The 576,716-nt window shown below is 37.4% G+C and overlaps 3 protein-coding genes, 1 long non-coding RNA gene and 2 pseudogenes across 9 annotated transcripts; 2 read left to right on the plus strand and 4 right to left on the minus strand.

The window, feature by feature from the left end:
* Positions 1-343: 343 nt before the first annotated feature.
* NCEH1 (neutral cholesterol ester hydrolase 1) lies at positions 344-59,837 on the minus strand. Its single transcript, XM_026498468.4, has 5 exons — positions 59,431-59,837; positions 17,637-17,865; positions 15,586-15,655; positions 5,739-5,910; positions 344-3,849 (listed from the first exon to the last, which is right to left on the minus strand). The coding sequence occupies exons 1-5, from the start codon at positions 59,566-59,568 to the stop codon at positions 3,232-3,234; spliced, it is 1,227 nt and encodes a 408-aa protein (XP_026354253.1). The 5' UTR covers positions 59,569-59,837; the 3' UTR covers positions 344-3,231.
* Positions 59,838-71,306: 11,469 nt separating this feature from the next.
* Positions 71,307-79,996, minus strand: LOC123001167 (uncharacterized). The gene is made up of 3 exons (XR_006409785.3): positions 79,912-79,996; positions 79,122-79,243; positions 71,307-72,875 (listed from the first exon to the last, which is right to left on the minus strand). It is a non-coding gene; the product is annotated as an uncharacterized LOC123001167 (long non-coding RNA).
* Positions 79,997-80,128: 132 nt separating this feature from the next.
* On the plus strand, positions 80,129-150,780 carry ECT2 (epithelial cell transforming 2). 6 transcript variants are annotated; one of them, XM_057306605.1, is made up of 26 exons: positions 80,129-80,268; positions 83,600-83,751; positions 85,086-85,165; positions 85,280-85,372; positions 87,145-87,327; positions 95,322-95,411; positions 96,143-96,250; positions 97,219-97,292; positions 97,993-98,123; positions 98,266-98,381; positions 98,618-98,680; positions 99,993-100,128; positions 104,250-104,386; positions 110,082-110,201; positions 119,275-119,343; positions 121,156-121,266; positions 121,897-121,993; positions 123,764-123,845; positions 129,550-129,628; positions 129,989-130,108; positions 133,280-133,418; positions 135,186-135,340; positions 144,859-144,966; positions 146,114-146,260; positions 147,727-147,995; positions 149,427-150,780. In XM_057306605.1, the coding sequence occupies exons 2-26, from the start codon at positions 83,622-83,624 to the stop codon at positions 149,488-149,490; spliced, it is 2,901 nt and encodes a 966-aa protein (XP_057162588.1). In that variant the 5' UTR covers positions 80,129-80,268; positions 83,600-83,621; the 3' UTR covers positions 149,491-150,780. The 6 variants fall into 6 exon arrangements, with proteins under 6 accessions (XP_057162588.1, XP_048070952.1, XP_057162589.1 ...); XM_057306604.1 differs by lacking the exon at positions 80,129-80,268 and adding an exon at positions 80,282-80,501 and having other exon boundaries at positions 99,993-100,215; XM_048214995.2 differs by lacking the exon at positions 147,727-147,995 and having other exon boundaries at positions 80,130-80,268; positions 99,993-100,215.
* On the minus strand, positions 138,919-139,288 carry LOC113256450 (phosphatidylinositol N-acetylglucosaminyltransferase subunit P-like; annotated as a pseudogene).
* A 50,280-nt stretch (positions 150,781-201,060) lies between the features above and the next one.
* Positions 201,061-203,012, plus strand: LOC123001124 (spermine synthase-like; annotated as a pseudogene).
* Positions 203,013-215,420: 12,408 nt separating this feature from the next.
* SPATA16 (spermatogenesis associated 16) lies at positions 215,421-439,742 on the minus strand. The gene is given in 10 exon segments (XM_048215147.1): positions 215,421-215,543; positions 245,441-245,524; positions 248,548-248,712; positions 254,934-255,046; positions 256,109-256,255; positions 272,930-273,077; positions 294,910-294,994; positions 344,797-344,886; positions 382,070-382,215; positions 439,131-439,742. Coding segments are annotated over 10 exon segments (1,713 nt in total).
* Positions 439,743-576,716: the final 136,974 nt, after the last annotated feature.

Genomic DNA, 576,716 nt, shown 5'->3' on the forward strand with positions numbered 1-576,716 from the left:
ATATTGATACTTCTGTGGCTGAACTACTTCAAATCCAATTCATTTGCACCAGGATCATCCCTTTCTAATATGAGTATCGAAAGTCGCCAGAGAGTCTCAGGGCCTGCCTCACTTTTAGGAGGACTCTAGCCAGTCTGAGGCAGGTTTCCCCAACATGAACAGCACATACTGGACCCAGACATGAAATGAATGTCATCAAGGAGGCCACTGACCAACCTCTCAGTGATCACAAGGCAGCTGAGGGACTCTGGTGGGCAGAAGATTTGGGCAGAGCTGGGAAGAGAGGATCCAGAGAGAGAGATGGGAACCAGAAAAAGAGACAAGAAGAAGTAAAAGAGGCACATTCCCAGATGGAGCCATTTTATTTCTAAACTTGAGTTGAAACAAATACAGACTTTCCTATCTCCACCCTGGATTTTCATCTTATAAAATAGATTCGCTACCAAAATCCTTCATAAAATCTGCCTTCCTCTTGGCAGTGGGAAATAAACAAAAAGTCAAAGGTTAAAAGGTCATGCATAAAATATCATAGCCACCAAGATAATTATACAATAGTCTCAAATTCTTCACAAATCAACAATAAAACATTAAGACTAATTTACACTCCACGATATTTGCAGCACTTCAAGGATTTTTCTTCATATATCTATGTTCATATTTCACAAGCAACAATATTAAAAAAGACTATCAACTTTTTCATAAAATGGGAAAATGAAACTAAGCCATCATACTACAAAATCAATCTGCAGAGCATAAACTTTTTAATATAAGAACACCAATTGAAAGCAAATTCACCCCCCGCCAAAATATCTTCACCAGAAACTCAGTAGGCTTCCCAAAGGAGTTCTTAGCACTTAGGTTTTTGATTGGTTTAGCCTCTCTTATACCTACTGGTTTTTGTGTATCCTGATTCCCAACTGTTATTTTCCAGGGAGAATTTCAAGAAAGAACTTCAAGCAAGGTCTGAGGTGGTTCCAGTGCAAGTCATTGGACAAATTATTCACACACATAAAAGCTTTAATGAAGCTCAAGTGTTCGTTCGAAACAGTGGTTGACCCCTTTTCATCCAAGAGAACCCTTTAAAGATCTAGAATCATTTGTTATCTGTAATTACTATAGCATTTGGCTCATAATTCTGGGGGAACATATGCCATTTTAAGAAACTCTTTGCATGTATATTTCCCTTGTCTTTCTAGAGGTAGATAACCTCAAACTAAGGCCCAGATGTTGGTCCCTTCAAATGGTATAAAAAATAACCCCAATAGTATTAAATGAGGAGAGTAGCTGTCAAAGAGTAAGAACCAAAATCCTGGATTTTTAGAAAAAAAAAAAATCTTTGATGATATTTGTGTCTATGTATATGAAAAAATGACCTACAAAAAGCTCCCCAGAAAACAAAAAAACAAAACACTGGAGAAGAAGCCAATACAAGTTGCCAGTCTGACAGAATGGTTGCAATTTACAGTTGGAAGAGACCTCGTAGATTGAGTAATTCAAATTGCTGATTTTAGAGGAAAGGGAAAAAGACCCAGAGATCGTAAATGACTTGTCTCCGTCCATTAGCATGTTAATCTGCATGATTATTTTTTATACACACACAGGCACACACACATACACACACATTTTGTACATTAAATGCTACTGGCTTGTACAATAAATGAGAAATAAGGGTGCACATTTTCATTGTTTTGATTGCAGAAGTGAGAAGTGCCCCCCCTTTCAAAGCAGTGAAAAGGTTCCCAGAATTGGAGTCCCTTGCTATGCCAAAGACCTTCCCACTGGTAGTGAAGGCTTTACACGAAGTCAAGCTTGGGCTACTGTAACTTCAAGACCAGGCTGGAAGGAGATAAAAGAGGTGAAAGCACCAGGTGCCGATGTATGCTTCCCCCAGGAGAATATGAGCTAGCGTTCCTCTGACCACAGCGGGCAGAAATGAGCAGTGTGTGTCTTACCTAAGTTATTGAACTATAAACTTAGACGACTTTACCAGGTGTACTCATAGTTTCTAATTATTTTCATTTGTGATTACATATAAACATCGAAATATTTAAGCCTAATGTGTAGTAGTATTAATAGCGACTTTACCTTTTCCCATAAAATTACATGTTGATATAATTCTAAGGTAGTTTTTTAAAAATATCATTATTTTTAATATTCATTATAGATGTTATTCTGAAAAATCTTAAGTCTAGCTGCATATATTAACATTAAATAACTTAAAAAAATAAACAATACATTATATATACCAAAATAGCCCCATTTTAAAGCCACGTAAGTGAAAAAATTGAGTTTTCAAGAATAAACTAGACACTCTAAAGGTATTTTTCATAATTTCAATATTAAATGTATCTTCTTTTCTGACTATGCCAAATATATTACACACTGCTTTTGGTAATTTACATCAGAAGTATTCATTATGAAAATAAATAGGTTGGTTAGTTTGTCTGTCTTTACTTGTTCCGTAATGGAAAATTTATCCTAAATCTAAATGAATTTGCTCCCAGAAGATCTCCCCCACGGAGATAGCATAACCAAAAAATTTAACAATGTACAGATATCCAGTCCATGCAACTTTATATTTTCTAATAATAGTGGTAGAAAGTAACTTTCAAGTATCGTCCTAATCCAACTGGACTTTCAGATAGCTATCCCATAAAATTAATACTCTAAAGGAAGAAAGTCATTTGAGAAACTTGTCCTTGCTAGAACGCCTTTGCTGAAATTCCCATAGGAAACAAAACCATCTATCCATAAAGAACAGAGGGCACTTGGTACCCAGCACTGACCTGTACATGAACACAAGTAACACTGCTCTGAATTTAAAGTAAACCCTAGCAAGTTGAAGAAGAGCCCACATTTTCTTTACTCATTAAAGGTCACTATGTCATCCGCAGCTGGAAGAATTTCTTCTAGAAAGAATTTCTTGATGAAGACAGAACCCAAAGCTATTTCAGCTCCTTGTCCTGCTGTCTACAGCCATGAGTATTGGTAACAGTTTGGCTAAAACAACAACAGAGAGACTGGCCCACTTTGAGAACCAGCTTCCGACATTTTGTACGTACGTTTGTCAAACACATTTCCAAAAATTCAATTAACATAAAGTATGTAGGGAATAGAGATTCCATCACTCACAAGTCACAAGGGGAAATCAGTCAACTAAAAAGTGCATCTCTTTCCAAAGCAGGTGCAGGAGGTCAAGACGGGCTCAAGCATTCTAGAAATGTGACTCGTTTACAGGTTTTGATCCAGCCACTTGATGTAACTATTCCTAGTCCGGATTCCCACGGAGAAGTTGGTGGGCCAGCTGGTGAAAATCACGCAGCCGTGGAAGCCATCCTCGAAGTGATCTAGGGTCACCTCCACACCTGCGCTCTCCAGACGCTTGGCATACATGATCCCATCGTCTCTTAGGACGTCGTGCTCACACGTCAGAATGTAGGTCTTCGGCAGGTGCCGCAGGACTTCCTGCTCGGCGAGGAGCGGGGCTGCCCGGGCATCCAGCAGCTGAGGGATCTCCCGCACGATCCTGGTGTTGCCAGTGGTCTGCACGACAGGCTTGTAGTTCTTTGTGATGGAGGCAGGCAAGAGGGACGTCCAGTTTAGACGGGCCCTGAGGGCAACGGCCTCTTCCACGTCAAGTGAAGTGTGGTTGTTAACTATCATCGCCTGGACAAAGTCATAGTTGCCTCGGAGGTAGTCCACCCAGTACTTCACCATGACAGAACGGGGCAGGACTGGCGTGTTCACGTTCTGCTGGTAAGAGGGTGTGTTAAAATCTAAAGCTTGAAGAACCGGGTAAATTAAAGCTTGCACTTTGAGCTTGTTTTTGAGGTTGGCATCTTGAATAAACTGGAGAAGAGGAAGCAAACGCATTATTTCTTTTTGCATGGCTCCTTTCACAGAAACCACACCTTATAAAGTAGCTTGATGCCTTACTTTGCAAAGGGTAAAAGTACGAAATTTCTACCACCATGGGATTAAGTAATGTAGTTTAAAAAATAAAACTTCCCCCCCATCACCCACCACCACCACCCCGATCAAGCTGCTGGATATTTACTAAGAAAGGTATGATGTCTGAGTGGCCCCCGCAAATGTATGCGATCTCTTAGGTCCTAAACTCCCGTGCACACTTTACTTGTCTCTATTCTTTGGCACTAGCACGCCTTGCTGGGTATGACGGATGGATAACCTTATTTATCCCTTATTTAGTTCGGTATTCTCTGCAAGGCCCAAAAAGGCAATGGCTTCCTGGAGAGAAACAAACTAGTGTGACCCTTCCAGAGGAGAGGGGCAGGAAAGGCTAAAGGAATGGATGATGGGGCTCCACAGTGTTTGAGTAGGACCTCGGGATATCCCCTCTGATGAGCAGTTCGTGCTGGGTGAGAGAGACAGAATGTGAATGGTGCTGGCAATGTGCCCTCCGTTCTCCTTAACGAGCATGCACCCCAGAGCTGAGGCTGAAATGGGAACGTGAATGCCTCCTCCACCTCGGCAGATCTCAATTCCCCTACACCCCCACAAAATGCGAACACACGGCCTCATTTTAGACACAGTTCTCGTGTCTACGGTGATATATATATGTTCACACAACCTCTGTGGTCCCTGTGTTTTATAGGCGACTAAACCGTCTTCAGGCCATTTTAACTATACAATTTTGTTTCATGTCAGAGTTTAGAACCCCATCGCCAGGGAAGATGTCACTGTTCTATCAAAGCAAAAGGAAATGATTGGTTAATATCACTATTACTACGTGCCAGGAATTGTATATACATCATTTCACTAAGTTCTGGCAACAGCCCTGCCATCAGATGGCATTATCCTCATTTTCCGGAGGCTTAGAGATGTTAAGGTGCTTGCCCAAAGCCCTATAGCTCTCAAAGCAGGGGGCCTGGATTCCATCCCAGTTCTGGTTCCTTGGAAAGCCCATGAGGCTCTCCCCACTGCACCAGCACTTTCTTCTTACCACATTTGGACACAGGTATAGCAAACGTGGCAACGCCAGAAACCAAAGTTCTTTACAGACAGCAAAGGAGAAGAGACTGAGGTACACCACAGATAAGAAGGGGGATACTATTTGAGAACACCAAAAGAAATTTGGAGGCGAGAAGACAGAGCTGCTCTTCTAAACTTATTGAATCCATCAGAGGAAGAAAATGTATTTATCTTTGAGTTTACACAGCTGCCCAAAATTCCAGGTGCTCTTAGAGCTAGATAGTTTCCCAAGAATTTAACCTAGTAAGCTCAGGTGAACTTGTATGATAACATTTGAAGTGGCTGACCCATTTTAATTTTTTCTTTTGTATTTAAAAAAAAACTTTGGAGGAAACGCTTTTTAACTTTTCAATTTGACTCAAAGTTCTTAAGGAAGCAATCTTAGCGACTGGAATTTAAGCACAAATACATTTTCCAAGTCCGACATGGAACGGAAGCCAGGGATGCCTGATTTCTATGCCTATCCCTGAGCAGCAAGCGAGCCCTATGCAATAGTAGCCTTTCTTTCATATTAATCATAATCAGGGCCTTTCCGAGGACTGAGAGATGACACTTCTTTCATTGACCCCTTTTTCTACTTCAAAAAGATCTGAGAACTCTCCAAGTGCAGTCATTGGAATAACCTGGCCCCCTACCGACCAGCCCACCTGCTACGCCTTTGCCATACATGGTGGAGAATGTGTGTGTTGGTCTGCCCGAGGTAGCCAGAGCCCTCCTACCACCAGCACGACAGGGCAAGCTGTTACCTGCTGGCTCACAGCTGCAGCCAAATTCCCACCAGCGCTGTCACCAGAGATGCCAATTCTGTCTGGGTCAACCGAATACTCGTGTAAGACTTCCGGCTGCAGGAAATATTTCGTGGCACGCACAACATCGTGAATTTGTGTAGGAAAATAAACCTTTGGAACTAGCCTGTATCTGTGAAGACAAAAGTTGTATTCATTTAAGGGCTACACCAAGTCTTCATAGGCCATTTAAAGTTTAAGGGGCAACTGGTTCTTTTGACACAGAAATATGCAAGTGAGGAATTAAAATAAATATAAAGAGGTGCCTGGCTGGCTCAGTCGGTAGACCACGCAACTCTTGATCTCAGGGTTGTGAGTTCGAGCCCCACATCGGGCACAAAGCTTACTTTAAAAAACAATAATAGTAAAATAAATATAAAAATGAACCATCCATTTTCTTTTTTTTTTTTTTAAGATTTTATTTATTTATTTTTTGTCAGAGAGGGTGAGCACAAGCAGGGGGAGCAGAGGCAGAGGGAGAAGCAGGATCACCACTGAGCAGGGAGCCTGACGTGGGACTCAATCCCAGCACCCTGGGATAATTACCTGAGCTGAAGGCAGGCGTTTAACCGACTGAGCCACCCAGGCGTCCCAAACCATTCATTTTCTTGTAAATCAGATACTTAAAGAATGTAATGATTTTCTATTAGCAATAGTCCTCCCTCCCCCCTTTCTATTATCAGCCACCAAACAAAACAAACACCTAGACCATCACCAGTGGAAAACAAAACTTCAAAGTTAAAGCTGAGTGTTGATTATTAAGATATGGGTAGAACCACAACAGATTTTGAAATTTTATTTCTGGAAGTTAGTGATCCAATTCACAACACTGATGGATTAGAAGGTGACCTGTCAACATTAACCATTTCATTAGTCTCATGTTTAATGACTCCATATGGTATCCTTCATGATTTACTCAAGAAATAGAGTAAAACTACTCCGATGAAGAGGTCATGCCAGCCTGGCATTAAACCCAGGCAATGTGCTCACTCCCTGGGAGGCTGGAACGGAAAGGCTAGTAGCCAACCAGCAAACAGGAAGCCAAGTCTGCCAGACAGCCAGGACAGCCCTCTGGGACACTTCTGAGGCTTCTCCTATCACCCCACTTTGTAATATCAGAGTCCCTTTGGGATCCTACTCTCTATACTTTGTAGGATTCCTATGCCCTTACCAGTTTCAAAGAACCTAGTTTTGTCAAATGCCCCACCCATAATATCATCTTACAAATCCATATTTGCTGGTAGGCTCGGCGTGGAGGACCCTCTCAATCTCCTCCTTCTTTCCTTATTAATTCTTACTCATCCTTTAGGCCTTACTCAAGGGGTTGGCCTCCTCTAGGTAAAGTTCCTTGACTAAAACTCAACTTGCTCATGGGGCTGAGCTGGGTACCACTCCTTGATACTTCTACATGCTGGGGTATATTGCTGTTCTTTCTGCCTCGTCTTAAAATGATTTCTTTATGTATTTCTTCTAAAGGGTGTGTTCTCTGATATCGGGACTGTGTTTTATTCATCACTGCGGTCCCAGTATCCATCAGTGTGCTAGGCACATAATCATGCATCCAGTAAACCCTGAATATTAACGTACCTCCCTGTTGCAGACAAAAGAAACCGAGGCACCCAAAAGTTACTTTATTTGTAAAACAAGTCAAACACAGATAAAAAACAAGGTGGGATAGAAACTAATTACTTAATTAAAATCTAATAATATTAAGAATTCAGGTCTCTTAATTTCCATTTTATCTCGGAAACAAGTTTCCCCCCAATATAAAATCCAGCTAGCTAATTAAGTATTTTGACATTCAGTACAGATACAATCAAATGGACAAATATTTGTGAAATACTCCGAGAAGTAGTGAACTTTGATCTGGTTACTCAAGAATGACTGCGTTTTGTTTTGTTTTTTTAAAGATTTTATTTATTTATTTGACAGAGAGAGACAGCCAGCGAGAGAGGGAACACAATCAGGGGGAGTGGGAAAGGAAGAAGCAGGCTCCCAGCGGAGCAGGGAACCCGATGCGGGGCTCAATCCCACAACCCTGGGATCATGTCCTGAGCTGAAGGCAGACGCTTAACGACTGAGCCACCCAGGAGCCCCAAGAATGACTGCGTTTTGAAAATTCTAAATGCAATAAAAAAAATTCCCTTAGTGGTTGCCTTATAATGGACAAAATGATTTTTCTAACTTCCTTTTTATTTTTCCATTTGTGGACCAATTAATCGTCCAAAATGTTTTTTCTCCGGTTGAATTTCATTGTGTCCTAAAGTGGCTGCTATACTATTGGTTAATGAGTGAAAGGAGTAGGAGCACACCATTTTGTCCACTAGATGGCGCCATCTCATATGATTCCATTTACCCCCAGTTCTAGGACAAGATCTCAATGTTTGAACTTCAGTTTTGCCAAGCTGAGTTCTTTTTTTTTTTTTTTTTTTTTTTTTAAGAGAGAGGGAGAGAGAGGAGAGAGTGGCAGAGGGATCTCACAACACCGACATCACAACATGAGCGGAAATCAGGAGTCAGTAGCTCAACCAAATGAGCCACCAAGGCTCCCCTTACCAAGCTGATTTTTTTTTTTAAGCTTTTATTTGTTTATTTGAGAGAGAGAGACAGAGATAGTAAGAGAAATAGCGAAAGAGAAAGAATGAGATCGAGATGGGGAAGAGAGAGAGACGCAGGTTTCCTACAGGGAGCCTGACCCAGGACCCTGGCTGGGATCATGACCTGAGCTGAAGGCCGATGCTTAACTGCCTGAGCCACCCAGATGCCACCAAGCTGAATTCTTAATTCTTTCAATGAAATAAAAACAAATGCACTTCATGACTCAAGTAGTGACAATAAAGGCTATTTTGTCTCAGCAAGATTCCATATGCCCAGGTTTTCCAGGTAGCTCAGGGTGTCAGAACACATTCTACCTGTACACACACATGAATTGAATCGTTAGATGTTGTTTCCCAAAAGGTCTTAGTGACTCTGAATCAAGAGAAATTGGTAATCTAAAAAAAACCTTGCTACTGCCTCAATCTTATCAGTCGATTAATAATTGGCTCAGATAACAAAGTAAACAACAAAGAAACAAAGAGTCGTAATAGAGTCTTCCTGGTTCCCTTAAAGATCTGTCTCCTAATCACCTCCTATCTTTGTTTACACTGGAAACTTTCTCTGGTTTTATTCAATAAGAAGGGACACTATTTTCATAGATTAGAAAATATAGTGAAACTGTATATGTCTGAGGTTGCCTAGTGTAAGTTAAGCCTTCAAAGTTACTTGAAATTGACCTGAAGAGTATAGCAAAAGTTCTGTAATATTTTTGTAGACACAGAAAACTCAGAGTCAGGAGAAAATTTATGAGTGCTAGAGCCAAACAGAGCAAGTATAAATATATTTATCTGATGCTTTTGTTTAAAGATATGTTCCTGCAAAGTATGAAAAGAGGATTCTAACTTTTTTAAATTTCAAAATTATAGATAGACCTTGAGTTAAAGCACCTGATGAATTTGTGGCAAATTTGGTCTTAGTTTGCCCAACTCACTGCGGGGATAGATGACTTTGCAGAGCTGGCTTCTGCCTGTTATTGCACACGCCTCCTTCTAGCAAAATTTGGTTGTGAACTCAGGAATGAAGCTTAATCAATTTAATAAATGCATACCCTCTACAAAAATTATCTTATTCCTGCTAGGTGAGGCACCCCGCCAAGTACTCTGCAGACGTGTCTCACTCACATCGCAGGGCAAACCTGTGGGTTTAAGGAGACCATGAGGTCAAGGAGCATGCGTAACTTGTCTACAACAGCGGGTATGTGGCGGAGCTGTGCAGTGAACTCACCACTGACTTCAAAACCCACGGGTAACCCCCGCCTTAGAAAATTTTCTCCTTCTTCAAAACCTACAGCCTACATGTGTTTTCTCATTACCTCACCAAAGCAGGAAATTCTCAGAACTACAGATTTCTGACATCCCAGAACATGTCTCATGATTTCAGTAGTTTTGCAGTATTCTCCAACAAACCACCTACCACAATGCCTGGCACATGGTACATCGTTAATAACATACTTTGCTTTCTTCCACACAAAATTTTAAAGATATTTATTTTGTACCTTTTACATATAAAATATGTCATAGAGCACTTTATGTTGTGAGAAAAGTAATAAGCCATACGGCTTTAAAAACATAAAAAATTGTTCCTAACCCACCCACTCTCAGGGCACATTTCTAAGAACTCCACTTCTTGCATTTTATGCATGGCTCAGCGTTTCTCAACTCTGTGCGCACCTGAAGATAATCTTGGGAGCTGTACAAAAACACTGAGGTCTGAGCTCCTCGACAAAACGTTCCAACTGGGGTGGAGCCTCGCGAATCCGTATTTGAAGGGAAATTCCCCCAATAATTCTGATGCGCAGCCAAGGTTCAGAAATATCACCGAGTCCAGCCATACTGGCACTGGTCTGTGAACACATTTCCCTGTTCCCATCCCCAGTGCTTTGGTCTCTCCATCCTCCGAGCCCTTCCCCAGCAAGTCTTCATCCAACGTCCCTATCCTGTAAGTCTCATTTCAAATGCCGCTTCTTCCGTGAAACCTTCGGAGAGCCCAGCCAAAAGTCACCCACCTTCCTTGGAGCCCTCTAAGTCTCTCTGACAATAGGTTACATCGAGGACACCTCTATTGCCTCTAGTAGTAGATGAAAAGTCGTAATTACATACTCAAGAGTTTGATGTCGGCTCCTGTAATAGTTGGACTATTGTCATTCAGCTAGGGAGAGCTGATAGCAAAGGCTTGACCCATTGGGTAAGAATGGCATTTAAAAGAACTGACAGAGGTCGGGATGCTTTGCCAAAATCCTAGGAGCGATTGAGCCTAGAACTGTGCCCCACTGGGATCTGTTGAAATGAAGCTATTCTCTGATACACAGTTCACAATTGAAGACTTGGGGAGACTTACTTAAGTACACAGCGGGGATCTCCCCAGGCTCTAGGTGTTGATCTAAACTGCCTCCCATTCAGATGCAAATCTTGCCTATAACTGCAAGGGTAGATAAAGAGCCAGAACACTCCCAGGTGGCTTTGAAAGCCCAAGCAGGCTTGGTGCCTCCTCCTCTGACCTCCTTTCTTTGCGTGACTTCGGGAGCTAAACATAGCTTTCTCGAGTTCAGGTGTGGGTGGAGCTGGGCTGCACACCCTCGCTGTGGTTTGCAGTAACAGGTGCTCTGCAGCGGCAACACAGACTTGTTGTAAAAGCTCCGATTACCCCCCCAGTCCCCCCCCACCTGCTGCTCCCCCAAAATTCTCAAAGACCTCAACCACAAGAGAGAAACCAATGGATTTTTCATGTGACTAGAAAACAGAGATGGGAAGACATTAGTTAGAAAATGTCTAAAAAGGAGAGATTCATTAGTCGATGACAGGGAAGAAAACAAAACAAGCTACTTCTTAAAAGAAGCACAACATTAGCTTTCTCTAGTTTTAAATTATTTCTGATGCCGGCCTTTAGATTTGCTGAAGTTGGCCTGGGCTGAGTGAAAGGAAAGTCTTCGGCAAATCTTTCCTTTCCTGGAGGAGAACTTAGGAATTTGGTCTTCCTGCCTTCCAGGGCTGCCCAGATAGGAGTGATGCATGAAGATTTCTCAGCTCAGGACTCAGAAGAAGAGCAGAAAAGGAACAGAGAGAAAGCCACAGCCAGGTCACCATTCACTCTGTGTTTTTTTGAGTACCTTATTCGTACAACTATTTACTGAGATGCGTGTTGTATCGGGCCTCCTAAAAGCACTGTGATTTTGTCAGCTTGCACTCATCTAATTTTATGAATTAAAAACAACAGAAGCATAAAAATCCCACTGCTGCTAACTCTGTTAGCAGCAAACTTAGAAAGGTGCTGCAGCTTCTCTTCCATCTACTTCAGCAACATTCTTTACAGCCCTGTAAAGTTTTAAGGGCTCTGCACACAAGGCCACCTGACATTTGATGGAACGGGACTAGATCTCCGTCTACATAAAATAGAGAGTTTGAGTATAGTAAAGATTTAATTAAAAGCAAAACGCAACTTAAAACAGTTTTCCATATCCAAAAAAGCAATGTAAATGCCTTGTAGGATTTAATTATAGAATTAAATAGATTTATTCAATAGAATTTAATAATATCCCGCATGCCTACTTTGCTATTATCTTGCATTTTATCTTAAAAAAAAAAAAGAAATTAAGTTTTCCTTTTCTCTTACATCTTATGGTTCCAGTACTGTGTCTTATTATATAAGCTACAGGTAAAAAGGTACAATGTTATAGCTCAACTGCACTAAAATTTATGAAAATAGGTTTATGAATATAAAATTGGACATTCACAGATTATATGAGGATACATCCACATATCTTAGGTAGTATAAGATGAACTTTTGTATTTATTTAACAAATACTTGCTGTGCAATTAATATGTAAAAACAGCATGGTGTTACAGAAACAACTGAGCAGAGGCAGGGCCTCATTTTATAACTTGAGACCTTATCTACCTTAGTTGCTGGGTCTGTCCCCAGAACTGTGGGTGTGCCCCCACCAGCAGCACAAATGGGGGCATGCCAGCTCCTGGTACTGGCTGCGTGGGAGCGATCCATTACTGGGGCTGACCCCAACCCTTGCCTACCAGCTTCCTCAGGTTAGAATCCTCCCCAGGGCCACATCCCATAAGAAGCTGATCCATGCCACCACCCCCCAACTCCCAGGGGCCTAAAAGATAAGGAGCACTTGTCCCCAGACAGCTCCTGCTAGAAGAATTCCAGGAGAACCAAGTGTCTATCATCCTCCTAACACTCTCAAGGACATCTACTTTACTTTCTTATTTTCCTTTGTCAGCACCAGAAATCTCTCCACCTGTCTTCTCTTGTGTTTCATTCCCTTAGTGCTCTCTGCTTCCTCCCCTTCCTCCAAGCCCTCTCATTACACCACTTTGAACACCCAGGACCAACTCGATTTGTCTAACTAGATTCTGCTCATTCTTAGGAGCTCAATGCAAACATCGCTGACTCCAAGACATGAATTTTCTGACCCTTCAAACTAGGTAAGACCTTACCTATTTGATGCCTCCGTACCACTTAGCTTTCTACTTCACAACACTTATCACAATTTAACATTGCTTTTTCATTGTTTATTTTCTCATCTAGGTTGTAAACTCCCCGAGGGCAGGAATTATGTCTATCTTACACTGTGATGTCAGCAGAGTGTAACATAGTAACTGGCACATAACAGAAATTCAATAAATATTTATGGAATAAAAGAAAGGGGAAAGAGATGAGCAGTGAGAAGAAATAATGTTCCCAAGTTAGACCTCTGAATATACTTTCCAAAAGAAACACGATCACATGATGTTGGCCGTACCTCAACTAGAGCATAGGTTATGTGGTTCTTTGTGAGCCGGTTAGCCTGGATTCTAACCACCGTAGCTCTTGACTTCTGCAAAGAAGTGTGCTGTGAGCTCCAAACACGTGTTGATAAATAAATTTGTAAGTCTATGGGCTACAGCGCTAATCCTCCAGACTTGTCTAGTGTTTTAGAGTATCTGCAGCCCTTTTAGCTCAATTGTCCAAACTGATAGTCATTAACCTAATTCAAAGTATGTTTACTTAGCATATATGTTCTAAGTCTTGTACTGGGTGATGGGAACCAGAGGAAGGAAGACAGGATTTCTCTTCCTAGTAGCTCACATTCTAGACACACAAGAAGGATTCCTTTGCCCAGTTTGCACATGACAGTGAATGATTTGCCTGAGGTCAGCTGGTCATGGGTACTTGCCTACCCCTGTGATGGGTCCCAGTGATAAACTTATGGATACCACACCACAGAGACGGGGCACAATGGGAAGTTTAGATGAAAGCAGTCCCTTCCATATTTAAAAGAAATCTTAAAAACATCCTAGCTATCCTTCTGTGTTGTATGATAAGCCTAGACTTAAAAGAACACCTATTTTATGTGAGACAGATGCCCACAGGGGGAGACCGGCACATAGGAAGAATTTAGACATGTTGCCCCTTGCTTACATTGAAGCCTGGATGGTAAGGCCTGTGTAGGGAATCCTCATGGTGCCAAGTAAAGCAGGCGCAGTCTCCCTCCTGTCCTTAGGCCTGTGAGGAGCCGGAGCTACACAGGAAACCACTGGAAGGTCTCTGAGGCTGGTTCCTCAGCTCTGAGCTGTAGGGCCTTGCTCCATAATGGGGCCCAGCTACTTAAGCAGACCCTGCTGTCCTCTGGCTGGCTGGCTGCCCAGGCTAGACGCAGGCCTTCACTTGAAGGTTCCTGCATTACAAAACTGTACCGTGGGTCCTTCGCTGATCTGGGAGGCCTGCGGAGAGGCCAGGGCCGGCCAGGAGCTGTCCAGAGCTGTCTAGGAGGCAAATCTGCTCAAGAGGCAGCTGCAGCACTGCTCTGCGGGACTCTAAGCCTTATGTTCAAGGATCACCGCTGCCCAATGACTTGGGAGGACGGCCCTTCCGAGAGATTGCAGAAGAAAGGATTCTCTTAGGTCTCAGATCTGAAGCAGGGGCACAGAGGGGATGAGCCATGAACAGAAGAACAGCAGGCAGAGAGAGGCAGAGGGAAGAGGAGCTCTGGATAAGCTTGGAGCATGGAAGGTGGTCGATGTGATCATAGCCCTGTCACTCGGCATTATCAGCGTCCTTCAATACTGGCTGGATACTGGGTCAAAATAGTATAGGGGCCTCAGGACGCGGGCTTCATGCCTCTCTCTATTTATATAACTGGCTAGCTCCACAACCTCATTTCCTCATCTAAGAGAAAAAATATCAAAATATTTATCTTGGGTGATGTATATGAGAATTAAGAAAGACTCTATTCATTCGTTCCATAAATATTGATCGAAACTCGCTATCTGCCAGCGATGTTTCCAGGCACCAATTATTAACAATGAACAAAACAGGCCAAAATCCCGAAAATTTCTGTCTCCGGAGAACGAACTTCATCTATTTCAACTCAGTACAATAAATACCTAATAAGTTGAATATATGGTCTCTCAGAGGTTGATGACAGTTTTAGAGAAAAATGAAACAGAGGAAAAGTGGGTTGCAATTTTACATAGCAGTGTCAAGGAAGGCCTTGCCGGGAGGATGATCTTGGAACAAGGATCCGAAGGAGGAGAGACAATGCGTGTAAGAGCATCCGCACAGGGCCTGCCACGGAAGAAGCGGCATTATTTTGTGTTATCGCCATCACCGCAACTGTTATAATTCTTATTCATATTCTTCTTAATACTATTAGTAATAATGACGACAATAACTGCATCGACTGGGATTCGTTGAACACATTCTATTTACAGGGTCTGAGTTACAGAACGGAACTCCAGGGGGAATGACTTTTCCAACTCTGGACTGGTTTTTCAATTTTAAAAGGCAGTAAACAAAATTATTTGCTGTAGATAACTGATTGCATATTTTTCTCAGTTTCAGTTAATTCCTTTTGCAGAAGTTTTCAAAACTAAAATAAAAAGATAATTCGAGGTGTTATAAAGCTAGTTCAAGAAATTGCAAGTTATATCAGAATCATTTCATGTGACCTTGGGCAAACCCCTTCATCTTTCTGGACCTGTATTTTGCCCTGTATTTTCCTGCTTGTAAAATAAAGTAAGTAGATGGTTATCTAAGATCCCTTCCTAAAAACTATTTTTTCTATGACTAGTATTTTTCTTTGCGAGAGAGAGTATGCAAGGGGATGTGGGGGGCAGAGGGAGAGTGAGAGAGATCTTAAGCAGGCTCCACGCCCAGCACACTTAACCCACTGAGGCACCCAGGTACCCCACTATGACTAGGCTTAATTACTCACTCAACGGATACAACGACAGCATTCAGTTCTTCAGCCATTGCTGCACACAGTTCATCATAATACCGGATTTCTAAATGAGACAAAGGAACAATCAGCATTAAGCAAGTTCTTCAATACTATCCATTCTTAAATTCTGCTCATTGTGGATTGCGGTTAGACTTGGACTTAAGTTATTAATAATAAAAAATAATAAATAAGCAAATGTGAACATATGTCTCATTAATAGGGTTACATATACAGATGTAAATTCCATCTGGTTTCTGATAAAATGTAATTAGTATAGAATAATAGGAAGTCCACATTAGATTACCCTTGAATGGGTTTTTAACTAACTAGACATTTATTTCATAATAGACTATATGAAATGCACCAAATTAATTCTGATTTTGTAGCCTTCCAAAAATCACAGCAAATAAACAGTTTCCTCCTTAGAACCACAAAATTTTTGTATTAATACTTTCATTTGCTGCAATTCAATTGAATTCTTCCAATTTGAAGAACAGCATATTCTGCTTAAGCCAACATATAAAAACTAGAATTTTAGGAAGTCTTAGCATTTCTTAGAAAGAGGATCCAAACGTTTGCAGTGACAGAAACAATTTTAATAACTACATAACCATCTGCCTAGCATCTCCAGCCCAAGCTCTTCCTCTGGCAGAAGTGACCAGTCAAAATCATGTAGACAAGGCCAGGTGGGCTTGTAATCCATGCTATTCATGCTATTTACACTTACTGGTCTCAGGGAATGTCTCACTTGGCAAGTATCCAATACTATAGACGCGATCATTTCTGTTATTCACTTCTGTATCCTCCTCCCCTAGCACACATTAGGATAACCACAGGTATAGATTTGTACATAACTGTTCGAATATTGGAAGTCCTGCACCCCAGGAAACCCCTCAGTCCTGGACAAACTTACATACTTCATAAACATCTGTTGAAAACATGAACAAATCCATGAATAAAAGAATAAATAATGAATATGAAATGGGATTACTAGAAAAAGGTATGCTTTTTTGGCCTTTGCCGCATTAAAAAAATGCTATTTAAAAACACAAACAAGGAGTGCCTGGGTGAGTTCAAGCCCTGTGTCAGAATCCACGCTGGGTGCGGAGCCTATATTAAAACAAACAAACAAACATACAAAACCCACAAACAAACGGGAACAAGTTGTCATTAACTTTAAACCTAGGGGATGCTGGGGCACCCGGCTGGCTCAGTTAGAAGAGCATGTGACTCTTGATCTCAGGATCATGAGTTTGAGCCTCCATGGAGTGTACAGATTACTTAAATAAATAAAACCTTAAAAAAAAAGCCATAGGGGATGCCAGTAGCTTTGGGCTGAAGATGAGAAAGTAGCTCCATGATAATTACAGGCAGAGATAAGGCCCTTACTTCCTCCTTAGTATGCTTTCTGCTGGGCTGTTTCACTTGGCTGCCTGCCATTTTGAATGTGTTCTGCTCATGAAAGTTATCAAACAACAAAGAGAATATTCTTGAATTTTTGCAACATTGTTTCCTTTTAATAGTGGTATACCTTTTCTATTTTCATCTTCGTTTTCATTAGCAGATGAAATGTGGATGAGTTAACATGTACATTCAGAAATACAGGTCCTACTTCATAGAAAAATGTCTTCAAAACACAAGTCGCGAAAGAGCTGCAGATAATTTCCTCATATTCTGGCCCAGTGAAACTTCGACTTGTTTTGGTGCTGAAAGCTATTGTCAGCACTTCGCATAAGTTAGCCTATGATTTAGGTCACAGGAAATATTTTCAAAAGAGTCTGCCTAAATTCACAAGCAATAAACAAATAGGCAAAACCTTTATGTAGGGTAATCATATAATTAATCATCCAAGACAGGACCCTTTCAAGTGTGAGAAGGCGACACTATTAATAATTCTGCTGGGATAATAGGAGTAACTGACACTGTTCAAGGGAACCAAGGCAAACGGTCCTCCTCTCCTTACCAGAAAGGAAGTCAAACTCAATCACACATCTCTCCCAGGGCCAACCACAGCCCCCAAAGACCCGAAGGTGACTAGGACATACTTGCACTAGCCAAAGCCCAGCCTCCTCCGTGGATGTAAACAACGCCGCGTTTCAAAGGCTCTTCTGGCTTGGGGGAGCCCTCAAACACTCTGACTTCCACACCGTCAAAGTCAGTGTCGGTCACCTTCACCTGAGCCGATGACCATGCGCTTTTCTTGCCAAAAGAAACGATGATAAAATTCAGTGCGAGCAGATGATGGCTCAGGCCCAGGCAGTGTATCAGGTTGCTCTGCAGGACGAGGGAGGGAATACAGAGGGAGAGAACACCAGTCAACCTTGTCATCACCAGAGCCACATTCACCAACTCCCAGTGTCTGAATTATTATAAGCAATTGCCAGTATTCTTGAGGACTCACTGGCCACTTTTAATACAATAACAAATTATATTTGCTTTTTGCCTTTAGCGTTTGCAAGGTGTTTTCATACATGAGATCTTATTTTTTGGATCAGTTCTGAGAGGGAAATTGGACAAGTATAATCAGTCCGTTTTACCAAGAAGGCTTAGAAATTAAGCAAACATGAACATTTAGCTGGATAAGTGGTAGTTCTGGGACTGAAAACTAACACTTGTGAATTTTAGGATTTAGTCCTTTACTCCCCCCTCTCAATTAGCACATCACAGTTCCAACAACCTACTAGGAATGGAGGGAGAATACTTTATTTAAATGTCAATAAAAAATATGGAAGTTTCATATTTACTGTAAGTATTTTGAAAGTGTTTTGCACCTTATATACTTAAGCATGTCTGTTGTTTTGAGAGTGAGGAAAGAAATGAGTGTGTGAGAGGCCAGGAGTAGAGGTAACTCTGGCCTCAGCATTGAGAAGCAGAACACCTCAGACATTACCAGGAGCTTTTCAGAAATGTGCAAGGAATAAACAGTCTGCCATCACTTCCCCTTTGAACCTGAGGGCATTGAGCTCCGGCATTAAGCATTTGCAGGAAGTTATCTGGTTAGAGAAAGAGCAAAGAGAGAAGAGACCCAAGTCATCCACCCAGCAAAGACCCTACAGAGTGTATTCCCCTCTTTCCACATCTTATACAAGGTCTTCCTCTTGAGTGCACTTATAAAACTGACCTCCCTGTAAGACTTAATGGCCATGTTTTCAAAGCCAGAGAACTGGAAGCCATCCGACAGCCAGTAACTTGTCCAACTAGAGAGGCTCACAAGTGTCAAAGAGTGATTGGAAACTTCCCTGGCACAGATGCATGGATTTAGATACTGTATCTCTTAGTGGCTCTCAAACTAGGGTAGAGGGACAGCTAGAGAGTAGCAGTGCCCTTCTGGAAAATAGGAAACAGAACACTGGTGATTAGTGAAATATGTAATGCCATCATAAGGTCAAGGAAACAATGTTACTAGTAGCAAAAATCAGGACTATAAAAAGTCTGTGCTACACCATAATACGGCTTCCAGCACATGCCTGGGGTGCACTGGTGTGCTGTAATACTGATCCCCTCACTCCTGGGAAGCCAAGGTCCTGAGAGCCCCTTACCCTGGTGTCCCATATAAAATATTATTATGGTATACATATGCCCAGCCATGAAAAGAGTTGGAAAGCACTGCATTATAAAACCATTGGCCAGTGTTTATGAAAAACAAAAACAACAGGCAATTAATCTAACCATGAAGAGCTAGGCCAGTAATTTCATTAGTATTTGCTTCTTGGCAATATAGCAGCAGAGCAAATAAATATTAATAAAATAATTCAATTTCCGTATCTATCAATTGCCCAAATTTATTGAAAAAGTTAAAACAACTCATAATGTGTTTGCTATGAAACAAATGTGTGTGATATGAAATAAATTCACACACACGCAGAATTCGAACCATTAATATAAGGTCCTTGGCAAATTGGGAAAAGGCAATCATCATTTGAGTTTCGTGGTAAAATGTCAGCCTTACTGGGGAATATTGATTTCCACCAAGACATAGCTAAGCATCACTGCATTCACTAAGATTTCTAGAGTTCACACATAAACCCTTGTCAATATCATTATCAATTAACAGAGAACACACAGGAACCATTCCATTTCTCACAGAACAAGTAGCTTGACAGGCATGAAATGATGAATATAAACAAAGCAATCGCAGGCTTGGCTGTGTTACTTTCTGGACTATTTTTTTTTTTTTAAGTTAAATGAAGACCACTGAATACTTAAGACAAAGTATATATGAGTTTCCTCAACTATAGGAAACCTGCAAAACAGGTGAATTGTCTTTATATCACAGATGAGAGAAGATTGTTCATGTTACAGGCAGCCTACCTCCAGTTTCCTTTATGCTCTGCAGGCTCTGAGTGCATGCAGACATGACTCAATTTGTCCATACCTTTTCCAAAATACCTCTGCCAGGTCGGCTTACGATCATTCACACTAACAGAATTTCTGAACAACTATCTGCATTGCTCACAATACTGGCAGGGTGAGGTGGGAGCAGAAGTGTTGATTTGAAAGGGACAGTTTATATGGGAGAAACAGAGAAGCAGAAAGGAGTAAGATAGGGTCACACAGGTGCTAAAATAAAGCGGTGCTGATGCTTGGAACTGCGTTGATAAATCAGAGAATGAAAAATAGTTATCCTCCAGAATATACCAAGATTATTTCAAAATTTGAAAACAGAGACACTCACACAGTAATCTGTCACCAACCACTCTCAGTATTAACTATTGTTAATAATAGTTATCACTGTCTGAGTGCCTACAGTGCTAGGGTAGGGTAGTCCTATTCAGGATGGGATGACATTCACATGTCTATGTGATATCATGTGGCATGAAAAAATTATAAATATTATCTTTTTTCTCCGATACGTACTGTTTCCCTTAGCTCTTCTCACTGCTCCCCTACCATCCCAATCTTTCTGTAGTTGTTACTTCTGGGAGGCGGTATGAGAACAAATAGCAAAGAAGCAGGAGTGACTTCATACTTTTGATTTTCAAAGCCTATATCCTTTGGAGAACCAAAAATTAGACATCGATTTAGAAGATCACATGATGAATAAGAAGTCTCCTAAAATAGAAAATGATTCTCCAAACTAAGTAGTGGGAGAGGGGAGGAGAAAGTATTGGAGACGAAGTGAGGAATGTATGGATTGATATCTCAAACCCAGTCAAAAGAGAATCCTGAGACACAGCAACCCCCAGATATGTCTGTGGAATCTGACATTAGTAGATACATGCCCTGTGCCCAGACAGAACCTTGGAAGGAGGCAAGACCCTAGGGAAGAGTGGCTGCAAGCTATGTCTAAGAAGATGGTGCCTCAAATGGCCTCAGAGAGTTCCTCAGGCTTCCACTAGTACAGGGGCAGCTGAATGATTCCATATTCCAAAAAAGGCATAAAAGTGGCAAGGGCTGCATGAGTGTCTCACAGATGGACCTGAGACCACCTTTCCATTAGCCATGGCCCATTATATGCTTTCAAGGATCCAATGGGAATAGAGGAGAGCATTAATGAACTCAAAGGGCTCTTGTAAATTAGAACAAAGGATATTCCAGGACAATGTGTAGGACTCAGACACCAAAGACCACAGGGAACAATGATGTGGAAAAATGACGTGAGCTAAGGATGAGTACCCAGATGGCCTCCCCCCACTCATTATGCCTCAACATTGTATAAGGCCCTCTGAAACCTAAAAGTAAACAGCAATTAGGGGAATACCTAAATTTATGGGAATGAAGTTCTACCTTAAAAACGTAGACTCAAAATACAGATGAAGTTTTATTTCTTGCATCCTTGAGTTTGTGAAGTGGGATTCAGATCCACCCCAAAAAACATTCTCGAATTAACAAAGTTTCCTGAAATCTCCTTAGAAGTAGTTGGAAAATTCCAGTAGCACAAAGAAGCAGGCCAAGTTTTCAAAGCCCCACAGGTTGAGAATTGACCAATTCCTGGCCAGTTGAAGTACTCTAGGGCAGTGCTATGGGTCTTAAAACTTGCCCCCATAACCATTCCAGGATCTAGGGGAGAAATTCTGCCTCAGGACATGGAAGGGATGAGGATACTCATTATACCACAGTGGAACCAGACACAACAGAAAAGGTGGGCCACTGGCTCCCTACCCACGCGCAATGGCTGAAGATCAAAGGACAAGCAAGAATCAAAGGAAGCAAAGCGGAAGCTGTGCTCTGTTTATCAACATACAAGTTAGTTGTTACGTTTGTGAATGGGGTTGTTCTCTGTTAACGCATTCAACATGTAAATTATGAAGTCGATTCCACGGGCAGGGAAGCTTAAGGCAGGGAGAAAGAGACAGTCTTCAGGAGCTTGGGGAAATAGAGGAGAACCAAGATCTGTAAATAATAACTAATGTTAGCCAAGCAATACAAGCACGAAGGGAGAGCTAGATAAAAGGTTGCACGAGCTCAGAGAAGGAAGGAATTATTTCTGTCTGTTCTTCCTGGGATGAAATCCGGTAAGGCTTCTAGCCTAAATTGTGGCTTAATGGAAGATGAAGCATGGGTAGCAAAAAAAAAAAGCGTTGGAAACCAAGATGTAAAAGTGTTGGGCAAGTGCTATAATTCAGAGACCTCCCGGAAGGCCAGGTACGTAAGGCAAGTGGAGGCGGGGGAGTGTGGAGATAAAAGGCTCGACCTAAGAGGCACACATAGCGCTGAGGTCAACAGCACACCCTCCAGCCCTAGAGTGCCTGAGTGAAAGGCCCAGCGCCCCCAGTTACCAGTAGTGGGAACTTGGGCAGGTTACTAAACCTCTCTGTGTCTGGCTTTCTCATCTATAAAATGCTAACTACTTCAAAAGATAGTTGTGAAGCTGAAAAAAGGTAAAAACACCTAGAGCAGCACCTGGCACATACTAAGCTTTATATGAATTGGATATTACTATTATTATTTTTTAAAGATTGTATTTATTTATTTGACAGAGCCAGCGAGAGAGGGAACACAAGCTGGGGGGTGGGGAATGGGAGAGGAAGAAGCAGGCTCCCAGCAGAGGAGCCTGATGTGGGGCTCGATCCCAGAACGCTGGGATCACGCCCTGAGCCGAAGGCAGACGCTTAACTGCTGTGCCACCCAGGCGCCCCTGGATATTATTATTATTATTATTAATATTATTATTCCCCTGATCCAGAGATCTTTGCAGGAAAAAATGTGAGCCCAGGGACAGACAGTCCAGTGTTTCTAGGGAAGCTGAGACTATCATTTTTCCCATTATGTACATTTGTTTTTAGGACCACGCTGATTACCAAGTTCTGAAATTATTATGGGTTAAACAGATGTAAAATAATTATCTGTAAAAAGTTCATTTGAAGGCGCCTGGGTGGCTCAGTCAGTTAAGCATCTGCTTTCAGCTCAAGTCATGATTCCGGGGTCCTGGGATCAAGACCCTCGTTGTTGGGCTCCCTTCTCAATAACTTAGCCTGTGGTCAAATTTCTACATGAACCAACCACATTAAATACTTAAAACATCTATTGTAACTCACTACACGCTTCATTTCCCATATTCAAAGTTCAATTCTCTCAGTGGTTCTCCAGTTTTACCAGTGATGGCCACTTTATGCTGTCAAACAGCTTTTAAATTCTCCTATTCAGATTCTGGTCTATTTCCCGCCTCTTAAAAAAAAAAATCATGGAATATCTGCATGAAAATTATGGTCATATTCTTCAAATACTGTGAAGTTTGAGTGTATTTTTAAATGCAGATTTTTTTATTGCCACACAAATTATATGACTCACACTTAAGCCCAAGTGATTCACTAATGAAGAAATTTTGTTTTACAAAAATCCATAATGTCTGTGGCAAGAAACTACCAAAGGTCAGACAATTATAATTCAACAAGTATTAATTAGGCACCTACTATATGTAAAGACTCTGCTATATGCTGTAAGAACACAAAGGTGGGTAAAAGATGGACTGAGAACCTAAGTGGTTAAGAATTTAAATGTTGTCTGGTTCCCTCCCTTTCCCCAAATTTCCATCTCTCCTTAAGCTTTCACAGTTCTCTGAACTTTCTCTGAGACTTCTAAGGAAAGTCCTCTGATTTTAAAGCTTTGATTCATACTACTTTTTTTTTTTTTTTTTTTTTTTTTAGTTGCCGACAAAACAAAACACGCCTGCAGGCACATCTGGACTGAGGACCACCAGTTGCAAGTTCCGGTGTAGAGGTAATCCAGTCTGACTGAAGGTATAGCTGAAAGATAGTGGCAGATTAATGCTTTTAAGTGTAGGCCCTAGTTGTCAATGGTGAAATAGCAAATATTCTCGGACACTTTTTTTTTTTTTAGTGAGACTATACTTTGGGAAGAATTTCAGCGGTGGTGTATACAACAGATTGGTGGGAAAAGAGACTGGAGGCAGGGGTAACAGCTGTAAGAATTTGGCAATTCTCCACAGGAGGGAAAAATGTCTGCCCCAGGAGAATACAGAGGAGGAAACATATACAAAAGAGATCACTGAGGCAGAGTTAATGGGCCTTGGCACCTGCTGACAGAATGGAGGGACTGGGATCAGGTGGGCAGGCCGGTGGGATACATAGAGAAAGAATTCAAAGTTACTGGAGGGTCTTCACTTGGGGTGTGAGAAGCAGAAAATACAGGCAGAAGAACAGTCAGGGAAGGTAAGATAAGTTCCATTTCAGAATTGTTCCATTTAAAGCCAATGGAACATTTAGGTGGATGGGTCAGAGATCCAAGGAGTTCAGGCCTGGCGGAAGAAGTCAGAAGTAACTGTTAATAACTCAAGCACCACACAAACATGGGGACATCCTAGATGTTCACAACAGATGATTAGGATACGATGCAGAAACTTCAAGAACAGAGATATGGTACCCTAAAGTACAAAGGTATGTGACCCAGCCTGGAAGAGAAGAGACGGAGGCTGTATCAGCTGAGTTTAAGTGTTAATGAATGTTCAGTTGGCTGGAGATTGAAGGAGGGTGGGAAAAGGCACACAGATATTCGTGGCTGTGGGACAGGTGTTCCACATTTCAGTCTTCCGTCCACCACCCACACTTTGCTTCACAAATACTTGCCATCGCTTTCCTCCAACAGGGGTGGAAAGTCATCAAAGTGTTCTTTCCTATTCCCACCCAGATTACAAGTATAAAAAGAATTCCTTCACTTGCTGAGGCTGGATCTCCATTTCAGCCCAACTCTGATGAAAGGGCGGAGCCGTCTGAGCACCATTTTTGGAAGGCTTTCAGCCACATAGTAAATTCCACTTCCTTCGGGAAAATCAACTTCCTTAGGGAAAACAGGAGTTGTAAAATTGAATAAAATAAAAACGGAAACTTTGGGAACACCATCACTTCAAGCAGACAGTGGGCAGACAAGAAAGAACCCGTCTTTAAAAGATCACTCCATCCTCCCTCCCCCCAAGAAAGAGGAAGAATTATTTATTAGCATAGCAAGAGAAACAAGAGACTGGCGAAGTTAATGGGGAAGACAGTTTCAAGAAAGAGCAAGTTGTTAAACGTCTAAGGGGAGGCCAAGCAGGTCATGGGTGTTGGCAGTATGGTCATGGGATCACTTGTGAACCTGGTGAACCTAATAAGACCAATTTAGTTAGAGAGATAGGACTGGGAGCCAGACGGTATTGCTTTGCAAAGTGAGTGGTAGTGAAGAAATAGAGACAGCGAAGATAAATACTTCCACTGTAGAGATTAGGAAAGCTGTAAGGTAACAGGCTAAGGGAAAGTAAAGAAAACCTGCTTTGTTTTGCTTTAGATGAGAGAGACTTGAGCCTGGTTGTAGGGAAAGAGCCTGTGAACGAGGGGAGACAAAAGTTACACAGGAGGAAAAAAAAAAAAAAAAAAGACAAGTGAATTGAGACACTGGAGGAAGAAGAAAGAGATCCTCGGAAGGACCGGCCTTGAGGGAGGCCGTGGGGTGAGCTTGCGGTAGGTGGGGAAGGAAGCTGAGATGAATCTTTAGAAGTTGACTTCTGCTGAGATCAGTTCTGTCTTTACCTAAAGCAGACAGCGGCTTTTCAAAGACTGCTTGCTCTCTTTGAAGGCAACTCATTACAACTTGACTCCCAGCCCCATACCTCTGACAAAACTGGCCTCATTGGGTTCACTAATGACTCCACGACTCCCATTGCCAACACCAATGACCTACCTGGCTTCTCTGTGGGCATTTAACAACAATTTGCTCTTCCTTGAAACTCTCTCCCCCCCCCCTTTTTTTGTTTTTTTAAGATTTTATTTGTTTATTTGACAGAGAGAGACAGCCAGCGAGAGAGGGAACACAAGCAGGGAGAGTGGGAGAGGAAGAAGCAGGCTCTTAGCAGAGAAGCCTGATGTGGGGCTCGATCCCAGAACGCTGGGATCACGCCCTGAGCTGAAGGCAGACACTTAAGGACTGTGCCACCCAGGCGCCTGAAACTCTCTCCCCCTTTAACTTCTCCAATATCTTGTCTCTTTTGCCATACTAATAATGAATTCCTTTGGGGGGAAGTTCTTTTATTGATTATTTCTTCCTCTCCTGCCCACTGGTCCTTTATGTGATGGTGTTGCCCAAGTTTCCATTCTTTATTTCATTCAGTTTTACAATTCTTGCTTTCCCTAAGCAAGTCAATGTACTATTATGGCTCAATGCTCAGCAGATGGGAAGTGCTTACCAGCAGTTTATTAAATTAGATGGCTCTGACCTCCATCCATACGCTAATGACTTCTAGATTTCTATCTCCAGTCCCTGATCTACCATTCTTAAGCTCCAGATTCATATTTCCAACCATATACAGGATCTAGCCTATAAATTCTTCAAAATTAACATGTTCTACTCTCCCTTCTTCACCTCCAACCCAACAACTCCATTAAATTCTCAATTAATAATCTAACCATAAATCTAGCTTCCAAGCTACAGACGTTGATATTTTCTTCAGCTTCTCCCTTCTCTCATATGATATCCAATCATTGATTCATGTCAATTCCATCTGCCAACATTTTCTGAGTCTTGCTTTACCACTAGTCTCTACACCAACACACACTGCTGCCTTGATTAGACGCTCATTATTTCCTGTATTTGCCTATTAACTTGAATACTAGAGAACTCTTTTTCTATTACCTGCTACATATTGCTGTTAGAGTGCTTGCCTTGAAAAGTCAATCATGTTACTTGGCTGCTTAAAAACCGTCCATTGACTTCTAGGTTCCTACAGAGAAAAATCTGATTGGCATGTTCTTTTTTTTTTTTTTTTTTGACATTTTAATGTTTTATTAGTTTTACATAGGTGACAAAAACAATGAAAAATCAGAGCAATGGTACAGTAAAGGGTTCAAAAGGAATATTCATTAAGCAACATTACTGAAATGATTTAATTTATCCAAGTTACTTTTAGTATCCAAGACATGGAACTGGCGCAGATGAACTTGTGTTCCAAGGGTTTATCTCCTGTATGGTCACGTTTCCCCTAAATCTGGCCATAGTACCCCCCACACTGTGGACTTTCAGGAAAGACCGATGAATAAAAAGCTATGGCTTAAGCTCTTAGGATAACGTGAGATGCTTCGCCGGAAAAATACTCCAAAAGGAAAGACATTTCTCTAAGATCACCTGATTATTAGTTGAGGTCTTTAAAGCCTCAAAATGAACAGTTTTTTAAACTTTCTTTCTAGAAAGTATCTAATTGAACCTTAGAAAGCTCATTGATTTTTGTAAGTTTCATCAGCAGCAAACTCCACATAATAATTATATACATGTACACACAAATTTATTTTTCCCCATTTAAAATATTCTACCTATTAACTTTAGAAAATCCTTTGAACTTTTTTTTTTTAATGATTTTTTATTATATTATGTTAGTCACCATACAGTACATCCCCGGTTTCCGATGTAAGGCTCGATGATTCATTAGTTGCGTATAACACCCAGGGCACCATGCAATACATGACCTCCTTACTACCCATCACCGGTCTATCCCATTCCCCCACCCCCCCTCTGAGGTCCTCAGTTTGTTTCTCATAGTCCATAGTCTCTCATGTTTCATTCCCCCTTCTGATTACCCCCCCTTTCTTTATCCCTTTCTTCCCCTACCGATCTTCCTAGTTCTTATGTTCCATAGATGAGAGAAATCATATGATAGTTGTCTTTCTCTGCTTGACTTATTTCACTTAGCATTATCTCCTCCAGTGCCGTCCATGTTGTAGCAAATGTTGAGAACTCGTTCTTTCTGATAGCTGAGTAATATTCCATTGTATATATGGACCACAACTTCTTAATCCAGTCATCTGTTGAAGGGCATCTCGGCTCCTTCCACGATTTAGCTATTGGGGACATTGCTGCTATGAACATTGGGGTGCATATGGCCCTTCTCTTCACTACGTCTGTATCTTTGGGGTAAACACCCAGTAGTGCAATGGCTGGATCATAGGGTAGCTCAATTTTTAACTTTTTAAGGGACCTCCACACTGTTTTCCAGAGTGGCTGTACCAACTTGCATTCCCACCAACAATGTAGGAGGGATCCCCTTTCTCCACATCCTCTCCAACAATTGTTGTTTCTTGCCTTGTCTATTTTTGCCATTCTAACTGGCGTAAGGTGGTATCTCAGTGCGGTTTTGATTTGAATTTCCCTGATGGCTAATGATTTTGAACATTTTTTCATGTGTCTGTTAGCCATTTGTATGTCTTCATTGGAAAAGTGTCTGTTCATATCTTCTGCCCATTTTTTGATTTGTTTCTCGTGTACTGAGTTTGAGAAGTTCTTTGTAGATCTTGGATACCAGTCCTTTATCTGTAGTGTCATTTGCAAATATATTCTCCCACTCCGTGGGCTGCCTCTTAGTTTTTCTGACTGTTTCCTTGGCTGTGCAGAAACTTTTAATCTTGATGAAGTCCCATAAATTCATTTTATCTTTTGTTTCTCTTGCCTTTGGGGATGTGTCATGAGAAAGGTTGCTTTGGCCGATGTCGTAGAGGTTGCTGCCTATGTTCTCCTCTAGAATTTTGATGGATTCCTATCTCACATCGAGGTCTTTCATCCATTTGGAGTTTATTTTTGTGTATGGTGTGAGACAGTGGTCAAGTTTCATTCTTTTTCATGTAGCTGTCCAATTTTCCCAGCACCATTTATTGAAGAGACTGTCTTTTTCCCACCAGATGTTTTTTCCTGCTTTATCAAATATTAGTTGCCCAAAGAGCCGAGGGTCCATTTCTGGGCTCTCTATTCTGTTCCATTGGTCTATGTGTCTGTTTTTGTGCCAGTACCATGCTGTCTTTGTGATCACAGCTTTTAGTACAGCTCGAAATCCGGCATTGTGATGCCCCCAGCTTTGTTTTTCCTTGTTCAACAGTTCCTTGGAGATTCGGGGCCTTTTCTGTTTCCACACAAATTTAAGGACTATTTGTTCCAGTTCTTTGAAAAATGTCCTCGGTATTTTGATCGGGATAGCACTGAAAGTGTAGATTGCTCTGGGTAGCATGGACATTTTAACTATGTTAATTCTTCCAATTCATGAGCATGGAATATCTTTCCATCTTTTTATGTCTTCCTCAATGTCTTTCAAGAGTGATTTATAGTTTCTAGAATATAGACCCTTTACGTCTCTGGTTAAGTTAATTCCAAGGTAACGTATGGTTTTTGGTGCTATTGTAAATGGGATGGATTTCCTAATTTCTCTTTCTTTGGTCTCGTTATTCGTGTATAGAAATGCAACTGATTTCTGAGCATTGACTTTGTATCCCGCCACGTTACTGAATTGCTCTATAACTTCTAATAGTTTGGGAGTGGCTTCTTTTGGGTTTTCCATATAGAGTATCATGTCATCTGCGAAGAGAGACATTTTGACTTCTTCTTTGCCGATTTGGATACCTTTGATCCCTTTTTGTCGTCTGATTGCTGTTGCAAGGACTTCTAGTACTATGTTAAATAATAGTGGCGAGAGTGGGCATCCTTGTCGAGTTCCTGATCTTAAGGGAAAGGCTTCCAGCTTTTCCCCATTGAGAATAATATTTGCAGTAGGCTTTTCATAGATGGCTTTTATGAGATTGAGAAATGTACCTTCTATTCCTACACTCTGAAGGGTTTTAATCAGGAAAGGATGCTGTATTTTGTCAAATGCTTTTTTGGCATCGATTGAGAAGATCATATGGTTCCTGAGTCTTTTCTTGTTGATATGATGTATCACGCTGATTGATTTGTGAATATTGAACCACGCTTGCATCCCAGGTATGAATCCCACTTGATCATGATGGATAATCCTTTTAATGTACTGTTGGATTCTATTAGCAAGTATCTTGTTGGGGATTTTGGTGTCCATATTCATTAGGGAAATCGGTCTGTAATTCTCCTTTTTGAGGGGGTCTTTGCCTGGTTTGGGGATCAAGGTAATATTGGCCTCATAGAATGAGTTTGGTAGCTTTCCTTCTGTTTCTATTTTTTGAAATAGCTTTAGGAGAATCGGTATTATTTCTTCTTTGAATGTTTGGTAGAATTCCCCAGGAAAACCGTCCGGGCCTGGAGTTTTGTTATTTGGAAGGTTGTTTATCACTGACTCAATTTCTTCATAATTAATTGGCCTGTTTAAGGAATCAATTTCTTCCGGTTTCAATCTTGGTAGTTTATAGGTTTCCAGGAAGGATTCCATCTCTTCCAGATTGCTTAATTTATTGGCATATAGCTGTTGATAAAAATTTCTAATAATCCTTCCAGTTTCAATGGTGTTGGTCGTGACCTCTCCTTTTTCATTCATAATTTTAATAATCTGGGTCCTTTCTCTTTTCTTTTGGATAAGTGTTGCCAGTGGTCTGTCAATTTTATTGATTCTCTCAAAGAACCAGCTTCTAGTCCTGTTGATCTGCTCTACTGTACTTCTGGTTTCTGATTGATTGATTTCTGCTCTAATCTTTGTCAACTGCTTCCTCGTGCGTGGATTACGCCTGTCCCTCTGTTGCTGTTCCAGCTTCTTGAGGTGAGAATATAAAAACTGCATTTTAGATTTTTCTATTCTTTTTAGTGAGGCTTGGATGGCTATGTATTTCCCCCTTAGGACTGCCTTTGCAGTATCCCATAGGTTTTGGACCGTTGTGTTTTCATTCTCATTGGTCTCCATAAATTGTTTAAGTTGATTTTTGATTTCCTGGTTTATCGAGTCATTCCTGAGCAGGATGGTTCTTAGTCTCCAAGTGTTTGAGTTTCTTCCAAAGTTTTCCTTGTGGTTGAGTTCCAATTTCAGAGCTTTGTGGTCTGAGAATATGCAGGGGATAATTTCAATCTTTTGGTATCGGTTGAGACCTGTTTTGTGTCCCAGAACATGGTCTATTCTTGAGAATGTTCCATGGGCATTAGAATAGAATGAGTATTCTTCGGTTCTGGGGTGTAGTGTCCTATGTATATCTATGAGGTCCAACTCGTCAAGTATGGCGTTCAAAGCCTTTGATTCTTTGCTTAGTTTTTGCCAGGGTGTTCTATTTCTGATAGTGGAGTGTTGAGGTCCCCTACTATTAATGTATTTTTATGTATATGTCTCTTTATTCTGGTTAAGAGTTGGCTTGTGTATCTTGCTGCTCCCCTGTTGGGGGCATATATATTTATAATTGTCATATCCACTTGTTGAATAGTTCCTTTAAGAATAATATAGTGCCCTTCTGCGTCTCTAACTATAGTCTGTAGTTTAAAATCCAATCTATCTGATATGAGAATTGCTACCCCAGCTTTCTTTTGAGGTCCATTTGCGTGAAAGATGGTACTCCATCCCCTTACTCTCAGTCTGAATGCATCTTTGGGTTTGAAATGAGTCTCTTGTAGACAGCAAATGGATGGGTCATTTCTTTTTATCCAATCTGCAACCCTGTGGCGTTTTATGGGAGAATGTAAGCCATTCACATTAAGACTGAGTACTGAGAGATATGATTTTAATGATGCCATGTTGCCAGTAAAGTCTTTGTTTGTATTGGCTGTGACTTTCTGTTCTGTATCACTCTTGGGGCCTTTTTACTTTTATAGAACCCCCCGTAATATCTCCTGTAGGGCTGGTTTTGTGGTTACGAAATTGGTTAGTGACTGGCGATTCTGAAATGGCTTTGTTTCTCCATCAATTCTGAATGACAGCCTTGCTGGATAAAGGATCCTTGGCTGCTTGTTTTTCTCTGAAAGAGCTTTAAATATGCTCCCCCAACCCTTTCTCTCATTCCAGGTCTGTGTAGACAGGTCTGACGTAATTCTGATGCCTTTGCCTTGGTACGTGAGAAATTTCTTTGCCCTGGCCGCTTTCAATACTGTATCCTTGGATCTAATATTTGCGAATTGCACTATGACGTGACATGGCGTAGGTTTGTCGTGGTTGAGCTTGGGAGGGGTCCTCTCTGCCTCTCGGACACGAATGTTTGTTTCCCTCGCTAGATTAGGGAAGTTTTCAGCTACAATTTGTTCAAATATCTCTTCTAGACCTCTGTTTTTCTCCACCCCCTCGGGGATGCCGATGATTCTAACATTGGATTGTTTCATTGAGTCAGTAATTTCCCGTAACCTACATTCATGGGCGTGGATTTTTTTAAGACCATCTTCTATTTTCATTTTTTCCTCTATTAACCCATCCTCCAATTCACTAACCCGTTCCTCTGCTTCTGTGACCCTGGCCATCAAAGCCTCTAGTTTTGCCTGCATTTGGCTCATAGAATTTTTAATTTCTGTCAGATTCGCTCTCATTTCTGTCTTTAGGGATTCTATATTCTCAGTAACCTTTTCGTTAATACTTTTTTCAATTCAACTCATCATTTTGACCATCGTGACTCTGAATTCCATTTCTGATACTTTGGTTACATCCATATCCGTTACTTCTGTGGCAGAGGCCACAGACTCACTGTCTTTTCTTTGCTGGGGGGGGGGGCTTCTCCTTCTTGTCATTCTGATGAGGAGAGGTTGCGGGGTTGTCCAGAGCCCAAATTATTGACTGGGTCCCAGGCCGTGCCCCTTGTTTTATAGGGATCTTAGGGATGTGGGCTTCTTCTTTAAAGATTTTATTTATTTATTTATGTGGCAGCCAACCAGCGAGAGAGGGAACAGAAGCAGGGGAGTGGGAGAGGAAGAAGCAGGCTCCCAGCGGAGGAGCCCGATGAGGGACGCCTTTCCGGAACGCGGGGATCACGCCCTAAGCCGAAGGCAGGCGCTCAATGACTGCGCCACCCAGGCGCCCGGGTTGTGGGCTTCTTGATTTTTCAGCCTGCCTTCTGGGGGAGGGGCCTGCGGCGCCGATACTCAGGCAACCCTGTTTGGGTAGAGTCTCCGTGTCCCCTGCGAGGGGGGATGGGGATGGGCACGCTGTGAGCCGGTATTTCCAGGCTTTTGTTCTCTGGCGGCTTTCCCTGGCGGTCTGCTGTGCTTCTTCTGAGAGTCAGAGCAGCAGAGGCCGAATTTCAGCCTCTGTCACAGAACAGAGGGATTGCGGCCCGTTCTCTACTAATGTTCTGGCCACTTTAACTCTGTTTCTGTTGGTGCTGCTCAACCCTGGAGCGTCCCGGGATGTGCGCCCCACACCCGGCGTCCCAGCCCTCACTTCCAGGGCCGGTGCGTCTGTGTCCTTTGTGTTTCTAATGCCGCCAGCCGCCAGCCACCCCGCTCCAGAAGCTCCCGGTCTCAGTCTGGATCCAGGGAGCGCACCGGGATTCCGGTGTTTCGCAAGATGCCTGGTGGCGCGCGCACCCGGCTCACAGTCTCAGTCTGCTGTTTTGCGGGTGCCGTCCGTGAGTCCGCCCGCTCTCTCATGCAGGTGGCTGCCGCTTCCCGGTGCCTGAATGAGGCGGCTCCCTCCCCTTCCGTTTATCTTCCGATATCTGTGCGCGGTTTCACGGCTCCCTACTTCGTACCTCAATACTTAGCGCTGGAGATGTTCATTTGTAGAGATCTAGATGCGTCTTCCTGCGTCTCAGGCTGGTTCCGTGGTTGTTTAGGCTGGTCTGGTACCTATCCAGCTCAACTCAGAGGACAGGCTGAAAAAGGTGTCTCCTACTCCTCCGCCATCTTAACTCCTCTGATTGGCATGTTCTGATCCCACTCTACGTGCCAGCCCCATTTCTCACCACCCCACCACTTGTACTTCCAGTTCTCTAGATTTAAGCGTATTCAAGCATAACTTGCATAACCTTATTTTTCTATCTGCTACTCTCTTAGGCAATGCCCTTCAGTGATGTGCTATAACCAGCTCCTAATTTACAAGTCAGTTCACATCAGGTCAGTAGTTTGAAATTGGCCATGATGGGAATATTTACATAATAGAAATCAACAATAGCTATAAATCAGGGTTTCCCCACTTCCCGTAAAGCTCTTGTACTGTTGTACAAGCTCTTGTACTCTTGTACCCATCCCATGGAGAACACTCCCCTGCCTCTACTTCACCCCTCCCCTTTTCCTACTCATTCAGAGCACAGCATAGTGTTTTATGGTGTGGACTATGAGGTCAGTTGGCTAAGGTTCAATCCTGGTTCTGACACTTTCAGTTGGCTGATTCTGAGCAATTCACCAAACCTCTGTCTGAGTCAGTTTCTTTACCTATAAAATTGGAGAGATCATAATATCTACTTTATAGTGCTTCTTAAAGGATACCTGGCATAGAATATAAGTGCTGGATGCCTGGGTGGCTCTGTCGTTAAACATCTGCCTTTGGCTCAGGTCATGATCCCAGGGTCCTGGCATCAAGCCCTGCGTCAGGCTCCCTGCTCAGCGAGAAGCATGTTTCTTCCTCTCCCACTCCCCCTGCTTGTGTTCCCTCTCTCGCTGTGTCTCTCTCTGTCAAATAAATAAAATCTTAAAAAAAAAAGAAAAAAGAATAGAAGTGCTCATAATGTTACCTCTTTTTATTCGCTTATGTCAGGTCTTCATGGCATTTTAGCCTGTCATATGATGTAGTCTTGCTACATTAGCTTGGAAGAGTCGGGCTAAATCACCAGCTGCATGTTCCTGAACTGAGTGCTATACAAGGACTCAGCAGAGCTCTTTAACTGATATAAACCCCATCTTCAAGGCTTCCTCAGAAGAAAAGTCTGTGAAGAATATTATCCCTGCCTTGAAATTCTTTGAACAAAGGCAGAAAGGATTAAGGAAAAATGATTGAGAAGAAAGAGCACAGACTTTGCAAAAAGACAGGTCCTGGCTCTACCATTTATTAACTACATGACCTGGGCAAGCTTCCTAAGTTCTGTGGGCCCCAGTTACGAGATAAAAAAGGAAAAACACTGCACGTGAGGCATAAATCCACATTACTTACTGCTGTTCCCTCTCCGCCAAGGTCCTGAATCGGCAAAGGCCTTGCTCAGGTCTGTGGCAGACCGCCATCTGGTCAGGGACCCTTCCCACACCTCTCTTATTTCTTTTACTCAGTATTATTTTTGTAAAACAAAACAAAACAAAAAACCAACTTTTATCAGAGTAGGCATGGACCAAACAAATTCAGCTGGGGCACAGCTGCACTCTCTCCATACAGCAAAGTACTGGAGAGAATTATTACACCAACCTGTGAAACACAAATAGAATTATGTAACAGTAGGATTCTCTGATGAGATTGCTCTATTACAAAATTTCAAATTGGTTTAGCATCATCTAAGAATTTCATTACAAGCTACAAAGCAAACCTGGGGAGAATCTCCCTGCCGTTCAATTAGCAAGGTAACCTAGAATTGAGGGATCTGACACCTTAACCCTTTCACCCTAAAACCACTTTATTCTTTCACTCCCAGGGTTGCAATTCAATCTGGGGGAGCACAAAAAAGATAGGCTCGTCTTTTTCCAGTTGCTAAAACTTTTTGTTTACTTTTTACTATGACCCAGAAGACAAATAGTTCTACATTGCCAAGGTGTTTGCTTAGTTCCAAAAGCCCCCTACATCCTCTCACGGTACATCAAGGTGAATAATGGCTCACACGTACTGATACCTGCTCTCTGCCAGTCACTGTTCTCAGTGTTGGGGGAGTCTCAGACCAAGTCACACAGGCAAGAACTGGTGGGCTGGATTTGAACCAGACATTCTGGTTCCAGATCCCTTAACCATCACCCTCACCTGACACTCAAGAGTCAATGTAGTTTCAAACCTGTATCAGAAAACTGGAAGATTTTACATCTGGAATGGACATTTGGCCCCCATATTACACAAAGGGAAACTCAGGCCTGGAAAGGATAGGATACATGACTTGCCCAGGGTCAGCTGCTCTAGCACAGTCTAGCTCTGACCACTCAGGCTGAAGAGGCACCCTCCATCTCCCCCTCTCCTCCAGCTCTTCCTCACCAGCACCGTTCTCTCTCTGGCAACATCTCCTTCTCAGTCCTGTTCCTATCTCACTCTTCTCCACACACACACCCATGACAGTTGAAATGAGCCTTAAAAAATTACTTTGCATTCTTTTTTATCCACATATCTGTTATCTATAATAGCAATAACTAATTGTGAGCTCCCTGGGACAGACAAAAACAAAAAAATTTTTTTTCCACGTGCAGCTGGTCATAAACAAATGTCCTCCATGAGGATACCCGAGCTGCTAAAAGCCTCCCTTGACTGCCAGGACAAGAAGCATTTGTTTTCATTTGAGTGTTCCAAATAGCAGCTGACTAAAGACAGAACAAAAGAACGAAACTTCACAACAAAACCTCCCAAACTCCCTTCTGCTATATGACAATTCAGAGCTTGCCCACTCACGCCTCCCGCCTGACTTCACAAGTGTGTTACACAGGATAATCCAGAAGTTGGGGTAATCTTCTGCTTTAGGTAAAGTGCAGGAAGCAGCAAATCAGATGTGACCTTTGAAAATTGTTTCTTAAATGGCATATAAATCCAAAAGACACGGAGCAAATGATTTTTATCGATATCTGCAGATGTCAGAAGGGCAAGATCCAGATGCCAATTATAATAAATTAAGGCCCCATTGTGTACATTCAGAATGTGATTATAATAAATTAATGCATACTATATAAAACATGTAATAAATTATAAAACTCGTAATACTCTTTTGTACAGTGCTTTGCAGTTTATGACCGTTTGAACTTTCACCAGTTTGAATCTCACAAGGACCTGTGAAATAGGAAGAGCAGGTATTACACGCATTTTATGCTCATCTGAGGCTTACAGAAGTTAAATGTCTTGCCCAGAATCATAAAGCTCAAAGTGACAAACCAAGTACTGGAACCCAAAAGCCCAACTGACCGACCCATCATTCTCAACGTTAATACTCAGAGCTCAGATGAAAATCATTAACCAAGCCATTATTTAAAGCCGAGCCTCTCCCATCACACAGGTTTTGAACACACCTAAGAGTGAAAAGTTTAAAATCAGGGCGGGGAAGGGAAGTAGGTCATGAAGCGTGTCCCAAACTCTACTCTGCTAGAGGCATATTTGCCAGCAGATTTGCTAGGCTGGTTAGCAGGACCTGTTTGCCAACTTACACAGTGCCTATGAAAACTAACAGTACAGGAGCTTTACAGCAATTGGCATTTCTAGAGCCAGCAGTTTCAAGTTAAGATAGTTCAGTCATTCCTTGGCCCATCAGTCCTAGAGGCTCAAGAAGGAAGGCACTGGCCATTGTGATAGAATCTGGAGTCCCTAAAAATGGAGGTTTTTACCTCTGCCCCAGGAGAGGCTTCTCATTTTAACAGACTCAGGAAACAAAAAAATTTTACTCCTTACAAACATGTAGTCAAGATCCACAATTACAACAATCTAATGTGTTTAATATCTAAAATATTACATTTATTTTTGAAAAGATTTTATTTATTTATTTTTGAGAGACAGCACAAGCAGAGGAAGGGGGGAGGGCAGGGGGAGAAGCAGGCTCCCTGCTGAGCAGGGAGCCCAATGCAGGACTCCATCCCCAGACTCTGGGATTATGACCTGAGCCTAAGGCAGATGCTTAAAAGACTGAGCCGCCACCCAGGAGCCCCTAAAATACTAAGTTTAAATAAAAGTATCTATACACCAGATAACTGCATTGCCCTCCTAAGGTGAATTTATACATTAGATATCCCACTACAAGGAAAAGGGTATGGATCTATTTTTCATCCACTTGTTGAGTAACATTTGAATGTTTTATTATATACCAGACACCAAAACTAGTAGGGAGGTAAGGGGAAATACATAGGCTCCATCCTTAAGAAGCTGACACTGTATAAGGGGTATATATACAACGCAATACTGTGAGAAGTACCAGGGATACATACACAGAAAAAGAAGTAACAATTTCTACCCAGAGGAGCTTGCAATGTGTCTACAGCATTGGCGACATTTGAGCTGTGTCTCTAAGAACAGATAATAATTTGCCAGGAGCAAAGGGGGAGAAGGACATTCCACACAGCGGAATAATAAGGTAACACACAAAGGTCCAGAAAAGCAAGGCTTATTGGAAAGTTGGGATGGACTACTGTTCCGTGGCCCTAAGAAGAACAGGGTTGGCACTGTATTATAATGTGTAGAAATAGCCTTAATTTGATGATTTTGCATCTGTTCTTTATGATACTTTTACGAATATGTGTTCCCCCATCCCCATTCTATCCCCAGGACAAAACCCAGGGAAGCCAAAGTATGGCTTTGGCTATACTAAGCTAAAAGAGATAGCTCCCAACTGAAGAGACAAAAGGAGTTTGGCTCACCAATGGATTGGCAAAACATTAATTTTAAAAATCCACCTGTTTTTAAGAGTTTATTAAGAACTAGTTTTATCTCTTAGCTCTATTATCACTGTTAAGCAATCAGACAAGTTGTCTAACCCAAGGCTCTTCAAAGAGTGGTCCACAGACTAGCAGCATCTGTATGCAAATTCTTGTGTCCCAACTCTGCCTATTAAATTAGTATCTCTGGGGTGGGATTTAGGAATCTCTCCAGGTGGTTCTTTTCCACCTTAAGGCTGAGAAATACTGGTCTGGTTCCAAGTGTAAAACAGTATTTCATTAAACAAGTTTTGTTTCTTTGTTCTTTTTAATGTCAGCTCTACACTCTAAGTGGGGCTTGAGCCCCTTAACCCTGAGATCAAGCGTCACATGCTCTACTGACAGAGCCAGCCAGGTGCCCTTTTAGCCAGGTGCCCCGGGCAGCTCTCGTCGTTACTGATTTTCTTTGCAACGGTAACGGGTGAACAGATTTGGGACAATGTTGCTAAGGCAACCGTAGAAGGTTTGAAGGCAAACGCAAGGCACCGTAGAAGGTTTGAAGGAGCACTGCTGGCCTCCCACAGGATTGAACGGTCCCTTCCCGGAATTCCTATTTATTCTTCCAGACACCTCCTCTGTGAAGTCCCCCACCCCTCAGGGGCCCCACCCCGCTCCGCAGAAAACTGCTCGGCTCTGCCAGGATCCGTGTGTGACGACTTGGCTTGAACGCGTCTCCATTGCTGCACCTCTCCGTTCTCCGTGCGAGGGCTGGTCTGTGTCTGAACTCGGAGAGCGGAAACCCGGTTGCGGCCATCGGCGCGCACGAGCCCCGAGGCGGGCGTGCAGCCGGTGCGCGGGGATGAACGGCTGCGGAGACGGCCTTAGGTCGCCGGAAAGCCGCCGGGGACAGGGGACAGCGGACAGGGGAGGCAGCGCCTTCCTGGCCTCTCTAGCAGCCGGGGTTTGGTGCAGCGCCTGAGTTACAGGCCCGCCGCTCTGCCCTCAACGCCGGAAGCCCTCGCCCTTCACCTTTAACTCTCGTCCTCCAGGACGGCGGCCCCAGGGAGCCAGGCGGCCACGGAGGGCAGGCGGGGCGAGGCGTGGAGCCCGACGGCGCGCTGGGCGCTAGGCAGAGGAGCCCAGGCCGGGCAGAGGGGACACCAACGCCTACAAATGCCTTTCGTGAGAGCCCGCCTCGCTCTGTGAAAGGCCCAGGCCTTGCGCTCAAAGCTGCAGGAGCGGCGTGAGGACGTAGAGGCCAAACGTAATAAGAATTTCAGACTCTGGGAAAGAAGTACGATGACGTCGCTAAGATCCTACTTGTCAAAACCCATGAGCTCACCGAGGATGCAGGGATACAGGTGGACCTTAGAGGCTGAGGACCTGACAAGGTGGGAGCAGGACGACGAAGAGGAAGAAGAAGTCGAGTCTAATGAGGAAGATCCCCACTCTGCAGTGTCTCAAGACTCAGAAAAATAAGAGGGGGCAGAAATTGAAAAGGAGAACAAAATGGAAAAAGAAAAAGAAACACTAAAATATTTTAAAATATTGTTGGACTTTAAAATAATAATAAACAATATAACAATGTGATATAAACAATAAATATAATAGTAAAATAACAATGTGAACCTATTCTGACATTACTAAATGATATTAACTGGAAGCAATCAGATCCTGGCCAGCCCGTTAGTTTCAAATTTGAGTTTCATTCTGAATACAATATATCCAAATGTGTTGGAGAAGAGGAGTTAAACTTGAGTCTATTTTTTTCATGATTTGTTCTATGAGGATTGAAAATGGGGCTTATAGGGGCTCCTGGCTAGCTCAGTAGGCTGGGCATCTGCCTTCTGCTTGGGTCATCGTCCTGGGGTCCTGGGGTCGGGCTAGCATGGGCCCCACATTAGGGCCCCTGCTGGGTGGGTCTGATTCTCCCTCTGCCCCTCCCAGCATGGGCCCCACATTAGGGCCCCTGCTGGGTGGGTCTGCTTCTCCCTCTGCCCCTCCCCTCCACTTGTGCGCTGGCTTTCTCTCTCTCAAATAAATAAATACAATCTTTTAAAAAAAAAGGGGAAAAAAAGAAAATTGGGGCTTATAAAAAGTTGTCAAGTAGGTATGAAGTGAAGAATTTGATTTTGAAACCCTTTCATTCTGCTCTTACACTACACATGGAACACCCAAGCGCAAACTGGACATTTCCTCAATGCTTAATTTTTCAACTCCTTTAGCCCTGAAATGTCCTAGTGTAGAAAAAGCATAATTCAAGAAAAATGCTATTGTTTGTAACCCAGAGACCACCACCTTTACACTTCAGAAGAGAGGAGGCTGGTGTTGACGATCAGGACACTACTGTTAATGAGGCCAGGAAAACCACCAATCTGGGAGTGTGCCCCGGCCTCCAGCTCAGAAGGAGACAAGGTTAAAGTGTGCTTGCATTAGTTGTGCTTCATCATTTTCCTATGTAAATATAAAATGGTGCATAATCAAATTTTGCTTGAAGATAGACTGGCATACAGCAGTTAAGGATTTTCAAGAAGAACATATTTAAAGACCGTTCCTTTCTTTGGGGGTTTTGAATTGTATGTGACCCAGCAATTTATAAAGAAACCTAGGTATAAGGTTATTTACCACCATGATGTTAATAAAATCTAGTATTATCAAACATTTTCTTCCTCTCATGTAGTATATTAGATAAAGTGACTAAGCATATTTTCTTTCTGGTAAACTTTGCCGAAAGTTACCATTTTATCATTTTTTTAAAAGATTTTATTTATTTATTTGACAGAGGGAGAGAGAGACAGCCAGCGAGAGAGGGAACACAAGCAGGGGGAGTGGGAGAGGAAGAAGCAGGCTCCCAGTGGAGGAGCCTGATATGGGCCTTGATCCCAGGACTCTGGGATCATGCCCTGAGCCGAAGGCAGATGCTTAACGACTGAGCCACCCAGGCGCCCCCATTTTATCATTCTCTTATAACTTAAAATGAATAGAGTCATTAGATAAAAATGAATGAGGGAGTTAATGTTTGCATAGGCAACAGTTCTTTCTTTGAAGCTAGGTACACATCCACCCGGGTCATAAAGATAATGATGATACATTTGTTCACTGCTTCATCCTTAGCACTTAGTACCCTGCCTGGCATACAGTATGTGTGCAACAAACACTTGTGGAATGAATGAGTGTCCAAAATCACACTCAAAAGTATACATTTAACACTTGAACAATGGAATGCTATGGTGCTTCCCATACATCTGAAACTCTTTACTGAGACATACATGACTGTGTCTCATAATCTTAAGATTACTAAAACTAATTTTACTTTGGTAAGTGCCCAAGAAAACATCACAAGACTACAAACAAAAGTTCACCATAGTGCGATTATCCAGGTACTCTATTAATGAAAAAACCTATACATCTGGGAAAACTAATCAAATAAATCCTCTTCTTAGAGCAGGTAATGATAACTCAATCCAGTCAGATGTGTGGTGGGGGTCAGTGGGAAATTAAGCCATGTTAGCATAGAAGCCAACAAGCAAATACCTTCTAGTCCATGTGCAATTCTATAGCGAAGCCCCAGTAGTTGGAACTCACAGTTTCACAGAGTACCATTGAAGATTTATCCTCCAGGAGCTTGTAACGTACCTCTCTTGAACTAATTCTCTCTAACCTAGGTCTCAGCCTAGATTGCTCCTACATCTTTCCTCACCAAATCCCCTTCTGAAGGACTCAATCCTTACTAACTTAATGAGGTGCAAATAAAAGTATAATTTTAAAACGTAAAGCGCCTACCTATATAGTCTCTCTTCTTTAACATTGAGGAAACTGATGCCCAGAGAGGTGAGCTGACAAACTCCGAATCATCCAGTTACTGACACGTTTGAACTAGACCCCAGGAAGTGGGCTATTTATAACTGGGTGTTAAAATGGTAGGTGCCCAGTACTATGCTAAGGGTCACTGGCCCTTCTTGAGGTTGACAGATGTGTAAACACTTGGAGTTGCTCTGGACATACTGGGCTCTACAATACAAGCAGGGGTGGAAGCTGATAATCTTCACATAAACTGAAAACCAAAGCAACTTCTAGAGCATGGAAATGACTTAACCCTTGCAAAGAAGTAGGGAGTTCAAATGTTGGATCCAACATGGCTACCACTGACTAAAGTATTTTTTTAAACTGCTTTCAGGGACTTTGGTTCATTCCTTTGTATACTCTTAATGATGACAAATCTTCTTTCTCTGAGGTTGAATTTAATTTCCAGAAAAGCCAAAGTCCCCCTAAATAAAAAGGTGTGTAATGAAGCTGAGGATTGCCCTCTGTTCATAAACAAGGTGAGACTATAAAGCAATGAGACTGATGTTCATGTGTACCTCAGGTAATGGCTTGGAATCAAATTTCTCCAGAAATGTTTCAGACATGTTCTGAGTACCAGCAATGTCCTCACCAGTCCATTAAGCTCAGAGGAAGATACTTGGAGGAATAGGCACTCTGCTAACAAGCCCCTATATTTTCCTTTGCAGGGCAGTGTAGAAAATGTCAACTGTTTTCAAAGAAATTATAGTTAAATGAGGTATCCACGTAAGCTATTAAATTAAGTTTTAAAAAGTCAATGGCAGTTGACCCTTGAACAACGCAGAAGTGAGGGGTGCCAAACCACTAGCACAGTAGAAAATCTGCTTATAACTTTTGACTCTCCCAAACTTAACTACTAATAGCCTACTGCTAACCAGAAGACTTACCAATAATGACTGATTAACACATAGTTCATATGTTATGTCTTATATACTGTATTCTTACCAGAGAGTAAGCTAGAGAAAAGAAAATGTGATTAAGAAAAGCATAAGGAAGAAAAAATACATTTACAGTATGTACTGAAAAATAATCCATGTATAAGGAGACATGCTCAGTTCAAAGCTGTGCTGTTCAATGGTCCGCTGTCCAATACTTCATGCTGGAAAGAGTATAAAACAACTAGCATTCTCTCACACTGCTATTAACCATATACAGGAAAATAACTTAGAAATAAGAAACAAGACCTGTAAAAATATTTATACTCTTTGGAATGGTAGTTCTAATTTGGGGCAATCACTTGAGGAAAAACCTTAAAAACAAAAAGATTATATACTCAAATATGTTCACTGTAACATTATTTATAATAGCAAGTAACTAGTCTAAGTATATGGTAATAGAGAAATAGCTTAAAAATGGTACATGCTCTTTGATATATCCATTCCCAAGGGAAGGGAATACTACGCAGTAATGATACGGTAAATCCTTCTGGTAAAAGAAGTTGTGTGTAAAACTGTATGTATAGTATGATAGCGTCTAACAAAAGCCAACACATACACAAAAAGAGACTGGAAGAAAATATAACAAAAAGGAAATGGTGGCTGGGTTAAGGGGAGACTGCAGTCAAGTTTTCTATTTTCTACATTTTCGATAGCATAATCATATATTTCTCCTGGTAGATAAAGAATAATTCAGTCCTCTAATTTACTCAAGGAATTATGCTTCTATGGGAAAAAATTTTAAAGCAGCTGCGACAGGTAGAGATCATACAACTTACAGCGACATTCTCTACCTGCTGATAACCACCTACTGCACAAACACACCTTTTACCTACTCTTATCCCTACACGCTACTTCCCTGTACACAGCTGTGCCTACACAGCCTATCTTGCCCATGCAGTATACATCTTCCTCAAAGATACAGAAGGCTGAACTGTAGGGTTCCATCTGTTACTGGAATCTCTCCTTTTTCCTCTCACAACCAAACTCATGTTCACCCTTTAGGATCCATTGCAAATGCCCCCTCCTCTGTGGCACCCTGCCCTACTCACTCCTCAGACAGTCACTCCTGCCTCTGCGCTCTCTAGTGCTTGGTTCAAGCTTCTACCTTCGATACTTGTAGAAACAGAGATAATGTAACATCTACCTTCTTCACCTTTGTTCCCATAGGACGGGCACACTCCCTGGGAGGTAACTCTTGCCCAATCTAACTGTGAATGGATTCATAGAGTGCAGGTTATGTTTCCTTTCTTTGTTGCTTTTAAGTTCTCGTGTTCTCAAAAAAGCAGGCAGCTTACCCCTTATCATTTTTCTACTTGGGCTTTTCATGAAGAGGAACAGGAATGCAGGGCAAAAGCAAGCACATTTACTGGGTATTGTATGTAAGTGATGAATTGCTGAATTCTACTCCTGAAACCAATATTGCACTGTATGTTAACTACCTAGAATTTAAATAAATCTGAAGAAACACCCAAACCAAAAACAATAGCAAGCACATTTTGCTGCTGGTCCTATTGATGATGCCTTATTGGAAAAGTGGGATGTACAGGGAAAACTTCCTGTCAGGACATTTCCACCACCCTCTTTACAGTAAAAGCTGTCCAGGGACTTTGGGTCAGTCACCATTTATTCACTCAGCAGATATGTGAGGATTTACTCCATGCCAGGTACTTTTAGGAGTTGGGTACATGGTGGTAAACCCATAGACACTCTCCCTCCCCTCACAGAACTTCCGGCCTGGCAAGAAAGAAAGACAGAATTACTTAGGGAGACAAATTACTTAGGAGTAATTAAACAGACAATTCCCAATAGCATATGTTCTATGGAGGGAAAGAACAGGGTGGAGTGACAGAAGGAAGGAGGGATGAGACAGAAACTAGACTGGGTGGTTAAAACAAGAGGTCTCTAACCATAGACTCAACCCCTCTGATGAGCATTCAAGAAGCTTTTGTCTCAAGTAAGGCACCATAGTTCGCAATAACTGCAGTGTTTGTTTTAAACTTTAAACAAAGAATGAGTTTTCTGAAGCAGCGCACAGGGACACAACAGGAAAGACCGACTTAAAGAAGTTTTTGTTTAAGACAAAAGAGTACTAAAACCAAATAACAGTAGCAAAATAAATTGTTCTCAAACTATATATTTGGGCACCAAAATTTAAATGCTATTCTACAGGTCTGAAACAGAATGTTTTTAATAGGTGGTTTAAAGCTTACCTCACCAAGTGGTACTTATTTTCATGAAAAATCATACTTTTGTTGGATGTTTTCATACTTTTACTATTAGCTTACATAGAGATAGCATAATTAAAACAGTGAAATAGATCTTAACACAAGACTGGGACTAGTTCTACCCATGGTTCAGTTACATAGAGATCTCCTTCAAACTTCCTATCCCTTTCAGAATCTCAATAGAAGTAGCTTCCGGGAGGCGCCATGCTGTCCCACCTCGGAACTGTACGCCTGCTGTTCTCCTGGAATGCCCTTACTTCCCCATCTGATAGTTTCTTTATATCCTTTCAGACTCAAAAAATGGATGGTGGGGGGAATAGCATAAAGACATTTAACACTGACAACACTCAAATGAAAGTCCAACTTTTTAAGCAGTTAAAGTTCTATGATTTACCCAAAAATAGGCTTTTCTGGAGTTGGGAAATCATCTATGTAGAGGAATTAAAAATCATTGCCAAAGAGATTCCTTCTGTAGACATAATAACAATGTTCTTGTTTTTATCCAAAATATCTTCATTTAAGTTGCAGAATTATGCCAATTTGAATTTGCTCTGTGAGTAAATAAGACTGACAAGTTATTGGTCTTGGTCAGTAAGAGCTTCCATGGTTGCTAACTAAGGCTCAAATCTAGCACATGGTGTGTCCTAAAAAATACTGGCCCACTGTTCTTGATGAAAGTAAAGTATATGCATTTCTACAAGGGAGAAAGTTTAATATTCATCTGATGTGGACAGAAAAAGCTACTTAGCTTGTAAGAGTCCACATTTTAAGATAGGTTTCCACATAGATGAAACAACCAAAATAAATTTAAAATTAGTTTTTTGGGGAAATTAGCTATTTTACTCTTTCTTTCTGCCTTTATAATTTTTTAAAGATTTTTTTTTTTTAATTTTTAAGCAATCTCCATACCCAGCATGGGGCTTGAACCCATGACCCCAAGATCAAGAGTCACCACTTAACTGACTGAGACAGCCAGGTGCCCCTAAATTTTTTTAAGCAAATATTTTTTAAATCTACTCAATAGTTATATGTATATAACTTTTATATTTATTTTTTATATGTAGCCATTTAGTACCTCAGTAATATCCATCAATAACTTCCATCTCAGGTTTTAATCATAAGCTGTAGTTTATTCTGGCTATTTCCTGTGAGAAATGATAGCTTACTATGATGAGCATTACCACCCAAAACAGTAGTTTTGGCAGACATTCTTGAAATCATTCCAACAAACAGGCTACGGGTTGACACCCTGAAATGTAAACTCCACAGTTGCTTGGGAGTACCTTTGTGGCTGATACCTCGAGGACACCAGGATGTAGGGCTGATGGGCCCCATTCCAACCTCACGTCCCTCAACCTCTCAGAAGAATTCAACACAGTTGACAACCCTCTCCTGGTACTACTCTTTGCTGGTCTCTTTGACACTTTATTTCTCCAGTTTTCCTCACTGTTCCCTGACTGCTGTGCCCCCTTTGTTGGCAACACCTCTTCTCGGATCTAAAACTACTCTCTTCTCATTCAACCTTGTTTCTATACAGAATTTCATGTCTTTATAGGAATTCAATTATCATCGGCCTGCCAACAAATTTCTCCATATTCACTTTATTTTCTTGCCACATATTTTTGGCATGGAATTGTAGCCTAGGAAGGCCAAGTGTCATGTGTTTTGTGAACTGCTATCACCCCAGGGCCCGGTATATGGTCGTTAAGGAATGATAGAGGCCACCGTGAATTTCTTCTGTTATGGTGGTCAACTGAAGACACCTGCCTTTAATGACTTTAGAAGGCAAAGTCATCTTTCCTAGAGGTACAGGCCAGATCTCTAGGCACAAAAGATGGCAGCATTTGGGCAAATTCAAAGCCCTTTGTTGAGAAAAAGATCAACCCTGCTTCACCACTTTCACAGTGTGGCAAGATGGCTCACTACTGGGACAGAATTCAAATAAAGGACTTTATATAACAAAATGTCATGTCACCAACTGTACCTTAGGTACCTAAAGCCTAGGAACTCTTTTCAGGTGACATCATATTCTAAAATGAATTGATACCTTGGCAAACTCCAGTGGAGATCTTTGATATAAGGCAGTGAAAGCCTAAGAGACATTCAATTTCTTTGACCTTTAGAGCACCAACTCCAAAGGCAGAGTGCCTGAATTAGAGTTTTGGTTCTGGGTGTGCGATTTGGGCAAGATACTTAACCCCTCTGTGCCCAGTTTCTATATTTACAATATAGGAGTAGTAATAATACTTACCTTACAGGATTCTTATAAAGGTTGAGTTAGCTATGAGGAGGAAGATTCATAGATCTAGTCAGTGAGAACATCAGCAAACTCAGCCCAGAGACTCCAAAACTTTAACTATAGGAAGAAGTTATTAGTTCTTTACAGCAAGCACTGTGCAAAAATTTTATAAATGCAATCACATGTAGTCCATATAACAAGTCTCAAGGGAAGCACTATCATCTCACTTTTACAGATGAGAAAACTAACGTCAGAGTTCAAGTAACCTCCCCAATTAGTTTCACAACTAGTTAGTGCTGAAGCCAGGAGTGAAACCCAGTAGCTACAGCCAATAAAAGTTTAAGTCAAGAAGATCTATATCTGTATAGAAATCCAGTCTGCTAGCAAGAAGAGTAGCAGACTGACAAGAATAACAGTGAAAATAAAAGAATACAAAATAGCATATTACTATTGGAGTATATTGCATACAGTTGTCAAAAATCAGATCTGGACTATATATATTTCTTTTTTTTTTTTTTAAAGATTTTATTTATTTATTCGACAGAGATAGAGACAGCCAGTGAGAGAGGGAACACAAGCAGAGGGAGTGGGAGAGGAAGAAGCAGGCTCATAGCAGAGGAGCCTGATGTGGGGCTCGATCCCATAACGCCGGGATCACGCCCTGAGCCGAAGGCAGACGCTTAACCACTGTGCCACCCAGGCGCCCCTGGACTATATATATTTCTTATGTCAGGTACTATTCCAAGTTCTTTACATATTTCTTCAAAAGACTTTATTTATTTATTAGAGAGAGAGAAAGAGAGAGAGAGCATGAGCAGGGTAGGGGGAGGGCAGAGGGAGAGGCAGAAGCAGACTCCCCACTGAGCAGGGAGCTCAATGCAGGGCTGGATTCCAGGATCCTGTGCTGCCCCCCCCCACAAGTCCTTTACATATTAACTAACGTGTTATAATGACAACAAACAATAAAACTTTATACATATTGCCTTATGCAATCTTCATAATACCATTATGGGTTAAGTATCACAACCATTTACATGATCAAGAAAAACTCATAGGTTAAAAATACATTCTTCTGGGGTGCCTGGGTGGCTCAGTCGTTAAGCGCCTGCCTTCGGCTCAGGGAGTGATCCCAGAGTCCTGGGATCGAGCCCCACATCAGGCTCCTCCGCTGGGAGCCTGCTTCTTCTTCTCCCACTCCCGCTGCCTGTGTTCCCTCTCTCACTGGCTGTCTCTCTCTCTCTGTCAAATAAATAAATAAAATCTTAAAAAAAAAATACATTCTTCAAGGTCACACAGCTAGAATAGCTCAGAGTCTGGATTTGAACACAGATCTCCCTGAGCCCCAAATCCATGCTCTTAAGCACTATGAAAATGGTCTTCCAAATTTGGTAAAACACCATCAGTATCATGAAGGTTTCTTTTTTTAAATTTTATTTATTTGAGAGAGAGAGTGAAAGAGAGAGAGAGAGCATGAACGGGGGGAGGAGCAGAGGGAGAGGGAGAAGCAGACTCCCTGCTGAGCAGGGAGTTAGCCCACACGGGGCTGGATCCCAGGACTCCAGGATCACGACCTGAGCAGAAGGCAGACACTTAACCGACTGAGCCACCGAGGTGCCCCTAGCATGAAGTTTTTTGTAAAATGAAGATCTATCTATAGGTACATTTGGGACTCACTGTAAGAATATTCTAAGATTCAAAATACACATTAGTATGGTAGGAATTCCGAAATGTCTTATAAGTAAAAAAAAAGAACTCCTGATTAACTCTAACTCGTTATTTCCCAGTCTTATTTAACCATAGAACTTCTTCAATTTGTAATATATATTAAAATCCTCCAGGACTAAAATTTTGAAGGTATAATACATAAAATCCCCTAGGACTGAAATTTGTAAATCCATGATACATCCCTGTGTGATACTTTCTTAATGTGGGTCATACAACTAATACAAAACATTTCAGAGTGCAGGGGTGGAAGGGAAGGAGGGAAGATGGAACAGTCATAATAGGAAGTTGTGGAATATTGTGGAAAGGGCTATGGAGCCCAGCAGACCCGATTCACAGCCAGCAGTCATTTAACCTTGCTGGTGGTTGTGTTTATTATTCAGTAAATGGATCCATTATTATACTCCTATCTGCCAGCAATTTTATTCTATTAAAAGCAGAGCATTTTCTACAAGCAGAATTGACTTGCTAAGAAAGTCAAGGAAACAGGAATTATTGCTGCCGTGGACTTGCTTCTTACTAACAGGGGAGAACTGTGCCATGAAATGGAAGGGCCTGCAAGCTTAGGACGGAGTGACCCTTCGAAGTGAGGCATAAACTAGGAAGAGTGATATAAACATCTTGCATTTTAGAAGAGTAGGCTTCAGAACAGTCAAAGAAAAGGTAATGTGAATCCCAGAGCAGGGATGATACTATGGAATAGGCAGCACAAAAGACGGTCAAATTAATTTCTCATGAAGTGTTTGTCAATTACCCGTTCAAGAGGAAAAGGGAAAGGCAGAACAATATCGAGTGAATGCGGGAATTCACCAACGATCTTTTAAGGAGATGGCCTAACGTTTAACTAGAAGCAGGCAGATAAATTCATTACAGACTCAAAAATAAGCATCAGTCTACAAAAATAATATGAGGAAGTTAGGAACCCAGGAAACAGTGAGCCTTGCAAAAAAAAAAAAAAAGTTGCAAAGGGCAGCAAAAAACCATTTGGGGGTAAGTTCAGAGTCACAGGCACATGGGAGCACTAAGTCTGCTCTTCGGGGCAAATGAAGTAATACAGAAGACTGAAAGTAAGCAGAACCACGAATTCCTGTTTTCTCTAAAATGAATGATCTTCAAACCAAAACCAAACCCTAAAACAGATAAGAGGGAAATTATGTCTATGATAGCTGAGAAAGCCTAGAATTTGGTGGGGAGCTTGCACATAAAGAAATACCCACCTAAGGAAAGAAACACACAGGGGCCACACACACAAATGCTGGCAGAGTATACAGGACAGAGAGATTAAGGCTGACTGGGGAAAAAGCAAAGTTTCCAAAAGAGATACTTTTCGAGTGGGTGTTGAAAGGTGTGTGGAATGTTAGCTAACGTCCACGGGTGGGAGGGCATGGGAGGCAGAGGTAACAGGAAGAAAGTTGTCAGATACAAGCATGCAGACATCATGGGAACACTGAGGCTATATCCAGCCATGTGGGACTGACTGTGGCAGGCTCTACGTGCCAGTTAAGGAACTCAGTACTTTTATTCTGCCACTATTGTAGGGGACGGGAAGCCAGGGGGTGCGGGAAGAGATGGGGGGTGGTTCACTGGATTCGAGCAGAGCAGGAAGCCAGGAACCATTCTACAACTTTGACTTGGTTATGCTAAATGTTGGTAAGCCAAATAAAAGCAGACTGAGCCTCAGATTTGTTTGGGAATAATTCTGGTTTAAAACAGTTGTCCTGGCATGATTATTAATAGCAGCCTCTATCACTCTTAAAAATGTCCTGGTTTGGACAATAAGTTATAGGACTATCCAGATCTATGTAAGTTGGGGACGATCTCTGTGTTTAATAACAATAATAATGAGCTTGTATTTAGTTATAAACTGTAGAGAGGAGAGCTTCCCAACAGGTGTGCCACAAATAGATTACTACTCAAAACTTATCAACGTTCATATTCTATTTGAGAACCATTCATATAATCCTCTATATTAATCTTGTGAGTTCTATTACAAACCCATACAGATTGAATCCCTCCTTATTTTCTCCAGTGTCCCCTGGCATACTTTTACAAATGCTATCAAGTCTATGGCATGAAAAAAGATTGGGAGGCACCACAGTTAACATTAACTTAACTATGGGAGCTCAGAAAAAGGTCAGGGTTCAGTGAACTAGCATCAAAGTTATCATGAGCACTCCCACGTGCGTGGCCACAGCTACGAAGGGTGGGTCACAGAGGCAGCACCAGAGACAAAGAGGGGAAATCCAGCATGGTGGACTTTGTTTTCTGGTCAGCCTGACTCAGCAAGTGAGAGCAGGAAAATAGAAGTCCAGGACATTTGATCCTAGTGTCTGTTTTGCCAGTATAAATGAGAACATTGGGGATGTCACTGACCCTTTTTGAACCTGTTTCCTCACTTGATAAATGGAAGTAATTCATGCCAGTCAGTTATTCCTTACAAAAATAAAATAAAGGATGGGGTGCCTGGGGGGCTCAGTTGGTGGAGCATGCGACTCTTTTCTTGGGATTTTGAGTTCAAGCTACACATTGGGCATAGAACTTACTTAAAAAAAAACTTAAATAAATTTTTTAAAAATGTGTTTTATTTGGGGGAGAGAGAGAGAGAGAGAGAGAGGGGTGGGGCAGAGAGAGTCTTAAGCAGATTCTGCACTAAACACAGGGCCGGACTTGGGGCTTGATCTCACGACTCTGAGATCACAATCGGAGCCAAAATCAAGAGTTGCATGCTTAACCAACGGCACCACCCAGGTGCCCCCGAACACAGATTTTTTTGAAAAAAAAAAAAATGAGATTAAGTGAAATCTTTTGTAAAATCTAGAGTGCTACATAAATGTAAAATATAATAAAACATCATGTTCCTTTAGGGTCTCTTTTCTCTTAGTGCTGGCCTCCTCTCCCTGTGTCACCACTGGCATCCCCCTGGGGTATCCCTGGTAGTATCTCTCAGTCTTACTGTCACTCCATGCACTTCCATTCCCACTACTTCCGGGACCACTCCCAAATCCATGTCTCCAGCCCAGCTCTCCCTCTCCTGGGCTCTGGTCTCACAAATGCAAACTATTTATGAGAAGCTATCCTCGGGCTAGTCCCACAGACACTTCAAAACAAGGTCCAAAACTCCACAATCTTCACTTTACGATCTGCATTTCCTGAATCACGGTCACGGTCACGGTACATGCAGGTCCTCCAGAGTCTGTCTCAGGTACCATCTTTGACTCCTTTCCTTCACGCCATCCTATTGCTCCATCAGCAAGTCTGTCAGCTTCGCTGCAAGTTCATGCTCTCACCTCTCATCTGGATTGCTTCCTCAGTGGACTCTCACCTTCATTTACTTTCTTAAACTCCAGGCTCTACACTGTCACGAGAAAGACTGTTCTAGAACCCAGATTTGACTATGCAATTTCCCTGTGAAAAGTCTTTCAGTGGCTCCTTTCACAGACCACAGAGCCATTCATTATGTGGCCTGTGCTTCCTTCCAGCCTTGCCTCTCTGAGGTGTAAGCCACGTTTAGTTCCTTAGCTATCCCATCCTCTCCCATCGGAATGTCCCTTCCATCTGGAATGCCCTTCCACCCTCCTTTCTGCCCCCCTCTTCTCCTACTCCACCTCCTTCACTCAGCTCCTATGGAAAGGCAAGCTAGTGCAGTGGGAAAGCTCTTGGGCTCAGAGTGAGACAGGCAGGAGTTGAATTGTGATTCTGCCTCTCATAAACTGTGTCATCTTGAGCAAGTTATTTTTCTTTGCATTTCAGTTTCCTCCTTTGTAAGGGAAGGAGAATAAGAACATCCACCACATAGAATTACAGCATGGACGAAATGAATCGCACGCAAAGCATATAGCACAGTATCTGGCACAGAGTAAATCTCAGTATATGCTGAATAGATGTTAGTTTTTTTACTGTAAACAATCAGATTAGATGCCAGTGTCAAAGGGAAATAGTCCTCAAGGCCTGTTGCCTGGGTCTACATTAGAGGACCCTTCCAAGGCTCTTGCAACAACCCATAAAGCCTCTGTCAATAACTGTCATTCGAGAACACACTCTCTAACTACCGATAGGCTTATCTTCCCTTCACTCCACTGTAAACTCCTTGAGATTAGGTATGTGTCTTTTTCATTTTTGTTTTGCCAGTTCTTAGAACTGGTGTTCAGTTAATAGTTATTGAAGGAGCAATGACTCCCAAAGGGTAGGATTTTAATTATATTTTGGAAACACTGAAAGATAGGTCGTTAAAATTTCATAATAGGACACAAATTGGGTAGAGAATACAACCAGGTTTGCCACTTGGACATTCAATTACACTTCTTAATTCTTTATAAACATAAAATGGAGCAAATAAGTAATGATCTCCCACATCATTTCATTCAGCAGTGAAAATATAGACTCAGTATTTTAAAAGAAGTAATTGTGCATTAACAGACTGTTTAAGAATGATTACTACACTTCCACACTTCCCAGAAATGTCTTCAGATCAAGCCCATGTCACACGTTAGAAATAGAAGGTCCCACCAAAATTAAGTAATATAGCATTCCTGTGTCGAAGGCTGTATTTGTAGAGTTCTGGGAAAAATAACTAGGAAAACTATAAATTAGGCATAGTCTAACACACCTGGTAGTTGAATCAATCGGACCTTAATTTCTTTTAAGATTTATTTATTTATTTTAGGGGCGGATGGGCAGATGGAGAGGGAGACAGAGAGAATCTCCAGCAGACTCCCCACAGAGTGTGGGGCCCCGTTAAGGGCTCGATCCCATGATCTGGAGACCAAGACCTGAGCCAAAATCAAGAGTCAGTCACTTAATGGACTGAGCCACCAAGGTGCCCTGCCCCTAAAGCATTCTTAAGGCATTTCTGCTGCCAAGTGTTTATAAAAATTCTATCAAGTTAGCTAAAAATTACTGAGATTGATGAAATCTCTAATTTACATGAAGTAATATGTATCACAGCAAGTCTAGAAGGCGACAGAGAAGACTTACTATTTACTAATGTTTTTGAGTTAAATTTACCTGACAGTAGAAACGTTCCAGTTCGTGAATAGCTATGAAAAAAGTTAGCAGACTGGAATTCTGCATGGCATCCAGCCTCGCTGGATTTAAACCACACTCACACTGCCTGAAAGCACATCATGCGTGGAACATCCAGGTGAAGTTACGTTGCATTTTGATGTTTGGAGACATTTTACAAGATGTAAAACTTGTTCAACTGGTTCAAAAGCACTGTCGTCCATAAGAAACAGGGGGAACACTCAGCAAAAACACCAATTTCAACAACGTGTTTTACATTATCTCATCAAAAAAGATGTAGAGGAGGGCCTGGGTGGCTCAGATGGTTAAGCGTCCCACTCTCAATTTCAGGTCAGGTCATGATCTAGGGGTCATGGGATCGAGCCCTGCATCAGGCTCTGGTGCTCCTCTCGGAGTCTGTTTGTCCCTCTGCTCCTCCCCCACTTGCACCCATTCTCTCTTTCTCTCTCTCTCAAATAAATAAATAAAATCTTTAGAAAAAAGATACATCATAGAGGAATTAGTAAATTGGGAAGTGATCAAGGTAAGCCAAACCCAGCCATTGCTCTGAACTCCCTTCAGATACCTATTGCCTTTAGCTGCCATCTTTACCTTCCTCTAAACCGTACGTAACCTCTCCTTCCCATGATCTTCTGGAACTGTGCCTCTTCAGTAATGCCTGTCAGCAACTACCTTTATAATAGCTGTGTATTAACATGTTTTCTCCACTTTACCAGGCTGCAGGTTCTTCTAGGTCATTTGGCATCTCGCTAAAACCGCACACAGTGGGCTTCCCATCTGTGTCACATCTAAGTGACTAAGCATGAAGCATGCCACTGTGATAGCTGTATCAGGGGATCCAGGATGCTTTTTTCAAAAGAAATCTGATTTTCTTATATAATAATTACTTAAATATTAATCACATTGGTATGTGTGTGCACATCAATTCCTCTTTAGAAGTAGGAAACCTACAAAAAATTTTTAAATAATTTATTACTACACATTCATTGTAGAAAAGCTAAAATGTATAGAAATGAAAATTGTAGATGGCCCAGGGGGAAAAAAAAGCATTACACTTTATACTCTTCTGCTTTTTCTCTAAGAATAGATAGATTGATATAGATGTAGATGTACATAACTATATGTTTTGGTATATATAAGTATTTTAAATGGGATAATGGCATATATGCTGTCTTGTTGCATTTTCCCATGTAACATAAAGTACATATCTTTTGTAGGTCATGAAACATTATTTTACAACCTAAGTGTTTTGACTGTATAGTATTAAAAAATGTGTTCCATAATTTATATATTCTCTTCTTTTTCTTGCTTTCATTTTTTAAATGATGCTGCAAAAACAACACAAAACAAGGTTGCTGAACATTCCCCCATATTTCTCATGAAACAGCAGTGCTGGGGCACCTGGATGGCTCAGTCGGTTGAGTGACTGACTCTTAACTTCAGCTCAGGTCATGATCTTGGGGTGGTGGGATGGAGCCCCAAGCCGAGGTCTACACTTAGTGTAGAGTCTGCTTGAGATTCTCTCTCTCCCTCTCCCTCTGCCCCTCCCTTCACTCTCTCTCTCCCTCTCAAAATAAATAAAATCTTTTTTTTTTTAAAGCAGTGCTTTTGGACTAGTTGAACAAGGTTTCTGACCCTGTACAATGTTTCCATCTTTACAGCTATAGCTTTGCCTAGATCACTGATTACTTAAAATTAATTCATACTGAAGGATTGTTGGGTCAAAGAATAAACCTGCTTCTGCTTCCAATGCACATCATCAAAGTCAGCAGTGTCCACTTCTCAGTATCTTCCCCTGTACCAGCACTACCATTTTGAAAAACTTTCTTTGCACAGCATTTTGAAATCAGTCTCCAGAACCTCCCCAAGCTCCCTACTTTTGTCCCGCTAGTCTCTTGCTCACCAGTCTTCTTCATTGCCTTTCCCAAATCTTCCGTTGTGCTTTTCCACAGCTCACATCTTATGAAGGATTTGCTGTAACACTGAAATTTGCCTAACTGGCATTTTATCCCCTTAGACTCTTACAGCCGAAGTGTCAACCTACTAATCTGATAAACTAATCCATGCTAACGTAAAAGGGCTCATTCCCAGCAACATGCATCCAAGATACCGAGTGCAATTTAAGGAATACATATTATCTGATCTGCAACACATTTGATTTACCTTGAAGAGCAGTGCTTCTCAAATGTTACTGCAAATTGAAATCACCTGGGAGCTTTTAAAACTACTGATGCCCGGGACTCACCTCCCAGAGATTTTAAATAAGGCTCACCTCCCAGAGATTTTGAATAAATCTAGTATATCAGGACTTTTAAAGCTCCCTAGGGGATTTTAATGCAGCATCTGTGTTAGAGATGACTTTAGAGAAAGATCTCACATAGCTTCTTCTTAAGTAATACGGGAGTCCCAAGGAAAAAAAAGTACAATGAGCAAAATCTCAATGATCTGACTCGTCTGCACAAGATAAAGAAGATAAGAATGGGCATGAAGAGGTGTAGCAGCTGCCAGTGACAAAGAATAAAAGCAGCATTCATATTTCCTGATGCTGGGCACGTGCCTACTGTGCTAAGTATGGGCCAAGCTTCACCTCTGAAGTGGCTTCAGTGGCTTTTTTAATTGAGCAAATCAACTCTAACTGAAATTGCTTGGGTAACAAACTTTACGCCGTGTGATTTAGTGGTAGCTCCCCAAGGTTTCAAGGGGATAAATCCCTTTCCTTTTTTTTTTTTAAAGATTTTATTTATTTATTTGACAGAGAGAGAGAGACAGCCAGCAAGAGAGGGAACACAAGCAGGGGGAGTGGGAGAGGAAAAAGCAGGCTCCCAGCAAAGCAGGAAGCCCGATGTGGGGCTCGATCCCAGGACCCCGGGATCACGCCCTGAGCCGAAGGCAGACACTTAACGACTGAGCCATCCAGGCACCCCAATAAATCCCTTTCCAGTGTACATTTGTTTTACTGTTTCAACACACTTGGGCAACCCCACAGATTTTCTCCACAATCCGTTGTGGAACTTTGGAACAACTCTTAGAGGAATAACTCTAAGTTTCAGGCATTTAAATACATTGTTAAACCTCATAGCAACCTTGGCAGGTAGGTGTTAAACCTATTTTACAGGGAAAATGGAGGACCAGAGAAGGTTAGTAAATTGCCTGGCCTCAGTGCCAGTAAGTGGAGGGGTTGGGATGGGACTCAGGGAGGCATACCTCTAGCAAGCATGCTTGTATTTACTTACAATGTCTCAAGTCATGTTGCTTTTTCCCCGGGACAATTTGAAGTGACATTAGTAAATTGCTTTACTGGGTACAATATGCTTCCATGTGGCCTGAATGATCTTTCTAGTATTTCAGAATTTAGAAGAAAAGTGATGAGAGCCACTTCTGGGCAAACCCACTCTCAAGCCACAGTGTCAGGTGAGGATAATCAGTTACTTCATTTATCTCTGTGACCTGGCTTTCAACACATTATCAGTCCCAAACACCAGCTGAGGGCACATTCTATATAGAGGATCATAGGGTCCAAAGGCCTTGCCGTTGATGGGCTGACAGCCTATAGCTGGGGAAGAATGGTCTTTCTCCAAACCTGGCTTTTCCCAAATGACACATGATGGGGAAGACTTCTTTGGTGACCTGAAAACTAAGACTAATCTCTGCAGCCAGCATAGCAGTTTGATTCTTTTTTCATGTTTTTCTTGTTCTTCTTACTAGTCATTATTCTTATTGTTGAAGGCCATTATAACCCACCCAGGTAAAGACCATTGTACCCCAGAACTTTGAAAGGATATCACTCCCAAATTACATAATTCTGAAGGAAGAGAGGGACTTCAGGGCTTCCTACAGGAAGACCACCTTTCTTGGAACAAATGCTATAGAAGGGGATGGTCATTCTTCTACCGTGTCGGCATTACAGTCAGCAGGAGGGAAGGAAGGGGATCTATAACTTCATAGACCATTCTTAAGAGACAACAGGGGACTTTGGGATGGAAAACATGGCTGGATTTAAGAAAAACAAATCCCTGGGGCACCTGGGTGCCTCAGTAAGTGAAGCATGTGGCTCTTGATCTCAGAGTTGTGAGTTTGAGCCCCACATTGGGTGTAGAGATTACTTAAAAATAAAATCTTTTTAAAAATTAATTTAAAAAAAAGAAAAACAAATCCCTAGTAGGAGTGTGTCACAATACCCTACTTCAGGGGCTTTTTGATAGGACAAAGCGTCAGGGACTCTGTGATTTTACACACATTTAGAATGGACAGGGAAAAGGAACATCAACCCTCTAGGAAAATCATGATTTTTTTTTTTCTCTCTTTCTCTGGTCACTCCTGAAAAAACAGGAGCTTACAAAAATAACCTGAGATTAAGAAGGGTTAGAATAATAGGGCCCAGCCTTGGCTGCAGACTGCAGTTTAGATTTTAGATTCTCTGGCACTAAAATTAATGTCTCTTACTATAGAATAAACTGCAGACAGTTACACTGTACTGTCTACGGGGAAAAGAAAGCCATACCCATGATACAACAGACAGAAATGTTACCCTGCCAGGGTAAGCAGGAGTATCCTGGCTCAGGAAAAGATTATCTCCTTGACTATCAAGGACAGAAAATAAATGCTGCAGGGCAGGCAGAAAACAAGTGCATCATGCAAATCGCGGCTGCGGCCCCCTCCACCGGCAGCCAGGCCTCCTGGCCTCCTTCTTGGGCTGAGCTGATAAGCACCACGCACGAAACGAAAGATCCCCGCGGTTACTCAAGTGCTTACAGGAGCCCTGCCTACTGCCCCCAGGAATAGAGAGCTCCACGGTCAAGGGAACTCGGGAGATCGCCGGTGCCCGCTTCTGCTTTTAAGGTGCCTGCACACCGCCAGGAATCAGAGCCTATTTTCCCCACAGACTTCCTAAAACATTTAACTCACTCTCTGCTGGCCCCTACAGAAGGAAAATGGGGAAGGGTGGCTTATAAAATGCTGAAAGGTGTTTTTGTTTTTTGTTTTTGACGTTGCAAACCAAGAAAGAGAGGGGGTATTTAAGACAGACGAAGCGTTAAACAGTTGTCAAATTCTATTCAGGAACTTCACCTTCGCGGTCACCAACGCAGACGAGAAGATACAGATCTAGCCCGCCGCCAGCAAGGACGCAAATGCGACATCCTGAAAACGACAGACTGAACCACCTTAAAAATCGATCACCTAACTGCGTTAGAAAAATATGCGTTCTCGTGGGACGCGGTCCGGAAATCTTGCTTCCCCCTTCAAATAGTACTTAAGACGAGGGAGAGAGAATCAGCTCTGGGCTGCGTCTCACCACTTGCTGTGCGCTCCGGAAAGTCGCGTCCAGCAGCATCAGCTTCCAGGGATCGGACATGGAGCTGGGCAGGGGGATGTAGATGTAATAGGCGGCCAGCGCCACCAGGGCGGTGAGCAGGACACAGGACGACCTCATCCTCCCCGGGCTCCGCGGACGCGGTGGAAAGGTCTGTGCCACCCAAAGACCTCCAGCAAGTTTCTGTAAGGGTCAGCCGCTCATTCACCGGTTTCTGATACGCCCAGGAGCCAATCAGAGGCGGCGTCGGGAGGAAGTCGGAGCGCTGACGTGCCTCCTCTTCGATGTCCTTGCAAGTGTTGCAGACACTGGAGGTTTGAGAAAGCTCCAGGGCTGCGCTGGGTGCAGCACAGCGGACTCTGGAGGACACAGGTCTGTATTGCACGCCTGTGACTAAGGGCTCCTGCCTGCAGGATCCCAAACTGAACCCAGAATAGTTTCAGTGTGATGAGTCTCTCTGTGTGTGCAAAGCCCGTGGGCCATTTGATTCACAATGGAGATACTGAGAAAGATAATAAAAATCCACAGTCTTCTAGAGCCAGACTTGCAATGGAATGTAAATTCTAACTGATACATGGGGGGGAAAAGAATAAATTCCTATAGCTCAATCAGTGACAAGCCAGTAGTATATCTAGCATCCACGTCTTGGTCTCCAAATCTCATTCGCCAATAAAAAGAACCAGGACTCTTCTAGCTCTTTGGAGAAAGGGTGATTCCAAGGCCGGGACAAGTAAAGTACAAGACCAGTCTGTTGTGCTAGAAGATAAGGAAGTGCTCAAAAATGATGGGTCTGGTCGAAACAACACAGGTGACAGCCTGAAGAATCTCCCAATAGCTAAAGCTGGGGTAATTTTAGCATCCAAATAAATAATTAATGGATTAAAAAGAACATCAAAGCCAGGAATCTACAATAATATACACGAATAAATAAATAGGGAAATGCCACCTGAAAAAATTCTTTCAGTGGGTCAATGATAGCAGAAAAATCATTTGAATCCAGATTTCCCATGGGGGAGAGGGTGGATATAGAATGAGGCAAAGAACTTCACCAGCAGAATTACAACCAGAGATCCAGGAGGAAAACATTTGGAAGAACTGTTTTAAGGAGGTGGTAAGAGAACAGCTCCAAACTTATTGAACAAGGCCTTAAAAAACCTGATACATTTAATTTTGCACCTTAATACGGTCATTTATCTTTTTAAAAGGTTTTATTTATGTATTTGACAGACAGAGACAGCGAGAGAGGGAACACAAGCAAGGGGAGTGTGAGAGGGAGAAGCAGGCTTCCCGCTGAGCAGGGAGCCCGGTGCGGGGCTCCATGCAGGGGCTCGATCCCAGGACCCTGGGATCATGACCTGAGCCGAAAGCAGACGTTTAATGGCTGAGCCACCCAGGCGCCCCTTAATATAGTCATTTAAATTTAATCTGATCCAAAGAAGTGAAATAGTCATAAGTTTGGGACTGATAATGAGATTATTAGGAGAAAATGTGTTTCTTGTTCAGAGTTGGAAGAAAACATTTATATAAAGGGCACACTTCAATAGTATTTCAAGCATTCAAGTTCGAGATCATTGTTGTGTAGCTTTTGTTGTTGTTGTTGTAGCTACTGGTTAAGCACATAACTCTAAACAGAAAGAGATGTATATTTTTGTGGGTGAATGTATGTGTATAAAGTTAGAAGCTAATCTTTATGGGTGATCAGAAATAATCCCAGAGATATCAACCAAACTGACTACTGAATTAATATATTTTCTTTTCAGGTAATCTGTAAAATAACTCAAAGTTTTACCTTGTAGATTTTGATATTTTCTTCCTGGATTTTGATTGTATTCATAAAATCATAGATCCTAGAGCTGGTGACAAACCACAACAACCCCCCGACATCTGACTCGTCCTTTCATCATCTTCAGCCGTAGCAACAAGCTCAGTTTCATAGATGAAACTCTCGAGGCCCAGAGCAGCTTGCTCAGAGTCCTCTCGTGTGTAAGTGATGGAATCAATATTTACTTCTCCTGCCTCCTAGTGCAGTACGGTTTCCCTTAAGCACTACACTAAGAGATAGAAACCAAAAAGGAGCAAAGAAACCACTATAACTCTCCATGCTTCTTCTGTAAATCTCAGGGTTAAAAAAAAAAAAATGAGACCACTTCGAGATAAATTTAAATATCTTCATTACTTGTTTCCAATACTTCATTCATTCAACAAATATACCTGGCCTACACTAGGACATAAAGGAGTGAGGCAAGGCAATAAGGTCTCTGTTCTATTTGAATTTACATGCTTGGTGGTGATGGTGGTGGTGGGGAGAATATAAGGAAGGTACAGGATGAAGATTTGCAGTAAGATACAAGTTGGGGGCTTTGACCAAAGGTAGTTATTGCTTAAAATCAGGCACATTCCATTTTCTAAAAATTGCTGTGCTCTCCAGGGAACTGAATGTTATTTTGGTGTCCTTGGTGGATCTACCTAGGAGAAAAGGTATGGCCTGTGTAGAGGACTAGGCAGAGTTGTTGGTCCTGGCATATATCTGACGGAAAGTAGGGAACTGGTACTATTCAGGGTTCCAGGCAATCATCTGTGAATTTGAATATCCTCTTCAAATAAATTCCAAACTCCTTTCCAGACCTCAATCTGGGCTGGTCTTGTTGCCCCTGCCTACCTCTGTAACTCACCTCTTGCCCTCCCCACCTGTCTTCTATGCCGCAACCACACTGGCTTCCTTCTGATCAGATATACTAGGGCTTTTCTTCCTTGGGATCTTTATACATGTCATTCCGTGCTGTTTCCTCTGCCTGGCACTCTGCCCCCTACTTTCCATCCTAGTTGGCTCATTCTTATTAGTGAGATATCTGTTTAGATTTCACGTCCTAGAAGTGACAATATTTTGTAACGTTCAGCATGTAATTGGGTCCTGAAGCTTGCAAGCACCTTCTGTAACTGCTAAGGGACCACCTAAAAGTAAGTCTTATCTTTCTCACAAAGCTAATTTAAATGACCTACCTCTGAGTAAAGATGGAAATGAGTTGGAAAGACGGTTATATTGTTGGATATTTATATCCTAAAGGAACCTGTTTGAAAGTAATTTTCAAAATTTCTGAAAGTACTAAAATGATTTTATTTCAGAATCTTGTTTCAGAAAGACTCTTGGATATTTGCCTCTTTAAAAGCCAGTCTTTTAGGAGTGTTCTGGTTAAGTTATCTTTTCTCCATTTTCTATTTTCTTCAGATTCTCAGACTGATGCAAACAACTATGGGTAACATATTTAAGGCTTATCTTCCTATAATTCCTGAGAAAGGGATTTCATGATTTTTTTTATATAAAATGGGTCCTTCCATTTTATGTGTGCGTCGAAGAACCAGATATTTTTTCATGGCATGTGTATGAAATTATGTATCAAGGAATTGATACTATGCAAGCCTATATAACATCACAATATGTTATAATTACCTTATTATCTTAGGACATAGATGTCATTTATTTTCTAATGTCTGCAGACATTTACCAATGACCTACTAAGTACTGAACACTGTATCATGCTTGGGGATGGGACAATATCCCTGCATGGAAGGAGTTCTCAGTCTAGTAGGAAAAAAAAATAGTAAACAGGAAAATAAAAGAAAATCTGCTAAGTGCTATAGGAGAGGTATAGAAAGAGTAGTCTTCAAAGGTGAGTAGAAGCACATCAGCCGGACAAGGGGAGAAAGGCTTATGCAAGCAGACTGTGTAATGTAAGGTTTTGTGGCGAGAGCATGATCCCTCCAGGGAGCAGCTTCTATTGATTATATGAACAATACAAAATCATAAAATTTATCAGCAGAAGTTTCAGGTCTGTTTTTGTTTGTTTGTTTGTTTGTTTTTAAATAGGCTCCACACCTGGTATGGGACTCAAACTCACAAGCCAGAGTTCAAGAGTCACATACTCTCCCAGTTGAGCCAGCCAGGTACCCCTCAGGTCTGTTCTTAACTGAACTACCAGTGGAACCAGAGACAGTGATAGATAATCAGAATTTATTTCACTGATTTAACTGAATTTATATAAATCAAAGATCAGATAATCTGTGTATGCTTTTCAGGAATAAATGACTTCTATTGATAAAATATACTTTGTAATAATTATTTAAAATATCCACTGGCTTAAGTTCTTGGGCCAGGTATTCAGGATGACATTTAAATTTTAGCAATTAGACATTATATATTTTAGTTAGGTATTATATTTCAGTTAGGTTTCTCTACTCTTTCTTGGTTTTTAAATATGTACTTATCACAAAAAAATAAACCATTGGTTAGTTCATTTGGGCATTTACTTTTGTTAGATCCCTAGAATATTCCCAGAAGTTATTCTTTTTTAAAAATTTGAACCCAAAATTTAAGTTCTTACCTATTACAGTGTTGGCCCTAAGCTCTAACTCCAGGTCCCGACTCAGTCCTAGGCACGTAGCTAAAGTTCAATAAATACGTATAGCTGATAAAGTCTAATGTTGAGATCTGAAAGGCCGACAGTGTGCAAAAGAAATCATGACCTCTCTTCCACAGATAAATATAATCAGGTAACAAATTGAACATAACATAATAACTAAAAACAGTAAGTTTACTAAATTTGGATCTGTTTTTTATGTATGTATAATTTTGGAAAGTAATCCAAAACTTTGAATATCTCCTCTGAGAGAGAGAGAACACTTGGAAATACCCAAATCCTTTTGTTTAAGTGAAAGTTTTATCCCTGTGTTTTATTTTTTCCAGCTTGATATGTTACATTGTGTAAGTTTAAGGTATACAACCTGTTGATTTGATACACTTAAATATTACAAAATGACTATCCCCAAAGCATTAGCTAACACCTCCATTGTGTCACATATTATCATTTCTTGTGGTGAGAACATTTACAATCTACTCTTCCTGCAACTTCCAAGTATATAATTCAGTATTATTAACTATAATCACCATGCTATACATAAGATCCCCAGAACTTATTCATCTTATAACTGGAAGTTTGTATTCTTTGAGCAACATTTCCCTACCCAGGCAACCACCATTTTACTCTCACTCTCTCTGAGTTCGGCTTTTTTAGATTTCACAAATAAGTGATGTCATTCAGCATTTTTCTTTCTGTATCTGACTTCAAACTTGAAGTTTGTACCCTCTTACCAACCTATTTCCCCTACCTCCCAGCCCCAGGCAATCACTTTTCTACTCTGAGTTTGGCATTTTATTTTTTTTAGATTACACATACTAAGTGATAGCATGCAGTATTTGTCTTTCTCTGTCTGGCTGATTTCACTTAGCATAATATGCCCCCAAGGTCCATCCATGTCGCTGCAAGTGGCAGATTTTCTTTCTCATGGTTGAATTAGTCCACCGCATGTGTGAGCATGCACGTGCTTGTAACAGAGCTGCTTTATTCGTACATCTGTTGATAGACATAGATACTTAAGTTTTTTTCTGTATCTTGGTTATTGTGAATAATACTGCAATGAATATGGGAAGTGCAGATATCTCTCTGATATTGTTTTCATTTCATCAGAGATATTGACCTTTCTTTTCTTGTAGCTTCTTTTCTTTCTTTTCTTGTCCTTATCTGGCTTTGGTATTAAGGTAATGCTTAATACCTGAATACCTTATTCCTTAACACCTTAATAACACTTTTGGGAGTGTTCCCTCCTCAATTTTTTTGGAAGGTTGAGAAAGATTGGCATTAATTTTTTAAATGTTTGGCAGAATTCTCCAGAGAAACCAACCGGCACTGGGCCTTTCTTGTTGAGAGGCTTTTTTATTATTGTTGTCGATCTCCTTACATGTTACTGGTCTGTTCAGGTTTTCTATTCTTAATGAGTCAGTTTTGGTAGGTTGTATGTTACTAAGAATATATCCATTTCTCCTAGGTTATCGAATTTGTTGCCATGATTGTTCACAGTAGTCTTTCATGATGCTTTGTATTTTTGTGGTATCAGTTGTAATGTCTCCTCCATTTCTGATTCTATTTATTTGAGTCTTTTTTTTTCTTAGTTTAGCTAAAAATTTAATTTTGTTTTTCTTTTCAAAAAAACAGCTCTTATTAGTTTCATTCATTTTTTTCTATTGTCTTTTTGGTTTCTGATTCATTCATTTCTGCTCTGATCTTTGTTATTTCCTTCCTTCTACTAACTTTGGACTTAGTTTGTTCTTTTTCTAGTTTCTTGATGTGTAAATTTAGGTTGTTTATATGAAATCTTTCTTTTTCCTAATGTGTTTATTACTATAAACTTCCCTCTTAAAACTGCTTTTGCACTATCCCACAGATTTGAGTATGTTGTGTTTTCACTTTCATTTGTTGCAAGATAGTTTTTCATTTCCATTTTGATTTCTTTGACCCATTGGTTGTTCAGGAGTGTATTGTTTAATTTCCACATATTTGTGAATTTTCTAGCTTTCCTCCTATTATTGATTTCTAGTTTCATACTATCATGTTTGGAAAAGATACTTGGTATTATTTCAGTCTTCTTAAATTTGCTAAGACTTGTTTTGTGACCTATCATATGATCTCTTCTGGAGAATATTCTGTGTGCACTTGGGAAGAATGTGTATTCCGCTGCTGTTGGATGGAATGTTCTGTATATGTCTGTTAGGGCCACTGGTCTAAAGCATGGTTCAAGTCCAATATTTTCTTATTGATTTTCTGTCTAGATGATCTATTCACTGTTGAAGTCCCCTGCTATTATTGTATTGTCTATTTCTTCCTTCAAATCTGTTGGTATATGCCTAATATATTTAGGTGCTCTAATGTTAGGTCCATATATATATCTATGGGTCTCATATATATATTTTATTTATCTTCTAAATGAATTGATCCCTTTATCATTAGGTATGGATATTACATCAGCACTGTTCTACGATTTTTTTCCCCTGAAGTTTGTTACTCAGTTATGATAATTTGATATACATAGTAAAAATTGATATGGCAGACTTTTGATGCATTTCTTTAAATATTTTAAATTTCTGTTATTTTGAAGTTGATATCAATATAAAAATCCATTTATAAAATAAGTACATTTTAACATTCTTTATATTCATGCAGCAGAAAATACAGTCAGTAAGGAGATACATAGGAAAATGTTTAACCTTACCAAGAGTCAGGGAATGTAAAATAATTTTCAGGGTCCTGTTTTTCCTCCAAAAAATTGTGAAGAAGAGAATAGGTCATAGATGAAAATAGATGTTATGAAAAGTAGGTAAATACACAGTACCCAGTTTCCTTTTATAAATGATGCCATGATATGAATCTTTATGTAGAAAAAAGTTCCTTAATAAAGATTGTTTTAAAAATTATATATATTTAAAATATATATAAAAAAGTTTCTTATACAAATTAAAATAAGTAAACATTATATCTAAATATAAATGGAACATTTAGCCCTTAAAATAATTTAAAAAGCAGGATACTACTACAAACAACTGCTTAGGTTATAATAAGTAAATACGTATTATGACAACAATTAGGTTTAAAGAAATGCAAAAAAGTTTAAATACAACAGCTGGAGGTAAATACATTTTCAGATGCATTTATGTTTACGTAGTAGAACTATGAATAATTTTACTTTCTTTTTATTACTTTGAGTTTTTCAATTTTCTTCATTCATTACAATATAATAATATTTTTAAAATAATGTAGAAACAGAAGTTCACAAGAATACCCAAGAACTGGCACCAGAACCATCTTATACCAGATAAACCTGAACTTTTATTGAAAGTCATATCTATTTACATTTATCTAATTTAAAAATTGTATTTATAAAACAATCTTTTATATTGGTCTCAAACTGCCTGTCCTAACAGAAAGAAAGTTGGCTGGAAATTCTTGATTAAGCTCTATCATTGGCTGTCTACATGACCTTGGGAAAATTACCCAAGTTTCTTGACTCTTAGTTTCTTCATTTGTAAACTAATGGTTTGGACACAGGATCTCTAAGATTCTTTCTAGCTCCAAGAGCTACCAGTTATATGAGAATGCAAATACAAGGTAAACACATTACAAAAGGCACTTTAAATAGGGCTCTAAAGCCATACTTTTGTAAGAAAAATGTACAATCTACCATGAAAAAGTAACTTATATGTGAAGAAAACAAGAAATGGTTAAGATATAGTATTAATTCAATAAGTGATCATAATCAAATCATAAAAATGTGTATTTGGCAAGAAATTCTATCATTGGGAAAAAACGTGGAACATGATTAAAGTCTTCTAGATTTGTTGCCCTAAAGTTATCTTTCCTTTCCTTTGGTAAAATAAATCATTCAGTTTTTGCAATATTCATGACTAACTCATTACAAATTACTTTATAAATGGATACACACACACATATCAATATATATACACATATACTGTTTATTGTATATAATGGCCTATTTCTATTAAATGAAAGTCCCATTGATTTTACACACTCAGTGGGGTGTCTGCTTGAGATTCTCTCTCTCCCTCTCCCTTTGCCCCTACCCTCCCGCCCCGCTCCCTCTCTCAAATAATAAATTAGAAATAATAATAACAAAGAACCTTAAAAATAAATAAATAAATAAATAAATAAATAAATAAATAGTATAGTTCTATACTAATGTTAATAGTAAATTAGCATTAAACAAAATATACGTAGGAGCAAGAGTTCCTTTTCATGAAAAGCTCCAGGAATTGAAGGTCCTATGAGCACTCTCCCATTTGCCTCAAGGAAGTCAGCCATTTTGTTTAGTTTCGGAAGTACTGGAGGGAAGGAGAGGGAGAAAACAGGGATCAGTTCTTTGAGGTGAAGATGGATTCTGACTTCCAGTGCATTTTTCCTCAACATGGTGGAGGCAGTTCTAAGAGGGAGGAAGTTCTCAGACTCTCATGCAGCGCTCCTGGAGAAGCTGCTAAGTGGGCACAGTTTGGGGATGCATGAGGACTGAACACCAAGTGTCATGACTGGGGAAATGAAAAATATTCTTGTTCAAGCATGGCATAAAAGGAGTAGAGGTGTCTGCTTACAAATGATTTATGCAGGCATTGATAATTAACATTTCAAAGCCGATCAAAATGGACCAAAGACTAGAAGCCTTTCTTCCTTTTTTTCCTAGATTGTATATGATGACCCAGATTATTTATGATCAAGAGAGGGGGTGGAGCCCCTCTGTCCTATGTTCATTCTCCCATAAAATCAGTTAAATAAGGTGGATTAAATTTCCCATCAATCTTGATGAATAGCAAGTTTACGCAGATATATCTAATTTAGAACACTGAAGAAAATTATGTTTTTTGTACCCAGTACTGTGGAGCAGATTCACATCCTTTATTAAAGTAGTGGGACCGGAGCTTCTTGGCTGGCTCAGTTGGAAGAGCATGCGACTCTTGATCTCAGGGTTGTGAGTTCCAGCCCCATGTTGGTTGCAGAGATTATTAACAAAAAAAGATAAGAAACTTAAAAAAAAAAGTAGTGGGGCCAGTATATTTTGATTCAGTCTAAGCTATTCAGGACCCATGGGAAAGAGACCACTGTGGGATCTCTGGTTCTGCAGAATGTGTCCACATTTGAGAGGAGATATAAAAAGGTAAACCAAGTGAAGCAGGTAGAGGTATAGCCCAGTAATGTGGTGTAAGCCAAGGACAGTGAACTACAACTGAGCTCTTCATTTGTATGGCTTAGAAAACAAAGCCTATGCTTAAATCCCCTTCTCTTGGTTCAAGAAGAGGAACTGTGCTATAATAACCATTTTTTTTTTCTGTCTTGAGGAATTCTAAGTCAAGTCAAGAAATCAAGCCAGAGCTTCCTCAAGACAGTACAATGTTGGTTTTACAAAAAAACTCCTTCCTTTTGATAATCTTGTGATAATCAAACACAGTTGATTTTTCTTTAGGGATCTAAGATAATAAGATGGTAAATATATTCATTATAATTCTAACAAGATAATGGAATAGACCTATAGACTAGAAACTCAAGCTGGTTTTGTTTTTGTTTTTGAGACTTGCACTATTACTTGTAAAGTTTATGAATAGATGATTTAATTTCTAATTTTAAAATTTCAGATAAATATATGAATTGTGGTTTCTACCACAAAGTATTTCAAAAGTTTCCAGGAAATGGGTCTTTCAACTTATGTTTCTTATTTTCATAGCATGGAAACATATTTGTTCTATCTGCTGTGGGGGAGAGTTGGTAAAAGACCTTGAATGTTCATGGGACAATGCTTGGACGTATGCTATTGATAACTAACAGGGAGCCAAGGGTTTGATAAAGAAAATGGCATAATTAGGGCTACTTTGTTTCCCTAACTTATAAATTATAAAAGTAATCCACTTTGACAATTTTAAAAATCAAGCAAGGTAAAAGTGCTGTCTAGAGGTATCTACTATATGATAATTTATTGGCTTTTAATTTCATGTTGGTGTTCCCAAGAGCAGTAATTTAATACATATAAATTCTTTGGTCAGTCAGATTCATGTGAAAAGGAAAAGAAAACAAACAAAAATATTTTAATTAGGAAAATGAAAAAATATAATTTTAAAATATTGATAAATATCTCAACTCGATATGATACATACATAACAGCGCCATTTAATCTTCAAAAAGAGAAGCGGGCAAAATGTTAATGAAAAATTAAAGGAAATTATGCTTAATGAAGGAGAAAATAGCCTAGTATTTTAATCACCTCTATAAAATAGGTTCAACTGTGTGTGAAAGAGAAAGTAAGAATAATGAGAGATAAAGCATTAGGTTTTTTTTTTCACATCTGTGACTATATCAAGCATCACAACTTTCATGTTAGTGTGCATTAGGGAAACATTTTTCTATTTTATACATATTACCATGAAATTACTTCTTTACTATGGATGGTTAGGATGCTGTATGGCCTTGTGAACTCCAGCTGTACAAAAAGAAAGGTGGTAGGATGAAATAGGGATTGTTTAGATAGAGCTCACTAAACTCTGAGCTCTATGAGGGCAAAGTCTGCATCAGCTTGTTTCTCAGTTGTATCCCCAGTGCTTAGCACAGCACCTGGTGTATAATAAGCACCTCATAAATATTTGTGAGATAAATAATAATAGTAATAGCTAGCATTTATTGAGTGCTTTCAGTGCACTATTCTAAACACTAATATTATTTTATACAGTCGTCACAAAAACTCACAAACTACTTCATAGCGTATCAGTGCAGGAATTTACAGCTTATAGGATATGATTTCAAAGGCACTGGGAACTAAAAGAAGTTTATAGTTTGTTCATTACAGGGAGAAAGTTAAGAACTTTCGGAATCATACAATTGCCTGAATTTTAGGTTTCTTTTCATTTACCGTTGTCCAAAATATGGAACTTCTTTTCCTGTCTGTGCTCTCTGGTCCTTAGCATCTCACACAGTTTACTTGGTCCCATATGCTTGCTACAATTTCAATAGCTCAGTCATCATGGGTTTAAAACCTCTCTTTGGCTTTCAGCAAGCTGACTATGATATGCAAGACCTTCTTTGTATTTATCCTAAGTTGGGTTTGCTGATCTTTTGGAAGTAGAAACTTTTTCTTCTGGCAAAAGCTGTCTATGTCTCTTGTCAAATTTGAGAAATTTTTGGCCATTGTTTCTTAACAAAGGAACTCCAATTATATATGATGTTTTCCCACAGGTTCCTGAAGCTCTCATTTTTTTTATCCAAAAGTTTTCTGTCTTGTTAATATTGAATAATTTCTATTAATCTCTTTCCTCTGACACCTACATTCTACTGTTTAGCCCACCCAGTTAATTTTGGATTTTAACCGTTAATTTCCCATTCCAGAAAATTTTGGAAATGGAAAACAGATTCCATTTTGTTCTTTTTAAAAGTATGTTTACTGAGGTATTACTTACATATAGTAAAATTCATGAGTTTTGACAAAGGTATACATTTGTGTAGCTATTACCACAATCAAGACATGAGTACTTCCACCATCCCAAAAAGTTCTCTTGTGCCATTCTGTAGTACGCCTATCTCCTCAACCTCAGCCTCTGTCAATCACCCACCTGTTTTTTGTCCTTATCTTTGTTTGTTTTAGAATGCCATATAAATGGAATCATACAACATTTATCTTTTTGTCTCTCGTTTATTTCACTTAACATAATGCTTCTGAGAGTCATGCTTTTTGTTGCACGGAAATTACCGAGTAGTATTCCACGTTTGGGATGTACCACTATCCGTTTATGCATTCACTAATGATATACATTTAAATTTTTTCCAGTTTTTGGGGCGCCTGGGTGGCTCAGTGGGTTAGGCTTCTGCCTTCGGCTCAGGTCATGATCCCAGGGTCCTGGATTGAGTTTTGCATCAGGCTCCCTGCTCAGCAGGGAGTCTGCTTCTCCCTCTTCCTCTGCCCCTCCTCCTTGCTTGTGCTTGCTCTCAAATAAATAAATAAAATCTTTAAAAAAAATTTTTTCCCAGTTTTTAGCAATCATGAATAAAATTTCCTCAAAGATTCTTTTTTTTTTTTAAGTTAAGATTTTATTTATTTATTTGACAGAGAGACAGCCAGTGAGAGAGGGAACACAAGCAGGGGGAGTGGGAGAGGAAGAAGCAGGCTCCCAGCGGAGGAGCCTGATGTGGGGCTCGATCCCATAACGCCAGGATCACGCCCTGAGCAGAAGGCAGATGCTTAACAACTGCGCCACCTAGGTGCCCCTCAAAGATTCTTATATATAGGAATGGGATTGCTGGATCTTATGCAATTGCATGTTTAACTTAAAAAAAAAGATTTATTTATTTATTTTAGAAAAAGAGAGAGGGAGCCTGAGCAGGGGGAGGGGCACAGGGAGAGGGAGAGAGAAACTCAAGCAGACTCCCCGCTGACTGTGGAGCCCAAAGCAGGGGCCAGACATGGGGCTGATCTCACCACTCACGAGACCACCACCTGAACCAAAATGAGTCAGCTGCTTAATCGGCTGAGCCACTCAGGTGCTCCTCTTCTATTTCAATTCAGGTTGACTTTTATATGTTTTATATATATGGGAGTTCATTGTGATGTTTCATTTGAAGAACTATTCCAAAAGCTTGAAAACTTAACTATAGAGAACAACTTGATGGTTACCACAGGAAAGAGGTGATGGGGATTACAGAGTTCATTCATCATGATGAACACCAGGTGATGTATGGAAGTGTTGAATCACTAAGCTGTACACCTGAAACTAGTATTACACTGTATGTTAACCAACTGGAATTTAAATGAAAACTTAAAAAAAAACGCATTGATAAATGACTAAATTGTCGCTATAGCATGTAGATAATATTTAGAAATTTTAAAATCTTTCCTCCTTTCTTCCTTTTCATTTTTCATTCCTCATTTCTTCTTTTGCTTATTCTTTATTTTAAAAAAAATTGAATACCTATTATGTGGCAGTTACTGACCTGGTTACTGGAAATATCTCAGGGAACAAAACAGGCAAAACTCTCTGCTTTCATGGAGCTCACATTCTAGTATGGAGAGACAGACAATAAACAGTGACATAAGTGCCAATAATAATGGCTATGAAATTAAAAAAGAGGAAGGCAAAGGGGACCAGAGGTGTTTGGGGAGGGGCTGCAGTTTTGGTTGGGGTAGCCACCTACGCTGATTGAGACAGTGCATTTGAGCAAGAATTGAAGGAGAAGAGGAAGAAAGTCATGCATTTAAGAGAGAAGAACATAAAAGCAGAGGAAACAGCCTGCGTTAGGAGCATACCTCCCATGTGTTCCTTACACGAAGAGCAGCAAAGAGGCCGGAGTGCCTAGAGGTAAGTAAAGCTGTGAAGGGGAGAGGAGCAGGTGATGATGTCAGTGAGGATTGTATTGGGGCCATAAACTCTATTGTGAGACCACTGGCTTTAGAATGGAAGAAATGGGAAGCCATTAAAGGCTTTTGAGCATAGTGACAAGATCTGACTTATGTTTTAACAGGAATGCTCCAGTGGCTTTACTGAGAATAGACAGTGGAGGTTTAAGGGTGAAACTGAGGAGATGAGCTAGTAGCTACTGCAGTAATTCAGGTAAGGGAAGATGGTAGCCTACAAAAGGGTAATGGAGGGGCTAAGAACTGGTCCACTTCTGGATGTATTCTGAAGGAGGAACTGACAAGATTTGGATTTGTAAAAGCAATATATCTGGGCATCCTTGGTCGCAAGCAATAGAAATCATTTCTATCTTGAAGGAAAAAAAATTATTTTTTTGCAGAATCAGTGTAAGGATCAACTTTGGGAAATGGGCAAGAGTTAGAGAGGAGTAGTAGGTAGGGGAAACACTAGCAAAGATTACTGGACTCAAAGACTCTGGTCTGCACACTGCTGTTGCTATTGGAATGCATATGATCCTTACTCCTTTCCATATCTTTAGCATGTACTAAACATTCAAAGTCCTATGAAGAGAGCATCTGACTGGCAGAGCTTTAATCATGGAAAGAATGTGGCCCCATTCTATCTGTGGTAACAGAGAAGCACTACCTCTCACTAAAACCATATTCCATGACGGATTTCTCAAAAGGGAAATTGGACTATTATTAGGAAGAAGGGCTAAATGCTGAACAGCCAGGAAAACAATTGCCCACTAAAACATGATGAAAAAACATTTGAAAATTACCAAAAAAAAAAAAAAAAAAAGGAGAGGGAGATATAACCCCAAATGTTATTGGCCAGATACGAACACTAAGAACATTTTTTTGTATTTCTTCATAGTTAATTTTTTTCTATACATCGGATTTATATGTAGTTGCATTGTGCATTTAAACATCATTTAAAATCTCACGTTTTAAATAATTTTCCAAATGAATTTCTGTTATTTTTTACATGTAATTTTTAAAAAGATTTTATTTATTTATTTATTTATTTATTTATTTATTTATTTATTTGAGAGAGAGAGAGCATGAGAGAGGCGAGAGTCAGAGGGAGAAGCAGACTCCCTGATAAGCAGGGAGCCTGACTCAGGACTTGATCCAGGGACTGCGGGATCATGACTTGAGCAGAAGGCAGACGCTTAACTAACTGAGGCATCCAGGTGCCCCTCTTACATGTAATATTTCCTTCATTATCAAACCCACAGTTAAACTGCTCATTGCAAATGGGCATACAATTGAGGCCAAATAGTCACCATTTTTGGATGACCTGGCTTCCATTTTTATTTCACCTGCATCAACAAGTCCATTTTTGCCATTCATTTGAATAGCAGCAACAAAAATACTGCTAAGTACAAAGTATTCAAATTGTTGTCATAGCAAATACTATTCTACAAAGATGAAGTCGCTGTCAAAACTAAACTGGCAGACAGTATTACTTTAGAATACCTCAGCTATTTACAAGTTAGTTGATAGTGTGGAAGAGGTAATTTATGAGTGTCAGTGTATAATGTATAAAAGTGTAGGTTGTAGGAAAACTGAATTTTTGATATGGATAATTGCCTATGTTCATAAACTATTAAGTCTTACCTGAAGCAGTTCAGTACCATTAGCATTAACTCTCTTCTACTCTTAGCTGGACTGGCTGTGGTACAAAAATCATTCAATTCTTGGGTAATGTACTTGAATGTAAGAAATGCAAATTATTTTATCCTTGATATAAATTTATTAATTTTGGAAAAATACCACTGAATTTTTCCTGAAAAACTGTCATAAATAATGGGTTAGATAAAGTTAAAATAAAAGAAATTTTTTTAGTATCTTTGGAAAAAGCATCACTGATATTATAATAAAAATAAGTTCATTCATTCGTTGAGTTACTTGTTATTTCAACAAATACTTAATTGAATGCCTTCTGTGTGCTAGGTACTGTGGTTAAATTGGTTTTGATAGCGTAGGTGGTTAGGAAAGACCTTCCCAAGAGTGGTAAAGTGAGCAAATGCTAAAGGATGAATGGAAGTTGCCTACTCTAGGTTAAAGGAATGAGGATCAGAGGGATTGGTAGAGAGAAGTGCAGGTGCAAAAAACCTTGAGAAGGAAAGCAGGTATAGAACTCAAAGAAAGTGAACATGGTATAAGATGAAGCTGTAAATATAGGTAGAGGTCAGACCATGCAGGCTTAGTAGGATTGTAGTGTTTTAAAGAGATGGTGCTACAATGAGTTTGTGTTTGTATAATGTCACTCTGAATGCAGGTGGGAGAATGGATTAGAAAGCAATGTGTATGCTTAGGTATCAATTACAATGTATTCATGAAGCACTTACTGTATGCCAGGAACTGTTACTAGGTGCTGAAGATACATAGGTGAACAAGACCAATAAGGCTCTTATGTAATTGAAAGTATCTCAAGGCTTTCAAAGGTAAAAAGAAAAAATATATATATATATGCTATATATATACTTATATATATAAGCATTATGAATAAAGATATAGATACTTTTATAAGTATGATGTAAAATATAAATATTAATATTTTAATATTAATATCAATATTTAAATAAAGACAGAATAGCTTAATGAAAATAAAACATTCGATCTTGATTTTGCCACTAACTAGTTATCTGACCTTGGCAAAGAAATATAACCTCTGTGGTGCTGGCCTTGGTAAAATTCTTCTTTTTTTTTTTTTTTTTTAAGATTTTATTTATTTATTCGACAGAGATAGAGCCAGCCAGCGAGAAAGGAAACACAAGCAGGGGGAGTGGGAGAGGAAGAAGCAGGCTCACAGTGGAGGAGCCTGATGTGGGGCTCGATCCCATAACGCCGGGATCACGCCCTGAGCCAAAGGCAGATGCCCTACTGCTGTGCCACCCAGGCATCCCTGGTAAAATTATTCTGTACGATAAAGAATGAGATAACGAGCTGAGATGTTTTTTCCACATCTAAAAATTTTTTTATCAAATTACACAACTTGAAATAATGGCCTCATCATATTTGGAAACCTCTTGCTCCATCAAGCAAATCTAATTCTCTTTGTCCAAATGAAACTTTAAGTGCTAAATCTGTATAGTCTGGGAAATCTATGATAAGTGATTTATAGCCTAATGATTCATATGAATAAAGCTACAATTCATATCCTAATTACTGGTTATTGAGGTATCTAAAATGGCTCCTTCTGGCTTCCAGTGATTGTAATTTCTAAAGCTTGCTTTACAGGCAGAGATGACAGCTCAAAAGATGCTGCATTATAACCTACTTGGAAATATGACATTTCCATTGGAAAATGTTATTGATTCCAAGAAAGGACAGAATTCCAAGGCTACTCATTAAAATTTTTGAAATAAATATCTTAAGTGATAAGTTCTTACAGGGACTGAATCTTTGTATCTTGTGTGGCATTATATATATAGGTATATATTTCAAAAATGCTTTGAGGAGGTAAGGATGGTGCTAGAAGGAGAAAAACAATTACAAGAAATCTGTGACATCACAATGTTAATATTTAATTATAGTAAAATATTCAATCCTATGATGAAGTATTTAAATCTACTATAAAATATAATTATTGGTTGATAACATTTCACATTTTAAAACTTTTCTTGTCACTCCACATGAAAGCATTTTATTTTTAAAAATTTTTTCAGGATTTTATTTATTTATTTGAGATAGAGAGCAAGCAAGTAAGCATGAGTGGGGTGGGGGCAAGGAGGGGGGAAGGCAGAGGGAGAGGGAGAAGCAGACTCCCTGCTGAGCAGGGAGCTTGAGGAGCCCAATGATGTAGGGCCAATCCTAGGACCCTGAGATCATGACTGGAACCCAAGGCAGATGCTTAACCAACTGAGCCACCCAGATGCCCCAACATTTCACATTTTTAAAATAAAATCTAGAAATTGTAATATATTTCATTACAGCTTTAGGTAATAAAATCAAAAGTCCACTACAACAGATATTGCCCATTTATTGCAACAGATTTAATAATTTTTCAGATATACTAGTTCTTATTAGGTTGAGTATGAGGTGGGGAACGATATCCCATAACTCAAAATTAATTTTCCTAACTCCCCATTCTCTGCTGCTCTGAAGAAGCGGAAAGAAGATGGAGATGAAGGGTGAGGGGATGGAGGAAAAAGAGGAAATATGAATAAGAGGGAATGAACTAGAAGAGGAACAAGGCTGTAGGGGTCAAGAAAGAGAGTCCAGAGTGTCACCCAATTTGGAGATGGAGGTGGGAAAGCTGATCATCCAAAGGAAGAATCTCAGTAGTTCTATCTTTCACATTTCATTTTCTCCATATCTAAAATTTTTATCCCCCATCTATAGAAATTGTTTTATTGCTTGGGGGAAAATACGTCATATACTACTAAGTACTAAAATTCAGTTATATTTCTTTAGTATTTTGTATTGAAACCTGTTTATTTGGTATCCTAGGAGTTGCGGATGACACATAAGAATTATTTAATGGTTTATTCTTTCAAGTTACTCCTTATTTTGATTTATCTGTCTGCCCCATACAAACAGAGGTTGACACATAAATTTAATAACTGTATTTCCAGTGAAGGGGCCTGGAGAAAGAGGCTAACATTTAACGTAAAGAATCTTAGCTAGGACCTGCCTTGGAAGGGGACAAAAGCCTGGCCAAGGGCAGCAGCAAGAGAGCCATGTCTTGAGACAAGTGGAGACAACTTGAACATAGCAGATTTCCTTAAAGGAGAAAAGGAAGAATAGATTTGGTATAGAAGTATATTAGAGGTATATTAGAAGTATATAGAGGTATATTCCCCCTCCGGTAGGGAAAGAAAGCAATGGAGGTCTTGGCTGTATCAAGCTTGGAGCTTGGTTGGAGAGGAGGGTAGTTTGTGGCTGGGGTAGGGTGGGGCAAAGGGAGGCATAAGTGCCACTGCTTCTGGGGTCAGGGGTGAGAAGGCAGGTAGAGAACCATCAGTCCCATCAGGCAATTATACAGGGCCCCTTAGTTGAGATAACAGTGGTAGTAAAAGTAGTAGTAATATTAACAGCTAACATTCTCTTGCATGTTTACCATATGCCAGAATATGTCTCTCTCTCTCTATATGTATATATATATGTCTATATGTGTATATATATATTTTTTTTAATTTTATTTTTTATTTTTTATTTTTTTAAAGTAGGCTCCATGCCCAATGTGGGGCTTTAACTCACAACCCTAAGATTTACGGACTGAGCCTGCCAGGCACCCATCTTTTTTTTTTTTTTTTTCAGGCACCCATCTTAATTAATCCTCATAACAAAACTATGAAGTACTATTAGACCATTTTATACAACGGCAAACTGAGGCATAGAGAGGTTAAGTAACTTGCTTGAGGTTACATGGATAGGAAATGTAAAAGGAGGTTGTTATATGGTTATGAAATGGAAGAAGATTGTATTGTCTGTTTATTTGTTAGTCAGATTGCCATACATCCCTTAAAAGAAATCAAGTATAGCTTTTTCTAGGCTAGCATACATTTTGTGCGGTGATACTGCATGGTCGTTAGATTTGGGTGCAAAGCCAGTTTAACGGAGCAGTGCACAGAGGAAATAGGCTGCTCTCTTCACTAGCTTAATATGTTTCACTGATGAGAATTTTTGGAATGCTGGGCACACCCTGGTTTCAGTATGCAAGCACATTCCAAAGTGAAATTTCAATGACTATTTTTCTTTTCTTTTGCCTTAACAATTATCACAGCATTAAAATGAAGGGTGACTGCAAATATTCTTCAGTTATAAACAGGGAAACCAATAATTACCAGACTGTGTCACTCATTTTTTGGATTACATTACACACTTTTCAGTCATTCTAAAGTGGCCTGACAAAATTAGGAAACCTTGTAAATTCTCACCTGTTTGACATGTTCGGAAGTGTTCTATTCCAAAGTACAAGTTTTCCTTCTCTTACTGGGATTTAAGATTTGGACAACGGATTTCCCTTTCTTCTCAGAGATTAGGTGGGAACTTGCAAAACCTATGGGGGCGGGGAAGTATTTTTAAGAGATAATGTTATAGAGTATTATATTTAGAAATTGAAGAAAATAAAAGATTGTTTTCACAATAGCTATAGTAATTACAGGACAAACGATAAATTCTTGGCTAGACTTTACAGGAAAGAAAAGATCTCACGGTGGCCGGAGGAGGAAGCAGGAAGCAATTAACTTTGGCTCCAGGATATTCTAGAATCTCCTGACATATTTTTACATTTGTTCAAATATAAACATATTTTTAAAAAGTCCGAGAAACACTAAAAATTTATTCTAATCACCGGTGAAATTCCCCAGATCAGAGCAGCACTTACACATATTAGAATTCAAATAAGCGGCTGCTAATTTGAAGTCCACCTGGAGAGCCCCGGAGTTTCCCTGTCCGTGGCCCTGCCACACCAGCACAACCACCAAAGTCAAAACCTCTGAAGCCAACTTTAAGTAACATTCCTAAAGCAGAAAGCACGCAGACAGGAAAATCTTTCAGCTCCGGGCAAACAGTGAAGAAAAATTCAATCGTGGGGGCACTGATTTAATTAAAGGATTTAGTGACTCTTAAAAAAAAAAAAAAGCTGGCGGAGCGGAGGAATCCACTCAAACTTGACTCAGGAAATGGGAAGTTCCTTGAGTAAACAAGCGGTAGCCACAGACACACCTGCCACTCCCTGAGAAGCCTGGAGGCTACCACTGCCACCTCCGGGTCACATCCGGGCACTTCTCTACAAACTCTTGCCGTTCCGACGTGCGAGCCGTTAGGTTTATTTGAAACACACGTAGAACCAATCAATCGGCGTCGGCGGGGAGGTGGGCGGAAAGCAGGGACCAATCACCGCCCCTCTGGAGACCGCAGCCTATGGGAAGGAGGTTGACATCACGCGCCAATCGGCATGGCTTTTAGAGAAAGAGGCTCACTTTTTGAATTGGTTGTGGCTGACACCCGCGAGGAATGGCGGTACGAGTAAGGGGAATCAGTGCTTGAACAGGTGGACTTCCGAGGCGTTTTTTGAGAGTGGTGAGGACTTTGTGGATGTGGGTAGGGGAGGTGGGAGTGGGCCAGCTTCCCCGGAGCAGTGGGCCCCTTCTGTTGTCCGACTGCCCCGCCCCGATGGCCGCGAATTCCGGAGCACCCCTGCTCAGGCTTCCTGGCTCTGGGAACTCCCCCACTGCACTCCCAACAGCTGGGCAGTGACGCGTAGTGGGATCCCGAAGTCCTCCAGGTTATTGGGCATCTTCATCCCTCACCTGGTGAGATATTTCTTCCGGAAGAATGTTTGGGTAAAGGGAGGGAGTTGGGAAGAGTGGTCTCGACAAGCCGCCTTGTCCCTGCGGTTCTGGCGGCCCACAGCTGCTGTCTTTGGGGGCTTATCTCAGAGTGCTTAGTGGTTTCGCTCTGGGATTTTTCTTGGTGTCTTCTCTGTACGAAGTTTACTTTTTAGTTTTTAAAAACGCCAGCCCATTCCGGCCTCCGCCTAACCACCGCCCCCACCCCCCCGCGTGCGCCTTCCTCCCGGGTACAGATTTGTTTGGCTTAGTGGTTAAAAGTGCAGCCTCTGGGATCAGCCCGGGTTTGAAAAGGTTTTACTGACTTGGGTGCTTACTTGACCTCTCTTTTCTAGGCTTCTTTATGAGATAGAGACAATAATAGTACCTGCCTCTTAGGATGGTTTCAAAGATTAAATAAATAAAAGTAAAAGACTTAGAACAATGTCTGCCACATATTAAGCGTTAAATCAATATTAACCATAATGTTTATAATGTTAACACTAATGTTATTATTGTCAGTAACACTACCATCATATCCAGTATTTAATTTAGCTCCTCTGAAAGATGATTGCCTAAAAAAATAAGTAAAAGGAAACCTAAAGTATTTGTGCAAGTGACAGATTTTCTCTTTGAGATGAAAAGAGGCATGTGTTAGTCCAAAGTTGCTTGAGTTTGTCCTTGGATGAGAAATAATCTGTATAGGTTTATGAACACTGATCCTGTTGTTACAAGCTTACAGAATACATGAATGTGAAAAAGTGATTAGTGTATTTCTGTTAGTAATCAGAGTGTTGGATGTTGTCATCAATTTTCCGTGCAACTCTTTTTTCCTAAAATTTGAAGCTATATCAGCAATAAACTGATCAGATACAGTATTATCAGAGACAATTTTAATTTTTAATTACCTATTTTGTTGGCCTTTAAACAGACATAGGAGAAAAATTTAAACTCATAAGATGTTTTTGATTATTAAAATCTCCCTCCTTCATTCCTTAAAGTATGTTAGTTCATCTCTTGCCTTTTTTTAAGGTTCTTTTAAGGGAACTTTGAATGATAGCCTTTGTAGAGCCTTTTCTTTTTCACTAGAAACCATCGAGTGTAGGAGACTTAACAACAACAACAACAAAAAATAAGGGCTGGATAGAATTTGTCATTGATTCTAAATAGAGACTTATTAACAACTGTTGGGGATGCCTGCGTGGCTCAGTCGGTTGGGCATCTGCCTTTCACTCAGGTTATGATCCCAGGGTCTTGGGAAGGATTCCCTCATCTGGCTCCTTGTTTTGCCGGGAGCCTGCTTCTCCCTCTGTCTGCAGCTCCCCCTGCTTGTACTCTCTCTCTGTGTGTCTTTCTGACAGAAAACAACTGTTGGGGCATTCCTTTGGAGAGCCTTAGAATAATGATTGATATGGATGTATGGTAAGACAATAAAAAATGTCCACATTATGAATATTATGAAAGTTAATAATTGTCACTCATTTTAAGATGTCATCTATTCAGTTTTCATCACAACTGGATTTGAGTTGTGCTATTATCTTTTTCTTGGATGTGGAAACTGAGTGCAGAGTTGAGACAGGAGGCTGGGTTGCCTGGCTTTGAAGTATGCGCCGAACAATTACGCTTAGGTCTTTGGATATTATTATCAGTGTGCTCATCTTCGCACTACTTAGTATCACCATCTAGAAATGATTCTGATGATACCTTAACTGTATGCTGTTTCTCCACAACATATAGTTTATTTAAACTATTACCTTGATAAAAAGCTGGTGGAAGATATTTGTATATTTTATTAATCTAAAAAAGAGGGTACAGTAAATCAGACATGTACCAGATAAAGATAGGGCCTTCTCCAATATTCTGGAAATTAACCTCAAGATAATAACTTACATTATAACCTCGATTTGAATTGATGAAAATTCATTTAACTTTTTCTTTATTCCCTGTTTGCCTAACTTTTCAACTCTTAAGTCCTGGAAGTCATTAAAAAAAAAAAAAAGGTTTCCTTTAATGTCCGGAATCATATTGGCACTAACCCATGTGTAATTGTCTTGTTAAATCTTTTAAAGGAGAGGTGAAAGTAAAGTAATAAGAAAATACAGATAAGAGAGCAGTCTACTTACATATGAGATATATAGAGACATCCACAGAGAAAGAGTCAAGAGCAGTGAGATGGGAGTTGAAAGGTGTGGTAGGTGGAGAATTGAGTACTATTAAATGTAAGTAGGTGTGTGGAGAATATCGTGATCTGTGTTCGAAAAATGCTGAGAAATGTGGCTAGAACATACAGTATATGTGGACTGAGGGAATTAAACAGGAGATGAGATTGAAGAATTAGGCTAGAACCAAACTGTAAACCTGATGGTGAATTTGGACTTGACCCTCTAGGGAAGAGTGCTCATAGAAGTTCTTAAGCAGGGAAGTGATATGGTTACATTTGTTTTTAGGGCCGTAACCCAGGAAACCATATGGAGAGTGACCTGAAGAAACTGATGATAAAGTTATTTGGAGCTCTTGTATTTGACTAAGTGGCCATTGTGGCATTGAGCATAGAGAAGTGGGGCCAGGTCTCAGCTGCTTTGGCAATAAATTAATAATCAGAGACAATCCTATGAGGTCCCAGAGTACTCGAGATAGGATTGATAGGAATTTGGGGGAAGGCAAATAAAGCAGAGGGAATAGTAAGGGTAGATCTAGTTTTTGACAGGGATTATTTGAGGGATGATGGTAGTATTGTAAGTGAAGATAGGGAGAACAATGTGTTGGTTGAGGGCAAAGGGGTAGAGGACAAGGCAGATAGAGTATTTATGACTACCTTCTGAATTTTCATTATATGTCAGGTAATGTTCTGAGTACTTTTCATACATTGTTATTTTTACTATATTCCTATGAGTTAAGTAATAGTATCTTTATTTTACAGAAGGGGAAACAGGCTCAGAGAAGTTGAATGACATTTCTTTGGTTCAGTATTAAGAAAAATGAGTAATGATACTTTTTATAAATTCTAGATATAAAAGTAGATCCTCTAATGCATGTTTTTGCCCAATGCTCATGTATTTTTATTCAAACTTTATTTTTTTCAGCCAACGTAGAAGATTACTAAGAATGGCTGACAATAGTGTATTAACATCTACTACTGGGAGGACAAGCTTGGCAGACTCCTCTATTTTTGATTCTAAAGTTACCGAAATTTCTAAGGAAAATGTATTTATTGGATCTGCTTCGTATGTTGAAGGTAAACCTGTTAATCAGCTTTAAAACACCACATCACTATTTTAATCCTAAACTGACTAGGAATTTAGGAAATTTAACTGTAATGCCGTTAAGCTAGAGTACAGTTATTCAGTAAATACTTTTTGACAGAATCTCTTTATACTTCATAGATTTTTTTAAGTTTTTATTTCAAGTCCAGTTAGGTAACATACAGTGTTGTATTAGTTTCAGGTGTACAATATAGTAATTCAACACTTATATACATCACCCTGTGCTCATCACCTATTTAATCACCCCTGCCCCGCAAGGGTAACCATCAGTTTGTTCTCTATAATTAAGAGTCTGTTTCTTGCTTTGTCTCTCTATTTTTTTCATTTTGCTTGTTTTGTTTCTTAAATTTCACATGAGTGAAATTATATGGTATTTGTCTTTCTTTGACTGACTTAGTTCTCTTAGCATTATACCCTCTAACACCATCCATGTTGTTGCAAATGGCAAGATTTCATTCTTTTTATGGCTGAGTAATATTTCACTATATATATACCATATCTTCTTTATCCATTCACCAATTGATGATGGATACTTGGCTTCCATAATTTGGCTATTGTAGATAATGCTGCTATAAACATAGGGGTGTGTGTATCCCTTGAATTAGTGTTCTTATATTCTTTGGGTAAATACCCAGGAGTGCAATTGCTGGATCATAAGGTAGCTCTATTTTTAACTTTTTAAGGAACCTCCATACTGTTTTCCACAGTGGCTGTACAGTTTCCACAGTTTGCATTCCCACCAACAGTGCCTGAGGGTTCCTTTTCTCTACATCCTCACCAACACCTGTTGTTTCTTGTGTTGTTGATTTTAGCCATTTATACTGTACAGATTTTTGATTATTGTTTGGATTAATGCTTCCCAGCTTTGAAGGAGAAAGCACCTTATTGTTTAATATTGCTTTTTCTGTATGTGAGGGCAATCTAGATGCAACACTGTTAGAATTTATCCATTTATGACTGGTTAGGTGAAAAGCCACTTCTTCCCTTAACCACTTTATAAATGGATCTGTCCTGAAGTTGCATGCACTGTTGCCGAGGATGGCTGTGCAAGAGAGTGAATGCTTTTTTTGGTTAGGAGGAGTGCTAATGTTTGTATGCTCTGTGGCAATTTGTTTTTTCTTTCTCTAAAGTGATAGATGTCCACATTTTAAAAAATAAACTGAAAATTAAGTCATTTTAATTTTAGAGAATGTTATGATACCTCAAAGATGGAAAAACATGCCAGATATAGCTAAAAGAGGGATTAGGAACTGTTGATTTTGATATTAGTACCTGATAAACATTTAAACATTTTTAATTTTGATAGAAGAAATGCCTCAAATTGAAACGAGAATGATACTGGTTCAGGAAGCTGGAAAACAAGAAGAACTTATAAAAGCTTTAAAGGTATGGAATTTTAGCTTTTTTTTTTTTTTTTTTAAGAAAGACTATTTTTCTTCCATCAGTGTTTAAATAATTTTATAGTTTTCTTAATCTTATACTTAAGTCTCTTTTCCACAGACTATTAAAATAATGGAAGTCCCTGTTATAAAGATAAGAGAAACTTGTCCTGGAAAGTCGGATGAAAAATTAATAAAAAGTGTTGTTAATATGGTAGGTCAAGCATTTCATTGCATGTGGCATGCTGCACTACTCTTGATTGTATCCTTAAATTCCACTTAATGGTGATTGGACCTAAATTAGGCACAAGGTATATTTTGTGCACTCTGAAGCTAGATGAATAGAATCTTTTATATTTATTTTTAAAATTTGGGTGTTTTTGAAACCCAAACTATGGTATATATTGTAAGTAATGAACTTTTTACATTGTAATTTGGCATTGTTAAATTTAAACAGCACACATATATTCACAAAGATCTGATGTTTTTCTTTAACCTCTAGCTTCTTTTTTTCCCATTAATTTTATGATTATTCCAATTCTTGCTTTATTTCCAAAATTATAAATCATGGGTGCCTGGGTGGCTCAGTTGGTTAAGTGTCTGACCCTTGGTTTCGCCTTGGGTCATATTCTCAGGGTGGTGGGATCCAGCCCTGGTTGGAGCTCCACACTTACTGTCGAGTCTGCTTAAGACTCCCTCCTCCTCTCTCCCCCCACCCCTGCTCACTTGCGTGCACACTCTCTCTCAAAATAAATAAAATCTTTAAAAAATATAAATCACAATAATTTGACAGTCATCAGGGAATTTGTCTCAGCATATGAAATATATCTGATTCTATATACCAGCTGTATTAGTTTGTCAGGGCTGCCATAACATAACGAGACTGGGTGGCTTAAACAACAGAAATGTGTTTTCTCAAGGTTCTGGAGACTAGAAGTCCCAAGATCAAGGTGTTGGCACGTTTGGTTTCTCTTCAGGTCTCTCTCCTTGGCTTGCAGATGGCCACCAGTTGTGTCTTCACGTGGCCCTTCTGGGCATGCACATCCCTGATAACTCTGTGTCTAAATTTCCTCTTCCCATAAGTACACCAATTAGATTGGATTAGGGCCCACCTATGTGACCTCATTTAACCTTAATTACCCCTTAAAAGGCTCTGTCTTCAAATACAGTCTCGTTTTGAGGTTACAGGGGTTAGGGCTTCAATGTGAATTTCGAGAATACACAATTCAGCCCATCACATCAGCCTAGCAAATAAAGCCCAAACTATTTACTCACCTATTTGGAATTTTCTTTTAAATGATTCTGTTCTTTTGGCATAGGAGTCATACAGCTACTTAAATATCTTCATTCTTTTTCACAGATGTACATGATGAAGTGTTAAACAGTTAAAGCCTTTTTATATCCTGCATTTGCCACATGACAACTACCTACATATTTCATATCTTTCCCTTACTTTCCTGAAATAAGAAAAGATTAAGTTAATCTAAACCCTTTTTGTAGATACTAAGTGCCACAGTATTTTTTCTATTTTGATTTCTATAAATCATTCTGAAGATTATTTGTGCAGGAAGAGCTGTTAAGTGTGGTATCATTTTCTTGGTGAGAATAAAAAGTAATAGTGGATATCTTTCTAATGCATCTTACTATCAAAATGTGTGTACTTAAAAAAATCATCATTTTAATTTTACATGTGTATTAGATGATTTATAATGACTAAGTCATGTCCAAAGTTATGCCTTTATAATATTAATATTCAAAATTTAATATCGATATAGATGGAGATATGTATATATAAAAATACAAATAGTAAAGAAATAAGACTGTTCACTAGTGTAATGCTTATTGTGTGATTTAAAATTTGCTACAAATATAAAGATAAAAGTGTTGATAGTGAATTGATTTTTAGGTGTTATTTAGAGTTATATGAATTCATTTTGTAATCTATAAATAATTTTTATTTCTAATAACCACCTGAAAAAAATCAAGGAAATTAAAGTGCCCTTTGTAAAGATGGAATCACTGGAAGAGTTGGAAAGTTTGGATTCTCCAGAATTTGAAAATGTATTCATAGTCATGGACTTCGAGGACTCTGTTTTTAATGAGTTACACAAGACTGATTATAGAATTATTGGACCACCAGTTATCTTAAACTGTGCCCAAAAAGGAGAGGTAAGAAAATACACATTTATTATGACTTTTAAGGTTAAATTTTTACTAATGAATTTTGTGAAAATTCATAAGCAGAAAAATCCTTGTTAATTGTTGGGAGTATGTAAGATTTAAAGTAGGGATTGTACTGGCTACTCTAATATAGTTTTTAAAATCTTTCTACTGTAACTCTTAGGAGTGAAAATGTAAGACTAATGACAGTTACATATTTGTGTGTATATAACACACGTATATAAATACCTGCAATGTCTTGGGAAGAAATAATTTTTTAAACTTGGGTTCCAGAAATGTATACACATATATAAACTTATTTTCTTCCACAGACTAAATACACATTTCCATTTTTATTTGTTACTGCATGGTTTAAAATTAAAGAAATTATTTTAGCTTTTTTTTTTTTTTTTTAATATTGGGTTGTAAATTTAAGTTTATTTGTTTATTTATTTTAAGTAATCTCTACACCCAATGTGGAGCTTGAACTCCCAACCCATAGGTCAGGAGTTGTGTGCTCTTCCAGCTGAGCCAGCCAGGCACCCCTGCTTTGTGTTTTTATTTTTATTTTTTTATTATTTTTTTTTTCTGAGAGCTCATAAATCTGTAACTATTGTGGCAGATTTTTTTTTTTTTAATGATTTTTTATTATATTATGTTAGTCACCATACAGTACATCCCCGGTTTCCGATGTAAGGCTCGATGATTCATTATTTGCGTATAACACCCAGTGCACCATGCAATACGTGCCCCCCTTACTACCCATCACCGGTCTATCCCATTCCCCCACCCCCCTCCCCTCTGAGGCCCTCAGTTTGTTTCTCATAGTCCATAGTCTCTCATGTTTCATTCCCCCTTCTGATTACTCCCCCTTTCTTTATCCCTTTCTTCCCCTACGGATCATCCTAGTTCTTATGTTCCATAGATGAGAGAAATCATATGATAGTTGTCTTTCTCTGCTTGACTTATTTCACTTAGCATTATCTCCTCCAGTGCCGTCCATGTTGTAGCAAATGTTGAGAACTCGTTCTTTCTGATAGCTGAGTAATATTCCATTGTATATATGGACCACAACTTCTTAATCCAGTCATCTGTTGAAGGGCATCTCGGCTCCTTCCACGATTTAGCTATTGGGGACATTGCTGCTATGAACATTGGGGTGCATATGGCCCTTCTCTTCACTACGTCTGTATCTTTGGGGTAAACACCCAGTAGTGCAATGGCTGGATCATAGGGTAGCTCAATTTTTAACTTTTTAAGGGACCTCCACACTGTTTTCCAGAGTGGCTATACCAACTTGAATTCCCACCAACAATGTAGGATCCCCTTTCTCCACATCCTCTCCAACAATTGTTGTTTCTTGTCTTGTCTATTTTTGCCATTCTAACTGGCGTAAGGTGGTATCTCAGTGTGGTTTTGATTTGAATTTCCCTGATGGCTAATGATTTTGAACATTTTTTAATGTGTCTGTTAGCCATTTGTATGTCTTCATTGGAAAAGTGTCTGTTCATATCTTCTGCCCATTTTTTGATTTGTTTATTTGTTTCTCGTGTATTGAGTTTGAGAAGTCCTTTGTAGATCTTGGATACAAGTCTTTTATCTGTAGTGTCATTTGCAAATATATTCTCCCATTCCGTGGGCTGCCTCTTAGTTTTTCTGACTATTTCCTTGGCTGTGCAGAAACTTTTAATCTTGATGAAGTCCCATAAATTCATTTTATCTTTTGTTTCTCTTGCCTTTGGGGATGTGTCATGAAAAAGGTTGCTTTGGCCGATGTCGTAGAGGTTGCTGCCTATGTTCTCCTCTAGAATTTTGATGGATTCCTGCCTCACATCGAGGTCTTTCATCCATTTGGAGTTTATTTTTGTGTATGGTGTGAGATAGTGGTCAAGTTTCATTCTTTTGCCTGTAGCTGTCCAATTTTCCCAGCACCATTTATTGAAGAGACTGTCTTTTTCCCACCAGATGTTTTTTCTTGCTTTATCAAATATTAGTTGCCCAAAGAGCCGAGGGTCCATTTCTGGGTTCTCTATTCTGTTCCATTGGTCTATGTGTCTGTTTTTGTGCCAGTACCATGCTGTCTTTTTGATCACAGCTTTGTAGTACAGCTCGAAATCCGGCATTGTGATGCCCCCAGCTTTGTTTTTCCTTGTTCAACAGTTCCTTGGAGATTTGGGGCCTTTTCTGTTTCCATACAAATTTAAGGACTGTTTGTTCCAGTTCCTTGAAAATGTCCTCGGTATTTTGATCGGGATAGCATTGAAAGTGTAGATTGCTCTGGGTAGCATGGACATTTTAACTATGTTAATTCTTCCAATTCATGAGCATGGAATATCTTTCCATCTTTTTATGTCTTCCTCAATGTCTTTCAAGAGTGATTTATAGTTTCTAGAATATAGACCCTTTACGTCTCTGGTTAAGTTAATTCCAAGGTAACGTATGGTTTTTGGTGCTATTGTAAATGGGATGGATTCCCTAATTTCTCTTTCTTCGGTCTCGTTATTCGTGTATAGAAATGCAACTGATTTCTGAGCATTGATTTTGTATCCTGCCACATTACTGAATTGCTGTATAACTTCTGATAGTTTGGGAGTGGCTTCTTTTGGGTTTTCCATATAGAGTATCATGTCATCTGCGAAGAGAGACATTTTGACTTCTTCTTTGCCGATTTGGATACCTTTGATCCCTTTTTGTCGTCTGATTGCTGTTGCAAGGACTTCTAGTACTATGTTGAATAATAGTGGTGAGAGTGGGCATCCTTGTCATGTTCCTGATCTTAAGGGAAAGGCTTCCAGCTTTTCCCCATTGAGAATAATATTTGCAGTAGGCTTTTCATAGATGGCTTTTATGAGATTGAGAAATGTACCCTCTATTCCTACACTCTGAAGGGTTTTAATCAGGAAAGGATGCTGTATTTTGTCAAATGCTTTTTCGGCATCAATTGAGAGGATCATATGGTTCCTGAGTCTTTTCTTGTTGATATGATGTATCACGCTGATTGATTTGTGAAGCAACCTGCATCCCAGGTATGAATCCCACTTGATCATGATGGATAATCCTTTTAATGTACTGTTGGATTCTATTAGCAAGTATCTTGTTGAGGATTTTGGCGTCCATATTCATTAGGGAAATCCTTCTGTAATTCTCCTTTTTGAGGGGGTCTTTGCCTGGTTTGGGGATCAAGGTAATATTGGCCTCATAGAATGAGTTCGGTAGCTTTCCTTCTGTTTCTATTTTTTGAAATAGCTTTAGGAGAATAGGTATTATTTCTTCTTTGAATGTTTGGTAGAATTCCCCAGGAAAACCGTCCGGGCCTGGAGTTTTGTTATTTGGAAGGTTGTTTATCACTCACTCAGTTTCTTCATAATTAATTGGCCTGTTTAAGAAATCAATTTCTTCCTGTTTCAATCTTGGTAGTTTATAGGTTTCCAGGAAGGATTCCATCTCTTCCAGATTGCTTAGTTTATTGGCATATAGCTGTTGATAAAAATTTCTAATAGTCCTTCCAATTTCAATGGTGTTCGTCATGACCTCTCCTTTTTCTTTCATAATTTTAATAATTTGGGTCCTTTCTCTTTTCTTTTGGATAAGTGTTGCCAGTGGTCTGTCAATTTTATTGATTCTCTCAAAGAACCAGCTTCTAGTCCTGTTGATCTGCTCTACTGTACTTCTGGTTTCTGATTGATTGATTTCTGCTCTAATTTTGGTCAACTACTTCCTCGTGAGTGGATTAGGCCTGTCCCTCTGTTGCTGTTCCAGCTTCTTGAGGTGAGAATATAAAAACTGCATTTTAGATTTTTCTATTCTTTTGAGTGAGGCTTGGATGGCTATGTATTTCCCCCTTAGGACTGCCTTTGCAGTATCCCATAGGTTTTGGACCGTTGTGTTTTCATTCTCATTGGTCTCCATAAATTGTTTAAGTTGATTTTTGGTTTCCTGGTTTATCGAGTCATTCCTGAGCAGGATGGTTCTTAGTCTCCAAGTGTTTGAGTTTCTTCCAAAGTTTTCCTTGTGGTTGAGTTCCAATTTCAGAGCTTTGTGGTCTGAGAATATGCAGGGGATAATTTCAATCTTTTGGTATCGGTTGAGACCTGTTTTGTGTCCCAGAACATGGTCTATTCTTGAGAATGTTCCATGGGCATTAGAATAGAATGAGTATTCTTTGGTTCTGGGGTGTAGTGTTCTATATATATCTATGAGGTCCAACTCGTCGAGTATGGCATTCAAAGCCTTTGATTCTTTGCTTAGTTTTTGCCAGGGTGTTCTGTCTATTTCTGATAGTGAAATGTTGAGGTCCCCCACTTTTAATGTATTTTTATCTATATGTCTCTTTATTCTGGTTAAGAGTTGGCTTGTGTATCTTGCTGCTCCCCTGTTGGGGGCATATATATTTATAATTGTCATATCCACTTGTTGAATAGTTCCTTTAAGAATAATATAGTGCCCTTCTGCTTCTCTAACTATAGTCTGTAGTTTAATATCCAATCTATCTGATATGAGAATTGCTACCCCAGCTTTCTTTTGAGGTCCATTTGCGTGAAAGATGGTACTCCATCCCCTTACTCTCAGTCTGAATGCATCTTTGGGTTTGAAATGAGTCTCTTGTAGACAGCAAATGGATGGGTCATTTCTTTTTATCCAATCTGCAACCCTGTGGCGTTTATGGGAGCATTTAAGCCATTCACATTGAGACTGAGTACTGAGAGATATGATTTTAATGATGCCATGTTGCCAGTAAAGTCTTTGTTTGTATTGGCTGTGACTTTCTGTTCTGTATCACTCTTGGGGCTTTTTACCTTTATAGGACCCCCCGTAATATCTCCTGTAGGGCTGGTTTCATGGTTAAAAAATTGGTTAATGACTGGCGATTCTGAAATGTCTTTATTTCTCCATCAATTCTGAATGACAGCCTTGCTGGATAAAGGATCCTTGGCTGCATGTTTTTCTCTGAAAGAGCTTTAAAAATGCTCCCCCAACCATTTCTCTCATTCCAGGTCTGTGTAGACAGGTCTGACGTAATTCTGATGCTTTTGCCTTGGTACATGAGAAATTTCTTTGCCCTGGCTGCTTTCAATACTGTATTCTTGGATCTAATATTTGCGAATATGCACTATGACGTGACGTGGCGTAGGTTTGTCGTGGTTGAGCTTGGGAGGGGTCCTCTCTGCCTCTTGGACACGAATGTTTGTTTCCCTCGCTAGATTAGGGAAGTTTTCAGCTACAATTTGTTTAAATATCTCTTCTAGACCTCTGTTTTTCTCCACCCCCTCGGGGATGCCGATGATTCTAACATTGGATCGTTTCATTGAGTCAGTAATCTCCCGTAACCTACATTCATGGGCGTGGATTTTTTTAAGACCAGCTTCTATTTTCGTTTTTTCCTCTATTAACCCATCCTCCAATTCACTAACATATTCCTCTGCTTCGGTGACCCTGGCCGTCAGAGCCTCTAGTTTTGCCTGCATTTGGCTCATAGAATTTTTAATTTCTGTCAGATTCGCTCTCATTTCTGTCCTTAGGGATTCTATATTCTCAGTAACCTTTTTGTTAATAGTTTTTTCAGTTCAACTCATCATTTTGACCATCGTTACTCTGAATTCCATTTCTGATAATTTGGTTACATCGATATCCATTATTTCTGTGGCAGAGGCCCCAGACTCACTGTCTTTTCTTTGCGGGGGGGGGGGGGCTTCTCCTTCTTGTCATTCTGATGAGGAGAGGTTGCGGGGTTGTCCAGAGCCCAAATTATTGACTGGGTCCCAGGCCGTGCCCCTTGTTTTATAGGGATCTTAGGGATGTGGGCTTCTTCTTTAAAGATTTTATTTATTTATTTATCTGAGAGAGAGAGAGACAGATAGTCAGCAAGAACGGGAACAGAAGCAGGGGAGTGGGAGAGGAAGAAGCAGGCTCCCAGCGGAGGAGCCCGATGAGGGACTCCTTTCCGGAACGCTGGGATCACGCCCTAAGCTGGAGACAGGCGCTCAATGACTGTGCCACCCAGGCGCCCCGGGTTGTGGGCTTCTTGAGTTTTCAGCCTGCCTTCTGTGTTCTGGGGGAGGGGCCTGCCGCGCCGATACTCAGGCAACCCTGTTTGGGTAGAGTCTCCGCGTCCCCTGCGAGGGGGGATGGGGATGGGCACTCTCTGAGCCGGTATTTCCAGGCTTTTGTTCTCTGGGGGCTTTCCCTGGAGGTCTGCTATGCCTCTTCTGAGAGTCAGAGCAGCAGAGACCGAATTGTCACAGAACAGATGGTTTGCGGCCCGTTCTCCACTGATGTTCTGGCCACTTTAACTCCGTTACTGTTGGTGCTGCTCAACCCTGCAGCATCTCGGGATGTGCGCCCCACACCCGCCGTCCCTGCCCTCACTTCCAGGGCCGGCACGTCTCTGTCCTTTGTGTTTCTAACGCCACCAGCCACCAGCCGCCCCCGCACGCTCCCGGATCTCCGAACTCCGGGTCTCAGTCTATGCCCGGTGAGCACACCGGGATTCCGGAGTTCCGTGAGAAGCCTGGTGGCGCGTTCACCTGGTTCAGGGTCTCAGTCTGCTGTTCTGCGGGTGCTGACCGCGAGTCCGCCCGCTCCCCCGTGCAGGTGGCCCGCCAGCCGCCCCGCGCGCTCCGGGAGCTCCCGGTCTCAGTCTGGATCCCGTGAGCACACCGGAATTCCGATGTTCCACGAGATGCCTGGTGGCGCGCGCTCCCAGCTCACCGGTCTCAGTCCGCTCTCTCGCGGGTGCCGTCCGTGAGTCCGCCCGCTCCCCCGTGCTGGTGGCTACCGCTTCCCAGCGCCCAAATGCGGCGGCTCCCTCCCCCTTTCATTTATCTTCCGATATCTGTGCGCGGTTTCATGGCTCCCCGCTTCGTACCTCAATACTCAGCGCTGGAGATGTTCATTTGTAGAGATCCAGATGTATCTTCCTGCGTCTCAGGCTGATTCCGTGGTTATTTAGGCTGGTCTGGTACCTATCCAGCTCGACTCAGGGGACCGGCTGAAAAAGCGGTCCCCTGCTCCTCTGCCGTCTTAACTCCCCGTGGCAGATTTTTAAATATTGCTTTTTTATGTATCATTATTCTTGTTCGAGGTTCTAGAGTTTTGACTTCTAAATGCACAGCATGATCTATCAAAGCAGTTAAAGTTCTTTACAGTGTTTTAGCACACCTAACTTGTCCCTGCTTTGTGTTTTTAAATAACATTTCAGTTTTAGAGTTGTAGTAGATTTAGTCTGTATTCTTTATTTTTGTTGCTACATTTTGCCACTCTTAAGCTTGCCTTATTAACTTAAAATTGTATAGGTCAATTTTGTGTTTCTTTTGTTATAGATAGTTAATAAAGTGCATGATAATCTTTAATTCTCTGTTTTGATTTAAAAGTGTTGCTTTCAAGAAACCAAGTAAACCTTTTAAAGACCAAAATTGTGAAATAATCTTGCATGATGGTGGGAATTATATATCTATACATATTTTTTTAACCATTCTTTTCCCATTATATATATATATATATATATATGTATCTCCATTGGTTAAATTATTTACTATTTCCATTTTTTTAGCTCAAAAGTTGGAATCATATTTGGTTCAAGAATATGTAATTTACATAGTGTTCATTAAAAAATATTTTGAACTGTTGTAAATTGGGATTTTAATTGGAAACATTTACAATAGTGTATGGAGTCTGAAATTTTTCCTACTAGATAAAACTTTGAATGTGTCAAAGTATATTTTAGAACTGAAAGTTTGCGTATAAATATGTTTAATTTGCCAGTAGTAAAGTGTGTTTAGATTGTGTGTGTCAAATGTTAATTGGGAGTTATGGGGGATTTTTGTATTGTAAAACTTGTAATCTGTTTTTTGTTATTTTTTTGTTGCATATTGAAAAATGCAAGAAATCTTTGAATTGACAAAGGTGATTGTCAAGAGGGGGAAATATGTTTTAGCGTGAGAAAGATGTGTTCTGTTCTCTACTATAAAGAAAACTCACAGATTTAAAATTGTTGTGTCCTTCAGCCTTTGCCTTTTTCATGTCGCCCACTCTATTGTACAAGCATGATGAATCTAGTACTATGCTTTACTGGATTTAGGAAAAAAGAGGAACTAGTAAGTATTTTAAAACATTCTATTCAAGGAATATTTTTCCAGCCAAAGAAATTTAAATTGACATTTTTTGGGGTTAATTATATCATGGTTTTATTTTAGATATATTGAAGGAGAATTTATGAATATACTGTTTTAAATTTTATGAAGAAACATTCCGAAGAGCCTTGTAAAGAAACATCTTGTTTAGGCTGGCAGGCATATAAATTAAGAGAAAAACTTCATTACTATCTGATTTGTTTAAATTGTCTTTTTCTTAAGGATCATTAGCCACATTATTTGAAGTTTTTGTTAATACATTACAATTTTTTGTTATATAGTTCCAGCCTTCAAGTACATTCATTGCCCTAGAGAGTTCATAGAAACTTTTTTGATTCATAAAATTTTCTGTGTTGAAACTAATAGTGTATTACTATAACTTTGTGGGAAGAATTTTGGTGTGATATATCCTGGTGTTAAAAAAAGACTTCTATTTAGGATGTATGAAAGCCAGTTGTTTAATTAAGTTTTGTGTAATTATCTTTACTAGCTTATCTCTATGTATAATTTTGCCTGTGCCAATTAGGCAAATGAATCTTTAATTTTTTTGACATAAAATTCATATCATTATAAAAATTCTTGTATGTACCTTATAAATAAAAATTATTCAGTAGATGCTAAATGACTTCTAAACATAATTTAAAATTTTGTTCAAATTAATCGTAAAGTTAATGTTCCCTAATTTTTCTTTTGAGGTCAGATTGGTGACATTGGTTCATCACATGGGTGGAGTTATTCGAAAAGACTTTAATTCAAAAGTTACACATTTGGTGGCAAATTGTACACAAGGAGAAAAATTCAGGGTATGTAAACTTACGTGTATATTTCAGTATAGCATTTTGGGGGGGTGGATTTAATAACAGTGCTTTCATCCGATCTATTTCTCCCACAGTTTATTGAGGATAAGAAATTCAATTTTTGCTATATGTACATTTAGTAAAAATATTAAATTATAAGAATGTGGTCCTTTAGGTTTTAAGGAAGCAATGGAACCTGAGTTAGGTCTTGTAATAAGTAGGATTTGTGAATGAGTAGGATTGTGGAAGTTGGTAGATGGGTGACAGTTCAGGCAGTTGATTAATATTAGCAAAGTTTACTATAAGCATTGGTGAATAAGGGGGTTGGGAAGTGTTGAGCAGATATTTCACTCTTGTCTAAATGGTCTAAGTAAGAGCAAAACTATGTTCTTGTAAAATGGTTCTAAGATTTAGCTAATGAAAACTATAAAACAACAGGAGAAACTACTTTTATTAGAATTAAAATCTTAGTTTAAGATTGCACTTGAATATTTTAGGAAGAATTTATCACTTTGTTCCCACCCTCCATCAGTGTATTTATGTAACAAATGGTAATTTGGGGGTAATGTTAAATTCCTGGGAGGTATGCTTTCCAATTCATGTCTAGTTTTTCATGACTTAATCAGGTAATTTCTTCTGTACTCCTGTCTTGGGGGTCAGTACTTCCAAGGAAGTAAACATGGAGAAAGGAGAAATAGAAATATAGTAAAATAAAGATGAACTTAGCTTCAGAGTTATGTTTACTTAAAATAAGGAAATGGTTTGGACATCATGGAACTTGTTCTAAATTATTTTAACCTAACTTGTATGAATGAAATACAGTTTTTCTGTTAATTTTTCTTTATATTTTGTCATAAAGCAGATGAATAATGATCTAAAACTGCAAAAAATAGTATGTATAAAATTGCTTAGAAATTCCATGAATGCAGTTATTTAAGGTGAAAATTTATTGTAATTAATGTTTATATTTTTAGATTGCTGTGAGCCTGGGCACTCCAATTATGAAATCAGAATGGATTTATAAAGCTTGGGAAAGGCGGAATGAACAGTGAGTGTTTAGAAATTCAGTAGGTCATTATTTGAATTAAGTATGTTATGAATATAAACCCATGTGCCCCAAACCCTAAATTCATAGATAGTATAGACAAAATAAATTTAGTCTTTGGGTAGCCTAAGGAATAAAGTCTAGGAGGGGCAAAGTTATAAAAAAAAAAATTATAAAAAATTGAAAATTGAAAGACATCTGTGATATCTTCAGACTTTACCTTGTGAAATAATTTTGATCATTAACAGAAAACTATTAGGTAAAAGTTTAATGCATCTGGATATTTAGATTGTTACATTTTTTTCACTGTGTTTGTCTGGTTACATTCTAAGTGGTGATTGCAATTCATAACCTGTTAAGCTTTCCAACTTCATAAATCCTTGCTATTCTACTTCATCATGACTTAGTGTTTTATGAAACTAAAGAACCCCTGGAATACGTAGAAAATTTCATGTCCGGAGTAAGGATTTGAATCTTGTAAAGACTACTTGTGATCAAATTTTGTTAGAAGTTACTTCCGGGCTGACTGAGGACACATCAATTTTTTTTTTTTAACTGATGTTTTTGTGAACATTTCAAGACTACGTATAAAATATTTTCAATAAATGGATTATACTGAAAACCTTGGGCATTATTATAGATTTATAAATTGATATACTTACTGAATTTAAGCTGGTTTTAAAAGAGTATATTTTGTTTTTAGGGATTTCTTTGCATCAGTTGATGACTTTAGAAATGAATTTAAAGTTCCTCCATTTCAAGATTGCATTTTAAGTTTCTTGGGATTTTCGGATGAAGAAAAAACCAATATGGAAGAAATGACTAAAATGCAAGGTAGAATTTACTATAATTTAAAAGTTATATTTCTTTTCCCCACTCTTGCTTAATCATCTCCTGGCTAATAAGCCTCTTAAAAAAATTCAGGTTTGGAGAGAGATAGTTTGGTTTATTTATGCTTGCATGCATTTCTTTTTAGGAGGTAACTGTTTCCCCGTTGGAGATGAAAGATGCACTCACCTTGTAGTTGAAGAGAATGTAGTAAAAGAACTTCCATTTGAACCTTCGAAGAAACTTTATGTTGTCAAGCAGGAGGCAAGTAGTTCTAGAATAAGATTGGCTTTTTTTTTTCAGATAGTTTTATTTTTATTTTATTTTATTTTTTTAAGTAGGCTCCACACCCAATGCGCGGCTAACTAACGACCCCAAAATTAAGAGTTGCATGCTCTACCGACTGAGTCAGCTAGAAGCCCCAAGATTGTTTTTTTTAAAATATTGCTAATCGCTTCTCTGATAAGATAAATTCTTAATTAAAATTTTTTTTCTCTTAGTGGTTCTGGGGAAGCATTCAAATGGATGCCCGAGCTGGAGAAACTATGTATTTATATGAAAAGGTATGCTTTTTTGTCCATTAGTCATTTGTTTTGTGCATTTGATTGTATAAAGATAACACTTCTGTCCAAAAAGTGTGGTATGATTGGCATACCAGTCATCTTTTACGTCATGCTTAAGAGTTTGAGAATAATTGAACAATTAGTTATTGAGTAATAGTTTATGTAGATTTAAATAAAACTATTCAATGCAGTAGAATTATTTTAATCTAATATATGTCGTTCTGTGCTACTTCTTCGTGATACCATTATGAACAATAACATTCTTATCTTTAGAAACTTAAAAGCTTAAGGGAAAGATAGATATACAAGCAACTATAGTGCAGAATATGTGCTATAGTTGAGTAATTGTTTTAACTAGCCTCGTTCTGAGAGACTCAGGCAGGTCTGAAAAGCAAATAAATGTTGAGCCAACTTACTAGGCTAACCTAGGTAAGGACATTCAAGTTAGACAGCAGGTTCGGGAGATGGTGTGAAGCTTGAAAGTACATTGAAATAGCAAGTAGTTTAGTATGGCTTCAGAAAAGAGTGTGGGAAAGAAGGCCAACAAATAAAGCTTATGATTTAGGTAGAATCAAGGAGTTTTTAAAATCTTTTTAAGAACTTGGTAAGTATTGGGAGCCATTGAAGAATATTAAGAGGAGAGATGTCATTAGGCAAGGAAAATGTAGCTTTCACGCTAGACTGGTGAAGAGTGGTATCATTCAACAAAACATGGCATAAAGCTATAGAGGCAGGCTTTAAAGGAAGATTTTCTTTAGTTGGAGATTGAATTTGAATGGAATATTGAAGATGAGATGCAGATTTATTGTATTACTATAAAATCTAGATAGGTACTGTATTGTCTTATCTTCTGACTCCTGTTCTTAGTGTAAGGTTCTTAACCATAAAGTTTAAAAACTGCTTAAAATTTCAAGAGAGCTTTTAAAGTCAAGTGTTATTTGGCAAATATTGGAGAGCAGTATGTCCAAGCACTGTGCTAAATGCTAAGGATACAGTGAACAAACTATGAATGGTCCCTGCCCCCCGGAGTTTATGGCCTAACAGGGGACTAGACAGTAAACAAGCTTACAGATGAATACGTAATGGTGATAGAGCTGTGAAGAAACAGAACGGGGTGCTTGGGGTTAGGCAATTACAGTTGTCCCTTGACTATTGTTTTATGAATCTTTCGAATTACCTGGCAGAGTGTGTAGTTGTAAAATTATTGTGCAAAATCCAGATTTTGTCAGACTTGTAAATATATTTTTCTTCTGTTCCTGTCTCAGTATAGAACCAAGGAAGTAAAACTGAGCTTTTGTGCTTTTGATTGCAGGCTAATACTCCTGAGCTCAAGAAATCAGTGTCACTGCTTTCTCTAAATACCCCAAACAGCAATCGCAAAAGACGTCGTTTAAAAGAGACACTTGCTCAGCTTTCAAGAGAGACAGACATGTCACCTTTTCCTCCCCGTAAGCGCCCGTCAGCTGAACATTCCCTTTCTATAGGGTCACTCCTAGATATCTCCAACACACCAGAGTCTAGCATTAACTATGGAGGTAATTCACATTTAAAAAAATTGATCATTAAAATTTAGTGGAGTGGAATAATTATTAGAATATAGATAAATCACTACCACAGTGAATATGAAAGGTTCTGCCTTTTACTACCTTTGTTCTAGGTGAGGAGAAAAGCCACATAAAATGCTTCCATTTAATGATTGCTTACTGTATGCTAAGTGCTTTCTATATTTTATTCGCGTATCTATATTTTATTAGCTGTTCAAAGTGCAAATTCTTGACATTGGCAAAACAAGATCACAGAAGGTGTCACATGAATTATGGAGAAAATAGGTACGATGAAATCAGTGGGATGCGCTCCGTTTGTTCTCCAGTGATATAGGAAGGCCCTACAATTAACTCTTCCCTCTTGATCATCAATTTTTCCTTCTATTTTTGTTTTTTAATCTGCACACAAATGTGTTTTTTAGATTTAAGAAACAATCAAAACCTCTCGACATGACACTCTCTACTTATTATTCCATTTCTCTTTTTCCTTTTACATGAGTACTCTTCAAAGAATTACCTTGATCCGTTGTGTCATTTCCTTGCTTCTCATTGTCTTCTCAACTCACTCCAATTGAACTTAAGTCCCTACTGCATGAAATTGCTCTTGCTGAGGAGACTGACAGTTATTTTTTTTTTAAGATTTTATGTATTTATTTGAGAGAGAGAAAGAGAGCAAGAGTGCCCGAGCCAGGGGAGGGGCAGAGGGACAAGCAGACTCCCTGCTGAGCCTGGAGCCTGATACGGGCTCCATCCCAGGACCCTGAGATCATGAACTGAGCTGAAGTCAGACACTTAACCAACTGAGCCACCCAGGTGCCCCAAGACTGACAGTTTTTATGGAGTCAGCAGCATATAACACATGAATAGCTATTTCTTCCTGGAGATAGTTTTTTCTCTTAGATTTTGTACCTCATTTCTCATTCTCCTTTGCCTAACTTCTCCAGCTCTAACTGTTGAATGTTATTCCTGAGTCATTTCTTCTCTATTGTATTCTCCCTAAGTGGTTTCATTTAATTCCAATGCTTTAAAAAACATTCATATGCTGTTGACTCCCCAATGTGTCTTCTTGCCTGTCCAACTGCCTACTTAATACCTATTTGTACATGTCTAATACATATCTTAAACCTAACATAATCAAATTAGAACTCTTGATTTCGATTCTACCATTCTCAACTCTATTCCTTTGCCACCCTTCCTTTATCAGCCTTTCCTATAAAATGGGTCTCTCTTAGATGATTATGTTGGTCTCCTAAATGGTTTCTCTATATTCATTTTTGCCTCTTTTTTTAAGTTTATTTATTTAAGAAATCTCTACACCCAATGTGGGGATTGAACTCACAACCCTGAGATTAAGAGTCACATGCTCCTCCAACTGAGTCAGCCAGGTGCCCCCATTTTTGCCTTTCTATATGCAGCACTTAGGTCTCTAAAATACATATAAATTTGATCATGCCAGTCCTGTGCTTGAAGTCATTCAGTGGCTTTGTATTACCATAGCTTTCAAGTTCCTATGTGATCCTTTCTCATCTATGTCCAACCTCATATGACGATATCATGCTTTTCTATAATACTCTAAGCTTCAGTCCCACTATCTCTGTTATTCTTTGGATATTTCCACTACATTTACACCTCAGGAACTTTATACTTGCCCTCTTTGCCTTAAAGAAATTTTATTTGGTTTTCTGCAAAGTTAGGTCCCTGTTCCAGCACTTCTCATTAACCCATTACCTGTTGTTGTCTTCAGTAATAGTTATCACTGTTAGAAATTTTATTTTTTATTTCACCAGAATGTAAGCTTTAAGAGAACAAGAGCCTTGTCTAATCCTTTGCTTTGTTCTCAATGCCTAGTACAGAGTAGGTACTTACTAAATATTCATAGAAGGAGTTGAGTGTCAATTTATAGAAGGCCCAGAAAACTGAGGTGGAGTTGAGAAATGAGAGGAGCAAGAATGCTGCTATATTAATTCGCATTTTAAGGGATAGTGAATAGGTCAGTTTGCTTGGAGTTTAGAGGAGTAATAATTCAATTGGAAAGGTTAATTGGGCCCTAATATTAGAGGACTTTCAAATCAGACTGGTATGTCTGAACTGCATATTGTCATCAACAAGGAACTTTAGAAACTGTTGAGCAGTAGAGTAATTGGTTGAGTAGGTAATTTGTAGTGGATTATTCTGAAGAATGCTTAAAAGGAAGGCAGTTCTGAGATGGCCAGACCATGAAGTAATCTACAGTGGCTTGGGCCACAAGGTGATAAAACCCTGAACCAGGGTTGCTAATGGTTGGAAAGAAAAGTAGGAAGCACTGTGGAGATACTGATGGAATGGAGTGACAGGAAGGGAATAAGAGATGACAGCAGAATATTAAAATAGAAGTAATGTTACCTTGGCGAAAATAGGATGTCTGTACTTTTGAGGAAAATAGTGTAGTTTTAGAGAACATCCAGGTTAAATTGAGGTACAAATGTCCAGTGGGTATTTAGAAAAATTGAACTTGGTGCTTGGATGGAAGGATTATGATTAGATACATAGGTCTGAGAATTTATTGGTTCCGTAATTGTGATGGACATACTGGGCATAGGATGGTAAAAGCTGATCGTATCAAAGGACTGAAACTTGAATATGCAGTTTAGGGGATAGGAGAAGAAAATGAATCACTAAAGAAAATAGACATGACAACTATGCTAATATATTAGGTACTCTGTATAGAATCCCCAGTTTGTAGATCACTATGTAAACACAATAATTAAATTGAATCAATGTATGTCAGATTTTTTTCTCTTGACAAATGTAATGGCAGAAGTTCTTGGGTCTGGAGAGTAGTCTGAAATAACATACGGCAAGTGGGAATATCTTTGGTCTGTTAGCTTTAAAAAGCATTCAGAGCTTCATAGTATACATCATTGTTTTAATAATATTTAAAATTATCTTTGAGTAAAACTGATATACTGGGTCTATATATTGTTTTTTTCATGTCATTGTATGATATACATTTGTTTACCTATTTTAAAATTTGCCATTAGGAGATTCTGTACATTACATCAAAGTACTTTAACCATATCTATAGTAAGAAAGTATATCTTAAACTTTTACGAAATTTCATTTTTTTGAAATACATATAAAGTATATCAATGTGTCCTCCCACTTTGTGTTGGACTGGATGTTTTATATTATGTTAAAAACTAATAGAATTTGCAGTTGAGGTTGGGTTTTGTTGAGGAAGGTTCCTCTATATATGTGGTAAGTTTTCTGTTACTATGTAATCATTACCTTTTTGTCCTTTAACTTAAATAGTTTTAGTTGCTTTTCATTTTATTATTTGACCTCTTTAGTTTGAAATAATTTCAGATTGCAAAAAGCTACAAAAATAGTAGAGATTCCAGTACTCTACTCAGAATTCCCAAATGGAAATATTCTACCATGTTTGCTTTAGCATTCATTCATTCTCCCTCTCTTTCTATATGCACACGTATTTTTTTATATCTGTACTGTTTGAGACTAAGTTGCAGATATGATGTGCCTTTTCTTCTAAATACTTAAATGTATATTTCCCAAAATAGAGGGACATTTCTTGTACCACTACAGTATAGGTATTGTAATTAGGAAATTGACATTAATAGTATGACCGACTCTTAATTTTTATCGGTTGTTTAGCTAATACCCTTTTTAGGAAAAGAAAAAAGTTTTTTCTGCTCTAGGGTCCAATCCAGAATCATATGTTGTTATCTCTCTCTAGTCTCTTCTAATCTGGAATAGTTCCTCAACTTTCTTTGTTTTTAATGACCTTGACAATTTTGAAGAGTACCTGCCAGTTATTTAGTATAATGTCTGTCAATTTGGAGTCATTGATACTTTTAATCATTATTTCTTTCTGGTCTTATCCTATGAGGAAATTTTACTTTAATGAAAATGTAGATGGGTATATTTCTAAGCGTGGATATCCTTCCCCGTTTTTGTTGTTAAATATGCACAATTTCTGGCACTTATATCTGGTTTTCATTAAATCTTTCTTCCTTTTTACCTTTTAGAAACACCAAAGTCTTGTACTAAGTCTTCTAAAAATTCCACTCCGGTTCCTTTGAAGCAGTCAGCCAGGTGGCAAGTTGCAAAAGAACTTTATCAGACTGAAAGTAATTATGTAAATATATTGGCTACAATTATTCAGGTAAAAGTTTGGTTGCAAAATGATCCCTGTTCCAGTGTTCCTAACTAAAAAATCTAGGAGATGCTATTTCTTATAAGAAAATTATATAAGCATAGAATTTGAACATAAAAATGAAAATGTATGACAAATAGCTGCTATTAGGGAAATGCCATACTGTAATAATAGCTTTTATTCATACAGAAATAGCACCTTTTTTATAGTGACTGAAAAGAGAAGGATCCTCAGTAGATGATCTTAGAGGGGACCAGGTTTTATTCAATATAGAACTTTGCAGGTTCCCTGTCACGATACTGCATTTATATTTATATGTGGATATGGTAGGTAACTTTTTCTGAAAATGTGCATTCTAGGAGTCATTGCTTTATTTAGTATTGTATATATGTGAAAAGCAATCACTTGAAGCATAACAATATGGATGTAATTTTTTTGGTCATCCTTTCATGTGTCAAGTTTCTTTAAGTGTGCAGTGTTTAGTCATAAATGTTAAATCATTGCTTTCATTAAAATGTACTAGGAAGTTAGTGCTAAAAAAAAAAGAATTCTGGGGCGCCTGGGCGGCTCAAATGGTTAAGTGTCTGCCTTCAGCTCAGGTCATGATCCTGGGATCGAGTACCCCATTGGGCTCCCTGCTCCTTGGGGAGCCTACTTCTCCCTCTGCCTCTGGCTCTCGCTCTCTCTCTCTCTCTCTCATGAATAAATAAATAAAATCTTTAAAAAAAAAAAAAAGAAAGAATTCTAATGGGTCCTTAAAGGATGAGTTTGAAGAAGATATTAAGAATAAACTGGAATTCAAGGTTCTGAAAGACAATATTAGAACATTATTTTGGCATCTGCAGAAAGAGGGAATAGATTTGTTTTAGGTAATGAAGGAGATTGTCAGGAAAATAAAGTTGATACCATCAAGCTTGTCTTTGAATAGAAAAATAATAGTTTCTGATTGGGGTTAATTTTTAACTGACCTCTATTTGAATTCTTAATATAACTCATTAGTGTTCAGTATAATAGCCTTTAGTTGCTTGTGCCATTGATAAAATGCGTGGATAAGAAATGGAAAGACTTCTTTCTTGGTATTGATGGAGAGGTTATTCTTCACAGTTAATTTGTTTAGCAGTAGTCAAGGGTTTATGAGGCCCTCTGCTGTATTAAACTTTACTTGTTTTAAGTCAGCTTTGCTCTTCTTCCTCAAGGGAAATCATCCTAGATGAGTTTCTTGTTGAAGTTTTTGTAGTCAGCCAAAATGTAGTTGAGTAGCAGAAAATCCCCTTGGCATATACTGTTCATGTACTTTGGTAGCATTTGTTACCCAGAAATGTAAATCCTTTCAAGCCATGGTAAATGCACTGGAGTTTCAGAATTCTACTTTGCATATCAATTAAATTCACTAAAATGCCTTAAAAAAAAGCCTTTAGAATTATAGACTGTAGATAGTTTCATACCACTCTGCTTACTATAAACTCACCCAAGATTTTATTGAAAAGATTGTGGCCTTAAATTCATAATGATGTTCTCTTCAAACTTTATTTTAGGACCGATGTTTTCCTTTTTTTTGAAATTGGATTTGGAAAAACTTAATTTAGCCCCCAAATTAAATAAATATCCAGAAGCCTCTTTATTTATTTTATGTAATATGTGGGTGCCTGTTAATATAGATTATTGTGCCAGGTGTTAAAGAGGATTCCTGTTTTAAAGGAACTTAGACTGGAAGAGGAGATAAAACATACATATTTAATTATAATACCAAATGGAAGGTTATGAGCATCATGAGGGAGGTTTAGATAAGGTATTTGGAGACTTGTGTGGTGAGAGTTTTACTCTTCCAGCTTAGAGAAAGTGTTGGGCTGGAAGTTTCAATGGATTGAACATTGGAAAAAGCATCATAAAGAAGATAAAAATTGAAGTGAATTTTATTTATTTATTTTTAAAGATTTATTTATTTAGAGAGAGAGTGAGTGAGTGTGCACATGCGTCAGGGGGGAGGGAGAAGGAGAGAATCTCAGTCAGACTCTGTGCTGAGCCCAGCAGGGCTCGATCCCACAACCCTGAGATCATGATGTGAGCTGAGACCAAGAGTTGGATGCTTAACTGATTGAGCCACCCAGGCTCTCCTGAAGTGAATTTTAAAGTATGAGTATGATTAGTACATGCAAAGAATATGGGTAGGGAGTGTATTTGAGATTGTGCAAACACTACAGACAATTGACGATATTTATCATTCAAGGTATTATGACGAGTGTAGGGACATTCGAGTTTAGGGTGAGTTAAAGAGACTAGGGTGGGGGTGGGGTATGGATATAGTGAGATTGGAGGTAAGGCTGCCAATGCCAGACCAGAGAAGGCCTTTGGGTCATCTGTAATCTAGAGAAGAATTTTTGAGGGGAAGGGAAAGATGATATCTGACTTGGATTTTAGAAAGATAACTTGGTTCACTTTGAAGGAAGTATTGAAGAAGGAAAATTGTGGAGGCAAGACCAATTTGAAGGTGATTTCAGCAGTCTTGGTTAGAGATTTTAAGGACCTGAACCTCTTAGGATAGTATCAGTGAAAATGAAAAGAGGATAAATTTGAGAAATGTTGGAAAGATAGAATCAGAAGTTTTTGGCTGTCTAATTTTATATAAGGATTAAAGCAAGCACAGGAGAACTGCTTTTGGATAGTTTAACATGTCTTAAGACTGTTGGGAGTTTTTAATGAACCTTGATGTATTTTGTTTGTCTGAATATTTCTGTTTAGGATTTTTAATTAAATGCTGACTAGGTAAAGGAGTGTTTATAAATGATTACAAATATCTTCGAAACCTCTGTTGTGTTTTTTTCCCCGATCCTAATCCTTTCCCTTCCCTCAGAAGTCAATCAGCATTTGGAATTCTGTGCTTATCTCATTACCCTTATAGTTCTATCGTATACATGTAGGCGCACAAACTATATGCATGTAGCCATGTTTGTTTTTTTTCTTTCTTTCTTCGGTATTTTTAGTTGTTTTTAGCAGGTAAGGTTCATTTATTATTGCAGAAATGGAAGGCCTGAAAAATATATTTGTTTATAATATGTATTTATATGTACATGTAAATATTTTGGATAAATAAACTTACAGAATTGTAGTTCTTAAATCTAGTAACAATTCATAAACTTCATGTAGTTCTTTACTATTTGTAATGTATTTTCCTTTTCTCTCTCTCCTTTTCTTTTTTTTTTTCTTTCTTCATCTTCTCTTCCCCTTTGCACTATTGGCATTCATTTTACGTTCACATATATTAAGACCCCAACAATACATTACTATTTTTAGTTTGAATCGTCAATTGGCTTTTTAAAATTTTACTTTTTAAATTATCGTACAGTGAAATTTGTACAATTCTGTGAATTTTAACACACAAAATTTGTGTAGCCTCTACTACAATCAGAATACAGAACATTTCCATCCCCCAAAAAACTCCTGGTACTTCTATTCCTTTATAAGTCACACCCTTTCCTCATTGCAACTCCTGGTAACCACTGATTTCTTCATCACTGTACTTTTGTCTTTTTTGAGAATGTCCTATGAATGGGATTACAATTAATATAACCTGTTGGGACTAGCATTTTTTAGCCTTTGAGGTTCTTCTAACTTGCTGTCTGTGTGAATAGTTTGATCCTTTTTATCGCTGAATGGTATACCACAGTTTTATTTGGTGACTCCTTAAAGGACATTTGGGTTGTTTACAGTTTGGGTGATTATAAAAAGAGTGTTACCAACATTTGTGTATAGGTTTTATGTGAATATAAATTTTCATTGCTCTTGAGTAATGATAAGTAATAATAAGTAAATGATAAGTAATGTTGAACTTTATAAGAAACTGTCAGACCCTTTTCCAGAGGGGTTATACAATTTTGCATTTCCACCAGCAATGTGTAGGAGTTCGGTTGCTCACATCCCAACAAGTTTTGATATTATCAGTACTTTTTATTTTAGCCATACAGATGAGTATGTAATGGTATCTTATTGTGGCCTTAGTTTTCATTTCTGTAATGATTAATGATGTTGAACATCTATTCTGTGTATCTTTTTTTGTTGAGATAACTGCTCAAGATTTTGCCCATTTTTAATTGAGTTGTTTCCTTCCTGAGTTTTGAGAATTCTTTGTATATTTTGAATACTAGTCCTTTGTCAGATATGTGAGTTGCAAATGTTTTTCCCTTGTCTTTAGCATGTCTTTTTATTCTGGGCTGAAAACTTTTAAATTTTCATGAAGTCTAATTTATTTTCAAGTTTTTTTCTTTTATAGTTCATGCTTTTGATTTCATATTTAACAGCTCTTACCCTAAGCCTAAATTACAAGATTTTCTCTAATGTTTTCTTCTAAGTGTTTCATAGTTTTAGGTTTTTTGCTTAGGTCTGCGATCCATTTTTAGTTTATTTTTTTGCCTAGGGCAAATGATGTTTTAGTACCATTTGTTGGATGGCTAGCCTTCCACCATTGAATCTGTCAAAAATTACTTGGTCATCTTTGTGTGTGTTGGTTTGTGGACATTTTTCTATTCTATTTATCTTGTATGTTTTTCCATTCACCAATATCACAGTCTTGAATACTGCAGCTTTATACTAACATGTTCCTCTGCCTTTACATTTAATTTTTAGAATTAGGTTTTCTTTGACTATAAAAAGTCCTGGAGTTTTGATTGCCATTGGGTTAAATCCATAAATCAATTTGGGGAAGAATGGACATTTCCTTCTGTGTTGAATCTTTCGATCCATGTCTTCATTTATTTAGGTCTTTGATTTCTTTCATCAGCTTTCTATAAACATCATGTACATATTTTATTATACTTATACTAATTTTAATTTTTTATTGTAATTGAACTGCTTTTTGAATTTTGGTTTCCACTTGTACATTACTGGTATATAGGAATGTGATCTGTGTGTGTGAGAGAGGGAGAGAGAACATACACATCTGTTTGCGACCTGTGACCTTGCTAAATTCATGTATTCTAGGTTTTTTCCTTTTATTTTTTTAGATTGCTACAAGTAGCAATGTAGACATAAACAGTCTTCTAGTTTGCAATCCAGTCTCTTTCTCCTAAACCAAGTTTCTATGCTACTATGTTAAGACATTTAGTACTTATATTAAGTGTATGTCTGGAAATAACTGCTTATTGTCTTCCTTAGTAACTTGAATAGAAAATACAAATTACTCGTGTATTCTAATAATTTTAATGACTTGTAGTACTGTGTGGTAAACTTTTATTAGATTCTAACAACATTTTATTATAAGAGTATGTATACACACAGTTGCGTAAATAAATAGGATAAAATAGAAAATGTTATAAGGAAAAAGTTCTCAAATTTAGGGAGAAGTATTTTTTTAATTACTTTTTTTTTCCATCAACATCTCCTCTCTCTCTCTTTTTTTTAAGGTTTCATTTATTTATTTGCAAGAGAGAGAATGAGAGAGAGGGAGAGCGAGCATAAGCCGTGGGGTTGGTGGGTGGGGAGGAAAGGCAGAAAGAGAAGCAGACTCCTTGCTCAGCAAGGAGCCTGATGTGGGGCTCTATCCCAGGACCGTGGAATCATGACTTCAGCTGAAGGCAGACGCCCAACAGACTGAGCCACTCAGGCATCCCTCAACATCTCTCTTATCACTGTTTATATGTTTGCTTTTTTTTCCTTTTCCCACAATCTATCTAAACTAGTCTTTTTTTTTTTTTTTTTTTTTAACTTTTAGTTATTTCAAGTACCATTGGAAGAGGAAGGACAACGTGGTGGGCCTATCCTTGCACCAGAAGAGATTAAGACTATTTTTGGTAGTATCCCTGATATCTTTGATGTGCACACAAAAATAAAGGTAAATTTTATATGTTAGGTTGGTAGGAATTCTTTTTGGATTGTGTTTATTTAATGTTTTTTTCAGCTCCTATTGATTGGCTAAATGAGTTTTGTACCTAAAACTTCTTATTCCCTTATTTATTCCTTTGAATCATTTATGTCCCTTTGCTCTTATGCCTTATTAATTTGTTGTTTGCCTGGTTTTTTATTTTTTTATTAATTCTGAAAATAAGGAATTAAACCATATCAAGTCTTTTCTATAGAGACATGTGGTTGCTAGTGCTAATTTTCTTATTTTCCTAATGTTCCTCTCAGGTCGTACGTTTTGTTTTGCTTTGGATTGTTTGAAAAACTGTGAAGCTGGAAGAGACTTAGAGACCATTTTGTTCATTTCTCTATTTCTGGTCAGATAAATAAAAAAACAACATAAGACAATGCTATCTTTTTAAGGATTTTTCCTTTGATGAAGGGTTCATGATTTACAGGTGTCAGTCTCTCATAGTTAAGTAATTTTGGGGCAGGTTTAGCTGAACTCTTGCAAGTAGTTAAGCTTTATTTCCTCTTACTTTTCCTATGAGATGCTTGAGCAAAATTGATCAGTTTTCTCCTCAGAACAGTCCATATTAATGTTTAGTCCATATTCCAATAAAAAGATCAATCTGAATTAAAGAATGTATTTAAACAAGTACATTAAAGTACTTTTGATTTTACTGCACATTATAAACAAAATATAAAAGATCTATAAGTTAAGAAAAATGCAATTTATCAAACACTTACTTTTATATTTTATCAAAACCCACAATCATATTTCAGTTATTTCTGGATCTAAAGGGAGCTCTGAAGGAATCTTTATTTTCTTAAAAAGCTACAGAGTTTCAGCCTACTTTATCCTTATGTCCAGTTAGGTTTCTGAATATTTGAAAAGTTTTCTTTTTTTTTTTCTTTCATAAGAAGCACTGAGAGGCATAAAGGTAGAGTGGTAAGGCAAGTAGGTTTTCATCTTGGTGTTCTACCGCTAATTTGTGGATCTATTTGAATTTGTGTCAGTCATTTATCCAGTCTGGGTGTGCAAGTGCTCTTCTAATATAAAATGTTATACTGTTATGTGTACAGGATCATAATCTCAGTTGAGAAAATCATGTTCTCTGATTCACTGGAGCTTTGAAAGTGATTGTCACTCTTTAGTTTTCTCATGTGTAACAATTCTTTAAGCTTTGTCTAGAAAGTTGGATTATGCACAAGTAATGAATCATGGAACTTTACATCAAAAACTTGGGATGTACTGTATGGTGACTAACATAACATAATAAAAATTATTATTAAAAAAAAAGAAAGTTTGATTACCAATATTTCAACTATTAGTTGTTTTTTAGCTGATTTCAGGTTTGTCACACATTTAAAAATTTCAGTGTGTGGGGCTCCTGGGTGGCTCAGTCGGGTTAAGTATCCGACTCTTGGTTCTGGTTCAGGTCATGATGTCAGGGCCGTGAAATTGAGTCCCGCATCAGGCTCCATGCTCAGAGCAGAGTCTGCTTGAGATTCTCTGCCTCTCGCTCTGCCCCTCCCTTCCCCCCACTGCTTGCACAATCTCCTTCTCTCTCTAATATGAATAAACAAAATTTTTGAAGAAAAAATTTCAAAGCCTGTGTTCTTTTTACCATGAAACCAATACATCTTGTCAAAGATTTGTAAAATCAGGAGTGAAGAAAAGAGGAATAGAAAATACCCATAATTTGGGACACCTGAATGGCTCAGTCAGTTAAGCATCTGCCTTTGGCTCGGGTCAGGATCCCAGGGTCCTGAGATCTGAGTCCCACATCGGGCTCCTTGCTCAGGAGGGAGCCTGCTTCTTCTGCTGCCTGCTGTTTCCCCTGCCTGTGCATGCTTGCTCGCTCTCTGACAAATAAATAAATAAGTAAATCTTCAAAAAAAAAAAAGAAAAGAAAATACCCATAATCTCATCACCCAAATTTAAACATTTTTTAGTATTTTCTTGTTTTTTTTTAATACATAGCAGTTTTTTCCCTTCTTTTAAAATGTAGCTAGCCATCAAGTACTGCCACATCTATTCGAATGTACCAAGAAGTTGGTATTATTGTCTACGTTTTATAGATGCGAAACTGCTACACACAGAAATTTAATTTTTCTGAAGTCAAGTCATCTAATAAATGGTGGATCCAGGATCCAGGATTTGAACACTTGTTTATCTGACTTCAAAGTCTGTTTTCTTAAACCCTAAAGCTATTTTGCTTTTTTTAAAAATTGAGGTATAATTGACATAACATTGTATTAGTTTTAGTATACGACTTAATGGTTTGATATGTGTATATATTGTGAAGTGATCAGAATAAATTTAGTTAGCATCTATCACCACACATAGTTACAAATTCTTTTTTCTTTGTGGTGAGAACTGTTAAGATCTACTCTCTCAGCAACTTCCAAACATGCAGTACAATATTGTTAACCATAGTTATGCTGTATGTTACACCCTCAGGTCTTACCTTATAACTGGACGTTTGTACCTTCTGACCACCTTTGCCTGTTTTGCCTCCCCCGACTCCCATCCTGGCTCTGGCAACCACTTATATGTTCTAATATGAGTTTGGTTTTATTTATTTAATCAGTTAGTCTGGGTTTTTTTAGATTCCACATGTAAGTGAGATCATATAGTGTTTGTCCTTCTCTGACTTACTTCACTTAGTATAATGCCCTCAAGGTTCATCTTTGTTGCAAATGGCAGGATTTTCTTTTTTATGATTGAATAATATTCCATTATATATACATACACGTTTTCTTTGTCCATTTATTGATGGGCACTAGGTTGTTTCATGTCTTGGCTGTTAATAATGATATATTGCTTCTTGATCATGCTGTAGATGCATACTCTTTCAGTATGTAGAGGAATAAACTGTAAACGTGTCCTAAATTTGTAGTTTTTCATTTCATCTTGTTAATACAGTATTCTGAGAAGTTAATACAGTATTCTGGTGTGTATGTATTTTATGGTATTGCGGTTACAGATGGTGGACTGTGGAATAAGACGTATTTGGGTATGAAGTCAGGTAGTTAAGTGCTTGTTTTCATATCTCTAATATGGGGTTAGTAAGTGTCTAGCTTGGGGTTGTTGTGAAATTTTTTTTAAATTTTTTACATATTTGGAAGACACTAAGCCTAGTGCTTGACACTGAGCATTCAATAAATAACAATAGCAATTCATATTAATAATCTAAATTCAGAAGTTGTGTAAACCAATGTTCAGAAGTTTTGTGAAGGATTAAAACTAGCTTTTACTCACTGTGTTTACAACCACTGTGTCTGGCACTTAGATTTCTGTCAGTAAATGTTTGCTGAATGGTGGTCATGCTGTTTTTAAATGTCCAGATCAGGACTGGAAGTCGGTATTCCCTTATCTAGATATTATATGGACACCTTGGCCTCATTCTTAGTTTGACTCCCAAGGTAGTACACTGATGATATTTAGATTAAGATGAGAATTTTTGAGATTGTTGTCAACATTCTCTTTTCCTATGTGTGAATATATCTTCAGGATTTATCAAGATTCGTCCTTGACGGTACAAATCCCTGCTTTTGTATGGAAGTATGATGAAACAAAAGGAAAGGGAGGGATAGGATAGAGTATTTTTTCTTTGTATGTTTATCCTTTGTTAATTTAGTGTAAGTCTCAAGGTACCCTGGTGCTTCTTTCAGGAACAGGTATGTATATTGGGAAATCTGCTAATTTAGTTTATTGTGCAGTGAGCTAGGTAAAAGAGAAATCCATCTTAAATAAGAGTAGATAATAACAGTACAGAAGAAATCTTTTTTTTTTTTTAGTCTCATTTCTTAATTTTTTTTACTTCTCATGCCCTCATCTTTATTTATTTATTTGTTTATCTATTATTAACATAAAATGTATTATTTCAGGGGTACAGGTCTGTGATTCATCAGTCTTACACAATACACAGTGCTCACCACAACACATGCCTTCTCCAGTGTCCATCACTCAGCCACCTCATCCTTCCCTCCACTCCAGCAACCCTCAGTTTGTTTCCTGAGATTAAGAGTCTCTTATGGTTTGTCTCCCTCTCTGGTTTCTTCTTGTTTCATTTTTTCCTCTCTTCCCCTATGATCCTCTGCATTGTTTCTCAAATACCACATATCAGTGAGATCATATGATAATTGTCTTTCTCTGATTGACTTATTTCGCTTAGCATAATACCCTCTAGTTCATCCATGTCGTTGCAAGTGGCAAGATTTCATTTTTTTGATGACTGCGTAATATTCCAGTGTGTGTGTGTGTGTGTGTGTGTGTGTGTGTGTATACACACCACATCTTCATCCATTCATCTGCCGATGGACATCTGGGCTCTTTCCATAGTTTGGCTATTGTGGACATTACTGCTATAAACATTGGGGTGCACGTGACCCATTGGATCACTACATTTGTATCTTTGGGATAAATACCCAGTAGTGCAATTGCTGGGTCGTAGGGTAGCTCTATTTTGAACTTTTTTTTTTTTTTTTTTAAAGATTTTATTTATTTGACAGAGAGAGAGGCAGCGAGAGAGGGAACACAAGCAGGGGGAGTGGGAGAGGGAGAAGCAGGCCTCCCGCTGAGCAGGGAGCCTGATGCAGGGCTCGATCCCAGAATGTTGGGATCATGACCTGAGCCGAAGGCAGACGCTTAACGATTGAGCCACCCAGGCGCCCCTATTTTGAACTTTTTGAGGACCCACCATACTGTTTTCCAGAGTGGCTACACCAGCTCGCATTTCCACCGACAGTGTAGGAGGGATCCCCTTTCTCCACATTCTCACCAACATCTGTCATTTCCTGACTTGTTCGTTTTAGCCATTCTAACTGGTGTGAGGTGGTATCTCATTGTGCTTTTGATTTGTATTTCTCTGATGCCGAGTGATATTGAGCATTTTTCATGTGTCTGTTGGCCATTTGGATGTCTTTGCAGAAATATCTGTTCATGTCGTCTGCCCATTTCTTGATTGGATTTTTTGTTCCTTGAGTGTTGAGTTTGATAAGTTCTTTATAGATTTTAGATACTAGCCCTTTATCTGATAATGTCATTTGCAAATATCTTCTCCCATTCAGTACAGAAGAGATCTTAACAAGGAAGAAAAGAAGGAAGTAGCTCAGCTCTCTTAGTTCCATTTGTTTACTTTCTCTACTTTTCTAACAGGCTGTGGGAGCTCTGCTCTGTGTCTTAGAACTACAGAATTCTTCTTTGTTATGGCCAGGAGGTAAATCTGGGAGAATCCTATGGAGAATTCCTGATGTGTTATGGACAAGGAGAAGGAGATGTATCCTAGTGTCTGTGCTAAATTGGGTGAAGCATTTTCCTATAGAAACGTTGTAAGAGATGATGGCACTATGAATAATGCTCTTGGGGGCTTACCTGCCTTTCTGACTCCCCATTTGTAATGGAGAGGAACTATGGTATAGATCAAGTGGAATAATGGAATCTGGAGTTAGACTACTTGAGTTTGAATACTGGTTCACAGCAGTGTGATTTGAGTCAAATTGCTTGATCTCTCTAAGCCTTAATTCCTTTATTACATTGCTCCTGAGGTAACCGTTCATGAAGGCAGAAATGCTTAGTCAACAAACATTAGGAATTCAAAGTTCACCAGAAATAGACTGTTTTTCAGAGTGTCTAGAGATGATATTGCTTTCTGATAGCAATGTTCTTATATAAGTATATACAGCCATCTTACAGTTTTTTGCACATTTAATTAATTTATTTATTTGAGAGAGAGAGCGTGCACAAGCAGAGAGAGGGGCAGAGGGAGAGGGAGACTCCCCGCTGAGCAGAGAGCCCAATGCAGGGCTCTATCCCAGGACCCTGAGATAATGACTGAAGCCAAAGGCAGACGTTTAACTGACTGAGCCACCCAGGCACCCAGTTTTTTACACTTCAAAAAAGGACCACTAGATTAGATTGCCAGAGCTGTAAGTTTTTTCTCTTTTGTATCACAGTTTTCTGAATATTCTGTGTACTTGATATTAAATATATAGGTAAATATAGTTTAATAATAGCTTACTCAGCACTATAATCTGTTAAAGGTTCTTTTTTTTTTTTTTAACAATTTTATTTCTAAATAATCTTTACACCCAATGCGGGGCTCAAACTTACAACCCTGAGATCAAGAGTCATATGTTCTATCAACTGAGTCAGCCAGGCACCCCTCAGGATTCTTCTAAGTACTGAACAAGTATTAATTAATTTAATCCTTTGAGAGAAAAATTATTAATATCCTCATTTTTCAGAATCGGAAATTGAGACACTTAGAGGTTAAATAACTTGCCCAAGGACACAGAACAAACCCTAGAGCTAGTACTTAAAACTAGCTAGTCAGTGCAGAATCTACTACATTATATTGACCCAAGGTTAGTCTCATTTATAAACTTTATCTTTCTTTTGTTTCTTTCAAGTGCAATTTTAAATTGTTAAATCTTAGTTCTTGACTTTTGGGTTGTTAAGTACTTTTTCTGCTACCAGGAGTAATTTTTTTTCCCCCTTTTTAAAACTTTCCTGAATCTGCTAGTGTAGGACGATAGTTAAATTACTTGGTCTCAGGGTCCCTTTTAATTCCTAAACTATTGAAGAACTTTTGTTAATGTGGGTTTTATCAGTTGGTATTAACTGGTTTTGAAATTAAAATGGAAAATTTAAAAATGTTTTTCAAGATGCTTCAGATTTTTTAACAGCTTTATTGAGGTACATTTTATATGTCTTTAAATTCACCTATTTCAAACATACTATTCAATGATTTAATGACTTTACTAAGTGATGCAACTAATCTAGTTTCTGTCTCTATAAATTTGCCTTTTCTGGGCATTTCATACAAATGCAAATATACAGTATATTGTGTCTTATGTCTGACTTCTTTCACATAGCATATTTTTGAATTTCCTGTATGATGTAGCACATTAGTAGTTTGTTCCTTTGTATAGACAGATAATATTCTATTATATGGCTGTGCCACATTTCTTTATCCTGTCACCAGTTGACTGAAATTTAGGATTTTTCCAGTTTTTGGCAATTATGAATAATGCTGCTATGAACATTGTGTGCAGATATTTGTGTGGGCATGCTTTCATTTCTCTTTAGTAGATACTTGGGAATAGAATTGTTGGGTCATATTGGTAGTCTTATATTTAAAACTTTTCAGAAACTGCCAGGCTTTTACATCATTTTACATTCTTATCAGTGATGTATGGGGTTCAAATTTCTCCACGTTCTCGCCACTATTTAACCTTTTTTTTAAGCCATTCTAGGATGTGATATGGTATCTCATTTTTTTTTTTTTTTTGCTTTTTTAAGATTTTATTTTTAAGTAATCTCTACACCCAACGTGTGGAGCTCGAACTTAAAACCCCGAGATCAAGAGTGGGGTGCTCCATTGACTGAGCCAGCCAGGTGCCCCTTATTGTGTCCTCGGTATACATTTCCTTAGTGATTAATGATGTTGAGCATCTTTTCACATGCTTATTAGTCATTTTTATATTTGGTGAAATGTGTGTTTAGTTCAGTTGCTCATGTTTTAATTGGGCTGTTTGTCATCTTATTGAGGTGCAAGTGTTCTCTATAAATGCTAGATACAAGTCCTTTATCAGCCATGTGTTTCGTACATATTTTCTCTCAGTCTATTGTTGGTTGTCTTTTCATATTTTTAATGGTATCTTTTGAAGTACAAAAGTTTTCAATTTTGATGAAGTCCAGTTTATCCATTTTTTATGTACTGTGCTTTTGCTTTCATATCTAGGAAATTTTGCCTAACTTAAAGTTTTAAAGGTTATGTTTTCTTCTAAAAGTTGTATTGTTTTAGTTCTATAGTTAGATGTATAATCCGTTTTGAATTAATTTTTGGGTAAAGTGAGAGGGTTCATCTTTTTGTATGTGGATATCCAATCCAATTTAAAAATTATATTAATACATTTAAAGTAATGATAACTCATTATGTGAGTAGCATAAATAATATAATCTTTATGGAGAATAATTTCCAAAGCAGAAATAGTGGGAGAGTGACACTGTTTTACATTTTTTCTGTCTGGTTAAAGAGAAGACCGTTTCTCATATCTGCTTCTGAATTCAGTCTGTTGCAGTATCACACATCATGTAGCTGCTAAGAAACTCTATTGTATGATTTGAGAGAATTAGAATGAAAAAGTCGAATAGAGCTTTAGTATTGTAATGAAAATAGTTTTAATCTCATGAATACCACTAAGAAGATGTTCTGTGGGGGCCTGTGGTTGACACTTGGAGAACTTTTGGTTATAAGAACTTATTGATTAATTTCTACTTTAATGTCACTTTTAGAATTTCAGTCAGGGAATGTATCGTTTCTTGGCATCTCATTTTATCATCTGATTTATGTTTTATTATAATGCTTTTACATGTCTTCTAATTTTTTTATAAATATTTCATATTGTAGGATGACAATAGAGGAGTTTTATAGATCAGGATTAGCAAAACTATGGTTGATGGGCCAAATCCAGTTAGTTTGGGATTTTGGTAGTTTTGCTTGTTTTGGTAAAGAAAGTTTTATTGAAATACAGGCACATTTGGTTGCTTATGAATTGTCCATGGCTGCTTCCACAGTACAAGGACAGAGTACTTGTAACAGAAACCATGTGGCCTGCAAGGTTTAAAATATTTACCATCTGGCCCTTTAAATAAAATTTGCTGACCTGTTAGAGATTACAGTTTCAGATGGCTGATGTTAAATAAGATGCTTCAGCAGCAAGATCGAAAGTAGTTTCTATAATTAATAATAGCAATCAACTTTATAGTTAATAGGAAAAGATGCTTAGCTGTCATATCAATTTGGAAAGTTAGGCTTAGTCTTATTGACTTAACACTCTTTATATTTTCTTAATTATTATTCAAAGGATATTTTCCTCCTAGTCAAAAAGTTAATTCCTTGTTGAAGTGAAAGAATGTGTTATATTAATTGCTTTGCACATCAAATTAAGATACTTCGTAAGGTGCTTCTTTCAAATATTTCAAAAATATTGACAGATGTTGAAGGGATTGTCAAGTTCAAGCTTAAATGTTTCAATTTGTGCTCTTTTAGGATGATCTTGAAGACCTTATTGTTAATTGGGATGAGAGCAAAAGTATTGGTGACATCTTTCTTAAATATGTAAGTATTTTATTTCTTTTTTAGGATTTCAGGTTAAAGCATCATCTCATTAAGTACTCGCAGGGAATGACAGTTACTTGTTTAAATGTGAGAGCTTTCAAAACTTTGACATAGTTGTGTTTGTAAAATATATCGGAAGTGTTCTTGTCTTCTGAAACATATTTGCTATATATAAGTTAACACTTTCTTGAAACCCAAGGTCATTGTTAGGAACACTAATTGTCATACTGTGCTGTACTCACCTTATTATATATCAAGTTATTTGCCTGGTCACAGATTGATTTTCATTTGAAATTTTCTGTAGTTGAGGTTTCTTTCCTTTTTAGTTGATACCATTTTTTGCTGTCATTGTGTCTCTTTATAAAAGCTTCTAATGAACTGCTTTTTCTTTACTAGGGTAGGAACCACATAGCTTATTAATTTTATCAAATAAAGTAAATTCATTTTGAAAGAGGTGCTGAGAATAGGGTTTGTAAGTGTCTTTTAGTCTCTTTGAATATAATTTATATGTTTCAGTTCCTTGAGTTCTGACACATGTAGTTTTCTGAAGCCTTCTCCTAACTTCCATCCTTACCGTATAGTCTTAAACATGTTTTTTTTTCTGGTTGGTTGAGAATTCCAAATATGCAGATTATTGTCACATATCTTTTTCTGCTCACTTTTTTTTCTTTTTTTTTTTAGTTTCAGAGGTAGAATTTGATGATTCATCAGTTGCATACAACATCCAGTGCTCATTACTTCAAGTGTGCTCCTTAATGACCATCACCCAGTTACCCCATCTGCCCACCCTTCCCCCCTCCAGCAACCCTCAGTTTGTTTCCTAGAGTTAAGAGGTTTGCCTCCCTCTCTCTTTTCATCTCATTTTATTTTTCCTTCCCTTCCCCTGTGTTCATCTGTTTGGTTTCTTAAATTCCACGTGTGAGTGAAATCATATGGTGTCTTTCCCTGACTGACTGCTTTCACTTAGCATAATACCATGCTCTAGTTCCATCCAGGTCCTTGCAAATGGCAAGATTTCATTCTTTTTGATGACTGAGTAATATTTCGTTGTATATATATACACTGCATCTTCTTTATCTATTCATCTGTCAGTAGACATCTGGGCTCTTTCCATGACTGTTGTGTCACATGTCTTTTTGATGCCTATTAGTCTCCTCAGTTAGCCAAGACATTTTTCCTTTTTTTGTTCTTGAGTTTTTGGGAATATAATTGATCTTTTAAATGGTGGTTTGGGGGCGCCTGGGTGGCACAGCGGTTAAGCGTCTGCCTTCGGCTCAGGGCGTGATCCCGGCGTTATGGGATCGAGCCCCACATCAGGCTCCTCCACTATGAGCCTGCTTCTTCCTCTCCCACTCCCTCTGCTTGTGTTCCCTCTCTCGCTGGCTGTCTCTATCTCTGTCAAATAAATAAATAAAATCTTTAAAAAAAAAAAAATAAATAAATGGTGGTTTGGATTCGTCAACAAATAATACCATGTTCTTGGGTACTAATTACTATATTCTGAACTTACAGAAGTTTTTAAACTTTGTCATGTTTATATCAATACAATAAGCATTAATATACTTTCGTTTCTTTCTGAGCCTTTGCTTTTCAAGTTTTAGGCTATGTGTACCAGTTGATGCATTTTGGTTAGCAGTTAACTCATCAATGAGAAATTCATAAAATTTCTATATTTAATTTGAGAAGAAACTTATATAAAATTTTCTTTTGCCTCCAGTATGTCAGGTTTTGACTTTATTATTTGACTTTAAATTTTATGACCTAAGGGTAACATGTATAACAAATTAATGTGTTTTTTCTTCTTCTTCCTAGTCAAAAGATTTGGTAAAAACTTACCCTCCCTTTGTAAACTTCTTTGAAATGAGCAAGGAAACAATTATTAAATGTGAAAAACAGAAACCAAGATTTCATGCTTTTCTGAAGGTAATTTGCAATTCTTTCAAATAAAAAATCTGAGAATAATTTCTGAAGGAGTTCATTTAAATTATGCTTTTAGTAAAAATCTATCCATGTAAGAACACCTTAATGTTTAACCTGTTAACTTTAGCCAGACCTGAGAGTGGCAATGATATAAGGCTTCAGAAGATTTAGGTAGCAGAGGCCAAGAGGGAGCTGAGTGAATGAAAATGTTTTCTGGAGGTACTCATATTTTTTAAAGTTGTACATGTTTTAGTTCTCAGACATTTGTCAGTGTGATTTGGTTTTGCCTTTAAGGACTTTTTTTTTCTTTACCAGTGCTTTATTTTGTTTACTCAATGGTATCAGCATACTTAATACTTCAAAAACTGTTTTTTCTTGTGAATGGTGTGGAATTTATAGGAGTGTGCAGAGAAACTCACTTTGTGTTTAAGATGTTAATCCTTGAGTGGCCAGGAGGTCATTTCAGGTCCTGGAAGATTATTCAACCACAGTAGTCTTCCAGAGAACAACTGCCATCCCATCTCTTCTGTTAGTTCTTTTCAGGGCACTAGTACTAAGGTGTAATCTAATAAATGTAAGGTGTTTAATCTTTGCAGAAAACCTTTTTTTTATTGTTAAATTAATTCCTTTTAGATAAATCAAGCTAAACCAGAATGTGGACGGCAAAGCCTTGTTGAACTTCTCATTCGACCAGTACAGAGGTTACCCAGTGTTGCCTTACTTTTAAATGGTACTTGTCTGATCTGTTTTCAGACTATTTTGATTGTTTTTATGGAATTGTTTTGCTCTAAAAATTTTGAAATTCTTTTCATTTTCATAGTTTTCTTAGATTTCAGCATTAGAAGTTTATGTCTTACATAGAAAATATCTTTGTGGATAATCTTAAAATCACAGGTACTACAATAATTCAGTCTCCTAAAATGCTTTGTTACCTTATCAATTACAATGACTATTATTTTAGTTTTTGTTTCTCTACGGAAAGCCTTACATTTCATGGTGTGTCATTAATTCAAAATCAGTTTACATCCATGTAAACAAAACTCACCCACGAAATCACAAGATGAGAGATAATTCATGTCTCAATTTATTTAGTCCTTCTCTGAATCTTTAAAAGTTCTGTATACTTGGTCTAATGCTTACTTTCTTTCTTAGATTGTGCAGAACAGTCTTGAAGCCTGCATCCATTTATTCTAGATCTTAGAGAGTTTATTTTTTTACAGTTAAATTTTATAAATAAATTTTGCCTGTAGCAAAAGAAAAGCATATGTATATGCCTTTACATTTAGCTGACTAAAGTAGTGAATATTTTTAGGACAGGGTCAATTTTTATATTTTTAAAATTAAGTATGAAGACTAAATTACAAACAGGAATAAGTTTGTAATAAAGTATTTTGATACCCAAATGTTAAGCACATTAGTATGGATAGCAGCAGATAAGGAGGCTAATTTTGGGACTGTTTAATCTATTTTTTCTCTTTAAAATATTTTGGGTAATATATTAATTGTAGTAATTTAAAAAATTGATCATTTTTTAAGGGATATCTAATGTAGGTTAGAATAGTTAGTTTATAAGATGATTTCCCCCGTCTTCAAAAGCTGTCCTGTTTTTTAAGATTATAAGGAGACTACATGAACAAAACAGTGTGATTTAACTTTACGAGGCATTTTTTTGATTATTTACTTATCTTCATTAAGTACATGTAGAAATCTATCAAATAGTTTCTAAGCCTTTCTCCTAACATTCCAACTTAGAGACTGGATGGGCATAGTACTAGGGAACCTGGCATGGAGATGGAACATGGCATGAGGAACTTAACCTGGATAAGAGTCAAAGTACCAGTATGTCTTGAACCTCTAAGTTAAACAAAACCTGCTTTCAAGGTTACTGAATGCTCTCTGTGATAGATCCATGGGCTCCAATATGAAATATAACATATAATGACTTCTCTAATTGAGGATTGTGTGTTTTCATTCAGCACTTTGGAGAGACTTTGAGGAACCTAGGTGTCCCCAAGCTTTACTAAAAGGGAATTGAGATGGCAGTGTAAGAAAATGTGTCCATATTCTGAAAATTTAGTCAATAAAAAATATGGAAACCTTAACAAATTTGGAAGAAGAGAGCTCCTAAGAGAACATGGCATAAAATTTTTTTTGAAGTAAAGCTTAGGTAATACCTTTAAAAATTAATCAACCTATCAAAATGGACAGCATTTTATTTTTTTTAAAAGATTTTATTTATTTTTTAGAGAGAGAGAGAGACCATGAGCAGGGGGAGGGGCAGAAGGAGAGGGATAAGCAGATGGGTCCCCGCTAAGCTCCCCAACATGGGGCTCTATCCCAGGACCCTGACATCATGACCAGAACCAAAGTTAGACATTTCCAACTGAGCTACCCAGGCGCTCCAAGATGGACAGTATTTTGAAGTCTTGGATAAAAAACTACTGGGGGTTTTTTTCTACTATTTTTCTAATAATGGAAAAAAACCATTTTATCATAACAGATCTTAAGAAGCATACAGCTGAAGACAATCCTGACAAAAGCACTCTAGAAAAAGCTATTGGATCACTAAAGGAAGTAATGACGTAAGTGCATTATTTCAATTTCTTATTGATTCCTAGATGAAAATGGAATTGTATGACAATTAGAATCATAAATGGAGAGAAAAATGTCAGTAGCAAATTTTTATAAAGTGATATCTTATTTTTCTAATATTTTCACATTAAAATGAGAGAGGAGTATTGTAAGAATACCTTGATTAATCAAAAACATTTTTTTCTTAAGGTATTAAACTATTATGCATAGAAAGTAACAATGATTTAGAAATTCATAATAAATGTGCTTCCGGACATGTTCTTCCTATACCTCCAGTCATAGCATGTTCTTGTCTTCATTTAAACTACCCAAATGTAACTCAGGAAGTTGACCGTGGTGAAATAAAAAGAAAAGATTTATAATACTTCTTTCACTTTTACTTTTGACTTTTTGTTTCTTACCTTGAATTTAATGGAGTACAAATTGGTAGGGTTGGTTGGAGATGTATTAAAAGTATAAACTCTGTGGAATTGACTTGGGTGCTTAACTGTTAAACTTAGGCTAATTACTGTGGGTCTAACTTGGAGACATAGCTCTAATCAGGAATGATCTTTCTTTTTTTAATTTAAATTCAATTAAATAACATATAGTGTATTATTAGTTTCAGAGATAGAGTTCAGTGATTCATCAGTTGTATATAACACCCAGTGCTCATTACATCACATGCCCTCCTTAATGCCCCTCACCCAGTTACCCCATCCCCCTCGCCCCCAGCAACCCTCAGTTTGTTTCTTATGATTAAGAGTCTCTGATGGTTTGTTTCCCTCTCTAATTTCATCTTATTTTATTTTTTCCCTCCCTTCTCTCCCCTATGCTCTGTTTTGTTTCTTAAATTCCACATATGGGTGAAATCATGATAATTGTCTTTCTCTGATTGACTTATTTTGCTTAGCATAATACCCTCTAGTTTCATCCATGCCATTGCAAGTGGCAAGGTTTCATTTTTTTGATGGCTGAGTAATATTTTTTGATGGCTCTGTGTGTGTGTGTGTATGTGTATCGTCTTAGGGATTGTGAGTTCAAGCCCCAAGTTGGGTATAGAGATTATTTAAAAATAAATAAGTAAATAAACTTAAAAAAGATCTTTTATTTATTTATTTTTATTTTTTACATTTTAATTTTTTTGTTTTTTAAGATTTTATTTATTTGACAGCTAGAGAGCAAGTGAGAGAACACAAGCAGGGGGAACGACAGAGGGAGAGGGAGAGACAGGCTGAGCAGGGAGCCTGATGTGGGGCTCCGTCCCAGGGTCATAACCTGAGCCAAAGGCAGATGCTTAACCGACTGAGCCACCCAGGAGCCCCAGAAATGATCTTTCTTGATTATTATAATCAGAAATGAAAACTGTTGCTATTAATTGTTTGCCTCATGGAGGGTGAGGGCACTTCAACTGTTTGGACTTTGTCATCAACATGTTTAATAGATTTAGTTAAATGACTTCTGAGATTCCCTGAGGTGCTTCTATATGAAACAGTTTCTTAAAATACTTGCAAAGGAGCTCTTAGAGACTTTACTAGCCTAGAGAGAGGGTCCAACAATAGAATAATGCTCAAAATAGCAAATAACAGTTTCTGTTTTTGCTGAAAGGGTTACACATGCTTTTTGCTTATGTTTATATTTTATATGTTGATCAGCCAGCCTTCATGCTTTTGCTTTGGTATTTTGGGGCCAGGATAATAGTTTTTTTCTTCAACACTTAATAATTTAACGTACTCTGCACATAATTTATTTTGATCTTTTCAACAAACTATGAAGTAGACAGTCAGTGTTAACTTATGTTCCCGAAAGAGAAAGCTGTAAGGTTATTACTTGCCCAATTTATCTATTTGGTATGTAGAGTACTTTACCAGTATTATTTCGATGGTAGCTTATACTAGTTGTTATTTATGTATAATATGTTTTATAAACAAAGATTATGGAGTAACCTAAGTAGGGAATAGTCATTTGACTTGTTTTCTCCCTTAGAATAGTATCAATTGGCAGCTTTAGGGATAAAGACCCATCCTGATAAGACAGGTGATTAAAGATTTCTTTCCTTTTCAACATTATTTAAGCTTTCTGAGACTTTAAGAATCTTTCTAATCTATCCTTATCCTAAATGCTATGCTCATAATAGGTTTTCAGTAAATGTTGAGTTATAAGAGCTGCTATTTTAATGTTGAATTGTGATGCTAATTTATAAACCTAATAGAGTTTGACCACATCTGTGTTCTTGAGATTTTTGAATATTTAGCCTAGGTTTTAAATGCTTACTATGGTTGATTGAAACTATAATTTTTCAGGAAAAGGAAATAAAAGAGATAGTGCCAATTAACTAGTCCTTGCTATTTAAACAAATGAAAATCCCCTAAAATTAGATTCTTACATTAGTTATACATGCTTAGCTTATTATTTTTTAAATTTTTGTTTATTTTTGAGAGAGAGAGAGAGAGAGTGAGCACGCACAAGTGGGGGGGAGGAGCAGAGGGAGAAACAGACTCGCTGCTGAGCAGGGAGTCTGATGCAGCCCCGATCCCAGGACCCTGGGATCATGACCTGGGCTGAAGGCAGATCCTTAACCGACTGAGCCACCCAGGTGCCCACACATGCTTATTAGCTTATACAGATTAATTTGTTATAGATCGATGCTCTAGTAGCTTTAGTATGTATGTGTTTTTTTGTTTGTTTTTTAAACTATATTATGTTTCAAATATAGTTTGATTAATTTTGGTGTATGTATACTTCCATGAAACCCATCACTAACTACCATCAAGATAAGGGACATTTCTGTCACCTCCAAAAGTTTACTCATGCCTTTTGGTAATCCCTTTTCCTGCCCCTCCCAGTCCTGCTTATGCTAGGGTAACAGCTGCTATTGTTTTTATCGTATAATTTCCATTTTCTAAGATTTTATCTAAATAGAATCAGACAATACATTGTCTTTTGTCAGTCTTCTTTCACTAGCATGATTGTTTTGAAATTAGTCCTTAGGGTTGCTCTTATCAGTAGTGCATTGCTCATTATTGTTGTCCATTGTATGGATGTAGCACAACTGACGTATCCATTCATGTGTTGGTGGAAATTTTGATTGTTTGCCGGTCTCTGCCTCTTACAAATAAAGCTGGTATGAACATTTGTGAACAAGTCTTTCTATGAATATATGCTTTCCATTCTCTTGGATAAATACCTGGTGGTAGGAATGGCTAGGTCATGTAGTAGGTGTATGTATAACTTTTAAAAAATTGCGAAACTGTTTCCAAAGTAGTTGTACTATTTCACATTCCTACCAACAGTATATGGTGAATATCAGTGATTCCATGTCCTTACCAACTCTCACGTGGTTATTTTAATTTGTGAAATTTTAATAGATGTGTATGTCTATTGATATCTCATTGTAGTTTTGACTTGGGTTTTCTTTAACAACAAATGATGTTGAGCATTTTTTCATGTGCTTATTGCACTGGCCAGAAGCTCCACTACAATGTTTAATAGAAGTGGTTAGACTGAACATCCTATTCTTGTCCTGTAACTGATTTTAGGGGAAAAGCATTCAGGTTTTCACTAGTGAGTGTGATAGTAGCTTTGGGACTTTTATAGATTCCCTCTATTAGATTGAGGAAGTTCTTACTTATTTCTAGTTTGTTGAGTGTTTTTATCATGCAGGGGCATTGGATTTTGTCAAATGCTTTTTCTCTATTTAAGTGATCATGTAGTATTTGTCCTTTATTCTATTGGTATGGTGTATTACATTTATTGATTTTTGCTTCTTAAGCTTGTATTTCCTGCGGTAAGATCTTACTTGGTTATGCTGCATCTTTTTTATGTTGCTGGATTTGATTTGCTAGTATTTCATTGACGGTTTTGGTGTCTATATTCATAAGGGATATTGGTCTACAATTTTCTAGTCATGTCTTCTGGCTTTGGTATCAGGCTGATATTGGTTTTATAGACCACTTTGGAAAGTTATTTCCTTTTTTGGAAGAACTTGGGAAGAATTGGTATTAATTCTTTAGGTGTTTGGTAGAATTCATCGGTGAAGCCATTTGAGCTTTAAAAATCACTAATTGAATTTATTGTTATGGATCTATCCAGACTTTTTATTTCTTCTTGAGTCAGTTTCTATCGTTTGTGTCTTTGTAGGAATTTGTCCATTACATCTAAGCTATCTAATTTGTTGGCATGCAGTTGTCCATAGTGTTCCCATAATCCTTTTTGTTTTTGTAAGGTTGGTAGTGATGTCCCATCTTTTATTCCTGATTTTAGTAATTTGTGTCTTCGTTTTTTTTTCTTGGCCAGCCTAGCTAAAGGATTGTCAATATTGTCAATCTTTTCAAAGAGCCAAATAATTTTGTTGATTTTTCTGTTATTTTTTGTATTCTCTATTTCAGTAATTTCTATTCTATGATTCCTTTCTTTCTGCTTGCTTTAGATTTACTTTGTTTTTCTCCCCTGGTATCTTAAATCAATAATCTTAAATCAATAACCTAACATGCTTAGGTTATTGATTTGAAATTGTTTTTTATTATATGTGCATTTATAGCTATAAATTTATAGGTACTGCTTTAGTCATATACTATAATTTTCGTATATTGTGTTTTTGTTTTTTCCCTAAGTATTTTCTAATTTCCTTATGATTTCTACTTGACCCATTGTTTATTTAGGAGTGTGCTGTTTAATTCCCACATACTTGTGAATTTCCACAGTTTCCTTTTGTTGTTTCTAATTTTACTCCATTGTTGTGGGAGGAGATACTTTGTATTATTTCAATCCTTTCAGAATTTTTGAGGCCTATTTTATGGCCTAACCTGGAAAATGGTCCATATACACTTAAGAAGAATGTGTATTTTTTTGTTGTTGGGTAGAGGATTTCTATCATTTAACTTTCTGCCTATTTATGTCTTTGAATCTAAAGTCTGTCTTTTATAGATAGCATTAAGTTGGGCTTGCCTTATTTGTCTCCAGTCACATAGGAATTGACTTCCCAGTGTCTTGATAACCTCTTTTCTTATCTTATCTTTTCTTTTCCTTCTCTTTTCTCTTTCTTTCTTTCAAGAGAGAGAGCACCCTGTGGGGGGGGGGTTGGCTAGGGGAGTGTTTGGGACACAGGGAGAGGGAGAGAGAATCTCAAGCCGACTCCACACCCAGGATGGAGTAGAGCCGGGCTTGATTTCATGATCCTGAGATCATGACCTAAGCCAAAATCAAGAAGAATTGGACACTTAACCAACTGAGCCATTCAGGTGCCCCAACCCTATTTCTGTATATCTTGATGGCTTTTTGGTTGTTTCAGGAATAAGGTGTATCCTTTCCTCCTTTCTTCATCTTGTATGGAAGCAGTAGTCTTAGTTTCAATAAAATGATTAGCATATGACTTGGGAATGACCTACAAAAAACCTTAACTGAACTTACACTTAGAACTTCTGTTAACCTGAAGTTTGTACAAGTTTAATGTATTTTAGGAAGTATATAGTGAGTATAGTAAAAAAAATAATATAGAAAGAAGATAGTAAAAAATTTTCTGAAGGATTCTATGGAATTTTTTTTTTAAATATACTGGGCTACTTTTAGGAAACATTTTAACTGATTCAGTTGTCAAAATTAAGATAGACACATGGAAGATCTTTTTTCTGTGACATGAGATATCTTTGTATGCAGTTTTCATAGTTTATTGTTTTAAAAGTTGAAGTTTTAAAACTAAACTTATTAATTTTTCAGCCATATTAACGAGGATAAGAGAAAAACAGAAGCCCAAAAGCAAATTTTTGATGTTGTTTATGAAGTAGATGGATGCCCAGTAAGTATTCATTTTTGATGATTGTCAATTTATTTTCTTTCTTATTATTTAGATTCTGTAGTTTTAATATAAAAGGAATCTTGGCACCATCTTTTTCTCTTCTTTTTTTTAAGATTTATTTTTTTAAGATTTATTCTGGAGGGTGGAGAGGGGCAGAGTGAGAGGGAGAGAAAGAATCTCAGGCAGACTCCCCACTGAGCCCACCATGGGGTTGGATCCCTGAGATAATGACCTGAGCCAAAATCAAGAGCTTAACCAATTGAGCCATCCAGGCGCCCTGGCACCATTTTCTTTTAAATGATAACTTTGAAAAGATTACTACCAAGTGATCTCTTTTACTAATATTTTCGTTCTGTACAGGCTAATCTTTTGTCTTCTCACCGAAGCTTAGTCCAACGAGTTGAAACAATTTCTCTAGGTGAACACCCCTGTGACAGAGGAGAGCAAGTAACTCTCTTTCTCTTCAATGACTGCCTGGAGGTAAATTTGTACTTAATGTAGTATATTAACACTGCTGATTTGTGTGACTTGCCTGAATATTTAAAGCAAGCTTTGATTGAAGTATAATGTACAAGTTAAAGTAAAGCTAACTTAATCACTTTTTTTTGGAGACCACTTGTTGGTTTAATGCCATTAATAGAATGCTTTTAAGAGAAGGCCTAATACTAAGAAGTATGATAAATTTTCATGACTTAACATCCAAGTCAAAATGAAAATTTAGGTTATTTTCATGCTAATAAATGCTTAGAATTTTAGGAGCTTTCCATTTCTACGTATGTTTGTTCAAGATCCACAAAATAATTTTGAAATTTAGTAGATTTTTCAAGCAAAGAGGGAGCCAGTATTTTGTTGAAGAATAGGGTAACTTCATTATTTACTACTATGAATTATGATCCCCTGATTCTTGCTTAAATCAGCAGGTTTTAGGGTGAGTGAGTGGTTAGTATATCAGATGGGGTGCAATGATTATAATTCTAAAATTCTCATCTATTAAAGCATTTCCCCCATATTAATTCTGTGGGTACATTGGGTCATCTTTGTGTGCTTTTCCAACTCTTAATAGTGTATTTTTATTTTTTTAATTTTTTAAAAGATTTTATTTATTTATTGGACAGAGAGAGGGAGAGAGAGCATGCACAAACAGGGGGAGTAGGAGGCAGAGGGAAAAGCAGACTCCCCGCTGAGGAGGGAGCCCGATGCAGGGCTCCATCCCAGGACCCTGGGATCATGACCTGAGCCGAAGGCAGACTTAACTGACTGTGCCACCCAGGCGCCCCAATAGTGTATTTTTAAACAACTGAACAGTCTAATGGGAGATATAAAGATGTGTATTTTCCTTTATCTCAGAAAAAAAAGCCTGTATTTTGATAAAACAAATATTAACCAGAAGACTCCTTTTACCTTTCTGTTATTGGGTAGCTTGCTGTTGCTTTCATTGAAGTAATTTCATGGGTTTCCTTTTTCTTTAAAGTCTGTACTTTATCCTTTTCTACTTCTCTTGAAGTGCTGTCCTCTTATATACGTTATTATTTAAAGTATAAAATACAAGGGACTTTGAGAGAACCAACCATGTGCAGTTACAGGTGTAATAAAATCTCACCAAAACTTGATTTGTGTTAAATGCAGAGATTTGTTATAGTGAGGTTAATAAAAAATGGTATTTTTATTGGTCAGTAATGTCACAAAAGACAGTGAAAATACTACACATACCCTGAACTGAAAAAGTCATAAAAAATCATGAGGCAGGTAATTCTGAACTACCTGTCACCCCATAAGAAGAACTTCAGCCTGCTTTGCTTTGGAGAACAGGGGCTAGGTAAAGTCAGTTTCCAGTGAGGTTTTACTGTACATAGTTGCTCAGTACTTCTATTAATTTGCTTCTCTTAAAAGCCTTTTTTAGGTTTTTCCTATTGAAGTGCCCAGATCAGCTGGCTCCATTGTCTGTACTTGTTTGCTAATCTATTCTGGGTTTTATCCTCTTAATCCTGAGAGAGTTGTGGCTTACTTTAAATTTTTGATCATGCGTCTTCAAATTCCATGAAGTTTTCTATACCTGGCTCAGAGACTTACCCGCCACTTTAATTCCTGTCATTGGCTAGTCCCTGTAGCTTCCGAGTCCATTATGTGATACCCCCGTTCCTCATTTCCTTTATCTTCTTAAATGCACTGACTTTTTGTTCTAGTTTATCTTAGCTCCCTATCTTAGAGTCATATTAACTTAAACAACTCCATCTCTAACATTCAATTTGGACTTCAAGATTTATAATCCTAAACTTTTATTCTTTAGCTTGTTTAAAAAAAAAAAAACCTTAGCAAATTTGGAGTAAAGAATATGGTAAAAGTTAGAAACATTTAAAATGGATAAAATCTATATTGACTTCTCTAAAATTTGACCGTTGCTGTTTTACTGAAGCCAAACTAATTGAGGATTTGCAGACATATGTTCCTTTTTATATTTTATCTGTGTTTTGAGTTTTTACCTTGATGTGCTAACATTTGTGTCATCAGTTTTGGTACTTGTTATTGTTTTTCCTTTTTAAAAATGAACTTTAAAATTATTTGCTTAGCCAAATTGAATTAAAAGTATATTCACATTGATAGTGGAAATTATTTAAAGAAAGTCTATTGCTTATTTTTCCTATATTAATATATTTAATAATGTAACACAGATCTCGATCATATTTCTGCTTCAGTGTGAGTGTGATATTGACCACCTTTTGATCTTTTCTGATTAGCCAGCACAGGGTAGTGCATTTTTAGCCATACTTTGTCATTCATGATGATGACCAATCTCAATTCATTAAGTAACTTATCCTAAATCATTTCGTGTTACTGTCTTTCAGTTGATGATTACAACCTCAAAAAAGACGTTCTTTTAAAAAGGCAAAATAGTACATTAGGCTTTCATGGAAATGAAAATAATAAATTTAAAGACCTTATAAAATTCACAGAATTCAGTACATTATGAATCACTCAGTTCTTTCTGATTTTGCTCCTGTCTTTCCCAGAGTTACTTTACCTACCTCTTTCTCTTGTAGGAGTTCCCGGTTTTAGATAAAGTTACATCTTAACACTGCACCTTAACTTTATTATTTGTACCATTTGCGTAATGTATTGTTTAGTTAGTTAGTTCTTTACCCTCTTTCTCAGTGGTACGTAAATATCACGAGAGCCAGAACCGTTTCTGTGTTATTTACTCTTTTGCCCTCCATGCCTTGTACAGGATCTGAGATCATTGTGAATTCTGATCTTAAACTGAAATCAATTATCTTTTGAACCCAAGACTGAGATCCCAGAGCAACTATTCTCCTTCCTGAACTCAAGGCTTTTTGTTGAAGATTCCTGGATCCTTCAATGCTATTCCTTCTCAAAGTGCTTCTAAGTTCTTTCACACCTCTGGGACCTTTTGCATAGATCTTGTCCCTTGGTCTGTTTTCCTGACTTTTAGGCTCTTCTCATATACACATGAGTATTTCTGCTACACATATTACATACATGTATGAATTTGTCACATGGTAACTCTGCTTCTTATCACATAGTAATTCTGGAATGACAGTCAAATGAATCACATGTAGATTTATGTGATTAGTATAATTTTTAAGTATTTGGTCTTTAATTGTTTTCATTCGTATTATTTTTTTCTGTAATCAGATAGCAAGAAAACGACACAAGGTTATCGGCACTTTTAGGAGTCCTCCTGGCCATACCCGACCCCCAGCTTCTCTTAAGCATATTCATCTAATGCCTCTTTCTCAAATTAAGAAGGTACTGGACATAAGAGAAACAGAAGGTATGCTCACTGGATAAACTGTTTGGCTAAATGAAAATAGTTTATATTCATTGTAGGTTTGATTCACTCCCCTTTGTTTTTGTTTTTGTTTTTGTTTTTAAACTGCTTAATTATTTTTTTTAATTTTTTTTTAAGATTTATTTATTTGAGGGAGGGAGGGGGAGAGAGAGAGAGAGAGAGCGAGAGCCGCACTTGAGCAAGGGGAGGGGCAGAGGGAGGGGGGAGAGAGACAATCTCAAGCAGACTCCCCACTGAGCATGGAGCCTGATGGGGCTTGATCTCACAACTCTGAGATCATGACCTGAGCTGAAATCAAGAGTTGGACGCTTAATCAGCTAAGCCACCCAGGCACCCCTAAACTGGTAAATTATCTTTAAATACAGTTGGTTAGCTTTGGTAAAGTACTTTTTCTTGTATTTTATCCCAGTTCTTCTCTAGGAACCTACTTGATAGCTTATTTTTCTCAAATGAAAATGCTATCTCAGTCTTTGGGGTATCTTCATCCCTTAAGGGACAAAGAGCTTTTATTTTTTTTTATTTTTATTTTTTTTTTAAGATTTTATTTATTTATTCGACAGAGATAGAGACAGCCAGAGAGAGGGAACACAAGCAGGGGGAGTGGGAGAGGAAGAAGCAGGCTTATAGCGGAGGAGTCTGATGTGGGGCTCGATCCCATAACGCCGGGATCACGCCCTGAGCCGAAGGCAGACGCTTAACCGCTGTGCCACCCAGGCGCCCCGACAAAGAGCTTTTAAATGGTTATGTCAAGATAGTGCCCTAACCTAGCCTCTTACCACAACAAAACTTACTTCCTTCAGAATCCAAAAGAAATCACCATTTTATTACCTGTGCTCTGCATCTTACTCCTTCCCTGTTGGCAATGGCTGCATTGCGAGGAATATGTTCAAGATATGACCAGGAAAGAAGTACCTGAATAAATGTACCCAAAGTAAATATGGTAGAATTAACATGGGTCAAATGTGTGTTAAGAAGAGTTTTTACTCAACCTTCATGGTGTTAGGGAGGGTTCTCTGAAGGCCTGAAATTGCCAAAAGTTCATACCTACCAAAACCAGTATCAACTGTTTAATTGGCAGTGATGTGTGTGCATGGCCATATTTTAGATGTTAGATATAATGTTTTTACAGTGTAAGCTGGCTCCATTACTGATCCTGTCCTGTAATGATGGAAAACTTTGAGTTTATGAGAAACAAAGAAAACTTGAACAGCAAGTTATATTGCTATTTTTATTTGGTTGTCAGATTCTGGATTTATTAAGGGTTACAATAGTGCATTTATTTAAATCATCTCTATATTTTTGGATTTGAATTATAGATTTTAATTATTATTTAAAATAAGTTCTGTTTTATCATTTTGGTCCCAAAACATTTTGTAACAGTTTTGATATTTGGATATTTTATTTCTTTGAACTTGATTTAAGTTATCAAATTAATCTTATAGTACCATTTTAATTTGAAACTTAAATTCTGGAATTCTAAGAAATGATATAATCTAATTCAAAAAAACTGTCTCAGAAAATATTAAATTGCATAGAAAATACTACTTAATATCAGTAAATTATCATTGTTGGTTTCTCACATGGTACTTACTACTAATGATGATGTTCTTTGTCCGGATAAAACAGAGGGATGGGAAGGGTGAAGAAGAGATATTTTCTTCGGAATTTTGTTGCTCTGAGGAAACTAGAATAAATTTATCATTTTCCAAGGATTAACACTTAATGTTTATACTTATTCTGGAACCCTAGATTGCCATAATGCTTTTGCCTTGCTTGTGAGGCCACCAACAGAGCGGGCAAATGTGCTGCTCAGTTTCCAGATGACATCAGAGGAACTTCCAAAAGAAAACTGGCTAAAGATGCTATGTCGACATGTAGCCAATACCATTTGTAAAGCAGACGCTGTAAGTTCTTAAATGACTATCATAATGAAAGTTTTAACTTCATTGCAGTGCGTTCAGACTAACTCTGTACATTTCTAATGACTCGGTAATTATGGATGTAGGAGAGTTTTAGTTTTATGTGTATTGAGGAAAACTGGTTTAAAAAGTTGTTTTGTAAAAGATTTTTAAAAGTATAGACACATGAGGCATTTTGAGTCCCTAGCTTACAGATAGGTCCTCAAAGCCTAATAGCCCCTGTGCCTTTCTGACTGAGTGAGGCTTTTGGGACTTGTTCTAATGTACCCTGTGGTTTTTATTGGTGTTCTTTGACCTGTCTATTTGTAAAATAGAGGGCATCTTGTTCTATTGTTCTTTTATCTTGTTGAAAGCAATAGGTGAGTTGTAGCAAGTTGTTTTTTGTCAGCCAAGTTGCCAATCCAGTTTTCTCATCCCAACCCCTGAAAATCAGATACCTTTATGAATATATCGTTATCTTATACAGCTTAAAATGCAGATACATGAGAAAATCCGATTACTGAAGTTAAATGATGCACAGAAATCAGAAAGCCTGTAGTAGATCTGGATGAAATCTAGATACCTTACTAGATAATTTGATTTCTTCATTATATATGGGAGAGACATGTGACAGACAGGTATAGACCCCTTCATCTTTGTACAAATGACATAGATAGAGGAGAATGTATTGATAAACGACCCTTTTCAGTAGAGTAGTACTATATCGGAGATTGCCTTGGACATTCCTATTGGAATAACATGTTTATTTTATCATAGTTAAGTCTGACTTTGAAGCTTATTGAGGTATAATTATAGTGGTTTATGGAGTAGGTAATGTTTGATTAAAACCTCCTACCGAAATGTTGAGAACAATTAACAGACTCTTTAAAAAAAAAAAAATATATATATATATATGTATATAGTCATATATATATATATATACAGTCTTATATATATATATAGTCATATATATGTTTGACTATATATGTATATAGTCATATATATATATATACAGGAGATTTCAATTTCTTTTTTTTCAATAAATGACATGGCAGGGAAAACCAAATAATAAAATCCTGAGATTGGCTAATTTGTGCTAATGGTTATTTATAGAATACTTCATCCAGCATAATTTGTTTTTGTTTTTGTTTTTTTAATTTCTGTGGGCCAACAATATGTTATAAATAAAGGATTGTTCCACAAAAAGGTTCACAGAAGGCTAGTGCATACAACAGTGCTGGCTAGAAAAATGATGGAGACAGCTTTTGTTATAAAGCTTACAAAAGTGCTCATTGGTAGGAGGATTTTTTTTTCATAGCTCTAAGTATGCACATATAAAATGGATCCTTGTAGTATAGTGACTGCCTGTTGTAGAAATTATTCCTACATCTATCATGTCAGACTAGATGGCTTATGCAGTCCTTTCCAAATTTATAACCATAATACTGCAGTGCTGCTAATGGAAAAATTTCCTTAAAATACAATCTATTGAATTACTAGCCACAGAATGGCTAATAATTCTGTAACTAAAATAGGAACAGCTAGTGGAAAAATTTCATATGTTAGCCACAAGATGGCAGCAAACGTTTAGCTATGTCCTGATTTACACTTCAACCACAAAATTCTTTCAAGTTGTGAAATTTTGTTACGAGGAAATAATTTTGTAAATTGAGATATTCTCACTAACTTCAGTTGAGCTCTTTCCCATGTTGAAAATATTATACATGTAAATATTAAAAAGCCCTGAGTTGATGTCTTAACCATTTGATAACATTTGCCTGTTGAAGATAAAGTATTTCTAAATACACACACACACACACACACACACGCGTGCGCACAATGTAAAAGATAAAAATTTCTCGATTCTTTCAATCAGTAGTTTTTGTCCTTCTATTACACATTTTGGGTTCCCTAAACAATTGGAACTTACTTAATGAAGAGTAAAAGAAATACAACTGTTTTGTTCTATACTGTTTCATTCTTCATGCCCATTTATAAATGACTTAAGAATTTTTGAGCTGAAATAAAACCTGATCTAATTTCATTAGATTACATGTAAAATCATGTAAAATTAAGGCCAAGAACATAAAGCTCACATTAGAATCAATGTATTCTGATTCTTGGTTAAACCTTTTTGTATAGCTTTTCTCCCCATGAAAAAGGTGTCCCATATTCTGTTAATTTAGAATATAAAGATTAGAATTTTAATCTTTTGAGAGTTTTATCTCTGAGAATACTTAGGTTTGTATTTTTGGTCTCTTGGCAACATGTAACTTTAAATGCATGGTCCATACTCTTAAGGTTCATATATTGCCTGAGGTCAGATGGTAGCTTTCTGAAGCTATTGCAGATTTCTAATCTCCACTCTCAAAACTATAATTTATTTACAAGTGGATTTAAGCAATGTTATTCTTTTACTCCTCCTATTTTGAATTGTTTAGAGGAAGTAACTTGATAATTAAATGCCCAGTGCTACAGTTCAGTTCTTTTACTACTAATTCTTCATATTTCTTTTAAAAAATCAAGTTTTTATATGTTAGTCAAATCACTACTGGCTACTTTTGAGTAGCAATATTTATTCTTAGAAATTCTAGTTACAAGTTTAAGAACTAAGTACATGAAGAATAGACTGAAAGTAGAACATATATGAGAAGAGTTTTTGCTTCTGAGCTGATGATATTTATAATGGAGTTAATATGATTTGTACTTACAATTATTCTGCTGGTTATTAGCCATACATAATAGTTGTTAATATAAATATCTGTTATTGGTACTACTTTAATTTGGCCAAAACAGAAGCTCTGAGCTATAAATATGACTATAGAGCTTGAGAAAATCACTGAGGCACAAGCTAAGGGGGGGGGTGGGTACACCATGATACTAGTTATTTTTTCTTTAGCATCTGTGTTTGAGGACTAGTGGGAAAGGAGAGTTTAGGGAAAAAAGGGTCTGATAACTCACGTGTGTAGGCTCGTTAGCTTTAGATGTAAGAAACGCTGGAAAACTTCTTTTGAATTAACACCCATGAATAAATCTGTAGATGAGATTCAGTTTCTCCTGAAATTAATATTATGTCTCTCAGTGGGAGAAATTGATTACTACTTTCTTATCTTAAATTCTGCAGATCTGTCTTTAGAACTAGTCTTAGGTACACGTGGATTTGGGTCTTACTGAAGAACTCCTTCCCTTTCTAGCCTTTAATCTTGAGATATGTTGAGTAAATCATGAAATGTTTTTAGAATTATATTACTATGTTATTAAAAATGAGTTTTAGTTCTGGTATAAATTTTATTTTTATTTTATTTTGGAAATTTAGAGGAATAGAGTAAGGGTTTTTTTGGAGGGACTTCTTGCTTTTACTGATCCTTACTTTTTAAAAAGTCTGGTATATGGTAATGCAGTATTTTATTTACTCTGTCTACTAATAACTAATATTTGAGAACATTTATAATATTGGAACTTAATCTAAGACAAATTCAACTTTTTTTTAACATTTCAGTATTGGTATTATAAAAGATAGAATAATTGTGGTCAAAATTATTTCATCAAAAACTTTAAATGCTTGGTGTTAGTCTTCATACAATTTACTTTTTGACATAAAGCTTTTTGACCGCAAGAAAGAACATTTAGTTTACTTCACTAATAGGAATATCTCTTAAGGTTGGGCTGGTGTCTTCATGGTATTTCTTCTGTTGTTGATTTTTAGCATAGTTGTCTGTGATGGTATAAATGGAGTTGAGTACATAACCGATTACTGTAGTTAATGAGGAGGTAGACGGGCAGGGCAATTGCCCAGTATTTTTGAGGTCAATAGGTTAAGCCAAAGGAGTTTAGCCAAGATTCAGGAATAAAAGCCCACACAAGATATAGTGGGAAGCCAAATTGAAAGCTTAAGAAAAGAACAAAGCCATAACTCACTCTTTCTGGTGATGATGATGGTGAATTTCCCACCATTTCCCTGTGGCTTCAGATAGTCTCAGTGTCCAGTCCCCTGCCGAAGTGCCTATCTGGGAAGCCTCAGCGAGGGGGAGGGAGGAAAAACCTGCGGAAAGACCAGGTCATGACAATACCCCCACAATAAGATTATTCAATATTTGAAAGAGAGAATGGGAATTGTTGATAAGACAAGAAGACTAATAGAAAAAACCTTGGAATAATGAAGATAAGTTTCTCCTAGTTCACATTTTTGTCTGTGATTTTCCCTATTTGCCCTCCTCTGTGTAGAGAACTAAAGGAAGTACTTTTTACATCTTAGCAAACAGTTATATTGTCTTCTCAGCCACTAGAAATACCTAGATGCTTACTCTTTCAGTCATTCTGAACCCAGAACTTCTAGAAATGTAAAAAACCTCATATCTATCTACCCTAACCAAATTAGAAGTAATTTATTTGTTCATTGAGAGAAAACAGGAAACCATCTGCTCTCTTTTCAGTTTATAGGTTGTTATTATATGCTTAATAATAGTTAAGATAGCAATAGGAAAGACTGAGAATCTCTTTTCTTTATTAGCAACTGCTTAGGGATTTAGTTTTATATTCATGTTATGAGTTTTACTCTCTAATTTAAATTGAAAAATAATATTTGCACATAAGAAAAAATCAAATAGAGAAAAATATACTCCAGTAAAATATATGCATGCATCTGTCCCACTAGTCTTTTTTTCAGCAGTGGAACTTTTGGTACTTTTGTCTATCTTTCCAGAAAAAAAAGAGTGTAGACACACGGATTTCTGGTTACATGTATTCCTAGGTAATTTTCTCTCTATAATTCTGTTCATAAATGAGATATTTTAGCTAAGTTGTTTTCTAGTTGTTTTGTATGTAGGTTAATCTTTGATATATATGTTAGTTTTGTAACCAGTCACTTTTATTAAATTAATTCTCTTATAGCTTCTAATTGTGTCCCACCTAATTCTATTGGATCTTTCAGTGTTTAATTTTTTTTAAAGATTCATTTATTTATTTATTTGAGAGAGAGAGAGTGTGCGCATGAGCAGGAAGGGCAGACGGAGAGGGAGAGAAAATCTCAAGTAGATTCCATGCTGAGCACAGAGCCCAGTGCGGGGCTCAGTCTCACAACCATGAGATCACGACCTGAGCCGAAACTTAGAGTCCGACACTTGGCTGATTGCACCACCCAGGCACCCCTTCAGTGTTTAATTTTTTAAAAATGTCTTGGGTTGATCAATTTAGAGTAAGCACTGATGAATTACTTTGTATTTTGAAAACAAAACGTCATGAAGGAAAAGATATTTGTGTCAAAACATCCTTATCTAGGAACCTGAAAAACTTCTGTCAAATAGGTTTTTAATATGTATTTGTTGATTGAATGAAAGCCAATATGAAATGAAATCAAATGAAACTAAAATTTAAAATGAAATGAAATGAGAACAAAATCAATTCATAAAACTGAAGTTACAGCTGCGCTTAGTTTATGGTGTCATATGTATAGCAATGTAGGAAACGTGATCCCTCTATTATAAGATGTAGGAAATCTTAATGCAGAACCTTGCAGGTGTATGTGAATGGGGATGAGGGAGACTCAGGGATAGGCAGAGCTTGAATCACAGTCCTGACGGCTTTGTTTCTCATGGATTGTCGAGATGTTATTCAGTTATTTTGCAAATAATTGTCTAGATAATTAACAAGAACCAACTGAAAATATTAGAATGTGTAACAGCTTAATTTAGCCAAATAAAAACATAAATACATATTAAGACTTTTTCTTTTTCTTTTTTTTCTTTTTTAAAGATTTCATTTATTTATTCGACAGAGATAGAGACAGCCAGCGAGAGAGGGAACACAAGCAGGGGGAGTGGGAGAGGAAGAAGCAGGCTCATAGCGGAGGAGCCTGATGTGGGGCTCGATCCCATAACGCCGGGATCACGCCCTGAGGCGAAGGCAGACGCTTAACCGCTGTGCCACCCAGGCGCCCCTTCTTTTTTTTTTTTTAAGACTTTTTTATTTTAGTGAGAGACCCTGGTGGTTGGGGGGGGTGGAGCACGAGCAGAGGAGGAGAGAGTCCTAAGCAGACTCCCCGCTGAGCATGGAGCCCAACACAGGGCTCGATTTCATGACCCTGAGATTGCGACCTGAGCCAAAACCAAGAGTTTCAGGCTTAACCAACTGTGCCATCCAGGTGCCCCTCAATAGTTTTTCTCTATGCTGGCAGTAACCAACTAGAAAGTATAGGAAAGGAAGACCCCTTGTTCCAATAAAACTTTGTGTAAATGTAGGAAATTTTAGTATAAATCTAGGAATAGCCTTGTAAGAAATAAATGAAAGTTTTCTATTTTAAGAAAACTATGTAATACTTCACAGAGAAATCTATGATGTTCCTGGATGAGAATGCTGACTAGCATAAAGATGTCAATTCATTGTAGTTCTTATAAAATCCTACAGGAAATTTCTGGATTTTGACAGAATGATTCCAAAGATAATTTTTAAAGAAAAAACAACAATAAAAAAGTAAAGAACAGTACTTCTTTTATGAGATATTACATTGTATTTTTAAAGTTACAATGATCAGAAGACTACTGCACAGTGAAAAGGATAAATGTCCTTGAAATAAGACTTTATTGTATGATAAATGTTGTACTTTAACAGTTTAATAAGATTGTTAACATAATGGTGCTACGATAGTTGGTTAAATAAGCAGGGAGAGTTAGATGTATATTCTAACCTTATATCCACACAAGTTTATAGGTAGATTCACGAGGTTAAAAGTGAAACCATTTCAAAAATCTGTAAGAAAATATAGGTGTAGGTGGTGAATGTTGAATTTGGTTGGGTTTTTTTTTTTTTTTGATGTTGAATTTTAGACATTCTCTAAATATTCTGGATATTAATCCCTTTTCTGATATATCAGATATATGATTTATATTTTCTCCCATTCTGTGGATTGCCATCTACTTTATTGATAGTGTCTTTTGCACAACATTTACCAATTTTTATGAAATAAAATTTTTCTGTTTTTCTTTTGTTGCCTCTGCTTGTGGTGTTTTATCCAAGATAGCACTGTTAAACCTAGTGTCTTGAAGCTTTTGACATGTTTTCTTTGTTTTCTAAGAGTTTTATAGTTTTAGCTCTTATATTTAGATCTTTCATCCATTTTGAGTTAAGTTTTGTGTGTGGTGTAAGGTAAGGATCCAACTTTATTCTTTTGCCTGTGGATATCTAGTTTTCCCAGCAGCATTTGTTGAAAAGACTGTCCTTTTCCTATTGAATAGTCTTGATGCCCTTGTCAAATCATTTGACCATATTCTATGAGGGTTTATTTCTGGGCTCTCTATTCTGTTTTATTCCGTTCTATTCTATATCTTATGCCAGTACTTTGATTATAGTAGTAGGTGGTTTTTTTTTTTTTTAAAGATTCATTTACATTAGAGAGAGAGAGAGAGTCGGGGGAGGGGAAAGGGCAGAGGGAGAGTGGAGAGAGAGAGACTTTTCAGCAGACTCCCCGCTGAGGGAGGAGCCTGACTGGGGCTTAACCCCATGACCCCAAGATCATGACCTGAGCTGAAATCAAGAGTCAGATCCTCAACCAACTGAGCCACCAGGTGCCCCTTAGTAGTAGGTTTTTAAACTAAGGAGTTTGAGACTTCCAACTTTATACTTTTTTTCCAGGATTGTCTTGGCTATTTGGGGTCCCTTGTGATTCCATATGAATTTTGGAATGAATTTTTTTTCTTTGCAAAAAAGTCACTGGGATTTGGATACGGATTTCATTGAATCTATAGATTGCTTTGGGTGTAGTATTGACATGTTAATATTAAATCTTCAAATTCATGAACACAGGATTTTTTTCCACTTATTTATGTATTTTTTAATTCCTTTCAGCAACAACATTTTGTAGTTTACAGCGTATGTCTTTGATCTCTTTAAGTTTATTCCTAAGAATTTTTTTGATGTTATGATATTTATTTCTTAACGAGAAGAAAGCAGAGGCACTTTGTGTTAAAAAATAAATGATAAAATTAATTTTCATGTAATCAGAAGAGACTTATCACCTGTTCATTAATAGTAATTCCTTTGAGTATCTAATGATATGGAAAAAAGCTGTAATACACAGCTAATTGAAAAATATAAGATATAAAACTGAATAGAACCACTCCAATTTTGTTAAAATAAAACATTTATGCATATAAAAATATATGTAGGAAGTATGTTTAAATGTAAATAGCAAATGGTCAGGACACTTGTGGGTAATTTTATTTTATTTTTAAATTTTTCTGTCAAATTTTCTATAATGGAAGTAATTTTTTTTTTTGACTCAGGAGAAAAATGATAACATTTTAAAAAGTTACTGATGATTACAAGTATTATTTCCTGTTTGGGGTTAAATAAGTGACTGAGTCTTTTAGCAAATGGAGAGAGAGGGTCTGAAGCAGGCAGGGCGGATTTGCTTGTTTTAAGAAGCTTTGGCAAAACCAAGCCTGTCTATATGGATGTCAGTGGTAAACAGCCAAAGCAAGCATTTATAATTGTAGAATATAATATTTAAGACTATTTGTTTGCAAAGGGGTTTAACATTTTATTTCAAAGGACTACTGTGCATTATCATGTTTCATGATTCCTGTGGGTTAAGTGTACACATATTTTCTACATTTTGCATATGAGAACATTTTCAGAAAAACCAATATTCACAAGGTTGTATAAAATTCTGTCTAGCCACAGAATGACAGTGGTGGAGGATAGTCTTAACAGTGCTAGACCAGTGGGGGAACTTACTGATTCATGGCCTAGATCTATAAGTTTTAAGTGCAAATTGGTTATAGGAGTGTGCAAAAACATTTTGTCTCACCTGCTTTTTTTGAAAAGCCCAGATGTAATTTGAGCAAGTGATATTTTGGATTACTTGGAGATTATTTGTCTCATTTAAGGTTAATTTTGATTAGTGGTTCTTGGCCTGTATGAAGTCTTTGACTTCTTTTAGAATGTAGCATAAACTATGAGCCTACGCCTCCAAAACCTGTCCTGTGCATTTATGCACACACAGGGTTCTGCACATGATTTCGGGGAGGTTGCATTCCCCTTATTTCTACCCATTGCGACTCCTAGGAGCTCTTGATAACAAGTTCAGAACCTCCAGTTTAGAATCCATCTAGATGTTGGTTGAGGAAGAAAGGAAAAAGTCTAAGTTTTAATTTGAGATTATCTCAAGGACATTGCTTTTTGATGTTGGTTTTATAGCAGACTTTATACTCAAGCATTATGTCCACTAAGTTTCTAACTTGTTGGTTTTAACATTGTTAAAAATATTTTATATTGAGTTCTTCTTTCAGTTGCTTTGGTGTCCATAGTCCTTGCAGTGAATTTTTCATTTAGTGAATGCTACTTTTTTACTGTCCTTAAATTAGTACATTTCAGAGTTGAAATTATGTCAAGCATATAAAAAACCTGAGTAGCTTCATTTGTATATACTCCCGTGTGCTTAGAACTTTGATTTTAGAAACAGTTGTGTATTTTTATTTTGTTTTACTTATTTATTTCAAAATAATAAAAAAGTGGTATTTTTTCAACAGGAGAATCTTATTTACAGTGCTGATCCAGAATCCTTTGAAGTAAATACTAAAGATATGGACAGTACATTGAGTAGAGCATCTAGAGCAATAAAAAAGACCTCAAAAAAGGTGAGTCTTAGTGAGTTTATTATTTAATGTATCTCCAAGATGTATTTTCAGAGTATATTAAAATAATAATGCCATAAACACCAGCATAAGGATAGTCTAGCAGAGCTGTTTTCTTGGTTCTAGGAAATGGCCCATAGAGATTATAGTTTTAGTTCAGCAAATTCTTTTGCACGGTAGTTATGACAACTTGTTATCCCTCCCATTCTTGTTATAGCGATGCTTCTGTGCCCCATGCTTCACTAGAAATGTACTGGTGGTGGTTTAGGTGTAGATATGTGTACATTCATCTTAAATATTGCCTTAGATATTTTTCAGCAAAGGGCACTGACAGAATTGGGAGACCTGGGATCTATTCTTGACCATAAGTATATTTCAGTCTCCTAATGATGAGGATCGCTTCCCTTCTTACCTTATCAGAGTTGAGGACTATGTAGGAATGTTAGTAATGGGGCTATTTTTTTGTTTCTTTATTTAATGTGGGCTTCATGTTAGACATGGAGCCTAACATGGGGCTTGATTTCACGACTCTGAGATTAAGACCTGGGGCAAAATCAAGAGTCAGATGCTTAACTGACTAAGCCATTCAGGCACCCCATGTAATGGGGTTTTTTAAAAAATAGAACTAGAATTTTTATTTTGAGCAAAATTTGCAACCATCATCTGCTAGACTTACAATTTTTTGTTGTTGTTTTCTTTGCTTTTGAGGGGAGGCCTTCTGCTTTATTTAACCATCTTTGTATCTCCCAGAATTTAGTATGTATGATGTATACTAGAGAAACACATTGAATAATGATTCAAATGAGCTCTTTCACTTTTTTAATAAATAAATTGAGGTTCAAGTGGCCTTGGATTACAGATTTCACAACTACATTGTAGCAGAATCCGATAAAAACCCAGGTTTCTAATCTCCCAGGCCAGGTTTTTTCCTCCTGCTTTCTTTCTCCCTTTGGGCTATAGTGCTTTACGAATGCAGGATGGAATAGTCTACAGTGTACTACTTCATCTGCTTACTGTTTTGTCCAGAGAATTCTAAGTCTTCATCTACTGTTTGTAGAAAAATTTCACATATATTTGGCATTGTTTATGCTCTTATTAGTTGTATTAGATTTATCTATGTTTAATTAATTGTAACTCTTTTTAACTCTAGGTTACAAGAGCATTCTCTTTCTCAAAAACTCCAAAAAGAGCTCTGCGAAGGGCCCTTATGACATCTCAAAGCTCAGTGGAGGGAAGAAGTCCTTCCAGCAATGACAAGCATGTAATGAGTCGTCTGTCTAGCACATCATCATTAGCAGTAAGTGACTTTGATCTAATGGGCTAAATGACTTACATTTATGGAGTTGGTATGAAATTTGTTAACTTTTTGAAGATGGAAGTCTTAATAACTCTCCTTTTTTTTTTAATCTCTAAACTTCTAGCCTCTTTATTGGGTAAAGGTATCTGAGAAAAACTTCACTTAATGAACTAGAGACATACTTAGTGTATAGTTGGTATGAAATTTTATTGGGATTGAGATATATTCAAAAATCTAAGAAAAGAAACATATTTCATTTAGGCCTGTCACTTTAACTAATGTAAATAATGGTGGTTCTGTTTCTGGAGATTGGCTCCAATAATATAGCCTTGATTGAGAGTTTTTTTTGTCTTTTTTTTTTTAACTATTTCTGTGATGAGTAGAATATAACATCTGAAGCTGAAGTATGATATGGATTCTAAATTCATATGTACATATTTTTAAATGTTTCCTGAATAATTCAAATTCCTAATGATGTCAGAATTATTAGATAATTAATATTAGGAACATTTCTAACATTTATTACTGTCCCTAAGTATGTGAGTGATGTATCTGTTCTTTGTAGTTATTATTTATCTAACCTACTAAGGTTAAGAAAAGCAAGTGACTGTTACTTAGTTGTCTGTCCTTCAGCAAGTTTCTTATTCACTTATCCTCATTTTTGCAGCTGAGGAAAAAAGAGGTTAATAGTACTTAAACATATAGTGTTACTATAAGGACTAAACACACACACACACACACACACACACACACGTGCGCGCGCAATGTGATTAATGAGAGGCAGTTTGAATAGTGGTTAAGAGCGTGAACTCTGGAACTCACGTGTTGAAATCCTGGCTCTCTTATTTGCTAGCTGTATGACTTTTGGCAAGTTATTAAAGGTCTCTCTGTTTCAATTTAACTATCAGTAAGATGAATTTAAAGTAGTAGTTGTAAGGATTAAATCAGTTAATACATGCGAAGGGCTTTGAACAGCTCCTGGCACATAGTGAGTGGCCTAGTGTTTTATAAGTGGTTACCTTTTATTTTATAAAATTTGTAGATAAGGTACTTAATACTCAATAACTCTTACTTTTAAAAGCCAGTTGAGTCTAAGTCTTAACTCAGAGACTTACAGTTGAATCGATGAATATGTTTATACAAATTTTGGAGGAAGTTCCAATGGGAGGGAAGTTGTGCTTGATAATATAAATATATGCAAAGAAATTTGATAAATGAAAATGAATTAAAATGGACAAAATACAATTAGGCCAAAGTACTGTCCCTTCTTTATTTCCTGCATCTATATGACTATGTAACTATTATAAGCATTGCTTTTCAAATGAATGTAATTGGATTTTACAGAAAATTTTTAGAAAATTATGATGGTTTTGTCACTTTCATGTAGATAATATAAATAAGAATTACCTAAAATAACTTTAAGACATTGATGTCCTCTTCTCAATTGCTTATTTCTGTTCTAACAGATTGTCCATTCTGTTTCCACAAGCAATATAATTGGATTTACTAAGCGTGTTTATGTACAGCGCTCAAACGCTACTGGTGGGCGCTCTCAAAACTCCTGGTTTCGATCTATACGTCATTCTGCCTCACGAGCTAGTTTTTCAGAGATACTAGAAGGAACTATTGATTTTTCAAATTTCAAAAAAAGTCCTATCCAAGTCATCTTTGACATTTGTGAAGAATTAGGAGATATGCCAACCAGTAATGGAAACAAGCCTCGTGAAAGTTTAATGTGAGCTTATTAGCTATTTGAAATTTGTATTTGTGAAAAAAGAAAGTATTCTTTCTTCCCTGAATCATTATTAGGTGGGTGGGGACTTTTGAATTCACAACTTCATTACTGCTTTGAATTCACAACAGTTTAGGCTTAATAGAGTTTCCTTGTGTGTTGACACATAAAAACATTTTTTGCTTGGTAATTTACTCTTAAGTCCAGAACAAATCAATCCCATTAGAAATTTTCGTGTTTATGAAAATGATCATTTTAAAGAATAGTAATTATTTTGATGTAAAGTAGATTTTTATTCCAAATCTGATTCTTAATCTTAAGATTTATGGCATTTATACAGAATTTATGCTTTTTAATATGGCAAACCATAAACGTTTCACTTGAAGAAAATGTAAGCTTTTATACTATCTACTTAAATCATCTTTGTGATCACCTGAATGGTAATACTTTACCAAGCTAACTCTTTAAATGCTACATTTTCCCACCTTGTTGAGTTACTATATTTTACTACCATTTTGATTTACACCTACTCTTCAATTTTTGGTGTTTTTTGTGCATGTTTCTTTGTTGTTATTGAAAACTCTGATATTTTAACCTCTGAAACAATAAATTTAGATAGCTTGGTAACTTAAAAATCTCTATTAGAAGTGCTGCTATTTTGCTCAGTTTTTTATGGAGCAAAATTACACACATAAACCTATGTATGGATTGCACACATAATACAAAAACTCTCTAGGAATATATGACCTTTAATTTTAGAGAATTATTTTTCATGAAGTAATTTCACCCCTCTTAATTTTGCTTTATGATTAAGAAGAAACCACTAGGGTTTGTCTTTTTACCTCAGAAATTTACTAATTGATAATTTTTTTAAAGAACCTGAAGCAATCTTTAATATCACACAGAAATACCCTACTAGCACTAAACCAGTTGAGTTAATATGTAGTTAATTATTCTGTCCATTTGTTTTTTTGTTTGTTTTCAGAACACTAAAATAGTTTTTTTTTATTTTAATGTTTTTTTATTATATTATGTTAGTCACCATACAGTACATCCCTGGTTTCCGATGTAAGGCTCGATGATTCATTAGTTGCGTATAACACCCAGTGCACCATGCAATATGTGCCCTCCTTACTACCCATCACCGGCCTATCCCATTCCCCCACCCCCTCCCCTCTGAAGCCCTCAGTTTGTTTCTCAGAGTCCATAGTCTCTCATGCTTCATTCCCCCTTCTGATCACCCCCCTTTCTTTCTTAATTATGTTCCTGTCCCCTCTCCCTAATTTAAATTCTTTTATTTATTAAAATTTAGAATTTTCAGATGTTTTAAAATTGTTGTGTTAATTTGTAAAATAATATGCATGATGCTAAACTATGTTATACTCTTTTAAAAGAAAAAATTTAAATATAAAAATATTTGTCTTGTCTTTACAGGGTATCCCATCTCCCTCCCTTGTCAGCCTGCCTTCCTTCTTTGAAAGAAGAAGTCATACTTTAAGCAGATCTACAACTCATTTGATATGAAGCTTAAAAAAATCTTAATTTATAGCAACTTATAAACACTTCATACTCAAGTAAGAAACTGACTTAAATGGTACTTGTCATTAGCACTTGCTGAAAGCTGGAAAGAATATAAGTAACACTAAAACTATATCATTTGATTTTCTTCTTTAAAGAGCAAGGTTAACCTCTTACATATTTTGAGTTAATTCATGTAAAAAATTATATTGATTTTGATGTAATTTTTCTCTTTACTCGAATCCTTCATTTGAAGACCAGTAATTTAAGTTATTCATATTAGTAGCTTTGCAACTTGATAATAGTAAATGAATTTTATTGGTGGATGCCAAATACTGCTGTGAATCTCTCTGTATAGTGTCCATGAATGAATTTTTGGAAATATCTATTTGTGTATCTCAATTTGTGAAGAAATTAAGTGACAGCACAGAACTTCCTAGATAAAGCACATGCTCAGATGTCTGGTTGATAGCGGGGCTTGTTGCACATGTGCTGTTTGAAGTAGTTATTTAACTGCTCCTGTTTCAGTTTATTTTATTCAGTTCAGTTTTCAAGATCTGGAGTGTGGACTTTAAAAGATTTGCCCTTATTAACAAGAATAATAGTTAAAGGAGATGGTTTCAAAGTATTTTTGCAAATTGAGATAAGAACAAAAAGATTAAAAAATAATGTATATTTTGACAAACATGGTATTGGTGTATACTTGTAACTTTTTCAGGGACCATATATTTTGGGTGATTTTAGCCACTAGCAAATCTTCATTTAGTTTGATAGTGTGAGGAATTTTATTTTGAAGGGTAAGACCATGGGGAAATTGTGGTATAGACTGTTACACTCTTCATAAAATGATTCTAAAATTGGCATCAGTTTTACTAATCTGCTGTAAAATACATAGGTATGTGTACGGTCTACCTTTTATTTTGGTCCCATAATTAAATGTAAAATCAAAATACATTTATTTGCTGTTGTAAAATATCTTTCAAACCCTGATGTTAATTTTCACAATAGGTTTTTTTATAGTCAGTGATACAAAATAATCAAGTTCCTATGAATAAATGCATTTTTATTTCCTATCTGTGTAGGGAGTACTGCAAATGTTTAATTGTCATTTAACAATTTTCAGTCATCTGCTTTAATAGTTAAACTGACTGTATAGATTTTTTCTATGCCACATATTTGCCATTTTTAAATAGTAAATCACTCTTTATTGATATATTTTTAAAAGCAGTTGTATTAGTAAGAACTTTGTAAATAAATACTTAAAACTCAAGTATATTTTGTTTCATGTTTTTTCTTGTTTTTTAAAGATTTATTTATTTTAGGGAGAGAGAGAGACAGCAGGGAGAGGGGCAGAGGGAGAATGAGAATCTCAAGCAGACTCCCTGCTGAGCATGGAGCCCAGTGCAGGGCTCCATCCCATGACCCTGAGATCATGACCTGACCTGAAATTAAGAGTTGGATGCGCTACCAGCTGAGCCATGTAGGCGCCCCTGTTTCATGTTTTAAACAATTCCTTTACACAAATTTTCATAAGTCAGTATGAATGCTTGCGTCAGCTTCTCTCGTATATTTGCTTGTGTATTTATTTGCTTATTCCTTTCTCCATTAATATTTTTTAAGCATTATGTATACTGAGCTATATGTAGGACAATAATTTTTTTAAATTTTATTTATTTATTTGAGAGAGTGAGAAAGAGCGAGCATGAGTGGGGGGGGGGGTTGGGGAGGGCAGAGGGAGAAGGAGAAACAGACTCCCTGCTGAGCGTGGAGCCTGACAGGGGGCTTGATCCCAGGACCCTGAGATCATGACCTGAGCTGAAGTCAGATGCTTAATGGACTGAGTCACCCAGGCGCTCTAGGACAGCAGCTTTTAATTTGGAATCTGTTTTGCAGAATGGAGGTAGTGAATCCTATGATAGTTTATATAAAATTTTGTGTTTAATGCATGTATGCATTTTGCTGGCAGAAATTACACAGCTTTATTAGAGATGGAGCTTTGATTCCCTCCAAAAGTATGGTGTTTCCAGGGAGAGGAAATGACCTGAGATAAGGCATGAAGTTGGAAATGTATTGGATGAACACTGGCAAAATATTAGCAGGTAGTTAATTTTAACTTTAAAGGGAATGCCTCTAGTTTTTCTCAGTAATGATACCTGCTCTAGGATCTAGTATTTTTGGTATATCCCCATTACAAATTAAAAACTATTTATATTCTTTATCTGTTAAGATGCTTTATCATGTGTGGATATTACATAAAATAAACCTTTTCTCTATTGAGAAAATGTTTTATTCATTGATCTTTAATCTGTTGCATTATATTATATTTTGTAATGTTAACCCATTCTTGTATTTGTGGGTTATACCATATAATTCATACATGATGTATTCAATATAGAACCATATCAATAAAGAATCACATTTCTGAAAGAGACATAAGAAAATGTTTAACTCCATAGCAAATCTGAAAATGTGGAAGACCTAGGCAAAGAATAGGCAAAATTGACTCAAGAGGAAGTAGAGAATTCTAATGGCCCAATAAATAGCACAAGTTAGAAAGGTAAATGTGCACTGTTAAAAATGATGCAAATTCCAAATGATTTTAAAGCTGAGTTCCAGCATTTAAAGACTATTTAATGTATAGTAATAGTCCTACTTTGTAGAATGAAAAAAGATTGGCAGCTATCCAGTTCGTTTCATGAAGTTAACATAAGCTTTATATCCATACATTTTAAAAGGATAATGTAAGAAAGAAAAATACTGATTAATTTCGATTATGAATATAGAAGCAATCATTCTAAATAAATGATGAACAATTAAGTCTAGAAGTACAATTAAAATACAGTCTAACCAAATATATGACCATTGGACTGACTAATAAACATAGTAGGTCTACATTGACATAATGATCATGGTGAATGGAACATACTTTCCTTGACTGAAAGAAGAGTCAGTCATGTGCCACAGAGCATGATTACAGGATAATGGTGCATTACATTAATCTGAAGTCTGAATATGTTCTCATCTATTACTTCAGGCTTCTTAGACTCAAATAGTTTGATTCAAGTTTATTTCTCAATTCTGCACCATTATGGAGCCAAAATGGGAATCAGGTTCCCAGATGGATCCAATATTAATGCTAAAGAGTCTTTGGAATTGTTTCAGGGATTTTACTGCATCAAAGAGGGTTCTTTCAAGAATGCAAGTGTGGTTCAATATTTGGAAGTTTATGAATATGACTTATTGATAATTTTTAGGAGAAAGAACATGATTTATCAATAAGGTTCTATAAGGTCATTTAATAAAACTCAGCCACTGTTCTAAATAAATAAAATTCCAAATAAGGACTTTTGGGCAACATGACTAAATATAGTCAGAGTGGGTGTCCTAACAGAAATATCAAATATTTATGAAATACAATTTAAAAATAATTTTAGTTTATAACTGAGGTTAAAGAAAAATATAGAAATTGCCAGGGTGTGGGAAATTGATACAAATCCAAGCCAATCAAAATACAAGTTTTGTGTGTGTGCATAGGGGTGTAACATGACAAATTGTTTCCAGAATGTATATGGATATACAAAGGGTTAAGAATGACCTATCGGTTGAAGAAGAGAACTTGGTCTATCAGAAACAAGGTTTATTATAAAACTGTAGTATCAGGACAGTGAGATATTGAAAGCTTTGGTGCACTAAACACACATAAATTAGTGGATCATAATTGAAAACCAATAAACAGACAAAAGTGGCACTTTAAAGCAGTGAAGACAGTCTATTCAATAAATGGTGCTGAGAAAAATAGGTATCTTTTTCTTTAAAAAGAAAAATCTAATCTCCTTTTCACACTCTATACAAAATGAATTCCAGGGGAATTAGAGATGTGAATATGAAAGGTAACACTATGAAGATTTTACTAGATAATACAGGAAAGTATCTTAATCTGTCCAGGGTTGGAAAATATTGCTTAAATGTGTCACTATGTTTAAGATAGTTATAGTGGGAAAGATTGATAAAGCTGCATCAAAATTAAGAACATCTAGTCATGAAAATACATTATTAAGAGCAAAAGTCACAGAATAAATGTTCACAATAAATATAACTGATGGACACATCCAGAATTGTATTATAAAGAACTGAAAAATTATAAAGGATTAAAAAGCCAAAAAAAATTAGACCTCCATGTAGAAAAATAAGCATCTCACAATCGAGAAAATCCAAATGGTTAATATTGCTGGATCATATATGTGGTAGTTGTATTTTTAATTTTTTGAGGTACTTCCATACTCCTTTCCATAGTGGCTGCACCAATTTACATTTCCACCAATAATTCACAAAGGTTTGCTTTCCCCACATTTCTACCAACTCTTGTTATCTTTTACCTTTCTGATAATAGCCATTCTAACCGGTATGAATGGATATCTCATTGCATTTGAATTTGCATTTTCTTGATAATTAGTGATGTTGAGCACATTTTCATGTAACTGTTGGTGTTCTGTATGTCTTTGGAAAATGCCTATTCAGGTCCTCTACTCATTTTTAAATTGGATTGTTTTTTCGCTATTGAGTTGTAATATATGATTTGCGGGTATTTTCTTCTATTCAGTAGGTTGCCTTTTCATTTTGTTGATGGTTTCCTTTGCTGTGCAAAACTTTTTGTTTGATGTAGTCAAAGCTTGATTATTTTTGCTTTTATGGGTTGCCTTGGCTTTTGGTGTCAAATCCAAAAAATCCTTGCCAATACCAATGTCAGGGAGCTTACCACCTATTTTTCTTCTAAGAGTTTTATGGTTTCACGTCTTACATTCAAGTCTAATCCATTTTCAGTTAATTTTTTGTCCACGTTGAAGATAGTGGCCCAGTTTGTTTCTTTTGCTCATGGCTAACCAGTTTTCCCAACACTGTTTATTGAAGAGACTATCCTTTCCACACTCTATTCTTGGCTCCTTTGTTGGAAATTAATTGATCATATATTCATGAATTTATTTGTGGGCTCCTCGTTTGTTCCAATGATCAATATACGTTTTTTTATGCCGATACCATACTGTTTTGGTTACTATAGCTCTGTAATATAGTTTGAAATCAGGGCGATGCCTCCAGCTCTGTTCTTTTTCAAGATTGCTTTGGCTATTTGGTTCTTCTGTGGGTCCATACAAATTTTAGGATTGTTTGTTCTGTTTTTGTGAAAAATGCCATTGGAATTTTGATAGGGACTGCACTGAATCAAGATTGCTTTGGATAGTGTGGACATCTTAATATTCTTCCAATCCATGAAATGGACTATCTTTCCATTCATTTGAATCTTCTTCAGTTTCTTTTATTAATGTCATAGTATCAGTGTACAGATCTTTCACCTTCATTAAATTTATTCGTAGGTATTTTGTTCTTTGTGTTGCATCATTCCCTCCTTTTATAAAAACTTTCCTCCTTTGGATCTTGTGTCACTACTTCTTTCCCTCCTACCTATTGAGCTACGTCTCAATATATATCTTTGAGTGTATAAAATAACCTTTTCCCATCTCTTACATGTAGATGCTCCCCAAATATTCATCTTTGGCCCTTTTTTCTTTGCATCTTATATACTCACATTATACTATTTTATGTATGTATGTATATCTCTACATCTATATTCACATCTATATACATACATATCTATAAAATTGTATCTATTTGTAAGACATCCTGATTTTTATTTTTTTTTATTATTTAATTTTGTTTTCTTCCAAATTTTTATTTAAATTCTAGCCAGTTAACATGCAGTGTAATATTGGTTTCAGGAGTAGAATTTAGTGATTCATCACTTAACATATAATACCCAGTGCTGGTGTGCTTGGGTGGCTCAGTCGGTTGAGCATCTGACTTCAGCTTAGGTCATGATCTTGGGGTCCTGGGATCAAGCCCTGCATCAGGCTCCCCACTGAGTGGGGAGTTTGCTTGTCCCTTTGCCCCTACCCCTGCTCATGCTGTCTCTCTCTTCCTCAAGTAAATAAAATCTTAAAAAATAATAATAATACCCAGTGCTCATCATAACAAGTGCCATCCTTAATACCCATCACCCATTTAGCTAATCCCCATCCACCTCCCTCCATTAACCCTCAGTTTGTTCTCTATCATTAAGAGTCTCTTAGGGTTTGCCTACCCCTCTCTCCTCTTTTTTTTCCCCTTTCCACATGTTCGTCTGTTTTGTTTCCTAAATTCCACATATGAGTGATAGCATATGGTGTTTGTCTTCCTCTGACTGACTTATTTTGCTTAGCATAATACACTCTAGCTCCACACATGTTGCTGCAAATGGCAAGATTTCATTCTTTTTGATGACTGAGTAATATTCCATTGTAGATACATACTACATCTTTACCCCTTCATCAGTTGATGGACACTTGGGCTCTTTCCATAGTTTGGCTCTTGTTGGTAATGCTACTACAAACATCGGGGTGTATGTAACCCTTCAAATCTTTTTTGTTTTTTTAAGAGAGAGAAATAGCATGAGTGGTGGCAGGGAGAGGCAAAGGTAGAGGGAGAGAGAAAATCTTAAGCAGGCTCCATGCCCAGCATGGCAAGGGCTCAATCTCACGACCCTAAGATCATGACCTGAGTTGAAATCAAGAGTCTTGGAGTCCCACACAGGGCTCGATCTCACAACCCTGAGATTAGGACCTGAGTCAAAACCAAGAGCTAGTTGTTTAACTGACTGAGCCACCCAGGTGCCCCTGGAATCTGTATTTTTGTATCTTTTGGGTAAATACCTAGTAGTGCAATTGCTGAATTATAGGGTAGCTCCTTTTTTTTTTTTTTTTTTTTTTTTTGAGGAACCTCTTTACTGTTTCCCGGAGTGGCTGCACCAGTTTGCATTCCCACCAACAGTGTAGGAGGGTTCCCCTTTCACCACATTCTCACGCTATCTGGTTGTTTCCTGTGTTGTTAATTTCAGCCTTTTCTGAAAGGTGTGAAGCGGTATCTCATTGTGGCTTTGATTTGTATTTCCCTGGTGATTAGTGATGCTGAGAGTCTTTTCACATGTCTATTAGCCATCTGGATGTCTTCCTCAGAAACTTGTATATTCATGTCTTCTGCCCATTTCTTAACTGGATTATTTTTTATTGGTTATTGAGTTTGATAAGTTTTTTATAGATTTTGGATACTAACCTTTTACCAGATATGTCATTTGCAAAAACCTCCCATTCTGTGGGCTGCCTTTTAGTTTTGTTGATTATTTTCTTTGCTGTGGAGAAGCTTTTTATCTTGATGAAGTCCCAATGGTTCATTTTTGTTTTTGTTTCCCTTGCCTCCAGACATGTATCTAGGAAGAAGTTGCTATGGCCAAAGTCAAAGAGGTTGCTGCTCCAGGATTCTCCTCTAGCATTTTTTTTTTTTTTTTTGAGAGAGAAATAGCATGAGGGGGGAAGGGTCAGGGGGAGAAGCAGACTCCCTGCTGAGCAGGGAGCCCAATGCGGGACTCGATCCTGGTACTCCAGGATCATGACCTGAGTTGAAGGCAGTCGCTTAACCAACTGAGCCACCTGGGCGCCCCATCTCCTCTAGGATTTTGATGGTTTCCTGACACACATTTAGGTCTTTCATCCACTTTGAATTTATTTTTGTGTATGGTATAAGAAAGTGGTCCAGTTTCATTCTTCTGCATGTTGCTGTCCAGTTTTCCCAACACCATTTGTTGAAGAGGCTGTCTTTTTTCCATGGGATATTCTTTCCTGCTTTGTTGAAGATTAGTTGACCATAGAGTTGTGTGTCCATTTCTGGGTTTTCTCTTCTGTCTCATTGATCTATGTGTCCGTATTTGTGCCGGTACCATATGTCTTATGACTACAGCTTTGTAATATAGCTTGAAATCTGGAATCGTGATGCATCCCACTTTGCTTTTCTTTTTTCAGGATTGCTTTGGCTATTCAAGATCTTTTGTGGTTCCATACAAATTTTAGGATTGTTTTTGTTCTAGCTCTGTGAAAAATGCTGGTGGTATTTTAATAAGGATTGCATTAAATGTGCAGATTGTTTTTGGCAGTATAGACATTTTAACAATATCTGTTCTTCCAATCCATGAGCATGGAATACTTTTCCATTTCTTTGCATCCTTTTCAATTTCTTTCATAAGTGTTCTATAGTTTTCAGAGTATAGATCTTGCACCTCTTTGGTTAGATTCATTCCTAGGTATCTTACAGTTTTTGGTGCAATTGTAAGTGGGATCTATTACTTGATTTCTTTTCCTGCTGCTTCATTATTGGTATATAAAAATGCAGCAGGTTTCTATACATTGATTTTGTATCCTGCAACTTTGTTGAATTCATGTATTAGTTCTAGCAATTGTTTGGTGGAGTCTTTTGGGTTTTCTACATAGAGTATCATGTCATCTGCAAATAGGGAAAGTTTGACTTCTTCCTTGCTGGTTTGGATGCCTTTTGTTTCTTTTTGTCATCTGATTGTTGAAGCTAAGACTTCCAGTATCACGTTTATAACAGTGGTGAGAGTGGACATCCCTGTCCTGTTCCTGATCTTAGGAAAACAGCTCTGTTTTTCCCCATCGAGGATGATATTAGCTGTGGGTCTTTCATATATGGCTTTTATGATGTTGACATATGTTCCATCTATACCCGCTTTGCTGAAGGTTTTTTTTTTTTTTTAATCAAGAATGGATGCTGTATTTCGTCAAATGCTTTTTCTGCATTTATTGAGAGGATCATATGGTTCTTATCCTTTCTTTTATTAAGGTGGTGTATCACATTGATTGACCTGTGAATATTGAACAACCCGTGCAGCCTAGGAATAAATCCCACTTGATCATGGTGAATAATTCTTTTAATGTACTGTTAGATTTGATTTGCTAGTATCTTGTTGAGAATTTTTGCATCCATGTTCATCAGGAATATTGGCCTGTGATTCTCCTTTTTAGTGGAGTCTTTGGTTTTATTTATTTATTTTTAAAGATTTTATTTATTTATTTATTTGACAGAGATAGAGACAGCCAGCGAGAGAGGGAACACAAGCAGGGGGAGTGGGAGAGGAAGAAGCAGGCTCATAGCAGAGGAGCCTGATGTGGAGCTTGATCCCGGAGCGCCGGGATCACGCCCCGAGCCGAAGGCAGACGCTTAACCGCTGTGCCACCCAGGCGCCCCTGTCTGGTTTTAGAATCAAGGTAATGCTTTCCTCATAGAATGAGTTTGGAAGTTTTTCTTCCAATTTTATTTTTTGGAGCAGTTTGAGAAGAACAGTAATTAACTCTTCTTTAAATGTCTGGTAGAATTCCCTTGGGAAGCTATCTGGCCCTGGACTTCTATTTATTGGGAGATTTTTGATTACTGATTCCATTTCTTTGTTGGTTATGGGTCTGTTCAAATTTTGTATTTCTCCCTGTTTCAGTTTGGGTAGTTTGTAAATTTCTAGGAATTTGTCCATTTCTTCCAGATTGCCCAGTTTGTTGACATATAATTTTTCATAATATTCTCTTATAATTGTTTGTATTTCTGTAGTGTTGTGATTTCTCCTCTCTTATTTGTGATTTTATTTATTTGAGTCCTTTCTCTTTGATAAGTCTGTCTAGGGGTTTATCAATCTTATTCATTCTTTTAAAGAATAAGCTCTTAGTTTCATTGATATGTTCTACGGGTGTTTTTGTTTGGTTGTTTCTATATTGTTTATTTCTGCTCTAATCTTTATTATTTTCCTTCTGCTGGCTTTAGGCTTTATTTGCTGTTCCTTTTCTAGCTCCTTAAAGTGTAAGGTTTGGCTGTGTATTTGACACTTTCTTGCATCTTGTGGTAGGTAGGCCTGTATTGCAATATATTTGCCTTCTTAGGACTGTCTTTGCTGTATCCCAAAGGTTTTGGACTGTCGTGTCTTCATTTTCATTTGCTTCCATGTATTTGTTTTTAATTTCTTCTTTAATTTCCTGGTTAACCCATTAATTCCTTAGTAGGATTTTCTTTAACCTCTATGTATTTGTGGTCTTTCCAAATTTTATCTTGTGGTGGATTTGAAGTTTCATAGCATTGTGATCTAAAAATATGCATGGTATGATCTCAGTCTTTTTGTACTTGTTGAGGGCTGGTTTGTGACCCAGTATGTGAGCTATTCTGGAGAATGTCCCATGTGCATTCGGGAAAAATGTGTAATCCTGCTGCTTTAGGATGAAATGTTCTGAATATATCTGTTAAGTCCATCTGGTCCAGTGTGTCATTCAAAGCCATTGTTTCCTTGTTGATTTTCTGCTTAGATGATCTGTCCATTGCTGTAGGTGGGATGTTGAAGTCCCCTACTATTATTGTATTATTACCAGTGAGTTTCGTTATGTTGGTTATTAATTGATTTCTATATTTGGGTGCCCCCAAGTTAAACGTCCCCAGGTTTAAAGCCACCTCACATTTCATAGTTGCAAATCTGAAGTCTCTTCTTCTTTCACCCCTGTAATACTGTCTTTCTTCCTTTCTTTCTTTCTTTCTTTCTTTCTTTCTTTCTTTCTTTCTTTCTTTCTTTCTTTCTTTTCTCTATCTTTTTATGAATGGCATTACCATCCATATGGTCACCTGAGCCAAACTCCTAGGAATCATCTTATGCCTTGGCTTGTCTCACTTCATTATTCTTCATAGTCAGCCTGGGATCCCACTCCTTGGGATCTTATAAATGAATCCATGCCCGCATCTCTATTCCAATTACTATGGTACATAGTAATGGTCAGGTGTACATGACTTTCTCCTGGATTTATGTGGTAATCTAGTCCTAGCCTGCATTCCACAAAAGCAGAATGTGGAACAAGGCTGTGTTCAGGATTTTTGTTTTGTTTTGTTTGAGGTGGTTTATCTTGGTGAGTAGGAATGGAGAAACAGACAGGAAATCCAACACAGTTTGCTTTATCAAGTTGGCCACCACCACAAGCCACTGTTGCTCAGTCCTGTGGAAGAATTTTATTTGTTGTGTGAAAGGGGGAAGCACTGATTTCTCTGCTTCCATCCCCAGTTTTTTTAAGTTAGGTTTCCAGCAATCCCAGGCTGCATTTGCATGATCCCTGGGCAATTTTGACACCTCAAAGCCTCAGAAATGGCCTGAGGCAGAAGTGAGAGGTAGGTAACACAGACTCCAGCAATGGCTTCAGTAAGAAGAGGGAGGGGTTGGAAGTGAATTAGGAAGTGTCTGATTTACCTTCTAACTGATATTCTTCTACTTCGGCAGTGCATCCTTTAAAGCCAGAGTAATCTTTTTTTTTTTTTTAAGATTTTATTTATTTGAGAGACAGCGCACACGAGTGGGGGGAGGGGCAGAGGGAGAGAGAGAAGCAAGCTCCCACTGAGCAGGGAGGCCAATGCAGGACTCCATCCCAAAACCCTGGGGTCGTGACCTGAGCCAAAGGCAACCGCTTAACCGACTGACACTTAACCACCACCCAGGCGCCCCCAGAGTAGTCTCTTAAAAAGAGATGATTCTGTTATTTTCTTGCTTAAAAACATTTCAGGGCCGCCTGGGTGGCACAGTCGTTAAGCGTCTGCCTTCGGCTCAGGGCGTGATCCCGGCATTCTGGGATCGAGTCCCACATCGGGCTTCTCTGTTTGGAGCCTGCTTCTTCCTCTCCCACTCCCCCTGCTTGTCTTCCCTCTCTCGCTGGCTGTCTCTGTCAAATAAATAAACAAAATCTTAAAAAAAAAAAAATTTCAATGTCTCTGCTAGAGACTTCCAGAAAAAAACATGCTTCTTAGAATATTATAATGGTCCTCCCTTTACGATCTGTCCCCTTCCTACCTCCTTAGAGCCCTCACTCACCTCTTCCCCATATAAACCCTTCCCAGAATATTGCCCACTCTTACTCTAGCTCCTTATCAATACCGTACCCTCTTCCTAGAATGCCCTTCCTCTCCTTTTTCCTTAACTCTTCTCTCCTTTAAGAAGCCTTACTTGTTGCTCTACTCTTTCTCTCAGGCTGGATTAGTTCCCCTGCTACATGTTCTAGCAGCATTCTGTGTTTGCCTTCATCCTAGAACTTCTATTGTGTTGCTCTGGTGGGGGGGGTCTAACGTATCTGTTAAACTAGATTGTCAGTTCCTAGCACAGAATCCGCCAGGTAGTGTGGGCTCAGTAACATGGAAGTCTTTCCAGTGTATTGGGGAACGTGAGCCAACGCAATCACCGAAGTGAAAAATAACCACATTCGATGTATGTCTAAATACCTCTGGGGTTTTAGTTCCTCTCAGCAGGTGTAAATCGAAGCTGTTCCTGTTAGATGTGCCATAGGAGGAAGGCAGACTGCAAGCACTGCATGGAGGAGTGTTACGTAAAGAGATGGGAAAGGTGGCAGCTCTGACATGCTAGAACCATCCAAAGAGCAGTCTTGTGGTTACTGATGGAAACAGTGCTTGGCTGATCACCTGCCTGCAAAAGCGTGAAAACTGATAACCTTTGTAGCAATCCATTAGAGAAAGTGTTTCTGCTGTCCACATACCTCACACCCAACAGCCACATAAGCCCGGATAAAGTTGGGCCATGGGCCAGGATAATTTTTGTAGCGTTAGAAAATGTGACACAAGGCACTAATATTGTACCTCCCCAGGATCTGAGCCTCACTGCCGAGAGGAGGGGCACTGCTGGAAATAACCCTGGGGAAGTGCGGCAGAGACTTGGGAAAATATTGTAGGCTGAGAGATTATTTTCACTTCCAAATAAATCTGGCAGGCTGAATTCATTTGCGAAAGAATAGATTAAGCTTGATTTGTTTGGCTTTTGTGGTTTCAACTTCCCTAGAATTAATTCATGCCAAATTTATTATAACTTTATTTTTTTAAACGAAGAACCGTATAATTTTCTACTTGATTAAAAAATAATAAATGCTTATACTATTCCTAGTTTTAGTGTTTCTAATGGTTACTTCCCTAACTTTAAATAACACAAAACACTGCTGTTTCTTCAACTGTCAACTTCAGGCATTATTTATTAGCTGAACTTACGAGAGGCTGAAAAATACTTAGTCTACGTAAGTTACACTTTCTCCTCTCCCCCTTCCACTTCCAATTTAAAACAATTGTTATTTTTGTTTGATTTTTTTATTATACTAAGTGAAATAGCATCTCATAATTCCCAACGATTTTTTTTTGAGTGGGGGGAGGGGTAGAGGGAGAGAGAGAATCTTAAACAGGTTCCATGTCTAGCACGGAGCCGCACACGGGGCTCCATCTCGCAGCACTGAGATCATGACCAGAGCTGAAATCAAGAGTCAGATGCTTAACCATCTGAGCCACCCACGTGCCCTTCCCAATGACTTAAGATCATATTAAATTTATTGAGTGCATTTTTATTAGCACTCAATTAGCTCATTTATCTTCACACTGGACCTAAGAAATCACGATTCTTTCCCCTCTTTGTCACGCATGGAAACTGAGGCACAGAGCAATCACATAACTTGCATGAGGTTGCCAGTTAATAAGTGGTTGTGCTGGGATAGCCTTAAAATCTGGGCTATTAGTTATTAAGCTCCACTGTTTCCCCACAGTGATAAATTCATTTGTGATAAATACATTTATCGTCCACATGGAGGAGACTCTCAGAATGGCTGCCTGCCTTCCACTACGTCTGTCCACTTTCACCATGTGTCTCCTGTCCCCTATATCTAACCGTTCTTTTTCCTTTTCATTCTCCACACACATCCTGCTTTCCTTCTACAGTGAGAGTATCATGCTGCTGCTTTTTACCCTGTGGCTCCTCTCCCTCTGAGGAAGCCCTCTGACCCACCCGGCCCTACGTTCCAGAAGTGGAAAGGCAGATCCCCCAAGTCCTGCGCCTTGGAAGTGGGAAAGGTGATGCTGGTGGTGGGTGTGCTCTTGTGCACCCCGGCTGGGGCTCCAGTGTGAGGGGGCCCTGGAGCAGAGGGCCTCAGGAAGGAGGTGGGGGAGATGATGCAGGTGGAAAGCATTCAACAGTCTGTGCTGAAAGAAATTAACTTTATAATGTCAAAATTTGCTACATTTACATTGTGTTACATTCTGTTAACATTGTTAAGTTTTGCAGATTTGGTTTATAAGTGATTTCAAAGTTTGAACATTTAATACACAGCATTTACTTTGTTATGGAGTGAAGACTGTCTTATATGGAGACAAAAAATGTTAGGATGATAAATCCAATGTTTTAATCAATCAAAGCCAAATGATCCTTGTATCCAGTTCAAAAGGATTTCCATTTCTTCAGCAAGCCCTCCTGCAACTGTTCAAAATCATGCCATATTTTAGTGTCCATGATTTGGGGGACAGGACTTTCTCGTAGGGCTCTTTCCGCTCGTGTTCCTTATTGCCTTCCTCCTTTCACCTGTCCCCACAACTACAACCTCTCCACCCCCATCTCCCAGAGTGTTTAGCAGGGGAATTTTAATAAATCTCTTTTCAGTCCCCCATCCTCCTGTCCTCTTCCTTAACCTGTGTCCTTGAATCTGGAGTTCATAATATATAATAATATTTTAAGTCAATACAAGACCCCAAAGCATCTTTGTAGTTATCAGAACAAAGTTGAATTCTGTTCAAGATGAATTTTAGTACAAAGTATTTTTTTTAATGATTTTTTATTATATTATGTTAGTCACCATACAGTACATCCCCGGTTTCCGATGTAAGTCTCGATGATTCATTAGTTGCGTATAACACCCAGTGCACCATGCAATACGTGCCCTCCTTACTACCCATCACCAGCCTATCCCATTCCCCCACCCCCCTCCCCTCTGAGGCCCTCAGTTTGTTTCTCATAGTCCATAGTCTCTCATGCTTCGTTCCCCCTTCTGATTACCCCCCCTTTCTTTATCCCTTTCTTCCCCTACTGATCATCCTAGTTCTTATGTTCCATAGATGAGAGAAATCATATGATAGTTGTCTTTCTCTGCTTGTTAGTACAAAGTATTTTAAACTAGGACTGACTGTAGACATTTCTGATAAATATATTTATTGCCCTACCACAGTACAGAAAGGATTTGAGGTGGTTTACGTAGAAACATAGTACACGAAAAGAGAAAAGATAACAATGGCAAAAAGTAGAAATGGTAAGATGAAGCTAGGTTTAAGGCTGTCACTCAAAGTGCCTGCAAAGCGTCTGGTGTATTTGTGAGAAGCGCACCCCACACTGTGTTCTGTACATCTTCTCAACTGAGCAACAGCCCATTCTACCACCCGCGGGACCAGTTCCTCGAGTCACAGTGAATGTAACGTAAACCAAACACCGTGCTGTTGAGTAGACCTATTGCTGGAACAAAGACGGGGCCGATGACTTCCTGTGGGCTCTGGTAGGGAAGGTATGTTTAAGGGTGGAGTATGATGTACTCGATCACTTTTTTTTTTTTAATTTATTTATTTGACAGAGAGAGAGCGCGCACACACACACAAGCAGGGGGAGCAGCAGGCAGGGTTAGGAGAGAAGCAGGCTCCCTGTGGAGCAGAGATCCAGCCACGGAACTCGATCCCAGGACCCTGGGATAACGACCTGAATTGAAGGCAGATGCTTAACCGACTGAGCCACCCAGGTGCCCCTCCATCACGTTTTTATAGTCATGATAGCAATATGATGCCCGTGGGAGTTGTAGAAATATGAACAAACAGAACTTGATAGGGTAAAATTGAAACAACTCTATTTTCCTGCTCCCCATACCACAATCACTATCCTTTTAATGTCTGTTGATTCCCCCCCCCCCTTTTTTAAAGTTTAGGACAGGGTCCCTTGAATTTTCTTATCATTTTCAGGAAATGAACTGTTCCCATTCACTTTTGGTCATAGAATAGTCTCCTTTTTGTCTATTGTGTTCTGTCCACTAAATAATCGGGAGGAAACTCGCCAACCTGGGACTCTCCCCCAGGAGCAGAGTTTGAACCCCACATCAGGCACCTTCACTCTTAAGACCTGCACCTGAGACACAACTTCCTTTGAAATTGAACTTTCCTCCTCCTTCCAAGTCGGACTGCAAGTCCGTGGCGGTAAGGGAAGGACAAGGTCTTGCATCTTGCTTTTTTCTCCGGTCTTGAAATTCTCTTTTTCTCCTGTACTTCACCCTGCCTCCCACCCACATGCCTAAGCTGTTGTGGATTCCTCTGCTCTGAGGAAGTGAGGAGAAGGTGGGGTCAGGAAGCAGCTTACTTAGCTGGCAGGGCCGTGACCATGCAGTTGGCGCAAGGGTGGGTCGTGCCCTCGGCAGCTGGGGCTCCTCATGGGCTCTTCTACCCCAGCCGGTGGATCCTTCCAGGTGTCGGACACTGTGCCCTCCACATTCCAGAAACACGGCAAGCTCCTTACATGTTGTCCTCAAACCCCCTTTCTCCAAGCTGGAGGTAAAGGAGAAACATCCCTCTTCACCCCAAAGGAGGGGAGGGAAAGTGTCACAGCACCGGAGACTTTTCTTTATTCACCTCTTCTACAAAACCTTTTTTATGCCATTGTCGTGGTGTTCATCTAAAGGTGGAAAAACCAGTTTTCCGACACCTTCTTTGCGAGTCTCCTTTGTCGCCTATCATCTGGCTCTCAGCTTCTTGGTGGTCTCTGTTGAACCAGATTCAAAAGAGTCCCACTTTAATACCTTGTTACATTTTTTGAAGATTTTTTTTTTTATAAAATTCATTTACTTGAGAGAGAGAGGGAGAGCACAGGAGAAGCAGGCTCCCTGCTGAGCAAGGAGCCCAGTGGGGAGCTTGATCCCGGGACCCGGGGATCATGACCTGAGCCAAAGGCAGATGCTTCACCGACGAGCCACCCAGGCGCCCCAGTACCTTGTTACATTTTTAATAAAGTTCTGCAGTATAAGTGGATGAGAAATATTGTTAGAGTGCCTTTCTGCTTTGAGGACCGAAACAGTGTGGCTCAGGTGTAATGAATGCACTGCTAGTCCAGGTAGATGGTATTTTATTCTATTCATTTACCTCTTTTTCCCATTTCAACTACAGAATTATATATATATATAATATATATATATTATATATTATATTCATTTTTGAGAGATTAGAAGCCTTAACGAACAGAAAGAAAAATCATGAAAATGACTGTCCCATCTTTCAGGGATAGTTACTATGAACCCGGGTTTATATCAATTCATATTCTTACCATAGTATAATGGGTATGTCTTGACTTCTGATTCTCACTACCCGAATCTTTGTTTAAATGACATAATTTTTCTGTCCCCAATTTCACTCTCTGAAAAGAAAACTTGTTATAGCAAACCCACGTTATCACAGCAGCCAAACTGAGTTGTGCACAAATTCAAGGGAGACAAGAGAGAGCACGCTGCGGTGGATTCTCAGCTCTTCTGAGCAGCCTGACTCCTGTGCTCGCACACTTGACACACACTGTGTGTTGTTTCATCAGACTCCCCACATCGTGATATGAAACTGTCTCCCGAGAATGCCGGAAGTCCTGTGCAGAAAGTAGATGGGCCCGTGAATGGCAGAACCATGGACAGCGGTGATTGACCTGCAAAGCACATTTCTAACGTTGATGAAACTAGGCTATTTTGGAAGGGAATGCTATCTTGCACGTTCTAGACGAGAGTGCTAGAACATAAACCATCCAAAATAGGCTAACATTGCTTTAAAGTGAACCTGATGTTGAAGCTAAAACCTCTGTGGCTGCATCACTTCAAAAACCCCGCCGCCTTTGAGGGGCTGCTGAGGGGTGAATTGTCTGTTCCGCGATATTCAACTCAGAGAGATTGGGTGACGGAGGCGGCGTTCAAGTGATTACAGGAGGGGCTAACTGTCTCTATTCATCAGACAGCACACGAGGATGGAAAACTTGCAAACAAGGCTCTTTTTGATAATAGACAATGCGCCCAGATGTCCTTCAAGTGTTGACAATTACGGAGATAATATCACAGTGGTCTTTCTGCCTCCCAGCATCATGTCATTACCGTAGCCTCCGAACCTGAGTTCTGCAGCCTTCAAGGCATATTGTTTACAGATGGGGATGCGGTGTGTGGGGCTTATATGCTGATAAATGGTCTGATGATGCAGGTAACACTGCTTCGACTCAGGATTTATGGAAGAGTTTTGACATTCAGAAGGTCTTCAAATTTATCAACTGGGTTTGGCATGTATCATAACAAACAATGAATGCAGTATGGGAGAAGCCAGTCCCACAATTGTTGCTACTTTCAAGGTTTGGAGGAAGTGATTAACGCAAAGCAAAAATCCTACATCTTGTGAAGAAGGCTAGATTTAGTGACGTGGATGGTACAAAGAGCTTACGACCAATGCACGTGTTTAACTTGGTGTGCATCTAGGTCAGAGGAAGAGAAGGAAGTAGGGCCATAAATCCTTGCTGCTGATCTTTAGAGAACTTGAAATTATGCAGTTGAATGATTGTTCTTGCAAGTTTTGTTTTGTTTTGTTACTCTGTGGTTATCTACCATTTTAGAGAATGGTTCACAGCCTTCCTCTTCTAGAAACTCAAGTGCTGGAAAGAGACGACCGTCCACGAGCATCTTGGACTCGAACACAGGTGACCTGTAGGTGTTTCCTGTTTTCACTTGCTCTCTGCCAACTCACTCCAGCTCACCTTTACCCAATCCTTTTTTTAAAAAAAAATATTTTATTTGTCAGAGAGAGAGAGCACAATCAGGGGGAGCAGCAGGCAGAGGGAGAAGCAGGCTCCCCGCTGAGCAAGGAGTACAATGCAGGACTCGGTCCCAGGACCCTGGGATCCTGACCCGGGCCAAAGGCAGATGCTTAACTGACTGAGCCACTCAAGTGTCCCAAATTATGGGTATTTTCTATTCCTCTTTTCTTTACTCCTGATTTTACAGATGTTTGACAACATGTATTGGTTTCATGGTAAAAAGAACACAGGCTGGGGCGCCTGTGTGGCTCAGTCGTTAAGCGTCTGCCTTTGGCTCAGGTCATGATCCCAGGGTCCTGGGATTGAGCCCCACGTCGGGCTCCCTGCTCAGCGGGAAGCCTGCCTCTCCCTCTCACACACCCCCTGCTTGTGTTCCCTCTTTCTCTGCCTCTCTCTGTCAAATAAATAAATACAATCTTAAAAAAAAAAGAAAAAACACAGGCTTTAAATTTTTTTTTTAAAAAGATTTTATTTATATTAGAGAGAGAGGGAGACTGTGCAAGCAGTGGGGGGGGGGAGGGAGGAGCAGAGGAAGAGGCAGAGAATCTCAAGCAGACTCTGCTCTGAGGATGGAGCCTGATGCGGGACTCGATCTCACTACCCTGAGATCATGACCTGAGCCAAAACCAAGAGTCAGATGCTTAACTGATGACTGAGACTCCCCACAGCTGTTCCACCTTCACCCAATCCTGCAGCCTCTACCTTCCCCTCCCTAAACGACTTCATATTTGATAAGTAATCCTTAAAAACAATTTCCATATTTACTTAACTGTTATATTCATAACATAACTTTAAAATATATCATACCTTTAAACTTCCATTATAGTATGTGCTTGATGCAATACAGAAGGAAACTAATTTCTACTGTATTGTTGCATATTATGTGAAGATTTACCATTAAAAAGCCCATAAAGTGTTAAATAATTATGTAGCTGACGTTTTATATATTTGTGCAGAAATCATTGGCAATATTATTATATAGGTGTTTAAGTATATTTAGTTAAGTTTTGGAGAATTTGTTGGGGTTTTGGATGGTTTTAAAACAGATTATAACTTTTCCCATTTAAAATAGTGGAAGATGGGGCACCTGGGTGGCTCAGTTGATTCTTGGTTTTGCCTCAGGTCATGATCTCAGGGTTGTGAATCGAGCCCTGCTTAGATTCTGCTCTCAGTGCAGAGTCTGCTCAAGATTCTCTCACTCCTTTTCCCCCTCCTCCCCCCCCCCATGCATTCACTCTCTCTCTCTCTCTCTCTCTCTCTCTCTCTCAAAATACATAAAAAAAATCTTAAAATAGTGGAATAAGTATAGCCCACTCTTCCACTACTTCCAAATTTGATATCTAAATTCGAATCAAATTTGGATCAAACCAAGGAAGAATTAGATTCCAAGAACAGGCAATGCCTGAATATAAATTTATTTGTTTTTACAAAAAATGAGATACTGCTCTTATTGATTCAAGCCTGCTTTTTAAAAAAATTTTTAAGTTGGCAAAGCACGGGTTTATTATGGCAGTGGGAAAAGGATCATAACACAGCAGGGGCCAGCAGCGTGGTTTTCAAAATTGGTTTCCTCCCAGAAATGGGGGGGCGGGGGAGCCGTCTACACACATGGTGGGTAGGGTAGCTCGGACACTTGGTTGAAGTAGCCCCCGAGGAAGATGAGGCTGGACCCCATGCCTAACGTGGAGCTCGAATTGACAACCCTGAGATCAAGAGACGCATGCTCTACCGAGGGAACCCATCAGGTGTCCCTTGAACCTGCTTTTTGTAATCTATTGCGACCACATCTATGTATAAATAAATGATTTATATTGATTTTAAAAATATATGCATCTGCCCAGTTTGTGTAAAGGATAAGCTGAGCCTCAGAATGTCTGCCATACCCACAGCTCCCTGCAGAAGATTTCCTGTCCATAGCCCTCTGTTGAGGGAGCTGGAACGTATGGTTTCTTACAAATGGGGAACTGTGTATTATCACCTGATTCCACCGCTCTGGTCAGAAATGATCGGAGCAGAGGAGGGCACTTAACCAGGGTTTGCAAATTCAGAAGTCAACAGAGGCCAGGCAAGTAAGCAGGCAGATGCATAAGATGATAGGGGTTCATTGGAGACTGCAAAGAACTGAAGGACTGAAGTCCTATTTTAAGGGGGAGGACAGTACTCCGTTTTTGCTATCGTTATCCAGGAAATAAAGACTAAGTATTGCTGAAATCTTTGGATTTTCAAGAACTAAAAGTTTCTATTTTTAAATGAAATTCCTTGATCTTTCCACTGTGTAGACCAACGAAGTTCAGGCCAAGCAAATATATCTATAGACTAGATTTAGTCCAAATGTAGGTTGTTTGCACCCTCTGGCCTTGCCTTTTCCTTCCTTCCTTCCTTCCTTCCTTCCTTCCTTCCTTCCTTCCTTCCTTCCTTCCTTCCTCCTCCCTCCCTCCTTCCCGTCTTTCTTTCTTTCTTTCTTTCTTTCTTTCTTTCTTTCTTTCTTTCTTTCTTTCTTCTTTTTTTTTCTTTGGAAAGATTTGCTTATTTATTTGAGAGAGAGTAAACACACGTGCAGTAGAGAGGGGCAGAGAGAGAGAGAGTCCTGAGCTGACTTTGCACTGAGTACGGAGCCCATTGAGGGGCTCGATTCCACAACCCTGAGATCATGACCTCAGCCGACATCAAGAGTCAGTCGCTTAACCCACTGCACCAGCCAGGTGCCCCCCCCCCCGACCTTTCTAAGGTCGTGCACATTTCCATGACCTAGGACCTATGAGATTGTCTGCCACCAAAGCATGTTTAATCAGAGGCGATGGCAATTCACACAACTAATCATATTCTTTTGAGAATTTGTACACTACTACAAGCAGGGGGAGCAGGAGGCAGAGGGAGAAGCAGGCTCCCCATTGAGCACCCAGTGCAGGACTCGGTCCCAGGACCCTGGGATCATGACTTGAGCAGTACCCAGAGCACATGACTTGAGGCAGAAGTTTCACTGACTGAACCACCCAGGTGCCCAATCTTTACTTTTTGAATCACATTGCCACAGGGCTTTCCAGCAAGTTTGTACCAATATGCACAGTGCCAGCAGAAAGATATCAGCATTGGTTTAAACTTCACATCAGCGTTGGTTTAAACTTTATAAAATCACAGTTTTGAGAAGTGAAAAATCATTTTAGTTTGTATTTCTTTAATTTCTAGTTAGGTTAGGTGAAATGTTTTTGGGAAGTAAATCAACTGAGTCGTTGACAATTGCTGAAAAGCAAAGAGATTGAGGTTTTAATCTTTTAACAGGTGCTTGGTTGGAGCCATTCAGTGCTTCTAATGAAATGTGGAGACCTGTATTTTCCTAGTCCCTGGGCAGGGTCACTGCTGGTAGTTGTGGAGAATATTCCCCAATTAGTCTAAGAGGAGAGTTGGGATTGATGTGTGGAGTATGTTCTTATCAAGCCACATGCCTTGGGGCATGGGCTACATCTGGCCCTGACAATTACAGGACTCAGTCATTTTTTAGGCTGTTTTTCTCATAATTTGTGTGAAAGCATGGTCTGCTCTAATGAGGATTGGCTTTACTTATTTATTTAGAGACAGAGGGAGAGAGGGGAGATGCAGAGGGAGAGGGAGAGACAGAATCTTAAGCAGGCTCCACACCCAGTGCAGATCCCGATGCAGGGCTCAGTCTCACGACCCTGAGATCATGACCGGAGCCAAAATTAAGAGTCAGACGCTTAACCAGCGGAGCCACCCAGGCACCCCAAGGACTGGATTTATGTAGTGGTGAGAGTATGGCTCCCCCTACTTCCCCAACTCCCACAGCTGAATTATCTGAGGAAGGGAACTTTTCCAAATTTCTACAGAGACCACAACACCCTATCTTCAAGAAATCAGATAGATTGCTCTCTTGGCTGTGGCTGGTGTAGCAGAGAACCACACCCCTCTGACTGTATCCCGCAGGGATGCTGGGGCAAAATAAAAGTTGAAAATTAATATTGTACGGCAGCCATAATTATGGCCTTGAACATTGTTATTTTGAAAATACCCACTATCAGTTATATTAAAAATACCAAACACTTCCTTTCCCAGACATATCAGGTTATGGAACATCCTTCAGAGAATCTCTATGAGCTGCAATGTCCCCAGGGATGCCTTTCTCAAGAAGTGACACCATGTATCCTTCTTGTACTTACAAAGGCTGACTTAGCTTCCATCTTATCCAGAACCCCAGGATTTCCAAAATAGCAGATACAGATGCATGACCATTTTGCAAATTGCACAATTTAAAATATTATAATAATTCAGGGGCGCCTGGGTGGCACAGCAGTTAAGCGTCTGCCTTTGGCTCAGGGCGTGATCCCGGCGTTGTGGGATCGAGCCCCACATCAGGCTCCTCCGCTATGAGCCTGCTTCTTCCTCTCCCACTCCCCCTGCTTGTGTTCCCTCTCTCGCTGGCTGTCTCTATCTCTGTCGAATGAATAAATAAATAAAAATCTTTAAAAAAAAAATAAATAAAAATATATTATAATAATTCAAATTATAATGAAATGTCAGGACTGACAAGTGTTCCATGTATTGGAAAGAATTTAGGAATCAAAAGACCTGAATTCAAATCTCAGCTCTACCACATACTGGCTATGATATCCTGGATAAGTTTCTTCTATAATTTTATCTATATAAAATAATAAAGCAGAATAATAATACTTTATTGTTTTGGTTAATGTTAAGAATAATTACAGTTATGCGTGAAAAGCAGTACCCCCAAATGTTAATTAATTTCATTCTCTCATATATGTGATAAACACATCAATACCTTCAAATGGTGACGACCAACCCATAAAAGCCTCATTGGTGGGGATCATAACCATGATCCAGAGAAATAAATACCAGAAGCCACAAAACAGCAGTAGGTACTTTCATGATATATTTTCATTTTTATTAAAATTCTCACTGAGGCCATAGTGGCATAAAGTCCTCATTTCTCTTAAGGTCCTGGGTCTTTCAACCTGTAATAATTTGTGGACTGACCATACAGAATTATTTTGTTCTAAAGAGCAAGGAACTTTTCAAAACTTTCATTCTCACAAAGTACCCAGAGCACAAACATATGGGCGAAGCCAGAGGACTCATTCTATTGATGAGGAAATTCCTTGGTTTATCCCCATCTGGGGCAGATCAGATCTAAGTCTTCACAGCATGCGCCAGAAGATGGGGATTTCAGTAGCTTGGCCAGAAGAGACTCTCTTAAGTTTGGGGTTTATGTCAAAACTCTAACCAACATTATTGGTACAGTGCTCTAAAATTCTTCTCACATCAAATCACAAATTAATACCAATGATACTCATTGGGCAGAGTTCACATTTTATTCTCAGTATCAATTTTAAGGATTAAAGGTAAAATCTACATGATTACTCCACACGTCTCTTAAGGCAGCATTTTTTCCCCACAGATTTCAATGACTATTTTTATTCTCTCTGAGTGCCAACATTCCCTCCTGAGAATAAAAGAGCAACATAACCCACATCTACCCACTTTCCTCTCTCCAAGGGACTAGGTGGATGATTAATGAGATAATGAATGTGAGGAGAACTCCCTGGAGGAAACACTTTTCATAAACATGAAGAGAAGACTTTAGCTGACTCACTGATTCCAACAGCTCAGAGACATGGATAAATCTTTTGGTATGAATTCTAGTTGTTTAATCTACCCACCTCATGCACACCTTAAAACTGGCTTCTGGAGAGTTTCCTAAATGTCAAACGGATCTTACTTATAACAAAAATCATCATCCAGTTTGTAATGGACACCAAGTGTTTTTGAAATTCAATGTTTTGCAGGTAGGAAGCAGAGCAGTGATCAGGACTAATGGGGAACGGAGTTGCCTATACGATGTAGCCAGCAGCTGCTTTGCTTGGCTTTTCATGGTTTTTTAGAATAAATTCTTATCCCAGAACCACTCCCTTAAATTTTTTTTTGATGTTTTCATTACCTGAAGAATAGAAATTAATTGGTAAAATTTTAAAAAGCCAAATGCAAAAGCTAAAAACTCACAGCTGGAAAAATTAAATGAATACACTATCCAGCTGTTTCCCAAGGACCTAAAGTATGTTGAGAATATTAAGATGTTACTGTAGCTGTGGCTGAAAGCTCTTGTTCTGCCTCTGGCTCTGTGGGTTGAAATGGAAAACAGCTTCTGAGCAACAAAGAAATGGTTTTCCAACTCAAACTTTTGTGTTAAATGAGACCCATAATGTTTTGTTAGATTAGAAAATCAGTCAAGAGACATGCTACGGTTACACCCATTTAAGAATGTTATGTATCCTTGATGAATTTTTTTTTTTTAATCACTAGAAAATGTCCCTCCTCTGTGTGTGTTCTAAGCATGGCTTCTTAGCTCACCTTCTTTTGTCAATGCTCTTCAATCTGCTTCTTGTAATAAATACTTTTTTGAAATTTCCGGTCAGTTGATGGTTCTCATAGTCTCTTCGTTGTCATAGATTCAGAAGTTAGTTTATTAGGTGTCATCTCTGATCACTGGGGTAAAGCTGGGCTTTTTAATAAACGGTGCTGGGCAAGCGGGTAGCCACTTGGAAGAAGATACGATTAGATTCATATCTCACACTAAACACAAGAATAAACTCCAAAAGGGATAGGGATCTAAATGTAAAAAATAAAAGCATAAAATGTGTGAGGAAAGCATGAGCAAATTCCCCTTCAACCTTACTAAAGGTGAGGGAAAAATCTCTCTAGCCATGACTCAAAGTCTAGGATCAATAAAAGTAAAGATTGAGAAATCTACGCTAAAAATTTTTTCACAACAAAACCCACATACCATAAACAAAATCAAAGGAGGACTGACAAACTAGGACAAAATATCTATAACATATACCACAGACGAAGACATATATAAAGAGAAATTGAGAGACAAAGTCAGAGATGTGTCAGAAAAATGGGAAAAAACCGTGAACAGACACAAAAATACATAAATAGCCCTCAAATATATGAAAAGATGTTCAGATTCATTTATAAACAGAGAAACACATTAAAAAGTACTGAAGTATAATTTCTCACTATGAGACTGGTAAAAACCAGAAAGCATGTCAACACATTTTGTCAGTGAGTCTGTGAAGACGCAGACACTCCCCCATAAGCTGTTGATGAGAATGTACGCAATTACAAGTCTCCTGGAGGCCAAACTAGTAAGACCTAACAAAACTACGTATGCACTTGTTTTTGACCCAGAAATCCCACTTCTAGAAATCTAGAAGATGTACTTCCAATAAATACAAAAATATATATGTCAATGTTACTTATGACAGCATTGTTTGTAAATGCAAAATATTGGAAACAATCTAAATTCCAAGACATAGGGGATTGGCTGAATACGTTACAGCCCACCTCCACAGTGGAGTACTGTGCTTTGGTAAAAAGGAATGAGGAAGATCTCTATGAGCTGTTCTGGAGTGACTTGTAGGACAGTTTTACAAATAAGTGGAAAGGAAAGTACAAACAAGTGTATACAGGATGCTACCTTTCATGTGTGAAAGAGGGAAATAAGAAAATATATGTGTATCTGCACCTTCGTGCAAAAGAAATACGGGAAAGATAAATGGGAAACTAGAGAGATTGATTACCTACAGCGGTCAGGGGAAAAGATGCAGGAAGAAGGCATGAATGGAAAGAGGTTAGTAGGGATGAAAAGGGAGAAACACACATATCTATACACACACACATTATATTATATATGTATGTACTATATATGTTTTAAAATATAGGTGTGACTTTTAGAACCATAGTAATGTCTCATTTACAAGCCTTCTCCTCCATAAATAAAAGTAAAGGAAGTAAAGGAAATCTAACATAGAAAGTAATCAGTCACTAATGAACCTAACTGTATTAAAAATGAAAGGCTTAACTGCACTGAAGTGAATGGATTAAAAAAGAACTCACCTATATAGCTTTGGAAAAGGTTTTGACTGGATATTATGAGGCCAAAGATGAAACAAACAGTATACAAATACTGATACCTTGTTAGTAAATCTGTTTCTCCTAGAGATAATAGAAGAGCAATAATGTAACTACCGTATGTGTGAACTAGTATTAAACACCTAAGTGATATATTGTAGATAATGACAGCTGGGTCTCACTGAAGAAAGAAGTTACAGAAAAATAAAGAGAGAGGGCCAGAATGAACCTCGTAGTATTGGATTCAAATCATAGGTATCAATATGAATTCACGGTTTTTAATAAAAATGCAGATAAATTGATGTAGAAATAAATATAGATGTATGTGTGTGTGGCTTAGTATTCATATGTATATAAAGATGATAGTATTTGATATATATGATATATATAAATATATAATCAATAAAAAAGTAAGTATTCTTGAGTCAGTAGTTGATTATTTGATTAAATAAATAATCAAATAAATACAGGAAGAGAAGCATAGCTCTTTCCTACAGAAAAAATTCAATTGAAAAGTACAGAAGGAAAGGAAATACAAAATCATTCCTGAGCAAACCCAGAAGTAAGATCCAGTAAGTAAGATAGACACTAAAATGATTTGGCAAAATTTTGAGGAAAACCAGGATATTAACACAGTCTAAATCCACGTCTGTTAATTACAAAGGGAATCATAGTAGCTTTAGAAAGGGAAAGCTTTGCAGGTACCACCTTAGCCAATGATCAAGGCTAACATCACAAGGAATAAGGCATGACCTTCTGATAGGCACTGAGAAGGCCAAACAGTACTTAATGTCGTGTTCTTGCCCCAAAGAGTTAAGGTCAATCCAGTCATAAGAAAACATGAGAAAAAGCAAATTAAGCTCCATTCTATGAAATGGCCAGTATTCTGTCAAGAACATGAAAAACAAGGGAAAAATGAGGAATAAAACTAAGGAGGCCATCTAGGATTCTGATTAGATCCTAGAGCAGAAAAAGGACTTTAGGGGGGAAACTGATAGCATTTGAATATGTTTTCTAGTTTACTTAATAGTATTAGTACAATGTTAATGTCCCAGTTTTGATCATTAAATTATGTATGTAAATTATGTAAGTTTAGAAGAATAAGCTGAGTAAAGGCTATACTTGAACTTTGAACTTTTTTTTTTTCCAGATTTTTTAAGTCTAGAATTATTTTTTTTTAATTTAAACAATTTGTTAACATTTAAATCTAGTCTCAGAAAGGACTGTATACTTTTTTTTTTTGCCATTTTGAAGTGAAAAATGTATAAATTTACTTTTTTAAAAAAGATTTTATTTATTTATTTGAGGGAGAGAGAGAAAGAGAGCACGAGCAGGGTCAAGGGCAAAGGAGAAGCAGACTCCCCGCTGAGCAGGGAGCCTGATGTGAGACTTGATTCCAGGACCCCGAGATCACGACCTGAGCCAAAGGCAGATGCTTAACTGACTGAGCCACCCAGGCACCCATATATTTACTTTTTTATTAAAGATTTATTTTATTGTGGTAAAAGACAAAATCATAAAATGTATCATCTTGCCCATTTTTTGGCCTATTTTTATGGTTAAATTTGGTAGTGTTAAAAATATTTTACACTGCTGTGAAACAGATCTCCAGAACTTTTTCATCTTCCAGAACCGAAGCTCTGTACCTATTAAACAAAAACTCCTTGGGATGCCCGGGTAGCTCAGTTAGTTGTCTGCTTTCAGCAGGTTATGACCCCAAGGACCTGGATTTGAGCCCCACGGGGGGCGGGGGGGCTTGCTCAGCGGGGAGTCTGTTTCTCCCTCCCTCTGCTCTTTCCCCTGCTCATACACTCTCTCTCTCAAATAAATGAATAAAATCTTTAAAAAAATAATTAAAACAACAACATCGACGATGACGACAACACCTCTTTGCTCCCTTCCCCTCAGCCCCTGGTGACCCACCATTCTACTTTTGATGTCCGATTTTGACTACTCTACGTACCTCATCTAAGTGGAATCGTACACTATTGTCCTTGTGTGACTTATTTTACTTAGCATAATATCCTCAAGCCTCATCCATGTTGTAGCATGTGACAAGATTCCCTCTTTTTTTTTCTTAAGATTGATTTATTTGGGGCGGGGAGGGGTAGACAGGAGAGAAGTAGACTCCCCACTGAGTGTGGAGCCCAACACGGGGCTCGATCTCACGACCCTGAGATTACGACCAGAACAGAAAACAAGAGACAGATGCTTAACTGACTGAGCCACCCAGGTGCCCCAGATTTCCTTTTTAACGGCTGAATATTATTCTATTCTGTGTTTATAATACATTTTGTTTATCCATTCGGTCGATGGCCACTTCGGTTCTACGTCTAAGCTATTGTGAAGAATGCTGCTATGAACACAGGTGTGCAAATATCTCTTTGAGACTCTGCTTTCAAATCTTTACATATGTACTTAGAAATAGAATTGCTGGATTGTATGGAATACATTTATTTTTTATTGTGAAATGTAGCAAAACACTAAGAGTACATTATATGTATATATATACACACACTTATAAAGATAACATTTAAATGACAAAACACTCACTTCTTAGCATCAAACTTAAATAGCACCAACACCTCTGAAGTTCCTATGATCCTTATTTTGATTTTATCCTTCATACCCTCCTACCAAAGGTTACCACTGCTCTCAATATTATGCTAATCATTTCCGGTTGTTTTATTGTTTCACTACGTATTTATTTTTCCCTAAATAATGTATTGTTTAATCTATTCAACAGTGAATTCCTATAGTATATAAGCTGGATCAAGGTCTGCAAAGCTCCCATCAAGGTGTTTGGAGCTCAAGCCATCTCAAGGCTCAACTCAGGGAGAATCTGCTAGCAAGCTCACTCACGTGGCCGTGGGCCGGACGCAGGGACACCCAGGCTGCTGTCTGGCAACATCGGTTCTCCGTCCTGTGAGCCTTTCTGTAGGGCAGTGCACAACACGGCAGCGGGCTTTCCTCAGAGCCGTGAGAGAGGGGATGAGAGCAAGCAAGAAGGTAGCCGCTGTCTCTTTTGGAAACTGAATCTTGGAAACACTCACGGCCCCATTCCCTGTGTTAGAAGCTAATCCCTAGGTCTAGCGCACACTCAAGGGGAGCGGATGACACCGCAGGAACAGGAAGTGGGAGTCTTTGGGGGCTTCTCCGAGAGGGTTCCTGCCACACATAGCAAACCGCAGCAGGGAGGGCAAGAGGAAGAGCAGAACTGGAAGCTGCGGGGATAACCGCTTCTACTTTGCACACGTGAGTATAGCGTGCTGGTGAATTTTTCAGCAGAGATGCCCGTCTGGGAGTGAGATGCTGAGCCCGAGGCTCAGGGACCATCAGAACAAGAGGTAGACATCAGGATCTCTGGCCTGCAGGTGGCAGTTAAAATAATGAGGTTAGAAACAAGTAACACGCAAAGAAACTGTGCGGGCTAAAGCGGGCAGCACAGACATTTCAGACACTCGCAGCTAGAGGGAGGCTCACAGAAGCCATACGAAGGGAGTGACCAGAGAGGCGGGCAGAGAATCAAGAGTGAGGTATCCCAGACACCAGCACAAGGCCGTGGAGAGGAAGGGAGGAGCCCTCAGTGGCAACAACCACAGGGAAGGCTGTTAGGACGCGCATGGGGAGTATTCACTACATTGGAAATTAAGAGATCCTGGTGGCCTCGGCAGGGCGAGCTTGGACCGACTGGTGGTAAAGGAATGCCTTCGTGTTTGTTGGGGACTGAACGTGGGCTGAAGACGTGAGGAACTGAAGGAGTTTAGCGGATCCTCCTGAGAAGCCTGGAAGGAAGTTACACACCACCTCTTATAAGAGTGTGGTTACACTCGGGTGGCTACCGGAGGGGTGAGAAATTCCCATTCTGCCAACCACCATCCAATAAAAAGACTGGATTTTAAAACATTTTCTGTTAACTCCCCATCGATGAAAGATGAGTCTGTATTTCTTAAACATGTACTTGTTCCTAGGCTCTTTAAAAATGGTAGACTATTTCCACAATTGCTGACCACATGAAATGCATTTCCCATCATCGGTCTCATAAATATTCAGCTATTATACCTCTCCCCAAACAGCCAGAGATTTATTCATTATAGTGAATTGCAATCTCACCCTTCCTTTCTGCTCCTTTGTGAAGAGAGAGATAATATTTCAGCATTTTTTGGTAACGCCTCAGCCTTGAGGGAATGTAAATGTAAGCATAATTGATTTTCTGACCTTGCTCCCCTCCCCCATGTTCCGGTGCTTTATGCGTTATAGGTGGAATGACTGACAAATCAGCCCTGATTGCTAATTAGAAAACAGAATATATTAAAAGTAGAGCACATACATCCAATTTGCTCTCAGTGCAAACCCTGGAAATGTAACGCTCCTCAATGCTCTAGCGCTCGTGGTCTAATCACCTGCTCTTTTGCTTTGACTTAACCATTCAGGAATTACACTCTCTGTGTCCGGCGGGTCAGGGGTGATCGCTTATTCAGTGGTGGGATTCACCTGCCTCAGCCTGCCTCACTCCTCGTTGCCCTCACCCCTCTGCAGTGACACTCTTTCACAGAAAGCATTTCTCCCCTTCACCTGTTGGCTGGATAATGAAAGCTGGTGCTCTTATCCCTGTTTGAAGCCCAAATTCTCAAGGTAATTTTGCTTCAAGGATTGGTGAAAGAGGAATTCCGTCCTGCCCTCTTTCTAACCGCTGGTATAAAGAGGTCTTTTTTTGTGTCAGGGCCCTTAATGGCAAGGCAAGACCCCTGGGGTTCCTATTCTTCCACGCTTCACTTCGGCAATCAGCTAGTGGCCCTGAAAGGAGAGGCCACCTTTGCCTTTGTGTCTGAAATGAGAGTTCACTCTTCACGCCGGGACATCTGTGGGTACCCGCAGGCTGAGAAGTTGAGAATTGATTTCTTTTCACCCTCCCACTAATCTGAATGTCACCTCGGAAGCGCCCAGGATTTAATTGATCCGTGACAACTTCAAGGAGACACAGCTCCCACTGAATGATTAAAAAATATTAAGAGGGTTGGAGGCGCGTGCAACGTTGACAGGCAGGGATCTACTTCTCTTCCTGGGACCCCACCATTAGGCCTTTGAACAGAACTTGTTTCTTACAAGTGCTTTAAACCATTTCTCTTCATTTATTTGAAGGTGGCTTGGAAGCCTCATAGACGGCTGGACCATATAAAATTGCCAATATTTGCGTGTTTTTCACTTTTAAAGGTGGCATTTTCAATATGGTTTGACTTAATATTAGCTACAATCAGAGAAATAGAAGATCGAAGGCTAGATACGTAAAATGAATTCTGAGTTCCTGTCCAGAATCTTTTCCCTTATAAGTCATGAATTAGGAAAGTCACTCAATTATTCACAAACAAAACCTTTGTCGCACGTCCATTCTTGTATTGATTATTGAGGCAAGGATGTCAAGAGTTGGGTATATACCCTGGCACCACTTAATTACCCAGTAGGTAAATCATGCCAGCATGTAAGGCCCCACAAAATAGGGCATTATGGTGTCTGTCATTTAGTTTAAAATCCTTCAGCATAGAAATGTCTATGTGTGTGTTTAGTTAGCTTACCTTACCTCCAGGGGCAGCTTGCTAATACTTGGAAGTACCTTGATCACAAATCCACACCCCGGGAGAGGTTAGCTAGCATTTGTAAGCGTCTCAGCCGGTGGCTACAGTAAATGTTAAAGTCTCAGCCAGCTCAATGAGCACTAGCGGGTTTATTAATTAGCCTGAGGGATGCTAGCAAAAATTTTACATTAGTGAAATAAGTACTATTCAAGATGAGTATATTGCCTATGAATATGGTACAGGCACTACCACCCTTGCACGAACCAAGTATAAGAATCTAGGGTGCTCTTGACCCGGTGCTCTGATCCCCATTAGAGAAGGTTGGCTGAGTCCTGTTACAAGGGTATAATTGCACGTGCCTTGAGGGCCTCTTCATGAACTGTGCCTGTTGCAGTCCTTATGAGGACAGAGAAAGGGGAAATTCATGGACATTTACTACTGGATATATAATTACACGTGATTGGGTTTGCTTTCAGAAAAACATATTCTGTCAAACAGCAGTGTGGAAGATGCATGGAGGTGTTCAGAGAGTGAAGAGTTAGACCAGTTAGAAGGGCCATGGTAGATACACACCGATGAAGGTCTGAACTCAGGTTGTAGATTTGACAGCTTTGGAAGAGAAAAATAAGTGGATTTGGTGAATAACTGGATATGGGGAGAGGGCATGTAGATGAAGTGGGGAGTCACACAGACAACCTCTAGGGTATCTGATTTGCATGATGCCATTTACTAAAAAAGAGAACCAAGGGTAAGGAAGAGGTTGAGGGCCAGTAGAGAATAAGCTACTTTTAACTAAGATACATGTGAGATGCCCGTAGAACATTCGGGTGGAAATGGAAAATGGATTTGGGTGGAGTGGTCCAGTAGGTAGACGTATAATATGTATAAACACATGTACGCATATATATACTTATTGTCTGGGACCCCGAACGGAGACCTGGGCTGAAGATAGATATTTACTGCATTCCGCAAACATCTGATAACCATTTTCTGTGCTCCAGTCGTTGGTCGATGCAGTATAATGGGCACATTATGAGAATGTCTTAAGAATCAGGTCACCTAGGGAGAGTGTAGTTAAAAGTGCAGAAGCAGGAGCTCATGAATGGTTAACATTCAATACGCAGGAGGCAAAAGAATGACGAATGATATGAATATCATATGAATGAAAATGGGAAGGAGCATCGGCCAAATAGGAGGAAAGCAAGAAAAGAATGATACCAAGGAAGTCAAAGGATATCAAAGTCTCAAGGAGGGAATGGTGAATGGTTCCAAATATTGGAGAGATCAAATAAATAAGGTATGGAACATCCATTCAACATGACTTTTCGGAGGTCCTTGAGTAAGACCATTTTACTGTAGCAGAGGAACAGTGGGTTGAAGGCTGAACAAGGAAGAGAGAATGAGAAATGATAGGGTGGACATGAATCTTTATAAAGCTTGGCCATGGGATACTAGAAATTATTGGGCAGGGAGTTTTGGAAAGAGAGAGAGAGTTGACTAGAGCTCTGCTTCCTGCTGTATACGATGGAGGGTCAGAACTCATTTAAAAGCGACTTGCACATAAATGAAGTATGGGAAAAATAATCCAAACAATGAAATGCTAAAATAGTAAAGGAGACAAAATAAGTTATTAATTTTAAACTGTTCATTTCAAAGAAATCAAGTGTCCTGGCAGTGGCATATTTTAGAGTGCAACGGGAGAAGTGGTGGCTTCTTTAAGGCAGACATGCTGTGTGAGCGTCGGGCAGACAGATGTCCCTTGAACACCTGCACTGACGTGGGGGGGAACAGGTCCCATGGCCAGAGAGGCCCTTTCATGCCTGCTAGAGCTCTGGCTTTATATGGGACATAGTTCCAGGAATGATGTTCCCTTACAAGTGAGTCAGCATTTCTGGGACTGTCACCGTTTTACTGGAAGCAAGTACCACCTTATCTTCCTGGGCAATTACTTTCAAGAAATATGATGAGAAAAAATTTCAAAGCTCTGACCTCTCTAAATTTACTCTTCGTTTTTTCAAATTCCCTGTAGAGTTGTTCACAGCTAAGAATTGTTTTTATTAGAAAATACATATGGAGTCTGTTGGCAATTAAAAGCAGCCAAATCTAGCCCCAGGACCAAAGGTGAGACACTACCTAGTAATCTGGAGCCAGAAATATGGCTTTGAGGTCAGAGGGGCTTGGGCATAAGTCCCAACTCTGTAATTTATTAGCAGTGTGACCTGGGGCAAGTCACTTAGCCTCTCTGAAACTTAGTTTCCTCAGCTGTGTAATCAAGGATAATAAAAACAACTTTACAGGAATTTTGCAAAATAATGTACATGAAGTGTTTTGGAAGAAGTAGTTTGCTCAATAGTCTCTCTCCCTATATCTATATCTACAGGTCTATAGATATTGATAGTTATATTTGGTGTATGAATCTGACTGGTTAAATTTGAGCAACATTTGTTCAGCATCTATGATAAGCAAAGTACTCTGTCCACATACACAAGGTAAGGAATAGCCAGTATAAAAGATGGTTAATGACTCTTTTTTTTTCTTACACCAATAGGTCAGGAAAGAATGGAGGGAAATTGATGTGGGGGGATTTTGATGAAAGTGCAGCAGAATACAATTCCAAACTACAGTGAAATGCCATCAAGCCATTATAAAGAGGGTCAATAAAAAACCTTCGGTGGAGATTTAGAAGGGTAGTAATTGTTACTTTGAGATGAGTTAAGTGCTAGAAAACAATGATGTCACCTCCATGCTCTAATGCTGGCTGTATTAGTTTATACTCTCAGGGATGCCTGGGCCACTTCCATATTTTGAGAAAGCACAGTATATTCACAAATGGAGAAATGCTAAAACAGGGTTAAAAACAGGAATATTAAAAAATATGTGTGTATCTATGTGTGTCTATCTATGACCAATTAATTCTTGAAACACAAAAATATAGTGTAATGTAAGTAGGTTTTTCACAAGAGGGTCATGAGATTTATAAAAACTTATTTCAAAGGCCACTGTAGGCACTATGAAGATCTTATTCTTTCATTCTTTCTGGTATATTGTTGGGAAGATACCACAGCCTTATATTTGACTGAATGGAGTACACTGGCTTTCGTGCCTGTGAGGTCTAGACCATTATCTTTTGCCCTAAACTCTTGGTGACGGATTCTGACAAGTACGTCTAACAGCTCAATCCCTGGCATAACATAAATGCTCAAGAAAAGTTTGTTCAGATAACAAGTGAATAGTTGTGCACCGCTTACCACCTAGAAAGCCTGCTGAAGATCTTTAAAGCTGGTGTGCTCCTACACTGGGTAATAGCTTGACATTCCACTCGTTTTATAAAGGGAAAGAACACATTACCTTTGCTGGGCTTTTTTATGTTTTTTATGGGTGACTGCCTTTTAATCAGAAAGTGCTCGGTGCAAAGCAGAAGAGGGGAGGGTGCAAGATGGTGAGGGATGTGGACAAAGGAGCTTTTTCAGTTTGCTTGGGATTTTTACTGTTGAGATCGCTTAAAGATTTTGGAATTTTACAGAGCAATAAAGCACAAATGACCCAGCATCAACCTTGTAGTATGCTATTAGGAGAAGTCAATTCTATCAGCAGCAGCATCTAGGCATTTCTAATTTCCCTAGAAATTAAGAGAAACCCATCTGTTTTTAAATGCAAGGCTTCTTCCTAATCTTGAATCCCTGTTCTTGATAATTCAAAGTTGTGCTAACTCCAGAGACACAGTTGCTATCTTTAGACTTCAAGTATCTAGGATAGACAATGCCAACTGACCTCATGGGAGATGCTTGCTGTTGTGGCTAGACCTCCTTCTCATCTCAATGTGACTCACTTCTGACACAGAGAAAACAGGCTAAAGCACTTAAATCCTCCTTAAATTGATGCTGCTTAGCAGGCTTGGCTTTGAAGTCCTCTGAGTCCCAAGGGCTTGGTTTTCCCATTCTAGTTGGGATGCTGTTTCTGCTCATTCCCCCTAAAGTAGGTAATTAATTCTTGCTGGTGTGCTGGAGAGAAGGTAAAGGCCAGCTCCGTTAGTTTTGAGTTTTTAAAAGACTCCAGTCTCCTTTACCCATGGGATCTTTAAGTATTCCTGGACACAAGAGGCAGGAAGAGTGGTGGTACTATTATTAATACTAGGTGGAAACCCATTACAATTTTGGATTTAGAAGTTACCCATCTACAAAAATCTGTGGATTTTTAAAAGTATGGCTAATCTACACATCACTCTCCCTAAAAGTGAAAGAAGAACACCGATGCATTTCATTGAGGAAATTCAGTGTAGTGAACATTTATTGAACGTTTAGTATGTGTTTGATTCTGTATTAGGCATTTTGGCTGGAGAAGTATAAAGATGATTCTAGATTATGATCTTTGTTTTTAAGCTTAAAATCTAAAAGTGGAGGCAAATTTGCGCCCAAATGATGGATCCTCACGGGTCTCAGTGCCAAATCCCGGTGTCCTGTCACCTTGCTGCCTCTATCCTCCTTCCTCTACTCCTTCCCTCCATCCCACCCTTCAGACTCCATTTCCTGACTGTTCTGTGTTGGGCCCAAGGCCAGGTGCTAGGGTTTGCAATCTCAGGAGTTCCCCTGCTCTCCTCTGCCTTGCACGCAGAGGGCAAGAAGAGACCAAAGAAAGAGGCAGAATGTTCCAGATTGGTAGGTGGCATGTTTGAGAAACAAGGGAACTTACATTGGAGGCTTGTCTTGGGCTGCTGCAAACTGAGTAGATCTCTGCACCTGCCTGCTGGCATCTTATAAAAGGCGGAAGTAGGGGGCATCAAACCAACTCCAAGAGGAACACCTGCCATCAAAGGACTGTCAATGCACCATGAGCAGTAAGTCTGATGCAGGAGGTCATTGCATTTGAAATACCACTGGGCTTCCTTGAATCTATTTAATAAAGGAAAGTTTATTAAAGATCCAAGGATAAAGTGGGGGAAGACATATTTTGTCTCAAATCCAGCCATAGTGTCTTCTTAATATCTCTGTGTGAAGTGAAAGAAGGTACTTCTTCCCTGAGACACCTTACTGGTACTTGTCTGGAAAAGTTGATAACGAATGTACCGATCTATGGTAAACAAGATATGAATGCTGCCCCCTAGAGTCCTGCAGTGCATGACCCACACAACCAGATGTGGTCCTACCACAATTATCCAAAGAATATAAAAAATATGATGATGAGTGATCAGGGAGGGGTACACACGTAGGCAATTAAAAATGGATTCTTATCCAGAATCTGTAATAAGATGTAACATGTATATAATATCCTTTGTATTCTGAATGGCATGACAAAGTTAAAATCTAATTAACCTTTAATGCACTAATCTGAAGATTATTATATCAATTTTAAGTGAATCAAAATGAAGCAGAGAGAGCAAATGCCTGGCCCAAGGCTGCTGAGTGAGTGGCACAGATAAGATTTCAATGGCATTTTCTTTAGTTTTTTGTTGGAAGGACTTATTTTTTCTTGTTTTTCCCCCCAGTCATCCAGATGAGGCTTAAAGCAAAGCTTTAAGATACAAGTGGAAAGTGGCAAAGGCTGAACATATAAATAGATTTGAAGAGGGTTTAGATAATTCGTAGATGACAGACCTATAACGGTAACCAAGGAGATAAGAACGCCTGAGGAGCGGCCCTAACTATCGCACATGTAGCAACACCAAGGATGGCCCTTGAGGGGACTACTGACAGGGCTGGAAAACTAGGTCGGGGGCTAGGGTATCTGTCTCCTGGTACCATGGGCCACCCAAAAGTTTTAATGAATGGTCTCCTTCTCTCCTTTCTTCCTTCTTTTCATTACTGATTTTAAAATCTCCCACAGACACCAGCATTGCTGTGAAAGAACAGAACTGGGGCTGTGTTTCCAATTGCCTCACAACCACGGAGTGTGACAGCTCTTTTCTGTCTGTTTCTCAGAACTTCTATGATGACCCTTGCTCTTCCAGTTGCGGTCTGTTATTGGGTGGTAAAAGTAGACAAAGTGGGCCTCCTGACATCCCACTTCTAATTTCAGCTTCCAAGTTTTGTCTTGCTTCATTGCTTGATTATTCTCTTGATTGAGTACATTTATTCACCAGGAGTCGCAAACAGTTTTGTGTGCAAATATTTCACCGGGGTCCGTAAAGACAAATTCATCCTGGTTTCCGGTCTAAAAGAGTCGTATGCTGATAATGGCGATGAGGACAGCTAACACCAGTAGCAACAGCATATACCGAGGACTTACTGTGTCCTCAGCCAGGCACTGAACTAATCCCATTACACGCTATGATTCTGTGAAACAGTTATAACCGTCGGCGTTTTGTAGATCCAGAAACTGGATCAGAAAGCGGGGAGGTAACTTTCTCAATCCTAAGCTAGTGAGGAAAGGGATGAGACTTAAGAGCTGTAAAACGAGGAGGATAGTAAGGGGGACTCCAGGAGCGGAGGGAGCCCACTCTGAACTGGAAGTTCACAGCAAGACAGATGAACTCAGGCTTCAAAATGATGTCTGAACTGGGTCTTGAAGACGGGCAGGGACTGGTAGGTAGAAAATGAGGATCTTAGATGAAGATACTGGGGGGCAGGTATCTGTGGCTTTTGGCAGTCCCGCCTCCGTTAGGTGTTTTTTTTTTGGTGCTAACACTCTGACTCACATTTGGGGAATTCTCTAAAGTGTGCAAAATCATCTATTGAGGTGGTCTGATTTTCTCTAGCCAAAGCCAGGTCGATTGAACACTCTCTGGAACTGGAATCTAAGCAAAAGCAGAGCAGCAAACAAAACAACTCAAAAAACTAGAGTGTGTGTACCCGCTTGGGCTGTGCCCCGAAGACATGGTCCGAGAGTTCCTGCTACTGGGCAGCTCTCTCCCCAGAGTAACTCTGGTTCCTGCACTTTCTGTGCCTTGCTCTTCGGATTCTTGTGAACTGCCCTACATCTTTGCAGCACATCTGTTTGTTCCCAAGGTAGCCTACCTGGGTTTTTGCGGCTTGCAACAAAGAATTCAAAAGTGGCAAGGGTAAAGGCGTGTGTGGGGAGTGCTGCGGAGTGCCGGATCATTCCAGCTGTCTGCACGGCAGAAGTCGGGGCAGCGAGGAGGGAGAGATACATCTGGGAAGGTAACTTGGAGCCCGGTTATATGAAATCGAGTGCCAGGTTAAGGAGATTGAACTTCACTGGGTGAAAAGTGGAGAATTTTTGAAGCCTCTAAGCTGGGATGATAGGATTGTATCTCTCCTTTAGATATTAAACTGGCGGCAATGTGGTTAGTTATGGAAATTGGAGAACGTGGATACCGGAGATAGGGTACTCAGGAAGCTATTGCAATGGTCCAGGTAGGGGGTCACAAAGGTTAGATTCATGGTGTAGAGGTGGCAATGAAAGGTATGGAGGAAAGAGCTTCTCGCTTTTCTGAATGGGAGCCAAGGCAGGAGAACACTGATTGGTAACAGAGCCAGTGGGGAGCTCTTCCCATAAGGCATAAAGAGCTGACGAGTTCTGCTGCATTGCACCTCGGCACCCAGACGCTGAGGTCGGGCTCGTAAAGAGGAATGCGGAAACTCAGTCTGGGGGGCAAGTCAGTTGGATTTGGACCAAATTAATATCAAGCTGTTGATGCTGAGGCTTCGACCATTCCCTTGGCGAATAATTTTTGGTTGAGGCAGCAGGCAAGAGGAGTTCCCATTTGGAAGATTTGGTATTTCTGTGGTTCCTTTTTTGGAAAAACATTAAAATACAGACCCCATTTTTTTAATGGTTCATAAAAAGTTGCAAAAGGGAAAACATTATTGAGCAATAAAAGGTGCGTTTATGTGTATTCATAAGAAGTGGGCTAGAGGCCAACTCCCATAAACGTGTTTGACTTGCACCTCGGTACTAAGCAATTACAAGAACCCTGGAGGCTCCTATTTCACTCCGTGGATGTAATGGAGGCAGTCTCTGCAGCCCTCCCAGGCTAATCAACTCCATAAAGACTGAACTGGGGAGCCTGCCTCTTTAAGTGTTTGACAGTAAGCAAAATTGTGATATTAGCAAAGATGGCCTTTGGAGCCCAGTTCTCTCTATTTTCCTCCCTGGCTTGGAACACCTGTGTCTCCATGCATCACCTTTGTTTCCAGCCAGTATTGTTGGTTCCAAGCCTGTCTCCGTGGGCAACATCTATTGCTTACCAGGTTTGGGGACACCACTTTCAAGTGACATTTTGTTGTCCAGGCACTATAGCAAGTGGCTTTCCATTGTGAAAAACAGACCCTTGACAGCCACTGATATAAGATTTCCTTGCAGAGGGGCGCCTGGGTGGCTCAGGCGGTTGAACATCTGACTCTTGATTTTGGCCCAGGTCATGATCTCAAGGTTGTGAGATTGAGCCCCAAGCAGGCTCTGCACTCAGAGTGGAGCCAGCTTGGGTTCTCTCTCTCCTGACCCTCTGCCCTTCCTCCCCCTTCACGTGCTCTCTTTCTGAAAAAAAAATTAAAAAAAAAAAGGTTTCCTTACGGAAACCAGGGATGATGTCCCAGTCAACTGACTGAGATATTACTTTCCCAGTTCTCAAGGCCCAGTGGGAAGTGGGAGGGACATTTTTGGGGAAGAAAATTGGGGGACCTTATCCTTCTCCATGAAATCATACTCCCTTCTTTATTAAACTTCCTTAATACTTCCTCATTAAACTTTCTTTCCTTTTCCACAAATCTTGGATAGTTGAGTCAATTAGTTTTTTACTGCTTCTGTAACAAATGTTTATCAATTTGGTGGCTTAAACAACACAAACTTATTATCCTACATTTCTGGAAGTCAGAACTGAGTTAAAAGCAAGGAATAGGCAGAGCTGCCTTCTTTTCTGGAAGCCCTGGCGGGAGTATCTGTTTTCTTGCCTTTTCCAGATTTCAGAGGTTGCCCACCTGGCTTGGCTTGTGCCCCCTTCCATCCTCAGAGTCAGCGATGGCTAGCAGTCTTCCTTACATGGCCTTCCTCTGACACTAGCTCTGTAACTTCTTGCTTCCACTACAAGGACCTTTGTGTTTATGTTGGGTCTACCCGGATAATCCAGGGAAACCTTCCTATTTTACAGTCAGGTGATTAGCAACCTAAATTCCATCTGCAGCTTTCATTTCCCCTTGCTATGTCACACAACATAGTCATGGCTTCTGGGGATTAGGACTTGGACAAGTCTGGGGTGCCCTCATTCTCTCTACCGCAGTAAGGAAGAATGAAACAATCTGATCCCTTCTCCTCCATGTTTAGGTGACTCTCCAAACTTTTAAAAATTCTTAAAATGTGTTCAAACTAGCTCCCAGGCTTCAAAAGTAGCACCCCTCCCCCAAAATCTCAAATGACTTCAGGGTGCAAAGTCCTGTGCTGGGAGCTATTGGAAGTAGCAGGGAGAGCATGCGTTTAAGGAATTTTCCATGCTCTATGAGTGGATGGGATAGACATGGACAGACAACAGTGCAGAGCAGAGTTGATAAATGCCGTGGACCGGTTCAGCCTGTTGGTGCCACAGGAGCACAGAAGAGGGAGCGACGCTCTGAATCCCATTGACCGAACGTTTCCCCTACTGACCTCCAGTCTCTCCTTCCAGTGGAGCATTTCAATAAGGTTTCATGGGAGCAAAATTTTCTCTATTATTTTTTATTGCAGCAGGTATCCTCCAGCACTGGGGCGTGGGGGAGGAAGAAGAAGAGGGAACCAACGCCAGGGATCTGTGCAGGTTGTCCCCAGACAGCTATAACTTACATGATCTTCCCTTTATACTACATGATGCTGGAGAGATTGCTTCCCTTCCCTTCTAAAGCAGCCAGTTCCTTCAGACCGGTAGCAAGAGTCGGCAGAAATCTGGAAGCAAGAGTGTAGCTCCTTGGCACAGCAGCTGTGGTCAACAAGGAGACAGCCACTGTGTAAAGGGACGGGAAGGGAAGGAGGAATATTTACTAGAAACCCGAAAGCATTTTCGAATGTGGCCACAGAAGTCAACGACAGCCATAAATAATTTCTACCACAAATATTTGGGGGTCTTTTCAGCTGCCTTCATCCTTGAGCAGACGTCTCCTGGGACTTGACGTATTTGGTGAGGAGCAATTTGAAGGGGGTTGAATGAATGCTAAGTGACTTTGGGGAAAGCCCATGTAGCCACTTGAAAATGAAGTCTTTGGGGTGGGCACCTGGGTGGCTCAGTCTGTTAAGTGTCTGCCTTTGGCTCAGGTCATGATCTCAGGGTCATGGGATCGAGTCCCATGTTGGGCTCCTTGCTCAGCGGGGAGCCTGCTTCTCCCTCTGCCTGCTCTTCCCCCTGCTTGTGCTCTCTCTCTGTCTGACAAATAAATAAATAAATAAAATCTTAAAAAAAAAAAAAATGAAGTCTTTGGGGCTAGCTTCCGTCCCTCCTTTATTTGTAGAACAATACACCTAGTGACACCATAAACGTGTTAAGATGGCCGCTGAGCCGTACCGATGCGGCGGCGGGAGCAAGGACACCGCTTGCCCCCACCCTGCTGTCCGTGGCTGGTTTCCTGCAGCAAGACCTTCCGTGGCAGGATACGGCCTTGCCTCCTGTCTTCCAGATGCTGTGGCTCCTCCCTGCTTCCACCCAAAGGGACAGCCTCTGTAAAAGTCTGGAAGCATGCAGACGTTTCAGCCCTCCTAATACACAACAAATGGTTGTACACACCTCGTTTTAGTCCAGCATGAACATTTCACAGGTCTCATGTTAACATGTGAAGATGGAATGATTTCTGAAAGGCAATTCCTTTTCATCCCTAGCGCTCGACTCTGAGAATCTGTCATTCCCAGTAAATAAACCCGCCAAAGGATGGCAAAGCAGCCTTGGGGACCTGACCTCTGAGCCCTGTTGGGGGGAGTTGATAAGAAGAAATAAGCAGGAGAGGTAATCTCATAGGTGACTCTGCTCCCAGCGTGACCACCCAGCCTCATAAAGAGCAGAGAAGGCTGAAGGGCCGCCGGCTGATTAATACGTGTGGTCCAGAGGGAGAGCCTGGGTTTAGGTCTGTGGGAAATACAGAGTTAGCAGCAGGTCAGGTCACTGCCCGTTTGGCTTCCTTTGAATCCTTCACAGCAGCTTCCTATGATAGTGCCCTGGTGATGTTTGAAGGCAAAAATTTATTTCTTTCATTATTCAGAGCGCCAGTAAACTGTATTTAGGGAGTCAGGTGCATTACTTAAACCACGGCTGGGCAATGAGTTCCTTTCCTCCACCTAGCAATGCTGCCCATTATAGGGCTGTCAGTCAGAGACAAATTAGAGAGTATGACTTGTTTTTGTCATAGAAAAGTAGGCCTGTAATCACAGACCTGCCCAGAGGGGAGGAAATTTAAAGGTTACCACTCTCCCTTTAAAAGAACATATTTCTTCCACATCCTGGACAGATCCAGACTCTACTTGAATACTTTCTATAATGGGAAACTCACAACTTCATTAGTAGACCAGAGGTCAGCAAACTTTTTCTGTACAGGGCCAGATGGTAAATATTTTAGGCTTTGCAGGCCCTAGGGTTTCTTATAATTACTCAATTCTGTCTCTGTGTGTGAAAGCAGCTGTGGACAATGGGTAAACAAGTGGGTGTGGCTGTGTTATGATAAAACTTTATTTACAAAAATAGGCATGGGCTGGATTCAGCCCACTGGCATGATTTGCCTATGTAGAGACAAGCCCTTCTTTTGTGGGATGGCCCCAGTTGTTAGAAAGTTCTACTTTGAGCCCAAATCTACCTTTCTCTCCTCTCTCTCTTTTTCAAGATTATTTGTTTGAGAGAGAGAGAGAGAGAGAGAGAGGGAGGAGGGGCAGAGGGAGAGGGAGAGAATTCTTAAGCAGACTCCCTGCTAAGCGTGGAGCCCATTTCGGGGCTCATTCCCAGGACCTTGAGACCATGACCTGAGCGGAAATCAGGAGACAGCTGCTTAACTGACTGAGCCACCCAGGCACCCAAATTCTGCCTCTCTTTAAATTAATTATAACCTTTCATATCTTTTCCTATGCATTATTTTCCTTAAAAAATATTCGGCCCCAACTCTGCCTTTTGTATGTAAATTATTCATAACACATAAATTCTTCAACCCCAGTCATTTTGTTCTAAAGACAATAAGATGAACGGATTGATTCATTCATTTATTCATTTATCGTCACTTAGCACTTGAGTAGGGACATAGAAATTAAAAAAAAATCTTTGCCCACTAGCAGTTAACAGGCTTGTGGGACAAGATAGCAAGTAAACAGAAGAAAAAGCTGTGGTGGGGATATTCACTGGGGCCTGTGAGAGCACCTAAGAGCAGCACCCACCCAGAGGGGTGGAGAGTGGGAGGGTGGGGAGGATTCCCCAAGGCGGTTGCGCCTGAGCTGAGTTTTAAGGAGTTGGTCGGGTGGAAATTAGCAGTGCATTCTGGGAATCGTACATGCACAGGTGTGCACCTGGGAGAGACTGCAGCTCTGTATTTCGGGAGCTGTGAGTAATTCACCAACTATTAGAGTGCAGCATCCTTGCACCTGTGAGTGTCAGGGTGGGGGTGTGTGTGTGGGGAGCTGGAGATGTCGGCAGAGGGCAACCTTGCCTGCTGCCTTAAAGTCAAAGGGAGTCAACCAAGGTCAAGGTAATTCTGTTACTGTTGCCGAAAATATTTTAGCATAGAGTTCTCGAATTGGTACAAAACGTTCTATTTTATAAGCAAGACATCTTGACCTTAAGCCCCCAGCCTTTGGTTTGGAAATGCCGCAAGTTTAAGCACCTATGACAGTACTTTACACTCATGTCCAGCACGTTCCTTTGCAGCCTCGTTTTTTGGATTTCTGGTTTGGTTCTGGAGTGTTGATAACAGGCATCTACTGCCTCGTCTAAAAGCAAGTGCAGGGATTTTCCTGGCAATTATCAGAAGACTCTAGACTAGGTATCGGAGGCTTGCAGGTTCTCTGGGTCCACGCCGGCCAGCTGTGGCTGGGTGTATGCAACACAGACACACGGACGTTCTAACATATTCCCCGACAGCCTCAGAACGCCCTCATTACAGTTTTACTCCCCCACCCCAAGCTAAAGCCTTGTATTTATTTTGTTTATTGAAGTGTAGCTGACACCCAGTGTTACATTAGTGTCAGGTGTACGACACAGTGACTCCAGTTCTCTACACTATACGCTCTGCTCACCGCCGGCGTAGCTCCCATCTGTTACCATACAAGCTATTACAGTACCGTCGACTATATTCCCTGTATGTAGCTGTTATCCTTGTGACTTATTCATTTCATGAAATGGAAGCTTGTACCTCCCATTTCCCTTCCCCCATTTGCCCATCACCCCCCCTTCCTCCCCTCAGGTAATCAGCACTTTGTTCTCTGTATTTATGGGTCTGTTTCTGCTTTTTCGTTGATATATTTGTTCACTTGTTTTGTTTTGCTTTTGTTTTCTTAAATTCCACATATAAATGAAATCACATGGTATTTTCTTTTTCTGTCTGACTTACTTCACTTAGCATAATACCCTCTAGCTCCATCCATGTCACTGTGAATGGCAAGATCTCGTTCTTCTTTATGGCTGAGTAATATTCCTGTGTGTGTGTGTGTGTGTGTGTGTGTGTGTGTGTGTGTACACACACTGCATCTTCTTTATCCATTCACTTGTTGATGGACATGTAGGTTGCTCGCATATCTTGGCTATTGTAAATAATGTTTTACTTTTTTTTTCCAAAGATTTTATTTATTTATTTGAGAGAGAGCATGAACAGGGGGAGGGGCAGAGGGAGAGGGAGAAACAGAGCAGACAGCCTGACATGGGGCTCGAGCCCAGGACCCAGGGATCATGACCTGAGCTGAAGGCAGCTGCTTAACTGACTGAGCCACCCAGGCGCCCCATTTTACTTTTACTTTTGACTTTTGCAGAATAGTGCCTTAGGTCTTTGCACATATTCCTTTTTCTTCCAAGGTTTGTTTTCCCTTCCACTTTACAGCTGTCTAACTAAACTTTCACTAACCCCGCAGTGCTCTGAATAATTCTCCTTACTCTCCTCTTTTCCTTGTTCATTCCTGACTTTCTTCTGAGCTCCCGAGACTTCCTGTGTACACACTGTCAGAGATTCGAGGCATGGCATCCTTCCTGTTTACTTGTTTCTCTGCAACAAGACTCAGAGAGCAGAAACCAAGACCCGGTTTACTTTGTGTTCCTGTTGTAGTTTTAGAATATAGGTGAGGTTCAGTGGGGTGGAGTCCAGGGCTGGGGACCAAGAAAGAATTCTTGAGATGTCTCTGGTGCAAAATGATGGTTTATTAAATCATGGGGACAGGACCCGTGGGTAGAAAGAGCTGCTCCCCCCCCCGGGTTATGAGGGGTGGCTGATCATATACTATGGGGTTGGCGAAGGTGAGGAAAAGGGAGGTTTCGGAAGGATTTTCATATGTTAAAGAAGAGGCACAGGATACCAGAAGCCTTGCCTTGTCAAGTTAAGGTTGTTTTTCCCTCAGCAAGGCATTAACATGAGGATAGTTGGGAACTTCCTGGAGGAACATGACACTCTCCCTGCTTCAAGCATCTGTCAATGGGCCGCAGGTTATAAGGACATTTAATTGTATCTACATGTCCTTCTGGAAGCTAAGCCATTGATAGAAATGCTTTGTTCTTGTAGATTGCTAAGACATTTGTAAATGGAGGGAGACTCAGGTCATGCAGGATTGTGTTCTCTGTAAATTAACTATTTGTTTTTCCTTTAGGGCAGCCAGGAGTGCCTGAGCAATGTCACATAGTCCTTTGATTATTTGGGGAGTGGTGCAGGGAAGGGAGGGCCATGGATCGTTTCCTAGGTATAGACCTATGCCTTTCGAGACCACAGCCACCAGACCCCCATGGCTCCTCGGCACTTGCGGTGTGGAAGTCCAAATGGAGACGTGCCGTCAATGGAAAATGCATAGAGGATGTCAAAGACATAGTATAAAAAAAGTGAAATATCTTGTTATACTACTTTAAAAACATTATTTATATTTTCGATAGATTAGATTAAATAAAATATATTACTAAAATGAATTTCACTTTTTTAAACGTTTTCAATGTGGCTATAAAATTTTTTTAAATTGCATATGTGGTTCGCATCTGTGCCTCACCTTACATTCTTCCTGGGCAGCACTGGTCTGGAGAACAGATCCTGCTTGGAGAGGGAGTTGCTGTGCCCTTCCATCTTGGCAGTTCTTCAAGATAATTTTGTCCTGTTACCACACCACGTGTTTTCATTTTGTCTTTAGAAAATATAGTCCCCAGACCACTTCATTGCTGGGGCAGTAACCAGCTCCTTGAGACATCGTCTGTCCTGCACGGCACTCAATTGTTTCCAACGACCTGTGAGATCAAGGGAGCTAGTGATGTGAAAGAGCATGGCACCTTTGTGGCTCTTGTAACAAAATCTTGTCTTTGTTTATAACAGCCCGGAGGAACAGAAACAAAGTGCCAAATTATTTGTATCGAAGTTTGCCTCTGTTATGTGATTTAGGGAAGGCAGAGAGGAAGCAATGGAAAGTGGATTTCTTCTACTGAATTAGATTTTTCTTAGGCCAGGACTAACATTGCATTCTCTTGACACACGTCTTCGACCGGCCTTTGCTCTTCGTCCTATCAAGGATGTCCTTTGAGCTGTCTCCAGTTGGAAACGTCCTTCTCATTCCTCAAATCCGACTCAAGTAACAACTCTACCAACCTGCCTGCTTGGGTTTCCCGATATAGAATTTTATTTGTACACGAATTATATCACTTAACAAACAAATAGTACTTATAATTTATCTGTCTAGATTTCTCCCCCCCCCCCCCCCCAGGGCAGAGAGCTCTCATCATTTTTGTATATTCCATGCCTATTACCCTCTCACACTGCCTGGTGCACGAGAGATGTGGAGTAAATGTGGGATAAATGAATGGGTAAATGCATGAGTTAATCTATTGTCTGAGAAGGATACTGATTGGTTAAAGAAGTGGGTGACAAGGCTGTTTTTTTCAAATACCACTTGCCAAATCTTTTTTTTTTTTAAGATTTTATTTGTTTATTTGACAGAGATAGAGACAGCCAGCGAGAGAGGGAACACAAGCAGGCGGAGTGGGAGAGGAAGAGGCAGGCTCAGAGCGGAAGAGCCTGATGTGGGGCTCGATCCCATAACGCCAGGATCATGCCCTGAGCCGAAGGCAGACGCTTAACCGCTGTGCCATCCAGGCGCCCCACCACTTGCCAAATCTACATGCAAATGAAGAGCAGAGTGTACGTTTCATTTACGTTTGTATAATGACCACAATTAGAATAACAAACATCAAGAGGCTCTTTATATATCCACCTGGAATTCCTGAGGCTGCCAAATCTATCCTAAAGCACTGTGTCCAAATGTTTTAATGAGCTCCTAGATATGCCACACGTGGTATAATCTACGCTAAGCTTTGCAGCCTTCAAGGGGAAATTCCCCATAGGTCCCAAGTGTCACCTGAGTATAAAGCCACCAGGGGACAGTTGGAATATAAGCAATGAGGATAGGTCAGCTGAGGGTCTGCTACTAGTTTCTTATGCTCCATATAGTTCCTAGGCTGTAAAAGGCTGGGCAATCTAGCTGGGCCGAGAGCGAAAGAACTAACACAGAGAAGAAAAAGTTAATGATTCCTTCTTCATCTAGAAATTACTGGATTTTCATGCCATCCTTGCATTTACCCAGCGGTAGGATCTGAATGACACCTGAAAAATGTCACATAATCCATGTCTTCCTTTTCCATTTTTCTCGCATTGGTGCGGCTCTAGTTTTCCAGATGGCTCTTCGGGTAGCGCAATGATACAGGTAGACGCGCCCCGCTGCGCCGGCCGCTGGGCCGCGCAAGAGCTCTTCGCCAGGCTAGAGCCCAGAGGCGCCCACCAGTTTCTAAGGCTTGTGCATTTGTATCTTTGCATATGAGCTTCCGATATCTTCACATTGCTTTTGTGAATGGTGAATTTCTAGAATAACAGGATATTTTGGTTGTTATAGAGGTTCTTATCAATTTTATGCAAGTTCCTTTAATACCAAGAAAAACAGATGGAGCTGAAAAAAGTCCCTACTAAGGAATAAAGGGCATTCTGCTGCAGCGAGGTGATGTAGCGAAGGGAGGCATAGAAATTTCCCCGAGGTTTATTGACAGATAAACTACAGAGGCCCAGAAAGCATTAGGAGAAGAATGTCATTTTAAAACAATTCAGGAAGAGCCTTGCTTTGTGCCATTTCTTATGATTACAGGCTGGGAACCTGGAACAAGATATCAGAATTTAATACTCGAGCTAGTTTATGAAAAGCACTAAGCAGCAGGCTTTTTGCTTTAACCTTTCTAATATTCTGGAAGTTAATTGTCCAGACCATCTCACCTTTCCAGGTTAATGAGGTGGCTAACAGGCCACAATAGAAAATGACTGCCCAATCAAATTATGGCAATTAAAAAAAAAAAGAAAAAAGAAAGAAAGAAAAGAAAAAAAAACAAATGGGAAGGTCTGAAGTTACATAGGCTTTTATTGTCTTTCAAAGAATGTACAGCAGCATTACCGTGCTGTTGTCTCCTTGTGACGGATTGCAGAAAGAATCAGAAAAGGCACGACGTGAATCTGCTCTCAGGACAATGATTGTAATCAAAATAGGAAATGGTACAAATGCAAGCCATTCCCCTTGCAGTTTAAAGATTATAAATCCCTTATTCATCTGTTATGATCCAGGGCCTACTTGTGATTTTTATAGTTCTTTACACGCTCAGAATTTTAAAACTGTAATGTAAAGGGGCTACAGCTGTTCCGCTTCCGACATGGATGTTTAATCCCTGCTTGGAGCTCGGCACCCTGGTCTCCCCTCCTTCTGCCCATCTGCAGCCCGAGCCTGCTGCCAGCGCCTCGCTCGGGAGAAATTCAGCTCACCACGGTCTTTCCCCCCCAGGTGATGAAAACACAGCACCTACTCTTCCAAGGGGCCCTGGAAAAATGTAGGAGCACTTGCCAAAGATTTTGCTCTTTTTTTTTTGAGAATTGAAACTTCTTATGATCATTATGCAATTTAAAATGGAAGCGAGACATGCAGTAGGTTTGGACCCTGAAGACCTGGAGTTTTGTCTTCCACGTGACTCTCAGAGGATGACCTTGGTGCTCTTTTGTTTTCTCATCCAGAAAATAACGGCACTACCTCTTGCAAGGGGCCGTGTTGAAGATCAAAAGAACAAATGTTTGTGAAGTTGCTTTAGAAACTAGGACCAGCTTTTCACACGTAAAAATGGTGTTCGGAGACCAATTCCAGGGGTGGGTGTGTATGTGTGTGTGTGTGTGTGTGTGTGTGTGCTCACGTGCCAGGATTCCCCACAACAAACAATACTCCGGAAACCGGCTGGGTGTCCTACAATTTAACTCAATTCTGACACCCTCCACCCAGAGCTAACAACAGCTTCTACAGGTTAAGGGCTCAGTCCTACAAGGCTGCCCTCCCTCCCACCCTTCAGACGGCAGCCACGAGCTCAGATTTGTTACCTGCATTTCTCACCGACTATAAATCATTGGTTCCCAACACCCCCTCTCAGGTGTGATTAATTTGCCAGAGAGAACTCAGAGCGATATTCTACTTCCTAAATTATTGGTTTATTATAAAAGGATTTAATTCAGGAACAGCCAGACGGAGTAGATGCGGAGCCCAAGGTGTGGCCAAAGGGTACAGAGCTTCCATGCCTTCTTCAGGACACCACAACCCAAACCTGCATGTGTTTATCAACCTGGAAGCTCTCGGAGTCCCGTCCTTTTGGATTTTTAGGAGGCTTCATTTACATAGGCACAATTGATTAATTCATTGGCCATTGGCAATTGATTCAACCTCTAGCCCTTTTCCCCACCCCGAGGGTCAGGGCGTGGGACTGTAAATTCTGACCCTTGGATCACAGGCTTGGCTCCGTTGGCCACCAGACTCCATCCTTAGGTTCTTTGCAAAAGTCACCTCATTAACACTGTTGCAGAAAAATTAGAATCAGACCAGGGAGAGACCAAGTGACACTCGAAGTAGGAGAACTCGATTTATTTCACGCCATTGGACCCAGATGGGCTTGTGCTCAAAATTCTGGGCCCTGGGCAACGGGATTATAGGGCTCTTATAGGGCACTGCAGGCAGTCAGGCTCCAAGGGCTATGCTGACTGCTGGTAGGTGGGTTTAAACTGGGGGAGTGGGGGCTGCTTGAGGCCAGAACAGTAGTGCAGGGAGCCTGTGGCAGGAAGCCTGTTTGTGGAAGCAGAAACTGGTTATCTCGTGCTCCCAGTAGGGCTTCTGGTTATCTCTAGCTTATTGTTAGTAACTTTCCATCTTCTGGGGCCTCCTGGCCTGGGCCTGCTCTGGGCAATTTTCAACATAACAAGTGACAACTTACTCTCTCTTCGCACTTAGGAAATTCCAAGGCTTTTGGGAGCTGTGAGCTAGGAATTGTGGAAGAAGGCAAATAGATGAGGACAATATGTATGTAAATGACCAAATATATATTTCTTATAACTGGCAATATTGCAAATGTGAAATGTCGTCAGTGTTGGTATCTGACAATGAGGTAAGAAATCCAAATGGGGATAAGAGTCCTAGTGATTTGTGGCCTTGTAGATTTCTGAAGTACATTGAATGTTTTGAGCTAGATCTTTCCTGTTTATGAAAGACTGTTAACAGTGAATGAAATCCCTTGGGAGACCCAGTTCTAGTACCCTGGGGAGACACTGGGGTAAGAAGTTATTTCCTGAGCTGCGTCCGAGGGACAAGGGAGGGGCTGCCCTTTCCAAGCTACTCAGCGGATACCCTGGAAGACTCTTGTTTGTTGGGTCTTTTGCTCTCACATACGTTTTTTATCTTTTACTTTTTTCAAATTAAAATTCTTCTGAGAGGCACTCCCTGGGCAACCTGGCATGCCCGAGGCCCCTAGTCTCCCAAGGCCACCTCCCCCAGGCCGGGTGCAGGGCCTCTCCTCCTTGTGGCAGCAGCACAGCCCTGGCCACCGGACTTCACGCTTGGCACCGTTGGTGGTGAGACCATTGTAAAAGGGTCTCCAATCCATTTTCCAGGAGAAAGGGACGACGGAGTCGGGGCACACCTGGCAGGACCACGGTAGTTTTAGTGGCTTACAAAAACGAAAACGGCGGCTTTGCCAATTTGAAAATTTAACCACATGGATTGGGCTGTTGGGCCTGCAGAGTTATGACGGCGATTCACAAGGCCAGGGAGTTGATGGTCTTTTGAATGAAGTAAAGAAAGAATGAAAGAACTGAGTAAGGACCATACTGGGCAGGGGAAGGATCACCACCCATAGTTCGAGGAGGGGTCATCAACATGGTCTCACCACCGACGGTCACCTGGTTGGGTACGACATAGATAAAGTGGTGTATGATGAAGACTCACCTAATAAGAATATTAAAATTCTAGGGGCGCCTGGGTGGCTCAGTCGTTAAGCATCTGCCTTCAGCTCAGGGTGTGATCCTGGCGTTATGGGATCGAGCCCCGCATCAGGCTCCTCCTCTGGGAGCCTGCTTCTTCTTCTCCTACTCCCCCTGCTTGTGTTCCCCCTCTCTCTGGCTGTCTCTCTCTGTCAAATAAATAAATAAAATCTTTAAAAAAAAAAAAAAAGAATATTAAAATTCTACTCTCAAAGCAATTTGGAGATGTTCATCTGGCAGGGGGTGATTTGGGTGTACGTAGGCCATGTTTGGAAAAGGCCAGCGGAAAAGACTACGGTGGCAAAGACACACTGATTCCAGGCTGTGGAGCTGGGGGCAGATTATGTGAAATAGTGACTGAAACCAAAGATGGTCACTGTGGTAGAGACTGACCGACGGTGATTGATGGATGTAAGAACACCTGTGAAAACCGTGCGGCCACCACTTAGATAATCTCAAAGGAGACTGCTCTCAGGTTTTAATAGAAGACTGTATTCTGGTACGGAAGAGGTACGTCGAGGAAGGGAGAAAATATGATTACATGATTAATGATTTGACAGCTGTTCCAATCTCTGCATCTCCAGAAGAAGATTCCACATGGGAGTTTCTCAGACTGACTTTTTTTCTTTTTTTAAAGATTTTATTTATTTGACAGAGAGAGAGAGAGAGAGAGCGCCGCGTGCACAAGCAGGGGGAGGGGCAGGCAGAGGGAGAAGGAGAAGCAGACTCCCTGCTGAGCAGAAAGCCCCATGCGGGCCCTCGATCCCAGGATCCTGGGATCACGACCCAAGCCAAAGGCAGACGCTTAACCAACTGAGCCACCCAGGCGCCCCGCAGACGGACTCTTGAACTCTCCATGAAAGTACTGAAACAGGATGGGAAATATTTTACAGAGGGTAACTGCGTCAATTTGACAGAAGCCCTGGCACTCTATGAAGAACAGCTCGGGTGCCTGTACTGTCCTGCGGAATTCTCCAAGGAGATAGTCTCTGTTCTTTTATACTGGGAATTGTGGGTATTTTACACTGGTTGGAAGAAAGCGAAACCTTGAAGACCAGGATCATCTAATCACGTGGGCTGCAAACAGCCTTCCTGACCTTCGTATGCGGTACAGGACATCAAAATGAGTCAGGCAATTGATTGTGAACTCCTTCAAGGTTTCTTTTTTTTTAAATTGTTACTTTTAATTTAAAAAAAAAAGAAAATGGAAAATGTATCTTTTGATGAGCTAGGTTGTTACTTTTTTTTTTTTTGAAGGTCAGCTGAAGGATGATTGGGCTGCACAGTGGAGGCTGCTAAGTGCACTGAATCCCCAGAATGTGATTTTTGTTACTTTTTTTGCGTGTGGGCTTTTTGTTTTTGTTTTGGTAGGCTTCGAATTTGGTTGCTTGGAGGAAAGAACATCATTGTTTTGTTCTGGAGAGGAGTTCTTGAGAGTGTTTCTTTCCTAAAGATTGACTTAGATATTAAAATTTGGTGCCTATTAGAGTTAAGAAAAAATGGATAGCAATGTTTTCATTAAAATTATGAGAAAAATTTAAAATTCTTTGGAGATAATCAAGATAAATATTCACATCCCCAAAATATTTACAAATACAGTGTATAAGCTTTTATGCTTATTGTCTGAACACTTCTCAATTTGAAATGTTTTCTATTCATCACCAATGGTTATATTTTGAAAATGACGTCACAGCCTAGTGATACACATTATCAAATGTACCCTTTCCTTATTCTTTGTGGAGCTCGTTTCCGTTGGGAGTGACCATCCTTTCAACTTTATTGGTTTTTTTTCCTACGGTGACTCTTTCTGCTGGCATGTACTTTGATGGCAAGGAATTCATGTTTCCGACTGTGCTGCAGGGTCACAATCCCTGTCTCCCAGTCAGACGTGGCCTCTTTCCCCACGGCTGTGCCTTCCCGCATGACCCATGTGCTTTCATGACCCACCTGGAACTTCTTACCTCCCATGGTCACTGCCGAGCAAGAGCCTAATACTCTTAACAATGGCATCAAGGAGTTGGATGTCTTGACACTTTCACCTTTGGGGAACACATTTATTTTGTGGCTATTTTGGTTTTGCATTTTCTAATTTCAATCATGTTTGATTTCTTTCATTCCTAATTTCTATGGAGGGAGAAGTAGTGTTAAGCCTGCCTTTTACCAGGTGGTCTTGTGATTTTAAAGAATCTCCACACATTAAAATTCCATTTTTATGTAATATCATTTTAATAGAAATGCTCATTTTATGGAAGGAAAATGACGGATAAAAATTTGAATGCTTCTTAGGAGCCTCTTATACCCTTTTTATTGCATTTTGATGTGACTTAATTCATTAATAAAGGGGGATGAGTTGGAACCTTGGCATGTTTTGTTTTTTTTTTTTAAAGATTTTATTTATTTATTTGACAGAGATAGAGACAGCCAGCGAGAGAGGGAACACAAGCAGGGGAGTGGGAGAGGAAGAAGCAGGCTCATAGCGGAGGAGCCTGATGTGGGGCTCGATCCCAGAGCACCGGGATCACGCCCTGAGCAGAAGGCAGACGCTTTAACCGCTGTGCCACCCAGGCGCCCCGGAACCTTGGCATGTTTTGTTTCCTATTATTATTCAACAAAAGAGGATGTTTTTTCAATAAAAATTTTAGAGCAAATTTCCAATTTTCTGAAAAATACATGTTAAAAAACAGAATGACCTTGGACTCAATTCAAAACTGGAATTTTACAGTCACTCTTGCAATTCCTTTACTTCCGTAACAGCGCCAGGGAGGTAAGACCCGTTACCATTATTTCCACTTCGCAGATGGGGTGAGTGACAGTCACAGAAACAATGTGGGTTGTCCTTGATCACAGCACAGCCACTTCATCTCTAGGAATTAAGCTAAAAACCAATTGTGTTAAATTGTAAATTCAATTGCTAAACACCCCTCCCCCCCTTCCTTTTCTTTTCAGGTCTCTAATTTTCTTCTTTTCTATAAATATTTTGGATACATTCACTTCATCCTGGACACTTTAAAGGACTAGCTGCCCTGATTTTTGAAGATACCTTGCTCATGCCCATCATTGAATTAAGGATAAAGAAAGAGATGTCCTGGGGCACCTGGGTGGCTCGGTCGGTTAAGCATCTGCTTTCGGCTCAGGTCATTATCCTGGGGTCCTGAGATTGAGTCCTGCATTGGGCTCTCTGCTCAGCAGGGAGACTGCTTCTCCCTCTCCCTCTGCCTGCCTCTCCCCCTGCTTGTGCTCTCTTTCTGTCAAATAAATAAATAAAATCTTAAAAAAAAAAAAAAGATGTCCTTTCCTCTAAGAATAATGTAATGGAGAAAAATAATGTGTATACAATCCATTCTCATATGATGTGATATGACTAGAGTTGTGCTAGTGGTACACACAAAGTGCTCTGTAAATGCCGAGGAAGTGTGAGAGTCTGTCAGGGGTTGGAGGAGGGAGAAGTGAATGAATGAAGGTTTTAAAGAGTCAGCGACATTTGGGGCTGAGGCTTTGAAGGCAGAGTAGAGAGAAGGGAAGGGCACAGGGAAGAGTGGGAGCAAGTTAAGGAAGGCAGAGATGGCCAGGGTACAGTGCCCAGCATGTCCCAGATATGGGGTGTCCTGGGGCAGGGCTGCTTAAGACCCCGGGGCAGGCAATTAGTCAGGACAGGTCATGCAGTCCCAGTGCATTCCAAGTGGCCGGGGCTCATCTGTTGAAATGGGGAGCTGCAGATGTTCTGGGATCAATAATTCTTACTCTTGTTTTAGATCAGTTCAATTTCTTGAAACTTACGGGTCACATTCCTGCCCCTTCTTGTCCTACCTTCACACCCACGTGCTGCAGCGGCCCTCCTTCCTTCTTGCCACCATGGCTGTCCTCCGTTACCCTCAGCTACCGCACTGCCTTTGGAGCCCAAGGACTGGGACAGTCTGGTCTACTCCTCTGGCTACAGCATTAACTCCTTCAGGGCAGGGACTCTTTTCCACTCTTTTAGCCCTCAGAGGGAGGGAGCTGAAATTTAAGGTCTTTACTATGCCACACCCTGTTTAAGTCATTAAAATACATGATCAACTTACGGCTCTCAATACCCATTTGAGGACTACTATCATTGTTTCACAGATTAGGAGACTGAGACCTGGATCACATAATGAGAGAGCCAGTGCTTTTTAAATTATTTCACATTACTGTCTTAATGTCTATTCTATGTCCTGGCATATAGTTGGATACTCTTAGTAGATATTTAATTAGCATTTAAACAAAGGGGGATTTTCTCATCAATAGGTAACCCTCTGTCATGCTTGCTAGTGGATAGGGATTCCCCTGTCCCTGGAGTATATAAATTGTATTGTGTTTCAGCTTTATTCTGGGTTAAGTTCAGCATTGTGCGTTAGTACAGGAATTTCACTTTAATGCCACTTATGCTTTTATGGGATAATGTGCCTCAGAAGACCAACACTGCTTACAAATGTAACCAGTATGCCCTTGGCTTCTCCTGTGTTAATTACACATGTGTCACATTCTAAAATGAACATTCTAGGGGCAGGACCTACTTCTTTCTCGAACTCTCATCTTATAATATGAAATATGGGCAAGTGCAGGGAGGAAACTTTTCCCCTCTTCCCTTCTAGGTTCTTTGACTAGTCTAATAATTCAGCGGACATAAAACAGATTAACCAAAGAAAAACAAATTTAATTTTATACCTACAGGAGCACCAAAGAAGTGACCAACACACCTTTATACCTGTTAGACAAAGAAACAGTCCATTTGTGAAGAACTGACAAAACCAGGGGGCCCATGGTAACTTACTACTAGGATGGGATGGCCAAGTTCCTGGTCAGCCCCTCCTGCTGGGAAGAGGGGAGAGCTCTCAGTTCCAGGTGACTTATTATCCAGGCTAGTGCTGATCAATAGAAATACAATGCAAATCATATATGCAAATGTGAGTGTTTTACTAACTATAATAGAAAAAGGAAACAAAAATGTGAAATGCATTTTAATAATACATTTTCTTTAAATTACTATATCCAAAATATATCAGCATGTAATCAATATAAAAGTTGTTATTGAGCTATTTTACACTTTTTTTTTAAATACTAAGTTTTTGAAGTCATTAGGTGCGTATTTACACTTACAGAATCTCTCAATTTGGACGCTAAGTTTTCTTTGGAAATACTTGATCTGTACTTAAATTTCATAAAATTTACAGCTAGAAAGTAGATTTTCATCTCCAGATTGTTCCAAATAAATATTTCGAAGTTTTCCAATACCTCAATTAAGTACCAATTTTTAAATTTAACTTTAAAAAAATTTTAAAAATAAAGTTTAAATTGAAATTAGTTCTTTGGCTGTGCTAGGCATATTTTAGGGGCTTGATAGTCCTACTTGGCTAGTAGCTGCTGTATTGGACACAGAACAAGCTCCTGGGGTCATTTTTGGGCAATCCCAGGTATGTATAATGTTAATATTACTTGGGACCCAGCAGGTTTTAAAAACAGTAATACAATAAAACACAAAGAAGCAATATATCAAGTCCTAACTCTGGGTTTGAACTCTAGTTTTGCTACTTCCTGTTTATAAGGAAGTTACTTCACCTTCTGGACCTCAGATTACTCATCTGTGGAAGGAGATAATATTTCTGGTCTCAGCTTTGTAGTGAGGACTAAATAAGACAATGCCTAGCTTATAGTGAATTGTCAATAAAGGCAAGGTAATATTGTTTCAGAGTTTAAAAATTCTTTCATATTTCATTATTTCATTTGCTCCTTAGTGAAATCTCATTAAGAATGGAAAGATTTATTATCTCCCTTTATAAAAGATCTAGAACTTGAACATGGGTCTTCAAAATCTAAGCTTATTTTATTTTCTATATTATGATTACTATTACCATCAGCTGGCTTGAATCGAGAGGTAGTGTTCTTAGGGCTGGACTACACCAATTTTCCCCTTCTGGTTTTGAGGAAATAGGGCTTGACACAGCTATTCATATCTATAAACCTATTGTACAAGGTTTAGAGAAAAGGCAGACTTGTTATCAATATGAGGGATTCAGCCTACCCATTTATCATGAAATATTTGCCTTTCTACTTCCCTAAACACTTACTTAAAAAGAAAGTTAAGGTCTTGATTATTCATGCATGTTTGTTCTGCACATTGCCTCAGATTGATAGAAGATCACAATGAAAGAACATAGCAATAATTAATTTTCAAGTTCCCATGCCATTTATTAAAGAATGTGTGGGGAGAGTGATTTTGAGCTCTAATTATCTCATGTAGTCTGAGTGTTTCTGGTTTTTCTTCATTGAGGTACAAGCAGGATATGCTATGTTTATAAATTTTGGGGTAGTTGTATCTATTTTCTGATTTTCTCTTCCTTTGATGATTTGTCAAAAACAGGAGTCTGCCCCTACGTGTCATTCCAGTCCATTCTGTCTTGACAATATGCTGCTTGTCAAGGCTGCCCCACAGTCCTTTGTATCCCTGTCTGGGATCCCAGGGCACTGCTGAGTGGATCAGGCAACTTGTGAAATATCTGATTGAACTTGGACTCCATCACACCATCTCAATGAATCAAGCCACTGTAAATTAAAGTTTTGCTCTGCCAGTGGTCTTTCAACTTTCAATACATTTGATTTAAGGGACTTTGGTCTCTGATCATCTCATACTTTACGAGGTAATATTCTGTAAGTACAGGGAAAGAATGAAAAAAACATTCAGAGAAGACAGTTAGGAGGAACACAAGCAAAGGAAATAGGGCCAACCCACATGTGGTACCATGTCATTATTTATAAAGGCCAGTGAAACATCATAATTGGTGCTGTGTCATAGTTACTCCAGTGACCTTCCAGACTATGTGTCTCAGGAATGTGTGGTAGAGGTAGTCATAACAAATTTCACGGCACAGGAATTCTTTAAATAAAATGCTTCCACAGGCTTCTGTCTATGCAACAGCAATGATCTGTGATGCAAGTATCAGAATATATAATTTTTTCCTTATAAGTAGGCAAGAAAAGCTGATATGAATGGGTCTTTCTCTGCAGAATAATATTGAATAATGAGTTTTTAAGGATTTTTTTCTTATTATCAAGCAATGTATACTTATTGTATAATATTAAGGAAAAGATAATAAAATCACCCATAAGTACTTCCACTAAAGATAACCATTCTTAATTTATTTTGTATTTCCTTCCAGTCTTTTATATGCATATATTTTATAACCTAGTTATAATTGTGCTGTATGTAGTTTTATATCTTGCTTTTTTCTTTTAACATTATAAAATTTTTTATGCTACTAGGTTAAGCATTGGATAGATGGTCATAAATCATTTAGTCTATTACCTATATTGGAAAATTTTGGTTGAGTTCATTTTATTTTTCTCCTTAAAATAACCCTGTGATGAATACCTTTGAATTTTTATCTTTTAACATGTATTTTATTATTCTTTTAGTATAGTTTCCTAAAAGTGGAATTACTGGGGCAAAGGTTATAAATATTTTTAGAGCTCATGATACATATTGACAAATTGCTTTCTAGACAGGTTTTAATGTATCCAATGTTCTATTCCATCAGAAGCATATAGTAGTGCCTGAGAAGACAGATTTTTTAGACAAATATATTAGGACGTAGATACTAAGGAACAGGCGGTTCTCTTCAGAGAAGTCACCTTGGAAAGCGATGCTTATTTAAGTGTAGTTACCTGTGTACATGCCTTTACTTCAGAGACGTCCATGATTTAGTCATAGAATAGCATCACCAATTTGGGTTCTGAGTAATTTTTGGTTGTTTTCAAAAATTGCATGGTCTGTTCTCAAAGAGCAAAGACTTGCTACCCTCAAAGATACACAAAAGGATGAATTACCAGCAAATAGCCCTTTGCTACTTGCTTCTCCTTCTTCAAGGACCCTGCTCCTGCTGAGTGCTGCTGTGACCATCGAAGCGATGCCATAGAAAGGATGGAAGCGAGGAGGAGAGGGACAATGTGGTGTGTGCCGTCCAAAACTGCTTCCCCTAGCAGCATCTAAGTAACTGTGGTCGCGGCTCCATTTGTTTTTTTACTTTAATTTTAATTAAAACAATTTTTTTTATTATGTTATGTTAGTCACCATACAGTACATCCTTAGTTTTTGATGTAGTGTTCCATGATTCATTGTTTGCGTGTAACACCCAGTGCTCCATGCAACTCGTGCCCTCCTTACTACCCATTACCGGCCTATCCCAATCCCCTCCCCTCTGAAGCCCTCAGTTTGTTTCACAGATTCCATAGTCTCTCGTGGTTCAGGGAGATCTGTAGGAGAAGGAAGGGAAGAACGAAGGGGGGGGGGGTAAACTTGGCTCCATTTGATGCAGAGAGCAAATTTAGACATGAAAGTGGGGGATTAGCATAGTGCATTCACAAGGTGATTTTATTAAAAGAAACAATTTGATTTTTCTATGGAACATGTTTTAATGGATTTCACTTGAGAGAGAGCAAAATCGAGAGAGAGAGAGAGAGAGGTACAAGGGGCAGAGAGAAAGCAAATGAGGCAAAATTTTAATAACTGGGGAAATCTATGTGAAGAGTGTATCAGTGATTTTTACTATTCTTGCCACTTTTCTATAGGTTTGAAAAGTTTGAAACTGAAAAGATGAGAAAAACAAACATCTATAGGGGAGAAAAAATAATTTTTTTCTACCCTTCTATGTTCTTGGCCAAGACACCACTGTATAAAAAGGCAGATTCGTGGGAGAAAAACAAATTTCGTTACATATGTATGTACGAAAAAGTTACCAGAGCGGGCAGCTTTTATACTTTTTCGACAAAGAAATAATAAGTTTGTGCAGCAATGACAAGGCAGAGGGGTTTGGGCTTGGGGTAGCAAATGGTAAAGAATTAATAAGGTTTATAAAGTCTTCTTGGCCCTAAATTCCCTATTTCTGGTGATAAAGTTGTCTTCTATCCTCCTGGTATAGGGAGAATACCTTTCACATGAGAGATTTACTTCCTGCTTTCAGGGGGACAGAGGACGTTCAGAATGTGCTTCTTGAACTGGCTGTTTCTTAAGTATCTTTATTCAAAATAATCAATATGCCAATGTGGCATATTTTAGGGTGACACATACAAACAATACCGAAATAACCGGAAGAATGATCCAGGAATGACTGAGGGTGATCAAGGGCCTGGCATCAAGATAGACGTGGATCAGAATATACGTGATTTTCATGTGATCATGGGTAGTCTCCTTCGGAATTCTTCCTGTGTGTACTTGAGCTATTTCTTACAAAAGAATACCCAGTGGCAACCTCCAAATATATTTTATGGACAGACTTTATCATCCTAATATAGACAAGTTGGGAAGAATCCGTTTACACATTTTGAAAGAAAATTGGCCCCAGCACCAGAGATCAACAGAGCCCCGCTCAGCATCCAGATGCTTTGGCCAATGATGGAGGGGCATGGGAAGTAGCAGAAGACAAAGGAACTGAGATTATCGAAGCATTTAGGGCGTGGACTAGCTATACAATTATAATATTTCAATTGGTCTGATCATCAGGTGTATATCACATCTCCTTTTTTTTTTTTTTAAGATTTTATTTATTTATGTAACAGAGAGAGACAGCCAGCGAGAGAGGGAACACAGCAGGGGGAGTGGGAGAGGAAGAAGCAGGCTCCCAGCGGAGGAGCCCGATGTGGGACTGGATCCCGAAATGCTGGGATCATGCCCTGAGCCAAGGCCGGTGCTTAACGACTGCGCTACCCAGGCACCCCTTGCATCTCCTTTTTGATTAATGTGTCTTTTTTGTTTTTGTTTCAGTTGATGTCTTTGGAATGTTGCAGAATAAAATCCAATATCTCTTCATGAAAAAGGCAAAGAGAGAGAGCACTTATCCTATTATCACTGAACATATAATTTTAGTTCTTTTGGTCCATAAACCTCTGCAAAATGATCATATTAGGAGATACTAATTTGAACCAAAATGTAAGAGTGGCTACATCATCAGTCCCTATGTCAGGTTAACTTTGAGCTGACAGGAGAATATCTTCCAATATGGTAAAGGAGCAATTCTTGGACTTCAATGCACATATAAATCTCCCAGAGATTTTTTTTTTGGAGAGAGTGAGAATGTGTTGGGGGGTGGGGTGGGTTAAAGGGGAAGGGAGAGAGAAAGAATCTTTTTTTTTTTTTTTAATAATGATTTTTTATTATATTATGTTAGTCACCATACAGTACATCCCCGGTTTTCGATGTAAGGCTCGATGATTCATTAGTTGTGTATAACACCCAGTGCACCATGCAATATGTGCCCTCCTTACTACCCATCACCAGTCTATCCCATTCCCCCACCCCCCTCCCCTCTGTAGCCCTCAGTTTGTTTCTCATAGTCCATAGTCTCTCATGTTTCATTCCCCCTTCTGATTACCCCCCCTTTCTTTATCCCTTTCTTCCCCTACTGATCATTCTAGTTCTTATGTTCCATAGATGAGAGAAATCATATGATAGTTGTCTTTCTCTGCTTGACTTATTTCACTAAGCATTATCTCCTCCAGTGCTGTCCATGTTGTAGCAAATGTTGAGAACTCGTTCTTTCTGATTGCTGAGTAATATTCCATTGTATATATGGACCACAACTTCTTAATCCAGTCATCTGTTGAAGGGCATCTCGGCTCCTTCCACGATTTAGCTATTGTGGACATTGCTGCTATGAACATTGGGGTGCATATGGCCCTTCTCTTCACTACGTCTGTATCTTTGGGGTAAACACCCAGTAGTGCAATGGCTGGATCATAGGGTAGCTCAATTTTTAACTTTTTAAGGGACCTCCACACTGTTTTCCAGAGTGGCTGTACCAACTTGCATTCCCACCAACAATGTAGGAGGGATCCCCTTTCTCCACATCCGAGAGAGAAAGAATCTTAAGCCTGCTCCATGCTCAGCACAGAGCCCAATGGCAGCTCAATCTCACGACCCTGAGATCATAACCTGAGCCAAAATCAAGAGTCAGATGCTTAACCAACTGACCCACTCAGGCGCCCCACCCAGGGATCTTCTTAAAAATACAGATTCGGATTCAGTTGATCTGAGGAGCTGAAAATTCTGCATTTCTCACAAATTCCCAGGTGATGCTGATACTGCTGGTCCATGGATCACATTTCAAATAGCAAGTAGAGGACAAATCAAGTCTTTGGACTCAAGGAAGGCATTACCCTCTTTGGCTCTTGGTTTTCTCAGTTGTAAAATGGAGAAAATGCACATACGAAATTCTTGTGAAGTTGAAATGAAATAAGCATTCTGAAAGTGCTTTGTAAACTTTGTTTTCTCTATTATTATTATTATCATCATTATTATTTTTACTAATACCATATTGCTTTACAAATCCTTCCTCTGCAGAGAAGTTAAAAACAAAGATGGATGGAGCACCTGGTGGCTCAGTCAAGCACCTGACTCTTGGTTTTGGCTCAGATCATGATCTCAGGGGGTGAGCTCAAGCCCCATTTTGGCTCTGCATTGGGCGTGAAACTTGCTTAAAATTCTCTCTCTCTCCCTCCCCTTCTGCCCCTCCCCACCTCTCAAAAAGAAAAAGAAAAAAAAAAAATAAAGGATGGGAGGCCCGGTGTAGTAAATTATGCTGCATTGTGCTAATCAAGGCTCTTGACACTAATGTGGAAAATGGAGACGAGCAAAATTCATTCCTATGGACAATGCTGTTGAACCTATTAAGAATTCTAAAGATTTGATACCTTGATACCTTATTGCAAACTACGAAAATTGATTCTCCTTTCCTGAAAAGAAGTTTCTTTTGAAAGTTTTGGATTTCCATTATACATCATCTGTCCTAAGACTGACTAGAACCTCCCTTCTCTCTCTAACCAACCACCAGCCAAGATAACCAATGGACACTTAGTATTGGATTTGGGGAAAGTGATCAAATAGTGAAGCTGTAGTCTAGTAATTACAATTATATTATTTCCAAATATAATCTTCAGGCATTGTGGAATGCGAGAACTCTAATTTTCAAAAAACAAAGATAAAGCAATTGACCAGCTATTGACTATCAATAAGACTTCCAGAAAACAGCTGAGTAAACAGGCAGAGCTAAGATTTTATCTCAATTAAGAACAAACAGTTATAGAACATAGAAATCCTTCTGGAAAATAAAATTTTAACATTTAAGTTAAAATTCAAAGTTAACAAGCTTCATTTCCTAGAGCTGTTATGGTAATTTTTTTTTTTTTTAAATAATGGGAAATTCTCACAATGGTGAGAACTGGTAACAGCAGAGGTGGTCAGATGGAAGTCTGAGCCATTTACCTTAGACTTCCACATTTGGCTAGACTCAGGTTCCCATAGAAAGAAATTATTTTCCAGTACTTACAAGAATAGAACTGAGATGCCATGCCAGCATGAGTTTGAAAACAAAAAGGAGTTTCTTAAACTCCACATCTTTAACCGCCTACACTTATATTAGCAACTAGCTTGAGGGAAGGTGGTAGCAGTGATGGATTCTCTGGTGTGGGGTAGAAAATGGGGGGCTATTTGATAAAGGTCAGATGGTCCCCGGGAAAACCAAAGTCCTATTTTATTTCAAAATTTAAAAATATTTGTACCTTGCATAATTATGACTGCACAAATCTAACATACATTTAAGATTAAAATATTAGCTTATGCCTTTACAACATCATTGTATAATGAAAAATTCAGCACTATTTCATTCTCTTTTCCTTTTCATGTTATTATCAACGTTCTCAGAGATCCTAGTCATTTTTTCCATTATTTAAAAAAAATCTGATTTCCTGTTTATTTTACTCTGTGTCTGAGTTCTTCCTTCTTACCCTATCTTCCTACCCCCTTGTTGGTATCAGTGGAGGTCTCGAGAGATGGGCATTGACTCGCCTAGTCACATATATGCGTTTGTGCTGAGTCACACATTTAAGGGGAGGGAATATAAAGGATCCAGAGGAAAGAATAGAGATTTTAATGAGACAGCCCAACTGATAATATCGGCTATACCACATATGACTTACCTCTATAAGGATTGAGAAAGTATATTATGAGTTTTATAATTTTTATTATTTTTTAAGATTTTTATGTATTTGAGAAATTTGCATGTATACTGTTTGTCCATATCTATACATGGTATGTGAGTAATTCTTAATGATACACATGAATATGCATGAATAGTATAAGCATACTTGGGTAGACCTGGTAAACGTTAAATTTTGAAAGAACAAATCAGGTGAAAGAGGCAGCAATGGTTATTTTATGAGCTGTTTAAGCAAGTCAAATTTGAACAGGAGTCAAGTCAAACTTGTTGAGAACATTTATTGCTGCCAGTCGAGATGAATGAAGTATAGAATCCCTTTGAAAAGATGAGCCAAGGGGGGCGCGCCCTCACTCCTGTGGGTGGGCCTTTGTTACTGGACTGGCACAGTCAAGCTGGTGGGAGGCCACTGCCCCTTCCTCTGGGACCTCTTGATGGTAGCGCCTGCCCCCCAGTGACTAGCTTTGCTGCACGGTTTGAAGCCGCTTCAGTTTGGTTTTTTGCCTTCGAGCAGTTCTCAGTTTTTTAGTTTTTAAGAAACTGTCCTCTAATTGGTATAGGAAGTCTTCAATTCGTCCAACCTAGAAGAAATAAACAGATGCAACAATATTTGTTGTTGTTTTTCCAGGTTTTGTGTAGTTAGGAAAATGGTGAGGTATTTAAAACTAAAAGGCACGTACAGGTCCCTGTTGGAACAGAACTGGCAGAGATGGAAATGATTGAACATAAAAGCTTCCTTCAGTCTCCATGTTGGATTCCCTTATTTTAGGAACTTGAAGCAGACATGCAGGAGTTTGCTTTACCACTCAGTCCTATGTCCTGGGGATGGAAGTGGGTACTATCATCACCCACTGTCTTTAAAGGTCAGTAAAACCAGGGATTTCAAAAAGAAATAAATGGTGAAAAATGATTCCGTTATCAAAAGGAAGAATGGAAACAAACAAATCCACCCCCTCAAAGCCAGAGTTTGTAGCATTTGTATGCTCCTGGCCAGCTTGGGAGAAAAATGAATATTACACATTGTCTTAGCAAGAACCATTTCTCCTTTAAATCACACAATTTTGGGGAAATACATTTTCTTAAAAAATGCCACACCCCAGGGAATAAGATGAATTAATGATATGCAAAACAATTATTCTCAAAAATAAACTATTAGTCTTTCTCCAAAGAAAACTTGTAATTATTCAGTGACACTTGGTTGAATACGTTGTATGATTTGTCACGATTTTATTCTACTAAAGAACGGTAGAATAAAACAGTTTACATATGTGCTGAGTTGGGCTCTCATGAAAGTCTGTAGATATCATAATTCATACTTAGCCCTGACTCCCAGCACCTGCATATTGTATTAGCCTGAAGTCACTCACTGAAGAGCCCATTGTTAGCTCAGAGCTAGAGCACTTATTATTCAAGGTACACGAACATATCATCTACTTAAGATAAAAGCATTTAAACTCTAATTTTCCAATTTTGAGTTCTACTTTTAAATCACTTGATTTATCATTCAGGGTAATATCCAAAAGATAATTCAGATTGTCAAAAAGAGAATAATAAATGGTAGCACTCGTCTATATGTTATGCTTAGGTCTTTTATCACACCAGGTGATGTAAATTGTCCACTGGTTTCCACAAGAAAATAAGCTAATTTATTTATGTGAAAACAATTCTTTTTGAAAACCTAAAATCCCTGCAGGTAAAATTCTCCAGAAGCACATTGTTGTTTATGACGTCTGATCATTGCGGCAGTCATCAAAATAATTTGACAGAATATTTTTGGATTGTCATGAAGCCAGTGAATTATTCTATGTATTCCATACATTTATACGATCCAACTTAGACCAAAATCATAGGTAAAAAATTAACACGGAGAACAATCAAAACAAACATAATGGATGCCACTTTACCGTTACGTCAATAGTTGAGTTGATGACTCACTCATGGTTTTGCACTGAAAATGTATCATTTAAATCAAAGCTCTTTACAATTAGAATGTTTGCAATTAGTCCAAATACAATTTAAAATTACAATCCTAATGCAACAAAAAAAGCTTCTTTCAATGATAATTGTTTTAAAATATCCATTAGGTGGCTGCTGTCTTTTTTCCTATTTAAATTGTATTTATTAACAGCAGTGTTGACTGACTGGGTTGCCTTTCATTAAAAAAGACAGAGAAGTAACACAGGATGTCTGGTTGGAACAGAAAGTACTGCTAAATTAAGCTGGAGGTCTGGAGTGTACCCTACCTACACGTCCGCCTGGCCTGTGTGTTTACCTCCTACCTGATCTGTCTACATGCTATCCTTTCAACCCATTCTCCTACTGGTACTGGAATGGTCTTTTTAAAATATAAGTCTGGTCACATCTTTCCTTGCTGACAATACCTAAATGGATTCCCAAGCCCTTAACACGGCCTGCGCAGCTTTGACTGATCTGGTTTCACTTGCATCTCTAATTCTGTCTCCTATCGCTCCATTTGCCTCAGGTGTAGTGCATCTTCCAGTTATCTGAATACAGCAGTGCAGTGTTCTCTGCACCCTCGGTCTTCTTAATGACCTGCCATGTGATGGAATACTCCCATTCGAACACTTAAATTTCCCCTGGAAATTTCAACATCAGTGCCTCGGGGACATCTTCCTTGATAATCAAGATCAGGTTGGGTCTCTCAATAACATATATATTCCCATAGCAGCCCATTCATCTCTTTGCAATTTTTTTTTTACCTAATTGTTTATAATGACTTATTTAATATCTGTCTTCCCATTTGAGTTTTAAGATCTCTAAGGCAGGAGCGAGGTCCATGTTGTCCACTATTCCCAGCATGTAGGATATGGCAGACCCTCAATAATCCTCCTGTCTGATAATAGAGCTGAACACATTCAGCAACCAATTTGTTCTTCCATATTCACAGTGATGCCCGGTATGCAGCACATCAGAAAGCTTTCTTTCCTCTTATAAATTAAATAACCACCACTTTCATGTGCCATCATTCTATCATCGTTTAGCTTTGAGAGTCTCCAGACAAGATACTAACAAGGTGTGATCTCCATACTCGAAATGGACTGAGGTAGAAAGGGCACTGGAATAAAGAAAGAGTCAGGAGTCCTGCTTGTGGCCTGGCTTATAACCCTGATCTGTGACCCCAGAGAAGTCACTTGGCCTCTCTGAGCTTCAGCTTAACTGACCTTTGATGAAGGAAGTGTTCTCCTGGATGATTTCCAAGGACACACCAAGCCGAAAAAATTCCATGACTTGTACTCACATCAGGTCTAAGTTAGTCCAATCTTACATGAGTCCTCACATTTTTCAAATCCGAGGTTATTCTCTTAGATTATACCATTAGATGAATGACACGCTATGCAGTAAAGTAAGTCAATTTTAGCTTCTATACTTTCTGAAGTGTAGGAGAGCTGCAACATGTTTTTAGTAAAGCTGGTTCTTTATTTTCTTTTTTTAAGTCAAGGAAAGAAAAATGCTAGTTGAAGAGAAAATAGATTCATATAACAAAGAAGAACAGATTGCAAACGATAGAAATTTCTATAAAGCCCTTAGGGAAATAAAACACAAAGAAAAATGTAAGCATGTAAGGAAGGGAAATGAGCCAGTTTTTGGAGCAGAGGCCTTATTAGACTTTCTTTGGTACAGAATCTACTTGCTTAACTATATCAGATAGTCTCCTTGGTCATTCTGGGTCTAATTTTCCCATTTGCAAAATGGGCAGATGGCTTTTTTTTTTTTTAACGTATCTATGTGCCAATGCTGACTTGGCTTTACAGAGCTATAGACACCAGAACAAATGAGCTTGCAGAGAATTTTGGGATGTCAGATGATCAAGGGGACTGAAAGTCTCAGTGAGGGGGCAGATTCTCACCTATCATATGGCCATCGGTCATAATCCACATCAAAGAGTAAGGACACTATTATCAACTAGTTTCTCATGATTTAGTGTAGATTCAAGAAGTTCAGAACGAAGTTCAGAACTCTGCAACTCTAAAAGGGAAGATAGCCTGAGAAGTAATAGGAGATCTCAAAATTAAAATTTTAACAGTGCAAAAACGAATAATACCAATGAGTGAGAAATGGGGAGATAACTAAACAGACCAACTTATATTAGAGGAAAATTTCGAATCAGCTCAGATTTCAAAGGGAGCACATTTGTTCTTTCATGCAAATATTTATTGAACATTTACTATGTGCTTGGCACTGTAATAGGGTGATTAGCAAAAATATCAAGATATTTGTTTATGAGGAACTCATATTCATATAGGAGAGGCTTAGCAAAAAAATGATTGCAATAAAGCATAATTGTTTCTGCAAGAATTATGTATGAAAAGTTCTATTGGTAAAAATGTCAGAACAGTGAATTCTACTTGAAGGAACATGGACATGCATTGCTGGAGATAGGAGCTGGCTCTTTGCCAGGACAAGAAGTGCATTCCAGACAGAGGGAAGGGCATCCATAAGAGCAAGGTTGTGAAAGAACACGGGCTATTTGATAGGGATAAGTTTCTTCTAGCATAGATGTGGGCATCGGGGGACTGGGAGTAGAGATACATACAGCAGGAAATACTGATTGGGGTCAGCTTGTAAAAAGGGGGAAAATATTTAGCCATGTGATTAGAAAGTAAATCTGGTACCATTATGTGCAGTGGAATGCAGCCAGGGAAACTAGAGGCAGGTGAATCAATTAGGGGACCAGTGTAATAGGATATGGAGAATACTATGAGGGCCTGAATCAAGAACTTAAAGGATATTTAGGAAGAAAACTCTATAGACTTGATGAAAAATTCTGTGTTGGGACAAGAAGGCAAGCAAAATTAGGAATGACTATGAAGTTTCTAACTTGAGATAATGATGATTTTTAATGAGATAAGAAATACAATTAGATGAACAGTTTTAGGGAAAAGAAATGAGTTTGATTCGTGACAAATATAAGAAATAGAAAAAAGTTTACATAATCAGAAATTAATTAAAAACGGACCTATAAAAATAGCCTAGTACTAGGCTAAAAGCCAGAACGAAACAAAATTCCAGATTTAAAAAAATCCCAACAATCTACCATCTTGCAGCCTACCATGTGACAAGCATTCTAGGAGTTAAAAAAGTGCTAAGAAAAACAAAAATGATGCTTTCAGTTATTCAGAGTAAAAAGGTGATTATCACACAGATACATTACTGGATAGAAGTCAGATATGTCTGGTTTGGAATTTCAGCTCCAGCATTTTCTTGGCGTGTGACTTCGTGCAAGTTTATTTAACTTCTTAAAACAGAAGTTTCTTTTTCTATCAACTGCTTCACAGGATCCTAGTAAGATTAAATTAATTTATATGTGGGGGCGCCTGGGTGGCACAGTGGTTAAGCGTCTGCCTTTGGCTCAGGGCGTGATCCCGGCGTTATGGGATCGAGCCCCACATCAGGCTCCTCTGCTGAGAGCCTGCTTCTTCCTCTCCCACTCCCCCTGCTTGTGTTCCCTCTCTCGCTGGCTGTCTCTATCTCTGTCGAATAAATAAATAAAATCTTTAAAAAAAAATTAATTTATATGAAGTATTTGCATAGGTCTGAATCACTATTATTTAATTGTAGCATTAATACTTGAATCTGGAAGTGTATGCTCAGTAAATAGAAAAAATACAGCTAAGTAAAAAAATACAAAAGGGAAATAAAATAAAAAGATAAACAACATTAACAAACACTCTGTTTTTGGTCTCTACTCTGTGAGGGGTGCTGCCTCAGGACCTGAGCTAATTGTAGTTGCCATACATTAACGTCTTGAGAGCAGGTCTCAAAATTCCACTCTATAAAAGTCAGAATTAGGAGGGGCAGAGAAAGGAGAGGAGAGAGGAGTTTCCGATAGCACATATTAGTTGCACGTTCAATATAAATCTGCAGTATTCTCTGGTTGCCTCCCTAGAAACCAATCTGCTTATAGACAACAATGTGTCTGTCTCATGGAAGCAACCTAAGTGTTCACTGATGGAGGAATGAATAAAAAAAAAATGTCTTACACACACACACACACACACACACACACACACACACACACACACACAGAGGAATATTATTCAGCCAGAAAAAGAAAGAAATCTTATTTGCAACAGTGTGAATGGAACTTGAAGGCATTATGTTAAGTATAATAAGTCAGAGAAAGACAACCAAGCTCATAGACACAGAGAACACACTGGTGGTTGTCAGAAGTGCAGGGGCTGGGGAGAGGTGGGCAAAATAGATGAAGATAGTCCGAAGGTACAAACTTCTAGTAATGAAATAAGTCATGGGGATGCAATGTACAGCATAGTGCCTGTAGTTATAATATGGTACTGTATATTTGAAGGTTAATGAGAGATTCGATCTTAGAAGTTCTCATCACAAGAAAAAATCTTGTACCTATGTGTGGCCATGGATGTTAACTAGACTTACTGTGGTGATCATTTCACAATATATATGAATACAATTATGTTATCCACCTGAAACTAATATAATGTTATATGTTTATTATATCTCTATAAAAATATGAAAAAAAACCCTTTTCAGGTAAAATGTGTCTATTTCCGAGGAGACAAATACTTTTATCCCTTCTCTGATCAGGTCATATCACATCTGGTCTATCATGCTTGGTTCTGGGTGTGTCAAGGATCTTACTCCAAACTGTACGAAGAAAAGCCGATGGATCTGGAGGTCTTCAACATGAAGAAGGGAATCGTAACAGGAGTCTGTGGTGTGCAAGTATATCAAGGTTTTTACGTGGAAGGGGTGGCGGATTTGTTTTGTGTTAGCTAATACAGTGGAAAGAGTGCTACCTACAATTAGACAGTAAGTTTGATTCTCAAGTCTTCCATTAGTCATGTGACTTAACTTCTGACCGTTAATTTTCTCATCTCTTATATAAATAACAAATTAATAATGATAATCATAGTCTACTTGACCGGGTTTTTATGAGGATTAAATGGTTTAGTGTTTGTGAAAAGTTCTTCATAAATGGCTAAGCCATCCAAGATAATAGCAGTTACATTGTGTAGTGCCCAGTGGCTTCATAGTAGGTTCTCAGTAAATATTTGCTGAATCAATGAATAACTGAATAAGTCATCAAACGAGTGAAAGAGTAGATATTAAACATAACCGTTTTTGTCACAATTGTATAAAAATGAAAGGGACTTTAGGATGAGCTATGGCAACCCCCATCACAGAGACTGGAAATCAAACATTAGATGACTCTTGGAGAACATGAAATATTTGAGTCATGTGTGAGCTAGGCATTGGATTCAATAAATTTTTAAAATTCATTCCAACTTTAAAGTACTAATTCCGTGATGTTTAGTTTGACCTGGATTCATTCCACAGAAATGTGCTTCATGGAAGGAGGGCGTATTGCACTCTGCCTGTACCACATGGACAAGCATTATGGCAATGAGAGGGATCCAACAACTTCTATTGTAGTTTTTTATATACTGAGTGTACTGAACTAATTAATATAAACACCCATAGATACTGGGATTCTTGAGCCGCCCCCGTGTCCCATTTATAAGATTATCATATCTAAAAGACCTATATTTTCTTCTCTAGGTGTATCAGAATTGTATCTTACATGCACAGGGCCCCTATTATGGATTAGCTTAATAGCAGAAGGCAGTTCACAGCATACTCATTTCCTTTTCATCTTATAATTGCACAAGATTATGCACTGGCACTAAAATATTTCTTTTCAGTTAATGATTTTCTATTTTTTTCAGTGTATCAAAACTTACAATTTTCTACTGGATTTCAGGATAAAATGTAACATTTTTACAGATAAAAATAATATGTTTTCCCACATATAACCACTCATAATCACTTTAAATATAGGCATGCTAAAAGGTACTTGAATATTTACTCCAATAATCTTTTACCTTAAATTGGTTTGTATCTTATATGTCGGTGGAAAGTATAGGGATGCCCTTAGGTCAGGTGACATTCTGTTCATTTAAGAGCTTTCATGTGAAGGAGGATTGCTATTAACTCTCCATCATTTTGTGTTGTTGACTGTGCCTTCATCTGCACAGAGATCCAACCTATTTTCACATGGTAATTGAAGGTACATGAGCCAGGGTGAAAGCAACATTACTGCCTTCCATTTATTGTGTGTGAGGGCTGGCCATGAGACCAAAGGCATTGCTGAGAAAGAAACTGAATTTTAGGGCAATAGTTAGAAATGGGGGCAAACTAAGGAAAGAAATAACTAGAAGCCCAATATGAGCAAATTTAGTGAGCGATGATAACAATAAGGGACTACACAGCAGTGGCTTGATTGAACTTTCAAAGGGGAGTCATTCAGATGTGGTAGAGGGAAAGGAGAGTCACTGTGACGATTTGGGTGGGCCTTTTCCTTCCAAAGTTAATTAAAATCAAACACTACTAGATTGAGTTGAATTGTGTTCTCTCAAAATTCATGTACTGAAGTCTTAACTCTCAGTACTTCAGAATGTGACCTCATTTACGGAAGTAGTCAAGTTAAAATGAAGTCATTAGGGTGGGCCTTAATCCAAAATGATTGGTGTTCTCATAAAAAGAGGAAATTTGTATAGGCACACAGGGAGAGTTCCATGTAAAGACAAACGCAGATTGGGGTATGATAAAAGGTATGATAAACATTGACAGCAAACCACTGGGAGCTAGAGAGGTGTGGAACTGATTCTTTCTGATGGCTCTCAGAAGGAACCAAGTCCACTTTGATCTTAGAACTTCCAGCTTCCAGAACTGCAAGACAATCAACTCCTGTTGTTTAAGCCACTCAGCTTGTGGTACTTCGTTACAGTAGCCCGAGCAAACTACTACAGTAACTAAGTCATAAAGTTAATGGAAGCTCAATTAAGTTCTAATTTTCCCCTCAAACATGATTGATGCTTTCTAAAATTCACTTCTCCTGCTGGTTCATGCTCCCTACTAAGCCTGCCCAGTTTAGTGTGTACCATGGGAACCAAGGTGGCTTCTTTCCAATAATGGCAGTGAAAGGAAGTTGACCTCAAATGTGAAAGCATGGGTAAATTACACTGAGAGACTCGAATTGGGACTTCCTATTGGATTTTATGTAGTCTGGAACACGGAGAGGGGATTAGGTATGTTTATAGGGGTTTGTTTGCATATGTTCATGCCTTAAGAATTGGGTACTCGAAGGATTTTTTAGTAAAGCTTTTAAAGATGATTTATAGAAGAAAAAAATGTAGATGAAATAAGAATCACATTCTTCAGGAATAAATATCATGTTTATATGACTATGATGGTGGTTACAGAATAAGAATGTGTTTCTAGAGATTAGCAGTATGGACCAAAATCCTCTTGGCAAAACAGATATTTCACTCACCACAGTGGATTCGATAACATTAGTTTCTTTGCTCTGTTCCATTTAGTTTCCAGACCAAATGCTTTTAAATATTTATCATCAAAAATGGTTTGAATTTTAATTCTTATTAGAATGACAATTGTTTTCAAACAGGCTTGAAATTAATTTCTAAAATAAAGTTAGTTTCTGAAACGGAGTTGTTTCTGTTATTCATAATCTATCCATTTCCTTTAGCTTTTGGCCTGCATTCAAGCAGACAAGCCCCACATTTTTCCTTTTTCATTTAGTGAACTTGGTATTTTATTCAGTATTCTAGTCATAGAAGTAGGTTAGAAACTACAAAATGTGCAAAAAACCTTCCTGCTAAACTGTATTACAAGCTGTTGATTGAAAACTCCCCTAATGATAACACTTTTTGTTATGTTTAGTATACAGTTAAAGAACAATTACAAAACCTTGCTATGACTTTGTCCAGGAGACCACGTATCATGGTTTTTCTTTTTAACTATCTTTCACCATTTAATGGCATAATTTATCTGAGGGTTTAAATATATATTTTTAAAACTTTCATTTTGAGATAATTGTGGATTCACGTGCATCAGTGAGAAGCAATACAAGGAGAACCTAGGTACTTTCAGTTTGTCCCAATGGTAACAAAACTGTAGAATAGCATATTGGGATATTGACACTGATACAGTTAAGAAACAGAAGAGCTCCATTACCACAAAGATCTCACGTGTTGCCCTTTTTTAGCTACACCCATTTTTCTCCAGTTACCTCATCCCGCTTAAGATTCTCTCTCTCCCTCTTCCTCTGCCCCTTCCCCCAACTCACATGCTCTTTTTCTCTCAAACAAATAAAATCAAAACAAAACAAAACAAACAAAAAACCAAATAAACCCAACCTGGGGGGCGCCTGAGTGGCTCAGTTGGTTAAACATCTACCTTCTGCTCAGATCATGATCCCAGGGTCCTGGGATTGAGTCCCACATCAGGCTCCCTGCTTGGCGGGGCAGGAAGCCTGCTTCTCCCTCCATCCTCTACCCCTGCCCCCTGCTTGTGCACTCTCTCTCTCATGCTCTGTCTCAAATAAATAAACTCTTTATTATAGGTTAAAAAGTCTAATAAAGTCTTGAAATTAAGTAGACGGATTCCTCCCCTTACATTCTTTTTCTAAGTGTTTTAGCTATTCTGTTTTGTCTTTCCATATACATTTTAGAATGGTCTTGTCTTCATGTATGAAAAATCTTCCTGGAATTTTAACAGGAATTGCATTAAGCCTGTATATCAATTTTGAGAGACTGACGTCCATACTATGCTGAGTCTTCCAATTTATGAACATAGTATGTCCCACCATTTATTTATATCTTTGATTTCTTTCCTTATTGTTTTGTAGTTTTGGGCATGCAAATTCTATACATGTTTTGTTAGATTCATAGCAAAGCATTCTTTAAAAGCAATTATAAATGGTACTGTATTTTAAATTTCAGTGTTTTTGATCACTGCTAGTATATAGTAACATAATTGTGTTTTGCACTTTTGTGTCTTGCAACCTTGCTGAATGCACTACTACTACTACTATTTACTATTATTACTATTATCTTCATCATTTTGTAGATTCCTTGGGATTTTCTATGTAGACAATCATGCCGCCTGCAAATAGGAGAAGTTCTATTTCTTCTTTTCTGAGCCTTTTATTTCCTTTTCTTGCCTTTTAGCAGTGGCTAGAATTTCCAGTACAATGTTGAATAAGAGTGGTGAGAGCTGACACCCTTGCCTTGTTTCTGATCTTAGGGGGAATGCCTTCAGTCTTTGAGTATTAAGTATAATGTTAGCTGTAAGATTTTTGTAGATGTTGTTTAACAAGCCGAGGAGGTTCTCCTCTAAGCCTAATTTTCTGAGAGTTTTTATCATGAATAGGTATTAAATTTTGTTGACTGCTTTTTCTGCATCAGTTGATATGACCATGTGATTTTTTCTTTTGTATTCTGTTAATTTGAAAGATTACATTAAATTTCAAATATTCAGACTTGCATCTCTGGAATGAACTCCACTTGCTTATGGCTTATAATTCTTTTTACATACTGCTAAATTCTATTTGCTAAGATTTTAAAGATTTTTGTATCTATATTCTTAAAGGATATTGAGTTGCATTTTTTGGTACTGTTTTTGTCTTGTTTGTTATCTGGATAATACTAACTTTATAATGTGAATTGGGGAGTGTTCCTACCTCTTGTATTCTTTGAAAGAGATTATGTAGAATTTACATCAGACCAGCTGGGCTTGGAGATTTCTTTTTTGGGAGTTTTAAATTATGAATTAAATTTTCTTAATAGTTATAGGATGATTGAAATTATTTCATATTGGATGAGTTGTGCTGGTTTGTGTTTTTTGAGGAATTAGTACATTTCATCTAAGTGACAAATTTATATGTGTAGAGTTGATCATAGTATTCCCTTATTATACTTTTGATGTCTGCAGGGTCTATAGTGATATCCCATTCCATTCCTGATATTGGTGATTTATGTCTTCTCTCTTTCTTCATTAGCCCTATTCAAACTTTGCAGATTTTAAAGAACCAGTGCTTTGTTTAACTGATTTTCTCTATGTTTTTTCTGTTTTCATTTTCACTAAGTTTTAGTTTTCTTTTAATTATTTCCTTTTTTGAGCTTGCTTTGGGTTTATTTTGCTTTTCTTTTTTATGTTCTTGAGGTGGGGCTTCAATAATTGATTTGAGATTTTTTTTCTATTATACTATATGCATTTAGTGTTATGCACTTATCTTTCAGTGTTGCTTTGGCTGTGTCCCCCAAATTTTGATATGTTGTATTTTCATTTTCATTCAGTTCAATGTAGTTTTTAATTTTCTTTGAGACTTCTTTTTGAACCATGGATTATCCTAGTATTTAGAGATTTTTTGTTATCTCTCTGATGTTGGTTCCATTGAGGTTGAAGAAAACATCGTTTATGATTTCAGTATTTTTAAAAAAGTTGAGGTTTGTTTATGGCCTGGGATATAGTCTATTTTGGTATATAGTCCATGGGCACTTGAAAAGAATGTGTATTCTGCTGTTGTTGGATAGATGTTCTATAAACGTGGGTTAGGTACTCTTGCTTGATGGTGTTATGGAGTTCTATATATACTTGCTGACTTTTCTGATTAGTTGCTCTATTGATTCTTGAGAGGAGTTAAAATCTCCAACCATAATTGCAGACTTGTTAACTTTTCCTTTCAGTCCTATCAATTTTTGTTTCATATCTTTTTCAGACCTGTTTGGTGCATATACATTGCTATGTCTTCTTGGTGGTTGACCCTTTTATCATTATGTAATATCTTTCTCTGTTTCCAGTAGTTTTCTTTGCTCTGAAGTCATGTAAAATACCCAATTTAAACCACAAAAGTCACTAGCACTTTCCTTATACTAATGTCTGTGTGATATCTTTTCCATCCTTCAACTTTCAGCCTGCCTGTGTCTTTATATTTGATGAGTTTGGAGACAGCATATCATTGAATCCTGAAACTAAATTCATTTTGTCAATCTCTGTCCTTCAGTTGGTATATTTAGACCATTTACATTTAATATAATTATTGCTATGTAAGGGCTTTGTCATTTTATTTTTTGTTTTCTTTTTGCTCTCTTTGGTTTTTTAATTTATTTTTTAACCTTCCTAGGAGTACTGAGACATTTTTAAGAATTTCATTTTAATTTAGCTAGTGTTTTTTGCATATCACTTTGTATAGCATTTTTAGTAGTTGCTCTAGGTATTAATATACTTATTTATTTCAATATATAATATAAAATTAAATATATAAATATTTGTATATATAAATACACTTCAAACATAAAATGCACAGACGAGTAGACTGAAAATTTTACTTTTTTCTTCATTTTATGTTCAGTTGGAGTGTAGAGACCTTACTTTAACATGTCTGTACATTCCTCCATTTATAATTTGCTCTACATATATTCCTGCATGTAAATATTTGCTCTACATATATTTAGAAGGTTATTAATATGGATTTACTTCCCTTAATAGACATGCCTATTCAGATTGTCTATTTCTTCTTGAGTGAGTTTTGGCAGATTGTGTCTTTCAAGGAATTTGACCATTTCATCTAGGTTATCAAATTTGTGGGCATAGCATTTGTTCACAGTATTCCTTTTTTGTCCTTTCAATTTCCATGGGATCTATAGTGATGTCCCCTCTTTAATAACTGATTATTAGTAATTTGTGTCTTCTGATTTTGTTTTGTTTTGTTTTGTTTTTTCCCGTAGTTAGCTTGGCTAGAGGCTTATTGATTTTATTGATCTTTTCAAAGAACCAGTTTTGGTTTGGTTGATTTTCTCTATTGATTTCCTGTTTTCACTTTCATTGATTTCTCTTCTATTTCTTAGTATTTATTTTCTTCTGCTTGCTTTGGACTTAATTTGCTCTTTTTTCCCCCTAGTTTCTTAAGGTGAAAATAAGATGATTGATTTTAGATCTCCTTTTCTAATGTGTACATTCAAATGCTACAAATCTCCCTCTAAGCACTACTTTCACTATGTCACAAAAATTTGGTAAGTTGTGTTTTTATTTGTATTTGATTTAAAATATTTTAAAATATCCCTTGAGATTTCTTATTTGACCCATGTATTATGTAGATGTATATTGTTTAATCTCTCCGTATTTTGAGATTTTCTTGTTATTGATTCTAATCTAATTCCATCATGGCCTGAGAGCAGACATTGTATAATTTCTCTTATTTTAAATTTTAAGGTGGATTTTATGGCCTAGAATGTGGTCTATGTTGGCGAATGGGCAACAATAAAGCAACAATGTATTTGATTATGCATGCCTATGTACATATCTTATGTGTATGTGTTTGTGTATACCGATATACACACACACTTACGTTTGCTTATATATATAAATAAGATGAATGAAAGCTATGATACAGATATGGAAAAAATGATTATTTTGTTATTATAAGGTACTCACACTACCTGTGTAGTGGTGTAGTGGTATCCATTTGAAACTGGACTTGGATTAGTTGTAAATGTATATTGTAAACTCTAGGATAACTAGTAAAAATAGTAAAAAATTATAATTGATATGCTAAGAAAGGAGAGAAAAAGAATCATGTAAAATACCCAATTAAAACCACAAAAGGCAGAGAAAGACTGGAAGACTGTTATGACTTTGTCAACATTTGCTAAGTAGAGCACAGGGTGCTGGATGATGAGCTGCATGCAGTTCAACAAAAGAGATTCTTTACTCTGTCCCCTTCATCTGTCTTTGAAATCCTCCACTGAGTTTTTAAGTTTTTATTTTAATTCCAGTATGGTTATGATACAGTGTTATATTAATTTCAGGTGTACAATATAGTGATTTTGTTGACTGTTTCCTTTGCTGTGCAGAAGATTTGATGTATGTAGTCCCACTAATTTATTTTTGCTTTTATTTCCCTTCCCTCAGAAGATATATTTTAGAAATATGTTGCTATGGCCAATGTCAAAGGGATTACTGCCTATGTTCTCTTCTAGGATTTTTATGGTTTCAGGTCTCACATTTAGGTCTTTAATACATTTTTTAAAAGATTTTATTTATTTATTTGACAGAGAGAGAGACAGCCAGCGAGAGAGGGAACATAAGCAGGGGGAGTGGGAGAGGAAGAAGCAGGCTCCCAGCGGAGGAGCCCGATATGGGGCTCGATCCCAGGACTCTGGGATCATTCCCTGAGCTGAAGGCAGATGCTTAACGACTGAGCCACTCAGGTGCCCCAGTCTTTAATACATTTTAAGTTTATTTTTGTGTATATTGTAAGAAAGTGGTCCATTTTCATCCTTTTCATGTATCTGTCCAGTTTTCTCAACAACACTTGAAGAGACTTTTCTCATTGGATATCTTTCCTGCTTTGTCAAAGATTAATTGACGATATAAGTATGTGTTTATTTTGGGTTTCCTATTCCGTTCTGTTGATCTAGATGTCTGTTTTTGTGCCAGAACCATATTGTTTTGATTATTGCTACTTTGTAAGATAACTTGAAGTTCAGAACTGTGATGCCTCCACCTTTGCTTTTCCTTCTCAAAATTGCTTTGGCTATTTGGGGTCTTTTGGGGTTCCATATAAATTTTAGGATTGTTTGTTCTAGCTCTGTGAAAAATGTTGTTGGTATTTTGATAGGGATTGCATTACATGTATAGGTTGCTTTGGGTAGTATAGACATTTTAACAATATTTGTTCTCCAATCCACGAGCATGGAATGTCTTTCCATTTCTTTGTGTCATCTTAGTTTCTTTTATCAATGTTTTATATTTTTCAGAGTACAGGTTTTGACCTCTTTGGTTAGGTTTATTCCTAGGTATCTTATTATTTTTGGTGCAATTGTAAATGGGGCCGTTTTCTTAATTTCTCTTTCTGCTGCTTCATTATTAGTGTATAGAAATGTAACAGATTTCTACACATTTATTTGGTATTCTGTAACTTTACTGAATTCATTTGTCAGTTCTAGTAATTTTTTGGTAGAGCCTTTAAGGTTTTCTATATGTAGGATCATGACATCTTAAAATATGACAGTTACTTCTTCCTTATCAATTTGGATGCCTTTTATTTCTTTCTGTTGTATTTTTGTTGCTGTGACTTGAAATTCCAGTACTGTGTTGAACAAAAGTGGTGAGATTGGACCTCTTGTCTTGTTCCTGACCTTAGGGGAAAAGCTCTCACTTTTTCCCCATTAAGTATGGTGGTAGCTTTGAGTTTTTCATATATGGCCTTTATTATGTTGAGGTATGTTCTCCCTAAACCTTTTTTTTTTTTTTTTTTTTTTGAGAGAGAGAGAGAGAAAGTGTGGGGGGAGGGGCAGAGGGAGAGAGAGAGAATCTTAAGCAGGCTTCACACTCAGCATGGAGCCCAATGTGGGGCTTGATCTCATGATACTGAAATCATGACCTGAACCAAAACCAAGAGTCAGATGCTCAACTGTGTGAGCCACCCAGGTGACCCTAAATCTACTTTGTTGAGAGTTTTTATCGTTAATGGGTGATGTACTTTGTCAAATGCTTTTCTGCATCTATTGAAATATAATATGGTTTTTATCCTTTTTCTTATTGATGTGAGGTATCAAGTTAATTGATTTGTGAATATTGAACCACACTTGTATTTCAGGAATAAATCTCACTTGATTGTGGTGAATGATTTTTTTTTAATATATTGTTGGATTCAGTTTGCTAGTATTTTGTTGAGGATTTTTGCATCTATGTTCATCAGAGATATTGGCTTGTAGTCCTTTTTTTGTGGTGTCTTTATCTGATTTAGGTATCAGGGTGATACTGGCTTCGTAGAATGAATTTGGAAGTTTTCCTTCTATTTTTTGGAATAGTTTGAGAAGAATAGGTATTAACTCTTCCTTAAATATTTGGTAGAATTCCCCTTGAAGCCGTCCAGTCCTGGATTTTTGTTTTTGGGAGTTTTCGGACTACTGATTCAATCTCCTTGCTGGTAATTGGTCTGTTCAAATTTTCTATTTCTACCTGCTTCAGTTTTGGTAGGTTATATGTTTGTAGGAATTTATCCATTTTCTCTAGGTTGTCGAATTTGTTGGCATATAGTTTTTTGTAATGTTCTATAACAATTATTTGTATTTCTGTGGTGTTGGTTGTCATTTCTCTTCTTTCATTTATGATTTTATTTTTTTGAGTCCTTTCTCTTTTTTTCTTGATAAGTCTGGCTAGAGGTTTATTGATTTTGTTGATCTTTTCAAAGAACCAGCTCCTGGTTTCATTGATCTATTCCATTTATTTCTTTTTAGTTTCTATATCATTTATTTCTGTTCTAATCTTTATTATTTCCTTCCTTCTGATGATTTTGGGTTTTGTTTGTTATTCTTTTTCTAGCTCATTTAGGTGCAAAGTTAGGTTGTTTGAGATTATTCTTGCTTGTTGAAGTAGGTCAGTATCACTATATACTTCCCTCTTAGAACCTCTTTTGCTGTATCCCAAGTGAAGGATCATTGTGTTTTTATTTTCATTTGTTTCCATGTTGATTTTTTCTTTGATTTCTTCTTTGATTTCTTCATTGATCCATTCATTGTTCAATAGCATTTATTAGTAGCATATTATTTAGCCTCCCAGTATTTGCTGTCCTTCCAGATTTTTTCTTGTGGTTGACTTTTAGTTTCATAGCATTATGGTCAGAAAAGATGCAGAGTATGACTTCAATCATTTCGAATTTGTTGAGGCTTGTTTTGTGGCCTAATATGTGATCTATTTGGGAGAATGTTCCATGTGCACTTGAAAAGAATGTGTGTATTCTGCTATTTTAAGATGAAATGTTCTGAATATATCTATTAAATCCATCTGGTCCAGTGTGTCATTCAAAGCCACTGTTTTCTTGTTGATTTTCTGTTTGAATTTGTCCATTGATGTAAGTGGGGTGTTAAAGTCCCCTACTATTATTGTATTACTATCAAGTAGTTTATGTTTGTTATTATTGTTTTATGTATTTGGGTTCTCCCATGTTGGATGCATACATATTTACAATTGTTGTATCTTCTTGTTGGATTGTCCCCTTCATTAGTATACAATATCTTTCTTTGTCTCTTTTACAGTCTTTGCTTTAAAGCCTATTTTGTCCAACATAAGTATTGCCACTCTGGCTTTCTTTTGACACCCATTTGCATGATAAATGTTTCTCTAGCCCCTCACTTTTGATCTGCAGGTGATTTTAGGTCTGAAATGAGTTTCATGTAGGCAGCATATAGATGGGTCTCTTTTTTTTTTAAAGATTTTACTTATTTATTTGACAGAGACAGCCAGCGAGAGAGGGAACACAAGCAGGGGGAGTGGGAGAGGAAGAAGCAGGCTCCTAGCGGAGGAGCCCGGTGTGGGGCTCGATCCCAGAACGCCGGGATCACGCCCTGAGCCGAAGGCAGATGCTTAATGACTGCGCCACCCAGGCGCCCCAAGATGAGTCTCTTTTTATCCACTGTGTCACCCTATGTCTTTTGATTGGAGTGATTAGTCCATTTACATTACATTCAAACTAATTATTGATAGATACATATTTATTGCCATTTTGTTACTTGTTTTGTTGTTGTTTTTGTAGGTTTTCTCTGATCCTTTCTTCTCTTTCTCTCTTTCATGGTTTGCTGGTTTTCTTTAGTGATGGGCTTGGATTCCTTACTTTTATTTTTGCATATCTATTACTGTTTTTTGATTTGTGGTTACCACTCAGTTTATATATAACATCTTCTGAATATAGCAATCTACATTAAGCTGATTGTCACTTAATTTTAAACATTCTTTACTCCTCTCCCCTCCAAATTTCAGATATTTGGTATCATATTTTACATACACTGAGGTTTTTTTTTTTAATTTTCATTTCTTATTTCAGTATTTGCAGTTCTAAAATTTCTATTTGGTTCTTTTTATATCTTCTATTATCTGCTGAACCTTTCTATTTCTTTATGGAGACTCATTTTTTTCATTTGTTTTAAGGTGTTTGTAATTGCTCATTAAAATATTTCTTATGATGGGTACTTTAAGATCTTTGTCAGATAATTCTAATATTTCTATCATCTCTGTGTTAGAATCTATTCTCTTTTCTCATTCAGTTTGAGATCTTCTTGGTTCCTGATAGGATGAGAGATTTTCGTTTGAAATCTAGGCATTTTGGGCATTATGCTATGAGGCTCTGGATCTTGTTTAAACCTTCTCAATTAGCTGGATTTTTCTGACGCTGCTATGGCAGAGGATGGGAGGGGCACTGCCTTGTTACTCCTCGGTGCGTACGGAAGTTCAGGTTCCCCACTTAGCTTTCATTGGCTCCTGAGGGAGGGGCTCCTCATTACTTCTGGGTGAGGCTGAGTGTTCAAGCTCCTCACTAGGTTTTCAGTGATACCTCCCTAGCTGGGAGGGGTAGCAATACCTCATCAGTGCTTGTCATGTGGCCTCGACTGACATCATGTTGAGGAGGCAGGCTCATAATTGTTGGTGCATGGCAAAAAAACAGGCCTCCTCTGACACCACACCAGCAGGGGGAAGTGGAGGAAGTGGTGCCTTACCACCGAGTGGAAATGAAAGTCCAGGTTTCATATCTGGTCTCTTCTGACACCACCCTGTTAAGAGGGGGAAGGCTGGGACACCTTTTTATAGGGTAGTGAGGATAGAAGTCTAACTCCTTCCTTGGCCTTTGCTGACATGGGTGGGTATTGGATCAACATTTTTTTCTGTGATGTTTGGCTGAGTAGAATGATTATTGTCTAAGAATTTTCCATTTTGCTAGGCTTCCTGTTTCCTTGTCTTTTGACTGAAAGAGCAGGCTTTTGTTGGGGCTTGTTTTGTCTACATACGTAAGTGTTTCTGGGTTACTAACTTCTTCAGCAACAAGTGTAGGATGTAGGAGAAAACAAAAATCCATCATGTCATTCCTCAAGTCTTCATGTCTCTCTGTTGTCAATCCTTTTCATTCTACCTTCCAGAGTCTTGTATTTGTTTTACATATAATGTTCAGGATTTTTAGCTGTACTTAATGGGAGGAACAGGGAAAAGCATATCTACTCCATATTCCTGAAGTGGAAGTCTTCTGTCATGGTTTTTTAAAAAGTGATTTTTGACCCCTGTACTTCAGGGAGGTTTCTTGAGTCAGTTTTTCCAGTTGCTTCTAAATATCTATGTTAATATGATTTAGTGAATCATTGTGAAGCTGAAGGGGTTTTCTCTGCATAAGAGGTCTTGGGAAATTAAAAGTCTCTTCGATTCCTTTTAATTCAATAAGAGGGGGGCCTAACTTTATCTTGTTTTTAGGTTAGGCTCTCTAACATAGGTCTATATTCATTCTTTCACCAGCCATCCCATGCCCCTCTCCAGAATCTTTTCTCAAGCAGAAAACCATTTTTAGCAGAGTACACATAAGTTTCACACACACACAGAGTTTTGATGATACTAAGAGATATGGGTGTGTTTATGCTTATGGCATTTGTATGTGTTTTAGATTATAGTCTTGTCCCCTCCTCCACATGCACCATTTTAAGAAAGTCATAATCAGAATGAGAAATGGACCATACCTTCCTTTAGGGCTGCATGTGAGGCACTTTCATTTCTGCCCTTCTCCAAAAGATGAAAGGTATAATGAGTACACTGTAAATGATTGAATGAGCTACAAGTCAATTGCTCTGAACTCTGTATTAATCCCACTTTCAATACAGAATGGAAGATGTCCTATGGTTCATTTAACTACCAAGTGGTATAAGCTGTTATTGTGTTATTCTCCAGAATTATAAAGGATTGCAAAACTTAATGTATAAAATACATGCAATAAAACGCTGGGCTGCCAAGCAAAGAAGACACCTTTGGTAATTTAAGGAGAGTAACTTTAGAATGAACTGCAAACTTACTCTTCGGTTCAAAATAGAATTGAGATATATGCTCCCCTCCCTTGCCCCAGATATTTCACTGAACTTCTGAAAGACACATTCTGAAAAGTTTTTATAGACATTAAAAAAACTATAAGCATTTCCAATTCCTCTTTTAGTTACCTTCCTATATTAGCTCACTAGTGAAACAGGCAGGGAGGGATCCCAGGAAATGAAGGAGTGAAAAATGTGTTGTCCAGTCCCAGGCTCAAGGCTTCTGGGCTCTGAGGATAAAGCTTGGAGGGTTATGGCAATATGTGCTTCTGAAATTATCACTGGCAGCCTACATTTCAGAATAGTTCAGATAACTCACCAAAAGGTGGCCCTCAGATCAATAATAAGTATGCTATAATAATGACCAGACTTCCAAGCTGTTTCCTTGAAGTTCTAATGTTGTAGGAAGAGGGAAAATGGTGAACTATCAGAGCCAATCTAAACACAATGTTTATAGAAGGAGGGATAACGAGGGAAGAGAGCGAGAGCAGATGATCCAAGGTACAGTGGGTGCCAAGTTTTGGATTTGGTCAGGCAACTGCCTCAAAGCTGTCTGGATACATCCTCAGCTGGGTCAGTCAGCCGTGATCTAGAGAAGGATGGAGGATGGCTACGATAGCCTCTGATGCTCCTATTCCACTCACCGCTGAAAAGCAGGCTCAAGGGTCGTCTTACTGGCTGTCTTACAGGATCTGAACTTGGGTCAGACAATATTCTTTGTGCCATTGACTTTTAGTAGCTGCATTTGGCTTAACATAGGTGTTCTAGCTAATGATTAGGAACAGAGCCTTTGACCCGCCCAAACAAATCTGATTTAAAACTAAGTCCTGTTACTACGAACTTAGGATTGTTTCCTTGTTAATTCTACAAAGCTCTTTTTCTCATTTTCCAAAGGAAAAATAATGACATCTCCCTCACAGGATGGCTGCAATGATTAAATGTGATAACCTGATGATGAAATGCTTGGCACATATTAAAAGATCAATAGTAATCACTGGTAATATTTGCCATCACCACAGTATTAATTCACTTAATTATTTATCTGAAATAAAATTTTCTATAGCTTGTTTTAATTGGGGTAGTTATTCAAAAGCAAACTTCAAAGAGACTGACATAGCTTGATCATTTTGAGTAACGCAGTGTTTTAGTAGGTATGTGAGCACAATGGCAGTTAATTTTGTCTGCCCCTTGATAAACTCCTGGTTAAATCTGGCAAAGCTCCTGGGTATATACTCCCTAGATGAGCGCCATGTTAGGATTTGACTCCTGCACAGAAATGCTTCTGCTGCAGAAATCATGAAAGTTTTAGAATACTTTCCACCAACAAAGTCCATAAAGGAGGGATCCTCAGTTTTGTAGGGAAGACCAAGCACAGGTGGAAAATAGGTGATTGGCAAACACAGTTGTTGAAAATGTTTACCAAATCAACCACACATTTTTTCCTATAAGTCGGAAGAGAAAGCTGTTGTTTGGTTTAAATGGTAACTGAAATTTGTCATCTAGACTTGGAGGATCACACTACAGCTGGGGAAAATGGCTAGAACAAAGGCTTTTGGCCTTCACCACTTTCCAGGCTAGACTTGGCTTTGCTGAGTACATTTGAGGATGAAATGCTTCTTCCAGGTCCAAATGCCCCAGGGCTCAGCCTCTGACCACAATCAGGAGCTCTGCCAGGGCTTTGGAGGGGGCTCCTCCACTACTGCTGCTGTCTGGAAACTGACGGGCACAGACTCATTTATCCCAGGAACCTCCAAGATTTATCCCAGGCATCTGGCCTCTTCTGCCCCTTGAGCCTTGCCTCTCTCCTTGTCCTCAGAGTCTGTCCCTGTCCTCCCCAGTGTGGTCAACAACAAGAGCACTTAGGTTTCTCCACACGATCGGCATTATGCCATGGACAGAACTGCTTCACAGTGCTTAGAGTACACACTGTAAAGGAATTTGGGGATATGCTAATGAGGAAGCCCATAACCAGAAGCAGAGAAGATTCACAATCAAATTGCAATAAATCTGCAGAGACTCCTTAAAGAACAAGACACACAGGAAAAGCCTGATTGCTGGAAAAACTGCTTTGCAAATGAGTAGTACGGCTGCAGAATCTTTGAAAAGACAGCAGTACTTTCAGAGAGACAGAACTGCATGCCCTAACCACGTATTAGTCAGCCCAAATGACTGGACGATGAATGATAGTGCTGCATGTGCAATCTCTCTCAGAAGAGTTTCTGGAGGGATTCAGGTTTGAATGCTGATGTGGAAAGTAAATAAAATGTTCCAATTTGCTCTTCTCTCTTCCTCCTCAACCAACTGCCCCTGGCCCATCTCCCAGATTTGTATTCTCCCCTGCTTGCTCTGCCTACATCGAGAGCCTTGAACAGAGCAGAGTTGCTAAGTGACATACAATTCTATCCCATTTTCATCTTAAAAGACCAAATTAGTATATCAGTGAATATTATGTCTATATGATGATGAATATGACTTATATGTTAAGATTTTGAGATAAACGGGATGTAAAAAGCTAACTAATTTTGAACAAGTTCATGTGGATGGTTTTAAGATATCCACCTATACTCCATTAGTTGAATTCATTGAAGATTGTGATGTACCACATTATAATATTTGATGACATTTTATTTTTTTATTTTTTTTAAAGATTTTATTTATTTATTTGACAGAGATAGAGACAGCCAGCGAGAGAGGGAACACAAGCAGGGGGAGTGGGAGAGGAAGAAGCAGGCTCATAGCAGAGGAGCCTGATGTGGGGCTCGATCCCGTAACACCGGGATCACGCCCTGAGCCGAAGGCAGACGCTTAACCGCTGTGCCACTCAGGCGCCCCTGATGACATTTTAAAGTAGTATTTCTTTTCATGAAAATTCACAGGACCATGATTACATGGTAGAGTATTTCCTTCATTACTTTTTAAATAACAAAATTTCATTTCTCCCCATTTAGTCTCAAATCAGTGATCCAGAGGCATACCAGAATAAAACAATAAGAATAAGACAATGTTGTACCGGATTAAATTCTGATCTTCTCAACGTGAAATTTAGACTTTGTAAAGGAAGAACAAAGAACTGTTCCTCTGAGTTGCAGACAGAGTGCTGCTTAACTGTTTCTCTTAACTGATTCTGTGGTGAGAAGAAATAGGAATGTTCCAACTTAACAGTTGGCACATTTTTTTTAAAGACTCCTTTTTCTAAAGACTTCTTTTTCTATTTATCTTCAGGCCTAGCTCATAAAGCTTTAATGGGCGTTAGGATTCAATGCTAGGTCACATAAAATCATAGACTCGGAAGGTGGTAAGGCTATAAACACATGTTTCTCATAAGGCTGTGACTTGCCCAAGGTCCCATGAGTGGGCGCTGAATTACTGGTCAAGGATTTGCAGATTTACGTTCTGTATCTTTTCTGGTTATAGATGCAAAAAGGAAAAGGATGGGGATCCTATAGAGGTGGATTATAGAGGTAGACTACACCAAAAATTCCTTATTGATTCCTTAGGCCCAGATTGAAAGAAATTTCTTTTGAGAATTGAAGACAATCAAACTGTGCTCGTTTATGGTCAAATTTCACTTTCGTTGAAAGTCACCATAATTCCCCATTTGGCTTCACACCTGAATGCTCAGCTATACATAAAACGATGCTGGTCAGTCAGGCTTTTCAATGCAGCACCAAGCTTAGGCTTCTATCAAGAAAGAGTTCAGGCTCTAGGGTCAGATCAAGTCCTGGCTCCATCACTTACTGTCTGTGTGCCTTTACGCAAACTGTCGAACTTCTTTGTTTAATAAAGTACACATGACCTCATGTGAGGACTAGTGAGTTGGTATATGTAAAGAGAATACAGGAGAATGTTGGCATATTTAAAGAGCTTCGTAAACATTGACTCTTATTCCTTCATTTTGATGGTCCGGCTTTCAAAAGACTCATTCATTCAGAGCTGGGAGGGGATCTAAAATCTCCTAGTTCAGTATCTTTACAGATGAAAAAACTGAGGCCCAGAGAAAGGAAGTGGCTTCTGAGCTAATTTGCAACAGGCCCACATCTCCAAATTGCTAGTTCAGGGTGCTTTTTTACTGTTTTAGCCACCGTCTAAATAAGCCTTTGCTTTTTGACGGAAGACTGAATCTGACCATTTCTCACATCTACTGCCACCATCTGGGTTCAAGGCTGAAGCCATCCAAACTTGGGTTCAAGCCATCATAATTACTCTCCTGTATCATTGCAGTAAACTACTAACTAGTCTCCCTGACTCTAGTCTCAGCCCCTTCAATCTACTCTCAACTCAGCAGCTTAGAGTGTTTTTGTTTTTCTCTTTGACAAAGCATTGTGTCCTCTGCTCGCTCACTTCATCTTCTGTTACTCTCGTTCATTCTCTTCCAGTCCCCCAGCCCTCCTAGTACTCCCTTGTACATGCCAGGTACTCTCTCATTTCAGGGTTCTACATTTCCTGTTTCCTTTACTTGGAATACTTTTCACAAGGTATTTGCATGGCTTGCATTCCCTTCAGATTTTTGTTCAACGTCACCTCAGTGAATCCTGGCCTGACTATTCTAGGGCAGTTGCAGTCATTGGCACTTCCCATTTTGCTTTCCTGCTTCCTCCAGCCATGGCATTCATTACTTATAATATATTCCATATTTCTTTTGGTAGTTTAGTGCCCACTTTAGAATGCAAACATTACGAGGGCACTATTTTTTCATGGCTATATCTCCAATGTCTAGAACACTGTCTGACCTGCAGGAGATGCCCAGTAAATGTTGGATACATGCATGAATGAGCAGTGTGATAACAAGACCTCTGGGATATTCAAACGTGTATGTTTTCTCAGGGTTTTGTTGTTATTGTTGTTATGGACTAAACTTGGTTGAAGAGTCCTTTAACCAGGGACTTTCCATGGCATGGGACTTTCCAACATGAGAAAATTTACCCTTTTTTATTTAAAAACACACAATCTGCTTATTTTTGTATTTGTACAGCTAACGCAATGTAGATATATTTTTCTTGAGTTAATTACTGGAAAGGAAATATTCTATAAAGCCAAACCAAAACAAAAGCTACTTTCCTAAAACTCTATAAAAAACATATTTTAGTTTTGGTAAATTAGGAAAAAACACAATTGTCTCCTTCTTCCTTTTTCTGGGTTCCTAGAGAAATCTCAAAGAAAAAAAATGTAGACAGGAGGTCAGTACTCATGAATCAGATTTCATCTTGATAGGCTTTTTATAGTCCTGTAACAAAGTGAAGCCCTGGAAATTGTGTTAGGTAATGGGGATTCTGACAGACCCTTTAAGTACGTGGAACTAGGAGGTGCTGCTATAATTCTGCTTCTTCAGATGAAAATTCCAAGTGTTTTCATTAGGTACAACAGCTGTTTCTATTACAGATAACAGATCTCAGAGGTGGTGGTGCTGATATCAACTTCTAGTGGGCTCAGAACACAGTGTAGCTTGTACAATTAGGTTTTTTTAATTATTTTTTTCTGCTCACGCAAATTAACTCTGTGGCAGTAAAAGGAAATTACTTACTTGCTACCGGAATTGTCTGTAAGTGATATGATCATCCTTTGTAGAGTCACATTAACCAAATTAAAAGCCCTTGGGAAAAATTTGGCACCCTGTTCCTTCCCATTCACATCTTCCTAAAGACCTCTCAGGAGCTTCCATTTAGAAAGCTAGGATCATTACCAGGGCTTTTAATTTGGAAAGATTGGCTGCTCACCAGTGAGTCTTTCTAGACACCTAGTGGTTGGGAGAAGTGGCTTCGCAATGTTCCAACCTCAAACGCCTTGACTTTAATATCCTCCTGACTCTTTCTCACTTGCAGATGTTTTCCGGCACAGGACAGAGATCCATAGCTCTGCTGCTGGAGCTTTGTCTCCAAGGTTGATACTATCATTTCATTCTCTTTATGAATGCACATATCACTCCTCCTTGGAGAAATGGAATCTATTCCTCCAACCCTGTGAATCTGGGCTGGTCTGTAACTACTTTGACCAGTAGAATATGGTAGAAGTTCTGGACCTATCCTTTAAGAGGATTGATGGTTTCTACTTCCTTTTTTCTTGAAATAGTTTCTTTCAGAACCCAGCTGTTTAAAGCCTAATTCACATGGAGAGGCCACATGTAGGCACTCCAATCAGCTGTCTCAGTTGACTAATGTCAGTTGTCAACCACATGAGTGAGCCATGTTGCAGTCTAGCACATCTTAGCCTTCAGATGACTCCAGCCCCAGGCATAGAAGCCAACTGATTAAACTACACGAGAGACACTGAGCAAGAACCACCTAGCCAAGTCTGGTAAACTCATAGAATTGTGAGAGATGATATTGGCTTATTATTCTAAACCACTATATTTGGGGTGATTTATAATAGCAGTAAATAATTGCAATAGGGGCAAAGTGGGAAGCCACAGTCTAAGCATTCCTCTGAATGTGGGCATCAAAACCTAGCTTAGTGTGAGGTGGAATTGGTGGTTGTCTATAAGATGGAGGCAGGTATAGACAAATGCCAATTTCTCTTCCACCTTTTTGACTGATCCTTGGAATTTCATAATTCTCTATTATGAATTGTTGCTCTATTATCACTTGGACTTATAAATACAAAGATGTAGTGTACAAAAGTAAAACTTTCTGGGATGGATAATGCTATAAACAAGGGTCCAGCAAACTTTTTCTATGTAGGGTCAGATAGTAAATGTTTTAGGCTTCGTGAGCTACATGGTCTCCGTAGCAATTAATCAACTTGGCCGAGGTACAGAGACGGTTATGTAAGTGAATGACAGGGCTGTATGCAATAAACTTTATTTATAAAAATAGATGATTGGCTGGTTTTGACCTGTGGGCTGTAGTTTGCTGACCCCATGCTAAAAAATTATTTCTATCGCCAACAGAAATATTTGGTTATATTGCTTGAGTCTCATCAAAATTGCATCTGGTTTACCTCTAGCTCCAATTCCTCTTGCCATTTCTTTTGAGTCTCCTTTGTAGGTTCTCTTCCTAAGTTTGAAATGTGTTCCTCAAGGCTCTCTTCTCTTCTTATTCTATGTTCTTCCTCAGCCCTCTCACCTTCTTGAATAATTTCAGTTAATATCAGTTTGCCAATAGCTAAGAAATCTCTCTCTATTCAGTCTTTTATCTAGAACTCCAGACTCCTGTACTCCCCCTTCGATGTCTTGCCAGCACCCTGAGTTCAATGCACTTTTGTGCCAGTTATTAGCCTATTAGTCTCTTAACTCCAAACCCACCCTTCTATGATTAGCTCTGTGATGCTGGGGGCTGGAACTCTGCAAACCCCATTTCTGTTTTGCCAGCTGTTAGTCTCTGTCAATAGGAGGCATTAGAGGGGCATTGCAAGGCCAAAAGAAAAAAGAGGGACTTGCTGCTTCCTGTTTACTTGCTGCTGACTTCCTGTCTTCTTGGGGTTCCTGTGAGTATCTCTTCAGCAATGCTTCTTTGCTCCAGAAATTTATGCTCTTTTCTGTAGTAGTGGTTGAATCTAGTTTTTCCCCGTGTTGCAGAATTACCTCCATTACAACTCCCTCCCAGCTCCTGCTACCCTTCTTCCCATCAGTACCCATGAGTTAGTGCCTCCTCCTCAGAAGTCTGATCTCAACCCTTCAGGATTCCTCCTCCAAGCTCAGAGACAATAGCGCCAGCTGAGCAGTGCCTCTTAGTGGGAGGTCTGAGTTTTTGTCCACAGCAGGGTGCTTGCTTCAAGTTTCTAAGTTTTAATAATTCCAATCTCTCCTATTTGATTTCCCAGCCCTAATGGGTGGTAGCTGCTCCCTTTAATTTCTTCTGTGCTAAATTATTGTTCAACTTTGCTTTTGCAGTTACCTAGTTGACAATGTCATACCTAGTTGACTATTCTTTATATTAAATTCCCTTTCAAATATCTGGAGTAGTTTCTGTCTCCTGACTGGACTCTGAGTTTATATTCTCAGCCCACAGCTACACTTTTGAAGTGCTTTCTTCCTTAGTAAATGGCACCGGCAAACCTCTCTCCATGCCCTGCCCAGTGACTCAAGCCCGATGTCTGGGCATTGTTCTAACTTCTTCTATTCTCTAAACTTCCTTATGCAATCAGTGAACAGGGCCTGTAGATTTGGCTTCCTGCACATTCCTTCTATCTGTCTGCTTCTTTCCATCTGTATGCCCACCACCATAGATCAAGCCATTGCCTTACAACTGACCTCCCCACGTTTCTGAAGCTCCTGAATCTGTTCTCCCACTATAGCCCTAGAGATGTATCAAAAACATTTTCTAGATAAATACTTGCTGAAACATTCCAAATCCTTAGCATAATTTATAAGTCTTTCTGTGATTTGTCTTCTGCTTCTCCACTTCATTTTGAAATATGTTCCTTGCTCCTTTATTACTTTTTTTCCTTTATCAGTTTTTAAACTTGCCATGCTTTCTTTGCCTTCTTGGTACAAACTCTTTCCTCTTTGTAGAAATCTCCATTTTCACCTGGATAGCTACTACATATCCTTAAAATGTTGTATTAATATCACTTTCTCAGAGATGGTTTTTCTTTTTCTTTTTTTTTTTTTTAAAGATTATTTATTTATTTATTTGAAAGCCTGAGTGGGGGGTAGGGGGCAGAGGGAGAGGGACAAGCAGACTCCCTAGTGAGCAAGGGGCCCGATGTGGGGCTCAATCCCAGGACCCTGGGATCATGACCTGAGCTGAAGGCAGATGCTTAACCAAATGAGTCACCCAGGTGCCCCTCAGAGATGGTTTTTCTGACCTCTCAGACCAGATTATATTCCCCTATTTGTTTCTATGGATTACTGCACATCTACTTTTTAACTATAATATTCAGTAAACTTGTAGCTGTATACTTGTCTTCTTTCCTAGATGGTAAGGCCCATACAGGCAGGGGCTGTGTTTATATTGTCCAGAACAATACCCTTAACACCCAGTATTCTTTCCAGCACAGTAGTCAACAAATATTTGCTGAGTTCAGCTAATTTCTGTTCTATCCATTTACCATAGGACCTCTGAGCTGATTACAGAAGACACCCATTTCCTCAAATGCACTCGAATCCACCATGGCTGACTGTTACCTCTTAAACCAGAGGTTTCTTTGGATTGCTCTTCTCATATCTGACACCAGTTCTCTCTTTATGGGTTCTGAAAGTGATTGGAGAAGACTGAATGGAGAGTAGATTGACTAGAATTTATTACCTTTAACTGGACTGGAGACTCAACATTTTTCCCTCCTACATTGTCAGAGAGCTCTGTAGTGTCACAGGAGTCTTCCCAGTACCTGGTGCTAGGTGCAGCCCTGTGCTTGTTTTATGTAACTCAGGTTGCCAACGAAAGGATGTTCCTCTACTTCTAACAGCCAGTATGTTACTCCTCCACCCAAAACATAATGTGTTAGTTTCTTTGTAGTTCCCTGAAATGTAGCCCTTACTCCTCAAGTGGGGAAAGTGTTGGGGGGTGGACTAAAACACAGATAAGAGGGCTTTAAAAAAATCTATAATAACCAATAATGAAGAAGCTTATAATGAAAATAGAGTATGAAAATGAACATAAGAAGACCCATGAAAGCATATGACCACAAGCTGCTGGAGAAGCAGACCCAAGGAAACATTACATATATCCATTATGATTCTGGTTATACTTCCAGGGAGATAGCTGCGTTTATTTAAAAAAGAAAACAAACTATAAAACAGCCTGAAGAGCTTTCTGTTCTTTTTATCTTCTAAACAGATTTGACCCAAGATGGACATTTTCTTTGAGAATAATACGTCTTTTCCCTTCAGCTGAAAGTCTCACCTTTTGGATTCTATTCCACACACGTTCTTTATCATTTCTTCTTCCTTCAAGGGTGTCCATAGCGTCTGCCATTAGTGACTGCAGCTGTGGCGCCGAGATAACAATTATCAGTGTGGAATTCACACAGATAACTTCTCTAAATACACAGATTAAAACCTAATTAAAAAATCATTTGTACGCTGATGATTTTATTACTCATCTTTCCGACAATGAACACTGCCACCTCGTCTTCAGTCATTACCAAGTATTATTGCAGATATAAAATATTGTAACAATGAAAAGATTCTTCTTGAAAATTTGTAGAAAACATATAGGTTTTAATGTAGTAAGTGCTGATGTTTTGTAAAAAACAGACTTGGATTGTAAAGAACGAAGGCAGCAGTTACTTCTCTCAGGAAATGGCATGTATTACACGAACGCATTTTAGTATTTTCTCCTGAGGCTAATGTATCATAATTCTAGGCATCATGCAAAAGCTCACCCGAGGACAATACTAAAATTGCGCTGTTTTATCGCCTTTTAAAGGATGTAGCTCATTTAAATTTTTTTACTATTCTTTTATTTTCTAAAAGTTCAAAATAACCAAGTTGCCTTTTTCAAAGGCAAGTTTAGAAAATTCCACCCTTTGCCCAAAACTGCCATATTCCAACTTAAAACAATCCTGTACACATGCCGCATATGTGGCTGCAAAGTAATGAAGCAGCATCAAGCCATGTGATATTCAAATCTAAAAAAGAAAGTTTTCTAGAAAGGAATAAGTGCCAGTTCAGTTCACTGTGGCACCAGAGTATGAACTCTTGCGTAATCTCTCTGTACTTTAGATATCGCAGAGTTAAAGCAGGAGGGCAGCGAGTTGAGTCACTCAAGACTCTTCTGTTGAGCACTCCTTGTTTGTGTACCATCATAAAAGAGATTACTAGGGTTTATTTTCTAGGTTAACCTAACCTTGGAAGTTGGAAAGTAAAATCTAATACTTAAGGTGATGAAATCTTGCAAGATATGTGATTTTTAAATATTTGGCCTGTACATATACATCCATATACATTAATTTTTTTTCTAGTAGGCATATAAATTATGCAAATATCCCATGAAATCCTATTTTCCAAGATTTCAGGTAGTGGCCTATTGCACTAACATGTGAGTAAAAGATGTCAATAATGCTAGTTTGATGCTCTTTGTCTGTATTTGGAAATCTAAGTTATTTCCAGAAAAAAAAAAAAAAGCTGCAGATATGTGGTTAAGAAAACCTAAGTGCAGGGAACTCCCCTGTATTTTTCATTTAAATCTTGAATGTGCTTTTCAGGAAGATAGGATCAACACTGTGCCAGCTTCTTAAATTAACATTTTCTTTGCTTCCTCTTATCTCAGAGGAGCATTAATCATCTAAAATTGGCTATAATATGCACTTTGAAAACTCCATACTTACTGCATTCCTGAATGCCTTATGAGTGGTAGGATAAACACTTAGCCTTTTAGAAGGTGTTCTGCTGCATACAACTGTAAAGGTTTAGAAAGTATTCTTGCCGGTTTTGACTTAGTAATTCCTTGATTAATAGACTTTTCTTTCACCCCACAGTTTTAAACTTTAGTGTGCATAGTTTTATTATTTGGCTAGTCAGACCATTTTATATACTTACTTTGAATATTGGTATTTATTTAATATCCTTTTACAGGGTCAGATGAACATTATAAATGTTGGCAGTTCATTTCTTGATGGATTAATTTGTTACAACTTTAAAAGCTCAAAGAGGGAGGGTTGCTTTAGTTATCTGAAAATTACAGGTGATCAGTTTGGGCTGTTCTCATCCCTGCTGTGTGAATTCAGTTCAGGTCTATAATTAGTTTTAGCTACTTCAATTAAAGCCTCAAAGTAGAGCCCTTCCCTCTGACACTTTAGGATTTCCATATATGGTAAATTTTACCTTTCCTCGAATGGCCCTCACACTGGTTAGCAATAGTTTTATGAACAAGGAGCAATCGTTTCTAATATTAATTATGGTTATAAATACACATCTATTTGAAGATTGTTTCTGTGAGATATTCCTTCAACTAATTTTTGACTGGCTCTGTGTTTTATGAGTTAATTGGTCAATTTAGTTAAAACAAATCATTTGACTAACTACATTTTCCCCTCCAACGGAACAACTGTTTTACCTAAATGTACCAGTGTGGGGGCGCCTGGGTGGCTCATTCGGTTAAGTGGCCAGCTCTTGATTTCATCTCAGGTCATGATCTCAGGGTCCTAGGATCAAATCCCGTGATGGGCTCTCTGCTCACTGGGGAGTCTGCTTGAGGATTCTCTCTCTCCCTCTCTCTTTGCCCCTCACCGCACTTGTGCTCTCTTTCTATTAAATAAATAAATCTTAAAAAAAATGTACCAGTGTGTGTGTGTGTGTGTGTGTGTGTGTGTGTGTGTGTGGGCACTACTAACATATATATGACGCTAGAAGTGACTAAGAAAACTATAAAGACTATTTTGTAGGGTTGGTTTTCTTATTTTGTTTTGTTTTTTTTTTTAAGATTTTATTATTTATCTATTCGACAGAGATAGAGACAGCCAGCGAGAGAGGGAACACAAGCAGGGGGAGTGGGAGAGGAAGAAGCAGGCTCATAGTGGAGGAGCCTGATGTGGGGCCCGATCCCATAACGCCGGGATCACGCCCTGAGCTGAAGGCAGACGCTTAACCGCTGTGCCACCCAGGCGCCCCTGTAGGGTTGGTTTTTATATAGCGATTACTTTTGTCCTCTCACTTTCCCTTACAAGAAAATTATATATTAACTTATCTTGGAGTTTAAGAAATAATTTATTATAATTACACTTTATTTAAAACAAAAAGCCTGATCCACGATATGAATAATCAGCCCTTTTCCATGTTTTTACACAACACAAAGTTCTTGCTATAAAAATGGAAGCTAGTCGATGAGAGCAAATAAAAGGCAGAAACACCTTTCTGCATTTTCCAGTTTCTTTATTAAAATGCCTCAGGAGGGTTGGGCAGTTTGCCCTCAGACTACATTGATTCTCACAATTTTTTTTCTTTTCAGAACATATCACTCTTCTGTTAGCCCAGGGCCCGTGAAAGCCTTAAACAAAGAAAAACACTTACCAATTCCGCCTCCTGTTGACTGATGTCCTGTAGATAGGGAATAGTTGCTAGCTCCGCCATTGCTTGATTGATCACCTGGGACTGCTCCTTTACTCTCTGCAGTCGGCTGAGGAGGCTGGCATATTGCAACTTCTCCATCACACCTGAGCACCCGTGGAAACTCCCCTAGTCTCCCAGTAAAAGGAAATGTTTTAGAACAAAATCACAGAAATAGACCTTTCCCTAGGGATCGAAGTCAGGGATTATTGTAATATATTTACATCCTTTGAAGCAATGGGTACCTAGCACAAATAAATGTTTGTTTCCATTATTTTAGAGAATTGTCTGTACCTTTCCTTCAAACAGATGAATGTATATAAAAGGGAATGCTTTTCGAGACTGTTCAGAAACATTCCTGCATAAGGAGCCTGGGCTGAGGGAAAAAAAGGGGACTGAAACTGAACATGCATTCCACTCTCCTAGTGGGGATCTCACAAAGTTATGTTCGTTAAAAAGGGTGACTTTATCTATGTCACCAAAGCATCATAGGAGCTAAGAGTTGCTTACTATCTTGTTTCTTTTCTTTTCTTTTTTTTTTTTTTTTTTAAGATTTTATTTATTTGTCAGAGAGAAAAAGAATAAGTAGGGGGAGAGGCAGGCAGAGGGAGAAGCAGGCTTGCCGCTGAGCAAGAAGCCCGATGTAGGGCTCCATTCCAGGACCCTGGGATTATGACCTGAGCTGAAGACAGGTGCTTAACCGAGTGAGCCACCCAGGCATCCCTATTGTCTTGTTTCTATAAAAGAATACTTTCTATGCAAGTTGAATCCTCAAAAATGTTGTGCAAGTTGAATTCTGTCTACCCCAATGGCTTACATTAAATCTCTGGCTCTGCTTTTATCTTTAGTTCTCACTGGATGGCTTTGGATTCTGGTTCCCTTCCTTGTGGTATTATAGTGTTTGATTCTGGCTCCTTGAACCACTACAACAACTGATACGATCCATCTTGAAATAGGCTACTGCATACATTTGTAGGGACGATGACCCCCCACAGTATTTTTGGCTTTTTTTTTTTTTTAAGATTTTATTTATTTGTCAGAGAGAGATAGAGAGAGAGCACAGCAGGGGAAGCTGCAGGCAGAAGCAGGCTCGCCACCCACCGAGTGAGGAGCCTGATGCGGGGCTTGATCCCAGGACCCTGGGATCATGACCTGAGCCAAAGGCAGATGCTTAACCAACTGAGCCACTCAGGCACCCTATTTTGGTCTTTCTTAAGATAAGGCATACTTTTAATAAGGTAGCCCACCTTATGTGTTTTTCTAGGGCCAGCCATAAAAGAGGAGATATTACCTTCTCTAAAAATTTTAATACAAATTGTAGTGCTTGATAGGAGAAGGGTATCTAAGGTTAATAGAAATCTTTGGATTTCTGTTGTGTTTGTAGGATGGTAAGAAGTGGGAAGTCACAGGAGGATTTAATTAGGCAATTGCATTCTGCATCCTGGTGTGAGAAGAGAAAGTCTGGATGACCAGTGTTCCTTTATGACAAGGTTCCTATTGGACCACCTGTACCAGAATCACGAGGTTTTGTTAACAGGCAGAGTCCTGGGCCTTACTTGGTGAATCATGTATCTCTTGATATGTGGCCCTAGAAACCTGAATTTTAGCTAAGTGCCCCCCCACCCCAATTTTCAAACATCTCAAATGGAAGTTGAACAAACCACCATCTTAAAGCCTAGTATCTGAACAAGGACTATTTTAGTTTGTGTATGCTTATAAAACAGATTTTTCTCCCCAGACATTAGAAAAGGCAGACATGATTTTTTGTTCTTCAAATAGAATCTCTTCTAAAGAGAAAAATTATTAGAAACTAGCATTACTAAAGAGCCCTGAATTTCAACTTGAATTTGCAAAGCAGTTCTGTCTGAAATGTCATGCTCATATTTTGATGGACACTGACCTCTAGAAGTTGGCATTTTTCTAGAATCTTGGTAATACAGGAAGGTTGAGCACCATTACATTATATTTGCTGTGTGTCTCCCTAACACCTATCTATGCCCCTTGATTAATGTCCCTGTATCCCTGCTAATTTGTTCTTTATGATTAATCATTTATCTGAAAACCTATAAACCTATAGGAGCGATGATTGCAAGTTGTGGATTTGGGAACCCTTCTATGACTTGACAAAATAGCTAGCCTACCCATTTAGTTTAAACATGCAGCTAAACAATGGGATACTGTCAAATAGAGAAAAGCAAGTTGCAGGAGAAACCGTTTTCTTTCTGAAGAAAAATTACTTTCTTTGTTCTTCTTTAAAATAAACAATGGGGTTCCTTGTAGGAAAGTAGTGTAGTGACTCAACTCCAAAGAGCAGAAACAACAGCAGTCTGCTCGGGAACATAATCTATCAGTGTAATTTTCCAAAACATCAGGAAAATAAAAATAGTGGAAGGCACTGGTGCTTTGTTAGCTTGATTGTTGGATGCATAACAAAACAGGAAGTGCTCCATACAAATCAGATACTAGGGACAGAACATAGTTGACTGCTAATAGTCACCTATCTTCCTCCTCTCCCCAGAGTCAATGCAGTTTTGGTTATCAGGAAACTATAGATTAGTATTTTACCTATACAAGACGGGAGTCTTTGAGAGACAAAGAGAAAAAGAAATACAAATTGATATCTAACGCCAGGAGGAATGTTTTAATGCTGTTGCTTTAAGAAAATAAAGGAAATAGTGAAACATGAAGGAAGTAGCTTAAACATCTAATGTTACCAAGAGCTAAATCTAAAGGAGAAGTAGCCCTCCGTATGAGACTTCAGGAGAGATCAAAGGGGTCCTTAGCTGCTGGAGAGAGTGTAATAAAGTGGCCAAGATTGAAGCTAAAACCTCACACAGGTACAATGAAGGTTAGGTAAATAGCAAGCACAAATGAAGGCTTCAGTCAGAGAATTGTCTAGGTTTAATAGCAGGTGTGGTTAAATGTGTGGCAAATAAATGGTACTATATCATACCACCAGAAAGCAGAGCCCAAGTGTCTGGAATATATTTCCATTTGACATACATGTAGAAACATTAATTGCCAGAAAGGGATAGAAAATGCATATTACTGTTCATTTCAAATGTGTATATGTAAACATTTTTTATGCTTCACTTAGAGGAAATTAAAAGTAAAATTAATGAGGTATTAAAAACATGGTTAGGTCATTTTTTGGCAAGTCAGCCTGTGAAGAAGGCTTCATGCACGGCAAGAGATTTTATTATTTTAACTCTTTAACATTTAGCCCAGGAAGCACAGCACATAAGGTTTGAAACTGACAGCAGCCAATAAAGTTAATGAATGGAAAAGCACAGTGGCATCCGGTAACACGTGAAATAATTAGGACAAGGATCCAGAGAAGGAAAAATACCATTAGAGCACGCTACTGGTTGAATGGGATTGATGTTCAGTGGGATTAAAAGCCATCATGTGGGAAGGCGGTAGAATATTTTAGATTATAACTCTTACAGTGTCAGAATCATTCTTGTTTGGCCATGTGTTATTGTTGTATGCCTAGTAAAGGAATCTATAAAGATAAGGAAACTGGGATCAGAGTGTCAGGGGAATCAATGCCTGACACACAAAAACCCCCTTCATACCAGGAATGCCCTTGCCTCCTATCATCTTATGGCAAGAAGTGAAAATTCACATTCCCTGGGAAGGCCTACTGCGGTTATTAGATCTACTCCATGGCTGGAGATGACACCTCCAATCCTGCCTTTGTGAGTAGATCTGAGCACATTAGTGACCTAAGGGGAAAAAAAAAGGAATCCATAGGACCCTTGCATAATCTTCATTTTAGAAGAATAGGTAATTTCAGAGTACACACTTGTATCAAGAAAGAGAAAGGTCTATAAAACAGTCCTTTTGTCAAAGAACACTAAAAACCAATACGAATAATTAAAACTTCTGAAATTTGTAATGCTTAACAAAGTGCTTCAACATGGATTATGTACTTTGGATCTCGCAACAACTCTGTGAGGTGGGCCTGGCAGATATCATCTTATTTAATAAATGAGAAAAAAATAGCAGGTTAAATGACTTGCCTTAAGGTTACACGGACAGAGCACAACCTTGGACAAAAGTCTTCATCTAGAGGCGTCACAAGTGAGGGTGACAACTAATAAGAACAGTGCAATACCCAGACATTCGAGTGGACAGCATTTGCTATGTGACAAGTAAAAACACACTTCAGGGAATCTTAAAAACACTGTTGAGTGCTTCCTGGGTCACAGTTAATGGTACCATGTAGGAATAATTTCTACTCACCAACTCATTACTTGCTTCATTAAGCTAGGTTACCTTTGCAGCCAATTTTATTCAGTCCTGCTTTATGAAGCTGTGGTTGGGCATATAATAAAAAACCTGCAGGCTAATATTTGGATATACTTGTGGTCCCTAGGTACCTTCTGGCTCACTTGCTTCAATTCCATTAAACTCTTTGATATGATCTCCCAAAAACTGTTATTTCCCATAGAAGTTAACAAAGAAATGTTGATAAAATGCCTTGCACTTAGCAAAGTGGTACTGACTTATTTTAAAGAAGATTGAGTTATTAATTAGATGCCAAGAATCTTAGCTATGGTTTTCAAATCTCCTTTGTAGACACGTAAAGATACATGCATATACCAAATTCCAAGTGGCTAGAATGCCCATTGAAGGGTGAAAAGAAACTGAGTTAAGAACATTTAAAAAGTGCATGATGCCTAGATAGGCTCAACCTGCATACACAACACACTGAGATATGAGCTGGCAAGAGGTGATGTGGCCAGCATCCTGACAAGGTATGGCAGGTATTGGCCCAAAGAGCCAGGACGCAGACTGATCACTTTGACAACTTCTAGTACACTGGCTCTGCTAAGCTACCCATGAACCGATGAGGTAAAATAATGCTCTGTGGTGACGGTTCTTGTTATCTAAGATCCCACTATGTGCAAGGGTCTGATGATGACAAGGATGATGTATGTGGATTTCTAATTAAGATGGGGAGGTCGGTGGTGGTGTGTGTGTGTGGCAAGAGGAGGTTATGATAGAAGGTAAATTGGAGAATAGGACCTAAATCTGTGGTAGAGCCAATGAGATTGCTGTAAACTGAAGTTTGTGTCCATCCAAAATTCATATATTGAAGTCCTAACCCTCAATGTGATGGTATGGTGATGAGGCCTTTGGGATTAGACAAGGTCATGAGGGTGGAGGCCTCATGATGGGATTGATGTCCTTATACAAAGAGACCCCAGAAAGCTTGCTCTCTACCATGTGAGACAAGGTAGAAGTCTGCAAGCCGGAAAGAGGGCCTTCATCAGAGCCTGACCATTCTGACACCGTGATCTTGGACTTCTAGCCTCTAGGATTGTAAGAAAACAGAGATGGATTTTTTCATAATAGAAATATAGGGAAGGTAACTGAGTGGAACACAGTTATGGGGGGGGAGCTATGGGGTAGCAAAATCGGTAAAAATGTGCTTTTGTATTTGTAATGCATAGAATTACAAATCATGCAAATAGATTAGGGGTTTTATCGCTTTTCTAAAATGCTGAATAATGTTATTGAGCAGATAAACTGCTGAACAGATGTTAAGTAGCTGTTTGTGATGACCCCCTTGGTTCCCCTTGTAAGGTAAGAACATCAAATCAATGATGTAATACGAAAGCCACAAAAAGAAAATTCTTCAACATTTTCTGCTTACAGGCCTTTTGAAAAATATTTTAAAAAGGGGAAATCTTCAGCCTTTATAGCCTGTTAATGAGAAGTTCCCTTTATGTACTTTCAGTATAATGGCTTAAATTTTGTAAAACAGCACAGCATAATTCGGGTCTAATTCTGGGCTTTTTAACACTGAAAAGTAGAAAGGGCGTATTTTCCCCAGATCAAAAAAAGGATTAGATAACTTACCCTAAGGGTATACAAAGATCAATTGCCAATGCTTAGGGAAGCATCTAATTTATCAGTGTGGTGTGGAGGCACTAGCTTGAACACTCCAAATTCTTGTGTAGGTAACAAAATAGTTATGTATAATAGCCCAGGATATGAAATAGGGAAACACTGTGTTTAATAAAATTTTGTTATTGATTTGAAGTGAGAAATGGACTGCGAGCTTGAATTAGATAGCAGGAAGGCACAAAGAAAAAGCTCTTCAAAGAGCCACTAGACTAATAAATGCTGTAAATTGCAAAGTGTAGCATTGTAGTATGTTTTAAAATATAAAAAAATTAATTCATTAGCTAAACTTTGCTTGGTTTTGCAGAAAAGATTTACCATGAATGTTTCTAAAATCCTCCAATACTTGCAATATTTGCACCATAAACTTTCCATACTTCTACAATTGTCTAATATTTGAGCATTGGACAAATATAAAGGACTCATATACCTACATTCAATTGGGTGCTTCTAATAAAATCCAATATTGGCAAGATTCGCTTCCCCATTGTCTCCATGTGTCTCACTGTGTCTTCTTTGGTCAGCAGACCGAAGGGAGTTTTATGTTCTAAAAATCGTAACAATAAACTTTTATACTACTTTTTCCAGACTTCCATTTCAAAATGCTTTCTTTAGCAAGCTATAAACAGATATCTCAAAGTTAATAGATATGAAATCTTTAGTGTAGAAACTAGCACCATCCCTAGACCACATGCATAACAACGAAAGATCTATGAGGAAAAAGGCAGAGGAGACGTTGCCCTTTAGAGACTATCATTTATTCATTTTGTTGTGTTTCCTGATTGAGAGATCTAAGAGGCAGCCTATAACAATTCATCCCTCTCTGCAGAGTATGTTTTTCCTGACTTGTGAAGAAGTGTTGTCATAAATGTGTCTGATTGTTGTCTTATTCCTCCCAGGTTTTATTCAAGTGGGCAGATCCCATTGACTTTGGATGTAGCTTGAAGTTGAGATAAGCCTCAGAGGATAGAGTGCCAGACAAAACACAAATCCTTAATTATGTGGGTAGAGCTGAAGGAATAAATTCAACCTGGTTGTGAATTTTGCCCACAAATCTGAGACTTCAACTCCATGTGAATATTTTCTTGAGTTTTGGAAGTTCCGACGGAATTACTGAATACCATTTAACTGTAGTAACTCTTCAGGAGATGTAAGTTCTCAGTTCATTACATAAGAAAAGAGTGGAACAGATATCAATATAATAGCAGAGAATCCAAGTGGTTTAAGGTTGTCATTGGCCATATTTGTGATTTCATGTAAGTATTTTGGATAATTGTCTTCTACATTTGTTAATCGATGATGACAAAAAGTTGTATTCTTAAGTGTCCTATGCTTAGGCACTGGTGATAGCGCGGTTGGGGTGAGATGGCTGGAGTGAGGGAGGGCAGACCGTCTAGAATTGCACTGGTCTTTAGGGAACCTGAACCCCAGGTATTGTTAACTAACCCACAGAGAAGATTGGAAGGAGTTCATTATAACCCGACAAACATTTTTGGGGGGCCTAGTCCTAGTATATGCTCGGCTTTATGATGATTAAGACTTGATGAAGAATGCCCAATTGCTGACTTATAACAGAATTAAAGGATAATAAAAAGTCCAGGTGATTTACCTGTAAATGTGGGCAGCTTCCTACTTGATAGTTTTTCCAAAAATTTCCCATCTTCTTTGTTTTTGAACCCAAGGGTCAAGAGATATTGTTGGGGAGGAAAAGATGACCAGTCAACTGTCTGAGGCAATATGTGGAGTCCTTGAAGATCTGAAATACAACTGGAAATGAGCTAAAAATTTTGATAACAAAGGGTATTTCTTCCTCCTAAATTTCAGGAATTGTACTTGGAAGACATGACAAATAGAAATGTTAAAGGTACAAAGTAAAAGTATATGCATCAAAACGTCAAATAGATGCCATATCATTATTTATGCTTTTCTTAAAATATAAACACATACAGAACATAGTAGTAAAATATGGTTGGATTACATGGAGCTCTTTCTCCATATTCAAAATAATAGAAAATTCAGGACCAGCTGGCAGGCTTAATAGTTTTCTCTGTGCTCTTTTCAAGAGAATTTGATTTTTCTGTTCATAGTTTAAGATTTAAAGAAATAATGTTATATGAAAGGAAAGAGAACAAGTACTAAGTGAGAATTAAAACATCAGGCTAATTTAGTTACCATCCCTCCCATAGTTGAAGCAAATTTGAAATGACAAATGTACTGACTTTTGCAATTAGACTTGGAAATAATTCAAGTGTCATGAAAATGGTTGTAAAACAAACTCATATACTTAACGACCATGAGACCTATTATTTACTGAGTACTTACGTTCTACCTTCCCTTGTTCTAAGTACTTTGTGCAGATTGCCTCTCTCTCTCTCTTTTTTTTAAAGATTTTATTCATTTATTTATTTTAGAGATACAGAGAGGGAGAGAGAGAGCGAGCAAGAATGAGTAAGCAGGGGGAGGGGCGGAGGGAGAGGGACAAGCAGATTCTACTCTGAGCCTGAAGCCCAAGGTGGGGCTCAGTCCCAGGACCCTGAGATCATGACCTGAGGCGAAATCATGAGTTGGGGGCTTAACTGACTGAGCCACCTGGGAGTTCCTGTGCAATGTCTTTTTAAATCCTCACAATAACTTTACAAAATTGGTGCTATTGTCCCCATTTTATGAATAGGAAGTTGAGGTACACAGATGGGAGGCGACTTTCACAAGAACACAACCTATAAGTGGACAAAGCAGGATTCATACCTGGCAGTCTGACTCCAGAGACCACGCACCTCACTACTGTATTCTGCTTCAGGCTTGCTTGGCTCCTGATTACTTTTGATATAGGGGCGAATGTCATCTATGGAGTCTTGGTGTCCAGATTCACTTATTTCATTTCCATTCTGAGTAATAATGCTTTGGTTAATTGTGATAGACTTCACAAATGAAGGATGATGAACTGAGGGTTTAATGAGCTCTCCCTACTTAACACTGCCAGGAAGGGAAAAAAGATGAAATTTCAAATATCCTTGAATTATGATTTAGTTAAAGGTCAATTTTTAACGTAGAATCAGAACCTAAATGGTAATGACTCAGATGTAGTCTTCACTACTTATCTGTAATATGTCTTTAAAAAATAATAGACACGGGGTGCCTGGGTTGTGCAGTCAGTTAAGCAGCTGACTCTTGATTTCGGCTCAGGTCATGATGTCAGGGTCCTGGGATTGAGCCCCTCATGGGGGCTCTGAGCTCAGCACAGAGCCTGCTTGAGATTCTCTCTCCCTCTGCCCCTTCTCCTGCTCTTTCACTGTCTCTCTCTAAAATAAATAAATAAATAAACAAATAAATAAATAAATCTTTAAAATAAGTAATAGACGTAGTAAACCATGAGTGTTTTTATACCCTCTCCCTGGCATCCTCCATTCCTGTTTTTAGCTTCAGAACCCTTTGTTCAAACTAAAATCTACTAAGAAGCCCAATATTTAAAGTTGCTGAAAGTAGAGCTGTTCTGTTTAGAGCCTGGAACATTGACCACCCACCCTCATGACTGTACCCCATTCTACACCTCACATGCAATAGCCACCTTAAACCCTTCCCCAGAACAACAGTTTTTCAAAGCTCTTTGGCATATTTTGGTTAAGTAAATAGGGCATGCTTGTCAAACAGAGTTAACATGTATGCTTATTATTGAAAAAATTAAAATGTCACAAAGTATCTTTTAAACATACAGAACAAAATATATTAGACATGCTTTAGTCTTTCTTTGGTGACTCAAGATCAGGCAATTCCTTGAGATTCTTGAGGGCTAGCATTTATCTGGCACTTCTGTGTTATATACTTTTTCAGGATTATCTTTTTCACTCAACAGCCATGCAGGACAGGGCATATTATTATGCCCACCTTACAGATGGCAAAACTGAAGATTCAAGAAGAGATTGCAAACTTGCCTAAGGTCACACAGTGACCAAATGGTGGGGCCAGAAGTGAAAGTCAGGCAGCTGGAGACCAAAACGTAACTCCCAAAACTATCCCCAGGACAATTTGGCCACGACAGTAATCATCACTCCGAAAATCAATGGGAAACGTATTCCAGAAGCAGGGCAATGCCAAAAAATAGTTGTAACAGACGTGATTCTAGATAGAACATCTCCTACCCTGTCTAAAAGAGTGCATCAAGCACACAAGAGTTCTCAAAACTAAGAGCAACTTTTGCGTGCTTTCACGTGCTTTTTCAACATGCCTTTTAAGTTGGTGTTTGAATTACGAACCGCTTCTTTTTTAAAGGATATCTCATTTCTATAAGCAAGGTAAAAATGTGATTTCTGTATTTCAATTTCAAAAGTGCAGGAAGTTTCTTTGCTTTTGAAATCTGCATTAGATCATCACAGACACACCCTCTGCTTCCAACCTAACACCGTCTTGCTCTATTTAGTAAGGGAAGAGTTCGCCAGTTTTGCTGAAGTTGCCAATAACCAGATCACGTGAAAAAGCAACAAAGTAAAAATAAAAAGGACACTAACTCAGACTGCTGCTCTGACCTCCACACAAATCCAGAGAGTATCCAGTCATAGAAGCTTCTGGATCCCAGGGCTGAAACCCGTTAGCACAGAGAGGGCTCCTGGAAGGAAACCTTTAAAACTTTAAGGCCTACGTTGAAGTGACAGGAGGCCGCAGAGTGGCGAAGTTCAGAAGTGATTGGGGTACGCTGTCCACAGGCTGGTGTTTGTAGTGGGTTTGCAGGGAGCATCTTGAGATCTGTCATTTTCTGGTGCAGCTCTATTGCCAGAAGCAGCCAGATGTTTGAGAGCTCAATTACATAAATAACATGAGGACTTGGAGAGGTTGACTTCTTCTTGCTCTTAAATATTTGGTGGATAAAGAGGAGACTGATACTAATTGTGGCAGTGATTCGATTGACTAGTGAAACTAATGTTAGCACTACAGCTAATTTATTATAAAACATGCTTGCAAAAATGAAAGTATTTTCTGTTCCTTTCCAACCTATATGTTTCATCTTGTGTGTTCGATCTATTATTAACTTCTAGTCGAAGTTTTAAAATGTGAGAGGCCCTTACATTCATACTGTTAAGTTTAGAAAAAAATATTTTTAAAGTATCATTCTTATTTGATTTGTATGCAGAGTAAATTGCAGTTGTATGAACATTTAGCCTGGCAGGTGGTCTATGACCCAAAATGACGACATACTTACCAGATGTTGAATCTCATGTAACATTTATTTGAGTGCTAATTGTTCTCGATTTTATGCTCATAAACCTCTACCGACGTCCGAAAAACCCTGTGCCCCTGATGGAGATGAAAGTTAACCATATTGTATTTTTTTGTTCTTTGATAAGAAAGTTGAATTGATTAAAATACCTTCTTTGCTTCTGTCATGCCAGAAGATCTGAGAAGAAATAAATACCTAATGCATCCTTTAACAATTTATCGCAATTAGAGATGAAATTTAGATGACCATGACCAAATTTACTATTAAAAACTCAATTTTCAGGTATGAAATAGTTCCAAATTTTTACCATTCGGGCAGTGGATGGTTAAAAAAGAATCCCAAAGATAGATTATGTAGATTAAGTTTCTTGCAGAAACCTAATCTTGCAATTCTTTTTTGAAAGATGTCTCACCTCAGCAAAAGAGGATAAAGTTTGCCCTTTATCAAGAACCTTTCATTGTTCCACAGAAGGCTGGAACTGACCAGTGTTCAGAACTTCAAGTCATTCATGCAGCTTGACCTTCTGTAGTATTGCCCTCCTCCTCCTCGACATCACCTCCCTGGAGTTCAGTGACAGTCTTTTTACTTTCTTTCTGTCTCTCTCTCTCTCTGTTTCCCCATACACACACACCTCTTGGTTCCTCCTTCTCCCTTGCTCCTCCTGCTTCTCGATCAGTGCTCTTCCAAGCTGTCCCTGGCTCACTTAACGAGTTCTTCATACACACACTCTCGGGGGCTTTCTCTATTTTTGTGGCTTAGCTGTTACTCCTAAACAAAAGGTTAGAGATCAAAGTTCTAGTCTGGTCTGAACAATCTTCACCAATTCAAACACGGCATTTCCAAATGCCTCCTGGGACATTGCTATTGGCTCATCATTACAGAAATTACGACAAGGCAGCAAATAAATATATTCTTCAAAAGTGATTTTTATAATCTTCACAACTCCCCTCTTCCCTGCTTTTCACCAATGTGTTGTAAGGATAGCCATTATTCACCCAATTCAGGCTTAAAATCTGGAAGCCATTGTTGACTTTTCTTTCTTTTTATCTCTGACATTTAGTGAGTCTCAAAAGCTAATTAAATCTGTCCATTGTAATACATCTCATATCAACTCTTTTCTTAGCATAACCATTGCTACCACCTTGGTCAAATTTCTGATCACATAACATCTGAATTACAGAAAAAGTTTCCCAACCAGCCTCACTGCCACCAGTATCATTTCATGCCACACCCACCACCCAATGAATATTTCTGGAACATTGCCTTTGTGGTTGTCACATCCTTCCTCAGGAACTTCAGTGTCTTCTTGCCTGGTATTCAAGGCTCTCAACTGTGTGCATCTGTTTCACAATCTGTACCTAATTTCTATGTTTTCTCCAGTATAAAACTTTATCAACAGCTCTGCTAATTTCACTAACTTGTACCAGCCTGTGCTTATCCTGCTTCTGAACTTTCCTTTGTTCAGAAAACTTCTTTCTACTGAGAAACACCTACATATTCTCTTTTTTCCTTGATTCGGTTGAGGACTATCTTTCCAGATATACCTAATTTAAGTCCCATCTTGTCCATGCAGGTTTTCCTGAATATTTCAATATCCCTCTTCAAACTCTTAAAGAAATCTATACTGTTCACTCCAGAGTGAATTTCCTAAGGTTTCATGGGGGTATGTCTTATCTCCCCAACAAGTTTTAATCTTCTTGAAGATGACATCTTTAAGTTATGTTCATGCCCCAAGCATCTAGTAGGTGCTCATCAATATTTGAATCTAAAAACAAACTTTTCCAAATCCTGAATTTTTAATGGTTGAAAAAAAAAAAAGAACGTCAAAAAATCTTTTTCAAAAAAAGAACTTCAAAAAGAACGAATGAAATGTTCAGAGCTTCTGACATATGATTTATTTCTTTGTCACCAAGCTTAGACAAAATTATCACACCGATTTTGTTCCTTATTTTACCTAAACCTTAAGTGGTTTCTGTTCAACTTATGAAGAGTGAGGGAAGTAAAATAATCAGTATTAAATAACTCAATGGAGTAAATGCTCAAATGAACAGAGCAGCTTTGCCTGGGTGGAAAAATTAGTTTTGTATTTGGGTTGTATTTTTGCTGCAGCTTGTTCTCTGAGAAATACAAACTCATAGTCACAAAAGAAGATTGGATTAATAGAGAGAGTCTGACTTAGTGAAACTGTCAGCAACACCAGAAAAGCATCTGCACAAACATGAAATATTGATTGTAGGTCAGCAGACTCATCTATATATATGAGGGAGAGCTTTAACTGTTAGGAAGTTAAATATCTGTAAAATAAAATTCAGTCTCTGGAAGTAAAGTACAAAATGTAGAGGCCATCAGCATCAATGCTTTCTGTTGGACACCTCATCATAAGCGCTGGCACCAGTTTATGAATGAACTTTTTAAAGCAATTTTTTTTAAAAAGAAAAAGCACAAGAAATTAAAAAAACTCTTTTAGAGGTATGCAAATCTATTAGTGTTCTATCATCACCTTTCTCTAAGTTTCATTTCCTTCTCTATTTTCTGGTGTCTATGTCATTTCTCTGCCCTTTGTCCATAACAAAATGTTCTGACATTTTGGGTTGGAGCAAAATCTCATTTCTAAAGGTCCCAATTGCTCAGTATGAGATGGGACCATGTCAGTGTTATACGACTTCTTTTTACTGATCAGTTTCAGAGTTTAGCTCCTACAGTACCTTTGTAATGCCAACAGTTTGTCATTAGTTCTTTCCCAACCATTTTCTGAATTTTATCTTGTACTCCTTTTAATGCCAATACTTCTATCTTGGAAGTTATCCACAGATTCACATCAGCAAGAAAATAGCAAAAGGCAGCAACTTTGTAGCTAAGTTATCATTATTGCCTCCCATAAATAATAAAACAGTTTCTACTTTTAAAAACATAGCATATTTTGATTTTTGCATTTGATGTGTGAGAAAATGCTATGTGTAATGAATCTTTGTATAATAAGCTACACTTTCCCTTTGACCTTCATTATAATTTCAGAGTTCTAGATGCAAGTGGAAAAAATTGGTTTCCATTCCTAAGATTCTGGATTTTCACTTCAGGCTGCTGCTCTACTTCTCCAAAACCAATCTTTGAATTTTTAAGTTTCTTTTCATAACCCATAAATAACCTTTGAAAAAACAAATAATCCCACAGGATTTTTATGCTTAGTTAATTTGCATTTCACAAAGGAATTCATGTTGATTCCAAAGTATTATGTTTAATTTGCTGTATGGTGTTGATTCTGGGAAAGTTCCTTAATTTTATCCCCACCAAAGTAGGCCTGGGACGATACAAACATTAAAGATACTCCTATTCCCTTCAATATTTATTAGACTCACAGTCAAAGAAATAATACAATGTTGTTACAATTCCCATAAACAGTTATATTTTTTTAAAGATTTATTTATTTCAGAGAGAGAGCGAGTGAGCAGGGGAGGGGCAGAGGGAGAGAGAGAGAAAATCAAGGGAATCCTAAGCAGACTCCCTACTGAGCACAGAGCCTGACATGGGGCTTGATCTCACAACCCCGAGATCATGACCTGAGCTGAAATCAAGAGTTGGACGCACTCAATGGACTCAGCTACCCAGGTGCCCCGGCTATATTTTTGCACTATATAAGAATTCGAATGGACATTGGTTGGTTGGCTACCAACTGCGCATTCCCTCCTTTCCTCTTTTTTCCCTTGGAGAATTTCTCAGTCTCTATCTGCTCTAAAAGTGAGACCTAACTGATGGTAGATCAATCCACCCCGGCATTACCTTGACCTCAGTTTGGGTTCAATCATAAACATAAGTTCAATTTGGGCCAATGATAAAAGTGAGTCCAAGGACTGTGTGGAAGAGGCAGTCACTGTTCTTTAGGACAGTGTGATCTGAGATCTGTAATGACATTTGAGCATTTTGCTATTACTCCAGATCCTAGCACTTGAGGGGATGGTACAGGTAGTGGAATACCAGGGAGAACTTGAGAATAAAGCTGACTGCAGAAAACAGAGCAGTAAGTGAGGTGTGGGATTAAGCTGCATTCAAGGCAGTGCCACCTGTGGATCTTTCGATGATATAAATCAATGAGCTCATGCCTCCCCCTACTCCTTTAGAACTTAAATATATTGAGGTCAGTTTGAGCTGAGATTCCTTCCACTTGAAACTAAAGATTTCTGATATAGGGATTTAGCTAATAGTTCAGTATATCTACAAATACTATGGAGTCCTTAAAATATAGCTGAGATGCAAGGCAGTTATAAAATCTTCAAGAATCCGGGAAGAATATCTTCCTTATTTAAGACACAACAGTTTGAGGATTAGGAATTAATTTTTACAGCTAGACAAAGATAGAAAAGTTGAATACATCTTGGTGATGCCATTATGATGATAACATTATTATGACATTATTACCAATAATTAAACTTAAATGTACATTAGCATAATTTTTCTTGTTCTTTATCATAATTATTACTTTTTCAGTTTTGGTGAGATTCTACATCTTCTAGGAAGTGACTCTTGGATAGTTAACTAAATGAATGCATAACAAAAGCCTTACGTAATCTGAAAACCTTAATTTTCCTGACTATCTGGATTGGTAATATACTTATTTCATTGTGTATATCCCCTTGTAGAAGGGTAATGACTTGCCTTACATAAATACATATGACATGAGAAAAAGTGTAAAAGAATGTTTGAGGAAAACAGAGTAAAAGGAAAAGTAAGAGATGGGTGATAAAGCCATAAGTGAGATTGATACACAAAGTGTGTTTTATAAATTTTTATATACTTGTTAGAATTAAACAGGATCAGCTCTCTCATTCACAGTATTCCTACAGATTAACACTGACAAGGAACTAATCTACCTATTTATGAAGGGATAAATTTGGGGAGAGTATTTGGAGAGCTTAGAGTGGGAAAGGGTACTTGGAGAGAAGCTGCCATGTAAGTGTGTGTGCGTGTGTGTGTGTGTGCGGGCGCATGCATATGTATATGTGTGTATGTATGTGTATCACAAGGTTTTCCTGAGCATTATGGATACAGTACCTGTAATACCTGCTTCCTGCCATGTATCACATTGTAAGAGCTCCATCTTGCCCCAAGCCATTGTTTTTTGTTTTTTTTTTTTGGAGAGGCTGCAGTAAAAATTTACATTACTTCCACTTATTTTTGGATTATTAAGTGGTATTTCTTTAAATGCCACTCCGTCTGTCTTCAGTCAGACCCCATAAGGAAACATACTAAGCAGGATGGATTAAAGTTCCAGGGAGGTTCAGGAGAAATGCAATCATGGAAGGTAAGAGTAGATGGTGGACACCAGAGGCAAACAGTGCTGTAACCTGCTACCGCAAAGGACAAGTGAACTGCTCATTGAAAAGATAGAACAGTGCCAGAAAACAGTACTCACCATTGGAAAGACCAACATTTTCATATATTAAGAACAGAGATTTTAGCTCTATATATGAGGGATTTCTGTATTTTGGGAATGATTCTCTGTTTCTAGCCAGAATACTGTGGTACAAATATAAGATGATTTATTGTCTTTATAACCAACCTGGCCATAACACCTTCATAATAATATTGGGGATATAGGCTTTTTAATTCTATAACCTTTTCCATTTGAGAAAGTGAATTATGAAAAGGAAAATAGTCTGATCTTGAAAACTCATGATCATGATAAAATTATAACAATTTAAAGAAAAAAAGAATAAAATGAGGAATTTCTAACTTCTTGTTTTAGAAAGCATAAGAATGTATTATCCTTCCTGGTAAATGATGACTGAACAAGAACAGAGTTATAAATTTCAGTAAAAAGCAATTCTTAAAGGCCTATTTTAAAACAGTATATTATTCCTCTGAACATATATATTTACTCCTGGGAGTTAAATTGCATTGGAAAGACAAAATATGACTCTATCCACCTAAGTGTTAAAGTAATTGATATCTGATCCAGAAAACTTTTCTATTAAACATTACTAAGCATAGATCCATTACTGAATATTTATTTATTTAGCAAATAAATCTTGATATTTTCATCAAGAGGAGACAGGATATGCTTATTGTATTACTTTATTATTATTAAAATACAACCATGCAAGAATAAGAACTATACAAAATTGCATTATTTTGCTGGAATATATGAATAAAAATCTCAAGCAAAATCTTTATAAATGAAAACATAATAATTCTGGGGCTGATGAATTATTATTTGTTTTATATGCCCTGACTACTCTGCATGAATCAAACTGGATTTTTCCTTAAATAAGAAAAATGAATAGCTACACTGCTAAAAATTCAGTAATTTTTTCTCTGTGAAGCATAATACAATACAGCTCTATTATAATATGTCTTTAAGATTTTGGCTGGTCTTACCATATTCCCCAAATAGCAAAGGATGCACAGTAAGTTCCTGAGGATGTATAAGCCTGGTTGTCCCAAAAGGCAGATTTGAATTTTAACCTTCCCTCATCAGTCTTGTGGACTTTATAAGGGCAATATGGTTCTAGTGCCTGCCACAGAGGGTGAAGTCGGTTTTTCTCACAATAAATCACAAATTTAGTGGGTCTGTTCAGTAAAAAGATTAAAAATACTTACACCTATATGCATTTCAAAATTGATTTATTTTTATAGCTTTCCCCTTTCCATCTGTTTTTCATGTGGAAATCCCTGACACGGTGACTGTGAACTGGGGACTAGCTAGAGAAAAATACACTGCCTGGGAAATCTTTATTGTGAAAACTCTTCCTGTTCATTACCACCACTCTGCCAGCTATTGCTGGGCTCACTGCACTGCCACAAGACCAAGGAGTAATGAACTCAACACTATCTAGGTTTGATGAAGGTGACCTGGAGTTGGGCAGAGTTTCTGAGTTGGAGGTTTGTCTGCCAGTCCCTGCTGGGAGAATTAAGTGTGTTAGTCTCCAAGTTTTAATGACAATAACTACTTATCCAGCACAACATAGACAGATAACTCCTCATCCAAGATCGTCAAGGTATAGATTTTATGACCTTCATCTGTTGATGTTTATTTTGATGACCTCTATGATTTAGAAATTCTTACTTATGGCCTAAATTTCTCTTGCTGCAATGAAAACTACATAATTGTATTCTGTCTTCCATGGGGCATCAGTGGGTCTTCTAAAATGTTATCTTTCTGTGGTGGATACAAACATGTGTGCATGAAAGCAGTCACCTGTAGCTGTCTGGAGAAGGATGAGTGATTGTGAAGTAGAAAAGAATGTGTACAAACTCTGAGTGTTTCTGAGGGTGGAGGTGATTGCAAGGAGTGTTTATTCAGTCACTGAGTTCACATGAATTTATTGTGTACATTGTGGATGGAGTAAGAAGCTGCCCACCTGTTACGATGTAAGGCAGTGGATTAGAGTAAAGCTACATGGTTTGACAATAACAACAAAAACACCCAAAACAAAAGACCTCCAAATCCAAATCTCAGTGATCTAAAGCAAGAGAATTTTGGTTTTTGCTCCTTTGGGTATTCAGTGGGTGACCTTCCACGTGGTCACTCAGGGAATGCAAGCTTCTTTTGCCTATGGCTTCTTCAGTTCCACAGTCCTATCTACAGTGGCCATGAAAAGAGAGTTCTGCATGTAGGGTTTTATGGGCCAGGCCTGGAAGTGGCATGTATTATTTCTGCCCATATTCTATTGGCCATTATTCAGTCACAAGGGAGGCTGGAAATGTATCTTAGTTATATACATGGGAGGAAAAAATAGCTTGGTAAACAACTAGCTAGTCCCTGCCACTTTCAGGGGCAAGGATTTCTATTTCCAAACTGTTTCCTTGTCTGTTTTCTCCTCCATCATTCTTTTAATTAGAGTCAGCCTTCCATTCCACCATTAGAGCTTAGGTTTTAATTGAAAACATTCTCCAGAAGAGTGGAAAAATATAGTGCAATATTCACCCTGAATTAAAAATTACTAAAGTCAGATCCTTTCTTAGGAGCAGGTGTATTTGAGCACTCCCTAGAATAGAATCTGGAAAATATGTGCCCAATAAATGTTTGATGAATAAATGAATAGATGAACAAACCACCCATTTCCCTTGTTGATCCTCTTTTTGTCCTGAGGATCTTGGGATTCTGGAGCATAAAGAAAGAAAGAAGAGACCTGGCAGACTAACACAGTGAATTGGAGAGAGGACTAAAACTACTCCCAGTCTTTAGTGGAGTACAGGGGATTTCTAGAGTAAGACCCAGAAGGTGACTGGTTTCACAAGCCAGCATTCTGGCAGGGAAAGGGAATCTCAGAGAATGGCTCTAGGCTGGTCCAACTTATGTGGTGAGGGTGGTTGGTGTACATATAAAGAAGCATCTACACCAAAGGCAGTATGGAGAACTCACATAGGTAACCTTGGGTAACCTAACGTGTCACATAAATGAGCCTATTTGGTCCTGCTCACCAACAGAGGTGATCTCATGTTGCATTAGCCATGTAATCAGCAGCTGTACCAGCCTGCACCAGACTTTGAAAAAAGAATCTTTCCTCACATATCCACTGACCTCTTTGTACACTGGGTACACTTGAGCTCTGTGAAAGTTGAAACCAGACCAGGGGGAGAAGAAAATCCCACGGAAAGGGGAAGAGAAGCTGGTGAATTTGATTAGGTAGTTACTGAAAGAAGACTACATTTTAGAAATGATTGAAGGAGACTGAGTCCCTGGGAATGGGGTAGTATATATTACTAGCTCTGAAAAGACCAAAGATGAATGTGTATAGGTTTAAAAAAACAATCTGCACACATCTCCTTTGTCCAGTCATACCTGCTGCGTGACTATTTGTTGAAATAAATAACTGAGTAAATTTTTGGCAGGATAGAAGCTTCTTAAATTCTATCCACAAGGCAGATAAAAGGAAAATCCTGGTTTTGGGAAAATGTCAACAAAACAAAACAGCTACTCTCTTTGTGTGACTCACTTTCTAACTACTGCCTTTGGCTACTGATGCCTGCCCTAATCTCTTGGTACCACCTGTAAGAGAGATACAGATGCTGAAGACAACATTTGGCGTTCCTTATTCCTATGTTTTGAGTCCTCACTCACATTCAAATTGCATGGGGGAAAAGAAGCCAGACCACTAAGACTGTACACATACAGTTAATAACAGTGGTTTCACTACCATTCCAACAATGACTTTGGGGAAGATCCTTTACCGGTTTGTAACAGTCAAGTAATGTCCTCAGTGCAACAGCCTTGTTCACCCAACGTACAGGTTCTACAGGGCAAGAACCTAACCAATCCCAATGAAATTTAAAATTCTAGACTACCTTCTCTACCTCTGCTTTTCCCTCCAGAAGCTGTATCTTTCCTCTCTAGTTTCTTATATAGCACTGTCATACTCCAGCAATTAGTAATTATAAAATAATAGAAACAATCATTAGTAACTTATAATTATCCTCTTTTCCAACATATAAGATCCTTTAGCATGAATTGTGTTGCCAATAGATCACAATACATTTTGATAACAGGTTTGATAGAGTTACATGAGACAGGAATCTGGCTCATTAATGTTATTATTGTTTTTAAATTCTCAGTGGCAACAGTGCTTCCAAAATATTAATTAATCTTCATGACTTCTCTGTTAAGTAGGTTAAATATAACTAAACTCCTTCTACCAGTGGAGGAATTGTCAAACAGGTTATCTCCTCAATGAACTTCTCTTCATCACCAATGGATCCAGGAATAGAAATGGAAATAGCTGAATCTAATTCATTTTCCATGATACTAGATAGACATGACTCTTGTTTGTTATTAAGGCTACTCCCCCCCTGAACTCTTAAGATATCCATAACAAAATAATAAATGCTTTATAACAATTAGCAAAAAATGTGAGTTCTGAAACATTTTTATCCACTTCCTTACAAAATGATCAGAATAAATCAGCATCAATGGTCATTATAGCATGCGTTGTGCTTTCTTCTCTTCCCTTTCCTTGCCCTCAAATTATCCATTGTTCCTTAAAGATTCACTATTCAACCATCACTATATATTTACATAATATGCTTCCTCTGAAGAGCTTGAGGCATTGTGGTGAAAAATAAGGACTATATAGGACCTAAATTTAATGCTTCTATCACACCTCTGTTCTTAGCAGATGGAAATGGTATAGCTCAATGGCGAGGACATGGGTTCAAATCCAAGGCCTGCCACCACTGATTTGCTGTGAATCTTTGGAAAAGTAATTTGTTTTCTCTGGTTGCTGTTTTCTTGTTTCTAAATGAGAATCATCTTACTCCATAATGCCTAGCACATTAAAAGTGATCACGAACAGAATACATTATTAATCATATAAATCAGTGGCTTGGCCCCAAAACCATGAAAGAAAGAATGAAGGGCTCTTAATGGGATGATGTGATATTAGGTATGTGCCTTTAGAGATTTTCCTTACCATGGTAGCCATTGAGTGGCTCTTAATTTTGTACAAGAAAATCTGTCTTAATTCAGAATTATTGTTGGCATATAGTAGGTATTAAAAAGTATTTTTGAATGAATGAATAAAAGCCAGTGGCTTGCAAAGAAAAAAGGAGGAAAAAGGGATAATACCAGTATTGTGTCCTCTAAGTCCACTTGATGATCCAGATCTCATTTGGATATCAATTATCCAAGAACATAAGGAAAGAGGGAAATTTGAAGTGTGAGATAGATGGAAGAAGGAAAGTAGAAATAGGAAGCGCTGGGAAAAAAATCATCTTCTGGAAAATACTATAATCCTCTAGTTCACTGATGAAGAATATGGGGGAAAGGTGGCATTTTACCACAGGTTATTCCTTCATTTAAAAAAATTTTAGAGTTAACGGGGTTCCTGGTTGGCTCAGTCAGTTAAGCATCTGACTCTTGATTTCATCCCAGGTCACGATCTCAGGGTTGTGAGATCTAGCTCCGCATCAGGCTCCCCACTCAGCAGGGAGTCTGCTTCTCTCCCTCTCCTTCTACCTTTCCCCCTGCACTCTCTCTCTATAAAATAAATAAATAAATCTTAAAAAAGAAAAATCCTATAGTTTCTAGATTTTACTTCTCCTTTTATTTATTTTTTTAAAGATTTATTTATTTTAGAGAGAGAGAGAGCATGAGTGGAGGGAGGGGCATAGGGAGAGGGAGAGAGAATCTCAAGCATACTCCATGCTGAGTCTGGAGCTCAATGTGGGGCTCCATCCAGGGACCCTGAGAGCATGACCTGAGCTGAAATCAAGAGTTGGGGGGCGCCTGGGTGGCACAGTCGTTAAGCGTCTGCCTTCAGCTCAGGGCGTGATCCCAGAATTCTGGGATCGAGCCCCACATCAGGCTCTTCCACTGGGAGCCTGCTTCTTCCTCTCCCACTCCCCCTGCTTGTGTTCCCTCTCTCGCTGGCTGTCTCTGTCAAGTAAATAAATAAAATCTTTAAAAAAAAAAAAAAGTGTTGGATGCTCAACTGACTGAGTCACCCAGCTGCCCCACCTCTTCTTTTAAAGAATAGAAACATCATGGCACAAGGAATATTGTGCTAGACCTAGAGGACTAGTTCTACTTTAAACCTTAAAATAACTTCCTATTTCAACTCATCAGATTAAAACAATGTACCCCAAAACAATCCTAAAATTTGTATGGAACCATAAAAGAACTCAAATAGCCAAAGCAATCTTGGAAAAGAAGAACAAAACTGGAGGTATCACAAGTCCAGATTTCAAGTTATATTACAAGTGGTAGTAATTAAAACCATATGGTACTTGCATAAAAATAGACACATAGATCAATGGAATAGGACAGAAAACCCAGAAATGAACCCACAGTTATATGGTCAATTAATCTTCAACAAAGGAGGAAAGAATATCCAAATGGGAAAAAGTCTCTTCAACAAATGGTGTTGGGAAAACTGGACAGCAACAAAATGAAACTGGACCACTTTCTTACACCATACACAAAAATAAACTCAACGGGGATTAAACACCTAAATGTGAGACCTGAAACCATAAAACCCCTTCGAGAGAGCACAGGCAGTAATCTTTTGACATGGGCTATAGCAACTTCTTCTAGATAGGTCTCCTGAGGCAAGGGAAACAAAAGCAAAAATCAACTATTGGGACTTCATCAAGATAAAAAGCTTCTGTACAGTGAAGGAAACAGTCAACAAAACCGAAAGGCAACCTATGGAATGGGAGAAGATACTTGCAAATGACATATCTGGTAAAAGGTTAATATCCAAAATATGTAAAGACCTGATACAACTCAATACACAAAACCCAAATAATCCAATTAAAAATGGGCAGAAGACAAGAACAGGCATTTCAACAAAGAAGACATGTAGATGGCCAACAGACACATGAAAAGATGCTCAACATCACTTACCACCAGGGAAATGCAAATCAAAACTACAATGAGATATCACCTCACACCTGTCAGAATGGCTAAAATCAATAATATGAGAAACAATAGCTGTTGGAGAGGATGTGGAGAAAGCAGAACCCTCTTGCACTTGGTAAGAATGCAAACTGGTGCAGCCACTGTAGAAAATAGTATGGAGAGTCCTCAAAAATTAAAAATAGAACTACCTTATAATACAGGAATAACACTACTGGTGTTTATGCAAAGAATACAAAAGCTTGAAATCAAAGGGATACATGCACCCTGATGTTTATAGCAACATTATTTACAATAGCCAAAAAATGGAAGCAGCCCAAATGTCCATTGACTGATGAATGGATAAAGAAGAGGTGGTATATATATATATATATATATATATATATATATATATATATATATATGTATATATATACACACACACACAATGGAATGTTATTCAGGCGTAAGAAAAGAATGAAATCTTGTCATTTGCAACAACATGGATAGAGCCGGAGAGTTTAATGCTAAGCAAAATAAGTCAGTCAGAGAAAGAGAAATACCATATGATTTCATTCCTATGTAGAATTTAAGACACAAACAAATGAGCAAAGGGAAAAAAAAGAGAGGCAAACAATGAAACAGACTTTTAACTATAGAGAACAAAATGATGGTTACCAGAGGGAAGGTGGGGGCGGAGGAGATGGGAGATATAGGTGATGGGGATTAAAAAGTGCACGTATAATGATGAAAAAATATAATACAATAAAATGAAAAAAAAAAAAGACCCCAACAATGTACTCCTAAAACTGAAACAATAAACAAATAAACTAGAAATGGCCCTGTATTTGTTTCAATGGAAATAAACTATCAGCTGACAACTTGAATATTACCTGTGTAGATATATTCCACATATGCAGGATGGGTTTTTGTGAAAACCTCTCTTACTTTTTCTATTTTATCAGCTCTGATTTTTGTTGCAAATGGTGTATACATAACTGAGAACGATTCCGCTCTGGTGATGGCTTCTTCAATCATGGCCTGAGAGGAAGCAAACAACCCATTTGGCATCAATAACAATATATGACTTTTTAAGAATGTAAAAAAATATAATTACCTTTATGGATGATTTAAAAATCTATATACTGTACTGCAAAGATAACATATTTTGGTCTTGAATATTCATTAGAATAAAATTTTAATTAGTTCTGGGAATACTATTTCATATTAAGAAAACCAATTAAATGAAGAAAGTTTGTAAACAGGTACCTCTACACTGAGCTTGCTCTAAGATAAAAATAAAAATTCTATTTTCCAAGGTGTCATTTTTTACTTGATTTTAAAAAATCAAGTTCTTAAGTCTAACATAATTATCCTACTCTCAAACAGACATTGATGAGCAATTTGTATTTTAAAAAATTAACTGAAATAGCTAGATCTAAGTATTTTCTATAAATAACACAACAAACTAGACAAAGTACGTTTTTTTCTTCTTCCAATAAGTGGGAAAGCCTTTTGGAATAAGAAAAACCTTTCACAACTTCCTTCCACTAAAGCTTCCCTTCCCTCCAGATCACAAGAGGCACTTGACATGGATTGGCCATTTAAGAATTTCTTTAAATTTTCTTTGCTCATGTACCTTTCTTGATAAAGCCTGCCATCACCCTGAGCTTCCTGTTTTAACTAGGTTCGTTACTATTTGAAACAGACCAAAAAGTAAGTTATGTGAAGTTTTAAAAGGAATTTATTCCTTTCCTACTTTTCCTTCTAATGAGGCTTAAACACTGAATAAAAAGTGGAAATGTCCATAGTTATCTCATTTTTCTGAAAATAGCATAAAAGCATATTACAAAAATTCATATTTATTTATAGGAATAAATTTTTTCAGTGACAACTAAGAGGGCCAACAACCTTAAGGAAAAATCATAGATTTGAACTGTCCAACAAAAGAAAAACCATTTAACAAACAGCAATTTATATTATTACTGGCATAGCATTTTGTAAACAAGTTTCTGATTGATGTTAAGAGCAATAAGGAGTTGATTTTAAGCTGAGAATCGTAATTTAACTTGTTCACTGCCTCATCCATTTCTCAGTGACTTCAAATGGCCTCTGTGATCATCTATATTGTGTGTAAAAGAGCAGCTTTATAAGCATTTTCTGGATACAAAGGGTCCTCCTTTCTCTGAGACTCTCATTAGAAAATTATGTAAACCTTCTAATTTACATTTTAAATTTGTTGTGGGGCAAATTTCTGAATGGCTGAATGAAGGAATTTACATTGCCCACAACATTGCCCTTCCCAGGTTTAAGGAATTGGCCTGGGAACAAAGAATACAACTGTGATTCCAAACCCACAGCCAGCACTCAGCGGAGGTAGCAATGGATTATGAACATGAAACAGGACCTGGGTGCTGAGGCCTGGGTGCCAGCTTTGGAAGTCTAACAAGCTCTGGAATTCAGAGATGTGGACTGAGAACTCAAACTTGGTGTTTAGGCACCAGGTTCTGGTCCTCCAGCAAAAATAAAGATCCTTTATACTAAGTAGGAGAACAATTTTTCCAGTTTGGGGCTTACATATGTTTACTGCTGGAACCAATCTGGGAATGGCCTGCCCAGACCAAAAATGTAAGTAGTCATACCTAGATAAGTGTGGAGGATATGCTGAAGAGGGAAGCTGTTTTAGACCTCAGTTCTAAAGTTTGCAATCTGACTTTTCTACCTTTTGTAAACTGTTCCCATATTAGCTTGCAGAGTTGCTGTAATGAAGTATCACACACTGGGTGCCTTAAAAGATGGAAATTTATTTTCTCATAGTTCCAGAGGCTAGAAGTCTGAGATCAAGGTGTTTGTCTGCAAGGTTGATTTCTTCTTAGGCCTCTCTCCTTGTCTTGTAGATGGCTCTGTAGCTTCTCCTTGTGTCTTCACATTGGTTTTTTCTCTGTGTATGTCTGTATCCTAATCTGTTCTTCTTATAAGGACATCAGTCATATTGGATTAAGAACCACCTAAAGATTTCTTTTGAACTTAATTATCACTGTAAATACCCTATTTGAAATACAATGACAATCTGTAGCAGCTGGTTAGGACTTCAGCATACAAATTTGCCAGGGGGTGGGGGTGGGGGGTGGTGGTGGGGGGGTGGTGGTGCACAACTCAGCTCATAATAGTTCCTAACTCCAAAACAGCTTTTCTGATGGTCTCTCTAAATATCTTAATGAAGGGTATTTTGCTTTAAATTCTGAATCAAAAAATATTAATGAAATTATTAATACTTTAGTTTGCTTCCAGGGAGACATTAACAGTATCCCAGTAAGGCCAGGGTAGAAGAAAACACTCTCTCCATCCCATTTCTTTTCCAATTGCTAGCAGCTTAAGTGACTGCTGGCAGGGTAACTTTGCTAAGCCATCTCACAGCAGGGACAGGGACAGTAAGACTCATGCCCAAGAGCCTATACCAGCTTTTTTGCAAGTGGCAGAAGCGTGGTTTTTGTGTGGCAGCTGGGTCTGTTCATTTAAGGCACTGTACTCTTGGCTCGAGGCTCAACGAATTGCATTTAGGCTTTCACAGGGCTCTCCACTTGGGAGGGTATGTGCTGACACGGTTTCCCTTTCTCCCTAATCAGAGCCAGTAGAAATGGGATCTTTTTTGTGGCTTCTGCCCTCCATGTTGAAGATGGGTAAGGAGGTGGGTGAGTGAGCGTAAGTGTGTATGTAAGAATAATAACTGAATTCTCCATAGAGATATTTTCTCAAAGGACATTATTATAAGCTCAAGAAGAGATACCATAACATGGAGTAGAATGAGAATACGGATTACTCTTTCACCAGATCCTGACATATCCTTGTATTTTAATGTACTAATGTTTTTTGTTCTTCTACAGACAGACAATCTTGAGGCTTTGAACCTTCTCACATTGTTCTTGTAAAGGAACAAAATATATAGCATATGTATATGTATGTCTATATACATAGCATTTATATATATAATATATATATTATATATATATTATATATATATATATAACACATTTCTGGTACATTATTGAATGACTCATGAGTGAAATAACTAGAAAATATTAGCTTTACTAAAACAGGGAATTTTTGACTGGATTAGGCTCTAAAATATCAGGTTTTCATTTTGTGGTGGTATTAATTTAATAATATAGGGTTGGGCTTATCTTTCATGAAGAGTCTAATATTTGTAAAATGAAAAATTATACTTAAGAAATTTTAAACACTAGAATATTTTGTAATAATCATAGCTATTAAAATATGGATTGTAATCTATTTTTTATCAACACTGAAAAATTTTCCTTGATTTTGAAGATAAATAGAGGAAGAGACCAGGTGAGGAATTGCAGCTTGTAAAAAGCTAAGCTGTACTAAGAAATTTGTTGCATTTCTATACACCGCTAATAAAGCTGCAGAAAGAAAAACTAAGAAATCAAGCTCATTTACAATTGCACTGAAAATAATAAGATACCAAGGAATAAACCTAACCAAAGAGGCCAAAGACCTGTACTCTGAAAACAGTAAGACATGGATGAAACAAACTGAAGATGGCACAAAGAAATGGAAAGACATTCTACACTTGTGGATTGGAAGAACAAATATTGTTAAAATGCCTATACTTCCCAAAGCAAACTACACATTTAATGCAATTCTTATCCAAATACCAACGGCATACCTCACAGACCTAGAACGAACAATCCTAAAATTTGTATGGAACCATAAAAGAACTCAAATAGCCAAAGCAATCTTGGAAAAGAACAAAACTGGAGGTATCACAAGTCCAGATTTCAAGTTATATTACAAGTGGTAGTAATTAAAACCATATGGTACTTGCATAAAAATAGACACATAGATCAATGGAATAGGACAGAAAACCCAGAAATGAACCCACAGTTATATGGTCAATTAATCTTCAACAAAGGAGGAAAGAATATCCAAATGGGAAAAAGTCTCTTCAACAAATGGTGTTGGGAAAACTGGACAGCAACAAAATGAAACTGGACCACTTTCTTACACCATACACAAAAATAAACTCAACGGGGATTAAACACCTAAATGTGAGACCTGAAACCATAAAACCCCTTCGAGAGAGCACAGGCAGTAATCTTTTGACATGGGCTATAGCAACTTCTTCTAGATAGGTCTCCTGAGGCAAGGGAAACAAAAGCAAAAATCAACTATTGGGACTTCATCAAGATAAAAAGCTTCTGTACAGTGAAGGAAACAGTCAACAAAACCGAAAGGCAACCTATGGAATGGGAGAAGATACTTGCAAATGACATATCTGGTAAAAGGTTAATATCCAAAATATGTAAAGACCTGATACAACTCAATACACAAAACCCAAATAATCCAATTAAAAATGGGCAGAAGACAAGAACAGGCATTTCAACAAAGAAGACATGTAGATGGCCAACAGACACATGAAAAGATGCTCAACATCACTTACCACCAGGGAAATGCAAATCAAAACTACAATGAGATATCACCTCACACCTGTCAGAATGGCTAAAATCAATAATATGAGAAACAATAGCTGTTGGAGAGGATGTGGAGAAAGCAGAACCCTCTTGCACTTGGTAAGAATGCAAACTGGTGCAGCCACTGTAGAAAATAGTATGGAGAGTCCTCAAAAATTAAAAATAGAACTACCTTATAATACAGGAATAACACTACTGGTATTTATGCAAGAATACAAAAGCTTGAAATCAAAGGGATACATGCACCCTGATGTTTATAGCAACATTATTTACAATAGCCAAAAAATGGAAGCAGCCCAAATGTCCATTGACTGATGAATGGATAAAGAAGAGGTGGTATAAATATACAATGGAATTTTATTCAGGCATAAAAAAGAATGAAATCTTGCCATTTGCAATGACATGGATGGAGCTAGAGAGTATTATGCTAAGAGAAATAAGTCAGAGAAAAACATTTCATTCATGTGTGGAATTTAAGAAACAAACTAGCAAAGGGAAATAAAAGAGAGAGAGAGGCAAACAATGAAACAGACTCCTAACTATAGAGAACAAACTGATGGTTACCAGAAGGGAGTAGGTGGAAAGGATGGGTTAGATAGGTGACGGGGACTAAGGAGTGCACCTGTTGTGATGAGCACTAGGTGATGATGGAATTGTTAGATCACTATATTGTACACTTGAAACTAATATTACATTGTATGTTAACTAACTGGAACGTAAATAAAAACTAAAAAAGTAAGCTATACTAAAAGTAAAGGTAGATTTCAAATGATAGTTTTTAATTTGACAAAAATTTTCTGCAGTTGAGTTATTCTTTCCCTACGTGAGTTTCTCTGGTGTCAATAAATGTTTCACGTGCGCAAAGAATATGGAAAACAGTCAGTCCACATGTCCTGTTGGTAAGTGTACATTGCTGTTAATTATGCTTTCTCTGTTGCTACATACAAAAAGAGCTTTGAAATTAGGTGTTTACATTTGGGGCTTCTAATAACTCTCTATTGTTATCCTCACATTTACCAAGTGTTAAATCTTATAGTTACATAAACCAAGAATGAATGTGGGCAGCTCATTTCCTCTACAAACAGTAAACTTATAATAATTTCTCCTTATTCTTTAGCTAAGCAAAAAGAGCCATTTGCTATCTCAGAAATCAATTTGCCCAGGATAATTTTATAACAAGGGACATGATGAGGGAGACAGGGAAAGAGAGACACTCCATCAAGAGTAAAGGAAAAGTCATCAAATTAGAGGGAAAAGATGACTAGCAAAAAAGAAACAAACAAAATTCACTCTCTCTTCTAAATCCAAGAAGGTTGCTTCTTCCTAGCAAATTTTTAAGAGCACTCAGGGTGCCTAGGATAAATCTGGCAGAAACTACAAATCGCAAACATTTTCAGGATGATGGGATTATGAAATTTTCCCCCCTCCTTTTTTTCTGGAGGATTTGGACAAACTGCAACCTTTTAACTATGTGTCCAGTGATAGTGGTTCAGTAGCAGAAATCTTGTTAGTTCTAATTAGAAAATGTGATCAAATTATTATAGATTATTATCAAATTATTCCTTTAATGTTTCCAACATCAGGGTTGACCATAATTGCAGTAAATTGCTTTACTTATAAGATTATATCTGGAAGGAACCTTGGGAATTTTCCAGCCCAATTCACTGAATTGGAGATGAATTAAGTGACTTGAAGAGGCTTAAGTGACTTTTTTCAGGATGAACAGCTTTTTAATTTTATAGAATTTAGAATCAGGGTTTCAAATATTATATTTCACTTTCTCCTCAAAAATTACGGTTTTACCTCCTGGGTTTTACTCTCCTGTTTAAAAACAGTCATAATAAACATTAGTTTAAATTCTAAATTGTTTAATATTCTTTAGTTTTGCAGTATATGTGAGTGCTATAGAATTTTAGAACATATACATGTATGTGTCCTGGGCATGCGGTTGGCATTTTTCAGACCCCCTTGCAGTTTAAGTGTAGCCATGTGGCTCTGCGTGGATCAATGGAACATAAGTGGGAATGATACTTTTTCTAGGCCGGGCCCATAAAACTCTGCCTCATATAATCCTCCATTTTCTTTCTCTATCAGCTTCCTGAAGAGGGAGGACTCTCAGGACATGGAGGAAGATGGAGCTACATGGTGGAAGAACTATGGGTTCTCATTATTGCTGATTTGTGGAGAACCAATCTCCTGAACTCCCACATTGAACTACAGCGTGAGTGAGAAAATGACTACTATTGTTTAAAATTACAGAAATGTTGGGAGTTGTTTGTTGTAACAGTTAGTCGATCCTAATTCACAAACAATAATAAAAGAAAATTTAAATCTCTTTCATAACCTATTTTTTTCTACTAAGCTTTATGTATTATTTAAAATGTAGACAAAAAACTGGTATTTTAGGAGAGAAAATAACTTTTCACTTAGTAGTGTGAGAAATGCTTTTTTATATCCTACTTCCTTTAATCCTCATAAAGTCCATCTAAGTAGGTATTACTAGTGAATAAATATTATGATTATATTATTTTCAGAGTTAGCATTAGACGCACAGGAAGCAGGGCTCTACTTGTAAGCTATAAATAATTGAGATGGGAATCTTTAGTCTTTAGTGGCTAATACGGTTCTTTGTTATCATATTAATAATGATGTAATTTTGAATGATGACTAGAATTTTCTAGAAAATGGAAAAAGAAAATTTTTGTGACCAACAATTTTCAAATTCAACCCTTTGAATATATGAGTTCAATTTGAAAGATTCCAATTTTCTTGAAATTTAGAATTAAGTTAAAGAGCAAATTTATCTAAAGAGCAAAATATCTTACCTTGAGACTTCCTTATAAACCTATTCACTATATCACTTATGCAATAGCCAAGATGGACATTTTTATGATGATTTTATTAATATGATGGTTTGTCAGAATAAAATATGTAATAATTGATTGTTTGCCCCTGCCTGGATGATCAGCATTTTAATGCTGAAATATTACCTGTATTTATGGGAGTTCTTTTATTAAACAACCTTCACTGTGAGTTCTGTATTTTTGCAATATAAGGGAATATTTGGCAGCTTTGCCATTATATTTATCAGTCCAGTGATGTGAAAGTTATGTTTTCATGCAATTTAAATCAAGATATTTAAATTTTTATTTGCAGTATGTGGAAATGAGCAAAGATTGTACGAAAAGGTTACTTGTACCAAGGTGAGCAAATTTTTATATAACTGTTATGAATTCTCTACTTTGCATTCCATCTTGTTTAAAAATAGCCACAATAAATATCATTTTAAGTTCAAGGCATTTACTTTTACTTTAGTTTTGCAGTGTATGTATATACACTGTATATATATATATATATATATATATATATATATATATATACACACATACATACATATATATACACACACACACTATATATTATATATATATATTGTGTGGGGGTGGTGGGTGTGTGTGTATACTGCTGTCCACTATCCAGTCTGGTTAGGGTTAGAGTTAAGATTTTGATTATATATGACGCTTCCATTAGTTGAATAACTTCAGCATTTAATGCCTAAAATTTAATCTGTATTAATTTTTAATCATATTTGGTAGCAAAATTTTATTTCTATGCCCCTTTAGCACAGAACTAAAGAGATGAAAGGAATCGAAGATATTATTTTAAAATCACTCAACTTCATAACCAAGGAAACTGAGGCTTGTTGAGTTCTGGTGACTTAGGTCACACAAAATGAGAGAAGGAAGCAGGACAATAATGCAAGGTTCTCCAAAACCAATGCTTTCTTTTCCACCCGGTGACTTCTCATCCTTCTAGTTAGATTGCAAATCCCTAGAAGTATAAGATCAAGTTTTACTTTATTTTTTCTTTTTCCATGATTATCTTATTCCTGTCTTCAAAGACAGTAAGAACTTGACTCTAACAGAGAAACAAATAGACCACACCAAACCTAAAGCAGGTCAAGATCCTCTTCACAACAATAACTCTAACACAAAACAGAATATTCATTCTTCACACCTACTGGCCACAATAAGACTGCTCTGCCTACCAGCCCCTCATTAGATTTAAGGAATGCTCTCAATAAGCATGCCTGTCTCAAAGAGAAACATTTACAAAAATTAAATGAAAGGCTTCTTGATAAAGCAACTTAAATAATAATGTGCTTGGGTTGGTCTAGCTTATTTAATGGCAAAGCACATATAATTTATAAATAGAATTTAAAGTACATTCTTGTTCTAAAGATCCTGAATAATTTTCTGTTTGCACATTAGAGAAATACCAGCTGATAGAAACTCAGAGTTACAAGTGTGGGTTTCAGCAGCCTCCAGACTCTTTAGGATGCCACAGAGCTTTTATTCTTGATGACTTAAAATGAATCACCAAAAGGTATCACAGGAATAAATTGCTACATTACCTGTAATTATTTCATAAGCTCAAATGGGTATTACTAATGGGCTTTAGCCTCTATGTTCAGTGGTAAATGTCAACACAGTTTGGGACCCTTTTTTGTCATTGTGCATTTCTTCTCTGTACTTAGTTTAATTATATGAAGGTAGATATTCCTTTCCCTAACTGTATATTGTTTTCTGATTGTATTTCTTGGCTGGTGGTTTTAGATTGGGCTTGCTGGTGCACAAAGCTGATTAATGGCAGAGTTGGGACAAGAATCTGGTGACCTGGTTCCTAGACGTGTACTGCTTTTTCCACCAAGCAGTTATTTTATCTCTTAGGCTACTATGCAAGACACCTTTGAGTGGAAAAGTCTAGGATGCCCTTGAAAAACTGTATTTTGGAGAATTTGAAGGAATCCAAATATGTTTAATTTGGAGACAAGACATAAGTTGCAGGGACTAACTTTCTGTCATCAGAGAGCAAGCTACTGTTGTAGACTTCATTTAATCCACTGATAAATCTGTAACACTCATTTAATCAATTACATGAGGGTGCCTGGGCATTGGCTAAGTGCTATAGATACATTATTCTCTTTACTTGTTAAGGCAACACTGGAAAACAGGCATTATCCCATTTTAAAGATTAGGAAAACTCAGTCTTTATATGATACAATATGCAGTACTTCACATGGTTACTTTGTGACAGAGCTAGGATTCAAGTCACTTCTATCTCAGTCAGAGCCTCTTGCTCTGAGCCATTTATGGTGTGCAGACTCACAAATGAGGTTTATAGCTTCCATAAAGCTTAGGAGGGCAGAAGTGCAATCCTTAGCAGGAGGAAAAATGTTCTAATAGAGCCTTCCAGTGAGGAAGCTATTCATCCTGGAAGCTAGTAGCTCCATGGCCCTGGTGGTACACAGACCCAAGGAGGGATGATGGTCTATCTGGGGATCCAGTAAAAGGAACTGTGTGTTGTGCCAAAAAATGTCTTTATAGTGCTATAGTCTATTACTCAAAGCTTGTCTTTAGTATACTCCTACAGCCCCATAATTTCTTTACTCCATCAAGTTTCAGCTTTGCCCCAGCAACCAGACACCTCTTCTTCTTTTTTCTTATTTCTTTCATTTGTCTGTAATTATTCTCTTTCAAGCTATCACTCCCTCGTGGAGGATTTTTATTTTTTAGGAGGTAAGAGATTGCAGAAGAATGCTATTATGGGGCAGGTATCCTTCTATATGCAATTTTTCATCATCAAGAGGTCTCAGAAGGGGCATAATTGCCTCTGTGAAAAATGTGATGGACCTGTCAAATATATATCCAAGCATTTATTATGTATATATACACACACACACTGTATGACAATGGCAAACTACAACTTCAAGTGATATTAGACGAAATGAAATGAAGTGCTATCTTTAAGAGACCTGTCACTATACTTCCAAGTTATGTATGTATCTAGTCTCCAACTTTATCACTGATTTGTCTTTCATACAGAATGTTAAAGCAAGCCAACCCCCACCTGATGAAGAATAAAGAAAAATGAAGACTTGCCATGGTAATTATGGTGTTTTGCATCTCTTTAGGTTTGGGCTTGAAATAGTCCTCCCAAGGTTTTCTGGGGGCTATTGTTCCTCATAGGCTGTTGACTCCTGCTGTAGACCGCAGTATATAAAATAGCATTTTTGCTGTCTTAGATAGAAATAGGTCAGTTTAACAGTTATTTTAGGATCCTAAAAAAAAAAGTAAATCATGCCACTTGTTGAAGACAGACATATAAAATGCTGGGGCCTCATTATCTAGAAGAGGGCAGATTAGAAAATATGAAAAAGAAATGGAAAAGAAAATGATTCAACCAGAAATTATAGTACAGGTAGAGCATGCAGTCTTCAAAAATTAGTGAGGAAAATACAATTGTGTTAATTCCAGAAAAGAGGAAAATTCATTTTTAATTGGTGTGGAATGCCATCAAAAAGATGGCTGAATATAAATAAAAACATTAAAAGCTTTGAGCTTTACAGATTATTTTATACTTGGGCGCACACAGCTTAAAAAATTTCATGATTTCATGGAATAGTTATTCTGCATCTCCAGCTGCTAAAAAAATGACCTCAATTTCTCTGCAAGCTTGTAAATTAATAACCCATAAAAATCTATGGGGAATATAAGATAACTATAAAAATCTCTAAATTTGGTTTGGATCATAACAATTTTTGATTTTTAGATGCAAACCAAACAAAGAAGGAATCAACATTTTCACAAATTTAAACTGGAAAGCAAAGTCTCTTAAGTAAACAAAATAACCTCATGACAACTTAGCAAAATAATGCAGGACTCCTGGGAACCAAATAGCTATCCCTAAATTTGTTCAAGTAAAAGAAGGCCCAAACTGCCTTAAATCCATGAAACCCATATCATTCTCAAATGAGAGAAAATGAAAAGAAATTTAGAGGTTACTTCTTTCTCTGTTAAGGACTGTCAGAAACCCAAAAAGCTTTTTAGGATGGAAAAAGAGAAAAGGAAAAGCTAACTATTGAAATGGTGTGAGTTTCCTCCATTACCCACTGATACTTCTACAGAACCAAACAGACACCATTAAAAAAATGATATAAATATATATGATTATATATATTTATATATATATGATTATATATATTTATATATATATGATTATATATATTTATATATATATGATTATATATATATATTTCTGAAGATGAGTACTAGGTAAATATTTTCGTAGGAGTGGCTGAGGATTACTTTTCTTATTTGATGTGATGCTCCTATTTTCTAATGAGTTTGAATTATCAACTAGCATATAGGTGGCTGATATACAAGTGACATATGCTGTCCCCCTGCAGGGCCCATTCTGAGGCACTGCCCCAAATTCTTTTTTTTTTTTTTTTAAAGATTTTATTTATTTATTTGACAGAGAGAGAGAGAGACAGCCAGCGAGAGAGGGAACACAAGCAGGGGCAGTGGGAGAGGAAGAAGCAGGCTCCCAGCAGAGGAGCCTGATGTGGGGCTCGATCCCAGGACTCTGGGATCACGCCCTGAGCCAAAGGCAGACGTTTAATGACTGAGCCACCCAGGTGCCCCTGCCCCCAAATTCTTATATGATCTGAATGCCTGGCATTGTTTTCACAGGGGATAGAGCTGTGTATTTCTCAGTGGCAATTAGGGCTTCAAAAGCAGACAACCTCTGACAAGGTTGCACTCTGACGCAGATTCACACTGAGGTGAGGTAACTGAATATATGACACATTTTTGAAAGAAGGCTGTGGCTCTTGGCTTGTATAGGTGGTGTGAGGAACAGCGACGGCTTGGGGAGAAGAGAGGAGGGGGCGTGTAAAAAGCAACCTCACCTACTTGACAGTCTGGCCAAATCAATGTCACTAAATATATATAATAGTACTGAAATGTACACATGATCTCATTATGTGTATGGTTCAGATTCTTTCCTCCATTCCTCCCTCCTTTGCTTCCTTTCTTCCTTCCTAATGCCTGGGACACCCACAGAACATCAATGGAAGAACTACACTAAACTATACAAACAGAAACTAATGTCACGGTCACTATCTTCTTCACAGGAACACTCAACCTTAGATCAAATACATGTCTCAATTACATCTTTCATTTAAAAGTGAACCTCTCCTACTGGCATACTACCTCAAATAGCATCAAAGCAAAGTGAAACGCAGGCAGCATTTAACAACGCTGGTAACCATGGAAACATATCATTAAAGAATATATAAACAGGAATGAATAATTAGATGAGAAATTCATTTCTACATTTATCTTTTTCCAAGACCCAGGAAAAGAAGCTCTCTTTTACCTATCATCTCAATTTGGACACTTCCTCTTTAGCCTGTCTTATAACTGAAAAATATGAGAATTCATAAAATGAGAATCTTAATATTGCCTATTAATGGACAAATCTCTTTGTAGGCAAGTGACTAAAACTGATTGCAATGCCCATTGTGGTCTAGACGTAAAACTGAATGCAGGAAGGAATCCTGAGGCAGCCAAAGAGTTTGCTTTGGGCATGGGAAGTGGGCAGGAAAATCTGACTTACATCATGGTGAGAAGAGGAGAGCAGTTAACCTTTAAAAAGAGGAAGTACAGGCTGCCTCACTTACTAGAGGCTTCTATATCGTGGCACAGAGGGGAGAATCTGGGGCTTAGGGATTTTTTCTGCGCAGGTACTCTGACACTCTACCTTTGCACCTAGCAAAGCGCTAGATAAACTCTAAGGTAGGCTAAGTTGGTCATGAATTTAAAAGTTTATAAATGGCCTTAAAAACCATCTAGCTCAGGGTTGTGTGTCAGAATCACTTCGTTGGGGGGCAGTAGACAAAGACAGTTTTTGGAACCTCACCCAACTCTGGGAATCTAATATTTTAAATATTTTCCCAAGTGATTTTGATGCAGTTGGTCACTAGACCAGTGTTTGAGAACCACTGACCTAGGCCAACTTTGTCATCAAACAGTAGCAGAAACTAAAGTCCAGAGCAGGGGCGCCTGGGTGGCACAGTGGTTAAGCATCTGCTTTCGGCTCAGGGCGTGATCCCGGCGTTATGGGATCGAGCCCCACATCAGGCTCCTCCCCTATTAGCCTGCTTCTTCCTCTCCCACTCCCCCTGCTTGTGTTCCCTCTCTCTCTGGCTGTCTCTATCTCTATCTCTGTTGAATAAATAAATAACATCTTTAAAAAAAAAAAAAAGTCCAGAGCAGTTGTGGTAAACCAGCAGATTGAGTTAATGGTCTCAATTTCCCCCCTCCCTATAACAATATCACATCCATGCCTTTGTCATGGCTTTTCAGTGAACAGAAGAATTTTAACCCGTGTCCTGGGCCTTGATTATATACGGCTTGATTTGTCTAATGGAATATTAAACAGCATGGTATGAGCAGAGACTTGAAATGTGCATATATAGTTTTGCTTTCTCTCTTAGAATTCTTCACTTTGCCATAAGATAAACAGACATCAGGTAGCCATTGGTCAAAGGAGGATGAGAGACATGTGTATCATTCTTGAGCTTCTCTGCAACTTGGAGCTAAGCCTTGTCAAGGCCATCCAAGACCAGCCTAGATCAGCCAAATCATGACTGATAAGCCAATCTGCTTATTATTTTGATAAGCCACTGAATTTAAGAGTGATTTTTTACATATCCAGATTGTAGCAGTGGCTGACTAATACAGAAATGAAGTGACCTATCCAAAACTGAATTGTAGCATTGGAACTAGAAGGTACAGCTTGTCAATCTTAGGCCTGATTTCTTTCTACTGCTCTATAGTGTCTGTTTTCTTTTGTTTTCTTTCCTTTCTGAGTTAAGTACATATATCCACTACCTCCCTAGAGTCCCTCTGCTCAGCCTACATTCCCTATATTCAGAACATTCTGTCACCTTTCCTTATCAGGGCTTACCTTTCCTTCCATCTTATTCCTTCAGGATTCTGCTTTTATGTTTCCAAAGGGACTAAGAAGTCTCAAAATAATTTTCCCAGTTGTGTTGAGGAGTCACCCGTTAATGAGTTAAACACTTACAGATAAAATTTCTTCGGCATAGGATGTGGGATTGATAAGAGACTCAGTGCCAAATGGTGGGAATTTAAGCATGACACATGACAGTTGATAGGAAAAATATTTTTAGGTGAGTGAGTTTGGTGCTTCTTAAATTATATCTAAACTAAATACAATAAAGTTTGGGTTACTTTCAGACACTCCTTGTCCAAATATTTTATAAACTGTATGCCCAATGGGGCCAAATAAATAAATAAATCGATTATAAACAAAGGCCATTAGGAGAAATGCTCATTCGGCATTTTTATTTTGCTCCTTTTTGTGGAAACATTTTTCACATGGAAGCAAATCTTTAGAGAGAACACATTTTTCTTCTCCAGAATATGTAGGTGTTTTGTTAAAATAATAAAAAAATTTCTGATTCTTTGACCTTACTTTGCCTGTAATTTCATGTTGAAGATTTTATTTTTATTCTGAGGTTGAGATATCATAAATCTGTATCATGTAAATGACTAATATTGGGATAATTTTGCAATATCAGGAAGAAAAACAAAGAACTGGAGTGAAAAAGTTAGTCTCCATTATCGATATAAGGGATCAAATAACATTCAGTGCTAAGTTATCTGTATCATTCTCTGGTTAGGGCAGAGAAATCCATTAGCTTGCTGCTGTCTTGATTGCTATGTTTGAAAGAAGCAGCTAATAGATAAGACCTTAGAATTTGCATGGAGACATCATGAGCACAGAAACCCATGAGACAAAAGACTATGGGAAATCTGTAACCTTTTCCAAATACTCTGATAAATTCCAAACTCAACTAAAGCACTGAGTTGTACACATTTGTGAAGTTAAAACAAACACACACACACACACACACACACACACACACATACACACATATATACACACACACAGAAATACTTGTTGAATTTATATAAACACATGTTTGCTTAAATTTGTTTAAATAACAAAAAACTATTCCAAAATATTCTTGACATTATTGGTTTGAGTTTCATGTAAAATAGTATTTAATTTGGTTAATTGAATTTAACAAATATGTATTGAATTCCTGTTTGCAATGCATTTCGATAGTACTGTGGAAGAAAAACAGATTAAGAAGTGGTGTCTAATTTAAGTACCAGATGTTTTTCTTGTTAATAAATATTTTGTGCTAGAATAAGTGTTTCTTGAAGACAGGACAATATCTATTTTGTTCACTGCTGTATTTCTAATGCATAGCATAGTGCCTAACACACAGTCACTAATAATTGATCAATAAATTTTTCCTGAATGAGTATGAATGACAAATACAATTTGAAACTAAAGAAGAAAAGTACCCACTAATTTAAGAGTAGTCTGCATACACTGGATTGGAAAGGTTTCACATTTGAATGACTATAGTGCAGTTTAAGGAGGAACTATATGACATGAACGCTCTGGGTATTTGTTTTTGCTTTGAGTTTTGGAAGCGACAAATGTCTCCCATTAGGCCCAATACCAAAAAGAAAAAGAGCTGTTGAAAAGAGAAGGAGTACACAAGAGACTTAATCTGTGGTCTGTTGAACCCCTGAATGCCATGCAAGGGCTTTAGGGCCCACAGACTGTGCACTATCTTCCTCAAGCATATGGTAGGGGAAAATCTTTTGTATCTCAGTGCAGCCAGTTCCTGATTTTGTCCTTTGAGAGTAGACTAATTTCACCAAAGAAAAATTGCTTGTTGGTGAGCCCTCTTTGGAAGCCATTTAGGCCATTGATATCTTTAAGATGGTGAACATGCAATGCCAAGTACGAGTTGAATTGGATGGGAAGTCTTGGTATTCTCTGCACAGATGGAGGATCTGTGAAGTTGGCACTGCCTCAGCCTTTGCTGCTTCACTAAGGAAAGATGCTCCACATGTCAGGCTTTCTACAGGGGCCTGTGTTGGTGTCAACAGCCCCTCCAACAATCCCAAAAGAGGTCTTCCAATTGCTGTGAAAGTCTTCAACTTCCTCAGAGCCAAGAGCTCAAATCAGTGCCTTTTCAGTAGATCTTTGTCAAGATACAAGAACACACCATGAGGCTCTTTCTTAATAGAGCAGTTTGTTGGCAATTCAGAGAAGAAATTTAGAAGTGATTTAGTTTGATTAAGTCTTGAAAATTTTTTAAGAGAAAGGAAAACTCCTTCTTAGAACAGATTGATAGTGAGAAGTTCATTCCAGGACTAGCTTTATAATGGCTGATATCTTAGTCACATAAATGAAGCAATTCTTTTGATAAAAATGCTGAATTTACTTTTAGAGGTGCTGCTGAAAATCTATGAGCTTTTTTCTTTCTTTCTTTCTTTTTTTTTGGTCAAGCTGCTACTCTAAATGAGGTTGCTGGAGTCAAATAACAATATAAGTTTTCTAATACTGGAGATGAGACTGAGTTACTGGGAGTTTCTAGGGACAAAAATCAACAGACACTTGGCAAATGGCTTTATCTTTTATGAAGATCACTTTTTGTTCAGATGGCTTTAAAATTGAAACAAATTGCTGATATAGATAACTTTGATGATATAGACTTAACAAAGATAATCTCATTGACTTGAGAACAAAGGAAGTGATGTAATGTGAATTTTGGTTATTGTTGATGCCTGCCTATCCGTATGAGATCTTGTGAGCTACAGGAGCTCTGATTCCGTTTGCTGTTAAAAAACTGTGAATCAGGGTTGTACCTCTTATTGCTATTAAAACGAAACATTGACATTGATGGGATGTCAAATATATTTCAATTTCTTATTCCAGAAAAATTGCATAACCTTTCGTAAGAGTGATAAAACTATAATTCTTTGTATTCTATGTGTAGGAGTTCCAATGCAATGAGATAAATAGTAAGCCCATTTTTGTGTGTGTGTATATATTTATGAGTATTATTTCTAGGTGGATGCTTGTAAATGCAATCAGATTCTTGGTGGGCTTTGTGACTCAAAAAAGAAAGAAAGAAATTTAAAAAAGAACAATTAAGGTGAAGAGTGAGCTGATCAAGCAGCTTGCCCCTGTTTAGTGGGGCTCCTTTGCACTTGTTTTGTGGGACTTCTGCAGCAAAATTAGCTGTTATCATCTTTTCTCACTCCATTTTGCTGAGCAGTGCAGACCGGAGTTGCTTCTGTTACTCACACTGCAGGAGAGAAAGCCACACACCAGACAATCCATGTGGCTGACAGCATGGCTGAAAGGGAAGGTGGGAAACCAGGAAAGGGAAACAGGAGTGGAGGTCATTTGTTTCCCGATGCTATTAAATCCAGCCCTGGATCTAAGGGGAAGGGGGCTTAGGAGGTGGACTATAGTTTACTGTAAAAATCTTCTTGAAATAATATTATTACTTTAGGAGCAATGTATAAATACAGAGTGGTCACTGCTTCAAAATAGCTAATTCTAAGCCTGATTAGGAATTTTCCGTTGTGTTAATTAGCTCAGAATTGTGATGAGGTCTTAAGGTGTTTGAGAAAAGGAGAGTGGCTGGTGATAGGAGACTGGGTATCAGGTTGCAGAAGCATGCATGCAAGTACAGTTGTGACAAGTTATCTCCAGCCCTCTCTAGCTCTGAAGAGGTGATGCTATTATGAATAACATGTGCAAACACTTTTATTCAGAGTGATATACTCCAGTGTGAGCTGTCATGTAGTGCAGAGTTTTATGCCTTTTTTTCTTGCTGGGTTGATGATATGAAAACTGTTCCTAATACAATTGAAAAGTGTTCTTGAGCTTACCAAAGTAAAGGTCCATTCTTTTGTATCCAAGAATTTGTATGAGTATGTGTAGACTGGCTCTCAAATTTTTACATCCCCCAATTTTCCATTTCTGGTTTAAGACCTCTAAGAAGAACAACTGACCAGAGTGATAGGTAATTTATGTGGTTGGAAGGAAGATGTACAATAACTTCATCACATACAAAGGTAGTATTTAAGCCTTAATGGATGTCTAAGAATGTATATGCAGGTACAGTTTCTAGTCTGTGATGTTTGGGGGCATTCATATATTCAACATTCTTAAGTTCAATTGCCATGGTAGATTGGGTGGTAGAGCATCACTGTCTTTAAAGATGGCATGGACTAGGTACTCTCTGGCAATGTCTAAAAGCCCCTTTTGATTTAGGACAGAACAAATTTTAAGGAGGAAGATATATACATTTAAATGAAGACCAGGGAGGGGTGCCTGGGTGGCTCAGTCCTTAAGCGGCTGCCTTTGGCCCAGGGCGTGATTCCAGGGTCCTGAGATTGAGCGCCTCATCGGGCTCACTGCTCTGCTGGGAGCCTGCTTCTTCCTCTCCCACTCCCCCTGCTTGTGTTCCCTCTCTCACTGGCTGTCTCTCTCTGTCAAATAAATAAATAAACAAAATCTTTAAAAAAAAAATGAAGATCAGGGAGAAGCAGGCTAGCCTAAGGAAGTATGTAACTGGTGAGACTGGTGTGGTGTGCTAATGTTGCGGCTAGTTAGAGGGGTTTAGTTTATAGAATTTATCTGCAGGATGAAATTTCTAATTATGTTACTTCTTTTTATCTTAATGTGTGACATCATTTTTGGATGTGCTTAAAATATTAGATTTCAGTGCTAAAATGAACTTTAAGAATAGAGCTTCTCAAAAACTTTCTGCTAGTCATTTCTTATTTTCTAGTTGAAGTTCCTCTAGAGACTAATTTGCCTTAGGTTAGATAACTATTTGGTGTTAGATCTTGGGCCGAATCAGACCTGACTTCCAAACGAGGGCTCTTTTCCAATATGCCAAGTTGCTTCAAATTAAAAGAGGAAAAGAATAACTCAACACCCCCAAAATGAATAATCCAATTAAAAATGGGCAGAAGACATGAATAGACATTTTCCCAAAGAAGACATACAGATGGCCAACAGACATATGAAAAGATGCTCAATATCACTTATTGTCAGAAAACGCAAATCAAAGCTACAATGAGATATCACCTCACACCTGTCAGAATGGCTAAAATCAATAACACGAGAAGCAAAAGGTGTTGGTGAGAATGTGGAAAAAGGGGAACCCTTTTGCACTGTTGGTGGGAATGCAAACTGGTGTAGCCACTGTAGAAAACAGTATGGAGTTTCTTAAAAAAATTAAAAATAAAACTGTGCTATGATCCAACAATCACACTAGATACTTACTACCCAAAGAATACAAAAATACTGATTCAAAGGGATACATGCACCCCAATGATTATAGCAGCATTATCTACAATAGCCAAATTATGGAAACAGCCCAAGTGTCCGCTGACTGATTAAAGGATAAAAAAGAGGTGGTACATATATACAATGGAATATTATTCAGCCATAAAATAATAAAATCTTGCCATTTGCAATGACATGGATGGAACTAGAGAGTATAATGCCAAGCAAAATAAGTCATTCAAAGACAAATACTATAGAATTTCACTCATATGTGGAATTCAAGAAACAAAACAAACAAGCAAAGAAAAAAAAGAGAGAAAGAGAGAGGCAAACCAAGAACCATACTCAAATATAGAGAATACACTGATGGCTACCAGAAGGGAGGTGGGTGGGGACATGGGTTAAATAGGTGATGGGGATTAAAAAATAATAAAAAAATAAAGAGAAAAAGAGAGTACAAAGAGAAATATGTTTTTCTTATCTTTTATTAATACAGAAGAGTTAAATAATAGTATTTGTTTTCCTCCTTTTTGTATAGCAAACATGCATGTATTGGTAAATGGAGATTATTTACCTACTTTGAGGTAAATAAGAATGGGGATATTAGTGTTATTTGAAAGCTAAAGGAAAGAGAAAAAAAATTATTTACAGTAAATCTTAACCAGTTGCACCAACACTGGATCTATTTTTTCCTAGTTTGATGTAGAAAACACAGTAAATACTCAATATTTATTTGTTTAGTGAATGAATAAATTAAATCAAACATTCATTTGGGACCTATTATATGCCAAGCTTGCTGAATATTATATCTAATCCTTGAGATTCAATTCCTTTCCCACTTCTCTCCAAAAGCTTCTGAAATCCTTTAATAAAAAGTCTTCCTTTATTGTATCTATAGCTCATATTATTTGCTTTTTTTTTTACATCTAGCAATTCTTTACAACTATTTAATTACATAACTATAAGTGACTGCTACTACTTTGCATGTTCCAGATTCCCTTAGGAAAGTTTTAAACTTATCATCAAATTAATAAATTTTTTTGAGATTAAAATTTTGTTCACTAGAAGGTCAATTTTTTTTTTCAAATAATCACAGGTCTCAAGTATAGTAGGACTAATGCAAACATTTATTTTTTTATTGTAGGTAAATTGAGCTCCAAATATTTAGATGGAACCATATAAGTTATTGAGCTTTTTATATGATAAACTTAGTACTTTACTGTCTAATAAAGATAACACATGATATAAAGACAGAAAACTGGGGGCCAAGACACAGTAGTGAAAATATGGGAAAAATCAGGAAGCATCAAAAGATTATTGATGATTATTTATCAGTTTCATATTTGTGTTTTAGCAGATCTTATTCTAGTTGGTTTGAAAGGTTCATATTAAACTAAATTAAATCATCTTGAAGCATGAGGAATAAAAGGCCCCACACAGTCCGGAGAGGAGAAGATATGAAGGAGGCACTTGGCTTTTGTAATTTATTTTCAAATATTTGAAAAAAATTTTATTTGGAAATGGGTTTCCTTTTGGTCCCTGTTGCCCTACTGGGAACATCTGGATTGAAGTTCTAAGGTAGTAGAAATTTACTTTACATGAGGAAAACAGTTTAATAATTCGCAAATTGGATGTTGTTTCTTGGAGTTAAATGAGCTTTTCATTTTCAATCTATTTCAGCAGAAAGTTAGTGACAATTTGCTGAGAGCAGATAGGAAATGAACAGACTTGTGTATTGTGAAGGAGAGTGAACCCAGTAAATTCTAAATTCTCTTTGTAATTCTAAGAAATTATGACTCTCTTATTGAGATCTAATTGACCTTTGATATGACTTATTGCTGCCATTTTGAATAATAAATGAGAAAAAAAGATCTGCAGTTTGTTTTAGTTAGGTGTTCCAAACACTAAATATTACCCAACAAATACAACTGATCTTTGCATTCTTTCTTTATATGTAATTAGTATTACTCCTAGCGTATGCTTTTACAGGTCTTAGATCAAGAAGAATCTATGAAAATACAATGCTCGTATTTTAAAGGACCATGTCATTATAGCAGCACGCTTGGGAAAATAGTTCCTGGGATGTCTAAAATTTATATTGGGTTATAAAACTGAAGTATGGGCCAAGGGCTAACAATCTTGAATTCTGCCCTTAAAATTAGTCACAGAAAATCTACTTCATTATAAATACATTATTACTGAGTAGTGTCCTTCTGATTGATATGGCCAGAGCTATCTTTTTCAGCAGTCTTTTAAGCACCAGTCCTTCATTTTGGTTCTAAAAATGAGATGGACTCCTCCTCCCTCATTGGGACATCAATTTTTACCTGCCAATACAGTTTGATGAGCTTGCTTATACACTGTTCACTTCCTCCACAGAGCCAGAACATGTAGTCAGCAATCATGGCGCTCCTAAGAACAAGGACAATTAAAAACAAAACAAAACAAAACACGAATTTATAGGGCAGAAGGAAAACCATACAGGTAGTATATATATATACTGAGGAAGAAGATTTTGTAATATATAAATTTGACTAGTTTAATACTAAGCAAAGCCCAGGCACATTTTAGACTGTAGAAAGTAGGGTTGTTTTTGTTTTCTGTTGTTTTTCTTTTAATCTAAACTAAAACTTTAAGAGAGGCAGCCAGCCATTTGTCTTCTAGATGTTTTTTTCTGCTTGTACAGTATAAGAATACTTGAAGACTATGAAGGAATGCATTGTTCTGGTTGGCCCTTATTAAGCTTCAGAACGTTTATAGAGCAACACATATTTTATGGACTCTAAAATGCCTTCAAACCTAGCATAGCATATAGAGCTAACTATTGTACTGCTATTTAAGCATATCTGACTTCACCTGAATTAAAGATTATTCACCTCTGATTAAATTGGCCTCCTTAAAAGTAAAAATAAAAAATTTCCAGGGGCTCCGGAGCCGTCGGAGGGAGCCGGAGCGCTTCTCCTGAGTTGACGATCGCTCAGTGGTGGCCTAACATGCAGAAGTGAGTGAGTGATGAAAAGCAGCAGAGCTGATGGGTCATGAAGACGTAAGTGCATTTGAAGGCTCTCACACCCTTTACTCCAGGGAGTTAAGATGGCGGAGGAGTAGGAGACACCGTTTTCAGCCGGTCCCCTGAGTCGAGCTGGATAGGTACCAGACCAGCCTAAACAACCACGGAACCAGCCTGAGACGCAGGAAGATGCATCTAGATCTCTACAAATGAACATCTCCAGCGCTGAGTATTGAGGTACAAAGCGGGGAGCCATGAAACCGCGCACAGATATCGGAAGATAAACGGAAGGGGGAGGGAGCCGCCGCGATTGGGCGCCGGGAGGCGGCAGCCACTTGCACGGGGGAGCGGGCGGGCTCGTGGTCGGCACCCGCAAAACAGCAGACTGAGACCGTGAGCCAGGTGCGCGCGCGCCGCCAGGCATCTGCGGAACACCGGAATCCCGGTGCGTTCACTGGATCCAGACTGAGACCGGGAGCTTCCGGAGCGCCCGTGGGGCGGCTGGCGGCGTTAGAAACACAAAGGGCAGAGACGCGCCGGCCCTGGAAGTGAGGGCTGGGATGCCGGGTGTGGGGCGCACATCCCGGGACGCTGCAGGGTTGATTAGCACCAACAGTAGCAGAGTTAAAGTGGCCAGAACATTAGTAGAGAACGGGCCGCAATCTCTCTGTTCTGTGACAGAGGCTGAAATTCGGCCGCTGCTGCTCTGACTCTCAGAAGAGGCACAGCAGACCGCCAGGGAAAGCCGCCAGAGAACAAAAGCCTGGAAATACCGGCTCAGAGAGCGCCCATCCCCATCCCCCCTCGCAGGGGACGCGGAGACTCTACCCAAACAGGGCTGCCTGAGTATCGGCGCGGCAGGCCCCTCCCCCAGAACACAGAAGGCAGGCTGAAAAATCAAGAAGCCCACAACCCGGGCGCCTGGGTGGCGCAGTCATTGAGCGCCTGTCTTCGGCTTAGGGCGTGATCCCGGCGTTCCGGAAAGGAGTCTTTCATCGGGCTCCTCCGCTGGGAGCTTGCTTCTTCCTCTCCCACTCCCCTGCTTCTGTTCCCTCTCTCGCTGGTTGGCTGCCACATAAATAAATAAATAAAATCTTTAAAGAAGAAGCCCACATCCCTAAGATCCCTATAAAACAAGGGGAACGGCCTGGGACCCAGTCAATAATTTGGGCTCTGGACAACCCCGCAACCTTTCCTCATCAGAATGACAAGAAGGAGAAGCCCCCCCCAGCAAAGAAAAGACAGTGAGTCTGTGGCCTCTGCCACAGAAATAATGGACATGGATGTAACCAAATTATCAGAAATGGAATTCAGAGTAACGATGGTCAAAATGATGAGTAGAATTGAAAAAACTATTAACGAAAAGGTTACTGAGAATATAGAATCCCTAAGGACAGAAATGAGAACGAATCTGACAGAAATTAAAAATTCTATGAGCCAAATGCAGGCAAAACTAGAGGCTCTGACGGCCAGGGTCGCAGAAGCAGAGGAACGGGTTAGTGAATTGGAGGATGGGTTAATAGAGGAAAAAATGAAAATAGAAGATGGTCTTAAAAAAATCCATGCCCACGAATGTAGGTTACGGGAGATTACTGACTCAATGAAACGATCCAATATTAGAATCATCGGCATCCCCGAGGGGGTGGAGAAAAACAGAGGTCTAGAAGAGATATTTGAACAAATTGTAGCTGAAAACTTCCCTAATCTAGCGAGGGAAACAAACATTCGTGTCCAAGAGGCAGAGAGGACCCCTCCCAAGCTCAACCATGACAAACCTACGCCACGTCACGTCATAGTGCAATTCGCAAATATTAGATGCAAGGATACAGTATTGAAAGCAGCCAGGGCAAAGAAATTTCTCACGTACCAAGGCAAAGGCATCAGAATTACGTCAGACCTGTCTACACAGACCTGGAATGAGAGAAAGGGTTGGGGGAGCATATTTAGAGCTCTTTCAGAGAAAAACATGCAGCCAAGGATCCTTTATCCAGCAAGGCTGTCATTCAGAATTGATGGAGAAATAAAGACATTTCAGAATCGCCAGTCACTAACCAATTTTGTAACCATGAAACCAGCCCTACAGGAGATATTACGGGGGGTTCTATAAAAGTAAAAAGGCCCCAAGAGTGATACAGATCAGAAAGTCACAGCCAATACAAACAAAGACTTTACTGGCAACATGGCATTATTAAAATCATATCTCTCAGTACTCAGTCTTAATGTGAATGGCTTACATTCTCCCATAAAACGCCACAGGGTTGCAGATTGGATAAAAAGAAATGACCCATCCATTTGCTGTCTACAAGAGACTCATTTCGAACCCAAAGATGCATTCAGACTGAGAGTAAGAGAATGGAGTACCATCTTTCACGCAAATGGACCTCAAAAGAAAGCTGGGGTAGCAATTCTCATATCAGATAAATTGGATTTTAAACTACAGACTATAGTTAGAGATGCAGAAGGGCACTATATTATTCTTAAGGGAAGTATTCAACAAGTGGATATGACAATTATAAATATATATGCCCCCAACAGGGGAGCAGCAAGATACACAAGCCAACTCTTAACCAGAATAAAGAGACATATACATAAAAATACATTAATAGTAGGGGACCTCAACACTCCACTATCAGAAATAGACAGAACACCCTGGCAAAAACTAAGGAAAGAATCAAAGGCTTTGAATGCCATACTCGACAAGTTGGACCTCATAGATATATATAGAACACTACACCCCAGAACCAAAGAATACTCATTCTATTCTAATGCCCATGGAACATTCTCAAGAATAGACCATGTTCTGGGACACAAAACAGGTCTCAACCGATACCAAAAGATTGAAATTATCCCCTGCATATTCTCAGACCACAATGCTCTGAAATTGGAACTCAACCACAAGGAAAAATTTGGAAGAAACTCAGACACTTGGAGACTAAGAACCATCCTGCTCAGGAATGACTCGATAAACCAGGAAATCAAAAATCAAATTAAACAATTTATGGAGACCAATGAGAATGAAAATACAACAGTCCAAAACCTATGCTATGCTGCAAAGGCAGTCCTAAGGGGGAAATACATAGCCATCCAAGCCTCACTCAAAAGAATAGAAAAATCTAAAATGCAGTTTTTATATTCTCACCTCAAGAAGCTGGAACGGCAACAGAGGGACAGGCCTAATCCACGCACGAGGAAGCAGTTGACCAAAATTAGAGCTGAAATCAATCAAGCAGAAACCAGAAGTACAGTAGAGCAGATCAACAAGACAAGAAGCTGGTTCTTGGAGAGAATCAATAAAATTGACAGACCACTGGCAAGACTTATCCAAAAGAAAAGAGAAAGGACCCAGATTATTAAAATTATGAATGAAAAAGGAGAGGTCACGACGAGCACCATTGAAATTAGAAGGATTATTAGAAATTTTTATCAACAGCTATATGCCAATAAACTAAGCAATCTGGAAGAGATGGAATCCTTCCTGGAAACCTATAAACTACCGAGATTGAAACCGGAAGAAATTGATTCCTTAAACAGGCCAATTAATTATGAAGAAATTGAGTCAGTGATAAACAACCTTCCATTAACAAAACTCCAGGCCCGGACGGTTTTCCTGGGGAATTCTACCAAACATTCAAAGAAGAAATAATACCTATTCTCCTAAAGCTATTTCAAAAAATAGAAACAGAAGGAAAGCTACCAAACTCATTCTATGAGGCCAATATTACCTTGATCCCCAAACCAGGCAAAGATCCCCTCAAAAAGGAGAATTACAGACCGATTTCCCTAATGAATATGGACGCCAAAATCCTCAACAAGATACTTGCTAATAGAATCCAACAGTACATTAAAAGGATTATCCATCACGATCAAGTGGGATTCATACCTGGGATGCAAGCGTGGTTCAATATTTGCAAATCAATCAGCGTGACACATCATATCAACAAGAAAAGACTCAGGAACCATATGATCCTCTCAATCGATGCCGAAAAAGCATTTGACAAAATACAGCATCCTTTCCTGATTAAAACCCTTCAGAGTGTAGGAATAGAAGGTACATTTCTCAATCTCATAAAAGCCATCTACGAAAAGCCTACTGCAAATATTATTCTCAATGGGGAAAAGCTGGAAGCCTTTCCCTTAAGATCAGGAACTCGACAAGGATGCCCACTCTCGCCACTATTATTCAACATAGTACTAGAAGTCCTTGCAACAGCAATCAGACGACAAAAAGGGATCAAAGGTATTCAAATCGGCAAAGAAGAAGTCAAAATGTCTCTCTTTGCAGATGACATGATACTCTATATGGAAAACCCAAAAGAAGCCACTCCCAAACTATTAGAAGTTATAGAGCAATTCAGTAACGTGGCGGGATACAAAATCAATGCTCAGAAATCAGTTGCATTTCTATACACGAATAACGAGACCGAAGAAAGAGAAATTAGGGAATCCATCCCATTTACAATAGCACCAAAAACCATACGTTACCTTGGAATTAACTTAACCAGAGACGTAAAGGACCTATATTCTAGAAACTATAAATCACTCTTGAAAGACATTGAGGAAGACATAAAAAGATGGAAAGATATTCCATGCTCATGGATCGGAAGAATTAACATAGTTAAAATGTCCATGCTACCCAGAGCAATCTACACTTTCAATGCTATCCCAATCAAAATACCGAGGACATTTTTCAAAGAACTGGAACAAACAGTCCTTAAATTTGTAGGAAACAGAAAAGGCCCCGAATCTCCAAGGAACTGTTGAAAAGGAAAAACAAAGCTGGGGGCATCACAATGCCGGATTTCGAGCTGTACTACAAAGGTGTGATCACAAAGACAGCATGGTACTGGCACAAAAACAGACACATAGACCAATGGAACAGAATAGGGAGCCCAGAAATGGACCCTCGGCTCTTTGGGCAACTAATATTTGATAAAGCAGGAAAAAATATCCGGTGGGAAAAAGACAGTCTCTTCAATAAATGGTGCTGGGAAAATTGGACAGCTACATGCAAGAGAATGAAACTTGACCACTATCTCACACCATACACAAAAATAAACTCCAAATGGATGAAAGACCTCGATGTGAGACAGGAATCCATCAAAATTCTAGAGGAGAACATAGGCAACAACCTCTACGACATCGGCCAAAGCAACCTTTTTCATGACACATCCCCAAAGGCAAGAGAAACAAAAGATAAAATGAATTTATGGGACTTCATCAAGATTAAAAGTTTCTGCACAGCCAAGGAAACAGTCAGAAAAACTAAGAGTCAGCCCACGGAATGGGAGAATATATTTGCAAATGACACTACAGATAAAGGACTGGTATCCAAGATCTACAAAGAACTTCTCAAACTCAATACACGAGAAACAAATAAACAAATCAAAAAATGGGCAGAAGATATGAACAGACACTTTTCCAATGAAGACATACAAATGGCTAACAGACACATGAAAAATGTTCAAAATCATTAGCCATCAAGGAAATTCAAATCAAAACCACACTGAGATACCACCTTACGCCAGTTAGAATGGCAAAAATAGACAAGGCAAGAAACAACAATTGTTGGAGAGGATGTGGAGAAAGGGGATCCTACATTGCTGGTGGGAATGCAAGTTGGTACAGCCACTCTGGAAAACAGTGTGGAGGTCCCTTAAAAAGTTAAAAATTGAGCTACCCTATGATCCAGCCATTGCACTACTGGGTATTTACCCCAAAGATACAGACGTAGTGAAGAGAAGGGCCATATGCACCCCAATGTTCATAGCAGCAATGTCCACAATAGCTAAATCGTGGAAGGAGCTGAGATGCCCTTCAACAGATGACTGGATTAAGAAGTTGTGGTCCATATATACAATGGAATATTACTCCGCTATCAGAAAGAACGAGTTCTCAACATTTGCTACAACATGGACGGCACTGGAGGAGATAATGCTAAGTGAAATAAGTCAAGCAGAGAAAGACAACTATCATATGATTTCTCTCATCTATGGAACATAAGAACTAGGATGATCAGTAGGGGAAGAAAGGGATAAAGAAAGGGGGGGGTAATCAGAAGGGGGAATGAAGCATGAGAGACTATGGACTATGAGAAACAAACTGAGGACTTTAGAGGGGAGGGGGGCGGGGGAATGGGATAGACCGGTGATGGGTAGTAAGGAGGGCACGTATTGCATGGTGCACTGGGTGTTATACACAACTAATGAATCATCGAGCCTTACATCAGAAACCGGGGATGTACTGTATGGTGACTAACATAATATAATAAAAAAATCATTAAAAAAAAAAAATTTCCAGGGGCGCCTGGGTGGCACAGCGGTTAAGCGTCTGCCTTCGGCTCAGGGCGTGATCTGGCGTTGTGGGATCGAGCCCCACATCAGGCTCCTCTGCTATGAGCCTGCTTCTTCCTCTCCCACTCCCTCTGCTTGTGTTCCCTCTCTTGCTGGCTGTCTCTATCTCTGTCAAATAAATAAATAAAATCTTTAAAAAAAAAAATTCCAATTCGACAAACACTCCTCTCCCCAACTTCTGTGTTTAATTGAATTGGTTTTAGTATCTAGTGTGTACAACCACTGAATTAGTCTTATTAAGCTGAGAGGATATTAAAAACTATTGTGCAACTGATATTAATTCATTGCTTACCACCCTTTGGAAAAACAGTTTACTTTTATGACTGTTTCTGCTAGGACTCTCTATTTCTTTTCTCCAGAGATTCCAAATCCAATTAAATGTGACTAGAAGTAATTCCAAATTGTCACGTTAGCCAATTAAACATATAATAATCCTGCGTACCTAATCACTAGTACCAAAAGTTTATTTATTTAAGTAGAGCTATCACGGTGTACCCCTGAATGTTTTTCTTATCTTTGCCTGCAGTTACGTGTTGTTTCTTGACATCATTGTAAATTGAATTAGAAGTTTTCCTTCCCTAAATATAGGTTGTCTAAGGCACAGCAGCTATAAACTTACTATGGTACTCTGTTGGAAGAATTAAAATGTTTAGGTTCTTGCTCAGGACAGACAAAAATTAGGACTTTAAAAAATAACAATGGAACAAAATACCACCATTTGGAGGGTTATTCAGCTCAACATATTTTTTTTACACATGTGGTATTGGAAAAGAGCAGTCCACTGACATTTCAAAATAAATGACAATAATTTAGGAATAACAAATCTTTTAAGAACCCTTTTATATTTTTCAAAGCCCGAGTTTACTGATAAGATAAAGTGAGCTAGGAAGTTTTGATGTTGTGTGAATATGTAAGAAGTAGAAAAAAAGTTACAAAAATTACAGACAAGAGGGGACAAAAGTGAATATCAAAATTCGCACTTGATAGAAACACTTGGAAAAATTCTCCTCTAATGACTACCTAAAAAGGAAGTACACTTAGGTACCTGTCACCTAATAGAAATTCGTTTAATAAATTCTGAATTTAGGAAATCAATGAAAAATGTAAAAAATCTCACTCTCAAAGACAGCACATACATATTTATAGAAGTTGGGTACTCTTAGGTGACGACTCGATTCTGCACTGATTCCTCCTTCGTTACCATTAGGATATGTAGATATATGGCTCAACAAACATTGTCTAATGAGAGGACCAGCCATTAGTTAAACCAGCAGTGGGTAAAATTTTCCTGTAAAGGGTCAGATAGTAAATATTTTAAGCTTTGTGGGCCATGTGGTAACTTTGCCTTGTGGAAGGACCTATGGACAATAACTAAACCAATGAGTGGGGTTGTGTCCCATAAGACTTTATTTCCGAAAATATATGGTAACCCTGGATTTGGTATAGTTTGCCTAACTCTAAGATAAATTAGGAGGTTGAGCAACAGGTGGCAGGCATTGATATAACCGTCAGTCAACAGTTAGGTATCAGTTTCTATGTATTCTGGCCACAGTCTCCCTTAAATATTTCAGTCTACTGTTTTCTCTTTGGGGACAATGTTTACATTGTACTAAGATTATTGTGCAGAGTTCAAGAAAGAAACTTCACAATTTTGAAACCTGCAACAAATGTAAAAGATGATCCTGGATCATAAGCACAGTGGCTTGAGTAAAGTAAAAGCTAAATTGATAGTTTCTATCATGTTAGTGATTGTCATTCTTAGATTGGAACAATTCTGAGGGAAAAAGAGAGACCATGACAGTGGGTTTCTAGAGCTTTCCCACATTTTTAATGCTTTTGGTGGTTTGGTTTTGAGTTCACCATTGTAAAACCAGAAGTTTTTGTATTTTTATTAATGTTTTCTAAAAGTTGCTCTTTCTGTAATGATGTGTTGTCAAATTGCTACATTCTTAAAAATGATTTTATTACACCTGGGGGCTCAAGTCTTTTTCCAAAGGAATGTATCTCCAAATTTATATTGAAACAAGTGAAGAATTAAGATTCATTGAAATTTATTACTTGACCTCAGCGAAGCACGATTACTATAATAGTAAAAAGATACAAGTATTAAATAACAAAGTATGGTTTCAGAAAGCTACATGTTTGCTAATATATTTTTCATAAGTATAACTTATTTCTCTTAATGTTAGAACACAATTTATATTGTAGTTGCTTCAACCCCATTTTCTTCCCAGTGGAAGTGGCAGTTATGTTTTCACCAGCCACTTTTCTTTGTCTGCTCCCCTATCACAGCTCTGCCCTACAGCTTAGCCTTTATAAATCAGTATAAAATTCAGTGGAAGAACGTGAAAAGAGCATGGAAAAAACATTATACCATGCACTATTTGTGAGGCAAGAGACAGGGGTTTTTCATCATGCTGAATTTATAAAGGGCAAAGATAATTAATTAATCAACTCAGAGCATCTTCAAGGAGTCAAGTACGTTGTGGGATCCTGGTTCTGGCAGACTCATTTGATGAACCGAATATGAACAGTAACCATCATTCTTCCTACTTTCCTTTAGGTATCTCTCTTTACCTTTAGACCAATCTCCTGGAGGCTAGTCAGTGTGATTCAATGTTGCTTCTAAATGTCTTTGTTTCATTGTCACTGTTCTATTCAACTTACTTTCATTAATCTACTGAATATTGTAGCTGCACTGGAACTGGAAGATCATGTTAGTCAACCCCTTTTAAGTGACAGTGGGTGGCTTCATATCTGTCCCTTTTGAGCCTTTACTAGTGCTAAGCACCAGGTTAAGCATTTTACATAGCAGAGTGTGAACCCGATCCGTTCACCCAGCCACACTTCCGCATCAGATCTCATCCTACCCATGGAACTGCTCCAGTAATTCATTCTCTCTCTCTCTCTCTCATTTCTTTTCTTTTCTTTTTCATTTTCTTCTTTTCTCCTGGAGCTCTTCTACCAGCACACAGAAATGCTGTTGTTTCTGCCATCTTAAAACAAAACATCCCCAAAGCCTCTCTTGATCCGCTGCCTTTCCAGTTGTCATCTTAATTCTTTCCTTCTACACAAACAACAAACAAACAACAACGAACCCACAGAAACTCCTTGAAAAAGCTGTGTGTACTCCCTATCGCTAGTTTCTCTCTTCCTGCTCTCTCCTAACTCACTCCAGCAAGGCTCTCATTCCTACTACTTCACTGAAACTGCTCTTGTCAATGCTACTAGCGGCTTCCATGCTGCTAAAACAATGGTTTAATTCTCAGTCTTCATTTTGCACGCACTCTCGGGTGCAAGTGATGCAACTGCTTGTTCCCTCTTCCAGTTTATATTTTCCCACTTGGGTTCCACAACTCGGCTCTTTCTGGTTTCCCTCTATCTTCCTGGTTGCTCTTTTCAGTCTCCTTTTCTGGTATCTTCTCATCTCCCTGGATTTCTACCATAAGGGCACAATGCTTGGACCCCTTCTCTTTCCTTCTATATGCAATCCCTTGGTGATCTCACCAGTTTTGTGGTTTTAAATACAGTCTGTGGTTTGACAAACCTTACATTTATATCCTGAACTTAAACCTCTTTTTGGATCTCGAGACTTGTAGAAATTGTCTTCTTCACATTTCTACTTGGATACCCAATAGGTATTCCAAACTTAATATTTCTATACCTGAGACTCTAACCCTCCTTACTTTCCCTCCCCCAAGCTCTAATAGTCTTTCACCATCCATCCAGTTTCTCAGGCAAAAAAAATTAAAATTAGTGCTCCTGAGCAGATCACTACTGTGTTTAAAACTGCAAAGGCTTCTTATCTCACTCATAATAAAAACCAGTTTTTTTTTAAAGATTTTATTTATTTATTTGACAGAGATAGAGACAGCCAGCGAGAGAGGGAACACAAGCAGGGGGAGTGGGAGAGGAAGAAGCAGGCTCCCAGCAGAGGAGCCCGATGTGGGGCTCGATCCCATAACGCCGGGATCACGCCCTGAGCCGAAGGCAGACACTTTAACGACTGAGCCACCCAGGCGCCCCTAAAAACCAGTTTTTAAAATGGCATTTGAACCCCCTGTCATCTGGTCTCTGATCTCATTTCCGATTTACTCTGCTCCAGACAAGCTGTCTACTCTGCAGTTGCTCAAAAAGAACAGGTACGCTATTGCCTCTGGGATTTTCTTTCTGGGATATTCTTTCTCTAGACGCCCCCTGACTTTCTTGTTAATCAACTTTAGGTCTTTATCAGATGTTATTTTCTCAGTGAGGACTACTCTGACCATATTCCAATACTATCCATACCAAAGCCTAAAATATTTACTCTCTGGGTCTTTCCTGGAATGCAAGCTTCCTGGGGGCCCAGAGTTTTGTCTGTTTCATTCACTGCTCTATACCCAGTGCCTACAACAGTGTTGGTGTGGTAGTCACACAATAAATATTTGTTGAGTTTATGACCACACATTCTCTAATTTTTTTAAGTCAAAAAAATTAAATTCTTGTTACAAAAACCTGAGGGCTATAAAGTTATGTCGCTTACTAAGATTCTACCAGAAGGAGTCTGGCCCTGGATTACCTCACTGCTCATATTTAACAGTGCTTTTGTTCTGGAGGTGGCATGGGAATGGAATGACAGGGTGGGCTTGCCCAATGTAAAATCCAACATTTAGCTCACATGAGAGTTTAATAAATGCTAATGGATGCTGATGTAATTTTTACATAAACTAGAGGAAAGGTACCAGGAAGCACATTAGCCTATTGTGTTGTATCGAAAATTATTTTCTAACGTGATGCCTTCAGTCATGTGTCAACAACTGTGGTTTCCCTGCAAGCATACTATACTCTTCTTTTGATATGATATTTGAGGTCATTTTAGAAAAGTATTTCTGAAGTCACATTTAATTTACTTAATACATCTGTTAAGTGTAAAAGGGTCAAAATCTGGCTTTTAAATATATATGTATCTAAAATAAAAGATTTTTGTGTCATAACTCAGCTTATCCTGAATCAAGTCCCATTCCTACAGAACAGCAAATACGCAATACAAGAATTTGAACATCTTATTACAAGATAGGTACCAGTTTTGCTTTTCAAATTAATACCGTACAAGGATCACAATGTCTAAGCATTTTCATGCCAGGCGATTTTACATATTGATTATTTCTAAACAGACTGCAGTTCTAAGGGTATGAGAGTATACTGTGGGTGATTCTCAAGACCTACGTTCATATTCACAATCTGTAACATTTCTACTCAGCGTGGCCACTTGGTGGTGTAAAACAATAAGATATGGGTAAACAAAAGAAAACCACAGCACACAATCAGCTGTGTGTTCTCATAGAGATGGCTGGCTGGAACCTTGAAAAGTCATTCGTTCATCACCTTGCCTTTAGGCAGGATCACACTTAAACCTTTCAAATGAGACTGATGAGAATCTATTCGGTTTTAAAGACCTCCACAGAAGGACATTGCTCTGCTTTCCTCACTGATTCCTTAGTTTCACAGCCATAAATAGCATCTTCTGCAGTTTGTCTGCTGGTTTCGGTTCTTCCTTCAGGGTTAATGCAACCTAACTAGACCTCATCCTCGGAATAGCGGTTCTATGTATCCTCAGAAAAATTTATTAATCTCTCTTCCCTAGGTTAATTAATTAATTCCAGTTGTTTTAATCTTTCTCCATGGGTCCCCTTTGCTTGACATTAGTCAGTTTCATGATTGTCTTTTCAACTTAAGTTTTAAGTTCCTCTCTTTCTTTCTTTCTTTCTTTCTTTCTTTCTTTCTTTCTTTCTTTCTTTCTTTCTTTCTTTCTTTCTTTCTTCTTTCATCTACACTGGGAAATTGACCTCTCTCAAGAGTCTAAGGAGAATCTTATGGTGTTTGTATGCAGCTATTTCATTTATGTAACTGGTATAGACACTTCTTGGGTGTCTATTAGATAGTTCTAACTAAAGAATCCTTCCCTATTATCAACATACTTAGGAGGTTGTTTCCTTTCTCCTGTACTAAAAAAACTAAAGAACATATGTATAGTCATGCTATTAATTTAGATTGATTAATATTGATTAAAATGTATATTGCTTTTGAATACATATATACACTAATATTGAAGAGATTATATTCTGATTAGGAGGAGAATCAAACTATCAAATCCACTCAAGCAAGCAAATGCACACGCATACACACACACACACACACACACACAAACACACACACGAAGCTTCCCTTTGCAGGCTCACGTATTTTCCACACAGCAATCAGCCATAGTGATCTTTAAGAACTGTGTAATTATAAAATACCTCAAATAGAATACAGCCTCCTTCTGTGCTCTACTACTCTTGTGATAGGCTGCCCTTGTTTTCTTCTTCAACGACATATTCTATCACCCTCTAGTCAAGTGTGGCTTATTCAGTTGCTCAAAGCAAATATTAATTTTCCTGCCTTGTGGCATTTGTGTATTAGGTTCCTCCTACCTGGAATCTATTCCTTCCATTTTTAAAAAAGATTTTATTTAACTATTTATCAGAGAGGAAGAGAGCACAGGCAGAGGGAGAAGCCGGCAGAGGGAGAAGCCGGCAGAGGGAGAAGCAGGCTCCCCACTGAGCAGGGAGCCCGATGAGGGCCTTGATCCCAAGACCCTGGAATCGTGACCTGAGCTGAAGGGAGATGGTCAACCAACTGAGCCTCCCAGTCATCCCTATTCTTTCCATTTTTTTACCTGGGTGCTTCTTCTATGTTAGCTTAAACATTGGTGACCTCTTCAATGAGGCCTTCTCTGACCACTCTGTGTAAATAAGTTCTGCTTTACCATCCCTCAACCACAACCTTTTTCCCGGATAAGTCTCACATTTTGTAATTACTAGTCAGTTTACCTATTACCTTCTTTTCCTAGACTTGTACTGACCAATAGAGTAACCACTAGCCATATGTGGCTATTTATATTTAAAAGAATTAAAATTTAAATTTAAAATCCCATTCTCAGGTATGTAAGGCACATTTCAGGTGCTCAATAGCCACACATGGCTAGTGGCTACTATGTTGACTGACACAGAACATCTCCAGCAACACTGGGAGTTTAGTGGCAACACTGCTATGGACTGTAAGCCATGGTGCCTGCCATTACAGTGCCTCATACAATACCTGGTAAATAGCAGGTGCTTGTGATGGTTGGTTGATTTTATGTGTCAACTTAACTGAACCACAGGGTGCCCAGGTGTTTGATTGAAAATGATGTCTGTGAGAATGTTTCTGGCTGAGATTAACATTTGAATCTGTACACTGAGTAAAGTAGATTGGAACACAAGCAGGGGGAGTGGGAGAGGAAGAAGCAGGCTCCCAGTGGAGCAGGGAGCCTGATGCGGGGCTCGATCCCAGGACTCTGGGATCATGCCCTGAGCCGAAGGCAGACGCTTAACGACTGAGCCACCCAGGCGCCCCAGAATTTGCTTTCTGATTGTTGTTGATTTGGGACATCAGTCTTCAATTGCCTTTGGACTTGAACTTGAATTAGAACTCCCACCATCAGCTCCCAGGTTCTCAGGCCTTTGGCCTCAGACTGGAACCAAACCTCTGGCTTTCCTGAATCTCCAGCTTGCCAAACTACAGATTTTAGGACTTCTCAGGCTCCATAATTGCATGAGCCAATTCCATATATTTATACCCCCTCTTGGTTCTGTTTCTCTGGAGAACCTTGACTAATACAGTGCTCAATAATTTATATCGTTTGCACTTTGCTCTGGTTATCCTTTCCCCCCACTCCAGTACCCCTAGTTATTTGGTTTTCATCAGGAGTTTCAGCCCTTATGGTGTTCTGAGTTCACGTATTTCAGAGGTTGATGAGTGCTGAAGAAGTTATACTTTGGTCTCTCTACCTTTGTAACAAGTCTGCCTCTGTGCCTAACTGCCTAATTCTAATAGCTGAAAGTTGTCCCTGACACCAAGTCTCTACCTTTTCAGACCAAATCTAGTTAATGTGTTTCTGCCTTGACTGTAACTCCAGATTTTGATTCTACTGTGTTTCTAGCCATGCTTGCTCCTGCAAGATTGCCCAGCAATGCATAGTAGTTTTTTTTTGAGTTCACTGCCTGCCTCTAGTCTGAAATTTCAAATAATGCCTGTCTCTAAATTCTCAATTGATAAAAACAAAAAACAATAATAGTATTACTATTGCTATTTGTAACAGCAACCAATATTTATAGAGTGTTTACCATACACATAGTAAGTGCTTTTACATTTCATTTAATTCTTGAGACCAAGCTATGAAATGAGGAAAGTGAGGTTCCTTAAATTGAGGAGGCTAATTTCCAAAAAGTTGACAGCAGGGTCAGGATTCAATCAGATATATTTGTCATCAAATGTTGGTTTCTTAACCATGGTTCTGTACTATTTCCATGCTGTCATTCTTTTTCTGTGCATCTTTTACAAGACTCTATTATCTTTTGTTGGACTTCCCTGGTGCTAATTTCTTGCCAACCTGTTGACCACTGGTACACTCTATAAAAACCATATTCTTGTGGTTAATTAAGTGTGTGTGTGTGGGGGGGTGGTTATTATTGCCTATCAATGCCTGGTCCTCCCCCCCATTGTCATCCCATGCTTGTCTCACTAGCAGTCATGTCTTCATGTTAGTTCTGGCTTATTAAACTGACATAGTCAACTTCCCTTTCCTGGCAATGTCAAGAGATGTGTTATTACTTTTATACAAAATATATGTCTGGTTGAGGAGGTCTAGATGAATGGAACTCATCTCAGATTATATATGAATGTTTGATATTGATTTTGGGTTTTTTTCTGTGTGAAACACCCAAATATGGTTATCAATATTATCAGCAAATGTTCATTATGTTTATTACAATAGGCAAGGTTGGGAATCATGGTAACATGGAAATGTATGAAGACAATATACTGACCTTTATGAGATGCCAAATTAACTATTGATATGACAATATTTGAAAAGAGTAATCAAAATATAAGGCAGTTTTATAGCCATAAAGAACTTTGCAAATGTTAAGTATGTAATGTTAACTAAGCAGTTCAGAGCGGTAAAGCGGGAAATGATTACTCCTGGCTGTAATGGACTGATTCAGCCCTGAGGCCTGAGGAATGGCTAGAACTATTTTAAAGTGATGATGAAGAAAAAGGAGGTTTTGTTTTTGTTTTTTGTTTGTTTGTTTTTTGTTTTCCAGAGACATATCACATGCAAGGGCTTTGAAGGTAAAAAATATAATATAGGATCTGGGGAGAAACAGAGGTTCTGTGTAACAGAAGAAAGGGAAGAAATACCAGAAAATTATGTTTCAGACAGGCCTTGGATTCCAGGCAGAAGAATTTGAATTTTTGTCTTATAGATGTTGGGGAACAACTGAAGGGTTTTTGGCAGGGAAAATAACATGGAAACTTCTAGTTCAAAAACCTCAGTCACTGCTGGTTTTCAATTCTATGATGAGGAGGACATCTTATCAAGCCAAGGCCTCTAAGACTTGTGTTTAGCAGGGACAATGACAGCCGGTGGTCATATTGGGAGCATTCCTGGGGTGTCTCCTTTTATATGGGTTTAAAAGCAGTGTCCCTTGACATCTGGATCCACTTACTTTCCAGGATGAAGGAGATGGTCTGGGGAACCAGGGTCCTGATACGGTCATATGGATATAAAAAGGGGCCTGAGTACATGTTTTTATTAGATTCATATTTCCATACTTCATGAATCCTTTTATTCCACAAAGATGGAGATTCTAAGATGAGTCTGCTACTTCCTATCATTAGGGTCTAATGGAGATGCAAACATATACAGATAATTATATCGCAATGAGTCAGATGGAATAACTGACATATACTCTAATCCAGTTGAGAGGGTTGGTGTATTACGGAGGGGGACCTAGAGGAGATAAAAGCCTGGATTAGCCTAAAATGCTGAGCAGGAGTTAGCCAAATGAAGGGAGAGTGAGACCAGGAAGGTCATCCCAGGTATTGGGTACAACTTGAACGCAGGTTCAGAAGTTAGAAGTAGGAGGATGAGTGGGATCACTCACCCCTAACAGGATCAGCTTTCTGAATTTAGAGCAGGCAAGAAGGCATGGAGAAGGCACAAAAGAGCATGGATTTCATCCTGTGGATTTTAAATACAGAATGACATGGAAAGTTCTATGGTTTAGAGAGAGAATCTTGTCAACTCTGAAAAGGATGCATTTGAGGGTGAGAAGACTGGAAGTGAGAGGTCACTGTTCAGAGTTCTGAGAGACAATGGATGAGCCTTAACTAGGCAGCTACTGCAGGCAAATGGGAAACTGAAATATTGGCACCATTCCTTAGGGCAAAGTCAAATGACAAAGGCAAGTGAGAAGGAATTTGAGTCCTTAAATATGGTGATGTTCCAGGCCCTGTGGTGACCTGGTGTCAGACACTAGGGGCTGTTCCTATAGAGGCATATCCTACTAATCTTGTGAGAATGAAAAACCTAAAGACGAATTCTTTCCTTTTCCAGATGAATGGAAAGTATCTGATTCTCAAGAAAATCATAAATAATGATAAAACAGTAACAGGCTTGGCCTGAAGCCAATAGTATAACTCTTGGGTAGAGACTGACTGGTATCACAAACTGGCATCAACTTAAGTAATGTGCTGCCCTGACTCCCTGAAAAGCGTTGACGGAGACCGATAAACCTGAAAAGTTTTCTTGGTGCTCATTCTTGAAGGATTCTTTCTGGAGCATTCCTTTAGGGAATGTTCCTGCCTGTGAGCTGTCTCCAGTCTCACCATAACCCAGGTCACTTTCCCATGACCAAGAAGAACTGAACCCCCATCCTTGGAACATTTCTTCACCAGCAGAGGGCGCCCTCACCTTTTGGTATTTGTGAACATTCAGACCGTGTTTCTCTAATCTCCAATAGGATTACAAAGTTTTATCCAACTTTTTGTGGGATCAAAGGAAGGGGCAGAATTAGAAAAAAAACAAGACGTGTCATCTTAGGTCATCCTGAAAAGGGGCAAAAGCTAGAGGAGAGCCTGGCTGTACAAAACCAGGCAATCCTGAATCTAATCTTGCTTTCAGTAGTTCACACCAGCAGTTTCTGAAGCCAATATAAAATGTAAAACAGTTGGAAAGAAGAGTATACAGAGCAGAAAATAAACCCATTCACAGCAGAGGAACAGCTTTCAGTGAAAGTAGCCAGAACTAACTCTTGTTAGTCCCTAGAAGTAAGGAAAAAGTACAGTCTTACTGCTTGCCATTCTCTCTCTCCTTCTCTGCCTGGGTAGGAAAGAGTCTCAGAATATACAGAGATTATACAGTCTGATAAACCATCCTGGTTACTTAGCATCTTGTGTAACTGGACCGCAATCATAAACTCTGCTGACTCTTTCTTGAGAGCCAGAAACTTATAGGTAAAGACGGAGAAAGTGAGGAAAAGAGTGATTAGCAGGCATAGGCGGATTTCAGTACGGTAGGGTGGTGTTTTGAAACTTGTAATTAATTTTCCAGTTGAATCATAGTATACATACACTCTGGTGAGGTTTTCCAGGCAGCCTACAGACACCCATTCAAACCAATTTACTGTATATATTTAACAGCTATGCAATGTTTTACTAATAAAATAAGACCAAATGGAAGAGTAAAGTAACTTAACACATCTGAATTTTTAACTGAATAGAAGTAGGTTTCATTTTCCGTGTTTCCCAATAGTGATCACTCTTGGCAATTTTAGGTGGTTACATGTTTTGTGTGGGTCTGTCCTGTGCATCGCAGGAGGGTCAGCACCTCCACGCACCACATTTTACCTGCCGATATGGCTTGCCAGTTACTTTGACAACCCAAACACCCTCACCCCCTTCCCGCGACATGGAGAGGGTCTGAAAACCACTCGGAGAGGTTTATTGAGATTCTGAAAGCGAATCACAGGTACTTCAAAGGTTGATTGGACAGATTTTAAAGTGTGTTTTGGTTTTTTTTTAGGTTGAGTTTTATTTACTTCATAATATTTCTTAGCTGAGACCATTTTATCAAGAGCATTTTCCTCATCAGGCCTGAACAGGATAACAAAAAAGACAAACCAAAAGAAAACTGCTGGAAGTTTCTATTCGGTTAAAAATTCAGGTGTATTAAATCACTTCACTCTGTTTGCTTTAATTTTATTAGTAAAACATTACATAATTGTTTAATGTACATCAGTTTAGTAAATTGTAGTTTAAATGGGTGTCTGTAGGCTGCCTTGAAAATCTTACCACAGTGTCTGTATACTTTGGTTCTAATGGAAAATGGATTCCAATGTTGGAAGACTATGTATATCTTAGATAAGTTCCCTGAGGTTTAATAAACTAAGTACCAAGTAGGAAGAAAGAAAAGGAAAGGGGGGAGCATTGTTTGCATGATCGTATGTAAAGGCTGAACCCAGGCCATGGAGCCATGCTTCTTACTCTTTTATAACTTGCTTAACCTAAAACAAGTCCCTTAATCCTAACAATCTACGGTCCATCCCTAAAATGGAGATTATTTAAATAATACCTATATTCTGGAGTTCTCTGTGTGTGTGTGTGTGTATGTGTGTGTACATAATAATATATGTAAAACAATTTGAAATCTATGAAATAATCTACAAATGTCAGATTGATACTCTTATTATTAACATTATTGTTGCCAACCTGAAGGCGAATGTAGGGGATGGTGAGGGTTGGAAGTTGAGTCAGATACTCCCAACTCAGGCAAACTTGGTTCCTGTACTGAAAAGATAGGAGTGGCGTGAAAGAAGGTCAGAATAAATTGGATATAAGCAGGAAGAGAGGCACAGTATACTTGGGGAATGTCCTCATAATAATATGGTCAAAATTATTACATGGGATACTTGACACTTAAATGGATCTTTGAAACAATTTATATGTAGCATTCTCAATTTAAGCCAAATAGGAAAACCACCAACAAAACACCATCACCACCACCACCACTAACAACAAAACCTTTTGTGAAAATCCCATGAAGATACAATAAAGAGTCTGTTCTTCAAATGTTAATAGCTCACTGGCGGAGGGCTGGCTCACTCTTCCAAGATAGCAGAGGGCTATAAAAATAACATGTAAGCATTTGCTGATTTTGCGAGTGATATATATTCAGGGTGGACATTTGGCAAAATTATGATGTGTTCAGATTTGCTTTTCACACTTTTCTAGACCTCTTTAAATAGTCCATGCCTCTGTTGTGGCATCTCTTTTCTTATTTTCCAATGTAGTCTGTCCGTGTTCTGGCCACTAGAGATCCTCAACAGTAAAATCCACCTTCACCTGGTCTCAACTCACCATTACAGGATTCAACTTCTCCCTTTCTCAATATTCCTTAATTCAAGCATATTCATTCTGCTTTTCATTTAGAGATAAATAGGCAAATTGAAAGGCATCAAAAAATCCTCTGTCCCAAAAATGTTTCTCTCAATGACTTGAAGTATCATAAAATGACGCCTTAGTCTCTTCTTTAGGTCGAAAGATTAAATGGCATTGCATGTTTATGTTTTCTCTGAAGGTGAAGGCATTATCATTCATTAATAACTTGTAATAAGTTATTTTCATCAGATTAATAGAAAGGCAATACAGCACAGGTGTTAAGAATGCAGACACAGGAGGTGGATTGCCTTTATTTGAATCCCAGGGCTGTCATTTGCTATCTGTATGAGTCTGGACAAGTTATTTAACTTATCTTTGCCTTAGTTTCCTCATATTACCGTGCAGATAATAATAGTTGCCAACCTCACAGGATTGTCAGAAGGATTAAATGTTCTACTATATGTAATGTACACAGAACAATAGAGCACATGAGTACTTGGGAAGCACTCAGTAAGTCTTAGCTTCCAAATTATTATTCTGCCCAGGTATTAACACTGATATTTAGGAAAATGAAATACACATTGCTTCATTGAGAAGCTTGTATCCAAACAGGCTTGTTTAGACTGCTTCAAAAGTGTATTGATTTTCTAGGTTGTTATTAAAGTTTTTTCTTGAACTTAAAAGACTTACAAAAGCTTATAACTAATATAGGTAGTGTAGCTTTGTGAGCCTACAGTAAGAATGCCACTCTCTTGGTGCAGCCTTCTTGAACCCTTATTATACTTAAATATTCTTGTATTCCACCCGGTCATACATTTTGTTTGTAAGCCTTCCCCTAGAGCCCTTTAACTTTCCCTTGTAGATTAGCTATTGGTGTTCTCTAAAAGCATCTCTGATATAGTATACTTTTGTTGAGGGTGGGGATCATGTCTCATTCATCATTAGGAATTCACCAGAAACTTGCATAGTGTAGGCACTTGTTACATGATTATCAAATGAATGGATAATTGAAAGATCCATAAGGACAGAGTTTTTTGAAGCTTCACTCATTGCTGTATCACCAAGCATCTAAAACAGTGACTGGCACATAGTAGGTCATCAATAAATATTTGCTGATGATTTTGTTAAATGAAGGAAGGCACAGATGTGCTGTTGAAGTTAAGATGGGATTCTGCATATGAGACCAAATTTTTCCACTGAACTGAGATCTATTCCTCCAGGGGGAAAAAAAAAGTACATTGGGGAAGCAAACTATGCTACATAGAGTAGGACATTTGTTTCTTCCTTTAGAGCTGTTTCTCTACAGGTAGGGGAGGGCAGTAATAGTTGTTATCCATTAGCTCTATTCTTCTGTCTCTAGCCATAGCTACTACCTCATTCTGTCTCTAGCCATAGCTACTACCTCATTCATTCACTCATTCATTCAACCAAAAGCTATTGGTTGATTTGACCATTGGTTCAAATATTGACCATTTGGTTCATGAAGGACACTGTGGCTGATGATGGGTAGTAGCATGAGGCAGGAAGGATACACAGAGGTGGTGCTATCATCCTGACCAAACATCTTGGCCAAAACATGTATGACTACCAATCACAGATATATAAGAAGTAGAACATTCAAAAAAGAAACACTGAGTAGCAAGAGACACTTTAGGCTGCCTCAAGATAACACCTTGATAACACCTTACGCGTATGTCTGCTAGGGTTGTTCTGCTTAGGAGAAGACCTCAGGGAAGAGTGGACAGCACTGTGATGCCCACACTCTTGCCTCCACACTTATGGTGACCATACATGTAGGTTTTCTCAAGACATTTCTAGTCTATTCCTGTTATCCTAAGGTCATTATTGGGGCCCCTTTCACTACCAAAATTGTCATGGTTTAGAAGATAAATGGTGTGGTTTCCTACGGTTTTCTCACCGAAGATGTTTTAGAGCATGCATGTTGCCCAGTCATCCTCCTTTGTTCAATATACACGGTTAATACTCTGTAAAGAGAATTGTTTATCTTATCTCTAGCAGGATTATAAGCTTTTGAAGAGCAGGAATCTCATTTTTTGCTTCTCCTATTTCTTCTTTCTGGCAAGGGCTGATTATTTAGTAGGCTGCAATATATTCCTATTAAATTCTATTTAACTTTTCCTCAGACTTAAGATTCAATGGAAAAATTGCTTATATTGGTGCATTTTTTTCTCCTATAAGGTATGTGTTTTCTTAGAGATACATGTGTTTATCCTTAGTCAGTTTGCTAGATGACTTTCTTATAGAATTATCAGGAGATATAAGCCATAGGAACCCTGATTTTTATGCTAAAACTCATTTCCAAATGCTTATTTTATAGTTTTAAATTTATAGATTGGAATTAGAAAGCCTGGCTAATAGACAATAAAGACGTATTTTCACTACTTCACAGGTTATCCAACATAACAACTAAACAACTAAACACAAACAACTAAACAAACATAAAGTAAAAGTTCTAAACATTGTTTCTTAGATGAAAAGAGAATACAAGCTGGGTTGAGGAAAAAAATGAAGGATTCGAAATGAACAGTGTAAGGAAAACTATAAGGTTAGAAATTAAAATGGTATGCATATTAAAAGCAATTAACTATTAATTTATTAAGCACTTACTATGTGCCAGTTACAAGTAATATTCACATTATTGAGCTTTTGGGACAGAATAGATGGAAGATGTTAGAAGCCAGATTCTAGATTCTAGCACTACAACTGTTGAGTTTACAAGGTAATAACAGTGCTTTTGCTCTTAGGAGAAGTTCTGTATACTTGAATTGGTTCATGGTATTGATTTTTAGGAAACTTTTACATTTCTTTTGGGACACAGTGCAATATCCATCTGTTTATTTAGATGTTTGCTTGAGGGGGGTTTAATGTAGGCAGAGATGATGCTCTTTTTTCCCCCCCATAAAACACAGTTTGCATGGTGTTTGTCTTATTTTTTCTAATTGTGTTTTTAATTTTGCAAATGTGCCCAGAGGCATTAAGTAATGGTAGCATATTTATAAATTAAAATATAAATAAATAATTTTAGAAAGCAATAACAGCTGGCAAGTATTTTTTCAAGTGAGTTGTTTGTAAGGAAAGAAACAGTTCTGTGAGCATGATGAAACAAACCATACCAGTTCTCAGAAGAATAGATTGAGCAGAAAGAGCCTCTTAACAAAATTCTAAATTTTTTGAAAACCTTAAGAGAATAAGTGTATCCCTTGAAGGAAGGTGTGGAGCTCTAGGGTATGTCTAGGGTTGGTGATGGTGGTGAGGTCTAGGGGGGCTAGATACATTATAAGGATAAATATTCATGGTGAATGTGAGGGAGACCCTGCTTCTTATTAAACTTATATACTCCACTTGATTCTGGGTATAAAAGAGTTAATAGTAACCCTGTTATTATACTTCTGAGCTGCTACTACTGCCCTGGGGCTGATCAAAGGTGAGGCACAGAAGTCCCAAGGCGGTAGTAGTGGGATCCATTTCAGATTTTCTTGAATCAGGAAAGTGCTGGTGTTTGCATCCCTGAAGAGACAATGCAGTCATTTGTTCCTCAGAGTGAGGGTGGATTTTAAAAATCTACTGCCATGGCCATGGTTTTACAGAATTTATTTGAGGAAAGCAAAATCTTTCACAGAAATCAATTGGTTGAGATTCCATATTTCAAAGATACTCTTGAGAAATTAGCATTTAGTACACAACGAACCTAGGAAAAGAATCTTATGGGATCCCTAAGAGAGGTATGTGGACTACACTAGCAAAGAGGTAATTCCCTCTGTGCTTGGGGTTGGGGCTTGTTCCCAGTTTCTTGGTGAGGAACCCCAAGGCTGAAGACTGATATAAACCCAGTAACAGCAAGGTCATATCAAGCATGTGTTTAATCTAGTTGGATTCCAGAATATTGATGAAAAAATTAAAGGAAAGATGAAAATTTAAATAGTACCCAGGGCCAGCTTGCCATTGTTTTCAATAAACTTAAGCCCACAGGCAATGAGTAGAGTCAGTCAAATCAGCAATAATCATTGCTAGCTTTAAACGTATATTTAAAATGTGAGAAAGATGTTAAGGGTTTCCCTAATCAATGGCAAAGAAACCAAACATCTGCCAGGCAAGTGGGTGGTCCAAGCCTTATAGGAAGAAATTTGATAATTAGCTGAGGGCTAAGGAAGAGTTAGATAAAATGGCAAAGTCATCTATGGAAGATGGAATGATGACAATGAGCAGGAAGGGCCAACAGAAAGAAATCTTCATTAATTTGCCAAAATGTTCCAAGCAGAGAAATTCTTGAATGACAGTTTCTGAATGTAATATCTCTATGGAATTTTATACTGAACATTATAATATGCATTAAATGTTTTTTTTGTGAACATATTTGTACATAGGTTGTACATATAAAACCATGTAAATGCCTTACATGCTAACATTAAAAACTAACCTCTTCATATCATGCTATTCCATTCTTTCCTTTTCTGGAGTGCATCTGACTCCGATCCCAGTAATCTCAAGTTAGTTGGGGGAGAGGTAAAATCTTGTCTTATGCAGGTGGGGATATAAGCCAGTATATGGAGTTTGTTCCATTATTATAATTTGATTTGTGTTCATAGGTTGACAAGGCTTAGAAAAATTCAAATCATGTAAGATGTGGAGTAAAAATCATGAAGTTTTCATTAAAGAGTCTGGATCAAATTATTTCCAATAAATCCTTTTGTTGACTTTTATAAAGTTCTGGAATAAGGAGCTCCCCTTTTATTCTGTATTTCTTTTAATAGACACCTGGTTTAAAGGGATTTTACCTACATTACCATTAGGTTCAAGATTTTGACACCCAGATTACATTAATTTATGTGAGGAATCCCCTTTTGAGGAATTTATTCTTTAAAATGCCGATTTAAAATATCACTGTGTTATAGTATGAATTTAAATAGCTATAAATACTATCTTTCATTTCAGAGCACTCTATCTGTGGTATGTTATATGCTTTCATATGCATTCTAATTTCAATTCCACAAATATTTATACTGTGACTAATGTGATTGAGTTCTGAAGATAGGTAGTGAAGGTGAAAAAGGTGAATTAATCAGTTCCCCATCTTCAAAAAACTGCCGGTCTTTTAAGATAAATTCACATTTAAGGGAATAATTATTACAGGGAATATGCACTAGTAGCTATAAAGACAGGGCACAGAAATAATACAGAAAAAAAAGTAATGAATCTTATTGGGAGAAAACAGAGTCAGGGAAACCTTCCCAGAGGAGGTGGACCCCAAGAAGGGCTTCAGAGATAACCAAAGAGGGAAAAGCTATCCTGAGAAGATGACATGCGAATGTGTATAAGCATGACACAGCATGCTGTGTTTGGGTAATATTGGAGTTTTAGTGTGTGTGTGTGTGTGTGTGTGTGTGTGTGTGTGTGTGTGTGTGTAAAGGAGGCCAGAGAGACAGAGAGACAAACACGGTCTTAATTACAAGAGAACTTTTAATTTTTTTTTGCCAGGATTTATATTGTAGATTATGGAAAGTCATTTAAAGTAATTAGTCTGGAGAGAGATGTGTTCAAATTTGCTCTGTAAATAGAGCATACCAAACACATTGCTTTTTAACCTGCTTTTTAAAATAAACAACATGGTGAGAATAGCTTCCACATTAGTAAATTTGCATCTGTAGCAGTAATTAAAATGGTAGCATTGTATTCCATGGGTAATTCCACTATTTAATTAATCAATCCATTATGTTAGGCAATTAAGATATTGGAGAGTTAAGTTTTTGAAAGCAATAGGGTTCAGTTTGGAACATATGTTTTGATTGAGATGCTTATAATACAGTCAAGTGGGAATATCCAGAAGGTGCCTGAGTATATGAATGTGGAGGTTGGGAGCAAGATCTGAGAATGTGGGCATAAATTTGGGAGTCATTAGCAGATTGATTAGTTAAAGCCAGCAGAGGGGATTTAATGGCCAAGGGAAAGTAAATGCACAATTTTAAAAAGAGTAAAGTAGAGAGGCTCTTTGGAAACATTTTTAAGCAGTAGGTTGGAGAATAAGATTAAGAAGGAAAAGTTAGAGAGGTAGGAAAAAATCCAGAGATATGATGTCAGGGAATCTAGGAGAAAGAAGAGAGTTAAGTCTCATAACAACTTTTGGAGATGAGACTGGGTCCTACCATTATTCTCATTCCACAGAGGCCAAAGGCCTTGCCAAGGCTAACATAATCATAATGATAGAACTGAATTGCTGATCTTGATTGTCTAGCCCAAATTTTAATGGAGTCAGCACCAGATTTTATGACTCAGGTAATTAAAGAAGAGTATAAAAGTATATCAAAATAAGCTCCAGAAGCTAAAATTAAGATGGAATCTGTAGGAGATATAATATGTAGAAAAAGAACATGTTCTTAAATTATAGCAAGCAAAGGATATCCCAAAATAGGCCGGGAGAGAAAGATGATAAAAATGTCTTTAAAATGTTAAGTTTCAAATTTAAGAATATGGTGGATGAGATGATCAGAGAAACACTACCTAGTACAGCTGATACTTTTAAACAAGATGGGCTGAAAACAAACATAAAAAAACAAGTTTCTAAAAAATTTGTTTTGAAATTAATAGAAATTTACAGAAAAGCCACAAAAATTGTACAGAGTTAGTGTATATTATTCCACCTAGCTTCCTCTAGCTTCCTCTAATCTTGACAACTTACAAAACCATAAAATAATGAATAAACTGGGAAATTAATATAGGTATATTTTTACTAACTAAACTACAGATTTTTCTAAAGTTCACCAGTTATTTCCTTATTGCCACATTTATGTTCTAGGATCTAATCAAGGATCCCACAATACATTTAGTTGTTGTATATCATTAGTGTCTTCCAGTCTTTGACATTCCCTCATTCTGTTCTTGCCTTTCATGGCCTTGATACTCTTAATGAGAATTAATTGGTTATTCTGTAGACTGTTTCCCAAATTGAATTTGTGTGATATTTTTTCATGAAATTGTGTGTTTTAGGCAAGAATACTATAGAAGTGAAGTGATGTTCTCATTGCATACTAATCGAAGGGGTGTATGTAATGTAGATATTTTATTACTGGTGGTATTAACCTTGACTACTTGATTATGGTGGAATTTGCTCATTTATTTCACCACAAGGGACTAGGCTTCCCTTTCCAACTGATAAATATTTGAAGAAGATAATTATTTCTTATTGAATTATAATTGACATACAATTTTATATTAAGGTGTACAACATAGTGACATTATGAAAGAATCACCATGATAAGTCTAGTTACCATCTGTACCATACAAACTTACTATGATATTATTGACTGTATTCCTTTTGCTATATATCACATTCCTGTGACTTATTCATTTTATAACTGGAAGCTTGTATTTCTAAATTCCCTTTACCTGTTTCACCCATTCCTCCACTCCCTATGCCTCTACCAATACCAGTTTGTTCTCTGTATCTACGAGTGAAATCATATGGTACTTGCCTTTCTCTGTCTGATTTACTTCACTTAGCACAATACCCTTTAGGTCCATCCATGTTGTCTTAAATGGCTTGATTTCATTCTTTTTTATGGCTGAGTAATATTTCATAGTGTGTGTGTGTGTGTGTGTGTGTGTGTGTGTGTACAGACAAATACACACACCATATCTTCTTTATCCATTCATCTATTGATGGACACTTAGGTTACTTCCATATCTTGGCTATTGTAAATAATGCTTCAATGAACATAGGGGCACATGTATCTTTTCAAATCAGTGTTTTCATTGTTTTCAGATTAATAGCAGAAATAGAATTGCTGAAATTAAAGTCCATTAGTAGATCTTGCTTGCAACAATTATTACTGTGGTGTTTGCTAACATTGATTTTCTCTCATTTATTCTACATTTATTAATTGGTATTCCTCCTAAGGAAGAGTTTTCCTTTATCCCTCATATATTTATTTAATTATTTTTATATTAGTATAAACTCAGATATAAATATTCATTTAACTCAATGGATTATAATTTGATACTATCAATATTTGTTATTCAAATTGTATTTTTTTAAAGATTTATTTATTTATGAGAGAAAGAGGAAGAGAGCGCGTGTGCATACACAAATAAGAAGGGGTGGGGGTGGTGGTGGGGGGAAGGGGCAGAGGGAAAGGGAGACAAACAGACTCCCTACAGAGCAGGGACCCCTATGCAGGGCTCAGTCCCAGGACTTCGAGATCATGACCTGAGCTGAAATCAAGAGTTGGGCACTTGACCCACTGAGCCACCCAGGTGCCCCAGTTATTCAAACCGTTTTAGCTTTGGCTATTAGGGATGCCATCTGCTTGGCTTCTTGTGTCGAACAGTCATTTAAAAAATATGTAGATAGTGTTACATAAGTAAAGAGGGTTTAATAAGCAAAAAAAAAAAAAAAGCTGTTTTTTCCTGAGGATATATGTTAATATTTATTGGTGTAGTAACTTTCTTTTAATGGGACATGTGCATGGGGAAAAGTAGACAAATCTTGAGGGTTTCAGCAGAGTGAAGACTGAATAGACAACCTGCTTAAAGTTTTTCTTACAAGTAACACATTTAGTGAAAGACTAGGAGAAACTCTTACAGAGCAAAATAGTGGAATAGCATGTCAGTCTTGGTCTTGAATCCTGGTAGAGTACAAAAAAGAAAGTAAGAAGGTCTTCCTTGGAAATTCCTAACTAGAACCTAGACTATTCTGGTTTGGAATTCAAATTCACATTTTCTACAGTTTATGTGGAAGAGCAAAAGGATTAGAATAGACAGATATTCCTGAAAAAGAATCAGCTGGTAAAGTTTCCTTTGCTAAGTATCAGGACATATTATAAACCATCCTATGTAGGATAGAGTGGTTTTGGCAATGCAACAGACAAACAGATGTATGAATAGAATAGAGAGCAGAAATTGACATGTTTATATATGGAAAACTGATATAAACAGAGCTAACATGGAAGATCAATAGCGAAAGGATTTAATAAGATGGTATCAAGATAATTGCTTATCCACCGAGGGAAAAACATACTAAGAGAGTCCTACCTCCCACCATATATAAAAAACAATTATCATTGGGTCAAAACTTTAAAGGTAAAGGAAAAACTTTAAAACTTTTGAAGATAATATAGAAAGCTATCTTGATGAGCTTGGGATAGGAGAGAATTTTTTAAAAACTTAAGCAGTGCAAATCATAAAAGAATTTGACTACACTTGACTACACTAAAAATAAGTCTTTAGATTTATTTTTCATCAAAAGATACCAAAAAGAGTATGATTATATAAACCATAAATTGGAAGGAATTACTTGCAACACACATTGCTAAAACTTATTAGTGCCCAGAGTATATAAAGAATCCGATGATTCAATGATAAAAAGACAAACAATCCAATAGGAAATGAACAAAAGATAAATACACAAATGAGCATTTCACAGAAGAAGAAACATGATTGCCCAATAAATATATTAAAAATGCACAAGTACACTAGTAATAAAAAATGAAAATGTAAACCACAATGAGGCAATACCGTTTCAAACTCACCCAAGTGGCTGATATGAAGTCTGACAATACCAAGTGCATCCTTGGTGCAGGAGTCAGGGTCTTGGTGATAAAATTAAGCTCGAATTCCAAATTTGCTACTTACCAATGGTCTTTGGCAAGTCGTTCAAACTCTAGCTTAAGTTCCCCCACCTAAAAAATGCAGAATATAATTTCTTTGCAGAGTTGTGAGGAGCAAAGCTAATGCACTACATACAAGCATCTGACACAGAGTTGGACACAGCAAGGGATCATAGATGATGGCTGCCAAAATTGAGATAAAGTGGGGTGGTAGCCCTGGAATACAATGTTTTTACCAAAGTTGCACTCGACGTAATTATTCAAGAGTGAATGTTTTGGGTTTTAAACATCATTCTTCAAAGCTTGTAACAGCAACAACAGCAGCAGCGCAATAACAACAATAGCAGCAGGGACAATAATTAATTGAAGGCTTACTATGTGCCAGGCACTGAGTTACATGTTTCATATTCATTATTCCATGCAATCCTTATGCTTACTTTGTAAAGTAGTATTATTATCTCCCTTTTATGGTTGAGGAAATTGAAACTGAAAGACATTACTTAATTAACTTGCCCAAGGTCACACATAGCTAGTCATTTGTAGTTCTGGGAGTGGAACACAGGTCTCTCTGGCTTGACTATAATTCTCTAATGCAGACAGTTCCTCTTCTGCAGACAGACACAGAAACAACAGAACTTTTGACTTATAAGCAATTTTCACAATCAGTGGCATCAAGATTAATTTATGTGCATAATAGTGTGATGAACCAATACCAGTATTTAAAAAAAAAAAACGTGGGGTGAGTGTGTGAAGAATTTCAGAGTTTTTGGCAGTGAGCTGTTAGGATTTCCAGCCTAATCTTTTGTCAGAGTATTGCTATTTTTGACAGAAATGAGGAAAAGAAAAAGGGAGAATTTGGAGTCAAAACCAGGTGACCTGAACAGTTCTCTTTATGTCATTTGAACTTCCACCTGCCCACCCTGGGGAACTCTACACTGTAACTCACTTTATGAATAATTGGAATATCTCTCAGAATGAAATAGGATGCTAAAATTCATGATATATTCACATGCAAAACTTCTTAAAAAGTCAATTTTGCCCTTTTTAACTCCTTAAACCAACCCAAATCATGCCTTTCAACCCCTATGTTAATACTGGGCTTCCCCAAAACACAGACATGACTCTCAGAGTGCGACAGGATCTAATAGTATTGTGGTGCAATCTGTCTCTTGTGCAAAACCTCAGCTAAATGATTGCTCAACATGTTCTGGTGTCAATGTTGAGAAACTCATCGTCTCTTGGAAGTTTCATCTATCTTCAAAGAGTTCTCGGTAACAACAACAAAAACAGTGATAATCCTTTTCTTTTCTTTTTTTAAAAATTAACCTACTATGTATTATTTGTTTCAGGGTACGGGTCTGTGATTCATTAGTCTTACACAATTCACAGTGCTCACCATAGCACATACCCTCCCCAATGTCCATCACCCAGCCACCCCATCCCTCCCACTCCCCTCCACTCCAGCAACCCTCAATTTGTTTCCTGAGATTAAGAGTCTCTTATGGTTTGTCTCCCTCTCTGGTTTCTTCTTGTTTCATTTTTTCCTCTCTTCCCCTATGATCCTCTGCCTTGTTTCTCAAATTCCACACATCAGTGAGATCATATGATAACTGTCTTTCTCTGATTGACTTATTTTTTTTTAAAGATTTTATTTATTTTATTTATTTGACAGAGATAGAGACAGCCAGCGAGAGAGGGAACACAAGCAGGGGGAGTGGGAGAGGAAGAAGCAGGCTCTTAGTGGAGGAGCCTAATGTGGGGCTCGAACCCAGAACGCTGGGATCACGCCCTGAGCCGAAGGCAGTTGCTTAACCACTGCGCTACCCAGGCGCCCCTGATTGACTTATTTTGTTTAGCATAATACCTTCGAGTTCCATCCATGTCGTTGCAAGTGGCAAGATTTCATTTTTGATGGCTGCATAATATTCCATGATATATATACCGTATCTTCTTTAGCCATTCATCTGTCAATGGACATCTAGGCTCTTTCCAAGTTTGGCTATTGTGGACATTGCTGCTATAAACATTGGGGTGCACATGCCCCTCGGGATTACTACATTTGTATCTTTGGGGTAAATACCCAGTAGTGCAATTGCTGGGTCATAGGTAGCTCTATTTTCAGCTTTTTGAGGAGCCTCCATACTGTTTTTCAGAGAGGCTTCACCAGCTTGCATTCCCACCAACAGTATAGGAGGATTCCCTTTCTCCACATCCTTGCCAACATCTGTCGTTTCCTGACTTGTTATTTTTAGCCATTCTGACTGGTGTGAGGTGGTATTGCATGTGGTTTTGGTTTGTATTTTCCTGATGCGAGTGATGTTGAGCACTTTTTAATGTGTCTGTTGTCCATTTGGATGTCTTCTTTGCAGAAATGTCTGTTCATGTCATCTGCCCATTTCTTGATTGGATTATTTGTTCTTTGGGTGTTGTGTTTGATTTATAGATTTTGGATACTAGTCCTTTATCTGATATGTCATTTGCAAATATCTTCTCCCATTCTGTTGGTTGTCTTTTGGTTTTGTTGACTGTTTCCTTTGCTGTGCAAAAGCTTTTTATCTTGATGAAGTCCCAATGGTTCATTTTGCCTTTGCTTCCCTTGCCTTTGACGATGTGTCTAGGAGGCAGTTGCTGTGGCTGAGGTCAAAGAGGTTGCTGCCTATGTTCTCCTCAAGGATTTTGATGGATTCCTGTCTCACATTTAGGTCTTTCCTCCATTTTGAGTCTATTTTTGTGTATGCTATAAGGAAATGGTCCAGTTTCATTCTTCTGCATGTGACTGTCCAATTTTCCCAACACCATTTGTTGAAGACACTGTCTTTTTTCCATTGGATATTCTTTCCTGCTTTGTTGAAGATTAGTTGACCATAGAGTTGAGGATCCATTTCTGGGCTCTCTATTCTTTCCATTGATCTATGTGTCTGTTTTTGTGCCAGTACCATACTGTCTTGATGATTACAGCTTTGTACTAGAGCTTGAAGTGTGGAATTGTGAAGCCACTAGCTTTGGTTTTCCTTTTCAACATTCCTCTGGTTATTTGGGGTCTTTTCTGATTCCATACAAATTTTAGGATTATTTGTTCCATTTCTGTGAAAAACGTTGACAGTATTTTGATAGGGGTTCCATTAAATGTATAGATTGCTCTAGGTAGCATAAACATTTTAACAATATTTGTTCATCCAATCTATGAGCATGGAGTGTTTTTTCATTTCTTTGTGTCTTCCTCAATTTCTTCCATGAGTATTCTATAGTTTTCTGAGTACAGATTCATTGCCTCTTTGGTTAGATTTATTCCTAGGTATCTTATGGTTTGGGGTGCAACTGTAAATGGGATTGACTCCTTAATTTATCTTTCTTCTGTCTCATTTTTGATGTATAGAAATGCAACTGATTTCTGTGCATTGACTTTATATCGGGCCACTTTATTGAATTCCTGTATGAGTTTTGGCAGTTTTGGGATGGAGTCTTTTGGGTTTTCCACATAAAGTATCATATCGTCTGCAAAGAGTGAGAGTTTGACTTCTTCTTTGCCAATTTTAATGCCTTTTATTTCTTTTTGTTGTCTGATTGCTGAGGCTTGGACTTCTAGTACTAGTCGAACAGCAGTGGTGATAGTGGACATCCCTGCCATGTTCTTGACCTTAGGGGAAAAGCTCTCAGTTTTTCCCCATTGAGAATGATATTCGCTGTGGGTTTTTCATAGATGGCTTTTATGATATTGCGGTATGTACCCTCTATCCCTACACTGTGAAGAGTTTTAATCAAGGAAGGATGCTGTACTTCGTCAAATGCTTTTTTTTTGCATCTATTGAGAGTATCATATTGTTCTTGTTCTTTCTTTTGTTAATGTAGTGTATCACATTGATTGATTTGTGGATGTTGAACCAAACTTGCAACCCCAATAAAACCCATTTGGTTACTGTGAATAATCCTTTTAATGTACTATTAGATCCTATTGGCTAGTATTTTGGTGATAATTTTTACATCCATGTTCATCAGGGATATTTGCCCATAATTCTCCTTTTGATGGGGTCTTTGGTTTTGGGTTCAAGGTAATACAGCCTCATAAAATGAGTTTGGAAGTTTTCCTTCCATTTCTATTTTTTGGAACAGTTTCAAAAGAATAGGTATTAATTCTTCTTTAAGTGTTTGGTAGAATTCCCCTGGGAAGCCATCTGGCTCTGGGCTCTTGTTTGTTGGGAGACTGTTGATTACTGCTTCAATTTCTTTGCTGGTTATGGGTCTGTTCAGGTTTTTTATTTCTTCCTGGTTTAGTTTTCACAGTTCATACTCTCTAGGAATGCATCCATTTCTTCCAGATTGTCTAATTTGTTGGCAGATAGTTGCTCATAATATGTTCTTATAGTTGTTTGTATTTCTTCAGTGTTGGTTGTGATTTCTCCTTTTTCATTCATGATTTTATTTATTTGGGTCCTTTCTCTTTTCTTTTGGATAAGTCTGGCCAGGGGTTTATCATTCTTATTAATTCTTTCAAAGAACAAGCCCCTAGTTTCACTGAGCCATTCTACTGTTTTTTTGGTTTCTATTTCATTGATTTTTGCTCTGATCTTTAGTATTTCTCTTCTCCTGCTGGGTTTAGGCTTTATTTGCTGTTCTTTCTCCAGTTCCTTTAGGTGTAGTGTTAGGTTGTGAATTTGAGACCTTTCTTTTTTCTTGAGAAAGGCTTGCATTGCTATACATTTCCCTCTTAGGTCTATCTTTGCTGCATCCCAAAGATTTTGAACAGTTGTGTTTTCATTTTCATTTGTTTCCATGAATTTTAAAAATTCTTCTTTAATTTCCTGGTTGACCCATTCATTCTTTAGTAGGATGCTCTTTAGCCTCCATGTATTTGAGTTCTTTCCAATTGTCCTCTTGTGATTGAGTTTGAGTTTCAAAGCATTGTGGTTTAAAATATGCAGGGAATGATCCCAATCTCTTGGTACTGGTTGAGACCTGATTTGTGACCCAGGGTGTGATCCGTTCTGGAGATTGTTCCATGTGTACTAGTAAAGAATGTGTATTCTGTACCTTTGGGATGGCATGTTCTGAATACATCTGTGAAGTCCCTCTGGTCCAGTGTGTCATTTAAAGCCCTTATTTCATTGTTGAAATATTGCTTAGATGATCTGTCCATTTCAGTGAGGGGGGTGTTAAAGTCCCCTACTATTATTGTATTATTGTTGATGTGTTTCTTTGATTTTGTTATTAATTGGCTTATACAATTGGCTGCTCCCCCGTTAGGGGCATAAATATTTACAATTGTTATATCTTCTTGTTGAATAGACCCTTTAAGTATGATATAGTGTCTTTCCTCATCTCTTATTATAGTCTTTGGTTTAAAATCTAATTTGTCTGATATAACGATTGCCACCCCAGCTTTCTTTCTTTTTTTTTTTTTTAAGATTTTATTTATTTATTTGACAGAGAGAGAGACAACCAGCAAGAGAGGGAACACAAGCAGGGGGAGTGGGAGAGGAAGAAGCAGGCTCCCAGCGGAGGAGCCTGAAGTGGGGCTTGATCCCAGAATGCTGGGATCACGCCCTGAGCCAAAGGCAGATGCTTAATGACTGAGCCACCCAGGCACCCCACCCCCAGCTTTCTCTTGATGTCCATTAGCATGGTAAATGGTTTTCTACCCCCTTACTTTAAATCTGGAGGTGTTTTGGGGTCTAAAATGAGTCTCTTGCAGACAGCATATCAATGGGTCTCATTTTTTAATCCAATCTGATACCCTGTATCTTTTGATTGGGGCATTTAGCCCATTTACATTCAGGGTAACTATTGAAAGATATGAATGTAGTGTCATTGTATTGCCTGTAAGGTTACTGTTACTGTATATTGTTTTTGTTCCGTTCTGGTCTATGGTACTTTTAGGCTCTCTCTTTGTTTAGATGACCCTTTCAATATTTCTTTTAGGGCTGGTTTGGCGATTGTAAATTCTTTTAGTTTCTGTTTGTCCTGGAAGCTTTTTATCTCTCTTTCTATTTTCAATGACAGCCTAGCTGGATATAGTATTCTTGGCTGCATATTTTCTCATTTTGTACCCTGAATATATCATGCCAGTCCTTTCTGGCCTGCCAGGTCTCTGTGGATAGGTCTGCTACCAATCTAATGTTTCTACTGTTGTAGGTTAAGACCTCTTGTTCTGAGCTGCTTTCAGGATTTTCTTTGTCTCTGAGATTTGTAAATTGTACTATTTTATGTCAGGGTGTTGACCTATTTTTGTTGATTTTGAGGGTGGTTCTCTGTGCCTCCTGGCTTTTGATGCCTGTGTCCTTCCCCAGATTAGGGAAGGTCTCTACTATAATCTGCTCCAATATACCTTCCATCCCTCTCTTTCTTTCTTCTTCTTCTGGGATCCCAATTATTCCAATATTGTTTCTCTTTATGGTATCACTCATCTCTCAAATTCTCCCCTCGTGGTCTAGTAGTTGTTTATCTCTCTTTTTCTCAGGTTCTTTATCCTCCATCATTTGGTCTTCTATATCACTAATTCTCTCTTCTGCCTCATTTATAGCAGTTAGGGCCTCCATTTTTGATTGCACCTCATTAATAGCCTTTTTGATTTTGACATGGTTAGATTTTATTTCTCCAGAAAGGGATTCTCTAGTATCTTCTATGCTTTTTTCAAGCTCAGCTAGTATCTTTATAATCATCATTCTGAACTCTAGTTCTGACATCTTACTAATGCCATATTGATTAGGTCCCTGGCAGTCGGTACTGCCTCTTGATTTTTTTTTTTGAGGTGAGTTTTTCCATTTTGTCATTTTGTTCAGAGAAGAATAGATGAATGAGAGAACAAAATGCTAAAAAGGTAACAATGACCCCAGAAAAATATACACTAAACTGGGGGGAGAAGAAAAAAAAAAAAAAGAATGTGATCAGGCTGATGAATAGAACAGAGCCATACACGAGATTTTGGGTGGATTTTGGTCTGTTAGAAGAAACTACATCCCAAAATTTTAAAGAAAGAAAAACTTATCTATATATACAAAAATAAGGCTAAATACAATGAAGGGATAGAATATGACTGTAAAAATGAAAATTAAAGATTTTGAAAAAGGAATTGATAAGTTGGTTGAAAAAGGAAAGAAAAAAATTCAAAAAAATAAAAAGAAAAAAGAAAATTAGAAAAATTAACTTTAAAGACTAAAGAATCATAGGATGGAAGCCACGAATTCTATGTGCTGTATTCCCCTAGCGCAGGAGTTTTACAGTTCTCATTAATCGGTAAACTTGGTCTTGGCTGGATGTTCTTCCTGATCTTCTGGGAGAGGGGCCTATTGCAGTGATTCTCAAATGTTTTTGCCCCAGGCGGAATTGCACTGCCCTTGCCAGGGGCCAGGCTAAGTAATCTGCTTGGGTTTGCTCTCCATAGCTTTTGTTCCCTGAAAGCTTTCCCAGCAGTTTTAGAGGATGAGAATGTAAATGGTGGCCTTCCAGTCCATGACCCCAGAGGAGCCGAGAGCTCGGGGTCCCACTCCTCAGTGCACCCTCAGAGAAAAGCAATCAATCACTCCTGTCTCCCTGGCCACAGCTGCACTCCGTGTTCACCCGGCCTGTGACCGAGCATTTCTATCTCAGGCACATGACCCCATTTGGTGTCTCCAAACCCAGCAGATTCCTGTGGCATGCTCTCATGCCACTCCTCCCAGGGGAGGAAGAGGGGTCTTCCTGGATCTGCTGCTTGTTGGGTCCCTGCTCAAAGAGCAGTGGCCAGGCTGTGCCACAGATCACAGTTATGGGAACCCTGAGCTGAGAGTCCACTCCCCCACTCACTCTTTGCAGCCGGCTTCCCTGCTCTGATACCTGGGAGCTCTGCTGCATTCAGGCACCTCCAGTCTTTCTGTGACCCTGAGAGTCCTGAGACCACACCATTCCAGCGAGGGTTCCATCCCCAGCTTAGCCACCAGAGTGACATCCCTCACTGGAGAGGACTTTTAAAAGTTCCAGTTTTGTGCTCCCCTGCTCTATCACTTTCCAGGTGCCGGCTGACAAAGGCTTTCTTCCCTCATGCTCTATTTTCCCATATACCTCAGATTCACTTCTCCGCATGCTCTACCTTCCAGAAAGTGGTCACTTTTCTGTTCATAGAGTTGCTGCTATTCCTTTCTTTGAACTCCTGTTGAGTTTGTAGATGTTCAGAATGGTTTGATAGCTATCCAGCTGAATTCCTGGGACCAGACAAAATTTAGGTCTCCTACTCCTCTGCCGTCTTAGACCACTCCCCCAGTAATTCTTATTTTTTATTGAGAGTTATGATGTGCCAAGTACTGTGCCAAGTGTACTACATAAATTGTCTCATTCATCCTCATAATAACCTCTGGGACATAGATGCTATTGAAGGGAAGAAGGATAAGAAGAGAACATCTTTATTTCCTCACATTTAAAACTTGACATACTAGGGCCTTTCTGCATTCTCTCTTATGTAGTCTTTATTGTTCTACCACTTGTTTTTAAAGATGCAAGGTTGTATTTATAGGACAGAAAAAACTCTTTCTCTGTATTCTTCCACAAGTTTTCTAGGTCATTATTTGCAGAAAGTCTAAGGATGGTACATTTCTAAATTATTTTAGAAATGTCTATGGGTAATGCAAATGCATAGCATATCATTCAAAACAGAAAAGGAACAAAAATAATTATCATGATATACATCAGCAAGATGAAGGAATTCACAAAGTCAATCAATGTTTGTTTTTTTCTAATGAATTTTAGCATGTCCTTTGCAATAGGCCTATGTTAAATTTCTTTTCTATATGCATGCAAAATTATTTATTCTTGCAATAATTTACTTATAATTAGGATCATATCCAAAAAATTCATCTTTTTCTTAAGGCAACAATTACTTTTAAGCCACCAGTTATTATTGCAACCTTATGATTACTACTTTTGTTGTAAGATTAGACATTTATGAGTCTGTAATTTTAAATACTTAAGATGTAAAAGATGGTTAGAAACTTGAAGTTTTAGAACATTTTAACCTTCACTTTTTTCCTTGAAATCACAAATAGTGCACCTTACATACGTACAAACTGGGCGAGTTGTATTCTTATAGTCAGATATTTAACCTAAGTTATATAAAATGACTAAATTTGTCTATTAGTGCCTTGTTTTAGAAATCATACGTGAAGAAGCAACATTTTGTAGTGCTTAGGGTTTATACAGCTTTGTCATATCTAGGAAAAGGAAAAATCACTTAATGGTGGAATGATCGTGTCTATCTTCCAACATACAACTGTATGTCACAAAGGACTGATTAATGCTAGCCCACACTAAAGCTGTTCTGGAAAAGGCAAACTGTCTCCAACAAAGAAAGAGAAAGCCCTTCAGGCAGATGGCCAGTTTAAGAGTAAAAATTAACCTACAGTATTCATTTATACTATCCAAAGGCATAAATGAAAACTTATTTTAACCAAAAAAACTGTGGTGTATTTTTAGTATCTCACATGGTGTTTGAATGGATTTTACATTTTCAATTGAATCAGAACTAAGTTAAAATAAATTCCCAATACTACTATCATCTCTTCAGAATCACTTGTCTTGAGTCTACCTGTCAGTATATTCTCCTCCCTTGCAAAGTACACAATAATCTCATTTAAAATCATAGAGTTCTATGACACTAAAATAGCTGACACAGTTTCTTGCTGCTTGCTGTTGTAGTACTACTCCTGAGTGATTGCTTATCAACAGCAATATCACTGTTTTATGTGACTAGATTTCTGAACAAGCACTTAAATTTGTTTTTGGATCACTCTTTTCTTTTGGAAAGTTGTGATCTATATATGCATTATTTCTGATTTCCAGTGGAATCAGCTCTCATAACAAAACAACAACAACAACAAAACCAAGCTCCCAAATCCTTTGTTGGGTCTCCAGAATCCCACCTACTGCCATTTCTACTAATCTCTACTATTTATCTGGCTTCTCAGTGAGTGTAGCCATGAATTAATTCATCTTAGAGTATTGTGTTTTGATTTGGTTTAACAGAAACATACTGTTTGTGTATTACCTTAAGAAGGGAAAAGATAAGAAAATTTTAGACTACATAGTTGATTATCTAATCTATTTTTCACAATATTATATATGACATGGTATTAAATAATACTATTACAAATAAAAAGTAGAACAGGCAAGATCTGTTGTAACAAATCAGTGAATTACATTTTCATGAATGGGACTACTTTAGCTTTCTTAAGATGGCATTGTGTTTGAAAAACTTGAAATAATTGACATTTTAAGGTCAAGAAATTTCTTCTTGCCAAGTTCTGAAAAATGTTATTTCTTAAAGACTCAAAAATCTGCAACACTGAACCTACAGCGTATATAACAACATTAACTGCACTTGAATATGACCACTTCCTTCAGAAGGGCTATGGTAGGGTGACCAGATGGTCACTGTGGTCACAACAGTCCTGGTTTATGCATATTTTCCTGGTTATTTCTTAATAGTGCTCATTTTCACTAACAAGTTTGAAAGATAAATTATATGGTCACTATAGTTAGTGGTCTCTAGTTCTCTGTAATTCATACAACAACCCATTTATAAGTGGGCTCCTTCACATACCATCAGCCTGAGACTTGTGAACATTTAAATGTATTATTACTGCTCTAGTATCCCTCATCTAGTTCATATATGTAGAAATACACAACTAACTCCTCCTTAATGATGGATAGAAGCTTTTGTTGTACTTTCCCCTTAAGTATTACCTTCTGGTTGCTTCCTCTTACACAGACTGATCTTAACTGAAGCAATTTCCTGTGTAATGTCATCTATTTTTTGCCTTATAGATCTTTACTATAGAAAGCATGATACTGGAGGGGAGTTAAGATGGCGGAGGAGTAGGGGACCCCTTTTTCAGCCAATCCCCTGAGTTGAGCTGGATAGGTACCAGACCAGCCTGAACATCCAGGAATCAGCCTGAAATGCAGGAAGATACATCTGGATCTCTACAAATGAACATCTCCAGTGCTGAGTATTGAGGTACGAAGTGGGGAGCTGTGAAACCGCGCACAGATATCAGAAGATAAACAGAAGGGGGAGGGAGCCGCCGCGTTCGGGCGTCAGGAAGTGGTAGCCACCTGCACGGGGGAGCGGGCGGACTCACGGACGGCACCCGCGAGAGAACAGACTGAGACCGTGAGCCGGGAACTCGCGTGACCAGACTTCTCACGGAACTCCAGTGTGCTCACTGGAAACAGACTGAGACCGGGAGCTCCAGAAGCACGCGGGGGCGGCTGGCGGCTGGCGGCTGGCAGTATTAGAAACACAAAGGACAGAGACGCGAGGGCCCTGGAAGTGAGAGCTGGGAGCCCGGGTATGGGGCGCACACCCTGGGACATTGCAGGGTTGAGCAGCACCAACAGAAACAGAGTTAAAGTGGCCAGAACATCAGTGGAGAACAGTCCGTGATCCCTCTGTTCTGAGACAGAGGCTGAGATTCGGCCACTGCTTCTCTGACTCTCCCAAGAGGCACAGCAAACCGCCAGGGAAAGCCGCCAGAGAACAAAAGCCTGGAAATACCGGCTCAGAGAGTGTCCATCCCCATCCCCCCTCGCAGGGGACACGGAGACTCTACCCAAACATGGCTGCCTGAGTATTGGCATGGCAGACCCCTCCCCGAGAAGGCAGGCTGAAAAATCAAGAAGCCCACATCCCTAAGATCCCTATAAAACAAGGGCGCACGGCCTGGGTCCCGGTCAATAATTTGGGCTCTGGACAACCCCACAACCTCTCCTCATCAGATGAGGAGAAGGAGAAATCCCCCCCAGCAAAGAAAAGACAGTGAGTCTGTGGCCTCTGCCACAGAAATAATGGATATCGATGTAACCAAATTATCAGAAATGGAATTCAGGGTAACAATGGTCAAGATGATGTGTCGACTTGAAAAAAGTATTAATGAAAATGTTAATGAGAATATGTTAATGTTAATGAGGCAGAGAGGACCCCTCCCAAGCTCAACCACGACAAACCTACACCACGTCACGTCATAGTGCATTTCGCAAATATTAGATCCAAGGATACAGTATTGAAAGCGGCCAGGGCAAAGAAATCTCTCACGTACCAAGGCAAAGGTATCAGAATTACGTCAGACCTGTCTACACAAACCTGGAATGAGAGAAAGGGTTGGGGGGGGCATTTTTAAAGCTCTTTCAGAGAAAAACATGCAGCCAAGGATCCTTTATACAGCAAGGCTGTCATTCAGAATTGATGGAGAAATAAAGACCTTCCAGAATCGCCAGTCATTGACCAATTTCGTAACCATGAAACCAGCCCTACAGGAGATATTAAGGGGGGTTCTATACAGGTAAAAAGGCCCCAAGAGTGATACAGAACAGAAAGTCACAATCAATAGAAACAAAGACTTTACTGGCAACATGGCATCATTAAAATCATATCTCTCAATACTCAGTCTCAACGTAAATGGCCTGAATGCTCCCATAAGCCACAGGGTTGCAGATTGGATAAAAAGAAATGACCCATCCATTTGCTGTCTACAAGAGACTCATTTTGAACCCAAAGATACATTCAGACTGAAAGTAAAGGGATAGAATACCATCTTTCACGCAAATGGACCTCAAAAGAAAGCTGGGGTAGCAATTCTTTTTTTTTTTTTTTAAAGATTTTATTTATTTATTTGACAGAGATAGAGACAGCCAGCGAGAGAGGGAACACAAGCAGGGGGAGTGGGAGAGGAAGTGCAGGCTCACAACAGAGGAGCCTGATGTGGGGCTCAATCCCATAGCGCCGGGATCTTGCCCTGAGCCGAAGGCAGACGCTCAACCGCTGTGCCACCCAGGCGTCCCATGGGGTAGCAATTCTTATAACAGATAGATTGGATTTTAAACTAAAGACTATAGTTAGAGACACAGAAGGACACTATATTATTCTTAAAGGATGTAGCCAACAAGTGGAGATGACAATTATAAATATATATGCCCCCAACAGCGGAGCAGCAAGATACACAAGCCAACTCTTAACCAGAATAAAGAGACATATAGATAAAAATACATTAATAGTAGGGGACCTCAACGCTCCACTATCAGAAATAGACAGAACACCCTTGCAAAAACTCAGTGAAGGAACAAAGGCTTTGAATGCCATACTCGATGAGTTGGACCTCATAGGTATATATAGAACACTACACCCCAGAACCAAAGAATACTCATTCTATTCTAATGCCCATGGAACATTCTCAAGAATAGACCATGTTCTGGGACACAAAACAGGTCTCAACCGATACCAAAAGACTGAAATTATTCCCTGCATCTTCTCAGACCACAACGCTTTGAGATTGGAACTCAACCACAAGGAAAAATTTGGAAGAAACTCAAACACTTGGAGACTAAGAACCATCCTGCTCAGAAATGATTTGATAAACCAGGAAATCAAAAATCAATTTAAACTATTTATGGAGACCAACGAGAATGAAAACACAACGGTCCAAAACCTTTGGGATACTGCAAAGGCAGTCCTAAGGGGGAAATACATAGCCATCCAAGCCTCACTCAAAAGAATAGAAAAATCTAAAATGCAGTTTTTATATTCTCACCTCAAGAAGCTGGAACAGCAACAGAGGGACAGGCCTAAACCACGCACGAGGAAGCAGTTGACCAAGATTAGAGCAGAAATCAATGAATTAGAAACCAGGAGTACAGGAGAGCAGATCAACAGAACTAGAAGCTGGTTCTTTGAGAGAATTAATAAAATTGACAGGCCTCTGGCAAGACTTATCCAAAAGAATAGAGAAAGGACCCAAATTAATAAAATTATGAATGAAAAAGGAGAGGTCACAACCAACACCAATAAAATTGGAAGGATTATTAGAAACTTTTATCAACAGCTTTATGCCAATAAATTAAGCAATCTGGAAGAGATGGAGGCCTTCCTGGAAACCCATAAACTAACAAGACTGAAACAGGAAGAAATTGATTTTTTAAACAGGCCAATTAATTATGAAGAGATTGAGTCAGTGATAAACAATCTTCCAAAAAATAAAACTCCAGGCCCGGATGGTTTTCCTGGGGAATTCTACCAAACATTCAAAGAAGAAATAATACCTATTCTCCTAAAGCTATTTCAAAAAATAGAAACAGAAGGAAAGCTACCAAACTCATTCTATGAGGCCAATATTACCTTGATCCCCAAACCAGACAAAGACCCCAACAAAAAGGAGAATTATAGACCGATTTCCATAATGAATATGGACACCAAAATCCTCAACAAGATCCTGGCTCATAGAATCCAACTGTACATTAAAAGGATTATCCATCATGACCAAGTGGGATTCATCTCTGGGATGCAGGGGTGGTACAACATTCGCAAATCTATCAGTGTCTTAGATTTTATCCAGAAACAAAAATTCAGAAATCATATGATTCTCTCAATAGATGCAGAAAAAGCATTGGACAAAATACAGCATCCTTTCCTGATTAAAACTCTTCAGAGTGTAGGAATAGATGGTACATTTCTCAAGATCATAAAAGCCATCTATGAAAAACCTACAGCAAATATTATTCTCAATGGGGAAAAGCTGGAAGCCTTTCCCTTAAGATCAGGAACACGACAAGGATGCCCACTCTCGCCACTATTATTCAACATAGTACTAGAAGTCCTTGCAACAGCAATCAGGCAACAAAAAGGTATAAAAGGTATCCAAATCGGCAAAGAAGAAGTCAAACTGTCTCTCTTCGCAGATGACATGATACTCTATATGGAAAACCCAAAAGAATCCACTCCCAAACTATTAGAAGTTATAGAGCATTTCAGTAATGTGGCAGGATACAAAATCAATGCTCAGAAATCAGTTGCATTTCTATACATGAATAATGAGACTGAATAAAGAGAAATTAGGGAATCCATCCCATTTACAATAGCACCAAAACCCACACGTTACCTTGGAATTAACCAGAGACGTAAAGAACCTATATTCTAGAAACTATAAATCACTCTTGAAAGACATTGAGGAAGACACAAAAAGATGGAAAAATATTCCATGCTCATGGATAAGAAGAATTAACATAGTTAAAATGTCCATGCTACCAGGAGCATTCTACACTTTCAATGCTATCCCGATCAAAATACCGATGACATTTTTCAAGGAACTGAAACAAATAGTCCTTAAATTTATGTGGAACTGGGAAAGGCCCCGAATTGCCAAGGAATTATTGAAAAGGAAAAACAAAGCTGGGGGCATCACAATGCCAGATTTCGAGCTGTACTACAAAGCTGTGATCACAAAGACAGCATGGTACTGGCACAAAAACAAACACATAGACCAATGCAACAGAATAGAGAACCCAGAAATGGACCCTCGGCTCTTTGGGCAACTAATCTTTGATAAAGCAGGAAAAAACATCCAGTGGAAAAAAGACAGTCTCTCCAATAAATGGTGCTGGGAAAATTGGACAGCTATATGCAAAAGAATGAAACTTGACCACTCTCTCACACCATACACAAAAATAAACTCCAAATGGATGAAAGACCTTGATGTGAGACAGGAATCCATCAAAATCCTGGAGGACAACATAGGCAACAACCTCTACGACATCAGCCAAAGCAACCTTTTTCATGACACATCTCCAAAGGCAAGAGAAACAAAAGATAAAATGAACATGTGGGACTTCATCAAAATAAAAAGCTTCTGCACAGCCAAGGAAACAATCAAAAAAACTAAGAGGCAGCCCACGGAATGGGAGAATATATTTGCAAATGATGCTACAGATAAAAGACTGGTATCCAAGATCTACAAAGAACTTCTCAAACTCAATACACGAGAAACAAATAAATCATAAATGGGCAGAAGATATGAACAGACACTTTTCCAATGAAGACATACAAATGGCCAACAGACACATGAAAAAATGTTCAAAATCATTAGCCATCAGGGAAATTCAAATCAAAACCACACTAAGATACTACTTTATGCCGGTTAGAATGGTAAAAATTAACAAGGAAGGAAACAGAATTGCTGGAGAGGATGGGGAGAAAGGGGATCCCTCCTACATTGTTGGTGGGAATGCAGGTTTGTGCAGCCACCCTGGAAAACAGTGTGGAGGTCCCTTAAAAAGTTAAAAATTGAGCTACCCTATGACCCAGCCATTGCAATACTGGGTATTTACCCCAAAGATACAGACGTAGTGAAGAGAAGGGCCATATGCACCCCAATGTTCATAGCAGCATTTGTCCACAATAGCTAAATTGTGGAAGGAACTGAGATGCCCTTCAACAGATGACTGGATTAAGAGTTATGGTCCATATATACAATGGAATATTACTCAGCTATCAGAAAGAACGAGTTCTCAACATTTGCTGCAACACGGACAGCAGAGAAAGACAATTATCATATGATTTCTCTCATCTATGGAACATAAGAACTAGGAAGATCGGTAGGGGAAGAAAGAGATAAAGAAAGGGGGGGTAATCAGAAGGGGGAATGAAGCATGAGAGACTATGGACTCTGAGAAACAAACTGAGGGCTTCAGAGGGGAGGAGGATGGGGGAATGGGATAGACTGGTGATGGGTAGTAAGGAGGGCACGTATTGCATGGTGCACTGGGTGTTATATGCAACTAATGAATCATCGAACTTTACATCAGAATCCAGGGATGTACTGTATGGTGACTAACATAATATAATAAAAACACATTAAAATAAAAAAAAAGAAAGCATGATACCATCACCATAACTTAACTACTATGTACACACTCTCATATTTCTCTTTCAACCAGGGTTGTACTAACAATTTCATGTAATATCTCCCTACTGCTGCAGCTAAGTGGTTCTTAACTGCAAACTCAAAACTGGCTAATTTAATTTGCAAACCCTGAACCGGTGCTTGGTATGTGCCAAACTCTGTGGAAGTCATTGAGCATTCAGAAATAAAAGATATGCCATTCATATTATCAAGAGCTATTAGTTCTCTTCACAAAAGAGTCTTTACTTTTGTTTGTTTCACATCTCTGAATATTTTTTGTCTTACCATCTTTCTTATGCAGGTGGTGCCAAATGATGTGTGTGTGTGCGTATATGTGTGTGTATGCGTGTATAAGTATGCATTCTGGGGAGAAGATGGATTCAAGCAAAGACATTCTACTTCAACACATATCTTTTATGTGCATAGAAACAAAGAGATATTAAAGAGCTAGGCTACTTGCTATTTCAGGTAAGACCTCACAGGTTGGCTGTTTCTTGGGGAGTTACAGCAATTTCAGTTTAGATTTATGGTCTGAAAATGTGCTTTCATCAATTTAACCAGTGCCAGTTGTCTGCTTAAGGATTACCAGCATCCCTGCAGAGCCTAAACCAAAATAAAATATCCTTAATTTTATTCAGTTTTCTACCATCTATATGTTCTTGTTCTCTCTTCTGGTAGGTAGGATGTTACTAAAAAAATATTGACCCATAAAATAAAAGGACCTGCTCATTGTTGTAAAGCTGACCGATTCCTTCTATTCAACTACAGGTCATAGCATTTTCTCTAGTCTCTCGGGTTGAGAATCCTGGCTTTATGGGGCTGTCCTGGGAATCTTTTCTGACCTATTTACTAGGTATTCCTTCCTGGGTAGAACTAGTTAGGCTCAGAAAAACTTAGATGGACCAATTTCTAGTTCCTGGTTATAAATACTCTAACGTGAATCAGAAAGAGATGATTCAATTCACTGCAAATCATGGTTTTAAGACTTCCTAAGTCACATCTTAATGGCACTCTTTTGTATTTGCTAAGTGCCTTTCAATGTCAGAAACATGACTACTTGGCATTCTAGAGGAAATATATTTATTTTCATTTATTGTTTTACATTGCGAGTCTAATAGCTAAAGGACACTATGATATTCATGATCATTCTTTCCCTTGAGGAAACCATAATGACTAATATTGTACATTGAGAACTATAATTGCCAAGGAAGCCAAGGTGGAAAACCCTTGTATCTGAAATTAATTGTATCTGCTTCTCTGTTGGGAAGCTCATGCCAGCTTAACCAACATTATCAGGAACTTCCTCGAGAAATATTGTCAGGTCAGTCATTATATGATCTTAAACAGATACACTTATTTCACTGAAGGGATATACATATCAGGGACAATAGATATTCAGTTCCAATTTTACATGGAAAACACTGACAAATTCCTAATTTTCAAGTTCTTATTATTTATTTGTTTTAGGGCCCATAAAGAATTTTTGTCACAACTTTAATTCAAACAGTCACACTTGATACAATTAAGTTATAGTCAATGATATGTGGGCAACCTGGCTCTCCCTGAACCAAAAAAGCCTGGCTTTATAGCATTTGCCAATTTCCATAGTGTAAATTCTCTCAGAATTGCTAAGTTCTCCTCTATTTTAACAATTGGCTTTCCCCAAATTCCAGAATATTAACAATTGCCTTTCCAGAGTCTATACAAGCCGACCCCAGCACACCACTAGCAGTTTTTTACTAGTTGCAATCTAGTTCTAAAGTTGCATCTAGCCTTCTCCTAATGATCTTTTGATTAGATTCAGAAGGCACACTAATAAACCCCTTTTAGAAAACACTATTTTACAGATAGCGTTATCTGTTTACATTGGACCTATTAGTTTCTTTTGTAGCTAGGGACTTTTAAAAAGTATGGGACTGAAGGAAGCTTACCATCATCTCTTAAATTCCCTCTCATTCACTTAGGAAAAGTATGTGGGCAGAAAGAAAGTCACAGAGACAACTCAATGGAGAAAATAAAATGTAGGAAGAAGTCATAAGTGAGTACGTAAGATGGAACACATTAGAGAAAGTATAAGGAAAAATAGAATGTAAAAAACAAGATAGATACATAAGACCATTGTAATTTTTAAAAATGCACATTAACACACAGGTAAGTAGATGTGGCATAATGGTTGTTTGACTGCAAAGTGAGTGTAGTTGGGATTAATTCTGCCTTCCATATCCAACACTTAAGTCAATTTTGGTAACTCTCAGGACCATCTTATACAAATGGAATTCACGTCGATTTCATGGTATTAATTTTATGGAGCCATTTTACTATCCATTTAAATTCCTTAAACTTCACTTTCCAAGAAAGTGTTATTTGCAAAGGTTCTAAAGACAATAACTACCTGCAACCTAGGCTTCTCATCCTTATTACTGCAGATATCTCCCTAGGAATTGTGCTTGGAGTTAAGTGTAGAAACCACTCACATTTTCTTGCTAAATTCCTGGGATACTAAAGTGGACAAGTAAGAAACAGCAGCTATTTATTGGGAGATGAGGAAAATTCATTGAGAGATTCATCAAAAGGAAGGGATGATGATGATGATGATGATGATGATGATGATGATGATGATGAGCTTGACTCAGGAAGAAAAAAAGTCTTGGTTGTCATAGGTGAGAAGGAATTCTGAGTGTAGCATCGAAGCAGTGCACAATTCTTGCTTTTTTTTTTTTTTTGCTGTAAGTCTAGGTTTTGGGGATGAAAATATTAAAAGGTGCTTTGCTAGGTTTTTATAAAACATATTGGGGTCTAGGAGGCAATATGTTAGGACAGCTTTAACAACCTGTGGTGTCATAACTGATGCCAGCTCCTCTAGAAAGAGCCCCTGATGTCTTTTTCACGTGGTTGGATTTCATTTCCAGAACTCAGGGAAGAAAGAGTCACAGAATTGTGTCATTACAACCAAGACCAGGAACCTACTCGAGAGCAGGAGGTCAAGTTCACTTATAATTTTCCCTGGAAGTTTTCCCATCATTATCAGTGACCTCATGGCTGAAAAGTTTGAATTTTACTAAGAGCTATGAACACAGAATGGCTTTAATTAAAGAGAAGGATAGTCAATAATTGTTGGTTTGACGTTTATAAGACAATAATTCTGGTAAAATCATACTCCATGAGAGAAATGGAAAGTTCTATTATGCTATTACCAGAAGCTGAGAATAAAATTAATTTAACTTGAAATAAATCTTCACAAAAGTTATAACAAACATACCGGGCAGCTTCTGAATATCTCTCCAGACATCTAAACACTGTTGCCTGGCGAAGATGATTTCGGAAATAAGCTGGGTTTAAAACAATGCTCCTGTAAAAAGATAAAAGAAATGCAAATGTTATTAGGTTTTTAAAAGTCAATTACCAGAAGTGTATAGGAATGAAATAACATGTATTCAATTTTATGTACTATATATTTTAAAAGATACTAATCAATGAGTCCCTTTCTTCCTGTAATTGTCAGTTAAGACAAATAAACAAGCATTACTGAAAAACTAATTAAGCTTGCATGATAAAAGAATTTTATTTATAGCACTGAATATCTTTTATAGATATGACAGTGACAAAAAATTGAATCCAACTTATATTACATATAAGACATGGTGTTATTTTATTTGCTTATGAATCAGGCAAAAATCAGAGGTTATTTATGGTATGTGTACTTATAATGAAGGATGAGATTATTAGCTATTGAATTTCAGTTAAAAGAAAGGAACTGGAATTTGGGTGACATGGTCATTTGCACTCAATAATTAGGTTCTTGGTGGAATGAAAGGAACTCTGCTCTTGACCTTGCCACATTTGGTTAGGTCTTACTTTGGATTTCATTTCTTCTTTATTGAAATTACAAGGCTTGGCTTGAAGATAAAATGATCTATCTATCCTTATTTGTTGATTCTTCCATCATCTAAGTTTTGGAGTCTCAATTCATGCCCAGATGAAAAGATGATCACTCCCTAGCTGTCTTCTCACCTAGAAATAAACTGGTAGGCATTTCCCTTCTTTGATTCATCGAGAGCTAGGCACTGTTCAAGGCATTTGATATAATGAGGTGAACTAGACAGATGTAGTCCATGGCTCATCACCGAATGGGGAGATAGCTATTAGTGAAAGTTTGAAATGTAGCTTCTACTAACAGAATATATTGTGTTACTGATGTGGGATACAGAATGTTACAGAACCAACAGAGCATTATGAAGCAAACTTCTTGTGAGGCTGCTTTTACAAGTTAATGTGAATCACTTGGAATTAGTTCATTATTGAAGTAAGTGTTTTTTAATCTTTTTTGAGAAGTTCACAGAGCTTTTTGAGAATCAGATGTAAGCTATGTACTTCTGCCCAGAAAAATGCACCCAAACATAATTGCCTAAATTTAGGGAATTTATGTGATCCCTGAAGCCTAGTCATGTCCAGATTACAAAACACTTATAGAAAGAATGAAGTAGAAAAGGAACATCTATCTGGCCCATTGTAGAATCATAGAATTATATGATGATGATATGGATTAACTGAATAATTTAGCTCACTTTAAACACAACTTAACAGAAACCAGAGAGGTTATGGGATCTTTCTAAAATCATACACAACAAATTAGTTGAAGAAAGGTTTCAAGTTTATTGTGTTTCCTATCTCTAGCCACAGTACTTCATATTAAATCTATGGCTTTTCCTATGATGATTTCTGAATTAAACGGGCCTAAGTTAGTGAAGTTTTAAGCTACTTTATGACTAATAATTTGTACAAATGAATACATTAAACCCCAAGAATATACAATATTTCCTTTGGTGATTTCTGATTAAAATGTTGGAAATTTAAAAACTATTACATGAGTTCCATATCAATACCAAACTACTAATATTTTATATTAATTCAGGAAAAGAGTATGTTTATATGTCATCCTTATAAAAGTAATTTTGTAAAAGTAAATCAGAGGGAATAAGAGTGGAGCTCTGTCAAAGGCCTACATCTTCTGACTGACTAGACGTTTTCTTTCACATTATAGCTAATTCTTCCCTCTATCTTTGTAATCATTCATTCACTTATGCCTTCTTACTAAGTGCCTATAAATGTGATGGGACAAAATCCTTACTGAATGGATGTTTCTAGCTTTTGACATCTCTTTGCCCATGATGTAGTATTCTGGCATTGCTGAGCTGTTCTGTAAGAATCTTGCTTTGTCAGACAAGTCCTTTTTTTCCCCCCTAGACAAGTTCTATTGACAAAAATGCAAAGACTGGAGAGAAGGATGGAGTGTGGTGGATAGGAGAAGTAGTGAGGGAAAGGTTTAGTAAAAGAAAGAGGAGGGAAAGGAAGAGTCATCAGAATGGTTTGGCATACAGGTGAAGGAGAAGATTTTCATAGCTAGTGAGGGTTGATGAGCTAAACATGGGAACTGTTTCAATGTGGCTTTTAAAAAGGATAGATTTTTTTTAAATTGCTTGTAATTACAAGTCCTCTTTTTGGTGTTGAAAAAATACAAGTAGAGAACACGAGCTTAGAAATCACTATTGCTAGACTGGAATAGTTTCTTTTAACCATAATATAACCCTACACGGTACCATTTTAAGTCACAGCTTTATCTGAGGGAGCAAAGAAGACCTGGACCCAGTCTACCCTGAAAGGTGGAGGTATAATTATAATAGAATGTTTAGAAATTTGAGATGAGATATTATATTTGGTAATTTATAATTTTTGGCTCTCATAATTATTGCAGTATTTACTGTGTGCTTATGATATGCCTTATTAGATATTTGGCAAAGAAATGCCAGTGGTGATTATGAAGCCTAGTTTTTACACTTTTAGTAATTTATTTGGTGCTTTCTAAAATGACATACCCTTTTAAAGATGTATTTTATGTGCATACCACTTGTAAAGGAAATGTTGATTTAGCCTTTAAAAGTTCTTAATCATTTATCATTTGATGCCATTTGGGGAGTTGTACGAGGCAGTCTAGGACCAAAATGGACAATCTGACTGGGGCTACAGTGAAAAAAGAAACAAACAAACAAAAGCGCCAGCAACCCTACAATTATAATCAGAGAGAGAACTCTGTGCTGATGGGTCTGATTTTATCACAGAGGAAATAACTCTGATTTAGCTATGTTGATAGGGCTTTTGGTAAAAAACAAGATCATGTTAAAGAGAATAGCTAAATTATAGAACTCATTGAATTTTTGTCAGAAGAACGGAGATAGTGTTAGTAACAGGCCGTGATTGCTCATTCAATTGACTAGTACTGTTTAAACAGAATGAGATTATGTAAAATAATAAATATTATAATAGATAAAAGTTTATCAATTTGTTAGCTGTGGTATATCTTATCCTTTTTTATGATTTTATACTAAAGTTCACATAATTTGATATGTGTGCATGCATGCATGTGCACTTGTTTTATGAAGTCCTAAGGTTATGACGTTGGAAGGCCAGAAGATAAGTCTATTCTGGTGATTATTTGAAGTGTCTCAATGCACTTGTCAAATAATTCGTTTTTCTCTCAGTGATTGATAGGCCACCTCCATTACATATAAGTTTATATGCACAGTTGGATCCGTGGCTGGACTTTGTATCCCACACTTTTAACCTGTCTGTTTCTATGCAGAACAAATTGTTTTAATTATTGTCATTTTAAAATACATTTCTGGAAGAGAAGAACTGCTTAATGCCCTCTGTGAAAAAATTTTATTATACAGCATGTTTATTCTTCCTGATGAACTTTATAACCTTCATCTTTTAAAGTTAAAAAAAGCAGCATCTGGTGGTTTTCATTGTGTTAAGATAAAAGCATTAGATCAATTTTAGTCGGAATAGACATTTTTATACTGTTGTCTTCCCACCCAGGGATGTGACATTTCTCTTCTTCATTCAAATATTTTTTTGTCTCCCAGTAATTTTTTAACCTTCTTTTTACTTTTTTAAAAACAGAGGTTTCACTAATTTCTTATTAATTCTTAGGTTTTAAAATTTTATGAGAATTATATGTGAGAATACATATGTATATATGTGTGTGAATGTGTAGGTATGCATGCACATATACATATGCATACACACACACACACACACACACGAGTTACTACTCAAAACATGATTGGCAGCACCTGAGAACTCGTTAGAAATGTAAAATCTTAATTCCCACCTCAAACCTGCTCAATCTGTGTTTTAGCAAACCCCCCCGGTTAATTGTAGGCATCTTAAAGTTTGAGAAGGATTGCATATAGTCATAGTGAGAATGGGATTTTGCCCATTATTTCCTACTTCTTATTGCAAGCATTTACATATGTATTTTAAAAATACCTATTTTTGTATCCTTTTGACCTAATATTGCAATAATTTAGCTTTATTCACATCATCTGCAAATAATGATGGTTGGTACTGCTTTTCAATATTTACAACTTTTTTCTTCTCTTACTGCATAGGCTACAATATTTTTTAAAGGAATTCAAGTGAGGTAATCTAGGGATGATTTACTATTTCACTGATAATTATGATTATGGATTGATATGAGAAAAATCATTTTTTCCAAGAGTTATTATCAGAAATAAATGTTTATTTTTTTCAAATATCCTTTGGAGCTATCAATTTGATCTTGTGGACTTTGTCCTTTGACATTTTGTAGGGATGATTTAATTACTGATTCAAAAGAACATTGAAATTAAGAAATAATATTAAAATCAAAGATTAAGAAAGTGAATAATAGAACAACTATATCCAGGACAAAAAATGAACAAACATAAAAATAAGGTGGTTTTACTGTTGTTGTTTGTTATTATTATTATTATTATTATTGTTATTCTGTGGTTTTTATAAAATATTATGTTGGTATTGAGTTGCCAGAAGTTTTTAATTTTTTTGGTCTTTTAACCAAACTAAATGGCTTAGTTTTAGCCATTCCTTTTACTGTTCTTTCTTTTAGCTCATTCATTTCTACATCATTTCTATTTTTCTATTTTCTATTTTTGTTCTCTCTGGATTTTATTATTTCTCTTCTTATTCTTCACTTAGTCTATTTATGTTTTCTTTCTATATAAAGATAAAAGCATTTACAGTTATGATTTTCCTTTACTGATTTTTTGCTGATTTTGACTATATCCTTAAGAGTGATAGAGTATGTTTTACTTTCATAATTTTTTCCCCTGGTCTCTAAATACAGATTTGTATTCCTCTTTGATTGAAAAATTATTTAGGATAACATTTTTCAATTTCCAAAGGGTAGATTTCTTATTATAACTCTTATCGTTAATTTCTCATTTTATTACAAAATAAACACAGAATATATTGTACATTTCTGCTTTTTATACACCTTACAAGTAATAGATGATGGAGTTAGCAAACATTTTAATGGCATGTGGAGGAAATAATACATTCCTCATTTGTAATGTACTGTTAGTTAGAAACTGCTGTAAGAGAACTTACAAGATTTTTAATGATCTAAATAAAACTGCTAAATAGGTACCTGTTTCATTCAGTTTCCTTGGGAGATCTTTTAGACTTAATTTTAATGGTAATGATTCCTATTTCAAAATTCAGTTTGTTTTTAAGGGCAATATTGATTTCATGTTCTTTGTTCTCTTCTTTATATTTATTCTCAAATTTTTAGAAAATTAACTTTCTTTAATATACTTTTATTTAGGTCAGTTTTATGAAGCATAATTTACATACAGTAGTATTCACCTTTTTAAAGTGTATAGTTTGATGCATTTTGACAAGTTTATAACTATACCACAATAAAGATATAGCATATTTCCAACTGCACCAAAAAGTCAGAATGGAGGTAGGAGTTTCCTATCTATTTCCCCAGAGACACATATGTTTTGCTTCTATTTCTCCACCAGAAGCCATGGATTTTTGCCTGGATTTTGTGAATGAGAATGTTAGCTATCACTCCTTCAGGGGCTTAAGGTTTTGGCTTTATATGAGATTAGGGATCAGAAAAGCAAATTATTGTTTAGGCAAAGATGCCTAAATCCAGTTCCCTTTACCTTGCTTGGTCAGTAGCAAGGTAAATTAGCATTGATTCATCCTCCTGAATGATGCTCCTTTTACTTTTCTAGTGAAGTGCTGAAAATATTCTTTTAGATATGTAGATCTAGAGATTTCAAAAAATGTGGACTATTTTAATTTCACCAAATAAGATATTCTTGTGAATAAGACAGTGACATTTATGCTGGATAATGGCATCATTCAGTGGATTATAACTAGCTAGACAACCAATCAATAATATTGAAGTATGGTTTGTGTTATTATGAAAGAAGGAATTTAATGGCTTGTCCTTAGCCTTTTTTGTGGACAGTATTTCCATTAGTGACTAAGATTAAGTGATTGTAAGGATATCTATGAAATCTTCAGATGGCATAAATTTTACCTAACAAGGAACTAATATCACTGATGACAGAAGCAAAATTCAAAATGATCTGGACTGGTTAAAAATAAAAATCTTATGTTATAGATTTAAAAAGTCAGTTTACAAGTACAATCATAGTTTGAGAGTGACAATGTGGAAAAAGTCTGAATATTTTAACTAATCACAAGCTAAATGTGACACTATGACAGAAATAGAAAAAAACTGTACATAAAACTTTTATCAATCAAATGCATTCTGTCCAAATAATAAATGATACTTTCATTAAATTGTGCCTTAGCCATATTGTCTATTGAATTAGTCTATAGTTCTGAGCATCTGTGAGAATTATCACCATACTGTAGTGTGTCTAGAGCATCTAGTCAGTCTGGAGAACACAGTGTGTGAAGATGTGGAATGAAAATGATATGTCTAGAGAGTTAAATAAGATTAGTGGAGACTAAGTAAGTACTTTCAAATACAAAGATCTGCCATGTGGAAAACAGAATAATTATTCTATGCAATGCCAGATGAGGCCAGGCAAAACCCAGTATTATGAAGTTATTAATAGTTCAGTTCACATAAGGAGGGACCAATGATGCAATAGGTTTTGAGAAGTTTTCTTTTTACTGGAATCATTTAAGTGATATTTAGAATGCCATCTGTCAAAATGTGTAGAAGAAAGTCTTGACTGAGGAGGAGATTAGGCTAAATGACTTCCAAATATATTCACAAAAATCTTTATAATATATTGCCAAGCACCATGACGGGTCTAAGTTTTTCCCTACTTGCAAGGTTACAAGTTAGCCTGACATAGTTTCATGGATGCTCATAGAATACATGAATCTTCAAGGCTGGAAACAAAGGACAGTTTTTTACAACAATAGCAGCAGCCAGTCTATAAGTCTCTTGTTGTACTGATTCCTTGAGCCACAATTCCCAGATGGCAATGAAAAGAGAACCAGGTGACATTTTTCACATGCAGTAGGTTGCATTTTAAGAGAAGAATCCTGAGCTTAGAGAATGTAGATCTTTTATAATGGGCTATAAGCACGCCTGTCCTTAACCCTAGAGGAAGACATTATCTCCATCCTCTGTGAGCAGACTTGCTTTTTCTTCCAAGGCTGTTTGCCACACAGTCAATTTTGAAAAGATAGTCCAGAGCAAAGCCCAGTCAGTGCCTTGTTCACAAGACATGCAAAAATGTGGGAGGCCCATGGAAAACTGTCTTCCTACACAGATAACTTTTGTTCAGATATTCAGGCACTATTTGTTTATATTCATGCCGTTAACAAATAAAAAAGGCTCATAACAAGGCACAAATAGTTAAAATGTCATAGGAAAATGACAGGATAGCAATATTGAAGAGTGAGTGACTACATTGTTACCTATTTATATTCTGTTCTAGGAGGAATTTAAAATAGCTTATAGGATACTTACGAGGTTAAAGCAAAGTAAAAATAACTCATAGGAAACAAAAGGAAAAAATAGATAAACTGGACTACATCAAAATCAAAAACGTCAGTGCATCAAAGGACACTCATCATCAACAGAATGAAAAGGCAACACATGGAATGGAAGAAAATATTTGCAAATCATATACCTTATAAGGGGTTAATTTCCAGAATATATAAGGAGCTCCTACAACTCAACCATGAAAAAACAAAGAACCTAATTTAAAGGTGGGCAAAAGACTTGAATAGACATTTCTCCAAAGAAGATATACACATGGCCAATAAGCATATGAAAAGATGCTCAACATCACTAATCATTAAGGAAATGCAAATCAAACCCACAATGAGATACCACCTCACACTCATTAGAATGGCTACTGTCAAAAAACCAGAAAACAGTTAAGTGTTGACAAGGATGTGGAAAATTGGAACTCTTGTACATGGTTTGTGGGAATATGAAATGGTGAAACTGCTATGGAAAACAATATGGTAGTTCTCCAAGAAATTAAAAATATAATCACAATATGATCCAGCAATTCCACTTCTGTGTATATATTCCAAAGAACTGAAAAGCAAGGTTTCAAAGATGTACCCCCACATTCACAGCAATATTATTTACAATAACCAAAATGTGTAAACAACCCGTGTCCATCAACAGATGAGTGGATATACACAATGTAGTATATACATACAATGGAATACTATTCAGCCTTAAAAAGAAAGGGAATTCTTACACATGCTACAACATGGATGAACCTTCAGGATATTATGCTAAGTTAAATAAACCAATCACAAAAAGGTAAATATTTATATGAGGTACCTAGGGTAGATAAATTCATAGAAATAGAAAGTAGAATGATGGTTGCCAGGGACTGAGGTGAGAGGGAAATGCAAAGTTATTGTTTAATAGAATAGAATTTTAGTTTTGCAAGATGAAAACAGTTCTGGAGATAGACTGTATAGCAATGTGAATGTACTTAACACTATAGCAATGTGAATGTACTTACTGTACTCTTAAAGAATGGGTAAGATGGTGAATTTTATGTTACATGTGTTTTAGCACAATTAAAAATAAACCAAAAACAAAACTGAATGGGCAAAGCAATATTAAAAATAGAGATGTTAAGATGAAGCCTGGATGAAATTAGTACACAAAGTATATCATAAGTTTGACTGGGATGGACTACATCCTGTTTTTTTTTCTTGGTTTGCTGGTAGCTAATAGAAAGAAGGATGTATAATTTGTTTTAAACAAGCCAGTTGCTCAATTCAAATATTTCTTGTAGTTTAATCAGAAAGATCACGTTATTCAAAGATGCCCTATAATGTAACAATCTCTGTCCTCAGAAACAGATTTATAGACAAATCAGTAAGGGATCTATACTGTTGCTTCTTAGAGCTTCTTTCAACATGGCTGTTGTCTTAATACCAAATCTCAATCTAGTAACCTAAATTCCAGAGTAGGTGGAAAAAATGGGACTACAAAGAGAATGTATGCAATTGTGTTGTCACTACATAAGGAGTCAGTGAAATTTTAGTGATTACGTTTTATTTGGTCACTTGGTTCACTACAAAAGATTACATCAAAAATTAATGATGCGCTATATGTTGGCTAATTGAATTTGAATAAAGAAATAAATGGAGAAAAAGCATTTTACAAAAAATAAAAAAAGTTAAAAAGTTAAAAAAAAGAATTAACAGCTAAAATAAAATATAACAGTCCATAATTTATTGAGAAGAATTGAGAAGTCCATGTACTCATTTTAAATATTTCACATTGACAAGCAAGTTAGGACAATGGAATAACCCAGTTTAACGTTATGTGGGAGAAATGAACTACTTTATAAAGATTAGAACATAAAATCAGAATTAAAGGCATTGGTTTTTGAAATAAGAAAATTATAGTAGGCTATTGTCAAGCAAAGTTTACAGCTCTGCCAAAATAGTAGCAAAGTATGTTTCTGCAAAAGCATGAAAGTAAAATCTAACTCTTTAGGAAAAAAACAAGAAATCATTCTTAAATTATTTCTTGAAATCCCAGCATGTTCATGATGACAGAAAACAAGTTTAGAGAAGACAAACAGGGGACTAACTCAAACATTACCCTGATGTTTTGCCACTCAAATTACCATTAATTTTATGTGGAAAATATTAAATTACTCAAGTGAGCAACAATTTATTTCTTGACATAACCAAAAGTCAGTGGGATAAATACTTGAAGATTTTGCTATATTGTCACAGTATTGAAAAATATATAGTCAGAAGGGAGATATTATATTGTCTGTCTTCTTTATAGAATTAATAATAAACATACATTAAAGAATGATGAGGATCTATGCTTAAGTATATTTTACTTTAGAATTTCAGTATGAGATTTCCTCATTTAGATAAATAGAATGAAGATTAAGGGAGGCAAATAATAAATTTAATGGGTCATTAATATAAAAAAATAGGAACCTTTAAAAGAAGGCCTCCTAAGGCTTTTAGCCTTCCATATTCTTCATCGACATAAATATCACTGGTTAACATGAATCAAATAATCATCAAAAATAAGTATGACATCCTAGTAGATCTTTACAAGTGTACAGTAATATGCCTTTTTGAGCAATGGAGAACATTTCTTTTTCTCTACATTTCTTTTTTTTTTTAAAGATTTTATTTATTTATTTGACAGGATAGAGACAGCCAGTGAGAGAGGGAACACAAGCAGGGGGAGTGGGAGAGGAAGAAGCAGGCTCTTAGCGGAGGAGCCCAATGTGGGGCTCGATCCCATAACGCCGGGATCACGCCCTGAGCCGAAGGCAGACACTTAACCGCTGTGCCACCCAGGCGCCCCCCTTTTCTCTACATTTCTTTTATGTTTTTACTCTGTATCCATGGAGATCTTTCCATAATGGGAAGTAATGCTCACCAATATTATTTATCTTTATGTGTACACACCTAGAAAATTCCTGACACATAATGGACACTCAATGAACATTTATGGATTAAAACGCTACTGAGTGACTGAATGAACTTTTCCTCAGGAGCCACAAGAGAACCTAATCTTATGTAAGATTCACCAATGAGATCTACATCTGTTATGAACTGAATATACTAAGCACCCCCCACTGACTTTTGCACTTAGATCCCAGTTGAACATCAGATTCACACAATTTCATAACCCCTACCTGTATGCAGATGTGATCAGTAATGAAAGGCAGTTTATGTAATTAAAGGATATAAAGATAAAGATAGATAAGTAGAACCTTTGAAAAAAATTTCCAATACAGAATTATTTTTCATAATTTTAAAACTTTAAAAAAAAGCCTCCACATTTTTGTAGACTGTAATTGTGTCTTCCTTCTTTCTTTTTTCTCCATCTGTCAAATGCCTGGATAGAGTAAGCATGAGATGGATTCCCATTTATTTTTCATCTACATTGTAATCCAAAGACTGTCCAGTAAAAGCTGTTAGTAAATCACTTGGTCAGCTCTCCCAACAAAACCATCTTTGAGTAATACAGTATATCAGCCTATCTTTTGACATTTTCATTTTTTGGTCTTGACATTTTCTCTTAAAAAATAATACAGTGTTGGCCCTATTATCTTTTCTTTAAGGTCTGTGAACCAAATACTGGCTATCAACTCTCTTGTAGAAAAGCTATCAAGATTCAGAGACAAAGATGTAGATGTAAGGCTCTATTCATCTGTCTGTGTAATATTGAGGGGTGGAGAGTGGAGCAGTGGTGTTGGTGGGTTAAGAACAGCGTGACAAATATCACATGTATTTTTCCATTCTCTGTGTTGCTTTGGTAGGATGCATTTTAGAATGATTACTTTGAAAAGTACAATTAATAAATTCTCCTCTGTTCTAACCCACCAGAAATTACTTATGATTTATTCAGCAACAATTATTGGGTGTAAACCATGTTCCAGACATTGCATAGGTTCTAAAGAAAAGAGCCAGAAGGGTAAATACATACTTAAGCTAAGATTTTGAGTAGCCCTATAGAATGGAAATAAATGTCTGTCTGCATTTTATTATTTTTTATGCTGCCTTCAACTGGCAATTATGTAAGAATCTTTAAAATGAACTTAAATAAATTATAGTGGCTTCTACTATATAGTTTCACTGGATAATGAAATGGGATGCTTATTTCTTTTAGAATCTGAGAATTAAGGGGTTTTTTTGATAGCAGAATCAAAGCCATTTGTATTTTATCAAGTATTAATATTATTCATATTAACATCATGATTTTTTGGTTTGAGACTAATAAATGACATCCAGATAACAATATTTTACCTACTATAAAGCCCCTTGTAGCTCCCACATCAAAGGAGAAATATTAATGTAACACATATGCTTTATGAAGTGATTGGACTTCTGACAATTGTCTATGATTTCCCTTTGTTGAATTAAGAAAATTACTGGGATCATACCACAATGGGCACTGTATTTATGTATAGAGTGTCCATCTTGCCTAAATCCCTAGATTAAAGCCAAAATTTGAATTGGATATGGACTTTGATTATGGGAAAAGCTCTCAATGTTGGATTCAATGTTTACTTATAGACCAAATTAACATTACTGAAAGTGACTCTAATTAGGGAACTCTACTAACTACTAATAGTATAAATAAGAATGTTAATGGTTTCTCTTTGAAATACAAAGGGATTTTCTAATGTGTTTATTGCTTCTTTCTTTATTGACAGATCTCCTATTTTTATATCCTATTCTCTTTGACTCAAAGTATAGAGTTGCAACCTGTTGTGACTTGTACCAAATAAACTGTCATAGCACATTATTTTGGAAAGAATGTATTTTCCAGATATCTTTAAAAGTGCTGCCTTTTCTGTGAATATAATGACAACACATGTATCATGTTCTTTTTGTTTAAAAAGTTATGTTAGATACTAAGCAACTAGTCCCCAAATGAAGGTTTTAGCCCAGTTGTGAAAAATTATATAGATATTTATATAACCAACAATAAATGAACTAAAACTTGAAACGGTTAATTGGGGGATGTATACAAAAAGGTGGAAAAACAAAAGGCTTGGGCAAAGGATCTGCAGTGACAGGAAAATGTAAAACTTGGAAAGAAGTCAGGAGGAAGTGAGTTTTGAGCTGCATGTTAAAATGGTCACATTTAGGGAAAAAAAGTAGAAAATCCAAATTGGAAGAGTGGCCCCCCCCTAATGACTTGATGATAGAGAATGTTAAAAACTGCCATGTAAATTTGCTTGACTAAAGTAATAAATTGACCATAGAGAAAGGCAGGAGCCTATTAAGAATCTGTTCATTAGTTAAAGGATTTTTAATTTTATGGAAGAAATTAACAATGCTTCACGGATTACTAAACAAGCGCATAATGGCAACATGTTTTAAGAAGACAATCACTGCAACTATTCTGACAAAAGATCAGAGATACAAAAGCTGGGAGGATACTAGGGATGCTATGAACTAATACCGTGATTCTCAAAGTGTGGCCTGCAGATTCCCAAGGATTCTTTGGCCCTTTTGGGCCCTCACAATATTATTATTATTAGTAGTATTAATATTATTTTCATAATAATATTCAGATATTATTTTCCTTTATCACTATGTTGACATTTGCACTAACATTGCAAAAGCTTAGTGGACAAAACTGCAAGAATCAAATCACTGATATCAAACTGTTCTTGTATTCATTGAGTGTATTCTTCACCATTGTATCTACTTGTCCCCCCCAAAATCTCAACCCTTGAGTGCCTGTCTTTTAATATTTGGCATGATGAGACAGGAAACATGCATAAAGCACTTCTCTCTTGCATAACGAAGTATGCTAGTTGTCCTGAAGAAAAGTACTTGTGCCATTGTATGCATTTATGAGCTGACTTAGCTGTTGTTACCATGGTACACCATTTTTTATGTGGAAGAACAACTGACAAAGTGATTATCAGACTTTGAATTTGGCTGACTTTTTTTGAAAATGAAATAAGTGTGCCTGTCACTTAAAGAAACACACTGACAGTATTTATTGCCAGTGATAGAAGTTTGAGCTTTTGAGCACAAATTAGAATTTTGGAAAACTTGTATCTGTCACTATGAGCTTGACAGCCACCCAGTGCTTAAAGACCTTCTGATGAGATTGGTAATACTAACACGTGCAATTTAAAAATTTTACTATTGGATAATAGAAATTTGCATAATAGAAATCTGCAAATAATGCATTATTTTCCAAATAACCAATGTGTGATATTACTAACTCATAACAATCTATTCAAACTCTAAGAAAAACCAATGGCTTTCAACGTAACAGAGTACAAGTTGATTGACAATGGTTCCAGAATCCACATTGTAATTAATCTTTAAGAAACTATCACTTGTTGGAGCGCCTGGGTGGCTCAGTAGGTTAAGTGTCTGTTTGCCTTCAGCTCGGGTCATGACCCAGGGTCCTGGGATCGAGCCCTGCATCTGGCTCCCTGCTCAGGGGGAAGCCTGCTTCTCCCTCTGCCCACTGCTCTCCCTGCTTGTGCTCTCTCTTTCTCTCTCTATCAAATAAATAAATAAAATCTTAAAAAAAAAAAAAAAGAAACTCACTTGTCAAGTCTTGGGGTAGTATCAAAGAAGAATATTCAGGATTATCTGAAAAGTCTTTTAACATTCTCTTTTGTTTTCTAATTACGCCATCTGTGTCAGATTGGATTTTCTTCATATAGTGCAAACACATGGCAACAGATTGAATGCAGAATCAGGTATGAGAACTCAGTTTCATTTTATGATGTTATACATTAAATAGATTTGCAACATGTAAAACAATGTTATTCCTCTGTGCATTTTTTGAAAATACAGCTATTTTTAATAAAATATTTATCTTACGTTAACATGTAATGGGTTTATTATTTTTAAATGAATAACTAAATATTTTTAAATTTCTATATTTTAATTTCTAACATGGTAAATACTTATAGATATAACCCATATAAATCAAAAGCTCTTTGGGAGCCTCAATAATGCTTAAAAATAGAATGGTTCGTAAGGCCAGTTTGAGGACTACTTACTGTATAAGCAAATAGTCAAAATTCGTATGAAGGCTCTACCTATAAGAATGAAGAAGAAGCACATGGGACATACTTGTTTAGTAATTTGCACTATATCACACCATGATTTTACCCTGTTTTTTAAAATCAAAATACCTCCGTCTCCTTTTTTAGGGCACATACATTTGACGTCTCAATGTTATTCTCACATTATTTTCTTTCCACAAAAGCTACCTTCTTTTTTTTTTTAAAGATTTTATTTATTTATTTGGCAGAGAGAGAGGCAGCCAGTAAGAGAGGGAACACAAGCAGGGGGAGTGGGAGAGGAAGAAGCAGGCTCCCAGCGGTGGAGCCCAATGCAGGGCTGGATCCCAAGACTCCGGGATCACGCCCTGAGCTGAAGGCAAATGCTTAATGACTGAGCCACCCAGGCGCCCCCAAAAACTACTTTCTCAGAAACTATATTTGTTGAACAGGTTCTACAATAAAGTCTTACAGCAACTAAAAGTCTAAGAAAACCAAAAGATTAAAATTAATTATATAGTGAAGTTGTATATTAGATTTCTTTCATCTGCTAATCTTTTGTAAAACACCACAAAAATAGCGAATACTATTTGTGTGAAATTAACTGTCTTGTGTAAATTAACTGTCTTGTGTAAAAGTTGTATTTGCTAACAAAATCTTAATAATTGATAATATCATACGAATATTTATATCTAATTAGAAAATTATTTTGCTCCAGCTAACCTAGGAAAGGCACATGGTCTGCATTTCCTCCAGTAAGGAAGATTCTTAAGAATTGTATGTGACAGCTATAACCTGTGAGCAAAGTTATAGGCAGCACCATCAAGGAGACATTTCTTCTCAAACTAAAGGTGTTATAACTTAACATATGGCTGCTCTTCAGACTTCTATGAAAAATGAGGAAAGGTCACAGGGCCGAGAGAGGATATACAGAAGGAATATTTGCCATAGCAACAGATGAGAAAATGAGGGAGGGTTTAGGTAAATACAGCAGTAATAGTATAACTCCAGGATTTGCAAAATGCTATTTGAAGTTAACACTATGCTGTCAGTGATATACAATGACCACATCCATGAAATACATGTTTTTGAACTGTGAAAAATAAAATGGATACTAGACTGGTACCTATATTTATAAGATGTTCAGCTCTTCTAAGGTAAACTAATAGAGTCAGAGTATGTCAGGCACACTCAACAAGAGATTTCTATCTGGAAAAGAAGCAAAGAGAAAATTTAAAATATCAAACACAGGCTGGCAAGAGCTATAAAATGAATAGAGGTTGGCATCTAGGCCATGTTTTTTACCTGCTCCAATAAAAACTGGTCTGCCCCAAGTTTGTCTCTTGCTACTTGTGGCCTTATATGTAATAGCCTATATAGTGACTTCTCCATGCCAAATACCCCAGAAAAGATCTTTAGGACTGAAATGGTGGGAAAACATCAAGGACAGTTGCTTCAAGAATAAGACACAAATACCAATTTTATAGTTTCACCTGGGTAAGGCAGATTCATAGGAATAAGCTTTAATTTCTTTAAATGGTGTTCATTAAATTTGGAAATGTGGGTAGTCCTCTAGTTTTCCTCAAAGTTAGTTATTTTTAACATTTTTGGACATCCAGTATTAATCAGTTCCTTGTGTTTTCTTAGACTTCCTCAATTTTAATTCTGGTCTTGACTTACTTCATTTTCTTTCCCTTTCCTTTCCTTTCCTTTCCTTTCCTTTCCTTTCCTTTCCTTTCCTTTCCTCTCCTCTCCTCTCCTCTCCTCTCCTCTCTTCTCTTCTCTTCTCTTCTTTTCTTTTCTTTTCTTTTCTTTTCTTTTCTTTTCTTTTCCTTTCTTTTCTTTTCTTTTCTTTTTTCTTTTCTTTCTTTCCTTTCCTTTCCTTTTCTCTTTTCTTTCTTTTTTTTTCTTTTTAAGATTGATTTATTTATTTTAGAGAGGGGCGAGAGGGAGAGGGAGAGAAATCTTCAAGCAGACTCCCTCTGTAGAGCCTGATGTGGGGATTTACCCCAGGACCCTGAGATCATGACCTGAGCTGAAATCAAGAGTCAGATGCTTAACCGACTAAGCTACCCAGGTGCACCTTGACTTCATTTTCTAACTACTTGTCTGGAAATTTTTGTGTGTAGAGGCAACAAACTAGGAGGCTAAAAACAATTATGTCCCAATAGGGACCATCAAAATGGTTTTCACTTTGTTGATGAGTATTAGATGGACTGACCACTCACTGTGTTAAACAGAGCAAAGGTGCTCATGAAAATAAGTTTGTGAATTCCGTACTTGTAAAATTTCAGGCTAATCATCTGATATGTTTGAAATAAAACACAATGGTGACCATGAGGCTAAGATTTGCCAAAAATTTTCCATTTGTAAAACACTTACATACCTATAACGTCATTTGACCCCCTTCACAAGCTTATTCCTATGAATCTGCCTTACCCAGGTGTTGAGGAAGATACAGTCATTACCCCTTGTTCAGAGATGCTGAAGAATGCAGAGAAACTGAGACAAAGAGAAGTTAAGTGCTTTGTGAGTCAAGACTAGTTAGTGATGTTGCAAGGATTCAAATCCAGGCCTTTGATTGTTGAGGCTTCTTTCACTACATTACAAGAAAACTTCACAGCTCTTCTACTTTAAAATTACAGAATTAATCCTTGAAAATCTAGAATTATTTTAAAAAATCAATTGACCTTACAGGAAGTAGAAACAAACATATCTCTTCTGTTTTCATTAATCATACTTACCCCAGTCCACATCAATTACATGTTTTAGAACATTTCAAAATTTTAAGTACATGGCTGCTTTTAATATCCCAGTGAGAATTTACAGAGGAAGAAGTTGCAGAAAGGCTAAATGACTTGTTCATTCCTTCAGAATGGATTTTAAAGCTAGTATATTAGAAAATGGGAAACAAATATAAAAAGAATCATCTTAAAATAACATAGAAATAAACCCAACCAGAAGGAGCGCCTGTGTAGCCTTTTTGCCAATTTCAAGGACCAAAACGAACAGTGTTTCCTGAGGCACTACTCAGCATGGGAATCGTGCATTAGCACCCCTGGCCTGTTTTCCAAGAACAACATGGAAGTTAAAAGTAGGGTAACAAACCAGCAATAACTGGTAGATTCACATTCCAACGAGAGGTCCTGACAGGCAGATGCAATGTTGCATAAGAATACTGCTCCACTACATTAAATCCTGCCTCCTCATTTATGAACCATTTCTATATCAATGAGTAAATGGAAAGGAAAGATAAAAGCCAAATGGATACTGACTCCAGAGTTCAGACTAGGCTAAATTATTAGAAGAGGAGTGGAAGCTGGGATGAGAAATAAAACATCAAGCAAGATGATTATAAACTAAAATGCAGTCAACTTAATATAAGGGTGGATGATGACCTGTCTGGGTGAAGAGTCATGGGAGGAATGGTAAAGTGTAATGGAGGTAATACAGGAATGCTAAAGTCAGGGTTACTGTAATTAATCTACTGCAAGCTCTGTTATAATAAAAAAAAATAAGCATAAAAGACTGTGAATATATTTAATATAAATAGAATAAAATCCTTTTATTTTAGCTTTTGACTTGGACAAGCAACTCAAGAAACCTGATCCAGCTTCAGAACCTATTACTGAAAACTCAAGAGAGGGTCAATCTGTTTTGTTATGCCTTTGCTATGTCTTAAATATTACTCTCTGATCAGACATAGTCATTGCTATCTCCTTTTTCCTCCTCTCTTCTCCACCCCCCTTTCCCCTTCCCCTTCTTCTTTTCCTTCCTTCTCCTCCCCCCTCCTCTTCCTTTTCCTCCTCATCTCCCTCTCCCTTCCCTTCCCTTCCCTTCCCTTCCCTTCCCTTCCCTTCCCTTCCCTTCCCTTCCCTTCCCTTCCTTTTCCTCCTCTCCTTGTCCTACTCCCTCTCTTTCTTCTCTTCTCTTTCTTCCTTCTCTTCTTCTTTTCCTTTTCCTCCTCCTCTCTTTTTCCCTTTCTCTCCCCCTTTCTTCCTCTTCTCTACCTGCTTCTTTTCTTTCTTCTCTTGCTTCTCCTTCAAAAAAGAAACTTCAAATAAGATGTCTGAGCCATCAGGGTGTGTTGTGTTCTTATTAAGATAAACAAATAATGACTGTTAGACACTTAGACACATTTATATTTCTTGGATAAAATATATGACCATACTTAATTATTTTCTGGAATTTATTTGCTTTAAGCTTCATTATTTTTTTCACACTTAAATTTTTTTTAACATGAATAGGTTTACGTGTTTATCTTTCAAGACAATTTTATCAATTCATGTGATAATCACAATGAAGAGGCAGGGCTTCAGGTAAAAAGAGGGAAAAAAAAGTGGTGATAATGTATGTTAGAGTCTTGTGATTTAAAAGCTGTGTTGCATCAATATTATACCATAGACTTGCTAAATATTATCCACAAATCACACATGTGGAAAGAAGGCTTTTTCAAACCAATCAGACAAGTGGTAGGTGAGCCTATATTTTATGATTTCAGGGACAATGACTACTACATCCCAGTGCTACCTCAATCTGTATGGGAATCCCTCCAGATTTTAAAGATATTAAGATTTTCATTATTTTCAATAATGAAATGAGATGACAACCAGAATTTTTAGGAGAAAGAAAAATTACCATATTGTCATAAGTTTGCTGGGAGGTAGTTCTTTGTTTATAAAATGGTAGTAAGGAAAACTTAGGAAGTTATTGGAAGAATTAACTGAGAGAGCATATGAAGTGCCTAATCACACCTACTATGTGGTAGATGTTCAATAAATACTTGTTCTCATTCCTGCTTGAGAACTATTTCTTATGTGGTCAATTTTGCACTGCAGAAAGTATTGTGATTGTTCCCTGCAGTATGTACAGTGAACATTTTGCCCTTCCACAGCAATTGGAATGTTTAATATTCTTTTAGAGTTATGTTTCATATAATCTTCAGTGGAAGTATCTTTTTTACAGGTAAATATATTTTTGTGGGGACATAAAGGTACTAATGATCCATACCGTATTTTTTAACATGCTAACTTCTTGAAGAGCCAAAGTGTCTAACTTGCGAAAAGTCCAACAAGGTATCCTTAAGTCATAATTTCCCTTTGTTTTCTTCACACTCAAACTCATAGAAACATACAGGCATACATGGTCACACAGACACATACAGTTGTGCTAATTGGAAGGATAACCAGTAATCAAGGGATTATTGAAGGATAGAACTAGGAAGAAGCAGATTTTTTAGCTCAAGCCTCTCTAAGAGTTGAGAAAAATGAGTATTGATACTGTAATGTCTTTTTGAAATGAATGGCAATGTCTTTGAAACAGTTACCCGTGTGTTTTCTCAAAGCAATTAACTGTGAGGTACTCAGGGTTATATATATTCAGGTAGATCAAACTTTTTTCTTTTGTGTTCCTGTTATTATCCCCCTACGAGAAGTATCAACACTGATACTTTGTAGCCTACGTATTTTTTTCATATCAAGAGACTGGCACCAGCAATGCTCCCATTTGTTTAAGTTTGTCTAAGATTGTGAGAATTACTTTCTTACCTAAAGCTATTGAATTATTGAATTTAATAGCCAAACTTTATTTATTTACTTTTTGCTTATCAATTTTTATTTTAATTTTTCCTTAGTTTTTAATAAGGATTACTTGACAAAAATTTATATATTTAAGGTGTAAAATGCGATGGTTTGATACATGCACACATTGTGAAATTACCACAGTCAAGTTAACTAATGCATTATTACCTCACATGGTTCCTTTTTTGGGGGGGGGAATGGTGAAAACACTTATGATTTACTCTTATAGCAAAATCCAAGTATACAATACAGTATTATTAACTGTAGTCTTTATGCTCTATGTTAGATTCCCGGAACTTACTTATCTTATAACTGAAAGTTTGTACTCTTTGGCCAACAATTCCTCATTTCCCCTACGTCCCAGGCCCTGGCAATCACCATTCTACTCTCTGGTTATATGGAGTTAGACTTTTTTAGATTTCATATATAAGTGAGATCATACAGTATTAGTCTTTCTGTGTGTGGCTTATTTCACTTAGTATAATGTTCTCCAGGTTCATTCATGTCATCACAAATAGCAAGATTTCCTACATTTTATGCCTGAATTATATTCCACTGTGCGTGTGTGTGTGTGTGTATACACATCACATTTTCTTTATCCATTCATCCATTGACAGACATTCAGATTGTTGTCATTATCTTGACTATCATGAAAAATGTTGCAATGAACATGGAAATGCAGATATCCTTTCAAGATACTGACTTTATTTCTTTGGATATATAATCAGTAGTGGGATTGCTGGATCATATGGTAGTTCTATTTTTTTTTTTTTTTTGAGGACTCTCCATACTGTTTTCTAAAATGGCTATACCAATTTACATTCCCATCAACAGTGCACAAGGGTTCCCTTTTGGCCATATCCTTGGCAACTCTTATCTCTTGTATTTTTGATTATAGCCATCCTAATAGGTACAAGGTGATATTTCATTATTTTGATATACATTTCCCTGATGAATAGTAATGTTGAGGCCTATTCATGAATCTTTTGGCCATTTGTATGTCTTCTTTGGAAAAACAACTATGTGGGTCTTTTGTCAATATTTTAATCTGATTTATTTATTTATTTATTTATTTATTTATTTATTTATTTATTTATTTTTTGGCCTTTGAGTTGTAAGAGTCCCTTCTATATTTTGGATATTAACCTCTTATCAAATATTGAAAATATTTTCTACCATTCCATATGTTGCCTTTTCTTTTTGTTCATTGTTTCCTTTGCTGGGTGAAGCTTTTTAATTTGACATAGTTCCACTTGTTTATTTTTGTTTTTGTTGCTTGTGCTTTTGGTGTCATATCCAAAAAATCAATGCCAAGAACAATGTCAAGGAGTTTTTCCCTACATTTTCTTCTAGGACTTTTATGCTTTCAGCTTTAAAAAAAAAATTTTTTTTTTAAAGATTTTGTTTATTTATTTGACAGAGAGAGAGAGACAGCCAGTGAGAGAGGGAACACAAGCAGGGGGAGCGGGAGAAGAAGAAGCAGGCTCCCAGCGGAGGAGCCCAATGCAGGGCTCAATCCCAGAACGCCGGGATCATGCCCTGAGCCGAAGGCAGACGCTTAACGACTGAGCCACCCAGGCGCCCCTCAGCTTTTACTTTCAAGTCTTTAATCCATTTTGAGTTGATTTTTGTAAATGGTATGAGGGCCTAATTTCATTCTTTTGCATGTAGATACCCAGTTTTCTCAGCATCATTTATTGAAGAGACTATCCTTTCTCCATTGTATATTCTTGGCATCCTTGTCATAGATTCATCTTTCATATATGTGTGGGCTCATTTCTGGACTGTCTGTTCTGTTCTATTGATCTCTGTGTCTGTTTATATGGCAATATCATTCTGGTTTGATTTCTTTGTTAGCTTTGTAATATAGTTTGAAATCCGGAAATGCAATGCCTCCAGCTTTGTTCTTTCTCAAGATTTCTCTGGCTAGTTAGGGTTTTCTGTGGTTCCATATGAATTTTAGGATTGCTTTTCCTACTTCTGTGAAAAATGCCATTGGAATTTTCAGTGACTGCATTAAACCTATGGATTGCTTTGGGTAGTATGAATATTTTAACAATATTAATTCTTCTAATCCATGAATACAAGGTATCTTTTCATTTATTTGTGTCTTTCATCTTTAATATCTTGCAGTTATTAGTGTACAGGTCATTCATCTTCTTAGCTAAATTTATTCCTAAGTATTTTATTATATTTGATGCTATCGTAAATAGGATTGCTTTCTTAATGTTTTTTTTTTTCAGATAATTCACTGTTACCGTATAAAGATGCAAATGATTCTTGTATGTTGATTTTGTTTTCTACAACTTTACCTAATTTATTAGTTCTAACACTTTCTTGATGGAATCTATAGGGTTTCTCTATATAGGATCACACCATCTGCAAATAGAGACAATTTAACTTCTTCCTTTCCCATTTGAATGCCTATCATTCATCCTTCTTGCCTAATTGCTCTAGCTGGGACTTCTACTACTATGAGTGGTGAGAGTGAGCATCCTTGTCTTGTTCCTGATCTTAGAGGAAAAATTTTAGTTTTTCACCATTGACTATGATGTTAGCTGTGGGCTTGTCATATATGGCCTTGATTATATTGAGGTCACATTTCTTCTTTACCTAATTTGTTGCGAGGTATTTTTTTTATCGTCAGACTTTTGAATTTTGTTAATGCTTTTTTCTGCATCTATTCAGATAATCATATGATTTTTATCTTATTTTGTTAAGGTGATGTATTATGTTTTTCCATTTGCATATGTTGAACCAACATTGCATCTCAGGAATATATCCCACTTGATCATGGTGCACGATCCTTTTAATATACTGCAGAATTCAATTTATTAGTATTTTGCTGAGGATTTTTGTGTCTATGTTCATCAAGGATATTGGAATGTAATTTTCATTTCTTGTAGTGTTCTTATTTGGCTTTGGTATCAGGGTAATGCTGGTCTTGTAAAATTAGTTTGGAAGTATTGTATTCTCTTCTATTTTTTGGAAGAGTTTGAGGACTGGAGTTTATTCTTCTAATGTTTGGTATAATTCACCAGTGAAGCCATCTGGTCCTTTTTTTTTTTTTTTTTGATAGGAGGCTTTTGATTATTGCTTCAATTTCCATACTTATAGGTCTGTTCAGATTTTCTATTTCTTCATAATTCTGCTTTGGCAGGTTGTACATGTCTATGAATTTGTCCAAGTCTTCTGGGTTATCGAATTTTTGGTGTATATTTGTTCATGGTATTCTCTTATAATCCTTTGTATTTCTGCGGTATAAGCTGTAGTGTCTTGTCTTTCATTTATGATTTTATTTGAGTCCTCTCGTCTTTTCTTGGTTAGTCTATCTAAAGTTTGCCAATATTGTTTATCTTTTCAAAACACCACCTCCTAGTTTTGTTGATTTTTTTAGTACTTTTTGTAGTCAACATTTCATTTATTTTTGCTCTAATCTTTATTCTTTTCTCTTTTCTACTAACTTTAGGTTTAGTTTGTTCTTCTTTTTGAAGTTCCTTGAGGTACAAAATTAGGTTGTTTTTTAAACATCTTCCTTTTTTCTTAATGTAGGCATTTATCTCTATAATCTTCCCTCTTAGAACTGCTTTTGCTGGATCCCATAAGTTTTGGTATGTTGTGTTTTCATTTTTGTTTGTCTCAAGATACTTTTTGATTTTTTCTTTGAGCCATTGGATTTTCAGGAGTATGTTGTTTAATTTGCATGTGTTTGTAAATTTCCCAATAATTTCCCAATAAATTTCCTTTCATTACTTCTAGTTTTCTACCATTGTGGTCAGAAAAGATATTTGACATGATTTCAATCTTTTTTAAATTTGTTAAGTCTTACTTTGTGGCTTTATTTATGATCCTGGAGAATGTTTCATGTGCCTTGGAAAGAATGTGCACTCTGCTACTTTTGGATGGAATATTCTGTATATATACTTTTTTTTTTTTTAAGCTACTGCCGCTCTGCCTTAGCTGGGGTACAGCCAGAGGGCCCCTGCATATATTTGTTAAGTCCATTGCTCTGTAGTATTATTCAAGTCTGCTTTTCCTTATTGATTTTCTGTCTGAATGATATATCCATTTATTGAGAGATGGGTATTGAAGTCCCCTACTATTATTGTATTTCTGTCTATTTCTTCCTTTAGTTCTGTTAATATTTGCTTTCAATATTTACATGCTCCAATGTTGGCTCCTATAGGTTTCCCTGGCTGATGGGACTACCTCTGGAATTGCAGTTGACATGAGTTGGAGCCAGGTCACCTGGCTGTTGCTGCATCCATCCTGGGATCTGCAGTTGGTGGGCCTGTTCCAGGGACTTAAGTGGGGGTGGATTACATCTGGTCCCTGGGTGGATAGGACTGCCTCTAGGACCTTGCTTAGTACAGCTGAGGCTGGGACAAGCGTCCACTTCAGGGTCTGCGATTGGGTCTGCCGACAGTGCCTGTTACCAGGTATGTGGACAGATCTTGCTCCTCCAGGTCCCTGGGAGGGCTCCTACTGGGTCACTAGCTGGGTCTTTGTGCAGGCAGGCTGGCTCCAGACTTTTGGTGCCAGGGGCTGGAAATAAGTCCCAGGGCTGCTTCAGATTTCATAGCCTGGACTGAGGTCTATTCTTTGACTCTGGAGGCAGAGATGGTCAAGTCTCCCACCAGATCCTTGGATGGTGGGACTACCTGTGGACTGTGATTAAGAGGGACTGAAGCTGGGTTCGAGTCACTTCACTGGGCCTATAACCTGAGGCATAGGCAGGCATGACTCCTCCTAAGTCCCTTGGTATGCTAGTGGTAGGATCAAGAGGTCAGAGCTGTTTCCAAGTCTGTAGCTGGAACCAGTAAAGGTGAGTCATCCTCCTTGGTGTGGGCCTGCCTTATCAAGACAATCTTCCTGGGCTTGTGCCCCAACATGGTACACAATCTCCTGCCTAGATCCCAAAGCTCCTGCAAAGGCACTTCTGTCTGTGGGTGGCTGATAAATTATTGCTGTTGAAAAGGGATACAAACTGGGAAACTTTGATTCTGCTATCTTGCTGATGTCACTCTTGGCTAAATTTTGAATGTTCAGTTATGGTAAAGAAAAAAGTGCTATATTTAAAATATCTCATTTCATGAAATCTGCAAGAAATTTGCAAAATTTCTGTTTCTTCTACTATGAATAAATTCATTTTAAAATTCTTGAATATCTGTAATGCTTTTTTAAAAAAATTTGTATTTAAATTCCAGTTATCATACAACGTGATATCAGTTTCAAGTGTACAATATAGTGATTTAACACTTCCATATAAACCATATAACTTCCACATAATACCTTCCATATAACACACAAAAAGTGCACTCTTTAATCCCCGTCACCTATTTAACCCATCCTTCCATTCACCTCCCCTCTGATAACACTGAGAACCCCTCTGAGAACAAACTGATGATTTGCCTCTCTCTTTTTTCCCCTTTGCTTGGTTTTCTTGTTTCTTAAATTCCATGTATGAGTGTAATCATGTGGTATTTGTCTTTCTCTGACTGACTTATTTCTTTTAGCATTATACTCTTTAACTCCATCCACATTGTTGCAAATGGCAAGATTTTGTTCATTTTTATGGGTAATTTTCTATTGTATATACAGCCTTGGTGTGTGTGTGTGTGTGTGTGTGTGTATACAAACACACACACACATATATATATACATACATATATATATATACACACACACAAGGTATTCTTTATCCTTTCATCAGTTGATGGACACTTGGTCTGCTTTCATAATTTGGCTATTGCAGATAATGTTGCTATAAACATTGGGGTGCCTGTATCCTTTTGAATTAGTATTTTTGTATTCTTTGTGTAAATACCTAGTAGTGTGATTGCTGGATCATAGGGTACTTCTGTTTTTAATTTTTCGAGGAAGCTCCATTCTGTTTTTCATGGTGGTTGCACCAGCTTGCATTCCCACCGTCAATGCAAGAGGGTTCCCTTTCCTCCAAATACTTACCAACACCTGTTGTTTCTTATGTTGTTGATTTTAGCCATTCTGACAAGTGTGAGGTGATATCTCATTATAATTTTGATTTGCGTTTCCCTGATGGTGAGTGATGTTGAGTATCTTTCCATGTGTCTGTTGGCCATCTGGACGTCTTCTTTGGAAAAATGTCCATTTATGTCTTCAGCCCATGTTTAAATTGGATCATTCATTTTTTGGGTGTTGAGTTTTATAAGTACTGTATATATTTTGGATACTAACCCTTTATCAGATATGTCATTTGCAAATATCTTCTGCCATTCCACAGGCTGCTTTTTAGTTTTGTTGATTGTTCCCTTTGCTGTGAAAAAGTTTTTTCATCTTGATGAAGTCCCAATAGTTTCTTTTTGCTTTTGTTTCCTTTGCATCAGGAGATATAGCTAGAAAGTTGTTACGGCCAATTTCAAAGAGGTTTCTGCCCATGTTCTCCTCTAGGATTTCTATGGTTTCAGGCCTCGCATTTAGGTCTTTAATCCATTCTAAATTTATTTTTGCATATGGTGTAAGAAAGTAGTCCAGTTTCATTCTTTTACATGTTGCTGTCCAATTTTCCCAACACCATTTGTTGAAGAGACAGTCTATTTTCCACTGGATATTCTTTCCTGCTTTGTTGAAGATTAATTGACCAGATAGTTATGTGTTCATTTCTGCATTTTCTATTCTGTTTTGTTGTTCTGTGTATCTGTTTTTGTGCAAGTACCATACTGTTTTGATCACTATAGATTTGTAATATAACTTGAAGTCCAGAATTGTGATGCTCTAGCTTTGTTTTATTTGTTTTTGTTTTTGTTTTTGTTTTTGTCTGTTTTTTGTTTTTTCTTTTCCCAAGGTTGCTTTGGCTATTCGGGGTCTTTTGTGGTTTCATACAAATTTTCAGATTGTTTGATCTAGTTCTGTGAAGTTCTAGTTCTAGTTCATGCTGTTGATATTTTGACAGGAATTGCATTAAATGTGTAGTTTGCTTTGAGTAGTATAGACATTTTAACAATATTTGTTCTTCCAATCCATGAGCATGGAACATCTTTCCATTTCTTTCTGTCATCTTCAATTTCTTTCATCAGTGTTTCATAGTTTTCAGAGTACAGGTCTTTCACCTCTTTCATTAGGTTTATTCCTAGGTATCGTATTATTTTTGGTGCAATTATAAATGGTTTGTTTTCTTAATTTCTGTCTGCTGCTTCATTATTGGTGGATAGACTACAGCAGATTTCTGTATGCTGATTTTGTATTCTGTGACTTTACTGAATTCGTTTATCAATTCTAGCAGGTTTTTGGTGGAGTCTTTCAGGTTTTCTATATACAGTATCATATCATCTGCAACTAATGAAACTTTTCCCTCTTCCTTACTGATTTTGAAGCATTTTATTTCTTTTTGTTGTCTGATTGCCGTGGCTAGGACTTCCAGTACTATGTTAAATAACAGTGGTGAGAGTGGACATCCTGTCTTGCCCTGTCTTGTCCTGACCATAGAGGAAAAGCTCCCAGACATTAGCTGCGTGTCTTTCATATTTGACCTTTATTTAATGTTGAGGTATGTTCCCTCTATCCCTACTTGGTTGAGGGTTTTTTATCATGAATGGATGTGCTTTGTCAAATGCTTTTTCTGCATCTATTGAAATAACCATATTGTTCTTAACCTTTCTTTTAGTAATGCGGTGTATCACGTTGCTTGATTTGCAAATATTGGACCATCCTTGCAACCCAGGAATAAATCCCACTTAATCATGATGAATGATTCTTTTAATGTACTGTTGGATTTGATTTGCTAGTATTTTATTGAGAATTTTTGCATCTATCTTCATTAGGAAGACAACTTCTCTTTTTAGTGGAGTCTTTATCTGGTTTTGGTATCCGGGTAATGCTGGTCTCACAGAATGAATTTGGAAGTTCTCCTTCCTTTTCTTTATTTTGGAATAGTTTGAGAAGACTAGGTATTAACTCTTTAAATGTTTAGTAGAATTTGCCTGTGAACCCATCTGGCCTTGTACTTTTGTTTGTTGGGAGTTTTTTTGAGTATCTATTCAATTTCTTTTCTGGTTATTGGTCTGTTCAGGTTTTCTATTCCTTTCTGTTTCAGTTTTGGTAGTTTATATGTTTCTAGGAATTTATCCTAGGTTGTCCAATTTGTTGGCATATAGGTTTTCATAATATTCTTTTATAATTGTTTGTATTTCTGTAGTGTTCGTTGTTATTTCTCCCCTCTCATTTGTGATTTTCTTTATTTGGATTGTTTTCTTTTTGATAAGTCTAGCTAGAGGTTTATCAATATTATTGATTTTTTTCAAAGAACCAGCTCCTGGTATTGTTGATCTCTCCTATTGTTTTTGTTTTTAGTTTTTATATAATTTTTTCTGCTCTAATCTTTATCATTTCCTTCCTTCTGATGGCCCTAGGCTTCTTTTGTTGTCCTTTAAGTATAAGGTTACATTGTTTTTTTGAGAGTCTTCTTGCTTCTTATGATAGGCCTGTATTGTTATATACTTCCCCCTTAGGACTACTTTTGCTGCATCCCAAAGGTTTTGGACTGTTGTGCTTTCATTTTCATTTGTTTCCATGTATTTTTTAAATTTATTCTTTGATTTCCTGATTGACCCATTCATTGTTTAGTAGCATGTTATTTAACTTCCATGTTTTTGTGGTCTTTCAAAATTTTTTCTTGTGGTTGACTTCTAGTTTAAATAGTATTTGGGTCAGAAAAGGTGCATGGTACAGTTTCAATCTTTTTATAATTATTGAGGCCTGATTTGTCACCTAATATGTGATCTATCCTTAAGAAAATTCTATGTGCACTTGAAAAGAATGTATAGTCTGCTGTTTAGGATGGAACGTCCTTAATATATCTGTTATGTCCATCTGGTTCAGTGTGTCATTCAAACCCAATTTCCTTGTTTATTTTCTGTTTAGATGATCTGTCCATTAATGTAAGTGGGGTGTTACAGTCCCCTGCTATTGTATTATTATCATCAATAAGTTCCTCTATGTTTGTTTTTAAATGTATTTGGGTGCTTCTATGTTGGGTGCATAAATATTTACAATTGTTGTATCTTCCTATTGGATTATCTCCTTTATTATGATATAGTGCTCTTGTTTGTCTCTTGTTACATTCTTTGTTTTAAAGTCTAGTTTGACTGATGTAAGTATTGCTACTCTGGCTTTCTTTTGACACCCATTTATGTGATAAATATTTCTCCATCCCCTCACTTTCAATCTACAGTATAGGTGTCTTTAGATCTAACATGTGTCTCTTGTAGGCAGCATATAGATGGGTCTTGTTTTTTTATCCATCCTGACACCCATATCTTTTGATCAGAGCATTTAGTCTATTTACATTCAAAGTAATTGTTGATAGATATGTATTTAGAGCCATCTCATTACTTGTTTTGTCATTGTTTCTGGAGATTTCTCTGAACCTTTCTTGTCTTTGTCCCTTTTGGTCTCTCCCTTGCACTCAAAGAGTCCCCTTTATTATTTCTTGCAGGACTGGTTCAGTGGTCATGAACTACTTTAGTTTTGCTTTTCTAGGAAACTCTTTATCTCTCCTATTCAGAATGATAGCTTTGCTGGATAGAGTAATTTGCTGGCTGCAGATTTTTCCCATTCATCACTGAATATATCACGCCACTCTCTTCTGGCTTGCCAAGTTTCTGTTGAGAAATATCCAGCTAGCTTTATGGGTTTTCCCTTGTAAGTTAAGGACTTCTTTTGTCTTGCTGCTTTTAAGGTATTTCCTTTACCATTATGCTTTGCAAATTTAATTACAATATGTCTTGGTGTTGGCCTGCTTTTGTTGATTTTGGTGGGAGTTCTTTGTGCCTCCTGGACCTTGATTTTTTTTCCTTCCTCAGATTAGGGAAGTTTTCTGCTATTATTTCTTGAAATAAATTTTCTTCTCCCTTTTCTCTCTTCTTCTGGGAATCCTATAATACAAATGTTATTATATTATTATGTTTGGTGGAGTCACTGAGTTCCCTAAATCTATTCTAATGTTGTATAATTCTTCTCTCTTTTGCTCAGCTTCATTATTTTCCATTATTTTGTCATCTAGGTCACTAATTCATTCCTCTGCTTCTTCCAGCCTGCTGTGCATTGCATTAAGCCTGTTTCCAATCTCATTTATTGCATTCTTCATTTCTGATTGATTCTTTTTAAACTTATTTTTATGTCTGTAGTAAGGGTCTCACTGATGTCTGTTATTTTTTTTCTCAAGCCCAGTGAGTATCCTTATGATTACTGCTTTAAATTCTTAATCAGGCATGTTACTTATATCTCTCTTGCTTAGATCTCTGGCCATGGCCTTATTCTTTCATTTGGGATAAATTCCTCCATCTTGGAATTTTGTCTAAGTTTCTGCTTCCTTCTCTGTGTTAGAAAAGCCAGTTATGTGTCCTGCTCTTGAAAATAATAGCCTTATGAAGAAGAGGGTTATACAGTGCCCAGGGCCTGGTGATTCAGGGAGTGTCTCCAGTGTGTGCTGCATGTGCTCTGCTGTTGTGTTTTGGCTGCTTAATCCTTTAGGATAGTCACCTGCAGAGGCTGTCCTTGCCTGTTGTGGGCAGTGTTTTGTCCCTGGCCTGAATGTGGTGAATTTTAACTAGGGTGTGCTCTGGGTTTGCTTCTGAAATGGACTTGACATTAACTCCACCAGAACGGGGTCCTGTAGAAGTCTCTGGTCAGGTGATGTGGGTGGTTTGTGTTGGTCTTCTTGGGGAGAGGCCTGCTGCATTGGGACTGAAGCAAGGTTGACTGAGAATGGCAGAAGTGCCAGAAAATACCCTATCCAGCAAAGCTATCATTCTCCTAGTGTGTTCCCTGTGTCCTCCTCTCTCTCTTGCCCTTCTCTGTGATCATGGCTCCCTCCCCTCCACAGCATCTGTGATTTGTTTCTCCCTTAAACCATGTCTCTGCACTTCCTACCTTCTTTGATGTGGTCTCTTTTCTCCCTTTAGTTGTAGAGTTTGTTCTGTCAGTCTTCAGGTCAATTTTGGGGGTATATAGGATGATTTGATAGTTATCTAGTGGTGTTTATGTGAGGAGACAAGTCTAGGATCCTCTCACCCCACTACCATCTTCCTCTGTCTCTAAATGTCTGTAACGTTTTAAGCTTATATTACCACTGAACATTTTAATTATCTTCAAAGTTGTGGATATGACACCTTAAAAGTTGTATTTTCATATAAGTTTTCAAATTGTCTACTGAGTTTCTGATGGGTTCAAAAATGTATCTTAAAAATAATAGTCTTTTCTATGCATATGTAGAGTTTATTGGTATTTATAAATATCACTGAAAATAATCTGAATTTGTTATTGGCAGTGGAATTGAAATAAAATACAAATCTGATATATTTTGGATTCAGGGAGGACTTTAAACAGTTTACTTAGATTTAAAAAGGAGAAAACTGATGAAAAGGGAAGTTAAATTTCTTGTGGAAGTCAAAGCTAGGAAGTGATAAAGTAGAGATTCAAATCCATGCTTTGGTTATTTTATTTTCTTATATTTTGACACATGGGTCATTTAAATATTTAATTTCCAAGTACTTAGAGAGATTTGCTAGATATCTTACTATTCATCATTTCTGACATAATTCCATTAACCATATTCCATTTGGTTAGGGAACAAACCCTGTCAGATTTCACATTTTCAGAATTTCATTGAGTTTTATTTTTATCTCTGGTAATATTCATTATGTTCTGCCTTGTCTGATATTAACATACCTGAGCCTGACATAAAAACAGTCAGTTTTCCCCCCTTTTAATCTCAATCTGTATCTTTTTGTAAAGAGCATATAGTTGAATATTGTGATTTAAGCCAGATTGGCAATATTTGCCTTTTAATTGGAATGTTTAGTCAATGTACATTTAATGTAATTATTAATAGAGTTTCGTTCAATTCTACCATCTCGCTATTATCTTCCAGTGTTCCATCCATTATTTGTTCCTCTCTTTCACCTTTCTGACTTATTTTTAGTTAAGTAAATCTTTAGTATATAATTTTAAGTTCACTATTAGCTTTCTAGTTGTACTTCTTCTATCTTTTAAGTTTTACTCTAGGGATTATAATATGCATCCCTAATTTAACATAGACTATTTAGAGTTAATATTGTACTATCTCATATAAAAATATTAGTCGTAAAATTCCATTTGTGCTCCCTCCCACAGGCCTTGTGGTATTCTAGTCAAATATTTCACATCAAAATATGTAATCTTACTATTATTTATAATGTATCTTTTATCAGTTAAAGTTATCCCATTGTATTTTCACTTCCATTCTTTCTTTTTTTTTTTTTTAAGATTTCTATTTGTTTATTTGAGAGAGAGAGACAGAGAGATAGAGAGAGAGTGCACAAGTAGGGGGAAGGGTAGGGGGGAAGGAGAAGCAGGCTCCCCACAGAGCAGGGAACCAACAGGGGTTTGATCCCAGGACCCTGGGATTATGACCTGAGCTGAAGGCAGACGCTTAACCAACTGAGCTACCCAGGCACCCCAGCCTCCATTATTTCTGATTAAAAGTCACCTCTTATTTATATCATTGTTCCCTTGTATGTATTGTTTTCCTTTGGCTGCTTTTAATATTTCTCTCCATGTTGGGTTTTCAAGAGTTTGATTATGATGTTCACAGATGTAATTCTTTTTGTTTCTATCCTAGTTGGAGCTAACTGGATATCCCTGTTTTTTTAAATCAAATTTGGAAATTTTTCAGTAATTATTTTAATGTCCTATTCTCTCTTTCCTTTCCCTTTGAGACTTCAATTACATGTATGCTAGATTTCCTGCTACTGTCCCTGAGGTCAGGTCACTGAAGCATTGGTTAATTTTTTGAAATCTCTCTTCTTCCCATTCTCACATTGGATAATTTTTATAAATTCATCTTCAATCTTTAGCAGTCTCCAAACTAATGTTAAGGTCAATCAGTACATTTCAAAATTTCAGATATTTTTTTAATCAATGCTAAAATCTCGATTGGGTTCTTTTCTTAGTTTCTATTTTTCTGTTGAGATTCTCATCTCTTTAGTTATTATTACGATCTTTATCTTAAGGGCCTTGGACCTATTTTTCATAGCTTCTTGAAAATCTTTCTCTACCAATTCCAATTATGAGTCACCTTGGAGTCTGTTTCTATGACTTGTTTATTTTCTTAAGTATGAGTCTTATTTACCTACTTCTCTGCACATGTATTAATTTTTAATTTTATGAGACACATTTTGGTTGAAACTTTGTAAGGAGTCGGGATTATGACATCATCCCTGTAAACTTGTTGATTTTTTTTTTGTTTTATTTTCCTTATCAAACAATCAAATAGTATATACTCTTGTTCTTGTCATATTTGGCTTTAGTCTTTGTTAGGGCAGATCTCATTTGGCTTAATTCTAAGGTGTGGCCCTTTCTAGAGGTCATGGTCTTTACTCTTAAAGCATGGCCTTTCTGGGGTCTCAACTGAATGCCTGAGGTACTCAGTGAGGCCTTTTCACACTATCACTCTAACACATCCCATCACTGCAGGTCCTCTCATATTTCCATTTGGCACATAGTCCTGTAGCAGGCAATCTCTGCTACGTGGAGTCTCACTCTTCACATTGGCCAGCGAAAAACTGAGAAAATTGTGGGGCTCACCATATGTATTTCCCTTCTCTCAAGGATCATAGTCCTGCTGTGACCATTGTCCAATGCCTGAAAACAGTTGCCTCATGTATTTTGTCCAGTTTTATTTTTTTCCATAGAAAGATCCAATATCAGTAACTCTGCTATAGGTGGAATGAAAAATTCATGGGTTTGGATTTAATTTTCACAAAACTTTGTGAAATAATATTTGAGAAGTAGGTACTATAATTATAACCCAATATTATAGAAAATTAAATGCTGGCTAACTAATGAGTGGGGGAGTCAGAATTTAAGCCTAGACAGTCAGAGTCCAGACTGTGCTCGGATTCAATATACTATACTGCCTCTGCAACATGAAATTATGTTTATTTCCTTCATAGCATTTATCACATTCTTTTTTCTCATGTATTTATTAATATTTATTTGTTTTTTACAATTTGACATTTCTCTTAATGGGTATAATACATTTCCTGTTTACAACTGCTTCCCCACTGCATAGCACAGGGTTTTAGTAGGCATTCAATAAATATTTGTTGAATGAATGAATGAATGTACATGCCACCATTATAAAACAATTTTGAAAATAGGATCTTTTCTACATATTTGGTATTTTAGATTTCATCTTGCCTTCTACCTTGTGGCATCAAATTCTGCAACAAAAACAAGAATCTACAGATGAGAAACATGCAAAAAAGTGATATGCACCATTAAAATTTTTACAATTGTATACATCAAAATAAATTATAAGATAGAAAAAGAGTTATGGCAGGATTTATATTCTTGATAAGATAGCAATAACTAGAAATCAATCTTAGGAATATTCAAAGCATTTCCTGATAAACAATGGCACTAGTCTGATGAGGTAACCAAGAGATGATATGTTTGACTGATGAACCTAGGCATAGCTTTCGGTTGAAGCAACAAAACAAAACAAAACAAAACATGATATGTATATCTGCCACTTTGGACATGTTATGAAGAAAAACAATTGTTAATAGTAGTTTCTAGAGACTTTATATCATTTATTATCATATTTTAAGTAACCATACACACCTGATTAATTTCAAAATGTATCTTTGTTGAACTTAAAACCATAAAGTTATGGCTCTTGTAGTCTTGTACATGACATAATATGCACTTATTTTTATCAGAAGCAAAACTACAGATGATTTTTAAGCTAATTTTTGCGCTAACAAATCTCCTAAAGATATGCAGCAGACTTCACATTTACATAAAATTAAAGAAAGAATGCTTAGCAAATGCAAATAAATGCAAAAAAGGAATATTTTAATTTTGATTCATGATTAGTAGCAACCATCACAAAGTGGTAATAATACAAAAGCAAAATTCTGCATTCATTGTATAACTAATGGTTGTAAGCTATTTATAAATTGAGAATTCTAATTAATTTATTTTGAGAAATATATTTATTGATTTTATATCAGACTCTTTTAAAATCTGAGATCCTTAAAAACACTTTAATATTAGAATCATAGGCACAGACTTCTGCAGTATGACAAGCCCAGGAAAATGATTTATTTCACTTGGTGCATTATTAATTGTATGAATTGACTGTTTAACCTCTATTGAGTTGCATTTCTTACTTAATGTTCAACTTAGAAACAGAAGCAAAAACTATTTTCCAATAGAAAAAAGAGATAAAAGTTAATCCAAGTGTAATATGTAAGATCATTTTACTATTCACCAATATATATGCTCCTCTCAGCCATTTTCAAGTATTGAAAGAGTGCTCTTAGCTTGCAGACAAAAGTTGTTAAATCTAAATCAAGAACCTATTGAAGTTTATCTTTGCATTCTCAGCACCTGTAACATTTTATTGTTTCTTATATTTGGATTGCAGTTGAATTTTTTATTTACGTTCATTCTTATTTTTATAGCACTGAATTGAGTTTTGACATGACCATGCCATTGAGAATTCTTTTATTATTAAAAATGATTTAAAAATCCATCAAACCATTCTGATATCCAGGAGATATTTTCCTTAAGATGTAGGCCATATTGGTGACGCTTTTTTTGTGTGGTGAAAATCATGGGAAGGTGATAAATAATTACTTTCAGTGCATCTCAATTTATTTTTGTTTACATACACCTATAAATTTTCTGGATCAGTTCCAACTTCAAATATTTGTCTCCCTGTGAGCACAAGTCACCCAAGTAGCCCAGAAATTCCAATATTTTGACATACAGAAATAAATGTTATATTTCCAATATTGGTCTTTTCACGTAGAAATGGAACAAAATTATTTGACAGACTGTCCCGATACTGGGTTTGGAAACTATAACTGCATAAAATGTTTCCAGAAAGTATAGGGTTGATGTGTGTGTGTGTGTGTGTGTGTGTGTGTGTGTGTGTGTGTCAAAGAGGCCTTTAGGTTCTGTAGTTTACTTAAGCAGGAAAATTTCTTTCAAGCAGTTTATCTTATGAATTTCGAAGTGATTTTGCTGTCTGCAGGTCCTTGATGTCAAGCTTAAGCCTACAAACTTGAGGTCTTCTTATGAATGTGAAGAATCTTGGGTAGATCTTTTATATCCTCGTGGATGTGGAGCTGCAAATGATGTTTACCACGTTGGCAGATCTCCCACTCACAAGATGGGTCTTAGTATATGGATAGCTATGTTTCCTAGTGGTTATTAACAAGGCAGCTGTTGCGTATTCATGTTGATTTTAGTTTTGTTATTTGTATCCAAAAGAAGTACAGGATGTCTGAGATCAGAGAATAGACAAGACAAAAAGTTCTAGGTAAATTGTTCAAAGTTAGGTGGGGAGGGGAGGAGGCATTATAACTCTAAGGAAAAAGTTATTCGAAAGGCATAACATAATCACTTTATCTTTGCTGTAGATTAAACTGAATATTACCCATGGCAAGAGCAAGGCCTTTAGGAAACAGGACATATGAGAGGTATATGTTTATAGAAGAAAAAGAGGTCTGGGTAACCTTGGGGATTGTAGGAAGCCACAAGATAACATAATGATGCTTCTGAAGAAGGATAGAATTTTCGAAAAGAAATCCTTAAGAACAATGATAAGTGTTTCACATCTTTGGACAGCGCATAGTATCCTGTGAATCAGCTATCCTATCACCAAATAAGCCATGAACTCTCAAAGTCTTTGCTTATGGTTTCCAGTTCAAATTTCCTTCTGCCATTCTCTATATCTTGTGCATTTTTGGTTTGGAAATCCTTCTCATACCTTACTTACTTTATTCACTCTCTCCTCTCTTACTGTAATAATTTGCTACTCCAGTTATCTGCCTTTTTATTTTACCCTGCATTTGAGTAATTGTTTATGTGTCTGTTCCTTGCATTAGGTTTTGAGACGCCCTTTATGCTCTCTGTGACTGTCTAGCTTAACATAAATCAAGTGGTAAAGAAATGTTTTCTTGTTTTGCCTTTAAATTTAAATGAAATGGAAGTTGATCAAACAAGCTCACATAGTGCCCTCTGCTTGCATGAACAGTATTTACTTACAGTTATTAATACTTCATTTTACCTGTGTGCGTGATTCAGGGCAAGGTCGGGTTTTCTCATGCGTAGATAGCATGTAACAAGCTTTGTCTCAATGAAACTTGCCACACTTGCTATATCTTCAGCAGATGCTTCAAATGGTTTTCCCAGAGCTGCCCCTTTGCTGCAAAGCTTAAAAAAAAAAAACAACTTTAAATTTCCTAATAATCTTGGCATATAATTGATCTTTTATATAAGCAAAACATACACATGTACACATACTTTTTCTAAACTACAAGTTAAATATTAATATTTTGATTATAAATTAAATAAATTGTTCCATTCACTATTTTGTGACTATCATATAAAATAAGTAACACATTTTACTGTAAAATGCTTCCTGTAAAATACTTTAAAAGCATGATATATTTTAAGGGGGTGCCATTTGCTAAGAATGTCTGTTTTAAAAATAAAGCATACAATAAGCAAAGATATTAAGAGAAAACCAGGTATAAATCATATTAAATACCAGTGCTTTTATGAAAACCCAGCTGAGCAATGATCTAGCACACTATCAAGTTTGATTTAATATAATAAGGGGTATCGGAAGTAAACTCCTAGGAACCATTAACATGATCGGTGATTAATTTGAGTCTGAATCATATTCTCTAAGATGTTATTGAAAGAATAGAAGTGAAAATTTATTAGAATTTATTGGCAGAGGCCACAGTATCGGAAAAACATGGCAAGAATGTGGAATTCTTAATAAAAATTCCAGGAAGTCAATGGTTTCTGGGCACCATAGATAAACTGCAGATGAAGAAAATAATTAATTTTTTAGAACCCCAAACATTAAGAAGTGTCAATAATACGACAAGGGTAGATCAGCACTTTATTTTCCCTCAGAGTTTTCTACTGTTCCTTGGAATTAAGGCTGATGGGGAAGATGAAACCCCGCTTTCTGTTTAGTGATCTTATTCAGAATATCTACTTTTTTGCTCTTTTCTATCTCCATCTGACCATATATTGGAGAAAATTTTCTCACTGGAGATAGTAATATTTGGAATTAATACCTATTTATATATACCTTAAGGTAAAATTTGTTACATTCTAAACACTGTTTAAATGATATAGTTTAAACTAATTTTTCTTTTATAGATTAAGTTGAGATTGGCTTGCCATTTACATTAACATTATTGTCAATTATTTTTTAAAGTGAAATTCATTTGAGAATGGTCATATTCTGTTCTAAAATGTATTTCTCTTCTTAATTTTATCCAAAATCTGTAAGATAAAATAAAATCTAGAATCTAGATGTTTAAAATATCATAGTTTGAATTGGTAGTTACCTGATAATATTATCTTTTGCTTGGATATCATGTCAATTGTGAGAATTCATATCATTTAAAAATCTTTTCTAATTTGATAGGTGAAAAATGTTGCTTCATTTATTTGGTCAATAAATATTTATTGAATCTAATACTAATTGCTAGAAAAAAATACTGCCTTTATACTTTAATTTGCATTAGATAGATCTTTTTAAAATGAATTTTGGCTAGGTTTAGCTCTGTGCAAATTCCTGTTTTTTATTCCTTGCCTATTTCCACTGACGTGCTAATCTCTTATTAATTTAAGAGCTCTTTAGACATATGAGCTATTATCCCTTTTCCTATAACAGCTATATATACATAATCAAACATAAGGGTCTTTCCTCTCAAATTATCTTTTAGAAAATAGTCAAATTTTATTCATGTTCTTAAAAGGATTCTCAGTATATAGAACTCTTTTCTCAATTATTTTGGGGAAAAAAGGAAAGACTATTTGTGGATGACCTCAGTCAATGCTAAGTTTGGATGTTTTATAAAGATTACCTGATTAATTGTTAATAAAAGAGACAAAACATTTAACACTGATTTAGTAACTATTCCTGAGTCTGACCCTCACAAATGTCAAGGTGGCTGTAAAAAGATCTTGAAATATAATTTAAGAAAGCACTGTAGTGGTGCGCCTGGGTGGCTCAGTGGGTTAAGCATCTGCCTTCAGCTCAGGTCATGATCCCAGGGTCCTGGGATCAAGCCTGCATCTGGCTTCCTGATCAGTGGGTAGCCTGCTTCTCTCTCTCTCTCTCCCTCTGCTGCTCCTCCCAGCTCCTGCTCTTGCTCTCAAATAAATAAAATAAAATCTGTAAAAAAAAGCAAAAAAAAGCCCTGTAGTTTGAACATAGCAGATTGGGACAACATCAGCATCCACCCTCTTCTAGCAATCTGATCTTATAGAACCCAGAAATACCCAAATAGGCAATTTTTCAGAAAAAAATATTTGTGAATAGCACAGCTCTTTATAAAGCCCAAATCAGTAGAAAATAAAACGAGTAAAAATTGTGTAGTTTTATTTGTTAGTATATCAAGTCATTAAAATTCTAGACCTTCTTGATTAATTTAATCTTCAAAATGAAATCAACCTTTTTTTCAGGTCTCAAATACCCAAACCTCCTGAACTCACATAAAATCTTACACAAATAAAAAAGATGCAAACAAGACACACATTGTATGCAAACTTTGTCCCTTCCTGTTGTGTTCCTCTCTGATGTGATGGAGCAGATAAGCCTCCTTTCTCAGGCAAACTTTTTGTGGGATGAACGGGTGGGCCATTCATAAAGTAGTCAGGGAATAACCTCCATGAGGACATTCAGATCTTACATGGCAAGAGGAAGCAGACCTTCAGACTTAATAATATTAAAGGCTTTTTCCACAAACACTGAAGGAAAGTGAAGAATAAATGCCTGATCTTCTAAGACTACAGTATTCTCTACTTCTATAAGATTGAAGGCTAGGAAAGGAATGAAAATGATCAATCTTCAAACATCTTTGAAATAAGCTTGCAGTAAGGCAAATTGTTATCAAGTATACTGAAATTAAAGGTAGAATTATAGATAAGTGTAGACAAAACAATGCTATCAGTATTGCTTAAAAATTCCAGATATTTTACTGAATTTTTAAATTTCCATGCAGACATTTGTACAGAAGTTAATTCTCTAGAAAATAAAGGACTTTAAGGTGGTACGAGTTTGAATGTAGGAAGGGTGACTGTTCAACTTATTTTTGCCTAAAACTATACATGTAAGTCTTTGGTGAAATTAGTTCCGAACATAATGGAATAAAAACTTTTAAACTACCTGATAATATATCAGTGAGGAGACTTTGAACGGGGAAAAATTAATATTAGGTGTTAATTTTTATTTCCAAAGGAAGACTAAAATATTTTTGAATGAAGCATGGACAAATTAAAAGCGTATTATTTAAGGGAAAATACAGTGAAGACTCTTATGGGTATAGCTGTTGTTTTGATGAGACACTAAATATTAAAATTTCAGTATAAAAAGTTTCAATATAAAAAGTTTCAGTATAAAATTTCAGTATAAAATGTTTCAATATAAAAAGTTTCAGATGTAAATTAGAATCACAGGCTCAAATTTAAATATATATATTTGATAGTTTTCTGAAAACAAGATAATAATACTTTGGCATTATAAAATATTTTTTCTAAAGTATCTCAAGTGTCTTTTAAGAGATAAATACCAAAACCATTTTCAGAAATAGTGTCATAAAGAAATTTCAAGGATAGTTTAAAAACACAGATAAAAATAACATAAAGCCCACTAACAGCAGAAATAACCAACATTAAATATTATTTTGGGGGTCCTGTTCTTAAAAAATGCAACCATGTATTCTTTTTTAAATTAAGATCATCATTAGCAAGACTAATATTGTTAATAGGATATTGTATGATGAGTGCTTGCCCACTGTATTTCTGAAACATAATTTTGAGTGATTCCTGAAGATCTAGGGAGGAATGATAAACTTGAAAAATGTGGCAGTATTTTATTTATCAAATATCTACAAATAAGATTATACGTCATCCATCCAATAAGTAATTTTCAGTATTTTTATATTGTTTTTGGAATCACAAAAAAAATCTAAAGATAGAGAATAACTTACCCATAACCATATCATAATGTGTAATTGCCATTAATTTGTGATGCATTTCTAATATCCCTGCTAATTACAAGTGTAAAGATCCTCAACAAAATATTAGCAAACAAAATTCAATAATATATTAAAAGGATCATACACCATGTATTTTTTAATCAAGTGGGATTTATTCCAGGGATGCAAAGGTGGTTCAACATATGTAATCATTGTGATACACCACATTAATAAAATGAAGGATTAAAAATCATCTAATCATCTTAATAGATGCAGAAAAGGCATTTGACAAAATTCAACATCTGTATATGATCAAAACTCAACAAAATGAACATGGAGAAAATGTATCTCAACATAACAAAGGCTCTATATGACAAGCCTACAGCTAACATCATACTCAATGATGAAAAGCTGAAAGTTTAAAATGAAAGCTATAAAAAAGAGTGAAATCTTGCCATTTTTGATAACAAGGATAAACCTCGAGGGCATTATGCTAAGCGAAATAAATCAGGCAGACAAAGACAAAAATTGTATGATCTCACTTAACACGTGGAATCTCAAAATCACAATATCACAAAAAACAAACAATAAAAATAACCAAAACCAAGGTCATAAATACAGAGAACAGATTGGTGGTTGCTAGAGGCAGAAGGTAGGAGGTGGGGGAATGGGTAAAGGCAATCAAAAGGTACAAACTTCCGGTTATAAAAGAAATAAGTCACAGAGGTGTAATGTACACCATAGTGACAATAGTTAGTAATACTATATTGCATATATGAAAGTTGTGAAAAAATTAAATCTTAAAAGTTATCACAAGAAAAAAAATTCTGTAACTATGTCTGGTGATCGATATTAACTAGACTTACTGTGGTGATCATTTTACAATATATAAAAATATCAAATCATTACATTACCTGAAATCATCACATCACCTGAAACTGCTATAATATTGTATGTCAATTGTACCTCAATAATAAAAAAATACAGTGAAAAAAATTTGTTTTCACATATTTCTTTCTATAATTTCATGTTTTTATATCATAACAAATTATATATCGTATATAATTTTTGCATCTTTTTTCATAAGCATTGCTTCTTTTTTATATGTTATCAGTTAAACCAAAATGTAGTAAAATATACTCGTGACAAATACAGTTGGGTATTTCAATATCCCCCTCTAAGCAAATAATAAAAATACTAGAAAGAAAATCACCAAAGACATAGAAGATCTGAAAAACACAATCAACCAACAGGATGTTAATTGACATATATATATAAAATACTCCACCTAACAACAGCAGAATACATATTTTTCCCAAACACCCATGTATAAATCACCTATATAGACTATATTGTGGAGCATAAAACAAACATCAACAAATTGAAAACACAGAAATCATTCAGAATGTACATTTTCTGGTCATAATGGAATTGAAACTCATCAGGAGAAAAGAAAAAAGGAAATAAACAATCCAATTTGAAAGTGGGCAAAAGACACGAACAGACAGTTCACCAAAAAGGACATACAGATGCAAATAAACACATAAAAGGTGTTCGACAGTTTATTATTTACCATCATCAGTCAGAGAAATGCAAATTAAAACTGTAAGTTATGACTACAGAATGGCTAAAATAAAAAAAAATAGTAATGATACCAAAGTTGAGAGAGCCAAGAAATGAGATCACTCATACACTGATGATAGAAATGTAAAATGGTACAGCCATTGGACAAAATAATATGGCAATTTCTTAATAAACTAAACATGCAACTACTATACAGCCCAACAATTATACTCCTGGTCACTTATCCTAGAAAAATCAGTGTTCACACAGAAATTCATTCATGAATGTTTATAGAACTTAATTCATGACAGCCCCAAACTGGAAGCGATCTAGATGTCCTTCAATGGGTGAATGAGTAAACAAACTGCGGTACACCATACTATGAGATACTGATGGATGAATGGATACTACTTGGCAATATGAAGGAAAAAAAAGAGTGATACATACAACGACTTAAATGAATCTCTAGAGAATTATGCTGAGTGAAAAAAGCCAACCCCAAAAGGTTACATACAGCATTATTATATGACAAAATTATAGGAAAAGACAACAGATTAGTGATTGTGAGAGATTAGTGGTTAGCGATGGGATGGGTGTTGTGGTTATAAAAGGCCAATAGGAAGGAATCCTTGTAGTGATAGAACTGCTCCATGTCTTAGGTGAATACATGCATCTACAGATCTTAAAATTGCACAGAACTAAATACACACACACAGCACACACATGAGTACAAGTAAAACCAGAGAAGCCTTAAGACGGGTAGATTGTATCAGTTCTAATATTCTGGTGGTAATACTGTACTATAATATTTTGCAGGACCTTAATATTGGGAGAAACTGCATAAAGAATGCATGGGATCTCCACATTATTTCTTACAACTTCATATAAATCTATAATTATCTCAAAGTGAAGTTTAATTTAAAAATTACCTTATTAGTATTTAGGTATCTTTCATTTTTTCCTTCCCTGCCTTCTTTTTAGAACAATTGTAATCATGTTTAACTGGAGTTTTGGATGAGATGATAAATTATATCTGAGGGACTTTTCCATAGGGTTTTTCTGTGTCAAATTATAGACATTTGCCATGAAATGAGGGTTGTGTTGAGTGATAGAGGGAATCATAGAAGGAAGTTGGTAAGTTCTTTTGTATGATGATTTCATTGTTTATTTTTTCTTAATCATCTTTCAGTTTGTTAGTTCCAAGTAAATTTTCAAGAGGGGTTATGTGAAGAGTAAGTTTTCTGAGCTAGTGCATAGCTGAGAATGTATTTTTGTTAACATTACACATGCAAATTAACATGGCTGAATATACATTTCTTGACACACAACCATTTCTCTGCAAATACATAGTTCTCCATTTACATTCTTGTATTTAGCAGGTAGAGAAGAAAAAACATAGCACTTTTTTTTTAATGAAACCAGACATAATTTTTAAAAACTTGCTGTATTGAAATTTCTTCCTTTTCCTCAAGCCTGTAGTATATTTTTCTATCTTCTTATAATTCAAAATTATTGCTATCATGAATTCAGATGTGTTCTATTCTCATCTACTTTACCTGGAAAGAGGTACGTTCTTTGTGTCTCCAGACTTAGGTTTTTTTTTTTTTTTAACTTATAAAACTTTTCTTCAGTTATGTTTTTGATTATCGGTCTTTTCCAACTGTTGTGTTTTCTTCCTTAAGAAAGTAATTCTTAAGTTGCCTCTTATATCTCTGCTCTTTAGGTTTTCTGATTTTTTTCACCTCTACATTCTAGGAGAATCTCAAGATTGATTGCCATATCATTGGCTTTATTTTGCTTATTATTAAACTCTATTTCTTTTAACAAAAGCAATACTAGTAATAACAAATGAAAGAATTTAAATAGTGCTTAAATAGTTACAAGCAATGTTCTAGGTGTTTTTCATCTATTACTCCATTTAATAATTACAATATGAAGCATTATTTTCATGTCCATTGTGTTACTTCAGGATTCTATAACAAAAATACCATAGATTTGGGTGGTCTAAAAATGAAACAGTTGTCTCTCACAGTTCTAAAAACTGGGAAGTTCAAGATCAGGGTGCCAGTGTGGCCGAGTTCTGGTGAGGCCCTCTTTCAGACTGTAGCTGATGACTTCTCATTGTAACGTCACATGACAGAAAGACAGACAGCCAGAGAGCTCACTGGTGTCTCTTTTATAAGGACACTAATCTCATTCATGAGGGCTGTATCCTCATGACCTAATCGCCTCTCAAAGGCTCACCCCCTAATACCATCACATTGAGGATTAGGCTTCAACATATGAATTTGTGGGAGAGGGGGGTGGACACAAACATTCAGTTCACAGAACTCATTTCACAGATGAAGAAACTGAAGTTCAGAGAGTTAGCAACTAGGATTTTTACCTTGATGTCTGGCCACAGAGTCTGTGCTTTAATCACTAGACTAGTGCTATACAATGTCATTCCATGAAATACTGATTTATGATGAAATAGGAAAGAAAGAGTAAATATTCAGAAACCTTTTTAGCAGTTCAGCAGAGAAATGTTTCTGTTGAATCTCATAATAAAAATTTAGGTTTTGTATTTTTGTTTTATTTTTACTCCATTTTTTCCTAGTAATTCATTTTTACTGTATTTAACAAAGTATCAATCCACAACTGGGAGAAAAACAAAATGAAACAAAACTGGTTGTTCACCACAGACAGGGAAAAGAACTCTACTAAACTGTTAGAAATTTAGATAATTAAGAAGTTATAAAGAGAAAAAACAAACAGTTCTATTATTTTAAAAATGATTACTGTTAGATATTGGTGTGGATTTATCTATTCATCTATCATCTATCTATCTATCATCTATCAATCATCTATCTATCATTATCTATTATCTATCTATATCATGTCTTTATCCTTCAATTTACAAAAATTATATTATTCATTATCCATACTACTATGTAACCTGCATTTTTGATTGTTTCTTTGAATATATAATAGACATAATAAATATAGATGTATACCATTTTTTTTAGATGGTGGCATAATTTTACTTGATCCCCATTTAATGTTTTCTTCAGTGACAAATTTCTCTAGTGACATTACAAGTTCTCAGTGTCATAAATAATGTACATTGAACAGCCTTGTATATACATTTTTGCCCACACATTTGATTATTTCCAAAATGTTATATTTTATATGTCATAAGGTTTTCTCACATAGTGAAATTGCTGAGTCAGGAGTATACATCACAATCCAAAAAAACACATTTTAGAGCATACTTTATGAAAGTGCTGCTACAGAAAAGTTTTACACTTTAACTAAACAAAATATTGAAATTCTTGTTTCTCTTTACCCTCACCCACACTAGGTATTAGCAATGTTTTAATCTACTTATTCTTTGTGAATCAGATGGGCAAAAATGGCACCTTCCCTTAATTTGATTATTAGCTCAACCTCTTATGCTTATTGGCCATGTGTATATACTGTTTGTTCATAAATTTTATTCATTTTTAAATTGTGCTGTTTTAATTCTTACTGACTTATTTTCCTTTAGTAAATATATAATTTGACTTTTTTTCTAAATACGTAATTTATTTTGAGTTACATTTATCACGTTTTGGTTTCAGGCTTATGTCAGCTTTATAAAACAAACTGGAAAGATTCTGATCTTTTTCAATACTGTGGAACATTTTGAAATAAATAGTTGAAAAAAATTTGAACCTAGTTCCTTTCACTTTTTTTCTTATTCGATTATTGTTCTGTTCGGGTTTTCAATGTTTTGCATCTATTCTATTAATTTATATTTTCCTAGGAAATTTTTAGTTTCACTCAGATTTTAAAATCTGTCATTTACAGTGAAGAACATCATATTCTTAGAACATTTTATTTTTTATTTATTTTTTTTAAAGATTTTTATTTATTTATTTATTTGACAGAGATAGAGACAGCCAGCGAGAGAGGGAACACAAGCAGGGGTAGTGGGAGAGGAAGAAGCAGGCTCATAGTGGAGGAGCCTGATGTGGGGCTCGATCCCATAACGCCAGGATCACGCCCTGAACCTAAGGCAGACGCTTAACTGCTGTGCCACCCAGGCGCCCCTCTTAGAACATTTTAAATGCCTGTGTTATTAGTTATGTTATTCCCTTTCTCACTTTCAGGACTTTTGTAGTTTTGTTTTCTTTATTTCTTAACTAGAATTGCTAGAGGTTTGACTATTGTTTTTCCTGAAAAGAACAAACTCTTAGATTAATTTGTTAATTTTCCTATTCTGCTTTCTAATTCATTGATTTTGGTTTTTATCTTGGCTATTTTTTCTCTCTTGCTTTCCTTAGGGTTTTTTTTTTTTCTCTGCAGTTCTTTTACTAACATGTTTAAATACATAACTCAGTTATTTTAGTTTTTTCTATATGTAAGTTTGTTGTATGCTTCTGTGTTTCACTCAGGAAAAAAATCATAGCTTTTATTTCCATCTCTTTGCCAACAGCTATTTAATATGGCTTATTAGTATTTTTTGAAACTTTACTGCTTACTTTCCTTAGTTAATTGTAAGACTAAAACTTTTTTGCATATTTGGTAGTCATTCATTATTTCATTATTGATGGATTCTCTGCCTAGATCCTTTATCATTTGTCTTCTATGTTTTAACTATTTTTCTTGTTAATTTCTATGAGCTCAGTCATGGAAGCCTGGTGTTTTGGCATGTTCTGCATTTCTTTCCCCATTATACACATTTTAACTGCTCCAGAGAATGCATCTACCCCATGTAGTAGCGCTTTTCAAGATACAGATGTTTTAATTGCAGGAGCAGTGTTAAGGGATCCTTTTTTGCTACATGGGATAAATGTCTATCTGAGAATGAAGCCTATCTAGAAAGAATGGAGCCAAAGATAGAGAAAGCGGAAAGCCCAACACTGAATCCTGAAGATATTCCTTCTAACCAAAATATGAAAGATGATTTGAAGAGGTAGTTTTCTATGGTTATTTTAAAAAAGTGAGATTAGGGAATTAGAGGATATAAAATTATAAAGAACTAAAAATTAAATTGCAAAATGAATTTTAAGCCAGAAGCAATAAGTAAAGAATAATTTACAAAATCAAATCAGAAATGTGGACAATCTCTAAAAATATAAAAGATATTAAAGACTCCATTACTAATGAATTTTGATAATTTCTAAAACGTTTTCAAGTATATAATTACATTTGACTTCTTAGTATCTCCATGCAGTAGATAAAATAATTTGCTCCATTTGACAGGTATTAAAACCTTTGCTAAAAGAGGTCTAGTGATTTGCCCTAGTTAGTACAGAGGCTAGAATTGACTTCTTTAAATATAAAGTTCTCTTTCCTCTACATCAGGCTCATGGTCCTAAATTATTCTATTCACTTTTTAAAAAGATTTTATTTATTTGAGAGAGACAGAGAGCATGAGCAGAGAGAGGGGCAGAGGGAGAGGGAGCAGCAGACTCCCCACTGAGCCGGGAGCCTGACGCAGGGCTCGATTCCAGCACCCTGAGATCATGACCTAAGCTGAAGGCAGATGCTTAACTGACTGAGCCCCGCTATTCACTTTTTTTAAAAAGTTTTACTACCTAGTTTAGTACCTCTGTTAGACATTCGGTAGACTGTCTCATTACAACTCCCAGTGGTTTTCTTTTGGAAAATACATTTTCTGCATTCCACCTGAGTTTAATGCCTCCCTTTTTTTCCTGCCATGTAGCATCTTCCCAAAAGCCTGTCTTTGTATAAGAGACTCGTCCAAGTCAAATGTTTGCTTGAGGTTGGTTGGTGGTTTCTTCTTGGTTGTCCCTGTAGTTCACTGCAGTGCTGTTAGAACTTACACGTAGAACTGTCTTTGCCAGGAGAATTGGAAGGGAAAACAAAACAAAACAAACAAAATTTAACCTCCAGAGTTCACTGCTCTTTCACCACTTCTCATCAACTTCATATCTCAAGATGAACTAAATCACTGCTTGTCAATTTCCATTTCCCAAATGTTAAAGGGATTAACATTTATGTATATATAAAGAGAGGTACTAATAGTGGAATTAGGAGATGAAATAGCACAGAGAATCTCCCAAAGGACAAGAGCTAACCACCATCTTGACCTGCAAATTTTTAAATGAGATCTTTAAAATTTCTATTTAGATTCCAAACTAGATGTTCATTGCAAGGGTCTCATTACTAATAGTTTTAAATTTCAATAAATATCTTTTATACTCCTTCAACAGAGTGGAAAGAAGCTCTACACTGCAGAATAACACCCATTGGTTTTAAATTTTGTATCATCTTGTTACATGAAAGAGGAATGAATCAGAGAGCTCATCACTTCTAACTTTCCAGTTGGTGCCACATAGATCTACTAAAGTGTCTCCCTAGGAGAGACAGACTGTGTGGGGCTAAGAGATGCAGAGAATTATGTTCACACATCAGCAGACTTTAAAGAACCATCAGGGTTTCAGGAGCAATGCTTTTCAGCCAAGTAGGCCACTATGTGACCTCTATTAAATTTATGGGAATTGGAGAAATGAGGTTACTCCCTGGGTGACAAGTTGTTGAATGACAGCAAAAAGTAATTAATCACTCCTACTCTTATTTGTTAAAATAGCTATGCTTTAGTAGCCCCCACTCCCAGGTAGCCTTAAAATAGAGGTGTGGCCATCATAGGTTTATTCCACTGTGTTTCACCTTGATCTGACCAGCCGGCAATATGCTTATGCTCTGGAGCATGTAGATGATACACATTAACCTTCAGATTTTTTTTCAGGAATACCCCTAAACTCCAGCTATTTGATGTTTAAGGCAGAGCAGAAACATGGTAGGAGCGAAATGAATTAATACAATAAATCTTCCTTCCTTCTTGCCCCTGCATTTCTGCTCATAAAGGTATGATTTTAAAATGAAGATAATGTTAATAACATGCTTGTTTTAAGGTAGTTATTTTTATTATAAAATTAATATATTATTACATATAAATTCAGCTCTTGTACAATAATTATAATAGCTAGCATTTATTGAGTGCTGGCTATGCATTTAGCATTGTCCTAAGCTCCTTCTACATAGTGTCCTATCAAATGTTATCCTTTATACATGGTATCTTATTAAATATTATTACTCCCAATTTTCAGATGAGAAAATTGCGTTTAAGGTAGGGTACTAACTTATCAGAGAGTAAGTTCTAGGGTTATAATTCAAATTCAGATCTGCTGTCCCACCTAAGTCCTGTGTTCTTAGGTAGTATGCTCCTCAGCTGGCCATTAATGTTAGTCACAATCAGATCCTAGAAGGATCACTGTGAATCCCAAAAGCTTAACTTAATTAACACTGTTGTTTTATTCATGACTACTTCATTCATATTCATATATCTGTGTGACATATATCTATATTTATGTCTGTATCTCACTGGATTGCCATTAAGCAAATAGTAGGATAGGGAGGACAGGCAGGAAAAAAGAGGGACAAGTCAACATTTATTGAGCAATCAGGTAAGAGACATGAATCACTTCACTCCTACCATCACCCATTTTATAGACAGAAAGTTGACTAATTCAAGAAGCAGAGGAGGCTAGAACATGTAGAAATGGAGAGAAGAAGGACTAGATGGGGTGCATACAAACAAGAAAAAGAACAGATGGTAGAGGTGCGATGGGGAGAAAAGGAGCACAGTTCTTGTCAAGATCACAGGGGTCTTTGTCTGCAGCCCAGCGATGAAGGCCTAGGTAGGTAGGAGTGAGAGTCTGGTGGGCCCATGGTTGTCAAGCCAGAATTACCAATTCTCTAGTATTTGGTCTACTCTTTCATCTCCTTTGCTGAATAGCAATAAAATTAAAACTAATATTGTGAAAACATGTGATAATAATTAGATTTTGTGGGACCATTGGTCTTAATATATAAACTGCAGATTTCTTTTCCAGTTTATATTCATGTTAGTTAAATGCTTTTCATTACCTGATTTGGGTTAAGTGGGGAAAGTGGGCAGTCTGAGAGGGTATGTTTTCCTTGGAAATGTTGGGATAACCATATGAAACAAGTGAGATATTTAAAAATTGCATGCTTTTGACAGGACATAGTTTTCAAGAACTTAAGAATTAAGGAAATTAAAAACCCCCAAATCCACAAATTCAATGCCTTAAAATATATCACTTGATTTCACTCCCATGTTCTCTTTCAGTTATCACTGACATGACAGTATTAATCATTTTGGAGCAAACTCCAATGGAGCAGTACATGAGTCAGCAACTGCCATGAAAACACTGTAAAACAAACCACCCCAAAATTCACTGGCATACAAGAGTATGCAGTTATTTCTTGTCCACACATCTGTAGGTTGACTAAGGTTGGCCAAACCAGGGTATATTCAGATAGGCGTGGCTCTAAGATGATAGTTAATTCCAGGTTAACTAGGATTTGTAACAGCAACTATTTGAGACCTGTTGCATCACAGAAAAAGCAGTAGTAGAAGTGGGTAAGAGAACTAGGCAAACACATTGAAAACCCTGCTTTCTATTGGCCAAAGCGAGTCACATGGTCAAGCCCAACATCAAGGGCTGATACCATGGCTGGGGTGAGGATAGATAATGCTATGAAGTTGGGGGGGGGGGGTTGGGGGTGAAGAATTAGGACCAATAACTTAATTTACTACAAGCAGAGAAATAGATCTCTCTAAAAATTTCTTTTTCAAATTCCTCATCCATATACCATCATGCGAAAGTGTGCAGTGTAGGTTAAAACATATGATAAAAATCTAGGTCTCTGCTACTATTCTTTTTCCTTTCCTTTTAGTACCACAGTTTCCTTCAAGATGGAAATTGACAGTTCTAAATTGTATGTTCTACAGAATTTAAAGAGTTAATATATTAAAAAAATTTTTCTCTGATCAAATAAGCTTGTGACATGCTTGACTATAGGACTACTGAAACTGTTGAACATACTAATGCATGTTGCAAATATCTAAGAGGAAGATATGGTATACAATATTTTACAAACTTATTTGACCATAGAATCCCCTTCCTGCAACAAAGACTTTTTTAAAAAGAACATCCTGAGGGGTGCTTTGGTGGCTCAGTCAGTTAAACGTCTGCCTTTAGCTCAGGTCATGATTCCAGGGTCCTGGGATCAAGCCCTATGTCTGTCTCTCTGCTCAGCAGGGAGTCTGCTTGTCTGTCCCTCCCTCCCTCTGCTCACACACGCATGAGCTCTCATAAATAAATAAAATCTTAAAAAAAATAGATAAAAAATAAAAAGAACATCTTGAGGGCCTACTTTTGCGGAATTCATTTTGGGAAATGCTATCCTAAGGCAACTTCCATCTTTCTTCTTATTTCAAATGGGGCTGGCATCTGGTTAATACCCCAACTTTGAGATAAATTTTTCTAAAAGGATTTGAGGAGTCTACTTTTCATGATGAGCTCCAAGTAATGTATAGAATTGTTGAATCATGACATTTTACACCTAGAGACTAATATAACACTGTATGTTAACTATACTGGAATTAAAATAAAAAATTTAATAAAATAAAAAAAAAGAATTTGAGGAGAGGAAGCAGGTTTAACATATATGATTACAAGGCAAGATAGTTATATTATTGATATGAGCTAGTATATTCTATTTCAACTTACCCAAGTTAACTATGTTACTTTTAAGTTAGTCAAATCCAGGTATGACTCACTGTTTTCTAAAATTTCCTTTTTAAACATTTCAGAGATGTTTATGTGTATATTTAAAGTATGCTAGCAATTAATGTTCGTGAATGCAAAGAAATTTCTAATTCTAGGCCCAGAAAGAATGGAGTTCTGGGGTCATTTAATCCATACTGTTATGTTAGGTGTTAAATTCTAGTTAGTATAAAAAAATCAAAACTAAAAAGAAAAAAATCAGCAATACCAATGGATATTTTCCTTTTCAGAATGCAAGTTTAAATTAACACCTGGATGTTATGCTATGGAAAATAACACTTTAAAAAAAAAAAAAAAAACCACTCACGAGGCTAGGACAGTTTTAGCTCAGTAGAAAATATTTTTTACACCAAAATTTTTTATGGATGTTATAAATCTGAAAAAAATCACTTTGACAGCTGAGATTTTATAGCCACTCACGGATAATAAAAAGTTTGAAGAATATATTATATTATGTAGATGAGGGGGAATATATTAGTCAATATTGTGACTTTTTAAGAGTTTTCTCTTAAAAATAGGATAAAGGAAAATTATTCATTAATCCTTTAGGTAAAATGTCAGTATGTTTTTGCATAATCCCTCTCTTATCAGTATATCCTAATGTTCAAAGAATTATGTGGTATAAGATGTTCTGGCAGTAGTGAACCCCAAGCCCTCCAACATGGCAGGACAATGGATGATCCCCGATTATAAAAGACGGCAAACTCTTCACAACATTTAAAAAGTTTTTGAAGAGCAGCTGAACAGTTAATCCTGTACCATTAGAAATATTTGAATGGGGATGTGGAATTTATATAATACTTCTATACCTTATCTTATTTTCTCTTCTTTGAAGCTCTAAGAGGCAGAGCAGGCAGGTACTGACTCTCACTTGGTGGATAAGCAAACTGAGATTCAGAGGGACCTGGTGACCTGTCCAAGGTCACACAGTTCATAAATAGTTGAAGAAACTAAAAATAATTCTTCTGATTTCAAATTCAGTGTTTTCCTCATCTTTGTACATTGTTTTCTGAAATGTTTTGTTCACAAGGTTTGTTTTCTGATTCCAGGTATATATAGTTCACATTACAAATTTGACTTCATCTCTCTCTCTTGCGACTTTAGTCATGAGAAATGGTAGAAGGGGTGGGAGTTTAGAAAAAAAGAGTATTGTTTTCAAATTTAAATATTTTAAGAGAAAAGAGGCATAAAAGCAATGATAAGAAAATCTGAATTCCTGAAAGGGACTTTAAAGCAATATTTATGGATCTATGCAGAGAAAACTAAGTTTTTACAGTACATGTAAGTCATTCCTCCATACAAGGATAAAAGTTTATTTAAAGCACGACCACTGAAGTTTCAATGTAAAAGCAGGCATGCTGTTTCCCGGAGCTGGTGGTGAAACATAACAGAAAAGAGTACTTTTGCTAGAGAACTAATCAGGATTTCAAGGGATGTGAGAACAGGTGATAACTTACTTTGATGGCTCTCAGTCCAAGTGTACAAGAAGGGAAAGATTACTTTCTCTCTCACAAACTAATACCCTCATATCAGAGTCTCCTAGAGGCTCTGTGAAAATGTTTTTCCACTTGTGAAAGGGAAAGATTCACCCAGACAAATAGGAAGTGCGTTTCTGTATTGACCTTACTTAGGAAATATAGGTTTAACATAAAGACATCACTTCCCATCTCTTATTTGCCTATATCCCTATGCTAACAGTGGCAGCCCATAGGAGAATATGTATGAAGGAAAAAATTTCTGCCTCAATATTTTTGCTAGTCATATGTGAGGGGGAAAAAACTCCGGAAGAAATGTGATAATTATAACACTTCTATAGTGAGTTATATGATAATGTAACTTAAATTTGTTAATATTACTTATGCAAAAATAGCAATTATTTATTGAATATTTACATATGCATGAATTGTGCTTTACTTATATTATCATATGAGATGGGTACTAATATTATTTCCACTTCATAGATGCAGAACTTAGGCTTAGGCAGTTTAAATAACTTCTTCAATGCCACAAAGGTATAGTAAACAATTAAACTTGGATTCAGACTCACATAGCTCAGAACCCAGATGGTATTCACTTAATCACTGCATTCTTAAATACTTTGGTATTAAGTACTGACTACTACAGTAGCGGTACTACAGTACTGGTTCCCAGACAAGAAATGTATACATTTTTCTATAGGAATTTGCTCCTTATCAGTTATAGCTATTGGTTCACGAATTGGCCCCTGTACATGAAAGGCAAGGGAAGACTGAAGAAAAAGGCAGACGACTCCAGATTGGTAGGTGGTAGGTTTAACAAGCAAGGGAACTTACATACAAAGCTTGTCTTTGGCAGCCTCAGGATCTCTGCACCTGCCTGCCAGAATCTTAAAAGTTTACATAGAGACCTTAGTGGGGTTCAATCACATATTCAGTCCAGATGGTTTCAACAACACATTACTCTTTCAAGGTTGCATCCTTGAAACAGCTCCGGTTATGAGAACAGTGGGTAGAATGTACATTCCAAGGATAGGGGTGGGAGTGAGGAGCCTCTGATTGCCTGGGTCCAGCTTGTGGGTCAGCTGGAGGTCACATCTCTTGATGATCTCCTTCAATATGATGAAGTTAAAAGGAGAGGTGTATTGAGAAAAAAGAGCTAAAAATATTGTATTTTTAGGATAGGGAACTCCTTGAATAAAAACATGCCAGTTGGTTAAACATAGTTAAAGACTCTACCAACTAGAAACATGCACTGATTCTGATTTTCATTGCTGCCACGTCATAGTAATTGTGGACCGTACCTAAGTGATTCTGATCATGTAAAGTCATTTCAACACCAAAAATAATATTCAAAATAGCACCAGTGAACAATGATCAGAAAGGAGAGATGATATCAAGTATCCATTTTAACTCTGAGACTTCCCAGTTGTCAGATTTGCACATTATCTTAGTAGCTTTTTACTGCCAAGAAGTGATATCAGAACAAGCCAGATGAATGAGAATTGCTTTTCCCTTAATTAGTATTGCAGATCTTCCTTCAGGCCCCTGTGAGCCCTGATGTCATGTCACTGTCCAAACACACCCAATGAGTAGTTGCATACTCTCTCCAATGCCCACTAGTTATGACTGTCGTCCACCCTAGTCTTTGGTGATGAGGAATAGATGGAAACAGGTCTGCAGGTGAGAAGGAAATCTTAATGGCATGATTTTCCATCTACTATAGTTATACTAATTACAAGAACTTGGAAAAGTTTGTGGTACAAACCCATTTTGCAACTCTTGCCTGCATGTGATACCTAAAAATGTCTATCATTAATGTCACCCTGAAAATGTTTTAGTTTGTTAAGGAATTTCTCTAGGTGCCCAAATTTATAAAGTTACTGTCTGAAATATGATACTGTCAAAAAGTGACAGTGAGTTGATTTAGATAGGGCAGAAGTTCAGGTGCGATTCTTTGTATTTCTTGTGAGTTTGACAAGTCACAAATATCTTATGTGCAGTCCTCATTATCACTTGAAATCACTTCTAGGTTTCAAGAATGCATTATTGACAATATTATGGTGAACATAAATAAGAAAAACCATGTCCATGATGAGCTCCTCATTTAAAATAAGTCAAAAAATTAAAAATTAAATAATCTCCAATCCCCTTCTCCAAAATGAAACCCCATGATCATTGATAAAATAACATTTTTTCCTTTGCAGAGGGTTACAGAAATTGTATTTCTCATTTTTTCAAGCATTAAGGAAGAAAAAGTAATGATATTATCATATCTTTTTCACATGAATTTACTCTATCTCCTCTTTTTAAGAATTTAGTCTGGCAAGTTTATCTTTTATTAACTTTTAAATAAAAATCTTCTCTCATCACTTAGTTCTCAGAGTCACCTGAAATAATTGATATATACCACTCGACTAGTTAGTACATATTGAAGCTGTAACGTTCAATCAGTAACATAAAAATGCAAACTAAAATCACTCTTGTTTTCTTCATTAGCATACTACTAATCGATAAAGGAGATAATTTTTCTACCCAGTGCATGGTTAGCAAAATGTGGTCTATTTCCTAAGCAAAATTATTACTGAAATGTTATTTTTCTGGTTCTTAATTTCTGAAAATGTGAGATTATTAGTGAGGGTATATGTAACGGAAAACAAGCCTGTTGGGATTAGAGCTATTATGGGGTTGCCAGATTTAGCAAATAAAAATACATGACACCTAGGTAAAACTGAATTTAATATAATGAATAATTGCTTAGTATAATTATGTCCCATGTATTACTCATATTATACTATAACATATCTTACCATACCACACCTCACCACAACATACCATGTCACACCAGACCCTAAAGTATCAACAAAGTTTATCATTGTTGAGTCATGGGATTATCTGAGATTTTAATTTTCTTCCTTTTGATTACCCACTCAGTGTGTGGGGTTGTATTCAATAAGATTTTCTAGAACAGAAGTTGGGAGAGGACAGAACATAAACCTTGCCTTTTGGCATTACCCTAAGGTAAGAGATTCCCTGGGCCCAGAGCAGGACTCCTTTTACCAGAACCTATTGAGCATCCTTCAGAAAAGGGTCAAAAAGGAGTGGAGAAATTCAATAGTCATATAGTTAGAGATTAGGCAAAATGTGGAGAGTGTCAGAAGGCAGGCAAGCAAATTGCAGAACTGAATGGAATGCTTTCCTTCAAGGAGAGAAACCAAGGATGAGTTTTTCACGTTGAAACTCCAAGATGTTAGATGATGCCATCTCAGTGCCCTTCACCTATTTGATTGTTCTTTCTGAAACCTACAGTGGTGGGTGTAATGCGCATCTAGAGAAAGGAAGATCAAGAGTGATGGGAAGTGAGGCCCAGCAGAGACATACAGAGAAGCCACTGCGGAGAATTTCGTTATTTTATGAAAACAGTATCTTAGAAATGGCTTTTGTTGTCAAAATTATACTTGATGAATAATGGAAGAATCAGTTTTAGGCAATTTCTGATCTTGCCAAGGCTTTGAATTTAAGTGGCTAGGGCACCACTAGACAAATTCTGAATGGAATCCCTGATTTATGAACTTATAAAATGGTACTGCAGGGAGGATCAAAAGCACATGTCTGAAAGCCCTCCTTCTAGTTAATGTAGGAGAGTTCTGCATAAATATGCCTCATGTCCAAAAAATTATCAGGGCTCTAAATTGTTGGGGAGATATGAATTATATCTCATACAAGCTTGGAATGAGATACTCTCTGAAAAACGTACTGTGAGAACAGGCAGCATCCGGATACTCAAGTGTTCTATTGCAAAACTTGAGAAGGAGCCAGAAAACACCAAAACTGCTGTGATGTCATCTTGTCTTTCCATTAGTCATTGTGTAATTACAATCCTCTATCAAATAGCGAATATCAAAATATTAAAACCTGATCAGGAAATTTCTAGTTTAGAAATACGAGAGAGAAAAACTGAAACAGGGAGCAAGAGAAATGAATCCACAAACACAGTAGCTAACAGACGCCTGGCAGTGGCCAGGCAAACAACTTTAAAATAGACTTGTATTCTTACTCAAATTAAAAATGCCATGTGACTTGTTTATATTCGATTAGCAGCTTGTTCCTCATAGCCAGCCAGGCCAGAACTACCACCACCACTCTCTTCCTATGCCAAGTTCCTGATTATGTGTTAAGACTGGACGGTGTAGGGAATGCTACTTGCCTCCAGCTGATGCAGATTAATAACTGAGACACAGGAACCACTTGGGAGAATAATGAGTCACTTCCTGGTCTAAATATCAGCTCCAGGCAATAGTTGACCAAACAAATACAAAATCATAAAGAGGAAAACGGAGGCTCCCAATGAATCTTGAAAGAGGAATATTTGAGATAAATAAAAGTGTATTTTAACAAGCAGGTGATAATTTTATGGAACTCATGCCCAAGATTGGGTACAGACCAGCAACAAAAATAACAACAAACTACAACAAGGTAAAGGAATTTTAAAAAGTGGTAGAATAAATGGAAACAGTTCTTCTTACTTAACACGTCATTAAACCACAAGAAAAAAGGAAATTAACATCTGCCAAAATGAACTGGCTAGAAATGTAAGATCCCCGTTAAATAATTAAGTGATAGCTGTATTCTTGTCTTTGGTTAAATTTAAAGGGAACACTGCTAGTACTTATTGTTTAAGTGTGATGTCAGTATTTAGTTCATATAGATATCATTTATTAATTTATTATGCTAGCTATGTTGTAATTGTAGAATATTGAGTGTCAAACACAGCTGTTTCTTGAATTCCATCAAATACATTTTTGGCATTTATTAAGATAAGCACATGACTTTCATCTTTAGCCTATAAATGTAGTAGACTGAATAATTAGAATATTCTATGGCTGAGCCTACTCTGCGGAACTGTGATTTACTCTGAGAAGTCTTCCACAACACCCTCGTATAAGTTTAGTTCTCCATTGGGTGTCCCCATTGCACCTTGTACCAGGCCAGCCCCAACATCAGCAAGGCCTGAGGCAAGAAAACAATGAAGGCCCACATATTCCATATGTCTAAATATTTTAAAGCTATAAATCAAACTAAAAAAACAAACCATTAAATAAAAAGCATTCCATTCTCCTACCTTGACAACTGTATCCTCAAAACCACCCAGAAAACTAGGTTCATATTAGAATTTTCAGAATTTCAGAGTTCTGTGCTAGAACATGCCTTTGGGGAGAATTGGCCCCAGCCCCTTATCCTCAGTGGCTGAGATTTCTCCTTCCCTTTCCACTCCTGCCTCTATCCGGAACTGCAAGGGGCTTCCATGTGACTACGAATTGAAACTCTGTTCACAACTTCCCCTAAGCATTGGTGGACACATAAGCACAAACCCTATCTCCAGCAGGGTGGATCTAGAGAATCGGCTCTGGCCCTAGAAGTGGTTTTGACCTATTTGAGCAGGGAATTCTGGCATTCCTGCTACTCAGAGGTGGTCTAGTGGGGGTCGTGGGCTCCAAATGGGCATATTCAGGAAACCCACAGATGCTTATGGTCTCTTTCCCTGGTGGGGAGGGGCACAGCTGGGGGAGGGCCAGAATGGGGTTCTCTAAAAGCAGGGGCCAAGGGCAACCGTCCTTTTTGCCTGGGTCTAGGGATAGTAGTGACCCGGCCGTGCAATCATAACACCAACCAGTTTATTTTCAGTTCTTTACTCCTTGCTAGACTTTAAACCCCATAAGGGCAGGGATCTATCTGCCTTGTCATTCTTGGATCACCAATTCCTAGCATAGTGCTGGCATCAATGAGGTATTTATAAATATTTTTAGAATGAAAAAAAATGGTAGTCATTTTTAAATGGGACTATATCTTTTAAAGTATACTTGTAACATTTATAAAAATTGTAATGTTTTAGGGCTTAATAAATAATTTTAATTAAAAGTCAAAATTTTACAGGCTTGAACCTTTTACTACATTGATATAAAATTGGAAATAAATAGCATACATATAAATAAAACTCATACATATAGAAACTGAAAACCCTTTCAAATGATAATGGAGAGAAGAGAATATTTTTAAATATGGCAAGATATTTAGGATGAAAATCTGTATGTATATAATATTTTTAACAGCATTTTCTAAAAGAAAGAAAACTGGAAACATTTTAAATCACTACTAATTGGAAAATGGTTATGGTATATCAAATTGATGGAGTAGTATTAAGCAAATGAAATTATAATAATAAGGATTAATGATAGTATGAAAAATAAGTACAATATAATTTAAGTGAAAAAAGTGCAATGCAAAATGTATATCACATACTTACAATAACTTAAAGTAAATAAGATGGGAAAAAAACTGAAAATGGTAACAGTTGCAGCAGAGTGGTAGAATTGTGGCTCAAACTCTTCTTTTAAAAAATAGTTTAATAACATTATAACAAAGTCCAAAAATAAAAAGTAATTTAATAACACTAAATGAAACCACTTAACTGTGAGCAGATTTTGAGGGCCAATGTATATTTTTTTATACGTTAATGAGACTGCTTTTAATTAGCCTCTGTTTACTCATGCTCTATACTTTGATGTAGCTTTATTTAGAAAGTAGATTAACTGAATTTTATACACACACATGTGATTATGTACAATTGTCTACATAAAATGAATATGTAATATATTTTTTGATGTTTACCTAGATGAATTTAGACACACTGGAGAAAGATCAGAGGAAGGGAACTGTATTGAACTTGAAACTTTTCCTTATGAGAACTAAGGACGTCTAGCCTGGAGAACACCCATATTGTACTTCATAATGTATTAGATACGAAGTGCTGTCCTGTAGAAGATACTACAAGCATTCATTCATTCATTCACTCATTCATTCAACAAATGTTTCTTAGGAGCTACTATGTTTTAGGAGCCAGTGCTAGGTGCTGGGGAAGCAGTGAGTGAAGAATGGTACTAGACAGGGGACTGACCACAGAAGCTATTGTGACATCCTGATGGGAGAGAGTATCACCAGAGAATGGAGCATTCAGGAAGGCCGATCATAGCGAATTCGAGTTAAACATTTCTCCTGATCAGAGCTGATCAAGGATGGACAGACCTTGATGAAGCAAATTCCTTTTCAGGTTGCAATAACCCACTGGCAGTGATGATATTTTAAAAGCAGATGTGTAATTGGATAGATGACTTTTCAACTTTGAGATTCCCTCTAACTCACACCCAAATCGGAGACAAGTTCTCCTGAGCAAATCAAAGAGGAAAAATAAGACTCAAACTACCTCAGCAGAGAATTAGTTTGGACATAGGGAAGAACTTACTTTCAGAGTAATAGCTCACTTCAGGTTGTGACTAGAAGTTAGCAGAAACACTTTAAGAAGATGTGAAAATACACATCACGTGTGGCGCATTCTCTCCTCCAGAGGCAGGAGGCCATGTCAGATGGTTCCTGCAAGTTTTGAAAGCTATGGCTGAGAAAACTGGCACCTAATAGGAAGCTTCAGGAAAGAAGTGGGAGGAAAAGAGGCCATGAAGTTGACAGCTGAGCTGGAGAGCATGATCGCCTCTATCAGTGAGAGCTGTCAGTGAGGATAAGGGTATGGGCCCACATGTTTCTGCAGGAAGTGAGCCAGCAGAAGCTCTGAAGAGGAGAATCTCTGTGATTTGAGGGGATCTGAAGAAATGATGGTGGCAGTTTGTTACAGGATGCAAAAGGCAAGGGTGGGGAGCTGTCACCGAGAGGGGTGGATTAGAGTGAGTGCTGTTGAAATGGGAAGTGAGAAAGGTACTAGAGGGAAAATGATGAGCAGGAAGGAAGGGATTGGGACACCACGCAGGGGGAGATGTGAAGGTGCCAATAAAATGCCAAAGTGTGGCTCCTCCTGGATTCAGCAGTGTGGCTTTTCCTGCATAGCACGGCCTAAGATGTGGCTGGCTTTGTGAATCCGCTTGGAGATTTCTGACCTGAGCAGGTCACAAATTGCGGACCATAATCACAATCCTTTTTTTTTTTTTTCAACTGTACTGTTTCCCAAAAAGCCTGCTGATAACAGGTGCTGAAGAACTCCCTCAGAGATTCTAAAACAAAAATAAGACAAAGAGGTTGAAATTCAGATTAAAAAAAAAAACAAACTTACACTTATGAGTTAAGAGGTTTCCACAAACACAGCATCATATAACCTTGGGATCAGAAAAGGACAACACATTTTCATCCTTTATTTGCACATGAGAAAACTGAGGCCTAGAGCTCACAGAGATCAGATAGAGAAAAGCCAGATTTAAAATGTAGGTTTTCATATTGCAATTTCTAAATGCCTTCCCTTGAATGGCTGCAGCATTTTACCTGTCAAGGAAAGCTGCTGTAGTTTGTCATGCTCCTTGGCAATTTGTAAGTGCTTCTTCTGTCAGGATATTCAAATTGATAAATTTAACATAGGAGCAATGATCTATTACAGCACAAGCATATGGTAAAAGCAAGGATGGCACTTTACCTCAGTTTTTCAGAACAGTTAATGAGATAAAAAATTATGAGTGGCAAGACTGTAATCACTACATATGTGGAGTACAAATACAATCTAGTTGGCTTCTGACCAACTAGATTCCTTTATGAATAAACATTGCCACCTTTCCCTTGGTCTGATATCATAATGCTGGTCTCAGGATTATTAGATGGGAGGACATTGACAGCTCACCTTATGTAGTACCACTTCTGGGGAAAATTTTGCTCAAAGAATATGCCTTATTGATATATCTACTATATATATCTACTGCTATCACTTCTGCACATACAAGTATTTCTTTTCATTTCTTTTTTCTTTTGACCTACCTCATTTTTTATCATTAGATAATTTAATATTTTCCTTGTAGCCTTCTTTGCCCTTAAAACTAGAAACATAGGTAATTAATAGCTTAACTTGAGAATGTTGGTAAAAAAGGAAATAGATCCATTAGCAATTTCATAAATGTTGATACTTCTAATGTCAAATATAATCATTTGTTTGTTTAACCAGTTCTCTTCAACTTCTTGCAGCCATTTCTCGCTCTCAGAGTGGGTGTGGATTTAATATGTAGAAATGAATTTGTTCATCTTCTGCTTCTTAGTGAAGGCCCTCTCTGTCACTGTTTTTCTAGAATGACATTTCACATCATAGTCATATTAACTCCTGGTTTTCTTCGTAATTACCTTTTTGTATCAGGACCCTAATTAGTAAATTTGCTAAATTTTGTTTCTGCATTATGAATTGAGGTCAAGCTGTTTTTTTGTATTAGTCATTTGTTTATTAAATAAGCCAAAAAGTCACATGTTTTCACATAGAATTATCTGATAAGTCAGTAAGAAGGAACAAAGTAGGTACTAGAAAGATGTTTAAGTATAATGTACAAATAAATGGAGGTTGAGTTGAACAAGTACGGCAGTTGAAAAAAATGGTATTCGAAAAGTGAAAACCAAATCTTTTAATTTAAAACTGACTGATTTTAAGATGATTTTCAAAGAACTAGTCCCTATGTTCGAGAAACTGAGACCAGGTTATCAAATGTAGATGCAGCGTAAGGACACTGGGGAACAATTTTCCAAGGGTCTTTAATTTTTTTGTACATCTTGCAAATTAGGTAGTAACCAGTCTTTGTTCTAGATTATCTCTTCAGGATACTGGCATATCAAACAGCTTTCAAAGAGAGAGACATGTTTCCTTCTGGGAAAAAAGGCAAGGCATGCTTATTGCTCATTATAGATTATTCAGGTTCCCTATGCTGGAAGCTCCTCTCCACTACCACAGTCCATGGTGTGTGTAGGCATCCATCAGGTCTCAATTGTATCACCCCCATGGGACTTGGAGATGAGGGGAGCTGATGCAAATGTGACGAGGCTTATGGTGCTTGCTGCGCCATGGATTAAGCAAGTCCTTCGTCTGTGACTCAGGAGTCTCATGTCTTCTCTTGTCAGCCATGGACTCTGGCAGGTTATCCTGTTAGCTTGCAAGTGAAGTAATATTGAAGTTCAGAAGGAAGCAACTGAGCATGTACAATGTTCTCCATTACTCAGAGGGAGAATAAAGGCCTCCCAAGTTATCTGTATCTACACCCTGGAAACTTCGAATATATTCTATAACATGGCAAGGAGGAATTAAGGTTGCAGATACAATTAAGGTTGTTAATAATTAAGTTGCTTTTAAAATAATTCAGGATTATTTGGGTGGACTCAATGTAATCACAAGATTCTTGGATTGTATAAGAGGGAGGCAGATGAGTGAATGTCAGGGTCGGGAGAGATTTGAAGATGCTATAGGGTGGATGTGAAGAGGGAGGAAGGGGCCATGAACTAAGGAATGCAGGCAACCTATAAAAGTTGGAAAAGACAAGGAAACAGAGTCTCCCCTAGAGCTTCCAAAAAGAATGCAGCCCTGTGGATGCCTTGATTTTAGTCCTGTGAGCCTCATTCAGTCAGTGAGACTAAGATAAAAAATTGTGTTAAGCCACTAAAATTGCAGTAATTTTTTACAGCAACCATAAAATGCTAATACAGAGGAGAAAGTGTTAAACATTCCTGACATGGAAAGTTTTAGGGTTTTATTCCCTCCTTGCCTGCCTAGCTTATGCTCATCCTTGAAGCTTCAGTTTAAATATTCTGTCTTTTCTAAGAAGAGTTCCCTGTTCTCTCTTTCTGGAGTAGCCCCTTCCTTTTATTTTCTATCCTGGCACTATGTTTTTGTAGCACTTTCTATAAATTGCAATTAAAGTCAGGTTTTGTTATAATTTTTCTGCAGCTAAAACATTATACATATCTTAAAATTGACAATTGTCTTTGTCTATTGTCTTTTTTGGTGAAAGTCTGTCCTTCATATTAAGACTATATATATATATATATATATATATATATATATTTTTTTTTTTTTTTAAGTAGGCTCCACATCCAGTGTGGAACCCAATGCAAGTCCTGAACTCATGACCCTGAGGCCAAGACCCCAGCTAAGATCAAGAATCAGACGCTTAACTGACTGAGCAACCCAGGTGCCCTTATTATTCCTACATTTTTAATTTAAAATGTCCTTTAAATACAATGTTGTTGTTAGGAAGCACTAGCTTTTTTCTTTTCTTTTCAAAATGTCTTTTCTTGGCTGTACTGATAGATGAAATAAACAATCTGGGCACCAAAACTCTAGGAGTTGTCAGACGCCATGTATTGTCATAGCATCTCATTCTTCCTTCACTGGAATGCATACTGCATTTTTTTTCATTGCTTTTTCATTTATGAACTAGAATCTTTATGAAGGAAAAGAACATGACTGCTTTGGGTTACATCCCCAGAGCTTAACATAGTGCCTGGCACAGAACAGGCACACAATAAAAATGTGTTGAATGACACTGCTTTATGAAATAAAAGTTTCTAAAAGATGAACATGTATATGATGATAAGTATTAAAACCATATTCCCCATGCAAACACCTCAAGATAAAAACATGCAAACATTATACAATTGAGACAAAAATAGAGCCATTATTTTTGCATATAATATGCTCCTAAAACTGTATTCATATTCCCAAATCAATGACCTCAAAGACACTGATAGTTCTCATATAGATTCTTACATGACAAATTTCTTTTAAAGCTCAGTATTAATGAAAAGACGATCTCTTCTCATGATCAGTATTATCTGAAATTAGTAAATGGAGCTAGCTAAATGAATTCCAGTTCTCTTTCCACCCTGGTTCCTAGAAAGCACAGACTACCACTTGGTGTATTTAGAGGCCGGGGAGCACAGAATAGGGTTTCATGATTTACTCTATTTCTTCTTTCCTATCCTACTTCACTGGCCAGTGCCCTGTCTGGTTTTCTTTTTTGATTTGTTTTCGTTTGCTCTTGTTTTAACTATGTTTCTTTGTATAGTAAACCAACACAAGTACTTTCTGAAAAAAAGAAAATTAAAGTACTAACCGGCTCAGTCACTGATGTATTCAGGCCCCAATGTAGGAGTTTTCACAATTACTAGGCTTCTCCTGTACTCTTTCCTTTAGGCTTTGTCTGATTTTCTCACAGTAAGAATGACATCCAAGGTCATCTTCCCACTGTGTAGTTTACCTGGCAACTATTTAAATAAATGAATCATGAATGTTTAAAGCCAAATCCCCTCTTGGACATATACTCCCTATATGGTGTTTCAAAAAGGAAAGTAATTTTGAGCTAAAAGGAATTGTAAGTATAGTTGTGAATATTCAGTAAATGACCATAAAGGACAGACATACATTTCCCAACAGGTGCATGCTAAAATGTATAAGGACAGTTTTCCCTATGAAATGCTACTAGAAATGCTAGAATAAAGTCTAGTGAAAAGATATTTTAAGGGAATTTGAATGAACCTATATCTTCATCTCCAGTTACTGACAAAGAGTACAAATAAAGCAATGTGAGCTCTTCTATTAGGTCATAGATTAATCCAAACAGTATGAGGCTTAATGAGTTTTTTTTCTTTTAATATCAAACCCCAGTTTCTGTGAGGTGGGGGTTGGAAGGAGGAATAAGGAAGGAATGAGCTTCTTCCAAAAGTGTGTGATGGACAGTCTACAGGGGTGAGTCATAGGCCCTCCACAATAGCCTCAGAACAGCTCCATTTTATCTTTCTAAATTAATTGACCTCGTGTTAAGACCCTGATTGTAGGTATCTGTTAAATTATTGTGTGCCTTTTTTATGATTGTTCAGTGATTTGGCTAGGTTGATTATTAAATATTTTGAATATCACTCATGGTTCTATGTAAGATTTTATTTGAAAAAGGACTCTATTGCTAAGCAGGCAGTATTACATAGTGGTTATAGTTACTACGTGTTTGGAATCACATAGACCTAAGTTCAAGCTATAACTCTGCTGCTTACTGGACGGTTGATCTTAAGCAAGTTATTTGACTTTCCACAGCCCTGGTTTCCTTACTTGCAAAATGGGGCTAATGATTGTCCTACTTCTTTGGGTGGTTGTGAGAATTGAAGGTGGTATAGTTAGTCAACTGCTGGCACACACTAACTTCTTAATAAGTGCTGACTTAAACATACAAACAACAAAGCAACTCGGTTAGGATCATACCTCTAAGTATTTAAATGAAAGCAATTTCAGGAAAATAAAGAAACTTTTTTTTTTTGGCTGGGTATGAAAGTGAAGAAATATTTCTTTACACCTTAGAGATGAAGAATGAACAAAAAATTTTAAAGCCTACTATATACCTATAATCTATAAATTTCAGATTTAAAAAAAAACATTACTACAGGAAGCAACTGGTACTCAAAGTTCAGCACTGGTCTTCTGATGTCATGGAGGAAAAATAGCCTTTCTATCGAATCACTGCCACCAGTCGAAGAGAATTCCAAGTTGGGTTTCATGGTTGACTTAGTCATTATTGACATTCTTTATATTTCTTGTTCTAGAGTAAATATGTAGTAGGAGGAATCAAATTATTTTCCTATTTGAAATCAATGGTTTGTACCAGACACTAATTAAAATGTACCAGTTTCAACAAAATTTAACAAGAAAAAAGTCACACAAAATTAATATAACTGTGCTACCATTTGTTACCTGTAAAACATATTATTAGATAAATATTCCAGGTGAGTTCTAACTTTAGCTAGCTATTAACCTCTTCCATATTTATTTTTCCTCTAAGGATTTTCTAGGAGAGATGACAACATTAGACTTGGTTCATTAGAAACAACATCAAAATCTAAAATGTTACAATCTCGAGTAATAAACAATTCCTAAATTGCCAAAGATTTTACAATCTGCAAATATAAAAGAAATAATGCTTTTACACAAGAACCTTACTACTAATAAAGAGCTTTCTGATTTTTATAGACTAGGAATATTTTTTTCTAGATGTTATTGCTTAACTACTATCCCATTTCTTGAAAATATGAGCATGCACTTCGTTTCAGAGACATTTACCTCACACTGTAAGCAATGGCCACTCAGGTCAGCATTGGTACTACTAAAGGATAGTAATTGGGTCCTAATGCAAGTTTATAACCCAACACAAATTAAAGGGAAATCATTTTCTCCTACTGTGCAAAGAATTACCAGAATTATATAAGGGAAAACTTACTTGCCCAAAAGGAACTTTTCAAATCTGTTTTGAATTTAAAACACTCTTAAGACACTCTTAAGACAAACACCAACAACCCAGGCATATAAACATAGAGGTGGAAATACACAGAAAAGCAAATGCAAATGACTCAAACATAGGAAAAGATTCTCAACTCATACATCATATGAGAAATGCAAATTCATCTTACATTCTGATTTTTTTAAATCTATCATTTTGGAAAAGATAAAATTTGATAACACATGAGTTTGGTTAGAATAAATGAAAATAGGTCTCATACACAGCTGATGGGTGTCTAATTTGGCAATATTTTTTGAAGTTTCAAATGTGCAAACTCTTGGATTCTAACTCAAGGAATATATCCTGCAGACACGCCTTCATTATTGTAAAATGACATGTGCATAAGGTTGTTAACTACAGCACTATTTCTAAGAGCAAAACACTCTATTTAACTGTAGCACTATTTCTAAGAAGAAAACACTGGAAACAACCCATATGTTCATCAATGGGGAATATATGTCTTCAGCATAATGGAATATTATGCCATGATAAAGAGGAGGAAATATGTATACACTGATACAGAACAAGCCTCTAAGATTTAGTAAAAGTCAAGTTCAGAAAGAATATTATGTACTACCATATTTCTTATATTCATTAACTTAAATGATAAACAATGGTTGCCCGTGTAGATTGGAAATTGGGTGGCTGGAGGATAAGAGTGGAAAGGAGACTTTTCGCTACATACTATTTTCTACCTCTTTAATTTTGATCTGTATAAATATATTACCTACCCCCCAAAACAGTGAGAAAATTTAAAATATATAAAACAAATGCACTGAGTGGTCTAGCACACCTTCCACTTGTGATAGTCATGCTCTGTGGGTGAGTTGATGACTGACCTGAGGACTCCACTGTGCATGTTACTGTCATCAGGATGTACTTAAGAGGAGGTCAAAAACCTGTCATAACCACCTACACCTCTCTCTAGCATCAGCTAAGCCTTTTGGCATTCATTTTCATTTTTTCATATTCTTTGACAGCCTAAATTAACAGGTGGCAGTGGCAGCAACTGTGGAATGCCTTAAATGGACATTCCCACATGTAAGATCATGTTCTCTGGATGCCCCCTCTGAGAACTCTGCCTAAATCCATTACTTAGCAGTCGAGACCTACTTTAGAATGCACCCTTAGTGTTCATGCCACTAAAGTGGAGAGAAGGATATAATAACTCAATTCTAAAGTATCTGTGAGGACAACTCTCTGTTGGAGCCAGAAATGCTGAGCAGGGCCCTTAGTGGCAGTGATGGCTTCCTGTACTTGAAGATGACATATGTCCCTGGTGTTATAGAGCATAATATTTTACTAACTTCTTTTGCTTAAGTGGATACTTGATTGCTGCTCCCATAACCCATACAAATGATAAGACATTCTGTTCTTCCTAATTGGAGATTAGTATCAGGGCTGAGCTACTTTTAACTACTTTGAGTATCTTTTTCCATCTCTTGCTGAGTGAAATTTTAAAGTTATAAAATGAAAAACAAAAGAACCAACTGGTGTGAAGTTACCAGCTTTCAACATTCACACCTCATGATGGCATTGCAAAGTGTGAATATTGATTGTTGCATTAATTTTTATTTTTTACCATTCTGCTTGGTATTTAAAAACATTTATTTGTTGTGCTTAAAACTTTACATGCTAACACATAATGCTCACCCTATCTCAAAGCCAGTGCTCTAGGAAACATCCTAAATAGAGGATACTAAAAGCACAGAGCACACACACACATACACACACACACAGTGTGTTAATAAAGTCACTGAGAATTATTTATCAATATTTTAAATTAATTTTTTAAACACTCAAGGTAAATTAGGGTGACTTTTTCATTAAAAAGATGTGCTTACCACTATATGTATTAATATGTTTCCTTCTAAGTAGTCATAAACAATTATTCAGTAATATTTCAAATATCAAAAACAAGAGAAAAATCCAATAAATATAAATGAGCATGTCAAAATATACAAATAACCCTGCTGACTAAATTTAAAGGTGTATTATATAAGCAATTTATCATGGTAGCCGTTTACATAATTCTAATAACTTACTGTTTTTTGATTATAGTGCTGTACCTCCATAAGGAAAAAGGACACAGGAGAGGTACAAGTAACAAAAAGAAGAAAATTTTCTTATACTTTTCTTCTCCTTCAGACTAAGGCTTTCTGAATTTTCCAAGAAGACTGAGCACAAACGATTATATACTGACCTTCACCTGTATTGACCAGTAGAATGGGTTAGATCATTGACCAATAGAATGGAAGGGAGGGATAATTAATACTTGCTGCCCTAAGCATGTTTCAACCCTTTTTGAATGAGACACTTCCCAAGTCTCATTCCAATGATGTTCTGTGGCTTCCTTTCTGAAATCTGTCCTCCCACTGCTGCCCACTCCCGTGTACATGGTCCCCCTCCCATTGTAAACAAATCACACCATACACTTAATCAAGAGGTTGAATGTTCTTCCACATTCTTCAATTTAAGCCAGGCCCTCCAAGGAGCCCAACCCCACCCCACCCTCCAGCCTCTGTCACATACAGGGTTTTTGTCCTTCCTGTCCCCTTAGCTCAGTATCCCAGAATACTGTCATCTAGCTATTCTGTCTTCTCCAGTTCTGTTATCTACTGACTCCTGATTATTTCCCCACATTTACTAAGAGTTTATACCTGGATTATGGTTCCTCTTTGCTCTTTGTCCCAATGTCACCCTAAGTGATATCCAGCTATAGATGACATCTAATATGCTGGTCTTTCACTTATTTATTTTTTTAACTCCTCAAATCCTCAATTCTTCTAATTTAGCAACACAATCCCATGGAACTTAACTTCTCAAATCTTATACTCCAGTACTACTCCTTGACCAAACCTCCTAACCTTTCAGCTCTTTCGCTCTCTTGTCCTCACATGCCTTTCCCTTAGCCATCAATCCCTGCACCAGCGCACACTCAATCTGAGAGCTCTCTTCTCTTCTTTCCTATCCAGCCCAGACCCACAGCCCACCACTATAACCATTCTCTCGTCATTAATCACAATAGTTCTGCCCCTGTGTCCATCTCATCAAAACCTCACATCTCAGTCAAAATTTTGGTTTCTCAGAGACATATTGCAGAAAATCACTTAACTTTGCTGTTTGTTGTTGTCATTACAGATTCATGGTCCCTCTTCCTTGGAGAGGCCCTGAATCCTCTGCCTTAATCCTATATAGCCTTTTTCTAATTTGTCTCTGTTGTCTATCCAATCTTTGGTTTCAAATCTCAGATCCCTCAACTGCTTCCAACTCAATTAAAAAATCTGAGCTTAGATTATTTCAACCTACCCTCCACACATAACAACTCTTCCTTCTTATCTTAGTGAAATAGGTTTCCTCCTGTTTCATCTGTCTCCACTCCCCTATCCTTTCATACTTCCTTGGAGATCTCATATCTTCAATCATCTTTTTATTACCATCATTTTTTCTCTCTTTCTCTATGGGCTTTTCCAATATAATCATGTCCAGTGTTCATTTTCTCTTTCTTTCTTCTTTCTTTCTTTCTTTCTTTCTTTCTTTCTTTCTTTCTTTCTCTTTCTTTCTTTCTTTCTTTCTTTCTTTCTTTCTTTCTTTCTTTCTTTCTTTCTTTCTTTCTTTCTCTTTCTTTCTCCCTTCCTTCTTGCCTCCCTCCCTTCCCCTTCCTCCCTCTCCCCTCCCTCCTTCCTTCCCTCTTTTCCTTTTCCTTGCTTCCTTCCTTCCTTCCTTCCTCTTTCTTTTCTTTCCTCCCTTCCTCCCTCCCTCTCTCACTCTTTCTTCCTTTCTTTCTTTCACCTGGGGGAGGGGAGGGGGGAGAGGCAGAAGGAGAGAGACTCTCAAGTAGACTCCGTGCTGAATGAGAGCTTGACACAGGGCTCCATCTCATGACCCTGAGATTACAACCTGAGCCAAAACCAAGAGTTGATGCTTAACTGACTGGGCCACTCCGACACCAATTCCAGTGTTCATATTCCAAAAGTGAAAATCAGCCCATCACTCTACATTCCCCTTGAACTATTTATTGTTCCATTTCTCCTCTTCCTTTCAAGGTGAAGGTTTTGGTATTTTGGACACTGTGCCCACTTTGTCTTTCAATCTCATTTCTGCTTTGGTTTTTGTTTTTTTTTCCCCCTTAGCACAGCTTTCACTTGATTATATAATGAAATCAGGTGTCAGTTTGAGATAATGATTTATTCTTTTAACAGAGGTAATTGAGCAGAAAGAGATAAAGAAGGGGGGTAATCAGAAGGGGGAATGAAGCATGAGAGACTATGGACTCTGAGAAATAAACTGAGGGCTTCAGAGGGGAGGGGGGTGGGGGAATGGGATAGGCTGGTGATGGGTGGTAGGGAGGGCACGTATTGCATGGTACACTGGGTGTTATATGCAACTAATGAATCATCGAACTTTACATCAGAAACCAGGGATGTACTGTATGGTGACTAACATAATATAATAAAAAAAATTTTTTTAAAAGAGGTAATTGAGATTATAACATATACTCAACCATATAGTGAGCCCAAAGACTAATTTTTCCAGTGTGTGAATTTGCAAGGAAAAAATTACGCATGCTAAATTTTAGTCCACATTCTAAATAGGAGATATGTGAACATGATTAATTTAACTTTTGGGGGTCCAAACTATCCCCAGGCTTGCTAAACTAGAGTGTGTCTACTCCCATTCTCGAGGAAGCAAGGTTTCCAAGTTGAGTTGTGGTGATAACCATTAAAAGTGTTCTCTCCATAGACCTTTTTTTTTTTTAATGTTTTTTTATTATATTATGTTAGTCACCATACAGTACATCCCTGGTTTCTGATGTAAAATTCGATGATTCATTACTTGCGTATAACACCCAGTGCACCATGCAATACGTGCCCTCCTTACTACCCATCACCAGTCTATCCCATTCCCCCATCCCCCTCCCCTCTGACCTTTGACAGCCAAACAGATGATTTTTCACTCTTAATGCTACCTCTAGAAACTCTGTAACTAGCTATTTTCTCAAAGCCTCCAGTCCATGAGGAGTTACTTCTTAGAGTTCCCTCTTAATTAATTTAGTCTCATCATTTCTTAATTTGATAGTTTTTTCTTAATTGCTCACATTCTCCAGAATTCTTTTCTCATCACTCTTTCTTTTTTCTTTTCTTTTTTCTTAAGTAAACTCTAAGCACAACATGGGGTTCGAACTCACAACCCCAAGATCGAGAGTCACATGCTCTACTAACTGAGCCAGCCAGGTGTTCCTCATCCCTCTTTCTTGTTTCACCTCAGGTAATATCAAGTATGGATGATTCTTCAATACACCTATCTTTGGTTATAAACTCTCCTTTGTGCTTCCTACATGCCTCTATCCAACAAATGTGCTGCTTTGCCACCTGCCTTCACACAAAATATGTTTCAAATTGCGTTTCTCCATTGACCTCTAAATGTGCTCATGTTTCTGAGCTGGTAGCACTTTGATCCTTAGAAAATGTTTTTGCTTCTCACCTGCCACCAATGTGTAAAAATTTTCCTTCCTTCCTTGTTTCCTTGCTTCCTTCCTTCCTCCTTTTACTTTGGTTTCTCCTCTTTGTACTAACTATTGCTCATCCGGATCTGCCTTTTACTTTTCTCACCTCGATTATCACAAATATAACCTCCAAATGGCCTCTAGACTTTTGCCTCTCAAATGTGCCTCTAAACCAGTGGCTTTCAATTATTTCTGACCAAGTTGGATGGTAGTAAGTGTATGTTACATCACAACCAGGACACCTTCCCTGCCCCCCAATACACACAGCTAGAGAGCACACAGTCTCTCTTCTTCCTATCTATATTTTTATTTATAGGTATAAATATACCTAGATATATAACAGAAACCAAAATTTCACAACATAATACTTACCTTCCAATACTCTATGAACTCTAATATTTCCTATTGTACAGTATTCCTATTGTATTCTCTTCTGTTTCTATTTCTATTAAGCATAATGCTGATCACAATCCATTAAATTGATTTCACAATCCAGTAATAGATTATAATCCAGAGGTTGAACACTACTTTTGCTCTCTACATACATACACTACATTGATATAGCAAGAACAAAAATCTGACTCCATCATTCTCCATATTAATCCTTTTGGGAGGTCTCCTGTTGCCTACTGGATAATGTCCAATATCTTGAAAAGGCATGCATAGCCCCCTGGCAAGCTGTCAACTCTTCCAGCTTCACTTCTCCCCGTTCCACCCTGCACTTTCTATACCGGCAGCACTCAACTCCTTCCTATTTACCCTGGAGTTTTCTCTTTCTGGTTCTCTCATATCCTCATCCCCCTGGCTGCTTTCCTCTAAAAGCAATACTTGGGTCATAGTAAGTAAAATGTCTATTGAAAGAAGTAGTGAAAAAGTGATCACCTAATAATTTGTGGTTGATTTCTTGGTATAAATTACCCCACAAAATCAATAATTACTTATTCATAGATTGGTATCATCATCATCATTATCGACTAAAACAAGTACTCCAGAAATTGTTTATTTCTGTGTATAATATATACTTTGACAGTGGCATTCAAGTATGTTTGAATCCAATGTTCTAGGTACTCATAACGATCCATACAAAACAAGGAAACCACACTGAGACAGTACAATGAAAATCTATTTCCCTTTCTTATTACCCCCTACCTAACTATATCCTATTTTCTGATAGCAACAGCATCACCTCCCAGGTGGAAACAAAGCCTTCTCTATTTTCTTGAATGTCAAATGAGGCAACAGAAGAGTTAAACAAATAACTAGATGTTGAAATAAAAAATTTCCCCTTCCGTTCTTCTAGATAATCTGAATCAAAATAGTAACAACAAACTCACTCTGCATTACATTTCTGTGAACAAATTTAAGTGGATCTCACCTATTCAGCAGCTGCAGAATCTGTTTGAACATCACACTGTATAGTGTGTGAAGGCTGGAAAGGCATGGAGAAAAAGAGGATTGCTGTTTTTAACTTTATTTGGCTTTGGAAGCCTTGCAATAAACTTTCTGGAAAGTTGGACAGTGGGAGAAATGTTGGGCAACATTATCTAATATTTGGATGAGAATCATCTTTGTGTGTGGAATCATGGAATCATCCAATTGAAGTATAATTTAGTGTTGTATAAAACTTCAGTACTTGAGTTGGTCAGGTTTTGATTCACAACAATGTAAAATGAGTTAACTATATTTAAAAACTACATTAACATTTACTGCCATTTGGGTCAAATCCATAACAACCACCTGTAGACTATGGAAATGATCATGCTAATGGAAGGATCTCCCTCAGCTTCCCATAGATTAATAATTTGCTTTGTATGAGGTCATCACTAATGGGATAAATTTAATATTTCAGAGACACATACTAACTAACCACTGACTGGAGTTCAGTATCATGTATTTCTTAGTGTTAAATAGGGAAGTATTCATTAAGTGAATTTGCTTTTTAAGTAAATATGAGATTATTTAAGTGTAAATTTCCAAGGAATACATTTTCATGACAATAATATATGTTTCTTGATGCTTTTTAATAGCTTTAGAATGTTTAGATATTACTTCTCTTAATTCCCTTTAAAAAAAATACTTATGGGTTAATACCTATTGTAGGTGATTTTAAAGGGGAAGAGTGATGAGCATTTTCTATGCCAGCAGTTCTCAGCTGTTACCTGCTCAATAAAGTGACCTGGGAACTTAAAAATACCAATGCCCCAGGCATGGTCATTGTCTGAAACCCACAGCTGTATCAGACTCTCTGAGAGTGGGTTGAGGCATCTCTCTCTCTCTCTCTCTCTCTCTCTCTCTATATATATATATATACATATGGCTTCCCTAGCTGATTGTAATTATGTCAAGAATCTTTGAGGTTCATAATATTTTTATATGGAATACGATTCTTCTTTCATTTGTAAAGATAACAAATTATAGCAGTCTTCTTTATCGAAAAGTTCCTACTCACCCCTCCCCCTATACTCCACCACTATGGGAAAACTCAGTTCTCCCTCAGATAGTAAATGCCTCCCTTGTAACCCTCACCTGCATCCCTTTCCCACTCTTCTTTTTGATTCTCTCCACATGCCTCCCCACAAGCTCTCCATGTTACAGGCACTATGTGCAAATCAGAATTGTTGTTCCTTTCCTTGCTGTGTCAATGGCTGTTCTTATGAAGGAAAGGGAAGCAGGGCTTAGCGGGAGTCAGATGATTCAGGTGTGCAGGGGAGCCAGGGCCATCTGGATCAAAAGCCTCAATAGTAACAGTGGCCCATCAAAGAGAGGGATGGCCTTAGACATTTTTCCCACTTCCCCTCTCTTTTTAATAATACTCAGCGTGAAAAATATCGTGTTCCTTTAACCAATCATCAACTCTCTTTTATGTAGCTTAAATCTTTTAATCTTTTTGATTCCTCTGAGGTGGGATCCATGACCTCGGAAGTTAATTAAATTACACTAAAATATGTAGGAAGTCCTTCTACAGGTCCACTTAAAAGACACACTTCATCAAAAAAATCTTTTAGGATATAAACAATAACACACTGAATTAAAATTAAAATTAAAAAATGCATAGCCTGAAAATGCAAATGAAGTCTTGGAAGACAGGCAGCAGGCCCTATTCTTTGTCTCTAATCTCTGGTTCCCTGAGGGCAGGAACTAATTTTTACGTGTATCTGTAGCCCCTGCATTTAGGCCTGTGACAGGCTGAGACAGCTAGTAAATGTTAGTGGTATTATTATGCTTTTTTTCTTATAATGGCAAATCCTGCTTTTCTAGAGATTCGTCTTATTTAACTAGTGTTTAATTATAGGGATGTATCTAATTTTATTATTTTATTTTTGAGGTTAAGAGAGGCATTTATTTTGTGTTTTCCTGTTATGTAAATTTGCTTGTATATAAAAATCTTTTATCATTAAATACTTATTAGTTATGGTGTCCCTGAATAGAACAAAGATGGCAACAATCAAGTTAAAAACTGAAATGTTTAATCCTGAACATGAAGTTCAAGTCAGTTTACATCTGACAACTAAGAAAAAATGAAGTATTTCTAGCATAACAATTTGTTCATTTAAGTGAAAGCTTATATTTTTTGTAGGAAGCAGTTTATAGTTCAAAATAATGTTTGATTTAGATCACTGGTTCTGAAAGGGGGAACAGAGTAGAAAACAAGCATTATTTTGGCTCCTTGCTTTGACTGAATTTCAAGTATTGTTAAAAGAAGACTATAACTTTTTAATGTTAAAGGGGGAAAAGGATACAGATTAAAACAATAATGATAAACACTAAATTAGGCAAAATCTTTTGGGGTACTAAAGTTTTAGGTTTCATACATGCTGTTCAGGGAAATGAGGTACTTGAGAAGTACAATGACAACTTGTACATGAATTTAGAGTTCATCACATTTTTCAACAAGCAATTCTATGTGAAAGCACACTGTAGTTGGGCATTAGTTTTTATCATTCCTACTTAACAGTGTTCTAAGGAGTTGAAGGATGTTTGTTGCTCAAAGTCACACAGCAGTTAAGAATCAGAAACAGCATCAAACACAGATAATCCAAATTCAGTGTTCTACCACAGCTCTGGTTATGTGAACTAGATATATGAAAGCGCATGCCGCTTACTTGCTAAGGGACAGTGACAGGCACTTGTGAACGTTGTATGGCATAAATCCTTGCTACTTAAAGGTGTCCCTAGATCAGCACTTTGGGAGCTTGTTTGAAATAGGCATCTGGTGCCCCACCATAGATGTAACGCATCAAATCTGCATTTTTAATAATATTCCTATACAATTTTTATACACTTTAAGGTGAAAATAGTGTAAAGAATTCCAGATATGAAATCAGGGTACCTGAATTCAATCTCAGCCCTGCCACAAATTAGCTGTGGCACTATAAGTTGTCGTTTGTTTTCTTTTTAACTTTTCAGAATATCAGTTTCTTTATCTGTAAAATGGAGTTGATAATATCTGTCTTAAGAGGGCCTGGATCCCAGCAGGAGTTTAAGAAATGCTTACTGAATCCATATGCAAATCCACAGATGCTTAAAAAGAAGCACAGGCACTCAGAGAATTGGGTGAACTCTCGATTTCTTGATTATATTGCACTAGGAACTATCTATGTTAGAATCGATTTAAATTAAGCTTTCTGGGATGTCCATATTTTCATGCCCTAGAGATTTGCTACAGAATTATTCTCAGCAGAGCAATTATAGGTGAGGCTGCCCTATAATGAGATATCTTTGCTACTTCATTAAATAAACCCCCTTGGATGGGCTCCAGAATGGACCTGTCTCATACGAAATTCCATTACACTGGAAGTAATCACATAAGAAGGCCCTGGTGCAGGTTCAATCATCTGGATACCTACCATTTACCATAAAGGGAATGTGTTCTAGAACAATGGTTCCCAAAAGTGGGTTCTCAGACCAAAGCTTTACTGATTCAAGGGGAAACAAAATAAATAAATAAATAAATAAATAAATACAATTCAGTTAACTTTTCATAAAATTAATACATAACCTATTTTTAAAATATCCTTCATTCTGAGAGTGTACCCTTTCTTTCTTCTTTTTTTAAAAGATTTTATTTATTTGAGACAGAGAGAGAGAGCATGAGCCAGAGGGTGCAGTGGAGGGAGAGGGGGAGAGAGAGAGAGAGAGACAAGCAGGCTCCCCACTGAGTGCAGGGCTCCACTGGGGCTCTATCTCAAAACCCTGAGATCACAAGCTGAGCTGAAGTCAGATGGTTAACCAATTCAGCCACCCAGGTGCCCCCTGAGAGGGTGCCCTTCCTATTTTCTATCCCTTTGGCATTAAACTGCTCCATATTTTTATAAAATAATGATGATAATAGATTGTAATTTTTGTGATAATCAGCCACTCCTCACAACCCCAGGGCAGCAGCTCTCTCTGCACATGGGTCCTGTCCTGAGCTTTAATAAACCACCATTTTGGAGAGGAGAAAAGATGGCAGAGAAATAGGGGGCCCCTTTTTCAGCTGGTCCTCTGAGTGAAGCTGGATATCTACCAGACCATCCTGAACACCCACGAAATCAGCCTGAGACGCAGGAAGATACATTTGGATCTCTACAAACGAATATCTCCAGCACTGAGTATTGAGGTAGGAAGCGGGGAGCCGTGAATCTGCGCACAGATATTGGAAGATAATCGGAAAGCGGAGGGAGTCACTGAGCTTGGGCACTGGGAAGCAGTAGCCACCTGCACTGGGGAGTGGGCCGGACTCCCAGACCGACACCCCCGAGAAAGCAGACTGAGACCGTGAGCCTAGGAATGCGTGTGTAACCAGACTGAAAACCAGCGCTCCAGAGCACGCGTGAAGCACACTGAAACAGGGAGCTGGGGAGCGTGTGGGAACCAGGGGCGGGTGGCAGTGTTAGAAGCACAAAAGACAGAGATGTACTGGCCCTGGAAGTGAGGGCTGGGAGAGCGGCTATGGGGCGCACAACGTGGGATGCTGCAGGGATTTTAGCAGCACTGACAGAAACAGAGTTAGAGTGGCCAGGAGAGCTCAGTGGAGAGCGGACTGCGATCTCTCTGTTCTGAGACAGAGGCTATGATACGGCCACTGCTGCTCTGACTCTCAGAAGAGTCACAGAAAACCACCAGGGAAAGCGTCCAGAGAACAAAAGTCCAGAAATACCAGCTCACATTGTGCCCATCCCCATCCTCCCTTGCAGGGGACAGGACAACTCTACCCAAACAGGGTTGCCTGAGTATCAGCGCAGCAGGCCCCTCTCCCAGAAGGCAGGCTGAAAAATCAAGAAGCCCACATCCCTAAGGTCCCTATAAAACAAGTGCACACTGCCTGGGTCCTGGTCAATAATTTGGGCTCTGTGCATCCCCGCAACCTCTCCTCATCAGAATGACAAGGAGGAGAAACCCTCAGCAAAGAAAGGAGACAGAGACTGTGGCCTCTGCCACAGAAATGATGGATATGGATATAACCAAATTATCAGAAATGGAGTTCAGAGTAACAATGGTCAAGATGATGTGTAGGTTTGAAAAAAATATTAATGAAAATATTAACAAGAATATAGAATCTCTCAGGGCAGAAATGAGAGTGAATCTGGCAGAAATTAAAAATGCTATGAATCAACTGTAGTCTAAACTAGACATTCTGATGGCCAGGGTAAATGAGGCAGAAGAACGAATTAGTGAATTGGAGGATGGGATGGTAGAAGAGAAAGTTAAAACAGAAACGTGGCTCAAAAAAATTGAATCTCAAGAATGTAGATTACAGGAGATTACTGACTCAGTGAAATGTTTCAATGTCAGAATCATCGGCATTCCCAAGGGGGTGGAGAGAGAGGTCTAGAAGAGATATTTGAACAAATTGTAGCTGAGAACTTCCCTAATCTGGCAAAGGAAACAAGTATTCATGTCCAAGAGGCAGAGAGGATCCCTCCCAAGGTCAAGGACAACAGACCTTCACCATGTCATGTCATAGTGCAATTCACAAATATTAGATTCAAGGATACAGTATCGAAAGTGGCCAGGGGGAAGAAAATCCTTATGTACAGAGGTAAAAATATCAGAATAACGTCAGATCTGTCTACAGAGACCTGGCAGGCTAGGAAGGGTTGGCAGAGTATTTTCAAAGCTCTATCTGAGAAGAACATGCAGCCAAGGATCCTTTATCCAGCAAGGCTGTCATTCAGAATTGATGGAGAGATAAGGACCTTCCAGGTTTGGCAGAAACTGACCGAATTCGTAACCACCAGACCAGCCCTTCATGAGATATTAAGGGGGGGTTCTATAAAAGTAAAAAGGCCCCAAGAGTGATACAGAACATAAATTTACAATCTATAGAAACAAAGACTTCACAGGCAACATGACATCATTAAAATCATATCTCTCAATAATCACTCTCAATGTGAATGGCCTAAAGGCTCCCATAATGCCACAGGGTTGCACATTGGATAAAAAGACATGACCCATCCATTTGCTGTCTACAAGAGACTCATTTTGAACCTAAAGATACATCCAGACTGAAAGTGAAGGGATGGAGAACCATTTTTCATGCCAATGGACCTCAAAAGAAAGTGGGGGTAGAAATTCTCATATCACACAGATTAGATTTTAAACTAAAGACTGTAGTTAGAGATACAGAAGGACACTATATTATTCTTAAAGGATGTATCCAACAAGTGGATATGACAATTATGAATATCTATGCCCCCAACAGGGGAGCAGCTAGATACACAAGCCAACTCTTAACCAGAATAAAGAGACAGATAGATAATAATATGTTAATAGTAGGGGACCTCAACACTCCACTATCAGCAATAGACAGATCACCTAAGCAGAAAATCAACAAAGAAACAAGAGCTTTGAATGACATACTGGACCAGATGGACCTCGTAGATATATACAGAACACTACACCCCAGAACAACAGAAGACTCGTTCTTTTCAAATGCACATGGAACTTTATCCAGAATAGACCACATACTGGGTCACAAAACAGGTTTCGACCGATACCAAAAGACTGAGATTATTCCCTGCATATTTTCAGAACACAATGCTTTGAAACTGGAACTTAATCACAAGGAAAAATTTGGAAGAAACTCAAACATTTGGAAACTAAGAACCATCCTGCTCAAGAATGATTGGATAAACTAGGTAATTAAGAAGGAGATTAAGCAATTTTTGGAGACAAATGAAAATGAAAACACATCGGTCCAAAACCTATGGGACACTGCAAAGGCAGTCCTAAGGGGAAAATACATAGCCATCCAAGCCTCACTCAAAAGAATAGAACAATCTAAACTGCAGTTTTTATATTCTCACCTCAAGAAGCTGGAGCTGGAACAGAAGAACAGGCCTAACCCAAGCATGAGAAGGTAGTTGATCAAGATTAGAGCAGAGATCAATGAATTAGAAACCAGGAGCACAGTAGAGTAGATCAACAAAACTAGAAGCTGGTTCCTTGAAAGAATAAATAATATTGATAAGCCACTGTCCAGACTTATTCAAAAGAATAGAGAAAGGACCCAAATTAATAAGATTATGAATGAAAGGGGAGAGATCACAACCAACACCAGTGAAACAGGAAGGATAATTAGAAACTTTTATCAACAGCTTTATGCCAATAAATTAAACAACCTAGAAGAAATGATGCCTTCCTGGAAACCTATAAACTACCAAGACTGAAACAGGAAGAAATTGATTATTTAAACAGACCAATTAATTATGAAGAGAGTGAAGCAGTGATCAAAAACCTCCCCAAAAACAAGAGTCCAGGTGGCCTGATGGATTCCCCAGGGAATTCTACCAAACATTCAAAGAAGAAATAATACCTATTCTCCAGAAGCTGTTTCAAAAAATAGAAACAGAAGGAAAACTACCAAACTCATTCTATGAGGCCAGTATTACCTTGATCCCCAAACCAGGCAAATGCCCCATCAAAAAGGAGAATCACAGACCAATATCCCTGATGAATATGGACGCCAAAATTCTCAACAAGATCCTAGCTAATAGGATCCAAAAGTACATTAAAAGGATTATCCATCAAGACCAAGTGGGATTCATCCCTGGGATGCAAGGGTGGTTCAACATTCACAAATCGATCAGTGTGATAGATCATATCAACAAGAAAAGAGTCAAGAACCATATGATCCTCTCAATTGATGCAGAAAAAGCATTTGACAAAATTCAGCATCCTTTCCTGATTAAAACCCTTCAGAGTGTAGGGATAGAGGGTACATTCCTCAATTTCATAAAAACCATCTATGAAAAGCCTACAGCGAATATCATTCTCAATGGGGAAAAGCTGAAAGCCTTTCCCTTAAGATCAGGAACATGACAGGATGCCCACTCTCGCTATTACTATTCAACATAGTACTAGAATTCCTTGCAACAGCAATCAGACAACAAAAAGGGATAAAAGCTATCCAAATCAGCAAAGAAGAAGTCAAACTGTCTCTCTTTGCAGATGACATGATACTCTATATGCAGATGACATGAAAACCCAAAAGACTCCACCGCAAACTACTAGAACTTATAGAGCAATTCAGTAATGTGCGGGATACAAAATCAATGCTCAGAAATCAGTTGCATTTCTATACACGAACAACGAGACTGAAGAAAGAGAAATTAGGGAATCCATTCCATTTACAATAGCACCAAAAATCATATGTTATCTCGGAATTAACTTAACCAGAGACGTAAAGGACCTATATTCTAGAAACTACAAATCACTCTTGAAAGACATTGAAGAAGACACAAAAAGATGGAAAAATATTCCATACTCATGGATCGGAAGAATAGACATAGTTTAAATGTCTATGCTACCCAGAGCAATCTATACTTTCAATGACATCCCAATCAAATATCAATGACATTTTTCAAAGAACTGGAACAAATAGTCCTTAAATTTGTGTGGAACCAGAAAAGGCCCCGAATTGCCAAGGAATTGTTGAAAAGGAAAAACAAAGCTGGGGGCATCATGTTGCCAGATTTCAAGCTATACTACAAAGCTGTGATCACAAAGACAGCATGGTACTGGCACAAAAACAGACACATAGACCAATGGAACAGAATAGAGAACCCAGAAATGGACCCTCGGTTCTTTGGGCAACTGATCTTTGATAAAGCAGAAAAAAACATCCAGCGTAAAAAAGGCAGTCTCTTCAATAAATGGTGCTGGGAAAATTGGACATCTATATACGAAAGAATGAAACCTGACCACTCTCTCACACCATATACAAAGATAAACTACAAATGGATGAAAGACCTCCATGTGAGACAGGAATCCATCAAAATCCTAGAGGAGAACATAGGCTGCAACCTCTTTGACATCGGCCACAGCAACCTTTTTCATGACATATCTCCAAAGGAAAGAGAAACAAAAGATAAAATGAACTTCTGGGACTTCATCAAGATAAAAAGCTTCTGCACAGCCAAGAAACAGTCAAAAAAACTAAAAGGCAGTGCACGAAATGGGAGAAGATATTTGCAAATGACACTACATATAAAAGACTAGTATCCAAGATCCACAAAGAACTTCTCAAACTCAATACACAGGAAACAAATAATCAAATAAAAAAATGGGCAGAAGATATGAACAGACACTTTTCCAATGAAGACATACAAATGGCTAACAGACACATGAAAAAATGTTCAAAATCACTAGCCATCAGGGAAATTCAAATCAAAACCACATTGAGATACCACCTTACGCCAGTTAGAATGGCAAAAATTGACAAGGCAGGAAACAACAAATGTTGGAGAGGATGTGGAGAAAGGGGATCCCTCTTACACTGTTGGTGGGAATGCAAGTTGGTACAGCCACTCTGGAAAACAGCGTGGAGGTCTGCTAAAAAATTTAAAAATTGAGTTACCCTATGACCCAGTAATTGCACTACTGGGTATTTACCCCAAAGATAGAGACGTAGTGAAGAGAAGGGCCATATGCATCCCAATGTTCATAGCAGCATTGTCCACAATAGCTAAATTGTGAAAGGAGCCAAGATGCCCTTCAACAGATGACTGGATTAAGAAGATGTGGTCCATATATACAGTAGACTATTACTCAGCCATCAGAAAGAACGATTACCCAACATTTGCAGCAACATCGACGGGACTGGAGGAGATAATGCTAAGTGAAATAAGTCAAGCAGAGAAAGACAATTATCATATGGTTTCACTCATTTGTGGAACATAAGGAATAGCAGAAAGATCGTAGGAGAAGGAAGGGAAGAATGAAGGGGGGGTAAACAGAAGGGGGAATGAACCATGAGAGACTATGGACTCTAGGAAACAAACTGAGGGCTTCAGAGGGGAGAGGGGTGGAGGATTGGGATAGGCTGGTGATGGATATTAAGGAGGGCACATATTGCATGGTGCACTGGGTGTTATATGGAAATAATGAATCATGGAACTTTACATCAAAAACTAAGGATATACTGTATGGTGACTAACATAACACAATAAAAAATTATTATAAAGGAAAAGAAATAAAATAAACCACCATTTTGCACCAAAAAAAGATTGTAATTTTTGTAATGTTCTTGCACAATACAAATACAATATAAATCCTCTCCTCTACCACTAACTTTTGTTTTTGTTTTTTTTTAATTTACAGGTCTTTGAAATTAAAAAATTCTAAACCATTGTTATAGGAAAAAAAACTGGAAGGAAAATTCTTTAATTAAAAGGAAATTCTTTCTTATGAAATTAGTGAGGACATAGAGCATATTAAGTTAAGAGCCAAACTGTGAAGTTTCAACTGAAGGGCAAATTGTTTAATGTTGACATATCAGAGTACAATGCTCCTCAAACTGCAGTGTGCACAAAGATCACTTTCCTGATTCTATAGGTCTGGCACAATCCAAAATTCTGTATTTCCAACAAACTCACACTTAGAGTAGCAAAGGCATAGTGGTTAATTGGGGAACCAGGCCACCCTGGTTCAGCTTTTGGTTCTACCACTTCTGTTATCCCTCGAGCAAGTTACTCAAGTTATCTGTCACTTAGTTTTTTCATTAGTAACAAAAGAATAATAGTTCCATCTGTTAAAAAAAGAGGTAACAGGCCCCAAATGGAATCAGTTATGCTAAGCCCCATATCAGCAGATCGACTTAATATCTAACCTAATTGCAGTTTCAGCCTTCCGGGAATGTAAACTTTAACCAATCAAAATGAAACTACCTGGTCAGCACTATTTAGATAATCTACCTGATGAACCCTTTCCATTCTCTAAGGGTGACCTTGCCTAAAACAATGCGTTCTTTATTAATAATTTCCATTTCCTGCCCCTTTTCTGCCTTTTGCCCTTCAGAGCTCCTTTTACTGCTGGATAGCATGCTGCCAGATTCTTGAACTGTTGAATAAAGCCAATTAGATCTTCAAATTCTTAAATTTTTGTTTTTTAACAGATTTGGTGGCAGCAGCAAGATTAAAGGAGACTTTGATAGCTTCAGGGACAATGAGAAACACAGGCATGATAACTTGTGAACACTCTGAATCCAATGTCTTTCTCACCATTTCTGAGGGCTGTGGGTAAGTTCTTGGTTCTGAGCTCTGCTCACTTTGTGTGGAGCTCCAGATCTAGCTGGCTTTTCAGTCTGCAATTCCCAGATCTTTGAGTAAAAAATCCTAGCTTTGGTTCTGTCTCCAGATTCCATGCTGGGAACTGTTGATGGTTTGTTTAGTCTGTAGTTCCCTGTTTGTTTGGAATCCTTCCCAAGATTCCACTTTTGGAACCGCTGGAGGCAGCTGGAGTCCTTCATTTGTTTGGAATCAGTCTGTGGCCCCATTCTTTGGGTTCTGTTGGCTCAATTCTTTCCCTGGTCCCAGGTTCCACAGTGGGAATTGCTGGTGGTGCTCTTGGTCAGCCTGCAGTAACATCTAACCCCCTAGCCCAAGCTCCATGTGGGAACAGTTAGTAGCAGTCTGCAGTTCTCCATTCAGGTGGACTCTCTAGTTCACAGTCCCTATTTGTTGAGGTTTGCTGGTTCAATCCTTTCCCTAGTCCCCAGTTTGTTGGTTATTGCTGGTATGTTAATGTACACATGAGGTAAAGCCTAACTACTAATGGGAATCTCAGAAACTAAAAAAGTCACAAAAATTGGTGGGCAAGAGTCAAACACTTACAGGCTGTTGGAGCACTCATTATGTAACTCAAAGACTCCCATGGAAGGATAAGTTGGTTATCCAGAACGGGTTAGATTGACACTAGAGTCATCTGCCGACTTCGAGAAAATTTCTGTGCAATGAGGTAAAACATCACACTGTTCTTAACCAAGCAGCATATCCTTTTCAGGTATTAATTTGGCTATGAGAGACCCAAAGCCTAAGCTAAAATGAATGAATGAATGAATGAATGAATGAATGATAAAAATGGGATCCTTAAAATCTAAACAGTTAAGCGTGCCACCTTCTGGCATACAGCTTATTTTATGTCTAAGAACTATGGACACAGAAGCTATAAATACCTATAAAAATGCAAAATCTTACTAAAAACAACCTAGAATTACAGTGGGCATCATGGTTTTATTTAGATAAGATTGTTTATTTAAGTACACTTAAAAGCTAGGCCTCCCAAATCAAACAGAACAGGATACCTACTTTAAATGGTACATAGAGGGGCGCCTGGGTGGCACAGCGGTTAAGCGTCTGCCTTCGGCTCAGGGCGTGATCCCAGCGTTATGGGATCGAGCCCCACATCAGGCTCCTCTGCTATGAGCCTGCTGCTTCCTCTCCCACTCCCCCTGCTTGTGTTCCCTCTCTCGCTGGCTGTCTCTATCTCTGTCGAATAAATAAATAAGTAAAATCTTAAAAAAAAAAATAAAAATAAAAATAAATGGTACATAGAAGCTTCCAAAAGGCTTCAAGACTCTAAAAAAACTTTATTGAAAGTTTTGTTGCAAAAGGCTAATGAAAAATTGAAGACACAAAAGATATCTAAAATGACACTTAGGCCCCTCCCATTACACCCTCCTAAAAATCCATTAGCAAAACACTGGTCCAGAAACTGATGTCTCAGTTGTAATCATCTGGGACACTAGAAATCAAATTGTCCTCACAGGCCTTGTGCAAATTCTTTAATACTAACACAAATGCTCCCATATCTACCTTCAAAGGAAGGTCCACATGTGGGCCCCTCCCCAAATTGGTGGGACTCACTCATTTCCTGGTAAACTGCTATATTATTCCCTTAAACAGCTAAAGGGAACTAAAATTAAATTTAATGAAAAACCTCGCCAAATTCTAGTAAATATCAGAGCTACACTCTCCATTTTAAACCCCAGTCAGAATCTGCAGATGGGATCCTGGAAAAACTGGCAGAAGCCAACTAAGGGTGAGAATTCTTACTAGATTCAGCTTTCCCAGCTCTCTGTCTGTAGTACTGGGTAGAGAGGGGAAATTAAAATATCTTTTGCACCCTCTTTGGGGACACCTCTTAAGTCCAAGGGGTTGTTCAGTACTGTCAGAAGTATTTACTGTGTGTCTTGGCTAACAGCTACAAAGTAGCTCTGCGGTCGGTCAAAAATTGGCCCAATTGCAGAGCCTGATAAGCATTTATTTTTAGGCTTCCTCCCCAAAGCCAAAATGAAACTCTGTATCCAGAGAGAAAGAAAAAACCTTCTGAGGGCTTTGAAAAAGAGTTTACTAAAAAAGATAGTGTAGTTAAATTGGTGGATCAACCCTTGGTGTCTTTGAGGCTGTGAGCCAATTCTTGAGAACCGTCCTTATCGTACATATCTTTGCAGCACTAAAAATGCAGCCACAGAGGCAGCTAAGGTTCATCTACTCCTTTTTAACCAATCCTAAAATCTCCCCCACTTATCTCAAAAGACTTGTAAATATTGGCCTTAGAAAACCAAAGTCCTTCTTGGAGGAACTTACATTCTTTCACTGTGCCTTTGTGATGGAAACACTTATCTAGGCCATCTCTTGAAAGTAAAGGAGGTAATTCTTATAGGAAGAAAAAAAATTGGGGGGCGGGTGGAGTTCCTTTCCTTTCCTTTCCTTCCTTCCTTCCTTCCTTCCTTCCTTCCTTCCTTCCTTCCTTCCTTCCTTCCCTCCTTTTTTAAATACAAACTACTCCACAGCTTCCATGAGTTTCCTAGTCAAGGACAAATACAAATCTTAAGTGTCTTCTCCACAAATACTAGTAGGAAAAGCTTTAGCCATCTGAGCAGATAAACTTAATTTATTCCAACCGTTCTTTTTATAACTAATGAATTTTACATTATTGTGCTTGTTTTATGGTTAACATTTTAAGTGAAACTATAAGGTCTCTGTGTCTGTGTGTGTTTATGTGTCTATATATATGTATTGTAGATATGTGGTATTTTTCTACCGCTGGATGGATAGTGCCAAAATTTATTTGTATAAGAGCTCTATTTAGTTGGTTTAAAGGCAAATGCTTATAAGGACTGGGTATTCTAAAGCTCTCAGAAATATAACAAATTAACCCAAAGGATTCTTAAGTTCACATGCTCTAGGATTAATCTTTAGTAAATAAAAGCTAATTTAAGGCAAATTAAACTCATTTGAAGTATAATCTCTAGTACATAATAGCTAGTTTAAGGCATGTCTTCAGTGTTACCAGCATTAAACATAAAGCTTTTATTCTACCTGGGTTTAGTAATCAAATAAGTTCTTATTATCTCTATTAAAATGTGTTGGGGGAAAAATAACTTAGAACAACCGACTTTGTCTAATGTCTTATGAAGTTTTTGTGGGTAATCTAAACGTAATTGTTAAGAACAAGTAAATTAAAATACATGTAGGTAGTGATGTGGGAAACAAAGGCAGAAGAAAAAATATGAAATTTCTTTACTACCTACAGCCCATTGACAAGTCCTTGAAACAGTCAGAGTGACATTCCTCTAGGGACTCAACTGCCTGGATATTGATACTTTCCTAAGGGCAAAAGGAAATCTTCGCCCAACCTCCCGAGTCCTGTAAGTCTACCTTAACCTATAAAAATTCCTTTGGAAACTTCCTTTATCTCTACCTCCCCCCCAAGATATATCTTGGCAATCATCCCCCAAGTATATGACTCACCGATATAGATATGAAGGGTCTCACGACTGACTTTTTGCTAAACAGTAATAAATGACTTTTCCTAACAATAGCTAACCCCCTCAGGATCCTGGAAACCCTATTTCCAAAAATACTTGGGAGGCTTACACTATCCCTAACCCCCTCCCAACTTGAGAATATATAATGGGCCACTCTTCACGACCCCATTGCAGCTCTTTCTGCCCACAGGTCCTGTCCCGTGCTTTAATGAAACCACCTTTGTGCACCAACAATGTCTCAAGAATTCTTTCTTCGCTGTCAGCTTCAAACCTTAATGTCTTTCCTCCATCAGGTAGGATAAAAAGTAGTTAGGTGAACTTTTCAAATAGTTCCCCCAAATCTTTACAGTAACCTGAAACCTGAAAATTTTGCTAAGTTCAATGATGAGTTAAGTTAAATTCGTTAAATATCCAGATCATTTCCAAATAAGATAAAACAAACATTAATTACTGAACATAGGTTTAACCCCTTTTGGTTTCCTTTTTACAAAGGAACTAAAGATATTTGGATCTATCAGTAAACATATTTTATGCCACATTGAAAAAACTGTACTCTAAGGAAGCATATGTCTCTAGAAAACATAAAATGTAAATTTGCCAATCTAAAGAATGCTGATGTAACAATTCACAATTGGTTACTTAGTTTTTACTAAAATTAAGGTTTTAAAGGGTGAAAAATTCTAATATATAATTAAAACTACTAGAAATAACAAGGGAAATATCTCTGTATACAGGGAAAGTAGGATGTGTGTTTTCAGTAAAAGAAGGTATGAGGAATGGAGATGCATTTTTGTTGAGGAAAAAGTAATTTTATCCTAAAGAGAGGTAAAAAAGAGGAAAAAGAATAGGAAAAAATCCGAATCTAAAAAAGTTGTAGAAGGATTATGGAGAAGGAACCTTGGGAAAATAATTTTATGTGTGATTGAGCTGGATAAAATTAAATTTATTGTAAGTTTTATTTTATTTATTTTAAGTTTTTTTAATAAACTTTGATATGCTTAATGTACTTATGCCTAAGAAAATTTATTATAAGTTTTTTTAATAAACTTTGATATGCTTAATGTACTTATGCCTAAGAAAAACTACAACTTAATATTTTTCATCAAAATTTTCTTGGACTATTGGTCGGCCCCTGATAAGAGATTGTGAAAGGTTTTCCTCCTTTACCTTTTAAGTAATCTGCCTGTAAAGCAAAGATTTATGTTTTATCAGAATGATTTCCTGTGTTCTTTATCATCAGGTCTTTGATTACTTTAGAAAAAAAATAATTGTCCTTTAAAAATTAAGGATCTAGGCATACACATGTGATTTAATTTGGATGTGTTTTTATCTCCAGCTTATAACTTTTGCCCTATTGGTATGTCTTCTGATGTGAATACAAACCCAAGAGCAAATAACGGCTGATTTTTTTTTTTTTTTAAGATTTTATTTATTTATTTGACAGAAAGAGAGAGACAGCCAGCGAGAGAGGGAACACAAGCAGGGGGATTGGGAGGGGAAGAAGCAGGCTCCCAGCAGAAGAGTCTGATGTGGGGCTCGATACCAGAACGCTGGGATCACGCCCTGAGCCGAAGGCAGACACTTAACGACTGTGCCACCCAGGTGCCCCAATGGCTGATTTTAATAAAACTTAACAAAGATGGATGAATTGGTCACAGAGCTAAGCACTAATCTCATCTATATAACTGGTTCAACTTTACATAGCAAAAGTAAAGCATAAAACATAAATAATTTCATCAAGCCCATTCAAATAAATGCCTCCTGTGTTCTGAAATCCTATTGAAGTTGACTCCTTTTTGGAAGCTAAATTGTTGTCTTCTGAATCATTGCTTACCATTTTATCTTAACCATTCTAAAATATTATCATAAATCTACCTATCTAGTTAGTGACCATGTTATGAAAACAAAAGGAGCTATAATTTGTCAATAGTACAAGGAAACTAACATCTAAGTAGAACATTTCTAATGGGGTTATTAGAAACATTGAAAATTATCATGCCAATTAATCTTCAGAGCCTTTCCCCCTTTTTTATTTTTGTTTCTTTTCTATGGTTCTATCTTTAACCATAACCAGTGTCTGTGTACTCCTATAGCTGACCTGGTACCACCCATTTGGCGGTGTTCTGTATACCTCACGATGCCTCCCAAGTAATAAGCACTCCATGGGAAAGTTGCTAGCTATCCTTCAATATCCATTCTCTTCTTATTAATACAACCCCTGAATGTTAGGGCCATCCAGAATAAAGACCACAGTTTTCAGCCTCCCTTGTAGGTTTGAGTGGCCACATGACTTAATTTGGGTCAATAGAAAAGAAAATGGGAAAGGTGTGTACAACCTCTGTGAATTGTGCTCACGGAGACACAGTGCGCCTCTCTCCTTCCTTTTTCTGCCTTTTGGCTGCCTAGAATGTGGATATGATGACATCAATAGGAGCTGCCATTTTGGCTCATGAGGTCAAAGCCACATCTTGAGGAGCAAGATAGAATCTGGAGCTCTGATGATCATACCATACCGGCATTTGACTACCTACATTTATGTGAAACAAAACAAAACAAAACCTCTCTTGCTGTAGACACTGTTATTTTGGGTTTTCTGTCACTTGCAGCCAAACCTAATCCTAGCTTACATACACTCAAATATTTATTAGTGCATCTGTCTTTCAGGTGTGATCCTTATCATTATGCCTTGGTCTCAGTGATCCATTCAACCCTACTTGAAGCCATGTTAGGACCTAATGAAAAGTGAGAGATGCATTAAATACTATGAACAGTCAGTACTGAAGAAGTTAAATTTTGGAGAAGAAAGGATTAAAGAGGTTAAAAATCTTTTCTATTCCCAGCAGCTCTGTTTTATTAAGAGACATTCTAGGTAAAATTTCAAAGTTAACTCCCAAGATAATTAGACAAAAGCTAGGCCAGATGTCTAAGCTAAGTTTTGGTCTCAAAATAATTACCTTTGTTAATTACCAGTAATTAGTGTCAGCATCCAACACTCTCCTCAAAACCCTTGTTGGGGAGTGGGGGAGGAGTGGAGAAAGGTGGAGGAAAGAGGGGGAGAGAGAGAGAGAGAGAGAGTGAGAGAAAGAAAGAGAGAGAGAGAACACAAGAGAGAGTCAGAACAAAAGTATTTTCTAGAACAGTTACATCTTGGGGTCATTAAAACCGGATTCAAATTTTATAATTTTGAACATTGGGTTTTATGGAAAAACCATATCTTTTCTTCCAGTTGATACAGATAGTTTTGGCTTCTACCTAGACTTAATTTATAGCTTATATCCTTTCTTATTTTATGCTTTTCTTTTTTTAATTTCCAAAGTGATTATTTTTCTTCATCTTTAAAATTATACATTTAACCCTGGTCCCCCACCCTAAAAAAAACTTCAGCTGAAAATGGCCCTAGTAGAAATCTCAGGGTTCTTCCTGGAGCCTTTCTTTAGCGTCCTTTCCTCAGCCAGAGGCTTCTGGATTTTGGCGCAAAGGACAGCATAGGACTCTCAGTGGTTTGTGCATAACTTAATTTTTTGGCACTTTTTACACAGTGCACAAGTTTATATAATGCATCACTCTTCCCTTCTTTGTGTAGACTACCCTTTGTGAGGACAGAAGTATTTATAGATGCATCCTTTTGTGCACCACTTCATCACTTCATATCTCTTTGGACCTCCTTTTCTGTGTTTAGAGTTTCTTTTTAAATATTTAGGGATACCATTGTCTGGCATTATCCATTAATAATTCATTGTGGATACAGTCATTTTAAACTCCAAGTAACAGTGGAAATAATACTTCTCTTTAAATCTCCACCACAAACATCTCACACTTAACTCCTGCTCATGCTTTCTGTCTTATGGTGGATTCATTTCCTCTTTACACTAGCTCTATTTAACTGTTTACTGGTTTGCCTCCCTCACCAGATTGTTAGGGGGAAAGGACCACATTCTAACTCATGTTTTTTATATCTCCAGGAGCCACCATGCACATACAGAATGCATTGTAAAAATTTTTTTGTAATTAATGAAATAGTCACCAATATTGTCAGGTCAGTATGACTTTTAGTGACCCACTTTGGTTCTTTTACAGATTGAGTGAGATGGAACAATTTTTCCCACTACCTATTTTGTGTTTCAGTGGTGATTCCCAAGTTTATTTTAGTCCATGGGCTTTTTCTTTATGCCATAAACAATACTGACCAATTTACCTGCTTGCAGAGAGAAAAATAATTATTTATAAAGCTCACTAGAACGGGAAGGAAAGTGAAGTTTGATGACAAAGTAAAATGGTGTTATTTTGTTTTTAATAAGTATCAGGCATAAATTATCAGCCCATGCTAAACAGTAAAGATGGTTGCATTTAATTATGAAGACTACAGATCAAAAGGGAAAAATTCATATACTCATTAACTTCCTATTTCTAGAGAGAGAATCTGTATTCTACCCACCACCACTGTACTAAAACTTTATGGCTTTTATAGGTATACACCTGAATTACAAAACCAACTGCATTTTTATATGTTACCATTCACTGCAGGGTTTGTTAACAGAGAAAAAGCATGAGGTATGCTTTTGGGGTGATTTCTATATGTCAAGTGCACACAGGCATATAATTTGCAGGCATATCTTATTTGCTTTATATAAACTGGCAATCATATAATCCTGATATCATTCAATATTTTCACTCTATGATCATGGTTTATTACAGTATGATCAGAGCTGCTCAGTGTAATCACACTTTCCATTTCACAGTTTCCTGTCACCAATCTATATATTCTTTAATTCCATACCTCCAATGCTGTTCTGAACTGTCCTGCTGCCACAGCGTATTTCTTTTGTCTGTAGCAAGAGCTGGCATCCTTTAAGGCTACCTGAAGCCATTTGTCGATCTGAGGCAGAAAGTTGAAATTAGGTACATGCAAAGGGTCTACTGTTTCAGCAGCTCGGCACGTTGGTCGAATCCCAGTGGACATGAAGGACTCTACAAACTCATAGCTCACGTCCTCTTCATCGATGTAGACCAACTTCACCTCCACATCCATGATGTTTTTTAAGGGGATGTGAGGCAGAGGCATGGTGATCAACGTGCTGTCAAGCTCTGTTATCTTTGCCTCTTTCTTCCCAGCTGGCTTTTCTTCATTTTCTGCCTTCCTTTTAAAGGCCACTTTCTCTAAATCATTACTTTGTTTTTCTTTGATGCTCTTTGCCATTTTTATTCTTTCAACTGTGATTTCTACCTGTTTATCTCCACAGCTTTTCTTAACCTCTTGTGACATTTCCAGGATGCTTGGTTGGTTTGCTAAGGTAGACATTTTCTTGCTTGTGTTTATCTTTGGAATAAGCTGATCAGGATAGACCCTATTCACTGTATTCTCCAAATTCCTACTGCTTCCTCAATCCATTGATTCCCCCCTGAAACTCCTGTAAGGATGAGAAGGAGGAAAATAATTAAAACAATATTTTGAAATTCCAGTGGTTTAAAACTACAGTCAAATTCATTGGAAATACTGTTTTATTCATTATAGGTATTTATAACCTTAAAGTGAAACTGTATGTACATTATCTGCTGACAGTTTTATTAGAGAAGGGTGTGTTTCAATCTCAAAACTCACCAAGAATTTGTCGAAAACACATTTAGACAATGTCTTTAAACATAATCATCTATAGCTGAACAACATTGAATGAACATTTTTGTGGGGATAGGAAAACCTTATACATAGGCACTGAGGACAAAAGAAGACAAAAAAAATCCATCTCAATATTAATTTCCTTGGAAAGGCAGGTGGTCTAGAACTCATTATAAAATATACTGCTAACCTGCATAATAGACTTGGGAGTCTAAAGAAACCACAGCTGCTTCCTCTGAAAAGATTCCAGAAATGTTGTAAGCACAATGTTTCCTCGATTTATTTCTTCTATTAGTAATGAAAATCTCAAGTTTAACAGCTTTAAAGATAACTATTATTCAGAACTGATTTGATAGCAGAAGAACATGACCTTCAACCTCACATTAATGTGGAGCCACATATTCATCTTGAGTCTACTGTATTAATATTTTTGTAGCAATGGTATCAATGCTGTACTTTTATAATGATGAGACATTTTTCCTAAATCATTACTGTTCAAAATATGTAATAACTAATTATCTTTTGATTCAAAGGCATACTATATACTATCTCTGATGTTAGATTAATTTCAAAATATAAAATGTCCTAAGATTTAATAATTATGTAGTATAGTTGGTTCCTGTTTTTTAAAGACCCTTTTACCCATCAGCTTCTGTCCTGGAAACAACTCTGTAGGGTATATAGGAATGAGAACCATATCTTCCAAAGAAACTAAGAGGTAGAGAGGTTAAGTTACTTACCCATGTCACATTGTTTGTCATTAGTTTTCCTATCTCTGTATCATACAAGTCTTTCCTCCCTAAGACTTGCACTCACTACTCCTAGCCTTCTCCACTCTCTTCCTCTATTAGCATGCTGTTCTTTACAGCTAATGGCAGACTTACATCAGAGCACAGAGAGAGGAGAAAATGCAAGAAGGGCTGAGGATAACAACAGGATAACAATGACATAAAAGCTAACTTTCTTGCTTCTTCTCATCTACAAGGACAGTACCTGACTGAAGATAAAGTCTTGAGCAGCTTCTCAAAACTTATGATTTTATTAAAGTTGTTCATTTGTTTGTTTGAAAGACAGCAGTTTGCCTATAGGAAAACCTTTAAAACACTCTGAACTCTGATCCAGTAATTCTATTTTTTTTAAAGATCTTATTTATTTATTTGAGAGAGCGAGAGTAAGAGCCAGAGAGTGCAAGCGGGGTGAGAGAGCACAGGCAGGTGATGGGCAGAGGGAGAAGCAGACTCCCTGCTAAGCAGGGATCCTGAGGTGGGGCTGGATTCTGGGACTCGAGGATCATGACCAGAACCGAAGGCGGATGTTAAACAACTGAGCCACCCAGGCACCCCATGACCCGGTAATTCTTAAGGAAAATGAAGGAAGAAGCAAAACCATATATATGGCTTGAGGCCGTTTCTCCCTCTACCATTGTACATTTGTGTCATCAGAAGGGGCATAGGTCAAACATGGACATTATCAAAAACCCTCCTATGATCTCATAGGAAAGATCAAGTTCCAATAATTCCAATAATAGTGGTCTTGGATGCTAATTTGCAAAAGTTTAATATTAGAATATTTCCCCATTGATTTATACCGACATATTAGACTTGTGTGTCTATGGGGGAAAATACCTAAAAAAATAAAATAAAATTTTTTTCAGTCTGTATTATGCTTGATAATGAAGAAGATAACCATGACTGGGAATCACAGGCCCCATCAACACAGCATTACTTTTTGCAGGACTCTGTTTTCTTTTCTTCTTTTAGAATTATGTCTGGCATCCAATACATTTCTTGGACCACTGATGTGACTAGTCAGAGTAGTGAGGGGAAAACTGTCTTGGCCATCACTCTATCTTATGCTTGTTCTTATTCCATAAAGGATTTGAGTTGAATCAAAGTTAGCTTTGGTCCTTGAATTAGGATCTCTGGTGGATGGACATGAGGGATACACATCTATACCAGTATTTCTTTCAATAGCGAAGATGCAGAAATGGAAGTAGCACAACTCTGACACCTCACATATGCATTAAATGTTTTTTTTAAATGTTGTATGAAATTTTGAGTAAAACTTATAAACCACAATGTGGCTAAGTTCTAAATAAAGATGGATTCTTACGAATACTATAGAAATTATATTTATGTTCCCCTCTTGGTCTAATGCTATCTGTGAAGCAAAAGAGAGGTGAGGGTGTTGAAACTTGTTTAAAGCTCAAAATATTTGATTTTAAGGATTCATATTCATTCTTACAATAGACTGCAAAAGATAAACAGGAATTGCTGGTGGGTGACCTACTCCAAAATTTTCATGGTATCTCCTAGGTTATGTTTTCTAAACTCTCCACTTTCAAGAACCAATCATTAAAATGTATCAGAATATCTGTAGTTGGTTTTAGTTAATAACATTTTTAGCATCTACAGCAGCATTACCTATCTCTTCTGCATTTATTTTACATTTCTTGAAACATACACATGTATAAATTTATCTTTATGACCATTTCTTCTGGAAGATAATTGCTCTCCCTCCCTTTCTCCCTCCTTGCCCCACCCTGCTCTCTCTCTTCCTCCCTCAGTCCATTTTTCCTTCAAATTCCCCACTCCAATCTTCCTCCCCAAGCCCTTTTTCATTTCAAGAAGGAAGGTTTCATTGTTTTTAAGAAACAGGCATCTGAGTATTTTCTGCATCAGGCCTTAAACCATTTATAGAAATCATAATTTTGGTCTTCAGTGCAGTTTTATACAAGAAACAATAATAAAGGAGGAAAAAGTGTACATGGTACACAGAGCACTCAGAAGGAGTAAGTTTGAGGGCAGATGTTTTGTTTTCAAACACCCGGAAGATCAATAATTCCAAATTTGAATGAGAAACAACAACTCAGGCCCCCTCAAAAACGCAGAATAAATATCCTAATGTCTTAAAGTGGCCTAAATGTACAGGCTGATAAAGTATGGTTAAACCCAATTAATATTTTTCAATGTTGGTTACAAATCAGGTGACTTCAGCTTCAGATTTAGAGCCTGTTCTTTGTAAAAATTGTTGCATATCCACAGAAGGGTTATGCAACTGCTCCCTTTCAACTTTTTTAAAAAAATATAAAACTCCACTTAAATAATCTGAAATTCGAGGCCTCTCACCACCTAGCCCAGTGCATATTTTGACACCTATTTAGCACTCCTTCTATAAACTGCTCTGAAGTCAAGTTGAACTCCTTGTTACTTCCAAAAGATACTGGTTTCTAGTCTGTCTGCTAAGAATTCTCCATCTTACTGTTCCCACCTCATTCTACCTGTCCAAACCTAGCCAGAAGTTATCCATCTCTCCCACCTCAGAATACCCACTGCATTTATACCACTTATTTTCTACATTGCAGTTATGCATGAGTGACTTATTTCTTCCAATAAGCTCCCTAAAAGCAGAAATATGCTTTACTTATCTTGACATTAGTTCAGTGCTTTACATAGAGTAGGCATTCAATAGATGTTGATCAATAAGGATGCTGTGAGTCAAAGGCTATTTACACATTTTAAGAGAAACGAAAGTGGATTTTTATAAAGATAAGGCCTGTAACTGTACAAAAGTTGTTTCTGAGGTGTTTTGCTAGTTTTTAAAAATTTTACTTTAAATTTGGTCCTGGATAAAGTACATTTTCTTCTTTGATAGTTCAAGTGAATCATGTACCAACTAGATTTAAACTATCAACCTCTTCATTTTTTTTAATAGTCAAGTTGATTAACATGACATTAGTCAGTGTTCCTGAGGCACTGAGTTATACTTTAATCATTACTTCAATAAAAATACTTTTAGAGAAAACTATTAGACAATCATTATGTATGTCAAAGATGTATTCACTGATAACATTCTGTAAAAATGCCCATTCTTTAATTTAGAAGACAGCACTGTAAAATTGATTTCCTCATGCCTTAGAAAAAAGATCTCCGGCAAATGTTTATATGAAGCATTAGAATAATTTCCAAAGTTTTATAATAAATACAGGTACAAGAAACAAAGAGAGGTTAATGTTTAACCATTTCCAGGGAGTAACCATTTAAATATATCCAGTGGATTTTCAACACATTTATTTTTTTCTCCAAGCATTTTATCAAGCATGCTGTTCATTGTGGGAGTTTCCATTGCTTCATCAATACAATCAGCAGTTTATATGGCTATTAGTACCACAAATTATTTATTAGAATTTCTATTGAAATAGGCACCTCAAACATAGGCAATTCAGAAAAAGAAAATCCTTAAAAATGTGCTCTCTGAAACATTCAACATCACAGTTGCTATGGTTTTCTTTCTTAAAAAAAAAAAGAAAAGGATCTAATTTTAACTTGCTGTTAAATGTAACCAGAGAAACATCATGAGAAAAAACCATCTTGGTTGTTAGTCCACTAGTACACCTTGGTATTTTTAAAAATACATTAGAAATATTTCTTCAATTCAATAATTACTTATTGAATACCTACTATGAGCAACAAATTGTAATAAGTAATATAAAGGAAACTAAAGATGACCAAGACAGGGTCTTGGCATTCCAGAACTCAGAGGTAGAGGTAGAGGTGGGGCATGGGGAGGAGGGATGTATAGACAAATTTATACGGAGGAGACACTCTCTTACTACACCGTGAATTACTGGAGAAGTGGAAATGTGTCACAATCCTTTTACTATCCTGATGTCTAGTTTCTTCAGAGCCTGGAACGTAACAGGCCCTCAATGCACATTTGTTATTCAAATGAGCGCGTGGCTGAAGTGAGTACTATGGTAGCAATAATGGACGTGCTTCTGTGGGAAAATGTGACTGAGACAGTTTCAAGAGATTTGCTTTTTAGAATAGGCAGAATGAGAGGTGTCCCTCTGCAGGCACTTTTCTTCTCTTTTATCCATGTACCCGTAAGGAATAGTTCATCATTATCAGAAGAGAGAGAGAATTTGGCTCACAAAGCTTGTTAAGAAATACAAAATAAAACACGCTATGTATTACCATATAAATAATAATAGCAACTAACATGTACTCCCAGTTTACAAAGTTATCTCACTGGCTTATCCTATGTTCCTCACAACTCTTTTGCATAGCATTACTACTTTCATTTTACTAACAAGGAAATCAAAAGATTAAACAACTTAAAAGAGATCACCAAGAGAGTTTACCATATCTAAGACTTGAACCCAGGACATCTAATGTCAAATTCCACACCTTTTGAATGATAGGATTATAAATTCCTCTGTACTGCACCATCATTTGACTGGAATTTGTATTTCCCCTACCTTTTTTTTTTTAATTTAATAATCAGGTATTTAACTTTACTGCCTTTTTATTGCACAGAACTCCATTTAAAATGGTAACAAAAGGAATTGGCAATTTCTGGTTAGCAAGTATCTGAACCAAATTTGTTGAGAAAAGCATTAGATTTTAGATTTAGTTCATTAGCTAGTTAGTTAGTTGCAAGTGTAAGTGTGGCCTTGCTATATTCTAGCAGTTAGTCAATTCAGAAAACAATGATATAGACATTGGACATTAAACTTCCACATGAGCGGATTCAAGGAATTTCAAACTTGAAATTACCAAACAATTTGCTGATCACTAGTCACCAAATGGGAATAATGGCATCAAAGCAATTGTTCTTCTTTGTTTGTGAATATCTGCCATGTTGCATCAGAGAAAGCTTTAGAAAGGCAGCTTCATCAAGGTATTATGTAGTGGAAAGAGCATTCAGATTGGAGTTGCAAGAAAGGTTTGAATTCTAGGTTTATTGTTTATTAACTGAATGTACTGGAGAAATTATCCAACTTCTCTAAGCTTTATTTTCCTCCTCTGGAAATGGAAATGATTGGATATATAAGAATTATGTGAGAATCAAATGAGATAATTTATGTAATGACACATAAATTAAGAGAAGAGGTGAGGTAATTACACAAGCAGCCTCCTTGGACATCCCTTTGCTTTTTCAAAGGCTAAAACCTTTTGTATGGATCCCATGTCTCCATCCTCTCAATGACAGTGCTCTTGCAATCGTCATCTTTCCATATCCCCTCTTCCTCTCTTGCTTAATCCTGTTGATGTGCACACTAATCTAGCAATACTTTTAAGAAAAACAAAAAGCAAACTCCCTTGCCTCCGCATCTTCCTGCCACTATCCCCTGTTGCTTCTCCCATTTACTGCAAAATGACTGAAGATAATTTTTTATATTCTCTGCAGCTGCTTTGTTGTCACATAGTCTCTTCCCAAGCCACTCTCTTCAGGCTTCAGTCCCTCCCATTCCACTAAGATTGCTCTTGTACAAAGAAATAACGGGGAATATGGTCAGGGATATTGTAATAGCCTTGTATGGTGACAGGTGGTAGCTACATTGTGGCAAGCAGAGCATAACATATAGAGAAGTTGAATCACTATATTGTACACCTGAAACTAATGTAACATTGTGTGTCAACTATATTCAAATAAAAAAATTTAAAAAAAAAGAAAGAAAGAAAAATCTTTTAAAAGGCGGCTCTTGTACTGGTCCTCCATGACTTTCCTGGTGCAACTCTAGGCCCTCATCTGCCAGACCTCTCAGTAGCACTCTTCATAGGTGACACTCTATCAGCACACATTTTTCTCATCTTCTATGACACCATGCTCTTCCTATTTTCTTATTATTTCACTGGCCACTTATTCTCAGTCTTCTGGGTTGGCTCTTCCTCTTATGTTCCACCTGAGAGCTGGAGCCACTTCTTTTCTCCAACTACATTCTCTCCTTAGGTGATTTCCTATAGCTTCAAATTCCATCAAATGCTCTTAACACCAAGCGTTACAACTCTAGCCCTTATAGACTCCCAGAATTTTAAAAGTGTAGCCCCAACTGTCTATGTGACATCTCTACTTGAATTGTCTATTATGCTTTTTAAAATTAAGCCCAAAACAAATCTCTTCATTTTCATTCCCTCAAATTGCCAGTCTTCCCCATTCCAGTATATGCCCCCCACATCTATCTGGTTGGACAGAACTTTACAAGTTGTCTTTGACTCCTTTCTTTCACTTATCCCCCATCCTCCAATCCATCCTGAGGTCCTATGGACTCCTTCTTTCCAAGTTCCACCTCTTTGCATATCCATGACAATACATTCCTCCAGGCCCCAAGATCTCCTGCCTAGATTATTACAATTGCTTCCTCATATACAGCAGTTCAAATCATCCTTTTAAATGAAAATCAGATCCACTTTCCTGCTTAAAACCTTTCAAGCACTACCCATAACACCTAGAACAGAATACACATCATTGCCTTTCTTCTTGGGGCGCCTGGGTGGCACAGTGGTTAAGCGTCTGCCTTCGGCTCAGGGCATGATCCTGGCGTTATGGGATCGAGCCCCACATCAGGCTCCTCTGCTGTGAGCCTGCTTCTTCCTCTCCCACTCCCCCTGCTTGTGTTCCCTCTCTCGCTGGCTGTCTCTATCTCTGTCGAATAAATAAATAAAATCTTAAAAAAAAAAAAAAAAGAATACACATCACTATGCTTCTGCTCCCTCTGAAAATTCATTGCAACATTCCTCCATTTTCTACTATGTTCCAGCCACCTCACTTTCATTCTACTCTGCTAATTTAGCAAGTACATTCCCATCTCGGAGCCTTTGTACTAGTTGCACTGGAATATTTTCTTTACTGTGTTCCATGTTACGCAGATTGAAGCTTAAATGTCTGTTCCCGAAGAAACCTTCTCTGGTGAATTAAAGTAACCACCCACCCCCAGCAGTCATATATCTATTTCGAATCTCTCCATATCACTTATCACAGTGATGTTTACTCACGTATGTTTCATTAGTATCTGTCTTCCTCTACCAGGACATAAGCTCTGTGAGAGAATGCATCTTGTATACCTAGTTCACTGCTTTATATTCAGAATGTGCTCAACGTACAGTACGTACACAACAAATATTTGATTGGACAAATGGAAGATTGTATCTTATTGCACATTTAGTAAAGAATTCAAAATTATCTTTTTTTCCCACTTGCTGCACCACATTACAAAAGTTTAGACAGTTTAGCTGAAAGTCACCTAAATAGAAGGCAGCTTTTTACAAACGGACTTCACCATTGAAAGCTTTTCCAGGTACTGTGGCATCCTGATTCTTTTCTTTTCTCTTTTCTTTTCCTTTCTTTTCTTCCTTTTCCTTCCCTTCCCTTTTCGTTTTCCTTTCCTTTCCGAAATTTTTTATTGTTTGCTACTTTAAGTCAACAATATTTATGACACATCAACCGTGGTCTCTTCTAGTTTAATCATTGTTAGGGAATAAATAATTATTTTCTGATTCTTTGTTGACATAAAGTATGACTCATACAGAACCAAAAGCATTACAAAAATAAGACCTTTTTGGTAAAATGATAATGATACAACTTGGTATCTTTACAAGTGCAGTCCATGAGGACACGTCTATACTTCTCTAAATTCTGTAATCTGTTTGTAAAAATAATAATTCATTTGCTGTGTCAGGAGTATGAAGGCAGGGGAAGTAATAATTCACTGTACCTCACAGACCCTTGGCAACATTTTTAAAATAAGTTTATTTATTTATTTTTTTAGTAAACACTGCATCCAATGTGGGGCTCAAACTCTAGACCCCAGATCAAGAGTCGCATGATCTTCTGACTGAGCCAAGCAGGCACCCCTGGCTACATTTCTTTTTGAAACATAAATGCAAACATCCTGCCAAATTCATGGACATCCTGAGAGAAAGTTCAAATTTTGTTCTGTTTCTTTGCAAACATTGCTCTGTTCTCTTATAAAAATGATCCAACTTTCTATTTACTTACAAGGCTGAGACTGTATAGGTGTGTAAAGAAATTCCTTTCCCTTTAACTTTGGTCACCTCTTTAATTCTGTTGGTATAGTTTTTAATTTTTAGATTTTCACACTTTATTTTTTAAACTATAACTCAGAATTGTAGAAGGAAAGCCTTTCAATATACTCAAATCTAATCTTATTTTGTTGATGAAGAAATGGGGAGTCTCAGGCAGGTGAAATAAACTGCTCATGGTCACACAGCAAATCTGTGCTTATAAACCATATCCTGCAGCTCTCAGAATTCTTTCTATCTCATCCCACTCCCTCCTACCATAATAAACGAAGTGAATTGTTGTCACAGTTGTCATTTCCAAATGAAAAAACATATATTGGATAGTTCACGGCTTTGTTTGCAGTCATGAAATTAAATAGTAACTGTGGAGATTTCTTATCTTTTGATCTACACTTTAAGTTACTTAATTGTTCTCAAACATATTTTAAAATTAAACCTACCTAGAAGAGGGAAATGTATCTTAAAAAGCGAAATAAAATAAATCAAAACAAACCAACTTTGTATTGGAAATAATTTTAAATTTATAGAAAAGTTGTAAGAATAATATTGAGAACTCTCAATTGCCCTTTACCCATATTTGCCAACAATTTTAAACATTTTGGTTACATTCATAATTCTCTCCCTAATGTGTGTATATGTGTGTGTGTGTGTGTGTGTGTTTAGTGCAGTGTAGACAAGTATAGACATACACACAGATATATAGGTTTATTAGTTATTCTTTTGGAGTCATTTGTGAGTATGTTGTATACATCATGCCTCATTACCCCTTATTACTTCAGTGCACATTTCTTAAGATCAGCAATATTTATCTTATGTAACACAATATATTTATCAAATTCATTGACTTAAAACTGATACAATACTATTGTCTAATCTATAGTCCTGATTCCAATTTCGTCAGTTGTCTTAATAATGTCCTTTTATTATTTTTTCCTCCAGTATAAGATTCAGTCAAAGATATGTATTGCATATTGTTGTCATGTCTCTTCAGTTTCTTTTGCTCCCCAGCCTTTCTTTGTCTTCCATGGCACTGGCATTTTTGAACAGATTATAGATTCTACCTCCGCTGGGGTTTGTCTGATATTTCTACATGATTAGATTCAGGTTAAGCACACCTAGTCAGAATACTACAGAATGATGTTGTGTCTTTCTCTAGGTATTACATTCGAAGGCACACAACGTTCACTTGCTTTTCTTTGGAGACCTGGTCAAGATGTTGGATTTCCCTGTGGCAATTTAAAAGCAGCCTCTGGGGAAACGCTTTGAGACCATGCGATTATTCTGCTCCTCATCAAACTTCTCTCTCCCAATTTAGCATCCACTGATGATTTTTGACTGAGCAGTCTTAATGATAATGATTGCAAAATGGTGATTTTTCTCTTATCAATTTACGGTATTACTTCAATGTTTAGACAGAGGGTTGACCACCACTAAAGTATTGATAAAAATATGTTTAGCCTTTTTCTGAAATATTCTGTTGTTTTTTGACTTTATGTATCCTCATTTTTAAAAAAAGTAAAACCAGTGCTTTCAGGAAATACAGATAAAGTAAAAGTGTACAAAAATATTTAAATAATTGGGACTGCTTTATTTTAAAACAATTTAAAATATGAAAACTGAACTTTGAACAATGGAAGGGAATCACAGGGCATACCTACTCTTTTGAAGATAAGGGCCAGAGAGGGCACATTGCCATTTGGTGGCAACAGTAACACTTCAAGTTGGTCTTTAGGCTCTGGTTCTAGATTTCTATCACAACCACATTACTTTAAATGTAATCGACATTTACTTGTTAAAAACATAGTGTCTTCATTAAGAGGAAACAAAAACTCATTGCATTAAGTAGGCAAGATAAGGGTAGATTACACAGTGGTGACTTAAAAAAATCTACATTTTAGGGGCGCCTGGGTGGCACAGCGGTTAAGCGTCTGCCTTCGGCTCAGGGCGTGATCCTGGCGTTATGGGATCGAGCCCCACATCAGGCTCCTCCACTATGAGCCTGCTTCTTCCTCTCCCACTCCCCCTGCTTGTGTTCCCTCTCTCGCTGGCTGTCTCTATCTCTATCGAATGAATAAATAAATAAAATCTTTAAAAAAAAAATCTACATTTTAAGAATTCATTAACTCATTCAATTATTCATTCGTGATTGATGAAGCAGCTACTCTCTGCCATGATCTGTGTCAGCACGGGATGCAATGCTGAACCAGAGACCACCTCTACTCTCAAAGAGTTTATGATTCAGTGGAGATCCTATGTTAGTATGCGCCAGAATCCACTGAGGCCTCTTGGGTTCCAGGCCCCACAGATCTGACTCAATACGTCTGGGGTAGATGCACAGTATCTGCATGTTCAATAAGCAGAGAAGGGCTAGAGTAGAAATACAAGAGGTCCAAACACTAATATGGTTACTGTATATGTACCACCTCCTGACTCTCCCACTCCATCCTCCTACCACTTGAAATTATAAAATGGGACACCTGGGTGGTTCAGTCGGTTAAGTGTCTGCCTTCTGCTCAGGTCATGATCCCAGGGTCCTGGGATAGAGCCCTGCATCGAGCCTGCATCGAGCCCTGCATCAACGCCCTGCATCGGGCTCCCTGCTTGGCAGGAAGACTGCTTCTCCCCCTCACACTCCCCCTTGCTTGTGTTCCCTCTCTTGCTGTCTCTCTCTGTCAAATAAATAATAAAATCTTTTAAAAAAAATGTTATAATGACTATATTCTAAAAAAAAAAAAGAATCAAAGTAGCATAGAGGACAGGACATGCCTTTTGGATTTGAAGAGATATGGGTTCAAATCCTAACTCTGTTTTTTGCTGAAGAGACTACCTAACTTTGATGGATCTTTGTTTCTTCAACCTTAAAACCTGAAAATGAATTCATTCCTCATAGGGATGATTGAAAGATTAACAAAACAACATGTGTTAGGGACTAATGCATCCTCTGGCACATAATAAGTGCTCTACAAAGGATAGTTGTTAAATATAGTGCATATATTATATCATGAACAAACTTCAAGCATAATAATGTTTATACATAAACATACTAGTAATGTTTAATTATCAGTGCTTTGCTTTACATTGTGAAACTGTTTATTTGCACAGACACAGACACACACACACACACACACACACACATTTTCTCCCTGTATTTCACAAGTTGGCAATTAATATTTCCACAAAAAAATGAATCTCAAGACATTTGCTCCCTGAGAATTTTGTGTCCTGGAGAACAGTCAGTCAAATAATAAATACCAATCACAAATAGAGATAGCTCATCTACCTTCCACTGTTACCATACATACCCACCCAAATACGGCATGATTCATAAAATGGGTACACCAGAGGTAATGAATGAATAATTAATATTTGCCACTCTTACCTTACAGGTAGAACCTGAGGCATGAAGATAAGACTGCTTCTAAATTATTTCCCCCTGAGGCTGAACTAGATGTTTATTTTCACCTAGGATCATTATAAGTCCCTGTAAAGTACCTTTGGAGTGGGGGTGGAGATAGGTAGAGAGTAAACATAGAAATCCCCTAATCTCCCAACATATTATATAATAAAACTATCACTGTTGTCATTGTAATATTTTTAATATGTTTACACTGCATTTCAATTTAACCATCCCTAAGCTGTTCTTCCCCTTAGAAATTGAAGAATAAAGGGTCATTTTTAACACTTCAGAAACTGTTGGACAAGATTGCTTACATGCTTTGTCTAAGGATTAATGGCATAATGTTGTATCACATTTACCACAGAATCTGACAGGAAAGAGAAAGAGAGAGAGAGAGAGAGAGGTATTTATCTACCTATCTATATATGCCAAGGCATTTCACATAAACATTTGAGTCAAAGTAGGGTTTACCTGATTCTTTTCAAGATTTCCAGTTTGATATTTTACTAAAGATGATATAATTATGAAATATTTTCAAACAGAACTCTTTAGATCTTGTATATATTTAAGTTACTTATGCACAAATAACTCCTTTATATTTAATTTGGCTTCGTTACCTCCCTTGTTGAAGCCAGTGGACTCAGTGTACAAGCCTCTGAGCTACTGTTGGCTGCTGCCTTCTTTCCCAGTGAAAGGTACAAGTTGTTAAGTACCATGCATCTTCCCTTCACCCCTCTAATACCCCTCTGCCTCTGGCTCAGGTTGCTCAAAGCCCAGATCCCCTCTTACCCATTCCCAGGTTTGAAACACATAGCTTCATTTCAAAGTATAGCCAGCTTCCCTCCACTTTCCTCTGGAAGATAAAACAGGGGTAAAGGGGGCAAAGAGGGCTCTCTGGGCCTCCCCTACCATACGCACTACACTGTCCCTTCTCTCCAACATCGAAAGAAAAAAAAAAGATAAAGAAAAATGATCATTTAATTTCTTCCTGCTACAGATTTTATCATTATTTGAAGATTTCTTTGAATCTTTCTCTGGTATAAGTAATGATACTTATTTTGCAAAAATACATCCGTCTGAGGGAGAAACTAATTTTAGAATTAAGATAGAGGAGATATAAAAATTGTTTAGAAATACATTTTTTTACTTTTTCAATCAGGTTTGAATTATACTTAATAAAGATTTACAGGTTTCTCAAATTGAGAAATATTTGAATATTGATTATATATTAATTATCCACTAATATTTTCCTAATTAATCTCTAAAAAAGAGAATCATGAAGTCAAAAGAACCGCTTGGAAAAAAATTTGATGTGTATCAAACTTAAAACAAAGCCATACTTTTTAAATTAGTAATTTTCACAATCTGAATCTGCCACAATCTATCAAACTATTTGGTTACATGTTAGCTTCTGCTATGGTGGAGGGAAGTAGTTTGCAGCAGATCAGAACTTTTGTTGAGAACAAAGAGAAAAACAGTATAAAATATGAAATCGTTTGAGTGTACTAGGATGCTTGGGGAGGCAGTGAGAAATGGAGAGGATATGATGTCTACAGTGAAGTGACTTTTACAGCCATTTTTATCCTGGGGACATTTGCCAATTTTGCACAGGGAGGGAACTGAGAATCTCAGTATTGTAACTGAGGAAGGAGAATCTTGGGTGATAAAAAACCAGCACAGCTTTGGGTAGATATCTGAAGGGCCTCAAACACAGAGATGTTTGTCACCTCAAAAAATGCCAAGTTCTGGGGCTTCACAGGGTAGAATGCTAAAGACCTAAGTGGAAAGACTCTGAAAAGCAATGCAAAATTTGGCAGTCTCGTGAGACAGGACATGCAGGAGGAAGGGCCTTAGAGAAACATTGGACTTTCAGCGGAAAATTCTTGAGAACCAGGGTGAACCAAAGGTAGAAGTAGACTCTTTCCAGGGCTTCAACCCAGCCGCAGCATGGAACAGTTCATGATTAAATCATGATGAACTATCATGTTATCTGCCTAGTGAAGAGAGGGATGAACTCATTACAGAGGAAGATACAACATCTGAATCCTCTATAATGTTCTATACATAATAGTCAGTCTTTAATAAAAAATTATTAAGTATGCCCCCAGTCTCCGCAGGATAACATAATCAAGAAACCAAAAGAAAAAGTAGACAATAGAAACGCATCCATAGATAAACATGATATTGGAGCTAGCTAAGGAATTTAAAATAACACTAATATAGTCCAAAAAAATAGAGGGCTACAAGACAAAGAATTTTAACAGAGTATTAGAATCTGTAAAAAAGGATCAAATAAAAATTCTAGAGCTGAGAAATACACTGAGATTAACCCATTAGATGGATTAAATGAACTGATTTTTAGATGTAATAGATTAGTAAACTCAAGGAGCAGTAGAAAATATCTGAATTTAAGCAGAAAAGTAAACTAATGAAAAACATAGGAAAGAACTTTGGAGAAATGTGGAACACAGTGAAAAAGTCTAACAGCAGTGTAGTGGGAACCCCAGAAGGAGCACAGAGTGAGAATGAAGAAGTAAGGAAGAATTGCAGTAAGGAATGAAGAATAATTGTAAAAGTAAATATATATATGAGAATATATACATAAAAATGAATATTAATTGTTTATTGAACTATATAAAACAATAACAGAAATGTTTCTTCTAAGTTTAAAATGTATGTAGAATGAAAAGAATGGCAATGATGATACAAAGGATGGGAAAAAGTAAATGGAATTAAAGAATTCTAATATTCTAAAATTAGTGAGAATTTGGTAAGAAAAATCATTAGTATTAGATTGTAATAAGTCAAGGATTCATATTCTAATTTGGGGGGTAAATGTTGAAGAATAGTAAAAGAATGTATAACTAATTAGGACAAAATTAAATATTTTTGATTAATCAAAAAAAAAGGCAAGAAATAAAAGAAAAAGGATCAAATAAAAACCAGGTAATAATATGATAGATATCAGCCAAGATGTAGCAGCAATTACTTTAGATTTGAAAGTACTAAATATTCTAGTTAAGAGTCTAAAATTATCACACTGGAAAAAATACAAACCCCAGCTATATTCTGCTTATGATAGATATACCCTAAATATAAGAACACAGGGAAGTTGAAAATATAACTATGCTAAAGGATACAGTATGGAAACGTCAACCAGGAGAATGGAATGGCTCTAACTCCTATCAAAGTAGACTTTACGGCAAGAGACATTACTAGACATAAGAAAGGTGTGCTAGTTATTAATCTCCTGTCTCCTAACTCCAAAAGTCCCTTCACTCTGTATTTACTGGAACTGAATTCTGCATACTACATTTTTCTTTTTCCAGCTGGCCACCAATAGAGGGTACTAGAGAAACACTGCAAAACTGCAAAAGAAAGAAAGGACCTTTCCTTCTAGTGGATCCAGGCAGCATTTCAAGAGTCCAGGCAGCATTTACCTCTGCTGTTGTGGTCCTCACAGTTAAGCAAAGGTGTCCTTTTGGCAAGTTTCTTCACCACATCCTCACTGTTCACCCATTTTCCAGGCAAGGGAATCTCATTTTAGTTACCATTTGTGGGCAGTGAATTCTAGGGGCAGCTACACCCTCTGCTCAGACGTCTGAATCTTAACCTTGCAGCACCTCCTCTAAGGTTCCACATTCCTTTTTTGTTTACTTTCTCTTAGCTCTAAGAGGAGTAGCCTGCTGGCTGTGGGTCCTACCTCTATAATCCTTGGAGTTTTCTTTCTACTCTTTTTTTGTAGTTAGCCACTACTTAATTCCGTTAACAATTCTTTGTAGTAAATCTGTTTAATGAAGTTTCTATTTTCTGACTGTAGTTTAATTGATATAAAGATATTTTATTCAAAAAGGGGATTAGACCAGGAAATGACAGTATAATTCTAAATCTGTATTCAGTCAATAACATGACTTTAAAATACATAAAGCAAAAAATTCACAGAAATAAAATGATATTGACAAATCTCCAATCATAGTAAAAGATTTTAACACAGCTTTCTCAATAGCTGATTGAATTTTAGACCACCTCTCCTAAAAAAATGAAAGAAAAAGGAAAAAAAAAAAACAAAAACCCAAAACCTCTTTTAAGGACATAGAAGTTCTGAGGAACACAAGTAACGAACTGGACCTAATTGATATATGTAGAATCCTGCATCAAAGAACATAAGAATGTGCATTCTTTTCCAAATGTACCTGAAACCTTTATCGAAATTGAACATAGCATAATCGTAAGTAAAACCACTTCTCATTTTATATGGAAATACAAAGGGTCAAGAATAGCCGAGATAAACTCGAAAAACAAAGCTGGAGAACTTAAACAATGTTAAGAATGATTGAGAATTATTATAAAGCTATAATAATTAAAGCATTATGGTTTTGTGCAAGGATAAACAATTAGACCACTTGAACAGAATAAAAAGCTCAGAAATAGACCCACACATAAACGATCAGTTAATTTATGAGAAGAGCGACCCACCATGAAATGGAGAAAATTACGGCTTTTTTAATCAATGGTACTTGGCTAAGTCAAATGGAAAAAATAAATTTGACTCCTACCTTACATAATACACAAAAATCAATTCCAAAATACTGAAAAACTAAATGTAAAAAGAAATCAAGTTCTTAGAAAAAAACAAAATATTTTTATGACTTTGGGGTAAACAAAAATTTCTTAGGCAGGACACAAAAAGTAATAAATTGGAGTATGTTATAAGTAATAACTCCTGTTCATCAAAATACATCATGAAGAAAATGAAAAAAGGCAGTTCATGGAATAAGAGAAAATATGTAACACATATATTTGACAAGGACTCATATCTAGAATATATGAAGGACTTCTATAAATCAATATGAAAAAGGCAGGCAATCCAGTAGAGCAATGGACCAAAAATTTTAGTAGATGTGTCATAAAAGAGGATTTCCAAATGGTCAATAAACTTATTAAAAAGTTGCCAACTTCATTAGTCATCAAGGGAATGCGAACTGAAATTCCAGGTTAGATGCAATCACAAATCCACCAGAATGACTAAAATAAAAAAGACAGACAATACCAAGTTTTGGAAAGTACATATGTAACTGGAACTATTACATATGGCTTTTATGAATGGAAACTTGTACAACCACTTTGGAAAACTGGCAGCACCTACTTCCTCCTATACTCTATGTCCGGGTAATCTTTTTTCCTCCAGTAAGCCCAGCAGAAATGCATACTTATGCTGAAAAATACACATAGACAAGAATGTTCTCAGTAGCACTATCCAAAACAATAAAACACTAAAAATATTCCAAATGCCAATCAACAATAGAAAGATACATAAATGGTGGTATATTTATACAATGAAAAATATTACAAGGCAATGGAGCAAATGAAGTATAACTACAAGCTACCACATGAAAGAATCTCACAAGTAAAATGTCAAGTGATACAAAAGAATATACACTGTATAATTTATTTTTTAAAGAGTCAAAGGTAGGCAAACTAATTTGTGGTGTTAGAAGTCACAATAGTGGTTACCCTTGAGAGGGTGGGTAGTAAATGAAATGGGCCAGGAGGGAGGTCCTGGGTTTACTGATGTTACCATTTTTTAATCAATCAATCAATCAATCAATCATCTATATCTATTCATCTATCTCTATTCATCTGTATATATTGAGCCATACATTTACAATTTGTGTACTTTATTAAATATATGTTATACATCAATAAAAGGTTTACATTAAGAAAATGGCGGGCCAGAACAGCTTGAAAATTCACATATCAAAAACTGAGTTTTCCTAAAGCAAGTCTTTCCTAAACACATGTCCTCTACTACGCCACCTACGATCTCTGCATCATCTGTTAAGAGTGATAATGCAGATGAAGAATTTGATAGGAGGAGTTTTTCTGCAAAATGCACAACCACACGAAACAAATGAATGCAGTTCACACAAGTGGATTGAAAGTCATTAGACTGTGTGCCTGGTGGGTTGAATGGAAGAGATTATGTGTCTCTGGAGCCCCTGACGGGCCTAAATAAACTGCATTGGACATGCAGTAGTCTTTTGCTATCATTATCATAACTTTTTAAAGTTTAGTTATGGTTAAAGAAAGAGAAAACCCCTCTGTGCTTGCTCACTCATGATCCAATCTCCCTACAACTGTTTGTTATACTAATTGGTAAGTATGATGCTCTGATGACCAGATCAATGACCTCAGGACCAACCTTACTTCAGTTAACACTCAATCCTAAGGAAAAGGTGGGAAGAAGGATGTATCAGTAGTGAGGACAGGAGGGTTTTTCAAACTATACCTCTCTCCTCCCACCCCCAATTCCATCCCATTATTCTTGAGAGCAAATTATAGATAAAAAAGATCTGAAAGAATAAAAAAATATTGGGAATTAGGGAGACGGAAAGACAAGTGGAAAACAGAGGTAGTCATCTGCTATTGGAAGATAAGAACAAAGCCATGTGACCAGTTTAGTATGGGTAGTAGCTGAACAAATTCTGTAACAACACAGTAACATGAAGGCCCGTGGAAGATAGAGTCTCTGCGTGGAAGAAGGGGGAAGATGGCAACTGCATGAGAAGATAAGTCTTCTGTGAACTGCAGATTATCTGTACTTTTCTACATTTATGGAATTTGTCAGTGAATGTACGGGCAGCATCTGAAGGGATTCTGTACATAGGTTGAAATGTATAAATTCATAAATTGTGTCATTTTTAATGTATATTAAGTCTTGTCCCTTAGGCTGGTAATGACCCGCATGTTTAACATGATGTTCCCTTCACTGTTAACTACATTAGTGAATGTAAAAGATGGGGACATTAACTGAGATCTGAACTTTTAAGAATGTTTAATTAAACCTTGCCTCTAGTACTTAAGGAGATTTACATGTCTTCGATGTGTTCCTTCCTCTATTCTCCTCCTTCTCTGAGTAGGATTCCATGGACTTTCAACACACACGCGCGCACACACACACACACACACACACACACACATCTTCCTAAAGTAGAAACTAGGTATGTTCAGCCTAGGAATATACACAGAGAGCTGACTGTGGAGGCCCTGGGCTATTGAAATCCTTTTTTTAAACAACTGAAACTTAGGTTTCCAAATGTCTGCTCAACAGGGATGTGAAGTGGTTATTATGTCACAGTTTTATTCCTTACACCTTCACATTAACAAAATTGAGCTGATTTCTAACAAGTTAAATGCATGCTCTTTGGGGAAGGGGGGGGGGTGACAATACAATGTCTTCCCAAGCTATAACTTAGGTGATCTTTAAAGACAGCATTGAATTCTTCTGCTTGAGTTATACTGGCTAATAGGAATTTAAGTGATAACTAGTGGGAGAGCACTGAAGCATTCATGCATGTGAAATCAGATGAACACCCACAATGTGGAATTTCCTAAGGAAAATTATTCTAGCGGAGAAATACAGGCCCAGGTTGAGTGCCAGTAACTTTTAAACTAACATGTGGAGCTATCATCCTAATGAGTAACAACTAAAGGTGCCTAAAGTAAAGCAAGACCAACATTTTCAAGCCTATATTTTCAAACACATTTAAAAAACACCAGCTTGAACAGAATTCTATACAATTCCCTTCCTCTGCTGAAGGAAATTTAATCTTACTTTCTAAATTTTGGTTCCATATATTAATGCTTACTCTTGAAAAGCACACCTACAACTTATTTAAGTAGTTCTTAAATAAATAAACCTTATTTACTTTAATAAGTCATATTTATTTATCAACAAGATTTATTATTTAATAATCAATATTTTTGTTAGGATTTAATACCTCTTATTTCCCTAAGTAAATAGCCAGATAGAACAATTAATTCACCTGTGCAAAGAAACTGAAATCAAGAGCTCTGATTTGTATTAGTGATTTTTATTTCTATTCAGTAATTATGATACTAGTCTTTCTGAAACATTTTAAATGATCTGCTTAAGACTATTTACTTAAAACTATTCTACTTAAATCAATTTTTTACTTGTCATGCAATTTTAGATTGCAATGTGACTTCAGCTTTTTCTCATCAAAGTTAAAGGGACATATTCTAATACACATCCTGTGGCAAATCAGCTTAATTATCTTTCAAAGTTGCCTAATATTAGTGATTCAAATACATGAATCCTGAGTATTTCATACTAGATGTATATCACATCATACAGTATGTAAATAAGCGTATCCCCCAAGACTTTCTAAAATGTAGAGATAAAGCTGAATCTTTGCTATCATGCTTATTTTACAACAGTTTTTCCCACTGTATAATTTAGAATGATTTTGATAATGATCGTGGCCATTGGATCCCATTTCCTCACTTACAAAATGGTGTTAATGATAATATCTGACTCATGTGGTTGTTGAGAAGAGTAATAGAAGAAGATTGCCTGATAAAAGTCGGTGCTCAATAAATGTTAAGTATTATAATATTGTTATTGTCATTTTTATTATTGCTGTTATTGCTCAGCAATTTAAAAAAATTGGACAATTAGGAAAACGTTGTATTGGACACATGGATCATGTTCCTTTATCATGTATATTTTGAAATTTAGCCAGAGCTGTGATAAGTTATAGTCATTCCTTTGTGATCTTTAAGCTAGACTGCTGTAGTATTGTATTAACATCCCTGAAAAAATTCAACAAGGCTCTTCATGGGTGCAAAATGTTATAACTTGAATGGTACTTTTCAGAAAGATGACTCAATGTATTCTACACTAGTTAAGAGACAATACTCTGGGCTCCCTGATAAAAAAGGATTTTAAAACCCTTGAGTATACAGTTTGTATGGCTTTTGTTACCATAGCCTAACTTTATTGGGGTGCCTATTTATCTATTTTCAACTGATGTGTCACATAAAAGAAAGAAAAAGACAAATTTCAGTCAAATTCTAGAGAATGTGGTTTTAGTCATTGTGTCTTAATTTGAAAATATTTTCAATTTCAAATATAATAAACTGTGGGTCTATGACTGGAGACCAGTTTAAGGTTCTGTATCTCATGATTAGGGTTCATGTTCATTTGTTGTTTTCTTTTAAGTTGTAATCGATGTCCGATGCGCTAGTTTCACTGCTCAGAAGATGAATAAGTTTGTGAATTTAGGGCAGTTTCTGTTATAAGCAGTTATTTTCCACTCTGAATAGTGGCAAAAAAATAAAAAAGGTATTTTTCCTGAATGGCTTTTAAAATGATTTCTCTTTGGAAATATCTTTGAAAATGACCAGATTGGAAGTTTTAGCCATTTGGTTATAATAACACTGATGAGTAACAGATTGAGCAGGGTTGAGCAGGTACTTAAAAGTCCACTTTGGGAACAAAAAACTCTCAGTTCTATCCTGATTATGTACTTGTGTTGCACACCATGACAACTCACCTACTTAGGTTGGTTCCATGCCTTGAAAAAGAGGCTTAAAAATTATTTAAAGCTCTGTGAAACACCACACAACACAATCTGGCCTTCAGTTGTATCCTTTTCTCTCTTATCAGAATAATATTCCATTCCTTATTCAAATCAAGACAATGAAGAAAACTACAGAATGTGTACTGAGTTAGGCAGTTTGAAGGATTCTGGCCCATCTCTCGCTTCCAGTACATTCTTTTTCTCTTCTCCCTTTATTTACTTTTCACTTTATAAAACTATTTGAGCTCTTGCCACACATGCAAAAACAAAAACATAACTCTGTAAAATATTACTATTGGGTCCTAATCAAATTAATTTTTCCATTTGGAAGAAAACAGTCTACCCAGCCTGCAATAGTATTTAAGAGAGCACCTGAATGGCATCCAGGGTCTAATTGGTGAAATGTGAAAGATCCAAAGCTCTTTGGTCTGTATAAGAACATTACTAGCACATTAAGTTTAATCATAAGGGGTTAAACAAATTTATCAATACAAATAAATTTTCAGGCATTTATTTTAAACTAGTGACTTACTGAAAATGGCAAACACTTAGCTGGTGTTTCAAAAACAGAGACCCTTACTGATACCTAAAAATATTTTATAGACGAGGAATGTGAAGTTTTGAACAAGGTTGACAACTATTTCTCATTGCTCATGCTGAACCACCTTTGTATGGTAGGCTCCTTGTGAAAGACATTCATTCATAGATTCATTGCTTCACTCAATCATATATCAAACATCTTATTTTATGCCAGACATGATAGAATACATGAATGGAAGACAATGGTCTTGTGTCTTAAAGAAAAAGAGCTCAGATTGTCTCTATCCTAACTCGGTAGCATTCAGTATCTTTAGTCCGCAGCAATATCATGAGTTAAGCAGACAACAGCTTATACCGCAAATGATCTAAAGAAAAAATCTGGACTCTGAAATAGTCATCATTTTTCACTTGATTAGAGGTAGGTATCCTCAAATTACACACTTTATTGAGGAATACAAGTTAGGATAAAACAAAACAAAAAATTTGTTATTCAGAAACCAAATAGGATCTTAGCCTTCCCTTTCTAACATCAAAGTGAAATGAGATAGGGCTTGTCTGTGAAGGGGATAGGGAACCACTTTGGAATTCTCTACCTTCTAACTGCCTGCATAAAAGGATTTCTTGGCTACTTATTAGGGTTATCTAGAAGCAATGTTCCTTGTTCCTCAAGTGGGAAGGAAGAAAAGAAGCCCCGGTTTTCCCCAAGTGATTTAAGCTTCCTCATGGAGGTCAGCCCCCTTGAGGGGCCAGGAAAGGTAAAAAGTTGGAAATTGAGCACACTTGAACCCCCTCCTACCTACGCAGTCGTGGCTCAGCCCAGCGGGGGCGGAGCGAAGCTCTGGACTCCTCCCAGCTGCTTCATCTGCACACGCCCGGGTCCAAACGTCCCAATCTCAGGCCACGCCGGTCTGGGTTCTCGCGGTGGCGCGCAGGTTTGAAACGTCACATTCCACGCGACTCCGCCCCGCCCCTCCGCTCGCGGCCCCACCCACCAGCTGTGCCAGCCGCAGGCTCTGCAGGACTTCTCTTTACAGGGTAAGATTTTTTTTTAATCTTGAAAGAAAAAAAAAGTTTGTATTTTTGTTTTTGGACTCTAAAAGTGAGGATACTTAAGTATAATTTGGAATTTTTATGTACAAAAATATGTACATAAAATAAAATTGCCTGTACTTTAAAGAGAAACACTAAGAACATTTATTGTATATGTTTGTAGTCTTTTTACTGTGAATAGATAGATAAAAATTAAGTATCGTGCTGCTTCCCGGCCTCTAACACATAAATACGCAGATATGATACACATAAACTTTATAAAGTTTTGTGTATCTTTTCTTTTTTAAAGAACAATATTTTTACTCTAAAATATACATATGTAGGATTTCAAAATCCTGTTATATGTATTAAGGAGAACAGCCATGTATCTTTTTACACATTTTAGGAAGAATGTTAAAACATTTGAAGAAACCTATGTACCCCTAAATATTGCATCGTTCTCCTAACCACTCTTATGAATTGTGTGACAAACATTTCCTTGCTTTTCCTTATAGTTTGACAAATCATATATGTATCATTTTTATTGAAATAGGATACACATATAGAAAAATGAATTCCACTGCAAATGTGTTCAATGAATTATCACAAAGTGAATGCAGAGGGTAACCACGACCCAAATAAAAGAAGTAAAATGTTCCTAGCATACCAGAAGCCCCTTCTAATCATTACTCTTTTTTTTTTTTTTTAAACTCCCCAGAGGTAATGACTGTCTTGGCTTGTAACACAGTAGTTTAGTTTTGCCTCTTTTTGAGCTTTATAAAAATAGTCCAGTCCTAGTTTTACTGCTCTATACTGACATTGACTATAGCTATCTTTTACAAAGTACACTCAATATGATGACTTTTAAATTGGAAGTCTGCTCTGTCTTCCTCACTTAACACTAAATAGCGTTCATTTTCCACACCATTTAACATTGTGCTAAAAAGTTATTTAGTTTCTGCATTTTCTACTGAATGGATATACCATGATTTTATTTTATTAGAGGTATAGGTGTTTTTTTTTTTTATTTTTTTGCCAATTTTCCCCAAGCAAATATGTATCCTCATGCACACCTTTAGATGTATATTTTGGGGTTATTTCTTTAGGATTATTCTTATAAGTGGAATTTCTAAGTCAAAGAGCATTAACTTTTTAGTGGCCCAGTGTCCTGCTGTCATGTTGATTTACTAAAGAATGATGCCAGTTTATAGTCCTGCTAGTGCTGTGTGATGGTATATCGTTTTGACTTCCCCAATATCAATTTTTTTCATCTTTGTTAATTTGGTAGGTGAGATACATTTTCCCATTGATGTTTATATTTGCACATCCTTGATTACCAGTGAAGTTGATTATACATGTCTATTATTAATTTATATTTCTCTTATTATGATTTGTTTATACATGTTTTTTCCCCAGTCTTTCCAAGTTTTGACTTGGTTTCTCCATGAGGAGGCAGCTCCTCTGCTTGTGACCCTTAGGTTAACATCAATGAATGGTGGTCTTTCAAGTCAATAATTGGGCTAAATCTCAAGACTATCATGGGAATTCCTTCAAGGCTTTTTAATATCTATTGAATCCCCCATCCCCTCCCATAGATGGCAGGATAGTATTGGCTGGTTTCAATTTCATTACCTCACTGCAGTAACTAAGTGAGGTAAGTCAGGTTCTTCTATCATCATGTACAGATGAGGAAAATTACTTGTTCCATAAATGACTTGTGCAAATTTCTGAATGGGGATTTGAACCTGTATCTTCCCATATATATCTCTATTTTTAATAATCTTGAGCTAGAAGTCTTCCCTCTGTCATCACAAATCATAGTTCAGATTTTGTTAGGTATGGAGTCTATGTATTTCAGATTTGGAAAGAGTGTGCAAAACAGGTAAAAAACTAAGTAATTGCTGAAGAATGTGAAGCACATGAGATTGACCCTTATATTCCTTTAAATAATTATAGGAAAATGAGCCCGCCCATAGAGATGATGCCACCATGCATGGCCATGCAAGTTGTACATGGCACAGCTCCAGAGAGGGCATCATCCACTTCCATTACGAATGGTATGAACGGCATCCTCTGGAACTGTGCAGTGCCACACCCGTGTAATCCTGTGCAGCAACTTCTCAATATTTATTCAACTTTTATAATCACAAGTGATTTTCAAGAACAGGTCAGTGTAAACTAAAAATAGAATAAGTGATGTTAGATTAGAAACCTCTTCCTGAACTTTGTTTTTAGTTGTCAAAACAATTGATACAAAAATTTGATGCGCCAAGGGTCATTGTTCCAGGAAACATCAAGTAATATTAAGGACAAAAAATTTAAGGCAATGTTTTCCCTGTCGAAATATGGTTAAAGCACTGTCTGTTGGTGTATATAAAGACCTCTCATGTGCCAAAAGAAAGTAGGACATTTTCTTACAAATACTGGGAAATGCAGTACAGATTCTCTAACACCAGTTACCTGGTGAGCCAGTGAATAGGCCAGTGAATAGGAAAGTACTCATATGGATAAGAAAGAGACCATGCAGTTAGCAATGAGCGTTTTATAGTAGAAGGCAATTTAGAGACCATCTTGTCGTGCAGTTACCAATTGTGGTTACTTGTCCAGTCACTCAGCATGAAGTTAGGAGGAATGATTACTAGAGATTAAAGATGGTTCTAGCTGAAACAAGTGCCTGAGGCTTTCCTGAGTCCCTGAAGATAGGAGTCAGGATAATCCAGGCATCTGTTTTGTTTTTGGTTAACCTGCTTTTCCCTCACTCCACCTGAATTGTCAACTATATCACATATACTTTAATATTTCATAAACTTCAGTCAGTAAGTATTAGGTTATTTTGTTTTCAGAGGATCAGTGTATCATGGTCCTGGAAAGAACACTGGATTCAGAACTAAAAGACGGGACTTAAGCTCTTCCATTTAGGCTTTGAATTTGTAGCATTTAGGTTTTGAATTGATTACTAATTTTTCTCCTCTAAAACTCTGTGTGTATATGTATATATACATATATCTATGTATATATATAATTTAAGTATGTATTTTTAAAATGAAACATCAAAAAAGACTTTTAGGGACACCTGGGTGGCTCAGTTGGTTAAACATCTGTCTTCAGCTCAGGTCCTGATCCCAGGGTCCTGGATTGAGCCCTAAATCAGGGTCCCTGGTCAGCGAGAAGTCTGTTTCTCCCGCTGCCTCTCCTCATGCTCGCACTCTCTCTCCTAACCAAATAAATAAAATATATTTTTTTAAAAAGGCTTTCACATTCGCTCAAAGTAGAAAACACACAAAACTATACCATATATTTCTTTCTCTATTTTTCCAACTTTTTTATTTAAATTCCAGTTAGTTTATGTACAGTGTAATGCTAGTTTCAGGTGTACAATATAGTGCTTCAACACTTCCATACAACACCCTGTGGTCATCACAAGTGCCCTCCTAATCCCCATCACCTATTTCACTCATTCTCCCACCTATCTCCCTTCTGGTAACCATCAGATTGTTCTCTATAGTTAAGAGTCTGTTTGTTTCTTGGTTTGCCTCCCCCCTCTCTCTTTTTTCCCTTTGCTCATTTGTTTTGTTTCTTAGATTCCACACATGAGTGAAATCATATGGTATTTGTCTTTCTTTGACTGACTTCACTTTGCATAATACTCTCTAACTCCATCCATGTCATTGCAAATGGCAAGATTTTATTCTTTTATGGCTAATATTACTATATAGATAGATAGATAGATAGATCTCTATCTATCTATATATCTATCTCACTTCTTTATCCATTCATCAGTAGATGGACACTTGGGCTGTTTCCATAATTTGGCTATTGTAAATGATGCTTCTGTAAACATTGGGGTACATATACCCCTTTGAATTAGTGTTTTTGTATTCTTTGTGTAAATACGTAGTAGTGCAATTGCTGGATCTTAGGGTAGTTCTATTTTTTTTTAAAGATTTTATTTATTTATTCGACAGAGATAGAGACAGCCAGCGAGAGAGGGAACACAAGCAGGGGGAGCGGGAGAGGAAGAAGCAGGCTCATAGTGGAGGAGCCCGACGTGGGGCTCGATCCCGTAACGCCGGGATCACGCCCTGAGCCGAAGGCAGACGCTTAACCGCTGTGCCACCCAGGCGCCCCTGGGTAGTTCTATTTTTAACTTTTTGAGGAACCTCCATAATGTTTTCCAGAGTGGCTGCACCAGTTTGCATTCCCACCAACAGTGCAAGAGGGTTCCCCTTTCTCCACATCCTCGCCAACACCTGTTGTTTCTTGTGTTGTTGATTTCAGCCATTCTGACAGTTGTGAGGTGATATCTCATTTTAGTTTTGATTTCCATTTCCCTGTGATGAGTGATGTTGAACATCTTTTCATGCATCTGTTGGCCATCTGGATGTCTTCTTTGGAGAAATGTCTGTTCGTATCTTCTGCTCATTTTTAAGTTGGATTATTAATTTTTGGGGTATTCAGTTTTATAAGTTCTTTATATATTTTTGGATACTAGCCCTTTATCAGATATGTCTTTTCCCATTCCGTAGGTTGTCTTTGAGTTTTGTTGATTGTTTTCTTCACTGTGCAGAAGGTTTTTAATTTGATGTATCCCCAATAGTTCATTTTTGCTTTTGTTTCCCTTGCCTTGGGAGATGTATCTAGAAAGAAGTTTCTGTGGCTAACGTCGAAGAAGTTACTGCCTGTGTTCTCTTCTAGCATTTTAATGGTTTTTGGTCTCACATTTAGGTCTTTAATCCATTTTGAATTTGTTTTTGTATATGGTATAAGAAAGTGGTCCTGTTTCATTCTTTTGTGTGTTACTGTCCAGTTTTTCCAGCACCATTTGTAGGAGACACAGTCTTTTTGTCATTAGATATTCTTTCCTGCTTTGTCAAAGATTAATTGACCATATAGTTGTGGCTTCATTTCTGGGTTTTCTATTCTGTTCTACTGATCTATATTTCTATTTTTGTGTCTTTACCATGCTTTTTTGATGACTATAGCTTTGTAATATAACTTGAAGTCTGGAATTGTGATGCCTCCAGCTTTGCTTTTCTTTTTCAAATTTTCTTTGGCTATTTGGGGTCTTCTGTGGTTCCATACACATTTTAGAATTGTTCTAGTTCTGTGAAGAATGCTGTTGGTATTTTGATAGGGATTACATTAAATGTGTAGATTACTTTGGATAGTATAGACATGTTAACAATATTTGTTCTTCCATTTATTTATTTATTATAATAATAATTTTTTTATTATATTATGTTAGTCACCATACAGTACATCCCTGTTTTTTTATGTAAAGTTCAATGATTCATTAGTTGTGTATAACACCCAGTGCACCATGCAATACGTGTCCTCCTTACTACCCATCACCAGCCTATCCCATTCCCCTACCCCCCTCCCCTCTGAGGCCCTCAGTTTGTTTCTCAGAGTCCATAGTCTCTCATGCTTCATTCCCCCTTCTGATTACCCCCCCCTTCTTTATCCCTTTCTTCTCCTACCGATCTTCCTAGTTCTTATGTTCCATAGATGAGAGAAACCGTATGATAATTGTCTTTCTCTGCTTGACTTATTTCACTTAGCATTATCTCCTCCAGTGCCGTCCATGTTGCAGCAAATGTTGAGAAATCGTTCTTTTTGATAGCTGAGTAATATTCTATTGTATATATGGACCACATCTTCTTAATCCAGTCATCTGTTGAAGGGCATCTTGGCTCCTTCCATGATTTAGCTATTGTGGACAATACTGCTATGAACATTGGGGTGCACATGGCCCTTCTAGTCCATAAGCATGGAATGTCTTTCCTTTTCTTTGTGTCATCTTCAGTTTCTTTCATCAATGTTTTAGAGTGATCATCTCTTAGGTTTATTCCTAGGTATCTTACTATTTTTAGTGCAATTATAAATGGGATTGATTCCTTAATTTCTCTTTCTTCTGCTTCATTATTGGTGTATAGAAATACAACAGATTTCTGTATGTTGATTTTGTGTCCTGTGACTTTACTGAATTCATTTATCAGTTCTAGCAGGTTTTTGGAGTCTCTCAGGTTTTTTATATATATAGTATCATGTCATCTGTAAATAGTGAACATTTTACTTCTTCCTTGCCAATTTGGATGACTTTTATTTTTTTGTTGTTTTTGTGCGATTGCTGTGGCTAGGACTTCCACTGCTATGTTAAATAACAGTGGTGAGAATGGACATCCCTGTCTACTTCCTGACCTTAGAGGAAAAGCTCTCAGTTTTTTCCCATTGGGGATGATATTAGCTGTGGGTTTTTCATATATGGCTTTATTATGTTGAGGTATGTTCCCTCTATCCCTACTTTGTTGAGGGTTTTTGTCATGAATAGATGTTGTGTATTTATTTCTGGTATTATCCCTAGTCATTCTTTTACATATGCTTTGTAAAATATCTATTATATTTGTAATAGTAAGTATAATAACTTCCTATCCAAGCCAAAGAAATTAATGCTGTCTTTTGCACATACACGGTAATTTCATAATCAGACTGGTCTTTAAGATTCTTTATTATGATTGGCAAAATTTTGATACAGAAAATATAAGAAATGTGTTTGCTATTCTTTGGAATAGGCTTAGCAATTACCTCCTGCTCAAGTGCAAAAGCAATTATCTGCTTTCCCTTGCAAACACAGATTGTTTAAGATTTGTCCTTGTCTTGACGTTACAAGAAAAGCAAATTAATGAGCAGGCTTGATATAGTTGAGCAAATTCAGGGGTTATCCCTGAGGATGCTGGCTGAAGCCTCGTTATTTCATTTGAGACCTTCACCAGTGTGTGGGTGCCCCGTGGAACCTCTGGAGGCAGTTTTACAAATTCCAGGTATAGCTGTGCTTGGTTCAATAGCTATTAGTTTCTGTTTGGAAATAAGCAAAGTTTAACTTTACTTCCTTCTTGTCTGTTTCGGCATCTCTTTCCTGCTCTCTGTCCCAGCTGCAGTTACTTCATTTGGGGCTATCAAGGCTAAAGTTTAGAAACAATAGTCCTTAGAATAGCAAACACAGGATTTGAATTTTCTAAAAGAGAATTCAGGAAGGAAACAAAATAAAAATAAAAATGATCATGTTTACAGAGCATTGGTTTCTACATATTGCTGAAAGCTGACATGCTATTTTCTTGCCTCAACATAATTTGTGATAAACTTCTTAGATTTCTATTCCGAATTCGATTTGCATAGGTAGAGCTAGGACTGGGGAAATTATACCAGACTCTTCTTATCAATTCTACTTCTGGTTCTGCCTCCTCTGCCCCAATGAACCCATCCTCTGGCCCCAGGCCATTTTGTTGGAAGGCATCCCAGGCCTGTTGGTCTTATATTGCACTTGTCATGTTTTCTCTGCTGGGTTTTAGGTAGGGCCAGTGCTGTGTTTATAAACTGGCTCTCAGGAAAACAAACACACAGACACTGATTAGTAGTGTGTCAATTTCCATGTATAAATATTCCTACCATGGCCCCTTTTAAGCTGCTCCCACAAGATTACTGCACATGGCATTGGGCAGCAAGATGTACAATTTCCTCCCAGAAGCCAGTAAGAGCTGTCTCCAGCACACCGTGCCTGTTTGACTTTACAGACACCTTCTGAATTTCAGTCCTAGATGTCTGTAGGCTTTTTGCCCATGATCCGTTTCTTTCTTCTTTAATTTTTATGAATTACACTTACTGGATACAGGATCCTTTTTTTTTTTCTTTCCCTTGGCTGGTTAGTCTCAAGCCAGGTTTTCTGCACGGTCATCATTGTCACTGGATCCCTCTAATTATGCCCCTGTCTACATCACATCACTCCAGCCACCAGCACAATGTGAACCTGTTATTCTTTCTTGTTCCAAAGCATATGGCTGCTTGCTAAATTCCCTCTTTCTGCTTAAGGAAAGCTGCCAATTTTAACTCACTTGCCGGACAGACAGCAGACAGGTTCTGAGTTTCATGCATGATGAAGTCTTTCTCTGCTCAGTGTGTTATTTCCATTGATTTCTTTTGATGACTGCATCCTTCGGAACCTGGGGGAAGGGAGTGTGAGCTTGAGAATCATATGCCTGAGATTTTACAATATTAAAATCATATTGCACCTTAGGAAAATATAATAGATGTCATACAGAGGATGTTTTATCTGTGGGGGAGTAGAGTGAGAGTTCATGGAAAGAGCAGGCCCAGACTTGGAGCCAACAAAGACAGTTGTCTTGGCACATTTGTAAGTTGAATGTGTTCATATGTACACGTATCATTTCATGTTGTTTGTTTTCCAGTGTGCCTATTGATAAATATGAGCTGTGCCACACATAGCCCATTGCTGGGATATAAAGGCTCCTGTACAGTCCTGATGAGAAACCGTCAGGGTGTCAAGGGGCTTCTCTGCTTCCATGGACATGTAGGTACCTCTAGCTGCTAACTCTCTTTGCTACGTCCTCTGAACCTCCATACCCATAATCCTTATTCCTGATTTAGCCATTGGTTTGCTTAGCATTATATTGCATGCATTTCAATTAAATGGATATTTATATGACTTTTGGACTTTGTGAGAGAGGATCAATAAGCATCTCCCATCCAGCTACACTTAGCTGTATTTTGTTAGTGGTATCCTGAAGATGCCTCTTTAAAAAACAAACTAACCAACAAAAGATCTAAGATCTTTAGAATACAAGGCTTGTAGCTAACAGAAACAACAACAACAACAAAACCAGAACTCCTTGCAGCTCTGCTATCCCATTACTGTGTGTCCTTGTTCAAGCCATTGAACTCTGAGCCTCTGGTTCCTCAATGGAAAATGAGGAGGCTGAGCTTGGACTTGGCCCTGGATCACTAAGTCCTTTCCCGCTGCATCCCTGAGTTGGTAACTTTCATGGTGGGACTTTTGGGGTAAAAGGATGAAGTGGTATTGAGGGCTTACGGGATGTGGCTGGTGAGGAAATAGAAGGTGGTTTTTGAGATGGCCTCTTTCCGACTATTGCCCCCACAGCTAAGGTTGCCAGATTTAGCAAATAATATTACAGATGCTCAGTTACATTTGAATTTCAGATAATCAATGACTAATTTTTAGTATCTGTATATTGCAAATATTGCAGAGGACATACTTACACTAAAATTAGTCATTGTTTATCTGAAATTCAAATTTAACCTGTTCTATTGGATTTTGTCTGGCAACTCTGCATCATGGCAGACAACACCATATTCTGTCTCAACAAGTTGGGCTGGACAAGTAGGGCATTTTAGCAAAAAACAGCATCAATTTGTAAAGACAGAGGTGGGTAGTCATTTGGTACCTATGCAGCATGGGGTGGAGAAGGTGTTGCTTTTTCTTTTTTTGCCCAGGTTGTAATACCACTTCTATGCTAACACAACAACAACAACAACAACTGTGTGACATTTTAGTACTGACATAAGAAGTCACCAGGCTAATCCGTGAATAGACTTTAAGAACTCTGCATAGAGGTGTAGAGAGGAAAGATCAGTTACCGTAAGAAGAGAAAGATGAAAGAAATGCTATTAGATTTTTACTTAAAGCAGAAAATACTAACGTTCCTTCTGGCTCAGGAATTGAATTGAATGACTTTGTAGTTTGTATATTAAAATGAAGGAAGAAAACTCAGAAGAATTTAAAAGTTTTAGCAAGAGTTAAATAAGTGTCACATTTAATCAGGATGCTGCCCCAGTGTTTTCTTAATCTTCAGCTGCTTGCGAAAAACACGTCCGTCATGCATTTGTGCGGAAGATTATTGCATTGCTCTCTTTTATTAATCTAATGGATATTTAGTAGGTAGAACCTATGAACTAGATAACAGGAGCCACACATTAGAGGATTGTGACTGCTGACATCTCTGTTGTCTACCCACTGGTTGGCAGGCCTTATTACTGACCGCAAGTAAGAGATGTCCCAGCTCCTGACCTGCCCGAGAACAACAGTTTAACCACATCCAGGTTCCATATATACTGTGTCTCTCATGCTGAGAGATTCTCACATATTTCTCTATTTTAAAATGGTTATATGTATTCATCTAAGGAGGACACACATTTCGCCTTCTCTTCCATATTTCTTTGGGAATTAATCATGTATAAGGTATAAACACTTGTACAACAAGTACCTAGCTGTGGGATAACTTCATTTTTCATTCACTCAGAATTGTTAATTTAGCACTCATTCTGGCCTTGCCATATGCTAGTGGGAGAAAATATAAGCCAATGGAAGATCACGATGCACTCTATGTGTTAATAAAGGGCTAAAGCATAGAGTACTGACGCATCGCTGCAGGGACAGCTAACCTATTGCACAAAGTGCATCAGGAAGGTTTTCTGCAGGTGATCACCTCCAGACTAAGGCTGAGGAAATAAGAGGAGGGTTATACAGAGGAAGAGAGCAGGCTGAGTAGGTAGACACACACTCTAGACAGAGGTATTGCATATTCTAAAACTCAAGAGGAAAGAGAATGTGACACTTTTGGGGTATTTCAAGGGATTCAGTTTGACTGGGAGAGGGGGTGAAGGAGCTCACAGTGACAAGAGATGAGATTTAAGGCTGAGCAGGGCCCAGACTGTGATAGTCTTGATGTCATGCTCAGTAGCTTAGAAATTCCTAAGGACTGTGGGAAGGATTTGGAGTATTTATTTTTTTATTTATTTATTTTTAAGATTTTATTTATTTGACAGAGAGAGAGACAGGAAGAGAGGGAACACAAGCAGGGGGAGTGGGAGGGGGAGAAGCAGGCTTTCCACTGAGTGGGGAGCCCGATGCGGGGCTCGATCCCAGGACCCTGGGATCATGACCTGAGCTGAAAGCAGATGCTTAATGACTGAGCCACCCAGGCGCCCCAGATATGGAGTATTTAAAAAGGAGATATGTGTTTTAATATAATCCCTCTGGTTACAGGCTGCAGTACGCAAGAAGGACCACACAGGAGTAAGGGAGATAAGCTAGAAGCTGTAACAGTAATCTAAAGAGGGTTTCCCTAGGCACCCTCTCTCCCAGTCTCAGATTGGCAATTTCAAATGTTTTCCCTCTCCTCACACCTCCAACCCCATCTCCTGATCTGTCACTCCCAACATAGACCTCTCCTCCTATGCAAAAGGAGAGCCTTGAGAGTCTCCTTACTGCGGAGCTCTCCCTCCCCCCATGCCTGGCTGACCCCCACTGTCTCCTGAATGTCAGACATCTGGGGCCTCCTCAGAGAACTTGCTCTCACACTCAGGCCCTCCCCCTCCTGCTTCTTCAACCCCCTCTTCTGACAGTGATGTGAATTAGGCAAGCAGCAGTGGGCATGGAGAGAAACAGATTCAGGGTATATGGAGAAAGAAGAATTGTATGGATTTTGTGTTTAATGAGAAATGATGTCAGAAAAATTTTATATGTATCACTCTTAATTTGTACATACATACATACATACATACATACATACATACATTTCTGGCTCAAGATAATAGGAAAGTTTGGGATGCTATTTACAAAGCCAGGAAAATTTCCAGAGAATCAGGAGAGGGTATATGGGTTTTCAGTGGGTCAGATGTGAGTACCAAATGAGTTATGCTCTGACCACGTGAATTTTAGGACTCCACTGCATGCCCCAGTGGAAATATGTAGAAAGCAGTTGTTTATATGGGTCTGAGGTTCAGCAGAGAAAACTGGGCTATAATTCTGGGAGTTTTTAGCATATAGACAAATGAATCTGTGGCAGTGGATTAAATCATCCAGGGAGAATATTTAACATAAAAGCAGGCGGAGGGTGGAGCCTCATTACCTTCCTTAAAGGGATAAGCAGAGTATCTTGACTGGAGACCAAAAAAGAGCACTGAACAGTGGAAGAGGAGAATCAGGAGAGTGTCGTGTCATAGAAGATCCAAAAAGGGAGAATTTTGGAGAAAAAGAACCAATAGAAGATGTCAGGTGTTGCCAAAAGTTCAAGCGTAAGATTAAGAAGCATTTATTGGAGGGCGCCTGGGTGGCTCATTCAGTTAAGCAGCCGATTTTGGCTCAGGTCTTGATCTGGTGGTCATAGGATGGAGCCTAGAGTCCTGCTCTGTGATCAGCATGGAGTCCGCTTCAGACTCTCTCCCCTGCTCCCTCTGCCCCTCCCCACCCACACTCTCTCTCAAATAAATAAAATCTTCAAAGAAAAAAAGAAGAAGCATTTATTGGATCAATAGAAAGAAATCATCAGCAAGGGAAGTTTTAGTAGTTTGTGGGTGGGGTGAGATGCAAGATATTGAGAAATGTGTGGGAGGAGAGTAAATGGAAGTGACTAGTATAAGAAAGGTCAAGAAAGTTTATTTTAACATGGGTGAGGCTTGGGAGGGTCAGTGCTGGTGGGAAAAGAGGGGTGTTGAAGAGGAGGGGGAGGGCCTGAGTATAAGAGCAAGTTCTCTGAGGAGGCCAGACATCTGGCGTCCAGGACACAGCCTGAGCCAGCCAGGCACGGGGGGGGGGGGTTGGGATGGAGACAGCAACAAGGAGGCTCTTAATGCTCTCTTCCTCTCAGTAGGAGGACAGGTCTTGTGTTCAAAGTGACAGGTGAGGAGATGGAGGCAGAGGTATGAGGAGAAGGAGAGTGTTTTAAATTGCCAATCTGAGATTGGGAGAGAGGGTACCCAGGGAAACCCAGGAAGTTTACCAGGTAGGCATGAGTGCCCTGCGGATGTGGAAGCCATAAACTGGACTTGGAATCAATCTGAACAGTTGAGTGACTTCCTCCATCAGAGCTCAGAAGCGGTGATGTAAAGGCTGAGAAAGCAGACAGTGAAATTTATTTAAGGCTAGTGTGTGCCAGGCAGTGTGATGAATGGCAAAAGGCTCCTGGCCAGAGAGGAAGAATTGAGGACCATGGAGATGAGGAACCTGACATCTTCAAATGAAGAATTGAGGAGTGAGGATTGAGAGAGATGGAGAGGAACTTCACATCTTCAAATAAAATACCCATGTAAGAACTTCAGTTTGCAAAGACAGGTGCTTGCCAAGACTTTCTTATGAAATTTGCAAAACTAGAAATGAATTTGTTACAAATTGTAACAATTAGGCATGTTTGAAACACTGTAGGATTGTAGAAAAATGGTGTATATTACATGAAAATGAAAATTGCCATAATGTCAGTGGGCATTTATAGTGCATAAACATATTTGAAGAGAATGTAGATGGAGCCCTTTCCCAAGGAAGGAGCATGTATTACAGACAATAGGAAATAGATTTTAAATATTGCTACAAGATAACTTTTGAAAACTAGCCGAGAAATTATAATTGTTCATATGTAATTTGTAAAGTCCTTTATCATTTGTGAACTTTAGTTATGAGCATAAATATTTGCTAGGATGTATGGAGTTGGACAAAAATATGGTTATATATGCACATAAAAAATAAATATTTTTACAATCATTAAAATATACCACATTAATAGCAGTCCACTTCTGAAACAGTTTCACTAATGTCAAGATTATTCATATTCCATATTAGAAGCAAGTGGTTTTGGAGATAACACATATCAAATAGGGAAAAATCACTGGATCCTCTAGAATCTATATACATACTACTATTAAATTACTTGGTACAAGAACAGTATAGAAATCTTAGTTGGAATGTGTTATTATTCTTATATAAATGCACTTTAAATGGTAATCAGAAAAGTACTAGTGAGACTGTAATTGCTTAAATCTCGTAGCATCGCCAGGACAAGTCACTTAGATTATAGTGGGCTGCTTTTCACTGTTTCACTTAATTTTTATGCATATTGCAGAAAAATTTGTTTCTCATATATTTAGAATGTCGCAGAACAAGAAGGGGAAAATATACCTTGGCAATCATTCAACCTATGAATATAAATCTGGCTGAACTATTTTAATTCAAATTGTTATTCAACACCACTTGGAGTTCCATGTTTAAAAATGGGTACTGTTCATACTGGGCAACTTTGTTTCAGAAATACCTTACTGGTTCTAGTGTTGAGCACCATTGAGGTCAATTATTGCCCACAAATAAAGCCATGTGCCCAGAAATTAAGCAGTTTAGAAAAATGAAGTAGAAAGTAGATGTAGGGCATATGCCAGTGGTTGGTGTCTTATTTTGTGAGTTGTGCTGCAAAAACTTTCATTTCCCCTAAAAACACCTGTTCTGCTGTTACGGGTCTTCTGTTCATGTGGTCCACAATCTACATGATAGTGGCAAGTTTTCTGGGATCTGGGAAGGAGACACTGTCTTTTGGAGTCCACTGATAAACTGCTACCAGGAGAGAGGCAGATCTTATTTTCTTCCTCTAAAAGCCCTCATCCTTGTGTGCCTATACTATGTACATACAGATATGGACACCTTCTCACTGTGGTTGAGTGCAGAAAAGGGAGGAGGTGATAGAAGAGAGGGAATTTGTACTTCCACAGTAGCAGCAGACATGGGTGAGAAATAACGAAGAGGGTGAAACATGGAAAGTAGAGAGGTGATGAAATCTAATTAGTCTATTTTCTAGTTTTGCCTAAGGCTAGCTGCTATCTTTTGGTGCATTAGAGAAAATAATGCAAAATCTTAGGGACCAAATGTAACTTAATATTTATATAAGCTTTAGAGTTTACAAAGGATTTTTCCACAAAATTTCTCTATTGGGCAATATCATAACTGAAATTACAGATAAAGACCTTGAGGCTTGGACTAAATTACTTACCCAGGTCTTACAGGGCAGAACAGGCATCTGAACTCAGATCTTCTGATCTTAGAACTTATGCTCTTTGCACTACCTGATAATGTCCTGTAAAATAAATGCCTATTAGAGTAGTCCAGCTATTGCACAAAATATAAAAGTTAACTTCATTTAATTCTCCCTCCCCACTTTCATTTCTCCTTTCAGCTCTCTATATTTAAGGCTTCTTTATCTTGAGATTAATGCCATCCTATTAGCATAATATTTTTGCAAGTGCTTACCTTAAATCTAAAGAGAGAGAAAGGGAAAGACAGAGAAGAGGAACCTTCAGTGAAACACTTAGAAATTTGTAAGAACATTTTTTCAATTACACATAGGTTTTAAATTTTTATTTTAAATAAAAGTTTTCTAGGGTGTAAAAGTCATGCTTTATTCTTAGCCTAGCCATGAGTCATCCTTTGCCCTTGGACACCTCACTTAACACATTGTAACCTAGTAAAATTTTCCTTTTTTCAAAACTAGATTGTGTTCGGAGAGAGAAAACTTTAGTTTTCCTTGTTGTGCTGTTCCTCTCTTTTCCTAAAGTACTTGAGATGCTGGGTGTCCTGCTGTGACTTGTTCAAGCATAATTTGTAACAGAAATAAGATTGAAATATTTCTGGACTTTGTGTGAGGATCTCTTCAAGAGGCATCTTTAAAGTTGAAGTATGATGAACCTATTATTTCTCTTCTATTGCCTTGCATTGGGTTATCCTACAACAAGATAGCATGCAGAACCATCAACTGCCCATGCCCCTGTGAGGCTGTAACACCAGCTTGCTGTGAACTATGAGAACTTAACTGCCAACATTTTAACCTAATCTTTGCTTCATAAGTAGGAATAGGATTAAATTTTTATTTTCATTTTTAAGGTTTTTTAATAATTTAAAACCCTCTATGGCAATTTTCCTTTTTATGTTTCATGTCCTTTATCACTAGCCCCTTAGCTTCCCCCCCCCCCCCCATATCTTTAGGAATGTCTGCACCTAGAAAATTAGGCACTCACGGTTGTGAAAACTAAGATCAAAAATGTTGATCATTAAATTTGATTTTCCTAAAACGTCTTTTAAATTCTATGTGAATTTTGCAACATAGTCATCATTGATTTTTATTCGTTATTGATTTTAATTGGTGTTTTGATTTTGACATAAATTTTTCATACATTTGAGTATCCAATAAAAAATTTCATTTTACTGGAATACAAAAAAGTCGGTATATTCGGTGAGTTAGATCTTGGGTGGTTGTAGGTTAAGTAGATTTAAAGGTGTAAGTTTAGGTTTATTTTTGTATAAGTCCTTTCAGATGGTTTTTTGAGTGACATCTATATGCCAGGCACACTTTGAATGATGTAAGTATTCTGGAAAATCAATTCCTGCTTTTGATGTACTAATAATCGAGCTGAAGAAATATTACATTTACATTAAATATCAGTGGGAGTTGAAAGCAATATTCAGCTAAGAGTTGTCACAAAATAGTATGTGATTAACTGTCAAGTGAGTGATATAGGTAATAAAACATCACTCTATGAGCTGGGAAGCAGAGAAGACCCAGGTGGAAGAGATGGGACAAACTGGATCTTGAAGGATTGTGCGAATATTTGTTAGGAAGCTAGATAAAGGGAAAGGCAAGCAGACATACAAAATAACCTGAATAAAGGCAGGGAAGTAGCAAGGAAAAGGCCGATATAAGGAAAAAATGCTTCTTAGGGAGAACAGTAGATAAGGTTGACTAGTAGGATAGACTAAGGAAACAGAGGAGGGACTGCAAATCAAAAGCCAAAGAAAGATTATTGAAGTGAAATACATGATGAAGATATTGTTAATGGAGGAAAGATTATTTTAAGGCATACAGAAGAAAACAGAAGAGAGTCATGGAGGGCAATTCAGTTGAGTAACATAGCAATAAGGACTCAAAGAAAGATATGCCTTTAAGAGTGACAAGTGATTTATATAAACACTAAATCTACTCTCTTAAAAATTATGTATTTTTGTCATTGTAATAGGCAACTTATAAAATGGTCCCCAATGATTCTGCCTCTTAATCCTGGGGTCATTCCCTCCCCTTGAGTGTGGGTTAAACTTAATGATTCTTCTAATGAGTAGAGTATGGCCAAAGTAATGGTACACCACTTTCAAGATTAGGTTGCAGAGAGATCGTGGCTTCCTCTCATCCTTACTTGCTGTCTTTCTGGTTTGTTCTGAGGGAATAAACCAGCTGTCACATTACAGAAAAGTCCATGTGGCAAGGATCTGATGGTCTTGACCAACAACCAATGGAGACCTCAGTGAGTGAGTGAGTTTAGAAGCTTATCCTCCTTCAGTCCAGCCCTTAAAATGACCGAAGCTCCAGCCAACCCCTTGAATGCAGGTTTGTGAGAGACCTGGAGCTAAAGGCCCCTAGCTAAGCCATGCTGGGATTCTTGACTCATAGAAACTATAAGCTAATAAGTGTTTATTGTTTTAAGACACCCAGTTTTAGGGTAAGTTACATAGTAATAACTAGTAAATCATTATAGAATTTCATATTCTTCTATCTCTTTCAGTAAAGCTGACCAAATACTATGAAGGACACTCCCACTATAATACAGCAATAATTAAAACTAAACACTGTTTAATGTGTTACTCAAATCACCAGAATCCCAGAAAATAAGAGATACTTCTGAGGATGAAATAAACTGAAATCTGAGGGTGGAAATCATATCCTAAAATAAATATTGACTTATTTCTGGGAATAGGAGACAAAGGTTTCACTGTGAGATAGGAGATCAGAAGAGATCTTTAGATGGGGCTAATGTGGTTCTAGGTCAGTAGTGCCCCGGAAAATACCCTACTCAGGTCTTTAGGGTAATCCCCCAAAATTAGATTAAAAAAATACAAACTCACAATTGAAATAAAACCAATAACAAACAAAAGGGAAACAAGCAACCACAGATGAAATTAATGCTGAGATATAGATCTTCAAGGGCTTCAGTGGTTGAAATTATTGATAAAGTATGCAAGTCAAATGTTTACAGAATTTATAAAGAAATGAAAATGGAATATAAGTAAGCAAACAATTAGGGATCATTAAGAACAATCAGTTATTCTTTAAGAAGAGCGAAAAAACTTTAAAATTATAATCATTAAAATTAAAAAGTAAAAAAAAAAAATTCAAAACCACAGAGGTTATATAATGTAATAGCTTTTTCTGCCTTCCCTTCCCTAAACCCTAGAAAGAACTCTTGATTCCCCACTATTAAAGAAGAAGAATTCAGTTCACTTGGTTTATGTTTTCTCTTTTCCCTTTGCTCCATCCCCATATTTCTACTAGTCATGCTTTTCCTTTAAGGTCTCTTAGTTTAATTTAAAGATTTATTTAATATATTCATCCTTTATCATCTGTTAATGTTAGACAACATTGCTTGCGTTTTCGCAACGTAAATTGAAAAATTTAAGGCCTTTAAATATTCTTTCATCCTTTCTTGTCTCCTCCAATTCTCAATTACCTATTGCCACATCTTTACATTTTTACCATAATTTTTTACCTTCTCTTCTAACCCCACATATCAGTCTTCCTCTTTAATGCTTATAGGTGGCATGTAAAAACAGAAACAATGGCCAACATGTGTAAAATTAGAACTATGTGAATGTTCACCACAAAACCAAAGTGAATTTGAACCTTTTAAAAGAAGGTGCTTTGCTCCTCCTTCACGTAATCTATGCTGTTCAATCAAACAGAAACAGAGCTAACAGGAGCGCGTGGAGTTTGAGAGGGTGGTGGGAAAGTACATGTAGTTCAATATAATTACTGAATTTTATTTATTTGAAGATGATCTTTTTGCTCTTAACATTTGAACTCCTCTAAGTTTGGGGTGCATCTTATAGTTATTGTTGGCCAGCAGTAGTGGTGATCTAGTAGTTACTGCTTGCTCATGTGAAAACTTGACCACAGCTACTTACAATCATCATTTTAATTGAATGACTCACATTGTTGGTACTATATGCTTTGGATTTAATTGCCATTTAAAATATCATCAGGAAGAGTACACTATAATTCAATAAAAATACAAATTGTTATATGCATAAAAGACAGGAAACAGAGCAGTGCATATTTGCTAAAATGTATGTATAAATAAATCTAGACAAGTTAATGCAATGAGTATAAATAAAAGAAAGCGTTGTGCTGTAGTTTAATAGGAACTTTTTTTCTTAGTGGTTATGATAGTGCATCTAATAATTATTGAACTGATAGCTCTTTAAAGTCAATGAAACATGATTTAAAAATGTGCGTATTATAATATGCCTTTACTTCTCAGTAAAATCTTTCAGCCTCCTTATTTTACTATTTGTTATAGTGAATCACTGTCCTCTTGATTTTTGTGCAAAACCTTCTAAAAACCTGATTGAATGTGCTTTGCAGGCATTGACAGAAGCAACAGATGTTCTACGTCTTTGGTCCCTGCATATATTGCCCCTTTCTAGAGTAACAGAAGTTTTGGCTGGACACATTTTCAATTTCCCTTGCAGCTATGATAGTGTGACTATGTTCTGCTCATGTGATGCAAATGGAAGTGATATATACAATTTCTGGCTTGTGTATAGAGAATAAAAGGAACTTTTCCTCCACCTCTCCCCTTACCGTCTTCTTACTTTCCCTCTTTGCTGAGGCTGGAAGGTAAATATGGCAGGAGCCATCTTTGACAATTAACCCAAGAATAAAAAAAAAACAGGAATTACAAAATAAGATGAAAAAAAAAAGGTTCTAACATCACTGAGTCGTCCTGCTAGCATTGGATCATCTGTGCTTACTGACCTATGAGAAAAAAATAAATTTTTATTTTGTTTAAGTCCACGTATTTTAAGAGACAATAGGATTGCTGTGTTAGCATGAGGTAGAATCACAATAGTTTGAAGGATTAACCTTAAAAAATAGACAAAATATGTCAAGGTCTAACTCCATCTTTTTAATAATTTTTCCTGGAGATAGGTATTGAGGATTAATTCAAAAATTTCATTATCTGGTAAATGTTATTGAACTCTAATTTTAGATATTAGGAAAAAATGTACAAAAATAATTATTCCACGTGTGAGTATGGAAACCCAAAACTATATGGTATAAGAAAAGCTGGAAGACACCTGCATTCGTTAAGGTCAATGCTAGCTACTATATTACATATACCCTGAAAGCTCAGAAACTTAATAAATGTTTAATTTCTTGCTAATGTGAAAATATATGGTGTTCCAGGGAGTAAGGACTCTTTCCTTGCAAGTCCTCGAAGCCCTTTCTATTCAGCAGGAGAAGGGGGAAAAGGAGTGAGAATCATACATGGGAAGTTATAATCAAAATGACATTCATCTCAGGGCGTCTGGGTGGCTCAGTGAGTTAAGCATCTGCCTTTGGCTCAGGTCATGATCTCAGGGTTTTTCTTCCTCTCCTTCTGCCCCTCTCTTTATGCTCTCTCTCAAATAAAAAAAAAAATCTTTAAATATGACATTTATCTCTTTTGCTCATATTACCTTGATCGGAACTTAGAAATAGCGTGTTATCAGGTAGAGTCCTACTAGATAGAAACCACTTTAAGGATCCAAAATAAGGTGCTCGTTTTAAGAAATTTAATACAGGAAATTACACAGGTAATAAAAGAGCTGAGAATTCTAACAAGGGACAATAGGCATCTCAGGAGCAGGAAGCTGTTACCTCCTCTAGCTGGAGCAGGTTGTGTTACCAGAATCTAGGTCAGTTACATATTGGAAGTGGAAACAATGGTGGGGCTGTCTGGTGGGGCTGTCTACAGAGTCTAGCGCTCTGCAGGGGATATAGCCACACATGTAAATGCCATCCTGGTCTTTTCCTTCCTCCCACCCCTAATATTCCCCCGGTATCTCTCACTTCTGAAATCCAGCTGGAAGCCACTCCTGCAAGCCTGAGAAACACAGGCTGGCTGTGAGGGTCAGCGTTCTGCAATGCAGAGCTGATCAGGGAAAGGGGACGATCTCTGAGCAAACAGGTCACAGATGGACACCTTGGCCCAACTTACTACAAGGATGCTAGAGAATATAGCCTATGTGCCTAGAGGATACTAATGTTGATGAGCTAGGAATACCCAAATTAAGGGTAGAGGTTGAGGACTTCTAAAGTCAGTTGGCAAATCCTTTTTAAAAGGTACCAAGTCCACTGTTGATAGTTTCTGAATATATGATTCAGTCTGCCCAAATCAGCAGAGTTTAACATCTCTTATATTTTAAATAAACTTGGCAGATTTCTCGTATCTTTTTAATAAGCTTAGTAATTTTGCAGAAAATCGTGGGCTATCAAAAATGCAAAAGGTTTCCATTTGAGTTGAATTAATTGTGTAAAGATTCAGTTTGTAGTGAGTGGGGCAAAACAAGTCCAGAAATATTAATTTCTCTAATCTTAGTACATCTCAGTGTCTTAAATTTTAGATTCTATAGCTGAAATCTCAGTGATTGTTTACTTTCAGCTAACAAAAAGGCTTCTGTTAATATTTGTTGGAGAAGCTAAGAAGGAAAATTCCTTCGATCTCTTCCCTGGATGTTCATTGCAACAATTTTTTAAAGTATAAAAATGGCAGATTATATTTTTCTTTCCTCTATTGCTTTCTCTGACTCTGTATCACTCTCATTTCATTTTTCTACTTTACTCAGATGATCACTGCATTTTTATTTAACAATTATTGGCATTAGTAAACTGATCTGCAACAATGGTTCATTTCTAGTGGAGAAGACCTGAGGGCTATTATAATCTAGCAAATAGGTCACCTTAGAGATGAAAGAATTTAGGTTTTAAAATGGCAGGAAATTAGACTAGAGATAATTAATCAGCTACACATATATCAAAAACTATTCAAAAAGTTGACTTTTCTATATTAGCAGTACATATTAACATTGTGAATTTGGGGTGGACATGATTAAGGTCTCCAAGGAGGAAATAGTGCTTAAGAGGTAATTATTAGAAAACAGAATTCTTTGATATCATAAACAAGTAGATTTGTTTTAATTTAATTCCAAGGTTTTGAAAGAACCTCAGAATTATGTATCATTTTAGAAAACTTGTGGTTTTTTTTTTTCCAGTTTTCTAGAGGTGGGCAAATAAATACGTTTTGAAAGTAATAATGCATCACTGTTCATGTTCAGCCTGTTTCACCAAATGTACTAAAAAAGCCAGCAAAGAGTAATTCATTTTAACTCACATGGTCTCTGTGTCATTTGTAGCTAGAAGATGCTGTGATGGTTTTAGTGTTGCACTCCTGACTCCTTGATTTAAATCATAAATATTACTCTCTTCATGTTATAGCTGTCGAATCTGGATCAAGCAAGGTCACACTCAATGGAAATTCAGAACAAGGATGGCACATAGTTTCATCTCACCATCCATGATGGTAGTGGCTGTTCAGGTGCTGCGGTGAGAGATTCTGAGGCCTTATCTGGCTCAGCAAGATAGAGTATGGTGATTAATATTGATGTCTTCTATACGCATGGCAAAGGAAGAGATTTGCCATTCTTATTTCAGTCTTTGAGATATTTGAATTTCTGTTTTAAATGGAAAATAAGAGTATATTGGTGCAGATTTTTAGTGAGTAGTACTACATAGATGGTTTTCAAATTAGTCAAGAAGTATTTATTGAATGTGAAGACAACAGAGCTCTTTCCACTTTTCCAGCTGCGTATAATGGCTTTTCTTCTTTTCCTCACTGCTCCACAAATGACTCTTCTAAAGATTAACTATAGGCGAGAAAGGATAATTTTCCAGCTATGAGGGAGTGTTCTTCAATCACTAGTATGCAAGTGTCTGTAAGTCTGTTGATAGGACCAATAAAAAATGTATTGGATTGCTATTTTGTATGTTCTCTCATTTAGTTTCCTGAATTATGAGACAGAGAAATCAACAGAAATTGATACTCAAATAAGAATTTTGTTTGCATGCTTTGCAAAGAGTCATTAAAAATACATGGTGAAAAAAGAAAATGGGACATAATAGAAAATGTAGAAGTTAAAATTTATTGCTGGAAAAATGTGGTTTTAGAACCTACTGAGGGCTGGAATTATTTTTAACCCCAAGTATTTTAGTGTAGGGCCTATACTTCCTTATTTTAGTGTAAATGCCCTTAATAAGCTTTTATTGAATAAATAATGTGTGCCAGCCCCTAGGAATGATGGAACATTCACAAATTTGGGGTGTCTGCTAAATCTATTTTAAATTTTATTGCAGTGCTGGAGATAGGAATACGAAGGTGGTTGGGGATTAAGCAAACAGCAATCAAAGACAATTTTAGGATATTCTAATTGAAAGCCTTTTATTCATCAGTCAAGTTACTTCTTTGGTCTTCTGCAAGAATTACAGTTTCCCACTGATAATAATAATGTTCCTGAAGAAATTTCTTTTTATTCGTTTATCTTTTTTTCTATTGTGGTATAATTATATAATTGAATGCACATATCTTAATTGTTCAACTCGATTACTTTGACAGTTGGGTTCACCATTGTAGCCACCTGCGAAAACAAGGTATGGAACATTTCCATCACTTGTGGAAAGTTTCCATGGACCTGTTTTCAGTCAATTCTATCTCCCATCCTCCTTTCTTTGACAAGTCACTTTCTGATTTTGTTACCTCTTGTTAGTTTTGCCTTCTGGCTTTCCTTATAAATGCAGGTATTCAACGTGTACTATTTTGTGTCTGGATTCTTTGCCCAATATAATGATTTTAAGATTCATCCATGTTTTTACATGTATCAGCAATATATCATCATCATCATCATTTTTTTCTGAGTGGTATTCCATTCTATGAATATACCAGTGTTTGTTTATTCATTCTGTTGGTTTGTTTCCAGTTTTTGGCTCTTATAAGCAAGGTGCCTATAATAATTCTTATAGAAATATCTTGGTGGTCAGATATTTTCATTTCTTCTAACTAGTATTTAGGAGTAAAATATCTGGATCATAGGGTATATCAATTATAAAAAGTCCAAAAAAGTTCCCCATAATAATGGTATCATCTTACATACCCATATTACAACAGTCATTATCTCTTCTAGTAGTTTGTTCCATTCTTTCTTTCATCTTTTTTTTGGCAGTACAATTTATATGTTTTACTGTTGCATATTATTCCTCATATGTCAGATACTCTGTTGTTTTTAATTCCTATTTGTACTTTTTTTCCCCTCTTTGTGTCTGTTAGGGAACTTTTTTTTGATCTGCCTTTAGTTCACTGATACTGCTCTCTGCTTTGTCCAGTCTGCTGTTAAATTCATCTTTTTTTTTTTATTGATGTACAGTTGACACACAATGTTACATTAATTTCAAGTGTACAACATAATGATTCCACAACTCTTTAGCTTATGCTATGCTCACTACAAATTGTGCTACCATCCATTGCCATACAACACTACTGCAAAACCATTGACTATATTCCCTGTGCTGCATGCTTAATCCCTGAGATTTATTCATTACATAACTGGAAGCATATAAATCCATCTTGTATCATATTTTTCACATGTAACATTTTATTTTGATCTTTTTTATAATTATTATTTTATAATTCGTGTCTTTGCTGACACTTGCCAATTCTTCATGCCTGTTTTCCACCTTTTTCACTATATTACTTAACTTTTTAAAAATCATGCTTATATTAAACTCTCTGATAATCCCAATGTTTGAGCTATCTCTGGTCTACTTCTACGGACTATTTCCTCTCTTGTCCATTGTTCATTTATTCCGTCTTTTGTTTGTCTTGTAATCTTTCATTGTTTGCCAGGCATTTTGTATAATAGAGTAGAAGAAACTGATGTTAAGTTATATTTGCTTCTAGAAAAGGCACAGTTTTTAATCAGGTTATTAGAGCAGGGACTGAGTCAATATGATCTAGTTGAGCTGGGTTTGTGTTTTCTTTCAACATTAGTTTAATTTTGTTTCTTATTGTCTTCAAAAGTTTGAGGATGGAATAAGGACTTTCCTTTTTGCTGAGCTTGAGTCCAAAGCACTACCCAGACTCCAGAGATCTACCTATGCTTCAAAGCGGGAGCCACCAGCTTTTGAAACTGTGGGATAGCTCCATAGTTTACAACCTGGTTGCCAGATTGTTAGGTCCCTAGAGATGTATCTTTTCTTCCCAATCTTGCCCAATGGGTGATCTCTTTAGAGATCCATTACTTCTGTTACCCCTCTCCCAGCCTTTGGAGAACTGTGGCCCTGTACTCCATGAAGATGTAGAATGCCTTGAAGAGGTTTCTCTTTAGTTTTGGTAATTGAAAGCTGAACTTTAATTGTCTCTGTGTGTGTGTGTGTGTGTGTGTGTGTGTGTGTGTGTGTTTCTCTCAGCTCTCTGACCTCTCCAGCCTTTTTTAGATGATAAATTTGTCTCTGCTTCCTTCCCCAGTTACCCTCCTCTGACGGAAATGGGCACTTGAAAAAGCCCTGAATATTCCAATGGGACGATCTCTTAGCTCTCATTCTTTGACACCACCCTCCCCCACTTTTAGGGTATTATTCCTTACACTTGGTGAATACTCATGAGCAAGAATTGGAAGGTGGGTGCAGATTTTATCTGTGGGTGGTGTTCCTCCAAGTTTTAATCTGCCATGCTAGCCTACATGTTACTGTTAACAGTTCTTTAAATCTGTATCTATTTCTCCCTATCCCCCCACCCCCCATCTCACTTTCATGGCATTTTCTTTCTTAGCAGCCATGGGTCTCTTCTCTTCTATGAAGGACTTGGCACTTTCTGGATATGAATTTTTTTAAGTTTCATTGTGTCTCCAACTCTTCAATGAGCTTTAAGAACTATGATTTTTGTAGCTTATCTCACTATTTTGTTATTGATCGGGTGGGAGTAACTGTCTCATTCATAGCTTTCTTATCTGATTAGAAAAGAAACTCCATTTATTATATTACCATTATTTTTAATTTGAAATGTCCTTAGTATGCATGGGAATCTCTGGTATAGGTGCAAATGATGCATAATACAGAGGAGTCAAACAATTATAACTCCCTGTTTCCACCAAAAAAATGCTTTTAGAAAATTAGATGTTTTTATTCTCCTCTGAGTTTAGCAAACTGGATTTTGTAGTAGTTAAAACATGAGGGAATTCTGGAGCAGGGCATCTCAATGACTCACACTTTCCTTCTGGTTTCTTGAAATTCAAATTTGGAAACATTTAGCAGAAATATTTTGGTGCTTTGAACTGGTGATGGTGTATATAGGTCCCTAATTGTCAGTGACTCATTTCACAAAAGATTTTTTTCCTGCATTCTATTTCCTACTTCTCGAACTTCCAAGAAATATTTTTGATAATTAAGGAAGACCTGTAATTTCATATACTGTTCTTATTTTCCTTTACAAATTAAGACATCTTTCATAGTCATGGCTGCAAATTTTTTCAGATATTGCATAATGTAATTATGCTATTACTCTTTTTATTTCCAAACTTCATATATTCACTTATTTTTGTCTTTCCTTATAAATCAGTGCCCTTATCTGTTTAATTACTTTCACTGTTTCTTGACTACAATTCAGATTGTTTATATAAAATTTCTGGTGGACTTATCCAGGCATACCCAAACATATTTATCTTGTGTGTGTGTGTGTACGTGTGTGTACGTGTGTGTGTGTGTTATGTGTATGTACTATCTATATGTATACATAATCTATACATATATACTAATACACATGCACACATTTTAACAGAACTTCTGTATCAACATAAAGCTTTTCCTGTTATATTAATGTGATCTAGATTCTGAAAATCTGTAACTTGTTTCTTTCACTCAATATCCATATATTCTTATATATATTGATAGCCCATTTTTCTTTCTGTTATGGGAATTGTCATATTTATAACTTCAATAGATCATCATAGCAATTTGATCAGGCACCTTGCCCTGATTGAATTCTGCCTGGACAAGGATTAACTGGCAATTTGACACACATTTGTTTTCCTTTGGTGAATATAAATCTTCCATTCTTGGAATGGAGAATGGGTGTCTTCTTTAAATTTATTTTTTTTAGTACTTGTTTGCAAAATTTTCAGAGTAGTTCCTATTCCTAAAATCTCTTTTATTGGTTTTTGTATTTTTGAGTTTTCTTGGTATAATGGAAAACAAAATTGCATAGAAACAGTGATGTACAGCTTTCTTTTCTTTTTTTATACTTTAAGTGTATTTTAGTCTGATTGTCCAGTGTTAGATGGGACCCAATGGACAGTCTACACAGCTGGTTTACTCTTCTGGGTTAGCTAAGTACAGATAAGGTTTGAAATATTACATACCATTGCCAAACAAATTGGGCAAAAGTAAATCATATATAGAAGCCCTGATTTAATTAAATTTGAAACAACATGGAGGAACTTTTCAAGCTTTTGGAATTGGATGCTTCTTTAACAGATGCTCCTCTGACATTGAAAATAACCTATGAACCCTATACTCTTTTTTTTTTTTAAAGATTTTATTTATTTATTCGACAGAGATAGAGACAGCCAGCGAGAGAGGGAACACAAGCAGGGGGAGTGGGAGAGGAAGAAGCAGGCTCATAGCGGAAGAGCCTGATATGGGGCTCGATCCCATAACGCCAGGATCACGCCCTGAGCTGAAGGCAGGCGCTTAACCGCTGTGCCACCCAGGCGCCTCTGAACCCTATACTCTTGACCTGGACAAAAGACCCCCTTCCTGGGCTGACAAGTTTAGATATTTTTGCACACATATGTAAAAACACAAAACACAGACAAAAGCAGGGATGCCTGGGTGACTCAGTTGGCTAAGTGTCTGCCATTGGCTCAGGTCATGATCCCAGGGTCCTGGGATGGAGCTGCCTCTGGCTCCCTGCTCAGCAGGGAGTCTGCTTCTCCCTCTGCCCCTCCCCTGCTCATGCTCTCTCTCTCTCTCCCTCAAATAAATAAACAAAATCTTAAAAAAAAAAAAAAACCCGCAGACAAAAACAAAACAGAAAAATACCTCTGTCACCTGAGATCTGGCACAAAGCACTGTACAACATGGCCTAATGTCCTAAACATCTATTCTTGTGTCCAATTCTATTCAGGCTCCAGGGAAAAGCTTCTCCGTGTCTTTAGTCTCATGTCCTAGATATCATAAGAGACAGCCTCCAAATGTGGTGAAGATTTAAGGATTATGCCTTTGAACATCAGAAAATGACACTGCTTTATAGTACAGGAAGGATTTGAGAGGCAGAAGTGCTTTATTGGCAGAAAAGACACATTAATTAACTTGTCAAATGTTTTCTTCCAGATATCTTGACTGCAATAGATTTTGCAGTATAATGAAGTATTGTTCCTCAGTAGTGATGAGAGTTCCTTATTTTACTTATTTTCCTGTTTTAATTCATGGTTTTGGATGTGCTGATGAAACAGTGCAAAATTTACAACACTTGCACATGATGACTGAGGAATTTTTACAATAGGAAACCATTGGTATTTACTCTGAAACTTGCAAATACATAGATGTAGAGGTAATTGAGGTGAATTGTGACCCCAGGTTTTACATTGGAAGTAAGAAGACATTGAATGCAAGACTTGAGAATAGCTGCCGTTTTATGAAAAAGTAATGACTTAATTAGATTTTCAAAAAATTAAATATCAGACTTAAGCAATGGATTTACATTTTAGTATTCATTAATTTAAATATTCATTAATTTTAATATATATTTTGTAAGTGTAATAGTTGACAAAATATTTTATAAGAAAAAACTTTTTTAGAAGACATAAAAATAATTTTAAATTAAACATTTGGCAACATTTGGGACACCTGGGTGGCTTAGTCTGTGAGCAACTGACTCTTGATTTGGTTCAGGTCATGATCTCAGGGTCATGGGATCGAGCCCTGCTTCAGTCTCCCCATTCAGCAGGGAGTCTGCTTGGGATTCTTTCTCTCTCCCTCTTCCTGTGCCCTTCCCCCTCTCATGCGCATGCTCGCTCTCCCTCTCTCTCTCTAAAATAAATAAATAATTTTTTAAAAAAACTTGGCAGCATTTGATGAAGTATATATAAATTCTGTATACTTTTGAAAATGACATTACTTTTGTTTATTTAAATTATTCCCATCGGTAGAACAAAATTATGTTAAAACATGATGAAAATGATAAACAGTGTTTCTGCTGGTGAAATAAAGAAAAATAGAATTTATGTAATAAATGTCTTACTTATGTATTATGTATATCTGTATTTTATTACATATCCAAACATTATTAGCTAACCAAGGAACACCCAGGCATATGTAGTAATAGTTAAATTTAGTCATCTTTTGATATTTTTTAAAGTTTCAGCCATATAAAAACTATAACTGTGCACATATTTTTCAGGTTTTGTTATTATAAAAAGGTATATTTGTTAAGGTAGAAGGATAAACATAATATATCTAATAATTTATCAATTTGGTATATAGTTTAAAAATTATTAGTGGTTAAGTATTTAGTATAAAATTTTAAATATTTAAATATGGTATGTGTGTCTATGTCCTACTAATGTTAGGGGTAGAACTGCCCCTAATTCCAAAAAAACTAAATGCGGACCAGCCATTATATGTTAAAAGTTATTAATTTTTTGGGTATGATAATAGTATGCAATTAAATGTCGATGTTCTGCAGATATACTTACAGAATTATTTAACAGTTGAAACGACATGATGTCAGAAGTTGCTTTAAAATACGCACAAACAAATCTCTATAATTTTCTTTGTTTTTATTATCTTCGCCAAACTCTGTTGAAAAGAAAAGGAGTGCGTATGTGCTCCATTTGTGAATTAGAGTTTGGTAAAAAAAAAAAAAAGAAAGAAAAGAAAAAAAGTCCATTATCTTATTTGATCAAGAATTTTATTTTCATCTTTATCTCAGAATATATTTTGGAAGTCTTTAAAAAGTCCTGGAGGTACTAGAGTACAGGGGTTAAAACCTTGTATTTTAGGGGCGCCTGGGTGGCTCAGTCGTTGGGCGTCTGTCTTCGGCTCAGGGCGTGATCCCGGCGTTCTGGGATCGAGCCCCACATCAGGCTCCTCCGCTAAGAGCCTGCTTCTCTCTCTCCCACTCCCTCTGCTTGTGTTTCCTCTCTCACTGGCTGTCTCTGTCAAATAAATAAATAAAATCTTTAAAACAAACAAACAAAAAACCTTATATTTTAAAATGAGTTTGACTTGAATTTCAATTCCATTTTTACTAGCTTTTTGACTGTAGGTAAGTTGTTTATCCATCCTAAATCTCTATTTTCTCATTTTAGAAATGACAGTAATACTACTAACACTGATCTCATAGCATCATACCGAGGATTAAACAAAATAATGTATTTTGCTTAACTCAACACTTGACATAGAACAAGCACTCAATAAGACACTAACAACTTAATAGCATCAGCAGGCATTAGTTGGATTATAAAACTATTTAGATATGAAAGTGGTTGTCTCTCTTAGTTAACAGAAATAGATTATTGGCAATGTTTATAAAGCATTTATTTTTGTCTCCAGGCACTCAGTTAATTGTAGCTTTGGTTGGAAGTGCGTCTTTTCTTTCTTTCTAATGTAAGTTCTCGAAAGGAGGGTGAGCATCTCTGGTTTGGAGATGGTGAAGCTCAAAAATGCTGGGATTCTCAAACTGGATGCTTGTGGCTGAGAAGACATCATTGTCTTGTTGAACTGGGGTGGTTGGTAGTAGGAGAAGAGGGATGAGGTTTGATGGGAAAAAAGAAAAGAGGAAGAGAGAATAAGAGAACAATTGAAAGGAAGAAATGCTAATGCTTGGCTCTTAGAAATGGCAGACCATGGAAGAAATCTTCAGATTTTTAAAATATTTAAAGTCATCAAACTACATAAATCATTTTTAGTATTTGAGATAGGAAATATGTAAGTATATACATATATATAGAGAGAGATTGTAGAGCCAGAACCAGAGATGGTAGATTATACACACACACAAATACATGTATATATTCATATTCACAAGCCAATTAATCAACATTCTAATTGATAAGTCAGTAGTTTTTGTGGTTTTTCTGTAGCATGACATAGTATTAGCTGAACAAAAAAAGTGCTCCAAATACTCTTAGGAAAATTATACTGGGTTAAGCTGCCCATTTTGGATGTCCACTGAGTGAGACTCCAGGACTTCCTGCATAAAACTTACTTCTCTGCTAGTATCAGAGGCTCCAGAACTCTGGGATGACTAGAATAATTCAGAATAGTCTACAATTTTAATATTATGTGAGCTGTATCCTCTTGCTCTTTCTGAGTTAAAACCCTGGAGTTACGTTCAGTACTATTCTCTCAACCTCACATTCCAGCACATAGAAGACACTTGCATCATACCCATTTCTCTGCAATTACTCAAGAAAACCATACCTATTTATCTCATGTTGACAGTCTTTTCCAGTCTCCAGTTCCGTACATCATCGGAGAAGCAGGAAATGCTATCAAGGCAAGAAAGCAAGGCAGTATGTGTTACTGTGCAGACCAAAAGCCTGTGAGAGAGGGTAAAATCTGTTGCAAGGTTCTGTTGGATATTCTCTGTGGGCCAGGGTGCCTGGAGATAGGGCTAAAATCTTGTTTAAAGCTAACCCACAGCAGGTTTGCAAGTTAACAAGTAGGAGAGGATGAGTCCTAAGTAAGTAATAAGTAGCTTTTCCCTCTGGGAACAAGCGCTGCAAAGAGGCAATTCCCACACAATTTATAGGGAGAAATACATCAGAGGAGCTAAAGAATTACTCCTGAGACCCATTGCATTTGAGCATGAGGGCACCTGTACCAGTGATCTATAGCTATGTGCTATGCACACATTTTTGCTTTGGATGATCATTGGCTATGTATGCTGCAAATGCAAGTTCATGTCCATGCTGGAGGAGAAGGTGAAAGGAAATCTTTGGCAAATGTTCTTTTATTAAAAGGGTGAATTGTTCCCAGACAGGTTGGAGGAAATAAGTCAGATAGGCATAGAACAGAGGAAATCAATGACAGGTTTGTGAATGGAAGTTTGTAACTCAGAGTAAAAAGTGGAAAAGAAAACAGTAACAGCAATAGAATGCACAAACAGAAAACCTCTCCACCATGGGAATTTTATCCCAGTTAAGAGGATTTTCTTATTTCCGTGTGTGGGACTGCTTGAAGAAACCGTGCCCCGTTCTCACTGATACACAGGAGAATCACTGGCTCCGCCAACTGGGAAGAATCTTGTTAATAACCTGGGAGGAAAAGACTTAATATGACAACCCTCCTGTGATGGGTTAAGAGGCAGCTGCAAGTGGGCTTGACAAGTCTGTGAAGGAGGATTTTCATTTCATGTTTAACACGGGAAAAACCAGAATGAAGTGGGACAGTTACTCCCTCGTTGCATCTGTTCTTGTAACTGTCCCCAGCAGGCACATAAAAGTCTAATCAGATACCCTCTGAATTCTAGCTCACTTTCTCCAGTTTTGCCTTCCTTTCATAAACTTGAAATTTTCTTTTTTTTTTTTTTTAAGATTTTATTTATTTATTTGACAGAGAGAGAGACAGCCAGCGAGAGAGGGAACACAAGCAGGGGGAGTGGGAGAGGAAGAAGCAGGCTTCCCACGGAGGAGCCTGACGCGGGGGTGAAATTTTCTCATTCATCAAGATTGTATTGCCTCCATGCTTGATTCAGCAGTTCCTCCCATATACAGACTAAGATCTTGATATCCGCCATTTGACTTTTATTCTCTTTGGATTAAGTCACCATTTTTCAGACAGTAGACTGTGTACCCACATAAAGGGCTGCTTCTAGTAGCTGCGTCTTGGATCTCTAGCTGCCAGCATGGGCACAAGGTCCTGAAATTCTGGGCAGAGCCCTATTCCCTGGAACACAGCTGGCTAGATCCATAATTCCCCTCAGCTTGCTGGCATCTGACTTCAAGGTGATAGAAGTAAAAACAGAAACTTGTTGTAAAAAAGCAAGTGCTATTATGGAGGTACAAACGAAGTGCTGTGGGAACCCAGTGGATGGAGCAGACGACTAGGTTTATTTTTATTAGGGTCTCTGAAAAATATCTCACTACCTCCAGTGGGCAAGGTGGGGGAAAAGATGGGTGAAAAAAAGTGAGGTGCTTTTTTTGATCTAGTTGGACAGCTATCCCCAAAGTAACTAATCATGTTGATTAATGAAGTGAATGATGGAGTGAAATCCTGATTCACAGCACTTAATAACAAGCAGAGTGGAGCAAACAAGTGGTGACATTGACACGGACTAATACTTAGGAAAACAACAGCAGCGGCAGCTCCCACTCATCGATAGGTGAGCTGTACTGGAGCTTTGCATATTTGATATCAGTTAATTCTCTCAAGAATCTGTGAGCTAGGCTAGTCTTCTTATTTTATAGATGCAGGGAGGGGAGGAAACTGGCCCAGCTTTGCACAGCTAGTACAAAAGAGCCAGGCTTTCAATCCTGGTCAGTCTATGTGAAGGCTGCTTAACCCCTTTACTTGTGTTAACTCATTTTATTTTCACAACAACGCAGTGAGTTAGAGTCTGTCATTACCTCCCTTTGACAAACAAGAAAATTGAGGCAACTCTATCTCCAAAGTTTGGCTCACCAGTAGAATATACTGTTAGTTATAATAATAACAGATAAACATTTGGTCCAATCTCATAGTAAAAGCCTGGTTAGAATAGAAATTAAGGCTTGAAAAAACACACATGATTTATTATTTTGTGGCTCAGGAAAGAGAAGACCTGGGTGGTAGTTCTATTTTGCCATTTATTAGCTATATGCCCTAGGGCAAGTGCTTTAAACTCTCTGTACCTCAGTTTCATTATCTATAACGTGTGGAAAATAATACCAGCCTCCATACCTCATAAAGCTTTGAAAGGAAAAAAATGAGACCAGGGATATGAAATTGATTTGAAACTGAGTGTTATGCAAATCTATGCTTTTGTTTTTGTTATTGTTTTGAAAAGGCAACTTGTAGAAAAATATTCAATAATCTGAAAATGGAGCAATAAAAAGAGCTATTTTATGCTTATATAAATTAAAATAATGCAGACACATGATTTTAAAGATCCAAGGAGATAGAAGTTTGCCTTTGCAATGAAAATGAAAATTAAACACACTTAAGAGCCAAGCCTAATAAGATAACATATGGGCCTGAAGGATAGCTGTGCCCTTAAAATTCCTAAGGCTTTTTACTCCTCAATTAAAAAAAAGCAAGAAAATGAAGCTTGTGAACAAGACTACCTGTGGGTAACCAAAGCACAGAGGAACTCTTCACTAGACAAGTTAGACAAGTATAGAGTATTTTAGAGTATGTTCTCTGACTCTCTGAAGGAGTATAAATCTATTTATGGAATTGCAAACCCACTTACCAATGCTGTTATCCAGCCACAGGATTCCTAAAAGAAATATCATTATTATTAATGAAGTTTTGATTTCCCCAGGGTCAAGGAAAATACAATAAGAGGGAAATTAATTGAATAGCAATTGTGTAGATCTTAAAAAATTATAATTTGAAATAAAATTTGAATTTGAATTGTGTGGTTTCTTTTTCTTTTAAAATATGGAGTCTTTCATTTATGTTTAATAATTACATTCCCAAGTTACTGGGAAGAAAAGCATCAACTTTTCTTTTTGCGTACTTTTTACCTACCACAGAGAATGACTGGCTTAATTCTTAGAATTTACTTGAGACAATCTTCTGGGTGTTTTTGTCTTTTGAGCTTTTTAAAATTAGGCCCTTCACTCCTATAGAGTAAAGGAATTTCCAGTATCGAATAGCAAAGGGAAGGTCTGTTGTATCCATAGCTAATACCAAGGAACGAGAAATCGATGTAAAATTGACTACATGTGTCATCCTTTGAAGTGACCTGTATGAATCAATCTCAGAGTAATCTCTCTTTCAGAGATGTATAGTCTAAACAAGAATTTCATTGTTTATTTCTGTAGAAGAATATAAAGAAGGAGTCATATTTCACAGAAAAGCTCGTGAAAATTCCAAATTGTCTCCTATTCTCAAAAACCCTTTGCCTGTATGGTACTTACCTCCTACTATTCCTATTATGAGGAATAAATGAGATTTGTTGAACTAGGCTATTGTACGCACCTAAAAAACAATAGCTATTTTTAGTAAATTAGCTTAGAAGACACTTTTGCTCTTCTGTCTTCTCCCTTCCATGTCTTTCCTCCTCTGCCTCTAAATACACACTTCCCCTCCCAACCTAATTCCTCTGGAGCCAGTTTGTCCTCATCTTCCTCTGTTAGCACCACAGCCCACTGCAGAGCTTGGCTGCTCTTTTACTCCCACTGTATTTCTCTCTACGATCTACCAGCACAGTTATAACTTTTCTGTGTTTTGACCTTTTCTGCCAGTTCTGCAATACTGAAATCCAAAAAACTAATGTGGCGACAGCAGAAACTTCCCTTAGAGGGCTGGAGGGGATCCAGAACTGGGCAGGTGAAGCCACGACCCTACAGCAAAGAGAGAGAGAAAAGATTGAGAACACGCCCACTTCAACATACACAGGAGGAGGAAGTTGAAATTAAGTTTCTCCTCGCCAGGGGGGATAAGGCAGGATGCTGACATTTGAGGAATGCATTCTGAATGGAGGCCATTTAATCCTCCCGCAGCTCTGTGAGGCTAGTATTATTGCTGTCATCCTTATGTTATAGAAAAGGGATTCACATGGCAGTAAGTCATGATTCGGGGTTGTAGCGAGAAACCTGGGATCTAAAGACCCTACTACCACCCATTAAATGTGCTGATTCCTCCAGCTAGGGATGAAGATTATCTGCAAAGCCTTGTTAAAGGAAGTTTGAGTTCAATTTGTTAGTTTTCTTTCTACCGACATGCATTCAAAATGTTTTTATTGAGTGGCAACTATGTATCAAGTATTATTCTAGGTACTGGACTGCTTTATAAGACTATTGTAAGTTTACATCCCAATAGTAGAGAGGGAACAAAGGAAAGCAGGAAGGGAGGAAGGGATAAGATCTATGGTAGATTCAGATATACTGTTATAGATTGGGTGGTTAGAAAATGACCTTGATAAAGAGAAGTTTAGATTTTATTCCAAATGTGATGGAACTTTCTTTCTTTTCCAAAGACACTTAGGTTCTCAACATAGCTAGGTGATCATACTTCCTTCAACATTGGCAGTAGACTGGAGATTTATGCTCCAGATGGGTTAGAAAAGAGGGAGTCTGGGTTTTTGACATTAGGCCAGATGAGTATTTTGGTACTGTACTGAAAATAAAAATCTACTTAGTAAAAAATGCAACTGTCCAACTGCCATTCTCCCGTGGCCATCCATGCTTACATACATACTCATTTTACTCCCTACTTTCCCCACCAACAAAATATTAGGAGATTTTCTTTGGATAAGCAAAATAGAAAAGTGACAATATTGTAGATACTAAATATCGTGATCTCCCATTAGATGTCTGAGTTTACACCACTACCTTAGAGTGAAGCGAGCCACTCCCCAAGCCTGCCCACAACCACAAAGACTCCTCATCTATCATAAGAGTTAATACCAATAGTTAATACCAATAGTTAATACCAATCAATAGTTAATACCAATAGCAAACAACGAAAAAGAAATAATAGTTTAATTAGGTTTCTTAAAAATGAGGTAAATGCTCGAGGAAATAGTTAAAATGAATTAAAGATGGATGTCTCTGGGAAATAGAAATCAAGGATGAGAAGGGTTGGGGTAGGGGGGCTGTCAGTACTTTAAAATATTTATAGAAATATTTGACTTTTATAATTATGCATGTGTCTCACTTTAATACACAAAACATTAAATTAATTAATTTATTAATTTATTAATTTATTAATTTATTTTTAATTTTTTTTATTATGTTAGTCACCATACAGTACATCCCGTTTCCGATGTAGAGCTCGATGATTCATTAGTTGCGTATAACACCCAGTGCACCATGCAATACGTGCCCTCCTTATTACCCATCACTGGTCTATCCCATTCCCCTGCCCCCCTCCCCTCTGAGGCCCTCAGTTTGTTTCTCATAGTCCATAGTCTCTCATGCTTCATTCCCCCTTCTGATTACCCCCCTTTTCTTTATCCCTTTCTTCCTCTACCGATCTTCCTAGTTCTTATGTTCCATAGATGAGAGAAATCATATGATAATTGTCTTTCTCTGCTTGGCTTATTTCACTTAGCATTATCTCCTCCAGTCCCGTCCATGTTGCAGCAAATGTTGAGAATTTGTTCTTTTTGATTGCTGAGTAATATTCCATTGTATATGGACCACAACTTCTTAATCCAGTCATCTGTTGAAGGGCATCTCGGTTCCTTCCACGATTTAGCTATTGTGGACAATGCTGCTATGAACATTGGGGTGCATATGGCCCTTCTCTTCACTACGTCTGTATCTTTGGGGTAAATACCCAGTAGTGCAATTGCTGGGTCATAGGGTAGCTCAATTTTTAACTTTTTAAGGGACCTCCACACTGTTTTCCAGAGTGGTTACACCAACTTGCATTCCCACCAACAATGTAAGAGGGATCCCCTTTCTCCCCATCCTCTCCAGCAATTGTTGTTTCTTGCCTTGTCAATTTTTGCCATTCTAACTGGCGTAAGGTGGTATCTTAGTGTGGTTTTGATTTGAATTTCCCTGATGGCTAATGATTTTGAACATTTTTTCATGTATCTGTTAGCCATTTGTATGTCTTCATTGGAAAAGTGTCTGTTCATATCTTCTGCCCATTTTTTGATTTGTTTATTTGTTTCTCGTGAATTGAGTTTGAGAAGTTCTTTGTAGATCTTGGATACCAGTCTTTTATCTGTAGTGTCATTTGCAAATATATTCTCCCATTCCGTGGGCTGCCTCTTAGTTTTTTTGACTGTTTCCTTGGCTGTGCAGAAGCTTTTTATCTTGATGAAGTCCCACACGTTCATTTTTTCCTTTGTTTCTCTTGCCTTTGGAGATGTGTCATGAAAAAGGTTACTTTGGCCGATGTCGTATAGACAAAACATTAAATTTAAAGAAGCGTTATTAAAATGTCCTCAGATTCATACAGAAGAGACTCTTGATAGAACAACTTTTAAAACCGAAATAAAAATTCACTGAAAGGACTGATGAGAAGTCTATCAGGACAAACATGATTCACTAGGTTGATAAAGGTTGTATGTAGCTCTAATGAGCATCAAGTTTACATAGTCTAATACATGTTTCTCTGTATGTAGAAAAATGGCTTTGGATATAGACAGGGGAATATTTCAAACCTATACACATACAATATCCCATAACATTATTTGCTCTTTCACAAGAGAAGCAGCAGTGCATAATGGTTAAGAGCCCAGATGAGCCAAAAGCCTGTCTTTGCCATGAATTAGCTATGCCTAATTTCCCATCTGTAAAGTGGGTATGATAATAATACCTAGTTTGTGGCATTACTATAAGGATTAAATGAGTTAATATTTGTAAATTAGACTAGTGTCTGCCCTATAGTAAACATTACATAAGATTTTCTTAATTAAATAAAAATCGATCATATTTTGTTACAAACTTTATTAATGTTAGAGGCCCATTCCAAGTTTAAGTTTTAAACCTAAATATTCTAAATATTGGAAAATCTTTTAAAATATTTCTTATATTAAAGCTTACTGCAACTTATTAGAAGTACCTAGTTTTCTATTTTACCCATGCATATAAAATTAAATATACATGTATATAAAGCACACATATATCTGCATATACATTTGAATAATAGCTTTAGTGGAATAAAGTTATGGACAATTAGGTAAAGTAGATAAGCAGTAGACACATTGAATATATTTAAGATAGACAGCTTTACACCAAAAAGCAGTGTTAATAACTTTTCAGTGTCAGTTTAATTATGGGTTTGTTTTAACCTGTTCTCTAATGGTTAAAGTTAAAAAGCATAATGGAGACAATGTAACTGAGAATGGACACCGGAAGAGGAAATTGCTATGGGATTAAAATTTAATGAAAAGTAGAATCGAATTGGATCCTTAATGGCAACTTTTAAAAGCACTGTTAATCTGTCAGCATGTGGGTAGTATCTGTAGTATTTGCATGTACCTTCACAGTGTCCCGGCTCTATCTTTTCCATTAAGAAAAAAACTCTTCTTCCATTAGACAAACAAGAGAAAATGCTATGGCTTCAATCAACAAATGTAATTGAACACATGCAAAACTTGTAAGGCATAAAAGGAAAATTGTACTTTGTCTCCGGCCTCGTTAGGGAGGTAAGGCATAAGCGTGAGTTAAGCAATACAGGAAAAGTTCAGCCAATGTCATAAAATCTCAGGAGTCTTAAGTGAAAATAAAGACTGATATAAAAAAACTAAAAAGTAGCTGAAAGTAAAGGGAGGAGAGGTAACGGGTGTGGTTGAAGAGGTGTGGAATTCAGTCCTTGATGGAGAAAGTGGAATGCAGCAGGTCCTTGGGAGATAGATATAATTTGTGGATTCACAGAAAGGGGAGTATATTCTGTTCATGGAGGGTAAAATGGGGCAAGATCTGTTCAGGAAACTAATTTGGTTAGGGGAATAGAGAAGTAGAAAGGACTAGAAATAGGGCTTCTAGATATCTTTTTTTCAGGGGGGAAAAAAAAGGGATCCAGGTACACTGACTTGAGCTGAGGTTTCTCAGGATTGAGCCCTGAAGGAAGTACAGGCATGATCAATGACTTTGCAGCATGGCATCAAGAGGTGCTCAAAAACAACACCAGGGACAAAAACAAATGAAAATCAAAACCCAGAAAATCATGTCTGAAGTAAAGTGACTGTGTTTTGGAGAGCAGGATGAAAGGAACGAGTTTAGGTGGGCACACAATAGACAAATGTTGGGGAGTTCTCCAAAGTGCTCCTACATAGAGTAGGGATGCACTTATTGAGACTTGTGACCTCATCTATGGTTGGTGATGGTGATGTGAAGAACACCATGCAGGTTCCAACATGAAGTTAGAATGCTAGTTTGGGACCAAATTATCAGAAATCATAACTATTAGGGCAGGCATAAATTTTACTCTGCAAGCAATGATATTCTCATGGAGATTTGGGTAGAACTAGCTACTGTAAGAAAAAAATACATTTACGAAGACCTCTTAGGTTATTCAAGTATCCCAAAATAAATGATGATAGGCTGTAAACCAGAAAATTAGAAACAGGAATGGAAAAGTTGATAATTACAGAAGAGGTACTGAGAGAGAAGCATTGCTAGTGTTCAATGATTATTTGGTTTCCAAGAATGAGATCAAGAAAACGAGATAAGTCAAACATAATTCTAAGGACTTAAAGATAGGTGACCAAGAGAATCTTCTGGGAGAGCTGATGGAGGAGAGGGAAGGTAAAGATTACATTGCTTTTAGTCAGCAGGTGTTAAAAATGAATTGTAAAGATATTTACTGAATTTAATCAATGAAGAATTCACAGCCAGCTACATTTCTTAGACTTTGATATTTTAAAAAGTTTAAAAAATCTGTATCTATTAACAACTGTCAATTCATAATTTTCATTAACCTCAGGGTCCCTAGGGGTCTCATGTTATTTTTTCTTGCAAGCTGATAGACAGTATCTGGTTTTGAGTCAGCATGAATTAGTTAAGCTTGACTCTAGTGATCTTGATCCGGTTTCTTGGGGACAGATGTTATTTCTAGCTATGAGGATAGAAAGGATCTGATTGAAGCCCAAGTTCACTCCATCACAGAAATTTCTTCAGGTTATGGGCCAGTTGTTGTCCATCACACCTTTGAAAGTTTTATAGAGTTGGAAGAGGAAGAGATACTAGAGAAAGAAACAGCAAAGCAGTGGGCGATGAGGTAGGTTGATAGGAGAAGAGCCAACATAAGATTTGAGAACAGTGTTTCTGAAACTTTAACGTGCATACAAATCACCTAAGAGATTTTGTTAAAATGCAGACTTTGATTCGGTAGGTCTGTAGATCTGTGGAGAAGCTTGGTACTCTGCATTTCTAACACGTTTCCAGAAGATGCTGAAGTTGCTGACCCCTAGACCACATTTTGAGCAAGGCACTAGAAATCAAAAGAGAGGATTTTTAAACTAAAGAAGCTTTCTGTGCTGCACGCTTTCAGTTTGCCTTTTCAGATCCACTCTCCACCCTTCTCCGCCTGGCACTGTGCCCCTGGAGGCTGACCTTTTCAGAGTACATCAGTGAGCTTTTTTTTTTTTTTTTTTTTTTGCTCTGGTTTCCTGTTGGGTTTGGTTAGTAAGAGGAATTGGTTGAAACTGGAAGGAGGGAAGTGAGTGAGATCAGGGTATTTACAATCATTTTGTTATAACAGAACATTTGAGGTCCTAAAAATCACCACACTGTGCAAAATCATCCAATTAAAACTACAAGGCTTTGGGGAAAATGGAATCAGGGGCAGAGCACTCAAAATCCTTGTCAGTCACACACATTCACACAGAGGGTGGAGAGAACCTAATAAAAACTGTAGAACAGTTTTACAAATGTTAAATGATTAAACACACACACACACACACACACACACACACACACACACACTTTGCAATATGTATGGCATTTTACCTTGAAAAGGACCTGAAGTTTGCTTATAGAAGGAGCATTGGAAAAATTGCAGAATGTGAGTTATCATGAGGTGGTGGAAGGAGGATTATCTGAAATTGGAAGGAAAGCTGTAACACCAGATGTGGATGGACAAGCCTCATAACACAGTGAACTGAAGAATCTGGTAGATATTTGAGGTGTGTGCATGTGTACGTTTTGTGTTTTCCTACTCAGCACAGTTCAGCTATGCAGTTTTCTCTGTTCAGTCGGTATTTCTTATGGATGAAATTGTGCAAGAGCAAACATCAAATTCAGTAATGCTCAAATTGTTCCCTAATATATTTTTTAAAGATTTTATTTATTTATTTGACAGAGAGAGAGAGACAGCGAGAGAGGGAACACAAGCAGGGGGAGTGGGAGAGGAGGAAGCAGGCTCCCAGTGGAGGAGCCCGATGCGGGGCTTGATCCCAGAATGCTGGGATGACGCTCTGAGCTGAAGGCAGATGCTTAACGACTGAGCCACCCAGGCGCCCCAGTTCCCTAATATAGTAATCACATTGGAACAAATGTGCATTCTCAAAACAAGAGTTTTGCTGCAGGTTGCTGGATATGGTCTATATTTCTGCTTAGAGATGTGGCTTTTGTAGATATCCTCTCATACAGCTACAAAAATTACTTTGGGTTCTGGTAACCACCATTCATCTTTCCCCTTCTGAGATGGAGGTGGTAACAGCTCCCTGCTTTTCTTTTTTTCTTTCACAGATTGATTTATTTATTTGTGAGAGAGAGAGAGAGAAATCAGAGGGTGGGGGCAGAAGGAGAGGGAGAGATAGTCTCAAACAGACTCTATGCTGAGCATGGAGCCCAACGTGGAGCTCAATCTCATGACCCTGAGATCAGGGCCTGAGCTGAAACCAAGAGTCAGATGCTTAACCCACTGCATCACCCAGGCGCCCCAGCTCCCTGCTTTTTCTAACTCTGGGTGCTTTCATCACTGACTGTTAGTTAGCCTCATTTAATCTTGCCCACACCTTTGTGAATACTCCAAAATGCATGGCCATCAATTACCAATGCAGGTTGAGTTTGTTATATGTGTCCTTCCAGTCCTGGACAATGTTTAAATGTGATTAGTGATGTGAAGAGATAGAGGAGAATGATGGCCTGGTGATGACGGAGAACTTTGGATTTAATTTGTACTGGTTCCCATTAGCAGATATTTTACTGAGCTGGTTCTGCATGTAGCAGCAAGAGAGATCCTTTAAAAAGTAAGCCATATCAAGTCATTCCCTTTTTCAAAACCTTACAGTAGCTTCCCTGTACTCTCAGAACAAAAACAATAGTTATTTCAGTAGCTTACAAGCCTTATTCCCTGCCGCATCTCTGAGTTTGTCACTCTCCAGGATCAGCTCGCCATTTTGACACCTTTGTTCCAGAAACACTGGCCAACTTGTGGTCCTGGGACACACTAGGTGTCCCTAGTGTGCTTTTCACTAATGTAGACAGGTGTTTGTGGAGGCATCTTAGCTAAAGACATTTGAAAGCTAGTTTCTGAAGTTAGGATACGAGCTGTAACAGGGAACAAAATTTCTAAGTATGAAGGCACTTCACTCTTCTGACTGAGTCAGACCATTCACCTGCTGAAACACTAAGTGATATTGTTCAAATTAACGTGTTTTCAAGCTATGCAAAAATGACTGTAATGAAAGGGAGAGCTACCAAACTACCACAGGCTCTTGGAAATCATCCAAGAAGTCCAGTGCCTGACCAGGTAGGGATCATCATCCCTGAAGCTGGTCATCCAGTCATGGCCTGGAAATATGTCAGGTTCTGTTTTACATCTTATTAGGATTCAATTATAAATCTTTTTTTTTTTTTTTGAGTGAAAAAGTGTGTGAGTCTTCCTGCCCAATAGTTCCAGCTAGGCATTATGACAATAAGATACAATAATTTGTTTTATTAGAATCAAGATTTGTGTGTTTAAAGTTCATTCCCCAAAAGTTCTGAAACTCAGCAGTTCTTCCACACAAAGCCCCTTCCACCTTTAGCCAGAACAAACCCAGAATCTTGTCCACTCTTCAAGGTTTATTTATATTTTGCTGAAAAATGCTCTGTTTTATGTTCTTATAACCAACAGAAGCATCATAAGCTCTTAAATGATTTAAGGCAGACAAATGAAGGAACCTCTGTTAATGAAATAAATTATATTTCATAGTTTGAAAGTTTAAAGAATGTATTTTTTTTTCCTCCCAACATTCTTAGCTTTGGCTAGGATAGATGAATTCTCCAGGCTTGCAGTTTCAATATGTTTACACATAAGAAAATCAAGGGATCTATTTCCTTATATTTCTATCGGAGAATAATTGTTATTGAACTTTCAGGACTAGTTTAAGACTAGTTTTATTAAATTGAAGTCACTGAATTGGCTATAAGATAAGGGTAACTTTGGTTATGATGCATCTAATTATATAAAATATTTAAATTAGGGAGCTATTATGCTGTTCTTAACTGAATGTTTCAAAACAAAGATGAAAGTAAAACAAGTATGTTTAAAACAGTTTTTGTAAATAGCAGTTATATAAATTCTTATGGGAGATTAGTAGAATAATGATATCTAAATCATAACAGTACTAATTCAATCAGTTTTTCATTCATTGAATTTTTATAGAGCATTGATTATGTGGAAATATTGTACTAAAATGGCAAAGAAGAATGGGATTTTACACTACATTTCACAGTTTATATTGAAGGACAAATAGCCTTAAAACTGGTAGATGATGGACCCTTTGGGCAATTAAATTAACAGTTTTTGCTTCTTTGTAATGAAAATCTTTCTCCTATAGAGGCTATTCAAAGATAAGTGCTATTGTCCAGTTGTTTACAGTATATTCATTTATGTCCCACTGACTAGAAGCCAGGCACTTGCAGATCAGGAATCTTACAGTTTTTCTGTGTTCCTCAAGTGCCTAACAGAAGTGTAAAGCAGGGAATGGAAATGAATAAATATGTGTTGAATGATGTAAAATAATTCATGTAATCATGTGGATGTTTAGTGACTTGAACTGATGAAACATCTGCAAAATTGAATTTATGTTTATGTAGATGTTTCATTACTCTGCTTTTACTCTTAAATTGAAACAAGCTTTTATTATAATCATATCAATTCTAAGTATTGTGAATTACAAATACTATTATCAAGTTTTTGCAAAAATTTGGTGTGGGGAAATCTTAATCAGGAATTATTTCTCTTCAGGTACTGTGTTTTCTCTTTCAGAAAAGTCAGATGCCCAGGAAAGACACTAGAGGAAAATACTACAGAATATAGAAGAAAAAAAAAAAGTTAAAAAAGCCAGTGACAATATTTTTAGACAGTTACAGTGAAAAAGAAACAGAACAGCCATTGTACAGTTTGGCCAGATAGTGGAAGGGTATAAAAGTGACATGGATTGAAGTAATTTAGTATCTTCACGATAGCTGGCTTACAGTGAGGCTGACAGGAAGAAGGTGCACTCTGAGGAAGGCATTGATGGTACTGGGATTAAGTGAAGATCAACAGAGACTCACTTTCTTAGTCAACTTTCTATTCTTGTGTAGAAACAGAAAACATACAGTGATGGGTGCAACATCTGTTGAATTGTTTTTAATATGCCAAGCTAGAATGGGCTTTTCAGTTTGAGAAACAGGGTTTAAAAAAGGAAATAAGGAGAAAAATATGGCACAAAATTAGAAAAGAAAATATTTATGTAAAGAAATCTTCACAAGATATACTGTAAATTCCTGACTGAAAATAGGTTGACAGGCAGCTCAATGGCATAGCTGAGGGAGACAGACAAGAGATTCTGGGTTTCATTTTTTTCATACAGGGATGATTAAATGCAAGAGCAATTTGGTACAGTTGGGCTTTAGGGAAGACATAATTTTTATCACACATGTTCCTTCTGCTGGCTGATTTATGGGAAGACAATGGCATTGAGGAAAAGAAGGGTAATAGCTATCTGGCTAGGATGAGGAAGGTCCCATACAATGTGGCAATTGTAGGGAGGTAGCAGGAAGTTGACAGAGGGTAGTGACTTCTCATTCTCAAAAGTCAGGGAAGATTTAAGATCAAACACAAAGCCTCACTGTAAAGAGATAAGAGCACAGAACATGGATGATGTGATTCTAAGAAGCCTAGTGATGATGCCAACTGACATAATTTCTGGGCCAAACTGAGTATAAATATATGTATAGCCATCTAGGAAATTAATCCAATCTATTTATGTTCAATATTTTTTATAAATTATTTTTAAAGATTTTATTTATTTATTTAGCTGAGAGAAGAGAGAGAGAGGGAGAACACAGTGGGAGAGCGAGAGTAAGAAGCAGGCTCCCCACTGAGAGGAGAACCTGACACTGGGCTTGATCCCAGGACCCTGGGATCATGACCTGTGCCGAAGGCAGACACTTAACTGATTGAGCCACCCAGGCACCCCTATGTTCAATATTGAATACAGATTATTACCAACAAATATTTCTTTTCCTTCCTGTCTAATTCTGTTGGATTCAGATCGACACATAATTAGTTGGCTATGTTTTCCAGTTAAGTACTAATCAACTAAGGTTCTTTTACACAAACACTATGGTGGCTGACTCTAATCCTGTTTCTGGGATGGTCAGTGAAGAGAACTAGGGTGAATATGAAGAATGAACAACTCACCAAAGGAATTATCTTTATTTCTAGGGTATAAAGCTAACAAAATAGTATCTTCTTTATTTCTTGGCCTTTGAAATCCTCCTTTCCTTTTGGAATAATCCAATACATTCATTATAGGCCTTTTAAAAAATCAGTTATTGAACAATTATAAAACAATGGTTTCTGTATAGTCTGCATCTTGATTTTGCATTTGTCAGGAATTCAGAGGTTTTGAAAGGAAATTTGTCTTATTTCCATGAGTACTACAGTTGCAATAGTCACATTCATTCCATGCTGTTAGTGAAATAGTCTCTGGGAAAAATAACTCCAAAAAACATTTTAAGAAGGAAAATAAAACAGTTTAAAAAACCTGCTAGAAATACAAAGCAAAACAGAAACACATTAGTAATGAGATGCTTTACTTTACATGTTACCGTCCACATACAAACTAAATAACATAATGACAAGGTATATGTAAAAATCTGTACCCTGAAAGCACTACCGATTTCACATGCATATGGATTATTCATAAAAATTACAAAACTAATCCAAGTAAAGTTCCATAACACAAACAGACTATTTGCTATGGTAAAAACAAAGGAACTTTCAGAAAGCAAATTTTACACATCCACCTACCTTCCACAGCCCCCAGTTTTTTAGGTAGTGTTAAAGGAACTCTATTAAATCTTTAAAATTAATACATCAAAAGAGAAAAGTAATGGGATTATCTCCATAGATTCTGAAAGATATTAGGTAAGATTTAATATCTAAATAAGAATCAGTACATACTTCTACAATATAATAATATATGAATAAACAAATTCACACTATGATAAAATAGTGACACACATTTCTGTAATACTTTCAAATTAGAATACATGACATTTTCATAGTTGTGATATAATGGGTTAACCAAAAGCCGGCACCATGCTTTAGCACTAAAGGCAGGAATAAGATAAGGATATCTGCAATCATCTTTATTATTTAACATTGTTATAGAGGTAGTGGCCAATGTGATTAGACAAGAGAACAAAGCAGGAGGTATAAAAATGAATGTAAAAAAGATCATTACTATCAGAGAAAAGTGAGTGTTTATCTAGAAAACCTAAAAGAATCAGTTGAAACACTATGACAAGTAAAAATTTAATAGATGCCTATGTATAAATTTAATATATGGATATCAATAAAGTTCAATTATAGAACTAAAATTAGAGCTAGTTAGGAAACAAAATAAAAGAAATATTCCATTTACAAAAGCAACACAATGATTGTAAACAGAATTAAATTAATTGAAAAAATATGTATTTAATGGACAGATCCATAATCTTAATGGTTGATTTTTTTTTTTTTTTTTTTAAAGATTTTATTTATTTATTTGACAGAGATAGAGACAGCCAGCGAGAGAGGGAACACAAGCGGGGGGAGTGGGAGAGGAAGAAGCAGGCTCATAGCGGAGGAGCCTGATGTGGGGCTCGATCCCAGAACGCCAGGATCACGCCCTGAGCCGAAGGCAGACGCTTAACCGCTGTGCCACCCAGGCGCCCCTTAATGGTTGATTTTGACACATTTCTTTCTGACAATGAATGATCAAGCTGACAAAACCGATTATTGAGAACATTAGAAATTCAAACAGCATAATTAATAAGCTAATTTGATGATATATAATGAACTTGCATCCATAAGAAATGCTCACTCGTTTCTAGGACACAAGGAACATTTACAAAAACTGAGCAAACAATAGAACCCAAAATAAGTATCTGCAAAATCATAATTATGCATTCCTTATTTTGTAATCTCAAAACAATGAATTTAGAAATTGGAAGAAAAACCCTGCAATTCCTATATTTTTAGAATTTAAAACAAGCAAAAAACACCTTTTCTAAGAAATTCATGCTCCAAAAAAAGAAATTGTAATATGAATTATGAAATAATTGTAATTGAATGACAAAGAGAGTAAAAATTTATAAAATAAAGAGCACAAACATTTTACACTTAAATTCATATGTTAAAAAATACAAATCAAAAATATAATATTCAACTCACAAGCTTAGAAAATGAAAAATCATGAGGATCAAAATAGGTAGAAGGAAAGAGGTAAAAGAAAAGAATAAAATAGAGGAAAATGGAGGTTCTACAAAACCAAACCAAAAAGGTTTAAAATAAAATAGGCAAACAATCTGATAAAATCGGTCAAGAAGAAAAAAAACCAGTAAAATTAAACAATATTAGGAAAAAAAGACATAATCGCAGATTAAAAAAATCTTTACAGTAGCAAAACGAATTTATAAAATGAATAATTTTTAGAATAAATTTAAATCAGTAAAATTGACTCAAAAAAGAAAGAGAAAATGTCCTAGATGTATAGCTATTAAAGAAACTGAATTGGTAGTTTAAAATCGTCAATTCTCTCATTATTCACAGTGGAGAGTTTATTCTATAAAGTCACTGTGAACAGTGAATGAGGAAATACGAACCATTACTCCCAGAGAAAAATACGAGGTTAGATTCCTGCAAGCCTCTGGTCATAACTGTTTCACCAACCGATGAATACAGTCTTATTTATTTCTTAAAGATGCTATTTATAATATAATATATATTGTTGATTCATTAGCATTGAATTCAACGTCCACGAACGTTGTAACATGCCTGAACAAAGTTTATCTAACCCACACGTTCTCTTAGGTACATCACAGCCTTCTTTCACGTAGAAACACTAAGGCAGCATTTCAGCATTACATTTGGGGGCCATTTTAAACAACACAGTCATCAACTAAAAGTACAAAAATGTTAAAAGCATGGCACCGAAGAGACGACAAAAAAAGACACTTGTGTAAAAGATGAGCTCGGGAACAAGAAAGCACAGTGTCACCTTGTTTTACCTTAGGTAGGAACATTTGCATTGGGTGACCAACATTTTTTCAACTGTAAAAACACCAAATATTCATTTTGGGGTTAAAAATAAATTTTAATGATTAGGCAGTTTCAAAGATACAACATTCACTCACAATGGAGATTGACTGTACATCCAAAAAATTATAAGGCCAAATTTTTCTTCATAGGAAGATTATATAAAACTTCCAACAAATTCATAATCTTTATCTGATACAAACTATTCTAGGAAAAAGAAGAAATGGAAATCTTACCTTATTTAGATGCTTGAAAACAAAACTAGATAAGGAAGAAAATTACCAGATAAGTCACTTAATAGCATAGAGGAAATATTCAACTAAAATATTATTAGCAAACCAAAATAGAAAACTATCCAAATAACCAAGTAGATATGAAAGAATAGTTTAATAGTAGAAAACAATAAAATAGTTCACACTGTTCACAGATTAAAGAGGAACCCTGTGAACATCTCAATAAATGTAGAAATAAAAGGATTGCATAAAACAACACTTTTTTTGTCATTAAAAAACAAAACATAACAAAGCAAAATCCTGTCTTTTATTGTCATAGATCAGTCGTTGTCAAACTTCAGCATAAATCCAAATTATCTAGAGGGCTTGCTAAAAAACAGATTGCTTTGTCCCATCCGTCGCATTTCGGACTCAGTAGATCTGGCATGCGGTCAGAGAATCTTCGTTTCTAACAGGTTCACAGGTCATGCTGATACCACTGGTCCAGACAACACTTTGAAAACCACTGCCATTGGGGATTTAGGCCCAGTATAATTACTGTTCTGATTTTTCAGAATTATGGACTCTTATACAAAATATCCAATTAAAAAGAAGATTTATTTATTTATCTTAGAAAGTGAGAGAGAGCGGGACAAGGGGCAGAAGGAGAGGGAGAGAGAGAATCTCAAGCCGACTTCATGCTGCGCACAAGACGGACTTGGGGCTTGATCTCACAACCCTGAGATAATGACCTGAGCCGAAACCAAGAGTCAGACGCTCAGCTTGACAAAGCCACCCAGGCTCCCCCATAATATCCAATTTTTGAAAATGCTGGGCAGCCCAAATGTTTTAGGGCAATATGTAATGTGTGTATATCCCTTGAAAATTTAGACATAAATGTTTTATGGTTTGTAATTTTCCTGCCACTTACATCTGCCTCAGTTTATATTTCTATTGAAGGAGTCCTCCAAAATTACTCTACCTTTCGTACTTAGTCATCAGCTGCTTTATGATTATCAATTTGTTATAATTGGTCCCATATCAGTGATTCTAGTAGGTTTACAACACATCAGTTGGACCATAAACTGTTTTCACATTCTTTACCTTTTTCTTCTTTAAAACAAAACAAAACAATGGTTGTGAACAGAAAAAAAAAGATTCTTGTGATATAGATCTTTTGCTCAGTGGAAGTAATGCTTCATTTTTATTCAAAGAAGGAAATAGTACACATCAGAAGTGGAAAATAACTCCCGTGTACCTAATTAGGATTTCAGCTGTTTATGTGAAAAATTATGGGCAAGAATAGAAACATGTTAAAATGAGGAAGCTTGGTCAGTGCATTAATAATCTTTTTTTTAAGTTCAATATACATAGATTTTATTGTATGTTTGTCATTCCCCATGTCTTCTCTATATTATATTTGTTGTTCCTGGTATTCAGAAGTAGCATTTAGCATATATTTAAATAGGATAACCAGAGAGAATACATAAAAGCTTTCTGTTCTTCGGCAACATGCTAGTTGATTTTTGTATAATTATTTTAAAAGTTCTGAAGATATTTGTCATCATGATACACTTGAAAACATTTTATAGAGCTTAAATTAATATTCAAAAGGAAGCAGTGGTGTTTGTAAATCTGCATCATCAGAGTTTTTCACAAATGAAAAATAAGTATTTTCCTTTCAGTTAGTATTTATCTTTTTTTAAAGGAGTGGGTAAATTTTACTGTACCAGGAAGTGATTTATGAATGGGAGAGACTATCCTACTCTGAAGTTCAGCCTGGAAATGCGGTCCAATGCATAGCTGCAGAGAGGGCCAGGGAAGCACCAGGCTGGGTCCCAAATGAGCCTTATGTTGATGAGAACTGTTTTTAAAAGGCAGAAATGTTAAAGAGTATGATCAAAGGTATTTATAATGTATTATTTTTTCCTGTCTACATGAACTAATCATGTATTCTCAAGTAAAAATTTGGTGGTTTCAAGAAGAAAGTTGGTATTTGGTCTAAGTTGGAGGTAATCCTTTTCACAGCTAGGTGCTGGAAAAACAGTATTTTGAAGAAATAAGAATTCAGTTGCTCTGTGAAGAGAAAAATTGAAAGCAGGGAAAAGAAATAAATGGAATAACACAAGTTATAATGAACAAATTTCATTCATTTCCCTTAGCTTTTTAAAGGATGAGTTTTCAAAACACAAAGCAAAAAGTGATTTTGCATTTTGTGTTTAGAGTCAGTCATTTGCATCCTCAAGAGATTTAGGCTCCTCTCTAATACTTAGAGTAAATTATATTGATTCCGTGGTTTACCGTAAATTATCAACTGTCATTTAGACATCTTGTACTTGGGTGGAATTCCTTATCCATGGAATGCTTTTTAAGTAACTTACATCCATGACTTTACATCCTTTTTCCTTAGTTCTCTTTGAAGTTCATTGTTATTTTATTTTATTCTTCTTCTACCACCACAGAAATCTACGCTTTAGTTTTACGTTCTTTTTGTATTCCCACATTTCTAGGTTTACTCGGAGTGGTTTCTGATATCTTTCGAATTTCTGTATCACATCAGTTTCATTCTGACAGATGCAGCCTCTAAAATAAGCTATGTGATGCACTCACACCTAAAATAAACCATGATTTGAGGGTTAGGTGCGTCATACCTGCAAATAACCTCATTTATCTAGAGAAATGTATTTAATGCTTATTGTATAAACACCAGTGTTTCAGCGTGCTCTATAATGCCATCTGTCACTTCTTTTCATACAATACATAATTTAATGTATTAAATGTGTGTATATCCCTTGAAAATTTTACATTTTTCAAGATGCGGAGTTCTTGCATGTATCTGTACCTACTGCGACAAGAATCCAGGTGTATTATGAAAGTTATATCAAATATGATGCAAGATAAAATTTATAATGCATGTGGAATCAAGTACTTTCTCTGTTGCTAAGATTTGCGTCAAGGAAAGCTTATATCATTGGTATCTTTCACCAATTTCATTTAAAGTATATTTTAAACCCAATGTTCTGGAAAGTAGAAAAGTAACTACTGTTTCTATTAGAGGAATGTCAGTTGGTTTCTGGTTATGCCGTAGGGATTCCTCTGCTAGCGAAGCAGAAGAAAAGAAAATGGGAACATAAAACGGTAACACTTTGTTGGGAAATGAGCATGTTTTTTGGTTGAAATATTTTGTCTTTCCAGGTAAAACATTAATTTGGTGTATATTCATAGGAATGCAGATCTAGAGTATATACAAAGAGGCTAGATTAAGAAACATTTGTTTGAGTAAATACTAAGTGCCAGACATGAGGCTAAGTTGAGGACCTCGAGATAAGCAGATCCCAGGTGGTCACTCTCTACCAGGGAGACAGACACACCAGGATTGTTGCGAGCACTGGTGGTACTGGCATGATAGAGGCATGTCTGGGGACGATGAAGCTGCTGAAAGAGGTGCCTAATTTAGCCTCTCGAAAGAAGGAGGTGCCAGGAAGAGCTTTCCAAGGCAGTGGTTACCTAAGCTTCGTTTCTGAAGAGTGAGTGGGAGTTAATTGTTTAGGTTGTTTTTAGATCATATATCACCTAAGCAGTTTTAGGAAGTACAAATCCTGAAATCGTCTTGTCATGCACAGTTCTGCAGGTTGGATCAAAGTAGACAGTTCATGTATCTTCTCTGTTCTACCTTCTTATATACACACATTTTTTCATGTGTGACTTTACTATCAGATATATTACTTTATAATTACAACTATATGATGTGTCTGTATGTATGTGTGAAACTACGTGGTAGGGATTTTGTATTAAATCATCACTTTAATGTAGCTAAATTTTACCTTCTAAAGTATAATTGCATATTTCTTGTCAAACTAACTTTTTCTCTAAGCACAAAGAACAAGTTTTCTTAAAACATGACAAAGTCTCTTCAACAAGTGGTTTTGGGACAGCTACATGTAAAAGGAGGAAACTGGACCACTTTGTTTCAGCATACATAAAAATAAACCCAAAATAGATTGAAGACCTAAATGTGAAACCTGAAAACATAAAAATCCTTGAAGAGAGTGTGGGCAGTAATCTCTCTGACATTGGCCATGGCAACATTTTTCTAGGTATGTCTCCTGAGGCAAGGGAAATAAAAGCAAAAATAAACTATTGGAACTACATCAAAATAAAAAGTTTCTGCACAGTGAAGGAAACAATCCACAAAACTAAAAGACAACCTATAGAATGGGCGAAGCTATTTGCAAATGACTTATCTGTTAAAGGGTTAGTATTCAAAGTTACATATAAAGAACTGATACAACTCAACTCCCCCAAAACAAATAATCCAATTAAAAATGGGCAGAGGACATGAACAGATATTTCTCCAAAGAAGACATCCAGATGGCCAAAAGACATATGAAAAGATAATCAACATCACTAGGCATCAGGGAAATACAAATCAAAACTACAATGAGATATCACCTCACACCTGTCAGAATGGCTGAAATCAACAACACAATAAACAAGTGTTGCTGAGGATGTGGAGAAAAAGGAACCCTCTTGCAATGTTGGTGGGAATGCAAACTGGTGCAGCCACTGTGGAAAACATATGGAGGTTCCTCAAAAAATTAAAAATAGAACTACTCTACAATCCAGTAATTGCACTACTATTTACTCAAAAAATACAAAAATACTAAATCGAAAGGATACATGGGTCCCTATGTTTATTGCAGCATTATTTACAATAGCCAAATCATGGAAACAGCCCAAGTGTCTATCAATAGGTGAATGGATAAAAAAGAGGTGGTACTGGGGCGCCTGGGTGGCTCAGTCAGTTAAGCATCTGACTTCGGCCCAGATCATGATCCCAGGGTCCTGGGATCGAGTACCACATCAGGCTCCCTGCTCAGCGGGGAGCCTGCTGCTTCTCCCTCTGCAGTACCCCCGCTTGTGCTCGCTCTCTCTCTGTCAAATAAATAAAATCTTAAAAAAAAAAAAAAGTCTTACTGCCTCTTAAGTCCCTTCAGGTCATTATGCAAACTGCTACCACACTGTTCGGTCTTAAATTAGGAATGCAGTAATTCCAGGAATGTGGTGCAGCCGCAATAGAAAACAGTATGTATGTAGCCCCCCCCCCAAAAAAAAAACCCCTGATAGAGTAAATATTGAGTGTCTTTACTCCAGGAATAAATTAGTCTCCACTGACTGTCCTGGTGCTCATCAAGGAATGACTTTCTTTCCTGTGTGAGCTCTGGGAATTCCGCACTTAACAGCACCCTGGCCATTATTACCTGACCTCATGGACTTGTATTGTACGCATGTACAATTTAGTGCTTAGCCATTGGCTCAAAGGGATTTTTTTTTTTAAAGATTTTATTTATTTATTCGACAGGATAGAGACAGCCAGCGAGAGAGGGAACACAAGCAGGGGGAGTGGGAGAGGAAGAAGCAGGCTCATAGCGGAGGAGCCTGATGTGGGACTCGATCCCACAATGCCGGGATCACGCCCTGAGCCGAAGGCAGACGCTTAACCGCTGTGCCACCCAGGCGCCCCTCAAAGGGATTTTTATACAGATTCCTGGAGTTGTTTTTGTCTGTTTGACTAGTTTCTCTCTCTCTCTAGAATTCTGCCTGGCACCTTCTAGTTGCCTTAGGCTCACTGAACTGAAAATATTTTTCTCTTCAGTAAGTGATACCTGCCATGACTGATTTTCTTTATTCCATATAATCCACACAATCCATGTTGTTTCTCCAGGAGGAGAGACATTTTGTTTGTGGGGCTCCTTTCTCTCATTTCCCTTTTTTTCAGAGATCGCAGTTTTACCCCGTGTATCTTCCAATATCTAAGAACAGGTTGGGGCTGTATTTTGTCCAGTTTTCTAGTTGTTTCCTGTAGGATGTTAAGTCTGGATTAAGTCCTGTTACTCCATCATGGCTGGAAGCATAAGACTTAACTGTTTAATTTTTTTAAAAAATAAACTATTTTTTGAACAGTTTTAGGTTCATAGCAAAATTTAGTAGAAGGTGCTGAGATTTCCCATCTACCTTCCACCCCCACACATGCACAGCCTCCCCCATTATCAACATTCCCCACCAGAGTGGTACATTAGCTACAATTGATGAACCTACATTGATATATCCTTATCACTCAAAGTCCATGGTTTACATTAAGATTCACTCTTGATGTTGAACGTTCTGTGGGTATGTATCCGCCATGTATCCACCGTATATCTACCATGTATCCGACAGAGTAGTTTCACTGCCCTAAAGATCCTTTATGTTCCAACTATTTCTCTCTCCTTCCCCCATAAGTCCCTGGCAACTACTGATCCTTTTACTGTCTTTGTAGTTTTACCTTCTCCAGAATGTCAAATATTTGGAACTATATAGTGTATAGCCTTTTTAGATTGGTCTCTTTCATTTAGTAATGCGCATTTATTTTATGCATGTCTTCATGGCTTGATAGCTCATTTCTTTTTAGGGCTAAATAAGACTCCATCATCTGGATGCATCACAAATTATTTATCCATTCACCTACTGAATGAAGGGCATCTTGGTTGCTTCCAACTTTTGGCAATTATAAATAAAGTTGCTAGCAACATCCATGTGCAGGTTTTGGTGTGGACATACATTTTTAACTCCTTTTGATAAGTACCAAGGAGTATGATTGCTGGATTATATGGTATGAGTATGTTTAGTTTTGTAAAAAACTGTCAAATTGTCTTCCAAAGAGGCTATATCATTTTGCATTCCTACCAGCAACCAGCAATAAATGTGAGTTCTTGTTGCTTCACAAACTCACGAGTATTTGCTGTCACTGTTGCAGTTATTGGTCATTCTAATAGATGTCTAGTGGTATCTTGTGGTTTTCATTTGTATTTCCCTGATATCATATGGTCTGAGGATTTTTTTTCCTGTGATTTTTTTTCCATGTGTATATATTATCTAGTGAGATGTCCTTTGAGATTTTTGGGTCATTTTTTTTTTTATTAAAGATTTTATTTATTTATTTGACAGAGAGAGAACACAAGCAGGGGGAGTGGGAGAGGAAGAAGCAGGCTCATAGCAGAGGAGCCTGATGTGGGGCTCGATCCCATAACGCCGGGATCACGCCCTGAGCCGAAGGCAGACGCTTAACCGCTGTGCCACCCAGGCACCCCTTTTGGGTCATTTTTAAATCAGGTTGTTTGTTTTCTTATTATTGAGTTTTAAGAGTTCTTTGTATATTTTGTATAACAGACCTTCAGAAGATGTGTCTTTTGCAAATATTTTTTTTTTCCCAGTCTGTGGCTTGTCTTCTCATTCTTTTGATGTTGTCTTTTGCATGGCACAAATTTTTTGTTTTAATAAAGCCCAGCTTATCGATTATTTCCTTCATAGATCATGACTTTGTTGTTGTATCTACTAAGTCATCACCATGTCCAATGTCACCTAGTTTTTTTTCTTATGCTATCATCTATGAGTTTTATAGCTTTTTGTTTTACATTTAGGTCTGATCCGTGTTGAATTTATTTTTTATGAAGGATGTAAGGTCTATGTTTAGATTCTTTTTTTTTTTTTACATGTGAACGTCCAATTGTTCCAGCAACATTTGTTGAAAAGACTCTTTGCTCCGTTGTATTACTTTTGATCCTTTGTCAAAGATCAGTTGACTATATTTATGTGGATCTTTTCCTCAGCTATCTATTTTGTTTCAATGACTTATTTGTCTTTTTTTTTTTTTAACCACTACTACACTGTCCTGATTCCTATAGCTTTATAGTAAGTGTTGAAGTCACGTAATGTCAGTCCTCCAACATCATTCTTCTCCTTCAATGCTGTGTTGGCTATTATGGGTTTTCGCCTTTCCACATAAACTTCAATCTCAGTTTTCAATATCCATAAAATAACCAGTGGGATTTGAATCAGATTGCATTGACTCTGCAGATCAAGTTGAAGAGAACCAACATCTTTACAATATTGAGTCTTCTTATCTATGAACATGCAATATCTCTCCACTTATTTAGTTCTTTTTTAATATCTTCACAGTTTTATAGTTTTCCTCATATATACAAATTTTGTTAGATTTATAACTAAGTATTAAATTTTGGGGGGGTAATGTGCATGGTATCATGTTTTAAATTTCAAATTCCACTTGTTCATTGCTGGTATATAGGCAAGTGATTGACTTTTATAAATTGACCTTGTATCTTACAGCCTTGATGTAATCACTCATTAATTTCCGTAGTTTCTCTCTTGGTTCTTTTGGGTTCTCTACATAGACAGTTCTGTCATCTACCAAGACAGGTTTGTTTTCTCTTCTCCATCTGTATACCTTTTGTTTCCCTTTCTTATCTTATTGCATTAGCTAGGTCATTCATTATAATTCTCAAAAGTATCATGAGAGGAGACATCCTTGCTTTATTCCTGATCTTAATGGGAAAGTTTCAAATTTCTCACCATTTAGTATGATGTTAGCTGTATGTTTTTTGCAGGTGTACTTTATCAAGTTTAGGAAGTTCCCCTCTATTCCTAGATTACTGAGAGTTTCTGTTACGTTTATTTTTTTAAGATTTTATTTATTCATTTGCCAGAGAAGAGAGAGAGCACAAGCAGAGGGAGAAGCAGGCTCCCTGCTGAGCAAGGAGCCTGATGCTGGACTGGATCCCAGGACCCCGGGATCATGACCAGAACTGAAGGCAGATGCTTACCTGACTGAGCCACCCGGGCATCCCGTTACTGTTACTTTTAAAAATCTCATTTTACTGTTGCTGGATTATAGAAATTCAACTGAATTTTGTGTATTAATCTTCTATCCAGTATTCTGGCTTAATACCCCTCATTAATTGTAATAATTTGCCTGCGTATCCCATCAGTGTTTTTCTGTGGTAATTACAGTTTTAATTTTTTTTTCTCCCAAATCTCATAGATCTTAGCTCTTGTTCTTGTCATCCTGGACTGACAAGAACAGTCAGTATGCTGCTAAATAGAAGCAGTAATGGCAGGCATCTTTGTCTTAATTTTAATTTTTAAAGGCAATGTTTCTAGAATTTCAACATTAATTATGGAAATCATTATAGGTTTTTGTCAGATAATCTGGATCTCTTGTGAATGTGTTCATTTGTAAGGTGGCAGAAAATGTGACAAGAATCTAGTATCTCAAACACACAGAAGTTATCTTTTCTCATGTAAAAATATACCTAGATGTAGACCTTTTCCTCATGCTCTCAAAATGCTTGCTGTAAGTTCAACTACCTACGTTAAAACTCTCTCAGGGCAGACTGGGAAAGTAAGTGTTAAGCTTTCCAGCTTATATAATGAAAGACAGCATTGGAAAAGGGGTTGGAATTTTGTATTAGATTAACCAAACCATAGTCTTTGCACATTCATTTTTACTTGGGTAATGGAAATTATCTTGTATTTCTGGTTGATGACGTTTTTAAAAAATTTTAAATTGGAGTTGATTTAAAAGGATGTGGTTGCTTTTGCATGGACAAAAAAATATACTCTTTGTCCTTTATTAATGTATCGTATTGCGTTATGAGAGCTTTTAATGTTGCATCATCCCTAACACTTTTAAGATATACCCATCCTGGTCATGATTTATTTTTTAAATACATTGCAAATTTCAATATGCAGATATATATTTTTAGGAGTTTTGTGCGTATTTGTAATAGGCTATGGTCAAGCCTTTTTGGACCCAATAATTCAATAAAAACACAATGCATTGACACAAAATTGTATCACTGTCATGTAAAAAAGAACTGCTTAATATAGTTAAGTAGATAGACTCTTGAATGATGATATGACCCCTCTCATTTTTTTAAATGCATAAATGGAAGGAAGCTAATGACTTGGGCTCCTTTGATGTTGTGGGTTTCTCTTCCTGCCTCTCTTCATTGAAAACAAACTTAGGAAGAACCTTGCTAAGAAACTAGCCAAGAACTGGAAAGCTGTATCATCTTTCTCACTTGTGTCTTTGTCTCAAATATTTTGTGTTTTACTTGTTCACTGGGTCAACAGGAAACTGAAATGAAGGTCAGCATGCATTAGATTTTGGTCATCACTCTTGGCAGTCTTTAAGCTGAAATCAAGCCATCTTGTCCTAACCTCACTCTGTATCAAAAGTGAAATTGGCTTATAGTTGTTTCATATACTGTTCTTTACTGATTTTGACTCATACTTATATTAATTTTATAAAATTACTTGAGTGATTTTCTTTTCTTTCTTTTTTTTGTGAGTTTGGTAGACATGCCAATAGAATTACTAGTCTGTGCCCTTTTGATACTGTTTTTTTGTGTTTGTGTGAGTTGGAAGGTAGATATGTAACTACTGATTCAATTTAATGATCATTGGTGTTTTTAGAATTTTTTTTATTTTTTCTCAAGTTAGTTTAGATGGTAGGGTTCCTCCCCCCCCCCAGTTTTCAAATTTATTGGCTTAAATTTAGTTACAGTGCTATTTTATTTGTATGCCTCTCCTGTAATTCTACCTACATATTCCTTATTAATCCTAACTTTTTTATGAGACTTCACACATTTTTTTCTTGATCAATCCTGACAGTTTTGTCTCTTTTACTTGTCTTTTCAAGATTCTGTTCTTTTGGTGTATTGATTCTTTCACTGAATTTTTTATTTCTTTAAATTTGCCTTCTTTCTTATTTTCTTTCTTCTATGTTCTTTGGATTTATTTCTCTCTCTTTGTTTTAGTTTTGCAAGATGGGTGATATGATGGTCATTCATTTATTGCCTCTCAACTCCAAATTCATGCTTTTTAAAAAAGGAGCTTGGCCTTATAAATATTTCTCCTTTGCCTGCCAGAAAAATCTTAAGGGGCATTCCTGCTTCCAAAATGGCTTGTTCACCAGATTCCTGGAAGTTGTGTTTTGTTTTTGTTTTTGTTTTTTGTTTGTTTGTTTCTGTTTTTTTTTTTTTCCCCTCCCTGCTGCTTGGTCTGCAAGTACCTAGTGCTAGGTACTTGTAGGGATCAGCTTTCTCCAGCATTTGCCTGCTGTGCTCTTTCTGTAGCACTTAATTTGGGCAGCAGAAATACAGCTTGGACTGGACACCATGACAGCATGGTTCCTCAGCCAAGATCCCTGCTCCCTGTACCCTCTCCTTGGTCCTACTGGCACTGTGCTGGGGGTCTCTTTGGGCTTGCCAGTTAGTGGAACGGCTACCCAACCTTCATCCCCAGGAGCTGGCCCAGAATCACTCAGTTCAAGCTGCATGCAAGAAGAGCACTAAGTTCCTACAAAGAGAGGCCTACCCAGCTCCTGGTTCAGTAGCAACATAAGCAGTCCCCACTTCCTACCTGTACCCTTTCCACTCTCCACCAATGTCCCATTGCCTGCCTGTCATCCCAGCTTGCTTACATCTTAGAGGTTTATTTCCTGTACCCCTCCTGATGTGAGCACAACACTCTATCTCTCAAATCCGCAGCGATAACTGAGCTCAATCTGCCACCTGCTCAATTTGTCTGTGTTCCAAAGGGGTGTTCCTGCTTTTCTGGCAAGTGGGGACCAGCTCTGGCTCTGCAATCTGGCAGATTTCTTTGTTATCTAATTGGTTACAACCACACCTCCTTTAACAAGATTTGAACCACACTTTCAAATTTGTCTTTCATTGGACACTCTCCCTTAGGAATAGGATTGTTCCCCTTTAGGGTTCTCTATCTTGACAGTAACTCTCCTATCATAAATAATAATTCTTTAAATCAAAATGGTATAAAACTTCCTCTGATTTTTTTCTCCTGATTGGACCCTGCTTGTAAAGAAAATGACTAAATTTCAGCATGTTTTCTAATAAAAATAGCTAAGGCTATTAATTCCCCTCTAAGAGTGAAGTTGTGCTTTAGATAAGACTCTTCTAACAAAGGTTTCTATAGTAAGAATTAGTTCATGGGGTGCCTGGGTGGCTCCAGGTTAAGTGTCTACCTTTGGCTCAGGTCATGATCTCAGGGTCCTGGAACGAGCCCCGAGTTGGGCTCTGAGCTAGCAGGGAGTCTGCTTGAGGATTCTTTCTCTCCTTTTCCCTCTGCCCCTTCCCTTGCTCCCATGACCTCTCTCTCTTTTTTTCTCTCTCTCTCAAATAAATAAATCTAAAAAAAAAAGAATTAATTCATGTGTGATTTGTAAATAAGAGAATGATGACAGCATAATGCGCACGTTGCTTTGATTATACATTTTTAAAATGTCAACATGCCAACATTTTATCTCACCAAAAGTAGTAGCAGTAAAACAGAAAAAGTACACTAAAATGGAAAGTACATTAATACTGCTGACTGTTGCCAGCTGTGGGTGAACACAGTACTGTGCATGCTACCTGTTCATTTCATGTTCCTCCCCTGGGCTTACTTTAGTCAAATGTTTCCTCTTGGAATTACGTATTGTGTGATTTTTCCTCATTTTTGTGCATTTCCCCTTTGCTATAATTTAGCTCATGTTTTCTTATATCATATGTTTGCCTATTTTAAAAAATAAGGTTTCATATAGTATTTATTTGAGGCTAAGCCTCTCTTTTTAACTGTGTAATTTATTATTTTATTAAGGTTGTTATTTTACAAAACGTATAAATTTTAGGTGTTTTATTTCTAGATCTATCTTTCTCCTGACACACCGTTATTTTTAGTGGGTGATTTTGCAGAAATCGAAGTTTCAGAGGAGATATTTATATCATATCACACACAGAACACCTAAGTTTTCATACTCTTTCAAATTCAAAGTTTTCCTAATTTCCTTTGTAATTATTAATATTTTGACCCAGGAGTTATTTAAAAATTTGTTCTCTAATGCCAAGAAAGTATAGAAATTTTTATTTTATTTTTCTTTTTATTACTGATTTCTAACTTAATTGCACTTTGATTAGAGAATGTGGTATGAATAATACAGATTTGTTAAATTTATTGACCATTGTTTAATGGCCTAATGTATTGGATATTTTTTATAACTGTTTTCTATGTTCTTGTGTATTCTCTAATTGCTGAATTCAAGGTTCTATATATCAAGTGCCGTAGACTAAGTTTTGCCCTTCCAAAATTCTTATGTTGAAGCTTTAACCCCCCAATGTGACTATATTTGGAGATAGGGTGCTTAGGAGGTAATTAAGGTTATGTGAGGCCATAAGGGTGGGGCCTAATTCCACAGAACTACTGGCCTTATGAGAAAAGGAAGAGATACTTCTCTCTTTCTCTCTCTCTCCACCTGTGCACAAAGAAGTCACGTGAGCCCATAGTGAGATGGTGGCCGACTACAGACACGAGTAAAGGTCTCAGAATGAAGCATACCTGCTGGCGCTTTGATCTTGGATTTGCCGGTCCTCAGAACTGTGAGAAATAAATTTCTGTTTAAGCTACTCAGACTATGGTATTTTGTTATGGTAACCTGAGCAGACAGACTAATACATCAGGCTTATAAATTGTTCAAATCTCTCTCTTTCTATTTTTTGTTTTGCTTGAGCTCTCATTTTCCAAAAGAAGTGTTCCAAACTTTCATTCATGATTGTGGATTTGTCTTCTGTAAAATTCTGTCATTTTGTTTTAATAGTTTTGAGAAATAAATTGTATACATATTTAGAATTCTAAGAGATTCCTGGCAAGATGCATTTTTTTTAAATTATGAAGTAAATCTCTATATTCATAAAAATTATTTCGATCTCAGAATCTTTAACATCTATAAAGCCACACTAGCTTACACAAAAACTTACTTTTTTTTTCCACAAAAGCTTATTTTTGACTAGGAATTTCCTTGTAGATAATTTTCAACATTTTAATTGCAGCCTATTTGCCATTAAGTTTTACAGGTATGTTTTGTAGGCAATTTTAAAAAATATGTTCTTGCAGTTTCTGCCATGTACTGTCAGTCGTGACATATTGTGGGTTTTCTGTTATCTTTCTTTTTCTGTGAGTTGCTTTACTTTCTTATCTTTTGATATATCATGTTTGTCTTGTTTTTATTCCATTTCCTTCCCTGTACAGGATTTCTTATTTATATACTTTCTTTTTAGTCCTTTAGTGACTATCCTTAAAATTTTAAATGATACTTAACAAACTTAAAGTTATTCAGTTAACCAGTTAATCTCTACTTCTAAAATCATTCGGGGATCTTACAACACTTCATTTCTGATTTCTCTTCCTATCTTACATATGACTGGTGCCATTTTTTAGTTCTATCTTGGTTCATAACACTTAAAGTAATTATTATTATTTTTGTTTAATTCAGCCCATTTTTTGCATGTTTATTCACATTTACCAGTTAATTTTTGTAACTTTAGCCCTTGATTCAGTTTCCTTCTTTCTGCAATGTATTGTTTAGATGTTAAGTTGTCGAAGGTCTATCGTATCTAAATTTTTCCAAGATTTTTTTTTCTACCTGGAAATATCTTTATTTTACAATTGTTTGCCAAGACAATTTCATCAGATATAAAATTCTAGGTTGATAATTATATTCACTCAACACTTTCAAGATACCATTCAATTGTCTTCTATTTTTCTTGGTTTTTGATCTGTCATTCCTTTATATGTTTCCTGTTTTTTAACTGCAACCACTAGGATCTTCTCTTTCTCCTTGGTATCCTGAAGTTTATCATTATACGTCTAGGTTTGTATTTATTTTTATCTACATTAATAATGTATTTTATGAGTAGATGATTCGTAACTGTATCATCTTGGAAAATTCTATCTCATGATTTCTTCTAATTTTGCCTTTTATCCATTCTTCCTATTCCTTTACTTTAATATCATTTAGATGAGTGTTGAACCCTGTTATTCTGCTTTCCAGATCTCTTACTTTTGTTCGTATTTTCCATCTCTTTATTTTTTCTGCTACATTCTGGTTAGCCTCTTTAGAGCTATCTGCCAACTTGCTATTTCTCTATTCACCTCTGTCTGTTCTTCTGTTTAACCTGCTAGTTGAGTTTTTATGTTCAATGTAATGTTTTTCATTTCTGAAATTTCTGTTTTGTTTCCTTCAAATCTGCTATGTATTATTTTTAATGGTATCATGCTCTTTTATTATCTTTTCATAACATTTTAAATACTTTATGCATTTTATTTATTTATTTTTATTTTTATTTTTATTTTTTTTAAGATTTTATTTATTTATGTGACAGAAAGACAGCCAGCGAGAGAGGGAACACAGCAGGCGGAGTGGGAGAGGAAGAAGCAGGCTCACAGCGGAGGAGCCCGATGTGGGACTCGATCCCAGTACGCCGGGATCACGCCCTGAGCCGAAGGCAGACGCTTTAACGACTGCGCCACCCAGGCGCCCCTACTTTATGCATTTTAAACAAACCTATAGCATATTTTAAATCTGAGAATTCTATGATCTGTTATTCTTAGAAGCCTATTTTAGCTGTTTTTCAGTTTTGTGGATTCTTACTCAAAATTGCTTATTTCTTCATAAGTTATGGAATTTTAAAGGAAAGTTCACATTTGGTGAGATATCCATGAGAATCCTCTGAGGCTTGTTCTAAGATGTGTCTTAAAAAGAAAACATGTGTCTTTTTTTTTCCCCTAGGTGCAATTGATTTCTACTAACTTGGAACTTCTTTATATTATGAGGTTATGTGGATCACATAAGTAGTTAAATTCAGACCTATGCAAGGGGAAACAATATTTTTCACCTTATGCAGATCCTAGGTAAAGACAGAGAAGTTTTTTTTCCTTTTCTCTTCTTTTCTTTTTTGGAAACCTTTGTTGACAGATGGATTATTATTTATTTTTATTTATTTTTAGGTCACTCTTCTTGAGGGTATGGCCTTTGAGGATTAAGCTATATGTGAGGGCTTTAGTTCCAATAACCCAACTTGTGTGGACCCTATGTCATATTTCCTGTCTCTGTAAGGCCTCTCAGTTATTGACATCAACTAATATGGTTTATCATTCTAGTTTTCATAATCTCCCCAACCACCAGTTTTTTGACTCTTCAAATTCCATTGCTTTCTTGTTTGCTCAGTTATGAATTTAAAAGATGTTTGTTCCATTAAATCCAACATTCTCAGACATTTTGTATTGGAAATTCTTTCAGGTTATTTAGTCTACTACATTGTTTACAAAGTCCACTAGTATTTTTCAAAGGCTTCAGTAAGAAATTTTCACTGAAACATGAATTATTTTATCACACCTGATTGGAAGGAGAGAGAAAAAACTAATATTTACTGGGTGGCTAAATGTGACAGAAAAATGGGTGTTTCAAATAATATTTTTTCTAAGTTTAAGTGACTGACATCTTAATCTTTAGGAACTAATTATAGCCAGTTAATTAAAAAAAAAAAAAGGAGGAACCATAGATCAGAAGGAGTTTTAGAAAATATTGCTCTATATTTTGGAGACCCTATAAAATCATTAGTGAGAGGAGAATATTGAAGACAGTATTAATTTAGTTCCCAGCTGCTTTTAAGATAACTTTGTTTTTCACTGGGTCTCAGTTCTCTCCATTTCTTCATATGGCTTAGCTCTTTTACCGTATTTATGTTGACTTAATTCTCTGACATGATTTTTCCTCATTGTCACAAAATGGCTGCTATTTCTTACAGTTTTCCATAATTTCAGGGCCAGTGGAAAAGAATGCAAGTCTCTTTCAATAGCTTTCATTCTGAGACTCATCCTGGTTGGCCTCACTTAGGTCCCATTCTCATCCAGTCATAAGGATTAAGCAAATGTGATAACAAATTAGGACCAAGTGATGTATTCCAACCAGTGGATGGGGCAGACTTACCTCCAATGGAGAACGTGGACTGAGAGTGACAGAGATTAAAATATAGAAAGGTTTTTGATATCTGAAAATGATATATTTCCACTACTACCTGACTAGTTGACTATTCCATGTTTACTATATATATCCATCTATCTTAATTTATGTGCTCAAAATGTTCATGTCTATATTGAATGTCCTCATCCTGTCCAAAAAAGCAGACAACTGAAGTCTTATCCAATGCTAAATTAAAAATCTCTGAATAATATGTAAGTCTTCCAAGTCAATTCTAATTTTGGAACCTTATGGTCTCCTACACATGGATAATTGGTAAAGGTATTTATTCTCCAAATACTCCCTATAAAATGATGGAAAATTAGTGTGATTGTTGCAATAGAAGTGTGAATGGGAAACAAAACACAGAGGTCATAATAGGCAGCACCCTTCTAGAAAGGCATAACAAAGAACCGCTGCCCTGGAAGAGGATTGGATCAATTAGTTTGGTCTATTCCTTTTTTTTTTTTTTTTTTAAGATTTTATTTTAAAAAATTCCTGCACCCTACACCCCACCTGGGGCTCTAATTTATAACCCTGAGATCAAGAGCCACATGCTTTACTGACTGAGCCAGCCATGTGCCCCTGGTCTAGTCTTGAAAGGACCTTCCCTATCCATGGCCTTCTATGGCTGTATTTAGGGCAATCATTGCAGAGCATGCTCCAAGTGGAGAGAAAGCATATTAAGAACCATCTTATAAAGCTACTGATTCTTCATCATAGCAGTTTACATTGTTCTCTCCCTCTACTAGGCTCTAAATGCTTTGAGGGCAAGGACATGTTTTATTTGCCATTTATTTCCAACATGAAGCACTGTAATAGGTATAAAATAAGCACTTAATAAATGTTTGCTGAAAAAATGAATGAATGAACGAATGAATGGACTAATAAAGTGATTGAATAACAGAGCTAGATGGGCTTCTAGGAGATGATCTGATTCTGCTGTATTTTAAGGAAAATAAGTGTCTCAGTAAGGATAGTAGAGGACCAAAATAAATATTTAATGCAATACAAAGTTTGACATGTTTTGTTTCACATAAAATTACATTTTCTTCTGGGATAACTATGTTTAATAAATAGGAAAATCTTGCAGAAGAATCCAGATCGGATTTCTCATGTCATAATCCTGAAGATTTTGAAGTACCTTGAGGAAATGCATTTACTTTTTATTTCCAAGTCAATCAAATATCTGATATCATATAAAGATTTAATCATCCATACCTTCATGAAGCTATTATATTTGGTTGGCATTTTTGAAATTGTTTTTTTCTTGATTGTAAAGAAAGATCTGCAAAGCAGTTGCCCATTTATAAATCCTATATGTGTGTTGCTTATTTATTCCTTATTCTTTCTACAAAGGTCATAGAAAATTGAATAAGATTATCATCTTCTTCATCATTTTAATAACTCCTATATGAAAGAGAAGGCTAGATATTGACTTGAATGGCTTTTGGACAATTGCCACTTTAATTTGATCCTCACTGGGCTTGTTAACAATTATAAGACCTGCTGAGATGTCAGCAATGTTCTGGAAAGTTTTTCTAGTCTCTTTTGTAGATAATTTCATAATTTTTATTACTTTAAGGGTCATTTCTCATCTTTGAAACAAACTTTATTCTAAAGCAGTGTTTCCCAAACTTCAGTCATTTATAAACTACCTTTATAATTTTTGTAAAATCTTGGAAACCACTATATGTTTACTATTTTTTTCTTAAAATTAATTTACATTTTTATTTAAATACATTTTATTTAAATACTAAAAACTTTATCCTCTTAGTGAAATGTAAAAACAGTATATCTTTTCATGCATAGCTTACTATAACCACAAATTCAACAGAAGCAAGGAAAAATAATTAAATTCTAGCTAGGTATCACTGTCTACTAAAGTATGGGAGCTTGAGATCTGACTTTTTAAATGGAAAAGATTAATTCACATTAGAGAGATGTTAAATAAAATTTAACCTTAAACTCAGTCTTCCTCTTTGGCATTGTTAGGTCGAAAGGAAAGGAAATGATGCCCTTGCATTTAAATGAATATTATTTTTACTATGTCCTATTATCAAATGACATCTCCAATATTATCCAAAGCCATGTCTCTACCACCAATATAGTTCCTGTTCACCAACTCTGGGAAAACCATTCTAAAGAAATATCTTCAAATACATTTTATACTGTTTTAAACTGTGCATGCATATATGTGTGCATATTTGTGAAGTGTGTGTACATAGGAATATAAGTTATCAAAAGCTTATAGCATACATGTGTGTGTGTGTGTAAAAATACCCTTACAGAACTAGAGCAACACTCTCAAAGTTCTATGTATACTATAATTTACATAAAACTTTTCTTCAACTTTCAGACCAAATTGGTTTGTATTTAAATAGCTATTTAGTCCCACATCAGGAAAAAATTAAGATTTGCCCATTTTAAGTAGAACAAAATTAAAGTTCATCCTGATTTTTGTTTCATTAATTTCTGCTCTTGGGCCTCTATTTTTACCTTCTCCTCTCCTTCTGCCCAGACCCTAATATGTTCTCTACTCAACAGCCGGAATTCTCTCTTAGGAAATCAGATGAAGGTCTTGGTTCTGCTTGGGGTGCCTGGGTGGTGCAGTCAGTTAGGGATGTAGGACTCTTGGTTTGGGCTGGGGTCCTGACCTCGGGTCCTGAGATGGAGCCCTGTGTGGGGGCTGAAGGCCCTCTGAGAGGGAAGTCTGCTGAGGTTTCTCTTTCCCTCTCCTTCTGCCTCTCCCCCCACAGGTTCTTGTGCACCTGGGCACTCTCCCTCTCTCTCTTTCTGTCTCTCCCTCTCTCTGGGATGAGTAAATAAATCTTAAAAAAAAAAAAAAAAAGAGAGAGAGAGAGATCTTTGTTCTGCTTTAAAACCCGCCACGGTTATGGTTTCTCCCATGCAGTTTAGAATAAAATTCCAAGGGCATGCCTCAGCCTGAAGGCCTTCCATGATTCGGCCCCTGCTTATCTCCTGTGGTGCCTCTCTCCTTTAGTTCATCAAATAGGGTCACTCTGGCTTCATCTCTGTTTTCATACAAGCCAGGTTTTTCCTGCTGTAGATCCTTCTCACTGCTATTTTTTGTGTTTCTTTTTTCTTTTTCTTTTTTTCCTCACCTGGAATTCTGTTCCCCTGGGGCTTAACTTGGCAGGTTCTTTCTTTTCCTTAAGTCTCAGGTTAAATGTCTTTCAGACTTTCCTGTGTACCCTTTAGAAGTGGATATTCCCTTTATGTAGTATTTTCTGCCTGTTTCCTTCTCACGCTTACTATTTTGGATTATACCTGTATCTCTCTTTCCTTGTTCATGTCCCACTTCCCTACTGGACTCCAAGCTCTGGAAGAGTGGGGCTTATGGTTATTGGATCTGGTTGCCATGGTGTATGTTGTCCCAACGCCATTTTTGGCACATGGAAGCACTATATATATTGAGTGAAAGAATCCTCTTCAAAGAGTTGTTTTATTTGTTTGGTAGGCTTCCTTGATGATAATCTCACTTTTAAATAATTACTTTGTTGAGAACTGAGTGTGTGCTGTGTTCAGTATTCAGAAAGAATAAACAAATGAACAGCTTCCCTTGGTTTGTAATAGTGCTTAAAACTAATTGTAGTGACTGAGCATAAGGGGCAGCATAAGCATCAAAGATATATGGTTTCGCAGCATCAAAGGCGAGACGGCAATACTGTTTTAAATCTTCTTCTAATGATCTCCTTATAATTATGAATCCCTAAGAAGAAATTCAACTGCTTTCTATGTTTGAAACTCTGCTTAACTATGCTTAATTCTTTTGCTTTGGCTCATCTCCAGACTCCGAAACTTTCTTTGCCTAACTAGAATTGCATTTGGACTTTGGGAGGAAACCCTCATTGTTATACGTTTGTAGGTGTGAAGCACCAGCTGCTTGTGGAAATTTGAATTCATTATACATGTGAGTTCGTAAAAAAAAAAAAAAGAAAACTGAATCCGTGGCTTGAGCCCAAAGCCCTGAACCTGAATTCTACTACTGATTTACTGTAGAAAATTTAAGCAGTTGCTCAAATTTTTGATGTGTCTGTTACTTCATTAATAAAATAAACATATTTAGTCATTCTTATCCAGTTTCCAGAGCAGTCTGACTTAATTGTTCTGGAAAACATCTGCAAATGCCCATAACCAATATTTTTGTAGGACCACCCCCCCAACACATACACACATTTTTTTTCATATTTTGTGTTTGTAATTGTGCCAGATATTGCTGGCTGACTGCTAACGATTTGTTCATCGCTGCCATAGTGTGCAGTTGTTGCTGGACAATGGCTGCCCCTTAGGGGACTTCATTTTTCTGGCACTTTCCTTTGCATCCCCATGACCAATAGAATGTGTGCACCTCCAGGCTGAGATAGGTAAGTGTAGGACATTTGATCCCCGGTATTCTCTTCCCTTAGAACTGCTGGCTGCATGACACTGATGTGTCTTTGAATGGTGGAGCCGAACAATGGAAATGGGTTCCTGAATCACAGCGTGTAGGTGGGCTGCCCCAGCGAACCACCCACAAAGAGCATCAGTTTGGATTTCGTGGGAGTGAGAAATTTTGTTATGCCACTGAGCATCAAGGTTTGTCTATTACAATATTTACCCTGATAAATACAATATAAATCTATCATATGTATGCTATAAGTGCATATATGTATAACAGGCATACATACATTATTATGGAGCTAGTTTAATGCCCATTTTACATATGAGGAAGCTGAGGGGAAAAAAAAACCTTGAGGAGGATTAAGTAAATTTACTCAGGAGGTTAGATTACATTAGTTAGCAGTAAACTAAATCCAGTGCTTTGTCCATTGTAGCAAACTATGACCCTCAAGTCAAGTAGTTGTGACAGGGGCCGTATGACCTGTAAACCTTAAAATATTTACTATGTGGCTCTTTCCAGAAAAAGCTGGCTGATCTGCACATTGCTTCCATCTAGTCCTCATGGTAACTCTGAATACGGGAGATGATAAAAAGGTAGGCTCTAAATTTTACAACCCTCCCATATTTGTAGGAACATAGGAAAATCCTTTAACTTCACTTCATGTTCCTACTCTCTGTGTTCTTTCTCCCTTTCTATGTTTACTTGATGAACCAACTTCACTGCTACTACTATGGGAAAATGGATGGATCCAACTTCTTCTCTTGCTTCTGATACTAAGACAAACTGTAAGCAGGCAGGATTTCAGAGTGAAGTGGTGAAAGAAGAAAACATGCTTTTCCATTTCTCCTCCATTCCTACCTCAGTACTGAGCCCAGGCACATGCCACTTAATGTATTACCTCAGACTTTACCTTAAGATGTCTTGTCAGATGCCCAAGAGCGCAAGAGACCTGGTATTTCTATTAAACTCAAAGGATGTTAGTTCGTCCTGTCTATAAAGATTCCATATTTTCCACAGAGGTGTTTCTTTTTTTTTCTTTTTTATTATTATTTTTTATTATATTATGTTAGTCACCACACAGTGCATCCCCAGTTTTTGATGTAAAGTTCCATGATTCATTACTTGCGTATAACACCCAGTGCACCATGCACAGAGGTGTTTCTTAACAATTTTACACATTGTCACTGAGATCATATGACCCGTGTTTGCACTGATAAGGTAGACTATAGATACTGTTCAGTTCCCAATTTATATATATGCAATCCCATCACAGTCTTTCCTACTTTACAGAAACTCATCAGAATGTAAGGAAAAGCCATTTATTAGAGGATGAACCTTAAGTTTATTATCCTTCATTTAAAAAATTATGTAAGAACATTGGTAATTAAATTATCATTAATCAAAAATATTTGCCCCATCACTCATAGCTGATTAAGCAAGCTGCTGTAATACTGTGTGTAAAGACAACTGAGTCTACAGGAAAAGAAAAAAATCAGAGAGACTCGTTAAGAGGAAATCCTGCTTGTTTCTGCATTATAAGTTGCAGTAAAAATTGATTTAAGTAGACAAAACTCAAAGGAAACAAAGCACCTTAGGAAGTCCTTTTGAATCTGTTTTACAAAAAGTCAAATAGGAGGAAAGATGCAAAACTGTGTGGTACTCTTAGTAGACTTGAGTCAGAATCCAAAGGCAATGTTATCAGAAATCTTATAGGCTAAGCCATCTTTGTGGCTGACAAGAAAAAACAAAGAAGATGTGTGTCAAATGGCAATTGAAATGTTTCCAAGAAAGTGTAGCACCGATGGGCTTCAGCTCCAGCCTTTCCTCAATTCCAGCTCTCAGAATTTCTGCACTGGCTTGAAGCTGACGGAGTCTCTGTTCTAAAAGCCAAAGAAGTAGGGGAGGAGTTGGAAGGAAAACTTCCTATCCCAGTACGGCAAACATGGGACATGTTTCAGGCATTTCTTGAAAAATCAGTAACTGTAGTTTCTAGAGAATTCTTGTTACATATATGTCCTATCATTTTTCTATAATTCTTGTAAATTTTGAGTTAAATGTGTATTTCTCTAATTAACCTGAGAATATATCACCGTGGAAATCAATATGAATCTGACAAAATGCATTCATTTAGTCACCTAAAAGTATGCTTTAAAATACAACTGAATGGCAAGTTAGAGATTGCCTGCACGTTTTGCTTTCATAATGAGAAAGTGTGGTTTACAGAATGGTTAAGAATGGGTGGGTCAGTCTTGGATATCATCTAAGTTGTATCTGCTTAGTGACAAAATGACAACAAAAAGCTTTTATAGATAATTTCATCTATAAGTGCATAGGACAGAGAAGAGGAAAAAGTTTGAGCAATTTAATTATGATGTGTCTGTTGTTATTATTTTCTTTGCATTTATCCTGCTTCTGCTCAGTTGAACTTCTTGACTCTTAATTTGGCATTTTTCATCAAATATCCTTCTGCTCTGCTCATGGTGTTTGACAAGAGTGAATCATAGTGATAGGAAGATTGGCTCATGCATCCCAACTTAGCATGAGAGAGGTAGGTGTGTTCTTCCTCTTCCTCCATGAAACTGCTTCAGAGAGAATAAGAGGGAAGGAGCTTTTTGTAAAGATATGGGTGACTTTGATAACTTAATCTGAATCTAAGTGGGAAAAAGGGAGACAGGTAGAGCAAACTTAAGTTTAACTCCAAAGAGACTCCATATTTTTCTTGATTCTTCATAGGTTCTTCTACAGTAGCTGTGCCCTCCATGGAGGAATTTCTTATCTAAATGTCCCAGAGTCTCTACTCTTACGGCAGGGTTATGTTGGTGAGAATCACTATAGACTACATTTGCACCCCTCCAGGCGGTTGCCCTCAGCACCCACCCTATGGACAGCTTTGAATTCACCCACACTTTATAATAAATAGAACATTTGCCCACAGATTTCATTTTGCTCTAGTGTCTTAATGATCTTCCCCCGGTGCCTCTGATAGACTTAAACATAATAGAAACCAATTTTGACTCTAATTCAATGTTCTCTGTAGGAGAGGATGACTGAAGTTTAATTACAATTCTTTTATACTAAATGTGTGTGCATTCTCTAGCATTTGATGTGATTCCTCCAAAATTTCCATCTCAAACTCAGCCCATCAGTAGAATAGTCACATGCAGCCCAGTTAATTATAATGGCATGTGGTGGTTCGGGGCTGTATTCCAAACAGAATGCCATGGCATCTACAAAAACAAGCTTCTGAAAAACTAATAAGCGGAGGGCCTCTGTGCTATTTCAAATGTTTGTTTTATTTTGTTTTTCCTCCTTATCTAAATATACTGAAGAGGGACTAATAAAAAAAATATTTCTCCCTTATGTAAATATATTGAAGGGGGACAGTCCTTTTTCATCTATGCAGCCCATTTCATTGCCCCAGTTCTCTCACTCTCTGTGTATAACTAGGGACAAAACTCAAGTTCCTCTGAGACCCAGAAGTTCAAAACATATTCTAGAACATGGTGGATTTAAAGCATATCCACTGTTACTTTTAAAGAATAAATTTCCCCAATATAATTTACTTTTGGAAGAGCACATACGGTGGACTATATATTGAAGGCAATAACCAGGTTTTATTGTTATTTTGTGTCTCCTAAATCACAGACCTGAATGAGAGATGCTAAACAGTAAATTATATTTCAAAGATTAAATTGATATTTTGTGTATTACAGTGTATGTTTTATATACATACATGTGGAATGCAATGATTTGAGCTTGTATTCCGCAAACCACACAACACAGAGAAGTTAACAGAGGAGGCAGAGAGGTACTGATAAGCACGGATACTCTCTAATGTTCTTGAGCAGCTTCCAGAGGTGTTACAAGAATGGAAACGACTCTGATGGAAATCTTATGAAATGGACAAAATTCTGTTTATTGGAAGTGGTCTGGACAGGGAGAATGCAAACATGCGAAAATATTTTGATGAGCTGCTTGCCGCTGAAGGTGAGAGCCAAGCTGTGTGCTTGAATTACAGTAGATAATACACTGCCTCTGAGGAAGATGAACCTGGGTAACCAGAAAGGTTTTAATTTGCTGAATGATGGTGTGAGAATTTTTCACCAAAGCTAAATCTTTCAGGAAAATACAGGAGAGGCTAAGCACTAAGAAGGTGCTCTTTCTTCTCCATCCTTTGCTCTGGTGCTGTCTTATCTGTAAATAAATGTCGATGAATATTTAAAGACTGTCAGTTTGGTGGAGTACCATAGTATGCCACTGCCTAAGAGGCTCACATGAGTCAGTGTGCCTAACCCCGTGTATGAAACAATTTAGCCCGGTTAAGGACTTTGGTTCTAGTTTCAGAAGTCGATACAGAAGCAAATTATTTTCCCTTTCAATAAATGTGCTCATACAAAAAAACCCAGAATCATGGGTGAGGATAAATCCCAAGCAAGCATTAATGCCTCTTCTTTCCACTGTATAATCAAAAGAAAGGGCAAAGTCTCTAGTTTAAAAGTCTTACCAGTGGGAGAATTTGCTTGTTGTGTGAATGGAGGTGTCGTTCTTAGATTCCCCATGAAAAGATATTCATGAGGATCCAGGCTCCAATAAAGACAGCCAGAAGGAAAGTAGGAAGCACAAAGCAACTTATCAGGCAACTTATCAAAGCAAAAAGTACACTCAGGGTGGGAGAGCAGGCAGGTTCCGCAAGGTGGAATTGGCCCCTCTGTTGTTTTAGAAGGGATATTATTGGTTCTCTCTGGGCTGGGAGATGCTGTGACAGTGGGGTGGTCTCTAATGGAGACTGCTTTCCATCATTTGGGAAACTGCCCCCTATGGGTTAGGAGGGGAAGTTTTTGACTCTACAAGGTTTGCGCCCAACTGTCATGGCAGCCTTTCTCCACGGGGGTGTGTGTGTTGGGGGAAAGGGGCAGGGAGCTGTAAATGCAAAGCAAATGCATTATATTGAGTCTAGGGTTTACCCTGGGCCAGAAGTGGAAGAGGAGAAGGCATGCTTCACACCTGAGGCTCTTTATCTGTCAGCCCCAAGGTCTTGGAAGCCACAAGGTCAGGATGTTGTACCGCTGGACTTTTAATGTGTAGCTTATTTATATTTGTCCTTGCCTCCAGCTCAGGTCTCCAATCATTGCCCTTCAAGGACTTGGGACTCTGCCTCAGGGCATTCCTTCCACTGCTCTAGCTTCAACTGAACGCAAATATCAACTAAAGATATCACTCCAAATGTAACTCAGTGGAAGAAGTTCTGAGGGGGTAGGACATGGAGATAGGGATGAGAACAAAATGAAATCACTAGCGTGAGGATTACTGATATGAATGGTTCAGTGATTAAAGGTGGAGAGGTTGGTTCATGTCAGTGTAGGTAAGCGGGTCAATATATTGTAGATAGGCTCATGACCTTGTTTTGATAGAGGAAAACCTAAAATTTGCCCTAAGGTTAAATTGTTTTCCAAGATTTTACTTTGTGAATTTTTATCCCTTTATTAATCCCATAAATTAAAATTATGATAAACAATTTATTATGATAAATGATAAATATCTTAATTGTAATAAAAGCACTGCACTGTATTTGTATAGTCCTTTACATTTTATGGAGGATAGATACACATATATATACACACACACACACATGTGTGTACGTGTGTGTGTATATAAAAAATATATACAGACTCTTTCATTACATGGAATTTAAAATGTCATGAACACATGATTTTTAAATATGTAATACACTGTAGCAGATATATATATATCTAATTTGGTTCTAGTTTTACAAGGTACTATAATTTTTTCAGTAAAAAGGTCGTAATTGAATTTAATCATCCAATTGCTATACAGGAAAATTATATAATATATTTACATTAAACCGAATTTGTTGATTATATGAATGTCATTGTGATAAATGCACATAGAAACATGTAGATGCACTCTTTTATACTTTAAGTACTCTTTCACAATGTTCACACTTAGTTTACAATTCAAACCTTGCAGTTATAGTTGGTGAAGTAATGCAGATTATACGCAAATTGTTTCACCTTTTCCCCTACTAATGGGAAAGTAAAACTGCTTGAGTAATAACTTTTAGGAAGAATATCAAGAAATAGCTTATGTAACTAATATTGGCTTTGGATATTTCCTTATTTGTCTCCTTTACCTCATTCCCATGTGAGACTAATGAAGGGATTTCCCTGAAAAAGCATGTAGACATGAGAGCTTGGAGGGCTTACAAGGCTAAACCAGGTCCCTGAATTCTTTACACCCTTGACCTGTCATTTCCATCATTAAAGATTTATTCCTTTGGGTCTTGAGGATTTAACCTACAAGAGAAACTTACTGAGATGCAAATATTCCTGGGAGAAATAACATCTTAAAATGTAGTCTACTGATGCTTAGCAATTAGCTAACTATAAGGTGAGAGAAGAAATGAGACACAGGATAGACTTTGGAGGTGGAAGGGGAGAACAATGGTTTGAAAAAAGGAGGTCAGAGGCATCAAAGATAAAAAAAAATTATACCCAGATTTTATTTAAGGCCAATCATCTTGTTCTAAAACTCTTCCAAATATATGGAAACTGCAAATTATAAAAGCTAATAGGTAATTGTGTATATGTCCACACTTGGGATTTTGATTATGAACCTTTTGCTATGTAAGTGAATAGTAAAAAGTCAGTTTTAGAATCCATGAAGAGAAACTGTCTTATTATGAAAATCTGCATATACTAAAAACATTATATTAATTTCTTGAATTTTTTTTTTTTTTTTTTTTGGTAGCCCCGGTCTTACTTCTGTATCCTGGCTTAATATTTTCCCAGCTGAAATATCCTTTTCCATTTCTCTATCTCTTCACCCATAGCCAAACTGACCCTTTACTACTAATCTTTAGTTTCCAAAACCTCATGAGCAGGAAGTGATCATATATTCCCAAATCCTAGGGTTTCACAGAGCAACAAAAAAGAGAATTTGGTCCCTGGATAACATAGAGACAAGATGCTTACATGCCCTGCAGAGAAATGAGATAAATAAATTTCTAACTTGTATGTGAGCCACGGTATTCATCTCTATGAATTTTAAACATCTATAGCTTTGTGAATTTTAGTATTTGTATAGATTTGTGAAAACACCACCACAGTCAGAACTCAGATTCACCAGTGAAACTAGCTGGGCCTGGAGATTTCTTTTTTGGAAGACTTTTAATTGTTAAGACATCAATTGTTTTAACAGTTATAGGATATTTTGTGTTATCTATTTCATCTTGGGTGACATTTGAGTTTTGGGTTTTCAAGGAAATGATCCATTTTATTTAAGTGATTAAATTTATATGCATGAAATTATTTAAGTCCCTTTAATGTGTGGGAGTAAGTAATGATTTCCCTTTTCATTTATAATATTGGTAATTTGCATCTTTTTTTTTTTATTCTTTGAAAATCTTGATCAAGTTTTATTAGTTTTATAACTTCTACTTCACTTCGCATTGGTCAGGATGTAACACAGTCACACCAACTCTGAAGAACCTAGCACATGTATTGTCCGGTTAGTTGTGTGCATGTTAACTAAATATGGAGAATTCTAGCACTGAAAGGAAGAGAAGACAGTGTGTATTAGGAGAGAGAAGTCTCCGTCCCAGTCATCATCTCATTCCTGCATTGTTCTATTGTTCTATTGTTCTCCACCTGATTGCAGTATGATGGGGGGGGGGGGTGTAAAATTCAGAAAGGAATGGATATACCTGTCTATATAGGTCTATATAACCTGAGGGTTTTTTGGGTAGAAGTTCCTGTAGCCCAAGCATGTAGAGGAAACAGCAGAGCCAGAGGACATCAGTGGACTATTCTGGTTTGGACCGTGAGTAATTCATAGCAAATAGTGTGGAGTGGAGTATAAGACCCTGGCACCCTGTCATGACCAATATGGGGGTATGTGTCTCAGAATGACAGATAATGAAACCCAGCTGGGGTGATATAATCAAATTTAGGTTGATATAAAGAAAATTAACAATTACACGTTTTGTTTCAACTTCCAGACTTTTCCTTGCAACCCAGTTGCAAATAAATACCCACTACAATGGTGCAGGTTTTCTCTAGGAGGCTGATCATATGCCTACATTTGAATGTGGTGTTCTTGTTGAACATGCTGTATCCTTTGCAGGTGAATGTGGCTGAAGAGTTGACTTTTTGGCTAACTTTTCTTTGATGGCTAAAAGAAAAAAAAAAGGATGTAAAAAAGAAAAAAAAAAGTCCTTTTCTGACTGCTAACATTTCTGCTGCAGATAGCTGCTAAAAGTTTGGCTAAAAGAGATTCATTTTATAATAAATGATGCTGACATTTTACTGCCTAGAAAATAGTGGACCCTAATAAATATTTGCTGATTACATAATGGTAGCTACATCTGTATATATAAGATTGATTGACAGTTACTTCATATTCCTGACTTTAATAATAATAGATAACTGAGGGCTTACTGCCACAAAGCCTCATTTTTTCCTTTTAAATATTTTATTTATTCATTTGAGAGAGGAAGAGAAGGGGGGAGTTGCACAGGGAGAGGGAGAAGCAGACTGTCCTGCTGAGCAGGGGGGGTGGGGATCCCAGGACCAGAGAGGAAGGAAGACGCTTAACCCTTAACCGACTAAGCCACCCAGGGGCCCCAACACAAGGCCTTGTTCTATCAATAAGTATTTTACATGATTTAACTTATTTAACCCTCAAAACAATGAAATGAAGTGGGTATTATTATTTTTCCCATTGTCCTGATGAAACAGAAAGAGATTATGTAATTAACCTCAGGTCACTAGTGGCAGAGCTGGAATTCAATCCAGGCAGTCTGGCTTCAGAGCGCGTGCACTTAACCGTGACATGCGCTCAGGAAATTCTAGAAACATGAAATCTATACTCTTTTAAGAAAGAAAGAAAATTATATTATGATATTGTCTAGAACATTCTCCCATGTCAAATATTTCAAGATATAGTCTATAGAATGGCATTAGTTAAATAACCAGTCTCACCATAGACTGTTAAATGTATGCATTTGTATTGGAGGACATTTGAGGAACTGACCTCTGTAGAGAACCCTTAATCCTTTTAGAAAATCCTTTGTTAAGACATCTCTATTTAGTGATTGATTTTGTAATTTGCATAACACAGATTTGCAAAACAAATTGGTTTAATTTTCAGGTGCGAAAACTCTCTGGGACTTGGTGGCTTTTCCTTGATGTAGCAGATATCTTGATCACAGAGACTAACATGTCCAATGACGTCTCTGCTTTCACAATCAGGGAGCTTTATTTTATAAAGCCAATAAAATGTAATTACATCAGAGGTGTTATTGAAGGAAAAAACCACCAACAAAATTAATTTATGTTGCAGAGGGCTATGGAGAATTTCACACTCATGTGTGAACTTTAAACAGAAACATGAAACAATTCTAAAACTTGGACACCACTGAAACCTTGCAACATGATGATGAGCAATTGTTTCATCACATATTTTAAGAAAGCAACAAAGAAAGCATCCTACTTTTGACTTTATCATACAACCTTTGCAGCTTATTTCTAAGGTATTTTATAGGTCCTTATGGAATGGCTTAAAACTCCTGCATTACGGATGTGAGGGCGATCTGGCTGCGACATCTGTCACCCCATTGATCGCCAGGGTTGATTCGGCTGATCTGGCTGGCTAGGCGGGTGTCCCCTTCCTCCCTCACAGCTCCATGTGCGTCCCTCCCGAAGCTGCGCGCTCGGTCGAAGAGGACAACCTTCCCCGATAGAGGAGGACTGTTCTTCCGTCAAGGGTATACGAGTAGCTGCGCTCCCCTGCTAGAACCTCCAAAAAAAAAAAAAAAAAAAAAAAAAAAAAAAACTCCTGCATTACTTTCCTACTGCTGCTGTAACAAATTACCAGAACTTTGTAGCAACAACACAAGTTTATTATCTCACAGTTCCAGAGGTCAAAAGTCCAAATCAGTCTCACTAGCCTGAAGTCAAGGTGTTGACAGGACTGGTTCTACTGCAGGTCCTAGGAGGGGAATCCATTCTTTGCTTCTTCTAGCTTCTAGAAACTCCTGTCTTTCCTTGGCTCATGGCTGCATCCCTCCAACCTAGACATTGATTACACTGTCGTCTTCCACTTTGAACCTCTTGCCTCCCTCTAAAAGGACCCTTGTGATTATATTGGGCACACCAGGATAATCCAGAATATTCTCATCTCAAACTCTTTAGATTCATCACATCTGCGGAATCTGCCACGTAAGGTACCATATCCACAGGCTCAGGGCTCTAGAATGTGGGCATATTTGCCAGGCCATTATTTAGCTTTCCACAAATCCTAACCTATCTTTTACATTTTATTTTACTCCGTTCTAATTTTTTCCATCCTTCATTTTCACCTGTTGAATAGTGTTATTGTAAGCAATATTAGAAAGGTTTTTTGAAATGTAAATTCATTCATCAGTTAAGTCTGTTCATTCATTTGTGCACAAATATTATGGCTCAATACTTTTAGCAGGTGTCCTCCGCTTTGGTGTCTTATCCTCCTTGAAACTATTTTCTATGGCCAGGGATTGGATGAATAAACCCCTTTTCAAGTTTTTAAATAGTTTAAAATACTTATCTCGAGTTGTTTGGCATCCATCTCTCTTTTTCTAGAAACCTCATGTTTATACATTTATTTAATTTTAACAAGCCTTCCTTGTTAAAAGATTCTGAATGCATATAAGAAAGTAATATCTTTTAAAACTGCCAGCGAGAAAAATATAAGTTTCAGGGCTGAGTAATAAGAAAAAAAAATTAGTGGGGCGCCTGGGTGGCACAGCAGTTAAGCGTCTGCCTTCGGCTCAGGGCGTGATCCGGCATTATGGGATCGAGCCCCACATCAGGCTCCTCCGCTATGAGCCTGCTTCTTCCTCTCCCACTCCCCCTGCTTGTGTTCCCTCTCTCTCTGGCTGTCTCTATCTCTGTCAAATAAATAAATAAAATCTTTAAAAAAAAAAAGAAAAAAAATTAGTTACTATATGACAGAACAGTAGGATAACTGTGAGCCGGGCATGCTTGTCAAGAACAAGGGGCAGAAGTGCTGTAAGCTGCTTCGATCATGGATGAGTGTCGCTCTGGGCTCACGCCATCTGCATGTCCATTAATAAAACCTAAAGAGCATCTCCCCCCCCCCCCCCCCCGCAGAACTATATAGGAAAAGAACAAGTAGTTTTGTTTATTCGTGGAGGAACATCTTGTAACAATGAGTAATGCTTTACAAAGGGACACTGGGGTACAGAGGGAGAAAAATACCTGTTTTTTACAATCCTGGGAAAGAAATTTTTACAAAAATAAAGGAGTTGGCTGTTTATGTAATCTTTAGGCAGTAAAGGTGTTTTGATTTGTTTTAGAAAGTGGTGATGGTATTGTGAATTCTAAGGGATCTTTCTGGTCAGAATAAAAGGATGTGCCTATAATTACCAACAAAGTGGGAGAAAAAGGATGTTTGGTAAATTAGTGAGTCTGTTGAATCCTACTTTGTATCCATTGGTCTGAGAAATAAACAGTTGGAAGAGATGTTTGGAAAGAGTAAGATTTTACTGATATTCAGTATATGCTGAGATGAGGTCAGAAATAATTAGATAATGCATACAATTATGTACTGTGTACTTGATGTTCAAACACATAATAATAGCACCTTGAATGAAAAGTCCAGGTTTTGATTAAATGAATAACATTTTGATGCTCCCCTGTTTGTTTTCTCATTATATTTTGAAAAATCACTCACAGCACATTCATTGAATGCTTATCATGTACCAGGCAATCTGCCATGCCCTAAGTCAACTAAAACAGACCTGCCTTTCTGGGACCTGTAGTCCATTAGAAAAAGACATATTATAAATAAGTGCTGTTCTGCCTTAAGATGATAGGTTGAAATTGCATCGCAGACTCTACTTTCCCAACACCTTACAATATGGGAAAGTGTAAACGTCAATAATAAAATAATCAACAGTAACCAGATAAGGAAATGAGCATAAACTCATGCAATAAAATTGGCACTCATGGAAAGAAATATGATTCCGGAATGGAACAGAAAGACTTACTAAGGCTCTGAGCAATATAGGTAGACCAACAAAGTACTGAATTATGGATACCCCCAAAGTTGGGAGAAGCAACTGTGTGTCCATATCCTTTTATTATTTTCACTGTCCATATCCTTTTTTTATTGTTACTGGAGGGTAATAAAAACAGCATTTGGGAAGAAACTAATAGAATTGAGACACTAGGCTGGGCTGGATGCTTCTGAAGAAAATAAAGACTCTGCACTACACGCTCACTTGGAGGAATAGTCCAAAGGACAGGCACCCTCTGGCACAAATAGACAGAGTGAGCTGTGGTATATGGTATATGAAGCCCAGGCATTCCGACAGAGTACCAGTCTACCTCAGCTGAGCTCTATCCCCACTCCTGTCAGGCTACAAAGACGACTTTCCATCACTGAAAGCTACCTAGGTGATCCCAATGTGCAGCCAGGATTGAGAACCACTGGTCTAGGAGAAAAAAATGTAACCCCTTCTCCCCCCAAGCTCCCAAAGAGCCAAAGTGTTATCTCACAGGTGAAAGAACATGGGGAAATCCAGCCATTCCTGAAATCCAGCCATTCCTGAACCACAAAAAAGAACCAGGAAGGCAAAGCCTTGGAAAATCTTGTGCGTAACCCATTAACACACACAACCACTGTAGGATGGGCTGCAGAATAAATGGCCTGTGAGCTTCAAAAAGATTAGGATCATGAAAGACAAAGACTGAAGGTCTGTTAAAGATTAAAGGAGAGTAAAATGACATAACAACTAAAGGCAATAAATTATCCTGGATTGATCCTGGATCAGATAAAGGACATTAATGGAATAATTGATAATGTCTGAACCAAGTCTGGACATTAGATAATACTACTTTAACCATGTTAATTTCTTGATTTTGATAGTTACACTGCATTTATATAAGAGAATGTCACTACTTTTAGGAAATGCACACTGAAGAATTTAGAGGTAGAGAGAGATTATGTCCAGCTTTCTCTCAAACATTTCAGGAGAAAAATACAGACATATAAAATGAATGATAAAGCGAACGTGGTAAGTAATATTTGAGGAATCTAGGTATAAGGTAAATGAGAATTCCTTGTACTGCTTTTGCTTCTTTTCTGTATGTTTGAAATTATACCAGAATAAAAGTTTTAAAAAATATTATGTAAACCTGGACAATATAAAATTAATAGTATAATTAATGAATAGGAGGGTAGAAGGAAAAGATAGAATTATAAAGGCATTAGAGTTTTCATGTTCCATAGCACAAAGTTAATGAAAACTGTCTGAAACTTAATGTGTTTTGGGAAAGAAAACCAGTCTGAGTCCAGCATCTTAATGCCTTTTGTAAACTTACTTTGCAAACTTGGTAGTCTTTTAAATAATAATATCTGTTACTATGAAGATCAACTTGCTTGGTTAAGTAGTTCCTTCAGATGTTCTTTAGTTTCTTTTTCTCTTGCTAAAATCACTTAACTCTTATCTACAGTATGGTTCCTTTTAATAAAATCTCAGCCAAACTGGCTTCCTCATCCTATCTGTACATATGCTTTTTTATGATGACTTGAATAATAATTATGAAGTATATTTCTGAGTGATCAAGTTCTGAGTTTTCTTAACATTCATTTTCCTGATTTTTAACACTTTGAATTATTTAAATAAGCATAATTCATTTTATTTATTTATTTATTTATTTATTTATTTATTTATGGGGGGAAGGGGCAAAGGGAGAGAGAGAACCTCAAGAAGGCTCCACGCCCAGCGACCATGGAAAGCAAGAGTTTGACGCTTAACCGACTGAGCCACCCACATGCCCCAAGCATAATGCATTTTAAACAGAAGTGATTTTCTTTAAAAATACAAAAACTGAAAAGATTAAGATCAATAAATTTTTAAGTGATTAATTGTAGATGGAAGGAATATAAATGCTGTTGTTCTCCTCTTTGCATTTTATATATTTTTTAAATTCACCATATTTGAAAGAAGCCAATTAATAAACACAATGTAATACAATTTTATAGACATTGCCTCAGAAGTACATACTGTGTAGTGGGATAAGATACTAGGAACTGGTCCATTCTGAGGGGCCAGCAAACGCTTCTGATGGATGATGGTCTCTAAGCTGTCTCTAAAATGTGAGATGTGGTGGGTAGATGGAAACAGGATGTGGTGGGAAATACAGAAGGAACCGTGCAAGCAAGGGCCATTTTCTTGAAGTAACCTGGTACATAACCAGTGGGCAGGTGCAGAGAGTGTGTGGAGCAGGGGGCTTGGGGAAGGGAGTAGAGGCAAGGGCAATTCAATGGCTGGGAGGGTGGTGCCAAGTAAGAGATCAGGATAAAAATATTAGGAACTAGACTCTGGAAGTGTTAGTATGCTGTATGAAAGGGTACAGACTTTATCTCATAGGCTGGTGGGTTTAAAATCAGGCTCTTCAAGGTGAAACCAGTAGGTGGAGGGCAAAGGGTATTGTGTTGAAGGCAGGGACAGGCAGAGGAGAGAGCAGAGTTCCAATGACTGACCCAGCTTCAATAGGAGTGACTCCAAATTTATCTGTCTGGCATACTGAACTTCTATTTTAAAAAAGGTTTTATGTTAACATGCTCCAGAATAGAGACCATACCTCCATGGCCTCTAATCTCTTGAGGCAATAAAGACAGACAGCATTTGGCTTGAAGTCTCTTAGAAGGTATTCTTTTTTTTTTTAATTTAGTAATATTTTTTTATTATGTTTGTTAGTCACCATACAGTATATCCTTAGTTTTTGATATAATGGTCCATGATTCATTATTTGCCTATAACACCCAGTGCACCATGCATTATGTGCCCTCCTTAATACCCATCACCAGCCTATCCCAGTCCCCCACCCCTCTCCCCTCTGAAGCCCTCAGTTTGTTTCCCAGAGTCCATAGTCTCTCATGTTTCATTTCCCCTTCTGTTTACCCCCCCCCAGTCTTCCCTTCCTTCTCCTACTGATCTTCCTGCTATTCCTTATGTTCCACAAATGAGTGAAACCATATGATAATTGTCTTTCTCTGCTTGACTTATTTCACTTAGCATAATCTCCTCCAGTCCCATCCATGTTGCTGCAAATGTTGGGTAATCGTTCTGTCTGATGGCTGAGTAATATTCCCTTGTATATATGGACCACATCTTCTTTATCCATTCGTCTGTTGAAGGGCATCTCGGCTCCTTCCAGAGTTTAGCTATTGTGGACAATGCTGCTATGAACATTGGGGTGCATATGGCCTTTGTCTTCACTACGTCTGTATCTTTGGGGTAAATACCCCAATTGCTGGGTCATAGGGTAGCTCTATTTTTAACTTTTTTTTTTTAAAGATTTTATTTATTTATTTGACAGAGAGAGACAGCCAGCGAGAGAGGAAACACAGCAGGCAGGGTGAGTGGGAGAGGAAGAAGCAGGCTCCCAGCGGAGCAGGGAGGCCGATGAGGGGCTCGATCCCAGGGTCCTGGAATCACGCCCTGAGTCGAAGGCAGACGCTTAATGACTGAGCCACCCAGGCACCCCTATTTTTAACTTTTTGAGGGACCTGCACACTGTTTTCCAAAGTGGCTGTACTAGCTTGCATTCCCACCAACGGTGTAAGGGGGTTCCCCTTTCTCCACATCCTCTCCAACATTTGTTGTTTCTTGCCTTGTCAATTTTTGCCATTCTAACCGGCATAAGATGGTATCTCAATGTGGTTTTGATTTGAATTTCCCTGATGGCTAATGATGTTGAACATTTTTCATTGGAAAAGTGTCTATTCATATCTTCCTCCCGTTTTTTGGTTTGATTATTTGTTTCCCGTGTATTGAGTTTGAGAAGTTCTTTGTAGATCTTGGATACCAGTCCTTTATCTGTAGTGTCATCTGCATGTATCCTCTCCCATTTCGTGGGTCGCTTTGATGACTGTTTCCTTGGCTGTGCAGAAACTTTTATCTTGATGAAGTCCCAAAGTTCATTTTTTCTTTTGTTTCCCTCAGTAGGCAGTATACTCTACTCCACCCTTACCACAGTGTGTGTTTGTGTATGTCTGTCGTGCTTTCGGGACTCAGTCCTTTCAGGAGGGGAACAATTTCCTATTTTTACCAAGAGCCTAAAATAGGACAAACAATAGATGATAAATAAATATTGCCTAAGTGAATACATTTGTTTTCATTATAATACATTTTTGATGACTTTATATAAGTGTCTTACCTGTGTATTTGGTGGCTGTTCACGTTTATAACTTAGTAAAGTTATCCATTCTTACATAGCACTTCATTCATTGTAATTATTACCCTTACGTAATTGTGGCTAGAGAAACATTAGCCTACCATGGCTGAATTTTGGGAACATTGGCCTGAACAGTAGGGGCACATAACTGGAGACAGCATGCACACAATGCCAGTACTGCTCACAGATTTTTCCTGCTTTTATAAATCACCAGGAAGCCAGGGTATCTCGGCAACAACAACTTGACTACAGATATAAAATACTCCCGCAGAGAGTAGGAAAAAATACTTTTCTTCTGTAAAGGTATTTAACATTCAGAACCACTCTTATAAATTAATTTGCAGTTGAAATAATAGCATTTCTGTATATGTATTTTGCATCAATGCGAATCTAGATCTAATATTCAGGAGCACCATTTTACATTGTTAATATTATTTCTAGCTATAGACTGTTTGGCTGACATGAGGTGCCTACAGGGGTGATTTCAGAAGCACTTGAAGAGCCCTCTGCCCCCTTCAAATATAGTCTTCATCTGCTCTCTGACTCTTCTGATTTCTTTATTATATGAGATGGCTATTAGATTTAAAGATTGCAATCCAAACTCCCATTATAGAGAGGCCATAGTGGCTTTATTCTTCAATAATGAGTTATGAGCAAATGTGAAATTTGGAAAATAGAACAACCACACATTTGAGCCTTGTTTTTGGAGGAAATTGTTAGCTCTAACAGCATTAATTAACTCTTGTCAATGACAGGAAAATATATTCATTCGATCAGTTTTTATAGCCTCTTGCTGTTGATTCTCTTAATCTCAAAAAAGGCGGTCCTGGCCATTAAATTGTAAGCTTTTTGAGGGTAGAAATTGCCTCTTCATCACCTTTATACCCTTCCCTTGTCACCAGCAGCTGACAGGGACATGCATAGAGAGGAGAAAGAGGGGAGTCGATCAATATATCACCACCATGAAGGGTATATTCCAGAGTAGGAAATGGGGGAAGACAAGGCAGTCAGGGAACACCAAAAATCAATGACCCATAAAAATATGTGATACCATGAAATAATCTGGAGAATTACAAAAAGGATGTTTCCTTCCTTTGAGAGACTGTGCCCAAGATTCTTCTTTGGAAGGGAGGCTTTGTCACAGCATGGGTGTTTTCTCCACAAGGCACAGGAGAGCAGCAGACAATGGAAGAGAAGGTTCAGGGAACCCTAAACATGCTAAGTTTATGCATGCTGTTTTTAGGCCAAAATAACATCTCTTCGGAGTCCTGGCTTTAGAGGAAATTCGTAGAACTAAAAGTACATGTGACATGTTGATTACTCAAGGAAAGTAATCCATTATGGAAGTTCATGTATTCTTTTGCAAACTGAAGTCGAAATACCACATGAAGGAAGTCATAAGAACAAGGAATTTTAGGGAGCTTTAGGGGGGTTGTCTTTCACAAAGGAAACTAAGTACATTTGATTTAATAAAAATAAATATTTAACTTTAATTTTGTTTTATTATAAATAAAAATAAACACTTTCCAAAAAGTAGAAATAAAATGTTTGAACAAGGTCAGAGTTTTATCATATCAACAAAGGACTGCATACACCCAAGTTCTGCTAAACTTTTTAAAACCAGTATCATTTTTAGCTCAGCAGACATGGATAACAGAAGATCGTACTTTCCAAATGAGGACTAAGTCATCTCAATAAATATAAACCATTTATATAAAGTAATATTTCAAATATATAGAGTAGAATTAAAATATGTAAAGTAGCATTTCATTTAAAGAAAAAATTCACAGGACTAATATTAAAATACGAATGTGATTTTATATGTCAATGTATATGAGTTGTAAAGTAATACTTGTTTACAATATTTATCTTTCCAAAGTTTCACATGATACACATTTACAGGTGGAGTCACCAATAGGTGGCAATATACTTATTATGTACAGTAATGAGTTGAAGGGGCAAATGGTAATATTGAATACAAATATGCAATGGAGACTTTTCTTATACTAATTCAACTTTTTATAAGCAAAATATTAGGATACAGTTATGTAAATTTTATATTTGCATATTGGAAACAAATAGCAAATAGAGCATTTTTCTATCAGCATAAGGTTATGCCTAAAACATTAACATTCAAATTGCATGAATTTTAATAATGTTTCTAAACAATGTGTTTTCTGGCATTTATTCAGGAACTGAGTAACACACACTAAAACTTGTTCTGGTCAAAACCTTTCTGGGAACACTCTTGCTGGTAAGCTTATGTCTTCTGAAAGCTATGGGGTAAAGGAACAAAGAATATGCTAAAATCAAGCACTGATTATTAGCCCACCTTAATTTCTTTGTGCACATATAAGTATAGAGCTTGATGAATTTTCTCAAACTTCATAATCTGTGTAACTATACACAGATCAAACAATAGGAAATTACCAGCCCCATATAAACCTCACTTTACTTCCATCTAGTCACTATGCACCCTCTTCCACCATTACCTCCCAAGGATAACCACTCTCCTGATTTCTAACAACACATTTTAGTTTCTTTTGTTTTTATACTTTAGGGTCACATAGTGTATATTCTTCTGTGTTCATCTTCTTTTGCTTAACATTATGATTGTGAGAGTCATCCATATTATTACTTCTAATTGTATGCCATTCGTTCTTATTGTTAAATGGTTTTCCTTTGTACAGATATATCACAATTTAACTATCCAACTGTTGATGATCTTTTGTGTAGTTTCAATTTGCAGTTGTTGTGAATAGTGCTGTTATGAATATTCTGCAACGTGTCTTTTGGTCAACATGTGTATGCATTTATTCACTATAGACCTAGGAGTGAAATTGCTGGGTCATAGGTTATATCTTTAGCTTTACTATAGTAGATACTGCCAAAACACTTTCTAGAGTTTTCATACCTTGATTTTTAACCAACCACTAAGGTGTGCTGTCTACATGAGCTCTATCCGTTTATTATGTTTCTGATTCAGTCTGAAATTATAGGCAAACCCCCAGTTATTTCAGATGAAATTCTTTGAGGTCAAGTCTTTCAGACTAAAATAAAGTCCTATAGAATAAAGGAATTGCCTAATCTACTTTGTGTATCCTCGCATAAATGATTCTTGTATCTTTATTTTGGTGATGTTTCTTGTCCAAACAAATGCAACAGGTATAATATATCTAGGGAAATGATGATTGTGGCTACCACTACTCTTAGTGTACATTATATTTTCTCAGTACTTTTCACAGGAATCTCAGGTATTATTATCTTCGTTGTATATGTAGGAAAACTGAGTGTCAGAGAGTTAAGTGACTGCCCAAAGTGAGGGGCAGTTCAGGGATCCAATCTAAGTTTTTTCTTTTCTTTTTCTTTCTTTCTTCTCTCCTTGGGTGGGGGGAGGGGTAGAGGGAGAGGGAGAGAGAATCTTAAGCAGCCTCCATGCCCAGCCTACAGCCCAACACGGGGCTCGATCCCACAACCCTGAGATGATGACCTAAGTTGAAATCAAGAGTCAGATGCTTAACCGACTGAGCCACCCAGGTACCCCAGTCTGTCTTTTCTGATTCCAAAGCTCAGACCTTCCACTCTGCCAAGTGCCTCTCACAGCACTATGCCACCTGGTGATTCCTTTTCATGCTGCCTGACTTAATCCTGGCCCCTTCTGCACATGGAGGGAGTTAAATGTGAACCTCATTGTGGGTTGACGCTGCCATGTTAAGAGCGGTTGCTTTCTGATAGTTTCCCACTACCTTAAAACGTATGTAATATGAAAAATAATTTGAAATGTTACACAATCTGCACCATTTTGATGATATATAAGGATGAGTTATTCTAGATACCACCAGACATAGACACAGAAAAATGCTCTTTTGTTCTTCGTATTTTTAATAATGGTCATAATTACATATTTTCAAATATTACAAGTAGGAATGTTAATCTTGTGTTTTCAAGATCTCTTCCTCCTCTTTGTAGATATAAGCACAGACAGCTGCTGTCCGTGACCATGACTTAAAAGGTTGTGATTTCTTCCTTAACATTGAGGCTGCATATTGGTTTATAACTGGAGTCACTAGTTCTTTGCAGATACCTTTGGAGATTGCCATTCTTTCTCTGCCCTTGTAGTCTCACCATCTTGCTCAAAATGTACCATTTCACTTGTACTTGCCATATCCCAGACCGCCTGTGCATTTTAAATGTTTCTACTGCACATTGACTCCACTTCATTTCATCATATAGCTACTGCCTGAATGTCCATCCTTAGCACCCATCAAACTTGTGGAGTTTGATGAAGCAAGTAATATTAGTAGACTCCAATGTCAATACGCTGGCTTCATTCCATGACCTCCAAGTTGGTGATCCTCTCTTGCTATTTAGTGCTAATTATGACTTTAAATGATGTAGGTGAGATGTTCAAAAGAATTAAATGTGATTAATATAAAAGATCCAAATCTCTCATGGACATAAAGTAGATTACACAGTATCTTCATTCTATATGTCTTTACTTTGGTCTGAAATAATTTCCTTTACATTTTCATTTTTATCATAATTAAGAAATTATGCTGAATGGCCACATTTGCTCTAACCATGAATAGAATTAAATCACTGTGCTGTCATTCTCCCTAAAGAACAAATCTTTGCCCTTGAAAAGGGATTCATTGAGTATCATAGCATTTTGTCCTTGGCCCTGAACAAGTCACTATTGTCAGCAATGTCTGAATGAAAGGATGGGAACTTCTTATGCACTAGGAAGTATAGTAAATTCAGTAATTAAGGATTATGATTTAAAATTATTCCAGGAGGCTGGAATACTTTGCCAAAACAAATGGTATAAAATTGAAAATAGAAACAACTATGAACTTAAATATAAGTGATTAACTGTATATGCAGAAGATGTGAATGCCTGACTGAAAGAAATTCCTATAAAAATTTGGAGGATTTAGTTATTTAGTCCACCTGGAACGAATTATTAGCCAACACTATGATGGCAGTTCAATCCTTCCTCATTTTATTTACTGTTATCAAACATTACTATGTAGCTGGCATTTTACTAGACAATTATACATGTTACCTGTAGAAGATAAATAAAAACACTTTAAGTAGTAAATCCTTACGTCTTGCTTAAAATGACAGCATATCACATAGAAGTAATTAACCGAAGGTAATCTTTAGGGAGTTAAACTAATATATTCCAAGGACATTCCTTTCTGGGCGTCTAATGAATATAAGAATACAAGAAAGAACTATGTGTTCACTCATTCTTTCTTTGACTATACTCTCTTAAATTCCATTTGTTTCAGCCTTGGTTTTAGCAGTCTTTATTATTTTATGTAAGCATTTTCTGACATATCTGATTTGCCAATGCTTTATATTGTTGACGAAATATTCCTAATTCCAACTATACTGTTGAAGAAACTTTCCTAAACACCTATATCTGTAAGTTGCTTCTGACATAATCATGGAAAATTTTTCCCCCAAAAAAGTTTTCTTTTTAAATACACAAGTCCTTTGTCAAGTGTTTGATGGAAACTGTGGGGTTATGCATCAGAAAGAATAAAAGAGATGATTTCAACCTGGAAATGTTGATAGCTATTACTCACAGGATCTCTCCTCTATAAAAGTAGCTTGGTGATGTCTCCATCAAACTTTACAGTTGTTGAGTAGAGTTACACCCTAGGAGTGTGTCAGCATGAGCTTGCTTCAGAACAGACCTCCTAGGGTAGGCAAGTAAATGTATCCACGGCACATTGGAGAAAGTCATTCAGCCTTGGCTGGGACCACCCTTGGTCAGGAATGCTGTAGAAAGGACTCTTACCTTGGATCTCAGATTATACACGGTAGGCTCTTCAGTCTCAGAAAGGACAAGATTCAGTGATTCCATATTTCTGGGCCATTTCTGAATATGATTAAATGTTAACTACTTAAGCTGCACATATTGGTATTGTGCTTTTCTGGTTTCCATTCATACGTGTTGATCCAACAAAACAAAAATTGAGTCTATTCATAGACCCAGTGGCATATTTGAACACTTGAATGAAATGGTGTTTGATGATTATTAAATGTGAAAAAGGATGAATTCTTAGCATAGGGGCGCCTGGGTGGCACAGCAGTTGAGCGTCTGCCTTCGGCTCAGGGCGTGATCCCAGCGTTATGGGATCTAGCCCCACATCAGGCTCCTCTGCTGTGAGCCTGCTTCTTCCTCTCCCACTCCCCCTGCCTGTGTTCCCTCTCTCGCTGGCTGTCTCTCTCTCTGTCAAATAAATAAATAAAATCTTTAAAAAAAAAGAATTCTTAGCATAAAAAACTTAATATTCAGTAAATGTTCTAAGGCATGTCTTCTACTCTTATCCAAGGGAATGGGATTTTTGTATGCATCTTATGAACACTATGAGGATGGCCCTTAGGGTCCAGTGAATTTGAACCATTTTTGGACAATGTCTAAGAAGCTTTCATAAAGCTACCAAAATTATTCAAAATTGATTTTCTTAAGTGTAATATGGACATGTATGAGAAGTAAGACTGGAAATAAATTTTTATTATATCCTTTTGGAATATTTTTAAATTGCATTGCAGCAACCGTATTCACCTTCTGGAATATATAGATAAGAAGGGTCACAATTCCCATCTCTTTGGAATCTAAAATGGGTTGCCATAAAGGAATAATGAGTGAAAGGTAGAGACCATGTAGTCTGAGAGGTTGCAGCTCAGAGATTAAATCCATCCTTAGTTCGGGAGACCAGGGCTAACAATAGCTGCATACTGAAGGAGGGGTGTTTGGAAATATGCTGAGGCTAGGCAGTTTGAGTAGGGGAACTATGAGAACAGAAGCAGTTCATGAGATCCTAGGCACGTACAGATAGAGGATGTTATAAAAGACTGAAAACATAGTATTCTATGAGCATCCTGCTTTCCCTTACCCCCCCCCAAAGCCATACATTTCTTTTTCTTCTTATACATGACCTGCACACTGAAAACAAAAATCTTTATATCTCTTGGAAATACTACCTCATGCCCACATTAAATTTTGTTTGTTTGCTCTTACTTTTTCTTATTTCACCTTTAAATCTTTGAGTTCCCTTGTAAATAAATCTCAGATAGGAAAACAAGGACATTTTTAGTCAGGTAAATTTATACCTACCTTTTAGACCTCTATCACTCTCGAAAAAATTTGCCTACAAAATTTATGATATTGAAATTTTTCGAGTTATGTGTTAAATGAATTCTTTTTCACGGTTACTCACACTCCTCATTATAAAAACAAATAGTTTTTCCTTTCTCTTAGCTAATTGTATATTTGAGCATCCTGGAATCAAGGCCTCTTAGGCTTGGAAGGAACATTAAACATTATATAGCTCATTTACTCTTATATTACTTAGTCTACAGCATTTCGGTTAAATATCTGTGTGGCCTGAATCAATACTTCAGTGAATGGGAACATATTACCTTTTGAGGTGGTACATTCTTTCTTTGGAGAGTCTGATCTATTGGAAAGTTCTTATTATTGAACAAAATCTCTTTCTGACAAATTTGGGTGGCCACTTCTCTTCAGGTGTTTGCATGATGGCCATCTGACCCCTACATGGCAACTGTTGAGTCTTTCCTTCTCCATGTCTGTCTGGAATCTATAGGTCTTTCAACTGCATATTGTTTTGATTTTTTTTCACCACCTTTGTCTCTCTCCTCTGGTCACTGCTATTGGTGTATATTATGTTAAGTGTGACATCTGTACCTGATCACAATTGTCTAGAACAAAGTAGAAAGGAATTGTTATTTTGCTGGTTCTCTTAGGATAGCCTGAAATACTATTAGACTTTTGGTGACCATATTTATTGCTGCCATGCATGGTGCTTACTGTTTACTAAAACCTTCAACCTTCATACTACTTACAGTTCCTAAGGCACAGCTCTTATCCTCCACTTGTTAGGTGCTCAAGCAAAAATTTGCCAGAAATTGCTATTCAACAGGCAATTTGTGACTATCAAGTAATCTTTCCTACTTTCATATACACATTATTGTGCCCAAATTTAAGGTTGGAGGCACAGAAAAAATAATTCACTTTGCATTTGTAGTTTTTTTTCCATTTTTATCCTCTGTGGTGGGTTAGAAAATTTCAAAGAAAAGCTAAAATAAGGTCACTGAAATACAAATTAAAAGGGTATGCATTTGAAAGAGTACCTTTAGCTAGGTATATATGCCTAGTTTGGACTAAAATTATAGCTTCTTTGACATTTCTATCAAGTGCTAATTTTGGGGAAACTTCATTTCATTTACTTTCTGTGCTTTAAGTCTCATATAAATACAGCCCCCAAAATAGTCACTATTATGGGGGAAAACGTAACTTCGAAGTTTTAGTACTAGTTCTCTCTCATTCTGCATCATACCTGGATGAAAGTATGTCATTTTTTAAATTTATTTTTGCTCTTTCTTTGTAATTAAAGAGCTCTTATTCAAATCCTATACACATTCTCTTTTGTTTGCACTGTTAATTTTGTACATCCCAAACTAAGAATAGTTATATCATATTTCTGTATGCTGATTTGGTCTTTATATGTATAACCAAAATAAAATTAATATTCTTAAAGCCAGTGGAATAATCAAGTGAAAGAAATCATTTTTGGTGATTGTGGTCCTCCCAGGATTTGTCAGGTAATTTCAGCAAATAAAGTTGTCTGAAACCATGCCTATATTGGCTCAGAAATACCAGAGCCATTAAACATAAAGCACAATTCAAATCATGTATTTGCCCTGATCCACTGGAATCAATAGCAGTTGGCAAGAGAAAAGAACACATTAGTCATTAGTGGGAAGGCCAGATCTGAGAAAAGACTTGGTAAAGAACACATATTTACAGAGACAAAGTTAAAAATTAGAAATAATAGTTAAATGCAAGAGAAGTTTTCTATGATATGTCACAAACATATAGTATCTTTCCTTAAAGTCACATATAATGAAGAGTACTATTAACAGTCTTAAAGCACATATCTATAGCCCTGTGTATGATACACTTAGAAGGCATCTCTGAAATACCCAATTATGTGCTATACTCACACATTTTCTCTTAAACTAGTGATTTACTCATTTAACCAGTAAGAATGGTCCCAGTCCTAGATAAGTACTTTTGGCAACTCCAAAGACATTTAAATTCATTTGTAAAACAAAACACTAAATCATAACATTTCCAGCATTTTAACTTTAATGTATATTATTGTAATCACTTAATAGCAACTAATGACAACACTCGCCATTTAAATAAAATATTGCTTTGTTTTGACAACATGGGTACAAATATGTCATAGTTGCATTAAATTTAGATGAAATCAACTATAGTGACTCAGAAAAGTGAGAGATTTTTAAATAGTGTCAGGACCTGATATTTCACTTAATGAGCATAAGCTCCAAGTTTTGACTCTACTGTAGTTCAAAGGTAGTTCATATGTAGTAATACAGCATATAAATATATCATTCTCAAGATTTTATTCATGAATTTTGTTGTCAATACAGGAAAAAAGTAAGGCACTTTTACTATTTTACCTATAATAATGTCACATACTTACATAGCACTAATTGCTATATATTGTTTTCTATACTAAAATATGATATATACACAAAATTAGTTATCTAAAAATATGATGAATTAAGTGTTATTACTATCATCCCATTCTCAAGATGAAAAAACTGAAGTACAGAGGGCTAAGTGTCTTGCTGAAGGTCAGTGTTCATATAAAGTTGACCACAAGCAACTTGGCTTCAAAATCTTCCCCATAAACTACTATATTTGCACAACACATAAATAAGTTTAAATGTACAGGTTCACAATACAAGATATTTCATACCGATTGGATGTTTGACTTTCTGAAATTTACATATTTTAGAGGAATTATAAGATCAACTTAGCTTAGGCTACCATAACAAAATACCATAGACTGGGTGTCTTAAACAACAGAAATTCATTTTCTCACAGTTCTGGGGGCTTTGAATCAAGATCAAGGGGGTGAGCATGATTGGTTTCTGGTAAGAGCCTTCTTCCTGGCTTGTAAATGGCCAGCTTCTTACTGTGTCTTCAGATGGTAGGGAGAGAGAAAATCTCATATCTCTTCTTATAAAAATACTAATCCCATCATTAGGGGTCCACCTCATGAAAGCTTCTAAACCCAATTATTTCCCAAAGACCCCCTCTCTAAATACGGTTTCATTGGCTTCAACATACAAGTTTTGTGGTACACAATTCCATCCATAGCAATGGTAGGTTGTAGGCGTTTTAGGTCATGGACACTGTTTTGTTGATCTTTGTATCTCATAACTCTTGCAGCAGAGCTTTGCATATTTTGTGCCCAATAAAGCTATGGATTGCTTATCAAAAACTAGTGATAATAATTACCATTATTTTTAATCTCATTTTTCCTTACGTCAAACCTAGGAAATATATTTTAAGATCACCATGTAATTTATTGACTCAACTGAAATACTTTTGAAAAAGGACATGCTATTAAGAATTACATTAAGACAATAAGGAGAAACTAAGACTGTCCCTGGCCAACCAGGTGGAAAGCCAACCTATGTATATGAGAGTAGAAAACTGAGGCTCAGAGGTTTGTCCAAAAAAATACCTGAATAGTTTCTCTGTCTTCAAAGACTGTGCTTTTGCAATTTTATAACATGAAATTGAAAAATCATAATATTTCAGAACTAAAGAAGACTTTAGAAAACTGTATCATTACATGTCAGTATAATAAACAACTCAAAACTTAATGGTTTCACAACATTCATTTATTTAACCAGAATTCTGCTGGAAAGTTCTAATTTGAGCTGGACTTGGCTGATCTCATTTGGGCTCACCCATGTGCTTGCAGTTAGTTGGAAGTTGGTCTGAGATTGTGAGTGTGGCTGCTGACATGTCTCTTATTCTCCAGTAGTCTAGCTTGGGCTTGTTCACATGTCAAGGTTCCAAGTACAGTAAGAAGGGACAAGCCCAAATGTGCAAGCATTGTTCAAATCTGCTTGTATCACATTTGCCACTGTCCCATCAGCCAAAGCAAAGTACATGGTTAAACTCAGAGTCAATGTGGGAAAAAGTACCCAAGGACATGGATATGGGGGTGCTGAAACAAATTGGAGGCCATTTCTGCACTAATCCACCATAGTAACTCTTTGGTCTTACCTCACTGTTTTCACATTTGAGGAAATTAAGACTCTGGTGGTTAAGTGATTTCAGCAAGGCCACAGAACTAATTGGTATGTTGTCCTAATTCAAAAATAGTATGATGCTTTAGGTCCACTTACATACCAAGTCATTTTGAACAATGTCCCTTCTGTGTACTAAAATTTATTTTGGATAATTTTTGTTCTATTCTGTTAGTTGAAGTTGAACTTAATAAAACTGATCATCTAAACTCATAGAATTGTTACAAGTCAGGGTTGTTATCATTATCTAACATGGTTCTGTGAATATACAAAATTTTTAAATGATATAAAAGGATTAGTTTTTTTTTTTAATTTCTTATTATGTTATGTTAGTCACCATACAGTACATCATTAGTTTTTGATGCAATGTTGCATGATTCATTGTTTGCGTATAACACCCAGTGCTCCATGTAATACATGCCTCATTAATACCCATCACCGGCCTATCCCAATCGCCCACCCCCCTCCCCTCTGAAGCCCTCAGTTTGTTTCCCAGGGTCCATTGTCTCTTGTGGTTCATTCCCCCTTCTGTTTACCCCCCCTTCATTCTTCCCTTCTTTCTCCTACCAATCTCCCTGCTATTCCTTATGTTCCACAAATGAGTGAAACCATATGATAATTGTCTTTCTCTGCTTGACTTATTTCACTTAGCATTATCTCCTCCAGTGCCGTCCATGTTGCAGCAAATGTTGAGAACTCGTTCTTTCTGATGGCTGAGTAAAATTCCATTGTATATATGGACCACATCTTCTTTATCCATTCATCTGTTGAAGGGCATCTCAGCTCCTTCCACAATTTAGCTATTGTGGACAAAGGTGCTATGAACATTGGGGTGCATATGGCCCTTCTCTTCACTACGTCTGTATCTTTGGGGTAAATACCCAGTAGTGCAATTGCTAGGTCATAGGGTAGCTCTATTTTTAACTTTTTGAGGGACCTCCACACTGTTTTCCAAAGTGGCTGTACCAACTTGCATTCCCACCAACAGTGTAAGAGGGTTCCCCTTTCTCCACATCCTCTCCAGCATTGAACCTGATGTCTCTCTTGTGATATTTTGTTACCTTGAAATTATTCTAAATAATTTTTCCTTTAAGTCCCTTGGGCTCGGAACACATTCAAGGAAAATGTAAAATGATTAGAGAATATAACTATAAAACAATATCTTAAGTTAACTGTACCTTTGGTAAGTTAGTTGATGAGTTTGCCATCTTTGTTGACACTAAACTTTTCTATGAATGTGTGGTTCATGCTGGCATTTGTGGTATTAATGCGAGTGCTTATACTTTCCCTGGATATTTATAATCATTGCTAATAAACTTCTTGATTGTAGTCAAGGTCTTGGGACCCGTCACAAAAAAATGTAAAAAACTACACATTTTTTTTATTATTACTAAAAGAATGGGAAATTTGAGGAAAGTCAAAGAGACATCAGACATAGTAAAAAACAGTTCAGCTATATAGAGGACCATCTAAAGGTAAGAGTTAGCCTAAAAAAACCTAGAATTAGGGCCAATGCACATGGTAGGTGCTCATTAATTGCATTCATTTTATTGCTTTCTTGACCATGTTGTAAGATTACATTAGTCACCTAGGGCTGCTTACAAGAGAAATTTATTTTCTCACAATACAGGAAGTCCCAGATCAAGAAGTTGGCAGGTTTGGATTCTCTGGAGGAGAGATTTGGATTTTCCTCTCTTTGCCTTCCCACTGTATCTTTACAGGGCCTTTTCTCTCTGCACACATGCTCTTGGTATCTCTTCCTTTCCTTATAAGGACTTCTTATAATTCTACTGAAATAGAGCTTTACTCCTATGACCTCATTTAACCTTAATTATCTCCTTAGAGCCCTTATCTCCAAATATAATCACATAGAGAGTTAATGCTTCAACCTATGAATTTTGGGGTTGGGAGAACACAATTCAGTCTCTAACAGACATTATGACAAAAATTTAGATCCTGGTCAAAGAACATAGTTTCATGATTTTCTCAATTCCACTTTATGGCCTCTTTATGTAATCATCCATTAATACGCAAACGTTTTAACTATCCATATTTATAGACTGGTATTTTTCTTCCATTTTTAAACTTTGGAGTTTACTTTTCGAAATAACCAGGTTATATATTTTCTCCATTTCCTTCTTCTTTTCACATATGAACTGAATTTTGGTGCTTAGCTAAGATGAAATATGAGCTATATCATATTTCAAAACTGTCCTTGTTAGCATTTTTTAAATAATTCTCATCAAAGTTTAGGGTCATCTACAATCATTTCTCTCTTTTTTATCTATTCATACTAATTTAGGAAGCATTAGACAGACAAATTTTTACCTATCTCTCTGTTGTGGCTGTTTGTATGTGTGTATTATTTTGAGATGGTAATGTTCTCCATGTTAATGAGACAGGAAAGGGGAATTAGAAAATGGATTCAATCTCCCTTCTCTTCTACTAATTTCTCCATCTCTGGCACAAGGAAATGAATCAAACCCAATCACATGAATTTTATAAAAATACATATCTTCCATTAAATATTTGGATTTTCATATAGAAATATACTTTATAGCCAACTTTCTACAATCAATGTAAATAGAATATGTCTGGCCTGGATAATCCGAAATAGCCCCAAATCCCCAAATTCTTTTTTTAGATTTTTAATATGCCTCACTTAGGTAGATAGATAGATACAGATAATAGATTCTGATACCTTTCAATTTATTAACTACTTCCTGCCAGAAAGGTTATTATTTATGATCTAATTGATCAAAAGGACATTATGAACTATGGTGAAAAATCAGAATTATAGCAAGGTAGTTTATCTGTAGATAATTAAGAGTGATAGGTATTATTTAAAGACAGAATATATTATGTTTAATTTCCAATTATGGTAACAAAAACCCCAAAATAACAGTGGCTTGGGCAATGTAGAAATATAACTTTTCTCATGCACAAAAAAAGATAAATACTCCAAGGCCAGCATGGTATGCCACAAGTGTCAGAGACTAAGTTACCTATCTTCATACTCCACTGTACAGAGCCTTGCTGTCCAGTCCAAGATGAAGAAACCTACAACCCAAGAAGAATGATGGTGGATGGAACCAAAAAGAAGAGGGAAAAGGGATCATTAGCACTATTCCTTAAAGGGGATTTTTGAAAGCTGCTATATACTTCTTTCTTCAGCTCAATTGTCAGAACTGTGTCTGACAAATGAACTGCTATTAGCAATGCATGATTGCTACAGAGGTTGGAAAATAAACTATTCTGGGCAGCTGTGTGCCCATCTAAGAATCATTGTATTCTGGAAGAAAGGAAGGATGGATCTGAGGGCAATCACTACCACCGTCCAACCCTTTTGAGCTTGAATATTTATGTAGATTGTTTTTCCCACATATAGAACAACGGTAACAAGAAAAATGACCCAAAAACTCATCAAGCTACTATATCCAGTTCAAAGTCCATATTTCTAGGTGGTGTGTAGCTTTCTTTTTGTAGTGTGTTTTTCAGTGAGTTAAAATTAAAGGCAGATTATTTGCTTTCACATATCTAATATACAGTGATAGATGTGAAAGTTACCAATTTATTGGCCTTCCACTCCAAATTCGTTCCTGTTGCCTGCTCTGCGAAAATGTATATGGACCCTTTAAATATCTTTGTTTTGCCAGCTGTCACTGAAACTTTGTCAGTAAATGGTACTGGAGAGAGATCACAGGAGGAAAATGGTTTCCTTGCTGGTTCTGGGCTCCTGAAGTATGTGTGGTCTTCTCCAGAACCTTGCTCCTGTGGCACTCATGGGTAGTTCCTACACTGTGCAGTGGCCAGAAGCACCCAGCAGCCAGCTGCTTCCTGTCGCACAGCACCCCTCTCAAGTGGTTTTGTAGCAGATTGCCTTCACTTACTGGTATTTAGGGGGGCAAGTAGGAGACTGCCACATATAGCTAGTGTGCTTCATACATATAGACCAATATAAGAAAATTATATGTTTATAGACACATTGTAAATTATAAAATAACACAGTTTTTGTCCTTGAACATCACAAAGCTTCTTACTTTCAAAATAAGAGGCTGGTTAAAATTTACCAAGCACTTTAAAGCAATACTAGAAGAAATAATAATCTTATTTAGAAAGAAGTTCTTCCATTTGTTTAGTTTCAGAAACTAATTTCCATTTCTTTTTTTTTAAGATTTTATTTATTTATTTCAGAGAGAAACAGAAGGCACAAGCATGAGGTGGGGGGAGGGGCAGAGGGAGGAGCAGACTCCCTGCTGAGCAGAGACGGGGAGGGGAGGGGGGGGGCATGCAGAGGCGTGACCTGAGGCAAAGGCTGATGCTTAACCTAAGGAGCCACCCCGAAGCCCCTAATTTCCAATTCTTGTTTTATGTTTCCCGAATTCTAGGTAACATCTATGCAGCAGTGGTTGAGACCTTTTTTTTTTTTTTTTGAGTTTCTAACATCACTTAGTCCCCCCAGAGATCATGCATATTGCGATTCTCAAGTGAAGAGAGAAGGAAAAAGAGACAGAGAGAGAGAAAGAGAGGGAGAGAGAGGGAAAGAGAGGGAGAGGGGGAGAGAGATTTTCTTTAGTTTAGGAATAAATAAAAAAAAAACAGAGCATTTAATTCACTTATTCACCCAAGGTCATCTTACTAAAAGTAGTGACCATCTCTTGTTCTCTAAACCCATTTATGACTGTGGTGTAGGTCATACAAGCAACATAGGGAATCTAAGATGAGTCATTCAACATTTTAATATGTACACTGCCTGATGTAACGGAGTTTTACAAAAACTGGTAACACTTTGACAGTATGTATTTTTGAAAGCATCTTTTTACAAAAGTCTCAAAGCACTTTGAATTTGAAACATTGAAAGCTCAAAAGAAAAAGTTAGAAATCTCAAGCAGTGGGAAGCATAGATCAATTTGGGAGTAATTACTTCAATTATTTCTAATAAAATCATTTTGTATTAAGTGAAAATAGTCTTAAATTTTAAACATTCATTGAGGATTAAGAGTGGCAAGCTCAAACCTTTATATTTCCATTAAAAAATGAGCCCTATTATCCATATTGAGTTAATAGGCTTTTGTAGGGCTTTTTTTTTTATTTATTTTTTATTTTTTTATTTTTTTTGAGATAAAGGAAAAGTGTATAATTGCTTAGGCTAATCAAGAAGGACAGCCAAATTCATTTTTTCTTAAGTCCAGTCACATTGCAATAATCAAAAAACTAAAAATATAGATGATAAATTCCTTCCATTGGTCATAAATTTTGCATGGGATTCCAACCCAATATTTTCCCCCCACTATAATACTGTCTACCTTCACTTACTTGGGAATGTTCTTCAGACTTGTAGTGGTTAAGAACATGGATTCTGGAGCCAGTTTCAAATCTCAACTCACAAACTGTTAAGCTATGTGACCTTGGGTAATTCACTTAAACTTTCTGTGTCTCAATTTCCATCTCTGCTTAAAAGGAATGATAGTAGTACCCATCTTATAGTACTGTTATCAGGATCAAATAAATCGATATATTTGAAGTATATAGAACAGTGTCTGTCACATAGGTAGTGTTATTTGGTTTTAGCTGTTGTTGGTAGGTTCCTTCCAGCTCTAAGGTTTTATGATTCCATGATCTTCTGTATAGCCTCCTTTATATGGAAATATAAGCTATTGATAGGTGCTTTGTGTTTTACTGCATTTTATAAGCATTGACCTCATGCTGCAATAATGTAACAACTTATGATTTGTGGTTCATACAGCAAGAAATTTGTCTTAATAGAGCACCTTCAGGAAAGCCCTATTTTGGGCTTGTAACAGGTGAAAGCCACAAGTCCAAATATCTTTCTGTAACAAATAGGTCATTTTTTCCCTAACTTTAAATACGTGTGTGTGTGTGTGTGTACATAAACATACATATATAATATATATATACACACACACATACATACATATGTGTGTATATGCTTGTTAAAGATATTTAGATAGAAATGTCTAATCCTGCCACAATGAGTAACTGGTGAAAATCTTTAGACAAAGGAGGAAGACAGAAGAACTCTTTTCTGGAATAGCACAAGTATATCTACCTATTGGAGATGTTTTTTCCTTGTTAACAGTTCAGATTTTAGTAATAATTTTAGTAATAATTTTTCATTGTTTCCTAGGGCATTCTTATGCAGGCACCAGCTGGGTATCTGTGTGCTTGTGTACAAAAAAATTTTAGCCACTCAGTCTGATATTGTTCAATGTTAAAAATTTAAAGTGGAGATTTTATTGATTTTGTTTTTGTTACCTTGGTTATTTCTACATGTGAGAAGTTTCCATTTTCCCTAATGTGCTTTCTAAATTATTGGGTAAAATCTATATTTTCCTTGGTTAGAATATCTGATTATTAGAGGAATTCTCATTTTTAATTTTGAACCATGCAAACGTATCACCTATTCAAAATATTTTAATCAATAATTTTAAAATGCAAAAGAAATAAAAAGATATTTCCTAAATGAAGGAATTTGTCTTAATGTGTAAGGCAGTTTTAATAAAATATAAATATTAAATGAAGTTTTAATAAAAGCCTCTCCACTCAAGAGTTTTATTTTTAACTATTTTGTCCTCACATTCCAGTAGTCCATATGACCCAAATTTAAAAAAAAAAATTAAATTACATTGTGTATGATAAACTTTTCTTCACTTTCTTAAAAATGTTGTAAATTAACTGGATGCTTAGGCTACAGAGTGGAAGCATAACTTGATCTTCTATCAGTGATAGTAAAACTTGAAGGATGGCACATTCCCTCGCAATAAAAAATGGATCCCCAAGAAGCTGACACAATGTCTAAAAATCTTACAATTAACATTGTCCCTTGAGGGCTTTGTGGAGACAACTATTTTAATTAGGTTAAGGCATTATATTTCCTGGGTAAATCATTTGCTACCCAAACACAATAGCATGGATTTTTCCATCTTATTAAAACTCATTAACACACAGCAGAACCCCGAGGAAGTGACATGAGATAGAAAACAAGAGTATGGGGGCACCTGGTTGGCTCTGCCGTTAAGCGTCTGCCTTAGGCTCAGGTCATGATCCCAGGGTCCTGGGATTGAGCCCCGCATCGGGCTCCCTGCTTGGTGGGAAGCCTGCTTCTCCCTCTCACACTCCCCCTGCTTGTGTTCCCTCTCTCACTGTCTCTCTCTGTCAAATAAATAAAATCTTAAAAAAAAAAAAAAGGAAAAAGGAAAACAAGAGTATGTTTCAGAGAAATGAAGAGGTACAGAAAGGTCAGATTCATAAGAATTGCCAGGTCCCAGCAGGCATTTTAGACCAAAAGGGAGCATCATGAGGTTTCAGGGAATATCTTGTGGTTTCTCCTAAATTTTTCACCACATTAATATTATTTGGGTTAAGACTTTTTTGTTGTTTTCCAGTGATGTGTGGGGGAAACATGAAATGGTGCAACATACATTTAATTAAAATCCTAGAAGAAAGAAAGGTGTGAGGAAGGAAAAATGTAGGAGGAAATTAGGTCTGAAAAGAAGGTGAAAATTGTAAACCACATTTCCAAGGTACTCAATGAACACACATACACAAATTCCATGCCAGACCAGATAATCAAATTGATAACTACTAACAATAAAGAAAATAACTGAGAGCAGCCAGGTGAAAAAAGGCATATCAAATGTATAGGATCAAAGATAAGAACGACTGCAGACTTTTCTTCAGAAACTGTGCAAACCAGAAAAAAAGAAACAACATCATTAAAAATGCTGAAGCGGGTGGCAGGGGGTGATGGACTCCTAGAATTTTATATCCAGAGAAAACATAGTCCAAAACCAAAGTTAAATTTTTTTTTTCAGAAAAACACAGTATCAGGAGAATTTATTGGAAAATTTTTGTAATACAAGAAGAAAATTGGGATGTACATAAAAGAATAAGAAATAATTTTAAATATTTGTGCAAAAGTTAATTGACTAAAGCAAAGCAAAAACATCAGTAATTTATTTTGATCTTCAAAACATAGATAAAGCTAAAATGTATGAAAACAATAGCACAAAGGGCAGGAGAGAGAAGTGGTAATATATTGTTGTAAGCCCCTTATATATGAAATATTATAATATTATTTGAATGCAAATTGTGCTAAGCTTATAAATCCTCAAGAAAACCCTAAAAAATAATAAAAAAGGAGTCTTAGCTAAATAGCCATGAATAGAGATAAAATGGGATACTGAAAAAATACTGTGTTGACTGAAAGCCTTACTGATAACATAAAGTTGGTTAGCACTTATTTTGTATGTTAGATGTATTACATACTATAATTTTACAATAAAGTAAGGTAAAGAAAAGAAAATGTTATTAAGAAAATCATAAGGAAGGGAAAATACATTCTAGTACTGTAATGCATTGATCGAAAAGTACCCATGTGTAAGTGGACCACACAGTTCAAACCCATGTTGTTCAAGGATCAGCTGTGTTATCTCATTGGATTCTGAAAAACAAAAGAAAACAAAACAAAAAACCCACTAAGGTCCTTTTTTTCACAAATGAGAAAACCAAGACTTAAAAAAGTTGAATAAGTTCCCCTGTCAGAAAAGTTAATTTTAAAGAAATATCAGGCAAATGGCAGATTATATTAGAGAGGAAAATAAGTCATGCAGAAAAGTCAACGTGAATTAGCAGTTATCTGTCATCAAAATAACTAAAATAGTTCCCTAAAGGAAGGGTCGAGTTGAGAACTTAGGGAAATACATGTATGTATGAGTGAGAAAGAGATAGCAAAGCCAAAGGGAGAGCGAGAGGTTTCTTCTTGTCCTTTCTCCTCTTTCCTTGAGCGGCACCTGACTAGCCCAGTTCAGAGACCGCATTAACCTGTTTTGGAGAGTGGGGGTAAGTCACACAGCCCAGCAAAAAGGGATTGCTGTGTATACGCATATCTCTGGCCCTAAATGAACGCCCAACCCTACTCAGCCCTCTGTATTTCTCTATTACGCTCACTACTCTATTCTCAGAAATGTCTATCGTACATTTTTTAGTTTTCTAACTTGTTCAATCTCTGCCTAGGTACCAGGACATTACTGCTCCCAGATTTTAAGATTAAGGAAAACTTTTTTGGTGGGCACTGAAAACTGGAACTGTTGGTGGGAATGCAAATGGTGCAGCTACCAAGGAAAACAGTATAGCGGTTCCTCAAAAAGTTGAAAATAGAACTAACCTATGATTCAGTAATCGCACTACTGGGTATTACCCCCAAAATACAAAACACTATTTCAAAGGGATACATGTACCCCTATGTTTATAACAGCATTATTTACAATAGCCAAATTACGGAAGCAGCCCAAGTGTCCACTGATAGATGAATGAATAGAGAAGATGTGGTATATATCTACAACAGAATATTATTCAACTACAAAAAATGGATGAAATCTTGCCATTTGCAATAACATGGATGGAGCTAGAGAGTATTATGCTAAGCAAAATAAGTCAGTCAGAGAAAAACATACTATATGATTTCATTCATATGTGCAATTTAAGAAACATAACAAATGAGCAAAGGAAAAAGAGAGAGAAATCAAGAAACAGACTCTTAACTATGAAGAACAAACTGATGGTTACTAGAGGTGGGTGGGGGAGATGGGTGAAATAGGATGGGGATTAAGGAGTACACTCGTTGGGATGAGCACTGGGTGAAATATGGCATCACTACATTGTACGCCCGAAATTAATATAACACTGTATGTTAACTATATTGGAATTAAAGCTAAAAAATAAAATAAAATTATCATGTGATCCAGCAATTCCATTTCTGGGTATATACTCAAAATAATTGAAAGCAGGGTCTTGAAGAGTTATTTGTATACCCATAGAGACAGAAAGTAGAATGATGGTTAGAAGGGGCTGGGAGGAGAATTGGAGTTATTATTTGATGAATACAGAGTTTCAATTTTGCAAGATGAAAAGAGTTCTGGAGATGGATGGTGGTGACAGTTTCATAATGATATGAATGTAGTTAATGCCACTGAACATTTAGACATGCTTAAGAGAGTAAGTTCTATGTTATGTGTATTTTATCACAATAAAAATTGGGGAAAACAATGCAATTCACCATATCAACAGTCTAAGAAGAAAACTATATGATCATCTCAATAAGTGTAGAAAAGCCAATAGACAAATTCAACATAAATTTCTGATAAAAACCTTCAGTAAACTAGGAGTAGAAAGGGCTTCCTAGATTTGGTTAAAGAGTATCTACCAAAAAATCCTACAGTTAATATTGCTTGAAATGATGAAAAATTGGATGCTTTCTCTCTAAGACTGTGAAAAAGGCAAGGATGTTGGCCCTCACCACTTGTGTTCAACTTTCTACTAGAGGGCACAAGCAGGGAAACTCCCTTGGATAATAATCGAAAGAACACTGCATTACTATAAATTAATAGAGGAAAATAATTATTATTAAAAATGTTTGCTTAATCTCAAAGAAAGGAAGAACTAAGAGATGTTTATCTCTGAATGGGAGATCCTGGGATGGAGTCCCCCATCAGGCTCGCTGCTCAGCAGGGAGTCTGCTTTTCCCTCTCTCTTCCTTCCTCCCACTTGTGCTTGCTCTCTCTCTCTCTCTCTCTCAAGTAAATAAAAATCTAAAAATAAAATAAAAAATAAATAAAATTAATTTTCTTTTTTTCAGAGCCATTTTAGGTTCCCAGCAAAACTGAGAGAAATTGAGAGATTTCTCATATACTCCTTGCCCCCACACATGAATAATCTCCTCCATTATCAACATCCTCCACCAGAGTGGTACACTTGTTATAGTTGATTATAATACATATAAAATCACCTGCATTAACAAATCATTATCACCCAAAGTCAATAGTGCACATTAGGATTTACTCTTGGTGCTGTACATTTCATGAGTCTGGAAAAATATATAATGACATGTTTGGTGTTAATGACCCAGATTTAGGCCATTTTAATAGGTGTGTAGCGATATCTTATTTTAGTTTGTATTTCCCTGATGGCATACGATATGGAGCATCTTTTCATAGGCTTATTTGCAATCTGTACATCTTCTTGGTGAAGTGTCTGTTAAGCTCTTTAGCCCATTTTTTAAAATTGAGTTGTTTAGTTTCTTATTGTTGAGTTTTAAGAGTTTTTCATATATTTTGGACAACAAACCTTTATCATATATACCTTTTGCAAGTATTTTCTCCCAGTCTGTGAATTGTGTTCTATACTCTTGGCATTGTCTTTAGCAGAGTGAAAGTTTCTAATTTCAAAGTAGTCCAGTTTATCAAGTCCACAGAAAGAGAGATTGAAAGAGAGAGGGAATGAGTATGTGTGTTGATTCTTCTTTGAGTGACTAATTTGTACAGGGCTTATATGAACGTATGTGGAATCACCAGTAAGCAGCATATTTATTAACATGCACATATGGTTTCAAGTGAAAAGAATAATATGGTAGGAGGCTATGTACACACAAAGTCAGATGCCAGTCTTTCTTTCAGTTCTGTAGCACTGGGCAAGTTTTTCACCATCTCTCTTTTTTGATTCTCACATGTATAAATTAGGAATAATAATAACCTCCTAGAATTGTTGAGAGATTTTAAGTGAATTATTACATGTAAAGACACTTAAAATAGAGCCAGGCAGGTCTATAAATGTTTCTACAAATATTAGTTGTTATTTTTATCTCTGTCTTTGCTGTACTCTAATTTCTGATCTTTCTACATTAATATGTACAACTTGTGTGATACAAAATTATTAAAAAATTAAATATGAAAAATACTGGGAGAGCATGTAGAACAAGTACAAATAATTCCTAAAAATGTAAAAGTTCCTGCATTTTTACTAAACCTTAAATGTTCAAGTTATGAAATGCTGTGGCTGCCCTGATATCTTTATAAGAGGCTGAGAATTGGGGTTGTGCGCAGGATTCTGTGTGAAGAGACTTGTTGCTTTGGATTAGCAATCTGATTTTCTGTCTGAGCTTTGCAGGGTGTTGGGGGTTCTGCTGAAGTTCCTCCAGGGTTGGTCAGGAAATGAAGGGAGAATGAGTGTGAGTGGGGTCCAACACTCTCCTTTCTTTCTTTCTTTTCTTTCTTTCTTTCTTTCTTTCTTTCTTTCTTTCTTTCTTTCTTTCTTTCTTCTTTCTTTCTTTCTTGACATTGGCAACTTCATTTTTATCAGTTTTATATAGTACACTTCTGGAAAAAAAATTGTAATGGATCAAACAGAACATGTCCTACAAATATTTGAAGCACATCAAACTTATGAAGATGACTCATTTGAATAATAAGAAAGATATGTGCAATGAGCAGAAGAGACTTTTCATGGAATAAACACTACTTGTCAATTTCATGAGAATGATTAGTGAGTATGTTTTTTAATAAGACTGAAGACCATGATGACCCAAGATCCATTAATTATTCTAGAAGACTTCTGAGTTTTACTGTGACTCATCAATTTTCTTAGTCTATGGACAAAAATTGTTATCAGATCACCTCTCATGTTCTTAGGATTTTGAAATTTCAGTATGTCAGTGCCAGTTTTCACAAGGAAACTCAATTTTAAAAGAACCTGTAGAATTTATTGTCCTAAAAGGAGAGGCTTTTCCAGACACGACTCACTGAAACTCATTTGCCAGCTCAAGTTGGAGTCTCAGAGCCTCTTTGTAATGCTAAGATTATAAACCAGATGCCTCCAACCAAGATTAATTCCAGGAAATCCTGGCCCAGCTTATACTCAAAAAAAAAAAAATGCTCAGAACTTTTTGGACTACACTCATCTATTCATGGTGAGTTAGAATTAGAAGGAAAAAGATCTTTCTTTAGAAATCATTCAGTGTTTCTCAAAAGTGTTCTTTTGACATCACATGTTCATTTACCAGGAAGTATGAATTAAAAGTGAATTTATAGAGGTGGTGATTTTGCAGGGTCTCTGATTCAGTTGGAGGCCTTGATAAGTGGCAGATGCTTTATCATGAGGCTAACGGGCATGTTGCAGAAACAGTATGTTTTCTCCCTTATACCAAGTAAGTACCTTTCTGATGATACAGCCTGGAAGATTCTCTCATTCTTAAATCAGAATGATGGGATTTTCTAAGTGTCAGAAAAATAACTCTTTCTATCTTTCAAATAATTAGTGCAAAAGCAACCATAGAGAGAAAAACTCAGATGGAGTTTTTGGGTCTATGCATAGAGACATGCCAATAACAATATGGGTAAGCAGTGACATTAAAGGAAGCAACAGTAGTATGAACAGAAGGCTCGGGGGAATTAGAAAAGAGCAGAATGGTCTAATAGCACAGAAACCAAAAAGGAAGAAAAATGAAAAAGGAAGAAATCTAATAAGAAGCAATATACACCAGAAATTCTTGTCTATCTAAAGATTAAGTTATTTGCAGAGGGATGGCACAGTTTGCCGCAAACAATACTGTAAGAAGAAAAGTGCAATTTAGTTAGCAAGAACAGGGACCAAGAAGTGAAGGGATAGCGTGAGACAAAGACCTAGTCTCCATACCAGAAAACTGTTTCCATCTCTCTAGGGTAGAAGGAATAATGGTTAAAATGAACTTTAAATTGTACATTGTCTTATCTATACTTGTAATGAAACTGAGTACATTTGATTAAACTGCTTGTTTTGATAATAATTTATCCATACTTCAGCAACTGAGAAATTCTGAAATCATTCACTTTTATCTAAGCCTTTGTTTAAGAGCACTAAAATAGCTATTTGTTTTTAAGGATGCTGTCATCTTGCTGCTAATAACATTTCTATTTGTAATAGAAACAAATGAATACAGTTGGGCTCAAGCTTTTGCTATGCTCTAGAATATTGACCGTTTACTTTTTCTAGAAGTAACTGTTGCCCCATTCTATTGAAGTAACTAGGATATTTTATGTAGTGACTTTTTATTGGTGCCTGGCACATACTAGACAATAAATGTTTGTTGATAGGATCAAAGACTGGTTCGTTTCTCAACCACATGCAACGTTTCCATACTACATATTAAAAACTGGTACTTAAGAGGGGCGCCTGGGTGGCACAGCGGTTGAGCGTCTGCCTTCGGCTCAGGGCGTGATCCCGGCGTTATGGGATCGAGCCCCACATCAGGCTCCCCTGCTATGAGCCTGCTTCTTCCTCTCCCACTCCCCCTGCTTGTGTTCCCTCTCTCGCTGACTGTCTCTATCTCTGTCAAATAAATAAATAAAATCTTTAAAAAAAAAAAACTGGTACTTAAGAGATCTCCAAAAGATTACTAAATTGAAATGGAAGTAGTACTTGTGTTTTCCTTCCTGATTGGGTTTTCTAGTCCAGAAAGTTAAACTGCTTTACTTCTGTACGAATTTAATAGACTTAAAAAAAGGAAGATCTTCTTGCATTTTCATAATTTCAACCTATTTCCAAAATTCACATTGTTGGAATTGACTAGCTAAAAGCAAATTGATGCCTGGCCCAAGTTAATGTGATTTTTTGGGCTAAAAAAAAAAAAGTAGTCAAAACAGCATAATCGATTGTAACTGTAGGCATAGTTGATAATTGCAGTGTTTAAAGTCTAATCTTAAATTTGCAAATGATTTAGAAACAAAAGCAAAAAAGCCATTAATTATTAAAAGTACTGTAATTCAAGAAATGGTGTTTTACCTGTCAGTTTAGATGATTAGGGAATAGTGATCCCCTTGTTGTGTTAGCTGTCCAGATAAGTTCTCCTGGTAAATATAACTTTCTGTGGTCTGGAGGCAGTGTTACAAGGTGATAGAATCATTTCAGAATGTCAGTAAAACTATATCCCTTAAAGGCAAAACTAATGAGGGACTCTTGCATGCCATTCAGCTACACCCACAGTAGATAATTTACCATCAAGGTCCTTCTGCTGCTTCCTTACCAGCACAGTACTCTTACCTTTGCCTTCACGTATTATTACATTCTGAAATATGTGCATTTGTTGGCTTCTTTACTCCTGGGCAGAGAACTTCCACCACAGCGTGCATTATCTCATAAGAGCAGATGTCAGTCAGCAGCCATAGTGTCAAACATGCCCCCCTAGTTCCCCGTCATGACATTATGACTCATCCTCCTCAAGTATCATTTTCATATGGTTGGAAATGTCTCTACTTTGAATGAAGCAGGGCTTGGTACTGGTGCCTTTGTTAATGATTTTCCCAGTTTTCATCACTCATAGCTATTTGAATGAAGGACACAAATTTAGGTGCAAGAAGCTTAATGCAAAATCTACACTATCTGTCCGTATTGCAGCTCCTCCCGACCCGGTGCGTCCTCTGCACTGCTCTACACTTGAGGTCTTCATCTGCTACCATATTGATATTTTATCATTACCTAACATATTGGTATATTATAATGGTGCCAATTCAAGGATAATTAAAATCACATTGTTGCATTTAATTATGACCAGAGGCTCATGAACAGACTCATAATTTTGTATTAAATAATGAATTAATTCCAGCAAATAATATAAATGTTCTAGGTTATACAAGTAACATCGTGTTTGCAATATTAAATAAATTGTCAGTACCAATTTGCTGTCATTTTTATCAAACATCCAGTTATGAATCATTCCACTAATAGATTTTGTTTTTGAGTATGGGGCCAGTATTATGGGAAATAAAAATGATGATTAATATATGGACTCTATCCTCGGGGAACTTAGAATCTAGTAAGTAGATATATCAAATGAACTAACAAAATACAAACAGGAACAGAGAGACGACAAAATGGGCATAAGAAGAAAAAACAAGGTTTCAAGTATTTGTGACCTAGGGAATTGAGCATTAACAAAACAGACATGCCAAAAAAAGGAACTGATTTGATGGGAAGGAAGAGAGGATGAGTTTGTTGTTGAACGTATTTGAACTGTGTTTTGATATAATGGTTATCAGAGTTTTTGATCTTGGAACTCCTTTGCTCTCTTAAAAATTATTGAAATCTCCAAAGAGGACCTTTCTTTATATGAGTTTTGTCTATCAACATTTACAAGGTTAGAAAATAGAAATTTCAGAAATTTGTATTAAATAATTTAAAACAACAATCAAGTCTTATACATGAATATAATTAATATTTTTATGAAAATAACCACATTTCTGAAAAAAATGTGAGTAGAGGGGTAGGCATTATTTTAAGTTTTTGAAAATATCTTTAACCTATGGCTTAATAAAAGACAGGTTCTCATATCTGTTTCT

The sequence above is a fragment of the Ursus arctos genome, unplaced genomic scaffold (genome assembly GCF_023065955.2).
Source record: "Ursus arctos isolate Adak ecotype North America unplaced genomic scaffold, UrsArc2.0 scaffold_4, whole genome shotgun sequence".
NCBI classification, from domain to species: domain Eukaryota; kingdom Metazoa; phylum Chordata; class Mammalia; order Carnivora; family Ursidae; genus Ursus; species Ursus arctos.

What these genes read in the sequence shown, in the direction of transcription:
- NCEH1 (XM_026498468.4), bottom strand. Translation starts at nt 59,568, where the DNA reads ATGAGGTCGTCCTGTGTCCTGCTCACCGCCCTGGTGGCGCTGGCCGCC. An exon ending in CTGGGCTTTGGCTAGTGCAA is followed by an intron (nt 15,656 to 17,636) that starts GTATGTCCTAGT and finishes TGTCTCATTTAG; the next exon opens with AAATCCGGTATTATGATGAA. An exon ending in CTGCAGCTGTGAGCCAGCAG is followed by an intron (nt 3,850 to 5,738) that starts GTAACAGCTTGC and finishes CCTCTTCTCCAG; the next exon opens with TTTATTCAAGATGCCAACCT.
- ECT2 (XM_057306604.1), top strand. Translation starts at nt 83,622, where the DNA reads ATGGCTGACAATAGTGTATTAACATCTACTACTGGGAGGACAAGCTTG. An exon ending in TGGGAAAGGCGGAATGAACA is followed by an intron (nt 97,293 to 97,992) that starts GTGAGTGTTTAG and finishes TTTTGTTTTTAG; the next exon opens with GGATTTCTTTGCATCAGTTG. An exon ending in TATTGGCTACAATTATTCAG is followed by an intron (nt 104,387 to 110,081) that starts GTAAAAGTTTGG and finishes TTTAACTTTTAG; the next exon opens with TTATTTCAAGTACCATTGGA.